A 488,803-nucleotide genomic window follows, 5' to 3' on the forward strand; every position below is an offset into this window, starting at 1 on the left:
TATTAATATTTTGCAGAAAAAATACAGAAATAATAGAGAATAATTAGACTATTTGTTAAAAGATAGAATATAGTAAGACAAATCATAATAAAAATTATTTAAAAATAATAAAATTATATTTAAACTTTAAAAAAATTAATTTTTTTTGAAATATTAACAATTTTTTGTAGTATCTGCTATTGAATTAATTAAAAAATATATAAATATATATATATATTATTTCATATATATGCTAAAAGATAACTAGATAGAATAATTTTTTTTAAAAATTAAGAAAAAAACAGAATTTTAATATTTGGCGGATATATAATAAGTATAATATAATGAGTATAATATATAATGTTATTGAAATTAACATTTTTTATAAGTAATAATATAGTAGGTAAAAATAATGATCTATTAAAATCTGTTTTATAATAATTTTATATTTATTTGTATCTTTAATATCTAATTCACATTTATATTTTTAATATCTAAATCTTAATTATCAGTAAAAAATTAATACAACAATAGATCTATTCCAAAATATATTTAATTATTAAATTTTTTTTTCAAATCTTCGTTATAAATATAAATATATAAAAATAAATATATAAAATAAAAGAAAGTATTATTTAGAAAACATAAAACAACGTTTTGAATTTTTATATTTTTTTTTTCAAAATTTAATCGCACTGAATTTTATTTCAACCATTTTATATAATAACAAATAATTTTATTGCGAAGATTAATCTATTTTAATAAATTTAATAAAATTCAATAAAATCAATGTTATAATATTGGTACATACAATGTTATAAATTTATTTAAATTTTCGAAAATAGAAAACTATACTTTTTGAAATTAATATTGAGATAAATAAATATGTGTATATTTTGAATTTATCTTTTAATAGATAGTATAATGAAATAATTAAGTGACATAACTAAATGACAATTGAAATACGATATATATAGTATGGATTATTTGACAATAGTCATGGATGGTTGGAGAATTTAGAAATGTATAATTAATACAAAAAACAAAAATTAGTATACAAAAATATTAATTAGTATACATTCTTTAAAAATGACTTAAATTAAAATATTACATTCTCTTTATTATTTAAATTTTCAGTTGTCAAATCAATTAAATAATAAAAAGATTCTTAAATATAATAAATTACATATATTGATCGACTTCTAAATTCTCCAATTAATATTCGTAAATTTTAGTAAAAGTAATTAGTAATTATTAATCAATTTACTTACATAAGTATCACTTTCATATTTGAAATAATATCAATTACGTATTTTTATATATAATTTATTATATATTTTTTATTATGTTTAGAAATAGATTAGATTTTTGATACATGTATACATTAAGAATTCTTAAAATTTTTTAAAAAATTAAGAATTCTTATTTACTCTTTTTATAATTATTAATTCTTTTTTTAATTTTTATTTATTATTCAATATAATGAAATTTATGTTTATGATATAAAAAATTATTTTTTGTCTTGTTTATTTTATTAACAATTAAACGAATAAAAAAAAATTTATTTCTTCTTTATATAAATTAAAAATAGATATGATTTTTTTAATAGAAATATTGATAAATAATAAGTAGTTGTTTACTTTTCATAATTATCATTATTTCTTGTAGTGATAAAAAATTTATTTCTATACATATAATCTAGCATAAATATCTCATTTTAAATTCTGCCACATAATACATATAATATACATATAGTATAATCTACTATTCATGATTTGTTATTTATTATTTATTATTGAAATATTACAAAGGATTATTACGTATTATGTAAATATGTAATAAATTAATATAACTTTTAATTACTTAACAAATATAATAATAAAAAAAAAGATTTTAAAAAATTTTTAAAAAATAATTTTAATTTCCAATATTAAATATTTTTAAATATTTCATATTTTAAATATTTCAAAAATTACATTTGTCAAAGAATTAAAAAAATTATTTTAATATTTAAGCTTTCATATTATAATATATAAAAAATTGTATGAATTGTATTAAATTATATTAAAAACTATATAATTCCTTTTAAAAAGTTAATCTTCGTATAATCTCTATATTTTTCTACAAAATATTGTAATTTGTATTAATATTGCATATTAGTATTATATTATTTTTTATATAAAATGAATTTTGTAAGAATATATTTTTTTTATAATATTATTCTTAAAAGACATTTCATTATATTTATAAAATAAATATCTTATATATATAGATATCTTATAGTATGGATGTATAATACTAATATAATACTAATATAATACTAAAATAATATGGAATTGTATAGTTTTATATTTTATTCTAGACTATAAACTCTTTTGATCTATGTTTATTTATAATTTTTTTATCATTTAATTTCTCAACTATCATTAATGTTGAAATATTATTCTGTGATGAACTGATACATATGTGATATGAAAATGATAAGCAAATTGTTTCTATGAAATTTAAATTGTAAAAAAAAAATAATCATCTGGAGAATATGATACTGTAGAAAGAATAAGTAAAGAGGGAATAGTTTGAATTCATTGGTGGGGAGCAAAGTTGTATCATGAGGTCTGATTATTGAAGAGTAAGAAAAAATAATAGTAAGTTATATAGTTAATATAAGTAGTAAGTTAGAAATAGAGAAATAGCAAGTATTCTATTGTATTATGTTATATCAATGATAGACTTGTGGCTTATTCTGAAAATACAATGAATAAATAAATAAAACATTTGTTTCCTCATTTCTATTTCAATTCTATTATTTTTTTCTCACTTTTCCAATGATTTTTCATAGTAACTTTGAGTAGAACTTGAAAATTAATGACAAGTTATGTATCAAGATAATTGTATACCTATATAAATAAAATATAATAAATAATTCATATATGTAGAAATATATTATTAAGAATTAAACATTAACTAACATTAATTTTCGCATGATATGATTAAACCATATTGATATGTACAATCTTATGTGATTTCACAATATTGCATACTGTAATATCTTATATCTTGATTTTATATGAGATAAAAACTGGATAATTTACATTAATTTGAAATATGAATTTTAATTAAAAGATAAAATATTTTAAATTATAAGTAAAAAAATTATATAAAAAATTGTTATTTGTAATAGTCAATAATCAAAAGATAAAATTTGTCTTATGATTGAAATTGTCTGTTAACAATATCAAACTTAATTTTTTAATGTAAAGGTAAATATTTTAATAATATTATAAAAAAATATTTAAAATATCAAAAAATAATAGAATTTATTTATTATAGAAAATTATATTTTGAAATATATAGGATATTAATATGTTCAGATATCTTCAAAGAATTGATTGTAAGAATCAAAATAAATGCAAAAATTGATATACAAAAACTTATTTATTAAGTTATAAGCATTTAAATTTGTGTTAACAGTAATATTAAAACATAACAATAATATGATGAAGACAAAATGAATTTAATCTATTTTTCTCTAACTTTATTTAATGCAAGATTAATTATTACTATATTATTCTTGACAAAAGAAATGATATCATTTTAAAATCAAACAAAAATTATATTTCTGTTTTTATATTTTCAAAAATAAGAAATTTTGAAGAAAATCAGTAGTTTTGTATTTCATAAAATTAATTAATATTTATAATAATATAAATTATTTCATAAATTTGATCTTCTATAAAATGTTTTGCTTTTTTAAATTTATAATAATATAAAATGATATTGTAACATAATAAAATTAACTTTAATGATATAATTAAAAATATTTTAAACACATTCAAAATTTGCAATATTTTCTCTTTTTTTTAATTATATATGTATTTATTTTTTAAAATTTGCATTATCATTTAGTAAATCCTAATGAATATAAAGAAAATCATAAGCATATTTTGATCTCATTTTATTTCTAAAATATTAAATTATACTTGTAAATCATTAAAAATAAAGAATAAAGATAAAATTTTAAATAATGTATATTTTGATTATAAAGAGATTCAATAAGTATAAAGATTTCTCTATTTATTAAAAAGTGAAATCATTTGTTTTTATATACAATTATGGAAGAAATAATAAATAATAGTAATTTATTTTCTCAATTTTTGCAAAAATTATAAAAGAATTTTGTATTTAATATATTAGTATTTAATTTAAAATATGTTTTATCTTCAAAAATATATTAAATACCCCAGTATTAATAATCATTACTAATGCTATTTTAAACAACATTAGAATCTTATAAATTAATTTATTATAACATTATCTTTTAATGTTTGTATTTATTTTTCCTGTGAATTAAATTATTAATTATTCTCACTTATATGTCTATTTAAATCCTTTTGTTTAATGTTAAAAATTTTTTTTTCATTTCCATTAACTTAGATATTTGATTAACATTTTAAAAAATTGTAATTTCATTTACAAAATTATTTACTTTACACTAATATTTGTTTAAATCAAACTTATAATTTTAAATAAATATTTTTAAATGTAAACATTATAACCTTAAATTTAAGTTTGTATCTTCATATATTGTTTATATATTATTTTTATTTATTTATAATATTTATACATTATTTATATATGATTATTTAAAAAATTATATATTTTATATACATATATATTTCAGCTAATTTCATATTTATACTTTGTCTTTCCATTTATCACCATAAATAAGATTCACACTTCAATGTTGCCAAGTTCTATATTATGGCTACCAAGAATTGTCATTTTGAAGTAATCGAGGAAAAATTTATTGTAATTAGTGTATATGACGATATAATTATATTGTAGATAAATGGAAATGGAAATTATTATATAGATATAGAATATAGAATGTAAAGTAGAGAATGATAGTGGAAATGATATGAAATGGAAATAATTATGTAATATTATTTCCTTAAGAAAGAATTTTTATTGCAATTTTATTTAACAAATAATACTATATTTATAATAAACTGTGTTTTTTTTTCTATAGTAAGAAATTGTTTGAGCAATATTGGCCATAAAAATATAAAAAAAAAACATTGCATGAAAAAAGTCTATATCTTATTTAAAAGTATGTTAGTTTTATACATATACTTGTGTTGATTATAATTAGTAGTGTGCCGGTACCCGAAATTCCACTTAGGTCGAACCAAGAAAAAATCGAACAGGCTCGACTATTTGTATACTATGCCGATATATAAATACTTTAATTGTTCGAGATTTTCATAATCTTCATCAATTTCCATTTCTAATTTTTTGAAGAATAATTACTTTTCATCTTCGATTAGCTCAACATAATATATTATACACATAATACATAAGTATAACAGCATTATATAATAAAAACCATGATTTCTAAATTAATCAATTTTTAAGATTTCTAATATTTTTTTTTTAAAGAATATAGGGATATATCAATTTGTATATTAAAAAAAAAATATAATTATATAAAAGAGATGCTAAAAAATAATTTTTAATATATAACTGAACTTGTTATAATGTATACATTAATTGTAATGAATAATATATAATTCATATTGTAATTTACATTGAAAATCATTTAAAAAATATATTAATAATTATTGATTTTTAAACCATGTAATGGTTTTTTATTCAATGATCAATATTCAAATTTAAATTACAATTAAATTTTAATAGACAGAATTAAATAGTATATATATTATATTTAAGGGATTAAAAGTCTAATAATTATATTTTATATTCTGTTTGATATTATATAGATTTTATTTAAAAATTTTATTTTTTCATACAACAAATAATTTACAAAAATAATATAAGATGGCAGAAACAATTGATTATAATATATTAAATTGTAATAATTAATATATTATAAATATAAATGGTTATTCTTAAAATTTGTAATAATTTTATTTATCTAGTCATTGAATTGCTTAAATTCAAATAATTTGACTTTGTATTTATATAAGTTTGATTGAAAATTATAGCAATCTAATATATAAAAATAATATTTACTTAAAAACCTAATCTTTTATTGAAAACAAAAGTTTTTATTATTATAAATTGTTGTAAATTGAATACTGATTAATTTTTGTTCAAAACTTCTTCATCAGCAAAAAGATTTTTTTGAAAAATCTTGGCAATTGTTACAATAAACACATAAATATTACATATTACATATAATATACAATATAATATTATATATTATGTATATGCTTTATTAGAAATATTTTCAACATTAGAAATTTGATATCTATAAAATAATTTTCTTGATTAAGAACTTATTTTTATTAAATTTTGATTTAAATTTTGTATTTCAAAATAATAAAATAATAATTAAACATAGAAATATCAATTTAGAATATGTAAATTAATCGAAATGATACATGATAACAAAATCTAGAAACAAACTGAAAGATACAAAGATATAAAAACATAAAGAAGGAAATATATAAAATAAATAATAATAAATAAGATTATTTTGATTATATTGATTTTAATGACTGATGTATAATTTATTGATTTATATTATTTAATGATGAAATTATTTATTATTAAATGAATTTAAAGATATAATTTTTCAACTAAATGTATCATTAAACTAAACATTGTTTGTAACACAATTAACTTGTTTTAAAAAATATTTTTGTTAAAATAATTATTGCATATTTCAAATAATTTATAATCTATTGCAAAATATTTTAAAAATTATTTTAAGTTAATTTTTCGGTCATAATTAAAAAATTTATAATGAGTATTATTGTTATATTATTAGAGATTATAAAAGATTAAGATTATAATGATTATTATTATTATAAAAGATATTTGTTTAATTTTTATAATTAAGATTTTAAAAGATTTTATTAAACTGTATAAAAGTTAAACTGTATTAAAAGTTAATTAGAAAAATAATTAGAATTTAAAAAATAATTAGAAAAATAAAAAATTGATAAATTATTTTGTTTGATTTTGATAATTATTTTATTTTAAATATTTACATTATTTTATTATTAATAAAATAAATATTTTTATGTTTATTAAATTTTTAAAATTGATGAACTTTTTTTAATTGTTTAAAATTTTTTAAATTTTCTTTATTTTGTTATTAAAAAGTATATATATTTTTATTATATATATATTTTATTATATTTTTATTACATGTTATTTTTATTATATATATATTTTATTATATTTAAATTTTTTCTTTTTCAAAAAAGTTTTTAATACTTTATTAAAAGTAAAATTACTTTATTAAAAGCAAGAATTTTTGATACACATTTATAAGAAAACAATTGAATTTACTATTGAATTTTTATATTACAAGAAAAAGAGAAAGAGAAAGAAAAAGAGAGAGAAAAAAAAATGTTTATATAAAATCAATAATTATTATATATATTAATATATATATATAAATATATAATATTAAAATTACATATTATATTTCGAACAATTCACTTGAATCAAATAAAATTTATTTACAATATTTTTCCCCTATATATTTAATTAGTAATATTCATTATGTTACTAATTATAAAATTAATTTATATAATATTTATCTAGTATTTATGTAAAAATTATTCTTTTAATAAATATTTTTAAAATATTTCAAAAATATTTTTTAAATGTGTTTAAATTATATAAATTTAAAATATAAAATTATATAACATTCTAATATTTTAGATTGATTGCTAATAAAATATATAATATCATTGACTTTTACTAGAAAAATACTATAAAAATATTATTTTCATTTTATTAATCATATTTGCGTTAAACATGGTGTCAAGTGATCATTTTCTTGCATTTTCGAAATGTCAAAAAGATCAACCCCTTGTATAGATGGCATTTACATCGATATTCGTCAACCGAGACGACGCAAGATTTATTTTGGTTTAGAAATTAGTCAACGATCGTAAAGAGGGAAGGTGTGTGGACGTGCTTTTTCGCGTCATTCAATCAGGGCCAAACTTTTAAGTACTTGCTTATCGGAGGTCAAGAACTGAAAGAATGACCCGTAAGTAATTTATATTATTGTTTTGATAAAAGTGCATGAAATAGGCACAATATAATAGAAATCTTGGAATAATGTGAATTTTGTGTCTGCCATTTGTGAATAATTTAAAGATCGAAAATTACAATATTTAACTATAAATATATTAATTATTTATATTTATGCTATTTATTTATAAAAAAAAGTGAGTTCTAATAAATATAATTTTGTTTTTATAATTCTATATATTTTCATGATTAAATAATTCGTAATTTGTCTTTTATAATTTTCTTGCTATTTATATTTTTTGTATTGCATTATTTTATATTTTTTTATTTTAATAATTTTTTTCATATTTTTATACAAGTATATTTTGTACAATATGCATTATAATTTTATTTCGATAGCTAGATTTTGGAACTTTAAACTGATACTTCTAGAAAATTCTTAATGTGATTTTTATCTGAAATATAATTTCATATTTTATATATTATATTATATTTATTACATATTTGTCATGAATTTATTTATAATTTTGAATATATTTTTTTATATTAATATTGTATTTCAAAATCTATTTTCTATTTTCATTATTTAAATCTTTTATAAATAAGTTTTATTGGTTAGAATAACTGTTATTCATAATTAGTATTATTGATTGATTTATGATACATTGATTGATTATTTTGGAGTGTAAAATATTATTTATTTTTATTGTTTCATTTTGATATTTAATTTAATATAAAATATTTTATTTCTTATATTCAAATTAATCTTTAATATATTCTTTTGAATTTTAAAAATATATTTCTTTATACATAGGTGGAAATCAGCGAGAGCTAGCACGTGCCAAAAATATGAAAAAAACTGTTAGAAAATCAGCAGCTGAACAAGAAAGTAATAAGGGTCTTTCATTAGAACAGCGGAAAGCACGGTAATGATATTTAATATAGTATGACATTTAATTTATTTTTTTACATTTTCATATATATTTTTAAATTATTATATATAATATATATAATATAAATATAAACATAAAATTTTTAAATTTAAATTATGAATTATTATAAAATGATATAAATAATTTACATGTATTTAATTTACATGTACTTTTTTTATTTTTAATAATATTAAATTGATCTTAATAGAATTTTAGAAAAATAATAATATTTAGATTTCTAAATAATTAATTTAATTATTTAATATATATTATATTATGTGAAATAAATGATTTTTGTTTTTTAGGGATGCAGAACGAATGAGAGAAAAACAACTGAAGAAACAACAAGAACAACAAGAGAAAGTTAAGCAAGGTGCAAGATAATTCTTTCTATTATAAAACATGTATATTGTTTGACTGAATTCAAAAATAAAATTTTAAGTATGTTTTTACAAATCTTGATTATAAAGCATCAAAGCTATGTTTAATGTGAGTGCATAAAGAATTCATAGTGTTTTTTAATTATAGCAAATGTCTTCAAACTGTGTAATGCAGTACACATTACAAAAGTAGGTTCAAATAATCATGTTATAATGTTATATAACAATAATCATGTTTACAAAATATTAATAGCGTGTATAAAAATGTTATCTCTACTCTAATGGTTGGAAAAAATACGCATTTGACTGGTTCATCTAGATATAAGAGTATTAATTAATTAAATATAAGGGTATTTATAGTACTAATTTTTAATTTGTAAATTCAAGAATTGAGTTATTTAATATGATATATAAGCAGCTATTACAAACTATATTATGTAAAAAAGATATGTAAGTACCTTTGTCATTCTCTTTGTCTTATAATAAATTGTTCAATTTTAGAATAAATGTGTTAGGTTTTCTTATTTATTTTTATGTTAAATTAATATTGTATTACTATTGTACTAGTAACAAGAATGAAATATGTACATGTATTAATATACTAAGTATGGAAATTATATCAAATGTTAGTTAATTTCATTTATTTATATTTAAATTATTATGTTAAATTATATAGTAAGTTATATTCAAATAATTAATATTAATATTCATAAGTATTTAAATATATATTTTTATTATTTGCATATTTTCTTACATTTATGATAATTTTATATTTTATTATAATAAAAAGAAATTACACATTATTATTATGAGAAATGAAATTTTTCATATGTTTAAGAAAAAATATATATAATATTAAAAATATTAAAAATTTTTTTTAACTGATCATTATTTAAACTTTATTACACTTTTTTAAAATAAATTTGTAATATATTCATTTATTATTTGTAAAAACTTGATACAAATTATAAATATCAAGAATAGATATTTATTTAAAATTAAAAGAAAATGTAAAATTTTATAATTGATTTATAATGTTTGGAAAATAAAATATAAGAAAAATTATATACTATAAATAAATTATATAGTTTCCAAAGATTAAAATTATGTTTATAATAATTTGATTTATTTCTAGGATAAAAAAAATTCTACTTGTATTTTATCACTTATATTAAATTGTATAATTTTTCATTAAGTTATAATAATTTTTAAATATATTTATAAATAAAAGATTTTTTTGTATTAATTAATATTAAATATATAAAAATTTCATATAAATAAGAAACAATGTTATAAATTAAGAATATATTTAATTAAGCATATATTTTATATATATATTCTAGATGTAACTATGAAATTTCATCTGATCCAAACAAAAAAAAATAATGAAATAAAATTATATTAAAATATATTAATTAAGATTCGTAGTAATATGAAACATTTATTAGATAAAGATTAAAAATAAATATAAATATTACATTATCTTTTTTCTTTAAAATTATTTTAAATTTTGTGAATTAAATTTTTATATTAAAATAAATAGCAAAAAATCTATTTCACACAAATATGTTTATCCAAAAATATAATATTACAAAGAATGTATTATAATATTATCATTAAATCAAATATTAGAATTTATATATTTATATTACTGATATTTTAATATGCAATATTGAATTTATTTTTTTTAATGAATATGGAAATTAATTATAATAGATATATAAATTCTTTTCATTTAAATATTTAAATTTTCTAAATCCAATAAAATATAATCCGATCCTATAAAAATATAAATTATTTAAGAATTAGATGACATTAACTTAAATATTTTTTAATAATTATTAAATATAAATTGCATTTTTGTTTCATAAATAGCCGGATATTTGTATAATATCTGATAGCTATTTAAGAAAATATACAAATAATTTTTATATAATGTTTAATCAATTAAATATTATTTTATTATTTATATTATTAATTAAAAAAATATTTATAATTATTAAAAAATTACTGAGCATATATTTAATATTTAACCTTAAATTATATAATTTGTTAAATCATAATAATTAAATATTTTTAATTTAATTTTTTTGTTTATAAATGATTAAAAAATAATTAAAATTAATAAAAATTATAATTAATCAAATAGTAATTATATATCTTATCAAATTATACAGAAATATATATTAAAAAAATATAGGATTAATTTTCATATATTTAAAACTGTATTAATGTAATAGTACTTTCTTTAGTACTATATTAAATATTATATTTAAGAATTATAATTATAAATTTTAACATATTGATTATATTTTATGTAAGAGAGAAATACGAAGAGAATATCTTAATAATAAAATGCAAAACATTAGATTATTAGATATATTATATAATAAAATAATAATTTCTAATTAAATTTTTTAAATGAGTTTTCTAATAAAAGAATAACAACAATTCAACAAGTTATTTTTAAATTTTATTCGACTAATAAAAGTATAAAGAATTTTAAATTATACATTTACAAAAAATATATAAAATAATTAATTTTAAAAAATGTTAAAGTATTTTTTTTATTTATTATTTATGAAATTATTATTGAAAAATTAAAAATGTGATGTAATATATATGTATATATGTAAATTAAATATGAAATTATAATATTTAATCATTTATATTTAAGAATAAAATATACAATAATCAAAAATGTATGTTCTGCATTAAATTATTGTGATATTCTATGTATATTATAGACTTTGATAACAATTTAAATATCTTAGGGCTTAATTGTAAATACAGTTATACAGAATTGTAATTTTGTAAATACAGTTTAAAGTCCTTTTCTAAAGAGTTAATTACTGAATATAACATAGACATTATAATATTTTTACAAATATTTAATACATACATAGAATTACTTTATACTAAGAATACTTAATATCTTACGATATAAATATTTTGTTTACATCTATTTCAATGAGATATTATTATTACAGTATATTTTTCTTAATTTTGCACAATATAAGAAGTACATAATATATCTGAAAACTTCACGAAAGTTTACCTTTGTATTAAAATTACAATAATAATAAATGCTAATTGAGCTTTTTATTATTGGAATAATATACTATTAAAATAAATCTGTAATATTAGCACCAATATAGTTTTGTAGATGAGTTGTGAATTTGAAGCTGATATAATTAACTTGAATTTATTATTTAAGCTTTTGAAATATTATAAATGAAAACAAAACTATTGTAAATTAGTAGTGTTTTTAAAATTGCACATTATATAAAATTTCATGAATATATAATAAAACTCAAGATAATAAAACAACTATAATAATATAAATACTATAATAAAACAAATAAACAAATAAATTGGTACATTAATACAAGATATCTAAGATAAAAGTATCCTATTATATAGAAATGAAATTATGATTTATTTTAAAGGAAATGTAAATATTAAAATCAGAGTAAATTATGGAATGTTTTAAAATACTAACACAACTCCAATTTATATTAGAATATAAATTTTTTAAAAAATACATATTAATGTATTTATAATTTTATTATAGTTAAGTGATACATATTTATTTGTAATATATAGAAATAGTTTATTGAAAATATTCAAAATTTTGTTTATAAATAAAGTATTGAAGTTATTAGGAAGTTATTTAAAACGTTACTTTCTAAGCATTGATAAACATTATATATCTGTACTACAACTTTATTATATTAATATATATAAGAAACATGAAATTACATAATGTCATATTTTAAACAAAAAAAAAAAATTTTTATTATTTGAAAAAAGATTATGAAAGGAAGCTCAAAAATTTATGTACATATTCTATAAATGATATAGTTTAAAAAAAACTGATATATAAGATATATGCTTTTTTAAAATCACAGTTGATAATATTTCTTCTTTTCGTTTGTTTAACATTGAGCTTTTTGTCGAATAAATTAAATAAGATCAAAAAATGATATTTGATTTTTTTTTCATTTGCAAAACTACAATGTACAACATATAGCAATGTAGGAACATTTACCCACTATATCAGTATTAAAAATTGGTAAATGTAATTCTTCAGCATGATATTCTTCTTAATTGTAACAATAATGTAAAAAGTAATTTTTCTTTTCTTATCAAAGCAAATGTGGAAAAGTAAAAATAATTTGTAATTACTTGAAACTTTTAATTTTGTGCACCATATATAAAAAAAATAACTTTATTAATAATTTTCAATTTTAAACTATCTGCTCTTATATGTATCTTAATATATTATTATATTAAGTTATCCAAAAGTTCTTTTTATTATTTGCATGCACAGTTTTCATTTGTTGATTAAGATTTGAAAAATACGTAGTTTTTATTATAATAAAACATTCAGTTTTCTTTTGATTTTCTAATATTTATTAAGTATTCTCTCTATTTTCTTTTATAAAATTTATTAAATAATAATATTAGAAAATTATCAAATAACAAATTGATTATATTATAGACTATTTTTTATAATTACATTAAATGGAATAATTAGATGTTTAAAAAAAATTGGTCAGATGATAATATTAAGAGCTATCTTGAACATTTTGCAAATGAGTCAAAGTTATTTTGAAAAATAGAATAATACAAGTTACATAGAGATAATACATGGATATCTACTATTAGAATAGTTATTTTGTATATAAATTTATATTACTTGTATATAAAATTTTAAAAATGATAAAATATTGAATTATTATAAATATATTTCATTTCAATATTGTAGAAAGATAAAATCATAAAAAAATCTAAGTCTAGAAAAAATCTATGTGGTAAAAAAAAAAAAAAAACAAAAAAAAAACAAAAAAAAACAAAAAACTTTTGAGACAACTTAATATATAATAATTTCATTTCGTTTAAATTCAATTTTATCAAATTTTATCAATATTATTGAATTATTATAATAAAAAGTGAATATTAATATATTATGAAATGATAATTTTTACTAATATCGATTACGATTTTTAATGTTAAAAATGTCTATATAAAAATATTGTAGAGCTAGTGAATGAAAGCAATTAAAGATAAGATAAGCGTCTTTCTTAAATTTGACTTTTCAGAATATTATTTTAAAGATTAAGAGAGCATATAGTGCAAGTTTGAGCGATACAATGACCATGTAAACGCGATGAATGTGTCGAAGGAGTTGATGGTGGAGGTGGCGGTGGCGGTGGTGGAGGAGGTGGTGGTGGCATATATAACCATCCAGTACTAGTTGGCCAAACGGTACCTGATGCAGAGGAGACCGGAAGTAACGAATTCGTATTATTTCCGGCTGTTACATGCGACGTTGGTCCACCCTCTACTCACATTACCTAAAATATAAAAATAATGTAATAAATATTTATAACATACAAATAATATTATACAAATATATACAATATAATATATAAATAAATATTTATTCAAAGCTATTACATTTAACAAATAAAATAAATTTATATATAAAACAAAACATTGTTTCCTATTATCAATATAAATTTCAGTTTTATGTCCTTGTTTCCATTAATGATTAGACTATTATAATATTTTTAAAATTTACGAAATCCATGAAATTTCTTGTTATTTTTAATATTAGTTTAATATTAGTTCATTTCATTAAAAAAAATAATAAGCCAATAAAAAAACGATGGAAATTGTTAAAAATGAACTAATGAAATTTATGCGAATATTCTCGAGTTTTTGATTATATTTGCAATTTTTATTGTAAATTATATTAATATTATTTCGATTTATGTTAAAAACTTTTATTATGTTCAATGTTAAGTGTGCCATTTTTTGATCTTTTAAAATTTTACATCAAAATTTAATGTTAATTTGAAGTAATTATTACGATAAATTTGATTATATTATTGTTTTATTTTAATCTCTAATATTATTACCTTATAAATAAAGCAAATGTAAAAAAAAATATTATATATATATTATAATATCATATTTTTCTATTTATTTAAAATTTTCTATTATATAATTTTTCTAAGAAAATATTAATATTATATACAAAAATTGTTAACCGGAAAACTTAATAAATAAATTTTTTATTAGATCAAATGAGACGATAATAGCATCTATCTTCATTTAATGCAATTTTAAGTTGATTATAAATTAATATAATTAAATAAGTTTTAATTATACATTAATTTTTATTATTCATAAAAATATAATTTTATGGATGTGTTTTTGTTTGTTTGTCTTATAGAATCGATCTTATTTATAGAAAAAAGCGATTTTAGAAACAAATATAATATAATAAATAAAACAAATATTAGTTTATAATTATTAAAATAAATATTTTTTGAATTAATCATTTTTCAATATTAGTATTTTAAACTGCATTTATTACATTATATTATGTAACCTACATTGTTATTAACATAATTCTTCATCGTTGATTCATTTTGTTTCAAATAATAATCAAGAGATAGATAAGGTTATGTTTGCATTTCGTGATACAAATAACGCGTCTCAGTACGCAAAGATGTCCAAAGTTTATTCAATAGATAATACATTATTTTAAAATAGATCATTTTTTCGAATAAAATAGATCATTTCATTAGAGTAAGTCAAAATAACAAATCAACAATAATATGAAATGATAGGAAACTAAAAATTTGTTATTATATTGGTGTAATAACAGAGTATGATGTATAATGCAGTTTTAATACATAGCTTTTTTTTTGCAGACAATGACGAACTATATACACTAAAGATTTTTTGGAAATTCTATCTAATTAAGAATTTTAAAAATATATTCTTAGATATTAATGCATTAGATTTTTATATTATAGTTTTATATATATCATATGTATTTAAATATATTATATTATAAAATACCTGCAAGATTTGACTGGCTTCGAAAGCTGTTCCAGGGAGTAGGATCACTGGACTGCTAACGTGTCCACTTTCTACGCATATCATATTTGGAAATTCGTCATCTCCAAAATCTGGTATATCACGAGCTTTTTCCTGCCACGGATTCCAAACCACTGTATCGGGAAAATTGTATTTTTGTACTCGCATTTTTCTACCAGATACAACATTGGTAATAATGTGTTCTGGTTGTGTATTCTGATAAATTCTATCTGTCCATTCACATACAGTTACTACATCGCGACCTTCTTGAAAAATTTGGTTATCTCTTGTCTATAAAGAAAAATTTTCTTTAGTAAATGTTTATTAACAGAAATTTATTTTTTATTTAAAATGTATATTATTATGTATAATCAGTTTGATATGATTATAATAATAATACCTTGTCGATAAATGTGCATCCATGAAGACCAGTAATCTGGCATCTTCTAACATCTGGCACTTTGAAGTATGTATGTAATAACAAATTAAAACTAAAAGTGTGATCTTTACTAGGATTGTATACGCCAATATTGAAATGTAATTCCTTCTCCCGAAGAATTAATCTATATGTTAATTTAAATGGATAATTCCACATAGAACGAGTGAATTCACTGTCCATAATAGAGAAAATTGCCTCGACATCACCACTTGGTAAACGTTCAGGAGATTTTTCCACATTCCAACGAACGATTCTCGCGAAACCATGAGGCGGTCCAAATGTCCATGCTCCAAATTGTGCTGAATTAAATTGAAGGACATATGTAACATTTAATTTTACACTTTTTTTCACATTTACAAGTGATTATTTTAATAAATTATTCCATTTCGTTTTGTATATACTTACGAAAAACGAAAGGAATGCCTCCTCTAATAGCTTTCTTTCCATCAAATACAGCTTGCTTACTGAAATATAAAAAAATTTTCTTCTAATTAGATATTAATAAAAGAGAAATTATTTTTAAAAAATTATTAAAATTAAATAGTATTTCAAAATTATTATAAAAATTATAAATTATTATAAATATTATATGAAATATAATTTTGAATTTAAATGCATTAAAAATTTTTTATTATTTGTTACAATATTTTAAAATAATAATATTTATCTTATAATATTGAAATACTTATTATTATAGATTATGATTTTAATTTAATAAAGGTAAATTATATTTATAATATAATTTAAAATATGGATAAATTATGTATTTTATATCTAATTTATAATTATAGATAATTATTATTATAAATTTTATTTTAAAGTGATTAAAAATTATAAATGAAGAATATAATAGTATTTGATATTTAAAAATTTTATTAAAAAATTAAAAAATTTTAAATTTATTAGATAATAGATTTTTTCATATAATTTATTAATTTATTAATTTTATTAATCATTAAATTTATTAATTTATTAATTTCATTATTTATATTTTTCATATTAAAAGTATATAAATAAAAAATTCAATGCAAAAAAAAATATATAAAAATTTAAAAATCTTTTAATTAAGTTTTATTATTCATAATATAATGAAACAGAGAATGATTATTTATTTTTCATAAAAAAATAAATTGTAATAATGAATACAATTTTTTCATTTAAGATTTTATTTTTAGAAAATCTTTAAATACAAATGAAATTCTCGATTATATATGAATGAATAATCAAAAAAAAAAAAAATAATAATAATAATATTATATGTGAAAATGAATAAAATATGAAAAAATTTTTTTCATTTAAAAATTAATTTCTGAAAATATTTGAAAATTCATTGATTAGTTAATTATATATATATTTACATTCTCAAAAATGAAGATTTAAGACTTATTTTAAAAATATTATTTTTTACTTTATATTTTCATATGAAAATAATTTATAGTCAATAGTTTATTCGTATTCAATCGAGAATTAGCTAGAGAATTTTACGCTTAATTGAAAACAGTCTCAATGAAAAAATTTTATTTTTTTCTTTCAAATTATTTTTTCATTCATTATTTTATTTTCATGAAAAATTACTTTCTGTTCAGTTATATTACAAATAAAACGATATCTTATATATTTTTAAAGTTTTGTATGAGAAAATTGATTTTAATAAATTATCTATGTAAATAATATATCTATATAAATTTGATTGATCATTTTTTAAGTTAAATTTGAGTGAAATTAATAATGTATACTATGTATTGAATATGTTGAATATGTATACTATGTATTGAAAGTCTTGTCAAAATGAAAAAAAAAATTAATTACTTTCAAATATCAAGAATAGAAATGTTTGCAATGTTAATGAATTGATTAAAGATAAATTGATTTCAAAGTCACAAATTTCTATCTAGTAACAAGAAGAGGGGAAGATAATGATTTTTATAATTAAGAAAATAATACATTCATACATTAATTAAAATTTACTTAAAATATATTATTACTACTAATTTTTCTAATTTTATTATATTTTTATTATATATATTATTATTATATATGATTATATTTTTAATACATTGAACTAATTCTTATTCAAGTTTTATTTAAATCTTGAAATAAAAGAATATTTAAGTCTTGAATAAATTTTATAATTTTATATTTCTTATTTATAATGTTTAGAATATATTTATTTAATATATATATATATATATATATATATATATATATATATATATTATATAGATTTAGTATTACTCAATTTATTTATCCAATTTGTTACTAGAATACAATATTTTTTTTTTTTTTTTTACTATATTTGTTTGAACATAAAAAATTTCTTGTTTTTGATTTCTTTTCTAATAAATAAATTGAATTAATTAAACGAATGAGTTGTATTTAGAAACATTATTTTTTACTACATATTATTTTTTACTTTTACATATATATATATATATATATATATATATATATATATAGTTATTATACTTAAAAAAGTATAATATAGAGAAGTATAATATAATATTAAGAGCAAAAATAAAATGGATATTTTGAATAATGTTTTTGAATAATGTTTCTGAATAATGTTTTTAAATAACATTTATTTCAAAAACTTAAAAAATATATTAATTTCTTTCTTAGAAATATTGAAAATACATTTATATATTATTTCGTACTCCTTTTTACAAAAGAAATAAATCATTTTATAAAAAAAAAAAATGAACGAAAGAAGAAGATAAAAATTTAATTCATATTTATACAAAAAGAGAACAAAATCACATTTTTTAAAATATGATTTTGTTTGAATTGAATTTAGAAATATTAAAGTAAGAACAAAATTTTAATTCCATTATATTTATTATCGCGGTATAAAATAAAAAAATGTTATTATATTTTCTTCAACATAACAATGTTATTTAGTATTCTGGATGCGTAAATCATAAACGTTAAAAGTAATTTTATCTGTTTATACGATTTCTCGAAGTGGACACAGAATATACAAAGAGAAGGATGGAAGAGTATGCGCGCGCAAAACAGAGAAAGAGATAGGACTTGATATAAGGAAAGAGAAAGAACGCAGAGAGAAAAGAGAAGGACGCAGAAACGAATCAGAAAGTGAGAAGGAGAAGGGAGTAGAAGGAACGATGTACCACCACGAAGTACGACGCGGCGCGGTGGTAGGAACGCGGCTGACGCCAAGCAAAAACGATCGGCGCTGTCTGCCGTGCTTTTTGCAGGCATCACAGTTTCAACCTCTCCTCCTCGTCGTTTCTAGCTGCTGTTACCCTCCATTGCTACTGCTACTCTCCTCTGCTGCTTTTGAGTGGCACGCAATTTCTGACGCAGTTAACCCTGATATTCTTTATCGAATATCCTTTTGCCTGATTAAATCAAACCAATTTTGAAGAGAAAAGAAACTTTTGACATCTCAAAACTTTGACATTTTCGGAATCGCAGCCGTTCGCAGCATGAAAAGAATAAGAAGATTAACGTATTGTATTAAATTAAATATGTGAAATAAATATATATATATATATATATATATATATATATATATATATATATATATATATATTTATTTATTGCAATTAAAAAAATTATGGAGAAATTAATGTATTTTGAATTAGAAGAATTAAATATATGTATATGTGATTCACATATTTTGAACTGAATGGTTTGTATAAAATGTTATAAGCTATATTTTCTCGAAAACTTTATAATAAAATTTATATTGATATAATAATAATTTAATACTTTAATAATTTAATTCTTTTAATTTAAAAGTTATTTCATCTAATATCTTTTCATCTATCATCATTTATCTTTTTCTGAAATATAAGAGAAAGACATTTTTTTTCGTTTTTATTATGTTTTTAGTCTGAATTAATGTAGTTTATTGCATTTCATGATAATTTATTAAAAAATAAATATAATTTATTTCCTATTGTTTCTTGTTTTAATATTTTTTTTGAATAAATAAATAATTTATATTTCTAAAATTTTAATTTTATTTTAATAAAATATTGTTTATATATTTTTCAATTTATGTTTTCATAAATTTGCTGGACATGGCATATCTTCTAGAAATTTATTAAAAATATTTTTTATTTTTTTATTATAAAAATCAATAATTATATCATATATAATGATTTCACAACTCACGATATATAAATGAAGATTTTCAGAAGATAAATATATAAATATTAATTTGACTACAATAAATATAAATATTAAATCGTAATTTGATATTTATTAAATTATTATTAATTATTTTTTATTAATAATAATTATTAGGTTTTATAATAGTATTATAATCTAAAGTTTTATAATTGTGTTCGTGAAATTCAAATTTGAAATTTGTAAATTTGTGTTTTCGAAAGAAACCTAGAATATTTAATTTTTTACCTAAAATTATTAATTTTTTTCTTTTTTTTATTTGTTTTAAAAAATATTATTTATCAAGAATTAAAATTTTAATAAATTTTGATTTAATAGTAACAATAGTTATTCTTTTAGTTTTTTAAAAAAATTATATGAAATTTTATGATTTATTTTTCTCTATATGAATTATTTTCATGTAAATTAAAATAAGTCAAAGGTTTAATAAAATAAATTCATTTTAATTATTATTAATTAAATAAAAATAAATACAAAAATTGATATATAAAAATGTCAGTTGAAGTTTATTTAAGTTATAAGCACTTGAAGTTTACATTAAATAAAGAGAAATGGTAATGTGATAAAGATAGAATGAAATAATTGTTTATTGTTTAACATAAATTTCAATGATTTATAATCTAATAAATAATATTCAACTGACATTTGTATAAACATTTGTATAAATTAAATATAAATTTTTATATTTAATTTAACAACATTTCAATATTCCTTGAATATATTAATATTCTATATATATATATATTAATATTACTTTTTTCAAAATAGTAATAATAATCTTTTGATTTATTCATAGTTTCAAAATGATACATATATTTAGAAGAAGATTTATGTTTTTATTTTATGTTTTAATTTTTGGAAACAAAAAAAGTTTGTATGGATTCATTAGGTAAGTAGAATAACTGGTATCATATCAGCCAGAAGAATATTTTTTAAAAATATCATAAATGCTTCATAATTTGATTTAATTACTAAGGAAAAAAAACGATAAATATTTTTAAAATATAAACAAATATTGAAAAGATTGATATTATAAAATTTTATGACTTTTTTTCAAAAAAATTCATGTTTTAAAAAAGTTAAATATTAAAATAGTTAAAATATGTTATAAAAATATATAATATAAAGATAATATATTTAAATTTAAATATATTTATATATATAATTTCTTTTATTTTTTTGATATAATTTTCTGATTATGTATTTAATAAAACTTTATTATGAAATTGATTTATAATCTTCCATTTCTTTGCCTTTTTTATTTTTAAGTTTTATGAACACATTTTTATTTTATAATGTCAATATTTTTTCAAAAAACTTTTTTCAGAATTCAATCTATGAAAAAGGTTTGATATCGATTCCAAACATCATAGACCTAACTAAAGATAATATAGAGATAGACCTAATAAGAGATATTAGATATTCCTATGTTTTTGAAACTTAAATAGGAACATTCTAAACGAAATATATCAAAACTGTCTTACATTCTTCATATATATCTATTTTATATATATATATATATATATATATATATATATATATACACATTTATATATCTACTATAAAATATACCAACAATAAAAAAATTATCCAAAACATATATAAGTAAATAAAAACATATATAAGGTAATATACAAACATATATAAAGTAAATAAAACGAAAAACAAAAAAAAAATATTTCCTTTCACAAAATAAGAAATAAATATATAGCATATCATGCTTTAGCAGCAATTTTCATTTTACGATATAGAAGTCAAAAAACGACACCCGTTGTATATCGAAGATACTTGTTCGAAGCTCTGACGAAGCTGCTAGTTTTTGCGTTTCCCCGTTTTCAATGGTTAGAAGCGGTAACAGCAGCAACAGCAGCGATAGTAGAGCAGAGGCAGCAGCAATAGCAGTGCTAAGAGAAGCTGCGGGATTGGTAACGCTCTCTCCTCCCGAACCTCGCCTTCCCAATGCTTCCTGGCTCGGTGGAACTTTGTTTAACTAAGGCTAGCAAGAAGTAAACCTATTTATACTAGGTCGGACACGTTTACGCCAATGTGCCTGTACCATGACCACTTCTACTCTCTCTCTCTCTCTCTCTCTCTCTCTCTCTCTCTCTCTCTCTCTCTCTCTCTCTCTCGAGTTGCCCTTACCCTGGAACGATCGTGTGAAACTAAGTACAGTCCTGAAAGCTGCTGATAAACGAGAATATTCTTAACAAAAAATTCTACTGCTAACGGAACTTTCCATCGTCATTATGCTAATAAAACTGACAACACGAATGACACCGATGAATGTTTTAATTGTCTGAAAAAATAATGTTTTGGATAATTTTGTAACTTTATATAATAGAATTATTAAAAAGAACTATTAAAAAGAACTATTAGACTATTAAATTGTATTGTTATAATAAATATTTGTTAAATAATTTTTCTTTTGAAATAGGATTTAAAGAATAGAATTAGGAATGGGAAATGATATTAGAAATAGATTAAAGTAATTAATATGAATATTTAATATTGATTTAATGAAAATGAAGTTTCGATGAATAAAATATATATTAATTTAATAAATTATATATAATTAATTATTCAAAATATTTATATTAAAATACAATAATTTGATTTTTTCTTTTATTCTTAAATATAACTTTTAAATAATACAATAAAATATAATTTTTTTGAATAATTGAAAAATTAAAAAATTTAATTGAAAAATATTATATTATATATTATGCTTTTGTATAATTATATTTCTATACATACATCTAATTACGTACTTACATCTAAATTAAATAAATAATTTTAACTAATTTTAATTTAAACTTTATTTAAATTTAGAAATTTTTTTGATAATTATTAACGTTCGAATTATAAAAATATTATTCAAAATCTATCAAAATAATTAAAAATAAAATCTTTCAAAATTTCATTATCAATGATTTTTGAAAATTATAAATTAGAATTTTTAAAGATTATTGTTTTTTTATATTTAATATTTTTATTCTATTTTAATTTTATATCAACATATCTCAAATCAATGTAAATAACAATAATGCATACAAAAATTTTGATAAGTTTCATTAAGTAAATAAATAGATTGAATTATTCTAGAAAATAATTTATTTAATTAATTTATATAATATAATAACCATCATTATTTTTTAAACTCTTTCTATTGTTCTGATAATAATTCAAGTTTTTTACTATAAAAATTATTTTATTTTTTTTTATCAAAGTATGCAATTTCAAAGTTTGCAAAAACTACAATTTTTTCCTTTTTATATAAGTTATTGTGACATAAAATAATTATTAAAATATTGTTAATAATCAAACAAGCTAAGAAAAGCAATAAAAAAACATTTTAATTAAAAAAAATTCAATATTTTTCATAATAATATTATAATAAAATATATTAATTTTATCATAATATGAATTTAATGCTATTATACCAATAAGAAAAAGTTATTAAAGACAATTGATTGACTTTTTTTGTAAAAAGAAATGATTTCATTATATATATATATGTCTGTACATATGTATATTTATATAATATATATAGAATATCTGATAGTTGATATATAATAATAAAATTTTCATTCAATAGTAATAAAATTAAAATAAATATGGTTATATTTTTAATAAAATTAATATCTTATTTAATAATGCATGTATACATTTTATTACCTAACAGATTAGCTTACATTAAATTATATTGCAAAATAAATGTTGATGATAGTTCAAGAATATAAATAGAATGAATGAAGTTGAACATATCAATTGAGAATTAATTTTTATTAATTCTTATTATCGATATTTAATATTGATTTAAAATATGATTAATTTGATATTTTGAACAATTTTAAATATATTTTGAATTTCTTAATTTAATGTTTGATTCGATAAAGAAACATCTTTTCGAACTCAATATAGTTAATATTATTCGATAAAAATTGTTAATAAACGATTATTTTATATTTCATAATAAATACACTTTCCAAAAAACAACAAAATATTTGTATAAAGATAACTTTTAATAAAAGTGCAAAATTATCTTGTTAATTAGTCGTATATAAACTTATATCAGAGATCAAATGATCCGAAATTCAAAGTTCTTACATTAATATAGCAATGTAAACTAATTAACTAGACAGTTCACTGTTATATTATATAATTTATAAATATAATTATTGTCTATTTATTATTATTTTTAAATTGTATAATAAAATTTATTATATAAATTAATAAATTATACAATAAATAAATATTTATTATATATATATAAGAATTTATTAATGTCATTGCTTAGAAGAAATCAAAAATAACATTACGTATGAAATAAAAATATTATTGAAAATTTCATTAATTCGTAATATTCATATTTGTCTGCAAATATTTTATCTTATCTCATAATATAATACTTATTACTAATTATTGATATCATATCTGCAGATTTGCAAATGGTAGAAAAAATTTATATTTTTCGAATAAGAATATAATTTTTATATAGCTCTTGAAAAACAGAGTTGAGTTATTTACAAAATATTTTTTTTTATGAAAATAACTTACTTAACTTATTTAAATCAACATGAAAATTAGATAATAAGATGAAAATTAATTTAAATATAATATCTTCTAAATTGAATATTAAAGATACATACAAGATGTATGTATATATACATATAAGAATTTCTATTTGGAATCACGATTTTTGATTATTTAGGCAAATATTTGTATACAATTTTTGTAGATATCCATAAATAAAAATCAAGAAATTATTAATATTTTTTAAAATATGAATATAAAGTATACGTACATAGATAATTGACGTATTTTATTAGTAGATATGGTATGCAAATCATTATTGTATTTTATTATCTTATTTATTTATTAGAAAATTGTTTATAAATTTAAATGAGAAAATAGTAAATTGATTTAAATATAATATATAGGAAGTTAAAATTTTTGTAAAGATTTACGAGAGTAAATCGTAACTAATATATATTATTTATAGTGATTATTGAATTGTTAATAAATTAAATGTTAATTTATTATACTTATTATAATTTATTAACAATTCAATAATCACTATAGATATATTACATATATTAATTACATATGTTTCTATTTGATTTTTAACACCTGTTCATGTCATTATTTGATTTTTTTCACATTAAGCTTTAGTTTATGTATTTATAGATTTTAATATAATAACAATTAAATAATATATTATATGAATAATATACATAGAAATAGATAGGAAATTATAATATTTTAAAGAATAAAAATTATAATAAAAATTTTGTCAATCTTTTTATTTAATACTAATTATTTTTAAAATTATTTGTATATATATATATATATATATATATACGTAAATTAATATATAAATTAATTTAGATGATATTAATTGATAAGAAATACTTGATAGAAATATATCTTTAAATATCTAATTAATTATTATATTAAAATTCGAAATCTATCTATAATATTTTACTTTATTATATAGATTTATATACTGTTTCATTATAATGTAATTATAATGTTTTTTTTGCGAATTATAAGTACTTTATAATCTTATCTTGAAAATAATTGTTGATCGAATTAGAAAAAATTAATTGATAGAAATTTTTTAATACATATATGAATTATTATGAATCATTATTTCTTCGAGCAATAAATTATCCAAAACTATTGAGCGATTTGCATTATTTATTTTTATCTTCTAATATAAATAAAACATAAATATTCATGTTAATATAGATGTTAATACAGAATTAATGTATGAAATAAGTATATTTATATGCAACATTTTAAATCATTCGTTATCCATATGCGTTGCATATGCAAAATGATTTGGATATTAATATTTAATGTAACATGATCTACAAATTATAAATATTTCTTTATATTGAATTATATAAAATTTATTTTAACAAATATCCCATAATTCTTTAAATATAAAAATTAAACTTTTGTATAAAACTTTTAGATGTTCCCATCTTCTTTTTATTTCTTTTTTTTTAATATTATAAATAAAAATTATAAATAATTATTTCAACATCTGCATATAATAGAAACTTTTATAATATTTTATATTTTATTATTTAAAACATATTTTATTTATATTATTATTTATATTTTAATTAGTTATAATCAAATATTAAGAATTATTTATATATGTTATTATTATTATTATTATTATTAAGTTTCTATTTACGATTAAATATTATTTTTTTGAAATTACATACACAACATATATATAATATAATATACAATATAGACAAATAGATTTTTTCCTTTGTTTTTGTAGTACTTTTTTAAAATTTTAAATATGAGAGTTTAATTAGACAGAAGTTATTTTAAATATAAGAAACAGATTTAGTACATAGATAGTACATAGATATTAATTTTAGATAAAATAATTTATGTAAGTATTAACAAATTATTTTCTTTCCTTTTTTGTTAAAATTAAGAAAAAATGTTAAAAGAAAAAAGTGAATAATTTAATGATTTGTCTTCAAATTAATTTTTGATTTTTGATCATTTTTATGCAATTTAATCCTATTTAAAATTTATTTTTGTATAACTTTCACGAGATTTGAAATATATTTCATTTTTTAAATAACATGAAAAAAAAAAGATTTAAAGAGTTCAAATAAGACGAACATAATAATCACATTAATGAGCATTGATGTATTTATGAAAACATTTATTATTAATTATTTAAATATTATACTTGTATTATGTATTGTATAATGACTGCAATCAATTTTATATTTAAACATTATAAAAAAGTGTAAAAAATATTCATTATAAAAAATGTAGATATGATTCATTAAAATTTATTCTAATCTCAATAAAATTTCATTAGAATGTTCTAAGAATATAGTAAACTATTATGTTATCTTAATATTTTTTTACGTAGAATGATAACAAAATTCAATATATAACATATGCAAAATAAAAGAAGGTTTTTATAAAAAATAATGCATTTGCAATGAATATGCAAAAAAAATATGATCATAAATATGTTATCTTATGTATAAATATGTATAAATAAGTTTATCTTGAACTCATCTTTTTTTTCTTTTCTATCCATTTTTTTTTCTAATTTCAAAAAAAGAAAAGATAAAACTTGCTGCATAGTTACTCTGTACATCAATATGTTTAAAATTTTTTCACGTATTATTATAATAATATTATGTTTAATTAGTTCATGATATTAATTCGACTAAATATGAACAATACATGCTGGTTAGATTAGATTTTTAAATTTGCTTGTATGCTAATTTCTTAAAAAATTCAAAATTTTCAAGAATATTTAAATAAATATTTTATATTAATATAAAAATTATATTATTTGCAATATTATTATTATTATTAATATTATTATTATATATATATTATAGTATTATATTAATATTATATAAGTATTTTGATCTAAATGAAATAATTAATTAAATGTCTATTTTGTATTTATATCTATTTTAAGATTTTAAAATTTATTAAATTATAAGCAAGATATTCGCGATTCATGATTAAAAGAACATTAAATTTTCGTCGATGAAAAGAAATGAAAAAGACTCTCATGATATATTAATACTACGTGTATATCTATTTTATATATTATTTCAAATTGTACGTTTTACTATTATTTTTATTATTATATTATTATTATATTTAAAAAAAGAGATAAAATTAATTGAATTTTATATTTTATACGTTCTTTTTCTTTTAAAAGCAAGGAATTTTACTTATTTCATTATATCCATTAATAGTTGATATATATATGATATATATATGATTATCAAAGAATACATAAATGGACATAAAATGTATTGTAATCTTAAATGGGATTATAAGTATAAAATTAATTTGATTATAAAAATCTATATTGCAATTAAAATTGACATTTATACATTTATTCATTCTAAATTAATTTTCATAATATTGAATATAATATTGAATATATAGAATTTTTGAATTGAATAATTTAAATTATTAAATTATTAAAGTGTTTTAAATGAATAATTAATGAATTAAAGTGAGGGAGTGATTTAACTCACGCGTATGTAGGCAATGGAGAGGAAGAGAGAAAGAATAGTAGAGCGAATGATATGTCGGTTTTCTTTGGATTACAACTGCACAAGTTAGACTAAATGGACGAGTAGGCTGTGAATGAGCAAATTCTTCAAGAATTCTTCAAGAATGATACCGTTATATCTTGTTGCCTTTTTCGATATTGGAATTTTAAACTTTTTTTAAATATTTTACTTTTTATTATAACTAATCAAACATCTTGAATCATATTTATTCATAGTGACAATTTATCACATTTATATCACATTAATTGATAAAAAGTAAAAACAATTTTAAATTTAGAAAAATAATTTTTATTGATTTTGTATCTTTAATCTTGTGCTTTTTCACGTAATATAGAATAAATAATATGGAGTAAATAATTGCCTCTAGAAATGACGAATAAGTATAATTTGCTTCATTATAGTTATAGTGTATATTGTAATATAGATAATTAATATACACTGATTTTGTTTTTTTATAAAATAATCGAAGAATTATTGAACATAAATATTTAAAATTATTTAAAATTAAAAAATTATTAAAAAATTTAATTTTTCCTTTTTAATTTATTTTGCAAATAATGAGACATTCTGTATTTAATGATCAAATTGTACAAATGATATATGAAGCACATTGAATGAAAAAAATTAATTATTCATTATAGAATAAATCAAAGTATAGAAAATATATTCTAAAACTGATTAAAAAACATATATATATTGGATATTGTATTTATATATAATTTTATAAATCAATTTTAGAAACTAAATGTAACTTGAAATCTATTTATTATGTTATAAGTAATTTAAATTCGTGTTAGAAGAAATAAAGAAAGAATAGAGGATATGATAGTGATATAACTGAGATAGAACGATCTTATTCTACTTCTATCTTGTTTCATCTAAAGCAAACTTTAATTAGTTTATAAATAATATAATTATAGATTTTTATGCAAAATTAAATTTTTATGAATATAATTAAAAAAATTTAGTTTAAATAAATCTTTTTCATTTCTTAAATATCATAATATTTATATATCTATATATATATATATTTTGTGTCTTTTTGCATGTCAAGTGCATTCTGCAAATTTTTCTATATATTTAAAAATAAATACTCACATAAGTTTCAATTGACTATGTCATCAATTTTAATATTTGTTTTGGCCTTTAAAATCGACTTTTCAAAGATTATCATAATTACATTAATATTTTATACATACATGTAGTTTTTATTATTTATAATTAATATAATAGTAGAGATCAGTTTGCAAATAAATTATTTCTTATATTTTTAATTTCAAATTTTCATGCCAAGTAAAAAACATACTGAAATCTGAATCAATTGATTACACTTTGTAATTTCTATTTACTTTTTCAATCTTTCCTTGAACTAATAATGGCAATATTAAAAAATGTTTTAACATTTCAGATTAATTTTTTTTTAAAATAATAATAGATTGAATTCTATCAAAATTTGTAGAAATTGTATAGAGGATAATTGTTCATTAATGACTATGGTAGAAAAAATTTTACCTTCATATTCAATTTTTTATTAACATGTTATTATCGAATTATCGATCACTATACTATATGAAAGTAATTATAAAAGATTACAAATAATTTTTTAAGATTACAAATAATATTACTATGTTAATATATCAATGTTATCTTTAATTATTTAATATACATTTTTTTTTAAATATTCAATTAAAGGATATCATTAAGCATCATTTGCAATATTTCAAAGATGGTGAAAATTTGAGGTCAAGTGTAATAAATTGATTTATTACGCAAGCAACCGACTTGTATGCATAGAATATAAAAAAACCTAATATCTAGGCGTGCTCCAGCTGTGTGAAGAAAAATGGCGCATATAAAGAAATATAATATACATATGCAAATAAGTTTTTTATTACAATATACTTTGTTTAATATAAATATTCTGTTTTTTTTTAAATAATAAATAGATACATATTGCGTTTACGTTAGAATATAGAATGCTATAATGTTATGTTTTTTAATAACATTCGATGTTACAATATTTGAATAAATTTGCATATATCAATTTATTTGTTTTAATGTAGAAAAAGATATTATTGAACATCATATTTTACAAATATTTCTTGTAAAATAAATATACATAAAATAAACATTTTCTAATAACAATTTATAAAAGACATATTATGTCATTGTTACATTAAAATTAAAGATATATAAAAAATAATATTTATAACTATTTATTTATTTTTTCTATTTAAAAAATGTTATAAAAATATTATTTAAACTAGATATATAAATACATAAATATAAAACATAACATAATATAATACATAAATATAAAACAGAATTTATCAAAGTTTCAAATAATTGACTTTCTAACGTTCTAAATAAAAATAATAAAGAAATAGAAACTATTAATGGAACTACTTTTTATCAGAAATAATATTGCACATTTCTATCATGAGATTTAATTAAAAATGATGATTACAATTTACTTTCAGTTTATCATAATACATAGGATGTGTTAACCATTGGACTTTTTTTCAATATATATTCAATAAATTTCTTTGCAAATAATAATAGCACAAAATAAAATATAATGACAAATTTTATAAGGTATTTTATTTTATTTTATGTTATTTTTTTGAACTTATGAAATTACTTACATACGAGTGAAAATGAAAATATTCTTATGAAATTAATGGAATTTTCTGATTTAAGTGAAATAATTTAATCTGACTGAGACAATTTACTCGAATTTTACTTCACCCGGTATAATACCACGTTGGGTTATAAGCTTGGTTGTAGACTAATGATCTCGAGGTCTGCGGTTTTTGCCGACATTCTACAACATTCCCATTCGACTGGATTCTGCTCCGGAGACTCCATGATATTATTTTCTGTCTACATAGCATTGTGAAGCTCACATTACTCAAGTTTCAAAATTTAAGCTATATGTAAAATCATCATTCAAAATAATCATCATTCTTTCGATTTTTCTTACTGCTTAACATCTTTGATTTAAAATTACTTATCTTATCTCGTATCACATCATATGCACTTATCATAAAGAAAATATATCAATTTCAACTGCATGGATTATAAAATTTCGAAATTTATAATTGTAGAATCAATGAAAATAAGATATATTATAGCTTAGAATTTTTCACTTATTAATCATGTTATAAAGAAAAATTTGTGATTACTAAATTTTTTTATATATACTTGAAATGTTTAAATTTAATAAAAATGATTCATTTGGGATGATTATAGGATATATAGGAGATTCTTTAATTATTATATTATAATATTATAATTATAATATAATTATATTATAATATTGTTCATAGAGATTCTATAAAGTGATTTATTGATTGTAAATGATAGCATATCTAAAAATTATATAATTTATATTATTTAATTTATATTATTTGTTTCATACACAAATTTTATAATATATTATGTATTATATATTAAGATTAAGGTTGGTCCTTGCTTCCTTTTTCATCATTATTTGACTTTCATAATTTTTTTTTTCAAAATTGAGTGTAAAGAAAAAGTAATATTTTAAGAATTAAAAAAGAGAAGCAATCTGAAATGTTGTAAAAACTACTCTCTATTATTTACCATTTTTTTATTTTTATGAATTATGAAAATAATTTGTTTTGTTATCTTAATATTTGAAATTTCTAATTAAATCTCTATTTCACTCTCTAAAAGAAACGCATGAAAATTAATTATATATGTTTAAGAATTTGTAAAGCTATAAAATTTAAGTTTAAGAAGATAAAAATTGATCATATACTTTTTGATTGACAAATCTATAGAATTATTTCTAATTATGTATTACTGTATATATGTTTTGTAAAAACAATATATTTCTTTTATGTGGAAATATTTTCAATATTACATAATAATTTAATATTAAATATAATAATAAAATAATAAATAATAGCAAAATAATTAAATTATTTTGATTATGTCATGAGAGAATATTTTATACCAAGAAATTAGAATTTCTGAAATAAAAAATTATTGTTTGAAATATAAATTGAAACAATGCTTTTAACTCATATATATTTCTAGAATATGAAAAAAAGAAACAAAATATAAATATTAATTGACAATATAATACAAACAATAATTCATTTATTGAAATAAAAAATGGGATGACTTCTATTTGTTAAAATTAACTTATCTAAACTTATCTTAATTTCGTCATTAACATGCATTATGATATATTGCCAGATATAATATCAGGCCAGAAATACAATATGCAATACGAAGAATAAAGTTTCAAAACAACTCATTTGAAAATTTCATTTCATAAACTCATTATCATTATCAAATACTTATTATCATTAATCAAATATTTATTTTCATTAATTGAATATAAAGATATCGTATTCAATGCACATAATTTGTAATTTCTTTTCAACATTCGATCGATTCGATTAATTTAAAAATTGAAATGAGTTTTTTTTGTTATTCAATAAAACAAATTAATATTGTAATATTATTTTTTTTTTTTTGATCTAGCTTTGATATTTTTATTTTTTTTTCTTTTCGACAAAAAAACCATATTTCCTTTCCTGATTTCATTTTACTCTTTTATTTCTGCATCATAAACAAATATATACTCAAGAAAACAAATTTGAAAAGTTCGTATCTCTAATATTTTATATTTTATAACATATCTGAAGAAAATTGCAATTTAAATTTTTTCGCTTAACAGCTTAATATTTCAGGAACTAACTTAAGAAATTGAAACAATTATTAATTGTTCTTTCTTTAAGTGCTAATAAAAGAAAAATTAAACAATAAAGAGAATATACATAATCTTATACAATCTCTATACAATAATATAACTTTAATAAAAGCAAGTATTCTGAAAATTTTATCATCAAATCTTATGTAACTATCTTTTCAGTAATATTAGATAATTATGTACAATAGTTCTCAATTATCTTATAAATGTATCTTATAATGTATTATAAATATATAAAATCAAAAACTTATTGATAAAAATATTATTGAAAAAAATTATCATATGTGTATAGATTCTTTATTAAATTTTATTGTATCAATAAAGAAATAGCATTTTATAAGAAAAAAAAAAATTTTAAAACATAAAATAATAATCGACTGATTTTTTTGTACAATAAAATTTTTTGTACAATAAAATTGTTAATTTAAATTAAATATATTATATATTAAATTATCTTAAATACGTATTTAATGTTAATAATATAGAAATTAGTAAACAATAATTTGTAAATAATAATGAATGGAAAAAAATAAGTCAAAATGTAAAAACTTTTAAATTATTCTTAAAAATATTACAAATATTTTATTAATGAAATATTAATAAATGATCTTAAATATTATAATATTTCGAAAAATAACAAAATGAAATTTTTTAGAGATAGTTTTTTAGAGACATAATATTATGAATATATGAAATATATTGGGATGTTATATTATATTTAATATAAAGTAATTTAATATAAAGTAAATATAATTGCAAAAAAATTTCAACTTTTATTTATTTTCAAGAAAAGAAAAACAATGATTGGATAATTTAGATTAATTTGGATTAGTAATTTCAATGACATGTATAAAGGTAATCATACATGACTGTGAAAATATTACAAAATATTAAGTACTTAAAAAAATAATGTTTATTTTTTTTATAGAGAATAAAAATAGAATAAAAAGAATAAAAACATGTATAACAATAATATTTTTTTCCAGATTTCTAACTTTCAGTTAAACTTTGTTCCAACTATCATTTTTTTTTTGTTTTGTTTTCTCTTTCACAAAAAAATTAAATTATTTATTATTTATTTTATATTAAATTGATTTTAATATTTCCATACTTATATTTATACTCATTATAATATTTCAAAAATTATATTAAATATTGTTGCATTTACTCAACAATTTTTTACCAGGAATGATTTTTTTACCAGTGAAACAATGCTCATAATTGAAAATTTTATTTTAATTAATGTAGTAATGATTTTGTATAATTATATAGAATGTAATAATTGTATTCAAAATTACAAATTCTTAATTTTTCTTCATTTTCTTTTATGTTTATATGTTTGTATTAATAAATTTTTAATGGTAGATAAATATAAAAATAATTGTTTAATATTGAAATAGCAAATCTTGAATAGTTAATTTCCAACTAAGAAATATTGTTACTTCAGAATATAGTGATTTCAATATTCAATGATTTGCAATTTTAAAAAAAGATTATTGCTCTATAATATTTAATATACTTTAATTGAATCGATTCTCTTTTAATGTATTAAAGCATTTGTTGTAGTTAGTGCAAATTTAAATTTACTTACTTAATACATATAATTTTCATAATAATAAACGATAAATTAAATAATAGTAAAATTTAATATTTAAAATATAATTGATGATGAAACTTAATAAATTTAGTTGAAAATAACAATTTTTTTATAAAAATTATTGTATTTGATATTCTCTTTCTTGTGTGACATGTTTTAAGCAATTAATAATAAAAATTATCTTTTCTTGATAATGAAATATTTATATTCACTTTATATTTATTTTTAATTTAGACAAATTTATCATTGTTCTTTAATATATATTATTTTTTATATATTCAATGGTTCAATTTATTATGAAAGAATTGTCTTTCAACTATATAAAATTCATTATCTTAATTTAATAATTTAATATTGCAATATGTTTGAGTATTTCCAGAACTTAAAATTATGTAGAATGAGCATTTTTCTTTTTTTCATTTTTATTAATGTATTTATATATATATTATTATATATATAAAACTGAATGTAATATTACGATGAAATATGTAAATAATAAATTGAAAAATTAATTGATTTAATAATTTATACTAAATATGACTCAACTGTATTTTTTTTTAATAATTAATTTTATTTGCAATGTTAATCCAATATAATCAAATTTATTGAAATATAATTTAAGATAAATATATAGATTAATATATTTGTGAGGTATCTTGGAAGGTCGATTCTAAAATCCAAAATCCAAAATAAAAATTGGTATATAAAAATATAAATTGAAATGTTATTAAACTTTATATAAATAATTGAATTTTGTTAAAAATTGTTGTTAACTTAAACATTTCAATAGTGTGATCTTTAAATTTGTCTCTTTTAATGTTACTTGGATTTAAAAAATTTGATAAGTATCAATTTGTAAGCATTGAATTATATTTTGTAATCTTCATAATATTTTAATATTTTATTTTTGATTGTTTATGTACACATACATACGCGCGCGCGCGTATATATTATGTTAAAATAAATATATAAATAATATAAAATATAAAAATAAATATATATAATATTTAATTTTCAATAAATTATTTTTGTGGATTAAAATTGAGGAACCGTTTACATTATATGTGTACATATATATATGTGTGTGTGTGTGTAACTAAGCGTGTAATATTTGCACAAATATTGAGGATAGAACGACAAGAGATTTATTTGTGACTCTTGTTTATTAAATAAATTACAATAAATTTACATTGTAAGTTAAAAATAATATAAATAAGCTTATATTTCTTAATTAAAGAAATTAATATTTGCTAAAATTAAAAATTAAAATTAGTTAAATTTATTAACTTTAAAATAATAAAAATAAAAATTTTATTTAATTATATTCACGTTAATAGATGTATAATCTTATTCACGTTCATAAGATAAAACTAGGCTATTTGAATAGGTACTTTCAAAAAATCCTGTTTTCATGTAAAATAATTTTTTCAACGAATTAACTTTAATTATAAATTGTAGATTCAATTAAAATTTCTGATACAAAATCTTCCTTTGCCATTTAATTTTTACTCACAAAAAATACGATTTTTTCCCAACATTTTTCTAATATTATTTTTTCTCTATATTTTGTATTTTTTTTATAATTTTCTAATTAAACAATAAATAATCTACATTTCATTTAAGAAAAAAAAGATACTTAAATTAAATATCTATATTGATACGAAATATATATATATTTAGATTCTCATTTAAAAGAGAAAGAAAAAAATAAATATCTATATATTATATTTATATAAAGTATTATTAAGTATTATTAATTGGACAAAGCATAATTTCTCATGAAAAAATAAGTTGATATAAAATAAGTTTCGTTTTAAAATTAAATTTAAAAATTTAAAAATTTTTCAAGTATAAATGTAATTGGGACAATGACAATTAATAAGAAATAATAACATTGCTCATGTTTATGAGTACAAACTTGAACAGAAATAGAAATCGAAATTTGAAATTTACAGTTAATACACGTTACAAGCATTTAACAAATTGTAAAATTCTATTTTCTTGAGAATAAAGCTTCATACGTAATGATTTTATTCTATACTTCCACAAGTATACTTTACAACTTATTCTTTCTTGAAAAAAAAATAATTATTTTCTGTATCGATTTTGTATACGATTATAGAAATAATCTGTACAACTATTTGATAAAAGTTTCAGATAAAATTAATTTTTCCTTATCTAGTTTTACTTGAATCAATTCAATCTTCACATTTAAAATTTATAATATATAATTATTTATCATAAAAGAAAACGTGATTAAATAAATTACAAAATGAAATAAAAGAAAAATAAAAGAAAAAAAAGCAAGAAATATCAATCAAAAAAAAAAAAAGATGGACAATGAATTAAAAATATTTAAATATAAAAAGGGAAAGCAAAATGAAGATAAAAATGAAAAAATAAAATAAATTATTCAATTGGATTGAAATTATGCTTGAATTATATATATTTATTAGATATTTTTTATGAAAAATACTGATTTCAATGAATAAGTTTAAAATAAAAAATTAAATTATCATATATTATCAAATAATATTTTACGTTCAATGAATATTATTTGAATATATGCATATATTATTTTTAAGTATTATAATTTAAGTATTATAATACTTTTAAGTATTATAATTATATTTCCTTTTATTTATATATTTTTATTTTATATATTAATTTTATATATTTTATATATATATATAAATAAAATTTGATACATAATTTTAAATTAATTAACAATTTATCTAATTAAAAATTCATAGTTCTATCAATCTAGATTATAAAAATTATTCGTTTTATATAAATTTTATATAAATTGCTTAAATTATTAATTATTTACTTAGATTTTCCTTACAAATGTTTAAATTAATCTCTGTTTATATTGTTTATGATAGTAAGTAGAGATCAAATGTAACGTATAGACATATGTATTTATACGATATTTAAATATCTGAACTATAAATTTCAGATCAAAATAAACAATATTTGTCATGTATGTAAAGAAACAGTTATATTATTTAATATGTTATATTATATTAGAAATATATCTCAAAAATAAAAGAATTATAAAATTATTTAAATATATAAATGAAATTAAAATTTATCATTACAATTTTCATTAAAAATTGTAAAGATTTGTTTTTTTTTTATTTAATAGATTGAGAAATTAAATCTTTTTATCAAATAATATTAATATATATATATTATTAATATATTTTTTTTTATATCCATTATTATATCGAATAATTCTATAACTTTATTTCATTTTATAAATTATAGTGTAAGTAGAATATTGTTAAATATAAATAAATTATATTTTATTTCAAAATAAATGAATATTATATTATAAATTTGTTGTAATAAATTTTATACATATTTCAATTCATTCGAATTAAAATTTATTAAGAATACGTATAATATGAATGAATTAATGAAAATTACAAAATCATTTTTTTCTATTTTCTTAATTTAAACAAGTTAAGAATTAATTAATTAAAAATATATTAAATTAATAAAAAATTTGATACTATTATTCCCAAGTAAGATTATCCATAATATCTTTACACACATTTTAATAAGAATTAATTTTTCTCTAAAATTTTTTTAATAGAATAATATTTAAAATCAATTTATATTTTCATCAATACTTAAATAAATAAATAATAGCAAATTTATAAATTTCAAAAAAAATATTAACACAATACTGATAATAAACAATATAGAATAAAAAAAAAATATATATATATATATATATACATATAGATTCAAACATGTATAAAAATACACGATTATAATGATGAATTTCTCAGACACGTCTTATACAAAGAGATTCATATCAAACCGGACATACCCATGTAACTTTATAGCTATTTCCATGAAAATTGGAGTAAATTACCAGCACGCTTGTTGACTTTCTTTGTGTTATGGAAGCTTTTACTGGCATTTAAATTTTTCAATTTATATAACATATAAATATAAAACAGAATCAAGAATTAATTTATTATTTTCTCGATTTATTTGTTAAAGCAAAAATTGATTTATACTTGAGAATATATATTTGATGAAAGAGGTTCTAACAGCACCTTTACAGTCGGAAGAACCGATGACTAGCAACTGGCGAGGGGCCCTGAACTTCGTGTAAAACGTATATGTATACTGGTCCAGAGCGCCCTTGCCTTCGCTTCGTCAGTTTTTTCATCGTCTGCTCTCGGACTGCTGCTTTTAAAGCGATCGTCACGGGCACCGCGCTTTTAAGCGACTCTTTCACAGCAGGTGTGCACGCATGTCTTACTTGCTGCTGTTCCTGCTATTTTTCTTCGATTTAATATTACTTTCAATCGTTAAAATCGATAAACGCATATTGGTATGCATATCAAAAACATTATGCAACCAAGTATCGCGCTGAAACGTTTTAAAAGTTGCTATGTCTATCAATGACATCAATTAAGTGCAAATAGTTATTCTCGTACATCTCACGCGTATCTTAAACAATAAAATCAATAAAGAGAATACGAATTACGAATTTTGTTACAAACGTTTTCGTTGAAATTTAAATTTAAATGTTCTATTTTTTTTTGTTATTTAAATAATTTATTTTTTTGACAAACTAAGGAATTAGATGTGTAACAATTCGGATATTTATTTATTTAAAATATTATAAAAATTTTTAAACATTCGTAAAATTAGAACTACTTAAATAATAAGTAAATAAGAAATTTTATTGCATATTATGTAATTTTTTCACTTCAAATATTTAATAATTTCTGTATGTAATGCTAAAATATAATTTTTTTACTTTATGATAATTCCTTCTTCGTTCAAATAAGAAAAGAAAATAGAAAATAATTATTTTTTATCTTTATTTTTATTTTATTAAATAATTATTATTTATGGTCATTTATATTTTAAATTAGAAAAAATAGAAAATATAGAAATTATTGTAATTAACTGTAATAAACTTACAATATTTTATGACGAATATTAATTTTTTATTAACATCATTTTAAGATATAAAAAAATATTTCAATATTAGAATATTTTAAAACATTTTACTTCGTGTGAAATATATATATATGTATCAAATTTTATATCGATTTTTTATTAAAATTTTGCTAAATGATCAGAATAAATGAAATTTTAAAAAAAACTCATTTAAAAATTCAAGACTTCAAAAATTATTGTTATTTTTGATTAGTGATAGCACTATCATAATACAATTTTTTATAATATGATAACACAATATCACAATACACCTAATTTTTTACAATATAATTTGTTTCTTTAATATGCCTGATACGTTATATTATATCATTTTTTATGTTATTCATTTATTTCATATTTTATATTGTTTTTAATCCTGATTATTAAATTTCTAATTCTAATCGTTAAATATGTCTTATTTGTCTATTTTAATTTTTATTAAGATCAAAATTTAGAATTATATCAAATTTTTTATTAATAAATATAGAGATTACAAAATTTTACAGATATTCAAATTTTACGTCTAATTGATTGTTTTACGTCAAAAAGTTTGATTGCATATCATGGAAAGATACAAAAGTGTCATTTTTTTAAACAATGAAAAAAATTAATTTTATTTTTAATCATTTAAATTTAAATAATAACTAATAAGCGCGAATTAGATGCTATAATATATTAAATTAATTGATATTAATAAAATGAAAATCGTTATAGTGCTATAATCGAAATATTATTGAATTGCCAATTAATCGAATTGCTAAATAAGAAAGCATGTATTTATAATTAAATAATTGCATTATTTATTGACGTCTCGATAACATTAAAAAATTGCATCGTATCATTTATTTTTAATGATATATAAATATCTTTGAAAAAAAAAAGATTTTAAGTTGATATTATTATAACTATGTATTATAATAATATTATAAATATTGTACTATATTGTTTATATTACGATATAAATTAATAAAAATATATATATATACACATATATAAATTGTTATATATTCATATTTAAGAGAAACTTATTTAATTTAATTATTTTTAAAATATATTATTTAATTAAATTATTATTAAATAAATTATTACATTCCCAAAATAAAAATATTTAACAAAGATATTAAACGTATTCAAATTTATAAAATTTTTTAACCTTCTATTATGCAATTAACTACATTATACAATATCAAATAATAATATATTAAAAGAATAATGGATATTTTTACTTATTAATACAAATAAGTTTTTATAAAATAAATATAGAGATCTAATATATATTATATAGAAAAGAATGAATACGTATAAGTTATTCGTAAAGTTTTAACATTTTAACGATATTATAAATCAAGAAAATGCGAAATCACATGTTTCGTTGTAATTAATTATATAATTATCAACATAAATATTAGAGAAATTATGAACTTACCTTACAAACAGTTGTTCTTGATTATTTACTCTCCAGGATACCACGGTAGCTCCTAGAAAATGGAAAATATTGATCAAAATTTGAATTCAGCTTTTTATTTGCAAAAATTATGACTTTCTACTTAATATTATTCGCATAGAATTGAACTTTACCGCCGCGCACTTGTCATCTAGATAAATATATTTGAAAATTTAAAGAAAACCTACGGCGTGTTTACAATAATGTCATAACTGAATTGACACTTTTTAAAAAGAAATTTAAATATATTTGATGCATAAAGATATATAATAATGATTAAAAAAAAAAAAATAGCACATTAAATTTTTATATAAACTGTAAATATCCAATACATGAATAAATATGTATGAATTCATAAATAAACGTATGAAAACAGCACAAAAACTGGAGGTTAGGCTTGAGTAAAGGCGCGCGCACACACTTTATTTTCTTCTTAAACGAAATATAAAAATACGACACAAATCTGGGAACGATATACTGTCAAAAAAGAAAAAAAAATATATTGTAATATATATATGTATAAATAAATATAAATATATATATATATACATATATATATTATAATATATATTTTTTAAACTTTTTTCTCACGATATCATTTCTTTTTTTTAATTTCTTTTAGCAACACCTCATGATGATGTGGAACATAGTTTTTCGAGATAAAGATGATTCGTTAAAGATACGTGTGTGTCTGTATATACGTGTGGATTTAATATTGTGCGTTTACACGTTATATTACGATAATTATAATAAAACTCGATAGACAACTTGCAGATCTAGTTGTTTGTATTAATCTGTACGCGCGCACACACCGTGTAAATTAATCGTGCAGGTGGTATTGTTGCCCCTGTCGAGCACGACAACGCTAGTAGCCGCTGCCATGTTTGAGTCGTGAATGCGCCGCCGATTCCTCGACCAACGCAGTCAACCTTTGTTCAATGCCCCTAGTTTACCCCCACCATATTTCGATTTACTACTTTAATATACAAGTCATTCATCGTTGAGTGACATCTGTGAGTTGTTCTTATAACTTTATATGAAAGTAATATTTACTACTCGATAATAATAATATTCGACGATAAGAATATAATTCTAAAAAAAATTTTTTATTTAATATTAATATTTTTTGACAAAGATCAAATTTATAACTTATAATATTATATAAACACGATATATTTTATATATTGCTTTCTTGCATTTATCTTATTTTTTCATTTAATTTTTAAATAAAAATTAACAACAATATCAAATTTGAATAGCTACAATTTATATTTTTAATTAATACTGTGGGATAAAAACTTTTTTTCGATAAGTAATAAGTAATAAATATTTTAAAATATCTATTTAATGAAGAAGTAATATTTTATTCTAAAATACTTAAATAAAGTTATTTAATTCCTACGTGAATAAAATGAGTTTTCATTAACAGTAATTTTTATTATGCTATCTGTAAATATAATTGGAAGAATTTATTGATGATATTTGAAATTTCATTTTTAAAATACCCGCTACGATCGAGTGATGGACCAATCATATTACACAATTGCTGTACTCTCTGAACGGCAACATTGGGTTTGTTACGTGAGTTGAAAACATGGCATCGTTGTAACTGTAGGTCAGAAGACGAGACCGGTTGACAGAAAGTTTGGTATTCTACATACTACTGTGATGTGTCGTTCGTTGTGTAGTGTCATCGTGCGTTGTATCAACTTGACGGAAAATTTATTGACAAGTCGCGTGTCAGCGACAATTACAATTATTTACGATAACGGCAACGTGAATCGAAAATAATTAGCTGGCAGTGTGTGGTGCTGTGGGGCAGGAGACGATGAGGGTCGGGGGGATAATTCGGGTGGCGACTTGAGGGCAGAAATGTTGAAATTTGGTAGTAAAAGTGACGTTACGGTGGTGCATCGCGCCACTATTCGACTTCTAGACGACGCCGAAATTATCCACTGTGACTTTCAGGTGAGATATTCATTTATGTCAGTACACGCGACGAACTATTGACGACGCTTGTACACGCGCTTTTACCCCTTTTCTTCTTGCTGCCGGTAACGATCGCTCAGCTTCAAACAAGTTGAGAGTTTACCGGCTTGTGAATGCCTAAATATCTTGTATATGTTAGTGAAAAAAATTTTGCATGAATGTCTGTCTACTTTGATTCAAACGAAATAAGCATTTCGATCGATTCCAGAAAGTAATCACTACAACTGTTTGTTCGTCCAAAATTTTCTTTTTAACGCTAATTGTTATACTGTTTAATGATTCGAATCGATATTTCTATAATAATCAGTATACGATGAATTTAATGAATTTTCATATTTGTATATTATAAATATACAATAGGTAATCATCAGTTATGTTTTGTATTTGAATATAAATTAATAATTTGAAAAGTTAATAATTTGAATTTCAAATATAACGAAATGAAAATGAATTTTTTTTTTTTTTAATTATTAACAATTCGTTAAACTCGAAATAATGATAAGTTGAAATTTATCACTTGTAATATTTTAAAATTATATTTTTATTTTTTAATTAATATATTTATTAATATTATTTCAATTTAATACGATAGATTAATAGTTTATTCGCAATATTTATCGTGCGTTATGTGTATTTAATTTGTATACGTATGTATATATGTATGCACATATATACAACAAGTTTAATAGCTTAGTGTCGCAAGCCACGTGCGTGTAGTAACTAAGAGTATTAAAAAAATTACAATTTCATATTTGATAATTATATCTTCGATACTAACTATGAGCACTAAATAATTGAATTTTTGTTTTATTCTTTGAATATATATATAATTTTGAATAAAGAATACATTTATCTAAAATATTTTTTATACGATTATATTATATCTTTAATGTAGATTTTGAAAATATTCTATTTGATAATTTTCAATATTTTTAAATATTATAATTATATTTATATTTCTTAATGTAATACCAATATATAAAATATAGAGAAAATTTTGCACAATACAAATGAGTCCATATCCATACATAGTGATTTTTTTTTTATACGTTTATTCTTTCTTTAAAACTACAAAATATATAATATAATATAATAAGATATTAAATATTAAATAAAAGTTTTTTTTTTTATCAAATATTTATATTCGTTTATTGTTAGAATACTATTATTCTATCATAATTTATATTTATAATTTATAACATAGAAAAATTATAATTTTCTCTAGTTATATTACATACATATATACATAGGATAAATTATAAAATGGATACGTTTTATTTTTGAAATAAGTTATAAAAAAATTGTTTCAAGTTAAGAACGAGAAGAATATTATTTGCGTTATATAAAATAATTTCATACATTTAGTTTTTTAATTTTTTTACTATTATTTTTATCATATGTTAGTATATTATACAAAGGTAAATGGAATCACGTGGTGTTATATATTATCAAGATATCTCGATAAACAAAAATAACATAATTTTTGTAGAATCAAAGAAACAAATATAAATTTTAAAGATTGCAAGTTAAATGTTTAAGCTATATTTTTGTAACATTTTAACGGTTAAATTCGAAATGTTTATGGGAATTTATGACATATGAATTTCATAATCATTTTCATCAGAATTTATTTGATTTTAATGTCATAAAAAAAAGTCATGGAAATGAATTAATTAGAAATTTAAGAAAAAGTTGGTTAAAACAAAAAAAATCGAAATTACATCTAATTACATCTTTATCCAATAATAAATTTAATAATCTAATAATTTTACTGTCCAAAAATTCATATATTTAATTAAGAATAAATACAAATGAAATATGAAATACAAAAAGGAAATATAAAAATTCTGAAAATTTTCACTATGAAATGTTTTATTGTAAATATAGAAAATAAGCAAAATCATTTCTCTTAATAAACTAGCTAGTTTTGCAATGTGATCTTCTTATGTTTGTAAATCGCGCTTTGTCATATATTTCATTCATGTCTGATACGATTCGTATCTGTCTGACATAACTGATTATGAATCTCGTATTTCCGTATCGTTTTAATAAACAGTTCGAAGAAAGTACGGAAGTATACGAAGTGTATAACAGTGTTTCTAACATTAGAACGTCGATCAGATTAGTGTAGATCATTATTTGTTTACCCGCAACACGTTCATGCCGCACTACACGTTGCCGGAATGGAATGAACGTGCTTTCCGTGCAATGATCGTGACAATCGTTGTTCCATGTGCATTGGAACAGTAGGAGAATGGAAAACAAGTGTTCCATTGATGAGGAAAAATTGAATACCGTCTACGGTCCAATTTGTTTGTTATTACTATGATTTATAAAAAAAGAAAAACGAAGAAAAGAAGAGAATAACGACACGTGATTCGAATAGGAAGGAAAAACAAGTTTACTCGTTGAAAAGGGGGGATAAATAGGAAGAGATATTTCAATTCGATGAAATCAATAAGAAGAAATAACTCGTAATGATAAACTTATTTTTCGCAACAATATCGTCCATCATGGGAATATTTAATTAAATAGATGCACAATTTCTCGAAGAAAAGCTTGCAGAGAAAAGAAAAGTATGAAAATAACAAAAAGGATCAATCGTAACGCAGCAATTGATCATTTAATGCGAAATCTATATAAATGGAATAATTGAAGTTATTGAAAGGGAAGACAATTATGCCCACTGTTAATGTCACATTAATTAAATTATAAAATTTTATCTTTCCCATTTAATTGCGTGACATTGCGTATCGATTTTGTGAACGAGCTGTTATGTCGCTTTAGCATTGACTCTCTCTGTATTCTGAAAATCAATGGAACGATTAACGAAATTTTTTCTTTCTGCAAATAGATGATATTTATACTTATTACTTGCCATATCATTTCAAATTCCTTAAATTGTTTTTAAGAAATTAAACGTAGCCACGTGTTTCATCTAGATATTTTTATTCTGATACAAAATAATAATTGCCTGTAATTTGTGTATAGGATTCGTGAATCTCACAATCTGAAAATAGATATTTCTACAATGACAATATGAATTTCCGCTTCGTTTAATTTTTGCATAAACCAACTTTTGTATTTTGACCTTTAGAATTGACTTTTGCAATCTTTCAAAAGTATTCCTTTTAAATATATTATATTATACAGTTTGCACGATATGATCAGCATTGGTGATGGAGCGAATGCAAGCCAACTGTTTTTGTAAGCAATGTGTTATAAATTTAACATAATTGGAAGACGAAACGGATGATTGAAGGGATAAGGTATCGTATCTATGAATTATATCTGTAAAAGTTTTGTACGACGCATTGATCGTGAATTGAAGGATTGCAAACATTAAGTTCGTAAAGTATTATTTCCAGGCCTTGACTCGAATGGTCCTCTATAATAGAAAATATTGATTAACGTTTTTCTCAAAAATAGCCTTGTCCGTGTCATAAACCTTAACAGGCGCTTGTACGCCTGGCATAAATTAACAGAAATCTGGAAAGACATATCGTGAACATATTGTTGTGAATGTGACTGCGTTCTAGAATGAAATATTTTGATACGTGATTTCTATCGTTGATTATAATTTGAAAGATTAAGCAGGACGATAAAATTGCACGTTTTACACAAATAGATCGTTTTATTCTTAATACAACTTTACACTCGTGTCTCGAATCTTTAATGGAGTGTTTAAATATACATGCATTAAATGTAACGATACTTAAATTATTCTCTCATATTCGATTTTATAATTCGATTGAGAAAAAGAAATTTCAAAATTGTAAAAAGAATGACATAATATTTCTCTTTTACAGAAAAATTAATTTTACAATATAAACGATTATTCACTCTAAAGATTTTTTTACGATAAAATATTAATTTTATACACGATGTACTTAATTTTCCAAGTAATTATATCCTTGGTTTAACAGGATGGTAATTAGTTAAGGAAACAAGGATTCTGTTTCACTTAAATTATGAAGCCTTTTGAATGGGATTAATCCAGATATAAGAGCATACGTTATATATGAGAGTTAGATGATGAAATCATAGTCCATTATATACTCAAAACTTGTGTGTAAACTCGCATCAGTTCAAGAAGATGCAATGTATTTCACAGTTTATAGATGGAAACGTCCTTTCCTAATCATCAATTATCTCTGTGAAATTCGTGAAATTCAATATTGATTCTATCCCTCCAAGAACGTCCATTGCATCAGAAACATCAGTGATCATTGTGAAGATAAATATTGGCAATACCAACACTCTTATTTATTCTCAACGCATAAGTTTGTAACAGTATTTTTTAAATTTACAACGTAATATGTACTCTGACTATCAAAGAACCGGATTGTGTTGGGCGTACGATCGATGCATTTCGATTCAATTCTTCAATAGCTATCGTATTCACGCCAAATTTTTCTCAATTCATTATCTCGGATCAACTAAGATTCATTTCCAATATAAATTATCTCTAATGTGCAAATTAAATTAGAATTATACGTCGATTTATAATTTGTAGTTGAACATGTAATTCAGATTATTCTTTATTCCATCCAAATTGAAAATATAATTTTGTCTCAAGCATTAGAAAAAGCATTGATATTTATATTAGAAACGTTTAATAATAATTTTGTATAAATTTGTACTTTTGAAAAATAAGAAGAGAATTTCTTACTTTAGGATTTTATTAACGGTTTTGTGCTTACTATGGAAATCCCGTATAGAGTAGTATTTTTGAGCGAAAGCATTGGCATGCATCCAATGAACGCATGCCTCTTAAACAGAATATCAGTATTCAGTGGCATGTACGAAAGAATCGACATTGTACTACCGGTTAAGTGGAACTATTTTTCAAAACTCATCAAGGATGAGTTTCCCCAATAAGTGGAACTGTTCATCCACTGCTATTCATTTAAAAAATTATACGATTATTTTAAATAGTTATTTCTGCAAATTTAACAACAAAACTTTCACAAAAAGAAATTAAAAGGAATCTTATTTCTGATCTCGATCCTTATTACCAATTATTACTAATTATTATTAACTTTTAGTCGAGATCCTTCAAAAACTCGTAAAAGCTAGAGACAAAAGGTCATTGCAATGAGTTATCGCGGAATATGGGTTGTAAAAAGAAGAAACAATCGTAAAATATATTATAAATCGTTATAAATGTAAAGAATTGAAATGTACCAATTGTTGATTATTAAGCTTTTAACAATTGTGCGAATTGCAATGAGAATAAGAATAAATTAATAAAAAAGAAGAATCAAAAAATGCTGTTATTTTACATCATGAAATGATGTAGAAGAGAAAGAAGAAAGAATTTAAGATAAACTATCGCGGTTTGCAAAACAATTTGTACTAAAAACTTTTAAACAAAAAATAAATAAATCCAATCGTTATTCGTATTGCGATCAATATTCATCGGTTAGAGATATTCGACATGCGAAAAAGTAGATATTAAAGATAGAAATGTTTCACGAAAAAAGATAAAAGATACAGAGAAGCTGTGTCAGATTGATGGTTTTTTGATATGTGAAAATCTGAATCCATCTAGATCCATCTCCTTTTTTGATTTATTTCTATGAATTTGAAGAAGTTAGATCGAGTGTAATTCTATTTTAAAATATCATAAGGAATTTGTTGTAGCTTGTTTGAATTATTTGAAATATAGCGTCTATGCACAATAAATAGGAATCAATGAGTTGGAAGGATGAAAAAGATGTAATGGCACAAAACATAGGTTTTTTATTATAGCTTGTAGATTGATAAAAAATATTTTCTTCTTTATATCATTTCTTTCTGTTTCGTTTATGAAAATTTTTATTAATTTTGTTGAGAAGAAAACTCAACTAATTAAATCTATAGATGAGTATTTCTTTTTACAAGATTAAATTGCTTATTCTTAATATTTTAATATAATAGTTTAAAATGCAATATAATCAATAAGTTTTTTAAAAATTTATCTATATACTAAGTTTGTTATTCTTCCATTTTTCTCATCTTTAATTGTGTATGGATGGTTGTTGATTTAAAATTAATAAAAGTTAACTTTTTAATTGGTGCAGTTGACATGACGTATTGATTTAGCTTTATAAAAACTTGATGCACTAGTTCTTGACTAATTATATTTGTGATAGTTTATTGGAATTTTTGTAAAATTTATTTCTCTCTCCATTTCTATTATATCTCTATTTATTCTTATATTTTAAGTTTTAGAAAAGAAAAACTGAATTGAATTTGATGAAAAGTAAAGAAAAATAATCTATTTTTAAAATTAGAAATTTTATTCAAAAATACATAATATCTCTTCCTTTCTTCATATTATTTGTATTGCGTTTTGAAACTAAATTCACTTTAACTTATTCTGTTCAATAAATGAAAAATGTCAATACAAATTCTATTAATAAATATATTTTATTAAAATAGAATTGGTGATATTTATGTTATATATTCTTTTTGATAAAAATTAACTATTTTAATTATTTGAGGAAAATAATAGTGCATATACATATATAGGAAATTTAGTTAGATTGAATTAAATATTTCTTCAATATTTATATCATCTTGTTTTTGTTAGTTGTTTAAGACAAAAAACATTATAACTCATAATTTAGTTGAGTAATAACTTGTAGACATCTATAAAGAATGGAGCTTTAAATTCAAATTAGTTGAAAGTGTATTTGGATCTGATTTTTTTTTGCTTGATTTATCAATTCAGTTCAATCTTGACTGTTTCTTTCTTTAATTTACAAACATATATTAAATATTTACTATTCGAATCATTAATTCTCATAGTAGATGTTTCACTTTGTGATGATGATTTGATTTATTCCTATAAGATCTATTGGAAATTTCCTGTTTATATTTGTAATAGGGATTGATATTAATTCTTAGATAATTGCATTGGAAATATGCTCTTTGAATATTGTTCTTGACTCGAAGGGAAGAGAATGAATCGTTAATGTCTCGTTACGATGTTGTTGAAGAAGATATTGGAGTTCAATGAGCTTTAATTTTTGATATATAATTGAGAGTATAATTGAGAGTAGTTGATCGATCATTGTGTGATCATTCTGAAGTAATCTAATTTTATTCGCGAATTCAATATGTTAACGTTGCATATCTATGTATGGTTATGAAGAAGATTTTGTTTAATTCTTTTTCCTGTAATGCTTTGTACCTCATGTTTTCCATTTTATCCTTTTGTGAAACGTTTCAAAAGAATTCTATGTACAAGATGAATGATAACGGTTTGATGTTTTTATTGTCCATTTGAGAATAATGAGAGATTTGAAAAGCATTGGTCGAGGATGGACTTTTTTTTTGCTAAATACATAAGAAAAACTAGACGTTTGCTCGTTGAGTAGTTTTCTTGACGATCGATAAAAATGCTTAATAATGAGATGGTCTTTGTTTTTGCGTGTTCATGCTTAATATTTCTATCGTTTATTGCAGTTTCGAGATGTATTTATGTTCTTGAAATCACATTTCTTGCAGTATATTTCTTATGTTTTCCTTTTTTTTTTTTTTTTTTTTTTTAACTATGAAGATAATTTTGTATTAATAAAATTGCTTTCTAAATAAGATAATTTTTATAAGACTCACATATAATAATATTGGATATGTCCTTTTTTTTTCTAGTTTAATTAATATTCAATTTTTATCAAAAAAGAATTTGAGTATTTATTCATTTATATTAATTATATTTATATCAAAACAATAATAATAGTTTGAAGAAATCTGAAAGATTTAAAAAAATTAATTGGAGGATTTCAATGAATAAAATCTTTTTCTTTGTCTTTTCAATTATTAGTTTGCCTTGAAATATTTGAAAACTACCAATTGTTCATATTAATAATAAAATTTTTCATTCAACTTTCCTGAGAACATGTTGGCTGTTTTCAATAAATTGATATTAAACGTTTTAAGCTACAACTGTCGTTTCTATTGGATTTATACATATGTATGAGAAGCTACAGCTTTTCAAACCTTGGCTTTTATCTGTCGAGACATTGTCTTCTTGGTATATTCATTTTGATTTTTTGAACAGAGAAAGTAGTAAACAATTTGTCAATATTTCAATGTATTCCCAACTATTCATATACTAAAAAAAGAAAAAGATGATAGATCATTATATTTTTTCCTTATTACATTATTTATTTATTATTTCTCGGTTATACAGACTAAATTTCGTAACATGATTTGCTTCTCGATAAATCATTCGTTTTGTAAAAAAATTTCACGATGTAGAAGGGCAATGTGATATTTTGTTGTTAATTTTTTTATAAATGGATAATTTAATCAAAACGAAGATCAAATTTGTTTTTTTTTTTAAATGGAGTCACATATTCATTTAAAATAAAAAATTATTACCTTAAGAGATATTTTAATTTAAATTTTGTATAAAACTTCTCATACACTCATACTGAAAAAGAAACGTGATATTTCCTTTCGTTATTAATCATTTGTTAGCAATAATGATTATTTAAAGTAATTGTGATATGAGATTCCTTTATATTATCTTTTTCTTTTGAAAGTTTCTTGTTTCTAATAACGTGAAGTTGAGGTAAAGTAGATACAAAACTTAATACGTTATTTATGCCGATTGATTCACTAGCCTACTTACTTACCTTGACCCTATGCACAGTTGTCTTTCTATATACATAACCAGATACTTATTATCGGCTTTATTATCGTCTTATGTGATACAAAACGATTATACTTGTTGATTTCGAGAAAGGTAATATAATGTTGATTATACGTTATGTCTATGTAATTGCATTCGCTGTATAATATCATTATTAATATTTGTTTCTCATCAAAAATTATACTTAACAACTGACAGTTAATTCTTAATAATATATATAATATATTCAAATAAATTCCACGATTAATTGTCTTCTTTTTCTTTAAACTGAAATATTTTTCTCTGTCTTTGATTTTACTTTGGAATTTATTCACATTTTATTCTATCTTGATCATGTAGAAAAAAAAAATCTATAAGCATGCTATAAGATTTATAGAGAAGATGTATGCACATGTGCATTGGATGAGGGAAAGGAATTTCTTTCTCTTCGAAGAAATCGACTTATGCTCAAATAGATTTAGAATGGGTCAATTTTTATTATTATGAAAATGTAAAAGATATTTTTTAACATTATATTGATTAGAAACTAGGAAACTATACTTCTTTAGTTTTTTAATATTTGGGTAATTTTCATCTTATATTATATACATCATTAGGAAGAGTTTTTTACATTAATATAATACATTAAAAGAAATGTTGTTTCACACATTCCTTTATTCTCTCATTCAAAAATATTATTTTTTGTATGTTAATGATTCAATAAAATATTCGTTTAAGAAATTATTGGAACAAGGATCATTTATGCAAAATTTTATATCTAATTTTTTTGGATTGCATTAGATTAGATATAAAAAAAAAAAAAAATAGAGAAGAAATTTTTTAAATTTACAATGAATATGTTACGATTTTTAAAGTGATATATATTTTTCTCTTTATTTTTTTTTATGATATAGTGAAAATCGAAACAATTTATTATAATTTATTTAAATTATGAAAAAGGTTTCATAAAAATTCGTGAAATAAAATTTTTTCTTTGCTTTTCTCAACTTTATAGAAGATATCTTCGATGGATCGATAATAATCATGCTTTTAAAAATTCATAAAGTACTAAAAAATTCTTAGGATTATTCGTTATTGAAAATTCACCATATTTCACTGCTATCTTAAAAAAAAAATAATTTAAAAAGAAGCTGATATTATTATAGTAAATTTATTGTGTTATAAAGACATATATTTTTTAATTATATATCACGTCATTTCAACAATTAAACTAATCATAATTGCATTTTTCGATTTAAATGAAATGTTAAATTATATAATAAATATTAAATTTATCATATGATACATAAAAAATAGTAAAACCGTCCCTTTTTCCATTTTTCTAACAATGTTACAACGTGAACACTCTATGTACGCGATCAACGTATAGATACATTATATCTAGAATTCCAATTGATTATAAACTAGAACTTGATTATAGACCAGAATTTCTCCTTACAGTACTTCCCCTTATGGTTCGTGATGTCACGAATCGTTATGTTTCTAAATTACGTGTTGCCGTCGTGATTACAAAGTGTTGCGTATTCACAGTAAGAACACGCGATAGATAGTTTAATAATGGAATTATATATGAAAAATTGTAATTACAGTAATACGTAAATTTGCGATGCATGCGGGGGAGAAAAATTAAATTTTATCAATATCGCGGTAACCATCTTGGCATTTTAGTTGTTTTTCTTTCCACAGAGATGGCGGTAATCGTATCCGGATGTATCTTTAAATCATGCATGGATGAACGTACAAACCGTATGTTGCGTATGAAATATATCAACGAATGATAATTTTTATTATAAAAAAGTTATTACTTTATCTTTACTGAATATTATTGTTATTAATTGTTATTTTTTAATTATTCTTTCGAGATTATTAAAATATTCTATCGAATGATTTATCTTTGCCAGGATTTTCAATGAAAATTAAATTTTGCGCTTAAGATTGTATTTATCCAAACTTTGATTAGAAATTGACAACTCGTTATTCCTTTTTAATCAAATATATTCATCTAACTCGACAATCGTTTTTCATGGATTAACGAAATATATAAAGATTCCACTGTAATTTTCTGCAATGTTTTTTCGATAAAATCAGTAAAGTAAACGAAATATTAAAAGTATATTAAAGGTACGTCGCATTTTATACGAGTTTATACTACTTCTTAATGATTTAACAACGATTAATAATAACAAGTTTAAAATGTCAAACTTTGTTGATATATTATAAAAATGTTATATAAATACATAAATCTATAAACAAAAAGAATTCAATACTAATAAATGCAATTACTATAATAATGAAATATATATGTCCATTCTGTGAAACAAGATTGAAAATGCGTGCAAATATATCGAAACTTGTAGCAAGAATCAATCGTATAGTAAAGTTAAACAAACTTGTGCATGTGCTTTTTACGATGGGATTATGACAGAGTGCATCGCTATTTATTTATGCGCAACATGCGTAACCACGTTCCATCACATACTGTCGGAATGCAACGAATGAGGTTTCCGCGCGATGATGGGCATTGGAAGAAGACGTGGAAATGAGCTCTATTCATTGACGAGGAAAAATTGAATGCATTGATGGCCCAGATGGATTTGCTTGTTATTACTTACATTACTTACATTACGACTTATAAAAAGGTGAAAAAAATTACGATACACGGTGGTGAGGAATTTGGAATCGAATAGAAAGAAAAAAATAAATTTCACGATAAATCATTGAAGAAGAAGAAAAAAATAGCAAGAAATATTTCGATTCAATGGAGGATCAAATTAATAAGATAATAACGAATAATTGAAGGTAAATTTGTTTTTCAACAAAAGAAAATATGAAGAATAACGAAGGATTAAAAAGAACCAATTATAATAAAATGCAGAATCTTGATCTTTTAATACGTGAAATCTATATAAGAATGATTCAAGTTATTAAAAAACAAAGCAGTTATTCTCAATGTCAGGTTAATTAAAATTTTACCTTTAACATTTTATCTAAATACATGTGTATGTTGATTTTGAAGTTTTTTTTGTATTGTATTTGCCATCTATGAATTTTTCTGCGAATACTGAAAGTCATCGAACAGGATTTCTTCTTTCCGTGACATAATTTACTATAATTGTATAATTATAGTAAATCTTCAGTTATCTTTGAGAAATTAGAGGTAACGTGCTATCATTTCGTTCGAGACTATATAATTTTATTCTAGATTCTTCTAATGATCTATGATCTAACGTCTTAAGATTGGTTATTTACATTATATCGTGAAATAGCAATAGCAAAAAATATTGCAAAAGAAGAAAAAGAAAACTAATGTTTATCGAAATAAATTATTCATCATTATTCATTTTATCTATTACTTAAATAATTCAAATTTAAATCATAGATACAAAATGGTTTCTGTTAATGTGTTTTTGATTTATATTTATTTATATATCATCTACATATCTGTATGTCAAATTGTATGTAATTGTAATTGTCCATATATTATATTCTACTATAAATAATAAGAACCAAAATGCCTACAAGTTTCAAGATACTTAGTTATTGATATAATCCAGGATAGTTTTAGAAGCCTAATCTTCCTACTTATTTTAATCTTGTTCAAATAATCAATTCAATTTTAAAGATTTACTAATATGTTGTTGTTAAAACGTTGCTCTTTATAAGATAATATTTAGATAGTCTTTGGAACTGTACATCTCGTGGAATAAATTCCATTTAAGCTTGAATGGAGCGAGGATGTCTTGGGACGACATTTTGCAACTATGCCAATCCGAACGGCAAACAGCATCATCCTACTGCACTCGAGAAAATTTATTACAAACACTCGCGGATCAGTTTTCTTGGAACAGCGAACCCTGTGGGCGGCACAGTCTAATTCTATTGTAAGAATTTCCCTCAGATCGAGGATGTCGCGTAACCGGGTCATTGTACTCCATCAAGGAGATCCCGGATACAAGCGTTTGTAAACTTTGAGCATTTTCAGCTGCTCCGACAGTTTTTTCTTTTTCTCCGTCCTCATCTCGCTTCATTTAATATAAAATTTCCTTCTCTCTCACTTCGACCAACGAAGTTTCTCCGTTATAATAAAATACTCTTGTGCGTTTGTTTCTCAGACTCTAGAATCGATCCTCCTTCCTGTTCCACGAATACATTAACACCCTAGAGTGTGCACATACATCACGCGTAGATATATCACGCTAGGTGTGGACATTATCATAGTAATCGGTAGATAGTCTAGTCTGGTGACTTCAGCTCGACTGCTGACAAACAGTGTACGCTGACTGTTTGCAGATAATGTCTGTCAGTAGTCGTAGGCTGATCTTTACACTTTGCATAAGCGTCAAAAAAATAAACGTTACGTTCTTTTTTATATCGTTCTATATGTAAGAACGGGTAATTGACAGGTATATTCGTGTAACAGTTTTCCTTTTATGACGTTGTTTATCTTAAAAATAATGTAATGTAATGTTTTTGTGAACAAGACTGGTGAGCGAATGAATTATAAAATGATTATTACATATATGCATGAGAGTAGGGGAAATGTTTAGATGATATCGATAAAAGTTTTGTGCTGCTTGTGCAAAAATTTAAAATATTTATGAAATATTGGTTTTTCGTGTCGTGAAAAATGGACAAATATAAGGAAAACAAGTAGTACATGGAAAGGAAAATATGTAAAAAGTATTATTTCTATTATTTCTTGTTTAATGTTACCTATTTGCATCGATATTCTAATTGAAGAATTTTTAAGTGTACACAAGTACGTTCATTATCACATGTCATTTTTTATATATTATTATATATATATATATATTATTTTGTATTAAAATAATATAAAATCAAAACGAACAATATTCTGTACGTCCTATTATTATTCTTTTTCTCAGGTTTTTTTGTCCTGATATTATTTAGGGTAAGTCTGGACTTATTGCCAAGTATTTATTTGTATTTGTATGAATATTGTATTGTAAGTGAGCATGTATCATTTATAGAATGATTGCTTTCTATAGGATAATATACGCTGTTATACATCTATATATGTAAATTATATATAATTTTATGTAATTTTGAGTATGATTGTTATATTGAGACTAGTTATTGTGATCCAGTAAGATTATTTGGATTATTTATTGTAATGTTGATGTCTTAAGTTGTCTAGAAATGAATTGTGTTTAGATTTTTGTATATAATACAATTAATGGTTTGTAATTTGATTAAATTTTTATTTTCTTTTTGTTAAATAATTAAATTATTATTAATTTAGCCTGATAAGTATCAGTAAAAATAAATTATATTTGTACCATATTTTTTATATAAATTTGAGATAGAGACAGAATGTATATGTATAATGAATGTATAAAATGTACAAAAAATGACAATTATGTAAAAAAAAATTATGTTTGCTTATTTAATTTAAGAATAATATAAAAACATTTTTTGAAAATCATATGATTAAACAATCTATCTATTTTTAAGTATTGATTATAAATAATTAAAAAATTATTATTCTTATTAATAATCATTATTAATGAGGAAAATTCTATTTTTATCGCTTATAATAGTTATTGATGAAGGAAAATATTTCTTTTGTTTAAAGTCAATAAGAGAAACTGTATTTTGATCATTTATAATTTTTGTTTTTGTAATTTATATTTTATTATTGTGACAATTTTAGATTAGATTTATTAATAATTAGCATTAATGATGCAAAAGAAATCATAATACATAAAAAGTAGAATAAAATGATTTAAAAACAAATGGAGATATATGATATGTCTGAAATTTAGGGATATTATTTGTTATGAAAATTTAAATAGTCAAACAATATTTATTAATAATATATTTCTTATATGTAAGTAATTTAGTCAAAAAAATTATCATTATAGTACTCATTTTAGTTATAATTCTTATATTCTATAATTTTATTATCAAATAAAATTTTTATCTTATTAAGAAAATTATATAAATAATTTTAGATATATCATGTTACCATAATTAATTTTTAGACCAGTCAAATACATTTGCTTCATTCGATAAAGATTAATATATTTCTGTATTTTTGATATCATTTCTTCTGTATGATTCGACGAAATTGATTCTTTTGTTTCTTTAAATGGTATATATATATATGTGTATTGTTTTAATTGATTTATATGTGTTTATTTATTTATTCATAGAAAATTTAAATATCTAAAAAATTTCACTAATAAATTGTGTTATTAAAAGCAACAATAATTCTGTTTTACGTGAAACATTATAAATATGCAGTGAGTTATATATAGAACAATCTTTTTATTTACGGAATATCACACTTTGAGGGGATAAAATTAACGTTTAAAGTCACTATTATTTTTGTTTTTTAAATATAATTTTTTAAAGTATTAAGCAAATCAACAAATATTTTATCAAATAATTAAAGATTTACTTATTATTTATTGAATTTATTAAACAAAAATAAATTGCTCTGCACATACAAAATTTTTTATTAAAATCAAATTTTTCAAAACAATTTTTTTATGATTGATTTTTAGTGTAACATGTATAAAGATGAAGCAGATCTTTATTTCAATTTTATTTCTAAAATTCATATAAATTTAAATTTGTATCAATAATTTAATTATCATATTGTTGCGTATATATAATTTTTTAAAAACATATTATTTGTATTTTCCAATTTCTCTTTTTGTAAATAATATCGAATTTAACGGTGCTATATGTATAATATCGATCTTGCGTTCTTGTGAATATTTTTTTTTTTTTTGCAAGAAAATTAATCTCTATTCTCATTTACAACATAAAAACTTCCACATAATGAGGCATTTTATCTTTAAATCCAATATTTAATATAATTCTTACAATATAATAATTTTAAATGAATTTCTTTGCTGAAAAAATTATTAAAATAACTTTAAAAAATTAACATTTTAAATAATACTTAAACAATGTTTTCTATTTTTCTTACAATATTACGTATATTTCAAGTGTCAAGTATTTTCTTGGTTGTTAATTTTTCAGAGAAATTATATAAATATAATATTTATCACAATATTCTTATTTAAATTTGACGAAATATTAATTTTTCTATAAATTTTTCTTTTTATAATGATAAATGAATCATTAATTACATATCCTCAAATCGTTTTCACTGATAGAGAAACAAGGTTATAAATTACAGTATCGTAGGTGGTATTAATTAATCTTGCAACGATAAGATAAATATCGCTTCCGTATTACTGCTATAATGGATGCCATATCGCTATATTATATGCATAATATATAATTGGTCTCAATAGTATTCGACTATATTAGATATTCCATACATTTTATTATAAAGTTGTATATCAATTTTTCATGTATATATATTTTTTATTTTATTTTAAAAAACTAAAGACTGTCATACGATAAGAAAAAAGAGTTTAAATTTTTAGAAAAAGGTATTTAAATATAGATTTTTATATGCTGAATCCCAAAATGGTTGAAATTTCTGATCTAATTGTCAAAAACAATTACATGACGCTATGGATTGTTATTATTGTAAACGCATTCGAATTGGTCTTTTGAGAATTATAGTTTCTAGTTTGTTTCGAGTTTATCTGTGGATTTTGCTAGTTTGATCGTGTATGCATGCTCTTATCCACTGTACAATGTGTTTATGAAACATATAGGTAAACGAATGTATATAAGATTTTCTTTCTTATTTATCTCCTGAGTTGAGTGTCCTCTGAAAGAAGAAAAATTGTATGTAGTGAAATATTCTTTTCCTTAGATATAGAGATGCCATACAGAATGTCAATATAATCTTTTTAGAGATCAAAAAAAAAAAAACACAAAATATCGGTGGAAGTCTTTTTATTGTAAAATAGCTCTATCTCAATCTTGCTTTATCTAAAAAAAAAAAAAAAAGAAAAGAATACCTTTCATTGCTTGTAACTTAATAAATAAATCTTAATTAAGATTTTTATATAATGTCAAACAATTTTTATATTTCTTTGATTTCTAATTCTTTCAAAAGTGTTATTTATATAATTTATAGAAATAAATGTTTGTACTATTGAAGGATAAAATGAATAAATTTGAATTGGTAATTTATATTTTATATAATTTAAATTTATAATACAGATTTGTAATGATATGTCTTTTACATAACTGTTTTCTAAGATATTAAGTTGTTTGAATATTATAATTAGTATGCCTGTTCTTTTTGATGGAAGATTTTGATGCTTTTGTATATTAACAATTTTTTTTTTATTAATATTAAATATTATAACGAGCTCGTGTAATTTTCTTGAGAAAAATTTGAATGGTTTTTATTCTCCATGAGAAATGCTCTAAACGTTCTCTATTCTTATATTCAATGCATCTGTTGTTAAAGCGAGTAGATATATATCCTTGGATATATAATAGAGAAGTCTCCGTTATTTGTTTTTCGTTTAGTTTGAATGCCTCTTCTATTTTTGGTGTCCAGTGGATTTTTTTTCTTATCTTTAAATGATTATTTAACATTATTTACATGCATAATTTTTTATAAATTTTTTTTCTTCTATGCACAATGCTTGTAACAATGAACTTTTCTGAATATTTAATTACACAAAACTTTTGAAAAGTCTTCATTTATTGATTCTTTCTAAAACTTCTTTCATAATTTTGTATTCTGAGTGAATTCACATTTTGTTACGTTCATGATACATCATCTATACAATGGAATATTTATTTTACGTATTGTCCATGTTAACAAGTATTTTTTGATTCACAATAAAATTTATATTGCAGCATTTCAAACCTTCGCTATGCCTATCAATTGATGAAAGACATTTTGCATTGCATTGTACAAGAAATAGAATGCTATGAATTTCTAAAGATTAATGGGATTGTTCTTTATCTTTCAAAATCATTGATAGCATATTCTATGCATATTCTATTAATAAAAAACATCATACAATCTAATATATAATATTATAAACATATTATAAACATAGATTAGATCTTTTGTGTCGTATAAAAAGAAAAGAAGCGTTTGATTAATTTTTCCTTTTGTTCCTTAGTTTTTCAAATTCAGAAAATTTTTTTATCCTTTGTCATTGATGCGATGAAACTCGATATTTATTCGATAAATATTTAAATTATTAATTGTCAAATATAATTGATTTTCTCGTCGCATTATTAGTTTATTTCTTAAATCGATTATTAGATTGCATTATTAAATTGAATTCTGAGATTGCATCGATGATTGCTTCGAGCTACCAATAATCGTCAAGAAAAGAATTTAAATTTAAATTTGACCAATTGTTATACCATTAGTTTCAATCTTTTTTTCTGAACTCTATTTGTTCTTACTATGACAGATACATCAGTCCTTTTTACTAATTAAAAACTGTTACATTTTCAATCCCAAAATTACGAAACTTTGTTTATTCATTCATTGTATTTTTAATAATTATTTATATGATTTGAGACACGAGTGCCATCTCTTCTGACTTTATCACCAGAAATGGCGATAATAGAATATATAATAGAGTAAATAATAGAAATAAACAACTTAATAGGTTATAACAGAGACATTAATTCTTGTTAGGAAAGAATGATAGCATTGATATTAGAATTGACAAATTTTTTTTGCATGTTGTATCATAGAGTTTACAATGTGTCTTAAAAATCATTAACTAAAGTAATTTCAAACAATTTTTTTCTCTACGAAAATTTCCAGTTTTGACGAATCAATAGTACAACAATAGTCTCGATTGTTTGTTTAAATCTAGCGATTCGTTGGCGATATATACCCAACACTACCGTCAGCGATTGATCAGAATTTTTCGGTTAACAAAAGCGAAATGAAAAATTTTTGGAAAGGAAAAAGTTATTTGAAAAGTTATCTGAGAAATATATTCAGGACAGTTGACTTTTATCGACCAACTTCTTTATGGTCTGATATACCGCTGCATAAATTTCCATGTGGCATGAAGTTGAATTCTGTTGGAAAATCACTTTACCATTAGGAAACAAACATTTTCATTATTCAATATTATTCTAAAAACTTTTTATATTCTTTCACGTTCTTTTTCTTGGCGCTAGCTTTTTTTAAAAACCTTTCTTTTTAAGATTTTTAATTGTTTAGTTGATATGAATTGATATAAAAATGATATGCATCCACTTTCTAATTATTTCACACTGAAAATTATGTTTTATGAGATAATAACATTTTTCTGTTAATTAATACACACATAATTTTGATCTATAGCTCTTATATATGTTTGACACAAATATTTAAAGTGGTTATAAGATTAATAAGATCTTTAAAAATATTTATAAGGCTTATAGATATTTGCATTTAGATTTGCTTGATATGTATATTAAGCTTGCATATTAATCAACCTCTGTACTTCTGATCTAATGATGGCTTATCGCCAAGTGTGATTCCTAGTATGTTTTCAAGGCATAATTACACGGACAAGCAAAATACACAATCCTTGTCACTTAATTGGCTAATAGCACTACATTATACACTAGGAAACGAAGCATTATAATTATAATTGAATATTTTGCATATAATAGACGGATACTTGTTGCATTAAATATGTATTTTTATATGCTATATGCGAATTATTATATAATGTTTTTTTTAATACAGATCAATACGGATAATAAATTTGTAATGAAAATATATGACATTTACATTTCATTCATAATTACTTGTTTATTATATGTATGTATCACGGAATATTGAAATTAAATATTATAAATTATTATAAATTTTATACATTTGCATTCTTCTTTAAAAAATAAATAAAAAAAACATTTTTTTTCTACAGCTATTAAGATATTTATCCGATATATATCTTTAGAGGATCGATTTTAGAGATCGATAAAAATGGATATAAGAAAATATTTGTCGAAGCTTGTATAATTAAGTTACGAGCAATCCACGTTATATGAGAGACAAATACATAAAGTGACATAAAGCTTTGTCACATTATTTATATTCTGTCTCTGCTTTATTTAATGCAAATTTAAATTGCTTTTTGCATCGTAATAATTTTTGTTTCGATCTGGAAAATTAATTCAAAGATCACAGGAAATTTCGATTATCGGGAAACAAAGCAATGATAAAATTCTCTCCCCAAAAATGTAAAATTTCGAAATGATAAAAATAAATTTTATACCAAGTTGCAGTCTTTTTTCTTTTCTTTTTTTATTTTTGTTGCAGCCTCAGCACAAAGGAAGGTATATTCTCGAATATGTATGCAAGCAACTCAATATCTTGGAAACGGATTATTTTGGGCTTCGATATGTGGATCATTGTAGGCAAAGGGTAAGTTTAATCATGTTTTTAATTAATTTCCAATATGTAACGTGTTTTTATCAAATCGTAGGTTAAATTAACGATTCATTTTACATTTTGTCCTTATAAATGTAAGATGTTCAAATTTCATTTTATATTTATGCAATCACCACGTGTGGACAAATTAATTATCCCCTTCAAAAGTACTTTTCTTCTTACTAACGAATACAGAAAACAGAAAAACGTTGTCCATCGCTTAATTGCATCGCTTTTTTTTCTCTCTTTCACTTTACAATTAAGAATATTCGGTGAATTGGTTTATCAAACACAAAGATTCTTGCTCTATTAAAGAAACGTCAGTCATGTTAATTGTGCAATTATGAAATTTCTAATGAATTTAATTCTTTATTTGGAAAAAGATTAATCCTGATTTTCTGGGATTAATAATATGTAATTGGAATTGAAATAAATAAATTATTGTTAATTATTGCGGAGACGTCGGTAATTTTTTTTGTATTTAAATTAAAATTAATCGTAATTATGAATGTATATATGTATAAATTGTAGAAACAAAAAAATTGTTGCATGAAATTCATACGTTAATTAATTGATTATATTCAAGTACGTTATATTTCACATCATATAATGATATATCTATTAAAAATTTAATATTATAAATATAAAATGTAGAATTGATGATGAAAAAGGAAAAGAATATAAAATAAAGATATGAATACTTTTTAACTTTAGCTACTTTATATTAATTAAATTATGATGATTATGAATTAAAAATGAATTGAATTATTTTGATTTAAATATGTAACATTTGTCACATTATGCACTTATAGAATTTTATAAATATTAATTGAGAAAAAGAAAAGAAATATATTTTTGTTAAAACAATGTTTTGTTACTATATCTGTTAAATATACACAGAAATATAAGACTTTATAATTGTTTTTAAGGTCAGATTTCTAAGTGAGATATAAATATACTTAATAATTATTAATCAATTTCATATTTATGTATATTTCAAGTACAAATATATTATGCATAAAATATAAATAGACGAATGAAACTAATTGGAATGTAAAAGATTAGAAAATTATAATTTTATTTATCTTGTATTTATAATTTGATTTATTTTTTAACATAAATATATGAAATGCATGTAAAAATATACTTCATTATATTATATTTTGTTATATTGATATGATATGTTTATTTCATTATTAAATTTATACGTTGTTATATTTTAATTAATTATTTCATTGATTTATATGTTTTATTAATTTTGCATTGTAATTGTACGAATATTAATTTTGGTAGCGACGCTATGAATATGTATTTTTATTTATAATTTAAAATATAACGCAAATGTGACTAATTTTGTATATGTTCAGAAGTTGAGAACTTTTATGGGAAATTTTAAAAACAGTAATTATTTTTTATATTTGATTGAATACATCTTAATCATTTTTTTATTATATATTAATATCTTTATCTTTACTAGATTGATGCCATAGAATGAATATACAGTATGAGTATAGCAGTTATTTTTATAGAATGACTTAACACTGCATTGTAATTGTAAAAGTTACGAGAAAAATATCATCTATAAATAATCTTATTTTTCTTTGAAAATGTATCTTAATGCACGATTTGATTTACATTGCGACAGTTATCCATGAAAATAGATATTCTGGAAATTGGTTATTACTTTTCTGTAATCTCGTTTTTTAAATTGATGTTTCTTAGATATACGTGATAGTGAAAATTATGATTTATGCTAAATATTTTCACTTTAATATCATGATTTTTAGTTTCGTTGGAAGGAATAGTTGTTTGGAATGGGAAACTAGAAAAATTTGGCTATCCAAAGCATAATATTGTGATTAATCATCACATAGAAATACGTTAACTATAAAAATGAAAAGAATAATTGAAATTTAAACTGAATATTCTTTTTATTTATTCTTATTTCTTCATATTTTAATTCAAATTAACTCAAATTTGTAATCATATTTCATTGGAACTTTGGTTTGATTTAAAAAGATTCTATAAATATAAAATAAAAATTTATTTTTTCTTATTTTAATGATACATTATTAATTGAAATAATGTCTAATTTACTTCTTGAAAGAAGTTTTAAGAATAAGATAAAACGTAAAATTTTGTTAATAATACTTTAATATAAAGTATGATTAAGTTTGGAAATTTATATAAAGTTATATAGTAGTTAAATAAAAATTAATCAGACTACTAAATAATATAGAACAAAGTTGATATTAAAAGAGAAAATTTTTTATTTCTAACAAGAAATTTAATTATTTTGTATATTAATTCGTTATATTAATATCAAAAAATTATTAAATAAAAATTACATTATATTTGAATAAAAAAAAAAATAAATTAATATATATGACTTGTTAAAGTTTTATGTATATCAAAATATATATATATGTAGATGTGATTTAGATATTATAATAAAATATAACATCATATAATAAGCTTTTTAATATGATTTTACAATTTGTAAGAGTTGTTTATGTACCAAAATAATAATTTAGTAATATTTTATAGCGATTCATTAAAAAATATATTTTATTATAATATATTTTATATAATTAATTAATATAATTAATAATATATTACTAATAAATTAGATTAAGTTTTAGATTTTAGAATTATATTAGTTTTATATTTATCTTTGTAAAATTAATAATAATTGAAATAAAATAATAATTACATTTAATCATATTAAACGAATCTGTTTCAGCATTGGTTAGATCTGGCAAAAACAGCGATTAAGCAAGTAAAAGGTTAGTATTTAGTTCTATTGTCATACTTGAATAAATAAAAAAATTATTATTTAAGTATTTTGTGATATATTTTTTAAATCTTTTGAACAAATCTTGATATTTTAATATTATAATTTTTACATTATTAAAACAAAAAATATTGTAATAAAAATGTTTTTTGAAAATTGTATTGTTAATATACATTGTTAATTTGATTTTCTGGATTATATAATTTATATATAATGTCTTTACTATAAATCTTTGTATCTTGTATATTAAATATATTATTCTCTGATATATAATAATAAATTAATTAATTATGAAATAATATACTATGTGCATCTTATTTTTCAATTAATAATAAATAGTGATTTAATAAATAAATCAAAATATAATAATGTGAAAATTGTCAATCTTCTAATTTGGAATTATATAATTTAAATGATATGAAAGTAATAAATATTACTCTAAAGCAAATTAAATTTGTTTTGAATATTTATCGTGTCTTTAATTTTATCCATATAACAATATTTGTAAATCTTTATAATTGTATTAAATATATCTTAAATATATAAATATATTAAAATTTTATTATTTCTATATCGATAAATTTATTTTTATTTTTATAAATAATTGCTCAAAAAATATTTGAAATAAATTTTTAATTTGTTTATAATATATCAAGAATTAAAGATTTAAACGAAATAAAATTTTTTGCATGTAAATTCAATTGTGTGTAACAATGAACAGCTGTGACCAAGGTTTCGATTGCTGTCTCCTCCTTTCTATACTTGAATACCGTGGGTCGATGTCACATGAAACTTTCAAACTCTAGCGACCTAATATATACTGTACTATTCTTATCCAAATAAATAAGAAGAATTTGATCTCTGGAGAAAGAAGGAAAAACAAAAATAAAATAAAGAATTAAATTTGAGAATTAAATGTAGAAAAATTCTCTTTTACTCTTTTTCATCCTTCTCATGATTTATATAGATATATATATATTTTTATAATTTTTAAGTATAATATTCATTCTTCTCCAATATAAATTTCTTTTCTACCCATGAATATAATATATAAAAATAAAAAGAAAAAAAAAAGAAATGCAATAATTATATATTCAAAAATAAAATACATATATATGTAAGATATATTTGATTTAAAATTATTTTATTTTATTTTTATTATATTAAACACGTATATTATAATTAACACGTATAAGTAAAATACATTGTCTTTATTACGAATATGTTCCAGACATGGACCCGATTCTGTTTAGTTTTCGCGTGAAATTTTATCCACCGGATCCTCTGAGGCTGAAGGAAGAAATAACTAGGTATCAAGTTTACCAGCAGCTTAAGAGGGACCTTCTTCATGGACGACTATATTGCAGTCCAGGTGAAGCAGCGCTGCTGGCGGCGTGCATCGTGCAAAGTAAGTCTATTTCATTGCTTACAATTTTATTATAAATTAATTAATATAAATTTTTATTCAACATAGAGTATTTTAATCGATATAAGGATCAATTCAAAATAAAAATTTAATATTTAAATTTATTTATGTAATATTTAAATAATATTGAATAATTAAATATTTATTATATTATATTTTGATAATTTAACATTTGATCAAAATTACAGTACTATTAAATTACAGTTTTTATAAATGGGTAATAGATATAGTTTCATAATCAAGATTTAATGATTTCTTTAGTTTATTCAAATGAACATATAATAAATAAAAAATTATAATTAATTAAAATTTTATTAAATTAAAAATGATAAAATTAATTTCTAAATAATAATAAATGATTTAATTAAATTTTAAAAAAGTATTAAACATTTAAAATTTAATGGATATTCTTAAATTAATACTCGATAAAAAATTCAAATTTTAAAAAATATAATTAAAATAAAAATGTAGTTGATTAAAAAGTAAAAAAAATTGTTAAATTAAAAAGGAAAAGGAAATTATAGAAATTATGACGATTAGAAGTAAAAGACGTAAAGTTTCAATTTATCTTCAATTAGAGAACGTTCTACTCTTAATTGCAGCACGCAATACGACATATTGTCCTTGGTGTTACTCTGGCATATTCCATTAAATATAAAAACATATATATGTTTATACTTTAACAAGTTGTTGTTGAATATTTTATAAATGCTTACAACATGTTTATTTCTTGAAATATATTTTTTGTTAATAAATCTGTTAATAATTTTAATTTGAGAAATCTAGAAAGATAGATCAATGGTTTTCAACAATTTTAATAAATTTTATTCATTATACTTTTAAAAAAGATCTTTACATTTAAATTGTTTGAATTAGAAATTAAGATTATAATAATTAAAATAACATATATATATATATATGTATTCATTTATTTAAAAAGTAAAAAGTAAATATATTTATAAATTGTGTATATATTTATTTATAAACAAAAACTTAAAAAATTATTTAATTTTTAATCTATAACTTATTATTATAAAAATAATTGAAAAAATCGTAACAGTAATTAATTTTAGCAATGAATCATGAAATTATTATTTTTGTGAATTTATAAAAAGATAAAAAGAATAAGAAATAGAAATACTTGTCTAAAGTTCTAAAAATTAATTTAATATGATTTTATTATAATGATTGAAATTATAATATAATTTGAATATATAATATAAAAGTCAAAAGTATTATTAATTATTAAAGTAAATAAATAATACTACAAAGTATAAAGTATAATATAAATATATATAAGTATAATAAAGTATAAAGTATAAATAAAGTATTGGTCTATAATTTAATAGATTATATCTAAATATTAATAATTATAATTTAATAAATTATAAAATATTTTTTAGTAAATTGATTTCTATTTTTATATTTGTTGATTATTTTCTTGATGAATAACAGGAAATCTTTTTAAAATTCTGAATATTTGTGATAAATTCTAAATATTTGATTTTCTTTTCCATAATTTGAATGAATTGAACGATTTGAAAGAATTATATCAAATATTTGACTAAAAATGGATAGAAAATAATTGTATTATATATATATAAAAGTGATTAGTAACTGAAAAAAAATTACTTTTTTTTTTTATTTGAAATTTCGTTTTTGAGAAAATCCAATTTAAAAAATGTTCAATTGTAAATAAAATTTTATTAATTTTTGATTAGATAAAATAAAATTAGATAAAATTATTAAGAGAAGATTATTCTATATTTGTGGAAATAAATCATATATGGAAATAAAAAATAAATCAAGAATAAATTTTTTTCACTCCAAGATTAATTTTCAAGAAAATTGATTTACTTATTGAGATTTCTTTTGAGATTTTAGCTAAATAAACAAAAAAAAAAAAAGAATATCAATAAAATCTTGAATTTATAAATTTATTCTTAATTTATTTCAAGACAGAAAATATCTTGATATTTTGATATTTTATTTTCATAAAAAATTTTCGAATTTAGAATAAATTTCGTGTAATCTAATGAAGTTTCTATGTACAATCATCTCACAAGTTGAGACGTTAAGTCAGCCAACAAATTTTTGGCATCCACCAACACTTCTTTCCTTTTCTCTTTGTTTGAATAAACCGAATAGGGATATATGATACCACTATTATCTGCAGTGGTGAACATTGCAGACATTCAAGGGAAGAGCTGAGATCTTATTTTCCAAGTGTCCTTATTATACAGAGTGTCTCACGAATAATGGTACACTTGGTGAAGGAATGATTGTATATGAAAAAAATAAGATTGAAAATATATGTCGAAAATATAAAAGTTTCATTTCTCGATTATTTTACATATATATATAATAAATAAAAAAATATATAATTATTTAATTATTTTGTAATAAATTTTTTTCATTTAAAAATAAGTTTTCGAAAAAGTTGAATTTGAAAATTAATCTAATGACACTTTTTGATCGTGTCCAATATTCTAAAACGTTCTTAAAATCAAAGATTTTAAGAGTATAAAATTTTACTCTTTTTTATTTATCACTTATCGATAATTCGATATTATCATCGAAGAAACATTCAATTTCAATTAATTTCGATTAAAAAAAATTTTTTGAGTTTCAAAATTTATTCTAAAAAGGATTCTATTCTATTTTCTCTTTATTCTATATATTTTCTTGATTTATTTTTTTTTTTATATAAAATCATTTATTTAATGCCATCATCATTTGACACGAAACACTCTGTAGAAAAAAATGTCAGAACTGTATAAAGACATATCTCTGTCGGTATAAAGAATTATCGCATCATCTATTGCAAAGGCAGATGAATAAGATCGTATCTGTTTTAATTCAATTCGAATATCAAAACTTTTCCATGTTGGACTATTATACATTTTAAATGCCCCAAAGCAAAATTTCATGCATATGACAAACCTTGATTATATTACTTATAGAAAAGAAAAAAAAAATGAAAATTTTTTTTTATTGAAAAATTTTCCTTTTTTATCGTCATTAGACAAATATTCTTCCCTCTCTACGTATGCTTTATTTCGAACTCATATCACGAACAATATCTATTTTCGACTTCACAACCACCAGAAGACACATTCGTTCGCATATGCGACGATTCCATCGCGAAAATTTTGTTAAATGTACTTAACTCCGCCAGATAAAGAAATTTTACTATCGAATTTTATGTATCAGAGGGAATAAGTAGCTGAGAGTGGAGAAAAATGGTTTCGTATTTGGCTCAAGTTTGTGGATACGTTATCACCCAAAGGATTTATGAAGGCTAAATAAAACGAGCACAATCTCGAAATCTGTCAATCCCTTGGAAACGTCGAGTATTGCTCGAGAATAATTGTCGAAACAATTGTTGGAATAAATTCTCTCACTGGACATTTTAAATAAATAATTTACAATGAATAATTTTTGTTTCGATACATTTCGATATACGAAAATTAAAATTTATTCATTAAATTATGAAGATTAAATATTATATAATAACCTATAATAAATTATAGGTTAAGCTCGCGTTAGATGAAGAGAGATAGAGAATGCGATGATGGTGTAACAAGGACATTTCAATTATTGTTTAATAAATAAGCGATTTTTGTATATCAAAAATAAATAGAAAAAGAAGAATAAAATTTTTTCAATTAAAGTCTCGTTTTATTTTTCAAAAGAAAAAAATGTAACTTTTGTATATCAATTTATACGCTCATTTTGGAAATCTCTAAAATCTAAAAGAAAAATTTTCTCAAAAAATATTTCATGAATATATTATAAACACTCTGTATATGACATGGATAATCATTTCAACTTTACTTTATATCACAATAGTGACAAATAATCATCAATCATATATATATATATATATATATATATATATATGTATACGCATTATATAGTCGAGACACGAACCAGATAATTTGTACAATAAAAATTGAATAAGGTTATGTACTCGTTTTAAGAAAAATTTCACAGTTTAGAGAACTTTAGTTAGTATATATTTATCGAAATGACATTGATCTCAGCAGCAATCTGAAATTTATGGAACATCAATTCTTCTATTGATAGCATCAATTTTGTCAATTTAATAGCTTTTCTTTTTTTTTTTATAAAAATTTTGATTTCACATATATATAATTGAACAGATGTACATGATTTACACTCATCCATATTTTATATCATTGAAAAAAAGAATCTGAATGGAAAAATTGAATTAAATACAAGCTTGAAATTATTTTAATATATTAATATAAATATATATACTAATATAAATAAATACTCGATTGATGCGAAATTGTGGAATAAAATATCGCCATTTTGAAAAACTTGAGTTTGAACTTGAAAAAGTACACGATTAATTTTCAAATTTCTATTCCTCGTTTTATTCCACATTTTGTTTGCTTATTTTTACGCGCGGAGTATAACTTTCTATCAAGTAATTTACTCGTATCCGATCAGAAATTCAGTCACATTCTGTTGCAGTTGACAAATATCCAAACTAGATCCTTTTGAAAAATAAAACGAGACTTTAATTGAAAAAATTTTATTCTTCTTTTTTTATTTACTTTTGCATATAACATTATCCTCTGTCCATTTGTATCACTCTGTGACTTGTGACATTTTACGAGAGAAAAAATATAATATTATTTTATAATATAATATTATTAATATAATTTTAAACAATATATTTAGGAAGAAAATTATTTTCTAATAAATATTTTGATAAATGGAAATAATATCATAATCATAAACAAGTTTTCAAATTTATTCCACAAGATTTAAAAAATTATTATAAACAATGTTATACAAAGATAAAATTTTGTCATTTCATCTTTTGGCTTCAGTTCTTCTTAGTTAATTATAGGTATAAGTTAATTATCGTATACTTTTTTTGTGTTTTTAGAAAAAAAAATTACTTATATCAAATACAACATTTTCTTTAAAATAAAATAAATTTTACAAATTGGTCATTGAAAGACTTTTTTAGATAGCAATAGAATAATTTCCATAGAAGATAATTGTACTGGAATGGGACACCCTATACACAAGCATTGCTTTATCGAAATTTGCAAGCATAAACTGTTTGATATTTCTGAGAATTTTCTCGACCACATAAAAATCGATCTGGAGGTTCAAAAGGTATTGTCTGTGCCTGGAATATTATAATAGATTTTGGCAGCAAACGTACATTGACGATGTTGCTTCATTGATCGGGTATTCTGTTGGATACTACTGAGAAAAATAAAAAAAAAATGTAAATCCTAAGAAATAAAAAATAAGTTAACTAACTAATGATTAAAATAAACCATGATGTAAATATTCCCTTTCCTCTTTATGAGATATGTTGTGAAAAATTTTTCTTATAAAAATTAATAGAATTGATATGATATTTATTAATCAGTTTTTTTTCTATATTTTTTTATTTTATTTATAAGAAATGTGAAATAATTAAAGTGCATAAATTAGAAAGTGCAAAATTGTATTGATTGTATATTGATGTTCTATAAATGATGATATATAAGAAATAAATCATCATAAAGAATAAAATCGATTTTCGAGTAAAATAAATTTTAAAGTACAATTAAAATGGCTATTTCTCGATTAGATATTAATGAATTATAGATAGTTATTCCATTTTATTTTATATTTTAGTTATCTTTTCAGTGATTAAAATCATTCTCCATTCCAATTGTAAGACATCAATTATATGATATCCTATATATAGTTTTTTTCATTATTAATTTTTCATTATTATTAATAATTTGTGATTTTTAATTTCAGGCGAATTAGGGGATTATGATCCTAAACTTCACGAAGGAAACTACATTTCCGAGCATAAATTATTGCTTAAACAGACGGAAGCTATTGAAGAAAAGGCTATGAAACTGCATCAAACAGAATTGAAGGGATTCACTCCACAGCAGGCAGAAACTCATTTCCTTAGGTTAGCATCACAGTTGGATACATATGCTGTTGATCCACACCCCGTAAAGGTAAGCTTGAAATAAAAAATTTGGAATCGAAAATATTGTGCATCTATCACGGATTACTTTAAAATTTTAATCTAACATATAAACTTGTTAATAATACTTATGTGTATCAATAAGAAATCACTAATATCTGTTGGATATAATTTCAAGAAATTATTTTCAAAAGATTGAAAATTATTTTCACAACATTTTCAAGATAAAAAAATTGAAAAAGGTTGAGAGGGTTGAGAATAAACTTAAAAAGAATAAAAATTAATCAAAAATAATACATAAGATAAAATAGTATATAATAGTATAATAAAAATATTTTTTCTTCTAATTTTCAGGACCAAAAAGGTGCGCAACTATATCTTGGTATTAATCATTGTGGAATTCTGACATTCCAAGGATCTCGTAAAACACATCATTTCCGCTGGCCGGAGGTTCAGAAAATCAACTACGAAGGAAAAATGTTTATTGTACATTTAACAATAAGTGAGGTAAATTTTTTTTATGTTTTAATTTTTTAATGTCTCTGTGCAAAATTACGAATGCATAGGTATATGATTAGTTGTATATGTGTATATGTCAAGATTTAATTTTTTTGCTGTCAAAATTCAGAATATACTTGACACTTTTAATTTTAATGAAATCGAAATATTCGTACATTTAATATATAAATTTGCCTTATTTATTTTTCTTTTTTATATTAAACATTTTTTAAAATTAATTTATTCTAAATTGTTACATTCTATTTATTTATTTTTTTATATTTAAAAGTGCCTTAATTTTTTCAAATCTTATAAGACACATATAATGTTAAACAATATGTATATAGTAATGTGATAAAAAAAATATAAACAATATAATCTTAAATATAACTTATATATGCATTATTTTGTATTTTTATAATTCTGATAATTATACAGATTATTTATCTGAATACATTCCTGGGATATTTTTGAAAAGTTGTGAAAGAAGCAAAACAAACACAAAAATTAATATATAAAAATATCGATTGAGATTTATTTATTAAGATATAATCAATTAAAGTTTGCATTAGATAAGCGAGATAGGAATATAGAATGCAATAGTATTATGATGGAGAAAAAAAAAGTTTATTTTATCTCATCTTTGTAATTTTAATTGTTTATAACTTAATAAATAAACTTAACGGATATTTTTATATATAAAATTTTATGTTTGTTTTGATCTCTAGAATTGATTTTTCAAACATGGACTGTATCTAGATATTTTAAATATATGTGTATGTATATTGTATATGCATATATTCCAAATAACCAGAATATATTATATTATATGTATGTCATTATTGATTAATAATTATCATACTTAATTGGATAATTTTTATTTATGCAAATGTATACAATTATTTGTCTAAATAATGATTTTCCAGCCAATTATTGTGCTGACGATTATCAGTCAGTGATAAGTATACGCGTATAATCAGACAATTTATAAAAGTACAAAATAACATACATATGAGATATGTATCGATTTAGAAAGGATCAATGTGTGTTCCATGAATTGAGAATTTAAATTTAAAAGAAAAATAATTTAAAAAAACGGAAAATTATAAAAAATTTAGAATAAAAAAAAAATTCAAAATTGTAAAAAATAGATAGAAAATATAAAAATTGTAGAATACGATATTTTATTTAATTAAAAAAAAATTTTTAAATTAAAATAAATCCGAATAGCTATAATGAAGTTATAATTATTAAAACGAGAATAAGTTTTAATTTAGATTAACTTTTAACTTAAATTTGGCTGAGATTAATTCGAATATCAAAAATTTTTCATAAAATACATCACAATATTCATTTTCGGGAAATAATATATCGCTATGATATAATTAAATATATATTATAGGAAAAAACTGAATAATTTTACCAATATATTAGATTGTGAATTAAAAAGATCATGCATATTATGAGTCTTGATTCATAAATGTTTGTAAAATAATAGATTTTTTAATTTTCTTAATTTTTTTCTTTTTTTTTATTTAATTGAGGAAATTTTTATGATATTTATCATTTATCATTTAAAATAAATATAAATATTGATAAGAAAATTTTTCAAAATCAATGAAATTTTTTAAAACAAGAAACGAACTCTATTTTGATCACGATGTTATAAATAATTCATATTTTTAACTTTGTAAAATTATTAATTTTAACTGAATTTTAACTGAAAAAATAAATTGTAATGTAAATTATAATGAAAACAATTTGATATGATATATTAGATAATGAATTGATTTTATATTTAAATATATTAAATGTGATATAAATGTAAAAATGTTTATGAATTATAAATGAAAATATTAATATTTTGTTCAATGATTTAGTACATATCTACATCTTTTAAATTTTCAAATACAATGTATATAGATAGATATGTATATGTTTCTTGTGATAAAAAAAATATATGAATATGAAAAATTGAAGAATCTTATAGAATCTTATAGAATCTTATATTATAGAATCTTTCAAATACATAAAGAATTAATTATAATATAGAATACAACAGCAGTATTAAAAATAAAGTTTTTAGTGTGAAAAATTAAATTTTTATCAAATGAAATTTTTATTAGAAATAATAACAATCATTAAAATTATATTATTAACGAGAAAGATATGAAATATGTGAAAAATAAAAAGCTAGTAAATGTTTTATTTTTATATATAGAATTATATATAAAATTTATTTTTTAAAATAAATTAAATAAATAAAAGATAAGTGGAACAAGATTTATAATGTATTTTTAAATTTAATAATATTATTAATTCAAAATTATTTAAAAAACATACTGATAAAATTATTTGATTTTCTTCTATTTTAGAATCCTATATAATATAATGAATATATGTATAATTTATATTTGATTCTATAAAAGCTAATTTAAAATATTAAATTAAAATTATATTTTGACATTAAAATAAAAATTTTTTAAAAAAGATTAATAAAACTGAATATTATATCAAAATATTGAAAGTTGCATCAAATATATCAATCATATATACATTTTTCTTTTTTTTTTTTTTTTTTTTTTTTTTGTTTTATATATTTATAAATTAAATTTCGAATTTTTAAATATCTTTGAAAATCTTTGTTTTATTTTTCATCATTCGATTGAATCATGTATATCTATACATTCCATTACAATTGTAAAAAATTAATAAAATGCATTTATTTATTTTAAAAATATTATTCAACATTTTCAATGATTTCAATATTGTCTCACATTAATTTTCATTTTTCTTGCAATAATTAGTATCAAATTATCATTTATATCATTTAATATTAACATCTGTATATATATATATATATATATATATATATATATATATATATATATATATAATTATTTAATTATAATATCTATTTTTATAATTTTTTTATATTATTTTAAGATAATAAGTTTATGAGTTCCTTGTTCTTCAAAAATACCAAGAATGTAGAAATATTTTCTAAGTTAGTTCTTTAAAAATTGTCATAATCAATATTTTTTTTTTTTTTGTAAAAAACAGTATATTACATTAATTAATGTATTAAAAATTATACGATTTCATTAAAAAATTTTTTTTTTCTATATATTTTATATCTTTTGCATCATTCAATTTTTATCTGAAATATATTTTTTTTTATCATCAAAATCACATATTCAAAATCAAATAAGATATTCAAAATCAAATTATTTTGTTATATAATCGTTGTACAATTGTATCTTTATTTGATCAATTATTCTCTATCATATCACATTATCTCTATTATTAATGAATTATTTTTTTTTTTCATATTTCTTTATTTTACTCAAGAATTATTCCTACTTATTACTTCATTATGAATAACTACACAATGCAGCGATTAATCAATTGGTTAATAGGGAAATATAGTATATAGAAATTATTATAATCATTTCTGTTCTCTATAACTTTGAATATTTGTAAAAGTAATAGATAAAATAATCAGTGTTTTATTACTTTAACTATTTCTTGTGAATATGATCGATGAACCAACCTTGACCCAGTGACTGAACGTATTTTATAGGATTACTAACTCCATGAGTCTTCCATTCGTTGAAAGTGTATCGACATGTCCATAAATACGATATAAAAACTGGGACATAGACACTTGTTTTTCTTTTAATGATTGTTTTAAATTAATTCTCAAAATTAATATAATTTTCATTTTTTTTTTGCAATTAAGTAAATATTGCCAAATAATACATATAAATATACGTTGTATTTAAGTTAAATTATATTTATTCTAAAATGTTCTAAAAAAAAAAGAAATGAAAAATAATTATTCTTTAAAAAATATTTAGATGAAAAAACAAAAAAGTATACAGACAATTTGGAGAAAGTATATAGAAAATTTAATAAATGATTCTAAAGACTAAAATAAAATACGAAAACTGATATACAAAAATGTAGATTATTAAAATTATTGTATTGAGTTACAAATAATTTTATTTTGTTTTAGATGGAATGAAACGTAAATATAATGAGATTCTTTAGCACAAAATTGTTTATAGTTCAAAAAATAAATTATACTTTATATTTAAAAATATATAATTTTCGTTTTCTTTAATCTTTAAAATCATCTCTTAATTTTTCTATTTTTATTTTATTTGAACATTCATAGATAATGTACAAAATGTTTAAAATTTTAATTATGAATTTATATTTAAAATTTATTAATTAATTTAATTAAATTATATTTAAATTTATCAAAATTCATTTTGAAGGATTAATTCTAGAGATTAAAATAAATATGAAAATTGTATACATAAAAATATTGATTAAGATTTATTTATTAAGTTATAATCAATTGATCGATCATTTAGAAACAGAACGAAAACAATATAACAGAAATAGAATTATCTTAGTCTAGTTTTGTCCTTAGTAGTGTTTGCGTTTCGTTTTTAACGCAAATTTAAATTAATTAAATAAATGCTTTTAATTTAATAAATAGCAACTTTGTTTTGAAATTAATTAATTAAATTAGTCCAAAAGTAGCTCCACGAATATATTAATATCCTATATATATATATATATATATATATATATATATATATTAATAATTATAGTTAAAGTTAGATAATAAAGTTTATTGTTTTATATGTAAACATTATAAAAATTAGAGAACATTGATAAATTGATTGCTTTTAATTTTTGTATTTTTAATCAAAATATAAAATTAAAATTATTGTTATTTAAACTATGTTTATTTATCAATAAGTTATTCCTGTTTAATGTTAAAACATTTTATTTTCCATTTATGATGCAAAATTAAAAACAAAATTAAGGAAGAATTTTATATATATATAAAATTTTTAATTAATTTTTAAAATTAATTTTTTTTAACTGAAAATGAAAAAGCGTATAAAAAAATATAATAAAATTGTGAAATAATTATAATTATTCTAATTAATTATAATTAAAACTACAAAATGTAACAATAAGAATGATCATCATTTTTCATGGCTGGAGAAAACAGATTTTTGAAATAGAAAATTATAAATATACTTCATTATTAAATATAAGTAAATCAAATTTCTTAGATATTTTTTAGTTATTGAAATATAACAAATATTTCTAAAAAATAATATTTACATTAAAAAACTAGTATTTTTAATATATTTAAATGTATAAAAATATTTTTTTGAAATTGAAATCAAATAAGAAAATTATATTTAAACGATATATATATAGTATCATTTTGTATAAAAAAACTAGAACATAAGTAATTATCCTTGATGTCCATTCCTGTTTGAATTAAACAGAGAATATATGTCGAATTTAAATGTGAATAATAAATAATATATTATTCACATTTATATTTGTAATAACAATAGCATATTTGATTTCGTTTTCGAAAATATTTCATATATATTTTCCACTATTTGTTTCAATCATTTACTTTAATAAAAAGATTTTCATATATAAAATTTGTATTGTTATACAATTATACAGTTACATATGTAGTATATTATACGTTCGATATTGTTACGAGTACGACTAATCTTATTACTTTCCAATGCTGGTCTATCCAGGACGTAAGAACGAAGGTGAGTCGTTTCATAACAGTTCCACGGATTGTTCGTGTTTTTTCAACGTTAGGTGGAAATTACACGTCTAGCGATCGGTTATTAGTGTGAAAGCGGAGAAAATTAATCGTGTCTCATTATCGTTCTCAAGAAAGATGTGTGATAATTAGCTATCTCAATGAAACGACGTAATTGTTTGAAGTCTTTGAAATCGGTATTAACAAAAAAAAAAAAAAAACAAATAATTACAGTAGACTTTATTACATCTGTCATGTAGAAATTGTCTGCATTAAACACAATCGTTTACTTTTCATAAATTTTATTCCTAATAGCATTCTGTGTCGTTCGGCTTTATTACGTTTTATGTGTTTTTAGAAGCTTTAAATAGAATGACAGAAGAATCATTGAGAGAGGCGAGGCAAGATTTTTCTCCTTGTGAACGTATGATAGTCATAGAATATATAAGAAATATGTTGAATATTCCTATCGTTACTATTAATACGATATTAATTGGAATGTAAATGAAGTGTAGTAGTTTATGTTTTATAATTCTTAACTTACTTATAATATCGTAGTATTTGATTCGAAATAGTTACTTCAAATATTTTATATTATAGTTATATCGAAACATATTATCATTTAATAAAAGTCAGCATTTGTCGAAAATTTTTGTTTATTCTTTTTTTTTCAATCGTACTTGATAGAATAACTTGTAGATATCGTAGTTGTTGTCGAAATTAATTATTCAGGATGTTGATATATTCATGGAATATTTTTAAAGGATCGATTCTAAAGGGCAAAACAAACACAAAATATATATTTATTAAATTGCAAGCAATTTAAATTTGCATTTGATGAAGATAGATGAAGATAAATGAAGATAAATAAAACTGACTCATTTCCGTCTAATACAATTTTCGATTATTATGTAATTTAATAAATAAGTCTTTATTAACCAATTTTTTTATTTATTCATTTATTTATTTATTTCTTTTTTAAATTTCTAGAATCGATTTTCCAAAGATATCTCACGAAAATATTAGCATTTTATATAAATATATATATACATAGAGAGAGAGAGAGAGAGAGAGAGAAAGTAGACATTTAGTGCAATGTTTCCCAACCATTTTCAGAAAAAGCACACAGTTGGGTTTAAGTGTCCCACGGGATCGAACTGCCGCCACGTTTGGAGATGCGCCATCGAGCAAATGTTATTTTTCACGTATGTATGCTGTTATTCAGCTAAAAGCTTTTAATGTATTGGCATGAATAATTCGATATTTATAAATTATTTCATCTTAGTGAAATGTGATCTTCAATTGTCCAATTTGCATTGTTCAATGAATTTTTTTTCGATTTTTGTAATCCGTAATAGGAGTTAAAAATTCACACAGGTTTTGAAATAAATTATAATTATTATTAATATATAATTATAATTGCTCAGTACGTTTGATATTAAATGATTTTGTGTACTCTCTCAAATAAAACAATATGACTGATTATTAGATTATAAATATTTAAATAATAATCAAATTTAGAAGAATAGTTTTTTTTTTTGCTAAAAAGAATCTATAAAATCATTTTTTATCTATTCTCTTATTTTATCGAGCAGAAGCCAATTTCTGATTTTAATTGTAATATTCAGAAATGAAAATCTATCAATTAATAATTGACTGCAATTTTCCATGCATTTTATTATTAATAAATTATAAGTAATATAATAAAATAATTAATACCTAAGGATTTAATAAATCTAATTAAGGATGTAATCATATGAATAAATTTATTTACTCAATAGCAATTTGTTACCAAATATACAAAATAATAATTCATAATTTAATTTTTTGCAAAATGTAAATGCCGATTAATAATCAATTGAATGGTCCTTGTGATTACAAAAATCAATAATAAATTTTATGATTAGAAAAATTTCTTCTGTGGAAAAATGGACAAAAATAATATAGATAATGTATAAAGAAAAACATTGTTCAAAATGATAGTTTGATAGATAATTTGTATGGATGAAGGTCTTTAGTCTGTGTCTGTATATCACAATGGAATGACTATGATGAGAAAAAGATAATGCTGAGAATGGAGTTAACACGTAGAGATTTTGGGTGCATGGTGCATGTTGTTGTATTTTATATTTATTTACGAGAGAAAAACATGATGAATGTGAATGAAAGTGAATAAAAATAAAAATGAAAATATATATTATTAATAAATATTTTATAAGAAAGATTTTTTTTCAATTTCAATGAAATTTAATTTATTGACCATTTATAATAATAAATGATTACTCAATTATAAATAAAATGTATATAAAGTTTGTACAAATTGCACAAATTAGTATATTAATAATATAGCATTTTTTAAAAATAAAAATTGTTACAAAGTGCCAAGAATATGAAACTATTTTTATTATATAATATATAAATATTATATAAGATATAAATTTTTTAAAATTTCATAAAATTTTTTCTTTCTTGCAAATTCCATAGAATCATTAAATTATATATTTTAAGATTATAAATAAATAAATTTATTAATATATTAATAAATAATTTTATTAATACATTGATCTATTTAATTTATTAATAACGAGTAATGGACAAAGGAAAATAATAAATATATAAATAAATATACACATTACAAATTATAATTAATTATAATTTATTTTAATAAAATTAATTAAAATAAAGATGAGAAGAAAGAAAAAGAAATCTAGTGAGGAAAAAACTCGTTTTTTGAAAATATAAAGAAAATATAAATTAATTTAATTTATTACAAGGAACAAAAATTTAAATTTTATTAGATTAATTTAATATATTTAATATTTAATATGTTATTCAAAAAATAGTTTAAATAGATGGATAGAAATATAGGCAATTTTTTCATGCTCTTAGAATTACACAATTGTTGTTTATAAATGAATTATTATGAATATTATTGCACTTAATATAATCATTTTATTGTACAAAAATGTGTATAATAGAATTTCATTTATAAGAACATATTAGAGAGCAAACATAACCACACTGTTTATATAATAGGAATCCATCTAATTCCTCCACCAGTTATAATTTTTCGTGCAATTAATAGTAGTTCACATTCATATGAAAGGATAAACGTTTTCTCTAAATGATTAAATATTATAAATTTAGAAACAATTTTAAAATTAATTTATTTTGTATTATAGATATAATTATTTCTAATTAATAATATATTGGAAAAATATTGTTCATATAAATGGAATTCCACATATGTATGTGTACAAAGATTATCTACAATAATTAAGCAAATTATTAATGTAAATTTTGTTTTAATTAGATTACCTAGGGCATCGGATGCACCGGTTGTAAGCGGTGGATCCATTTTCTCCTGGGGTACAAAATTTAAATATACCGGTAGAACAGAAAAAGAGGTATTAGAAGAAACGGGTCCACTTCGGAAAGAAGAACCACCTATACAGCGATGTCAAACTACGTGTCTTAGAAGAAAAGCTAGTAGCGTGCCAGCAACCCCTAGTACTCCTAGTCAAGATCTTGTTGAAATAAGTTAGTACCTTTTCTTTATATCTACTGTATAATTAAGATTAATATGTATTATTTGGTAAATTTAAAATAATTAGATTGAGACAAATGAAGTACAAATCAATAGGTGAATCAATAGTTATATATTTATAAATAGTTTTTTAAAATATATATAAATACACATATAATACAATATCAGTACATCTGTAAAATTAAAATTTCATTTTATTCCTTACTCTATATTGCAAATATCTTACCTGCATACACTTAAAAGTTAAAGAATATAAAATTATTTCAAATAGAATTATTTGATACATGTTTAAATGCATTATTTTATTTCTTGAATTCAAATAAAAATTTTGATTCTTGTAAAATGGTGTCCAAAGTTGCAGAGTTAAAACATTATACCACTCTCTTTATCATTAAAATTGATACAATATTTCCTTTAAACGAATTTTCATAGGAAGAGAATACGTGATATTATTATTGGTAATAATGATAAGCAAACGAATTTCCACAGGAGAAAAATATAGGATTGCTCCTACTGTTATATAGAGCCATATCAGGTGACGCGACGATATGTTTCTTTGGCAGAAACGTGGTCTCTATTTAATAACAATAGCAATAGAGAAATTCATGTATTTTTTTCTTGTGGAAATTCGTTAGAGGAAAATTAAGCCATTTTTAATAGAAAAGAAGATAGTCTACTATCCTGATCCAACACAACTTTTTAAATTTTGAATTAATTATGTGTCATAACTTATTAATCGATTATTTGATATTATTTCCTTCTTTTCCTTTCATTTTTATAATGTTAGAATATGTTAGTAATATTGGAATTGAGTCAAATATTTAAAAACTTACGAATTTTTTTTTTTTTATTCACTTTTGGAGAATTAATTCTAGAGGTTAAAATAAATACAAAAATACTTATTGAAGCTTATTTATTAAATTATAAAAAAAAAATTGTGTTAAATGAAATGAGATGGAAATAGATACAATTCTATCTCTGTCATGCCATTATCTCTATTTTCGTCTCTCTTTATTTAACACGAGATTGAAATTATAATCTAATAAAGAATCTCAATTTAAATTTTTGTAAACTTTTGTTTTGGCTTGTATAATTGATACTTCAAAGTATATATATATATTCAATAAATGTATAATGAGATAATAACTTGAAAATTTCTTTTAAAATATTAATAAATTTTAAATTTACAGGATATTCCAGTTTGCCACGTAGCTGTCATAGCGCAGGTTTAGACGGTGCGGGAATGTCAGAAGGTAGTACTGGCGTTCCATTCAGTTCGCCTTACTGTCCAGATAATACTTTGCCACTGCTAGAACCTGTTTCGGAGGACCAAGAAATTCATAGCAGAAGAAACAATGGTCAGTGATATTCTCATCTTTCTCTAATATATCTATATGGAATTTTCGTTTCATCATTTTTATGGATTTTTATCTAATTGAATTTTTATGCTGATTCGAGACGCATGGCTTATGATACATATCAACGGATTTTCTTAATTCTATTCTTTTATTAATTCATTTTTTTTTACGTTAATTCTCATAAAATAATATCGCATTTTATTTATATAAATATAAGCCATTTTACTATTCTCTTGATCTTCTATTCGAATACGGATTTTAAATATTTTCTAACATCTTTATATATTGTAATATATTACTTCTTTTTTTCAATGTCTAATCTATCTTTAATGCTGATTAATTTTTATACATTTTCAATCAAAACTATGCTTGCATACATGCACAAACACTCACAATTCAAAGAAATTTATTCTCTATTGTATTTATTCTTATATTGTACATATATTATTTATAAAGGAACCATGCGTCACGATGGAATGCACTTATAACACGCATGTGTAAATAAGTATGATTAATATGTTTCAGATTGAAAAGTTTATTTTTTTGTTAAAATATCATTGTAGTTTGTAAAATAACTGGGTAATCACAATACACAAGAAACCGTAATATTATGATTCAATTGATAAATATTTATCAATTATTGAATAATTTCCTAATTACATTTGTTGTTACAAATGTTGATTGCATGAATACAATTGTTCCTGATATATTTTCAAGAAATCGGTATTGCATGAGTGTTTTTATCTGGGTGAAAGGCTCCAAACGCAAAGATTGATTAATATGTACATTTTAAAATATATTTTTATCATGTTTCCTTTTTTATTTTAATGAGAATTTAAGCAAAATGTTTCATATACTAATCAAATAGTATCTTCTAATTATTATATTTTCTTTGAATGAATTTTATAAATACTAAATTATTTAATATACATATTTGTATTATTATTTTTTTCTATTTAATTCTTAATGATTTTTTTCTATTTTGTTTTATAAATATTTTATTTATTACTCATAATATTCAAAAAGATTATAATAAAATTTTATTTATTAATAAAAATAAAAGTAATATATTATTATATGATAATAATCATAATGTAAAAGATAAATTTCTTTCTATAAATTTTATTATGCTTTCTTTATTTTTTTTATAGTAGAATTTTCAATTTGTTTATCATGTTAAAAGGGCCTTGCATCCAGAGATGTTCAATATTTGATTTATGTGATTTCATCCGATTTCGTTTAACATAAATATAAAAGAACATAAAAAATTTTATCAATAAATATTTCGTAATTAACAAATATAAAAACGTAAAAAAAAAAAACACACACAATAGTTCCTGGATAAGTGATTATATTTTTCTTCTTCTAGAAATTTTATTATTATTTTATATCATCAAAAGTAAACTTTTTAATCTTGAATAATTGATGATAATTAAAAATATTAAATTTCAATCGATTAATATTTAATTGAACAATGTGTTAAATTGTTTAAATTTCATTTGGATTATTTATAATCCATGCTATTATATTTTAAAAATAATTTATACACCACAGAATTCTAAGTTATTATATTATTAATGGATTATTAACAAAATTAAAACAATATAATTATGAATATAAAAAAAAATTTCGTCACAGCTAGATTACTTAAAATATCTTTATAAATCATTGATCTAACAAAAAATCGAAGATCAATTTAAAAAACTTCAATTGAAATTCAAAATCAAATCTCAAAGTTCAAGGTTAAATCTTGAAATTCAAAATTAAATTTATTTTTATTTCATCATCAAAGTATTAATAAAAATCATTCGTTTGCGATATAATTATTTTTTTGAAAAATGATATTAAAATTTTATAAACTTTTAAATTTTATTTGTAATATACATTTACATTTTTCGTAGACAGATAAATCATAAATACATGCTATTGACGAAATGATAGGAAATAAATTAGCTGGTGAAATATATAATTTATTTTAAAAAAGAAGGCAACATGAAAAGAAAAGTTGCATGTTCAAACTTTAGATAATATGTAAGATTATGAATAAGGGAATTTTACATTGAAAATATTCTAGAATATTCTAGAATATTCATAATTTCTCATGAATATAAATGGATGGAGTCTTATAATTTATAATTGAATCAATAATTACTAGAATAATTACTCGTTTATGAAATCATAATCTCTTATTCTTCGTAATTATTTTTTCTAACTTTGAATTGATAATATGTCGAAATAATGAATATAGAAATACAGAAAAGAAAATAAATTATACACATCTATTTGAGTATTACTCGTTTTAATTCCTTTAGATTCTTTATAAGTATAAGTTTTTGATATTTATTTCATATATTCAATTTATATAGATAATAGTTTATATATTTGCAACGATTTTAAAATTATAGAATTTTAGAATTTATATTTATTATTTTTAATTTCTGATCATTATAACGATTCAAAATAGTTCAATTTTACTTGAGAAAAATTGAATGTTTCTAGGTTTAATATTGGAGAAAATATTATATCTTCTTTTATTTATATTAAATCCTTTTTTTTTTTTTTTTACTAATCATCAGATAACTATTGATCAATCTTTCTAGGGCTTGGAAAAAATTCAAGGAAATTCGAGCATGTTGCATAATAACGTGCAACTTAATAAATTTTTAAATTTTTAATCTAGAGAAGCAAAAGAATATGCGAAAGAAAGTTAATTGAGAAAATATAATGAATATGGGAACTAATAGTGTTTATCGATTATTAGATTGCGATCGCGTGCTTAGCTTCGCAAGTAATCTGAGTTTCGAAAAACATGCTAATCTTTAGAAAAATTTTGTTTGCTGTACAAATTTTTATCTATCTGGCTCGTAGTTACAGAAAATAATACATTTAAAATGATTCGAAGGATTTGATGATTTTATTTAATTATAACATTTGGATGGAAAAAGAAATAATAATGAGGAAAAATATTAAATTCTTAATTTCCTCTTACAGACATCACATTTGTGAATGATTTATTATAAATAATCATATTATAATATTTGAAAGAATTGTAAATTGTTTTTATGCAATGTTGATCATTGATATAAGCGAAAAAACATATTTATTTGAAATCAGTTATAGTAAAAAAACTATCAAATGAATTCTGAACTCTTATAAATAAAAGTTATATGATGAACTTTTAACTTTTGAACATTTATTGTTTCAAGTTAAATTTATACATTAATATTTTAATTTTGTTGTAGATATTTCATTTATATTGGATTAATAAAAGTTCTAAAGGATAATATATTTATTACAGATATCTTTTTTTTACATTATAAAAAATATAAAAATTTAAATTATTTCTTTAATTAATTGCATAATAAAAGAAAAATATGGATGAGTATTGTATTTTTTATATCATTGTATTATTTTAAAAGTAAAATGAAAAAAAAAAATATTAATAAGTTCAATATTCTTCAACTTAATTTTACAAATAATATATTGCTATATAAATAGGATTTTATGAATGAATTCAATAATTTCAACTTCGAATTTATTTATAAATTTGTTTGTCACAATTTCAGTTTTTCAAAACAAAATAAATAATTCTATTGAATTAAAACTTTTTTCTATTTATATAAGAAATAGAAATTTTGTACTTATATGAAAATGAAAATGTATAGAATAAAAATTTCACGTTAATTTTACAATTATTTTAAAAAACAAAATATAATATAAGTTAAAAAATTATTATTATTATTCAATTAATAATTTAAAGATTAAAAATTTCAACCGTTTTATTTGGTGCCAACTTTTATTCAATCTTTGATTTTGATTTATAGCTCAATGAAATTTTATAAACAAATTTAAGAAATGTTTCCTTTCTCCTGTTAAATAAACCTACATCGTGATCAATTATTCGGGAACTACTGTATTTCAATTAAAAATATTTTGCTTTAATTGTGTGAGGCTTCATTATGTTAAACAAAATATATCCTTGTATATCTCAGCATTTTCCATTCCTTAAATTTAGTTTATTTTTATTTTATTTATGATTTTAGGGAATTCAATGTTTATAGAATGTAGAATTGCTATATATATTTAATATTAAATAAAATTGATTAGAATTAGATATTTTTAAATTCTAATTTCTTAAAAAATATTTTTTTAATTTTATATCAATAATATAATTTAATTGAATTTCATTGTAACAAGATTTATATTCAAAAATAAATTCATAGGTAATATTTTAGATCTAATTTAAGATAAGCATGAAAATATTCTTTAATAATTTTATTATTATTATTTTTTTAAAACTTTATATTTCTTAATTTTGACAGGAAATTAAATTATTATTAATTGATTAAAACGCATAATCGAATATCAAATCTTAATAATCGGCTAATTTTTTAATATGAAAGATTATATGTACAAAATTATATACACAAGAATCGAATTAAAATTGTATATTATTATTCAATATTCATTTATTAACATATTATTTAAAAAAAAAGGAAAAACATTTATTTGGGGAAATTCACTAACTTATCTTGCATATTTAATGAATTACTTTGGTTTATATATATGATATTAAATTTTTATAATTTTAAATGAAGTACTTTTGATATAATAATTTCTTATATGTAATAATTTAATCTAAAATTTAGAATATTGTTGCGGGAATAGCTAATCTAAATGAAATTTATTAGTGTCATATATGGATAGATGCTAATAAAACAAATCTAAAAAAGTTTATATTTAGTTACAAAATAAGAAGGAAGAAAAAAATCATAATGATTTATTCTTGATTTTTCAAAAGAAATTTTCAAAATTTATCAATATATTATCTAATTACTTGTTAACATTTCAATCTTTGTAATCTGATATCAAATTCACTTTGATTTTCTTTCTAATGTTTTTTAATTTTTTTAATATAATTTTAATATAACGTAGAAATATTAGAGATATTTCAAGATTGCAATAATATACATAAATTATTAAATATGCAAGGTAACTAATCGTCAGTTTTCAAAATAAACGTATATATATATATATATATATATATATATATATATATATATATATATGTATATAAAAAACGAAATTAATCAATTAAAATCAGCGCTTCTTTGGCTTTTTAGATCGTTGATTTGTCTTTTCTTTTTTTTTTCTGTTCGTTTAGCAGTAGACGAAAATGATACGCATGTGAGAGCCACCCACAACACCACCACTACCACCACTACCACTACCACCATCACTTTCAACACCACCACAAATCGTACGAAAGTTAGAATGAAATGTCCCAAGAACACGCTGAACCGACCTCAACCGTTGTACAGTCAAAAAATAGTGATAGGCTCGGAGGAATTAGTCGGGCGTGACATCGATAACGTCGTCAGGCAGCGTATAAATACCTTCGAAAAGAGTCCGAAGGTTGTCAGATCGACCGCCTTGATAATAAAGAGTTCTAAAATATCGGCGGAGTCATTGAAAGCTGGTAAAGAGATCGCGAACGAGACTTACGTATTCCCGACACCCGATTCGGGAACGATTATCACAACAGTGATAGACGACGGCCCGTTCGATTCTAACACCGTCGGTAAGATCTTGCGCAGGTCCAACGAGCAGGTAAGCATGCTCGTTCGTCAGGAGAATGAGGTTGAGTGTCGCGGCATCGGAACCATGACGAAAACGGCAAACGGTTACATTGCATCGGAAACAACTGACGTCGAAGACGTTAGAAACGAAGTCGAAGCCACGAAACGACGGGAAAGGACAGGTAAATTAGGCGATGAGTTTCTCCTTCATTCACTAAATAATAACACATATGTACAGATTGTCCCATTTGATTTTGATATCTTGATTCTCTCAGTATTATTGTTTCCAATGAAAAATATTTCATACAAAACTTGAATAATGTTAAGAACAATATATTATGCTTTTTCCTGAATGGATATATAAAAATAGCGTAAAAGTCAATTTTGTCTTTCTAAATAGAATTAAATATTTGTTGATATATTAGTACAAAAAATTTTATATTTTATTTTATATTTTCTGTATTCTACTTACTATTCGTGCAAAAAAATTTTAAAATTTAAATTGAAATATTTCCTAAATAAGTAATTTTTAATCATAATATTTTTTTTGTAGAATCTTGATTTGCATCGATTATCTATTAAAAAATATATAATTTTATTTAAAAAAACAAAGTTGACTCTTATATGATCTTTATATATTCACAAAAAAATTAATAAAAAGAATATGCATAACTTGACAGAATTCAACTTTTATTTGAAACATTTTTCCTTAATAAGAATAATAATAGTAATAATAGTAATAATTGAAAAACCAAAATATCAAAATGAGATAGGACATCTTATATACGCCAAAATTCTCCTTCCATTTTTATCGCTATATATCTTCTCCTTATTTAATCGTTCATCCAATAAATATTATTTATTGTTTATTGCGTCACAATATACACATATAGTATTGAATTTTCTTTTCTTTTTTCTTGCTTATTTTTTTTGCATAACATTAAGCATGAATATATGTATATATATATATATATTTAAAAAGTGAAAAGGCATGATCCTTTTTACGATTAGTTTTTTTTACACTACACTGCATGTTTGTAGATTTAGTCAGTGATTTCATCTAGAGGTACGTAAATAATAATGTGTTATCAAATGTTCTTAACCAATTGTAAAACTAATTAAAAAATTGTATTTATAATTGATATTTTATACTTGTTATTAATATTTCTCTATAAGAATCTTTTCTTATAATCATTATATTATTTTTGTTGCAGTAATTTATTAAATTATCATGTTTCTTTGGATTTTATATTTTTTTCATATATCAAATTGTTTATAATTGCAATAAAATTTTCAATTAGAGATGTTTTGACATATACATGTATATATTTATTATATTTATAATTGTTATGTATTATATTTATTTATATTTGTTATATTTATACAGATACATAATATATATAATAAAAATTGAAATTCGTGATATAAATGATTACGAAATATTAAATGCAATATATTCTATTTGAAATATTTTTTAAAGTAATTAATAATATTTCGAAGATAATTGAATTCGGAGATTTAAAAGGCACATTCAGTAAATATTTATAGATGAAAGATTATTCTATATACGAAATTAAATAAAAAATATATAATTTCTTTGTAAGATCTTATTTCTAAAAAAAATCGAATTTGAAAATTTAACATGTTTGAATTCAATTTTTTTTTAATATAATCAAACAAGAATTTTAATTATTCTTTAATTTTTCAAATTAATATTTTTATATAATTATATTTATTTAATTTAACATTTTTTTTATTTTGCTTTTAGCATGTAGAATAATTTCTTAGCAATTATCTATTTAAATAAATATTCAATTGAAAGCAAATTCAGGTATTTATTAATAAATTTCTAAAGTTTTTGATTCTCAAAAATTTTTTATTTTCAATGAAATTTTGTTTTTTTTTTCTATCTTTAAAATCCCAAGTATTTCTTTTTAACTTAATGTATCACAAATTTCAAGCAAAGTTGATAAAAAATTTAAAACATGTTTTTATAAGTTAAATGGAGATAAAAATAAAGAATATAAAAATTTTTAAGACTTTGTTTTTTAATTATTGACAATTAAGAATAAAATAAAATATTTCTGAAGTAAAATTAATAAAAAAGTATAAAAAATATTCTTTAAAAAATTATTTTTTAATTTTTAAAAAATTTTTAATTGTCTATAACTAAAAAAATTGTCAAAACTATAATGTCAATCGATTTTTTTATTCTTTATCTTTTGTATTTTATCTTATAGAAGTACTATTTAAATTTTCTATTTTTTAATTTCCTATATACACTCTATATATCAATGTATATTGTAATATAATAGTATTGTAGTATGCATATATATTATATATAATATAAGATAATATATATATATATATATATATATATAAGATATGTAGATTATAACAAATTGTTTTAACAAATCCATAACTAATATTGATTTGTTCTTTTCTTATTATTAAATAGAATAAAAGGATAAGTATTCTGCAAAAAAAATTGGGTGAGAGAAAATCAAAAAAAAAAAAAATAACTTTTGTTCATATAAATATATCTTTAATTCATTATTAAATAATATTTATTTATGGAAAAAATAATTAAAAATAAGAGATTGATAGGCAAATCAAAATGTTTTTAATTATTTGTATTTGTAGTTGTTTTTAATAAATGATATTTATTTATGTGAAAAATAAAAAAATAAATTAAGCAAGATCGGTAGGCAAATCCAATTGTTTATAGCTATATCTAAAAAGTATAGTGAAGTAGCATTGATATAATATGTAGTCATATAGTAATCGAATAGAAAGTAGAATACGGACCTTTTAGTCAGACAAAAAGTAGAATAGGTATTAATTAGAAAGTCAAAAAGAATATTGTCTTTAATTAAAATATTCTATTTAGTTTTTTTTTATTTTTGAAAATATGATGAAATATTTATATTATCATATGATAATTTGAAAAAATATTTATATATCAAATGATATATTATCATTTAATTTTTTCAAGTCTTAAAATATTAGATAGAACAATTGAAACTTTTGACTCGAAAAATAGTCGAATTTCTGAATTTTAAATTTCTATAATTTGAAAATCTCTATAAAATTAAAATTGTACTCATTTTTTCTAGTTTTTGTAAAATTTAATAATGAGTCAAAATATAATATTTGTAAAGTATTTACTTTAATAACTTTTTTTCAATTTTAATTGTTTCAGATTTTTTTAAAAGTTTCATTTTATTATTAAAAAGAAAAATCAATTATCGAAAGATTTTAAAAAAAAGAAAGATTAAAAAAATATTTTTTCATTCATTTTTATAATCGAATTTTTAAAATATAAAATAAAATAAAATAAAATTGTAAACATTTCATTTTTGTATGAATTGAAACGTCAAATTATAAGTTAATTTATATTCATTCAGTGTTTGTCTCAATGAAAATCCTTTAATATAGAATGAAAAAGTTATTCATTCATCAATGTATGAATTTTTTTTATCGATATATCTATTAAATTCAAAGATCGAAAATGCTCTTCATTCTCTTGAATCTTGTACTCAAGATGTATTTTCAATTGTATTTTCATATATAAGTATCATAAGAAATGATATTATATTTTATTTTTAAATAATTTTTAAAAATAAATAAAATAGGTAATAATATAATTTTTTAATTATATATCAAATATCTTATGATTATTTTTGACTGTTTTACAAATATCCATTCTTTCAAGAAAATTTTTATACAATATCTTTATATATTGTACTTTATTTATTAAATTTCTTGAAAATTTGTTTTCCAATTAATGTGAATTGTATTATTTGTTTGCATAGATATTAATTTTTAAAAATTATGCATTTCCAAAAAGAAGTCGTTAAATTAGAAGAATTATAATAAGTTTTCATAAAATATTTTATTTGGCATAAATTTTTAAAGTTTTCTTAATTCATATATTTATAATATCAATTGAGAATATTGAATATATAATGTTATTGAGTTTCAAAAAAAGAAAAAAAAATAATAAAAATAAAATTATTTTTTATATGATGCTATATTACATTATATTAAAAAAAAAAACTCGTAATGCATCCAAAGTATATCTAAGTATATCTAATATCTAAGATAAAATAAAATTTGGTCATAGATTTTCATATATAAGTGGTTAGTTTCTAGAAATGATTAAATTTTTCCCAATATATTGAATTTTATATTATAATGAATTACTTTTTATTAATTTTGACACATTAAAAATTTCAGAATAATAAAAAAATAGAATTTATAATAAATTTTATAGATTCTATAGATTCAAAAGAGAATTATTACGAATTATTATGAAGTTTTTGACATCTTTGACATCAATATTAACAATAAAATTTAAATTTTAAATAAAATTATCAATTTTATATTTATATAATTTAAATATTTACATATTAGTATGTAATTTTGTCCTAATATATAATGATTATATAGTATTTCCATCAGGAAATACTATATCAATCATTTACAATTTTTTCATCATTATCAATTTTCTAGTATTGTCATTTAATTTTATCAGAATTTATAGAGTTAAAATTTAATGTAAAATATTTTCTTTTGGTATAGTCCATCACTAAATAAATTCAAGGGCACGTTTGATTCGTCCTCCTTATTTGTCTATATTAGAAAGAAGATTTTGTATGTAATATACACATGTGTAATAAATGTTGTACGCTTTATTTCACTTTTCTATTATTGTGTACACGCAATCATAATATATTTACAATTATCTTTTAAATTATTCGTTACTTCAAAGGATATTTCAAGAAATTACTTTATTTCGCAGAAGATATAATTTGATATAAATAATTTTTCTTTGTCAAAACTTTATTTTTTTAAATGGTATTTTTTAATAGATTAATAAATGAAATTTATTATTCTTTAATAGAAATAAAAATATAGTTTGCAAAAAAATTAGTTTTTGATATTTTAATTCTATTTTGTAAAATTTTGTAAAATTATCATATGAAACATAATATCAAATTTTACAAATTTATAGATAAAATATTTTCTAAATCAATCATTTTTTACTACATGTATAATAGTTTAATAATTTAATAGTTTTTTATAGAGTATAACAAATTGTATGAATTGATGCATTAATATTAAAAAACAATATTAAAAAATCAAGATTGATCTTTATATGTCCATTTCTTATGAATAAAATTACTCATATCAAATTACATCTCACCCGAAAATATATTCTTGAAATAACGAATAATTTGAAAAATGATTGTGTTTAAATGCCCAAATGAAACTTATATATGAATATAGTACAATCTAGTATCTAATAATAACATATTTGTATGATATTAAATTATTCGATATAAATATAAATATACAGAATGTTAATATATCTATAGGATATTTTTTGCAGGCTTCTAAAGGTCAAAATAAATATAAAAGTTAATAGAAAAATCTCGATTGAAGTTTATTTGTTAATTTATGAGCAATTAAAGTTTGTACTGCTGAGTATAAAATAAAATGAAATTGTATTTCTGTCATACAGACATCTTTCTTTATCTTCATCTCATGTTTCATTTAATGCAAATTTCAATTAATAAATAAGTCTCAATCGATATTTTTTTTATATCAATTTTTGTATTTATTTATATCCTCTAGAATCTTCCAAAATATTTCAAGAATATATTAACATTCTGTAAATTAATGATTAAAAATCAGCATAATTCGTTTATTTTTCGTATATAATAAAATATATAAATTATAGAATCATGTTTTGACTTCATATATACGTATACATATATAATGTATTCATTATTCACAAATGTAATCATCATTAAAAGTATCGGGGAATTTTTGTTTCAGTCGGTCAGCATGAAGGTGTAATTAACGACTATTACTTTAGAGATTCTTTTGATCATTCGTCATCAGAAAGTCAGTTATTGGATGCATCTGGAAAACCGCACAGTCGTTCGGTGACGCCTGTACCGAAAATGCAAAAACTTCAAAACGCAAAAGAATTTCATCAACAACAACAACAGCAACAACAACAATTGCAGCAAACCGGTCGACGTTCAAAATCAAGGCATAAGAGTCTTCGAATCACGAGGCTTTTCATTCCAGCTTTCATGCTCACGATCACAGTTTTGTTCACCGTGATCGTTTTGGTATTTGAAACAGACACAACGCTTTTTAATAATTTGCGTAAGACGCCAGAAATGGTGGCCTTAAAGAACCAATATTATGTCCCCATCAAGGAGTTCTTGAGGACAAAGCTCGGCCTATTTTGATGTGACGCGATGATGACCAGGCTGAGGTCGCCCTTTGTCGCTAAGTAACTTCCTTCAGTGCCAAGTCAAGAAGTTGATCGAGAAGCGAGAGTATTCGTATTTCTTTCTCATGTCCTTTCTTTTTTTTTAGATATATGAATTTACATGCAAGAAAACGAATTGTTTTTGTTAAGTTTTCTTCATTTGTTTTTATTCTGAATATAGTATATCAAATTGATACAGTATATTTGATTTACACATATTATTTCAAATTGGCATTTGAAGTTTTTGGAATACTTATTTGGAAAATCAGTACTGTTTGTTATCTTATGTATGTAATAATTTACTTTGGTTTGTATACATGATTTTTATAACCTCAAATATATTAATATAATAAACTATTCTTTCACGTACAATAATTTAATCTAAAATTTTAAATATTGCGAGAATGGCCAATTTTGCTGAAATTTTTATAGATAGATTTAAGAAAATATACTACAGGAAAAAAAGATGCGATCGGATTTTTTTAAAACTTCTGCCACAAAAGGAATCACTTGTTCTTATTTCGGCCTCTATAACGACTGCCAAACTTACTCTAATCAGATCATTTGTTCCATTGTTTTTTTTTTATACATACATACATATATATTTTATATAACATATTTATGTTAGAAGTATTTTATTTGGAATTACAGAAATATGTGAATCATGTGTAATAAATCAAAGTAAATTATTAAATATATAAAACATTTTCTAAATAAGTATTATTATGGGATTAAGGTTATGTCCTGATACAAAAGTGTTCCAATTTCGCTAACATTACAGCTAGCTTCATACAAGGATCACACAAGATAAAAGAAATCGTTAACTTCAAATACCAAATTGAATATTTTGAATCATGACTCAAAACTCGATATAAATATGTCTTTGAAAAACTGTTATCTGCGATAAAAAAAGTACCTCCGATTTATTATTTGTTTACTTTTTGCACTACACATATGTATATTTAAATATTGATAACTTAATATATTTACTCTGTCGAAGACGAAGTGTTTTGTACAAAATATTTACATTGCGAGTTCTCGTGTTTTACTATGTAATAAGTTATATGTAATTCGACGAATTGTTAGAGAACTTTGTTATAGTAATATTATCGAATTTATTTAATAAATTTAGATGAAAGTCAGTTTCTACGTAATTACTATTATATAGAATGTGTCGCAAATCGAGAAAGTCATATTTGTATTTAAATACAAAGGTAGATTATATACAAGTATGTACGTTTTCAACTTATAATTAGTAATAGAAATCATGAGCAGAAACATCAAGTAGTATGTTGCACAACATATTTTTATTTTTTATGTATAATGAAACGATATTTATAGTTTAATTTTAAAATAAAATTATACTTTGTATTAAAATTATTTCGTATTTTCTAATGTATAAAAATTCGTTCAATTTTTTTTTTTTTCTCTTAAAGATTTGTTGTCTTTTATTTGCAAAGTATATTTCTTATTAATCATATTTATAAACTTTATCTTTCCTTTTGAATATACAAGTTTTATCCATACTAATTGATATTTCTCATAAAATGTATAATTTGCTAAATTTGAAATCAATTAAAAAGTATTAATTTATTTGATTTTATATATTTTACTATATATATATATATATATATATACTAGAAAATACTGTGATTGAATTAAACAAGTACTTAATTTTCGGTTTTAAGAAGAGTAAATTATACATAGAATTCAGCATGCGTAATCATAATCATTATTATTGTTTCTAAATGAGCTGTAAACATAAAATCTTTTTTTTATAAACTTTTAGTTATGATAAAATATTTAACTAATTTTTATAAGACAATTTAATAGAACTTGTAAGATAGAATCGGGCAACATACGGTGCAATCAGATGGTATACATGTAAAAAAAAAATGTTTTTTGTACTTTTATTCTGTTATTATCAATGTTTTTCTGAAAATTCTACAAGGAAAACAGATATGCTTCCTAACATTTGTATTGGCATTTAACAATCAAGTATCGAATAATCGATAGTTATTATTACGATTATTAATATTATTATTATTAGATAAAAAACTGTTTTTATTTAATTTTAATTCAGATTTAATCATTTACCTTAGAAATACATGCAAGCAGTGTGTGTGTGTGTATACAATAGGATGAATCTCCAGACATTAATTATAAATTTATTTTTTTAATGATATTAAAATATTCCGCCAAATACTTATTTAATAAAAGGAATAAATAATACAGTGAAAATTACTTTACATGACACGTTATACATTCTGAAATGTTAAAATAATTTTAAATTAATTGATATATTTTTTTTCATATGAAAATGAAAATATAAATGCCAGATGGCATGAAATATTGTTATTTATTTGTAATATTTCGGTGAGTTAGATATATAATTATAATTAGAATTATAAATATTTATGTAGGATGTCCAAAATCGAATTAATTTGTACAATAACTAAAAATTTGTATGAATATATATATAAATCTATTTATTTTTATAAAAAGATATGAAATTTCAAAAGTTTTGATATTAAAAAATATAATATACTTTTTGTTTATTACAGTACTTATGTGATTAAAAAAGTATTCTTTTTTGTCATTAATTTGTTTATATTATATTATATATTAATAAAAATAATAAAATATGCTTAGATTTTAATGTCTTACGATTCATCCTGATATGATTATACAAATTTATTCTAAATTATAAATTTTGCCTGAAATATTATTTTAAATTGCTTCCAAAGATTACATAATTATCATTAGAAAAATTATCTAAACAGAGTAATTTATTTTGAATCTTATACTTGAAATTTGTTTTTATAATGAATATTTGTGAATTAAATATTCATGAATATAACGAAACAAGGTGAAAAAATTGTATTTTTTTTATTTTATAATATATTTTGAGTTGCATTTAGTAGCATTGAGTAGCATTATTATTATATGGATTTCCATTCATTGAATTGACAAATATAGTAGCTACTAATTGATCACGTTATTATAAAGAAATGTAAAATCACTCAATCATAATTATATATTTAATTTATATTATTTATATAATTTAAATATATTTATATTCAAAAATCTTTTGGATCGTGAAATTCAATATTATAAAGATATATATTATATAATTCATTCATTCATATAAATTTAATTTGATATTTCAATACTAAAATGATTTATATGATTTTAAAAATATATGAAAATGAAGAAAAAATCTAGAAAATAAAATAATATTGTAGTAAAAACAAGAATCAAAAATTGTTTATATTATTATTTTGCTTAATATAAATCAATTAATTGGTAATTATTTTTGTTAAAATTTAAAAAAATTATGATTTGATTAATAAAAATAAAAAGATAATTGGCAAATAATATATTTATCATAAAATTTAGATCTTAAAAACTTAAATCTTTATTTGTAATTTATTATATTATATTATATTATATAATTACATATTTAATATATAATGTATAATATAATTATATAGTATAATTGTATAGTAATAATGCTAGATAAAATTGCATATTTTTTTTTATAATGTTTAATCAAATTCCAAAATTTAAATTTTTTTCCAATAATTTTATTACTGTGTAACTTAAATATAAAAATTTCTTTATGTAAAACAAAATTCATAATAACAAATTATTTTATTAATATTTTTATTGGTTCCTTATTTAAGTTGGTTTCATAATATGCAATGTATATCAATATTAATATCAATTTATTATTGCTATATTATTGCTATTTATTATTATTATTTCATAAATAAAAAATATAAATGAACGAAAAGAAATTTATGGTTTTTATTTATATTAAAAATACATGCAAAATAAATATATGCATTTATTTTAGTAATGCTCAAATATTAAAAATATTATTACTTTTTAGTTTCAATATTAAAAAAAAAAAATACTGTGTACTGTGTGTTTTTCCATTTTGTTATCCATTTTAATAAAATATTAAGAAAATGAATAATATAACATTTATATCAAAATTTTAATAGAATATAAATGTAAAACAATTTCATTGTCAAATAATGATAATGATCAAGACTTATGAGTAAAACAGTTACTTTTATTCTTGTATAATATAATTTATTTTAAAAGATATAAAAAGGAAATCCATTTAATTCATTTGTTTTGTCTATTTTTTAATAATTTTTTTTTCTTATGACAATAATACCCAAAAACTGTAAAAATAAACAAATTCCATAAGATATTCTAGTATAAAAAGTTATGATCTATTAATAAAAAACATATTTCATAGGGAAGAAATAAAGTCTTGAGCATATCATTTATCTGTCTTTTTTATGCTTTTATTTTTATAAAATACAATATGTCTGATTGAAAAGAACTCGATTTTATCGTTCAAATTCTCGAAAATAATGTTGTTGCATATGAAATGGTCAATTTCATAAATATATAAAATCATACACAATTGATGAAGTGATCAAATGTATTGTTAAATATTTGTTGCATATTATTAAAATTAATTTGTTGCATATTTAAAACTTAATAATTGAATACAACGTGAATATATATTTTATAAATTATTTTATTATTATAAAGAACAACTTTAATATTACAATAAATTATTATTTAATATTAAATTCGAAATTTTTGTTGTTTGTACAAAAATTGTTTTTGTACTTTTTTTGTATATAAATTATATGTTTATTATATGTAATATTTTATATATTTTTTAAATTTGAATATCCAGTAATATATTTTATATATATTACTATAAATCTATAAAAGTAGGAAATGATATTTTCTTCTTTTTTCAGAAATATTTAAAAGATTTGCAGTTGCAAAATAATTTCAATTGCTGTTCATATCTCTTGCTAGATTCTTTCTTTTATTATTATTAAGAATTAGATAATTTGCTTATTTGGAATTATTAGTTTGCATTCAATGTGATTCTTAAGAAAGTTTTTTGTTTTATTATTTTTTATTATTTTTATATTCTTATTTCATGCATTCCATTCATTCCAAAAGTATTCATTTTAATATTATTTTATTCGCAGTTTATATTAGATTTTTTTCTCAATTATAGATTAATTTATATTTAATATCCAATATTTTTAATAGTTCTTTTCCTTTATAGATAGGCATTTTTCACATTTTTATATAGTTTTCTGTTTAAATATATTTAAAGTTATTTAATTATTTATTATTGTGAAATAATAATGAGTGGTAAGATTATTAAAGAAATACTTATGTTAATATCGTGTGTATTAATGGTTTGTATAATGTAGAACAATGTATAATGTATACTTAACAAATGATTTCTCTGTCAGTATATTTATGTTTTGTAGATAGTCTTCCTTAAAGGATTGCAATTTATAGTGCTTAATATATAGTAACTTAATGATATTATAGTCTGCTTGGCTATAAATATTTCTATTAAAATAGTTTGTAAATATTTTACAATTCAGTATTTTACAATAATTATGATCTATCTATCTGCTTCTTCTATATGTAAATCTTGCCATTCTATAGAATTATATTTTATAAATATTAGTATATTATATATAATTAGGAAGTAGATTATTTTATTTATTTGTTTATATAAGATTTATTTTTTATATTATTATTTACATCATTATGTAATTAATTCTTTGTTATAATTGAATATTGTCGACCAAAATTGATTTATTTTTTTGTATTTTATTTTATTTTATTTTTTTAAATATTTTCTATATTTATGTATCAGTATTACAATATTACAGTATTTTTGGTTTTATTTTTGCCACTATATCTTTAATTTTTTATATTATATTATATTATAATTAATATATTATAATTAATATATATAATGTATTGTGATTTTATTCATAGAAATTTTATTGTAATTTTATTTTTTATTTTTATTTTGAAGCTTTTTTATAAAATATATTTCTTTATTATTGAGCTTTATTAGAAATTAACTTTACATAGAAAAATGATAGATTTTATAATTTGATTCAATATGCTCATACTTTGATTAGTTTTATTTATTTTTTAGTTTTATTTTTAATAAAGCTATAAACATAAAAAATTTTATCAAAAATTTGATCATTTTATCTGCAACAATTAAGAAAATAATCTGAATTGAATTACTAATTGTCTGAGTTCATTTTTAGTTTTATAAATAGAGTGAATAAAAATCATTAACAATTAACACAGAGAATATTTATTAATTTATTTTTAATAAGATTTGTAAAAAATTTGTAATGAAATTTTTTTAATTGAAATAATTTTAGATCTGAACTGCAGAAATTTATGTTGCCTATTGCTATTAAATCAACCTAATAGAAAAAAAAACATATCATCAGATATGTTTCATAAAGAAGTTTCAAGTTAAATAAACATATCTCGTATTACACGAGTAGAACAAAAATAATATTGCGTAAATATAGATTCGAAAATGCTTTATAGCTAAATTATGTTAGAATAGAAAAATGTAGATTGTATAACCATCTAAAAATATGAGCTTGACATTTTAATATTTAATATTTATCTTATTTTAATTCAATAAGTGCCAAACTATCCTTGGTAAGTTGCAATGTATTTTGCGATTTGTTATCTTGCAATTTTACTATAAATTTTAATATAATCAAATAATATATAATCTTAGAAATCAAAAAAATTGAGTTGTCAAATGTAATTATATATGATATATACATATATATCTTCATATTCTCATTTATATTTCAATGATCATTGAAATTAATATTTATTATGAAATGAATATATATATGCATCATTATTATAAGTGAAATTCTTAAAATCTTCAAAAAAAAGTTTCGATTTTTTTAAATTTTAAAAGTTTTTGTTAGTTTTATGATTTAAAAATTCTCAAAACTCGAATAATTAACGATTTGTTATAAATAAAATATTATGACTATATAAATTTATTTTTATTAAATTAATGATTATTAATTTTTCATTTAATAAATAATGGTTTCATAGATCCATTATAGTAATTTATAAAAAATAAAACTTAAATTTAATTCTTTTACAGGCTAAAAACATAACTATTGTTACTATTAGTTTATTACAAATCTGGACTTGAAGAATTTCAAAAAACTATTTGTTAAGATTTTTATAAATTTTTAAATTATTTGATAAGATTTTAATTCTCGAAAAATATAACAAATATAAAGAAAAATAAATATTTCACAGATAAGCATTTTTAAAAATTTTGAGTTTTGAAAATTTCAAATTTGAGTTTCGCTAATTAAATTTTAATCCATCTCTAATTATTACATAATTATAAAAATTCGATTCTTTTTTTTTTCACGTTTAATTATTTTTGAAAATTTACAGTTTCTAAGAAAGAAAGCAAAATATATTTCATTATGTGTACATAACATTTTGAAAATCTAAAGTTATATGAAATTATTTTCTATATGATAATTGTATATGACTATCATTATTTCATTTAAAATTCTTGAAAAATGATGTGATTTTCTATTCTATAACTTTTTGCTATTTAGATAAAAAATTAGGTAAATGATGAAAAGTCTATTGCAATTAAATATATTCTATAAAAATATATGTATGTCGCTTATCTGTATATATGAACATTTGAAAATGAAAATTGTTTTCTTTTCTAAAATATTTTATAAAATATTAATATTGTAATATTGTAATAATTGTATATAATTGTATATTTTTTCCTTTTTCAGATGGATTTTATTTTTTCTAAAATAAAAGTTTGAAGTTAATTAATATAATTATAACTGTTCGTTCTTTTTTCATTTGTACATTAAAATAAAGAGATTAAGAAAAATCTCATTAAAATTTATAAAACAAACATATATCAAATATTTTATTGAGCGATCACACTCACTAATATAAAATTAAAATTAAGTATCTGAGAATTGTGATTTATCTTTCTGCTAATCAAAACGATATTAAAAATTAGAATTATTAATTTCATTATTAAATTGAATTATATAGAAGATAATCAACATACATATATTTAAAAAATTGTTAACATCGATAAATTGCTATTAAATAATATTTTAATTTATCATTTTGAAGTTAATTTTAACTAATATTCATAATCAAAATGAAAGCCTTTTTAGACAAGATTTGGTAGTCATCTATTGTCTTTTATGAATTAATTAATCAAATTAGTAATTTTTAAGATAAATGGTTACTAAATGTTTATTGATTATCGTTTTAATTAATTTATTTTTTTAGTATTTACAATAATACTAAATATAATATAATAATACATATATATATAATGAAATAATAGATAAATTTTACTATTTCAAAATGATATTTTCAATAAATATACTACAGTTTGAAAAAAAATTATTGCAATAATTTATATAATTTATAAATATTTTATTCTTGTTTTTTTTTAATTTAAAAAAAATAAATTGATTGTAATTGTTTACTTTAAAATATTTAATATAATTTGATTTTTTAAAATATATTTGTATTCATCATGTACTTATCTACACACACACACTAATATATATATACATTGTTATTTTAATATTTCTCAAATTATATCTATGAATATTATTATTTAAACATATATATACATATGTGAATAAATAATATGTATTTATTATTAATTTACACAGCATTTAGAATAGTAAGGATAAACTCAACAAAGGCACATTTAAAAAAAAAGAAAATCTTAAATTTTTTTTTTCTTTAAATTCAAGATGGATTCAATGGAAAAAATTTTTTTTATAAATCTTAATTTATGAAAAGAAAGGTGATATATATTTTTTTAAAGTATGAAAAAAATAAAAAATTTTTAAGGATAAAATCTTAGCCCTTATTATCCTAAATGCCCAAGATATACAGATATATATCTTGTTTGAAAAGGCTTTAACAACCGATGTCGTATGGCCTATCGAAAAACAGCAAAAAAATATTCTGTTGACACGTATCCTGTTTTTTCAATGCAAATGTGACATGCACGCATATATAGATATTTGATAAAAATGGGTAGAAAAGAACGAAATAAAAGTATTTTAGCACCGAAGTTATAGATAATTCGAGAAGACAAATATGTATTATATTATATACATACTAGACATTACTACTAAGATCAGTTAATATTAATTATTATACAAATAATAGATAATTTTAAACAGTCAACGAAAAGCAATTATTTGATAGTTACATGTAGATAATAAGCAAATTTAATATACGAAAAAAAAAAATAATTATGAGAAGGAAAGTATTATAATATGAATTTTCTTTATTTTGAAAAATTATTTTTATGTTTAAAATATTCTTAAAAAGAGACCTTCGCTTCACAAAATTATATAAATTTTTCACTATTTTCTCTTTATTATTATGTTTGTATTTGTTAATTGTTATATCTTAATTTAAATTATTTAAAGTGTATTAGAAAATTTATTAAAATTATTTGGAAATATTTTGTTATATTAAAATTATATTAAAATTTAATTGAAGATTTATTCTCTTCTTAATTATATTTAGAGATAATATATTTTATAAAATAAAAATACATATCATATCTTTTTTTTTTTTACTAAACTGATTTTAAAAAATGTGATATTAGTACAAATTAATAAATTATTTTATATTTTCAATTTATTTATCAAGATTATTATTTATATAAAATTAATACACATAAATGTATATACAATGTAATATTAAAATGTACATTGTTTAAATTATTAACATTATAAAATGGTTTAAATATATAAAAAATAATGTACGAACGCTATAAAATCTAATTAACAAGATTTTCTGTTGATTGGTAACATAGTCATAATAATAAAAAATTTACTCCATTAGCAAAACTTTTAAAATTATTTTATTTTCAGCTATTTAATTTAATCACGTTATTATTGTTGAAAACAAATATTTAATAAATGTAATTAATATTTTCAATATATAAAGCATATAACTTTTATGTATTTTTTTTCTGAATTAAAACAATTTAAAAAAAAAATAAAAAAGTATTTAATAGTTTATAATTATTCTAAAATAAATTACTGAAATATGCATATAATATATAAAAAAAACTATTATATATATATATTTTTTTTTAAATTCAATATAAATCTAATTTGAATCAATTTAAATTAAAATAAAATTTTGTGATGAGAAGGTCTTCTTTTTGAAAGGTATAAATGATATATTATAATACATATTTCTTATACGAAACTTTCTGCTGTGATTCTTTGTTTTATGTTTATTTGCTTTGTAATATTTATTATTTATTTTGCTAAATAGATTTGCAATTTTTATATTAGTTGCATTCTCTCACAAGAACATAACAAAATTTCCAATATATATATATATATGAATATATTTCTATAAAATTCGTAAAAGAAATACAATATGAAGCGATGTAATAACGAAAGTTGAGTGAAATTTTTGTGAACGGAAAAAATTTTGTATAAAAACAATAAATTTTTTTTTTAAAGAAAAAAAAAAATAACAAAATAGTTCGTCTTGTAAGTCATCATCAGATCTCATAATTTAAGATTTGTTTTAACTCATTATCAATAACTAAAATGCCATAATATTTACGTTACAAGTGATTTCAATTATTTTTAACCGTTGTCCGATTGTTACTTGTATATTTTGTATTGCATCGAAGAGCATATAAATATGTCGATAAACACGCATGTAAAAAAAAAAAAAAAAAATTCAAAAATCTTGAACAACTTTAAATGCTTAAATGCATTACAACTACACGTGTAATGAAATATTATACCACGCGTCGAGTAAAAAAAAAAAAAAAAAAAGCACAATAAAATTTGTATTCTATGCTATCTCCAAAGATAATCGAAACTTTTAATACTTGTACTATCGATTGTAACGTCCATTGTATAAAAATTTCTCGAAATACAATAATGAGAATTTTTGCATTCGCGAAAAGAAAATTTAATCAATATGTAAAATCAATCAAAACAAAGTTTACGATTTATATTTATAACCGTGATGTTTCACTTCACTGCAGTAATCAGATTTCTTAAACCTCGCATGGAAAAAAACAAGCGCTGTTTATTTCGAAAGCGAGAACAACGAAGAATAAAATTTAAAACGTGTATAATTATTTAACCCTTACAGTTTAAAAATTTTAAAAATCTAAAAGGGATCTAATCCTTCAAGGATTTTTTTTAAAATTTGGTGTCCCACGATAGTCAAAAATATATCAAGATCAATGTTAAACAATTTTATTACTTTTCAACTAATTCAAATATTATTTAAAATAAAATTTGAGTAATATTTAATGTAAAATTTCATGAAAAAAAGAAAAATTACTATTTGAGGAAATATGGAGAATCCATGTTATTCTTTTTCAGTACTTTAAGGGTTAAAACCTGGAAGAAAAATTATCGCGAACGTTTGATCTTAGTTGTTCTTGCACATTACTCTCATCCATTTTCCTAAAAGTGCCTACGCTATTCTGAACTCTTTTGAACGCCGCATTTCGCTGAGTTTTCGGCAGATTGTATTGTCCTTCTCAATTTATCCGATATCCGCCCTAAGCTAAACGAATTGGGGCAATTAAAACATGCGAACACACGTACAACACGATAAATCAATGTGTAACAATTTTGATATTTATATCAAACTATATTATGTGTAACGTTCTTTCAATGTAAAAAAAAGAGAAAAAAAAAAAAGAAAAAAAGGAAAAAAAAGCATTCTACTCATTGACGAAATTCGTCGTTCTGATCGAAGGAGAACGGCGAGAATTTGTTTTATGAGAACACAAAAAAAAAAAAAAAAAGAATCTGTGCTTGGCTGCAGGAACGATTCTAAGAGATTAGAATGGTATCCGTGCAAAATTGATTACAACTCGATTTGAAGGGCGTTGCACTATCTAAATTCGAATTATGTAAACAAACAAATGTCAATTGCAGTATAACATAATTTAGATGTAAAAAAAGTAAGAAGTATAAAGACCATTCGATGTGCAATGAAACTAATTAACGTATCGAGCTTCTGAGAAGTTCTGTTATATAACGCAGGGGTTATCAAATTCGAGGGAAAATCGATTATTAAATTAAATAAAGAAAAAAAGTGTGTAAGTATTTAAAAACCTTATCGATATACATGTAACGAATTTAATGACCACTTTGCGTTTGAAAACCGTTTTGTATTCCATACAATTTTTAAATAGATCTGACATTTTCTTCGGTGAGAAAAATTAATCATAATAGATCGATCTCCGCTTATTCAAAAATGTTCGAAAACAATCGATACACAATATTCGAGTTGCTCACTTTGTTAATGCGAAAATTTTTTGAACGCGTTACATGTATGTAACTTGTTTATAGAGAACAAGAAAAATTGACATCTTGTATTTCGCACTAATGCAATCAAACTCATAAAAATGTATAAATAATAAATGTCTGAATTTCCCACTTTGTATATTTCTTATATAAAGTCACGATTTATTATAATTATTATTTATTATAATTTATTTTGCATATTTATATATGTATATAAACATACGTGCAATTATTAAATGTATGATTGATAATTGTCATATTTTATTTTTTTTTATAGTATATAACAAACTTTAAAAAAATTATTTGTTTATTTAAAAAACATTTATTTATATTATTAATTATGATATTAATTTTATTATTATGAACTTATAATTAGATGATATATATGTATTATAACTCGAATTGAATATATAAAATTAAAATTATTAATTAAATTGATTTATATATAACTTGAGTTGTATAAATTATACATGTTTAAAATAATTTATTGTGAAATAGAATAGTATAATATAATCTGATTTTAGATGAATCAAATTATTGTATTCATGGATTAGATATTCATATTGTACGTGTTATAATCAAATATTCAATAATTTAATATCATTCAATATATTTTACTTTTTATTATTTTAGTATTTTTGTTTAACAAGAGTCCAAGATATAAAAATAATAATCATTATATTAATAATATTCCATATTCCTATCTATTAAAATTATTACATTTATAAAATTTATACAATTAATTATCATTTATATTAATGATATAAATATAAATTTGATTCATTGATAAATACATAATTACCTCCAATAATTCATTTTATTTCTATTGGAGATATTATAATTAATATCAATACTGAATTTTGAAAAATTGCTTTTTTCACTTTAACATTATATTATAATTTATTGAAAATAATTAAAATAAATATTGATTGAACTATTTAATTTTAAAATCGACAGAATAAAAATTATTATTTTATGTGTAAAATACTCACAAAAATAATGCAAATATTGATTTATTTTACAAATTTTTATAAATAATTATTAGAGTGATCAAAAGTTTGTACCAATATCATATGCATGAAATATCGAAGATCATATTTCTTGCGCCATCTAACATGAAATAATCTAACTACATGCACAAAATTAAATTACTCAAGAAGTAAAAAAAATTTGTACTACATATTTTATAATTTTTAAAATTGAAAATAGAAATGTACATCATCTTAATAAATTTTCTAAATTTAAGAAAAATTTTTATAATTTTTTTGTAATTTTTTAAAATATATAATCATTAATATTAAGACAATGATATGATTATATATATTATGTTAAATGATTTTTTAAATTTTATTTTAAAAATTCCTTTATGAAAACTCATCCTGATCATGACATTTTATTTAAATATTTTAAATATTCTATTTATTCTAAAAGCTCTTTTATTATTCTTATCTATATAGGAATTAAATATTTTTATGTTTATAAATCTTGTTTATCAAAAAATCTGAAAGATTTTTCCAATTTTCAATTTTTAACAATTTATAAAAATATCAAAGAATATACAAGTAAAAATATATCAATAATAATAAACGAAATTACGTGATTATAAAGTATTAAGGACTTCATTGTTTAGCATGAGTAAGTTTAGAAATAATAAATGATTCATAATTATATTGTTTTGAAAAATAGGAATATTGTGTTAGTAAATTTGGATCAAAGTAGTGAAAGCGAAAGAGCTAAGTGGAACAGCAAAGAAAGAATAAAACATGAAATATACTTTTAAATTCTATCTATCAAAAAATATTTCTTTTTTTGTTTCTATCCAATATAAAAATTAAAAGATTTATCTGATAATGAAAAAAGAATTAGATATTTCTTTTATTCTATTCCATTAAAAGCTGAAATAAACTATGCAACAATTATTAAAATTCAATAGTAGATAATATATTATATATAATATAACAAATGAAGATTAAATATTATTTTGTAATTATATCTTTTATCTATTTATTTAATCTATTTATTTATTTTTTCTAATTTATATTTGTAACAAATTAATTACTGAATTAATAATTAAAAAATAATTTATAATTCATCATTTTAAATGAAATTTATCGATAAAAAAGAAATACATTTCTCTTTAACAGTATTTTTAATAACAAATAAAAAAGTGAAAAAAAAGATAACCAGGAGGATTAATAAAATAATTATTCACTTAATGTAAACCTAAAAAAAATTATAAATGATTTTTGCAATATTAATACATAAAAATGACATCAAAAAAAAGAAGATAAAAAAATTGCAAAAACATATATTCAGTAAAATGTCTTATTTACGAAATTTTACCACTCACATTTCGTTATACGCAATACTAATAGCGGAAAATTACAGAGACTATCGCAATACAACCACTTTTGTGCAGTTTTTTAGTTACAATTAGTAATCAGGAACATACTTCCATAATCTAAGTGAAAAAAATATAGCCAATCTGAAAATGCAACATTATTGTAAAAAACATCATAAAATCATTCATCAACGCATCACGCAAAACTATTTTAAATATCTATTTAAAATATTTTAATATTTTAATTGCAACACTAATATAATATAAAGAATAATATAATAAAGAAAATAAATTCAATTTTAAATAATAAATAGATAAAAAAAAATTATTCAAAAATTCAAATTAAGCTAATTTATAATCATCATGTCTATCGCTTTTATCTTATCCTATTTAACTTGGACAAATGAAATCTTGGTAATGAATGCGATTAAATCCTGAGATAAAAAAATGAATTAGTATAAATATTCGTATCTGACGAACTATTGATTTTATATAATCTTATTATTCTATTTATTATTCTATTTCATATTTTATTTTTTTTATATGTAATAAACTTGAGATTTTAATATTTTACAGAAAAAATTATTAATTTAAATATAATAGAATATATTTATATAATTAGCTAATTAAACTAATAAATAAAATGGAGAAAAAGATAATGTTATTACAAGTATAATAAATATTTACGATCATTATATTACGTAAAATTATATATATATAACTAATTAATTTGAACTTTTCATCTTACAATATGTTCTAGTAACCAAAGAAATTAAAATGCATAATTACCATTAGATGCGAAGAATTTGCATTTAATCAGTCCTGTCAAAAATCATGAAAGCTGAGAAATATCTATAACAAAGAATGAAACATTATAATTTACAAATGTAATAATGAAAATTGAATTTTTAATGAGATGTAATGATAATAAAAGTTAAATAAAAATTTAAAATTTAAAAATTAGAATTTTTTAATGTCTCTATTTTCTAATAGAAGAATAAAAATTTAGATAGAAAAAATGATAATTATTTCTTCAATAATTACTTCGATGAATAATTACCTTATTCTTTTAAGGAAAGCATCGATTTTATTGTATGTTGAAAATGAATATTTAAAATATTTAAAATAAAAATAGAAAACTATTAAATGCATCCATTTATGTTGTATAATCAATGAATAAGCATTTATTTTGATTTTATGTATGTTTATTATAATTAAATTTAATTACAGTTATTATTTAAAAAATATAGAGAAATATTTAATGTATTAGAAATATTCGAAAATTTTTACAAATTATTCTTCAAAAAATTATATTTTTTATAATAATATTCAATAAATAAATCGAACAATGCATATTAGTAAAATAATAGTCAATAAGAAGCAAAGAAATAACTTGAAATAACTATCAAATAATTACGCAATAGATAGGTCATGTATTTGAAACAAAGCATTTAACTGTCATGAGTTTCGATAACAAAATGACAAATCCCGCGATTTCGATGTATCGAATTACAAAGTGAGGAGAGAATATGCTCAATAATTCGATAAATTAGAAATGTCGAACATGGCACGAATGAAAACCATCAATTTCTTGGAAAAACTGAACTATAAGAAACTTTTTCAACCTTGGGTCACAAAAAAAAAAATATAAGTAGATAGAACACATTTATAAAAGATGTACATAAAAATATATGTAAATCGATTATAATGATCGATTTCATTACTTCTATTTTTACATGAATAAAAAGACAAAAGAAAACTTTATAAAAACTATATTTCTATTAAAATAAATAAAATCATTATTTGCATGAAAGTTAAATTATTTTTTTAATTGTGATGATGTGTACAAAAACTATTATATTTTCAAAGCCATCCCACGTTCGAAAAATTAAACGATAATTTGTCATAAAAACATCATAATAAATATAATAGTGATTATACTATAAATATTATAAATATTAATTAAACAAGGCTTAGTAATCTATAATTAAACTTAATAATTGTAATATAATATGTTATCAATAAAAATTTTATATAATTATGCACATTTACCGGTAAAATGAAACATCTATCTGTCACAATGCTTTTCAACTACTAGACTGATGACATGCGCACTATGATGTATACTGATTTGCTTTGTTGGAGTTCTTTAGCAATTTTTTGATTGGTTGAAGTAGTTTCCTAGTTATTTTAACGGCGCGAAAATTGAAGTATAATATAAATTTCTATACATGAAAGTTTTACAAAAATATTCTAATTAAAAATATAATAAAAATAAATTATCATAATTAATTTAATATAAAAATTATTTAAATTAAAAAATTGAAATATTTAAAATAAGAATTGATTAAATTTGAAAAAAATATAATGTAAAATAAAAGTTGATGTAAAATTAAAAAAATATTAAAACGTCATGAAAGAATATATTTTTTAAGAAAAATTAATATTAAAATATTAAATTAAAAAAAGCTGAAAAATAAATAAAAAAAATTATAAAATAGAATACAAATAGCTCTTTGTAAGTAAATTAATCGCAATTTTTTACTCTTATATCATACAAAGGTTATTTCAAAAAATTATTGATCATTTACAATAAAAACTGTACTATAATTCATATATTATATTCATATTATATTCATATATAATAAAATAATAATAACATATATAGCAGTAAATATAAAAATAATTGTATCATAAAAATATAAAAATAAAAAATATGCTAAAATCACAATTATTTTTTTATTAAAACATCATGATACTTAATATTAAAGTTATTTAATTTTTTTATATTTTATGTTTTTTTTTATTTTACCTTTTTTTATGATAAATATATGATGTGTAATTATATTAATTTGTAATATAGATTAAGTAATAGTGATAAAACTTAGTAATATTGATAAAACAAATTGAAAAAGAAAAGTTAAAAAATTAAAAAATTAAATAAAATTCAAAATGAAAAAACTATAAGTATGTTTTAAAAATTAAGATTTTGCATAGGATTGATTCCTATTTTAAATTCTTATACAATCATTTTTATATAATTTATTTTCAGAAATAATTTTAAAAATAATCCGCTCTAATTTCATTTATATATTTTTTGATAAACATTATTAACAATAAATTTTTTTTAATTATGTTCTCTTTAAAATAATATAAAAATGAAATGAATTAACTCTATCTATTTGATAAAAATAAAAAAATTATTCGAATAAATTTTATATAAGAACAAACGATTAATATATGAAGATATATATATTTTATATAAGAATAGATATAACTACATGTAAAAATAAACATGTAGAATAAAAAATAAAATTTTTTTAATATAAAATTTAATTTCCGAAAAAATCAATTTAATTAATCAATTTAATTTAATTAAATTCTTCAAAAAAATATGCTTAGCTGATTAAATAGATATATAAATAAATAGAATAAATATAGATATAATGAGAAAAAGAATAAATAGATATAATGCATACTTAGTTAAAAAGAAATTCTGTATAATTATTGAATAATTATGCCTATTATATTTTAAATTAATTCAATCTATAGAATATTTCAACAACAATGTTAACATGTAGAATAACTAATACTTTTAACTTGATTACATGCTAACTGATGAGAGATATGTATCTAGGTTAAAATTTGCTTTAAAGACTAACCATAAAAGAACCGAGCACGCATGCCAGAACGTGTTGTGGTTACTTTTTTTAACGATCACTCATTGGTGGTTTCGAAAAGAACTCGAATATTTTTGATCTTTGAATTATATATATATATATATTATATTTATATATTAAGGTATCAGTTAATTTTCAAATTAAAGAAATTAAACACAAAAGAATATATTATTTTGTGATATAATTATATGATTCACAATAAATGAATATTTAAAAAAAACTATAAATATAAAATTTTCATCCTAATTTCATTCCATCACATTATCCTAATGTGATTCTTTCATTAATTCAATATTTCATTATTTTAAAAATATTTTTAATCTCTCTAATTATTAATATTTTTATTAAAAATGTTAGAGAAATTATAAAGAACTAATATAACAAAATAATATATGTGTTCGTGAGTGCGCGCGCATACGTGTGTGTGTAAGGCAATGTACTTTGTAGGTGAAAAATATCTTTTAGAATTACTGTATCGTTTTTAGCGCGTTAAGTGCAACAGCGCATAAAAGTGCCACCTGTTACTAACTTTACCGGTACTACACCGTTAGAAATAATATTGATTATAGACTCTCATTTTAGATATTTACATTTTTATTATTAAAACAAATTTTTAATTTTCGTTCATTTTGATTCTTTCGAATACATTTGTAATATATGTATACATATATATATTATAATTTTCTTTCTAAATAACATATTACATTTTTTTATGTTCCATTATATTATTAAAGTTATAATGTAAATAATAAACATAAAGTATGAAAATGTATTTATATGAGTTGTATTTATAATATATATTTATATATATATATCACTTATAATATAAAAATTTAAATATATATAATAAAGTTACTATTGATTTTTTTTATCAAATATCGTTTCATATAACACAAAATAAATCTTTAAGTAAACGGGATATATAAATTGAAAATACAATTTGTAAAGTACATAATGAGACAATTCAACATTCTTGAATGATTACAAACGAAGAGCATGTTCTGAGTAAGTCTGACGTATCACGCTATCATAGCAGTTTCTGCGACAGACGCACTGACTCACCGGTTAGTATTTGTCGAACAGTGATACGATGGAGTTCGTTTCTTGATTTATAAACTTCAAATGTTAAAATCAATTAGTGATAATATATTGTTATTTATGTGTACTGATATAACGTGATATTAGTGATATTAGCTATTATATGTGTATAAGTGATTCTTTCATTACTTTTTGTCATACATATAATTATTATTGAGAAACAATCAGGTGTTTATTAAGACATATTATACTATCAAGACGTGGTAAGTAATCGTGGAAAACTGTTTAATTTTTGCATATCAATACGTAATCAAATAAATTATTTATCAAATAAATTATATATAATATGTGTAATCAAATGAATTATTTATTTCATTTTAATAATTTACACATATATGAAATAAATATAAATATAACTTGATTTTTTTGAATATAGAATTATACATAGAAATTATTAATAATTAATAAGTAATAAAATATTATTATGAAAATATATTTTTTTATTTATTATTATTTATTTAAGATATTAACGGAATAATATAATAAATAATATATGTTATTTCTATTATTTTTTTTTTAATATAAAATAAAATTACATGCACTTGGTAAGCACAAATTTTGAAAACTTAATTTAACTTATAATATATGTAACTCGATATTCCAAATTATTAATTTGTATCAACTATTGAACGAATTTTATTTTTCATTTTATTATATAAAAATTTATAATAGAAAATGTCAAGAAGCACATATTGCAATAATAATAAATAATATTTTAATATCTATTTTGATATCTATTGATATCTAAATTGTGATATCTATTTATTTATTCTAAGTTTAGAATTTGAAAGTTTGAATTTCATTTTGGAGAAGTATTAGAAAGTTATAGATATAAGAAAATTTTCAATACATTTTATTCTATTATAACTATTAGAAAATATTTATCTATATTAATCTATGTTTATCATGATAAGATAAAATCTTGATAAGATTATATATATAATGTATTTTTTCATTAAAATTTTTAATTCAAATTATTTCAAATATTTATCTTATATAATTTTAATATATTTTATCATATATATCTTATTTACAAAATTTTTATAATTAATAAGTATTATATAGAGATATGAATATGTATATATTTTATATATTCCTTATTGGATATACAAATGGTTATTGTACTTTTGAATATATTTTAAAATAAATTAATAAAATAATAAGAAATTATTAATACATTAATGAAAGCAAAGTATTACAAAGTTTTACAAAGATTTTTGATTTAAGACTATTTATATTAAAATAAAATTTCACAAAATTTCACAAAATTCTATATTTTTCAAAATTAATATGTTCTATTATAACACGACTCATCATTTTGTTTTATTATTATTTTGTATGTGGAAAATCTATTATTATTGTTTATATTATTATATAACATAATATATAGTTTATTTCAATAAAATAAATAAAATAAAAATAACTTTCTTATAGATATACAAAATATATAAGATCATATACGTATATCAAATATAGAGTTTATTTTATTCATTAACTTTTATTTAATTTTTAGATTTCAATTTTAATTTCATCAATCATTAGATGATTTGATTTAAAATTATATTACTTATTACTTATTAATTTAAATTTGCTTCATTTTATAAATAATTATAAGATAGTAAATTTATATTTTTACTAATAATAATAATAACAATAAATATATTATATAATAATATAAAATTCTATAATATAAAATAATATACTATATTATAAATATTATAATGTAAAATATAAAATATATTTATATTAACAAAATTATTAGAACTAAAATCACTTTTTACTACTTCTATTATGGCATTGAAGTCTTAAATATAATAGTAGTTAAATAATAGTCGTAAAATAATAATTATATATAGATTTTATAATATATATTTTGATTATAAATAAGTAAGAATTATGAATAAGAATTATGATGTAAATATTTATGATATAATTTATATTATTATATATATAATAAATATACAGTTTTGATAAAACGATTATAAAAATACATGTATGTATATATTCTTAATATTTTTATAAAGATAATTTTTTGTTTATTTAATTTGACTATTTAAATTATATATTTTTAAAAATATTTACAAAAAATGTCATGTTAATATCAAAATATATTTTATATATATTTAATGTAAAAAAATAATAATATTGTTTTTATTGTGATTTAATGTATAAAATATTATATTATATATGATAATTAAAATTAAATATACTATATAATTTTGTTAATGAAAAAAATTCTAATTTTTTATGATATGGATTTTAATTGATATAAATTATTGAATTTCATTTAATTAAAGAATGTCCATCTATTTTATATATATTAAAATAATAATAATAATAAAAATAATAATAATAATTATTATTATTATTATTATCATTAAAAATTAAAATAATTAATAATTTTATAATAAAATACTTAAAAATATATTAAATAAAGATAAATTATGACAATAATTAATATATGATATGATTTGTTAAATGCTGACAAATTATAATATTGAAAACAATTATAATATTGAATAATCGGACATCCGTATTTAATACGATATAATTTATGTTGAAACATTTCGCTACCTTGAACTCAATAAATCCGACGAGAAGAATATATACCTTGAAAGAAATAATTGTCACCATTACTTTATTATATGTCTTCTTATATGTTCGTTCTGTACTACATATTATATTATATATATTATATTATATATATTATATATATTATATTATTATATTATATTATATATTATTTATTTATATTATTATTATACATATTATATTATTTTTTTATAAAAAAAATTAAGTTCTTAAATATTTAGAAAATTTATTTAAATTTTAGATATTTTGAAATTTAATTTATTTTTGTTTCTTTCGAAAGATGTGTAAGATAAATGCTTTATTTTTGTTTTGAAAAAAATATCATAAAAAAAATTATTTATTTAAAGAATTATATTAACAAATATATTTATGTTAAAATGTTAGGATTTCAAGGATTGATATTTTCTTTTGAAGAAATTAAATATTTTTATTACTATGATGTAATAATTGAAATTAAAATAAAATTTAACGATTTTGTATATTATCTTTTTTTACATAATCTTAAATATGAAATAAAAAATAATTTGAAAATAATGAAACGAGATAGACAAGGTACAAATTAATAAAATTTAGACAAAGTACTTAAACTAATATCTATCTAATTTAATTATTGATATTGTTTATTAACATTTTTATTTTTATTATAAAATTTATTATTTTATTAAAAATAAATGATTTTTTTAGTTTTCGATACATTTCTAGAAATCTACAATTGTTTGAATCTTAATTAATAAATATTTATTATAGTTTGAATATCAATCAATTATTATAGAATAAATTATAAATTCCATATTTGTTCCATTCCATATGTACATAAATTTATCATTTTGTTATTAATTCTGTTTAAAAAATCGTAATTGTTAATTATGAAAGATTATTATAAAAATATATAAATTATATTATTTATATAATTTATATTATTTATAGAAAGAATAGTATAATATATAATAATAGTATAATGAAGTATGAAATTGAAAGGAAAATTAAAATTATTTTGATCTATAATGCTACTGTAAAAATAAAAACTTTATACAAATAATCTAATTTCACATAAAAATTCTAAAAAAAAATCGTCAATATCTCTTTTGAAATAATGTTTTTTTTTAATATTTTTTTTATTATCATAAATAATATACAAAGCAATATATATTAATAAAATAGAATCTATAATGATAAATCAAATTCGACAATTCTAAAAATATATAATATATAATACGATGGAGTTTTCAGAAATATTAAAACAAAAATTACTTTTTTTGGAATAACTAAAATTGGTATTTTGTATTCATTGTATTTTAAATCGTAAATTTAACATGATAATTAACATGTAGTTTTTAAATTTGAATTCAATACATGATTATATAGATTATTGAATCTTTATTTTGTTGCATCCATTTATTAATTTGTTACATAAATAAGTCAATTTTGTAGATAAAAATATAAACTGTTATATAAATAAGTCAAATTTATAATAACGTATTTGTAAATAAAAATGTGATTAATTAATTTTCTTCTATATTAAGAAAAAATTTTAAATGAATATGCATATACAATTTGAAAATTTTATCGCGAAATATAATAATAAATTATGAAAAATAAAATTTATTTTTAAAATAATGAAATAATTCTAATTTTTATTGAGATTATAATTTATTAATATAATCGATATTTTTTTATAGAATGATATGTATTTACTAATATAATGATATTATATAATATGATATTTAATAAAAGAAAAACGAAGATAAACTTTTAATATAATTTAGAATCAATTCTTCTCTAGAATCAATATATGTTCTTATTTTGATGTAACACAGCAATGGCTTCCTATTCTTTAGTTTCATTAGCTTTTAGTAAATAAGTGTTCCTGTGACATACAATTGAATAATATAAAATAGTCATTATTAGTAACTTTAATTAATTAATGTTTATTTTTAAGACATATACAGATTAATTTTAAGACTACTATATAATTTTCTAAAAAATCTTTAATCTGAATTAATTTAAATTACAAATAGTTTAATACAATTTTTCTTATTTTATTATATTTACTATATTTTATATAGATTATTTTTTCATATTAAATTATTTTGGATTATTTTGTCTTTTGTTTTAAAAATTGTATTTATGTTAGAATTAATATAAATAAAGGAGAAAAGGAGAAAGGATGTATCTGAATTTTAAATTTAGGAAAAGAAATGTATGATTAATAGATGAAATTCTTCTTCATTGTGAAAAAGATATTAAATTACCAAAGAAAATTAAATTTTTGAGAAATTTTAGAAAATTTAGAGTTTAGAAAAGAATATGATAATAAAATAGCTTTTTCAGTGATATTATAGTTTGATATGATATATTATTAAAATGAGAATTAAATCTTTCATTTAATTTATTTAAAAAAAATAAATAAATTAAAAAAAATTATAATTAAATAATTAAAATTAAATAAAATTAATTATATAAGATTAGAATAGATTTTAATTATTTTTTATTATTTATTAAAAATAATAGAATTTAAAAATAAATTAACTAAACAAGAAATTCTGTTTGTATATATAATATATGATTTTTATTATTAATATTACAAAAAAAAGAAAAAAATAGAAAATCATAAAACCTAAATAAATAAATTAAATAAATTTAATTTCTAAATAGAAATTAAATTAAATAGATTTAATTTCTAAATTAAATTAAATATCTTTTTCAGTATGTAAAATACATGTAAAACATTTAATGATTGAGTTTTCAATCTTACCAATAATCAATAAAAAAATTATAATTATTACCATCAGAAAATATAGGTTAGAAAAGAAGGTCACTTCGAAGATTGAATGATTTCTTGCCATTCATCTTTTATTCCATTTAAAATATTGTAAACACTAACATATATGTAAATTTCACGTCCATTAAGGAATGAATAGCGAAAAAAAACTAAGGAGGATAACCCTAACTGTGACGTAAGGGATGGAATCATCACATTTGATGATTCAATTTGAATTCTATTAATATTCTCTCATTTTTTTTTTTTTAATTTAAAAATATTATACCATAGATTTCATAGATAATTTTTCTGATTTAGTAAAAATCTTTTCAAATACAAAATTGATTTTAGTTTTAAAATTTAAAATTAAATATATATTTCTTTTTTTTTTTTTCATTGTTTCTTATTGAATTTATATGAAGCTGAAAAATATGCGATTGTCTTAATACAATGAAAATGCGTTTCACATAACAATAAATTGTACCTTTAATTATGATATTATTTATGAATATTGGAATATTGTTTGTCATCGTATAAAATACTCTCATAGCACTGAATTTTATAACATTGAAATATTACATAAAAATTTTTATTGTTATGATGTGATATGAACGTGATTTTGTCATGATATTGTCATCATAAAAATGAAAAATTTGTCACGATTGAATTTTGTATCATAATTTTCAATATTTCGCAATTAAATTTAACTCAAATTTTATTTGTTAATTTTATTTTTATTTTTCTTCAATATTATCAAAAGTTTGTGATAAAAATTATAAAATATTATCATAATCATAATCATGAAACATCTATCTATCATAACATTATAGAAAATTCTACAACGTAAGAGATAAGTTCTATGCTATATAAAACCAAGAACGCAAAAAGTTAGAATTAAATAAGTAGTTTTTTTTTTAAATAATGTGCATTTTATTTTATTTTAAAACAAGAAGAATGTAAAATTTTTTTTTATATGTATAGAATAACTTAAAGTAAACACTAATTAAAACTATAATCTAATCACTATTAGAATATATCTTATATTATTTTATTAAACAGAGTTTTATTTTTATATTTTCCAAATTTTCTTTAATATAAAGAATCATATGAGGACAGCGCAATTTATATTAAGAGAATTTATATTCCATTAAATCATATGAAAAAAATTATAGGGATTTAAATCTTTATTTTTAATTTAAAATTATTTAAAAATTAAACAAAATTTCAATCAATTTTTATAAAAATTATCTTTGCAACAAAATTTTTTCTCCGTAATTATTAATGATTAAAAGATTATTAATTATGCAGTTTATATTATAATTATATCGTTATAGTTATTGTTATAATTTAATAAATTTTTCTTCAATAAAGCTTTCAATTTTTATAATATTAAAAATAGATGATAAATTCAAATGCTCTTTATGCTTTGTATATACATATATATATATATATATATATATATATATATATTTTATTATACATATAATAATATTCTAATAATATTTAATAAAAAAAATATATATAATATATATTTTATTTATTTTATAATATTTTTTAATATTAATTTATTCTTCAAGTTTTCCAACAATGTCACCTTTCTCCAAAATAAGATAACTAAATAGAAAATACGTCATTATAATTCATACATATTTTATTAAAATGTTTTTATTCATTTTGAAGACTGAAAAAACAATCAGTTATGATATTATTATTAAAATGTATGCAAATATTCAACTAATGCATATATAAACAGAAAGTATATTATATAAGATATTTTGTGCCAAATTATATAGCATATATTATATATTATAAGAACGAACTGAATATTTATTATTATCATATTATATAATAAATTTTACTTATCATACATTTATGATTATATCAATATTTTTTATTACATATACATTTATTTTTATATAATATAAATAATAAATTTTTTTATTGTACGTTTTTATTGTACTTATGTTGTAGAAATAATTTTTTATTAAATTTAATTTTATCAATTTTATTAAATTTGTATTTACTCACTACTGTTTCTATAATCATATCTAAAATATATAACAAGTGAATTGATTAAAAAAATATTTCCTTAAAGATTTTAATAAATTTGAAATATCTCAAGTCCTAATAATCCTAATAGCGAGTTTGGATATTTTCTCTTCAATAAATCTTTTAAGTTTATATTTATTATATATTATTTAAATTTCATACAGTGTATATTATGATATACTATTGTAATATGATATCATATGCAACAATATATTTATCATTATATCATATCGTTATTGCATATTCGTATCAAAATAAGAAATATAAAATATTTTATGATACATCAATCAATAATATAGAAACTAGAAAACGGAAAAAAATGCGATATTTTTTATTTCTATCTAAATTAGTATTTCTATCTTTATTAGTTTAATATCATATAAATTCTTTGATGTGAGAAACAAAGAATTAGCAAATTATAAATCGATAATTTATTATAGAATTTTGTTCGAGGAACAAAATAATTTTTAAATCAATCAAGTAATTCTTTAAATAGAAATAAAATAGAAATTAATAGAAAAAAAATACAAAATTCATTAATATCTCTTTTACTTCTTATTATTGAATAATGTTAAAAAACATGTTAAAAAACATTTCTTTAATCGGTTTTTGTTATTTTATATTATTATTATATTTTTAATTATGTTATTTTATATTAGCTAATATAAATTTGATGATTAAATAAAAATCAATTTTTTTTATCATTATTAATCTTTTTCGTTAATTTTAATATTTATTATTTTTTTTAATATAATTATTTTATACAATTATTTTAATATAATTTTAATATATAATATTCTTATTAAGAATTAAATATTTTATATTTAAAAAAATATTTATTTATAAAATGATCATAAATTATTTTCAAGTTACAGTTCTTCTGTAAGATGATGATTAATCTGAAACTATTCATAAACATATATGTATATTCATATACTTTTATATATTCATTTATATAAACGAAATTCTATTAATTCTATTAATCATCTATCATATTTTATTTAATAAATGCTATAATATAACGATGATCCGATATGTTATAAATATAAACTTGAAAATATTTGTTTTAACTATATTTAAATTGTATTAATTCATTAACATTCAAAAAAATAGTTTTTATTTATTTAGTAATTCTATTCAATCCATATTATATATAATATTTTTAGATAAAATACATACTTTCAATTGTGAAGAAACCTTTAACATATATAAGGTTGCACGTGTCACAAGCAACAATACTGTGCTCTATCACTTGTCTTCCACATTTGTCCTTAATATTCGAATCATTGAATCGATAACTCAAACAATAGTGACATAATTTATTTTTTCTATCTGTTTAGAATAAATATAATTTTAATATGTTATTGTCACAACTATATTAATAACCATTGATAATTTAGTCAATTTAATAATTAGTTTCATACACATATACATATATTCTGATTTGTGTTCTTTGAAAAAAATTTCTCCACATCACATTATCAAGATATTTCCAAAATATTATCATTATCATTAAATATAAATAATATAACCATAATATAAAATTATTTCTATTTGTATATTTGTAATAATGTAAATATTTATATATTTGTAAAGAGGTAGAAAAAAAATAACAAATGAAAGAAAAAGAATTGAAAAATTAAGATTCAAAATTATTAAAAATGAAATAATATTAATGTAACAATAAAATCTTTTTATTTTTTTCTCAATTTTTTAAAATTAATCGAATAATAATAACTTTTTTCTTTAATTGATTTTAATTAAAAGTAAAAAACTAAAAATAAACAAATTATATTAATATTATTTCATTATTATTAGTATTGCTTCACAATCTAATATATTATAAAAAATGAATTTTTCACAATAATACCATTTGATTTTATTTTTGTTGATTTTATAATTGTAAAATATTTTATTGTCATATTGTGTTTAAATAAATTTCCCCACATCTTTATTATTATATTATTAAAACATTAAGCATAATCCTTAAGAAACAGAAGAAATTATTTTTGTCCGATTTTTCAAAGCGAATGTAATGCAAATATAATTATTATGGAATATTTTTTTTTCGTTAAATGTGTGATTTTATTAATATTAGTAGAATATTTTTATAATATCCATTAAATTTGAAAAGCAAATAAAACTTAAAAACAAATGATTAATATACTAAAATATTTTTGTTTCAGATGTATCATTGGCAAAGTCAAAATGTTAAGGTTTCTGGAGTGGATGATATGGTTTTGCTCCCGAAAATTACCGAAGATGCTATTACTGAAAATCTTCAAAAAAGATATATGGATGATTACATATTTGTATCCTTAGATAATTTTTACAATTAATAGCAATAATTTTAAGTATTATTAATTATTTATTATTAATTATTATTTATCATTTTTTGAAAGATGATCAAAAAGAAAACTTAGATTTAAAAATTATTACATTTTTTATAAAATGTTTTTTCTTTTAATTATATGAAATATAAAAATGAGCTGAAAAAAAATATCTAAAAAAGTAAAAAAAAAATATTATATTATTAAATATTTATTTTTTGAAAATTATTTTTGAAAATTATAAAATATGACGTTTTTCAATTTTACATATCAATATTCAATAATTTTATATTTTTATATCAATCGAATGAGTATCAATTTCAGTTATAGGAAAATAAAGAAAGATCAATTAAGAATATCAATTAGTTTTTCATGTCATACAATTACTAATGTTGTATGCATATAAAAGGAGGATGTTATTTGTAAGATTGATTCTATGCAAAATAATACAAGGTGTGAGTACAATATTTAAAATGTTCCTTGTTTTCCTATATGTTTTTTCTTATGTAAAAATGTTAGCAATTTTTTTTCATTATACTATTATTTTATACTTTTCTACATTTATATTATCAGTTCAAATTTTAAGATCATTTTTTTATGTATAGTAACAATTTTAAGCATTTGTTTCTAATTATTATATTATAAATGGAATATTTTATTTATTAATGAAATCTTTTAATTATCATTATGATTTTTAAAATATTTTTTTAGAATTTAATTTTAAATCTTTATTTCTTTAAAAATTATAAAAAATCTTGTTTCATTTGTAATGATTAAAAATAAGGATTAGAAAACATTAATTGTACTTATATACTATTGATATGATTGTAGATATAATATCATTTATATCATTTACATTAATGAACGTTATTAGTTATACTAAAGAAAATATTGATCAGGATTATTGTAGGTTTTTTGATAAGGAAAACAAAAAACATTTTATAATTTTTGTCCACACTTTGTGTAGAGAATGTTGCAATGTTGATATTATGACGTCATTTTCAATATTTATATAACCTTAGTCTTAATTATTGAAGCATTGATATAGATATTAATAACTTTCAATATTGACGAACGATTTTTGCTGCGCAATAATTTTTTTTTTTTATTTTCAAAAAAAATTATTTTCAAAGAAACAATCATAGCAATATCATGTGGTCGTTTTTATCTAAAAAAATTGTTTTTATCTAAAATATTAACAATTATTAAGTAAAAAAGGATATTAACTGTTATCGATTTTACATATCATGTGAGCACATATTATTGCGATAATTGTAATAATGAAAATAACAGTATTGATGTTGATATATATATATATATATATATATATATATATATATATATATATATATATATATTATTGACACACATAAAATATTATGTAAAAAATTTTAATTAATTAAATAATATTTGAGATATTGCAATCTAATATCATTAAAAAAAATATTAGTTTTTATATTTTATAAAAGCAATTAAATTTTATGTATATGGAATAATGATTTTTTTATTCCATCCTACTAACTTCATATTTATTCAAATGTGTATAAACATGTTTTTTAATATTAACCGATATTGTTTATATTTTTTAGCATGCAATTAATAATAAAAAAAAATGTTTTCTATTTTCTCTATATTTCATTCACTTTAATAAATAGTTATTATTAATAATTATATTTTATATTAATAATAAATATTTTGAATTTGATAATAATAAAAATACTCAGTAAATAAATAAAATGCTCTCGTAATATAAATTTTGTGATAATATATATATAATATATATTTAATTTTTATTTTCATTATATTACATTAATTATTATTTCATTACATTTCATTACATATTTACTATTGTTAAAAAAATTTTTCTAAAAAATTATCGAATTAATTGATACTTTATTAATACTACATATATTTATTAATAAAAATTTTTAAATCTAGATATTGTAAAAATGTAGCAATATTTTGAAGTCAAAAATTGATAGGGTAAAAATATTTTTAATTTTAATAATATTAATTTTAAATGAAAACTATTTCATTACTAATTATTAGATAATTGAAATAAATTTTAATTCCTGTGATAAAAATTAAAATAATTTCCTTAATAATTATTAGACAAGTATTGGTCCTGTATTAGTATCAGTCAATCCTTTTAAACAAATGCCATATTTTGGCGAAAAAGAGATAGAAATTTATCAAGGATCAGTAAGTAATAATAAATAAATTTAATTTTTAAATCATGAATTTTATTTTTACATAATATTTATATACAATTAAATTAATTGTTGCCTTCTTCTATTTCAGGTACCATATGAAAATCCACCTCATATTTATGGATTAACAGACAATATGTATAGAAATATGTTAATTGATAAGGAAAGTCAATGTGTTATTATTAGGTAAAATAATTTTATAATTTGGATAAAATTTATGTTTTTCATGAAATAGTTTATATATATTTATATATATATTTTTTAATTAGAATTTAGAATTATACATATTGTGTTCAATATTTGTTATAATTTTTTAATAAAATGTTTAAAAAATTCTTATTAATCTATAAATATATATTATACATTTTTCATATTTATTTTTGTCAATTACAAATTACGTTTATAATATTAATTTAAAAACTCCCAAGATAAATACATATTAGATAAGAAAATAATGAAATTATTAAAAATACAATATAACATTATATATGTATATAAGATTATAAATTTTTTTTTTCAAACTAATTTCCGAAAAATTCAATATTTACATCTTATTTAATTGTTTAAAAGTCATTTTGCTTGAATTATGTTTAATTATCTTAAGAAATCAAAAAATATAAAAAATGATAATAAAATTGAAAAAAAAATAAATTTATTAAAAATATATATTTTTTTATTAGAAATTTTTTATTAAAAAGATATTTAATAAAATAAAAAAATTTATTTTAATTTAGCTATTTCTAAAATAAAAGAAAGAAAATCATATGATATAAATTAAATTTTAAATTTTTTAACAATTATTAAATAATAAAATCAATGATAATTCTATTTTTTTATACTAGTATATTTTCTAATTTCTTTTTTATTATAAAAAACTTTTTTTATTATTACACAAAAATTAATTTTAATTTTATAGAAATAACCTTTATAGAATTATGTAAAATAAAATAACTTTATGTATCTGATATTTATAAAATTTAAAATAATATAATACAAATAAAACAATGATTTATAACGCAAAGTAATTTAAATTAATAAAACAGAGAAAATAAAAATATTTAATAATATTTTTTTATATATGTAAAACAAATATTTATTTAATATCTATTATTATTAATCAATGTTATTAAATAATGTCATATTACTAATTTTTTTAATATTTAAAATATAAATTTTTTTAATTTAATCAATAGAAAATTACGAATAATTTAATTATTTTATTTATTTACGTTTTGCAGTGGAGAATCTGGCGCTGGTAAAACAGTTTCAGTAAAATATATTATGTCATATATTGCTAAGATCAGTGGTGGTGGTACAAAAGTGCAAAAAATAAAAAATATCATTTTAGAATCTAATCCTCTTTTAGAAGCTTTTGGCAATGCAAAGACTATACGAAACAATAATAGTAGCAGATTTGTACGTAAATTTATAATACTTTTATTTTACTACTTGTAATTATTTTTAATATATTATTATTTTATTTATACTTTAACTTCTTTTAATTTTAATTTTTTAAAGCTTTTAATTTTATTTTATTAGCATAAATAAAAGTAGAAAAAAATAGAAAATATTTTAATAAAATAAATAAGCAAATATCTGTGAAATATATTTTTTATTTCAGGGAAAATATGTAGAAATGCAATTTGGTACTGGTGGCCAACTCAATGGGGGAAAAATTTCAAATTTTTTATTAGAAAAATCGAGAGTCACTTGTCATAATTTAGATGAAAGAAATTTTCATGTGTTTTATCAACTTGCAATAGGGGCAAATCAACAAATGAAATGTAAATAAGAATTTTTTCTTTTTTATTTATTACATAAATATTTGTTTACTATTTTATATATATAATTTAAAATTTTCAAATAAATTTTAATATTTTTAATTTGCAAAGTATTGATTAGAAATGGATTCAAATTTAAAATGTTTATTTTTTCTTTGTTTTTTCTTTTTTGCTAAGAAATAGATATTTGCAGAAAATTTTTTAAAAAGTGCGATTTTTAAAATTCTTCAAATTTAGATTTGTACAATAAATAATAATAGTTACATTAGACTTTTAGAATTAAAAAAATTAAATATTTATGTTTTATTTTTTCTTTGTATTTTATTATTTTTTTATTTTTCTTTTGAACATAACATAATAAATATTGTTTATTAATTATAAATAAAATATAATTTAAATTGTTATATGATGTGTTAATTTATATTTAATTTATATTTAATTTATATTTTTCACATAATATATATATATATAATTTTATATTTTTCAGCTGAATTTGGATTAACAGATATTAATTATTATCAATATCTCAATTATGGTCAAGGTCATAAAATTGATGACATAAATGATGCCAGTGCCTTCCAAGCAACATTAAAAGGTAACAATTTTTTTTTATAACAATTGTATATTGAGAAATAATTACATTAAAATAAATATAATTATATATTAATAAAATAACAAAAAAATAATTTATAAAATCTTTAAGATAACATGAAATGATTAAAATTTTAAGATTAAGATAATAATTAAGATAAAAAGATTCTTAAAAATCAATTGTATTTATTTCACCAATTTATTATTTCATCAATTTATTATATTATTTCATCATATATTTATTTAAAAAATAAAAAATAATTTTAAAAAATTATGTGAAAAAGTTTTAAATAATAAATAATTTTAATTATATATAATATAATATAATAATAAATTGATGTATGACATTAACTATTATCATATAATAAATCATTTACAAGTTTTATTTACATGTTGATTTTTATAATCTTTTTCTTTTCTTTATGTCTTCAACATTTTCTGTTTTTAGAAAGTTTTTTTGAATGACATGAAGAATAGAAAAGATCTTTTATTTATTTAAAAAAAAAATTTTCTTCAGTCTAATAACTCAGAATAAAATGAATAATCTTTATTTAAGAAATGAAAGCAAGTAGAATAAGAAACAAATATGTATAATATATTGAAAATAATAAATCATGAATTTAAAATTTTTTTTATATTCTTTTATTTATTTATTCTCTATTTTGTTTTCTGTTTCTTGGTTCTTATATTAATTATTTATATTAAAAATAAAAGAATATAAATATAATTTTACATAGCTCGAATGAATAATTATGAAGATAACATGACATGATTATATTATGAAGAATATTATTTTTTTGTATAATTTATTCTATTTAGTAAGTTTTATTTTGGATTTTTATAAAAAAAATCTTATTAAATTATCAGATATGCAAATTAAATTAATAAAATTAATTATTGAATAAAATAAAAATTTTACAAATTTTATACAGTACTAATAATAATTATTGATTAACAAACTATTATTACATTTTTTTCATTTTTTAAATTAATGATAGTATTGTATTCTCAAGATTTATAAGATTCATTAATTATTATTCAGTTATTTATATTTATTGTTATTATTGTTTATATTTTTATACGTGTTTCAGGACTCAATGTAATGGGAATTAGCAATTCCGAAATAACTGATATTTTCAGGCTTGTTGCTGGAGTACTTCACATAGGAAATATTAAATTTGTTGAGGATGGAAATTATTCACGAGTAGCTAATGAACAATGTAAGTGTTAAAAATAAAAAAAGATTATAATTCATTATGATATAAAAACAAACAAATATATATAAATATTATAAATTATTATTATTTTAACATTGAAAAAATATATATTAATAGTATTATGATTGAGAAATTAGTTATCTTTCAATTTTTAAAAAATATATGATAAAAGTAGTAATATGGATTAATTGTTTAATTGAATATTAGATTATTAATATTAGATTATAATAACTGTATTTATTACTTATTATCACATATTTATCTTTATTTCAGGTCTTGATTTTCCAGCCTATTTACTTGAGATTTCAGTAAAACAATTAGCACAAAAATTAATATCACGTGAATTTGAATCTAAATGGGGAAGTCAATCTGAAAGTGTTGATGTTACATTAAATGTAGAACAAGCCCTCTATACTCGGGATGCATTGGCAAAGGATATCTATGCTAGACTTTTTGATTATTTGGTTAAAGTAAGTATACATAATATAAGTATATAAGTATATTTTTAATGATTAATCAAATATTTTGTTATTATATTTATATATTATATATTAAATTGATCATTAAATTTTACATAATAAATCTTCATTGTTGACATTTAATAATTATATTAATTATTTAAATAGCTTAAATTAATATTATTATATTTTTTTCTAATTATTTAAAATTTAAAATTTATTTTTACAAAATTATTTTTTGTATTTACATTAAAAAAATACATTTAAAATATTAACATTCATAATAAATTATTGATATTATTTTATATTGATAATAATTTTTATTATTTATATTAAAAAATGTTTGCAGGAGCATTATAATTTAAAATAGGATAGTATAGTTTTCATTTCAAATTTTTAATATATGATTCAATAACTTAATATTGAATCTTCAGTCAAAAATTTGATATTTGATAATTCTACTTCTGTTTAAAATTGTCTTAAAATTTTTTAAATATATATAGAAAAAATATTTATCTATTTATTTATAGTTATATAAATTAAATTTTTATATTTTTATTATTATTATTATATTTATTATATTTTATTATTTAAAAAATTCTTCTTTAATAAAAATAATATATTTTTATTTATTTATATAATATATCATAAATCAAATTCAAATTATAATAGTTGCTAAGAGAAATGGAAGAAGAATATTATAATATTAAATTATAAATTGTATGTAAATAGATACAAATTATATGATATACATTAATATCTATTTATTTAAATTAATATATAATTAATTTTATATAAAATTAAGAAAGAATATGTAAAATATAAAAATATTTATTAAAATTATATGTATTTAAAAAAATATAAGAAATAAAATTAAAATTTGGACATATATAGGACTTTAATATATTTGTGAGATATCTTTGAAAAATCAATTCTGGGAATTAAAAGAAATACAAAAGTTGGTGTAAAAATGTTGAGATATAAGTTTATTAAGTTATAAGCAATATAAATATTAAATTTATTGTAAATGAAGAAAGAATGAAATATTAATATGATAGAGATAGTATTGTCTTTATCTTTATCTTATTTTTTGACATATAATATCTAATTGAAATATTTCAAATTTCATTATTATATATATCTATTATCTATCTCTTATTTTTAATTTAATTACATATTTATGTTTACAGAAAGTTAATTCAGCTATGGAAACTAATACAGAAGGTCTTGAAATTGGGATTTTGGATATTTATGGATTTGAAATTTTTGAAAAAAATGGTTTTGAACAATTTTGTATCAATTTCGTAAACGAGAAATTACAACAAATCTTCATAGAACTTACTTTAAAAGCTGAACAGGTAAGTGTGGTTTTCATTTCAATTTTTAATACATAATTCAATAACTTAAAATTGAATCTTCAATCAAAAATTTAATTTTTGATAATTCTACTTCTGTTTAAAATTGTTTTAAAATTTTTTAAATATATATAAAAAAAATATATTTATTCAATTTGAAATATTCTATTTTTATATCAATCTTTCAATAGCAATTTATACTGAACTGCTTTGAACTGCTTTTAAAAATGTTATTTTAAATAATTTTCCGATTTTATAAATGAAGATATATCTTCTAAAATAATGAATGAGATATTTTTATATTTTTTATTCATAATAAACATGTGATTATATCCATGAATTTGATTATATCATATCAAATAATTATAGATAAGTTATTGAATTAAATTAAATAAAAAATACATTATTTAATAAATTATACAATAAATATATAAAACATTATTTAATAAATCATAATCTTATCATAACTACTTATTTTTTATTTTTATTTCAAACAGTAAAATTTTATAACACTTTATTCTATAAATATTGATTTCTTTATTCTCTTTAATATATATTTTTATTTATAAATATACAAAATAATACATGTATGTACATTACTGCTCATAAATATTCGGACATTCAATTTATTTATAATAGTTTATAATAATATATTAAAAAATATATTTATCATCATTTATGAAAATAAAAAATATAATTTTTTAAAAAACTTTTTTTATAATTTGAATTAAGTATGCAATCATTGATGTCCATATATATCAGTATTTAATTAATAATAATTTTTTAGTTTAGAAATTAAATAACTAAAAATAAGCTTTTTTTATAATAAAATAATTTCATTCACTAAATTATAATTTTCTATTAGATAGTTATGATAATAAAAACTAATTCATAAGTACTCATTTTCTTATTTGTAAAATAAAATATTATTTATTTAAACTTATTTTAAAAAAAATTATATTAAATTAATTATATTATTTAATTATAATAAATATCAAAATATAAATGATAAATATTCTTATTGTTAGAATTAAACTAAATTTTAATTATTGAAATTCGTATATAAGAGCTCTCATCAGGCTAATTTATTTGCAAATTTATATAATATATAATTAGATTTTATTGAAAATAAAAAATGTCTGAATACTTTTGAACGGTATTGCATCTACAAAAAATTTATTATTATTTATAATTATACATATATATAATAAAATTTTATATATTTTTGTATTAATTTATAAATTGAAAGGTAAGTGATTCTTTGTACAAAAATAAATTAAAAAATAAAATTAAATATTTTCGAAACTTTATGTTTTCAAAATTTTTTTTGTAAGGATTATTTTTATGATCATCTTAGGTAAAATTGTGTCGTTTACATATTACGAAATTAAATATAAAAAATTTTAATTTCTATTTCATATTATCTCCTAATAAAAGTGTTAATCATAATTGATAATGTTTTAATAAAAGAAAATAATTAAAAAATAATTAATATTATGTAAGATTTAATATCTGAACTGGATTTTAATTTTATATTTTTATTTTATTTGTAAGATCATTCATCGCTTAAAAAAAATTTCATTATTTATTTGTAATATAACATCTAAAAATAATAGATATATATAAAAGATGGCTTTTTTTATAAAATTTATCTTATTTTCAAAGTTTATTCATCAATCTTTTGTTCTGGATGAATTTTAATGAAAATTAATATGATAGAAACCTAATATTTTTCTATGATATTAAAAATAATCTAAATTTTATTTAAAACAAAATAATAAAACAAAAATTCAAAATTTTATATGTAAATTTAATATTTCTATTTATTATAGTTAAAATCAACAATTTGTATTTATTATACAATATTGCTCTATCTATAAAATAAAAAAAAAAAATGATTCACAAACACTCATTTTTAGAAATGTGTATTTTTCTTCATAATTTCTATCTAATTATATCATATTTCTATCTAAATATATTTATACAAAATTTGAATATTTGAAAAATTTACAAAAGTTATATGATGTGAGAAAAAGTATAAAATATTCGAAACATGATACATATTTGATATTTGAAGAATAAAGAAAATCTCTATTTAAGCTCCATTTCCTAATTTATATTTATAAAAATTTGATTTTGCATAAACATCTGCAATCTACTTGTAATTTAATATTCTACGTAATATTCATATTCTTTAATTTAATTGTACAAAATAAATTTATTTACAATTAAACTGATTTAAAATAGTAAATTTTCTGAAAATATCAACAATTATTCATATCTTTAATATGAAAAATTTTCTATAACATAAATAATCTAATTGATATAAAAAAATTATTAATATTACTTGTATTTAAAAAATATCCAATATTTCTTCATTTCTCAAACCTGAGAAAAATATTTCAAGTACATAATTTGTACATTTTCAAAATTATCAAATATCAGAAAAACTATATTCCGGCAATATATTTGTTCTTCTTAAAGCGTATCTCTGAACAGGAGTTGTCTGTGCCATTAATATTCTGCTCGGTAATTTTGATGGTGGTGCAGGTATTTGTTTCGGTAATTCGCTAGATGTCACCATAGAACTCTCGGTAGTGGAGAGATCTTCCAAACCATATATTACAGCTAATCTACTAAGTTTCTTTATTTCATTTTTCGAAAGATGTTTTTGATATTCACGTTTTGTGTTAATTCGATGCTCGAATTTCTTTAACGGGTGAATTATTTTATTATAATGAGATTTCCAATTAGTTTGTTTTTCCAGAGGAGGTGTCATTCGAAGAAATTCTATAGGATTGTTATTGGAAGTCGTTTTGGGACGATTATTACCTTTTTGAAAAGAACCGCTATGACCTCGTACGTTCACATAAACTTTTGGTCTGCTATTTTTTAAATAATAAAACTTTTCATCAAGATTTTGAAGTTTCGGAAGGCCTAAAACACGTCTGTCTTCGTTAACATTCATCTTGAAATTTGAGGTTAGGCCAACATCTCTTACACCGAAAATTGAATGTGATATCACTTCCGGATGAGGATAAGTTTCATTTTGAATTTGTTCAGATTGTTTTAACATTACGTGTACAATATTTTGAAGATTAGCAGCATCCATTTCATCCGGATTTTGGAGTTCGATTTCTACGAGACTGAAAAAAATATAATTTTTTGTAACTGTTTATTTTAAACTCATATTTGATATTAATTATGTTGACTCTTAGTTTATTTATATTTAATGATTAAAACCTATATTATTCAGATTTTAGATTTATATCATAAAAAATAATATGAATTAATTTTATTATAGTAAAATAAAATTTGATTCATATTCAAATTTAATAAAATAGATTTGCAAAAATGAAAATATCCGAATTACATTATATATATATATATATATATATATAATAATAATAATTTAATATATTGAGAATAATATTATTATATATATAATATATATATATATATATTAATATTTATAAATATTTTATTTTTGCATTTAATAAATCAATAATATATATCTAAACAATATACATATGAATATTATATATATAGGTAAATAATAAAAAAATATTCATTTATTATATAATAGTTTATATAGAAATTAATACAATATTTTCATTAAATAATTACTGATAATTTGGCTCAAATTTGACTTAAAAAAAAATCTAAAAATCACATAAGAAAGTTATTAATACTTACGAATAATTTTTGTAGTTAATAGTAGAATTATAAACAAATATTAAAATTTGGGAATTTTTTGTGATATGATAAATTATAAAACCAATTTTGCAATCAATTATAATATTTTTATATTACAAATAAAAATTATCTTGATAACTGTAATAGTAATGTGATTTTAAAACTAGTTAGAGAATAAATAGAGAAAATATGCTTAGTATTAAAAGCTCTTACAAAGTTCAAAAACAAATTAATAGCTTAATTGTAAATATACTTGTTATATACCTGTAATCGTTGGTATTAGCTCTTTCCACATTAGAATTTTGTAAAAAATTTTGTAAATGCTTTCCTTCATAGAACTTTTGATCATTTTCTTTTCGATCAAAGCGTTGAATATAATTTGGTGAAGAAGGCGGCCTTGGAAGAACCATAGCTGAGAATGATCGATGCATGAGTGCAAAGAGCACCGTTGCCGTATAATAATTGATTGCTGCTAACATTCTGAAATATGATTTCATATTTTTAATATTTTGTTTTTAAATTTTTTAATTTTAGACAGTCAAAAAATATTATTATTATTCTTATTATATAAATAAAAATCTTATTATATAAATTTAAAAATTGTAGAAATGCAAATTTATAATTATAATTTTTCTGTTAGTTATTATGCAAATAAAAAATATTTATATATTAATATATCATTTTTTCAAAATTAAATATTAGATAATTAAAAAAGTTTTTGATTCATTTTGATAATAGAAAAATACATAATAAAATAAAAAACTATTTATAAAATTTATATATAATTACATGTATTGGATATGTATTTAAAATTACGCATTTCAGCACAATTCTGTATTTAATTATGATTAGACGAATTCAGTATTTTCAAAAAATATTATAAGATTCGTAAATAAAAGTTTCTTTCTGAATTATTAAGAATGTGTTAATATATATATTTATGATATAGATATATATCTTTGGAAATATATATAATATATATCTAGAAACCAAAAATAAAAGTTAATATATAAAAATATCGGATTATGTTTTATTTATTAAATTATAAATAATTTAATTCTGAATTTGTTAGATAAAGTTAGAGTCATTTTATCTCCATCTTGTTTCTAATTATAAAATAAAACTTAAATAGTTTATAATTTAATAAATTATAAATCGATTTTTATATCAAATGTTTGTTTTGATCTTTCACCATGTTCCATGAATATATTAACATCTTGAATGTGAAATGTCTGGTAAATGTAAAATATTTGATACAAAAGATATATCTTTAAATAAATTTTAAAAAAAGAATAATATTTTTTAAGAAAATCATGTTTGGAAATTAAATTAAATATAAGAAATATAAAAATAATATAATAAATAATAATAAATAAAAATTAAATACTTGATTAAAAAGAATTTGAAATTGAATAAAAATAAATATTAGAAAATAGAATCAAGAAATGTTTGCAATTATTCTTTTTTTTTCAACTTATCTTTGCATATGGAGTCACCTCATACCAGTCATCTGTTCCCGCCCTATATATTTCATTCATATCTCGAATGAATAGATCATTCACTTCACTATTTATTTATTTACAGTATATTCATATATTATAAGTAAATATTACATTTTAATAGTTCACAGTAACATTAATTTAATTTCTGAAAAACAGTAAAAATTATAAGATTTTATTGTTTATTAAAATAATTAAAATAAGTAAATAAAGAAACATTTAAAAACATTATGAAATTTGATTAAATTTCATTTTAAAAAATGCAAAATATTTTATCTTTTGGAAATATTTAAAGAGTAACTCAAAATTTATTAATTTTATATTTAACAAATTATTATATCATAAAAAATGATTATTTGATTATTACATCTGGTTTTTCTGATAAATTTTATTTTGTCATATTGATTTTAATTAGAATGTTGATGTAATAATCATAATCTATATATTTTTTTATTTTATATTATATTTTAATTACATATAGTATTTTATATAAATAGATATATACATAAAGAAAAAAATATACATAAGTATTTTTAAAAATAAAAATAACAAAAATAAATTCCAATCGAGGAAGAAAAAATTTTAAATTATGATTGCTTATCCCTAATAATAATAATAATAATAATAATAATAAATTAGATTTAAATAAATTAAATTGTTTTCATAGAAAATATTTTAGTTTTGAAATTATTAAGAATGCATAATTTTTTTTTATAAAAGAATGTTATTTGTCTTTACTACAGTTATAAGAAATGAAAACCAGGAAAACATTAGCATTTCTGGTCAGTCAAATGAGACAGCATATACAGAGCACGTTATAATAAACGCAGTGAAAGTTTTACCTGTTCGCAAGAGTAACCTTAAAGAACAAAATGATACAATTTCTCTTGTTTCACTTACGTAAGTCATATATTAAATATGGCACAGTTTTTATAATTAAAAAATTCGAGAAATATATTCAATTGAAGAAGAAAAGAATTGATTTAAACAACATTTTGATTTAAACAACATATGATTAAACATAAAATTCATTAAAATTAAATTATTTATATATATTCGAAATATATCATTATAATAGTATCTAAATTAAAAATTTCATTTTTACCTATTAAATTTTGGAGAATTTTTGTTTTACTATATTTTTATTTTTAAATATTTAATGGTAAAATAGTAAATTTGAATATATTTTCATAAAAATTCTCACAGAATGAATAAAATAATGAAATTAAATATAAAATAAAAATAATAAATAATCATTTGTCATGTTAATCATATGCGATGTTATATTATTTATAACATTTTTTGTATACAAAGTTTTGTAAAAAAATTTTTTACAAAGTATTTTAATTATAAATATACTGATGAATAGGCATATATATTTTAATTCTATAAAAAAAATTAGAATTTTTTTATATCTCTTTTTAAAAACTGTAATAATAATAATATAATAATGATGTAATAATAATTTACATTTTCAAAATTGGCAAAGAAAGAAGAAATAAAGAAAAAAATTAATGAAAGAAAGAAATCTGATATTCATATGATAAAGAAGATATTAAAAATAATATATATGGTTATTCTTCATTAAGTATTGAATTTAATCAAAAAAATTTCTGAGGTATTGTAAATGTTAAATGTTAAATTCATTGATTTTTATTTATAAATTTTTACTTAATAAAAATATATTTTTGTTTATGATAAATTTTGTTTCTTAAGAATAAATTTTGATAAAAAAATTTGAATTAGATTTGGAATAAGATAAAATTAAAGAAAATTATCAATGTATAAGTATTCATAGGTTGGTCATTTATCAGATATTCATTTATTAATAAATTTAAACTATAAATATTAAAAATAAAGTATTTATAATTGATAATAATTAAAAGTTGAAAAATATATTTAAAAATATGTTTAAAAAAATTAAAAATTCAAAGTTCTCTCCACAAAAATTAATTTTATAGAAATATCTCACTAAATCTGGAAGATTAAGGATATTTTTAAATATTAAAAAAATAATCATATAATTTTTGTTCGATCCTAATATATAATTAATATATAATTATTTTATGCGAATGATAAAAAAAATAAAATTATGAAATATTATAATATAAAATCCACCTCATTCGTGTAAACTAGTGTGCTAGTTTTGAATATGAAATTACATTCTCTCTTAGATGTGACGATTCGTTCTAATAAACATCGAGTTCTTAGGTTCTATCTTGTAACAGTTATACAAGATTAATTCTTTTAACTAGTCCATTTAAATCTTAAATCAAGGAGAGTACTTACAAAGAATCTATTATTAACTAATTTAAAATTTTGTCATCATTATCTAAAATATAAAACTTATGTATTTTTTTTATTCATTACTTTAAAATTCTAGTTTCTGTATTCATTTTTAAAATTTTACTTTTTAATTCCATAACATGAATTTGCACAATTAATGAATTAAAAAATATGTATTGATTATGTATTAAAAAATAATTTAGTAAATGCTACTTTTATAATAACATTTTAATAAATACTTTATTAGTATAGTATTGAAAATGTATTGATGGATTTTAAAATCCATATTATTAATTTCATATATTTAAATAACAACAATCAAATGAATTGACATTATAAAAGAATATAATAATATAATCGTGAAATCATTTAGATTTGCTTTATATTGATTAATTAATACAATAGTAAACAATCAATAACCATTATTACTTATTTACCACGTAAATAAACCTTTCTAATTTTTTGCTTCGAATACAGACTTTTCAAACGTATCGAAGGAAATAACTCGCGATAAAATTTATAATCATGGCTGTTCACCTAGCATAGTAACGGAAAGGTCCTCCTTTCCAAACAGATCTATGGTTCGAGTTCTCTAGTGGGTGTGGTTCTTTCAATGTAGGTTCGCGTTACAGTGGAAACAGGTTCTCTTAAAAAGTGCAAGTGCATTCGTTGCCCTGGTGAACGTACTCGCTTATACTCGGTGAACGTAAGAGTCCACGTGGAGTCGGTCTGTCAAATGACTCAGGTTTCTACCGGTAACTATGTACCGCATTTTTGTACTTTCAAGTTTCGTTTTCAGATATAAGGTGCTCTTTTTTTTTCTTTTTTTCTTTTTTTTTTTTTTTTTACTTTCATCGATCATTGTTATTTTTACATTGCTGCTTCGTTTCCTTATTGGGATATTTTATATTGATAGAGTTAAGTGATTCATAGTTTTATTAGATATGCGTATTTCTATTGTGTATTTTTATATGTCTTTAAAAGGGAACGCATTATTTTTTTAATTTTGAAAAACATAATTTATCTTGTCCATATATAAAATTCAACATGTAATAAGGAACACGTAAGGAAATTGTTGAAATAGGAAATATTAAAAATTATCATTATTTATGAATTTTCTTTATATAGTAATTTTCATTTATAATGAAATATTTACAATTTTTTAATTTCCTGGATATTTTTTACATCTATTGTTGCATAGGTATATTTGTTGTAATTTTTAATTTTTTTCTTTTTTTAAATCTTTTTTAAATAATTGCTTATTTTTAACGAGTCTTAACTAACTTGTATTTGCTTTGATCTTTAGAATTTTTAAAAAATATCTTATAAATATACATCTTTTATGTGTAACATTGATAAAAAATAATATATATATAGCATAAATGAATTTGTTCAAACAATTTTTATTAAATTCTTAAAATTCTTATAAGTAAAAATTTGAGTAATAAAAGTAATTTTCAAAATATTCAAAATTTTTAATTTTAAATAAATATATATAATATTTTTTAAAATAAAATGAGAAATCAATCGAGAAAATTCAAAAAAATTACTGTTATTTCGTATTTAGAATATTTTATAAAAATTGAATAAAAATATAATACTTTTACAATTTAATTCATTTGTTTATTTTTGTTCCATTTCCTATTCCATTAAGCGGAACTTCTCTTCCGCCTCTGAATGCATTTGAATTTGAACTTTCTCAAAGGAAATATTTAAGGAACCAAATAAAAAAATTTGATTCTTTTTTTTTAAAAATTATATTAATTTTTTCAAAATGATCATTTTTTTAGCTGAGCTTCTTTAACTGATTTCTCGTTTTAATAATAAATAAATAAATCTTTTTTCAAAAAATTAATCAAAATTTAATAAAACAGCTAATTTGTAAATTTATATAAAATTTATATTATTTTATTTTAATTATTATTAATTTATAAATTTTTATAAATTATAATTATAATATAAATTCAATAATATGATTCAATTTTATAATTTCATATACTTTTCATGTCATTATTTTGTAGAATATTGTTTTTGCAAAATTTTTAATACAATATAATTTCATTCTAATCATTTTTTCGCACAAACACACGTGCGGTATTATCAATTGTTTTGAATAGACAGTACTTATAGGAAGCATGACGTGTTTACCATTCACATCATCCTTTCTTGTTAAACGGTTCTTGTCAAGATGGTTTGGAACCGCAGCAACTATACAATACTACATTATCGCTTTGCGGCTTCTTTTCTTTCTAACTTTTCTTCTTTTTGATTGCATAAAAGTCACGTACTCTTATTTTTTACACTTTTTTGTTTTTCTAAAGAAATTAATCCTAACAATATTTTTGAATGCTCGAAAAAGCTTGGAAACTTATATTTAATATAAATCAATTTAATCTTTCCAATTAAAGAATTTATTCTTCTTGTAATCTTGTAATATAATTATTATCCTTCCTTTTATTAATTTATAAAATAAACAAAAATAATTGATATACTGTAAGAAATATATTTTTTATCATTCAATATTTTTCTTATTTATCAAATTCATATTTTATTAAAAATTACACTTTGTAACAAAAATATAATGTATCAGAAATTTTCGCAATTTATATAATGAATACACTAATATATTTATATTTTTATAACTTTTGTGTATATTTTTTAGTCTTTCAAAGATGTTTTATGAATACATCAATACCCTATATATTCATTTCTAATATTTAAAGATTAATATAAATAAATGCTATAAAAAAATTGCATAAAAAAAAAATAAAAAAATGTTATGCATTAAAATTTTTAAAGTTTTTATCTATTCATGCAATAGAATGATAAAAAAAATCGATGCGATACGAAATAATAGCACATTCTTTTCTTCCAGTCGAGTTAAATCGTCATTTGAATGCAATTACGTATGAATTTTGTATTTTATTTATTCATCCTCTAAATTTCATTCCATTATTGAGTTATCTTCGCAGAAGATGTGTAATAAATGTGTAAGAGAAAACTCTTAAAAGACAGTAAAATACAAACATCGGTTCTTAACATAGAAAAGAGTAAATACTTTACATTAGAGTTAAGAAGTTATTTAATATTTACTAGAAACACTTACTACATCTACTACGTCACTTATGATTCGCATGAGAGTCATAATGGATATTTGTTTCTAGCCATCCTCAATAAAATGTACACTTCGCGATCTTTTTCGAAAAAGTAACGATTTTAATGTGAAATTAAAAAACGTGTTTTGGAGATCATTGAAAATAATACGTATTTTGCATCTCAATGATCTTCGTTCGAATATTTTTTTTTTTTTTTTAATTCGATTCTTAACATTTTAATTTTCTTTTCAAGAAAAAAATCGTAAAACATCCTGTTCCATTTATGAACAAATGTTCATTAAAATTATCGTTGTACTTGAACCACAAATAATATAATCGTAAAATATGAACTGGTAATGCGAAATCAATTATACGATAGGAAAAAGTATTTCTAATGTAGAAAAACTAAACGTATAAAATTATAAGAATATAAAAAGTGTATATAGCAAAAAGTAACAAGTAAATTATATATATATATATATAAATAAATATTGTAAGTGTATTTATGATGAATACACGATGAAATTATATTTACGTGTATATTGAAAAAATTAATTACTTTTACGAGATCTACTTTAGTATTACGTTTAATACTGTAAGAGGACAATATCTATAATTGAATTTTACTAATTCGATTCGATGAATTAAAATTTTTGATTAGAATAGAATCAAGGAGGTTTTATTTTCATGTAAAAGTGATTTGAAAAAATGAAAATTTAATGTATAGATATATTTTATTATTAAGGAAATATTATCAAAAATTTATATTGTATTATTGAAATATTCTTCCATTTAATAATATCACTTATAAAACATTTTATTAAATTAAAAGTCAAGACTTGCAAAAAATATTTTAATTTATCAATTATCTGATATGAAATTTGAATATGATTTTTTTATGTTCTACAATGTTTTATATGCAATTGTAAAACTATATAATTTTATATATATATATATTTTATTAATTTATTAATGGTTATCAATAATTTATAAAATTTTTTTTAATATTGTAGTATTGTAAACAACTACTTGATACTTTTTTGTAATTTTCCAATTCGATTTTAAATTATATTCTATAAAATTTAAAACAATGAAAGTAAATATAAAAAATATTTATAATATCATAATAAATTATTTATTTTTCTTAAATTAAAAAAATTTTATTTAAATTTTCGAAATAAATTAAAATTATATAGCGAACTATTTATTTTTCATTCAATATAACAATTCTGAATTATTCTATTTACATTTTTTATTATAACAATTACGTTACGCATTATTAAAATAGATTAAGATTATTATAAAATAGTATTTCCTTACAATGCAAACAATTAATTCATTGCGTTACAATCATATTATCTGTTGCAAACATTATCATAACATTTTGTCAAATGATAAATATTGATTTAATAGGTCAGGTGTGTTATTATTACCTTAAAAATAATTATTAAATAAAATTTGCATTAGTTGTAAGCCATTTCAGATAAATTAATCTATTATTATCAAAATGTGAATACGTACCTGAGAAATATAATAAATCGAAATAGGTTAATACGAATATGATCTTTCCGGATCTATAAATCTCGTGGGTGTAGCTGCGGTCGATCGCAGCTGTCTAAAAACTGGTGCACCGGTTACTCCAATGTAAAATAATCCAGCGCTATCTCGTTATAACAAATTAAAGGTTGAACGAACAATGATTAATCACTTTGTAACAGCTAAATGTCAATCGATCGGGCATTTATATTTTGGCATTTTTTGTTGGTGAAATAATTTATCGATCATGATTCCCACGCAAATTTAAATGATCGATCTATGAGGCGATCCTGAAACGATTGAACGCGCGTTACACAGATGATGGCTCTGTTTGCACTGCGGCCAAGGATCGAGTGAAGGTAATGAAATAGCTAAGTGAAACATCGCCTCTCTCTCTTTCTCTTCCTTTCTCCCTCCTTCTTTTTCATTCTATCCTTTACTTTCTCCTTTGATTCCTTTCTTTTCAGAGCATGTGCCTCCTTTAACCACAGTTGTCCCTGTATAACTGTTACAATTGATATCGTGTATTATCCTCCTTCGTAATAAGTATTAAATTTCGAAATATTAAGAAAATTTTAGTTTTAATAATAGAATAATTGAAACGTATTGATTAATCTTTTAAAAATTAGAAAAAAACTTATAAAGTACTTTAATAACTTTAATCGTATTCTTGAAATAATCTCGAGTGTTGATTATTGCAAAAGTTTCTTTTTTACCTGGAAATAAAGTAAAATAAAGAATTTTCTTTTTATATTTTAATTATTATTTTTCTTATTTATTATCAAAAAAGATGATAAAAAATTGTCCAAAAAGGGATAATAATAATAGAAAAACAATTAATAATCAATTACATATTTTAATAAAAATGAATTAATTTCAAATTCAATTTATTTGAAAATTTTTGAAAACTAAATTTTTTATGATAATTAATTTTTTTATTATATTTTAAAATCGCAAATTATCAGATATTAACTCGAAATAACAATAATGTAATGTATTTCGAAATCAATATTCATATATATTGCAAATATTATATTATATTATTTCAACTTTATCTATTAAGTTCCGAATGAATTTCTTTCATTTATGTAATCAAAAAAAAAAAAAAAAAAAAAAAAAAAAAAAAAAACATCATTGTCATACATTTATAATAGCAGGCTTTCTCGAACGTGTCACGCATATATAGGTGTATGCTTATGTGCATACACGTACGTGTATTTATATATGGTATTTCATTTAAAAGAATTAAGTTAAGTGAAATCTTTCCAATACTTTTACGTGCAAGAAAATTATTTAACACATCATTTTTATTTTTATATTTATATCGAGTAACTATAATAATAACAATTTTTTCAAGAATTTATAAGTTATTCCAATTTTTAAAAAACTGTAAATACTTTTTATTAAAATATTAAATTTATTATTATTATACGAATAATACAAAAAATAAAAGTTTTGTATTTGGAAATCTTTTTTTTAAATAATTCTCAAATATTTTATTATATTGTGTTGCGTTTTGCATAACTTAAATTTATTAAATCAAAAGTGAAATATTTTATTCCAAAGAATTCTTTTTTTAGTTTATTAGCATACATCTCTTTTTCCTTAGGTTTCTAAATGGAATAATTTGAGAATTTTTACTTGATATTTTGTAATAATTTTTTTATTCAATTGTTTTACGTCAATTGTTTAAATATTTTGAAGTATACATATCTAGAATGTTAAATTTTAGAAAAATCCATAGTGAAAATCCAGTGATTCCACTTGAGTCTTTATGTAGATTTCTAAAACTCGTGATCCTAAGGGTTAATTAGCCACAATGACAGTGAAATATAAGGCAAGAAGTCAGATAATTGTTCACAATTAACTTATTTTTATTTTTATATAATCTCTTAATTTTAAATAACTAACTAATCTTTTTACATATTTCTATTCTTTGAATTGCTTTTATATAATGAGAATGAATGGATAATTATGAAATTGTTTCACTAAAAAATGTTTTCTTAACGAATGAATACTTGATTGAAATTGTTATACGTAGTTGTGTGTTAGTGACTATATATCTATTTATTTATTTAGTCGTCTATATAGTCGAGATGACTAAAATGAGAAGATTTTATCAATTTTAAAATGAGGAGACTTAACGGTTTCATTATCCATGGAAATCTCTTGGAACAAAATATACAGTTGCAGTGTAATGACGGAACGGTTTTATTTTCGACGGTGTAGAAGATGTCACAGGAAATCCTGCTATTCAAAGCTGAGAAAATGGGTTAAAACGATTCATTAGGGACCCTATCTGGAGCATTCTTTTATCGAGAGATATATAGTTTTAAAATAAAATTTTTTTCATACATGTTGCATTATTGTCCTTTCTTTCCATGTCTAATATTATTTTTTTTATATTTTTTTATGTGTATATTAATAAATATTGCTAAAAAAAAAATAAATAAAGCGTTACAATTTAACTTTATCTATATTAAATGTTAATTTCTAATTGCATTTGTATTTAATATTTTTTTATTTTTTTATAGTGGATTCTAAATATCAAGTAAAGAGTTAATAAAGTTAATAATAAAATTGATAAAATTTTTTTAAACTAAACTTCTTATACATATTATCTATAAGTATAAATGTACTATATAAGTATATAATAAACAAAACAATAATATTCATTTAAATTTTTAAGATTTTGATTAAACTTTATCAATAATCATTTTCACTATATTTGGTTATTTGCGTCTTCGATTGGATGTTTATTTCATTTAAATTTGAATAATTGATTGAGTTTTTATCATCCAAACGTTGAATATTCAAAATATTAATTTTAACTTGAACTTGAATATACAGATAATAAAAATTGAATTCGACTCTGAAGGATATATATTTTTTTTATCAATCTCATATCAAATTTGAATTTTATGGATCGATTGTAATTATAATTCTTATGTCAAAATAATTGACCATCGCCATTTAATTATAATTTTTTTTTTTTGTTCTAATGATATTTCATTTTTCAATCTTAATAATATATTGTATGTAACATGAAAATGATAATAAGATTATACAAAAATGCATTGATGATAAATCTGTTTTATATTTAATCTCATATGAGAATTTAAATTATTAAATTATTATTATATAAATAAATTATTAGGTGGCTTTTAATGATCATAATCTATATAAAAAATTCAAACATATTTCAAATTAATAATATTAAGATTGTATTATATTTAAGATATATACCTATATGTACATTTGACTATGATGAAATGTAAGCTATGATGAATTAATCAAACCAAAATAAGATGAGAGATCAAAAATACAAAAATAGCATTTCGTTTTTAAATATAATAATTAGTTAAATGTTTAAAATTAATAATTTCTTTGTCTTAAAAGAAAAAGGTAAAGTCTGGGGCATCATACCATTCTATCTCTGTCTTGCTTCATCTAACTTAAATTGCTTACAACTTAATAAATAAGATTCAATATATTTTATGTCTCGATATTTTTATATCTCAACTTTTATATTTCATCTCTAAAATAAATATACTCTTCAAAAAATGTATACGAATATATTTTAATATTTTATATATAAAAGAGAAATAAAAAAAGATGAAATAAAATAATATAACAAATATAAAGATATAATAAAATATAGTAATAATATTAAATAAATAATAATAAATGAAAACAGAAAAAGAAATAAAAGAAATTATGGTCAATAATCATAATAATTGTAAACGTTTCAATTCATCAATAAAGAGAAAGCGTTAATTATGTATTTGTAGTATAAAATAAAAGTTTAGCCGTTTATCACGTGATAAACATAATAATTACATCGTAAATATATTACTTAATTCTTCAACATAGTGAAAGTTTTAATTGTATAGAATATTGTACCTTTCATTAAAGTGAAAGTTCCTCCTGTTTAGTTGATTAATTCATCATTTAGTTTATTATAACGTGTTGATATATTTGTAATGTATCTTTCCAGGATTGATTTTTATGAAGTTAAAACAAATACAAATAACTTCTATATATATGTTATATTCTTATAAATCCATATATATATAAATAATAAATAATTTTCATTTTTTATTAGTTTTCACATATAAGTATTTATATTATTATTATAAATACTTGTGATTATTTATATATAAATTGTATCATTAAAATTGTCATTTTCTTAGAAACAGTATGTTATAAGTATTAAAACTTTTAAAAATTTTCACAATAACGAATCTACAGTAGATATACACGTTTATCTTTCGCATTATCTACTTTTTTAATTTTCCCATTCCAAAACAATAGAAATTTCTTTCCCACGAACATAATATCGTTTGATTTAATTAACTTGTGTGAAGTAATAATCCATTTCATGAACGTATACGTAAATTACTTTTACGTAACGATTATGTATTTTTTTTTATTAAATGAAACAAACATAACAGTGGTGCCCAATTTGCGGTTCTTTCTCCTGAATTTTTATTCTCATTTTATTTATGTAAAAAGTTTCTATGAATTGTTGATGAAATTGTGTACATAAACATACATGAAAATACTTTGGAAAATGATCTCGTTTATATTCTTAAATATTTATTTTATATTATATTTATTTTATAGATATTTATTTAATATTATTTATATTATAATTTATATTCTTAGATATTTTTTAATTTCGATCGATATAATTTTATTTGAATCAAAACACGAGAATTTATCTTTATTGATAAATTTATATTGTTATTATTATTATAATTATTATCTACAAAATATAAATTATTAATTATTATCTTATAATTATTAATAATTATTAATATAATATAATTAATTATTATTATATTATTATATTATTAATTATATTATTAATATAATAATTATTATCTAATAATTAATATAAATTATTAATTATTATCTTAAACTTGGAATTTGAAAATAGAATTCACTATCGTTAGCTGCATACATATTGGTCGTTTAAATGGCTAGAAAATTGTATATATAAATTTTCAATATTAAAATTTCCAGAAATAAGCAAGGTATAAAATGTAAACTAATTAAAGTATTCATCATATAAAAAATGAAGAAAAAGAACTTGGCAGATTAAAAAGAGATTGTTGTTAACGTAAAATGTAATGCAGTTGTTAGTTCAGCTATGGGTTGGAAACAAAAAGATTCGTACCACTTTTGACGCAACTAGAGCGTGCAAAAAAACGCTAGAGATTCGTAAAACAACGAAATTGCTCGCTCTTGAAGACATCTTTTGTCCTCGTGGATCATCGAAAAGAGATTCGGAGCGGAACCATTTACTTTACCAATTCAAATCCCAAAGAGATTTGAACGAATAGCTATAAGATCGTGTGAATTATTTATGCGAAACGATGTAGGATAAATGGTCGATTTAGCCAATATTTAACGGAGATTTAAAAGTCTTCTTATAATTCTGTTTTAAAAAATCATGTTAAAAGATTAGAAAAAGGATAGAATTTAAAATTTGAATTTGGAAATAATTTGGTTTAATAATTGTCATACTAGTAATAATTAATTTTTAAATTATTATTTGTGAATTTTCAGGAAGAGTATGTATCGGAACATATAAAATGGACTCCAATAGAGTATTTTAATAACGCAATTGTTGTCGAACTTTTGGAAGGCAAACGTTTACCAGGGCTCTTCTTGATACTTGATGATGTATGTGCAACTCTTCATAGTGGTAGCACTGGTGCAGATGCAAACTTGCAAAAGGTAAGTGATGCTATATATAAAAATTACTATTAATTTTCATAAACTAGTTTTATATTATAATATGATATCATATATAGATTATCTTCACACGTTTTTCCACAATTATTTAAGATGAAAACATTCATTAAAGATTTACATTCATCTTGAAAAATCAATGTTGTGATGAAAATTGTGATTGAAAAGAAGAAAAAAAAAATACTCATTTATTTTCATATAAATCTATAAATTTTAAAAAAATTGAATAGAATTAAAAAAATTCTAGATTAAATTCTTTTTCTTTTTAAATTTATTCTATTTTTCCAATAAATGTTTTACACACAACAGAAATAAATTATTTCACAAATTTTTCACAAATGAGATGCATAAAATTCTTACATAGCTAAATATTCAATATTAACAAAAGCAATTTATTGTTAAATTTATTAATTATTAATTCAAAATTATTTTCTTGGCAAATACATTGGATAATAGTTTATTTATATATCCAGTGATATTCTTGTCAATTTTTAATTACTAATAATTTTTAATTTTGCAATTATTATTTCAGATTATTAAAGATCAAAATTTTTAAACATTTATATTAAATATCCTTATATATTGATATTTATAAAAACTGACATAACATGAATAATAAGATAATGTGATTAACATTAAAAAATTCATTTAAATTAATTTATTTTCTTCGTTATATAGTATTTTTTTACAATCTTTATTCATTCGATTAATTTTAGTAATAATTGCAGAAACTTGCAGCTGCAGCTAATAAACATGAACATTTCCAAAGCACGAATGATGGATTTGCTATTTACCATTATGCTGGTGTAGTTTCTTATTCGGTTGATGGATTTTGTGATAAAAATCGTGATGTACTTTTCATTGATCTTGTGGAATTAATGCAAACAAGCAAAAAGTGAGTTATTATTATCTTCTAATTTGTTATACACATATAATGAGTATAATAACGCTTCAAATATTTTTTATTATTATTTATAAATTTCTAAATTTCTAAATAATAATATAAAGTTTTGAAAGTTTATTAGGTAATAATAAATATTTAAAGAAATATATATGCTTTTAATTGATAAATATAAAAACTATACAATAATTTAATCTTAATGTGGTAATAATTAAGTTTTATCTTGTATTTAAAATTTATATAATTTTATATATAAGAAATAATATTGATTTTAAAATAGTTTAAAAATAGTTTAAAAATAGAAATATTAATATTTCTTAAATAATATATATAAAATTTCTGATAAATATTCAAAAAGATATGACAAAAAATGAAATTATCTTTTAATTTGATTAAAACAAGAAATTTATAAATTTTCTTTTTATTTTTGGATCTATTCTAGAAATAAATAAATACTATTTTATTATTCTATTATATAAATCAAAAATCAAAAATACAATATATAATTTTATTTTAAAATATGATATTAAAAGTATATGAAATATATTATGATTTTTCAGTTCTTTGGTTCACAAATTGTATCCGCAAGAACTTCAAACAAATAAAACGAAAACGCTTAAATCTAGACCTACTACTGCTGGTAACAAAATAAGAAATCAAGCAAGTCGATTGATGAATCAATTAATGAAATCTACACCACATTATATTAGATGTATCAAACCAAATGAAACGAAAAGACCTCGAGATTGGGATCCAGTTAGAGTAAAACATCAAGTATGTCTTTTTTTTTTTATAAATTTAATCAGATTCAAGAAAAAAATATTTAAATAATATATATATTTACTTAAGAAAAAAATTTATATATCTTTAAAAAAAAATTAAATAAAAATAAGAGAATTAAAATCATGCATCTTGAACATGAATTAAAACTAAAACTTAATAATATAATTTGATATTTATTAATAATAATTTTTCAAATTAATATTTATATTTTTTATGCTATTTAGGTAGAATATTTAGGTTTAAAAGAAAATATCAGAGTGCGTAGAGCTGGTTTTGCATATAGAAGAACATTCGCCAAATTTTTACAGAGATATAGAATTTTAACGAAAGAAACATGGCCGTATTGGTCCGGTGATGAAAAACAGGGAATCGAATGGATATTAAATAGCCTTAATATTGGGAAATCACAGTATCAACTTGGAAAAACAAAATTATTCATAAAAGCTCCTGAAAGTGTAAGTTTTATTTCATATTAATTAATTCAATAATAGTTTTTATGATTTTTTATATTATTATATTAATTTTCTTGTGTATATGAGTTTGTGTATACTATTAAAGTTTCATAATATATTATTATAATTCTCTTGTGAGAATTCACATCTTCTTTCTTGTTGAAAATTGGAATTATAAATTTTTTTTATAATTATTATTTATTTAGCAATACCGAGAAAATGTTGAAATATTTTATTATAAGAATATGATTAGATAAATTTAAAATTAAGAAATCTCTATTTGAATTAATTTAAATAATAATATGTATTATAATTATATTATTTTGTTATTTTTTTTATTTAATTTGGAAAAATAAAAGAAAAAAAATATAATCGCCAAAATAATTTTAAGTAGAAATTGTAACATAATGCCTTTCATAAATATATTAAACTTATTAAACTTATTAAATATATTAAACTTATTTCTGATAATATTATTTAAATTAGAATTGGGATACTCATTGCATTGTAATTTAATATTTATTATATAAATATTATCTAAATATTATTTGAATGGTATTTTAAATAATATCGTTTTAAATATGCCTAGATTTAAATATAATTTTTTTGATAAAAATATAATACTTTAAATTTACTAATAATTTCATAAAAATTTACAATACAAAAAAAAATTAATAAATTATAAATTTATAATACAAGTATAATCATTTTTAATAGCTTTTCATGTTAGAAGAAGCAAGAGATCGGAAATATAACATGTACGCTAGAATAATTCAAAAAGCGTTTAAAAAGTATTTCGCACGAAAAAGACGTGAACAAGAAAAACAAGAAGCAGCTGATTTTTTGTTTGGCCGTAAAGAACGTAAACGTGCCAGTTTGAACAGAAATTTTATGGGTGATTATATTGGATTAGATGATAAGCCTCAAATATTAAATTTAATTGGAAAAAAGGAAAAAATTTTATTTGCTGAAACTGCAAGAAAGTATGATAGAAGATTTAAGGTATATTTACACGAATCTGTATAAAAATTAATTCGAAACGCAAATTAATAAATTAATGATAAATTATAGATGAGCAGAAAAGAACTTATTTTAACTAATAAATATTTGTATCTTATTGGACGAGAACAAATAAAAAAAGGTGCAGACAAGGGAAACTTAGTGGAAGTTATAAAACGAAAATTATCATTCAATCAACTTAGTCATGTATCGTTAAGTACTCTTCAAGTAAGTGAATTCTATTATTATTAATGTATAATTTTATTATTAAATATAGTATACATCGTAAACAAAAGAATGATTAAAATGAACTTTACTTCTTTCATATACATTTTGCTCTTTTACTTTAATATATCTATTATATCTATTAGTTTTATATACATTTTTTTTTATATTAACTATTTCTTTTCTTTTTTCTCTTATTTTTAAAATATGATATTTTCATTCTTGAGAACGATCTTTAAGTCTTTTTTCAATTAAGAATGTTATCACTCTATAAGTATATAATTATTGTTATCAATAATTTCATAATTTTTACATTTTTTGATTTACGTGTATTATATCAATTTACAATTATTTCAAAAATATTTTCCGACTATCATTATCTAATTATTATTATCACTATTTTTCTTTTCTCTATTACTGTTCTTTTATATATGATACTTTTTATTCATTGATGATTACAGGATGGTTTTCTTATTATCCATGTAAAAGAGGATTATGATAGTTTATTAGAATTAATATTTAAAACAGAATTTTTAATTCTTCTTAATAAAAAATACGTTCAAGAAACTGGGCATATTTTAAATATAAGATTTAGTAACAAGTAAGATTATTAATACAACGAAAATAATAGAATGATTTAACAAATTAATTAATATTTTTAATGTTATATGTCTCACATAATTATTTTATAGTTTAGAATTTAAGATTAAAAAAGAAGGATGGGGAAGTGGAGGTACTAGACAAATACATTTCATGCAGAGTGATTATGGTAACAATGAAATTTTAAAGCCAAATGGAAAAATTCTAAATGTCTGGATTGGACCAGGATTACCAAGTACTACTAGTAAGTTAATAATAAAAATAAAAACAATTTTAAAAGTAATTGTTAATACTACACATAATCCATAAAAAAGATTATTTTGTTCTTAAATAATTGTTAATATATAAATGTAATTGCATTAACTATAAATTCTCTCTTTATATTTTTTTTCATAGATTATTTATTTTATTTCATAAAAACTCTTTAATTATAAAATAAAAAAAATATTTCAAATAAATATTATAAGTTTTGATGATAACAATTCAAATGATAAAAAATTAATATAATAATTTTAATTTAAAAAGAAGATTTTTCAAGTCTTTTCAAAGTTATCTCGTTTCGTAGTAATATGCATATATAAATTAATGTAAATATATTTGAACTATGTTTCAAAATTTTAAATAAATTAGCAAAAGAAACATCTCGATCATTTATGTGTATAAAAATTGATTTAAAGAAATTATTTTTTTCATAGAATATTTAGAAAATAAATCTAAATATAAGAGTTAAAATTACTATTTTTAATATTTTTATTTTTACAATTCATAAATGGAAAAATTTTTAATTAATAGATCGAAGAATCATAGTTATGTAAATCGTATATAAAACATTTTATAAATTGATTTATAAATTAATATTTAAAAGAAAAAAAGAATTAATATTTTCAAAAAATAATTTTCTTTATTAATTTTTATATTCTCCAATTTTAATATTATTCTATTTTCTATCAATTGAAATTTACCAATCATCTCAATACTCAAAGCAATTGTATTTATTTCTGTTTTAGAATTGAATATTAAAAAATCAATAATGTCAGTAAATCAACAATACAATACATTCAAGAATAATTATCCTTTTCCACCAGTTACGTTACAATCAGCCTCAAATAAGTCACTTCATCAATCAACTGTTCAACCTACAATTATCAAACAATTTCAAAATTCTAACATTGATCATACATTATCTTCAAAATCAACCATACCAAAAACTGTACCTGAAAAACCTAAGTTACAATTATCTATAATATCAAACATGACAACAGTCGATTCTCTGAATGCATCTACGCAAACGAAAGAAAAAAAGCAAGTAACAAAGCAGCTAAGAAAATTAGAAAATAACTCTATGCCTCTAATGGGTATGTTTACCAATCCAAACGGCATTCCACATGGTGAGTTAATAATAAGCTTATTACTTCTTTTTTTTTTTTATTTGAATTGAAATATTAACAAACTCAATATTAAAAATATGATTATATAATCGTAAAAACATTGTTATTAAAAATAACATAATATCAATTCTTATTATCTTTAATATCTTTTCTCGTTTTTTTGAAATTTCTTTTAAAGTTTTAAGATTTTTTGTTTCTTGATACCTAAATGCATAATAATAAGCTTCAAATTATTCAATTCTTTGTAACTATTACAAATATAATATTATTCAATTCTTTTAATTAATTTTTTTAATTATATTTATAATATATGATATAATATATAATATATGACAATTATAACAAATGATAATTAAATAATTTTAAATAATTATTAACGATTAAATAGGTTTACTGAAGTTTCCTCCAGTTCCTTCGGAGCCACCTCCACCGCATATACCAGGTTTTAAATATCCGATTGATAATAATGATCTCGCAAGTAATAATAAAAGTATAAAATACAATAAGAATATACAAACAGATAAAGAACAAAACACAAGACAAGAAGTGAATAAAACTGAGAATGACGCATCTCGTATTATTTCGAATAATAATAAAATACATCCATCAAAACCAGCTCTTCCTAGTTTACCTAAAGCCAAATCTTTATACGATTACAAACCTCAAGATAAGGATGAAATAGAACTTAAAGAAGGTGATATTCTAGAAATACTTAAAGAACGTAAGTTTAAATTAATATTAATATTAAAATTATATATAAAAATTATTATAAGTAATATTTATAATATAAAATTTATATAAATAAATTTCATTTATTATAAAAAGATGTACATTTACGAATCACTTGAGATATCTTCATTATACAAGGATTGTAAATTTACTTTTATATACGATTTATTTCAATTGAATTTTTTATAACTTTAAATACAGAATTTGATCAAAATAAGAAGAAAATTTAATAGGTGATTCTAGAAATTAAAATAAGAAGAAAATAAATTAAAAATAATTTTGTCCAAAGTACTTTTTTTTAATTGATGATTAAATGTCAAGGAAAATATGTATGCGAACAAACTTTCTTATACTAAATAATAGTAGAATTATTATCAAGTACAGGAAATGTTATGATTTAAAAATATCTTATTATTTTATTTTATAAGTCATTTTATTTATTTATTTATTATTTATAATACTGTAAATTAATTCGAATTCTTATATAAAATTTAATATTAATATTAATTTCAGATGAAGGTGGTTGGTGGTATGGTAGATTAAAAGGAAAAACTGGACTGTTTCCTTCAAATTATGTTGTTAAGGTATAAGATATTAGATATTTTTATATATTATATGATTATTAATTCATAGTATTATTTACGCAAAAAATAACGAAATAGCTTTAACCAAATGAAACTTTTTAAAAAATAATTCAGTATGTGATAGATTAATTTTTTTCAAAATTATATTTATACATATATGTATATATATTATTATAAAGAAAGTAATATATTATTATAAATAAAAAAGATAAATTAAATTAAAGATTAATTTAACAATCGATGAATTAAATTTTAAGCTTTAAATTTTGAAAGAAATATTAATTACATTTATTAATTGTAATTATTTTATAATATGAAGCATTATATAATATTTTGTTATAAAATAAAATGTATATTATAGCCAAAGTTTGTAAATGAAAAATATTAAATTATAAAATTTTATATTTAAACTTTTTGTTATAAAAGATATTATTTATTATAAAAAATATGATATATTTCTATTATTAATATAATATTAATTATTGATATATGAATGTTAATTTTTTATATAAAATATTTCACATATTTCGATTAGAGTTATAGGATGTATATTTATTGTTATGTTATATAAATTTATATATAATATATAATATATATGTATTTATATTTGTTATTATTATATTATATAAGAATGTATATTTATAGGCTTTTATATTACACACAATAAATAAATATCTCTTTACAATTAAAAATAAAATAAAAATTATATGAATATTCATTTTTTTTATTTATTTATATAAATATGTATATATATTAATTTTTTTATATATATACAATAACAACAATAGTATTTATAATTTTACATAATTATAATAGGATTTTCAAGATTGAAATTATTATAATTAATTATCATTAATAATTTTTTTTGTATTTTTTATGATTATATTTGTCATTTGTAATTTTTTAATAAATAACAATAAGAAATTTAATGCATTTTTTTCGAAAATTTTATTAATATTAAGCGCAATGTTCTATATTTATGTTAAATTTTACCTGTAAGAAAGCCCTCAAATTTAATGTTAAAATATTTTTTTACATTACAATTTTTTTCTTTATAAAACAATTTTGATTAAATATTCAAATTATTCATTCAGCCTTAAGTTTTAAAATATGTAATAAATATTATTTAACAACATTTAATTTTTATGAAATCATTACGCAATTTACAATAATGTTTAGATTTAAATAACATAATATGATTATCCTGTGTATTTTTTGATTATGTTGAGGTATCCAGATAATAATAGTCAATCCATTAAAAATTCTTCTTTGGTTTCTTTACTCTGTAAAAAGAAAATTGAAAACTTTGTATTCTGTAAGAAAGAAAAAGAAAATTGAAAAATTAAATTATGATTTCCAATAGAGATGAGACTTACCTATTTTCGATGATAAGAACGTTTGTAATATATACCTCTTTTTTTCACCGCAATATCCTTGGAAACATTTATAGATTTCCCATAAAAATTTTATGTACGTTATTATATTGTTATACGTATAAATTATGTATATATATGTTATCATTTGAAAATATTCTCAGATCATAATGTAAGATTTTAATTCTATTTTGAGAAAAAATAAATAAATAAAATATATAAAGAAATTATCAATTCAAGAGAAAAAATTATATGCGTGAAATAAATAATTTAATAAAATTATTTAAAAAAATATTGAGTATTAATAAAATTTGACATTATGAAACTAATAATATATTTCTAAAAGGATTGTACAACGAAAATTAATATTATTGAAAAATAATGCTTTTATAAATATAATAAATAACATATAATATATAGATTTTTAAAATTAGAGAAAAAAATTTATAGTATGTATCGTTTCAATATCGTGTTAATAAGATTCTATCTGAACTTAATGTATAACATATAATAATCTTCAAGTATATTTCAATAATTTTCAATCAAAACATTTTTGAGAATGTTATTTCAACATCACTCCATAACAAATATGGACTCATTTAAAAAGAAAAAGAGATCCTTCCAAGATAGGTAAATTGGCTGCAATGATTTTAGAACACCAGATATGAATCCATTGGATTTTTTTTCCTGAAAACTATCTGAAGTTAATTTCATTACTATTGTTTTTCATACAAATAATTCTCAATTTTTTTTATAATCACCATTTCATAATAAAGTATATATTCATTATTCGCTGAGGAAATAATAATTAAAATTTAACAATAAATATTATCATCGATATTATACCACGTGCAGAATAAAATCGTAGCAAACGTATCTAATAATTTAATAATCATATGACAAAATTTGAAATATCACTGTAAGTTGATGATTACAAAAATTTATATGGTATTTGCTATTGAGAAATAAAAGTTGAAATTGTTAAAAAATGTTCATTGTGAAATAAATCAGTTAAACTTAATTTTTGCTAAAATGATAAAGGAAAATTTAAAAATCATGATATTCTTGAAAATTCTATTCAAGCATATAAATCAGTTATAGAAACTTAATTTTCCTGAAATGATAAAAAAATCACGGTATTTTATTCAGACATAAATCAATTATAGAAATTTAATTTTCCTGAAATGATAGGAAAGATTTAAAAATCATTCTGATATTTTTTTCATGAAAAATCTAAATTTTATTTTGACTAAATATGCACATTTTTTTATATTATCCTACATTACTATGATTACTTTTTAATTCTCATTCCTTTTTGTTCCATTCTTTTATATTATAACAAATTATTATATATATATATATAATAATATATATATAAATATACATATTTTTGAAGAATCATAGTGATTGGTTGCATGAAAAGAATAATTTTCATGATTTAGCCAAACTATTTAGATTTTTCAGAAAATAATCAAAATTATCCTTCTTTCAATAAATTAACTCAAAACAAGTGAAAATATAAATTAATAAACATTAGAAGATTTAAAATTTAAAAGCCAAAAAAATAAATATATGTATTTGTATTTATATTAATTAATATTATCCTATAAAATATGAAAACTTGTAATATTGTAATATATTAACCAAGACGAATAAATACTTTACATATAATGCTTCCTCTAATAGAATTAATGGTTTGTAAATTATACATTATCTTCAAAAAAAAATACAATATATAATTATTGATAAATTGTACAATCATCTAAGCAAAATAATATTATTAATAAATTATTTGCTGTCGTCTTCAAAAATAATTACAGAATCTAAACTATGGTCAATAATTTGCTTTGCTGTTGTTTTCAAAAATAATTACAGAATCTAAACTATATAATTTAATTAATATTATCCTATAAAATTTGAACTTGTAATATTATAATATATTAACCAAGTCGAATAAATACTTTAAATATAATACTTCCTCTAATAGAATTAATGATTTGTAAATTATACATCTTCAAAAAAAAATACAATATATAATTATTGATAAATTGTACAATCATTTAAGCAAAATAATATTATCAAATATCAATAAATTGTCGTCTTCAAAAATAATTACAGAATCTAAACTATATAATTTAATTAATATTATCCTATAAAATTTGTAATATTATAATATATTAACCAAGCCGAATAAATACTTTAAATATATTATAAATATATATAAATTATAGATCATCTTCAAAAAAAAATACAATATATAATTATTTATAAATTATACAATCATCTAAGCAAAATAATATATATATCAATATATATAATATATATCAATTATCAATAAATTGTCATCTTCAAAAATAATTACAGAATCTAAACTATATAATTTCATGATCTACAAAAAAAAATATCATTAATGATAAATCTGATCGTATTTTATCTTCAATAATAATTACAAAATCTAATTATCGATAAATTTGTATGAACTGTACTATAAATTCAAAAAATCAATTCATGAATCGTCTTCAAAAAAAATTACACAATCGAAATGTTAATAACATTAATTTAACAATAATAATATTATTATTAATATTAATGATAATAATTTTTAAAGTAATTTATAGAATATGTCGTTTTTTTAACGCTAAATCTGTACAAATTTAGAAAATATTCTAAGATAGAGTTGTTAAAGAATTTGAATTTAAAAAAATTATAAAAATATTGGAAAATATCATTTTCCAAAGTGCAATTATGTATTCGTTTTTCTATTTTAATTTTTCGCAGTGTTCCATTATTTTTCTGTATTTTTTAATCGATATGGTGCGAGTCTATCTTAAAGCAAGCAAATATAGATATGAAAACAAAAATATGTACAAAATCTTTTGTGACAAAAATGGAAAATAATTAGAGAACAAGAGAAGATACGTTAAAATGAAGAAACTTAAAACTTAATTGAAACGTAGAATTAATCTGTGTAAGACAATTTAAAAAATGATCAATTCTTTTATGCAAGATACAAAAATTATCAAAAATTCTTAATTGATTTAATTATAGTAAAAATAAAAAAAGATCAAAAACATTCGCAGTGTTTCTCATGATATGAAAGGTAGAGAAAAATAAAGAAATCGAAATGCGTGAAAGATAAAAAAAAGATTTGAGGATAATTCATGTTTCCACGTTGGAAATTTAAAAAAAAAAAATTAATCGCATCCTTTGCATACGTAAATTCACAATTAACGAAGCAAAATTCTCCATAGAAATTTCTCTTTTGATTGATAAAAATTTCTAAAGAAATCAGAAATAATATTCTGTCTGCTGGCATTCGTGGGATTAATAATTAAAATATGCAGTACTTCTCAGTGATGCAACAAAATGGAAAACAAAAAGATTTTTTAACGCATGATGACATTTTTATAAATATATATAATGATTCAACACGAGAAGAGAATAATTCCTGCAATGTGTTTCGACAAAATTGAATAATCCAAATATTTCAGAAAAATTAAAGTTGAAGGTGAAGAAAAAATAACTCATGTTGTTCTTTTTATAAGAAATTTAAAAAAAAATAAAAATTAATTATATCCTTTCCAATTGTTGGTATGTTGAAGGAGTAACAAAGCGAGATTCTTCGTATCTTTGTCTTTTTTATTTTGCTTCAAATTTTGATTCGAGATTTTCATTTGAAAAGAATGACATTAAAAAGACATAAATATTGGCAAGCAAAAGCAGTTTATTGGCTGATAAAAATGGCATTCGTTCACCGATATATTTGGAATATACGACAAGATGGATATATAATAAGAAAATATATACAAGTAAGAAAGATATATTTGTGAAAAACGGAGACAAAGATTTTTTTAAAAATCTTGCAATTCTTATGTTACGTATAACATATGGATTTGGCAAACAATTTCTACAGAGCAAGTATGTTTGGAGAAATCCAACGATCCAAATAATTCAACAAAGGAAATACGATCATGATTACGATATAGAATGATAATTTGAAGAATTGGAATTTAAAAAAAAGAAGAAAAAATCAATTGCATTCTTTATCAATAATGACTTCAAGAGCCAAAGTGCAAGATTTTTTTATATTTTCTATATCGTTTTGTATTGAAATAAAAAGGGGAAAAAATGGAAAAATTGAAAATTTAGAGCTTTTATCAACACAATTTGCAATTTGTTCAAGCAACTGTCACGTATGCTGGACTTTTTAACATTCACAATGCAACGAAGCGCGAAATATTCAAAGTCAATTTATTATGCGGTTGTTGTGAAAGCGAGGTTAATTGGATCTTATATGGTGCTAAATCGTTTGACGAGAGAATTTTTTCATGATGAATGAGCTTATTAAAGTATTATTCTACGACGATGAAATATTAAATTTTAATTTATTTGCATAATTGATAACCGATTAGCTATATCGAGCTCGTGCGTATTTAGATAAAAATACGTACTCAAATACATAATGGAATGTTTGGAAGATACGAATGCATAATCAGAACGATTTTTAAATTTAAATTCATTGGATTTTTCAGTGTGTAATCACTTAAAAATTTTATATAAAAAAAAAAATATTCCTCGAGCAGAAATGAAAAGATATGAAAAATCGATTTTTAAAAATTGAAATATACATTCGAGCAAATACAAAAGTTGTTCAAAGAAGAACACAATTGTGCATATACACAAGATATTTAAAAATATAAAAATTATGTTTCTCCGTGAAAAATCGTGAATGATCATGCAAATTTTTGCAACAGAAATATAAAATGTTATCAAAAATTGATCATCGAATCAATTTTACTAATTTTTTCCAATTTGAATTGATTGATGAACAATCAAATAAATCTGCTGATAATTGGAATAAAATAATCCAAAAATTCAAAACGGAGATTTTTAATGAATTCTGTGAAAAATTCTCGATTTTAACGAGAGTTTGACATCTCTTGGTTATTTTTTATTTCTCAATAAATTCTTTTATACATTTTCAAAAGTTATTGATTTTAATCGATATTTCTCCTTTATATTTTTTACAATTTCTGCTTATTGTAAAGAGAGAAAAAAAAAATGTAATAGAATAATAAAATCAAAAGATTTGAATAACTAATTATAAATAATAATTATAAAGAATTGGAATACTTATAAAAAAATACAGATGATGGAATATAGCATAAAATTTTTTCATGAGTGTAACATTGTGTCCTTTTATAATGAAATTGAAAAAAGAATAATTGGACAACATAAAATGGTTTGGTATTGAGATAACATAAAAATATTAGAAAGTAGAAAGTGTACTCTATGATAGTTACGAGAAAGCAAAAATTTAACATTTGTATAATTAATCTAAATTTTAGAAATAATGGAATATCTTCAAAAATTTTTAAGTTTTTATTTTTATAAAATATAGTTTTTATAATTCACAAAATAATATTGAATTTTAATAATAGCAAATAATATTGTGTTGTTCTTTGCAATTGTGTTGTTGTTTGCAAAGAATTTTATATCAGAGATAACATAGTGAAACAATAGTTGAAGAACAATTATATTATTTCTCATATTACATAAAATTAAGAAATAATATAATTTAGATACATGTCAATTCTAACAACAAACAATAAATGATATATTAGAATTTGATCCATTGTTATTAGTTTCATTAAAATAATTTTTCATTTTTTAGAAAAATATATAATAAAGAAATTATATAATATTAAATATAAGTTTTCTTATAAAATTCTAATTGCATTGATTGCATTACGTTGAAATTTGTATTATATTTATGGAAAATAAAATAATACAATAATAAACAAGAACAAAATTATGACAACATTTCTGTCAGAATATTAAATAAATTGTAACAATAGACATTTGAATTTAATTTATAAGATTTAAGATTTATCTTTTTGGAACAAAAATTTCAATATGTTGTATGCATTGCAGTTCAATTTATTAGGCCATAGAGAAAATTTGAATGAAACATTTTAATGATATTAATACAAAATGTCGATTAAAGATAATCTTTCAATTTCAATACATATTTTGTTGATAATCATATTATGAACTTCATTTATTGATTTTTCTTTTTATATATTAAAAATAATTTTTCATACGTTTCATACGTTATTAAAATTACAAAATTTTTAAAAAATACAGATATTTTTTCCTTTATATTTGTACTTTATAATATTTTAAATCAATTAAAAAACGTGCATAATAAAGAGAGCATAAAAATCATAAAAATCTTCCATTCAAATATTCACTTTGAAAAATAGTTTATCTTTCAAAGATAGATTTAGCAATATATAATCACACACTCTTTATGAAATAGTTGAAAAGATAAAAAAGCTAAAATAAATAAATATCTATTATAAAATATCTATTAAAAAAAAAGAAATTGGATAGATAAAATCCTATTGTATTAATTTGATTTTCCTGAAATGATAAAAAAAGGTTTAAAAATTATATTTTATTCTTGAAAATTCTATTCAATCATAAATCGGTTACAGAAATTTGATTTTCTTGAAATGATAAAGAAAGATTTAAAAATTGTATTTTTTTTTTTTTTTTGAAAATTCAAATATAAATCGATTTAAATAAAATGATGATTTCCTTGTGACAGTGATAGAGAAAGATTTAAAATTTTTCTTCTTAAAAATTTTATTTTTAAAAAATAAATCAGTTACAAATCTATAATTTTCCTGTTAAAAAGAGCATTTAAAAATTGTTGTATTCGAATCTTATTAATTTATTTGACAGAATTAGTGGATGAGTGCGATGATATTAAAATTTGATGTTTGGAAAATAAAATTTTAAATTTTGAAATAGTATATAAATAGTATATAAATATAGTATATAAATAGTAATTCTTATATGTGTTTTATTAATTATATCACATTTAATTACAAATAAAAATATTATTTTTAGAAATAATCGCTATCATGTTGTTATTCATATTGAGCAACAATTTATTATAATTAATTATATCTGCTAAGATATTGAGCAAAACATTTAACGAATAAAAAATGTTCAAACTTCTATCATTGATAAACGTAATAGCAGAAAGTAGAACGAGAAATATTATCACAAGTTGTTAAAAATAGTTGAAGTTTTATTGAATCTTAAGAAATAAAAATTTACAAGATTGAATTAATTATAATATAACACGTCTATGATGTGTAAATCGTTTATATACTAATAATTTTTCGTATTTTAAAAAATTGAATTTATAACTGATTCTTGATCAAATAAATGTTTAATTATTATATCTGATATTATAAATGATATGTGTTACGAAAATATAAAATACTTGAGATTTTAATATAATTGTTTATAAAATTATAAAATTTCTCGTTTTGCAAATATCTACATATTGTGGATAGATGAAGCACTTTTTATAAGAAAACAATCATTAAAATGTTCAAAAATAATTTGCATTTCACACTTGATGATAAGCTTCTTCTGATCATTTTATAGTCCAGCATTTATTATACACTTTGATAGACTAAACCAAATTTATTTCCAAGAGATTCTTTCTGGAAAAGAAATTCAATTGAAGATCTGCAAGAATATGATCTTTTATTACATTAATTCAATTTATTATTATTATTATTTTTCACACGAATAATAAGTTTTTACAATTATCATTTTAAATGTTATTTGTTAATATTATAAATCATAAATGATAATTAAAATTCATGTGTGATACGAAATATCGCTACAATAATATTACAGAACGAATCATATAACGAGTAAAAGCATGCTTGTGAAAGATAAGGTCTTACAAAACCTTATCTCAGTCGAATAATTCAGTTTTTCTGGATTTAATACTTTACAAGAGATCAGTTTTCTTTTCTAAATTCGACAAATCAACTGATCAATGTGCATTAAAGTGAAGTGAACAACAATAGATGATACATATTTTTATTATTAAGAAATTTTTTAACAAAAATTTCTATAAGATGATTGAATAAATATTGTGCCTTCCAGAGAGGATCTTCGGTGTAACAATCTAAATTGGAATTTTATATCGCTGATTATTATTGAAATATAATATATAATATGATATATTATTGTTCAAATTGTAAATTTCGTATACGTTGTCGTTTTAAGAAAAAATTATATAATTTAATTGTCGATAAATAATTTTTATTATTAAATTTTAGAAAATGTGCATACGTTTCTTTAGTTTGATCAAATTTATGCAAGTTGATGTGTTTTTTTTTTTTTTATTATTCTGAAACACGTCTGTGATAGTGTTGTTTGTGACAATTGAACAATTTTTATGAAAATATTTTTTGATTAAACCAAAAATATGTTGCGAAAATACGACAGAGGAATATGTAACTTTGTATTTACATTGAAAAATGATTGTAGAATAGAAATATATCCTCTAACGTTTCGTAAAATCTCTTTTTCAAGCAAAGCAAATCATTTCATATTTCATTCTTTTAATTTCACAATATTAATTACTTAATTACTTAATTTTCTGTGATTGAGACATGATTCAAGTTCGTGCTGTGCTGAAGCAAGCATGAAAATAAAGATCCAAAAAGATAAACGCAGAGCTTTTCGTGACATGAAAGGAAGAAAACAATATCGTAATCAAGAGAAAAAAATCATGTGCGATAAAACAAGTAGATTTGAATATGAGGTATAAAGTGAGGCCATGTTATTGCATGAAATTTAAAAAAAGTAATTATTTGTACATTGTAATTCCAAGCGTACTCAAGAACTAACAAAGCGATTCTTTTTATTGTAAAGACGATATATCAACAGATCTTGGTAAGAATATTTTCATTGATAAAGCAGCTTTAAATTCTCCGATTAAATAATTATTAGATTAGTTATTAGATTATACAGTTGAAGTGAAAACAGTAAAATAAATAAAAATAGAAAATCTAATAAGAAAGATATCCGCAATGTTTCTTTCACGACATAAAAAACTGAGAATAAAAAAAATATTTTTCCAATGCACAATTCAATTTTTAAGAAATATAAAAGGGACAATTCCTATTGTGCTTTGAGAATATTTTAAATATTTCAACAAGATTAAATTTAGATTACAGGATAATTTTCATGCAAAATTCGCATGAAAATTTTAAAAAGAAAATCCATTTTTTTCATTAATAATACGTTCAAGAATTAGAGTAAGATTTTCTACATTGTGTTTCACATTGAAATCAAATCTTTGATTAAGTTAACATATAATGAGATTAATAATAAAAGAATGCTTCATTCTCATGTATAAATTCTAATTTTATTAATGGAAAAATGAAAAATAAAATTATATCACTTATAGAATTGGTAATAATTAGTGAATTGTGAAATGAAATATTAACAAGTGAATTGAATTTGCTACAAGAATAATATTTAAGAAAATTATATCATCAAAAAATTAATAATAAGTATATTAACAATATAAATTTAATCTGCTACAAAAACAACAATTTTTGAGAAAATTATTATATTATTAAATATAGTTGATATTAACAAGTTAATAAACTTGTTATAAGGAAACTGTTTTAGGATCTTATTAGATGGGGTTGGTAATAATCCAAGCATATTAACAAACAAAAACTTAATACAAGAATAATAATAACATTTGAGGAAACTATTTGAACATTATACCAGATGGGGTTGATAATAATCTAAGCATTTTAATAAGAATTTTACAAAGCATTTGAGAATTTTACTGGATGGAATTGATAATAATCCAAGCATATTGACAACTGAATTCGTTATAAGAACAACAAATGAATTAAACTTGTTTCAAAGACAACAATATTTGAGGATCTTATAAGATATGATTGATAATAATCCAAGCATAAAATATAATTTGATAACTGAATTCGTTGTAAGAACTCATTATAACAACAATAAAAGCTAAGAAAAAAAGATACGTATTAAATAAATTGAAAAATAAAAATTAACATATGTGATATAAAATTTACTACAACTTTATTATCAACGATTATAAAAGATCAGAAATTATATTATCAAGATTATATTAGCTTGTTTTTGGCAGTGAAATACAGCAAAGAAAATGTTAAGAACAAGATTAAGGACATTTATTGATTCTAAATATTTCATATTTAATTTCACATTAATATTAATTTTCTATAATTAAAATTAAATATATAATAAATTTATTATAAAATTAAAATTAAATATATTTGATTCATGTAACGATGAAACGAATATATACTAGAATTCTGTCTATACAAATGTAACTAATACATTGAATACTACTTACACAGACTTTACTAATATAATCATCTACACTATGATTCGTTGTCGCGTCATCAAGTATAGAATAGACAAAGATAATATAATATAGCGATACCGGCTCCACGCTATGCATGGTATATTCTGAGTGAAATTAATTATTGTTCAGTTCAGTTATTCAAGAAATTTTCTATTTACAATACGATCGTCTTGTTTTAAACTACGTTTTAAAATCAATTTGACCAACAGAAGTCGATCAGAATTTTTTCCATTTCTAATGGCCTGGCAATGCTAATAATGATTAGCTAGTAATATAAGCTAGCTAATAACAATATATTTTGATTATTAATTTTTTTTTCACTCATTTTAATTTGAGTAATTGGCCATTGGTTGAAAAATATTACACTTCATCCATAATGAAGTGACAGGGATAACATTCTTGAATATTCTTTTTTTGAACTTTTTTTTGAACATTCTATTTTTTGATTGCCGGTTAGCTAGAACTTCAAATTGCTGATTTTATACATTGATATAAATGTTATTACCATTATTATGGTTTATATCAATTATTATTTGATGTCTGCGACTGTGAAGATAGTATTAATTACGTCTATAGGTAGAATTCAGTAATGAAAGTCTTTATTAAAATCTTGAAAATTAATAAAAATCTGAAATCAAAATTTAGATTTAGAATAAATAATTTAAATTTTATATTTCAGAAGACTATCTAAGAAATTTTAAAATAGTTTATGATAAGAACAATTTACGATAGTGCTTTGCTATTAAAAACAAAATTAAAAAACTGAAACATTTGTTATCTAATCTTTTAAATTGTAGTAAATCACACATAGTTGACTATTTTCATTTATATAATAAAAAAAGTAGCAATCGTCATATAGTGAGAAACACAAAAATATTAAATCGTTCTTGATTATATCATAAATCTTTTCTAAATATAAAATATTTCAAAAAAGAATTTTTTAGAATTAGAGAATATCTTTCCTAATTGTTCCATAGTTGGAATAAAATTTTTATAATGAATGAAAGAAAATTATATAATACATTTCAATATTTCAATGCACATTTCAACGATCTAATTCATTAGATTTCTCAATAAAATATTTGGAAATTGATATCCAAAAAATAGTGTTGTCTTTAAAAGCAAATTGTGGAAAAATGTAAGATGATTGAAGAGATTAGCTTTTATCACTAATTTTTACTGCATAAAACATTTTTCAAAAAAGTAAAACTACATATAAAGCAAGAAAAAAATGGAAAAAAATCTCATAAAAGATTTTAACCATTTATGAGAATTTAAAATTTCAAATGATGATAAAAGATATTTATATTTTTTAAATAAATACATATATATGGATATACATATATGTAAGAATAATCAACTTTACATGACTTGGACGTTCAGTTTCATTATTGTTTATTAACATGAGATTTTCAATGTATAATTAAAAGATCTAGTATGAGTAAAGTTAAAAGATATGATAACAAAATCAGAAATTACGTATAGAATCACAAATATCGTAATCACAAAAAAAATCAAAAGAAAAAAGAAAAATAACAACAACAGAAAACAATTTATTTTTTTAATTTCCTATTCTATACATATAAACAAAAAGAAATAAAGCATTCATATTATAGTGAATATACATATATACATATAAAATATATAAAAATTTCTATTCTAGAAAATTCTATTTCTAGAAATTTAACTGAAATTATTTTTTTTATTATTTAAAGAAATTCTATAAAGGAAGTTTTTTTTATTATTATTTTATGCAAATATTTTGTGTGCATATGATTATAAGTAACCATATACTGAAAAGTTCATAATTATTCAAAATGTCATGGATCAAGAAACAATGCGAATAATCTATCTTTTTAAGGCTTTATATTTCTTCCTATATTCTATATTCAAGTTTTTCATTATAATTTTATTTTACTGTCACAAATCTGCAATAGCTTTTTTCAAAACTAGAATATTTCATAAATCTAGAAAAATTAAGATTAATATCAATATATTTAAAACATGAGAAACATAAAATATATAAAATAGATAAATGATAAATATCATTGATCTATTTAATTATAACTTTTAAGTTCTATTGAATAGATAAATTAAATCCAATAGTGATTAAAGTGATTAATTATTAATTATTATCGATTATGAATAATATTAAGTCAATTTAATATTGATAATTGGAATAATATAATAACTATTTCTTGGTTTTAACATGACACATTTTACAAACTCTTATAAAAAATAAAAAATCTGTTATTATCAAAGAATTATAAATTATAAGAAATCAATTAGCATATGAGTTTTTCAAATACATATATATATATATATATATATATATATATATTTGAAATTAGAAAAATATCAATAAGTCATCAATAAAAATTATAATGAGAAAAAAGAAAGAGCAATATTATTATTCTATTAAATATAAATGATGTTGGACGAAATGAATAAATTTTTGTTTTCTATTTATATTTCTAAATAAAAAATGGATAGTTTGAATTTGAGTTTTTAAAAAAAGAATTTTTCAGGAAATATTCTTGCAATGAAAATAGATATATAATTAACGAGTTATTTATTAAATGATTAAAATTTATGAAAAGGATTTATTCTAATAAAAAAAAATACTGATATTTGATAAACAATTAACCATCTTAAAGATCTTGATATTATCATATTCAAATCTACTTTTTACGCATCATGATCACTTTTTCATGTATATTATATTAAAATATAAATTATTTATTAAATATAGTTCAACGAGTATGAAGAAATTAATGAAATGATATTAAATTAAGATAATATAGAAGTAGAACAATTATTGAAATGGGAATATTTTTAAATAAAAATTTATGAATTTTGATAAAAAATAAGGAATAAATTTCTAAAAAAAAAATTCGCTCAGAAATCAGCGATATAAATATATAAATTCTTCAAATAGACTTAAAATTAGTTAATTTTTCTGAAATATTAAATATAATATAATAATATCATTATTTATAACATACTCATCATGTGCATGTTATAAATAATTCACAAAATTAATTAACAATATTATATAACAATAATATCAACAATTATTATTTAATTGTGCTTATTATGTGATATCTATTCTCGATTAATTATTAATAAATGCCATGAGTTTTGATTGAAAAATAAATTAAAAAATTTTGATTGAAAAAAAGATGTCAAAAAGACAAAAATTTTAATTAAAACATTTTGTTTGCTGAATTTTTGATGAAACAAAGAACAATATGATAGAAAACAGATAGACATGATAAAATGAAGGAATTTGTAATTAAACTATAAGATAATTCATTTTTACATTGAAAAATTAGAAAAAAAAATTATATCCTTTAAAACTACATGCGCAAATTCAAAAATTAAGAAAATAAAATTTAACATAGAAATTTTCGACTTAATTTTTTGAATCATTTTTATATTTTTATATTTCATTAATAAATGAAAAAAATTTAGTGAAAAAATAACAATGAATTTTAATAAGAACATTTTATTTGTTGATGAAACATTCGCAAATATATATAAAAATTAATGGTAAAATAGAAAGCAATAAAAAAAACATGTACTAGTAATAGGAAACATTCGTACTTCGATACGAAGAATAATTTCTGTTGATTTATTCTTCAAAAAATCGAATGATTTTTTTTATTTAAAAAAAAAAACAATTATATTCTTTTTTTATAAACCGTACATGCAGATTCAAAAATTAACAGAGCAAAATTTTCTATAGTGATTTTCCACTTAATATTCTATTATTATGCATTTTAATTGATAAAATAACATAACATAAAGAAATAACAAAACATAAAGAAGATAAAGATATAAATATTAAAAATGATTATTTGAAATGGTATTCAATTCATCGATGTATATTCTATTATGAATATCGAATATAAATCCCTTGGATTTTTTTTTTTTTTGAAAATATTTGAAAAATGAAATATATCCATCAATTAAACTAAACTCAGCTAAATAATTGCAAAAATATACCGAGAGTATATTTTCAGGATTTTTCACAAATATTTTTAACGTAAAAATAATTCACATTTCAGTTCTTTTTTAAATTTATTGAATCAATAAGTGATCATTTGAAAATATATATGACAAAATAAACACATATAAATTTATATTAGAAAAAATATAAACACACAAAATAAAGAATAAAAAGAATTTTCAACGCACAATACAACTTTTATACAAGCAATTTAGCATAATCATGAAAAATATAAATACTATGAAAAATTTCTACTCAAGTATTTCAAGAAATTAATTAACTTAAATTTTAATAAAAGAAGTTAGAATTAAGATGTAAAAATAATTCGTGTTTTCACCATGAAAAAATTTATCAAAGTTGTAATTATTAATATAAATCTTATTATTATCTTATTATCTTATTATTTGTACATAAATTAACAAATACTTATATATTGAAATAATGAAAATGCATTTACTGATATATAAAATTCCAAACTTAAATGATCTATATAATAATTATAGTTTTATTTTGAATTTCTGAATTTAATTTCTAGATCATATGATTATTAAATAATATTTTGGATCTATAATTTTGAAATCAAATATAATTAAAATATATATACATAATAATTAATACATATATTTTGAATTTGGATTTATATAGTAACAGAATAATATTTTGTGATATTTTTTTTAAAATTATAAGAAAAAATATCAATATAAAAATATCAATATTAAAATTTTAATTTCATAATAACAATTAATTCCAATCTGTATCCAATTTTTCTAAATTATTAAAAAATTTTCTAAATTGGCTAAAAAAATATTCAATTATTTGTTAGAAACAATTGCTTGTACATTGCGAGCTGCGATTTTTATCTGTCGAATCTATTAATTATTAGATTAAGATTTTAAGAAACGTATCAATTCATGAACATTTATTATATACTCGTGAAAAGAATAATAAAAAAATATCATTATTGTTTCTCAATATTTTTTATATTATAACAATAATATATAAATTATATTATTTTGCGAAATATTTTCAGTAATATCTTTCATATTTTTAAAAAAGATTATTACTTTGTAGAAAATAATATGTGATCTTATAAATAAATAAATAAAATATTTCAATTTAATATTAAAAATATTGTTAATTAAGAAATAACAAGATAATCGCTTATCTTAATTGTACATTAAACTAATTATATATTGAATAAAACAAAATTTTCATAAATAATAAAAATATAGAAAATCAAAATCAAACATACCTTAGTATCCAAATGTTTGTACGATTGACTATAGTTAAGATTGAAATATGCCAAGATTAGAAATATTATATAATATATTCATATCCTGTTAGATTATCTTATTATAATTCCATAAAATGATATGATAAATATATTATGTTTAGAATTTTATGTTTAATTTCTTAAACTTAAATAACCTCTATTTATAGCAAATAATAAATAAATATTATAGCAGAAAAAAAATTTAATATTAGATTGAATCATTAATAGTTTTACTGTAAAAAAAAATAAATCTTTGAAAACAAAATATAATATATTTACTTTTACTTAGTAAAAAAAAAAAAAAACATACTAATGAAATTAAAAATAAATTAATAATTTTAAAAGTAAAATATTAATTTCACTATTAATAAAAATTATTTTATCGCTTTTTAAATTATTTGCTTTAATAATAATTGTTTAAAAAATCAGATTTATATCATAATAAGATATTCCATTTTACTAAATTTAAATTAATTTCTTAATGCTAAATTGTTTTTCATTTATATAAAACAATAATTTTTTATAACGATATTTTTTTTTTTTATAAATCATAGCAAAACTATATACCATCTTAAATAAATTTCTTCTATTTCGAAAATAAAATCCGTTTCCTTTTCATTTTTCATTGTATTTGTTTTTTTACAAATATATTATTAATAAGAATATTCGTTTTATATTATTATGTATTTGAAGAATATCGCAAACAATGTGATATTCGACGAATGTTTACAGCAATTGCTGCGAATTAAGTGTTATGAATTTGAATAATAAAATGATTTTCACCTTTAAATAAGGTCAGTAAACAAAACAGATTTTTTTTATTAAGTTTTTTACTATACTATTCCAGATCTTTCGATAAATTATAAATCGTTATTCATATAAGTTACAAATATTACATGAAAATAAATTTTGATTTTTCTATTTAATAATTGTTGCATTTTTTTTTTCATTAAATTTATTTTTGTAATCGATATATATACAGAAAGAAAACTTTTTTTAATATACGATTATTTATCAATTACTTATTTAATTACATTATATTAAAATTATATATTACCGAATAATTTTAAAACAAAACATATAGAAATATTTTGTTATTTCATTTTTGAAATATGTTCAATTTACTTACAGTGAAAATGCTTGAATCATATATATTAATATTTCTTCTTGTATTTCATGATTCTATCAATAATGACCAAATTAATTTTAAAAGATTTTTACAAAACAGATTAAATACAAATATATAATCTATAAATATCGATGTAATTTAAATTAATTTAAACTAAATTATCTAACTTAACTTATAGATTGTAAAATTCTATTCATTTCAAAACCGATTAGTCCAAACGTTCACAGAATACTAACCAAATTAAAGTCAAAGACATAAACGGTTGTCCTTTTATATTATATGTTGATTGGTTTTATCGCAAAAAGAAAACGACCAATCAGCATACTTTCAAATCCTTAAGTATCCTTCTTGCGCACGAAAATCGAAAAAAATTGCAATAATGATGACTTTGAGAATTAATAAAGGCAAATTCGCATGTTTTTGCAGATCGATTAATTTTTAATGTTTCATTTTAAATATTGATTTTAATAATTATTGAAAAATAATAAAAATTATTTTAAATACTAACGTCTAACTAACTAAACTAAAAAATAGTTTTTTCATATAAACATAAATAGATATCATGAAATTATACCAGATTATATTAATTTTTATTTGTCATATCTTCAAAAAATTTAGGAAGATTATTAAATTTTCAAATGCAAACCTATATTTTTTATTGCATAATTTTATAATAAAACTATTACAAAATTATAATAATAATATAATAAAACTATTTATTTATATTTTGTATGTAAACTATTTTCGAGACATTAATATTTAAAATTGATGTTGGTGACATTAATTTTAATAGATTATATTTATTATTGCTTTATTAAATTTCATAATAATCTAAAAATAATCACTTATGTTGAAAATTTATATTTTGACTTGTGTGTGAAAAGATACTAATATTATTTTAAAAAGTATTATTTCGTTTACAAATATATATTTTTATACGAATATTTAATCTATCTAAAATTTTTCAAAATTAAATATAATTAATATAAATTAATAACAAGATATTGGTATTACAATTTATTTTTTAATTATATTAACATATTATTTTATTTTTCATATTTTTTCAAAATATTTAAGTTTTATTTATTAAATTAAATAGTAAGTAGTTCATAATTTTAAATTAAGATTGGATAATATTTATCCAATCTTTTATTATATTTTATTATAATTTTATTATTAATTTAATATAATATTAAAAAATACTAGTGTATTTGAATAATACATATTAATATATGAATAATAATTATAATAATAAATAATATATGAATATAATTATAAATTTGTTTGAACATAACAAATTGTTTATTATATTATATTTATAATAAATATAATATTAATAAATTAAATATTCAGATTATCATAGGACTATCATTTAAAACAAAGAAATAAATATTAATTGTTGATTTTAATTTCAAGAACTAAAACTAAAAATGAAATATTTGTACATTATGTAATAAATATAACTTATATATTATTTTAGTTCAATATTATGAAAAGGTCCTAACATTATAAAAATGATTTCTTGTATTTTTTATAGTGCTTTATTTTCTCTATTTATCAATAGCTACTGTGATTTGACATTGACATTTCACATAAAACAATTTACAATTTAGTTAATAAGTTCTTTTTAATATTACATTGGCAAGAATTATCATTGCTTTTATAATTTTAGTATTTTCAATATTAATGAATAAAATGAATTAAATTAACAATCCTATATATTAATAAAGATATGAGAGTATTTTTTTATTAAAAATACAACATATTTGGTCTAAAACTAATTAAACAACGAAAATCGTTAATCGTAATAAAAATATATTGCACTTAATTTATAAAATATATAAATATTAAAAAGAATTTCATAGTACTGTAATTTTATATATTAACATATTTTCATTATTTAATCTTTTTATTTTTAAATAATTTGAGTAATTTAATATAGCTAATTTAGTTAATGTAATCTTGAAAATATATTTATTGATTTAATTAATTTAAGGTTGTTTGAATAATTATTATAAAATAGATTGTAATATTCTAAATTGTAATAACATATACATATAATTATAAGTATATATATACATATATATATGTATATATATATACACACATATAATTGTTAATCCTGTACATAATTCAGCGCTCTCACATACAAATATAAATATTTATATGCTAAAAAATAATAATAAATATTTATAAGTTAAAGATAATAAATCATTACTAAATTAGCCATTAGAAATCAGACACAATTTAAATATTATATATATTATAATAATATATTCAATCAATTAACATTAATTTAATAGTTACAGCAAAACAAACAAAAATTTAGCATAGGTACATTTTAATATTGCAACTTGATACTTCTAATTACATTTTGTATTTAAATATTTATCCTCTCAATTACCAAAAATATTGAAAAATTTTCAATTACTTTAAAATAGTAAACTTTTATTATATACAATAACATTCATCATATTAGGATTGAAAAACATATAAAAGTTAACAAAAATTTATAACTTATTTAAATTTTTTCTTATTAATTTTAAATGTCATTTCTGAAATTAAATTTATCTATTTTGCACAACATATTAATATCGAAAATAAAATTCAATGGACTTCGCTCCTAAACGAAATATATGGAACATGAAATATTTTCTACTTTATATGTGCATATTTAATGAAAGCATTTTTTTTTATGCATTTGATGATTGATTATGGCAGTTACATTCAATATGATATGCCTGCACCAATTCCATTATATTATACTAAATTTTATTAGATAGAATTTTTTTATTTTTTAAAGCAATTGTTTAATGCTTTATGAGTATTAATTTTATATATGTTTACATTATATTTTTAAAATAAAAATAAATTTTATTTTGCACAAAAATATGAATATAATATAGAAATGCTACAGATTTCTTTCTTAGTGATAGTATTAGCTAAAGAAATTTTGTTATAAAATTAACTAAATAAATCCATTTTTTACTATAAGATACATTATTAATAGCATACTAAATAAAATATTAAGTTCTGAAAAAAATATTTTATATAACTGGAATAAATTTTCTTCAAAATACAATAGAACTCCATCTATATGAATCTGTTATAGGAATAAACATATAATCAGCTGTTCATATAATAGGAGTCTAATTCTTTCTATCAGCTTTCTATAATTTTTTTTCTAATTAATTTTTTCTAATTAAGGAAGTCATGTTTATAAAAAGAATTCATAAATATTTATGAACAAAGGAATTCTTTAAAATATATAATAATATATCAAATATTATAAAAATAATTTTGTAATTACAATAATCTTCTATTATTTTATAAATAATTTTTAACTTATTTTATATTATAAATATAATTTATATTTTTAATTATTATTTAAAGTTTTTTTTTAATTATTATATAAAGTCATTCATATAAGTGGAATGATGCTTGGCGATAATTCGTATAAAGAATTTAACTAAAGTTTAAATAATCAGACTTATCTATAATATTGTTCATATAAATGGAGTTATATAGATTATGTCCTATTAGAGTTGAAAATAGAAATTCTTATTAAGAAACAAAATGAAATGATAGTAAATGCTGCATATTTTTCGATTATTTTATATATTTTTATATGAATAAAAATTTAAAAATATAATAAGGGATTTTTTTTAAATAGCATTTTATTATATTTCAGGTATATTAATCAATTTGTATTTTTCCATCATTTAGAAATTATTAAGTTATTTATATTCTAAAACTATTAATTTGAAATATTATTTTAATTTTATTTATTATTTCTGTATATATAAAATTTAATATTATGCCATTATAATGTTTATAAACATAAATCAATTGGAAATATTGAAATATAAAATGTATTAATTATTAAATAGATAAATTTGTATATTTTATTATTGAATATTTTATAAGATAATAATTTTCCACAGTACTAATATGTTAATATATAAAAATAATTTAATATATTTAAAATAGAAATAATTTTAAAACTAATAGATTTAGAACACAAATATCTTAGTCTATTTGTAATCAAAATTAAAATATAAAAAAAAAAGTTAATACATTTTCAAGTTCTATTGATTCACATAATTTTTAAAAACTATATATAAATATAATTTTTAAATTATCATAACATAGTTATTATATATAAAATTTCAATGTTAATTTCCAGATATTTTAATTATTATTTTTGTACAATATTGTTTCTTAATTATTTTTTTGAATATTTATTTATAATTTCTTTTTATCACATATATGTTATGCGATTGTTTAGGCTAAAAAATATATTATAAATTATATATATCACGTCATTAATTTTGAATATACTAATATTTTTTTCTAAACAATAATTTCAAATTTCATTAAAAATAAAAATAAAATTGCATTTTTCAAATGTACATAGAATATATTTTTCTAAATAATGAAGCAATATAGAAAAATGCAGCGTCTAATAACATTTTATTTTGTAATATTTTTTATATTATTTTAAGAGTTTATCTTTTTTTAGTTATGTATGAGATATATGAGCATATAAAATACATTGTTAAAAGTAAACATTATATAATGAAAGATATAAATAAATGCAATATGCATATTAATTGTTCTATTTTTTATGTTAAATTTCTAATTAAATTATTAATTTCACATTTAATTTTGAGTTAATATTCTATTGAGCAATAATTATATAAGATAATACATATTATATAATTTAATTCATTATACTTTTAAAGAAAGAAATATGTAATAATATTTTATATATTCATAAATTTGTAAAATTGATTAGGCCTCATATATTAATAAACTTATAACTTAATAATCTATGATATTTTATGCATAATTACATATATAATGTTACTAAAAAAATGGCAAATATTTTATAGATAAATAAACAATAATTTTTATATAAAAAATTAAGATATTTATATGGCACAAAATAAACATAATCTATGAGTATCATAGATCATAAAATATAATTCATTAAAATTTTTCATCAAATTTCCCAATTTTAATATCATTTCTAAACTATTCATATAGTGACTAATTTCTTTTTCTTTTATAAGTGATTTATATACTTTTATACATAATTTTTCAAGTGATTTATGTAATATATAATACTAAATTGCAGACAATGTGATATATGTAGCAACATTTTTTTTTTTTATACATTCTTCTGTAATTTATATTAAGATTCGAGCACCTTATTTGAATTGAGAAGTTCCTACATAATATATTTTTCTATTGCTTTTTTAATGAGATATAATTATAAGTGAATGAATTATAATTGAAATTGATTTTTAGCAACATATTCTTTTTACAACTTTCATATTTCACAATAGACTTCAATGAATTTGTGTATTTCTTCGACGGACCATTTTGAACTTAGATCTACTACGGGAAGTAGTATTCTGTTGATGCTGTACTTAATAATGAATATGTATAAATATAAAACACTGGTTGTACAATTTATATATAGTTCATAGTATAAAATAAGTTTCTAAATATTATTGTTTTATATAATTCTTGATTTTACCTTTAAAAAAAATTTTATTATGTTTTCTTTGGCAACCCCACAGCAAAATGAATTATGCCTATAATTATTTTGAATTAAAAATTATTTAATTGAATAATTTTTGTTGCTTAAAAAATTGAATTTTATTTTTAATTTTTTTCATTAAAAAAATTATAATTAAAATTATTAATTTGCAATACTTACTTGTCATTTCTGACCAACAAAAAAAGATTATACTTTTATTGTATAGTACAATTTTTATTTCGTTGAGCTAAACCAGCTCTAGATAAATTACGTTCTATTTCATCATCATCTTCGATACTGAAATATAATAAAAAATAAATAAATACAATCTGATATTTATAGAAAATAATAAATATAAAACGAATTCTTTCTTTTTTATTTATCTTCAGAAAAGCAAATATTTAATGAATTATTATTTTTAATATTTATTGATTTATAATACTTACTTAAAAATAATTTCTCTAATAAATCAATATTAATATGATATAAGTGATTAAAATAAATAAAATATATTAAATTAAATATAAATTAATAATTGATACTTACGCTCTTTCTTGTGTATCAAGATGATGAACTAATTCATCTCTCTTATTTACTATTGAAACTAACTCCTCTAAAAGTAAATTTTCTCGCATTTTTTGTTCAGGAGTTTTTCTCCATTCTTCTACTGCTAATATACTTCTCAACTCTCGATTCAATAATTCAAACCGTCGTTCTAGATCGTCTTCTTTTTCTCTGAAATGTATTAAAACCAATAAAAGATTTGATAAAAAAGATATTTAAATTATATTTGACATAATTAATTAAATAATTAATAATTAAGTAAATAAATAAGAATTTTCTTACAATATATTCAATTGCATTTGTCTTCTTAATAATGCATTTTTTTTATTAACAAGTGTAAACCAAAGAGACATTAATCTTTCTGTTTCATCTTCATTATCACTTTCCATTGCAGCTCGAAGTTGTTTCTCAAGTTTACCAGCTTGAATATCTATTTGAGTTTGTTCTCTTTCTAATGCTTCTAATTCATTTTGAATATAAGATGACATATCTTTTCCAAACTAAATACAAAATAATTGCATTGAAATATTTAATTTAATTAAAGTATTCAAAGTACAATTGAATATTTAAATAAATTAGTTTAAAACATACCCCTCTAAGCGTATATGAAGTACTATCTGGGCTAGTTTTATCTGGAGAAATTCTTTCTATTATTTTAGAAAATGAGAATAAAGGAGAACCTGTTTTTTTTTCTCCATCTATTACATTTGGAGTTCCTAGAGTATTTCCATTGTATTCAGACTGAAATATTTATTGTATATTATAAATATATATTTTAATATAAAATATATATTTCAATATAAAAAAAAAACATTAAAATTTAAATCATTTAATATTAAATATATACATGATGTAAAATGTTATTTATTTAAATTTAATTATTCTGAAAAATTATTAAAGATATAGATGTATGATGATAATTGATAAACTCTTGTATATAAATTTGAATGAAAAAATTTTGATTGATTTTTAATATATAATATATATTATCATAAATATATATTATATAATTATAATATATATTATATAAATATATTATATAATATATATTATATATAATACAATTAATACTATTTCTTAAAAACAATAAGTATTTTTTTTTAATATTATATCTTTTTTATAATATAATATAACAAATTATCAATTAGAATAAAATAAATAAAATAAAACTAAATATTATTTTTTACATATTAATGATGTAGAAGTTTTGAGAAAGTATAAATATTATTTAATAAAATAAATATTTATAATGCATTTTAAAAGGCTTCTATTTCAACTTATAAAATATAATTTTCCAAGTTTCTAAAAATGTAATTTTATTATTATTTAAATTTTATTATAAATTCAGTTTTGAATAATTTTTTGTTGTTATTATAATGTTGAATATTAATAGATTAATTGCATTTTAAAATTAAACAAAATTTTCAAGTTATATATGAAATTATATATATATCAAAATTTTGTTATTTCGTTAAGGCATTCAAAATAAAAAAATTATTTAATTTCAAATGAAACTGATCAAGCTATATAATATATATCAATATAATATTTGCATTATTTAATATTTATATAATATTATTTATAATGTTTAACATATAATTATATTTATTGAATATGAAAATATTAATTTTTTGAATTAAATTATCATAATTGCTAATCATCAATATTATGAATAAATTTTATGAAATTTGCATGAAAACATTGATCTTTTGATTTCTTTTAAATAGATTATTGATGATGATACAAAAGCAACTTCTTAATATATTTAACAATATATTTAACAATAAATAACTTTTTCTAATATTTAAACTACTATTCAGATAATTTCAACTTTGATTATTGAAATTTAATTGTTTATATCAATATTAGCAATTACATTGAATGTGAAGAATTATGTTTTAATTCATTTCTATTAAAAAATAAAACATAGTAAAAATTGCAATTACATCTAAAATATAAGTCAAAATTTGAAATTTATGAGAGCAATGCTAAACTATAGATAGAATATAATTATATGTATACATAGAACAAAAATATATTTTTCTCATCAGTTGAAAATAAACTTTCTTTTCATTATATTCTACATAAACAACAAGTTTCTATTTTTTTCTATTATCAATTATTTATTTTGAATATTGATATTAATAAATAAATAAATATATATATATATACACAATATATTTATATATTTATTATTTTATATTTAAATTATCTGACTTATGAATATTTAAAAATATAAACATAGATTCAATAATAAAGTAATCTGATCAGAAAAATTATAAAAAACGGTAGTAAAATATATTATTATTATTATTACATATTTATCTAATAATTTTTCATTCATATTTTTATAATTTTTTAAATACGAAAATATTAAATTTATAAAAAAGTAATCACTAACCTTTGTACTAAATTTATCACCCGGAGTAGACGGTGTAATACTTCGTCTTGGACTATTATTTTGATCATCTATTGAACGTCTATCACTATTATTGTCATCATTAATTTGATTTGAAGTAATGTTCACACCCATTTTCACTTCTGCTATTAAACGTCTTGCTCTTTCACGTAATTGTTGCTGTCTTTCATCATCATTTTGACTCTAATAAATTATAAAATAAAAACTATATAATTATATATAATATAATATATATCTATATAATTAAAATCTATATAAATTATAAAATAAAATATTTTTTAATTCAAACACAATCTTATTATAAATAATAAGAATTACAAATAATGAATATATGTAAAGATATGACAATAAATGAATGTATATAACTATTTTATACAAAATCATAACACAAAAAAAAAAAAAAAACAAAACCTCAATAGGACAAGCAGCAGTAGAAATAAGACCAGTTGACTTTGTATGATTCCTAGCCTGTTCTAATAGTTGTCTGGCACGTTGTCTTAATTCGTCATGTCGACTGACTAATGGCTAATGTAAAAAAAAGAAAGGAGAGAAAGAGAAAAAAAAGAAAAATAGTAAATTAGTTAAGATACTACAAACAGAATTGACAAATATGAACAAAGTAATTACATTTTGACAACGTTGTTCTCCTTGTGGTGATATTGTCTGATATTCAGTACGATTTCCTCTGTCACTTATATTGATTGAATCCTGTAAAATGATGCATTTATTAAAGTTATAATTATTATAATTATTAAAATAATAAAAATTTATTTAAAAAAAGTTAAAATATTTAAAAATTAAAACAAAAAAAAAACATAAATCTTATAAATCTCATAAATCACATAAATCACATTTATATTAATCAATGAATATTTTTATGCAAGCATTTTTCATATTTCAACAAATTTTATTTAATATTTGAATAAAATTATTCTAATATCTTTCATTTGATGAAAATAAATCATTGCAAATTTTTTATATTACAATTATAATTATATTTATAAAAACAAACATTATAATTTTTTATATAATAAATAAAATGCATCATATCATCATTCAAAATATAAATATGTATAACTAATTTTTTCCTTAATTTTAATTATTAATTTCATTAATTTTATATGAAATTATAATTATTTAAATTATAGTTTTTTAAAATGGTTAAAAATAGAAAAAATATCGTAATACAAATAATTTTTTTTTAATTTAAATAATTTCAAATATGATGAAATAAATGATTCCTTTTATGATCTCAAAGATTTTAATCTATTTTATTTTATTATATGAAATGATATATCTTTTTCATATAGATCATAGTTATATTTATAAAGCTTTAAGTAAAAAAGTAACTTTTAAGTAATAGAGATAGAAAAGCATATAAAATAAGATTTTCAATATATATTTGTGAATGTATAATTTTTGAGTTTATTATATTAATTAAATAAATTTATTCTTTTATATATTCACAAATATATAAAATATTTTCAGATATAAAATAAAAAAAATGTGAATCTTTTTATTGGATACGACCGAAAAAATTCTGAACAAATGCAAAATATAAATTCAGATAAAAACCTCAAAATTGTAATTCTCTATTTTTTAATTTTTTTCTTATCTTTCATTTTTTCTTTTCTTTTCATTTTAAATAAAATAATCTCACGTAATTTAAAAAAAAATTAATCTTAAAATTTTTAAATATATCGATCTTTTAAATAATTTTAAATATAGTATTTAAAATTATAATCTGAAACTATTTTATAAAAAACAGCTTTATAAAATTATTTTCATTTTTAATCATTTTTATATTTCTATCTTTAATTATAAAACTTGATATTATTATACAGAATATAAAATATAGTATATATAAAAAAAAATAATTCAATATATAAAATATATTGAATAAATATAATTCAATATATATTAATGCATAAAATAGATAATATAAAATCAATAGACAATTATATAAAACAATATATAATGTATAAACAGATATTTTAAATATACTGACATTATTAATTGGCGTTTCTGATTTATTAATCGAAATTGATTGAGACCATTTTTCGTCAATTATTTGAATATTTTCTTCTTCTTCATCAGATCCAAAAGGATCTGTTAATTGTCGACGAGTCATTAATATAGGTCGTTGCTGTGTTTGCGATATTCTTGGTGGAGATTTACTCTGTATATGTAATTGAATTTCAATCAATATATTTTTTATTGTTAAGTAAAAAAAATAATAATTTATAATTTTATAATTTATAAAATTATAATTTTAAATATTATAACATAATATAATATTATAGTATTAATATTATAGATATAATATTAATATTATAAATATAATATTATAACATTATTATAAAAATTATTTATATAAAAATCTATTTATGTACCTTTTCTCTAGACAAATATTTTTCTTTCGTTGGTGATAATACTTTCTCTAAAATACTTTTTGAACTAGCTAATATAATATCTTTAACATCTTTAACACTTGATGGTGACTTATCTTTGCATTGATCATGATCCTGATTTTCTATGTTCAAACTTAAATGTAATTTATTTTTTAAAGCATCAATATTAACATCTTCTTTCTTATTATCAAATGGATTTGATCTAAAGAAATATAATATTGTATCTTTATTATTATTTTTATTTTCTGAAAATAATTAAAAATACAATAAACATACCGTCTGTTATTATCACTTTTATTATTTTTATGATCCATTTGATCTTTTTTGCGCAAATTAATTATTTCCTGACCAAATAATTGCACACTTACATCTGAATTATTGTCTGTATTAAATCTGCCAATCATATAAGATGATTCATCTGTTGTTTTACCTATTTGATGTACCTGAAGACATAATAAATAACACATTACATAATAATACATTATATAAAACAAATAAAAAATTACAAATTATATAAATTCATTTTTATCTAATAAACATGTTTCTCTCTGTACATGTAATTATATATGATTCAATGAAATTGTTAAATAATTACAAATATTTAAAAAAAATATTAAAAATATACAAAAATATTGATATGATGTATATTTATATATATAAGAACTTGTGAATTTAAAAAAAAATAACAAATGTATATATTTGTCATTCTATGTATATTAATCCATTAACAATAAAAACAAAATTATATTTTTTAATTTTTTTATACAAAATGTCTATGTAGTATATTTTATATTTTATATTTTATATAAGATTTATATTTAGCTAAATATAATAAGATTTGGTTACAATAGGTATTTTAAATATATTTTATTATTATTCATTAAGATATTTAAGAGGAAATAAATAATATATATAAAATACTAATCAAGTAGGGATCTATAAATAATGAGATTTTGTGTTTGGATCGAATTATAATTTATAATTTTTAAATATTTATTAAAAAATCAGAGATATAAAAAAATATAAAAAAATAATGAATAAATATATGGTATTTTTCATATTTTTCAATTTTTATTTTTTTAATATTTATTTTTCAAAAAAGATTTTTTTTCGAAAAATTAATATAATAGATTGATGAGAATTAAAATACTTTTAAAATCAGAAGTAAAAATTTTTTATATTTCTAATTATTGATTGAATCTAAAATTGATTAAACTTGATTCAATTTAAAATTTATGTATCAATATCATAAAAACTTTTGAGAATGATCTGATTAATTTCAGTTTTGAATATTCAAAACCATACACATCTAACATAACATTCTAAATCTATTTTCAATCTGATTTCAAAAAAAATTCCCAATTCGATTTGAATTCGAAATCTTGAGTTTTTAATCTTGAGATTTATATCCCTTATAATAATATTTTAGTTTTAAGATAAATTCAATAAAATAAATCATATTTTGATTGTTCTTAAATTTAATTAGTTAAAAATTTTTAAACTTTTAATTACAAATCTTTTTATTACATTTTATTATATTTTTTATTATATTAATTATATATCAATTAAATATATATAAATAAAATTATTTTTTTACTTTATAATTATAATATATAATATTATAATTTATTTAAACAAAAAAAATATAGATAATGACATAGATAAAATTTTATTATAATATACTTTGTATTGAATTTTAATGGATGAAGTAAGTAAAAAATTTAAGGAGAAATTCTAGAGATTTACAAAAGAAATATAAAAATTGATAAAAATGATCCTTTTTCTATCTAATTTTCTCAAGCATTATATATATCTACATAAATTATCTATATCTATGTAAATAATTATACCTTCCAATTTTTTTAATAATTGTAAGATAATAATATAAAAATATAAAATATTTTTAAAAAATATAAATCTGTTACCTCTAATTCGTGACCAGTAAAATGTGCTCTCAATTGATACAAGTAAGTCATCACAGCTAATTTATCAGGTACAGTCAATATATCCATATCTGCTGGTTCTATTACTCTAGGTATCCCAAGAGCTTCTCCAGCATCAAATGCTTTTTTACAATTACCCTTTACATCATGAGGCAATAACGAATCAATGTCTCTGCAAATTATCATTTAATCATTATATCAAATATTTACCATTTTATTTATGTTAAAAATATTTAAAAATAAAATATAATTTTAGGTTAATTTTAAACATTTGTGAAAAAAAAAATAATTATTTTTAATATCATTATCATGATAATATAATTTTTGAATCATATCTTAAAAATTTTAAATATGTTTATTTATGTACATACATAAGATCTGATCTAAAATGATGTATGATTGCACAAAATGCCATTCCATTTCTCCAAGATGTTGTAAGATTAGTGACTTTCACTCCAGAATAATCTTTAGTTACTTCTTTACACCATTCTAATAAATCCTGACCTGGAGTAATTTCTTTTAATCTAGGAATATTGGCATCATTCTTTTTTAATTCTAATGGTTGCAATGGTAATCTTATCAATGTATGCTCAATATTTTTACTGCAATAAATATTTATTAAAGATATTAAATTTATTTTTTTTTAGCATAATTAATATTAATTTTTCTAAACATTTCTTAATATACTTGTTTTCAACAGCAATAGTATCCTTTAAAGGTGATTTTTCTTTAAAGGAATCACCGATGCCTGACAAACTAACATCACGGATGATATGATCGCTATCATTTACAGGAGTGGTATCATCTTTTGATAAACTTGCCACTGTGGAATATACAATATGATTATGAAATATATATTGATATATTATTATATTGATATATTATATATTGATATATATATTGATATATTATATGTAAATAAATAAATAAATAAATACATACATAAATATATTAAAAATAAATATAAAAATAAATTTTTGAATATAATTATTGAACACACCACTTATTGGAGTACTAGGTAATTCACTTTCAGTAAGACTACTTGTCATTAGATCAAGTTGAGCAGAGATATCTAAAATTTCATCAAGGTTTTTTCCAGATACTTCTTCAACATCTTCTGGTATATCTTCATTATCGAAATCATCTAAAGGTGCAATATCACTATTGTTGTTAACTGACATTAAGCTAGCCATACTCTGCATATCTTCATCCCTGATTAAAAATTATAAATTTGAAAAAAAAAATATTAAATTTGATTAGTAATATGTTTCAAATATTTAAAAATATTTTCTTACGTTGCTTTGCCTTCTCTTAAAAAGACACAAGATAAAGTACATTCTAATGTAGCATTAACAATTTTTTTTGATGTAGGTTTTAAATCCAATTTAAGTTGTTGTTGACTAGATTCTAAAGTAGCATACTTTTTCATGTTTATGTTTGTAGCAGCTACATGTCGTCTTTTACCAGTAGATGAAACCTATATATATAATTAATATTATAGGTTTATAAATTTATATATATTAATTATATATAATTAATATTTAATATATTAATATATTAATTTATATTTTCTATAATAATATTTATAATATAAATGTTTATATTTATTTTTTCTTACATCTTCAATTACAAATGTCCAATCTTTATCTTCTAATTCATGAGTTCTTGGATCTTTAAACAAAGTTACTGAAACTGTATGATTATCAGGAACAGCCCAACTAATGACACCTTTTAATGGATCACTTAAACTGGGTTCCCAATCTAATGGTTCTGAACTAACTCTTCTACTACGTCTTGTCCATACAACACTTAGTTTGTTTGGCTTCCTATATAATGTTAGAAAATAACTTTTATATATATAGCATGAATTAGTTTCTAATAATATTTATATTCACTGTATTATATTCATAATAATATCACAATGTATTATATATAAATATCTTATAAGATAAAACTATAACTAATAATATGTATTATATATTTAAAAATAAGTGAATGAATTTTCTTTTTATATAATTTTTTTATCAATCTTATAATCAAATATAAATACTAATTTATACCAATTGCATACTTTAAATTTTTATATTATATTACAATATATCTTATTATATCATTTTATATGAATGAAAAATTATATATGTATAATACATAATGTATGTGTGTATATATATATATATATACATACATATACACATATATATGTTTGTGTCAAATCAATGACAAAATGTCATTCTTTATTTTACAAATGGGACGTAATACTATTTTTTTTTTACATAAGTTTTTGAATATATATAAAATTTTAAATAATATATAAATTTAAAAATTTTAAATAATACATAAATAGCATTTGATATAATAATATTATGATATATATGTTCTTTATAATATGTTATATCATGTTATAAAATGTATTTGACATTTATTAGAAATGACTTATTTATAAGAAATATTAAATTAAACTTTTTATATTTTAAAAAAAATTCATAATACTCACCATTTTGTTGTCGTTTGTAAAGTAACTTCATGATATGATACAGTAAATTGAAATTTTGCGGCTCTCTTGTTTACCCGTTGTAATCGTTTCCAAACAGAACTCATTTTTTATTAAATTAATTTTTCAATGATTTTTGTATTTTTTTTTTTTTTTTTTTGAATTTATAATTATTTACATACGTGCCTAACGTGACACATCATTTTTGATAAAATTATAGAAATTAAAAAATCAGTTACTTACGAACAGTGCAAAGAAAATATTTTTTTTATTTTAGGTTATTGAAATATTAAGGTTGTAAAATTCCTTAATCATTCATGTATTTGACATTTTTACTAGTATAATATGAACAAAAATATATATTTCTCGATTCATGAATTCACCAATTTTTTAATTTATTACATATTCCATTATCATTTTTATAGCAATAATATTATTTATGGACAAAACAATATACATTTATAGATTAAAAAACTTTGATTAAAAAAAAACTACAATCACGAGATTAAAAACTTCTCCAATCAACTAGATCTTTGACGAAACCTTTTCAACTTATTGATCTTATATTACATATTTCTATGATAGGAAACTCGATTGAACATCATTGAACAAAGAAATTTAATAATTTTAAAGTTTGTATAATTATTTTTAAAAATCTATTTTTTTTATAAATTCTTGTAAATATTTAATTGTTTATTAAACATTTGTAAAAACAATAATTACAATTATTACATAAAATAAAAAGTAGAAACTTATTTTATATATATATTTAATATTAATCACATACACATTATAATACATACATATTAATTATTAATTATGTAATATATAATAAAGAAAATTTTATTAAACTAAATTTTATAATTTATGTTTTAATATAATTAGAAAACATAGAGGGTATTACTATTGACTTAATGCGTCAAAATACAACTAAAACATTTCCTCTAGTATTCATATATTTCATGAATTTACGCGCGCTTCTTTGTTTAAAATCAAATTTCAAAATCTAATGTTTTTTAATAATCTTTTGAATTTAATAAAATATATATTTTACAAATTAAATAGAAAAAAATCTATTTTATTAAGTTTTATTAAAAATAATTTTATTAATTAAATTTATGTAAAATTTATGTAAAATGATAATTTTATTAAAAAATTCATATTTAAAAATTATTAAGAAATAAATAAAATTTTCCTTTAAAAATATTATTGGTTTTATTAAGGTTAAAATGTTAAAAGTAATATCTACTTATTAATTGATTAATCATGCAATTTAATTACATCATGCTATCTAATGTTATCTAATAATAATGTATCTGTACAATGTATCTATATGTACAATATGTTTCTATATATTTATCATGCATTATTCATGCAATAATAATTATAGTAAAAAATAGAATATTATCTTATGCAATAAATATCATACAAAAACAAAGATTTACTTCAGTTTAGAATTTTTATAGCTGAAGTGAAGAAGACTTCAAACGAGACGAACGATTTAAAAATTATTTAAATTCTTAATTTTTGAAAATAATTTATACAAAATTATTTATATTTATTAATTATTATTCTTGTATTTATAATATATTAATATATATTAATATATTAATATATTTTTAATATATTAATAAATTAATAATAATATATTTTGTAATAGTAATATATTTTAGTTTTTTATTATATTTTATAATTTGATATAAAAAATTTTTAAATAAGGTATTTCAAAGATATTCAAGGTGATTGAAATTATTATTCTATTACATTTAAAATATTTAGAATTTTCCGTAATATAATTGCTAGGAAATGATTCTATAAAAAAAAAATTAATTAAAAATGTCGAAAAAAATTTTTTCATTTTAGACTTTATTTTCGACTAAAATAAATTTGAAAAATTTAATAAACAATTTAATAAACAAATTAAATTCGAATGAAGTACCAATAGATTATTCTACATATGAAAATAAGTAGAAGTATAGAATAAAATTTTATATCTTATAATTTTATATTTAATTTTTTTTTTTTCAAAAAATTGAATTTATATACAATCAAAACAATTATATTTATATACAATCAAAATCATATAATTAGCGAATTTTTAGATTAAATTTCCCTGAAAATTAATTTTTAAATAGGATAAATTTATTCTATTATTTTGACATATTATATGTAAAAAATGTAACTATGTGAAAATATAGAATATAATATAATATAGAATAAACATATATCATATATGTAATTAATATAAAAAATTTAAATTTAAAATCTCTTTTTATGATAGATAATTAGACATCATGTTTTTAACTACGTGGTTAATACCGGATATTATTGCTGTTGCAAGTCTTATCACTGTTGGATTGTATTTTTATTATAAACTATATCTTTTTAAATTTTGGCACAAAAAAGGAATATTTTATGTTAAACCTAGTTTTCCAACTGGAAATATAATGCCAATTATAAATGGTAAATTATCATTAGGTAAGAATATATTATTTAAAAATTTATTTTATTTTATTTTATTTAAAAATTATATAAATCATTTTATTTTTAAATAATAATTTGAAGAAAATTCTTATATAAATTTTTCTTAAATGTATATATATATATAAGAAATGTCATGATTTTTTAAAATTATTAATAACTATTAATTATATGTATTGCAATTTATCATTAAATTTTTTACTAAATTATATTAATATCAAAATATTTGAAATTATTTGAAAAAAAAATTTATGGAAATATTACGACTGATAATTGGTCAATTTTTTAAACTTATATAAGAATTATATAAGATAAAATTATATAAGAATTAAAAAATGATAAGTGATAATTATTATTATATTTAATTATTTATTAAATATTTATTAAATATTATTAAAATAATATTTTATTTTATATATTATTTTATATAAATATATAATTTCTCATAATTACATTGATTAACGAATCTTTATATGTATGTATTGTATAGATATCTATTAATATTTTATTAATAATTAATATATCGTATCTTCATTTTTGAAATAAGATTAGACAGTTGAAGAAAAAAATAATTTACATAATTAAATATAATTAATAATTTAATAATTTTATAATAATATTTATAATAATATATTAGTATTTAATATTATTTGAAATATTTTATTTATTTCTTAAAATCTCATGTTTCAAAAATCAATTTAAACATTATTATTAGATTAAATTAGATTAGAATTTTTTATTTTTTATTAGATTTTTCTAAAAATTAAAATTCTAGATATAAATATTGAAAATATTTAAAATTATTCTACAATATTATTAAATATTTTTCAATATTAAAAACAACTAAAATAATAATTAAATTATTTTTTCATAAAAGAATTTTATATATAATAATAAAAATAAAGTTATTCAAATATTTAATTTATTAAGAAATACAAATTATTCCTTTCCAAATTCTAAGGATTAAAGAAAGCGAATTATCGTAATCTATTAATTAATATAAAATAATGTAATCTAATTTACACATAATCTATAATTAATTGTATGCATATTACTTATGAAATTTTTATTTTATAGCCGAGTTCTTTAGAGATATTTACGAGCACAATAAACATCATCGTCTCGTTGGCATATATATGCTGTATAAACCTTATTTAATTGTAAATGATCCCAATTTAATTCGAGATATATTGACAAAAGAGTTTACAAATTTTCATGATCGTGGAATATTTTATAACGAAGAAGTAGATCCATTATCTGGACATCTGTTTCAATTACCGGGGAAAAAATGGAGAAATTTAAGGGTAAAGTTGACACCAACTTTTACTTCAGGAAAAATTAAACAATTTTTCCCGATTTTGAACGAAGCTGGAAACATCCTCGCAAAATATTTAGAAGAGGAAGCGCGGAAAGGATCCACGATCGATGTGAAAGATATATTTGCGAGGTAAATAACAGAAGTAATAAAAGGTATAAATGAGCTAAGTAAGAGGATAAGTAAGAAAACAGAATTTTTTTTTTCATTTTCTTTATATATAATAAAATATTAATATAATAAAAATTATGATTATATAAGAATATTCTTCTATTTTATATAATTGGAAATGAATATCTTTTTTTGAAGATGAATCACTCTGATTTCTTTTCAAAATTACTGATCTTTTTTTATTTAACATGAGAATTTTTGTTTTATTTAAGATAAATAACCTATTTATATAATTAATATGATTAAAATTCATTAATGATTTAAAAATATTCTTTAATTTTTTTATTTTAAATTTGTAAAGAATTAAATATATTATTTTTAACATTTTATCAAATATATTTCTATACATTTATTATTTTTTTTCTAGAAAAATTGTAGGAAAAATAAAATAAATATTAATTAAAATATAAAACGAAATTGCATTTAAACGCTAAAAGAAATTATAATAATAAATCTATTTTATACTATCTCTTTTTCATTTTTAGAAATGAATTGCTCATTTGCTCACGTTCTATAATTTTTTCCAGATATTCGACTGACATTATCATGTCAGTGGCATTTGGAATATCGTGTGACAGTTTTAAAGAACCAAATAATGAATTTCGATATTGGGGGAAGAAAATATTCGATCCGAAACCTTTGTGGAATGCTCTTATTTTATTTGCTCCACAAATCCTTAATTTCTTTTCCATATCATATACCGAGAAAAGTGTTACAAAGTTTTTTACAAATATGTTTAAACAAACTGTGAAATATAGGGAATCGAATAACATCGAAAGGAAAGATTTCTTGAATTTATTGATTCAATTGATGAAAAATGGATACGTAGATGCGGATGATGAATCATTATCGAATAACGTAAATGCTGCAAGTAATTATTATTATTTTTTTTTCATTATCATCAATATTTTTAAAAAAATGTATATTTTTTTAACATTGAGAAAAAATAATATTAATAAATAAATTATTCTTTTTTTTTTAATTATAATGCAAATAGAAAATAAGTTGACAATGATGGAAGCTGCGGCGCAAGCTTACGTCTTTTTCTTAGCTGGATTTGAAACATCGTCAACTACAGTCACATTCTGTCTCTATGAATTGGCAAAAAATCAAGATATCCAGAATAAAGTACGCGAAGAAATTCAAACAATGATTAAGAAAAATGGCGATTTAACGTATAACGCACTAAACGATATGAATTATCTTCATAAAGTGATTTCTGGTTCGTTTATATATTAATAATAATATGAATAATATTTTAATATTTAAATTTGGCCAATATTCCAATACTTTAACCAGTACCAATAATATCAATACTATGAGAAATTGTTAAAATATTCCTGAAACAATTATCAACGAAAACGAGCAAAATTAATCATATATAAACTTTATTTTTTATAAAAGAAATTGAGAAAGATCTAAAAAATTTAATGCATTTTTCACTTTTTTTAAATAATAACATAATTCTGTAATGGTGCAGGATAGGATAAAATTATAATTTTTGAAATATTTAAAATTTCATTTATCTTGTTCTGTTGTAAAAAAAAAAAAAAATCTCAAGCAAAATTATACTCAAAATTTGAAAAAATGTTGAAACTTCATATCTTATCTTATTTAATATTATAATGGAAAATAGAAAATAAATTATATATAAATCTATACTTTTGCTATAAAATAAAATATAACAATTTGAATAGAAATAGAAGCATACATGAAATTGCATAAAAATAGTCTTTCTCGCTTTCTCTTTATCCTTCTTAAACAGAAATTTAAAAAGAAACTAAATGTATTATATTTATAATTAAATTTTCATATATCACTTAATTTTCTAATCTCTTCTGCTAATTATATTATGAGAATATTTTTTTTTTATCAAGAATAATGTTCCTACTATATTTTATTGATAAATAAATATTATTTATTCCATATTAATAGTATAAATAGTTAATAGTATAAGTTATTAGTATTAATGGTATATATAAAAGTATTGACAAGTAGAAATTTTATATAAAATTTAATTTATTTCAGAAACTTTAAGAAAATATCCACCAGTTGTTATTTTAAATCGTATTTGTACAAACGATGTAAAATTGAGTACAACAGATTTTTGCATACCGAAAGGAACTTGCATAGCCATACCTGTTTTTGGCCTTCATCGAGATTCTAATATATTTCCTAATCCAGAAAAATTTGATCCAGAACGATTTTCCGAAGAAAATATAAAAACTAGGCATCCTTATGTATATTTGCCATTTGGTGAAGGACCACGAATATGTATTGGTAAATATATTTTTATTTACATAAAATTATATGTATATATATTAATTTATAATAACAAAATAATTTATATTTCAGTAAATTAAATAATAATTCAATTTTTTACATTTTTGCATATATCTCTTAATTTTAATTTCTTTTTCATAATTATTGCTGATTATAAAATATAAAATATAAAATAAATAAATTTAAATAGATAAATAGATAAACACATATATTTATTGTTAGAGTAGAATATTTTTAATGACAAATAAATAACATGAATATTAATTTTCAATAAAAATAAAAAAGAAAAAATAAAATCATGATAGAGAAAATTATAATTGATATAATTATTTAAAATTAGAGATTAATTATGAATTAGAAATTAATCAATGTATCAAAACAATATTAAATCAATGTATCAAAACAATATTATTTGGCTTTTTTAGGATTAAGATTTGGTTTGATACAAACAAAAATTGCTATAATTAATGCTCTATTAAAGAATAAATTCAAATTTGGGCCAAATACACCATCTACTTTGGAATTCGAGAAAGGATCCCTCATATTAATAGGAAAAGGAGGTATACATCTAAATATTGAGCCAATATAATTTTAATCATTAAGAATTTTAGTAATGTTGCTCTTAGAAGTGATATTTTAGTAAAATACTTATATATTTTTCTTAAAATACTTATTATATGTAATATTATTTTATGTACATCTTATTCAAGATAAATAATAAATTTAGTAAAATTTTATTATATATTTAAAGAAAAAAAGAAAAAAAAGAAATGAGTCTTATTCAAGAAATAATTATTCAGTAGACGAAAACAAAAAGTGAATAAATTTATAATAATACAAAAAAAAATCATAGTTTATTTTCCATCAATATTAATATTTTTTAATAATTTATTAAAGATTTAAATTTTATGTTAATACTAATATCAGTAATACAAACAAAAATAAAAAAGAACGAAAAAAAGATATTTAATATTTAATATATATGACAAATACAATTTTATGTCATATCAATTTCTATTTTTAATATTTAAATCACATCTCTGTATGAAAATAAAATAATAAAAAATTATTTTTAAAAAAAAATAAACATTTAATGCGAGGTAATAATAATATTTATATTCTTATAATTATCTCGAAAAAGATAAAAAAAAAAAATCACACATTTGATAAAAAAAAAAAAAGTAAAAAAAGGAAAAAAATTCAGAGAATTTAAACGGAATACGTTTGATACTTCAACAATTTATTTTACACAATCTGACATGATATTTCGTTATTCTTGAACGATGACAACAATAACACTAGATTCCACGTAAAACGTCCAAATTGAAAGAATCTAGTATCGATAACCTTTAATGCCATAATTATCAGTCGGTAAAGCATTAGCTAAACTAAGAAGTTCCGAACGATGAAGACCGTTCGCCTCGTGAAGCAGTCCGGACGCAGGAAGAGCAATAGCTTCTTGGTAACCAGTGGGTACAAGAGCATCCGCTTGATGTAATCCAGCTGACGCGAGAAGAGAACCATGTGGGCGAAGAGCGGGTAGATCGAGGGCAGGTTCTGCGACGGCAGGCGCATGTTGAGGAGGAAGTTTGGGAAGTGGCGAAGGTTTCGTTGGTTCGTGACTCAAGAGCGCAGAAGCAGCGGCATTATCGGCCACGTGCGCAGCGGCGGCAGCAGCGTTGTTCTGCGCAGCCGCGGCTGCACTCGCAGCTTTTTCTGCAGCCACTTGGGTAGTTTCGTAGTCGAGACGCGCAGCAGAGAGTTGTTCGTCCACCGATTCCGCTCTTGCTTTCGCTTGGCCAAGCATAGTGGTTTGTGCCGCCAATTCGGCTGCAGCTTCAGCGGCAGCTTGCGCTGCACGATCAGCCGTGGCTTGGGCCGCGTTCAAAGCTGCTGTGGCTACTTGCAATTGATGCATGGCTTGTTTAGCGGTTGTTCTCGCTGCGCTCGCGGCACGCTCAGCCTGTTGTAATTGTAAGTTTTCACTGTCTACCGCTACGTGAGCGTCTTTCGATTGTTGTTCCAATCCCTGCACTACGATCTGTTTTCCAGCAAGTGCTGCAGCCGCAGTTGCCGCGGATTGAGCAGCAGCTTGCGCCAATGTGTTTTTCGCAACGAACGCAGCTTGTCCGGCCGCGGAATGTTGATTGCTCAATTGCGTGTGCGCTTGTTCCGCCGCGCCTTTCGCGATGTTGGCCAAAGGACCACCTACACTGAAACCTGGATGAGAAATCCCACGACTGTGCGCAACTGGTGCCGGGGCTAAGACAGGTGTTTTGGCAAAAGCAGCGGAATCGACAAGTGCCAGCGCTGGTTCATGCGCGTATTCGTACTCGTAACTTTGAGCTTCTTGATCACGAGCCTGCTTCTTTGTTGGACCGCATTGTACCAGACAAATACACGCCACTAGCAGTAACAGTACCTTCATTTTTAATCTTTTAATTATTTCTTTTTTTCAAAGTTTTGATCTGTAATAAGAAAATATCAAGTTAATGGAAATCTTTAATATATAATAAACAAAGCATACATAAACAAAACTTATATCAAGAAAGTTTAATCTAGTTTATTCAAAAATATGTTACAAAATCATTGAAAAATTAAGACACTAAGATACTTGCTATTCAATTGAATATTATTTGACTATTTGAGAAAATATTTTTATTGGAAATCTCGGATAATGAATATATAGATAATTTATCGATTTTTCAATTTCAAAGTTTTAATTTTATTCAAATATTGAAAGTATCAATGAATTCTCGTTCATTTATATATATATATATATATATATATATAATATTTAAATATTAAACTTTTATATATTAAGAAAAACTAAAGTATAAAATGAAAAACTAATATAATAAAATATAATCACAATCTGATCAATATTATTGAGAAATAAAGTGTTAAAATTTTATTTTTGTAAACAACAGTATAAATTCATAAAATTATTAATATATAATTAATATAATTATTGATATATTAATATTAATATATTATATTAATAATTAAATTTTATTTTAAAAATATTAAATAAAAAGTAATAATTAAATATCTAAAACTTTGATACATATCAATATTTCATATATTATATATTTATATATATTATTATTATATATATTATATACATATATATATTTACATATATATTATTTGATATTATATCGATATTTCATATATTAAATGGATACTTTTATATTGAATCATATGTATCATTTATTATAAATATTAGATAGTATCCATCCAATCACTAACAGCAAATTTAAAATCTAAAGCCTTCACTTCTCTAGTTTCACTACCTGTGGCTTTGCCTTCAGCATTGTATGTAAAAAACGGGGCACTTATGCCCATAAAACGACAGACTGAATAGCATTCTACATTCTGTGGAAAGTTGTAAGAAATAAAAAAATTTCAACTGTTCGCATGATGCATTAAAATACAGAAATTTATTAGTATTTATTAAATCGAAAGTAACTGGAAAACTAACGCATAAAATAAAATAAGGCCTTAAGGCTATAATTGAGGTCAACTAAATATCAATGATAAGTAATATATATATATATATATATATATATATATATATATATATACATATATTATTTTATAAATGATTTTTACAATATAACTGAAAAAAAATTCCTTTAAATGAATGCATTATTATATATCATTTTAATTTATTGCAATCTAATTTTGTTAGTAAATATTTTTAATTATTTGTATATAATATTAATGTTAATCTTCATCTAAAAAAATAATAATTTTTTATATTCCATGTATTCTTTTTGTGTTATATTATCATTTGAAATGAATGAATTTCAATTTTTTCTTGTAATACATACATCTCTTTTTTAAATTATTTTTCCATCATATTCTTGAAAAATAATTATTCTTCAAATTTCTTTTTATTTATAGAATAATCTTCTAGAATAAATAAAAATTAATACTTAATTAAAAAAACCTAAGAAAAAGTATCAAATTTTAGTAATTCAAAGTATAGAATCTTATTTAATAGATTTTGATAACTTTTTATCATTTTATATTTATTCTTAATTAAAAAATTTCTATTGTCTCTTCTATGATAGAAAAATATATGTATAATAAAATATAAAATCATTCATAAAATCTACATAATAATCTACTAACATAACATAAACTACTACATATCCAACTTGTATATAAATGTACAAATTCTAAAATTGTACATAAATTCTGTTCCTTTAATAATGCTACAACTACAAATAATTGAGACTTAAAATGGGTGAAATTGTGAATTGCATAATAATTTTTGTGCATAGTTAAAAAATTGTTCAATTATATTATTATACAATTATAATAAATTTATGAAATTTTTAAAAAATCATAAAATTTACGAGTGAAAACTTTTTGCTCAATTTTCATTGTTCTGAGAATTATTATACAAGATGTCAATAGAATAGAATATTTTTTGTAGAATATTTTTAGAGGATCGATTCAGACCAAAATAAACAGAAAAAATATCAATTTTTTTATAAAATTAGAAACTTTTTTTATAAAATTTACATTAAATAAAATAAGATGATAAAGATGAAAAAAATGATAAATTATAGCAGTATTTTATTTTATTTTCGTTTCGCTTTATTTAACGCGAATTTTATTAAGTTACTTATAAATAAATAACTTGATAAATAAATCCCAACTAATATTTTTATACATCAACTTTTATATTTATTTATTCTCTAGAAGAGGAATTGATATATCAAAAATGTCTCATAAATATTTTAATATCCATCCTCTATTCATAAGTATTATTGAATGATCATCTTTAAAACTAAAAATAGAGGATGGTAAAGATAATTTTTTCAAAATTATCAATTTCATCAAATCTATTTTTATAACTTTTTCTCTGTTAAGCATATTAAAAATAATTATTTTAATAAAAGTTTGTTTTTTATATTTCTTGCACTTTCGCCATAAAACTTTTTCGATTATTTAATATTTAATTATTTTATAATAATTATAAAAATTTAATGTAATGTAAAGTTATAGAATTGAAACTATTATATATACATATATGTATATATATATTGAACTGAAATTATTTTTAACAAAGTAATAAAATTTAATATTATATTTAATAGAATTTATTAACAAATATCTTATTTCTATTGTTTTCTGCTATATACAATATATAATGAAAATTGATGATATAAGCTGTAAAAGGCGATTCTTTTTGTATATTGTATGCATGCACTTGTAAAATAATTAAATTTAATCAGTTAAATCTTTTCATACTTGGTTATTTTAGCGTTTATATATGCAAATAATTTTTAGAACTTTATCATTATCTTATTTTTTCATATCTCATTTATCATATCTCATTTATCTTATTTTATCATATCTCATTATCTATTACTATTTATGATATTTTTTCATTTTTCTTTCTTTTTACATTTATTATTTGATTATATGATATCCATCTTCCATTATTACATAAAAATAAGAAAATATAATTTATATATTTTATCTCTTTTGCTTATTTGATAATTTGGATTCTTTTATATATTATAAATTTAAAATATTAAGAAAATATATAGTATTGAACAATACAATATGACAGGAAATGGATGTAATAAAAATCATGAAAAATCCATTATTCTATCAATAGTTAGAATTGATAATTATGAAACGAGATATGAATATAATAAATAATTAAAAAAGAAAAAAAAAAAAGAAACTGTGGCATTACGTCACGAATTTGTATGCTGATTTGAGAAATTTGAACTAGTTCATTTGTTTTAATTTTAAAACTGTTACATTTCCGTATATATGTATGTAAGTATGTAAGTAACTTTTTTTTGGACACTCCCTGCCTTTCACATTTTACTGTGTATTAGTCATGGAAGATTGGTAAGGTTACAATAAAATCCGCCTTTACCGCACTGTTAGTGTGTATTATAGTGTTCTCTTACTAGATCGTTTTCCAAGAATATTGCAAATTGACTTTCAATATTGAAAATGAAAATTTTATAAATATTTTTATTACAACAAATATTTCATAATTAAAATATTAAAATAATATGTATATATACTAAGATATTCCGATTATAAAATTAAAATAATATTTGTTGAAATAAAATATTGTTCTATCATAATGAAATTAGAGAATTGAAACCAGATTTTTAAATTCATAAAATTTAAATTCGAAATTTTGTGGGATTTCAAAATTTTCAAAGACTTGTCAAGAAATAAAAATTTTAATAAATCTTGAAATTCTTTAAATTCAAATATATGAAATTTGAGAAATTTCTTGAAATTTTGATATTTCTTTCAATTGTATCGAAGCAAAATTTTGTTCTATTCAAGAATATGTATATTATAGAGGGGGAAAAAACAAAGAACTGATTTTTCGGAGAATTGATTTAAGAACACAAATGCATTACTAATCATGATCTTTTACGAAATTCAGAATTGATATGGATCGTTCATGACGTACGTTCTAGTTTTCCGGTTGCAATTCTGTTGCAATTCATTGCGGTTCAAAATCAAATGTCCAGTTCCGTTGCGCTCTAAAAAGCAATGCATACACATGTAATCGTATAATTAAATCAATGGGAGACAATCTTTATTTGTATGTAATCTCTCTAAGCACATATGCAATCATGCATATGCATTAATTCCAAAAAAAAATATAAATAAAATAAATAAAATATATATACGTAAAAGACGTGTATATAAGAAAATGTAAATTAAAAAAAATACATACCAGATATTAAAAGATAAAAAAAATACAAATTTCTAATTCTTTAAACTATATTAATGTGTAATTATATATTTAATATGATTATAATAATAATAAAAGAAATAAAATTTGTCCCAGAGAATTGAGAATTGTTTTTAAATAAATTTGAAATAATTTATTATCAATGCATAGATTGATGAAATTAAATCATGAATTTTAAAAGTTTTTTATTATTTTATTTCTTATAATAATAAAGAAATTATTAAATTATTATTAAAGTCAAAAAGTCAAAAAAAGAGTATATAAAATCAAGATGTAATTAAATAATAGATTATTGTAGATTTATATCTCTGAAAGCATAATTCTTTCACTTCACATTTGAAGCATGACCGTGAAGAATAATTCTTCAAGAATGTAGCAAAATTATGAAATTGTGTCAAAGAATTATTACCATTGTTAAATGTTTAAAATATAAATCATATTAATTAATCGATGTCAATATCTTTAAATTAAATTTTATATAAAATTTTGTGCAATGCAATTTCGTTTATTTTCATTATGTAGTAAGATAATTAATTCTCACATCATTATTTTGGACAAATAAGTTTTTAAAAATTTTATTTATGTTTATGCATAAATTAAACATTTAAATAATAATTTAAAGATGTTTGATTAAATTATTATTATAAAAGAAATATCTTGTAATATTTATTTAGATTTATTGTATAAATATTTATTTGTGACAAAAACTAAAAAAATTAAAAAATTATATCATTTCAAAATTAGAAGAATCATTTTAAAATTGTTTTTATAAATAATAATATTTATAAATAATTAAATATAAAATTTGAATACTAATACAAAATTTAAATAATAATTAAATGAATAATAAAAAATTTTGATTCTCTTAGAAAATGAACAATATATTATTCGACATATCTGATTTTCATAATTCAAAATTTGAAGTTTTTGTTATTGAGAAAACACAAAAACAGCTTATATTCAAAATTTAACACAATTAATTGTTGTTATAGAAAATTTTATTTGTATTTTTTATTAAGTTCCACGAATAATTTTAATACAATATTTCAAAGCTTCCAAATTGATATTTTAATATGTTTTTATAATAAATGAAAATTAGATTCGTTTTCTTTACAATTTATAATTTTTATGTTGTCTATTACAGCAAATGAATAAACGCAGCAAATGAGCATAATATAGTGACTACATAAAATTCCATGATTTGAATAAGTGAAAGTACGTGTATTTTTTTAATCTAAAGTTTTAACTGATTTTTTATTTTATTTTTATCTATATTGATGCAAATGAATTCTTTTTTAATTTTTCACTTTTTATAGATTGCAGTTTTATATAAGTTTTATAATATATATATTTTTATATATATTAAATTGTAATTGCATTAATGTAAAAAAAAAAATGATCAGATATCTATACAGATACTAATAATAACTCTTAAAAAAATTGTTAAAATTAATTTAGAAGTACAATTATATATAAATAGAAAATTTATATTTTTTTATATGAAGAATATACAAAAGATTTACTAAAGATTTATTTAATAGACACTATCAAATATTTTATAGTTTTATATAAATTATAAATTCAATAATTAACATGAAATTATATGAAATCTTTAATTCTTTTTTAAAAACTAATTTATTTTCTGTATCATTCAATTGTTGATTAAATTAAAATATCATTTTAAACGTCAAATATATTAAAATAATTATTTTAAAATAAAATAGAATAAATAATTAAATTAATTAATGAAATTAATTCATTTTTATATATTCCTTAAATGATTAATTAAATCTGAATATTATAAATATTCAATTATAAATATTCTATTTGCAAAAAATATAATTTTTATAGATTATGATCTTACATCGTATATATTGTAATTAATTAATTTTTTAAAAGTTTCTTATTACATTTATGTGGAAACAAAATTATCATAAACTTGTTGAAAAATATATTATATAAAATATAATAAGTAATGTAATAAATTACATTAAATATATTGTATTGTGTTACCTAATTTCAAAAATGGAAAATATAAATAAATTAATATATATAAATATGGTCAACAATAACTTTCAATACTCACAAAGCTCAATACTGGTCAAATGTAGAAAGAATGAGTGCTGTTTCTGGACGAGGAAACAACTAAGAACTGATACCAGTTACCTGGTTATCGTACCTCTTATAGGTCTGTACTCAGAGCTAATGGTAATACGATGGTTACGGAAGGGGTTCAGGATATTGAGAATAATGGTATACAATGCCATTTCTTGAAATAAACAAAGAAATTCAAATTTATAATTATATATATATATAATTTATATATATATATCATCATTAAAAGTCATATAAATTACGAGTTATCTATTATATAAAAAGATACTATTGCATTACAATATTCATAACAATTGTACTAATAACAAATAAAGTTTTACAAATTATCTGATCATTATTTCATTTAAAATTATAAAAGAACAATTGAAAACTTATAACTCATTGAATTATTTATACGATTAATTAATATAAATTATTTTATAAGAAAATTTATATATGTTGTAATATTGTTATGATTAAAATTTAATCAAATTCTAACTATCTTCTCCTGCGATAAAAATTCAAAATTTTCAAAATACAATTACAATTTTAAAAACATATATAAATAAATGCAATTATATAAAAAGTTAAATTTTATTTATATATTTTAATATAGTTTTTGGTTCACAATATCCAAAAAAAGAAAGAATTAAAATTCTCTTGTCTCAATATGTATGTATATATGCACGTACAAATATAAAAAGTTAAATAAATAAATAGACAATAGGTATCGTTGGCTGCATTGCATATCCACCCTTCTTCGACATGTAAAATTCGATACAACCGCGTTTCATTCGTTTCTCTCGTCAACGTGCTTTCACATACGTCATACTAATTAGAAATAATTTAATATTCCGATATATGATGATTTATATGAACTACAATCCGGCATTCACCTAAATTCGTTTCTTTTCAGAATGTACATCTTTTACATTCTTTATATCGGTGAGTAAGTTTCGACTAAACGCTAATTACCCATTTTCTAACCAAATAAATATATTTTAGTACTGCTCACTTTCGAATATTTAGATTGTGGAAGGGTTCATAAGATTCCAGTTACCTTAGTAAGTTATAATCTTATTCCTCATCACGTGATTACGCAATTATTAATTCTTTCATGTTCTTGAGCTCTAATAAACAATCATTTAGTAACCTTCAATGAGAAAACATGAATTCGTGTCACACACTTATGAATTCAGTTTATTTATTACAAGGTAACGCACAAATAACTATGCAAATTTATCGTTTTCCTAGAGAAATATTTGTACAATAATATTTTTGGATCATATACATACCCGTTAATGAGTAAAGCTAAAATAAGAAAAATATAACAATGGAAATCTCCTTTCTCGCTAGTTGGAAACATTTCCAAAAGAAATTATCATAAATTTATGATGATCAAATAAACTGTATTTATAAACTTTTGTATTTAATAACGATCATTAAAATCTTTCTACTAGAATCAAAGAGAAATACGTTACGCCGAAGGAGGAACTTGTAACAGCAATCCAGGTAATCCAAATAATTCAAAGAAAACTACAGAGAAAAGTAGTAACATCGCGCAGAAAGCTGCACAGGAAGCCAAAGCTGCTTCAGATGCGCAGAATATTGCTGGTCAGCAAGCCGCACGTCAAGTACTTATTTTTTTATTTCGATTATAAAAACATAATTAAATAATCTGTGTTTTTTTTTCTTTTTCTTTTTCTTTTTTTTTTTTGAGACATAAATTATCATCCCTCCAATCCAAACATTACAGCAAAAATTATCTTAAAACTAATATTATTCATTCATTTTTCATATAAAATTATGAATAACGAAAGAATTATATTATATTACATTAAACTTTTAATCAAATTCCGTCTAATGAACTCGATTACGTCAGATTTGTTTCTCACGTGCAGAACCGATGCGTATATATTTCATCGTGAGCATCGTTCATTATTGCGAAAACGTACACCGAGACAACTTGCGTTCTTTGCAAAATTGCACAAACTTTAATTCCCACATAGTATGTGAAAATAATTGTTTTGTAGCGTAATAACATTTCGCTAAGCAAATATCAGGTCGTTGACTGAGTTTTGCGGATCTTTTACCTTAAATTTATTCGTTAAAGTGATGCCTGTGCAATTATTCTCCTTCTAATTGAGAGATAATACTCATTAATTTGAATGATTCATTCCAGCAGAGAATTAGATTCCTTTTATAAGAATTTTTTTGTCGCGGGAAAAAAAGTGATAGTCACTTTCTCATTTCGTTGTATTAATCTTTCGCGTTGTATTGTAATTTTTAAATTAAATTATCGACTCTTAAGAAAATTCTATAATGAAAATTTTCATCGTTTTTCTTTCAATGCAAATAATATAATAAATAGAAATGATTTGAACAAATAATGAGGAAAATATATTAAATATTTTATATTTGTTGTAATAAACTTTTTAATATTTCTTTTCAATTTTATTCAATCAAAAATATATTTTTATATGATTGTAAGAGAGAAAGGTTATTTTGTTATTATAAAGGAAAGTTGTCTTCAAAAACATTAAAAATAATTGAAAGTGTAATATATGAATAATAAGATTTGTTAAAAATGATTTCTTTTTTATTTTATTTCATTGTAGCAATTTTAATGCTCTCTGCCAATGTATTTTACTTATCAATGAATTCATTGATGTATTTTATTAAAAAAACTCGATATGAAAAATATAAACTCACTATAATCTATCATCATTGCATAACAATTCACAAAATTTAGTTAAAAAATTTAATATTATACACTCTGAAAATTAAGATAAAAATGTAATTTCATTTTCTAATTTATTATTTAATAATGATTAAACTTATATGCTAACTATATAAAAAAAAATTTTCTTAAATATATAGGTGAAAACACAACTTGCTGAAAAAGCAGTACAGGCTGCAAAAGCTGCAGAAGAGGTGCTTTCAGGGAAGAAAGTAATAGTAGATCAATTACAAGAAGAAGTGAGGGAAGCACAATCAGTTGTTCAAGAAGAGTCTGCATCCATGGAACAAGAGCAAGCTAACGTTAATGCTGCTGTACAAGCAGCACGTCAGTCACAAGATCAGGTAATCTTTAAAAAATGAAAATTTGTGTTACTAGATTGAAGTATAAATTATTTTACTTATGAAATTTTTCATTAATATTATAATTTACAATTACAACATATAATATATAATTATTTTTGTATTATAATTTAAAAAAAATTTAAAGTTAACATTAATTCTTTTCTCATAAATAAAATATTCTTTATTTTTCTTTATCACAATCATTAAAAATGTATAATAAAACCTTTGTTTACCTTTTCTTGATCATTGTGAATAAAAACAATAATTTATTTATTGTTTCTAATTTACTTCACAACAATTAAAATCTTCTTTTAATATTCTTCTAAAATGAGAAATATTTATCTATATTTTAAACAGAATGTAAATATAATATATGAAAATTCAATATATATATATATATATAAAATAATATTTTTTTTATTATTTTAATTTATTTTAATTTAATTTATTCACAAAATATTCCTACTCGATATTTTTAAATATAAAATATATTTCATGAAACCATGATTTTCATTAAATCGTATGACGTGCAAAGAATTAAGCAATGCATGTAATCTGCATATATACTTACGTTCAACCGTTCACCGAGGTTATTCAGTTTCCTACACGATTCATTTTATTGTTGGAAGATCGATACTTACCATGAAATACTTTCAACATTTTAAAAATGGGATCGCAGCTCGGGATCGAAGAAATCGATTCATATCTTCTTTTTCTTTTCTTGGTGCTGACGCAGTTGAAAACATTAACACGGGCGATGCAAACAGCTAAGGCGAATGCGGCAAACGCACAGGCTGCTGCGAACGGGGCGCAAAAGAGTTTACGAGAGAAAGAAGAATTGGTAGATGCGGCGAAAAGGCGGGTTGAAGAATTGTCAAGTCAGCTGAAGAATGCTAGACAAGAGCTTGCTAACACGAATCGTGCGGCTGCTAGGGCAAGTGCTGCTGCTAGCGAAGCGAAAGCCAACGCTAGCAGGAACAAAAGACGACTGGAGAACATTCGAAAGATGAGGACCATGAAAAAAAGGTAGGTAATTTTCTGGCTTTCCAAGATCAATATTTATGCAAATAATATCCTACATAAAATCATACCATTAATATTTGCCACTATTCATCATACAAAAAGAAATAAAAATTGAATGGTTTGAATGGAATTAGTATTAGTTTTTTCTTTTTTATAGATGAATATAAAGAAGTCATATGAATTTTTGAAATGAAACTATTTCTATAGAAAATTACTAGGCCATTTATGTTGAAAAATCTTTAATTTAGGAGATATTTTTATTTAAAATTTTACAAATTTTAAATAAGATATAATTCAAAGATATATATTCAATAATTAAAATTTTTTTTTAAATTTCATCAATTTTTATTATAAATACTTTTTTGTAGGAAATAAGAAAATACATTCATAAATGCAATAAAATGATTCTATTTAAAAAATTTAAGTTGTTTTTCATATAATCTCTATACATTTATCTACAAAAAGTAAAAACTAATCATTCAAATCGTGCTTCCTGAAATCATTTAATTTTTATTTTTTTGTATCATCAGCATAACAATAAATTTAAGTATTTATTAAATTTGTATTAATACTATGATGATTTTATATATTCAAATAGTAAAAAATATGTAAAATAATATATTTATAGTTGATCTCAAAAATACTCAATTATAGAAAATTATAACAAAAAAGCAATTTGATATTAACTTTTTATATATTTAATAAACATTATAATATTAATTTATTTTATAATTATAATTTAATTATTTTATAAGAGGAAAACATAGAATATATGATGAAAAATCATATGATGAAAATTATATATTTAGAAAACAGGACATTTTTGAGATCAATTCTGAATCTACATATATTTATAATTCTTTTTTGATTATGAATATAAATTAAAATATATGCATATAAAATATACATTCTACAATTGTATATTATATTATATTTATTATATTTTTATATTATTATAATTATACTAGTTATAATAATATAATAATAAATTCTTATTTTTTAAATATATTTTATATAATAATTATATTTTTTTCATTTTCAGATGCATACATGCTTAAAAAGGAACTAATGAAGTAATAACACTGAAAAACTTATAATAATATTACATCTTAATTAGATATAAATTTATGCTAAAATATAATATTAGAAGTAAATAGCAAACCTATATCTTTATATTTTCCAAACTTTTACAACATAAAATAACATATCAATAGAATAGAAGAAATAATCAACTCTGCAACGATTTATTTTTATAAAAACAATTTATAAATGAACGAAAATAACGAAATTACAATAATGAAATATTTTTCCTGAAAATATTTTTCTCTCAAAATTGATCTTGATCTGTATGATTTTCAATATTACTATATTTCATAAACTCTTTTTTTTTTTATCATGACATATTACATTTATGGCCATTTACATTAAAACATCAATAAAAATTCTTTTATTTTATTTAGATAATTTTTTTAGTTAGCATACATTTCGTGTAATAATATAACGTTCATAATTTCCTGCTCCTTAATATAAATTTATTAACTGTAAAATAATTTTGATTTGAAAATTGATTATCAAAATTTCAAATTATGTGTAAAGCATCAGTAATCAAAATTAAATATGAAGAGTTCAAAAATAAAAGAAATTATAATTCTATGTTCTATGAAGTTTTTATTATCTTGAAATATTATAAATTCTATGTATAATATTATATCATTATCTCAAGCTTTTCCCAAACTCCTTTTGGATATCTCACGGCAGTCTATTACGTCAATGATCTTTTATCGCATATCGTTTTTAGTCACGATTCCTGACATTTACATTGAAATCGTGATTTACTTACACAACTTACGTACTGTCACGCATCAGCGAACCAGATCCTTTCTAGTGCAATGACGTATTTGTACAATGCTCGTACTGAATTCAGTGATGGAATGAATATCCTTTGATAGAATTTATTACATAATAAAATTTTTTTAAATACTATATAGCATTATTTATCATTTGCAATTTTCTTTAAAAAAATATTATTTCACGTATAATTTATCGCCAATAATCTAGGTAATAGTCAATTAAATTCTTTCAGAGAAAAAAAAAAGGTAAGTGATTATATTTATTTTACAATATGCTGTATTCATTATCTATTATACATATAAATAAATGAATAATATTTTAATTTTTTTTATACCTATAATAGTATATACCATATGATCAAAATCTTAATTTTATGATAATTATTAACAATGAAATAATATTTTAAGATTTTTTTATTATTATTAATATATAAAACAATATTTCAATTATTTTTCAATTAAATTCAAATAAAATAATAAAATGTATAATTTATTATTTTATCAGAAATTTAAATTTATATATAAAATGTCGATTACATGTAAATATTGATATTGTATTAGTTAAATGTAAATATGATTCAATTATTCGCAATATAATTGTAAAATTTATTGAAATTTATTAAGAATATTAATATTAGAATTTCTTGTAATATCATTATTTTTCAATATAATCGTTTTACTTGTTAGTACGCTTAAATCTATCACTATATAAGTTTTTTTATTGCTTTAAAAAAAATATTTTCTATTGAGAAGTAAAATATATTGATTCTTTCAATTATTCGATCCATAACATGTAATGATGCTTATATAATCATTTTTAAATTTATCAATCTATTTATAAAAATTATATTAAACAAAATCATTAACCTATATTATATTGAAAGTTTTATTTTAATTTTTGATATATCTTTAAATTCAATATTTTCATGATAAAATAAAAAAAATTAAGTTAACATTCGTTAAAATCAATACAACCATGATAAATAAAGAACGACAAATACTGATTTATTTAACAATATATCTTATAATATAAAAACTAAAAAATATGATGTATATAAAAAAAATATTACTAAATAATTGAATACTGAAAAATACTGAACTTGTGAATAATTATTATATCACTCTTATATTTCAATTACAAATTAATAATATTTTTATTATAATATTTAATACAAAAAAAGAATAAAAATATAATTTTGAGTATTATAACAATTTATTATATCAATTACATTTACATTAAATATTCACCTAATAATAATATATCATATCAGTCAACTATAACAATATCTCTCCACTAAATGTTTTTATTTAATTATATATTTTAATTATATAAATGTTTTTTAAACAATCAATTTTACAAAACCAATAAATGAGTATGAATAATTGATAAGTAATTGATAAGTGAAATCTAAAAAATACAAAATTATAAAAATTATTTCACAAAACTTTTTTAAAAATTATTTTTTTTAAAGATGGACAAATATTTGCATAATTTCTAAAGTAAAAGAAGACAATGCAGCAAAAAGGCAACAAGATTAATAAATAATAAAAATAAGAATATATGAAATTATAAATTTTTTATTCTGAAAGAATCTTCAAAATATTTAATATAATATCAATTGAATTTAATAGATATATTATTAATAAATAAATTATATTATTAATTATTATAATTGATATATTATCAAATTCGGATTAATCATTTTAATTCAACCTTAATTATGATAAGAAAAAAATCTGTAATATATAAGAAAAAATAAATTTAAGAGATCGAATTCATACAAATGAAATTTCATTATCTTTTAAATAAATAATTATATCATTTTTAAATAAATAATTTTATAATATATAACATATCTGAATTTAAAAAAATTCCTAACATTGCAATTACGAAATGATCGATTTCATAAAAAATGACAAATATTATTCTTAAAGATTAAGAAAATATATAAGAAATTATATATTACCTTATTCTATTTAAATTGTAAAATACAAATGGAAAATAAATCTTTCCATTCACATAAATGTAAAATAATATACGGTAAAAATAATTAAATAATGTATTCATATTGAATTTTTAAAATATAAATCTAATAAAAAAAAATCATATTCACATACTATTATATAGTAGATATAAATATATATATTATAAATACTGAACAAAAGTTTTGCAAAAAATAGTAAATAAATATAAATAAATAAATATAGTAAAATACATACACATATATATATTAAATAAACGAAATTAATAATAATTTATAATAAAATTATAATATATTTATATAATATATATTTATATAAACTATAAATAAATTTTGTAATAAAATATGAATAGAATTTTATATATATAATTGATTAACTGAAACTCTTTACAATCGCACGTCCTATCGCGATAAGTTTCCACAGGAGACTAACGTCGCCCGCCAAAATTTGCCCTCTGATTGGTTAGTGTCCTAAGCAAATTCCATAATAGAAATCGCGTCGTAAATTATTATATATAGAAATATTGCATAATATGTTTTAATAATAACAATATATTAACAATATAATTAGCTTAATTAACAATATATTAACAATATATTTCTTATATAATTAATTTTAATTTATTAATTATTTATTTGATTTGTATATTTGTACACTTTTTTATTAATTCATTTATTTATTATTATCGTTTATTTATTTATCGATTTATCGATTGATGTATTTGTACATTTTTTTCTACACTTTCTTATTTTATATATCAATTTAATTATTTATTTATTTAAACTTCGTTCATTTATTGATTTATATTTTTATCCATATAATTATTTTTTATTTATTTGTCTAACGATTTTTTTATAGATTTATTTGTAGAATTCTTTATCTTATTCATTTATCAATGTGCCTAAGTTTATATATTTTTTTATTTCCTCCCTCATTTACTTTTTTATATATTTATTCATTATATATCATATATATTATTTATTCATTTATTTATTTACTAATTTATCTATATATTGTTACAAATTTGATTCTTTTGCTCATGTATGAATCTATTTATTTATTTATTTATTTTTTTTATTAATTTACTTATAAACATTACTTATACTTCTAAAGTTCATTTTTTTGCTCAATTGTGTATGAACCTTTTTATTTATCTATTTATTTGCTTATTCATTTTTCAAATATTATAATTATGAACATTGTTTTAATTTTTTCTTATATATGATTTTATTTATTTATTCATATGTATAATAGTTTATTTGTTAACTTTGTTGTATTTGTGAACACTTTTTAAAATAAAATAAACAAAATTAAAACAAAATAGACAAAATTAAACCAAAATTATTTTTCTCACTTTTTTTCACTAATTTTCTATTTATTTTCTTTATCTTATTTATCTTATTTATGCATGCATTAATTTATGTATTTTTATATTTCCTTTTTCATTTATTTACTTGTATATTTATTCATTCATTTATGCAATAATTTACTTATAGAAATTATTACAAATTTTTTTTTTGCTCACTTATATATGAATTAATCTAATTGTTCCTTCATTTTCTTATTAATTTTTTCAATGATTTACTTGTAGACATTATTCCTACAAACTTCTTTGTTCTATTTATTTATGTATAGATTAATTTAATTATTTTCCTATTTTCTTTTTTACATTTTCATTTATTTATATATTTATTCATTTATTTTCTTAATGATTCACTTATAGATATAGTTACAAATTTCTTTGTTTTATTCAAAATAATATATTATTTATATCAATTTATTTATTTATCGACTCATACAATTTTCTAATTACGTACTATATACATAAATATATATATACATATATATAAATACAAATATTGTTGCAAACTTTTCTGTCTTACTCACTTGTTTTAAATATATACTCATAGATATTGTTACAAACTTCCTTATTTTATTTTATACTCATTTAAGTATAATCAATCATAAATAATAAATCAATTTATTTATATACTCAGCAAGATTACATATTATAATATTACATAATGTATGTAATATTACATATTGTATTATTACATAATGTAATAAATTTATTCATTATTTATTTATTTATTTAGAGAAATAATTATCTTTTTATTCATTTATATAAAACATGAAGTAATAAATGAAACAAATCAATAGATAGATATATTAATAAATAAATAATTGAAAGGGATAATAAAGAAATAAATTGGTATATAAATGAGTAAAACAAAGTTTGATACATAAATGAGTAAATAAATTTGCAAGAATATCTATGAATAAATTAGTAGAACAAATAAATAAGTGTATAAATAAATAAATAAGTTGATGTATACATGAATGAACAAAGTAAAAAAATTTACAACAATATCTATAAATAAATCAGAAAATGATAATTGTATAAATAACTAATAAATAAATAAATAAATTGATGCATAGATAAATGTACAAAATAAGTCTATAACAATGATTATAAATAAACCATTTAAAAAATAAATAAATAAATAGATTCATACATAACTGAGCAAAAGCATGAAATTTGCAACAATATCTATAAATAAGACCCTAAATAAATAATTGTATAAATAAATAAATATAAATAGATTCAAACATTCAAATTTGTAACAATATCTACAAATAAGACCCTAAATAAATAAATTGATGCATTGTATAAATAAATACATAAATAAATATAAATAGATTCATACATAAATGAGTAAATGAATGAAGTTTACAACAATGTTTATAAGTAAATTAATAAAAAAAACGAATAAATAAATACATTTATATATATGAGCAATAGAATGAAGTTTGCAACAATATCTATAAATAAGACACTAAATAAATAATTGTATAAATAAATAAATAAATAAATATAAATAGATTCATACATAAATGTGCTAATGAATGAAGTTTACAACAATGTTTATAAGTAAATTAATAAAAAAAACGAATAAATAAATACATTTATATATATGAGCAATAGAATGAAGTTTGCAACAATGTGTACAAGTACGTTAGAAAATAAATGAAAGAATAAATACGTAAATAAATAAATAAGAAAAAAAATAAAAAATTAAATAAATTGATATATAAAATAAAAAGGGTAGAAAAAAATATACAAATAAATCAATCGATAAATCGATAAATAAATAAACGATAATAATAAATAAATGAATTAATAAAAGAATGTACAAATGAACAAATCAAATAAATAATTAATAAATTGAAATTAATTATATAGAAATATATTAATAATTTGCTCCTAATATATTTTTATATATATTACATATACGAATATATAAGAAGAGAAATAAATATATATATATATATATATATATATATATATATATATATATTTGAAATTATTTAAATAAAAGTATTAATATTTGTAGAAAATATTCATTATAAAAATGTAAATATACTTTGATATATTAGAGTAAATATAAAATATGAATAAAATAAATATATAATACACAAACGAAACTTCAAACTTCTCTTTGAAAAAATACAATGACGTTCATATAGAAATTTTTCCCGTCTTTGAAACTGACTATCAAATATTTTATAGAAAAAAAAAAAAAAAAAAATAATAACAATAAAAATCTTCAAATAAATACATAAAATGTATAAAATTAATCAACGAGAAAAGAAAATAAAAAAATAATCAAATATAAATTATTTTATTTAGAAATTGTAATAACATGTCTTAAAAATTGTAATCGTCGAATAAAAAAATTAAAAAAAAATAAATAAATAATTTAGTTTTCGAAAGATTGCCAATTATAAATAAAAATGTGTATGAAAAATAATGAACAGCTGATAAATAACATATATAGTTATGCAAAAAAAAAATATTCCATATATATACTACCTAAAATAATCACACATACGAAGGAAGAATAAAATTTCTAATCTCATCACGAATATTGATAATATAATAAAGCATCACGTCACAATTTTAATTATTGAATATATCGAATCATAAAGTTAGGAAGGAGCAATGAGCGTTAATTTGACAAAAAAAGAAACATATTGAAACATGTCGAATGTAACACTAGCTCTCAATTTCTTGGAAAAACTATATTATAAAAAAATTAATAAATAGAGATCAAATTCAATAAAACAAAGATAAATAAAAAATTTTATAAAGATAAAACAGAAATCAAATCTCGACTCAATGAAATATTCTATAATCTATAATGAAATAAATATTCTATAATGAAATATTCTATAATCTTAATAATTAAAATATACCATCGATAAAAAATTCACAAAGAAATGCAAAAACCTAATGCATAACCTAATTAATTTCCTTAATAATTATAATAATTAATGAATTATTAAATAAACGAAACTGATAATAATTTATAATAAAATTATAATATATTTATATAAAATATATTTATATAAACTATAAATAAATTTTATAATAAAATATGAATAGAATTTTATATATATATAATTGAATAACTGAGACTCTTTACAATCGCACGTCCTATCGCGACAACTTTCCACAGGAGACTGACGTCGCCCGCCAAAATTTGCCCTCTGATTGGTTAGTCCTAAGCAAATTTCATAATAGAAATCGCGACGTAAATTATTATATATAGAAATATTGCATAATATGTTTTAATAATACATTAATTAACAATATATTAACAATATATTAAATTATTAATATATTTCTTATATAATTAATTTTAATTTATTAATTATTTATTTGATTTCTATATATTTGTACACTTTTTTATTAATTCATTTATTTATTATTATCGTTAATTTATTTATCGATATATCGATTGATTTATTTATATATTTTTTTTCTATCCTTTTTATTTTATATATCAATTTATTTAATTATTTATTTTTTTTCTTATTTATTTATTTACGTATTTATTCTTTCATTTATTTTCTAACGTACTTGTACACATTGTTGCAAACTTCATTCTATTGCTCATATATATAAATGTATTTATTTATTCGTTTTTTTTATTAATTTACTTATAAATATTGTTGTAAACTTCATTCAGTTGTTTATTTATATATGAATCTATTTATATTAATTTATTTATTTATTTATACAATTATTTATTTAGTGTCTTATTTATAGATATTGTTGCAAACTTCATTCTATTGCTCATATATATAAATGTATTTATTTATTCGTTTTTTTTATTAATTTACTTATAAACATTGTTGTAAACTTCATTCATTTGCTCATTTATGTATGAATCTATTTATATTTATTTATGTATTTATTTATACAATGCATCAATTTATTTATTTAGGGTCTTATTTATAGATATTGTTGCAAATTTGAATGTATGAATCTATTTATATTTATTTATTTATTTATTTATACAATTATTTATTTAGGATCTTATTTATAGATATTGTTGCAAATTTCATTCTTTTGCTCATTTATGTATGAATCTATTTATTTATTTATTTTTTAAATGGTTTATTTATAATCATTGTTATAAACTTACTTATTTTGTACATTTATCTATGCATCAATTTATTTATTTATTTATTAGTTATTTATACAATTATTATTTTCTGATTTATTTATAGATATTGTAGTAAATTTTGTAAAGTAAATTTTTTTACTTTGTTCATTCATGTATGTATCAACATATTTATTTATTTATACACTTATTTATTTATTCTACTAATTTATTCATAGATATTCTTGCAAATTTATTTACTCATTTATGTATCAAACTTTGTTTTACTCATTTATATATCAATTTATTTCTTTATTATCCCTTTCAATTATTTATTTATTAATATATCTATCTATTGATTTGTTTCATTTATTACTTCATGTTTTATATAAATGAATAAAAAAATAATTATTTCTTTAAATAAATAAATAAATAAATAATGAATAAATTTATTACATTATGTCTTACTGAGTATATAAATAAATTGATTTATTATTGATTATACTTAAATGAGTATATATAAAATAAAATAAGGAAGTTTGTAGCAATATCTATGAGTATATATTTAAAACAAGTGAGTAAGACAGAAAAGTTTGCAACAATATTTATATGTTTATATATATGTATATATATATTTATGTATATAGTACGTAATTAGAAAATTGTATGAGTCAATAAATAAATAAATTGATTTATATATAAATAATATATTATTTTGAATAAAACAAAAAAATTTGTAACTATATCTATAAGTGAATCATTAAGAAAATAAATGAATAAATATATAAATAAATGAAAATATAAAAAAGAAAATAGGAAAATAATTAAATTAATCTATACATAAATAAATAAAACAAAGAAGTTTGTAGGAATAATGTCTACAAGTAAATCATTAAAAAAATTAATAAGAAAATAAAGGAATAATTAGATTAATTCACAAATAAGTAAGCAAAAAAAAAAAAAATTTGTAATAATTTCTATGAGTAAATTATTGCATAAATGAATGAATAAATATACAAGTAAATAAATGAAAAGGGAAATATAAAAATACATAAATTAATGCATGCATAAATAAGATAAATAAGATAAAGAAAATAAATAGAAAATTAGTGAAAAAAAGTGAGAAAAATAATTTTGGTTTAATTTTGTCTATTTTGTTTTAATTTTGTTTATTTTATTTTAAAAAGTGTTCACAAATACAACAAAGTTAACAAATAAACTATTATACATATGAATAAATAAATAAAATCATATATAAGAAAAAATTAAAACAATGTTCATAACTATAATATTTGAAAAATGAATAAGCAAATAAATAGATAAATAAAAAGGTTCATACACAAATGAGCAAAAAAATGAACTTTAGAAGTATAAGTAATGTTTATAAGTAAATTAATAAAAAAAATAAATAAATAAATAAATAGATTCATACATGAGCAAAAGAATCAAATTTGTAACAATATATAGATAAATTAGTAAATAAATAAATGAATAAATAATATATATGATATATAATGAATAAATATATAAAAAAGTAAATGAGGGAGGAAATAAAAAAATATATAAACTTAGGCACATTGATAAATGAATAAGATAAAGAATTCTACAAATAAATCTATAAAAAAATCGTTAGACAAATAAATAAAAAATAATTATATGGATAAAAATATAAATCAATAAATGAACGAAGTTTAAATAAATAAATAATTAAATTGATATATAAAATAAGAAAGTGTAGAAAAAAATGTACAAATACATCAATCGATAAATCGATAAATAAATAAACGATAATAATAAATAAATGAATTAATAAAAAAGTGTACAAATATACAAATCAAATAAATAATTAATAAATTAAAATTAATTATATAAGAAATATATTGTTAATATATTGTTAATTAAGCTAATTATATTGTTAATATATTGTTATTATTAAAACATATTATGCAATATTTCTATATATAATAATTTACGACGCGATTTCTATTATGGAATTTGCTTAGGACACTAACCAATCAGAGGGCAAATTTTGGCGGGCGATGTCAGTCTCCTGTGGAAAGTTATCGCGATAGGACGTGCGATTGTAAAGAGTCTCAGTTATTCAATTATATATATAAAATTCTATTCATATTTTATTATAAAATTTATTTATAGTTTATATAAATATATTTTATATAAATATATTATAATTTTATTATAAATTATTATCAGTTTCGTTTATTTAATAATACATTAATTATTATAATTATTAAGGAAATTAATTAGGTTATGCATTAGGTTTTTGCATTTCTTTGTGAATTTTTTATCGATGGTATATTTTAATTATTAAGATTATAGAATATTTCATTATAGAATATTTATTTCATTATAGATTATAGAATATTTCATTGAGTCGAGATTTGATTTCTGTTTTATCTTTATAAAATTTTTTATTTTTCTTTGTTTTATTGAATTTGATCTCTATTTATTAATTTTTTTATAATATAGTTTTTCCAAGAAATTGAGAGCTAGTGTTACGTTCGACATGTTTCAATATGTTTCTTTTTTTGTCAAATTAACGCACATTTCTCCTTCCTAACTTTATGATTCGATATATTCAATAATTAAAATTGTGACGTGATGCTTTATTGTATTATCAATATTCGTGATGAGATTAGAAATTTTATTCTTCCTTCGTATGTGTGATTATTTTAGGTAGTATATATATGGAATATTTTTTTTTGCATAACTATATATGTTATTTATCAGCTGTTCATTATTTTTCATACACATTTTTATTTATAATTGGCAATTTTTCGAGAACTAAATTATTTATTTTTTTTTTTTTAACTTTTGTATTCGATGATTACAATTTTTAAGACATGTTATTATAATTTCTAAATAAAATAATTTATATTTGATTATTTTTTTATTTTATTTTCTCGTTGATTAATTTTATACATTTTATGTATTTATTTGAAAATTTTTATTGTTATTATTTTTTTTTTTTTTTTTTTTCTATAAAATATTTGATAGTCAGTTTCAAAGACGGGAAAAATTCCTATATGAACGTCATTGTATTTTTTCAAAGAGAAGTTTGAAGTTTCGTTTGTGTATTATATATTTATTTTATTCATATTTTATATTTACTTTAATATATCAAAGTATATTTACATTTTTATAATGAATATTTTCTACAAATATTAATACTTTTAATAATTAAAATAATATGAAATATGTATATATTTCTCTTCTTATATATAAAATTTTTTTTATTCATAAAAATTGGAATGAATTTTTCTGAATAATTAGTATAATTTGTGAAAACTCAAATATATATATATGTATGCATTTCTGAAATTGGTATTTAATAAAGAAAGAACGAAAAAATGTGGAAAGAATATTTTATTTTTTTTTTTTTTTTATAGTTTCTTCATTAGTAATATAGCTTTATTTCTAAAGAATTTTTATGTCGCGTGTAATGATCTATAGTGTCAGTGTTTAATGCATATTTTTTTGTATATTCTTTTAATATTTTTTAATATTTTAATAAATGGATAATAGTTTCCGATTAAATTTGTTTATTATAATCGCGAAATAGAAGAATTAGTGCTTATTTTTTTTTTCTTATAATTATTTGTTTTCAAGGAGGAATCGGTGCTTCTCAGGAGAAGCTGATTATTTTTATATATTTTCTATTTGTTTCAATTTTTTCAAATAATCAGTGCTGCGTTCAAATTATAGTATTTTATTATAATTTTCACTTCCTCATATTTGATGATATTTCAATGTCTCATAGGTTATGGCTTTGATGGAAATACCAGATTCTTTGCATCTACTGCTGTGTTATATTTATGTTTTTCTGATTACTCGATAAAAAATAAAAGATCTGAATCGGCATGAATGACTGGTATATACATAAAGTTTTAAATAAATACAATGACCGAGAATATTTATTATATCTGTAAGTAATAACATTTCTATTTTTCGTGTTTTATTTATTAGAACAGGAAAATCTTGTACTGTTTTTAAAATTATTTTAATAATTATTATTAATTTCACTATATATTTTTATATCTGTAATTATTAGTTTGAATGATTTGTATAATTTGTATAAATGAAAAATGTTGAAATATGTTTTCAATTAAATCTCTTTTAATGAAGAAATCGGATACTTTTTGATTTCGTTGTAATAAACATATTAATTATTATAATAATTATTATTTTAATAATGATTATATATAAAAATATTATATTATCATATGATAATAAACAATTTTTAATTTTATCTGTTCATTATATAGATTATATTTAAATATTTGATATTTTGTTGTAGAAGTATTCTTTGAAATATAAAAATGTTTTATTTATTCCGTAAAAAAATTGTATAAAATATTATGTACAAGAAGATACTTCGCGACAGATAGATTTCTGAATCAAAGCAAAAAGTTTTGGAAATTGCATTTTCGAAAATTACTTTGATGAAAAAATCGCCTGAACTTATTTTAACATTTAAAATCATTTATTATTTTTTTATTATTAATTATCATGTATAAATTTATTATTAATTATTATAAATAAATTTTTTATTTATCGTTTTGAATATTTTTCTTTACTAAAATTAATAATAGTTTATTAAATTTGTAGATATATTTATTAAAATATTTAATAAATATATTTATTAAAATTGAAATAAAATAAGTAGATTTTGAATTACAGAATATCAAGCCATTTAAAATATTTATACTAATCTATTTTTTAGCTCAGGATTTTTAGATTTAATTCTTTCCATGTTCATTGCTAGGATTTTACTCACGTGCCCAGATGCTACTTGATTGATAGAAAGCCAATAAACATAATTATAATGCATTATAATGCATAAATTTACAATAATTTTTCAGCGATTAACAATGTGTATCGTGCATAACACATATATTTATATATATTGTATATGTTAGACTGTGAAATTGTGTATATTGTATTCCATACAACAATATAATTTGAAATATTTAAAATATTTAAAATTTTGTGATTAAATTTCATTGTAATTTCTAATTGTAATACTTACATATAATTTTTATTTTAATAATTATATAATTTTTTATTATAATTCATATTTTAAAATTATAATAATAGTGTCAAATTTTGTGAAATTTACCATTAAATTTCTAATTTAATTCTTTTAAAAAATATATACTTTTATTCATAAATGTTCATAATTAAAATTAATATATATTTTTATCATGTTTTACGCAATGATTTCTATCATCAGTCGATTTTAGGAAAATGGTATGTAAAGTTAGTATAAAAAAGTACACCAAATTTGGTTGTCTTCCCGGGACGCTTTCCCTAGTGTAGGTAATGTAGGTTTTTGTGCCCAAGTATTATGTATGAGGATCATGGAATGAGTATGTTGGTATTCCTGTTTTGCTATATTTTAAATATAGAACTAGGTAGAATAGGTGTAATATACTTCTAGTATGTCTGCTGTTATTTATAAGTAAGTTGCCAGGCAAATTGTCATAGATCGAGTTTACAAGCGTGTTTTTGCGTGATAATCTGTTTCATGAAGTAAAATTTGAAGAGTTGAGGATAAAACTGAGACGATATCAATTATCTCTAGTTTCACTTATTGATTACTTGAATTTTGTAATCGTGATTGTGAAATAGATTTCGAAATGAACGTTGCGCTCGAGATTTTATACATATACGAATAACGACCATTACGATCGTCTATGTGCATTTAAATTCAACGATTTAATCTTTTTTTTTTGTTTGCGATTAATAAATTTCCAATCTAGGTTTAAATTTCAGCGGGTACACCCAAAAAGAAAAGTCGAAGAAACCTAACAAATTGTCACGAAGAGAATTGCAACGAATGGTTTCTCATCTTTCAAAGAATGGAAAATTATTATTATTGCATCATTGTTTATTTATTTTTAATAATATGCAATAATATGCAATATTGTATGATCTGATGGAGTTACATGTTGCAATTCTTATGCAATTCTATCTCCAGTCTTATTATCTCACTCATTAAGTCCAGTCAGTATTCAAAATCTAAAAACATCAAAATTTATTATATTAATCTGATTGATTAAAAATAAATTATTATTAGTATTGCATAATTTTTAAGTCTTTTTATTAGAAATGGAAATGTACGAATTATAAAATATCGCGATTTTTTTACAGTAAATAAATTATTACAGTTTTTTATAAAGTAATTATAAAGTTATTAAAATTTATATTATTTGTTATTAATTTTTTTATTTAATTAATAACTTTTAATTGATAATAACTTTAGAAGAAATAATGATTTCTATCTAATTCTTATCTAATTTCTAATTTTGTTTTAAAAAATAGCGTTTAAAAATTATGTTTATATAAATAATCGCATTTATATAATAGTACGAATATTGAATGCCCAAATTTTTTTTTATTGGGATTATAAAAGTTTCTGAATTATCTTAAATGATTAAAAAAATTACAAAAGTGATTGCACGATAGTAGTTTTTAAAAAGACTGGATTTTCGCTATTAATATTGTCTTATTTAAATTTGAGTGTATAAAGTAGTACAAGTAATTAATTATTTTTGTTTTAGCTTTTTTATCAGTTGTAAATTAATTAATATTGTAAATATAATAAAACATTCATCTTGGTTAATTTAAAAAATTTTCTATTTTATAAAAAAATATTAATTTATCATATATAGTGTTGTGATATAAAATGATTATTTCATTCACAATTTTTTTGAATTCAAGTGGGAAATATTTGTTATTGTATAATTTTTTTGGCTATTAATTTCTTTTTTAACATTTTTTATCACATTCTATGTTTGTTAGAAAAAATATTATATTGTACTATATAATATGAATTTTTGTCTCTATAACTGATAGAATGTTTTCAAATTTTTTAAAATACTTATTACGAATTTCAATTCTTTTTATTAAAATTTTTAAAATCGATAATAATAATGAATGTTTGATTAGCTTTTTCTTTATCTTTTTCTTTATATTATTCCAAATTATAGTATTACAGTTTTTTTATCTTTTTAATTATTATATTAATTCTACATTAATCCTCAATATAAGTTTGTTTTAGATTTGTTTATTCTTTGAAGACGTCATTATATTTATTAAGGAAATGTGATAATCTATATATATTAACAAATAATTATATCTTGGAATTGTAGTTATTTGTTTAATTTCAATTTATTCTTGATTTTAATCTTATATTTCATAGTTATAGAGTTATATATAATTAGATTAAATGTAATTTTTATTTTAGGATTTAATTTATCATTGTTTTTTCTTAAAACTCCTTTTGCTGTTTATTTTAATGAATAAACATTTAATGTTTTGTAAATTTATATCAAAAGAAAGATTTATTCTTGGTTTTAATTCTATGTAATAAATTTTTATGTAAAAGAGTGGATATCAATCTCAAATTTATAACAATCTTGTGATTTTTAAAATAGTGAAATTTAGAAAGTTTATTTGCTATATTATTATTTGCTATACAATTCGTAATATTCGTGATATAATTATAAATTTTATAATAAATAATTTAACTAATTGGCAGTATAATGATTACTCGTTCGTATAGATTTATTAAATTGTTCATAACATTTTGATTTTTAAAATTCATAATCTATTATTTATTATTTATTAGATTTCTGATTAGTGAAGCAAAATATATTTTATCGATATAATTTTCAGCAATTTCCATATAACTTTTATTAATTTGAAAATTATTTGCAATATGTACAAAAAAATCATGTCGATATCTATTTCTATAAATATTTTTATATATATATTAAACAATTGTTATCGTTAAAATCATTTACTGAGATATTAAAATTTTTAAACAAGTTAAATAAAAAAAGTAATAAAATCAATGAAATATAATATTACATATTAGAAGAATAACAAAAATAGAATAAAAATTAAATCAGCGCCATCTCATGAATATAAAAGATATTTCTTCGAAGATAAGATAAAGTAGATTAAGAATCAATCATCAGCGCCATCTTTTGAATGTTTTTAAAAGTTTAAAGATAAAAGAGAGAATTGATATTCAGCGCCATTTCATGAATGTGAAAAGTATTTCTTCTAAGAAGAATAAGAATTGACGATCAGAATCATCTTTTGAGTATTTTTAAAAAAATATTTTGTACTCAAAAGATGACACTAATTATCAATTCTTATTCCTTTTATATCCTTCTCCTATTTTCCATATCTGAATTTGTTTTTATTTAAAATAAAATGACCGATTTTTTAATTTTTATCATGTCAATTAAACGCATTTTTATTATAAAAAATAGCAATAAATAATATAATAATAGATTTCGTTATTTATAATATTAACAATTATCATTCTTCGTTTTATATTTCAAATTATTTTCATTTTCGTATTAGATTAGTTTTAATAATTTTTATATCATATTTTTTTATAATATAATAATTATGATAAATTTCTAAATATATTTTTTAATATATTGAAAAACAAAAAGTTATTATATTTATAAAAGTACTATTTTTATTATTATTAGAGTTGTTTATTGCTCCATTTAAATAGAGTAATAAAATATTGGAATTTGAATATTTAAAATATTTATTATTAAGTTTATTAAGTTGAATTTTGATTCGATCGAATAACGAATACGAGTATTAGAATATCCAGAATTTGAATCTCATAATATTCGAATTTTCTTTTTTTTTATGATTTTTAAAAATATAAAATTTTTACATTACACTTGAATATAAATTAAACAACGATGAGATAAAATTTGAATAAACTTTTATTTATATATGAAATCTCGATTGAATTCTATATTCAAATCTATATTAAAAAAAAAAATTTACTCAGATTTATTCGAATACCTTGATTCGAGCATTTCTATTTACACATTTACCACAAAGGAGAGAGAAATGAACGAATGCGATAAATCTATCTTCCTTATGATGCATTATATTTTATTATTCGTACAACTAATCACATTTATTACACCACAATACACAACGGTACACTTAATAATTTAATCGAATCTAAATCGTAATCGTGGTACAACAATAATCGATTAATAATGTAGAGGTATAAATAGCACACTTACTGTAATATCGTGTATATTCTACGATATACAACTGGTCAAAAATTTCGTAAAATGTCGGACTTTGTAATCGGTGTAATTAATCAATCTTTCATCTACAATGCTGTCTCTCGCGCGTTATAAATTCTCAACTAAAAACGGTGCAATTGCTGCATTCAACACGCTCGAAGGAAATCGAACAACGTAACTAAGATTCATCTTATCTCTACACTGTAAACTACTTTGTTTAATGTATGTATACGACACCGAATGAATCGTTACTTTTTTTTTTTTCAACTATTAATATCTTGCAGTCTGCCTTACAAATATATCATAATTGCTTGTTCGATATTATTTCTCTTTATTATTATTATTAACAACAAGAACAAATTTTCACCAATCGATATTGCATACTCGTATAAAAAGAAACTCGATGAAAATGATTTACGATATACATATATGTTCGTTTTTTCGTTTCGTCGAACGAAATTGAATCGATGAATGAAAAATGTGAAATAATTTCCCGTGTAATGCAAAGAATTAAAGTAATTCGTTCTGAATATCAAAAACGTACCGGAACACAAAATTGAACGTGTACGTTCGCAAAAAATAGGTTAGACGACTCGTTAACGACCCAATAACAAGCCACATCGATCGATCAATCTTCCTCTTAATTGTATCTATACGTGTTTCTCTCTCTAACATTCAAATGTTACTAATTTTGCGAATAGCTGATATATTCTTCACTTATGCTAAAAACTATTTCACGTTGGTACATTTTATACACGTAATTATAGCATAGATGGCGCAGACAGTGAATCTTCGAAGTATATTTATCAATTTCGCGAGTAAACAGTGAAATTACGAATAATTAAAGCATGATTCCTCTCTTACAAAAATTCATCTGTCGTTCGTTTATTATTTTTAATTTTTATTTGCGTGATTTTTCCTTTTTTTTTTTTTTTATATATATATATGTATATATAATATTTCAGATCTAGGAAGATGATCTCTTTTTCATACATACTTATTCAGCCTTATTAAAATAATAATAATAATCATGAGGAAAATGAACGAAAATGTTTCTCTCTCTCTCTCTCTCTCGCACACACACATACACATACACACATACCAATCTCTCTCTTGTGTGCGAAATTTCTGCGTTTTACATTAATAGTGCATTTTAAGCGAGTAAAAGAAAACCGTGTATCTACATATCGAGACTCGTGTAAAGGCCACGTAAACTAAGATTTAAACTATACACTTGTAGGTATGTCGATTCTCTTCGTAAACCCACTGTTACGATCACATGAACACACGCAGCGTTCGATACTCGTTAATATCGTAAGTACAAAGATACATCGTTGGTTGTATATAAAACGATGCTCAATCATCCTTCTGTCGGGGGGGGGGAGAATAAATATAATTGAGATTCTTTTGAAAAAAGAATTGGTCGATTTCATTTTCAAAATTTTCATTTCATTTTTTCTCGTATCAATTTTAATGGCAAAAATCAACAAAGAAAATTTTAAAAATCATTTCTCTTTTGTCATTTAAAAATGATCGATTGTACCTTTTACAAGACGGATAAGTTTCTGTTGTCGTGAACTTTATATACGGAACGTTGTAAAATGAAAACTTGGTTTTATGAAAAATAATAAATCTACGTGCATCGCACGCGTAGATCTAATTTGAAAAGATAAAAAAAATTACGATGAGAATAAATATTGAAATGTTTATAATTGCAATTATTGCAAAAAAATTTTTAACAAATTATTTATTAAGTCACAGTCAGAATGATAATAATAAATATATATCGTATACAGGATGAACCACGCAATCTCGAATTGTGATTGGAGAAATTTAAAAAAATCGAGCGTGACAAGTATTATTCTTCTTCTACGATCTTTACAAAAAAAAAAAACTATGCGACGTGCGTATAGTTATTCGCGACTAGGAACTTATTTCTTTAATCATCGTAAAATAATTTATTTTATCGTAACCAGTTTCCATTTAACAATAACGTTCTCCATTTGTAAAATTTTCATTAGTTGGGCTATCTTTTTTTTTTTTTTATTGTCGATGCATTTTACACGAATAGCATACAGAAGCAGAAACAAGTTCGGAAGAACGATTTGTGTTTGTGTGATGCAAGATCGTATAGAAGGACATTTCTCGTCACCGATATATATATATATGTATATATATATATTTTTTTTTTGTACGAAACTTCACAAGATAAAGCTTATTAAAATTAAGTGAAATTTCCCTTTATCGTCTTGTCAAAGTTTTGTGACGACAACAATAGGGTCGAATATTTATATATCGCGATATTTCAAGTTTCGTTAAGACGACAGTTACGATAATTTTTCATTTCGCATTAAGTAGTAACTGGTCGTTCTTGATGAACAGTCATTTCGACATATTTCCAGCTTAGCCTCTATACTTTTTTTTTTCTCGATAATTTTTTACTACTATTATTATTTACTACTGCTACTGATATAATAATAATAATACTAATAATAATAATAATAATATCAACTAGAAATGAATCTTAATAATTTATATAGAAAATTTACAAGGAAAATCTACATATTCAACGTACGCGTATTATCTTTATAAATGTGATCGATTTGTGATAATCAAAATGAGAGGAGAATAAATAAATTAAAAAAAAAAAAAAAGAAAAAAGAAGAAAGGAAGAAGGAAGGTTATATGAGAAAAATGGGAAGTCCAGATACATTTACAACACTGTAAAACCTTACTCTAATTGATGGTACAAGTTCGATAAGAGAGATGGATTAATTTGCAGGAACAATTTTGTAAACCCAAAGATCTCGATGTACGTGATAATACAAGATTTTAAAACTCGATCAATTTGTCAAAAAAGAAAAAAAAAAAAAAAAAAGAAAATTGACAGAATATACGTAATAAAACCTTGTTTATCTGAATTCTTGTTGAACATTTTCTTAAATAACTGAGAAAGATGTGTATATTTTGTTTAAATTTGTTTAAGATGATATTGTAAATTTATTTTCAATATTCTATAATTTATTTTGATATTAATTAATCTTAAGTAATTATCATTAAATTGTCTCCTCAATAATAGCACTTTAATTGTGCTAAATAATCCATTTAATTTTCTTTTACGATGTAATAATTATTTAAGATCAGTGGATAGGAAAATAAATTGTTAAATATTGTAATATTTAATATAATTTAAACATATACGATCTTCCTCAATCATCATATAATCTCAATGTATCATATAAATGTTTGTATATTGCTATATTATACGTATATTAAATGTATAAAGATATATGATAATTTAAATAATTTAAATTTGAAATTTATAATAATGAAAAATGTGATGATATGTTTACATCATATGTTTATAAAAAAAACATAATAACTAGAAGAATCAGATAAACAAGTTGCTTGTAACACAACACAATTAAATGCAATTTCATCTGGAATAAGAGATTTCCTAATGAAATGAATATCTTTTTTTTTTTTCATTTTTCATTTTTCATTGCATTAATTTTACGATGAGATTTTGAAAATACATCTTTAATCGAATCTCTGATCAAAATTGAAGCGTGAAAAATATTATAAATTCGCTAATATATATATATATATATGTATGTATATGTATATGTATATATGGCATTGCTATTTTTCCATTTACCGGTATTATAGTATTGCATATTTTTTTCTCATTTTGCAATATACATATCGATATGATACAATAACAAAATTACATTTGTACGGAATAGTTAGCGATTATACAAATGATATGCGATACAACTAATCGTAATTATTTATCCAATACTGCACATTCGATTCGTATTCGTTACAACGTGTGACGTGTATTTCTTATTCACTCGTGCGTTTCTCGCGTGTTTTGAGCAAGGAGGACGAAAAACATTAGATTCGTAAACGCGTATAAAAAATCAATTTACGAATTATAAGTTACGAAACGTAACATTTTTTTTTTTTTTTCTTTCCTTCGTTATTCGACAAAGTACAATCCTAGTTTCTTTTGGTTTACAATTACAGCATTAATAGAAAGGGAAATATATATATATATATATATATATAAATTATAAATGTATAGGAAATGTATATGTCGATATAAATGCTAAGTCTAATTTAGTACAACATATTGCATTTTTTGTTCTTCGATGAAATGCAGGTGAGAAATTAATTTTTTTTTTCTTTTCTTAAATTTATAAAATAAACGAAGTTTTTTAATACACATTACGATACGATAAATTTTCTTTTATCGTGTATTATTAAAAATGTTACCGTTTTAAAAAATAACAGGTACATTTTTTACAAAAATAATAAATATCGTTTGTTCAAAGACACGAATTTCTATATAGAAGAAGTATAAAATATCTAAAACTTACCAACTGAAATTTTATATTAAAAAAAATCAATCTATGTACACTTACTCAAAATACTATATATATATCGTGTATAAATGTAAATTTATTAAAAATGAGTCATCGTGTTATAATTCTTACTCAATTGTTGTAAAAACAATTTTAATGTATATAATAAGAACAAAATAAAAGCTCGAATAATTTAAAAGATTTTTTATCTTTTTTTGAATAGATATTTCAAACAAATGTCGAAATGATAAGATATAAAATATAAAATTATCATCATCAAATTATTTATCAAAAAAATAATAGAAGAAGAAACGAAATAATCGAAATAAAAATGATGGAATAAAGGTTATAAACAGATGTTTATAATCTTCTATACAGATGTTCAATTAATTTATTTTAATCACGATCTCTGAATAAATTATAAGTTTCTGTACAACTTAAGGGGGGAAAATAGAAAAAAAAAACACAGAAAAAAGTTTCGGTTCGCGCATCTCTCACTTACATTTCACTCCACGCTTTTACGTTTCTTCGTTTACTTATCATTAATCTTAGGACGTCGTCGAGAGTATTTTTATATTCGTGCGTGAGAAGTTGGATATAATTGGTATATTAGTTACATTACTATTGGCAGTTTTTGAAAATGAATGTGCACCTTTTTTTTTCTAAATACATATACGAGCAAAAGGTTTTAAGCTTCTATCTTGTTATTTTTCTCTCTCTCTCTCTCCTCTTTCTCTATCTCTCTCGCTTGCCTCTCTTCTCCCCTCCACTCCCCTCTCCGTCCACTCCGCTGCTCGCTTCATCCTCCCCTCTTTCCCCTCGTCTAATTTTCCTCGGTGCGATGAGAATTAGTTCAATGGCACGATTTCGCCCTCCGTTGGAAACGTCGCATTCTACGATGCCACTCGTCGCGCCACTCGATCACGATCGACCTCTGCGTCACCGTCAGCCCACCTTGACCCCCACCGTCGCTCTCTTGGCCAAGAATCAAGTACGACCTGGAAATTGATTGGTTTTTTTTTTTAATCGTCGTTTATCATTCTTTCCAGATTATAATACGAAATAATTTTTTGAAGAGAAGATTGATTGGCATTGGTTTTTCAGAATCTTTCATAAACTTTGGAAACTCGAACTTATTTCCTTTTTTTAAAAAGTACATCTTTTCTTTTATTGAGAATTAAAATTTTAATTTTAAATTGTGTTATTAAGTATCGTCACAATATTCTCTGTAAGCTATTTCCAATATTCTCATCGAAATATCGGTTAAATTGTACAATTTATAACGTTATCTAGCATTTCAAATTTCAACGAAATACGGATGTTAAAAGAAGTTACATAGGTAGAGAGATAATATTGCTGTTTTTACCGTTCGTTTCAAGTTTTAAACAGCAAAGAAAATGTACACAGCCGAGGAAAAGTTGATCAACGAATACCGGATAAGGCACGTGGTTCTGGTCATCCATTTATGGAGTTGTTTTTTTTTTTGCAATCAATGTTGTAAATATTAATTCAGGAAACAAAAATAAGAAATAATACATATTTATACACATATATTGGAAAAAATGATGTCTCTTTATCGAGCATAGTTTAAGATCTAATTTTCTAAATTTGGTTTAATCAATTGATTTAATTATTTCGTTTTCGTTCGATAATTAAAAAGATATTTTAGGAAATAAAGATGTCATTATAGACGAATAACTCACCTATTTGGCTTGATTTTCGGGCATCTACAGGCCAGATCAGCCGAATGCACGTAAAGGAACACATCGCCACGGCGAATCCTCGAATTCGGGGATTTTTTATATATGAAATCAACGTTCAAAGTGAAGCGGATCCAGACCGAACCGGAAACGCTTGTTCCAGCCGAGGAGCCATCGTTCTTTTTGTGCCTGTCTGTTATTCTGCCCAGAATAGCTGAATAAAAAAAAAGAGAAAAAAAGTGAAGAAATTTATACGATAATTATAATTGTAAAAATTGAAATATTTTTTCTCTCTTTTTAATTTTTTGTTTTTTTTTTTCATGATTTATTTCCGAATTAAGTTAAGAAAGGATACAATTTAAAGGTTATTTTTAACCTTTTTGCTTATTTCGATATACGAGAAGATAAAAAGAGCTGTTCTATTTATGGTTACCTCGTCTATGAATGTTGACAAACCAGTATCCTTTATGGTGCAACGAATAAACTTATTTCGTGCCATATGTAGCACTATTTATCATTTCGCTTGTGCGACCACAAGTCTAGAGAGATATTATTTGCTTTATCGATCGAAGAAAATAAATCGGAAATAAGCGTAATAGGTAATAATAAGTTCTATTAATTTCATTGATGAGATTTAAATGTACGATTATGCTAATATTAATGAACAAGAGTCAGCAATGAGTGGAAGAATAATTTGAATAATTAAAAAGTATCGTTATTTAAAGGATATTTAAATGTTTAAGAAATTAGAAAGAAATTTCCTTCTTTTAAAAATATTTGTATTATATTTTTGATGCTAAATAAAAAGTTTTCACGAAAATAAGTCTATAAGGAAATATCTGAATTTGTAAAATACATAAAAAAATAAATTTAGAAAATGGAGTCACATCATTTTTCACGCCATTGCTATCAGAGAATATTTTTTTCTTTAATAATGGCATTTTGCAATTTGTACTTACCATAATCTCTTTTGCAATACTTGTTTAGGTTTAATCTCTTGGTGCTGGCTCGACATTTTCCACATTGGTCTGTAACAAAATATAAAATATTGGATTAGAATCTAGTTTTAGTTTGTTATAACTATTTTAAAAAATTAATTTGTGTTTGATGAAAATCAAGTATTTAAAAATTTATATATTTATCATATACATCTAAAGATTTAATAAAAAGTATCTCAAATCTTATATATTACAAAACTTTATTTACATTTATACTTTTGCTGAAAGTAGCTATAATATCTCTTTTTTAAATAAAATTTGAGTATTTGATTATAATTGATATCTATTTTATCATTCATTTAATTTTTTAATTTTGAAATAAATATTCTTACAAACAAGAGATCTACATGGAATTATTATGGAAAGATCTTTTCAAAAAAATTTCATAATTCTTTATGTATGTTCTATAGAATCCAAAAATTAAAAAAAAATTAATTCAAGATATTTAAAATAATTCAAGTTACTTACTGATATTTATAGTATTAATATTTCATGATAAAAAATTTAAAAGAAAATTTTTTTCATAATCTTACATATTTGATTGACTTTGAGATGTATCATTGCAGATTTTCATTGCATTATTACAAAAATTATAAACAATTTATATATCAGATTTAAAAAAAAAATTCTTCTCACAATACACATTATGTAGTAACGTAGCATCGTAATTTTAAGTGAAAGTTGTGAAAGAGAAAGGATTCGACAATTAAAAGAAATCAGGTCTATTGGAAAAATCCATCGGTCGGCCATATTTGGTCCTGCATAAAGAATTGTGTGCTTTGAAATGCCAGAAGAGGATAAAAAAAGGATTTTTAATAATTAAATACAAGTAAAGAGATGTTAAGAATCGACAAAGAGTATCTGTATTACAAATTAATACAAATTATAAATTAATTTATTTATCACTTATAATATTTCCAAAATACAACTTTCTTCAAATTGGAAATATCATAATTATCAATTTTGATATAAATTCGTAATTATATTCAAAATAAATAATTCTTTGCGAAAAAGCAAATAATATAATTATAAATGTAGCATAATCTCTAACTTATTCCTTTGTTACAAAATTATATTACGTGTCTTATTTATTTTTTTATTTAACAAGTGTATAATTATTGTAAAATTGAAAATTTCTGATATAATTCTACAATACATTGTTTCTTTTATCATTGAATATATCATAATAAAGATTAATTCATCAGTGAAAAATAATAGATACTAACAATATTTAAAAAATTAAACTATGGGATAATAATTTCATTCCTTATTTATCATATAATATATTATACTATTAATTAATTCTCTTTTCTTTCTTTCTTTTTTTTTTTTTTTTTGGTTAAACTCGGTTAAATAGAAGCCAGCTTCCAGTTTTCTTATTCCTCCAACACTTGATACAGTCCATTATCGGTGACAGCTGTGGTTACGTTTATCCATTTATTATCTAGCCGCAATATCCATCTATTATCTCAAACAGCATGGTCAGCGTACAACGTATCCGTGTCTCCGAGTAGCGCAATTAATTTTAACTGGAATATGTCCAGTTATTCTTAACCTGGCCATAATTAATAATCTTTAACCAAGAGCGTACGTAATACATGTATTTTAGAATGCATCGAAGAAAAAAGTATTAATTTTAAGCGATATAAGAGTAATTATAAAAATTATTAGAAATGTAATGAAGTTGAAAAAATTTTTGTTGTCTTGTTAGCAGATGAAATTAGAAAACAATGCACGACTGCACATATTTTTAACGTAATATCGTGATAAAAATTTTTTTTTTTCATATTTCAAAATTTTCATAATGGAAAATTATTTAGAGAACATTAAAAAAATAAAGAAGAAATAATAAGTTAAGTATATTTATTTTCAATAAATAAATTATTATCTTTTTTTATTGTTAAAAGAAATACATTCGAATAATATTTTTCAACGCCATCTTACATCCTCAATTAGTACTAAAATAATTTCAAATTATATTTTCTTTCTTTCGAGAAAATATATTTATAAAAACAAAAACTATTGATATATTTTAGTCCTCGTAATAATTCCATGCAGATCTTTGAAATAGGATTTTCTTTTTAATTTTTAATTTAATTTTTATATTAGGAAAAAAGAATAAGAATTGAAAATGAAACACAAAATTATTGTCAAAAGAAATACATTCGAATAATATTTAAAATAATTCCAAATTATTTTCTTTTATTTGAGAAAATATATTTATAAAAACAAAAAGTATCGATATATTTTAATCCTCGTAATAATTCCATGCAGATCTTTGAAATAAGATTTTCTTTTTAATTTTTAAGTATATTAAAAAAAAAAAAAAACAAGAATTGAAAATGAAAGACGAAATTAAATGTTTTTTGATTAAAACAGTTTTTTATTTTCAAACCAATCTCACGAGTATTATTTTCATTTTACTTCTTATAAACATTTTGCCATTTTATCCTGTCGTCTTGTAATATCGATAATACGAAACGTTAAAACGTATTCCTCCATTCGTTACTTCTTCATGATGGCTGCGTCAAGCGAATCGATAGTAAAAACTATTATAAAAATACAAACAAGCAAAGATGGAGTGTTTACGGAAAGAGCGCATTTCCATTCGTAAATTTTATGCCGTTTTAATGAACCGTGGCTGCAGGTCGATAATAGAATCCGTATAACGTACCGAATCCCCCGAACTACGAATCCGAACTGCACGCAACCGGTACACACGCGTTTCGCTCCACTTCGCTTTCGCTTGTTCGTTGGCTAACCAAATTAAACGTAATTTGAATTTTGTTTGAAATTCAATCGATGCTCCCGTCGGTAGACGGGTTGGCGCGCGCGTTATCCGCTGAAAAATAATGAAAATTCTACGCCCGTACGTAAAGCCACAGTCACGTTTCCAACTTGTCTGCCGATATTTCAAAAATTTTCAAATACCGTCAAACAAAGTAATGGAAAGGACGTTGCATCCCCCAGATGTTGATATTTCGCGCAAACGTGACTCTTCATTTCTATATTTTATATTTTTTACGTACAATTATATTGTTTGCGTACTTATTTTTGAAAATTAAATTTCTTGACTCGAGTTAAGTTTTAAGAATAATGGAATTTATAAAAGTTTATCATAGGAATCTTTAGGATTTTAAGTAAATTTTCATAAATTTTATCAAATGATCTCTCTGGATTAAAATTAATGGATATTCAAAGGATTAAAAACTTTTTACTTTTATAAATAAATCGGTAGAAATGGATTCGACATTTAATTTTTTTTTTAATTTTAAATATGTAAATATCGTTTTTACATTTTTCGTATTAAAATTATTTCAACGAGTATTAAAAAGTGGATATAGAAATGATCAATTATATATGTAGAAAAAGATAACGATTAGGAGACAAATTCATTGAAATGAATGATTTTCTGGATAATCGATTAATAATAACCGACGTTCGGACAATTCGATGTTCTACCTTACCGATATTTTTTTTTCATTCGCGTAATTGTTTTTATGGAAAACGTAAACGGTTACTTAATCGCTACGATGGTAAAAGAATTTCGTAGATAGACTCGTTAAGCATAGCACCGAATCGATTAACCGAATTACGAAATGAGAAATAGCGAATCGAAAGCAAACTGGATATGCGGGGTAGCTGGCACGAATCGATCGTGATGGCAGAGGCCTCGGACCATAATCCGTTTAATTCTGACTAACGAGACGTCCTTTGTGTCGATTAACTCGTGCCAATCCGGTATCAACCGAATAGCTTTGCCGTCGAACGTGTCTAAACCGTAAGGTCCGCTTTCCGATCGAGCGATTCGATCGATAGATGCCGCTGATGTCCGTTGCTCTCTTCGCCGCAACGAGTCGCAATGGGTACATTGCAATCACCGGACAAACCACCTAAATCCAATGTTACGGACCAAAAGTCAGACGCAACCGCAATCCTCTATGATTTTATTATATCGTGCATCTTTTTCTGATGATCTCGCGTGATTAATTGAATATGGATGGATAGATTTCTTTTTTTTTTTTCGTGTGCTCGAAGAGAAGAAAATCTAGGAGAATTTTTTTTTTTCTATTTTCTTCTTTCTTTTCGTTTTTGTTTTACGAACAGTAAGTATTGTGAGGTATGTTTGTTAAAATTAATATTTTAAAAAACTTTAATATTTGATTTGCAAACAATTTCAATTGAATAATTATTAGTTAAATAAAAATAAATTCATATTGTTGTAACATTTTTGTAAATTACAACAAATTATTTTTTTATTATCTGAATTATTTCGCAACACAAGCTGGAAATTTTTTAAATTTCAAAGAATTTTAAAGTTTTGAGTGTCACATTTCTAATTTATATAATTTATATTTTGATATTTAAAAAGTATGAAATTGTTGCAAATGATCGATTAAATTATTTCTTATATCTTGAAACTTTTATTAAATTTCTCATTTTTCTGATTATTTTTCTAATTTTTTTAAATTAATATAAAATAAAAAATGGAAAATCAATAAAAATAGACTTTTTTTGTCAATTATTTTTTTTATTTTCATATAGGTTTCGAAAAAATATTCCAATAAATAATAATTTATAAAATAAATAAAATACCATAATCATTTTTATTTTACTTTTATATACTTTATTGATATAAAACATTGTATACAATTAATTTTGATTTGGGAATACTTTTATGAATGATAGATTTTAGATTTTGTTGCGTTGATAGAAATATTCATTTTTCAAATTGTCCAAATGTGATAATTTTAATGTACTTTTAAAAATTATTGCAAATGAATTTTATTGTAAATAAATCTAAAACATACAATCATTGAAATGAAATAAATTCTCCAATTGGATCGCCACGGAAATGAACGAAATGAATGAAATTACGTATTCGCGCATATCACAGATATAAAAAACTATAATATATTCATAACAGACTGAAGAGTCTTATCGTGAAAATGGAAATGATGAAACCTTGATTTCTAGTCGAGAGATTAAAGACTAAAGGAAATATGCATTAGATGTTCATGACTGATTCCTGTGATAAAATTTAAATTTCGAATAATAATTTTCGCTAATTAAAATAAACCATTTATTATTCAATAATAATAAGTAATATTTAACATTTCAATCGAGATTGAATGTTCTTTATTTTTAATTAATCGAAGGAATTTGAGAAAAATGGCGAATTAAAGAATCGATCATTTCAAGAAATAACGTTTACTTCCTAATAAAAAAGAAAACTTGTTTTCTGAGCGTAACCTTCGAAATATATATACGTATTAAACGATAAATACAATAATAACCGTGACAAGCGTGTAATAATGCGTCAGAAGGACAAAATAATAATAAAAGAAAAAAAACTAATTACTTTCATCGAAATCAATAAATAACAATAGCAAAAAATTCAAAAAATAAATCGTCTCTCTAACGATAATTATATAATCGAGAGACAATTTTAAAATAATCCAATTTGAAGAAGTCCAGGTCAGTTTCATGCAACAACCGATCGGTTAAAATGGAATAAATTTCACTAAATGGGTCATCTCGTAAGAAGAAAGAGATTTTTTTGGCAAAGAAGCCGTTTTTCTCTTCTAAATATTCTTTTAAATGCACAGGATACACGCTAGGTAGTCGTAAAGTAACGTCTTAATTATAAAAGGGCCTCGGTGCATGGCTTACGAGGCACCCTAAGCATCTTACGGCGGCCGAGTGGGATTTTAATGGACGCGTGGGTGCTTGCCAGTCGTGACAGTGTAAGAGAATCTACGGTTTTTCGTGCGACTACCTTTTGAAACGCCCCCAACCAAGGTTAAACGGTGCTCTTAACGCGAGGTACTTTCACGACGAAATTAAATGACTTTGATCATGGCCTACCATTTTAAACGAAATTTACGCGGACATTTATCTGTCATTGTACGCGGTAATGAGTTTCGAATTTGAAATTTGACACGTTCGAGTTCATCCACGAACGTATCTCGATAATTAATAAGAAAATGCGCAACGAATTGTATCGTCGTGTGATTATATTCGAGGAAATTGATAATTGTTACAATTGAAATTTCTTTTTTTTTTTTTTGAAAATTTCAAATAACCAAAGTATGTGCAAGGTATATACTTAATAAAAGATATAATATGATAATGAACATTGTTCTTACATAATATTGTTATTATATGTTAAAATATGGAGATCAATTTTCGAATAGAATTCAATAAAATGTTTCTTTTTTTTTTTTATTTTTAATCTATTATAATTAGTTGTTCAATTTTATTTGGTAATGCTCAAAATATTAGAAACAATACAATATAATAATGCAATGTTCTAATTTTTTTTTTTTTTTGAAAATTTCAAATACTTAATATTTAATAAAGGATATAATATGATAATGAACATTGTTCTAACATAACATTGCTATTATATTTTAAAATACATATGGAGATCAATTTTCGAATAAAATTCAATAAGATGTTTCTATCTAATTGTTCTATCTAGTTGTTCAATTTTATTTGGTAATGCTCAAAATACTAGAAGCGATACAATATGATAATGGAATGTTCTAACATTGCTATTATATTTTAAAATACATATGGACAACAATTTTCGAATAAAATTCAATAAAATGTTTTTTTTTTCTTTTTGTTTTTAATTTCTATCTAGTTGTTCAATTTTATTTGATAATGATCAAAATACTAGAAACGATACAATATGATAATGGAATGTTTTAATTTTTTTTTTTTTTTTTGAAAATTTCAAATACTTAATACTTAATAAAGAATATAATATGATAATGAACATTGTTCTAACATAACATTGCTATTATATTTTAAAATACATATGGAGATCAATTTTCGAATAAAATTCAATAAGATGTTTCTATCTAATTGTTCTATCTAGTTGTTCAATTTTATTTGATAATGCTCAAAATACTAGAAACAATACAATATGATAATGGAATGTTCTAATTTTTTTTTTTTTGAAAATTTCAAATACTTAATACTTAATAAAGGATATAATATGATAATGAACATTGTTCTAACATAACATTGTTATTATACGTTAAAATACATATGGAGATCAATTTTCGAATAAAATTCAATAAGATGTTTCTTTTTTCTTTTTTCTCTATTCTTAGTAATATTTTATTTTTAATTTCTATGTAGTTGTTCAATTTTATTTGGTAATGCTCAAAATATTAGAAACAATATGATAATGGAATGTTCTAACATTATTATTATATATTAAAATACATATGGAGATTTTCAAATAAAATTCAATAAGATATTTCTTTTTTTTCTTTTTGTTTTTAATAATATTTTATTTTTAATTTCTATCTCTAGTTGTTTAATTTTATTTGGTAATGATTTTAATTCAAAATACTAGAAACGATATAATTATAATTGATAATATAATAACATAGCATGGAGTATAAAAATCAATATTTTTGAAAAGCTTTTGCATCATGAAATATTAATTCATTTATATTTTTTTATATATTATTTATATTTTTATATATTTATTTATATTTTTCGAATATATTTTTATTATTTATCATCGAAAGTTATTATTATTCAATTTGGACGATAATTTGTAAATAAAAATAAAGAAGAATTTTCTCATTTTTCTAAATTTTAATTTTTATAAAATTAAAATCGGAATCCAAATTTTTCTTTCTTCTTTTTCAATCAAAATAGAAATATTTAATTATTTAAAATAAATAAACATTTATCTTACGTTTTCCTTTCACACAAAATTTTCTTTATTTTATCTGATTACAATATATATTTATTAACTTAAACTTAAGAAAAGTTTTTAGATTACAGATTTGGCGAACCTGTTATTATTTATTAGAGCGCATATATTTGGAAACATCCCTAAAAGATATATATCTTCTATGGCAATAATTATCTTCATTATTACAGTACAGGCTTACCGGTTAGGCCCTAAACCAAAGTTAATTACCAGCCGCCGTAGCTAATTTAAATCAAGACTAATTGACCTTCCCCTCACCCCTCCGATTCAACTTCCATTACTCCAAGTCGCGCCTCAGCTTCTAATATCGCGAAACTTTCCCTAAACTTGTCTCGTTCCATCTACGTGTCACCGAAAATCCTTAGCTAGAATAATAAGGATGATTAATATTAAACGAATCAGGAATTATCTTACTTTATAAATGAATTCATAAATATTGATGACCAAATCATGAAATCAAAAAAGAAAAGAAAATCATATTGATGTAATAATAATACTATAAGTATTTTAAAGGAATAATTAATTAAGTTTGTTTCCTTTTAATTATTGCATATATTCTCTGTATATAAATCAAATATCTATCGTTTCAAATAATAATATTTTCTTCTTATATGGTTAAATGCAGATAATAATAAAGATTTGAGTAATATACTCTCTTTTACATTAGTGATAATCTCTTAGAAATGTTATTCTATTATAAAAAGATGAAGTTTCTTAGTTACTTAATACAATTTTTGAAATTAATATTAGGATGATATTCTTACCAATGAATTTAAATAGAAAGTAAAATTTGAGAAATTTGGGATTGAATTTTTATATTTTTGGCAAAAACATACATTTTTAAATTCCTTCCTTTTGTTATTTTCAAAATTCATCAATTATGGGAAAGCAATAATGAATTGTTGGCAATATATTTCACGGTATAGTGAATCGTGAAAGGGGTGAAACACGTTGAGTTTATCATGCTGTCAAACGTTCCCTTTGGCGAAACGCGTGTTCAGCTTTAATAGTCCACGAAAAACAGATCGATTGCTCATCACAAGTACGTCGCACCGACGAAGCGAAAGGTCATTTCCTTCGAGATTCTTTCCGCTTAGAAGAAAATATAGCAAAATTTTTTTCCTCGAACAAATTCACATAACGTAGAAACAACGTTTTTTCTTCTATTCTCATTTTCTTATATTCTTGTTCTATTCCAACATTTTTAATATTTATTTATTATTTATTTCAATTTTATTATCGTTTAAAAAGTTAAATGGCATTAAATTTTTTATATTTAAGTAATTATTTATTGGTAAGATAAATTCTAAATGAGATTTGGCAAATATATTTGAATTATGTAAAAAAATGATTTCTTCTTTTAAATATATTTGTTTATAATTTCTCAAAATTTTGTCAAGATTTAGATATCTTTCTAAAGTAGAGGATATATTTTTTAATTATTTTTATCATTATTTCTAATTTATCTTCTAACACATAGGATCATTACATTTTATTATATAATTATTTAGTTGAAGTTGCTTTGAAAAATTATGATTATTCTTTAAAATAATAATAAATCTGTACTATAAATTGCATTATAAATTAAAAATTCAGGAAAATAGGTTTTATATATAAATTATTAGAGATAAAATGGAACAATAAAAATAATTAAATTTTTAATTATATTTTTTTCAACTTATAAAATAAAAGTTAATGTTAATTTTGATTCAATGATACTTTTATTGAATTGTCTCCTCATATAAAACATTTGTTGCAATTAGTAGAAATACAAATTTAATATATTTAATGCCAATATAATATCAAATAAGTGAAAAATTGAGTAATTAAAATTTAACATGCAATAATTTATTAGCTGTAATAAGCTATTATATTCAATTGATTTTTTTGAAACTTGAAAGTGTACATTGCTTGAATATCTTTACAATATTAAATCATTTGTTGTTCTACAAAATATATGCATCAAATATATAAATAAAATTTGTATTTTTATTAAATACAATGAGAATTTTAACAAAATTCTCATACTATAAGGACCAAGCAGAAATACTGCAATTTTTAAAAATATGGTTATTTATCTTTTACCAAGAATTCTGTAAATGTAAAAATGTAAAATTTTAGATATTTTTAAAAAATTTTAACATGGAAATAAAAATAAATGCTTTTTAAAAAAAAATTCTTTGAGCAGTACTTTCGTTCTAACAAAATGTTTACATATTTTATGATTTTTAAAACATTTCTATCATATTTTTAGTATCATAGCGGACTCCTTGATGCAAATGTTTTTACAAAATTTCAAAATAATAATAAAAATATTCTTATAATTTAATGAAATCTTCTTTTAAAACGATAATGAAAACGAGCAACTAAAATTTTTAGAAAATTGTTAATTTTAAAAAAAGAATAGAAATCCCTTTCAAAAACGAATGAATTTAATGAATAATAAACTAATTTCCGTTTAAATCCCGTTTAAATCGATTTTTATCTTGGAGCTATCGTCAGGGCTACTTTAAAATACATCCATGATTGTGGAAAAGGAAGAAAACGGGAAAGAGAACGAATCGATGTGGTGTGCAAACAGTGTCAGGACTATGTTTCCTGAAATGGAAGGACCCCTTAGTGGGCGTTTATTCGAACGCATACGCACAAGCAATTTCACGCGTCGGTACAGTAAGCACTCTGCAGATTAACTCGCCTTGTAAACCAGACAACATGTTTATTTCTGCTCCTTTCATACCGATGCTTCTTTGACACGTTACAATGGTTTCTCGATTATCTTCAAATATTTTAATCGAATATTTTAAAATATTCGAGCAAGTTTTAGGTTATCTTTTTCTCATCTTGTCTGATAAAAATTTTAAACTAGCTTTTTATAAACCATCAATAATTCAATTGTGTGTTTCTTTTATTAAAAATTAGAGTCGAAAGAAAGTTTGTTTCATAATTTCTCTTTGATTTGATGATATGAGTATATTTGAATAAATTTATTGTTAATTGAATATACATTATTATTAATATATTTGAGGATGAGAGATACAAGTAAATTCGATTAATTTGTTTTTTTTTTTAAGTACTTCTTATAATACATCTTTTATATACATGTATGCATATTAATTTCAATTTCTTGTAATTTTTAATGAATTCCTTGTGACTTTTCAATGTTAATATGCATTCATTTTAGTTTCAGCAACTGTGAATTTTTTTCACAGAGAAACGAGTAACAATTTTTTTTACTTATTTAATTTAAATTCATGAAAATGAAAGAAAATTAAAACAAATTAAATACGTTCTTGTTTCGATATATTCCACAATTTTATTTATAATAAATATAATAATAAAATAATAAAATTTTTATATTAATAGGATGTACAAACTTAACATTCAAACAAAGATTAACTATATTCTGCAGAAATTGTATATTTATGAGATAACTTTATAATTGTAATTATTTGATATTTTTAAATGAAGAAATTGTATTTTGTAATCAAATTGAAACGTTTAAAAAATTATTTCAAGTCACAGTTATTTTTGAAACTTTAAACTTCAAAACATGTATAAATTCCTAATACTGCCCTTTATTATTCCTGCAAGGTATTTTCATTACTGCATCGTGAAGCAATTGCAAATGAATCTTTATTATCTTTCTTTGAACATTCAATCGTTCAATCGTGCATGTGAATTTCTTCAAAGTTTAGACTTATTATTCGTTAAAAAAAAATTGAAATTTACTGCAGTAAATTTGAAATTTGTAAAATAAATATTGTAAAAATCACAGAGAAATGGACGAATGAAGATGAAAAGAAATATTAAGATTCTTAATTAATTAAAAAAATTAGCCAAAAAATTGGCACACACGATTTTAATTTCTCCTTCAAGACAAATATCTTGGAAAATACGAAAAATATTTTAAATAAAAATTATAGGATTTCAAGAATTTTAGATTTTTTAATTAGATATTTTTTAATATTAGAAACAATTTCGAAAAATATCTATCTGAACGTAATTTTACGTCACGAAGAATATAAAATTGTACAAGTTGTTTTAATCCTAAACACAAAAAATTATATAAAAATAATATCATATTCTATTTTCATCTTTTCACTTTTTAAATTACTTATAATTTAAATAACATCCTGTTTATATTATTTATACTTTTCTCCATAAATAATCCAAGTAAATTGCAATTTGAAAATTCTTTACAATACACAAATATCTCTTTCTTCTTACATCCACGTATATCAAAATAAGTAAACGTTCAATTGCAAAATTTTCTGTCAAAGTAATTACAAAGAGAAACAAATTAGGAAAAGAGAAATTTCTAAACGACCAGCCATTCTCTCGATTATCCAGATTGTTGCAGTAAGAACGAGTTCAAATATTTTTCTCTCCTCTCAGATTTCATCCTGCAGATACGGAATATTACGATAATAGTCGACGCCATCACTCGTAAACTTTCTGCAATTTACTATTACACTTGTCAAAAGAGAATGATTGTTTTGCCTAATACTCTACCAAGCTCCATAACCTATTAACACATGTCAGAAGAAAATTTAGATGGGTAATGAGACTAATTATAATATATAAAATTTGAATTATCTCAATTAACCTGACAAACATTTTATAATGCATTCAGATATCATAATATCCCATTATGAAATCAAATTTCATAAAAAAAAGAAGAAAAGGAAATGCATAGAGATAACAAAAGAAGATCTCCAATTAGATTTAAGATGTTCATTCAATCATTTAATCCTAATCCACTATCAACTTTTGTACAATAAGAGTACAAAGAGTTAACGCGTTTCCGTTTCAGCATCAATTTTATTCTTTTCATCGAGATTTTCGCGGCTCGAAATCGTAACTCACCTCGATGCGATACGCTTACGAACGTGTTATTACACGTACGCGAGGCAGGCAGAGGATGGCCGTGGGCATCCCCTTTTTAGCATTGCAGCCTCATTGTTCATAAGCGTTGCAGCAAACTAGTAGCTGGAGGATACTCCTTTCCAGATGCTATTCTCAGCAACGAATAAGAGCATCGTGCACGCAGGTGTGCGCGCATCGGGAGTATGCATCTCGCGTCACGAATCGCATCTATATGTTAATGCTGCGCGCAGCCACGCGGGTAATTCTCGTTGCGCGCACCCACGCGCCACGAGTTGCTCGGATGCGCGATTCCGGAAATCGTGCGATCGTTCAGGCGCCTCGGACCGTGACAAATTCGTATCAACACCTTTTATTTCTCTACTAATTGGCACGCTGGTGAAACGCTGGTGGACGATATTTTCTCGATCTCGAGCGATAAAAGGAGAGAAAGGAGCGTTTGACAAGATGCAACGTCGTTGAAAACGTAGTTGTTTAGGGGAAAATTGTTATACTTTGTTTAGTTTCAGCAGATTTCTATTCGATTTGTTGTTTAATCTATTTGTAATGGAACTGTTCATCTGAATTGTCTTTTTAAAAAAATCAATATTTTCTAGCGATGGTAATACTATGATGTGTGAGAAATTTACAAATTCTGGCCATTAAATTAAGGATTAAAGTGTTCAAACTTCACTTTCCCAAGTGGTTATGTACAGCACATGTATTACAAATGGCAAGCTGTCTTTGGATATCAAATTATTGAGTACATAAGTGAACGTGTATAAATAATTTATTACCATCTAACTTTGAAACATTTAATCTTTATAAGATTATTATCCTAAATATAACTCTTTTTCCAATCTTTTGATTACTTTAATCAATTTTTAAACAAATTTCAAAATAAAAATATAATTAACTAAGATTATTTCATTTTGATTATTCTAATGTCATAGAATTATATCAAATGGATGTGATTGGACAGATGAAATTTTGAATGAGCCAATTTAATCTTTATAAGATTATTATTCTTCGTTATCCTAAATATAACTCTTTTCCCAATCTTTTGATTACTTTAATCAATTTTTAAATAAATTTCAAAATAAAAATATAATTAACTTAAGATAGAAAAAAGTTCAAGTATAAGTCAGATGAGAATTTTTTTTCTAAAGCAAAAAATATAAAATCATTTTGATTATTCTAATGTTAATATAGAATTATTATCAAATGATTGAACAGATAAAATTTTGAATGAGCCAATTTAATCTTTATAAGATTATTATTCTTCGTTATCCTAAATATAACTCTTTTTCCCAATCTTTTGATTACTTCAATTTTTAATAAATTTCAAAATAATTAAAAATATAATTAACCAAGATTATTTCATTTTGATTATTCTAATGTTAATAAAGAATTATTATCAAATGATTGGACAGATGAAATTTTGAATGAGCCAATTTAATCTTTATAAGATTATTATTCTTCGTTATCCTAAATATAACTCTTTTCCCAATCTTTTGATTACTTTAATCAATTTTTAAATAAATTTCAAAATAATTAAAAATGTAATTAACTAAGAAGGGAAAAAGTCAGGTGAGAATTTTTTTTCTAAGGCAAAAAATATAAAATCATTTTGATTATTCTAATGTTAATAAAGAATTATTATCAAATGATTGGACAGATGAAATTTTGAATGAGCCAATTTAATCTTTATAAGATTATTATTCTTCGTTATCCTAAATATAACTCTTTTTCCAATCTTTTAATTACTTTAATCAATTTTTGAATAAATTTCAAAATAAAAATATAATTAACTAAGATGGAAAAAAGTTCAAGTATAAATCAGGTGAGAATTTTTTTTCCTAGGCAAAAAATATAAAATCATTTTGATTATTCTAATGTTAATAAAGAATTATTATCAAATGGATATGATTGGACAGATGAAATTTTGAATGAGCCAATTTAATCTTTATAAGATTATTATTCTTCGTTATCCTAAATATAATTCTTTTTCCAATCTTTTGATTACTTTAATCAATTTTTGAATAAATTTCAAAATAAAAATATAATTAACTAAGATGGGAAAAAGTTCATAGGTTTTTTCTTAAGGCAAAAAATATAAAATCTATTTCATTTTGATTATTCTAATGTCAATAAAGAATTATTATCAAATGGATGTGATTTTGAATGAGCTAATTTAATCTTTATAAGATTATTATTCTTCGTTATCCTAAATATAACTCTTTTCTCAATCTTTTGATTACTTTAATCAATTTTTAAATAAATTTCAAAATAAAAATATAATTAACTTAAGATGGAAAAAAGTTCAAGTATAAGTCAGATGAGAATTTTTTTTCTAAAGCAAAAAATATAAAATCATTTTGATTATTCTAATGTTAATATAGAATTATTATCAAATGGATGTGATTGGATAGATGAAATTTTGAATGAGCCAATTTAATCTTTATAAGATTATTATTCTTCGTTATCCTAAATATAACTCTTTTCCCAATCTTTTGATTACTTTAATCAATTTTTAAATAAATTTCAAAATAATTAAAAATGTAATTAACTAAGAAGGGAAAAAGTCAGGTGAGAATTTTTTTTCTAAGGCAAAAAATATAAAATCATTTTGATTATTCTAATGTTAATAAAGAATTATTATCAAATGATGAAATTTTGAATGAGCCAATTTAATCTTTATAAGATTATTATTCTTCGTTATCCTAAATATAACTCTTTTTCCCAATCTTTTGATTACTTTAATCAATTTTTGAATAAATTTCAAAATAAAAATATAATTAACTAAGATGGGAAAAAGTTCAAGTATAAGTCAGGTGAGAATTTTTTTTCTAAGGCAAAAAATATAAAATCATTTTGATTATTCTAATGTCAATAAAGAATTATTATCGAATGGATGTGATTGGACAAATGAAATTTTGAATGAGCCAATTTAATCTTTATAAGATTATTATTCTTCGTTATCCTAAATATAACTCTTTTTCCAATCTTTTGATTACTTTAATCAATTTTTAAATAAATTTCAATAATTAAAAATATAATTAACTAAGATTATTTCATTTTGATTATTCTAATGTCAATAAAGAATTATTATCAAATAGATGTGATTGGACAGATGAAATTTTGAATGAGCCAATTTTAAAGCTTTTCAAATAAAATGAGTACAATCTTTTAATTTTGTAAATATTTTATTTCAAGGATATGTTTGCAATTTTAAATAAAAGATGAAACAAATATTTTTACATCTGGGATCAGATTAAATCAGATCCCTTGTTTTTTATTTCAAATTATTGCATGTCGGTTAGTTCATCATGAAACACACTCGAACGTTATTGATTATCGAATGAACGACCGATTGTAAAGTTCACAGACAAATATCCCACATTACGAACAACTTACGTTACATGTAAGTGTACACTCTCGTCTACAAGTTGAACATTTGCCAATTTTAATTTTTGATTTTTCTTTTCTCTTAAATATATAATTTTTAAATTTTTTTTCCATCTACTTTGCAATAATCGTATAATTTTATCTTGAAAAAGTAAGAGTATTTGTAGCTTTCTGCTATAAAAAATTACTTTACTCGATAGATTAAAATAATAAAAATAATAAATTACATTAAGATTATCGAAATACAATGTCTTTTTATAATACATTTAATTAATCAGTCAATTAATGTATCATATCAGAATTGTAATGTTTATATAAAAATAAAAATTTGAAACTGAAAATAAGAAACGATGAAAAATAAGATTAAGATGTTATACGTCTCAAATTCAATTTATTTCTTTCAACGAATGTAAAAATAAAAAGTAAACATTTCCTTATATATCATTAAACGAATCGAGAACTAATTTTTAAATGAAAAAAATTTATTATAACAACGAATAACTAACTTTTCGAATTCTGAAAATTCTTCAAATTTTATTCTATATTTTTAACGTATTTTTTCACGTAGAATCATCCTCTGGTTGCAATTATGCATCTTATATATTCTATTTATTTATAATAATTAAAATTTATTCCAATAACGAATAATTTACGAACTCTGAAAATTCTTCAAATTTTATTCTATATTTTTAACCTATTTCTTCACGTAGAATCATCCTCTGCAATTATGTATCTTATATATTCTATTTATTTATAATAATTAAAATGTATTCCAATAACGAATAATTAACTTTACGAACTCTGAAAATTCTTCAAATTTTATTCTATATTTTCAACCTATTTCTTCACGTAGAATCATCCTCTGGTTGCAATTATGCATCTTATATATTCTATTTATTTATAATAATTAAAATGTATTCCAATAACGAATAATTAACTTTACGAACTCTGAAAATTCTTCAAATTTTATTCTATTATTATCAAATGTTTAACCTAATATTTTTAACCTATTTCTTCACGTAGAATCATCCTTTGGTTGCAATTATGCATCTTATATATTCTATTTATTTATAATAATTAAAATTTATTCCAATAACGAATAATTAACTTTACGAATTCTGAAAATTCTTCAAATTTTATTCTATATTTTTAACCTATTTCTTCACGTAGAATCATCCTCTGGTTGCAATTATACATCTTATATATTCAATGGATAAAACAGTTTCACTAAAAGTATAGTTAAATATTCGGTGACTTATGGCCGGGAATGTACGTACGTATTACGTACTCGTCATCGAAAAGAGTGCAATTCTACTTGAGCATAAAACCGGCGGGCTCGATGACGGTTTTGGTACTTGTACGGCATTCAGTTGCCCCGTCGAGAGTTTTCCTTTGCTCGAGCCAGCACAGCCGAATAATCTCCGAATGGATCCACGTGTGTGAGTGTACATCGAAGACGCGTGGAAGTAAATGTCGGTCCATTAAAGGAGTACGAATGTATATCTGCGGCTAAATAATAATAACTTGGGAACCGACCCTTCTGTTCCATTGCGTTCACTCGTCGCCACTATCGCAGAAGGAGAAGAAAAAGGAAAAGAGGGGGAAAGAGAGAAAGATACTTATTGAAAGGAGAGAGAGAGAGCTGGTAAACGAAGAGAGATTACGTTGGATAGTCTCGATAGATGAAAACTTTAAGTGTTAAAGTGTTTTTTTTTAGGACTAATATTAGGTGAAAAGGATAATTCTTAACAATTTTACTTTACAACATTCGTAATAATTGTTACGTGATATCAATTTTATAACCTAAAAAAGGAAACCGATACAATTTTTACATGCAATGATTACATTTAGACATTCTAAATATTCTGGATAACGTACTTTTAAACGGATATTATATAAAATCGATTTTATAGAGACGTTGAAATGTGTAATGTATAAAATTCATAAAGGATAGACACGCTTGCAAAAAGATACGCTCGATCGATATTGTCGGTATCGCTCGAAAATACCGACCGATTGAGAAAAAGAAATGATATTGTTGGTAATTATGGACATTATGCACGAGAGGACGTAAATTGCATAGGGAGCTGTTTGTACCCGGCCGCATTTACGCTTCTTTGTTCTTGCTTAATAACAATACTGTTCGTAAATGCAGCTGTGGGTTTTATTCGAAGGAAATGCATCATTTATCGGCGACAATGACTGTATCTCCTCTCGCAAAGTTGAACTCCTCTTTATCCGCAAATTATTGCATCGAGATGGTAATATGTAATAGTAGGAGTAACTGGAACCTCGAGGCAATGATATGATATTTGATCCAACTATTGAACGTGTCTACGGTGGATAATACATTGTTATTTATACTTGCTATACTGAAACGTGTTTCTTTTGATAATAATGCTTATTCAAGTTCAAGCTTAGTAATGTTATCAGATGGAATAGAGTTAACGCATAAATGATGAAGATAAGGTAAAATGTATATATATATAAAAGATTATAAAACACGAATATATCACCGTGAATGTAATATTTAATTTCACTGTATATAATTAATCGATAAATTACAAATTTTACAAAAAAGAATTTTTGTAAAATTAAATTTTATCGATATTAAAAATATATATACGATAGAAAAGAATAAATAATTATTAAAATTTAAAAAAAAATGAAAATCAACATTTAAAATAATTTTATTAAAACTGACTCTTTTTTAAAATGACTTACGATCTAATATCGTCAAGTTTACTTTTTTGCAATTTTATAATTGTGAAAAAGTGTGTGCAAAAAAGGTCATTTTTCTTTTTTTTACCTCGTTAACGAGTTTAACAAACACTGCTTTGTTAAAACGTGTCCCAGTTCGACCAACTAGTTCATTGTTCGGAAAGAAAGTTTTATCGAAAAAAGATTATCGGATTTATACGATTATACGTTCCTTGCAACGATATTTCAAATTTTACAATGTATTTTTACAACTAACTGTGTACGAAAACGCAGGAATAAAAATGGTAAACTTTTTTCCTTAATGCTTATACACCGGCATACAAGTAGGCCGTTGGAAACTTGGAGCAAATGGGCAAACTGCAAGTGAGGGTAGCTTTAATTAAGCTATTAGGGTGGCTGAGAGGCTGCGACCAAGCGGCTAGACATTCCAACCCCTCCTCCCTCTCTCCCTCTCTCTCTCTCTCTCTCCGTCTGCCAAATTAATATTGTGCTTACATTCCATATTGCAACACGGCAAGGAAGTTTGTAGCAGTATAAACTTGCTGCTCCCTTCTCTACATTTTCTCATATACGCGAGTATGTGTTTCTGCTTATGGGAATTATTACAGCGGAAATTACGAATAAGTCAGATTCCTTTGCCATTAGATATCTTTCGTATGTATTTCTCAATTAAGATTTTGCATCGCATATTTCTCCCAATTTAATTATTAAACGATAATTGGTTGTATAATAAGATGTACTTGAAGTAATTTAACAATTAAGCTTCCCTATAGTGTTCAATATTTTATATTTATATAAAAATAATTTTATTTTAATAACACTTTATTAGAAAGTGTATGAAATAAAATATCGTTTCGAACGTGCAATAATTATTAACACTTTATTTACAATTTCATTGTACATTATAGGATTATACAAAAGAGATTTTTGAAACTGTTATTGCAAGATATTGGAAAGAAATGAATGAATTTATAATTAATGAATTTATTTTATTCAAATTGTGTTCCAATGAAATATTTCAAATTAAAAAAATATGCTCGACTTGGACATCGAGGTTATGTATCGAGGTCGTAGTGCAGAAAAAAGTAATCGGTGGTTTTATGGAATAAAAAATGAAAAATTAAGATACATCTTTCTACTTGAAAGTCACTTTTATCTTAAACGACAACTCAAATATATTGAATGAAATACGATCTTTCGATTTATTTCAACATCTCTTTGTCCAAAAACTGACGAGATAATAATTTCTATTCGTTTATCCGCAAAAGATCTCGAATAATTGTACGTTAAAAAAGGAGAAAAAAATCGAAAGACAAGAAAGCAGATTCACACGTTGCATCGGCTTGACATTTACTCACCGGCTCGTCCGTCGTAACCGCGATCGTCGTCGTCGTCTTCGTGCTCCCCGCTCTCCTCGCCGGCCGTGCCTTGAGTCTGCACAACTCTCGGTATTTCTACGAGAAGAAAGAGAATAAATGTGAATTCGTGCAGCTCTCTTCTAAAAGGGTACACAACGCTCTCCTCTTTCGCAAATTTTGCCTAATTGGGGCTCGCGATCGAGCGATAACAGGCTCTCTCCTCCTCCTCAAATTGATCGATCGATCGCTTCTAAAAACAGGACGGTCGAAAATTTTCTGCTCTTTTTTTTTTTTTTACTTTCTCCTGGCCGCTCCTTCGCGCTGTTTGAACCGTTAATGAAACGTTGGAAAGAATTTCTGCCCGTGCGTTTCATTAGATACAGTGTGTACGTAACAACGAGGTTTCCCAATTGGCTGGATGTTACCATTTTTCATCGTGATGACTTTGCAATAATTGGATTTTTAAAATTCATTGGAAAACTTTTTACGTTTCGCGTAAATTGGAAGAAATATATATATATACAGGAAAATTCTCTGATATTTTGTTAATCATCATGTAAAAGTGTATAAAATATTTGGAGAATTTTTTTCTAGGAAAATTTTATTAGAATCGAAACGTATGAAAAGTAAGCCAAGAATACAAAAGTATTATATCTTTTCTGAAAATTATATTTTGTCCAAATCAATCAAATGTTTGAAATTTAAATTTAATATTTTTCCTATATTCTCTTGATTTGAAATTTTAGAAAGAATTTTACTTCGCATATTTCTAAGTAAATCTATCTTTTCTGAAAATTATATTTTGTCCAAATCAATTAAATGTTTGAAATTTAAATCTAATAATATTTTTCCTACATTCTCTTGATTTGAAATTTTAGAAAGAATTTTACTTCGCATATTTCTAAGTAAATCTATCTTTTCTGAAAATTATATTTTGTCCAAATCAAATTAAATGTTTGAAATTTAAATCTAATAATATTTTTCCTACATTCTCTTGATTTGAAATTTTAGAAAGAATTTTACTTCGCATATTTCTAAGTAAATCTATCTTTTCTGAAAATTATATTTTGTCCAAATCAATTAAATGTTTGAAATTTAAATCTAATAATATTTTTCCTACATTCTCTTGATTTGAAATTTTAGAAAGAATTTTACTTCACATATTTCTAAGTAAATTATATATTCTCTTATATTATTTTTAATCTACAAGATTAATATTATTCTTTACAAATTTTTTTATTTCATCTCACAACACGATGAAAGTATACAAGGTTGCTCGCAATAAATCAGGGTAAACTTTATATAGAACATGGCGTAGGGCGATATGGTGGAAATAATCAAGTCTGCTAGTCAACTTATTGTTAGATCGTCGACGACGCGTTGCAAAAGTGGTTGATAATCGTTTACTTTGTGACAACTGACGTATGATCAAGTTCAAACGTCAACTAAATTTTCCACGCGACTTTGACATTTGTTTGTAAAGTAGTTTTTGAAAAAAGGAAGAAAAAATTATAATTCTGAACAACGATTTAAGAAACGATTAATATCTTTTCAATATTATATATGAAATTAGGATAAGAGAGTACACGAGAATGAAATATAGGAATATTATCTTTTTCACGCAAACTATTGCTATTGAAAAATGTACGCATTCTTTTATTATGCATATAAAGAAATAAAATAGAGAGAGAGAGCTAAAAAAGCATAGAACGTTCACGCTACTCGTGATTTTTAAAGTTCCATTGTATATTCATTTTTACGTACTACCTTTTTTTTATTAACTTTTATGGGAAACTGAAAATAGAATATTGATGAATGCATGTTGTAAAAATCTTCTTTTAAAAATCTCTCCGCTTTTGCCGTTTTATACACACGTCTATTATATTTTTACTTTTTATTTTTCATTTTTCATCCCGCTTCATCCTACGGTTACATTATATTAGAACTCGCACTACGTGCACTCGTTGCTTAAAATCGTTGCCTCGTTGCAAACTTAACAAACAACGTTGAATCGTTTATTTATTTAGTCATTTAACGGTACGTAAAGTGTTTGCAAATGATAATATATTGGAATGAAAAAATAATTTTGCAATCCTCCACAATCGTCGTATTTATTTCGTAATAATCGTCATTGATGATTCTAAATCATTGTCAAATGTAAAATATAATCAATAATTAATCCGTTGAAAAGTCTCAAATTAAATTTTCTCGAAAACTTTTCGTAACAACTTGCTATCAATGCTTCGTTTCATACTCGAACGATAAATAATCGATAAAAGATAAATTCATTCAGGATTAATACAAAACAATCACTCCCTTCTCGATCAAACAACGACTCTTAACCTCCAAAAATTTCATCGATGGAAGCAATGTAATTAGTAATTAAATACATGGAAGTAAACATAATTCGTATTTTCTTTATACAATGATAAAGAGAGACGCGTGAAAGGCTATAAAAATTTAACAACTATACTCACTGATGCAAGGTGCGATATGCGATCTACTCTGTTGGTAACCTCTGGCGCATCTATTACAAGTAGTGCCAGTTACGCCGTCTTTACACGGGCATTGGCCGGTGCTTTGGTTACAAGTTTTTCCGGAAGCGCCGATCGGATGGCAGTCACACGCTGTAACACGCAACATGCAAAATAAGGGATGGTTAGTTGTAGTTATTACCATTAGTTATTATTACGTATAACCGTGTGAAAAGAATAATTGGAACCAATTGGAGATAATTGGAATTTTTCTCATCTTACGAAAGAAATATACTTTATTTTTTTTTTTAAAATAATTAATATTATAACAAACAATCAATAATCCTTTTAGATACACGTAAAGTGATTACTCTAGTTAGTTTAAAATATTATTTCGTAATTATTTAAGGAAATGTTGCTCGATAAATATTTTATAAACGATGACAATATTTTATTTGCAATTATGAAAAATAATAATAATTTTTGATCGATTTTCCTCAAATACAATTCATTAAGCAAAATTGTTTCGCTGCATGTAAGAGCATCTTGGCTACTTTCTCAATTTCAAACGCGCAATTTTCTCGAATTTAACCTCGAATTCATCCCTTATTCCCGTCACATCATTTTACTCCTCCATTCATTATATCCCTGTTTCAATCAAAACCGAGAGCCGATTCACGCAGAAAGTTATAATTTCCAACTTGTTAAGCTCGGTTTTTTATTCATCGATCACCGTTTCTTCCCTTCCCTTCCCTTTTTATCGCATTCACCGCTTCCGGGATTAAAGTGGAGGAGAGGAGGGAGGGGGGGAGTTAGAAGCAAAATCAGGGGAAGAGAAATGTTTGCCGCGAAAAGCTCGGCTTGACACGTCCCTTTTACGCCCACTTACTTATGCAAGCTGCAGTATTTTTCATGCGGGAGAGACACTGAAAAGCGGTTAATTACGATTGCACTCGTGGAGAGCGCCATCCCCGCGAAAATCCATGGAGGAGATCCTCGAAACATCTGCCCGGTCGTTGCTCGTCTGCGTTTCCATTTTCCATCTTCTCCTCGGCCCACTTCTTTCTTTCTTTTTTTCTCTTCTTCTTTTTCTTTTCTTTTTTTTTTATTCCACTTCCACTTTAGCCGCGGCTTATTACTATTTCACGGTGAAATCGGTCGTTGTAGTTTTATAGACAGCCTACAATCCACCGATTTGTTGTTCGCCTATGAATGGATAACGATTCGTATTTTTCTCTTTTCCTTTTTTTTTTTTTCCTTCTTATTTTCAACGCGTTGGACACTTTTACAATTTTCTTTCGCCATCCCCGTCAAATATTTTCGTCGTGTTGGCGACGCTATTTTTACGTACGTTTGTTTTCATTTCTCGGATTCAGATTTGTTATTCTGATTTTATATTTTTCCTCGAGAATCAAAGATTTGAGTTTATGGATTTGTGAATATTTTCTTCAATTTAAGCAATATAATCTTCTTATATTTCTATTTTTTACAATTCAGTACAAAAATTTACAAAAATGCATTATTTATTGTATTTATTTAATAATTGTAATTTGATAATTGTATTATTATATAATCGACCTCTAAAATCATCATTTTATTAATCTACATTAAAAGTGAAATTTAATATCGATTATAGAAATTTTTCATCAATATAATTATAGCTCTAGAAACAAAAAAGTTTCAACTTTACATGTTTCGAAACACGATTTTAAACAATTTATTAAATTTTATAAAAAGATTTGTTGTTTTCATAATCAAGTATTACTTCAAACTATTAAATTCATTTTCAACATATTTTTGCTCCTTTATTATATTTCAAAAATTTATTTCGAATGATAATTTAAAAATAATTATTATTGATCGAGTATCTTAATTAACGTCATATTTCTTAACAGACAACGATAACACATCCTTCTCTCGCAATATCTAAACACTGTTGAAACTCGATTTTCCCACGCAAGTTAGCCGCGAAATAAACAATCTTATCATTTCCACAATATTTTCCAATCAATTTTAATTAACCGCGTAGAGAAGAAAAGCAATAATTGGAAAAATAAAACTGAAAGGCGACAATGAACGACGATAGTCAACGGAGATAGGCGCACAATCTCGGGAAGAGAAATACGAAGTGACCACCATTTGCACTTCCGCGAAACGGATTAATCTTGAAGGAGACTGCCGAAGGGACGAACAACCGGTTCACGCTTCCCCAACATTCGTATCGCAGCCGCGGAAGAGAGAATTTTAACCAAATGGAAAAGAGAAATTACCAACGATATTCTTAAATTAATAAAAAAGGAATTAAAATTAAATAAGTTTTTATTTATCTTTTCATTCCTCAGAAAATGGTCTTACATTTGTCAACTTATCGCTGATATATATAAAATATATGTAAAAAGTTAATAAATATGATGATATGAAATTTATCGATTGAAGGTAAATTAGAAACAGTCGTCCATATTTCTTTTACTAGTACAACGCTAGTGTAATAAATTTTACAAAATTTAAAATGTATCGAGTTTTGTTTAAAAATAAATATTCCGATTGATAAATCACTCTTCTGATGTAAATTCAATCGTAACTTGACGAATAAGTCTCAATTGATTAATTTTTGTGTCATCTGGAATCAACTTTCCAAAGATATTTCACGAATACATAAATATACTGTACATACGTATATATAATGGAAAACTAATTAATATTTTACTATTTATAAAGTATAATTAGATTAGCATTTATATTATATAGTAATAGAAAAGTCAAAAGATACAATATTTTTAGGTTATAATTATACTGAAATAAAACAACTAATAATATATCATTTACCTCTCAATGATATATACAACATTTTTTCTTATTTGAAAGAAATCGAGACACCCTATATATATATGTAAAAAATACGTTGCATTTTTAACACAATTTACGAGTTTATTCGAGTTTATTCGCGATCACGCAATTCACTTTGCATATTTTATTTTCTTCAAATTTTTATCGACCGATATCCTAGGGGGAAAAAAAAAAGACAATTTTTCAAACGGCCGATAATATAAAACACAATTTTCTCGTTATTCCGTTCCATGGTTATTTCGAGTGGCGCTTCTTTCTCCACAGTTACGTCACTCGCCGTGAAACTTGCCAACTGGTGGAAAGAGTCGATCCCTAGGAAATCGAGCGAAAAGTCGTGTTGAACGCTTTTTTATCCCACGATCCTCTCAATTATCACAGGGCTATTTAAACGCGCCGCGTTCCGTGGATCGGGTATAACAAGGCGTAAAGCAAGCAAAATGTAAAATAGCCGTGATTTACGAGTGGTGCATGTACTTTCTTTATCCTCATAGGTGTCTCGCGAGTCATGTTTATATTAGCCAGCAATAAGTGACACACCGGTATGCCCGCTCATTTTACAGGCGTAAACGTGAGTTACGGTGCTCCGTTGTGCTTCCTGAGCACGCTATTCGACCGATCGTGACCCTTGCGAAATGAACCCGGACAGTTTGCATACGTCGAATATCGAGCCGCGAAAGATTTGTGATTCCCCCCCCTCGTTTCCGACTAATAATTTACGATTCGAGCCTTTGCTTGAAAAATTTTAATTTTTCTTACGTTAAGGAGAAATTAATAATTTTTTTATTCCATCGTAGAAGAGAAATTGTGAAAATTATGTAAAATTATGTGTTGAAAGGTGAGATAAAATAATGATTTTTAAATTAAAATTGTTCTTTAATATAGAGATTATGTAAATATTACATGATATTTAATTTTTTGTTTTTTTTAGGTTATATGAAATTTAGTATAGGAAAAATTTCCTCTGTATCAATAATAAGCTATAAGAAGAAATATATTTTTATAAATATTGTTTAAAAGTAGAAGTAATTATTTGGAACAAGAAATCTCACACTTTGTTTAATAATGCATTTCTATCTAAAACAATAAAAGAGAGAGATTGATAGAATTGTAGGTTAGGTTGTAGACTAGGTTAAATTAAGTTTCATTGATTCATTATAACTTTAACATATGAATTATTTAACTTTTTGAGATCAAATAATTATTAAAAAAAAATTGTGATCTTTTACAATTTCAACTATATGTATACAAGATATTCCAAAAATATTGATTAAATGGAGATTTTTGATGTAATTTTAATATTTTCTTTTGCAAAAATTATATATATTTTCAATTACAGAAACCTCTGCAATTCAAAAACAATTAAAAGACGATAATTTTGTTTATTCTCATTCTGCTTCATTGCAAAGTCTTTTGGAATGATAAAATTTAACTCGCAATATTCATCTGCAATATTTTTAATGTATGTTATGTTATTCTCATCTCTATAAATCAAATTTTTTCCGATTACTTGGCGCTTATATAAGTCGAAGTAATCGTGTGCAATTTTCTGTTAGAACTTACCATTTAATAATACAGTTATCTGATATATATCGCATAAATTAAGTAAAAGTCAGTCTCGAGAAAGAATAATCAATAACGCAATTTTGTTACATAATGATAATAATCAAATTCTATATTATTAAATATAAAATGATATAAAACTGTTTATTTCGAAATAAATTGATGTTTCTTTTTTTTTTAAATTAAATGATTTATAAAGACTGAATAATGTAAAACAGAAATTTTTCATATTTTTTTCAATTGGAATAATTAATATTATTTCAAATATTTGTATAGCTAAGAATATTTTACATACAAAGAAAATTTTAATATATGAAAAACATAAAAAATTTCATTTAGCTATAATGTTGCATTTTGAAGTAAATATTAACTGTTTCTATTCTTTCATAATTCAAAGATTTTAGTTTTTTCTAATTCGAGTAATTTGAATTTTTTCATCGATTCTCTAAAATAATTTGTTATTTTGCTGCAACGTTTGATCAAAGTTGCTTGCCAAGCAAATCACGTATATTATTAATCGTTGTGGCTTTTAATCGAAAAAAAAAAAAATGAAATGTAGTTTGGTCATAAGAGTATTGCTTTCTCTCGAGTCAAGCTTAAAGTGATTTTGTTTCTCAAGTTAAACAAAATGAAATTTTCGTTATCCAGTGATAAATAAAATTAAATATACTGCGAGTGTTTATACGTATTATATAAAAATACGTATAATTATTTCAAGTTATTTCATTCATCATATTTATTATAATTTAAATTACGATATCGTTTTCTATATTATCGGTTGTAGGTTAATGCCTTTCTGATTGATAAATAGATTGGGGATTTTTATGCAGATAAAACGAGTTCAAATATTCAATAAACGAGTTCAAGATATACACGTATCATATTAATTAAAATACATTTATGTCAAATTATGTAAAACATATGCACACAACATGCACACATTAATAATTTTATCAAGCGTACAGATATAATTTATACTTGTAATATATAAAATAGTAGTTTCTTTACGATTTTCTGATAAATTGCTATTATTTATCAGAAAAATAATTCGTAGGATGGAAAAATCATTCTACAATGTTACAAGACATAACGTAATATAATAATATTTAATATTCGTTTATCGTAAATCGTTGTTGGAATCTCTTTCAATTATTTTACGAATGTTTTATTCGTTCGATATTTCTCTTCTCAATAGTTACATTCAAAATATGTAACATATTCCTGTATATTGTTTATAAAAAAATATGCAAATTTTACAATATGCAAATATATCAACAAAAATAAAATATAAATGTAAATTTATATTTGCATTTGTATAAAAAAGGAATTTTTTTAATAATATTTACATTAAAATTTTCATATCGATGCCAATATAATTTCAATTAAATTTATGATATTTTATATTTTATAATTCCAGATATTTCATTTTCTATAATAATAACAATAATATTATCGAATTAATTTCATCAGATTCAATTCTTACACATCTTATTTTTCGATTTCTTAATTCTCATTTCTATGATATTTCATTATTATTATAATATTATTATCATAACGTAATATCGTTCCAACGATAAAACAAAGCAAAGTAAAAATTTTTTATCTTTTCGATTGGTTTCGCATTTAAAGATTTACACAAATAATAATTTTAATCTTCAAAATTTTCTCTGGTAAGCTTAAACAAATGTAGAAAAACCGAATTTTACATCTAATCATACAGAATCCTACTTTAATCCTGTCAATTCTCAATTAATCACTTTAAAAAAAAAATTACAGAAACGTGCAACGTGTAGCGAAAATTCTAATCCATTTTGTAATAAATGTAAAGTCGATTGGAGGAGGAAAAAAAAAAAGAAATGTTATAATCCTATATTACGGGGAAGCAAGGGAAAAAACGTAATTGCTATGGTGGAAGTCGGTTGTTTAACGCGTTGGAAAAGTGAGGAGGGAAATGTTGTGATGCCATCTCACGGAAACGTGTTCATAAATTCAACTTAGCCAGGCAAGTTTTAATAAAAGTATGCAATGTATTTATTTATATATCTGGATATCTACATGAAATTGTTAAGGCGGTTTAAGCCGATTATCGGGGAGGGTTCAGGTTGACCTTGCTAGGTTTCTTCCTCGTCGTCCCCCTCGGTTTCCATTCGTTTTTTTCAGACGTTAAAAAAGTTATGGTACATTAACGAGTTGAGTGCGTCAACAAGCTTACGGAAGGGTTTTAAAGGATTAACCAAAGCAATACCGAGTTATTAAGAACGCCAATGTTCAAGGGGAAAGTGCAATAAAGTGCGCTCTCTGCTTCTGATTATTGTTTTGGGCTCGCATGATTTAATCCTTGAATCAATTTCTCTTCTCCTTTTGTTATTTAAAGGATAATTTGAAAGAATTCTAACCATGGAAATGGTCTGTAAAAGTATATTTATTTTATTTTATATGAATTGAGAAAATTTTACTCTTCCCTTCAAAAATTATTATTTCATTTTGCATTTAAATAACTTATGTGAATTATTTATATTTATATTTTATATTTAGAGAATTAGGCTTGAAATAGAAAAGTATTGGTTATCTATCATATTATGTAAATCTATGTACATCTTTTTTTATAATCATAATGGTCAACGATATAACAAAATGGAAATTTTTAGTAAATAGTATATTTGAATAAAAATAGTACATAGAATAAAAATATTTACTGTTTCAATTTTATTGTCACAATCCATTAGATCAAATTAAACTGTAAACGAGCTTTTTAAAGTGGATCATTTCTGTGAATATAATATTTTGTAAAATAAAGTAACCACAAAAAGTGCATATTTTTATTGTTCAATTCCACGTTTCATGTTTGTAATCAAATTTTTATAGCCATATGACAGAACCATTAAATAATAAAAAATTTAATATAATTGAACCTAATTAATCAGTATGCAAATAATATTGTACAAATGTTTTTTCTATAAGTTATAGTTGATATAAATATTAAAAACATGAAACTATTGTAAGCAGAGAAATATATTCAAACATATTTTTATTTTTATTTCTTTTGCAATTAAATTTATTTTAGATATTTTAATATATTAAAAAGATAAATATAGATAATAAAACTATTATGTTTATAATAGTTTCCAATTTTTCTTATAATGACAATGTCATTACGTTTTTTGCTCCATTGATGAAATTTGATATTTATTAAAATTATTTTATTCTCTGTATATTTAAGAAATCTTGGTCTGATTTTCCATCATTCAGAGGAAATTCAAAATTACGTTACTTTCCATATTTTTAGAAATTCTGATTTGATTTTCAATTATCGAGAAAAATGCAGAATTTTCGAAAGCGTTAAGTTGTTTTTTCATTATGAAGATTGTTTATTGTGCACGAATGATTTAGTTTATACAAATTATCGATTATATTACTTGTTGTATATAAGTATAAATAACTAAGAAAGATAGATTTCTTTTAATTTTAATTTCTAATATTTATAAAATTGCATAATGAGAAAAAACCATTCGTATATGATAAAATCATGCTTAAAATTGTTAAAACTTTTTGAAAAAAAATTATACAATTAAAAAAAATGAAAATTAAAAAATAATAATAATAAATAGATATTTTAATTGAATAAAATGCAACGTCTGTCTTGCATTCTTTACATCTCTTAACAGAATAAAATCTATAATAGTTGGAAATTTAAAAAATTGGATAAATTTTATAAATGCTAAAGTTAACTATATAATATATATTAACTGTGTTTTACTGATATTACGAAAAATATTTTCTCAAATGATTGATTTTATGGAAAAATATATGATAAGATAAATAATCTTTTGTAAAATTTACGTACAATTCTATATAGAGAAAATGATTATTCAAATTTAAAATTGGAAAATTGGACGAAATTGGAAAATTGTAATTTTGTTCGATCGACGAGAATTTTCGAAAAAATTGATAAAATTTGTGAATAAAAATTTTTCCTTCAATTCTCATTTTTCTTTATAATTAATATATAATTTTCGAATATATATAATAATCGAAATAGAAATTTATTTCTCAAAATTATAAAATTATAAAATTAGTGTTTAATTGTTATTATCATTTATTATATAATTTTCCTATAATTTTCCCTCGTTAAACGTATATAAAAATAAAAATAATTATTTTAGTTTTTCATTATCCAAATTGAAAATAAAAATAAAACATAAATTATCGTTTTAACAAAGAGATTTTTTTAATAAATAATTCTAGTCATAAATATTTTATTTCCATGTAATTATTTCCAAAATGAAAAAACAGGAATTATCCAAATTAAAAATAAAAATAAAACATAAATTATCATTTTAACAAAGAGATTTTTTTAATAAATAATTCTAATCGTAAATATTTTATCGATTTTATTTCCATATAAATATTTCCAAAGTGAAAAAATAGCAATTATCCAAATTAAAAATAAAAATAAAACATAAATTATCGTTTTAATAAAGAGATTTTTTTAATAAATAATTCTAATCGTAATAATTTTTTTTTACTTTATTAATATTAAAGATACGATATTTTATCGATTTTACTTCCATGTAAATATTTTCGAAGTAAAAAAAAAAAATAGGAATTATTCAAATTGAAAATAAAAATAACATATAAATTATCGTTTTAACAAATTTTTTTAATAAATAATTCTAATCGTAAATATTTTATCGATTTTATTTTCATGTAAATATTCCCAAAATGAAAAAATAGAAATTATCCAAATTAAAAATAAATTATCGATTTAACAAAGAGATTTTTTTTAATAATCATAATAATTTCTTTTTACTTTATTAATTAAAATTAATTAAAATAATAATTAATTAATAAATATTAATTAAAATTAATATTAAAGATACGATATTTTATCGATTTTATTTCCATATAAATATTTCCAAAGTGAAAAAATAGGAATTATCCAAATTAGAAATAAAAATAAAACATAAATTATCGTTTTAACAAAGAGATTTTTTTTAATAAATAATTCTAATCGTAATAATTTCTTTTTACTTTATTAATATCAAAGATATTTTATCAATTTTGTAAATATTCTCTTAATAAAAATAAAACATAAATTATCGTTTTAACAAAAAGATTTTTTTAATAATCGTAATAATTTCTTTCTACTTTATTAATACCAAAGATATTTTATCGATTTTGTTTCCACGCAAATATTCCCAAAGTGAAAAAAAAAAATAGGAACGAATTATCAATTAATAATGATCGATTAAAAATGTAGCGCGTTAAATGTTCGCTTCTTATTTATAGCGACAACGTTTAAAGATGGCGTAAATCGTTACGTGGCCGCCCGATTCGTTCGTTCGTTCGTTCGCCCGTTCGTGAAGAACGGATAAATCTGGCAACTGAATTTGCATACTGAAATCACCCACTTGTTTTTGCTCGCAGCAGGTAGCACGTGGGTCGTTTGATGGTTACTCTCTACCTACGTCCTTCTTCAGCCTCGTAAGATCACAGCACCCTCCGTTTCGACAAACTGCCGTGTATCAACAACATCCGGTCCCAGATTTGGTTTCTCGCGTCCCAGGCTACACGAAACCTAACGAAAATACGTTTCACCGAAGAAATTCTTCAAAATAAAATTATCGGCCAGAATTTAGAGGAGGGAGAATAATTTCATTCGAAATTTTACGAAATCATATCGAATATTAATATTAATTTTATTATTTTGAGTGTAGAGTCAAGTTGAATTTTAATTAATTTTAAGGACACTGAGTGAACAATTTATCATCTATTGTATCGAGATATTAAAAAGAAACATTATATATTTTCAATCGTTGTTTGTAATTTATTATAAAAAAGAAATTTAATATTTTAAGTAGGGATTAATTAATTTTTTAGATTCTTTTTTTAATTTATTATAATCGATTAATGAGATTAATTTAAAGCAAGTTTAAAAGTCGATACAAATTGATTGTTTTATTATTAATTAAAATGCATAAACATCAAGTTATTTGTACAAATTATTTTCTCTGAATTATAAACTGTCGAATCGTAAAAATAGAAAAATATATTTCTCGAAATATGAAACTATTCCAATCTTTTCTTTTTTTCTAAACACCAAATCACAACAAAAGCGAAAAAGAACGAATAAAAATACCGAAAAAGATGTCTATTTTGGAAGAAAAAACAAATTTCACAATCTTCTTTCCTTTTCTCCAAAAGATCTATTTCCAAAACTCTTATAGAAATAGAAAACCTCGAATCGACAAACGTCCATTGTTTCCTCGATCGAAAAGCGACGAAAGTAAACGTTCTTTCCGAATGAAATTTCTTCGAGACAGAAGCTCTGTGATATAAACATTTCTGATTTCGTTTCCAGAATGAAAAGAAAAGAAACATCTGCCGATTTTCATACCAAAACCTGTTACCTGAAAGTGCGAAACGGTACGAAATAAAACGAGAGGAAGAAAGAGAAAAAAAAACGCAGGGCCCGTAAATTTGTTTCAGGGCCGCGAGATTAAAGCCGCTTGAACGCGATAGCGAGAGTAATAAATGGAGAAAGATAGTCAATTAAATCGAGAACAACGATCGGTACACGCGGCGCGTGGATGCCAGCCAATTTATTAATCGGATTATCAGGCTGATTTCCCTCGAGTAAAGGTTGCTACGGGTTGCTCGATAATGTCGATCCATCGAAGCCCAAACAATTCCCCCTCCGTTGATCCGGTCCCTCTCCGCATCCCACCCTTTCAAGGAAATTCCTCGTCGCCTCTTGTGCCGAGGATTCTCCTCTTTCTTTTCACCCCTCCTCCCCGGTTTTAGTGGCGCAAGAGAGGGAAATGGCACGTGAAGATCCTTCTATTAAAGAGTACGATCCGAGTTTTTCTTCTTCTTCTTTTTTTTTTTTTTTCGGATCACCAAAGTTCGAAAAGGCTTTCTTCACGACCCGTCAAAATCAAGGGTGCTTTTGTCATTTGAGTAAAGAAAGAGAACGAGGTGAATAAATCATTGAATGTATTTTTATTAAATTTTATGCATTCGAGTATTTGTACATGTTTTTTTTTAATTTAATAAAAATTAATTATATTGATATTAAATAAAGTATAATTTTAATTTCTTATTAAATGCCATTGTTCAAAATATATTATGTCAAATTCGTAGTTTTGGGTCTAAATATTAGATATTATTTATAATGCAAAAAACTTGTTGCAAAAATGAACAAGATAAATTAGTTGAATAGTTTAATTATTGCTTGAAAGAATTATCTTTTATTTTTACCAATTTTATTATTCATTCATTTATTTATTTTGAACGTTTCAAAGAGTGTTATTCGCTATTTGTCTGTCTTGACGATATTCGACGACAAGTCAAATTATTCGTTACCGTCGATAAATCAGCTCCCCCATTTTCCGATCGATAAAGCCAATCCTGCAGGACTCACGGCTCATTTGGCAGCCGAATTTTCCGAAAATTCCACGTAACCCGAGAACCGTCTATATTATTCCGTGGTTGATATATCGAAAATTGAATAAAGCAATCGCCATAACATCGCACGAAATTGCTTCGTTATCTTCCAAACCTGTCATCGAGGAATGATCGAACAGTGTCATTGATAACCCTCCTCGTGTGCTTCGTCAAGATGATGGGGAAATAATTTTCTCGTCGCTTTCTATTCTAGCATTGTCTTCCAACAATGCTGGAAATACGCGTGTATTTGTAACGATACAAATACAACATTTTGCAAAAATAAATTATTTGATGAAATTAGGGAATATTCGTCCTATTTTTACTTGGCCAAAATACAAAAATATATATATATATATAGGTTAGGTTAGGTTAGGTTAAGTTAGGTTAGGTTAACAAATATTTATTAATATGTATATAATATTATATTTATAAATGATTATAAAAAATATTATAATTTAAATTAAATTTATTTATGAAATTATGAATAAACAGTTTATTTAAAAATTAAATTTTAAATTTGTTTTTTATAATATGATATTTTTCAAAAATTAATTTAAATTATTATATTAATATTTATAGTTAAAAATAAAATTATACGAATAAATATATATTAAATTTATCCATATTATGAATTTTATTGAAAAATTATGTTGTAGTTTTTAAATTAATTGTATTAATTGATTATATATAAAATATGAAAATTTTATTAAAAATTGAAGTAAAATTATAATTAATAGAGGATTCTGCAATTTTAAATACATTATTATTTATTTAAAGAATAGCGTTATTTGAAATGATTATTATTTTACGATTCTATTCTTCCTTTAAAAAGAAATAGAAATAGAAATATTCGTTTATACTTGTTACAAGGAAAAAGAACTTTTATTTTTTTTTTTTTTACATTTTCAAATTAATATCGGAAAATAATTCTATCGTGACTTGCAAATATATTATTAAACGGAATAAAAAAAAAAAGAAGAAGATTTTCCACTCATCGATAAGAAACTGAAATAGATTCAAAAGCGAAGAGATACGAAACATATTTCGTATTTCTCGCTTCCAACGTCGCACCCTTCTCCCTTCCTGATTTAATTGTAAGCCGTGCATTCGTGCGTGGCGTATACGAGAGGAAAATCTTCAAATTGAATACGAGACACGTTTGTAGACCCGTTGATGTATTCGCGTCACGACGAAAGTGGGTCTCCTCTGTTTCGCGTTTCCAGCCCACGTAATCAGTCTCTTTGCTCAGTTTTCGAAGGAGATTCGGATTCGTAATTCGTGCCAATACTTTTTCATCCCTTAAGAAACGCATCCTCCATTGAAATTCCTTCCTCGAAATTCATATTTCATCGTGCCTTCTTTCTTTTCAGTAAAATAAAAACTATCATTTTCGAAAATTTGAAACACAATTTCCTTTCGCAACAATCGAACGAGTCACTTTTCTTTTTTCTGACAACTTTAACATTTTTAATTTATACGATATAGGTTTCAGTTAATTGATTATAAAATAATCAAATATTAAATTATCAAATTCAGAAACAATTTTGCAAGCGTAATAACATTTCCACTTACTTGTTTCGTATGTAAAGGGTGTCCCAAAATTAACGCAAGATTTGAATTAAATATAAAAGAGGGTTTTTAGTCTTTAGATATTTATTTTTTAAGTGTCAATCATAAAGTACAGGAGGAAGTAGGATAGGGTTATTTATGGAATAACATATCGGGCACATACGCAACCTTTCGTCCAAATTTTTCATCACTTTTCTGCATAATTGTGGCTGAATTTCGTCGATGCAGCATTTAATTTCCTCTTGTAATGTGGTTGTGGGATTGTCGACATAAACCTTTGACTTCGAATAATCCTATAAGAAGAAATTTAATGGTGTTAAATCGCACGATCTAGGGGGCCAATTCTGATCACCGAAACGAGAGAGTTCGAAACGCGATCAGGAAATGTCTCGTGCGGTGATTGAATCGTTTCATTGGCTATATGGCATATGGCACCGTCTTGTTGAAACCATATATCGGCCACATTAATATCATCCAATTTCGGCAGAAAGAACTGTGTTATCGTGTCGCGATATCGAGCACCATTAACAGCCTCATTCTCAAAAAAGTATGGTTCGATGATGCCTGCCCAAAATCCGCATCAAACGGTGACACGTTGTGGATACATTTGTTTTTCGCTAATTACACGTAGGTTCTCCAAACCCCAAACGCGGCAATTTTGGCGATTAACAAAGCCATCGAGGTGAAAATGTGCTTCATCGCTTAGGATTATTTTGCTGGAAAAACCAGCGTCCACTTTTTGATGATTAATAATCCATTCTATGTTGTTGCATCGTATAACGCTTCATTTTTACCAACCCTAAACTCTCAACTGTCAAACTGTTCTTTTTTCAGGGTTGTCAACAACTTGATGCAAAAATGGCGGCAAATTCAAATCTTGCGTTAATTTTGGGACATCCTATATTAGTGAAAACGCTCTACAAATAAAAATAATTGAAAATTGTGAAGACATAAATAATGAAAGATTAATGAGAAAAATTTTACAAAAAAAAAAATATATAAAGAATATAACGAAGGATAACATTTTGAAAATTTGGCATAAAATTTAAAAAATAGACACCTTTTAAAAAACGATAACTTTTTTAGATTTAATTGAGCTTTTTTGAAAAGTTAAATGAATTATTTTTTCAGGATTGCCAACAACTTGATGCAAAAATGGCGGCAAATTCAAACGTACAATTTATAATTACATTGTATCGTAAAGATGGAACGAAACTCGATGATTTTTCATTTAAAAAAAAAAACCTTTTTAAAATTTCTGCCCACCACTTTCATCTTTCCTCGACAGATTCGTCCTGACTACTTCTCCAAATGCTCGATTAAAATTCCTCGATGCTTGTAATACGCCCCCCCGTTCGTTAATCGGGCGGGACGTGTAGTCCAGCGGAAAATTTGCATCGAAAAGTGGCCCGAAACGGGGTTGCTGCTTCGCCTTGCCTCGTCGTATCTATCGTTACAGCTGCACGCGTGTGTATGCAAGGTTAGCCACCTGTGGCGGGAGCACGGAGTAACCACGGGCCTGGCCCATCTTATGTAAACACGCTCGCGTGAGGAGAGCCTCTTAGTTGCTGCGCAGATCTACGCAGACCGACGCATTATGCCTCGATTCCCTTCGCAAACTCTTCGCATCTCCGTGGCGCTGCACATATCGTTGGAATGCACGGAGCCTTTCCTTTCTTTCCCCGAGGAAATGGCCAAAATGTAGCGGTACATCGTCATTCTTTCTCCCTATGTTATAATATCAAATATTTATTTTCAATTTTAATTCGAAAAATCTCACGTTCTTTCCTGCTTTCTTGCTGTTGAACAATTGTGAAATTTAATAATTTTCAAATCATTCTGATTCGAAAATGTTTCCAAGATTTTTATCCAAGGAGGGATTGGAATCCATTTAATTTTATAATATAAATAAAAAAGTTTAACGATAGAACGTAATTCTTCTTTTTTAAGATGGGTGCATTTTTCGAATTCACTTTAGAGATAAAGTTTTGAATTATATGTAATCACGAAGTGGTTAAATTTAATTCTTTCGATCAAGGATAAACTTTTGATCAAATCACCTGAATGGTTCGATATTGATACAGGGAAAAGAGTTATTAAACTAGATCGATACAGATTCCTTGGGTGCTATGCCATTTAACATTATCAGGTTGAAATTATCGCATGACACGCATCGACGATTACTGTCAGCGTTTGACAAAGCCGGCTACTACTTAAGGCAACGTAATAACATCTCTCTTCGATATTCCATGATATACGACGAAAAATTTCCTATTGTGAATAACAATATTTCGAAATATGTTCCAAGTGTCGAGTGTCGAGTCTCGTTTTTACGGATGAATTATCGAGAGAATGGATGGAATCAAGAATGGATTTAATTGATATTCTGATGTTCTTATTTTCTCTCGCGTTTGAAAAAAGGAAAGAAATGTTGTCAAAAATTCTTTATCAATAAGATTGTCTTTCTTTGTTGGAAGATAATTTTTTGAAATTGGATAATTGTAGAGAATTTTAAGATAGATAATAGATTCAATAACGCGACAAAATAAATAATCTTTGTGTTTTGTGTGTTTTTAGATATTATTATAAAAGTATATATTATTCATTTGTTTTTTTTGGACTCTTTTTTCTTTTCTCAACATGAGTTCAGATTCAATGCACATATGTTGTCTTTCAAATAACAAAAAGTTATTAAATATATAAAATAATGTTTTTAAAATTCATCAATAAGAAATGAGAGCTAATGTAAGCTGCTTTTATTTGAAAATGACTTACGTAATTAAGTTGAAGAATTTTTTTATTTCAGTTCCATGATTTAGTTAAAACTATTATTATTAAATTACTTAAAAAGAGTTGTACTTTTAATTACTAAATATTATTATGAAATTTATTGAAAAATAAATAAATTTGTTTTTAAAATTCATCAATAAGAAATGAAAGCTAATGTAATATGTAAGTTACTTTTATTTGAAAATGATTTATATAATTAAGTTGAAGGATTTTTTTTATTTCAATTCTACTTAGTTAAAACTATTGTTATTAAATTACTTAAAAAGAATTGTACTTTAGATTTTTAATTGTTGCTGTCTTTTGATTTAAGATGGATATCTTGCATGTATGAATTTTAATTTGTTTTCTTTTTAATTAATTACAAGTTGATGTAACAAAAGTGTGATAATTAAATAAACTTATCCAACAGGTTAAAAATTAATTGGGAAAAAATTTGATATAACAAAACAGGTATATAATAAAAAGGATTAGTAATTAAGAATATTTTATACAAATTTACATTTACACCGAGTAAATTGATATATTCATATTTCAACGAGATTATTCAAATGATGGAATAGTTTATTGGTTGATAAAATTCAAGGTGATTCTTCATCAAAATGAGGACAACCGTTACACATACATTATTAATAATATTTGAAGAAATATCGTTAAAAACAATCCATGACAGATAGTAAAAAAAAAAAAAAAAAAAAAAAAAAAAAAAGAATATAAGGACGATGATTCTTCATTAGTAAACGAGGAAGGTCGTTACATGTTCACCAAAGATAATACTAAAATATAATAAAATAAGTTGATGGAACGATATACAAATTATCTGAAAAATAATTTAAAAGTTTAATCAAAGATTCAATTGATCAATCAATGAGATGAAATTAAGAAAGAAATAAAATTAGTATTTGAAAAATTTTTGGATTCTGATGATTTTTATAAAATTTAGAGTAAAAAAGTTAATTATATAAATTATATAAATAAATATCAATTGTATTTAATATTATTAATTTGTATAAAATATATGAAATAAGATGATAAATTTTTTATCCATTTCTAATATATTAAAAAATTAAACGAACATTTGTAAAAATATAAACTTGTTTAACATTCATGGAATATATAATATAATAACTACCCAATAATTGAATAACATAACTTGTTTTGCAAATTAATTTTCAATTTCAAATTCCAAAAGCAATTATAAAATTATTCTCACATCTATAACGAATAAAAAAAATTCCATTTATAAAAAAAAAAACTTTGCTTGAAATCTTGAAGCTTGTTCATCTTCTTCTACTTGAAAACTATTTTTTTGAAATAAAAATTTGTTTGACAGGCATAATCCAAAGAAATGTAAACAGGATACTTTAAATATAAAACATGTTAAAAACACGTAAAATTTTTATGATGAAATATTATTTTTCTTAGACAAGATGTAAAAAAAAAAATCACTCTTATTTTAACTTGACACCATCATCTTACCTTATCTTTTCCTTGTACGTGTAATGTTTTGAAGAAACTCTATATATATATGTATGGTTCAAGTTTTATTTAGAAAAACGACATTTCAAACGTATACCTACCTATCTACACACGTAGAGAAGCACGTTAATAATCTGTAACAGGTCAGGTTATTTAGATTAAAGTTAGAAACTCGTCGCATAACTTACCAAGGACCTGTTAATTTTAACGCTATTTAATATGCGATACTCCACAGAGACAGACAGAGAGAGAGAGAGAGAGAAAGAGATAAGATACGAAAAATATGCAGCAGCTAAACTTCATCTTATTTCCTTCAACTGTATTTCTTTTCGAAACATCTTTTAGTTGTTCCAAGTCTGTTTTTCTTCAAATTTATCAATGAATATTAAAAAAAGTATAGAATATTAAATATTGTAAATGTTGCAGGATAAGATGTTTATTTATTGTTATCCATTTATCCACGAATATTTCAATTATTACATTTTTTTTTAAATTCATCTGATTACACAGACTGTTTCGTTTCATCTTCTTATAATTTTCCAATGGATAAATAATTTTATTTTAATAAAATCTTTTTCAAAATCTCCTTTGAAAAAGTAACTAACAATATCTAATTCGTATCTTAAACGTTGAAGCTAAATTTGAATAATTTTTTTATATTCTAGCATTTTTTTTATCTAATTAAATCTAATTAATTCATTTGGAAGATAAAAATTAATTCTTTCAGTTACTTTTGTTATTAAACATGAAATGAAGTATAGAAAAAAATCAATATCAAATTACAAAAAAAATTACCACCTCGAATTCCTTAAATAATTTTAATTTAAAAAAAATTGTTACCATTAAATAAAATTTTCTAAATTATTAGAAATTAAATAATAATGACAAATCCTGAAGAAACCAAATGAATTTAATAAACTTAATTATATTAAATTAACTTTTTGTAATAAACTATTAATTTAATAAATTTAATTATATATTTTTTGGCGGTCATACTATGTCAATTTCAATATTTGGAGAAATTGACATAAGTGAAAGAAACTTGAAAGAAAAAAGAAATCAATCTTATTATCCTTACACGTTCCAACTCTATTATATTATCATTTATAACGAAAAGGATAAAATAGGTAAGTAGGAATGCCATTAATATTTTTGAACCCACATACCGTCGTTCGACAGATATAATTACACGGATATCTCACAGAGGATATCTCTTTGACAAAACTCGTTTCCCGATCGTTCACAATGTGAAACGATCGTTCCTTTTTTCTCTCTTTCTTTCTCCAGCTCCTTTGGAGCAGCGCGATGCAGAGAATGGAACGAACGATAGGGACAAGATTGCCCAAGGCTGCACTTACGTTTGACATTTATCGGAAACGACATTTGCGTTTTACATATATTCCTTCGCGCCGACGACGAGGTTAACCTCGCCGACGAATAAGCAGATACAAATTGGAGATTCGAGGGGGGTATATACGTGGAAAATGTTCGGGGAGAACGTTGGTGGCGACGGTGAAAGCGTAATGAACATCATGCCCGTTTTAAATTCTGATTTATACCGATATCGCCATATTTTAATTCGAATCCAACTCGCGAGAAAGCTAATGGGATAGGTTTAGAACTTATGAAAGTTCCAATTGTTCCTTTACCTTATCGGAAGTTGTAAAGGAAAAAGAGAGGAATACATTTTTCTTTCGTTGGATAATTTACGTGAACAGGCATGGGAATAACGGTGATCTTTATGCGTATAACAGTTGAATCGTATATTGCAAGTATAAATATGAATTGATGATGATAAATGGGTATATTATTTTATTTTTAAAAATAAAATCCGTTGGTCGAACAAATGTATTTTCCATTTTGCGTGGACCTGTCTTTTTAGAAATTTTGTTTCTTTTTTTTCTTGCTGTAAAAGTGAAAATAATATTTTAGATTTAAAATTTGATGAATACACATACATTGTTCATGTATGTACATGAAAGTGTATTTACAATTTGTGTTATTGAAATTAGGAAATATTAAATATTAATATTCTTTGTGATGTTAATAAATTTGACAGTGTGTCTAAATGTTGTAATTTTAAAATGAGATAAAGTATTTATTATTATTACTGGTTACAATTCAATAAAATTTTATTTGAAATATTTCTTTAACAGGAAAAAATTATTCCATTCTTTAAACAATATATTTAATTATAATACAGTCTTGTTGTACAGTTTGAGAAATAAGAAATTGAAAATTCTTTATAAAAAAATTGAAATGAAATGTAATTGAATCGAGATGTAAATGAAATAATTGGAAAAATTGTCAAACGATTTTTCAAAATGTCACTTTCTACCAGCCAATGATTGAAAAATAGTAGATTACAATTTAAATAAGCAAACGAGTATATATTTACAAAAAATCGAACGTGTTTCTGGTCAAAATAAGACGTTGGGAACATTGATTGGAAATCAACATCATGAACGAAATACAACAAAATGCCAAACAGGTTTTGAAATTCATCCATCTTTGTCAAGGCTTGCTGTCGTTTATCGAACGCAAAGTCAATCAGAATTGTCAATGATGCTTACGATCAGTTTTGAGTAATGATACACCATCACTTGCGATCGATTGGCATGAAGATGTAAAGTGTCGTGAATTATTAAAATTATTAAAATATAAAGCAAAAAGTAATACGTATAATCTTATATAAATATGAATCTACTATGTGCAAATGATTATCTTTTATATATTTTTTATATTTTGTTACATTTGTAATGAAAACACAAACTTTTGATTCTTGAATGAAAAATGAATAACTAGAATACACTAGATATTTTATTTACAAATTGATCCATTTGAATTTTGAACAAAAACTAATCTTTTTTTTTAAATTATATTATTATATGATAATACAATATATATTCTTAAATTTTATAATTTTAAAATGAGACAAATATAGAAAATTTAATATATAAAGTATTGAAAATTGAAGAAATTGAAAATTCTTTACAAGCAATTAAAATAGAATGATCGAAAGATCGACGTAAATGAAATTAATTTAAAACTTTAAATATGTATATTTAAATATTAGTTATTCAAAATTTGCTTATTCAAATTATCCGAATACAGGATGAATATGTATTTAAAATAATTTTATTGAAAGAATATTATATAAAGCTTTATTCAAACTTTGAAGAAAGTTCGACGCGTTTGAATGGCCCGCCAAGCAGACCTAACCTATAACGACGTACCTCGAACTTCTAAACTACAACGCGACACGATTGGATCGAGTTGAAGGATCGGCGACCAATCGACGCGTTCGAAAGAAAATTATCATAACTGTCTTCTTTTTTCTTATTGGACGATCAATTCAGAGCGAGATTGACGCGCGTACAGCGCCGCTTGTTTATTTGTCGAAAATCCTTGCGGAAGAAATGCGAGGGCGCGTAAAAGGTTATGGCTAACTATTAAGCCTAATAATATTCGTCCGTCTCGCGGACGCAAATGGCGTACGAGAAAGTGAGTCACCATAAACGGGCGTCGAATTAAGGCCAGTGTACGCGTAAGCACGCGTCAGGACAATCGAACAATTGCAAGCACGATACTCTGAGACTGGTCAATGCCCTTAAAAGATCAAACCAGTCGTGTACAACGACCTTTGCTTCTTTTTATAAATCCGTCGCTTTTGCAAGGAATCCTTGTCGCCAGCCTTCCAGCAAATTATGCTCGAAATATTTTCGTTTTTTATTTTTCTTGAATATCAATTTCTTCAGACTTTGCATTCTTGAAATTGGAAGATGAATTTATTCTCAATCCACTCTTTCTTCGTCGTGAATATATTCGTAAGTTGCAATAATATGGAAATAAGAATAATTGCAACAAATTCAGAAAAAGCGTTTATAACTGAAATAAAATTAGAATGAGAGCTTGTCCCTACATACCTGAAACAATGGAATTGGATAAAAATAATTTTATCAATCTCTTCAAATTTTAAGAAATACAATTAAATTTATCTTTCATTTTAATAGTAATAAAATGCATCTTTCTTAAACTGAAGAAAATACGACAGTCGTCGTATAATTTTGGAAAAAAAAAAGGGAAAAGAAATTAATATTTATTCAGCCATTATTTAATCGTCACGTAGTGCACATTTTTCTCGATTAAGTGCGAAACAATGGAGAAGAAGGGAGAGAATGCCGGACTTGTGAATTCAATTCACAAAAGATACTTCCTCCTCACAATTCTCTCTACGTGTCATTGGTGAAAAGTAGAGATTCTACGGGAAGAGTGTAGGGAAATCACGTAGGATGGGATGGCAGGAATCAAGGATTATCGGAAATTCTACGACGCTCAGTTGGCCGAGGTAAATGCGTGGAAATACACGTCGAGGTTACACTTTGACGTATTAGCCTTGCTCGAGTTTGCTTACCGACTTGCGTAATCGGGGACAAAGATCAAGTCCTTAATCGTGTCGAGTGAAATTAGTTTGCCCCTCCTTTATAAGAGCTTTCTTTCAACTTGAAAGAAAATTTCGTTTCATCCAATTTGTGAAAAAAAAATTTATGAAAGAGATGATTCGATTGGACGAAAAATATGTTTATACACAGAAAATATTTTCAATATTTTCATTATTAAAGGACATAAGATGTAATATCACGATATTTCTTTTCCATTTTTAATAAAAAAAATAAAATCGTCGAATGAAAGCATGAAAGAGAAAAGTTGCATTTCCTGATGATATTAATTTTCAAGATTAATAATTTTGTTATTTATTATTTGGTAAAGATGATTTATATAGCGATACTTTGTTAATATAAATTTTTACACGTAAGCAGACTAAAGTACAACGTGAAATATCGGGGCCAGACAGGTACAGTGGAATAACACGTATTCTCCATTTTCCATCTACATTTATTCGCTGTGTGAATCACAGAGCGATGTTAAAGCAATGTTATTTATAGATTACATCACTTTTCGGATTAATCTGTATTTTAAATATCAATATTTATTATTCGTAATATTTCGTTCGAGTTTCCTTTTACGGGAAAAATATCCCGTATTATTATTAAATTTGTAATACGATATAATAAATAAGACTAAAAATATTATAACTGATAATTTATGATGTTTAAAATGGAAAAAAAAAAAATTAATTTCACAAAAATTCATCGAAAACAAAATTCGAAATACGAATAAGAAAAAAATCGTATTCGTTCGTAAAATTTTTACCGAAGGATCTATGCTCGAAAGGAGGGCGATAAATCTCCGCTTTTTGCGAGCACACGCGAGTGTTAAATGGACCAGGTTATTTCTTCGATCGACGTATCGTTGTATGAAGATATCTTGGCTCATTAAACGATTTAATACGACACGATCCTCGATCAATGGCCGGCATTAAATCCGCCTAGGGGAAAAAAAAAAAAAAAAAAAAAGGACGCGAGACTTTCCCCTGGAATGCTAATTAACTCATTTTTCATCACTCGTAGTCACGTTGCTTCGACTCTTATTAAGGGATGATCGATCGGCTGCCGAGTGTCTACGGGAATTGCACGACATAAATATCCTGCGAGGCGGTTCTTCCATCCACGCTTGTGCAAATTGTCTCGTCCACGGTTAAGCTTGCGGGGTCGATAAGGTAGGGACAATTCTTTCTTTCGCCTCGCGTCGTTATTGCGCCGGGTAATTACCCACGGAGCAAACAAATTTTTACAATAGCCTTGCAACGGCGTATTTAAATTCATTATAAAGTTGTAATACTGGTTACGCGTGATAACGGACGTTTCATTAACGGAGTTAATTAAAGGGTGGATATAAATAGTATTATGAAATGTGTTTTGCTCGTTGACGCCGTATTTGCGTTTTTCTTTATAAATTGTGTAATTACCAACTTTTATCCCTACGTATTACTATATCTTTACGTCATAATAATACGCATAAACGCGTAAGAGATGTATATTTAAGCCTGCTTTATTTTTCATTCGATCCAATATAATATATATCGATCGACGATATTTTTTATTTTTTCAAACAAATTGAAAGATTTTTTTCTATAAAGAAAAAAATCGATATTTCTGCCGTTATTTCACAGTGGAAAAATATTCACACGTACACGCGCCCCCACGTGTTCTAGAGGCTCGAATTATTAATGACCATAGGTTATCCATAGAAGATGGTTTAATACGGGTCAAATACGTACAAGGGCTCGGTTGTAATTTCACACTGGCCTGCGCGAAATTGTATCCAATTAATAGATGAACTTATTGTATAATTAATCCGTGTTATTAATCTGCCACTTGTTCGCGTTTACAAGTAACTTGGCTCACGTTGGTTTAACGAATGGTTGCGCAGCAGGTGGGAATCCTGCAGCCAAGAAAACTATAATTAAACGCTAGATTATTCCTCCACAAAGATCTAGATAAAAGAATCGTAAATATTAAAAAATGATTGAACAACTTTTCCGTTACGTGTTAAAAATTCAAATTCGATTAATTATCGAATCAGTTTTATTTATTTTTAGAACCGGTTTCTTGTATAAAGGAGAAAAAAATTTCTAGTAAAAGTTGTAATAATTATGACATATTATCCTGATTAATAAAAATACATCTTTAATGGAACAAAGTGAATGCAATATTTTAAATATATTACATTAGTATACCAGTTTATAGACATATTTTTTTACAAGTGAAAGTGGAATACAACTTTCAAATGTAATGATAAAAATTTTAAATTACGAATAATTACAAAGCTTTACTATTCATTATCCTATTCTGAAAAAATATTTTCAACAAAATATTTATTATTATTACAATAATTAGTATTGTTAATAACAAAAGCTAGGATAAAAATTTGCGTAGTTGGAAAGGAAAGTTAAGTATAACAAAAGGATGCAATAACACGTGAATCAATTCAGAGATTGTATAATGTTCATATTTGAATAGGAGGCGTGATATTCTTATTAACTCTTTAACGCAACGGTCGTAAAATATTACACATCTCTCGTCCGCGGAATTACAATTTGAAACGAATCTGGTCATCGTCACGAGTTCCCTTTTCGAACGAGGCCGTAAACAGTGAGCTGGCACAAGGCACACCGATTCGAAAATACATGCGTGGACGAAGGAATCTTGTCGAGAGGTAGACAAAGCGCAGAATACGCTTAAAAGGAACGTGTCAGTTATCACTTTTCACCCTTCTTTTCACCCATTGGCCAGCCGTTCAGCGTCAAGTTACGTCTTCCAAACCTGTGGAAACTTTTCTCTCTCTCTCTCTTCAGGTTTTTTTTTTTTTCTTTTTTTAACAACTCTTCCACTCTTCTTTCCTCGCAAATTCTCAAAGAATCAGCGCTAGAAGCTTACCGTTAATCGAACCACGCTTGAACAAGAGCTAAGAACAAGCAAAGACGGCGGAGTTTTCGACTTTTCGCAACTTTTTTCAAAGGATTTCGCTTTCCAATTAATCTCGCGAATCTCGTGAAACGTTGAATAGATCATTGCAAAGAATTTCCTTCCCGCGAGAAAAATTTAAATATTATTATTTAATTTAATTTTAATTTATTAATAATTAAATTTTAATTTTATTATTCAGTATTGTAAAATTTTTAAGAAAAATGTCAGGCACGATTGTATTATTTATTTTTGATTCAAAGATCAATTTTCTTTTTTCAAAAGTTATCCTGTGAAGAGATATTTTTATTTAAAATTTTTTTTATGAAAGATGTTTTTTAAAAAAAATGTCAGATACGATTTTATTATTTATTTTTGATTCAAAGATCAATTTTCTTTTTGATTCAAAGATCTATTTTCTTCTTTCAAAAGTTATCCTGTGAAGAGATATTTTTATTTAAAATTTTTCTTATGAAAGATGTTTTTTAAGAAAAATGTCACATACGATTGTATTATTTATTTTTGATTCAAAGATCAATTTTCTTTTTTTAAAAGTTATCCTGTGAAGATATTTTTATTTAAAATTGTTTTTATAAAATTTCGTCTCGACATAACATTATAAAAATTTATGTATAATGAATATATAAATTAAAAATATTATTTCACTTATTCAAAAATATCTACTTATATCGATTATAATCTAATAATATTTTGTGTTAAAAATCGTTTAAAGAATATCTCTTATAAAATTTATTGTTTACATTTTTTAATATGTATTTTAAATTTTACGTATTAAAATTAAAAAGACTCAATGTAAGTAATAAAATAATTCATATATATATATATATATATTCTAGTTCAAATGCCATTTAAATGTCCACAATCAAATTCAGATAATTGGGATTCGAGTAACAACGATATTAACTTATAAACTCTTTGTCCCTGATTAGACACAACACGCTGTATAAACAGACAGTATCGCCAGCTTGATCTTATTGCATTAGTTTGCCACAATGGAATCAGATGGTTTCACACCTCCACTCGATTCTATTCGTTTCCTGTAATAAACACGATTCCATTTCTCGATGGAGAAATTGGATACGGGTAATCCAAATAACAAACACGATTTCGCGTAACACTTTGATCACGTTTAATGAAATATTTCTTTGGAAAATTGACGAGAAAAATTTTGATTTTCATAATTGTGAATTTTGAATAAAATTCTCTTCGGAATTTAAAGAAACGAAATTTTATTAATATATCGATAATTTACACGTTATGATGTATTAATAATAGTTAAGAATATTTTAAAACTTGGAAATACGTCAAATTTTATTCAAAATTCAAAATATGAATCTTAATCGCGATAAAGCAACAATCTTCGCTTCGTTCGCCATTTCACGAGATCGCAAACAAGACGATATCGTTCAACAATGATAAAATGCCTTGGTTCAAAGTTTCACACGCTCTTTCCACGGTTGAAAAAAAAGAGAAAAAAATACGAAAGAAAAGAATCTCTCCCATCTCTGTCAATGATCTCTGTCGATAACGGCGGTAATCTCGGGCATGCGCGAGCCTAAAGGTATGCGTTAAAGAGGAAAAAGTGGCGGAAACCGATAAAACACACGAGGCAATGCATGTAGCCTGCGCGTTACCTACGTGTAACGAAACACGGATCGGGCCTAGCCGCTCGTAAATCAACCGTCCAACCTAAACACAATGCCGCAACGATACTCGAGGATCGTTTCAAATCTCCTTAACGCAACGTAGCACGGAGCAACGTAGATGGCGCGTGTTACAACGCGTGCAGAAAGACACTGCGAGGAGGGGGTGGAGAGGGGGTGGTGGAGGCGGAGGAGGAGGAGGAAGGATCGAGTGCAAGCCTGTGTTCCCTTCTCGTGGAAACGTCCACGCGGGATAGTGCACGCGGCGTATATACAAACAAATAACGGTTCAACCGGAACGCGAGTTTGCGAAAATATTTATAGCGGGCGCTTGCTTTTATCCGTTTGCCCCAACAAGAGTTTAGAATGGACGTCGATTTGGTCCCGTGCTTTTTCGTGAAATTCTCTCCTGGGATCCTGGGTGAAAACTATTCCGCAGTGGAAAATATTCGTATATACGGTGATGATAAAATTGTGATGGGAAAATATTGTCGCGTTTATTAAGCGACGTTTAGTAAAGAAGACGTGTCACGTGCGTACAGCGGTTCACGAAGATATTCAAATATTTTTTATTCTTTTACGAAACCTCTTCGATCTTTAAATGCAATTTTGTAATAAATATGTAGAATAAAGAGAGGATTTAAATTAAAAAATATTCGGAATTTAGTGTCGTGAAATTTTTTTATCAAATTGGAAAAATATTCTACGTATGAACAAAGTTTCGTTAAAATTAAAATTTGTCAAATTAAGTAAAATTTGAATATTTTCATGAAAATATGCATTTGTTTTATTGTTTTACAAGTTTTTGAGAAAGATCAATCATCATATTATCTTCTAATTTAAACGTAACAACGAGAGACAAATTTAAAATATCACGTGTTATTAAAAAACGATGATATTACAAGAACAAATAAGAAGAAGAATTTTTAAAAGTTGTTAATAATCCACTAATCCTTACTTTATAATATTTGTAATTGATTTTTAAAATATATAAGGTGAAATAAAAACATGCAATGTGATTCATTATATTCAATTAATTTGAACTTTGGAATAATATTTCTTCTTCAATTGTAATAAACATTATGAAATTCTTTTAAAATCTTTTAAAGATTATTCATTTGAATTTGGCGCGCTGAAAACATGGCGTCGTATAATTCTAAAATATTTTACGAATGCTATATTTTAATCAAATTATATTTTAAGATTCTATCGAAATCTAATTGAAACTCAATACTTGATTGAAATCTCTCTATAAATTTAGTTTCACTAACTTATTTTCCAGCAAATTATTATATAAAATAGGAAATATAAATTTATCAGCATTAAAGCCTCTTGAAAAATTTTGGTTATCTCATTAGATATTAAAAGGAATAAGATTTTATTTTTCGTATTACCTTAAAGAAGTAGATTAGCTAAATTTAAAAAAGTTGAATATTTTTTTTTTTACTTAATTTCTTAAATTCTCAAAACAAAGGTTTTTCAAAATTTTAACATTTAACAAAGTTATATTTATATAGAATTTAATTATTGGAAATATAAACACTTGTAAAATATATAATTGAAATGATTTCTTTAATATTATAATTAACTTTAAATATTGATATAATAAAAAATTGTAATAAAATTGTAATAAATGTAAGTATTTTTTTCTCTTCAAAATCCCTGTAAATATTTCAAGATAATGCTTCATATTAAGAAACTCGATGATATCGTTAATTTTGAAATAATAAAGTATTTTTCATAGGAAAAAATAATTCAAAAAAGACTTTAAAATTACATTTTTACACATTCGATTCAGAATTAACAAAGGTAGAAAGAATAAATTGAATAAACAGAAATCGTAATAAAATCGTTTTATGGAATATACAACAGCGTCCCGATACAGTCGTCAGTTTTAATAACGATCACTTATCCCGTACAATTAAAATACAGAAGAGAAGATTGATCTCTGTCGACGTGCGCAAGAATTGCTCAATAACATTACTATCATATTTGAGCGATCTTTCAATGAATGAAGCATCTGTCTTTGCACCGATATTTATTTCGCTCTTGAACTTTGCCCATTTGTCAAGACGTTGCGTCGTTGTACGTACACATTCATCCTTGCAATTTAAATTCTAAATTTTTTTTCTATCGCAATTCGAAATGAAACCAATTCTCAACTTCAAAATGCAAATATTCGACGAACAAGCACAACGAAAAGAGACATCAAGGTAATAAAAATTGGATTGGAAAAAAGATGCAGCTCTCTCATCTGGCTAATTGTAAGATTATTCTCACGTTTAATTTTAGCTTTCTAAATTCAAGGTCATAAAAAGAATCTCCCATTTCGAGACAATAATAGTTGAACTCTTTTTCAATTCAGTTATAGTCATCCATAAACTCGAAAATATGTTATTTCAAAAAAAAAGTTTTCATTTTGGGAATTTTTCTTCGTCTAATTTTCACGAAATAAATAATTGAAATAAAAGTTTGAATTTTAAAATATTAATCGACACGATTAGGCTAATAATTTACCCCAATTCGAAGCATCGACTCGAGAAGAGATAAATCTAAAACCTAATCAGATGTATAATGATATCGGTAAATGGCGAGTTTTCGTCCCTCGACCATTATGACAATTTGCCACGCGATGTAATAGACACCATAAGCAGGTTCGGGGTATCGAGTTTCGCCCCATTACACCTTCTATGCATTTATTATACGGGACCGAGACCTTTTCCCTTCGTCTCGTATTCCAGTCTAATCAAAACTATGCGATGACGTCTTCTTCATTCATACGAGATCGGCCTCTGAATCCCCCGTTCTTTTTCTACACGCCCTTCCATGACGCGTGCTAATTGATCCAAAGTGGCTCTCTAAACATCTCCGACACTGTTCCTCCACTGGTCGAAATAAAAAACTGGTGTCTGAATGTTGAAGATAAAGGATCGTGTAAAAAATTTGAAAGGTAATTTTTTTTTTCTGAAGAGAAAAATAAGAAAAAAGATGATTGTTGAAATATAAAAGAAAATTTTTAACAAATTTATCCTGTAATTTATCACGTTTCTTTATTCAAAAATACACGTTCAAACGTGTAAATTTAAAAAAAAAAATGTTATAAATATACCAGAGTCCAGCAATTACGATAACAAATGGTTTTGAATATATTTTAAAGGAACAATTCGTCTATTGAATTGGCGAATAAATTTACTTTCAATTGTCACAGCCTTGACGCAAAAGTAAATTATTGCAACTTTCTATATCCGTAACACCCATAAAGATTTAAATTTGTTGGTCTCCCTTTCAAAAGGGTATCACGCTCTCGCGCAGTGCATACATCAAGTCCTTAAAGTCTAAATGCGCTTAAACTGGGAGTATAACGTAAGCTATTAAGAGGTTAACCCCGGCTGGTACATATTTGCATGTACGGTATTGTTCCCTTAATTATTCTTAAATTACAACTCCGTGTCACGCGCAAATACATAGTTCTGTAATAAGAACATTTAATCGGTGACACGTTACGATTATAACGTCTTGCACCGTGACGAATTGAAATTGCATGCGCGGTGTTATCAGTTTATGAAAATTGCTTTCATTAATGGAATTGTTTCTTCTTTTGCACGCGAGTTCGATTAAAATTTCAAAAAAATTAGAAAATTATTTCACGCTGAAATAATCTTCTGCTTTACTTTCGTTAATTAATTATTCCTTTTTTTTTAATAAAAGAGGAAGAAAAATTAAATAAAAAATGATTAAATATCGAAAGAACGAGTCAAAAAAAGATATAAATTCTATACAGCAAATGCAACATCGATATTTCTCTCTCCTCTTCCCAGAAAATAACATTCCCCTTTCCATCGTAACTCAGAGCTATGCAACACTCTTGCGAGCGCACGACATACTCTGTAATCACGCGCAGACTTTATCTCCTCCGCGCGCGAAATCGGAAAATCGTCGACATACGTTCCTCGAACACGGTCAGACCGACGACACGATCTGATAAAGTGGTTGAACGAAGGAGAGAGAGAAAAAAAAAAAAAAAAGACTCGACGGGGCAACGGTGGTTGTCATTAACATTTCAGAGGAGGAATTTTTTTTTTTCTTTTCTTTTTCACCCAACGGAGCGAACGCGGCGCACGGAGCTTCGTCAGATGCTCGCGTGGTGGCGGGCTATCAATTTAATCTTTTCTCGATGAATGGACGACGGATCGGTTTTCTTAAAGTGCCGGTTTCACTCGGAGAGCCGCATTTCTTGACCCCCCTTTAGCCGGACGTATGGTGTATTCTAAGGTTTGTGGCTGCGTTTCACCATGGGTCATATATTCGTGCCGTGGCGCGCCCTTAAATTATGCGCGCAATTACGCGTACCTGCATCGCGTAAGTGCATCCTCGTACAGCGACGTTGCGCACACCAGCGCCATCGTCCAGAGAGCGGGAGAAAAGGTGGAGAATACGAGGAACGGAGACGGACGAAAGATTACCGAGTCGGAGGAAAGGTTGAGGGAAAGAGATAGACGGATGGAGATAGACGGCGAAAGAAGGGAAGGGAAGGAGGATACGTAAACGATCGCGAAATTGCGCGACTCTTCTACGTACTGTTCTACAGCGATTTTGCTGTTTTTTTTTTCTTTGCGAGGTGTTAACGACGAGTAGAAGTGGCTGTATAGGTCGACCAAGTGCTGTCGAGTTAGCAAGATACGAACAAACGTTGAACGCATCACGAGAGAAATATCCAATGTGTCGCCTAACCTATAACGCGTTTCGAAATGTCGACACTGATAGCTCGAGCTTTATGGAAGAGGAGCTTATATACTGCTTAGTAAATGGAAAACGTTGGGTAAATAGTTGAAATTATTTCCTAGTAATTTATTATTATAACGTTAATTTGTTGAATAAATGACGAATTCGTATAATAACAATTTCTAAAAAAACTTTATTCCGTATATATACAAATAAATGAACAAAAATATTTTCTATACCGTATATTATATTTATAAATGAGTAAAGTTTGAGATATGTTTGAAAAATCTTAACCTAAATTAAACGTGACGTTTAAATTCCAAATAAAATAACATACACACAAAAGATAATATAAACAAACATACAATTTTGCCTTTCTACGTTTGCTTTAAATCTTATTTTATTATTCAAAATACGTATATTGTCCGTGTATTAAACTTTAGATTTCAAATTACTATAACGTCACAATTAACCTATATATTAAAAAAAGATGGAAATATATATACACACCTTCCTATTGTTTTACATATAACGTCATTTCACGTTAGCGTTTAAAAACATGATTCCATTCCACGATGAATAGACAATATGGAAATTGCGAATCTCGAAACCAGAGTTGACTCGTAATCAAATTTTTCACCGTGTTTATCAGACAGCTTCGTTTATCAAACATCAACATCTCCAAGGTTTCAAGTTCAATTTAAACCGTGCAGGTGAGATTCGTGTTGCGAATACAGTTGGTTCCAAAAGTATTCGTATCGGATATCCACAATACATAAAGATATATATTAATGAAAAAACAGAATTTAATATTTTTAAATATTTACTCAATAACATTTCTCTTTCTCTTTCTAGGACAAATTCTTCCTAAACCACCATTCTATTGGAACCAAGATATGAATATTGAAAGCGAACCGCCGGTAAATCGCTGTCTGCGTATTAGCCGGTGGTTGAAGACGTCTTAACCTCAAAGATTTTCTTTTTGAGGACGAAAATAGTCGGCGCGGCGGCACTTGGGCGGTAGTCGAGGAGAGACGGTTTTCAGAGATAGAGAAGTGTATCTCTGACACACCGGGTGTGCACCGCGTGTATAAATTTCATCGTGTACACACGCGCACGCATAAATCGCGCGTAACCCTCGGGGTAGGCGCGTAAACACGCGCGCGCGCGCGCGCATCGCGAGAAGCATGCGGCCAGTTAGGGAGGAATGGAAAGGTGGAGGAAGAGAGACGGAGAGAAACAAGAGTCCTGCGTGTTCAAACAAAGGTGAGTCTGCGAGTTGCACCTTGGCTGCAGGAGTACTCTGTACTCCTTACTCCCCTTGTATCTCGCTACCTTTCTCTTCTTTTTCTCGGCCCTTTGCACGTCCTCTCTATGATTTTATCTTCCTTTTGCCAATGTTACACACCGCGAAGGTTACATCCGGCCGAATGTCTTGTTGCCAGGTGTATAAAGCGTATGTACACTCGCTCTCCCGATTTCTCTCCTTCCTTCTTCTTCTTTCTGTGCTTCTTTCTTTTTCTTTTTTCTTCTTGGAGTTAACCTCCTTGGGTTGCGCAATCGGTCGATCGTTGCGTTAGAAAAGAAACCAAGGTGAAAGGTGTAGTTACGTTTAAATTTAAGATTTAAAGGAACGTGATAGATAGGATTACATTACCGTGATTAAATAGAATGTTATTGAGCGTTTCCCTGGCTTTCTATTAATCTTTCGAGTACTTGCACACGCCTTTTTTATCTACGATCTTCTGGGTACCATTGTTTATAATTAATTCCACCTGTCAGAAAAGCGAAAAATTGGAAACACAGTTGGAAACTGTGATCTCGAAGGCTTATAGAAAAGAAAAATTGATTTCTAAGGAGAAGATAAAATAAGAGAATACTTGGAATTTGACAGACTTACTTCTTAGTTATATATATTCACATTAGACGAAATATATTTTATTGTTCATATAAATTAATTATAGAGTTTGAGGTATTGGAATTATTATTCTTTTAATGTCTATAGCAGCTGCATTTATAGGATGTTTTATCATATTGAGGAGCAACAGCAATTCCCTATGTTGGTGATGCAATTGTTTTATGAATCTGAGGAGGATTTTCAATTAATAATGCTACTTTCCTTACATTTTATTTTACTATTAGTAATTCTATTCATAGCAATTCTTCATCTATTTGCTCTACATTTAACAGGATCATCAAATCCTCTAGGATCAAATTTTAATAACTATAAAATTTCATTTCATCCCTATTTTTCAATTAAAGATCTTTTAGAATTTTATATTATTCTATTTTTATATTTATTAATTTTCAATTTCCTTATCATTTAGGAGATCCAGATAATTTTAAAATTGCAAATCCAATAAATATATAAATGATATTTTTTATTTGCATACTCAATTTTACGTGCAATTCCTAATAAATTAGGTGGTGTAATTGGACTGGTAATATCAATTTTAATTTTATATAATTTTATATAATAATAACTTAATAACAGACTATCCTGTTGTGGGTCACATTGATGAATTAGTGTTTTTTAAATTTTCATTCGAAAGATTTTATCTATAATAATTTGTAATCGTTTTGGAAAAATTAAATCATCTAATGATAAAATAAATAATTACATATACAAAAGTATAATTAATTTTACCTTTTTTCTTCTATTCTCTTTCACGTGTTTACATATTTGTGTATACATTTGATGTTTTTTTATATATTTTTTATTACAAGAAACGATAATGGACTATTCAAAGACACAATAAAATAAATATCTTTATTGTTGGACATAAAGTTCTAATATTTATAAATGCAGTTATAAAAAATTACATTTTTTATGCGATAACATTTTTAATTTGATATTTATCAGATGTATATATAAATTAAAAATAAATATAATCCTAAAACAAGATTTAATTCAAAAAATTTAATTCAAATTTAATCTCATAAAGGAGGGAAAATTTGAGCTAAAAATGATTTATCTGAAATTAGATTAATAATTTTATTTAATTCATATAAATAAGTTTATGGAGGCACTTGGAAATTTTTTTCTAGATCGCGATTATGCGAAATTTTGTATTCAGCAGGCGTAGTTTCAAGCCCCCTGTCGAGATTGGATAATTGGTTCAATCTGATTAGCTAAATCCTTTGCAGGCAGTCTGCTATACCTTTGAAAATGCTATCTTCCCGCATAATTTGTACAAACATTTACCAGAACCGACTTTGCTTAATAGCTCCTCCATTCGTTTCGAGCTTGTAACGAATTATCAAAAGCAAATTCGATATTATGCAAATTATTCCGCGAATAGCATATTAAAAAATATATGCTGATATATATCGATAATAGTAGTAATAAACACATTTTTCGTTATATATGTTATAAATAATAACAACAGCATATTATAATTTCAAAAAATAATCTTGAAAATACATGTGCAATTCTTTCAAAGAATTCTATATTTATTTGTAAATAAAAACAATTTGTTTTAGATCAAACTTTTTAAATATAACAATATATAATAATATTTATGATATTAGGTCATAAAATAAATTTTCAGGAATTATTATATGAAATGTATAAAATACTAGAATACTAGATTTTGTCAATTTTTATTTTTTTATGTTACTTTATTAAACAATTTAATACTTGATTTATATATACTTTAATTATTATATTTTCTTTATAAAATGTTTTATTTGGAGAATAATTAAGAGAATAAAAGGACAAAACAATTAAATTCTTCTTCTAAATTGTATAAATTTTTGTTTCTGTTATTGGATAGATTTAATAATAGATCACCTTGCAATGTTTCAAGCGTCAAATGTTCAAATTGAAAAAACATTGAAAAAACTGCCAAGTGCTTTTCAACAGTTTGATCGATTGCTTTGAAAACTTTTCTCTTTCAAATACAGTTTGAACATGTCCTATGTTTGATTAATCGATTTTATTTCGAATGAGAAAGAAAATAAAGCAACGGTATATATTTCAATAAATATTATTAAATAAAATAGAATAATAGAATAATCTGGAATTAAACTTGTATATTGTACAATTAAACAGTATAATTATTCTAATATTAATACAAGTTATTAAATTAAATCAGCTTAAATTGATTTTCTTTTTGTTAAAAATTAATTTTTAATTCAAACATTAATATATAAAATAACAAATTCAAAATCTAGTAATATTAGAATAAAAATTTAATTATACTCATTCAAACATTAATATATAAAATAACAGATTCAAAATCTAGTGATATTAATATCACTAGATTTATTATATAAATAAATAGTGTTAGTATCCTAGTAATATTAGAATAAAAATTTAATTATACTCAATATGTCATTCAACATAACAATTATTTCACATAATCATAGATTTCCTAGACAGAAAATCGCATGCTTCTGAAATTTCTATCGATTCTCGTTGTACGAGCACAATGCAAACAAGAGGTTAATTCCGCATATCGATAATGAACCAACCGGATATTTTAGGCAAGGATGAAACTCGTTTACGATTAATGTGTTGCATAAACACGATTCATTTTAATCTTGAACGGAGGAAACGATTGAAATATTGGGTGGCAAAGGGAATCGAATCGTTTTAACAAGGCGCAAACGAAATTGGATGCTCGCGCGTAATTACATGCGTATCGTGTATATTTATCTGAACAAAGGGTAACGAGGGCTGTCGGATTCGAGTGCACTTGATTTCTTTGTCTCGTTTTATCCCGTCTAGACGATCGATCACACTGCACGGTTTGCTCCTGTTTCCGCAGGAAGAAATGAATTGATAGATATTTGTAGAAAGAAAATTGGGAAAAACTGTACGTGTATTGTACGTTATTAATAAAATTAGAAAATTTTTAAACTTTAAAAAGTAAAAGTATCAAAGTATTTTTGCCATTCTCAACAATGAATAATAATTTACAATATTGTCAGGATGCTTGTTTTTGTTTAATTAGTAATAATAATAATATGGTTAATTTTGTGTCTAATCATTTACAATTTTTTTTTAATAAGTATTAAGAAATTTTAAGAAATTGGTTACATACTTGTCAATTTATTATTCTTTGCAAATTCTTGTAAATTGGCTACACATTATCTTGTATATCTAATCATTTAATTGGTTAATGATCAGTTTTTCAGTAAGTGATTGGCTCGTGTCTTAATAAATAGAAATTTATGCAAGTAAGTTATTAAATTACATTTGTTATAAAAAGAAAAATGTATAATATCTCTACATATGTTTGATCATCATTGTTAATGTACTTAATTTAATTTAATTGTACCAACTATTTTATATTATATTCAGGTTAGGTTAGGTTAGATTAGGTTAGGTAAAGTTGTAATTAGGTAAAGTTATAAAAGTTTTAATTTGCCAGAAGAAAATAAATAAAATTATATTACATTATACTATATTATATTATATTATATTCAGGTTAGGTTAGGTTAGGTTAGATAAAGTTGTAATTAGGTAAAATTATAAAAGTTTTAATTGCCAGAAGAAAATAAATAAAATTATACTATATTATACTATATTATATTATATTATATTATATTCAAGTTAGGTTAGGTTAAGTAGAAATATTTATAGCATAATCTTTGAAGAATTGTACAATACAAATAATTGTAGTTGGACGAAGCAAGAAACAGAATGAGTTTCATCCAATGCAAATTTAAATTGCTTACAAGTTATATAAATAAATATTTCAAATATATTTATTTTTATTACATCAATTTTTATCTTTGTTTTCATCTCTGGAACTTTAAAATATATACAATATTAGAATATCGATTCGACATGACCTTTGTATAAATTAACTTTTTTTTTTTTCATAAAAATGACATGTGAAAACATTTCAATGATCTATGCAATAATATAAGTATAATATAATATAGTATAATTTTATTTATTTTCTTCTGACAATTAAAACTTTTACAACTTTATCTAACCTAATTTAACCGAATCTGAATATAATATAATATAGTATAATATAGTATAATTTTATTTATTTTCTTCTGGTAATTAAAACTTTTACAACTTAACCTAAATATAATTTTACCTAATCTAACCTAACCTAATCTGAATATAATATAGTATAATATATTAATATAATATAATATAATATAATATAATATAGTATAATTTTATTTATTTTCTTCTGGCAATTAAAACTTTTACAACTTTACCTAATCTAACCTAACCTAACCTGAATATAATATAATATAATACATAGTATAATATAGTACAATTTTATTTATTTTCTTCTGGCAATTAAAACTGTTACAACTTTAATTACAACTCTAATTACAATTTTAGCTAACCTAACTTAACCTAATCTAACCTGAATATAATATAATATAGTATAATATAGTATAATTTTATTTATTTTCTTCTGGCAATTAAAACTTTTACAAATAGAAACATAAACTTATTTTATTTCAAATTTTATATAAATTTTATATCATGTACAATATAATTTTGCAATTTCGAGTGATTCAAAGTAGATGTAGTATGTACAAGTTCAAATTTACTTACATCTAAATAAAACTCATCTCAAATACTCAGAAATAAAAAAATAACCAAATTTTTTTCATCTTTACACTCGACAAAACAATTATTTTCTACATGAATTTTTATAAGATAATAAGAAATCTTCAAAACTCAATTTTATCTTTTACATTAAATCTGGTACTTAATAATTCGTGCATGAATTTTAAAACATAAGCATAAGAATTTTACGAGCGTTTCAGGTGCACCACATCGAACGTGTTATGTTTTTTGCACGAGAACATCCTTTGCATAAAATTTGTGTCAGAAGAATCTTGTAAAATCCCTTCCCATCGTTAGTGATAGGAGAATTTACAATTCAAATATTGTATTTTAAAATAACACCGAAACAATTTCGAAATAAAATGATGCAGAGGATAACTACTTAGGCAAGCTTTTAAATAACATTTGCTACTTGGCATTTAGATAACATTCCTTTAAAAATTAAATTAATTATCAACAAACAAAATGTCCAAAAATCATTAGTCGAAATATTTCTCGATCAAATTACTCTCAAACTTCACTTGCCTAAATCACATACGACGACAAAATAAAATATCATTCGTGATAAAAAAGAGGAAGAATAAAAAAACGAAAAATAAATGAAGAAAAGGAAGGGCTGACGAAAAAGAGAGGAGAAGAAGAAGGAAACGGACAAAATATCGAAGGTGAGGAAACGCGGAGTGCGAAGCAAGCGAGTATCGCATTGAGAAGAAAAGAAAGGGGTTGGTTGGTGTGCGTGTGGAAGCGGAGGGGAAGAAGAAGGAAATGATAGCAAAAGGCGGTGAAGGACAGAGGAGGGGTGAGGGGGGGGGGGGAAGATGCAAAGGGAGTCAATAGGGGAGAGGGAGAGGGGGCGTGAGAGACTAATAGTGCTGATCCCACCACAAGCACCGCTTGGTTTAAGACCCGGCTAAGTGGTGGATAATGAATATGCTAACGTGTGCCGAGGAAAGCTTTGCACTTGGTATCGGGTTCAAGCACCTTCCCGACTACTGTACACGTCGTGTACACCGCTATATCTTTCCGCCCGTGTACAGCGGTTTTCACAGCCTGCTAAACAGACCCATCGCGAGAAGCTTGGAAGATAGAAAAATACCCAGATATTCCCCCATTTCGTTTCGATCAAAGTCCAAGGAAAATTTCGTCATCTCGCGGTATAATAAACATCCGCTCGATCGATAAACGCTCTTCTTCGCTCGATACTGGTAACGACGGTTCAAGGATTGCAACAAGTTGCGATGCTACAGATCGAGAATAGGATAATTTAAAAATTTATAGAGACACCCGTTGAACTTGGAATTTTTCAATTTCGTAATAAAGAGATAAATAAGATGAATATAATTTCTTTATAAAATTTTCTTCTCTATCTTTTAATTCAAGTTTATCGCACAATGTGTTTCCATTCAAGCACTGCGAAAAATCCGTTCTCTCGACCCGTCGTTTTCCCCTTTTGTTTCGAATACGATATTTTTTAAAAGGAAAAAAAAACTGATAGTGGAAATTTCGAACGACTATTCGGCGACTCGACAAAGTAGAAAGGGCCGGTAAGGTTGCCCGAAGGGAGGCCACGAATGTCTCGGTGACCGATTCTGTTTGAGGAGCAACCCTTGCTGGAGGGTGTCACCGGGGTTAAAGTAAACACAGGCTGGAGCTTTCGGGGTAGGATACAGTTGAAACGTATCGTTCCGCTATGGCCACGCGCGCTATACAAACAGGGGAAGCCTCTAATATTACCAGCCACTGTGTGCGCATATAGGGTGCTTCACGAGAAGCATAACAATTCGGCAGCGAGCGATATCGAAACTAAAAAAAAAAAGAAAAGAAGAATGAAAAAACTATTTACAATTTTTGTCTAGTTGCAATTTAATTCTTCACGTTTCTTCTTTTTTCGGTGTAAACTTTTGTAATTTCAATTTCATTTAAAGTTAGAGATAAGTGGTAACGTAGTAAACTTTTTAAGATTTTATATTTAAATTAATTTATTTGAGTTATAAATTTATGGTATTTAAAAGTTTAAAAAAAAGAATTAGAATTAATTTTTGTACCTTTTGTATCAGGGTTGATTAAAGTTTATTTGATAATTTTGAATGTAATAAATAAATTTATATGATTTTCTTTTTGTTGCAATAAAATTATAAATATGAATTTAGAATTGAATTTCATTCGGATTTTTAAATATTCTTTTCTCATTCCATCTAGATAGAATTTGAAAATATTTCAAAAATGAAAGATTTGCGCATAAACGAAAATATTAATTTTGTTTTTATATAGAATGTAGATAATGATCGACGATTCTATAATCATTCGAATTTTCTGGGTATAAATAATTAAATTATTTCTATCGTAACACAGTTCAAATTTGTTTATATCTTACATGTTGTTGTCAGTTATAATGGATCAAATAGAAATAATAGGTCACATCAATAATCAATAATCAAATGAATGATAGGTTAAACAGCATAAGTGTACCTAACAACTAAACGATAGGGTTAAAGATCAAGTTTTAAATGATCGATCAAGAGGGAAAAAAAATGTAACATCTCGTATCAATATCTCGACACAAATAATAGAAATGAAAAAGAAATTGAAAAATGTTATTTACAAGCATGGGATAACATCGTGAAACGACATATTTTTAATTTTTTTATTTTTTATATAAAGAAACAAATGTGGACTTTATATATACTTAATTAAAAAGATTTGAAAAAATAATGAAATTAAAAGCAATAATACAAATAATCGTATTATAAAAATATATTAATTAAAAATAAGGAAATTTTTCTTTGAAATAAAAATAACAAATAAATTTTCATCCAAGAAATAAATTATTTTTAAACAATCGATTTGTCAGTCGTATAAAACTAAAAATTTAATTTTGGAGAATAGAAATTCCATCACACTTTTAATCTTTTATAACAAAATCAAATAATAAATATCTTCATTAACATTCCAATCCTATTTTGAACATAACCAAAAAAGTAATAAAAAATCGTTCATCAAAATCAAAGCGATACGTTTGGGCAATTTAGCAATTTCAAAAAGATTTTGTGTACGAAAGGTGGGCAAGTATCCACGGGTCACCTCGCAACGACATTAGACACGGCTGTTAATTCGTTGACGAGGCAACAAATTTCTTGGCCAATTCGCCGCGTGTCTGGGTGGAAGGGACAGAGAGAGAGAGAGAGAAAGAAACGCGCGATGGAGGGGAGAGAAGGTCGAAAAGCGAAAGAGAGAAAGCAAGAGGGCGCTCGTGGTCGGTGAAAATCTCGAAACGAGCCAGTTGCCCCGACCTGACAGAGCCGTTTTCCATGCGCTGGAAACTACGAGCGCAAAAATTGAGAGGGCTCGCCGTTCGGGGAGCCATTCGGAGTTCACTAACCGTGGAAATGGCACGAGTACTCGATGTTACGTTGCGACGCGACGCCACGGAGCACGTGGAGCAAAAGGGGGCGAACGCTTCCGAGGATGCATCCCCTCTTGACTGCACTTCATTTTTCCCCTCTTTTAAAATACATTCTACGGGAGAGAGGCCGCTCGTTTGCGTCTTTAAGTGCCAGTCTTATTCCTCCTATTTATTTCTCCTTTTCTGGGAAACGTTGTTTCCCTTATCTTTTGCCCAAAATAAGATTTAACCGTTGATTCTGTCGTGTTTGAGAATTCTTACGCAAGTTGGATTAAGATAAATTAAATATTTTACAACAAAATTGAAAAATTTTTATCAAAAAATATGTTTCACATTTGTATAGCACATACAAATTAGATGTGTCTTTTGTAAATTAACAGTAATGAAATTATTTCTTTTGGGAAAATTTTAATTGTGTAAAAAATAGCAAATTCAAATAACGAATTATTTCTTGATATTGAGTTTGATTATCAGAAAATATCTTTGAAAATATTTTATATACGATGATAAAAGTACAAACTGTTAATTTCACATGATTATTTTAAATTTATGAAATTTGAAATAATTTAATATAATAATACATTTGAAAATAAAATTTTCAAGGATTCCTTTTGAAAATTTTTGTTTATTAATATACTTGTTTAATTCAAAAAATTTCGCATCCTTTACAAGCCTCGTGTCCCATTTGAGAGTATCTTTAAATTTTCTATTCAATTGCAGAGGAAACAGAATTCTTTGTTGTTTCTTTCATTGTTCTTTCAAGTTATGAAGTTTGTCGACTTTTGCTAACAATTAACTATTCTGAAAATATGATACTGTTTTAAAATTAATTATAGAATACATTCAATCAAGAATAATTTAAAAAATTTATTAAACTAGACAACACGGCAAAAATAATCTTAAATATATTCGCATTTTTAATTCGTTATTAGTTATTTACGAGTTATTAATTGGTTTGGATTCTTGCCAAGATATTGGCAAGAAATGTTTAATTTATTTCCATACGAGTTCTCTCTAAAGCATTCTAAACACACGTTTCTTTATCTGTACAACACATGTACAAATTGTCGTTCCTTTATCCTTTTTCTTGGCGACAATTCACCTTTCTACTGTTTCAATTTAGCATAACACAAGACATTCGCGTGTACCTTTTTTATATTCCCATCCATTCTTTCCTTGACAAATATGTACACTTACGTATACGTATAGCACGTTTAAACAGTCATAACTTTCTTTTGTAGGTAATAGTTTAAAAGGCAAGCATATAATTCAAGAGATTAACTCGATTAATTCATTTATTTTATATATAGATTTTATTTCTTTTCATTAATTTGTTTATAAATAATTATATATTACCTCGTGAATGATAATCGCTCTTCTTGATTGGAAACAATTACCATTTAGTTTTTTTATATATATGTTACTTTTTGAAATATTTGCAAAAAAAAATATTACCAAAATTTCTCTTACATATACACGTCCGTGGCTGTGACCATCACTCATTTATTGTCCCTACAAATGTACAAACGCGTTACAAATATATAATCCAATGTTCAAATTCATAGATTTGAAACGAACAAATAAATTTTTAACAAACTCACCCGTTATATGCCTTAGTTGCCCGCTATATGGCCATATGTACATTAACAGAGGATAAGTGGCGGTCGCATACTTGTACGCATGCAACCGCGGATATATAACAGAAATTCTACGTAGCAACGTTTTATTTTTATTTTAAATATCTTTTCGAAAACTAAAAATACACAATATATCGATCAAAATATACATTTGTATCAAAAAAACATTTCCGCCAGAAAGAAGAAATTATACTATAACGAGTTGAAAAACTAAAATTCGCGAATATAAAATTTTAATTTTCTTTGATTGATCTACCCACCATATTGGACATTCTTTTTTTCTTTAAGAAAGAAGCACATTAAGCAAGAAGGCTCTTCTCCTCTCGATCGAACTTCATTTCGTTCCACGAGTCGAATAATTACCAATTTTCTAACCTCACAATTCGCTCGTTTCAGATGCCTCCCTGCGTTCGATTCGCACTGTCTCTGGCTCGGTCGTATAAAACACAAGTGTCGTGCTTGCGCGTGCTCTCACCGCCGAGATAACGAACAGTCTGTATTCTCGTTAGCAGCCGTGGCAGCCGTTAAGATAACAACGAGACACGACACTCGCAGCGAGCACGAAAAGAAGATTTAAAGTCGTCTTAGGATATAGTAGAAGTTTCATAAATTAGTCGCTAGAGCGTAGAAGTCGCCACCATCGACTTGCCGTGTTGCGTGGGACGCTGGCCACACTGGAGAAAGGGCAGGCCAGCGTCGTTTTCATTTCCCTTAACCGTGAAACCGTAACCTCGGGCGCGAATTAAATCCACCGTGAAACAACGAGAACTAACCCTCTTTTCACGCTGGTAATTAACGTGCCGGTAACTGGTTTAAAGGTTCGTTAAATTTTATAATGTTAATGGAATGCGAGAAGTGCCGAACAGTGACAACGCAGCAGTAAATGTGCTACGCTCGATCGTAACCGCGAAAAAATTTTCACCGCACTTTTATCACGGAAGAATTTTCACGGAAGATTTTCTCGCGCGTATTTAAACGTAATTTCTTTAATCACGAATTTCTTCGAAATTATAAAAATATTCGCGAAAATTATGAATTTTTTTTATCGAATCGTGACGTTGCGTTATACGAAAGAAAAACTCGATTGATTCAAATATTTTTTATCACGTTTCAGAAACTCGTTTAACGATATTAAAAATTTTATTCGGCAAATCAAGCGTGTCATTACTTTCGCATCCAAGCAATAAACTTGTTTTTATTATATACTAATATTTTTATTATTGCTTTTCTTACAAATTAAAAAAAAAAATTTTTGAATTATTTCGTTTTTAACGTTCGCTAATTGATTCGTAAATCTTGTATATACTCGTAAAGTATATATTATCCATAATACAATCTATAAGTAATCGTTAAAAATTTCATTAATTACAAGAGATATTAATTATAATATTTCAAACATTTCTTTTATATTTAATTTCTTATCATTTTAAACGATCATTAAAAATCTCTCTTATTTAATAATCGTCGAATTAGGGGGGGGAAAAAATGAGATATCCAACAAACTGATTAATTTTCGAACAATTCTTCTCGTACAAAAAAATTTCAAGAATGAATTTCAAAGAATGTCGTAAAATATACAAACACGCGTAGAAATATATTTATTCAATTAATAACGAGCCATCGAAAATGAGCGTAGAATTAATTTAATAACCAGAAAGAACTAGGAAACGAGTCTAATGTGTTACCGTCGCACGAGTGGAATGTACGTATCGTACGGACGGGCCGTGAATGCAGCGTTTTCTCGCGTCGAGATCGTTATCCCCGCGGTTTTATTCCGACATAACCGACATAAATTGAACGTTTCGAGATTGGTTAGCGCTCGATTGGTAGCCACTTTGTTACGGGGAAACGGACGAAATTAATGGCAATAACGGCGTAATAACCGAATCCCGTCACTGAGACGAAACTCGGAGGGTTGAATTTCGCAATTCGAAGGGATGAATTGCTCGATAATCATTCGTGTGGATAAGAAAATTGAGGTTATTCGAATGTTTCAATCTATATCTATTCTTTTTATATCTAGAAAATATTTTTACAATAAGTGCAATGTTAATGAAAATTTAAAAAATTTAAAATTAAAAAGAAAGGAAAAAAATCGAAAGATTGATATATAGGATATAATAAGAAATATTTGTAATCGATCTCCATCGCGATATTCAATATTCTTGCAATCTACGATGAACGAACGTGATGTTAAGTACGTGCAAACGGATTGGAACGGCCGATTGATAGATCAATGGGAACAGGCTATTGTAAATTAGCAGTGATTAATGGCTGTCGAGGAGCACTTACGTTTGCAGGCCTTGCGATGTTGGATCGGTCTGGCCGGATCCCTGTAGTAACCTTCCCGACAATAGTGACAGTGTCTTCCTGCCGTAAAATGCCGGCACTGCAGACAAACGCCTCCGCTGACGCGTCCCGACAGCTTGTACAGTTCCATGTTGAATCTGCACTTTCTCGCGTGGAGATTGCAGTTGCACTCTGAAACGAATACACGATTATTCGACCAATCGCTTCTCGATCGAAAATGTACAATTTCTTGAAACATATAGGATCGTCCAAGTGGATTATTAACCCAATACAGTGTGATATACCAGGTTTATATAGTGAGGTATAGGTTTATATAGGTTATATAGGTTTATATAGAGTGTGTGGAAGAATTTTTTAAAAATAATATATGTAATAATAAGTAATATATCTATTATTATGTATATATGTACAAGTTAATTTACTTATAATTAACATAGATTAAAAATTTTTTCCAATAAATTTATCATTATTGTTATCACATACACACATAAAAAGATGCATATATTATCTTATATTTTTGTTTCAAAATACTTGCAATTCTTTTTATGCATGAAATATAAAAATTAATTGAATCAAACTTTTTTTTATTTAATATTTTATGACACAAGAATAAATGGAACTCTATATTATATTATTATTATTGGAATAAAGAGAGACAGAAATATAATTCTTTTTTGAAAAACATGTAATCACTTGAGTTAATTTGATTGTTTAAAATGAATAAACTTTGTACGAAGAATATTTCATATCTTCGAATGAGATTTGTTTTTAAAATTAATCGATTGGAATAATTGAAAGTAAGATTTAAAAAGATTGAAAGAAAAGGTGAATTTTTTCAAATTGGATTGGAATAATTGAAAGTAAGATTTAAAAAAAATTGAAAGAAAAATTTTTTCAAATATTCTTCCCATCTACATCAAGCATTAACAATGGTTTACAAGTTATCTAGGTTAGAATATAAGGTATAGTCACCTTTTAAATGAAATCAATACGTTAGTTTTACATTTTCCATTGTGAAATGTGAACAAATGTTTTACGCATTCTCATTCGTTTATAAAAAATAAAAATATCTAATAAGAAATTCTCTCAAATTTGTGAAAAATTTTCCGCAAAAAATATTCCACGTAAGAAAAACGATGCATTTCTTTTCCTCGTCTTGACGATATTAAATGCAAATAAAAAAAATTATCTCTTTTTATCGTCTTTCTCTTTTATTTTCTCACATTTCAAAAATTCTGGAATGGTATTGGATACACGTCGAGACACGTGAAATATGAATATGAAAATTACTAATTATTTTATTTAAAATGTTTGTATACGATTAGATAAAAATCTCCTATTCCACTAATTAAAGAGAATTTTTCGTTTCCTACAAGCTATTACTTCTTCTCCGATTTTTATCGATATTCATTTACATTTTTCTCTTTCATCCGAATAATCATCCTTTAAATGTTTAAAATTCCAAATTCGAAACAAGAGATGTAACGAAAGATACATTTTCTCGCGTTTCGATCGTTACGAAAGAAAAGTTGAAATGTCGTTCGCGATAATGTCATCGCGTCGAGAAGTCGACTTAATCGAGGGAGAGAATTTTTACGGCATTTATCGCGGTAATGAGTTTCGAGTGCATTCGTTCGATGCTGCGTCGAACACCGTCTCGTCTCTTTTCCGCGATGACAGTTTCCCCCCACTTCCGTTTTGTCCGCCTTCCGTCCCGTTCCCCCCCTCTCTTACCCCGGAAAGGTGGCAACCCGGTGTCGTATCGAGGACCTGAACCATCGTCCATTGAATTCTCGAGAACCGAAGAAGAAGAAGAAGAAGAAGAAGGAAGAAAAGAAGAAGAAGAAGAAGAAGAAGAAGAAGAATCTCGAGAGGAATCGTGCCGTAACTTGCTCTACTCGAGCACGCCGTTCTTCTTCGTGACTTCTTGAAAATAACGGAATAATTGAAAGGCAGCAATCGGTCGGCACGAAGGCGAGAACGAGTCGGTATGGAAGTATGCAACTTTAACGACCTCTTCTCGCTCTATATTCGTGGATATATACATACGCGATCACTCGACCCAATAATCCGTCCAAGCCGAAGCGGATCCTGTTTTAGACGCGATCGCCACGCATCCTGTTCCCTTAACTCGTTCCGTTCTAACTCTTCGCGTTAACGTCCATTTCGATACCGAAATAGATTTTTACGCTCGTGAAATGGATTCTCGGTTCTAGTTACGAGAAGGTTCGACCGTGTTTTACGACCGCGTCGGTAAATAGATAGATACAATAGTACGAGTATAGTAGTATAGAGAGAGAGAGAGAGAGAGAGAAAAATTTTATTTTTATGAACGAAATTTAATTTTTTTCGTGATTCGCGAATAATTTTAAAAGAAGAAAATAAAATAGCGAAATAAAATATCTTTTTTAAACTCCTTTGATACGTTACGATATAATAAGATAACATTCATTGGTATTGTTTGAAAATTATGCAATTTTAAATAACTCTCTCTAAATAAATTTTACGTATTTATTTTCGAATAATTTAATCGGTATTTAATATCTTTTATTAGATTATTAATTCTTTTTATTTCTTATACATTTTTACACAATTTTTATTAGATTATCTTTTATTAGATTATTAATTCTTTTTATTTCTTATACATATTACACGATTCTTGAATTTACTTATCGCGATATATAATATATAACATTCTGCTATTCATAAAATATAATAAACCTTCGATTCTAAAATTTTACTTGAATTTATTTATTACTACTTTTTCTTCTCCCTTCTCCAAACTCGTTCAAACTTTTCTCACCGTGAAGAAAACCGTTTTGCAACAATGAAGCGTAGAAAGACGAAAATCCAACGATTCAACGATACGTTTACCATTACCCCTCTCCCGGAGGGAGGGTTGCAGCCGTTAAATTCACGTGGAATGTAGCGTGTCGGATCGATCGAATAACCTCTCGATAGTTAATAACCTTGTTCAGCCACCGTCTGAAATTTCTTGATCGATTCCTGTTATTAAGCTCGTGGCTGGCCAGGCCAAGGCAAGGCCCAAGCTTGTTTTCGTACAGGCAATCGCTGTAATTAACGATTAACCGTCGTGTAATCGATGCTCCACGTCTTCTGGATTTTCTTCCCCCCCTCCCCGGTTATGCTCTTCAGAGGAGGGGAAGAGATTTACAAGGAACTTTGACTCCTTCCTTCGCTCGTATTGTTTGAAATTTGAGGCCAGGTTACCAACAACAACAACAACAGGTGCCTTTCGATAGATTTAATATGGAACGTTTGGATTTTTCTTTCCTTCCTTTTTTCATCGACGAATGTGTCGTTGTTCTCACGAGGCTTGGATCAGAATTGCATCGAGATACTTGCATCCTTACTTTAAAGAAAATTTCTATTTTTTTTAATTGGAAATTTTCAACAAAGTGTATTGAAGAAGGAAACTCGAAAAAGATTGGATTAAACGTGAAAAGAGAAGGAACAGCTTTATCTTATTGACGTGTTAAAATTCATTCATTTGTAGATAAAATTTGTAGAAATAAATTAAACGAAAATACGATATCTCTTATAAGCTGTCGATACGCAACGTTGCGCCCAGATATTGAATTACATGAAATTCAACATTTTTTTTCTTAATTCTTAATAACGATATTTAATACCATAGGAGATGTGTATTCACGCGGAAAATATTAGATTGAAAATTGAAACGTGTGTATTTTTTCAAGTATCTCCTCGATATCTTTGCGCGAATTATCTTTTGAAGTGAAAGGTGAATCATTCGATAAAAGAAACTGCTCTTCCTCGTCATTTATCGAGTATGATTTAATTAATTGATCAACATTACTTTCAAAAATGATATGATTAACTCCATACATTTGAAATTATAGAATATTACAACGAATAATCTACTAATTTCTTGTCGTGCAATGAATACAATTTTGCTTGGAAAATTTATTATTCCCTTAAAATGTTATTCGACGAAGAAAATTCGAATGAAAGATCGTTAAAGAACTAAAATTAAGAAGATATTCGAATATTTACGTCGATGATCAAAAATCAATTTTACCGGATAATTATCGTATTTGGACGATAATTTCAAATTCACTGCTGATGAATCAACTCGTAAAAATATTACATTATCGTCTGGTGGCGAACGCGGAAAATTAAAGTTTGATTGAAACCGGATTTTTAGACAATTTAATCACGCAAGATTACAACGGGGAAGGTTGTAAACTTTTTTTCAAATAAATTATTTCGAAAATAATACATTTACTCTCCAACAAATTTCAGCTTCCTTTAATGCGTTATTCCTTAATAATCAAGATTAGACGCTCGTCCATGTTTGTCGTACATAAAAAGAGAAAATTATTACAATTGCTGTGCGATTCTATATTGTTATTTTTCTTTTAAAAATGTATTGCATCGAATAAGAGGAAGAAAATATTGATAGAATTAAAATTAATCGATGAAGAATAAGAATAAAATAAAACTGAACGAAACATTTTCACTTTTATATGTAATGAAATTTATTGTATTTCATTGCGTCGAGTAAGCTTTTATAAATAATCTTGAAAAACTTAATCTTAATTTGTTCTACAATCCTCTGAAAAGCATCTGAACGACGTGATGCAAGTCGACATTAATTGCACCAACTGGTTAACGTTTCATATAAGAGCGACACATTTAAATAACTATTCTACTATAATATTACTATTCTTTTTATAAATTATCCTTTGTCGAAAAAGAAATAGAAATTCTTTCCGTTTTTTTTTTAAAAATACGAAATTTTTTTCTTTTCCAGAGAGAAAAGAAAAGAAAAGAACTCGTTAAAGATGATTAATACGATTATAAAATTTTTCCAAGTTGACATTTTATCAAGTTGAGCAATTTAATTATTCGTACTTGTAATAATCGTTGAGCAATCCATTTCTTTATATCGTAAAGAAAATTTATTCAATTTCCTCTCTTTTTAATCCACGAATTATAATAATAAACGCGCACTTTTCACGCATTATAACGCGGATAACGCCTTCACCTTAATAACGAAGGCGGCAGTTTCATCGCCGCCGTTGGGAAATTGTAGACAAATTGGCCCATTTAGGAGACACGCTTAATTTTCCTCGTTTTCCTCGCGATCCGACAGATTACTCCGGAATGATCTTAAATATCCGATCCTTTTCTTACTGAATATCACTAGCTTGGTGGTCTAGTAAGTTTAGTAAATTTAGTGAGTTTATTTATTTTCTGTTTGATATTGATAATAATAATAAAAATATCGAAACTCTTTGTCTCGTTAAATTATTTATATATATTTAATATATATAATAATATATTATATTTAATATACAATTAATTTGTTAATTTATATTTTAATAATTTTCAAAGGAAAGAACGCGCTTTGTACAAAAGGATAAAAATATCTGATAAATAATCGATATACTGGTGAATATCACTAGCTTGGTGGTCTGGTGAGAAAAAAATTTAGTGAGTTTTATTTTCTGTTTGATATTGATAATAATAATAATAAAAATATCGAAACTCTTTGTCTCGTTAAATTATTTATATATATTTAATATATATAATAATATATTATATTTAATATATAATTAATTTGTTAATTTATATTTTAATAATTTCCAAAGGAAAGAACGTGCTTTGTACAAAAGGATAAAAATATCTGATAAATAATCGATATATACTGGTGAATATCGCTAGTTTGGTAGTCTAGTAAGTTTAGTAAATTTAGTGAGTTTATTTATTTTCTGTTTGATATTGATAATAATAATAATAAAAATATCGAAACTCTTTGTCTCGTAATTTGTTAATTTATATTTTAATAATTTCCAAAGGAAAGAACGCGCTTTGTACAAAAGGATAAAAATATCTGATAAATAATCGATATATACTGGTGAATATCGCCAGCTTGGTGGTCTGGTGAGAAAAAAATTTAGCGAGTTTATTTATTTTCTGTTTGATATTGATAATAATAATAAAAATATCGAAAATCTTTGTCTCGTAATTTGTTAATTTATATTTTGATAATTTCCAAAGGAAAGAACGTGCTTTGTACAAAAGGATAAAAATATCTGATAAATAATCGATATATACTGGTGAATATCCCTAGCTTGGTGGTCTGGTGGGGAAAAAATTTAGTGAGTTTATTTATTTTCCATTTGATAATGATAATAAAAATATCGAAACTCTTTGTCTCGTAATTTGTTAATTTATATTTTGATAATTTCCAAAGGAAAGAACGTGCTTTGTACAAAAGGATAAAAATAAATAATCGATATAAAAATATTATCAACATGTTATTCGAATTTACTATTTTTTAAATAAAGAATTTAAAAATATAAATATGTTCCTAGATTTAGTGGAAATTGAAATATTTACTGAATCCAGCGGTTGACATTAAGTTTAAAAAAAAAAAAGAAAGAAAGAAAGAAAAAAGAAAAAAGAAAACAGGATACAACTTGAAAAACACGTTTTTCCAATCCTAAATTGCGAAATCCTTCGGGATTCTTTGAATGACGAAAACATCATTTGTCTGATTAATTTAATAAATTGCTTTCACAGTTTGATAACATCTCGAAAAATGTATAAATACATGGTTGAGAAAGAGGAATTTAAGGAATTTACTCGACAAGGTAAATTCCCACACCACTTTTGTCAAACGAGGCAAAATTATTATTTATTATTATTATTATTATTAAAAATTATTATTAATTATTATTTATTAAATTTAATCGAAACGAAATGTTCGAAGAAACAGGAGAAAAAAAAATATCTTCGACGGAATATTATTCTATTTCTAAACTTGGCATTTTTCTTGGCAAATTCAGGTCAAACGGTGCATTGTCTCGAGCGAATATGATTGCCTTTGGGTTGATGGAGCCCGTAATTACCACCCATTCTACGACATATCGCCTCCAAGGGTGGGTCTATTGTCGACAGGAGACGTGGAGGGCTCCCGTGAACCCGTGAAATTTCAATACGAGCCATCTTTGCACTTAGCCATCTTTAAATGCATTACAAGCTTCACACGCTTTTGTCGCCGGGACAAAGAAGAGCAAATTATCTAATAACACGTTTTCAATCTCCTAACATGGATCGAATAATATCAAACGTTTTTTAATTCAAATTCATTCTTCTTAAATTTATTTAAAACTTTCCAATTTAACTTAATAATGATTTTGTATCAAGCTTGATAAAATTTAAAAGAATACGATTGGAAATGATATTATGAATAAAGAAAGAACGAGTAATTAGTACCCAAAACTGTAGCTACGTGGCGCTAGTTGCATCACCAGTCGTATCTTTTTCGAAAGAAAATTTTTGGAAAAAAAAAGATATGGAAAAATTCGCACAATAACTTTTCACTTATTCTAAAATCATTGCAACGAGCTGTTCGACTTTAAAATTCTTCCCTTTTTCAGAAAGAAGCCAATGAATGTTTTAAAATGTCTGTTATCCGTATCCATCGGATATCTTGGGACATCTTAAAAATTATCCGGTTCTTTCCGGATGCCATTCTTCTCCTTCTCTTTGTATCCGTGCATACCTGTGAAAGCATGCATACAAGCTTACACACATGCATGTATAACCTCGAGCGTCTCGAAAAGGCTAATTAATCGAATTACACCGCCTTGTTTGAAGCAATAACGATACCCTAATGAACGAGGAAAGGATATTCGTCTCGATAAGAGGCGATGCACGATCCGATTTTATTCCGTTCCGAACTTTTTTTCAAATTGCCCGCTCGTCTCTTTCGCCGAAGAAAAGGACGGGTTCGCATTAAACGAAGGAAACGGCGTATCGAAGATGCTCTCTCGTAACTCGGCTCATATCTGGACACCTGAACTTTTCCAATCGTGTATTTCTCGAGATAAAGTTTCCATTTTCTTTTACGTACCTATTTTACGTGTTTGTGTATATCGACTATTATCTTTCGGAATTACAATGTTAATTACAGTTTTATTAAAAATTTGATATGAATTTAGACGGGTTTATATTTTGTATTTGTATTTAAAAGTAATTTTAACATTTTTCCAAGGATGTTCCAAGATAGTATTAATTTTATGTATTCAAAGTAACAAGTCATGAATATAGATAAAATATAATGAAAAGGAAAATAATATATATAATTTTTGTTAAACTACAATCTCAATGATTATAATTAAAATTAAATTTAAACATGTGCATAATCAATTATTTATTAAAAATTTAATTTTATTATATACAAAATAATGTGTTTCTTAAAAGAAGCAAAGTATTTTTATTGGAATCATAAAAATAATTAACCTCATTGCACATAAATTTCATTCATACAAACATTACAATTTATATAATTTACAACAAATAGATCAATAATTATGTATTTAATGTATTTATTATTTCTATAAAAACAATTTATTTTTATTTTATCATATATTAAGAATTACAAGCTGCATTCTATTTCTAATTTCAAGTACAATCAAAGTAGTACAGAGATGTACAGAGAAAAATTACTACAAAACTTTTACAAAATTTAATTTTCTTTTTATAAAATTTATTTATTTGCTCAAATTTTAATCATTTCTTTACTGTTTTTGATTCATTTTGTATTAATAAGTATAATAATATAAATAAAAGTTTTTAATAATTATTACATCTATTACTTGTTAATGGATCATTTAATACTAGAATTATTCTTGTATTCAACATTACTTCATTTCTAGAATATTTTTAAAAAATTTTATATCTCATTAAATTATATATTATAGTATACTTTACATTGATATAAACTTTCCATTGTTATCGTTATATTACATAATTACTATAACATTTTATCTTTACATTTTATTATTACAGTAAAACATTGATTATTCCAAACTTTAGGTACTTAAATAACCAATTATCCAAGCACACGAGATTACTTACATATGTATACTAACTTACCTGATAAATTTGTATTCTGAAACATCCACATTTGAAAATTATTTCATTTTTAATTGTTTCGTCATCATAATAATTTAATTTCTCCTGAAGAGAAATCATTTATCCAATCTGATTCAAATAATCGTAAATAATATTGCACAACAAACTTTTTAAGTGAATTTTTACATCGAGAATTTCAAATTTCTCATTTTTCTCAGTAATTAAGCAAGTGTATATTCTACTGTAAATTATATTTTCATGTATGAACAAAATGATATACGTGTGATCTTTATACTTTATATTCCAACAAAGAGGAAAATTAAACAAAACGTAAAACTTTCAAATATATACATATATACGTAGCTATAATACTTTAACAGAACTTTAATAAATCCAAACGTTGAAGTTAGCAATCTTAACCTCAAATTTATATATCGTACACTTAAAATGTTACGAATCCCATTTCCTCTAAAACCATAATTTTTTATTTAAAACGAAGAAATTTCGATCAAATATATCCATACATACATATCTATAATAGAACTTTAAATCCAAACGTTGAGGTTAGCAATCTTAACCTCAAATTTATATATTATATTTCGAACAAATATATACATATCTATAACAGAACTTTAACAAAACGTTAAATCCAAATGTTGAGGTTAGCAATCTTAACCTCAAATCTATATATTGTATACAATAGCAAATTAAAATGTTGCAAACGAATCCCATTTCCTCCAAAACCATAATTTTTTATTTAAAACGAAGAAATTTCCATCAAATATATACACACATATCTATAACAAAATATATATACATATCTATAACAAAACTTTAACAAAACTTTAAATCCAAATATTGAGGTTAACAATCTTAATCTCAAATTTATATATCGTATACTTAAAATGTTACGAATCCTATTTCCTCTAAAACCATAATTTTTTATTTAAAACGAAGAAATTTCGATCAAATATATACACACATACATATCTATAACAGAACTTTAACAAAACTTTGAGGTTAGCAATCTTAATCTCAAATTTATATATTATATTTCGATCAAATATATACATATTTATAACAGAACTTTAACAGAACTTTAAATCCAAACATTGTGGTTAATAATCTTAACCTCAAATTTATATATCGTACACTTAAAATGTTACGAATCCCATTTCCTCCAAAACCATAATTTTTTATTTAAAACGAAGAAATTTCCATCAAATATATACACACATATCTATAACAAAATATATATACATATCTATAACAAAACTTTAACAAAACTTTAAATCCAAATATTGAGGTTAACAATCTTAATCTCAAATTTATATATCGTATACTTAAAATGTTACGAATCCTATTTCCTCTAAAACCATAATTTTTTATTTAAAACGAAGAAATTTCGATCAAATATATACACACATACATATCTATAACAGAACTTTAACAAAACTTTGAGGTTAGCAATCTTAATCTCAAATTTATATATTATATTTCGATCAAATATATACATATCTATAACAGAACTTTAATAAAACTTTAAATCCAAATGTTAAGATTAGCAATCTTAACCTCAAATCTATATATTATATACAATAGCAAGTTAAAATGTTGCAAGCAAATCCCATTTCCTCCAAAACCATAATTTTTTATTTAAAACGAAGAAATTTCCATCAAATATATACACACATATCTATAACAAAATATATATACATATCTATAACAAAACTTTAACAAAACTTTAAATCCAAATATTGAGGTTAGCAATCTTAACCTCAAATTTATATGTCGTACGCTTAAAATATTGCAAGCGAATCCCATTTTTTCTAAAATAATTGTTTATTTAAAACGAAGAAATTTCGATGAAATATATACATACATATGTATAACGGAACTTTAAATCCAAACGTTGAGGTTAATCTTAACCTCAAATTTATATATTATATTTCGATCAAATATATACATATCTATAACAAAACTTTAACAAAACTTTGAGGTTAGCAATCTTAACCTTAAAACATTACCCCATTTCCTCTGAAACCATAATTTTTTATTTATTTTCTTTTCACTCTTCTTATTAGAGAAATAAATATTCCTAAAGAAACTTTCACTATACCTCGTATCATCGTATACAATTATTCTCTCGAGTTAGATTTACCTTTTCAAATTATCCTCACTGATCGAATTTTAATTTTCAAGTAAATTTCATTGTCGATCGAAACAATAAACGAAGAAGAAACCGAATCGCGCCGCGTTCCATTAAATCAACCAGAGTATGGCCCGTGCTTAAAAAATCCGTACATACGCGGATGTATCTCTCGGAGAAGGGGGTTATATGGGTGAAATAAAACGGCGTCTAACGGTGTTCGACTACGAAAGTTAAGCAGAAAGATACGAAAGAAACGGATCCGGCAAAGTATCACGAGTTGCACACGAGTCGAAGCAGGGGTTCGTGACCTTTCGCAGCCTTTGGAAACTCGAGTGTCTGTATCAGATCTTATCGACACAGCTGGCAATCAACGTTCAACCTCACCGAGGCTGATGATACCTGGCCTGGTTCGGCGGATCGCCTTTGAAAGGTAGAAGGATAGGCCTCTCCTCCTCTCCTCTCCTCTCCTCTCCTCTAACGTTTCGGTGTCTGGTAGCTCTCCGCTCCACGGGACGCGTGATGCGTCATGTTGCCCTTTCTCTAACGAGCTTAAACTCGATAGGTGTCGTCTCGGTCAGGTGAATGAAATTCCGCCCTTGGGATAGAAACGATTCCGAACGTTGAATTAGCTTTTACACTACCTCCTCCAATTCTTATATCTGTGAAATTTCATCTGAGCACTCTCTCTCTCTCTCTCTCTCTCTCTCTCTCTCTCTCTCTCTCTCTCTCTCTCTCTCTCTCTCTCTCTCTCTCTCTCTCTCTCTCTTTCTCTCTCGTTTACACTTCTTTATCTCTCTTCTTATATTCATTTCAGAGAAGAAAAATATTAATAATTAATAAAAAAATTAATTATAATATCTTCTTTGTCTTCCCTCATCTTCTGACCTTCATTTCTCCTCTCTCTCTCTCTCTCTCTCTCTCTCTCTCTCTCTCTCTCTCTCTCTCTCTCTCTCTCTCTCTCTCTCTCTCTCTCTCTCTCTCTCTTTCTCTCGTTTACACTTCTTTATCTCTCTTCTTATATTCATTTCATCCTTACTTTTCAATTAATATATATTTCATTTATTCTCTTAATTCTTTCTTCAGAGAAGAAAAATATTAATAATTATTAAAAAAAAGTAAAAACTAAGAAATGTTGAGGGAAGAAAGTTAAGTTTACTCCAATAAATATTATAATAAATTGAATTTTTAATCATTTGATATTTAATAATAATCCAGTAATTAAAGGATATCAATGAATAAATCTTAAAATAATTGCAAATACTGTTCCTATTGAAAGAACATAATGGAAGTGTCCAACAACATAATATGTATCATGAAAAATAATATCAATTGAAGAATTTGATAATATAATTCCAGTTAATCCACCAATAGTAAGTAATATAATAAAACCTAAAGATCATAAAACTGAAATATTTAATTTTAATTTTGCTCCATAGTAAGTTGTAAGTAATCATCTAAAAACTTTAATTCCTGTAGAAACAGCAATAATTATAGTTGCTGAAGTAAAATATGCTCGAGTATCAACATCTAATCCAACAGTAAATATATGGTGAGCTCAAACAATAAATCCTAAAAATCCAATTCCTAGTATTGCATAAATTATACCTAAATTACCAAAAATTTCTTTTTTACCTTTTTCATTTATTACAATATGAAAGATTAATCCAAATCCAGGTAAAATTAAAATATAAACTTCTGGATGACCAAAAAATCAAAATAAGTGTTGATATAAAATAAATAAATGGTCACCACCTCCTATTGGATCAAAGAATGATGTATTAAAATTATGATCAAATAATAATATAGTAATTGCTCTAGCTAGAACTGGTAATGATATAATTAATAAAATTGCTGTAATAAAAACTGATCATGGAAATAACGAAATTTGATCATTTAAAGAAAATAATTGTAACTATTAAGTTTAATGATCCTATAATTGATATAATGAAATTCCTGATATATGAAGAGAAAAAATTGCAAAATCTACAAAAGGTGATGAATGATATAAATATGCTGATGGATGGTGGATATACTGTTCATCCTGTTCCTGGTCTTGGATAAAATAAATTTCTTAATTCTTAAACGTATTAATAAAATAATTAATTACAATATTTTCTTTGTCTTCCTTCATCTTCTGACCTCCATTTCTTCTCTCTCTCTCTCTCTCTCTCTCTCTCTCTCTCTCTCTCTCTCTCTCTCTCTCTTTCTCTCGTTTACACTTATCATATATTCTCTTCTTATATTTATTTCACTTTCACTTTTCGATCAATATATATTTCATTTATTCTCTTAATTCTTTCTTCAGAGAAGAAAAATATTAATAATTAATAAAAAAATTAATTATAATATCTTCTTTGTCTTCCCTCATCTTCTGATTTTCATTTCTTTTCTCTCTCTCTCTCTCTCTCTCGTTTACATTTCCTTATCCCTCTTCTTATATTCATTTCACCCTCACTTTTCGATTAATATATATTTCATTTATTCTCTTAATTCTTTCTTCAGAGAAGAAAAATATTAATAATTAATAAAAAAAATTAATAAAATAATTAATTACAATGTCTTCTTTGTCTTCCCTCATCTTCTGACCTCCATTTCTTCTCTTTCTCTCTCTCTCTGTTTTTGATTGTATATTAATTTTTCAAAGTGTTGTTAAAAAGCGAAATATCTCTTTTCTCTTTTATTCATATTTACGTTTACCAGAATGGAAATAAAATTGTACGATTATTCCTTGAATATTAAATTCAAATTTAACGAATAGAAGAGAATGAATAATTCTCGTGTATCGATATATTAATTTTTGAACATCAAAACAAAATTATTAATACGGAAAAATGATGATTAAAACTTATTTAAGGTTATTCGATAAAGCTTCGATCGATATTTTAATATTCGTTTCGAATCTCCATTTGCAATATATAATGCATCGTAAAGAAAGAATCGTTAAACGAATAAATCGGCAAGATAAATATTTGTTTCAGTTTTAAGGGCAAAGACGTGATAATATCAAAGAATATCTAAGAGTAGGCATTTATCGAGGTTGGACAAACACGCTGGCTCTCGCTAAAGGCGACAACGACGACAGTGGTTCGATTTTAATTCCCGTAATCCCGTAAGCCCTCTAACGTGATTTCACGCTTTCAGATTTCAACGCGAGTTTCGTCTCGCGATCGGTGTAGCAGTTTCAGCGGGTAGACATATGTATTATTTGAAATTATTCGAAAATCGAAGAAAAAATAATTTTAAAGGAGATATTAAATTGTTATAAATTAGTATAATTAAGTCAAAATCGTTCAATTTGTATCAGAAAATTAAAAATTAGACTTTTTTCTCGCTTCGTAATTACAATCTCGCCTGAAATATTTTAAAATTGAATAAAAATATTTGTTTCTCACTTTCGAAATAACTCGACGAGTTAATTAATCGTACGTAGTTACGTAAATTAATAATTATATTTAATAATTATTAATTTCAGAAGATAGTTTATTTCATTGAAAATAATGTGAAATATTTTGAAATTGATTTGCGTACTTTCATCGATATGAATAAGAAAAATTATTTATATAATTTGTAATAAATTTTCTTTTAATTTTTCTTTTATTAAAATTTTACAAATTAGTCTAAAATTTAATCAAACGATATTACATTCTCTAATACGAGATATTCTTTTCACAATGTGTCGTTCTTAAAATTAAAAAAGAATTTCTCAACCAATTTTTAATATTTATCATGTAAAGTAATACGTATTTAGTAACAGAAAGATACTGCAAAATGTAAATTAATTCTTGCATACGTGTTCTAGAATGTAAATATTGTGAGATAAGCTAGTTTAAATACATATTCATCTTGTTCTCGATGATTTGAATAACTAATCTTTAAACAATCGACATTTTCCTGCATTTCGTTATATGAAATTTATTAATTTTTTTCTCAATACAATTATATTATGGCAAATATGTATTCGTTATTTCTTCGAAATAACCTTTCGCGAGAAATTTATCTAATCGTAAATAATTAAACAAGATTTCGTTTCGAAACAATTTTATTAGCATAATTCGAATATTTTTGTATCTTTCCATATCTTGATTTTTTTATACATATTCGTGTGTACAATATAATCAAGTTTGCACGTATTTTCTTCACGAATCGTGTATGTATTCTTAAATTATCGAATATATGTAAATAAATTATTAAAAATAATATTATTCGCACGATACATTTGAATCGAATTGGAATTTTAATCTCGAATAATATAATTTCATACAATTATTATCTGTACTTTCGTTTAGCATTTTAGATTAGAAAATTCAAATTTGTAAAATTAAAAATACAAATTAAAATTGAATAACAAAAGATTATGATAATTTCAAAAGATGATTAAATTTTTCTCGTATGAGGATAAAATAAATTGATTGTTCATTTTCATTAAAATGACTCGCGGTGATAATTATAATCCACGTTTGAAAAATCAACGTGTTTGGCGAGATTTTATCATTATATTTTTTTTCCAAACTGGAATTTTAATATTAATTATTTTTCACCATTCATTGTGCTTTCTTTGTAATTGTTCAGACATTTTACCCTCAAAGATACTACAGAGATAAATAAATAAAACAAAACATCTTTTATCCAAAAATTTTTTAGCCAAACTAAAGCGATATTAATTACGATCTCGTTAAAACCTTGTTAAAATTTAACGAATAGATTGAAAAAGCAGCGACGTAAATAGTGGAACAACATCTGGTGATTAAAAATAAACTCGAAACTTTATACCATATATTCCGTTTAATTTATTATATTTAATTTATTATATTTAAAAAAAAAAATTTCAAACATAATACCATTAACGTATTTTATATTTTATATAAAGAAAAGATAAATTTCTTCAAAAATGCATTCTTCTTTATATATAGCATCGAAATATATTTTTAAAAGTGGTAACATTGTTACTTTGATCATTGTACGAAAAATATTTGATTCGTAAAAGCACTTTTGAATATTTTAAAAAAAAAAAAAAAATATTTTGTTTTGTTACGGTTAAATATAAAATTTCAATGGCGGCGAACGGGAAATTCGAGCTTACCGTTTCAACCGTATTTCGACCGGGCGTGTTTACAAATACGAATTTCTTCTCGTGGAAACCCGTCGACGTAATGCCACCCATATAACACTCGTCCAACAAATCGGTGGCGGAAGCCGCATTCCCTGTCCATCATCGAAAAGATCAGCCACAGACCAGATATAGTAACACCGACGTCGAGTAAACACGTGGTTGTATATCCTGTATATTCGGGAAAGCGTAAATTTACGAGCCAATAAATTATCGCGGCACACCTATCGTGACACAGCTTGCAAAATGCTAACAAGCCGTTAACACCGTCGCAAGCCTCTCGACGTTAATGAGCAACGGCACGCGTGAAAATGAAACTAGTGGAATTTCGACGCGCCCGACCTCTGTGGGATAAACGGAGAAATAAAAAAAAAAAGGAACGGACGCTAAAATTTCGTCGAAACTCGTAATCGAATGGAAAATGAAAGTAACGATTATAATTAAAATATTTAAAATTTTTTCAACGATTTTTCTTTCAAACAAGGATATTTATTTATTTATTTATTTATTTATTTTCCGCTTCGTTTTCAATAAATCGGAATTAATTGAAATTTTTAACGATTTCGAATAAATTCATTTTTATAAATAATTATCAATCGTAATATCCACCTAACTTTAATATAATTGAAGCCAAAATTATTGATCCATAATAAGGAAATCGAATGGAAAATGAAAGTAACGATTATAATTATGGAAAAATATTTAAAATTTTTCCAACGATTTTTCTTTCAAACAAGGATATTTATTTATTTATTTATTTATTTTCCGCTTCGTTTTCAATAAATCGGAATTAATTGAAATTTTTAACGATTTCAAATAAATTCATTTTTATAAATAATTATCAATCGTAATATATATATCCACCTAACTTTAATATAATTGAAGCCAAAATTATTGATCCATAATAAGGAAATTGAATGGAAAATGAAAGTAATGATTATAATTATGGAAAAATATTTAAAATTTTTTCAACGATTTTTCTTTCAAACAAGGATATTTATTTATTTATTTATTTATTTTCCGCTTCGTTTTCAATAAAATCGAAATTAATTGAAATTTTTAACGATTTCAAATAAATTCATTTTTATAAATAATTATCAGTCGTAATATACCATATCCACCTAACTTTAATATAATTGAAGCCAAAATTATTGATCCATAATAAGGAAATCGAATGGAAAATGAAAGTAACGATTATAATTATGGAAAAATATTTAAAATTTTTTCAACGATTTTTCTTTCAAACAAGGATATTTATTTATTTATTTATTTATTTTCCGCTTCGTTTTCAATAAATCGGAATTAATTGAAATTTTTAACGATTTCGAATAAATTCATTTTTATAAATAATTATCAATCGTAATATCCACCTAACTTTAATATAATTGAAGCCAAAATTATTGATCCATAATAAGGAAATCGAATGGAAAATGAAAGTAACGATTATAATTATGGAAAAATATTTAAAATTTTTCCAACGATTTTTCTTTCAAACAAGGATATTTATTTATTTATTTATTTTCCGCTTCGTTTTCAATAAAATCGAAATTAATTGAAATTTTTAACGATTTCGAATAAATTCATTTTTATAAATAATTATCAATCGTAATATCCACCTAACTTTAATATAATTGAAGCCAAAATTATTGATCCATAATAAGGAAATCGAATGGAAAATGAAAGTAACGATTATAATTATGGAAAAATATTTAAAATTTTTCCAACGATTTTTCTTTCAAACAAGGATATTTATTTATTTATTTATTTTCCGCTTCGTTTTCAATAAAATCGAAATTAATTGAAATTTTTAACGATTTCGAATAAATTCATTTTTATAAATAATTATCAATCGTAATATCCACCTAACTTTAATATAATTGAAGCCAATTATTGATCCATAATAAGGAGCTTCAACATGAGCTTTTAATAATCAACCATGAAATAAATAAATAGGAATTTTTACCAAAAATGATATTAATAAATAAATAAATAATATCATATTTAAATTTAAATTTAATATTTCTATTAATATAAAATTTAATCTACAATCAATTCGATAAATATAATAAATAATATATAATATATTGGTAAAGAAAAAATCATTGTATAAAACATTAAATAAAAGCCTGATAATTTTAAAGCAAAAAAATAATCGTTTACCCTTACTTTCTATCGATTTAATTTTATCAGTATACGTGTAAATAATTTAAATTTTTACTTACTTAGTCCGAGATATATTAATACACTTTGATTTAGCCATCAACACGACACCTTCGAGACTTTTTCCGTTCCCGTTTATTAACGACGCGACCGTGCGAGGAATGACGATCGACTCGTCAAGGCGAGCAAGAACTCGATGGAAGAACTCGGGGAGCGTGGTTTATTCGACGAAGAAACGGGAGGTATATATGATAAAGATGGAGCGGAAAATATACGATTGGTGGCTGGTGAAAAGGCATTGGATGGAGGGGGATACGGGTGAATTACAACAACTTCTTTCGTAGGTCGATTCGATAATGGGCGCCTAGGAGTGTAACGCTATAAACGGCCGGTGTCGGTTGCCCGCCATTCTCATTACAAATGGTCTCATCTCGGGACACGTGTTTGTTTATGTCGTCATCAGTCGGGCACCACCGTTGCTACTTGCCTCGTACCACCACGCTTACTGCAAATGTATTCCACGCGAGGTGGTATGCGACTTTACTATCCACCGCCATTACGGCTCTTCTCCTTCGACTTATATTACGTCAAGACGTTGTTTATTCGACAGGGACAAACACTTCGTATATACCGGCCAGATATACCCGCCTCCTAGCGTTCGATGAAAAGAGAAAAGAGCGTTCGATCCGTTTTCTCTACGACGTGATATTTCTTTTAATCTTTGATAATAATATTTTCATTTTTGAATATAATTAGAATTGAATGCATGAAATTGGATTTTTCACAGAAAGTAAAAGTTGCCCGCCCACGCTTCAACTTCGTAACTCGTACAGCGAGTGTGAAGTATTCGTGTAATAATAATAAATTTTAAAATTTTTAATTTCGATAAATGAACAAATAATATCGTTTTGTTATAATATTCCTTTTTTTGAATATTTTATATATTCGATAAATATTATAATGTAAATCTAATGTACAAATATGCGCGCTATAATAATCGTTTACGAATATGAAAAATATGATACTTTAAATCTTTATCGAATTTTAGTCAATAATTTTAGTAAGAAATAGAAAGGAGAGATACAAATATGTTACAAGAAATGTTATATATATATAATTATTCAGTTTAGATTTCTCATAATTTATATGATATCATTTTTTTATTTATACATAATATAATTATTTTTCCTATTACATACATGTTAATTAATATAAATTTATGAATGTAAAGATTGTATGAATATACAGAAGAATATTTTAAAATACTTTATCGAATTTTAGTCAATAATTTTAGTAAGAAATAGAAAGGAGAGATATAAATATGTTACAAGAAATATTATATATATATAATTATTTTTCCTATTACATATATGTTAATATATGTAATATAAATTTATGAATGTAAAGATTGTATGAATATACATCAAAATAACTTTTATAAATAATCTCCATGTCATTATTTTTTCATTCAATAGTTTGACATTATCAAATAATTTACAATAAATAGTTGAGCTCTATTAATCTATAATACTTTATTTAATTTTGCAAAGTAGTATACTATTATTTTGGCCCAATTCAATGAATTAATATTTATACAAGTTTTATAATATTAAAAATAAAAATGAATATTTTTATTAGAGGAATAAAACTGGATCAATATAATCAAACGAATAGGCGAATAATCATACCAATATATAGTTTTTTTCAACTTTTTTCTCTACAATTATGCATATATTAAAATCATTTCATATGTATATTTGTATAATGCCATTTGCAATTTGTATTAAAATTATCTAATCAAATATACATATGTATTTGAAATCATTTTTAGCATTACACTGAACGCTGTAATAGGATGAAAGACTTGTGGTATAGCCTTAATCTACCATGTATGTATGCAAAATATTTGTGTCCCACCTGCATATATAATAAGTGAAATCATTTCAATTGTTAGATTGATCATGGTTTGAGAATTTATTGGCCAATCGGATTGATGGAGCTTATTCTGCTCGACTTTCATTGCACACAAGAAATCAAATATATTATGAAATATTTATTATATTTTTCCAATTATAATCAAACTTGTGAGATCAATTTTAAATATGAACAAAAATTGTTCCATTTTCTTTAAATTACTTTTTATAATAACAAGTTATTTAAAGTCCAATATATTATATCTATATTTTTCAAATACTTAAATGATATCAAATATATAACTCTGGTTTTTAAAAAAAAAAATTAACAGTTTCAATATTAATTATTATAAATAGAAACAGAATTTTCTTTGAAAAGTAAAGCTATATAAAAAATTTTTATGCCTTTATAAAAGATATTCATAATACATCTTTATTTTTATTATTATAATTATCATTATAGAGAACTCTTTCTATTCTATTAAAATTTCTATCATTAATATTTTCATTATAAATAAATATATATGTATTACAAAATATATATTTTTTCTGCTTGACTTTCATCACACACAAGAAATCAAATATATTATGAAATATTTATTATATTTTTCCAACTATAATCAAACTTGTGAGATCAATTTTAAATATGAACAAAAATTGTTCCATCTTCTTTAAATTACTTTTTATAATAACAAATTGTTTAAAGTCTAATATATTATACCTACATTTTTCAAATACTTAAATGATATCAAATAAAACTGGTTTTTTTAAAAAAAAAATTAAAAGTTTCGATATTATTTATTATAAATAAAAACAGAATTTTCTTTGAAAAATAAAGCTATATAAAAAATTTTTATATCTTTATTTTTTAAATGCACCATTATAAAGAATTCTTTCTATTCTACTAAAATTTCTATCATTAATATTTCCATTATATATATATATATATATATATATATATATATATTACAAAATATACATTTACTCGAGAATTTTTCTGAAATTTGCCATTTTTTTTTTTTTTTTGAAGAGTACACTTTTATATCGAACGTTCAATAATTATCACAAGATTCAAACATATTTTCATTTTAATACCCTTGCTATTTGACGCCAATTTTGGAATTTTTATTTAAAATCAATACGTGTGTATCCCTTCGCTATACATCGAATCGTAGTCGGATTATCTGCCTCGAGATCATAAATTCTTTACTTTATTTCGTTCCTTATCTCCGAGGATGGTGCAAAACTGGCGGGCCAGTAGTAAACCCCGAGGTAACGTAGTAAAAAATAACAAGGTCATTCCATGGAACATTGGTACAAAGGAAGGGTGAACCGATGTACGCTTTATCCTGCCATTCTATGGGCCAAGCTTCACCGTACGATACCGAAAAATCAGTCGATTAAATGGTCTGGAATCTGAAATTGTTCTTCATGGAATAATCTTTTTCGATTCAATTTCACGATACTTTTTTTTTTTTTATGGATAAATTCCCACGTCGAATTTAATGTAATATAATTTCGAAAATATATTATATTTTTTATTTTACGAAATCATTTCATCCAATATTTTTATCACGAATTAATTTTTAATTTTAAAAGATATTTGTAGAACGATTGTAACTCGAAATAAAATGTCGATAATACACGATCGTAAATATATATAGAATTAATTTTGTAAAAAAAAACATCATTAATAGCCATTGACTTGATATCCAGTAATCTTTAAACAATCGTTTATGATAATAATAAACGATAACGAATCATAATTTAGCTTAATATAACGCGCGTCCGCTATTTTCTCTAGCCAGTTTTATCAATTTAGATATATATATGTAATGAGGAAGCGAATTTTCCATAATTTCGATAAAATATCTTTTAATAATAATTTATATACCGGCCAACATCACCTATTCCAGTGCCTGTGGGGTGAAAGCACAGATAATTGTAATATTACCATGTAAATGGTCAAAATTATAATATTATGTAAAATATCACTTTCCTACGTGTAATAAAACTACAACCGAGCAGATAAAAATATGGATTCCGATTACTAAAAATCTTTGGCTTGAATTCTCTTTTTTTATTATAATATTGTATAAAATGTATAATAAAATAAATGTTTATATTTCTTTTATCTTTTCAAAAGCACGAGGTTATATTTATTTTTATACATATATACATAACATAACATATATATATATAATTCCAATAAATTTATTTTATTTTTAAATATTTTCATTTTATTCTCAAAATATCTGTTTTGATAAATGAATGAAAAACACTGATATTAAAGTATATAATTATATTCTAAATAAATATAAATATTATGATTCACTTAAAATATTTAATGACAAAGGTATTTCTTAATTCTTTTTACATTAAGAAATACTGTATATAAGATATAATTTTAAATATACGAAAATTTAATAAAAGTATTCGTATATATGTATATTATGTGTATGCTAAATAAATATTTCTCTGCATAATTGGACGGTTACAAATCCAATAACGTTCCTAACCTAACGAAACGTAAAGAATATTTTGACAATTAATGATCGATGATGGTTATTCGTCTAACCTAACAAAACGAAAAGAATATTTTCATACCTTCTATAATTACGATCAATGACGAGAACCGAACGATTTCACGGCTCGTGGAGTTTTGTTTGGCATTGAGAATCAAAGTCCAGTCTACACGCTCGCCCACGTATAAGTATCTTCCTTCTCCGTACCTTTGTTTTCTCTGTCAGCTCTCTAGAAATAGTCAAACACGCTTCTCTACTTCACGTAACCTAAGCACACATCGTGAAGTGACGTTTTACAATGCGACGCGCCGTTTATACGCCCTCTAGGATTGTAAGTCCTGCGCGGCTATCGCGCTGTAACACAATCCGTGTGTTATAATTCGAGAGTAGGGAATGCTTGCCTAGGAATCCATGATCGTGGAAGTGTTCGCCTCTATATACACATTCGCTCGCTCGCTCGTGTTGTAAGTAGTACGCGTGATCGCGGTGTACGAGGATCTTCGACCGGCCAATGTTTACTTGATTGGAAAATGTCGAGTATCTTGTGCTTGATACAATTACTCTTGTAGGATATTTGCAAAATGGATATGTATTCGAAATATTCTCAGTAAAAAATATTAAAATAGCGTATTTATTTTTTCTAATATATTTTTCATATTCTTATAGAACATGGATTAAATATTATAGGTTATTAATGTCAGGATAGAAAACAATTATTTGACTTTTATAAGTATAGAATTTTATATATTTATTATGCAAATTATATAAATAAATATATTTTTATTTGATAGTATCAAGATAAATATCGCACGTCGTATTTTGGAAATTTTAGTCATTCGAGAAAGGTTTTGAATTGCACATCCAAAAAAGAGCTACAATTCGAGCTACACGATTTTTTGCAGTTCTCTTTGGATCGGAAAACGAGTGTCAGCTCGGTTCTTATTTCAAGCTGCTCGAATATTCGAGTATTTTGTGTCAGCAATTATTCAACCATTCGATACTCTCTTTTTTCTTTTCGAATACTCAAAAAAAAACGATACCAACAAATTTCTTTCTTTCTTTTTTTTTTTCAAAAAAGTAAAAAACTATCAATCGATATAAAATAAAAAAAATCGATACAAAATTCTCCTTTTTAAGAAGATCGAATCAAGAAAAGAATTTTTAAAAATTTTTATTCTATTCTTCACATAACACGTGAAAATTAAATAAAAAAAAATCTACATTCATTTACTTTTATTTATATATATATATATATATATATACAAGATTACTCAATTTCATCCATTTCTTTATCAATAAAAAAACTCGTAAATTTTGAAAGAAGTGATAAAAATAAGAATCGGAAGAGAAACAATAAAATGAACAGCGATAGATGCAAAAGTTTGGAGAATCGTGTGTACACGCTGCTATTCGACGCGGATAAGCTGGAAATCGAAACGATCAATCGAGAATTCTTGGCATTGGTCCATTTATCCTGCGAGATTGAATCAAGCAGCGGACAAAAAAAAAAAAAAATAAGGGGAGCAAGGAATCGATAGCAGTGATACAGGAGGGGGTTGTGTTCCGGGTGTGTGCTTACAAGCTCCTCCGCTGGAAAGTAGTCTCCAGGGAGCTTTAATTAAGCAACTAATTTCGAGACACACTTTAGCTCTCGCGGCTTGGCTGCTGGCAGACATACGAGCCTAATGCGAGCGCGGTAGAAATTTATCGAGGGGTGGTGGGAGGGTTAAATCGAGCAGTCAACTCGTAGCTACGCCCTTCCGTGTTTCACCGGAGGCGAATAATGGTAAATAAAATCTCCCTTGAAATTTCATCCCTACTCGTGTTTCATTCCTACTCGAACATATCGAAATTGTTAATTAAAACGAGGTCATTCCCAGATTATCTGGGATAGAATACGAAATATTTATATTATTATGCCGGTTGATCGATTCGAATTATTTACATTTTTTCTCTTTCTCTTTCTCTTTTTCGATGTAATATTGTTTCCAGATTTTTTAATATTTTAATCTAATTATATTGCTACTATTCTGAATATTGGAATAATTTTCCCGCTATCCGGTTCAAAAGTAACGTCGATAAATCTAGGCGATCTTTTCAATCTTCCTTATCTTATGTTGGTAAATGAAATTGCAAATATTCGAATGAAAGGAAAAGGGATACGTAGAAAGAAATGTTGGAAAATATTGTTCTAAAATACACGTAAAAAGAATATTTTGACATTAATGATACGTTGAATAAAAATTCACTATGAGACGCACTTGGAGAGTTAAGACGGTAAAGAAGACGATAAATTTATAAACGTATCCGTCTCCGTTTCATTAATATATATTTCGACGAATGATATTCCCGAGGCAAAAATAAATTTGTGCACTTGTTTCTTACTCAAATAAGCGATATATTACAATGATGTATCGCCGTAATAGGCTTTCTAGATGTTTTGCTTTATCCATATAAACTTTATCCATTCATTTTTTACACGCGTCGTATCGCGTACAAAATTATCGGAGTCGTAAACCCTTTGAGACTTTCAAAGTTAATTTTCTCGTTTACGATACGTTTATTTTAAGATCGAACGAACGCGTACCGTATCAAATATCTTTAGCATTCGTATATTACGATTTGAAAATGTTTGTAAATATATTTTCAAAATAATCTCAAAAAAGGATAAAATCTCATCCGTAGAAAATAACGAGAATGCAATTTTATTTTGAAATTAATCATTTTCCGATTATCTAGTAAAATTTGTTTATTTAGAAAATCTTAAATAAAATGATTTCTTGCAATTTGTCAAATTGCAATAACATCAAAAACAATGAATGAATGAATGAAACCAGTTGAACGAAACTCGCCTATCAAGATTCGTTGCATAACGCACGATACAATTTTCCCATTTAGATTTCATGCTCCACGACGTGTGTATATACATTGGAATTACGTATACAAAGTGTCTTCGAAATCATGCAAAAATACGTCGAAAAAGAGGAATAATATTTTTTTCATTTAAAACAAATCGAGCGTGAGAAAATTACTTTTAACTTTTAGATAAAAAGAAATTATTCAATTAACGTGAAAAAAATGTGGAATAAATTTTTTTAAAAATTCGCCAATAATTATTCGATTTAACAAAAATTTCATTTCCTTTCTTATCCTTTCTTTTCGCGCGCAGAGAATCGCCACTTGAATCATGATTTCGGAGACACCCTGTATACGAGCGCGAAATAAGAGCAAGGATCTCTTTCACGGGGTAAAAAGCGAAAATCCTGATGGTGGCTCCGTTCCCATCCCCCGAGGGGAGTCCTTTGGAACGACGAAGGGTAAAAAGGAAGGAGGCGATATAAGCGAAAGGACCCCAAAAAAGCGAGAGAGAGAGAGAGAGAAAAAAAAGAGAAACCTTGAGCGGTTATTTTAATGAGAGTTAAAGACCTTGAGTAAACGTCGAATAAATCATTTCGCCGGGGCGCTAAGTGCACGACAGAGGGGAAGCGCATCGTTGGACACCTCACTTTATTCGCGTGGATCGCAAGCAAGAGACGAGCGCAACGTTGCTCTCCGTGTGTACACCGCCTACGTACTTGTGCTCGAGCCGTTTCCATACCGAAACGCGCGCCGAGAGGTGGCGCGCACGTCCGCCTACTACACGCGTTCGTCCTCGCAATAAAATGTCGAACAACGGGCCACGAATATAAACGAAGCCGGTGCCCACCCGCGATACGGCCTATGAATACGCCGAAACGATCGTTTTACGCGCGTACGTGCACCTATCGGTTTTATCGGTTTCCTAATTAATATGCATCCCTGCCACCGCCATTCATAATGTTCCTGTCGTGTCCATGACGAGAGAAACAGAGAGACAGAGACAGAGACAGAGACAGAGAGAGAGAGAGAGAGAGAGAGAAAGAGAGAGAGAGAGAGAAAAGAAGAGGAAGAAGAATGGTCGCGATGAAATTTTGTGAAATATCCGTGGAATGTATCGTCGAGGAGAGAAACAATAGTTTGGTTGACGATTGAACGTCGTGATTTTATCGTCGTTGCGCGATTTCACGCGTTCTTCCGTCTCGATATCGCCGTTTCGTATGGGTTGAGGTTATGTTATTCGTTTGCGCGCAAAGCACTCTTTGAAAACAAGATTCGACGTTACGCTCGAAATGTGTTTACATGTGTATAGTACGATAATAAATCGTGCGTGTAAATATATATAAAATTGATCGATTTCGAAGATTTTTAATCGAAGCAAACTATACGGGAAATTCTTTTATTTATATTTATATTAGAGAGGATTGACGTTAGGATTGATGAATGCAATTTCCACCGATGTGAGAGATCCATATATTTGCGACAATTGAATATAATGATTTACAATTATAATCAAAATTTTTACTATGAAATTCTTTTATTTATATTTATATTATAAGAGGATTGATGTTAGTTTTTTAACTCTATTAGAGAGTATTACGTCAATTTAAAATTTTTTAAGGCATGATTGAAAATGCAACATTTTCACTGATGTAAGAAGGTAAGAGATCTATATATTTGCAATTGAAATATAATGATTTATAATTATAATCAAAATTTTTACTGTGAAATTCTTTTATTTATATTTATATTATAAGAGGATTGATGAATGCAATTTCTACTGATATAAGAAGGTGAGAGATCTATATTTTTGTAATTGAAATATAATGATTTATAATTATAATCAAAATTTTTACTGTGAAATTCTTTTATTTATATTTATATTGTAAGAGGATTGATGTTAGGATTGATGAATGCAATTTCCACTGATGTAAAAAGGTAAGAGATCTATATATTTGTAATTGAAATATAATGATTTATAATTATAATCAAAATTTTTACTGTGAAATTCTTTTATTTATATTTATATTATAAGAGGATTGATGTTAGAATTGATGAATGCAATTTCCACTGATGTAAAAAGGTAAGAGATCTATATATTTGTAATTGAAATATAATGATTTATAATTATAATCAAAATTTTTACTGTGAAATTCTTTTATTTATATTTATATTATAAGAGGATTGATGTTAGAATTGATGAATGCAATTTCCACTGATGTAAAAAGGTAAGAGATCTATATATTTGTAATTGAAATATAATGATTTATAATTATAATCAAAATTTTTTTACTGTGAAATTCTTTTATTTATATTTATATTATAAGAGAATTGATGTTGGTTTTTTATCTCTATTAGAGAGTATTATTTCAGTTTAAAATTTTTTAAAGCATGATTGAAAATGCAACATTTCCACTGATGTGAGAGATCTATATTTTTGCAACAATTGAAATATAATGAGTGAAGTTCTATTTCCCAGTTATATTGGTCACAATACATAATCATCTCATATTAGAATCTAGAATATGTAGAAAAATTGATAAATGATGGAAAATAATTTACATTAACTCAAATCTAATTGTCAAAAAACCATAGCTGTAATAAATAAGCTATAAAGTAAAAATTGTTTACTTTTCCATCCTTCATTTCTTTTTACATACACTATTAAAATAATGAAAGAAATATAACAAAGCTTTTAAATTGTACACACCAATCAGAAACTCCTCATTAAAATTTCTTTATTTAAATATCCTCTCAATTACCAAAGCGCATCTCGTTTCTACGATTATCGTCTCATTTCCAGCACAATCAATTTCTTCTTGCCTAATACGAACATTGACATTCTTTCCCACGCAACACGGAACGAACGAGCCGATAAATAATTAAAACAGGGTTGTACAAGTCTCGTTGGAGGATTTCAATGAGGAACGAGCATAAACGTCGGGATCTAATACGTTTCATCTGTGTGTACACGAGACGGCCACCCTAGTTCCGTGTCTCTAGGTATGCCTATACACACGATGGAGTACGTATTCAGGCTAATAAATATTATTCCTCGCCCGAGTCAGCATCGGCTCCCTTGATCTTTCATGGCCGCTCGTAAAGACCGCGGGGGTGGGCCGTAAAATTTGTCCGGTATCTGAAATATCTCCCCCGAAAAGCCCTCCTCCTTCTTCATTCACTTATTTTTCGCACAATCTGGTTTATTTTTCCCCAACCAAATTTTCTTTTTATAGACTAAACATTGTCAACAATATTTCAATTCATCTTCCAAACTATATCTTCGAGGGAGAAGAACGGTTGGAAATTTTAAATCAACGCGCCCAGGGGGATGAAATGGAAAATACGGCGACTTTTGAACGCCGTCGAGTTTACTTCGCTCGATATCAGCGGCAAGCCTTGAAGAAAAGATCTCCCCTGGACAACGAGACGAAAGTTTTTTTCCCCCAGTAACGAGGGAAAACTTTGTATCACCTCGAGGATCGTCTCCTTTCTTCGCTCAACGAAACGTAGCCGCGGGGTTAAGTGGGTGACACCGAGGAAGCTTCGAGAAATTAGCGAAAACGCGTCTCTGCTGTTTGCGAGGGAGGGGGAGCTTGGATGGAGAAATGCGAATTCCCCTAGGGCGAGAAAGATCCCCAAATCTTTGCAGAGCAAAAGTTTCTTTTAGATTCGATGTTTTGGACACATTTTATTAGAGAAAAGAATCGAAAAAGATGAATGAATTCAGTAATCTTATATTTCTTGTCAAATAATAAAAGTTAAATAATAAAGGAAAGTTGTCCAATATCGATTCGCTTAATTAATAATAAAACTTTTCACTTCTCCCATTATTTGTTTTCTTGTATATGTTATTACGTTTTCTTTTTCTTTTTTTTAAAAGACAATATAACATCGTTGGTTCGTTATTGGGGAAAAAATTAATATGGGAGAATTGAAAATAAATATTAATTAGCATTGTAATAAACTGGTTGGCAATAAACTCTTCTTTATATGTACATCTTGATTGATTTCAAGCAAGTTTTTTTTCTCAAATTTTTATTTTGTCAACGAATTATTGGCAAATAATGAAACACTGATCGATCATCGGAGCCTCGTCGAAGGTAGCGTTGGGTACGAACCGTCTTCGAGTCGTTCAAATGCGTTTCTTAAAATTTTCGCGAATAAAAAAATTGTTCGTCCCAGGAATCATTTGGATAAAACATTTAAAAATATTCAAACAAAATATAATTTATTTTTCACGTATAAAACAGGTAATCTTTGGAAAGAAACAATAAAGATTAATTTTAATTACGATTTAGCTCGATTTGATTCCTTTTCCTAATAAATTAGGAAAAAAGAAGAAAGGAAAAACTGGTAACACGTCTCTGAAACACGCTCATTAACGATAAGTTGGCGCTGTTCAATCGAACGATATCAAAACGACGAGGATAAATATTTCGCTTACAGCGATCGTTAAAACCAGTCTCCGCGTTTTTCAATAATCGAGAAAACGAAATAAACGCGAAATATCGAATGTTGCATCGGCAAACATTGGCTTTAATTAACAACAACTATCCCGCTCGTTATTATATTCATTCAATTACGATTATTTTATCGCGTCCCGTATTTTCACGTCGATAAATCGCTACGATTAAAATCGTCGATCTAACGACTTCTTTTTCCGTAAAATTTGTCCAAAGATTCACGCTCGCCGATAAAACACGGGAGCATTTGTTCGAGCGTTAGAGTCGGGCGCAAACTGTTAAAGGCAGCCAAGATCTTTCTACGAGTTCCAGATTTCTCTTCACGTTTTCACGGACCCGCGATCGTATCGCGACGTTACTACCTGCACACTCTTAACGTATAATTTCCTTCTTTTGCTACTCAACATGCGACTCCATTCAAACATCTTTACAAATTTTGCGTTTCTAAATCGCGTTTTATTTTATTCTCGATCTTCAACGAATTTATCTTCACGATAATTTTATCGTGAAAATCGTGCAGTAATTATTTTCAAAAAAAATTTCACAATTTTACAAATTGATATCTTTAAAGAATTATCGAATTTATTATTGTATTTTCAAGTGTTTTATGTTGGATCGCGTTTCTATCTAAAATTTATATTCTTAAATAACGTGAATACGATAATCTTTTCAAAATCAAAAATTGAATTGTATAACTTTTCTTAGTTTTTTTATTTTATTCTCAATCTTCAACGAGTTTATCTCGATAATTTTATCGTGAAAATCGTGCAGTAATTATTTTCAAAAAAAATTTCACAATTTTACAAATTGATGATATCTTTAAAGAATTATCGAATTTATTATTGTATTTTCAGGTGTTTTGATTTTATGTTGGATCGCGTTTCTATCTAAAATTTATATTCTTAAATAACGTGAATACGATAATCTTTTCAAAATCAAAAATTGAATTGTATAACTTTTCTTAGTTTTTTTATTTTATTCTCAATCTTCAACAAGTTTATCTCGATAATTTTATCGTGAAAATCGTGCAGTAATTTATTTTCAACAAAAATTTCACAATTTTACAAATTGATATCTTTAAAGAATTATCAAATTTATTATTTTCAAGTGTTTTTTATGTTGGATCGCGTTTCTATCTAAAATTTATATTCTTAAATAACGTGAATACGATAATCTTTTCAAAATCAAAAATTGAATTGTATAACTTTTCTTAGTTTTTTTATTTTATTCTCAATCTTCAATAAGTTTATCTCGATAATTTTATCGTGAAAATCGTGCAGTAATTATTTTCAAAAAAAATTTCACAATTTTACAAATTGAAGATATCTTTAAAGAATTATCAAATTTATTATTTTCGAGTGTTTTTTATGTTGGATCGCGTTTCTATCTAAAATTTATATTCTTAAATAACGTGAATACGATAATCTTTTCAAAATCAAAAATTGAATTGTACAACTTTTCTTAGTTTTTTTATTTTATTCTCAATCTTCAACGATTTATCTCGATAATTTTATCGTAAAAATCGTGCAGTAATTTATTTTCAAAAAAAAATTTCACAATTTTACAAATTGATATCTTTAAAGAATTATCAAATTTATTATTTTCAAGTGTTTTTTATGTTGGATCGCGTTTCTATCTAAAATTTATATTCTTAAATAACGTGAATACGATAATCTTTTCAAAATCAAAAATTGAATTGTATAACTTTTCTTAGTTTTTTTATTTTATTCTCAATCTTCAACGAGTTTATCTCGATAATTTTATCGTGAAAATCGTGCAGTAATTATTTTCAACAAAAATTTCACAATTTTACAAATTGATATCTTTAAAGAATTATGAAATTTATTATTCTATTTTCAGGTGTTTTGATTTTATGTTGGATCGCGTTTCTATCTAAAATTTATATTTTTAAATAACGTGAATACGATAATCTTTTCAAAATCAAAAATCGAATTGTATAACTTTTCTTAGTTTTTTTATTTTATTCTCAATCTTCAACGAGTTTATCTCGATAATTTTATCGTGAAAATCGTGCAGTAATTATTTTCAAAAAAAATTTCACAATTTTACAAATTGAAGATATCTTTAAAGAATTATCAAATTTATTATTTTCAAATGTTTTTTATGTTGGATCACGTTTCTATCTAAAATTTATATTCTTAAATAACGTGAATACGATAATCTTTTCAAAATCAAAAATTGAATTGTACAACTTTTCTTAGTTTTTTTATTTTATTCTCAATCTTCAACGAGTTTATCTCGATAATTTTATCGTGAAAATCGTGCAGTAATTATTTTCAAAAAACATTTCACAATTTTACAAATTGAAGATATCTTTAAAGAATTATCAAATTTATTATTTTCGAGTGTTTTTTATGTTGGATCGCGTTTCTATCTAAAATTTATATTCTTAAATAACGTGAATACGATAATCTTTTCAAAATCAAAAATTGAATTGTATAACTTTTCTTAGTTTTTTTATTTTATTCTCAATCTTCAATAAGTTTATCTCGATAATTTTATCGTGAAAATCGTGCAGTAATTATTTTCAAAAAAAATTTCACAATTTTACAAATTGAAGATATCTTTAAAGAATTATCAAATTTATTATTTTCGAGTGTTTTTTATGTTGGATCGCGTTTCTATCTAAAATTTATATTCTTAAATAACGTGAATACGATAATCTTTTCAAAATCAAAAATCGAATTGTACAACTTTTCTTAGTTTTTTGTCGAAATATGAATTAAGGCTGTTATATTCGAAAAAAACAATACCATAGATTTCAAATGAAATATATATTTTATACGCACAAAACTTTTATCACGATTCGTTTCAATCCATTTCAATTCTGAAAAATGGGTGCCCAATTTTGTAAATACGATTCCATTTGTTGCAACAAACGAATAAAAAAATAAAAATAAACTACGATCAGAACGATATTAAAGAATTTACTTACGTTTCGACTACTATAAAGCTAGCGTAATAAATGATATTAAACTTTTTCGACGAATTTCATTTGAATCACTAAATTAAAGGATTTCGTAGGAAACGTTTTACGAATCGCAGATTTGTCATAATAAATATTTTTCGTTGAAAAATATTATTCGCAAAATTGTTGAAACGTATTTACGCGAGTAAAATGAAACAATAATAAATTTCCAATTGTTTTCGACATGTTAAATTATCGTGAAATATAAAATGTACGGATTTAAACGCTTTAAATTTTTCTAGATCGCTTTATAACGAACGAATAAGCATACAAAGATGATTTACGAGATTAAACATTAATCTCTAAATGCTTTTTCAATTATTATATTATATTTGTTTCTCTCGATTTTTAAGAAAGCTGATATGTTACAATTTAATCAAAAAGAATTAATAATATAAAATAAAATTTATTCGCTCCATTTTTCAAAAAAATTAACTTTAAAAATTCCTTGAACTAATTACAAAATTATACATTAAAAAAACTATACAAACTATTACAACTATTTAAATATTCACTCTGATTAATCACCAAACATTTTATTTGCGTTTCTAAGCAATATCAGTAACAGATATATAAATAACAGATTATATAAATAATAAACTGATAACAAACTGATGATAATACGTCCAAATTTTTCACTCATTTATTCGAATACTTTTATATATATATAATATTTCGATTCGTGATTTGTTGACAGGGTTCTCAAGAATAAAAGTTTGTAGGAAAAATTTTAATACAATTTCTGAAATAATAAACTGATAACAAACTGATGATAATACTGATCCAAATTTTTCACTCATTTATTCGAATACTTTTATATATATATAATATTTCGATTCGTGATTTGTTGACAGGGTTCTCAAGAATAAAAGTTTGTAGGAAAAATTTTAATACAATTTCTGAAATAATAAACTGATAACAAATTGATGATAATACTGATCCAAATTTTTCACTCATTTATTCGAATACTTTTATATATATATAATATTTCGATTCGTGATTTGTTGACAGGGTTCTCAAGAATAAAAGTTTGTGGGAAAAATTTTAATACAATTTCTGAAACATCCCACGTTATTTTCCAAATAACGAGAACACGTTTATCTTGAAGGAGGATCGTTTCGGTAGCCCTAATTGCGACAAATCTGTTCTGGGTTTTTCTCCAACTGGCAACAGCTTATTATCTGATTTTGCCGGTTTTTCTGGTGCCTTATTATACAGCCGGAAATAAATCAGTAACCCTCGTTCGAATCGTTCGTTGTCGGCAAACGTTTACCTGGCTTTTTCCAATTTCACAGGCCGCCGGAGATTCCGGCTGCTAGATTCCGCCCTAATATCCCAAAGAAACGAACACTTTCCTCGTTCGAAGACAAACTACCAGCTGGAATTTATGGGCCAATGTGTAACATCGTTTCGTTTCGCGGGGGAAAATAGCCAAGATGATGAGAAATCGAGAATTTTCTTAAAAATTACTCTCGTCGCGTGGCAAAAAAGAAATTTTCTGTGAAAAGGTAAAAGAAATTGGATTGTAATTTCCGAAAAACCGCACTTGGATTTAGAAATTTTACAACTTTGGATAATTTTTATATTACAGATGTTTCTAATGCACTGATACAACTCTTCATTGTCTCTTGACAAATCGTTGTGTTCGAAAAATCCACGCACGTATAAACTTTTATTATTTTTATTCAAAATTTTTAGGTTAAGCGAGTTTTCTTAGCTGCTTAAGAAAAATTCGTCCAAGCGCGCCATCTAGTGTTAAAAAAACAAAATGGAAGAGATGGAACGAAAAATATTGATAATGTGTAAACAAAATAATTAATTCCGCTCAACGAGTCTTGTAATAACAAAAATCTAAAAATAAAAAATCACAAAATTTCTTCCATCAAGATTCATCTCTTATTCGCAAAAAAAAAGTTAGAATTCAGCAAAGTTATGTAGTAATGTTGAAAAAGTTAGGTTATGATATTACTTTCAAGAGATTATATTTATGAATCAATTAATAAAATAAAATAAAAACGTAATTGTAATACGATTATATTTTTAATTTCGTATTTTCATATTTATAGCATATAAACGCGAGCAAATGATGCAAATATTTTTTCGAATGAGAAAAACGAATTAAAACGTCTCTCGTGGTGATATTCAATCATATTGGTTGACCAATGTTGTGGAATGAAATTGAAGTAAACGCGTCGTGACACGTGCATGACCAGTGGTATAAATCGATGTATAGATGAACATTTAAATATTCCGTTTTAAATACAGGAAAATAATAAATATTCGGGAAATAAAATGTAAAATTGTATTAATTGATATAAAAAAAATAATTCAATTTGCATGATCACGAAACTAACCAATAAATTTTTTAACATCCGTCTTGATCATAAACTACAAAATTTTTATAACATTTATTTCAATAACTAATTTGAATTCTTTTTATCTTAATTAGTTACCTCAATTAAAAAAATAATTCAATACAAAATATATGATATTCTCTCTCTCTCTTTTTCCTATCGCAATAATTTATTCTCCATATTATTCCATCTTTCTATCTTTCATCCTTTTTCTAGTAAACAACGAAGCTAAAAAAATATTATAATTCGCAACATACAAATATATTCAATATATTTAACTTTCTCCCTCTCTCTCTCTATTCTTTTCTATCTTACTTCAATCTGCCATTCCACGTCCGTACGAGACTAATAATACTGCGTGCACAACAATTATATTCGTAAAAGTAAGCAAACAATTTCCTCTCCTTTAAATGGCGATAAACAAATCGAGCTCTATTCTTACCCGCGCTATAAATTTCGTCCCAATCACCGTTGCGAACTGCGCGAAAAAATATTTTTTACGCGAGTCGCATGACACGCATTCCTCCGTCGGACACATGGTCCACATTTGATCGGTCGATAGGGCGATGGTGGTCGTCTATTTGTAAACACGAGAAAGAGGAGCGCAGGGAGTCTCGTAAATTCATCGCCACGTTTGCCGTGCAAATTTACACGACAAACGGCCTGGCCAGTAGTGGTGGTAGTGCCCGCCTATTTCAATCTCCAAGTGGGGAGTGGGGGGGGGGGGGGGAACAAATCCCTAATCACCTCGCTTACCCTTGAAAATTTGATTTTCCTTAAACATGCGAATCCCCTCTCCTTCATTTCTCTAAACTTACGATATTTAACGGACGTTTTAAAAATATTTCTTTCCCTTTTTCTAGACACGAATAAAAATTATAACGTCACACCGTTTGCTCCCTCCGCTGTGGAATCCTCAATCTCTCTTGCCAGCTCGATGCTTTCCATATTAAAAAAAAAAAGAAAGAGAAAGAGAGAGAAAGGAAATATTTCAAGCACCGTTCGAACATGTAGCAAAGCTCGTTGGCAGCACTCGAGATGGGAAAGCAGAAGATGGATTGGGCGCAAAAATAATTCACTCTCCGGCGTTCGCGGAAATTGTGCGTTGGCGGGATTCGCGAATCTCGACCCCCCGCCGGCAGATTAATTCCAGCTATTTCCACCACTGAAAATATTAATTAAAAAAGCAGGGAAATCTGCTCGCCTCGAATATTCGCGTTTCCCGGATATCCACCCAAACGGGAATGCCTCGACGATATGTTATCGTTCCGATTGGACGGGGGGAGGGGCAGGGAAGAGGAAGGGAGGGAGGGGATTCTTGCACGTTTAAACCGGCTCGATCCTTTTATCGAATCTATCGATTTTCCCAGGGATTATCCATTTTATCTGAAATTAACGGAAAATTTTGTGGATTCGAATAATAAGGATGATGGAATTTAATTAAACGTTTGTATTTAAGTGATGCGGCAAGTGGATGCGTTCAGGAATATATTTATAAAATTCGAAAATGTTTCTGCGTTATTCCACGATATCTGGCTAGTAGTAATAAATATTTCAATTAATCATTTCAATAATTTATTTATATATGGGATACGTGAAAGAATGAATTATAATAATAATTAAGATTATTATTATTATTTTAGTAATTTTAGTAATTTCGAATAAAATTTCGTATTGGAGAAAATCGAGCGTCATGTTATTCCTTAAAGCTACAAATTTTATGGAATTTTATATTTAATCGTGAATTGAATTATATTTACAAAATTTTTAAAAACGAATATTTTTCGAGATAAAAATAAAAGAGAGAATCGATATATTATTTATTTAATGTTGTTGTCAAAAACATTGAAAGCTAATATAGAAGAAAAAATAAGTTTTATATTTCTAAATGAAAAAACGTTAAGAGAAGAAAGTATTCGTGAAATATCCTTGAAAGATTAAAGTAAACAGAAAAGTTTGTGTACACGAAAAATATCAATTGAAGGTCAAATTCATCGAGTTGTAACTTCAATTTTAACTTTTACGTTTGTTTTAAACTTTAAAATAGGGGTTCTACAAAAATGTGTTAACATACGAAAGAATTGAACGGTTTCAATCTACATACAGAGTGGAAGGAAAATAAAACACGAAAATTTCGTATGCAAATACGAGGCGACACAAAATGGTAGAATCACTTCACCTAGTGATCAAAATTAAATCACTTGTAAAGCGAAAAAAAACAATCTTCGACCAACATTTTCATAGAATCATCCGTTAAATTTTACGATTTTACAAATTTATATTAACGAGATTTTTTTTTTCTACTTTTGAGAAAATAAAAGTTGTCCATTTATGTAAAAATGTGTAAAGTAAAAGTTAATTTCACTTCGTGTTATAACTGTTTTTAACCGTGACAAAAGAAATAATAATGGAAATATTGTTATTTCATAACCAATTGAAACATTCGAAGAAAGTAAAAATACGAAATGGCTGTACATAGAATTGCAATTCTTTTTTTTTTTATTTTCAATATTCAAAAAATCGAAACATCGATCGTGTAATTGTTATTAAGATTGTAAAAGAGTTTAAAATCGTTTCGCTTGAATCCTCGTTTGCTCGCTTGCTTTGTCATATTGAATATCAAATTTAAATTAGAATCGTTTGTTTAATTATGGGAGAAAGTCGGGGAAAGTTTTTCTGTTAAATCAATAGAATAAAGAGAATAGTTATAAATAAAAAAATTCCTTTTCTATTTAAAAACATTACTGTTACGGACATTATGTTTACAAACACGTTGTTACGCAACAATATAACCTAATATGATATTTTTCAGCTAAACGTAACCTAACCTCTCTTTGATTTACCATAAATTTTTTCTTAATTCCATTAAATTAAAATTCAAATCGAAAGATAAATTTGATATTCGATCAATATTGAATTTTGCATTGAATTTTTCAAAGGATAAAAAATAAAATAATAAATAATAATTTTTCAGCTAAACGTAACCTAACCTCTCTTCGATTTACCATCAATTTTTTCTTAATTCCATTAAATTAAAATTCAAATTGAAAGATAAATTTGATATTCGATCAATACTGAATTTTGCATTGAATTTTTCAAAGATTATTTCAAAGGATAAAAAATAAAATAATAAATTGATGGAGAGAAATCATAGAAATTTTGAGACGATATTATTGCACAATCTTATGCTACTCACGTTAGCCATGTTTGTGAATTTTTTCACCACTGGTAAACAACATGTGCGCAAGTACAGAAGCACTATGTCATCGTCATCTCGGAACGGTTAAAAACAATGAGGAAGGGCCTCAAGAATTATTCGAATTCGAGCGGTTACGAAGGTTAAAACAGCTCGTTACAAACGCGTTGCGCGTCCGCCTATACGCGGCAGTATGTTGGCCGCGTTTACACTGTAAATATATCAATGAATTTATGATCCTGGCTGATCCCTAATGGCCTCACAAACAGATCTTCGTCGGGGAATGCGCAGCCAGCGCTCCACCAGCCGGAAGGTGCATTAAAAGCCCGAGTGTTGAGAAAATGGAATATATTTCCACCAATGAGGTGCGCTGTTTAATCTTCCTAGATCTTTGCTTCTTTTCATCGATAACCGTCTGCCATCTGTATTGCACGTAATTTAAGGGATAAAGGATAGAAAAAAAATGGCGATGTATATAGTTGTAGAATATCGATCGAAAATACCGTGTATTGATAATTGAAGATTATAAATTGATCATCACGTCGATATTTATAGGATACGATTTTTAATCGAGGTATTACATTTATTGATAATTAAATAAAAGTAAAGAACGCATCGTACGATCCGTTATTCGTACATCGATATTTACCGAAAGAATAGGTTAGGTTGCTTGAAAACGTCTCGATTTCTATACGTACCTGTCATTACGATAAAATTACAACTTTAAAACCTTTAGAAATAAAAAATATACGTGTAAATGGAACGGTTTGCAAATTCTCTCGATAAATTTTCATTAAAACGTATCGTTGTTTGACAGGCGCAATCAGAAATTACGCGAAATTATTCCCGAGCCGAGCGTCGACTACTACACGGTATTTTATTTCTCAAAGTTTGTTCAGATGAGAGCGCTGTTTGCGGATGAGCTGCGAGTGGAGGGGGGAAGCGAAAATGGGTGAAAAAGGGAGAAGGAGGAGAAGAAGGGAGCAAGGCAAAGCCTGCGTTAGCGACCATTAGCTTTTAGCACGGTACCAGAAGAGAATGAAAAAGAAACGGAGGGAGGAGAGGGGGAGCGGAGAAGGCGAAAAATCATTTGGAAATTACCATCTTTGACCCATTAGCCGATCTCTGATCCTAAATCTGATTTGAACTTTATTAAACGTTTCTTTGGCTCAGAACGAAATTCGTTCGTACACTTTTTTCGTGAATAAATATTATAATAATAAATGAATAGAGATTATAATTGCTAATATTTCAAAGATAGAATATTATGTATTGAAATTACGTTACATTTTTAATTGAGAGATATAAAATTTTTACGTAAAAATAATAAAGTGAAAATTAAAAATGAGAATTAATGTTACTTGAGAAAGATTATAATATAATCAAATTCTTACGTAATAATATGATTATTTTGTTAAAATGTATCACGTATTTAATCCACTTGAAACCATCTTTCACCTCCACCAAGAGATTTAAACATGTATCGAGTTAAATATTACGCTTTAATAGAGACACCTTGTAAACCATGTCTCTGTGCTCGTACGTATCAAGGGAAGCATAAATTACAATTATCGTGATGCAAGATATTAACTTTGGTAACAGGATATATACACACACTGTGAAATTACTTTCAGTTAATGTACACTTACGTGATAACAAAGATATAAGTTATTATCTATTCATTTTTCACGTTTGTGAATTGTGTTTAATTGTAATATTTAAAAACGAGGTATAATAAAAAAGAAAGGATCATAAGATTCCAAATTGTTTATCGTTAATTATAAGTCAACTAATTTTCCAATTTTAAATAAATTTTTACGATCGATAATAAAAAAAAGTATTTCTTTATGATGAAATACTTAAACAATTATAATTATGCAAATAGAAATAAAAAGTGAAGAATTTTATTTTTGTTTAAATTCACCCATAATTAAGTTTAAAAATAGATGTATGAATTATGTAATTTTAAATTTCTCGTGGATTTTTTAGAGAAATTTTTCCCATCCAAAAATAATATTTTCCATGGATAAAAACGTGAAATACCATATCCGATATTTTATACAAAAAAAGAAAAAAAAATGTCGCAACAAGTAACTATACGATATTTAAAAAAATATTTTTCGAATATCTGTAAACAAACATTTCAACGATTTAAAATTTATTCATCTCAAGATGCAAACAACAAATTCGTTCATTTCGATTCGTGGTTTCATCGAACGAATAAAGAAAAAGAAAGGAATGACAATTAGCGTCGCCGCTAATAAGGGTGATAATGTATTTAATATTGCGGAAATGCCATTAAATACGATTACAGTTATGGCAGGTCAAAAGGTAGCACGTGTCCCCTTTCATGTTCACGCTGGGCAGTCGCGCTAACAGCTCGTAACAAACCCTATATCCTCGCGCATGGAGAGGTGATTTTTACATAACCCTGATTCAACTACGCGCTGGCATGCCTCGCAATTATCGATCCTTTACACAGAGTTTCGACAAAGAATCGAAAGAGATTTCGTATCGACGTATGTAGGCTGTTTTGTAGAGTGGAAACAAGCTGCGTTTTTAAAATAGAATTGTTGTTTTAACATTTGGTATATTTGATATATTTAATTATTTTAATTGCATTGGAAAGATACAAATATTTATACAATTTATACAATAAAGATAAAATATTTGTGGAAATTTTCACTCATTTTTAATATTTTATCGTAAAAATATATTAATAATATTAGTAGATATTTTAAAATTATATTTATCTTAGAATAAAATGTAAATTTCGATATTGATTTGTTATTAAAATTATTCAGTAATATATTTTACAAAGAATGTACAAAAGAAGATCAATTAAATTTCTGAAAAATTTTTATTTATCTATCAGAAGAAAGATCTATCATTTTTATTGATCAGTAAAATACAATTAATTTATTACCATTTCAAAACACTTATTAAATAAATATTTATTCCAGTAAAATTATTTAAACTAAAATATTAATTATTATAATATTGCATTTTCATTTTTTTTTTAATTAATTGCAATCTCAGAGCTTTGAATGATACATTATATAGTGTACAAGTTTTTGTTTATAAAAAAATAATTTTCAAAAATATTTCTTTTTTTTTTTTACATAAAATCGTATTTTTATATTGCATACATCTATCATTTAATTTATGTAAAAGATTTACATCTTTAAATTAATTAATACAAATGTTGTTTAATAAATTTTAAAGTAAAATTTAGTTTACAACTAATATACAATATACAAAATCTTTCTTAGAAATTATTATGAAATTTCTTTTCATACAGTAAGTTTTTGTTTATAAAAAAATAATTTTCAAAAATAATTATTTCTTTTTTTTTTTTACATAAAATCGTTAAAATTTTTATATTGCATACATCTATCATTTAATTTACGTATAAAAGTTTTACGTCTTTAAATTAATTAATACAAATGTTGTTTAACAAACTTTAAAGTAAAATTTAGTTTACAACGAATATACAAAATCTTTCTTAGAAATTATTATGAAATTTCTTTTCATATAGTGTACAAGTTTTTGTTTATAAAAAAATAATTTTCAAAAATAATTATTTCTTTTTTTTTTTTTTACATAAAATCGTTAAAATTTTTATATTGCATACATCTATCATTTAATTTACGTATAAAAGTTTTACGTCTTTAAATTAATTAATACAAATGTTGTTTAACGAACATTAATAAAATTTAGTTTACAACAAATATACAAAATCTTTCTTAGAAATTATTATGAAATTTCTTTTCATATAGTGTACAAGTTTTTGTTTATAAAAAAATAATTTTCAAAAATAATTCTTTTTTTTTTTACATAAAATCGTTAAAATTTTTATATTGCATACATCTATCATTTAATTTACGTATAAAAGTTTTACGTTTTTAAATTAATTAATACAAATGTTGTTTAACAAACTTTAGTAAAATTTAGTTTACAACGAATATATAAAATATTTCTTAGAAATTAATATGAAGGAGATTTCTTTTCCAAATCTCCATAAACTCAGGAAGATATCGATTGGGATAACCTATCACGAACGACAGAGACTCTCAAGCATTATCAATAATAATAAAAGTACCTATGTAATTTCTGTAACAGATCTTTTGTAAAATACAATTTCTTTGAGTCCAAAAAGACTTAGTTACAATTTAAATAAATCATAAGAAAATCCAAGATTTTTTTAAATTCTATTTTCATTGAAAAAATTGAAAACCACTGAATCGATATAATCTATTGTACAAAACCAAAGGATGAGAATTTATATCGTTTATATGAGCATTTTTAAAAGAAATAACAATGAAACCTCCTCCTATCTAGAGAAGATAAAAAAGCGAAAATAAAATACACGGAAGAAAACGGAAATAGAATAATAACGTAATGGAGCCTTGTGAAATAATGAAAAACTTCAGAGCCCTAACTCTTCACAACTCTAATCACGATCGTAAATATGCACGCGTCTCGTCTTTAAGTGTTTCTTTTTTTTTTTTTTTTTTTTTCCTTTCTTTTTTTTTGTCGAGCAACAAAAATCAGGATTGAGAAATTCCGCCCTTGGAAAAATTCTTATCGATCAGCAATGTCTTTCCAAGTTTTTTTTTTTTTTTTTTCAATTTACTCGAGGAGATCTCAGGATTATGAGACGCTCGAGCCTCATGTGTGACAAATGACTCTTCTTTCCGAGTCGTTGGTTTTTTTTTATGAAACGTATCTGGTTCGCTCTTCTGCACTTATGCTTCGACTTATCAATGCAAGAGTTGTCCGGAGGTGTCGACGTTGATGCATCGACACGTTACACGACGTTATTTTTGTATCCTTTTGTTACGTATTTCCTTCTCTTTCCAATCATTCTTTGCATTTAATTCCATTTCGTTTTGACAAAGTTACGAATTAAGTTTTCTTTTTCTTTTTAGAATTTTAAGCGATTGGATATGGAAGGATAAGTTTAATAATAATAATAATAATAATAAGATTTAATAATAGAATTTAATAATAATTTAAGAATAAAATGCAGATCCAATCGATAGAAAATGGAATAATTTCACAGTAATTCAGTTATTACTACAAGTTATTACTATTTAATTACAAATTAAAGCCAATATCGAAGAAACTGAAGAATGCAAGAATATATAGGAAGAAAGCTATTCTTTTCTTAAATATTAATTTTCTAAATATGAACTTCTCTCAAAAATAATTTCTATTGCGATTTACACGATTATGATTTTCAACATCAATGTATATATATAATATTTTATTTCATTTGACAATCACTAGTCCGGAATTATTGTGACTTGGATGTTTTATAGTGCCTTCGAAGAGGTTAAATTACAGCCAATTACATTTTGATGAAAAGATCTCTATTTGTCCAACGTAAATTTCAATTGGCAATATAACTTGTATACGAGCAAAAAAAAAAAAAAAAATTAATTTTAAATTACTTATAATATATCCATTTATTTTATATTAATCTTTTCCTAACAAATCTAATTCAACTCGCGCAACGTGCGAACAACGCGCGACTACGATTCGCAACCATTTCCACCTATACACGTTTAATCTTGCGCGTATAATTGTATAAAGTTTCGAATTACGTTACATTTAAAAAGAAAAAGTAAAAATAAACGCGTAAGAGAAAATGTTAGTAGCAAGGAATCTCGATATATACCTGACATCCATCTGTTTTCGCCCTCCTTCGATCGCGTATCGAGCCATTGTTGTCCGGGAATAACAGGCTTAATCTCCCCACAATTTGCCGTATCGTCCCTTCGCCCTCCCTCTAACGCTCCTCTCGTTTCCTTTCACTCTACTCTCTCTCTCTCTCTCTCTCTCTCTTTTCTCGATACTTCTCCTTCCCCTTCCATCTTTCTCCCGCGTATACACACGTATATACACACACACACAAAACACACGCGGGTGTCTGAAATTACGAGAGCAGACGCGAGTGCGCTCGTCTAGAAAATTGCAGCTTATTTTCGGCCGATCATCGAGCAGTGTGTTCTTTCATTGGTTCGCGTTTCGACACGGGTATTGCAGCCCTGACGAATCACTAAACTCTCTCTCTCTGACAGAACGAATCCGGAAGAATACCTTTCTCCTCTCCTCCTGTGCCCGGGGCAGTGGTTCTTAACGCGTCAAATTCGATCAGTCTCGATTATTTTATTTTTTCGAGATAAACGTTTCCTCGTTAAAGAGATTCTTTCCCGCGATTGATTCGACGCGACGGTGGAGAATTCGTGGACAGAAGAGAAGCTGCGCGACGAGTTACGCTTTTCGTTTGGGACCGAAGAGGTTAGGAACGAAGAACCACTGATTGACGAGTACCCTGTCCTCGTTATTCCTTCACTGTTGCGACCAGTGGTTTCGCGTAATATTTGTGCCGTGTTGTTTCTCTCTCTCTCTCTCTTTTTTTCTTCGTTTCTCTAAAGGGACTTACATTCGCTCGTAAAAATGTATCAGTATGCGGTTATTTACGCACGAATTAAGGCAATGGCGTGAGGTTAACTGCTATATTTTTAAGTAATAAACGTTTCTTTGTTTCTTTTTATTCATCGTTTTGTCATTTTCTATAATTTACGAGGGAAAAAAATATGTGGAAAAGTGAAATTGAACAAATACGAAAATTTTCCATACCTCGTTACGTAGAATAATTTAACGTTTGGCTCGAATTTCTGTTTTACCAATTTATGATAAAAGTGTGCATTATTGTTATTATTATCGACAATAGTATAGACTAGTATAGACCAATACCAAGTTTAGCTAGAAACTTGTACAACTATTCCTGTATAAGGTATAATAGAATTTCACAGCTTCGTGTAGCAAATAACAGTGTACGTATAAATAAATTAATACATGATGGTAATTTCTCGTAATTTTTATAAATCGCTTAGAAATTATTTTCATCGATTTTATAAATATTTGTTTAATAATTGTTCTTTTTAACGAATAATATTTCTCGAAGAAATTTATTAAAGATCAAAGTAACTAAAAGCCTGTATTTAATATTTTTAAAGATGTAAATTTTAAAATATCCCTTTGGTTGGAACCAAAGGTTCGTTTTTAAGATCAAAAGAAAACATGATGAAATAAGTTTGCACGGATATTGCTCAAGATGTCTATTCGTAGAATTATTATAAAAGGTTTGGAAGATGATCACGGAAGGACGCATTGCCGCCAACTTTAAACGGAGAGTACTCGACGCACGTCAACATATTCTGAATCGAGCGCTCGAAATGATTGACGGATCATTTGAGTTAATCTTCGTGTTCAGTCACGGTGAAGGACATCTTCTCGAGCATTAAAAACCTATTGCATTAATTAGCAAAATAAATTCCGATAGTCATGATTAATACGGATAATTATATTTATCCTCCGTAACATCGTAATACCATTAAGAATATCCTGTTTTTTTTTCTTTTCCTCTCATTTTCGCAATACCCTTTAAAATTATTCAGACATCTTTATCTGGAGAAATATCAACCGCACTTTTTATTCTCGTAAATTGTTTCAAGCTATCTTTTAAGTGTCTTTTATAATTTATCAATTCATTTTTAACTTTAAACATTTTTAATTTTCATCGAAATCGAAAGTTCGATGTAATGAGATATATTTTCCAAAATTTACAGATCGATGAAGAATCGTTGTACACATCTATCATACGTAAGATCAACTATCAAAGTTAATGAATCGTGCGTTCCGGTACTTAGATACGGCAGCGTGCACAATGATTGTCACGACAGGAATAGAGGTGTGCCCAAGACGATACTTAATTCGTCTTAACCCTGTTTCTCTAACGTTTCCTCTTTACGCATGACGGGCGCAAAAATCCACAAGACACATTCATGCTGCCGCCTGAAATAATTCCACCTTTCTTTTATCCTCGGCTACTTGAAATAATCGAACGAGAATAACGTTTATCCTATAAAAGAGGGGTCGTGAAATCCCTGAAGATCGAATACGTATCTCCTTTCGTTTTCGATTCAACTTATTCCCTTTAATTTATTTTATCACGATTACGAGAATCTTTCATTTTTATTAAATTTATTAAATCTTATTTTTATTCGCATATATTATTATAAATTTTAAAAAGATTTTATTACTTTATTATTCATAAATTTAAAAATAAATTTAAAAATTTTAATCCCTGCATTAAGGATATTATACGTTAAAATTTCAAATTGAGAATTCAATATCTGAAAGCTCACTTGTGAATTTATGTCGATAAAAAAAAGAAAAAAATTATTTCCATATTAATAATTAAAAAACCTTTTCAATTCAAGTAATCAAATTATATTTCAAGACAATTGATATATTATGTATACGAGATAAAGATAGAGCTATTTTATTATATGATTCGATATAAACTTTAACTGCTTAAAAATATTTTTGTATCAACTCCACAAATGAATGCTCCACGAATATATCAAATATTCTGCAAATTAACGATTACAATAGATACAAGATAAAAATATTCTTCGTATAATAAATAATATCCACTGGAATTAAATGTAAAAAAGTAAAAAATTGTTCGCATTGTGAAACGCAATCAAATTAAAGAGCAAAAAAAAAAGTAATGGAAATAACTGCAAGTACACGTGCAGCACGATTCAAGGCGGCGTGATAAAGTGGCAAATATCTTGCGAATTTTACGATACCGCATAAACGAAATTTGCGAGCGCCCCCTTTTCCACTTGTTATTACGTATCTTCTTCTGTTTTACGCCTGGAAACGCGAACCGGATGTGCGTAGACGTGCGCCCGAATACCTACTACGTGTGGCCCATCCTGACGAGGATGGGGGAGGTGGAGGGGGGATCGTAATTTCTTCCACGACAATTCGACGCCTCTGTTCCTCCTAACGCCTACACGGTAGTCGCACATGCGGCTCATACCGCCAAGTCAAGTTGTACAGGCTGTTTCATCGAGCGCGTATCGATCCTTCGACGGGACAAAGGAGGCTCTAAGATTGAAAATTTTCTCGTTTCACGAGAATGAGTAACGCAATTTATCGTAATAAATTACTGCGCACGCTCCGCGTAAATCGATCGAGCAAGACATTCGTCGTCGATCGTAACATCGTGATCGATAGTCGCAACGGTAGTGATGGGTTCGAGTGTATGGAAAAAAAAAAAAAAATTATACGATCAAGATACTTTCGAAAAGGATCGTTGGATTGGAAAATAGCGATAGATTGATTACTTTGTCGAATCTAATTCCATAAAATGGATATTTTCGAATTCGATTTGTATATTGTATCGTCGTGCCGCAAATATCGAACTCGATCCCATCGCTACACGATTATTCGTACTGTTTCTTAATATCACGAATAGTTCTCCGTAAGAAATTTTGATTTGCATGAATAGAAGTCTCGTATATGTACATAATACGTATTTGCATAAGAAAAAGTAGTAATTCCATGCATGATTGTGGAGAGAATGTATCATTGAACCGTTAGATGGATACTTTGAGGTATATACTTTGACATATTGTTGATGAAAGTTTTAACGCCTCGAGGAGTTAATACTCCATCATTGAAATTGTTAGATATGGAGCGGAGAATATAATGGAAGAATTAATGGTAAAGAATATAAATGAACCAGTATTCGATGAAAAATTGTCAATATTTTAAACTTTATATAAAAAAAAACAAGATTGTACAACGATCGATCTGAATTCATTTCGAAAGTTTTATTTTCACAATTCTGATTTCGAAAATGTTTTTATACCGCGAATAGAAAAGCAAAGATATTTTATCTTTTCAAAAAAATTTCAAAAATTCGATTATAAAGATAGTCAAAAATTGTTTTCGTGATTGAATAGTCCACAATAGAATACAATTTTTTTCTATTATTATCAAATTTTGAATACATTGAATATAGTCAAAGATGAAAATTTAACGTTTTTCGAATTTTCGTTAATAAATAAATAAAACTAAGGATCGAACGAAACAATAGTATTTTTTATTTTAAAAAATTATCATTATAGGATGGAAAATAATTAGAGAAATTTTTATTCAGATATTTGCATAAATGCAATGTAATTTAAAAATTGTAAAAAGTGGATCGAATTTATTTTATATCTCATTGCTTTGTCTTGAATTTTTATTTATTAATTGATAAAAAAATTGATTATTATGTTAATTAATATACTAAATATTTTACAAAAAAAAAATAATTTTTGAGAAACTTGGATTAAATTCAGAATAGATTGGAAAAAATTTCGCGAGTATTCTTAATCCCTTTCTTTTTAAATTTATAAATATAAAACAAAAATATTACAAATAAAGTAAACAAAGGTGTTAAAAATGCCAAATAAAGGGTCTGGAAAATCAATTTTGTAGAAACCAAATCTTCTACCAAATCTGGAACATTAAACTCCCTTTTCCATTGTTAAAAAAAAAAAAAAGAATAATAATAATCACACAATTTTTATTTTTTCGTTTCGACTAATCCATCTCGAAACACCCTGTATATTTCAAATAAAACGAGCGAGGCGCGCGAAAGAATTTAATTCCGTGGAATAAATCCACGATGGACGAAATTCAGGAATCCAGCATTTCGTTTACCGAAATACACGTATGCAATGTAAACAGTACAATATTACGTAGCAGGAGCCACGGAAACAAGGTTAGGATACGGGAGGGCAAGGAGTGGGGGAACTGCAAGCTTAGCAGAAGAACAATGGAGAGCAGAAAGCGTACACGTGTCGAATACAAAGAGTATTTGGTAGACGAGTAAGAATCGCCCCTGCCAGCAACGGTAATCTAGTTTCGTCCCCGAGGGAAAAATGTGCCAGTGACGTACACATTGGATCATCCTCCCTCGTCGAGGGTGGTGCACGGGTTAATGCTCCGGTTTCGAGAAGCAAAGCGGGCATAGACGGGCATAGACATCATATTCGAACTAATCTCTCTCTCTCTCTCTCTCTCTCTCCAACTGTTATATCTTTAGGCCGTACCTTCACTGGGCTACTTTTCTCTCTGGCTTATCTTCTCTGATGAAGAGAACTCGACGATTTATACGACGAAAGAGGATCGATATAGGTATTTCTCGTATAATATTTTATTATTTTAATTGCGTGGAAGAATGTTGAGACTGTTGAAATGTGGATATATATATATATATAGGAAATTTTATAGAAGAAATTTTATATATAAGAATCAAAATATAAGGATCTTTATTTGTTAAAATTATTCCAAGATGAAAGAATATTAAAATCTTTTATCGTGATAAAAAATATAATATCTTATTTTATCTTGACTTTCCAAATGTGTTTTTGAAGTTATATAATTTATAGTTTGATAAAGTGAGACGAGAAACAATTTATAGGTTATTTATGCTATTCCAATGCGATATATACATTATATATAATTTAATAGATAAATTTTAACCGATATTTTTGTATAACAATTTTTGTTTGTTTATTCTGGTTAAAATTGTTAAAAGAATATATTAACAATCTATATATTGATTATAAATTTTCCAAAACAATTAAATATTGATGTAAACAATGTATATATTATATATTATATTACAATCATAATGTTCGTTTGTTCATATTGAAACATTAAGTTAATTTATGGATAGGAATAAAATAGAATTGCAAAATATATATATAGTTATATGTAGTTCTCGCTTCAGAAATTTCTATCCCGAGAAATTTTTCAGAGAAAGTCATGTGTACTCAATTATATATTCACAATAATTTTCAAATTAAAAAATTATTGTTAGTTTTGTCATACTAGAAACGTATATTGAATATTTCATATACTGTTTCTTTTCATTCTAAATATTTTTGTTTACTAAAGATATTAAATGTAAACAAATATGCGTGAATGTAAAATAAGCAAAAAAATCATTGTGATATTGTGATAGTAATAATTTTTTCATCATTCAATGCTTCAAGTCTTAATAATTTTAGTGAGAAAGAAGAAAAGAAAATTTCACTTTCTTCATTTATGTTTTTTATATTATTAAATTGTAACAATCTAATAAATTATTATTGAGAATTCATATCCGAATGTGACAAAAATCAACATTTTTTTCCATTTTTAATTACCTTTAAATTATATCAAAATTTTTTAAATTATTCAAAATTTGTCTATCACTTTAATTTAAAAAAATAAAATTCATCGATACCTTTTTCACAAAAGTGGAAATTATAAAAACTGTTACTTTTTCCTTTCTCTTTCGAATCTCGAAAGAGCAAGAGTTACACTTGCTTTCAAGAATTTAGTCGCAAAGATGAAAATATATTGAAGCTCAATTGAAGAAGATTTATTTATCTTCATTTGCATATTAATAGGAAAAGTAAAAAATCAATAATCGTAAATACACGTTCGGTCGAGATTAAAAAGAAAGATGTGTCGTTGAATAAATTGGAAACACTATTGATTTCTGATAAAGATGGCTCAAGAGGATCATTAATCATCCTTATGCTGCGAGATAAAAAAAAAAAAAAAAAAAAGCGAAAAACACAAACTCGGATGAGATGTGCCGTTTTACGATACGAGCTACGGTGCAAAACTTTCGCGTCTCTTTAAATTTAAGATAACTTCTGCCGTCATGCAAACGAAATTTGCCATTTCAGAGAAATCTGATCGTAAGAAAGCAAATAGAAGAAAATTTAAAGAAATATAGTCTGCACAGTTTCACGGATCTCGTTTACCTTTCTCTCTGCTGTTTCTTGGCGAACAGCAGCAATATTTCAACTTCTTGGATTTCTAATTAAAGTTCGTGTGTGATCTTATTTTAGACGGATTGCAATTCTCAAAATTTTACTATAAATACAAGTGGTTAAGTTAAGGCAAAACTTGACACGTTCGATGTTTACGACGGAATAATTTTAAAGTTTACGAAAAATCACTCAAAAAAATTAATCAGATAAAATTTCTAATAATTCGACTAAGCTAAAAACCTCGATAAATATATCAAATTATTAAATTATACATGCATTAATAAAAATAATGCAACAATTGTTAATAAAAATGAAATAGTATAAAATGAATATCGTTTTAATAAATAAATGCATTTAATTTCAATTTTATAAAATTTAGAAGAAATTTTTCTATTCGTATTTTTCTTTTTTCTTTATCTTTCATAAATTTTCTCGTAAAAATTCGGATTGAAAATATTTTTTAAATTTAATATTTTCTCGTTTCATTTTTGTTTCCCGTTTATAGGCAATGATTAATTTCGATTGTATTAAAAAAAAAAAATATACGATTCCATTTAATTTAAAATACCATAACTTTCATACCATCTACCTCTGAAAAAGATTTAAATTGACGTTAAATTACTTCTTCCTCGAAAACAGAATAAATTTCATTTAAAACATGTTTTCAAATAATAAACAATATGAAAAATAACTGCGTTGAAATAATTAAGTTGAAATAAATCATATAAGTCGATATAAAATATATATAATTATAAAGAATAATATATCGGTATATTCTTGCGAAATAAAGTAAATATTTATTAGAAATGATATTCATGTGACGTAGTTACGATTATGTGTATTGCAATTTTACGTAATTTATTTTATATTAATTGTTTCGTAAATAAATTTCTTGAATATATTTTCAACAATTTATGTCATATTTGTTATATATATATATATATTTATTTCTCTTTCCTTTAATATTTAAACATTAATATTATTCATTCTTTCGATCAATTATTCGTATTTTTAGAACGTAAAAATTTAGCTAAGTCGATAATAATATTTTTTGTGAAACAAAACATCATTTTATTTAATACGAATTAAAGTAAAGAATTAAAAAGATTATGATATCGAAGATTATAATTTCTGAGAATCGTTTATCATCGATCAATTTTCAATTATTAATTAAAAAGTAAAATCGAAAACACAATAATTTTGTTAATCTTATTTTTCTTTTCTTCTTTTCATTTTATCTTGGCTCGAAGAATCGTTGTTTTTGAAAATAAAATGATACACATTTTCATAAAAGAATTAAGTATTTTCTCGTATATATCATGTTATGTAAACACAAATAAAAAATAAATTTTATGAATCTTAAATATGTTTTAATGTATTAAAATTTTAATGTGTAATTATTATTATCATGCATATTTGAAAGCTGATGAAACTTGTTAAAAATATGATTAGAATGAATTTAATATTCGTTACTTACAGTAATATTCGTGGAAATTGACACTTGTCATATTGTTACCTTACCTGTAATAAAAAAGAAAAAATCACGTTTTATCTTAAATATTTTAAAAGATATTAAAGAAATATAATAATATATAATAAAAATAAAAATAAGCCATTGATAAAATAAATAATTAATGGACTGATAAATTAGTGATATTTCATAAAAATTAATTTCAGATTTATACATTACATATTCTTGTACAAATATATTTCAAATTTATTTTTCACTTTTTACGCAAAATTCAAACAATTAAATGCGTTTAAATTTAACAATTTATAATTTTTTTAGAAATACAAATAATCCTTACAATAGAAAATGTAATTAAATCCAGTTAATGAAATATAACAACGATGAAAGATATTTTTCTTTTCTTTTTACTGGAAAATTCATTTAAAAATTAATCAACCGATATTGAAATCCACTAAATCACAGTATTTGATGTATACTTGTTGCGTTTTCTTTATTTATAACTTTTCGATATAAAACCCAAAGCAGAAAATTATTGATCAAAGTTCTTTAATTGTAGTTTCTTTAATTGTAGAGAAAATACAGTGTACCTAATAAATTTTTTGCTATGTGTAGAAATACGTGTAGAATAATTGTCGATACTAGCAAATTTTTCCTGTATTTTTTGCACAAACTTTAATTTCGTACACCGAAAGAGTACACAGAAGAGAAAATTAAAACAAGGAAAAGAAAAAAAGAGAAAGAAAAGTATAGTAGAAAGAAACGGAGAGAATAATAAAAAAGTTGAATGTGACAGATACATGTGAATAAAAACGGAATAAATATTTATTAAAAGCGACCTCGTTATCCGTAACAAAATGTAAGATACATTGTTATATGCATAATGCATTCATAATATATTCACAATTGAATGGAATATATTTCAAAATATTTTTCACAAACTGTGCAAAGAATTGCGAAAACAAATCTAAAACCAGTCAATTTTATTTATTTATTAATTTCAAAAAAATACGTATATAAATACGTATATAAATACTTTTAAACGTCTAATCGTAAATTACTAATTCTATAAACATTATATATGGTTTTACTAACAAATAACATAATTAATAACAAAATAAACAGATAATATTAAAAATATTCGCAAGTTTATTTTCTCATACCTTCATTAAAACTTTCCAATATTCAGTTATCCCACAAAATATTCTCAAATTCGCCATGGCTTTCCTCCATTCGTTCTTCTACCTGCGTTCTTTTCTTTTATCTATGAATACTGGCTCTACGCGCGTTCATAAATGCATCGAACGTATTCGTTTGGACGAAGCCGTGACTTTCATCTTTCCTATTCTTGGCCCGACATTATTTATTTACGCTCGTGGGGTTTTGAATTATAGAGAGGACCGGATAATAATTTCAGGTTCAATTACCTTTCGTGCATCGATACGCGTTATATAAAATCCTGTGCACGCCTCTCTTCTCGGCATGTGTAAATTCAAGCTGTTTGCACGTGTCAAATTAAAAACTTTTACACGCGCGCCCTCTGCACGATATTTGCGTTTCGCGAGTTCATCAATCTCGCGAATTTTCTTTCTATGATTCGAACGAGTGTGTGTGTGTGTATATATGTGTATGTGTGCAAAAGAATGGGAAAGAAAAAAAATAGAAAAATGAAAAAAAGAATTATTGGAAGCTGCTTTTGGGATCGAAAAAATATTCAGACAGTACACCGCTATTAAACAAATGTTGACAGAGTGCTGCGTAAACACCGATCAAATATTGATACTTGGTATTCGAATAATAGCAAAGCGAAATGTCGATTTCTGTTCGAACGTACTTGACATTGTATCTACGTATATAGTACAATCACGTTCAAAATGTATATCCTTTATGGATATATATATATGTATATTGTGCAAAAATGAAAGATGAATGTTACAAAATTGAAAATTGGATTTTACCATCAACACTAAGAAAGTATAGAGAGAAATAATAATAACTTGAAGTATATCTCGTTTGTTTTAAATAATATTAACAAATATTCTAGTGTTATAGTGTTCTAGTGTTATCAGTTTCTCGTTGTTTATGCATAAGGATTTGTAAAAATCCTTAGTTTTTGTTTTTTAAAATAGAATTACATAATTTTTCATGCATTAATCGATATGCTATACTATTTCTATACTATTTCTATACTATTCTTATAAAAAAGATATTAAATTATTCGTGCGAATCATTAATTTAGAAAATATTATTTGAATTTTATGACTTTTTAGCTTAAAAATTATAAATAAATAACTTGAAAATTTTTGAGAAAAAAATATTATATTCCATAAATTTATGAAAAATTAATAACATTAGAATACACTTTTCTCATTAAAATCAAACTTAACTTTTATTTAAAACATTTTTTAATATAATATTAAGTATAAGCGAGATATTCCACCAATATGTATATTTTTCACTATATTAAAAAAAAAAATACTTGAAAAATGAAATATTTCCATTGGTAAAAAAAAAGAAAAAAAAAACTATTTGAAAATATTATTTAATGTCTAAATCATGAATAAATATTTTTTTTTCTATTTACGCAATAAGCGTCGAAGATGACTGCATTTTATTTTTCATTTCTTATTCCTTAGAAATAGCTTCCAAGTTATTTATAGTCGTTGCTCATTTCTTTTTAAAAAATTATTAATTTTTAAATACAAGAGGGATATTTTTCAAATGAATGTTTTAGACTTTTGAATAATAAAAAAAAAAGAAGAAATATATTTGTTTTCATTCTAATTTTAATCCAAACATAAATCTAAATAATAATAATTCAGATATTATTATTATTATTATATAATTTCTATGTTTACAATAAAAAATGATGTAACATATGAAATTAGAAAATATGAAAGTATAAAATATTGAAATACATCCATATTGAATTGAATTTTTTGTTGACATGTTATTTCACAAATTTCTGTCATAAAGAATAATTAATGAATGTAAGAAAAATTGCAACATTATTTCAATGTGGATAATTATAAATTATATTTTATAGTTACTAAATCAATGGTTAACCAGTAAACCGTTAGGTAATCAAGGTTTTATCTTTTTATTATGGAAGTGAGATCTTCATAAAGGATTATAATTACTATAATTATAATAGCTTTTTAAATAAAGAATAAAACAAGAAAATGGATATTTTTATAGTTATCCCTATAAAATAGATCATTAAGCATATATATGATAATTCATCTTTACATTGTACTTGAAAGTACAATATACATAAATTATTATTGATACTTACTCATACTTATTGATACTTTGTGGCAAAATAATTTATACAAAAAAACGTAAACCAATCTTCTTAAAATATTGAAATTCGAAATTCATTGCTCATATTATTTTTAAATTATTTTTAAACATGTAATTTATCCAAATCATGTTTTTTTTATCATGTTATTATATTAATTATTTTATTTAATTATTAATATTTATTATGTTATTATATTAATATTAATATTAATAAGTTTTTGAAATTATTTCTATCCATTGAATGAAAATAATAAGAAGTAAATTTATTACTAATATCTGAAATTATTGATTACGTAATAAGTATTTATGGTATAAATGAGAGAGAGAGAAAGAAACGAAATATCTATTCCCACTCTTTACCATAGACTAATAAACTCCTGAAATAATTTTATATCTGACAACATAACCTAACCTATCTCATAGAATTAAATTCAATAAGAATAGAATATATATATCGATTTTATTGTGAAATGGATATTCATAATCTATTTTTAATAATTAGTCATTTTTTAAAAAATAATGAGCGATTATTGAAACTTTTTATATATATATTTAAAATTTAAATTATTTTTTCACGTAATTACTCTTTTAAAGAAAATTTTATTTGTAAAACTTTGCAAAATTGATTTCTAATTATCCGTTTAAAAAATCTATTATACCTTTAATATTTTATTATCTATTTTCTTTATTTTACTAAATAAAATTTTAAGAATGCGTACATTAGTCAATCGATATTAACTAATAAAACATATTATATAACATATTATTTTTTTTTATTCGTATTAAATGTAATAACTCTTGCATTGTTTCTTCGATTGATAAAATCATGTTGAAATCACGTTGTTATTAAACAACGTCTATAGAACGTTAACAATATTTTCCAATTGAATCATGTAACTCCATATAATATCTACCATTGTCGGTTCAAATTTTACGATCGTATCACTTGTAATTACAAGAAAACAGTTAATACGCAGCAATAATTTTATCTCATTTCAATTTTTCTAACCAAACGTTACAAGGATATCTCGCGATCCTTTGAAAAAATAACGAATTAACGTCAAATTGAAAAAAAGTGTAATACGTCAAAATTGAAAAAACCTAAGAAGATATAACATAACATTTTAATTAAACGACCATTTAAATATACGACTAGACAAGTTTTAACTCATTAGTGTTTTTTTTTTTTTTTTTATAAAAAATTAGAAAACGTAATTTATCTAACTTTTATCTAACTCCTCTGATCTTCAAATTCACTTCACAAAATACATTTTGTTCTTAACGAATGATGCAGCAATCTACAGGTATTTTGAATATTCCATAATGGAATAATATTCGTTGCAAGAACACGCGTAAGTGGAACAGTGAAGCATTCGAATAGAAGAATCACGATCGATTGAAATTATTTCATCGCTATCAATCCTTTGCTCGATTCCTGTTTTCCATACATACGTAATCACACGTATACACGGTATATATACATATAAGCACGACGGCAAGAATTTTTCTTATTAGATAGTTTTATTTGCTATTAGTTATGGCTTCATTAAAAGGTGTTTTCCTTATCATAAAACGTTAGTCGTAATGGGCCTACTGATTGATACTTGTGTTAGTTAATCGAGAGGAAATACTTGAACCAAGTGCCCTTATATTTAACGCGATAAAAAAAAAAATATATATATATAATAATATCCTTATAAAAGCATCATTATAAAACTAATTTTTGTAATTTGAATCTTTCTCACTAGGAAAGGAACTAGAATGTTAATTGAAAATCATAATTTGATGTAAATTTAACGACAGAAATTATAATTCCACGATACTTTAAATAATTGATATGTAATTTTTTATAAATACAAATATTGTAATATATTAATTACTAATTTAAAGTCAATGAAATGCCAAAATTGAACAATATAAAAATATTTAAAGTATACTTTTTTTCAATTATCAACTTATAAATATGAATCTTTCAAAAATAATTTGTATTATGATTCTATGTAGTTTGTGATATTATTGAAAAGTCGATCCCTTTAAATTGAAACAAACGCAAAAAACGTTGAATTATTTATTAAATTAAATAAGCAATTTAATTTCGTGTTAGATAAAACGAGATGGAAATTCTCCTGTTTAATCTTGCCTCTAACTTACCTTACTTATCTACGATGAAATTTCAGGAAATACAGAAAATAATATATTGAAACCTAGAACGTCGACTCACTAAAGAAATTTACGATTCTTAGATTTCAAATTTTATCATCTTCGAAACATTGTGACACGCCCTTAAGAGCGAGCGAAGAGAGAGCTACCAACGCAAAGGCATCAAAGACCCCATTACAATAGTCGGTGATTGTGTCAAGTAAAATAAAATATCGTCGGTTTTTTCCTTTTTTTCTCTTTCTTTCTGTTTTCTGTCGTTAAAAGCGAAGAGTTGTGTCCACGGACGATAATCTTTAAATTATTCAAAAAAAAAAAAAAAAAGAAAAAGATTTTATAATTTTCTTAAAACATAAACGCACGCACGCATGCGCAAGAGATTAATAAGCTCGTCCTTTCCAAGTCCGTTCGAATTAAGCCCGAAGGAATTTCGAGAACGACGGAAGCGATTCCTCAGGGCCAGAGACATCTTAAACAACTATCCGTCCCATTAGTATTCACGAACGCGTTTATTTTCACGTGGACGGGTATCGAGTATCGCTCGTTTATTTTCACTAATTAATTCCAATTTATCGACGCCGATACAGCGATACGAGAGAATTGTCCTCCCTCCCCACTCTCCACGCCCAAAATCCCCGGGGATTTTCCACCGATTACCACCTCGTCTCGTCCTAGATTTCTTTCCCACGATACCCTCGCCTTTTCCCCTCTATTCGTCCCCCACGCTCCCCCCTCCCTTCTCCGCGCCATCGTGAAAATCTCTCACTCTGTTTATCCGTCTCGTTTGTACTCGTAAATAACAGCGGGTGAGTTGCATCGATTGCTTGAATTTAAAGAAAGAAAGAAAGAAAGAAATTAAAGAAAGGAGGGGATATTTGAAAATATCGTTGAAGTAGCGTGGAGGAGGTTGCCTTCTATAAACATCCTTACGAATCTTTGTCCGCGTGTGTTTAACATAATAATAAGTGACGCTCATGCGTGGCACTCGGTTATAACCAGAAATTTACCTTTTGTGTTATTCTTTCCGCTCCGTTGCGAGCGATGCTCGGTCGGTAAAAAAAATGTATGATTTAATAACGTTTACTTTCTAACCTCTTATTCGGATATCCGAATACAGGTCGGTCTCTGGATATTTCGTCTGTGGATAATATTCTCTTCGAAATCTTTGCGAAATTGAAAATTTAGGGCTCGATCCATTTTTTTTCTCTCTTTTTTTACAACGTTTGAATTGATAGATCTAAAAGAAAAATTTGGATATTTATATAAAATTTGAACAGTGTGAAAAGTGTGTTTGGGAATTTTTACTTGCATAGATTTTACAAAGAATCAAAGGAAGAATTTTATTATTACTTTATTATAATAATCTTGATATTATTTAACATTAAAATTACCATTAAATACGAAATTCGTATCGAACATAACTCGAAGGATAAATCCTACTTGATAAAATTTACTTTTTGTCGTTGTTAAATTGACCAAGAATTTAAAAAAAAAAAAAAAAAAAAAAAAGAGAACAGCATGAATAATAAAGTGGTGAAACTATTTGAATATTTTCCGTTAATATCGTTTTTTTTATACAGCATTGAACGAGTTTGTAATTTTTAATGCAAATTCCACGCTTTCCAAAGAAATGTAACTATTTTTCCTTCGCTCCCTCGGATAAGCTGTAAATTCAACCGTAATAGCAGCACTCTGTTATGCATTAGGAGGCTTAACGATTCTGATGTTGATACATTGTGCGCACACCATTCGCAAGAATACTTTCAATTAAATATTCATGAGACGGTTGGTGTAGGTATAGCACGATTTATCGAACGGCGCGAATAATTTATTGGCCCATCCTTAAAACTCATTGAACAAGTTTATTAGCTAATTAGAACAACCTATTTACACGTACACCATTATTCGAAACGAACAGAAGCTCGTTTTTTAAAGCTCGCATTTGATAAAAAGTCTTGATCAATAAATCAAATTTATTGATTAATATTAGTTAACTTATTTAACTTTTTAAATTTTTCAACAAAATTTCAATCGAATTTAATAATTAATCAGATTAATAGTTTGTCACGATATCGTATTCATATTATTACGTGATTTACTATTTTTTACCATGGAATGTTTGCGTGAACGTGGCGAGCGATCGAATAAATGAACATTTGCATTAAAAGAAAGAAAAGAAAAAATACTGGATGAAAGAAATATTGCGCTCTTCTTCGAATATAACAATTACTTGAATAACTTGTTTCATTCTTCGAGATATGATATACTCTGAATATCAAATTAATTTATCTTCTAATTTGAAATTACATTTTGATCCGAAAGAGAATTAAATAAAAAACAAGAGAATAATTTAGATTTACGAGTATTTGTAAGTTTATTCGTGAAACCATGTGAAAAAAAATGTCCTCGGATTGAATCTGAAGAGGTTAAACCACGTTCCTGTTCGACTATTAAATCTCGAAGGGGCTCGTGTCATCACCTCGCTCGTTCGTTTCTCTTGGTTCGCGCGGTCGTCGTTCCAACTTTCTCAAGATAGTTACTTTCAACAGTTTTCAACAAGGATTTAACAGTTGGTAATTTCCAACACTTTTCGGATCGATTTTTGACGATTGCATTTTCGACACGCGTTAATCACGATTAACAGTTCTCTTCCGAGCTTGTGTTTTACGATATTGCAAAGATTGAAAGAAAAATTGCGAGATGGAAATAAGAAAGAAAAAAAGTTAAGTGGAATTTAAGACGCAGAAAAAGAGAGAGAGATATATATATATATATATATGCGACTGCGATGAAAAGATTCTCATAGAATAAGATTTCACGGCAAAAAATTCTACGATCTAGGCGCGCAATAAACAATAAAATTATTAAATACGAGCGATCGTTAAATTGCGGATATTTATGCATTTATGCAAAATTTAAATGTGTGAAAATCTACGTAATGCACGCGTTATGCAAAAAAAGAAAAAAAAAGAAAAAAAAAACAGGAAATATTTAATTTAATACGGTGAGCACCGTAATATATTTCGAGAATAAAAACAAATTGTTGAGGTTTGTTTCTTCGATCGTGTTTGTAAGAATTTTTTCCCCTTTTTTTTTTTAATTATCAGAAATGAAAATTAACGTTGATGAAATCGAAAAGGAAACGAAAAAGAAACGTTTAAGATTTTTAGAAAAAAAAAAAAATTATCGAGGCTGTTAACCGATTAACAGCCAATAAAATTGAAATTGCGGCTAATAATTAATTCGATATGACGTTAAAATTAAGAATTAAATTAAATTGATTGCATTAAATTATATAAAGAATAATTAAATGTATACGTATTTTTAACAAAAACAAAACTTGAAAAACTTTTTTTCGATTTGTTATTTAGTAATTTTACCGATAAAAAATTTTCCAAAAAGAAAAAAGGGGAATTTAAGGCAAGCAATATCATTTCATTGATTCGTGTAGAAAAAAGGAAAGAAAGAAATTTCTACAAACTTAAAATAAATTAATAAATTCCAATTGTTGTTCTACATGATCTATATATGAAAAAGAAATTTGTGCAGAGACAACGACAAGATGGCAGCACTGAGAGTACTAATCTATTGACACGTATCTTTGTTGTTGGTTAAGTCGAGATCAGATTACAAACCTGTCGAATAATGAAGAAAAATAAAACGAATTACAAAAGAATTAGAATAGATTGAGTAGTGAGATCATCGTATTCGCAGACTCGTATCATCTACCTGTATAATGATCATTGTGAAAGGGAAAGAAGAAGAGAATTAAACGAAAAGAGTGATTCTAAATTAAAAAAATATAGAGAGTGTTGGATTATTTAAAATTTATAAAAAAGTGACTTTTACTTTATTTTCTTTTTTTCAGTCATCGAGTAAAAAAGTTGTTTCATTTCAAAGGACGATAAAATACTTTTCACCAAAGATTGTACTATTCCAACTTGTTATCTCTGTAAAGTAGAAGATTAGAAAGCTATTGAAATAAATCTTAAAAGTGGACGGACTCAAATTTCTAGAGTCTGGAAAATGTGTGACCCAGCACGATAGGGGCTCGATTTGGAATGTCGACAAAGAAAGTCCAAATACGACGATGTTATCACGCGAAACGAAATCTCGTTTAAGAATAATTGGATGAAAAATTAGAAAGGAAAAGTTGTTTGGAAAATTGGAAAGTGAACGATTAAAAATATTTAAAATTTTCTATTTTTATTATCACGAATGAATCAAAAATTGTCGAGTTTAAGATAAAAGAAATTGATATTTGCACCAAGTGGAATTATGGAGATTCGAGGTTAACTCAAATTATCCATGCATAATCCAGACATTTCGACAAATTAGGTTGGAGGGAAAGATGTATAGATTTTAAAATTAAGAGATTTGCAAGTTAAAATAATTTCAACGAGGTTGAAATGTGTAATACGCTTTATATTATTCAGATGTATAAATTGGAGACAATTATATTGGAAAGTATGACATGAATAAAAACCAAGGTTGTAGCATCTTAGAAAAGATGTAGTAATTAAAGAAGCTAGTAAAAAGGAAAAAAAAATGACAAAGATTATTAACTTTAATCATCGAGAGCATTTAATTTCTTGAATGGAATTGTAATTATTTACATAATGCATGATTTTTTAACTCCCAACTATAAATCGTGTCGAGCATTTGTAATAATAAATAACTAACTTTTCTTCTTCTTTCCTTTTTTCAATAAAATCAAGATTCTCGTATAATTGTACGATACACCATATTTGATCTCTCGTATAATAAGAATTGTTAATAATCAAGATTGTTGACGAAAAAATTGAAATTCAAACTCGAATTCAAAGCTCGTAATACAATGTTATCGTCCTAGGAATTTTTCACGAATGGCATCCCTTACGAAAAATTCGAAGGAAAAAGATTCTAGTAACAATCGGCTATGACAAGTGTACCGAATTTACACGTGAAAGTTATAAAAAGAACGATATTTACGGCATAGATATGTGTATATTTACATATGCATAGATTAAGAAAATTTAAGGATAACAAGCTAGCATTAAAGTGCAGTGATACGATGGAAAGTCGCCATAAAGTTTATCGTCACAATAAACGTTATGTGCAATGTAATAACCTATCTCTTGTTTCCTGATTCAATGCTTAACCTTCTTTCGTTGTGTTTCGTTGTGTACGGTCGAGCAGGTAGGATAGCAATGTCCCGTCGCGGGCCGTAAAAGATATCGTTTAATAATAAATTTCCGATTTTAACAATATTTCGTCCGTTCAGAAAGGAAATTACGATGTACGGTTTTACATGTAACGGTAAAAGAAATCGTGTTAAGGTAAATCTGTATTTACAACGAGAGACAGAGAGAGAGCGAGCGAGCGAGCGAGCGAGCGAGCGTGCGAGCAAGCGAGAGAGAGAGAGAGAGAAGGTAAGCGTGCGCCTAGTTGGATCTACGCGTTGCAAAAACACCATTGATGCGAATACCGTGAATTATGATTTATATTATGGAACTTATGAAATCGACATCTCCATTCTAATATCAGGTAAGTAGCTATAAACTCGAAGAAGCAGAGAGAGAGAGGAAAAAAGGAAAAGATGAAATTTTACTTTTAGGAAGACAAAGAAATCGATTATTTCGCACTTTATTATATTTAGCTATATCCGACATATTTTCGCGCTAGTACAATTTAATTTAAATATATATACAATTTCAATCGTATTAAATCCTGTCGATATTTCGATATTTTTTTCCAATCCTCCCCACCCATTTTTATTTTCAAAAAGTCGATCGTCGTCTAAACAACGCCACGAATTCTTTTCGTCTCGAAAAGAAAAGGAATGCGATGAAACGCGGGGGCTCTCGCCTCTCCCACGCGCGTGCACACACGTGCACGCCGGCATGGGTGGCTGCCTACCCTAAGGGTGGACAACAGGACAATAGGCGTTGGTAGGGTGCCTTCGCGCCTCGAGGCCGGCTTACGGCTTACGATTCCACGCCTCGTTCTCTCTCTCTCGTTGGAATTCTCTTAAACGTCCCTTTTCGACCACCTCGAGAAAGAATCCGTGCAATAGAAACAGTTTGGCCGGGCGTACGCACACACCTGGATAAGTTGGAGCAAATTTCTTTTTCCCCATCTCCATCCCTTTTCCATTCATTTCCGACCGTCAATATTTCACACGAGATTCGGATTTGAAATAACATCGTGTTATCGCGTTATTTTGTAGAAATTTGCTTTACTTTTGTCTCTAAAGATTTTTTTCATCGTACGAGTTTCGTATCCTTGATTCAATTTCACTGTGTTATTTTATCGTTGATAAACAACTCGTTTTTTCGAAAATAATTCTTAAGAGTAAAATTAAAACCGTGTCACGTATCGAAACACGGTACTCTCGAATGCAAAATACGCGTTGAATATCCGTCGCTTATTCTCTCGCGCCGATAAAGTGGACACGGGAAGAGCGATAACGCGAAGGAGTCGCCTCGCTGTCGAAAACTCGATCACGAGGACCACCGCCATCGCGCGGCGAAAAAGTTAAGCGGGCCGAGCCATTTGTCACGGAGATCTTACTTTCCAGTGTCGTAACGAAGGGGAAAGAAAAAAGAAAGAAAGAAAAGGAGGGAAGGGCGAGCAACGAGTCAGAAAGAAGGCTTCTCTCGAGAGCATGTCGCTCCGATGGAGATGGTTAGATTATTCTTGAAACGTGCACTCGCGCTTATGCGTGCCACGCGATCGATAAATCATGTTCGATAGGTGGAACAGGACGTGACGTGGTGTCAATGTTCCGGGATCGTGCCAATAAAGGTAGGATTTTTAGGGATACCGTTTCCTAGAGCGAGATTTTTTTAATCGTCGAGTATTACGATTTTCCAATTCCAAATTTTTGATTTTTATTTTTATTCTATTCTAGAATAATTAATTTACCTGTTTGTTAAACGTAAAATTTCAATTCATTTGCTCTTATAGTTTGTATTAATTTAATTTTAATTTATAATAAAGATAATTAATCATGTTTATTATGTTTTTAATTAATTAATCTCTATTTTTAAAAAAAATTGGAATCAAATTTTTCAAGTTGATAAATTGTAAAAATATGAGGGAAAAACGTGGAATCAAAAAGTAAAGTAAAAATTCTCTTAATCGTCGATTTATTTATTTAAAATCATCACGTTGAGAAAAGTCTTAACAATCGTTATTACGATAACGTTATACGTATCGTAATACATTTTATATCTTCGTATTCGTTAAAGCAATACAAACGTAACAACTTAACAAGGTTCGGCCATATGAAAATATGAATAAAGTTTCGGTGACTTTATTAGTCTCTTTACTACTTGGAATACCAAGTAGTACGATAACAGTTTTCATCGTTCAGATAATAACATTGAAACGTATATAACGACGAAACGTCTTTTATATGGGCTTATAACTGGCTTCGTTATTACCGATATATCGACGAAATATCGTTATAGAAATTTAAAATGAAAAGAATACTTTTGCAAATATGTACACATCTCAAATATATTACTTTCGACTAGTACACAATTTGATATTATTTAAACGGTATTTAAACGGTATTCTTTTCATAAATTTTGTACTTGCGCAATACCTGAATGATGTTGGAAAAAATTTCAAATTAATTTAATTCCTTAAACAATCATTAATGAAAATAATATTTAACTCTTTTTATTTTTTTTTTTATTCTTATAATTTTATCGCTTCCAATCATAATATCAATAATCAAAAATAAAAATATCAAACGATCCTCCATAAATCCCGAATCAGATTAACGGACGAATAAAAATTTAATAATAAACAGAAATTTTTGATAACGAATATAAAAACGTTACGTAACGAGAATAAAAGAAAGGAGGAATCGAAGTAAAAATTCCCAAAGAAAATAATTTATTTCCAATTTTCTCGATGCATCATTATTATCGCATTTCGGAAAATCAAACTCGAACGATCCTCTCTCATCCAATCGTGGATGCGGGTGGTCCACGCGTAGAAATCGCGAGGACGCCCACGCGGCAGCGACGCCAGCGCACCTTAAACGCGCGCCTTGAATCCTTCCTAATTTTTCCTCTGTTTATTTACTCCCCGTTGACTTTGCGCACACGCGCAAATCATAAGCAGATGAGAGCAAAACGCTCAGCGCCTCGAGCGCCGCTTCGTTTGTGCGTGAATAGGAACAACTACTTTACGACGCGTAAAAATCACGAGCGCACAAAGGACGCTGATGTCGCCACTATAAATTTCTTCCGTTCCGCGCTTGACGAATTCTTCGATACACTTTTTCCCAATTTTATTTAATCTACATTTCAAATCCTTTTTAGAGATATTTTTTTAACGCGTCTGGAACGTTCCTGGATAAAGAATCTTTCTCGTCCAAATCGATCGAATCGGAAAATGAATGCGCCTCTCGACTCAGATAGGCACGGCTCGCAAATCTCGCAGGATTGGAATGCAGCGAGCCAAAACTGTCTTTACCCACAAATGATAAAAATAGTATACGCGCCGATGCCCGCGCGCTTCAGCATCGTAGAAAGATCCAAAGCAAAATAATTCCACCTTCTTCTCTATTTCGAGACAAACTATTCGATCGTGCAGAATTTTTGATCCTCGAAAAATTTGTGCGCCCATCGACTTTGAAATTACGAAATTCTAAAAGTAGGTGGGGAAAGGGAATAATTTAAATTTTGAAATATCGCTCGAATTTTAGTAGAAATTGGACGCTTTTTGTTTGATACAAATAAGCGAATAAAAGAATACATCAAACATTTTAGAGATTGTTGAATTTTTTAAATAAATAAATTTCAAACGGGACAATTAAATTTCGATTTAAATAATTATTTATCATTCTGAAACTGAAAGTGCACGATGATAATCCTAGCACGACAAGTAAATGTCCTGTAAAGACGGTAGCGGAGCCAATTTGGCGAGATAGGACGTCGAGGAAGGTTGATAGATGAAGAGGAGCGACCGATACAAGTCGAGTTGCCTTCCACAAGGGTGGTCTTTATCGTTATTATCGCGTCGTAAAGCGTAGATTCTCTTCTTCCTCTTCTCCACCGTGCTGGTCTTCGTGCTTGTTTAAGAATCTCAAATATACAGAAATACATGAATCAACATCGCAACAATCCACGATTTCCAAGATTGTTTGCTTTAGTAGGAGGAGATGTCAAGAAAAAAAAAGGGGATTTCTCGACACGAAGCAAGTGTAGGTTCACAAATTATCATAACGGCTTACTCGGACAGAATAACACGAGAGAATACTTGTTTTGAATATTAATTTTAGGAGAAAAAAGGAAAAATGTAAATTAAACATTTTTCGATATTAATTGTGAAAATAATAATTATTCGATTGTAAAATATGTTTTAAGAAAATATGTTTTAAATACGTGTTAAATAAAAGAAACATCGACGTATTAAACGATTTCATAATAAAAGTATGATAATTATATTTCATTCTTCTTTACAAATTTCGTTTTAAAATTGGTATACTGGTGTAATGTTATTTAATCGAGATACGAGAGCACTTAAAATTTCGTTCTAACCGATTAAAGCGTTAAACGATCGAGGGTTGATTCGATTATTAATGACCGATAGCCAGTGGAATTCCGATAATATCACGCTACGTAATCCGCTCCACCTACGAGTTTCTCTTATCGTGCTGTGTCACTGTCTTCTCGCAGGTACGAACAGACACTTTCAGACTCGTATCTCTTTGCGATCAGATACGCGCGGGATCGACAGCTACGCGACATATCGAATCAGTGCTAACTGAATATATTCTTCCATTACGTTCAACTGGATTACTTTCGTTTCGTTGTTGCCTTTCTTTTTACGGCAAAAGTCAGATATGGATATTTCTTTTACCTTTTAAATTTTAATAAATTTAATCGTTTCTTGTTGTTTCTTCCTTTTTTGGTTTCCTCTTTTTAATTGTTAAATTTCTGATATTTCGTAATGAAAAAAGTATTTTAAATGTATTTTATATTCTTCTATCTTTGTGATTTTCATCGAAAAATAAACAAAGCTCGTCGAGTAATTAATCGCACACCAGTTTAATTGATTAATTTGTTAATTTATTGCGTTCTTCGACGTAATATTTCGTTTCAGAAATTCCAATTATCGGTTATCTTCGAAACACGAGTAAAATAATTACTCGAAGAATTTCTCGTTACAAAATATTGATCGAGAAGGAAAATAACGTGAAGTCAAGCCACGTTTAAAGCTTTACGATTCGAGGTGAGAAAATAAACGGTGAACGCAACCATTTCAAGGGCTTCAAAAGTGTTTATTTTTTTTTCTCTTCTGTACACTTTTGGAACCCTCGATGGATCCTGGAGTAACAAAAACTGAGGAGGACTCGTGTATATAAGTTTATACGGTCGATTTTCGGATACTTTACGTCATTTTCTCCGTGTAAATATATCATCCTACTTTGAATTATAGCGAATATTGAATAATTCTATGAAAGGACAATTGAATTATAGAGTTCAATATCTTGATAAAAACGATGATATAAAATGAACAAGATCTTCCAAGATAAGTAGGTGTTGAAGAAAATAAGGTCAACACGTGTTAATCTTGTCAATTTTTTTCATTTTCTGTTTTTTCAGATTCGTTCACCAAAGCCATTTCTTCATTCCAAATATCTCGTTACTTTTTAGTATTACTTATTAACAATGATTGTATTATAAATTTTCTTTTTTAACAAATTTTTTAATAATAATAATATACGAATGTATTTATCATAAATAATTCCTCCAACCTTCATCAAATCAAAAATATCCAACAAATGTATTTCGATCTGCATTTGAAATGCTTCAAAATTACTTTCATACCGATCGAGCAAAGATATCGATAAAGATTAAAATATAAAGGATGAAAATGAATTCCATTTGCAATTTATCATTGGAGGAGGAAATTATTGCGTTGAACGAGTGAAAGATTAAAAAAAAGTTCGATAAAATAATTCGCGCGTCAAAAATGACACGCGATTTAAATCGATCGATAAGTGTTTTCGACAAAGCAATAATTTAATGACAAACGTTTATCGAAAAGGACTATTTAACTTGTTCTGCCCGGTTGAAAGGTTAAAACGAAGCTTTATATAAATGTATATACATATATACATATGTGTGTGTGTGTGTATGAGTTAGTTAACTGACTGCACGAGAATTATATTTCACCGATCATTTGTACACGTGGGAGATCAACGATCAACAAGAATATACATGATGGAACATTGGTTATTCCTCCGGCCATTATTTCTCCCAGTCTTTCAATGGCTCGCTTTTAAGAGGATAAATCCTCTTCGAGAATGGATTCTTTTTCAACTATGAAATGCCTTTGATCCTTGGTTGGAGAAAAATTTCAGAGACCGTTCACCCGACGATTAATTCTTAATTTTACCATTGAGCCCCTTGAATTCTTTTCTTTTTCTTCTTTTTCTTCTTTTGCATCGCATGCACATTTATTTATTACGAAATGGGACAAAAGAGAAATGTTATTTTACGATTTTGGTTACGATTTGTTTATTATTTAAAAATCTAGTCATTTATATCCTTCAATGTTAAAAGTTTCTTTATACGTTGGTAACGAAAATTATTGCATCATTTATGGAACGATGAGAAATATGAACTTTAACTTTATTCCAAATTTTATTCCAACGAATCGATGCTTGGATGCTTTCTATATATTTTTTTTTATCCTTTTATGGCATTATATGTCAGTGTCCAATTCTTTTTTATCAACTTAAATCAATACAATGTAAATGTAAATTGGAAAATACATTTGCACCAAATTGTTCCGTTGACATAATCTAAAAAACTGTTGGATGGAATCGCGACATCTGTTGGTACGTTTAATTAGCGTTTCTAGAACTGCCATCTATGATGAGCGAAAGCGTTTGTCTCGAGCCTCGTAACTCGAGTATAAGAGCACGTATGATAGAAAATTGTATGAAATATTAATATTATAATTTGAAATTCGCCAAAATATATTTGATAAAAAGTGTGTAAAATTAATATTTATAAATACTTTTCAAATATAAAGTTAAAATTTTCATTCATTTTATTAAATATTTCATTCTTGAAATAAAATATAGATATTTTTTCAAATTTCAAAAAAGATTATAGATTAAGAAAATAATAGTGCAAGAGAAAAGAATGGAAAGAATCGATTTTTAATGATTTTTATTAAAAGATTATTTATAAAAATTTATTTTTCTTTTTTTTATGTTTTTATTTATTCCTTTGTTACAAATAATCTTATCAGTTACGATTTTTAATGTTTTTATTTTTTTTTATGTGTTTTTATTTATGTTTTTATTTATCCTTTATTACAAATAATCTTATCAGTTACGATTTTTAATGATTTTTGTTAAAAGATTATTATATCTATATTATCTATAAAAATTTATTTTTCTTTTATTTACATCTTTTATTACAGATAATCTTATCAGTTACATATATTTTGTGCAAAAATTTAGAACAGTTAAAGTTATAAATAGATTTATAAATAGATTTATAAGAAAAGATATAAAATTATAAAGCGAAACTATATTACTATCATTTCTTTTACAGTATTGGAAAATATGATTTTTTAATAATTTCAATTATTTGTTGAGAGAATATATTATAAAAAAACAACGACAGATGATAGGATAGATTGGAAAAAAGTATTACAATACTCGAGCAAGAGAGTAAAGAAAATATCGTAATTATTTTTCCACGTTAAAAATATTGTTTAAGGAAATGAAATATCACGTAACTTTGGAGCAGAGAAATTTAAAAAAATAAACAAATTTGTAATTATATATCTCGCTGCATTTTAAATTTCGTATATCGTTTCACTACGTGTATTCGTTATTTCGTAAAATAACTCGTTGCTGCTTTTGACTTTTTAAAAGTCAAAAACTGAAAAATGAATAATATAATTTTTAACTAATTCTTTTGGAAAAAAAAATTCGTCAAGAAGAACTAAATTCTTTCGACGACTTTCAAATATGGTTGTTTATCATAAAAAAAAAAAATTCTTAATCTTACGTAATATATAATGAAAGAAATATATATTTAAAGAAAAAAATAAATCAATCGTATCAGGATACGTGTTCTGGAATATAAATATTGATAGATTTCAGTTTCCCCTATTATAAGCATGATATGTAATACATAACCTATAATGAAAGAAATGTATCACGTAAGATAAATTAGTCGTTGTTGGATAACGTTTCTTGGATACGTGTCTCAGAATGGAAACAATATTAAACCTGCAACAGTGTTTGAATTTTTTGTAATAAACAAAAGGATTTTAAATATTTATACAAGAAAATCTAATAAATATGATATCGATAATTCTTTCATATAATATAATGAATAAAAAAATATGAAAAAATTTTCGTATACTCATTAAAATCTCTATCGTGCAATCCTTTGTCCAATCAAATATCTGTATATTTTTATAAAAGAAATTTTTAAATTTTTAATTTTGAAATTATTACAATACTGTATCACGTATACATTCCTTCTTTAATATAAAGAAAAATAAATCCATTTGGAAAGAGTTAATGCAGTTATTAAAAACAATTATCCAAAGTTAAACTAAAACTGTCCAGTCGATTAAGAATGATTACTTTACATTATAATTCATATTATAATTTTGAATAATTTTAATTAAAAAACAAACTTCCATATAATCTATAAGAATCTTCTATAAAATGTTCTATCCTTAATTTTTACAATTATTACAATATATTATAATATTATATCACGTTCTTTAATATAAAGAAAAATAAATCTATTTGGAAAGAGTTAATGCAGTTATTAAAAATTATTAAAACAATTATCCATTTCTTTCCAGTCAACGATATCCAAACCAAAGCTAAACTAAAGCTGTCCAGTCGATTAAAAATGATTACTTTATACTATAATTCATATTTCATATACTATAATTCATATAATTTTGAATAATATTAATTAAAAAACAAACTTTCATATAATCTATAAGACGTTCTATAAGACGTTCTTAATTTTGAAATTATTACAATATATTACAATACTGTATCTTTAATATGAAAAAAAATAAATCCATTTGAAAAGAGTTAATGCAGTTATAAAAACAATTATCCATTTCTTTCGAGTCAACGATATCCAAACCAAAGCTAAACTAAAGTTGTCCACTCGATTAAGAATGATACTTATATTATAATTCATATTATAATCATATTATAATTTTGAATAATTTTAATTAAAAAACAAACTTTCATATAATCGTTCTATAAGACGTTCTATCCTTAATTTTGAAATTATTACAATATATTATAATATTGTATCACGTTTTTTAATATAAAAAAAATAAATCCATTTGGAAAGAGTTAATGCAATTATTAAAAATTATTAAAACAATTATTAAAATAATTATCCATTTTTTTCCAGTCAACGATATCCAAACTAAAGCTAAACTAAAGCTCTCCAATCGATTAAGAATAATTACTTCACATTATAATTCATATTATAATCATATTATAATTTTGAATAATTTTAATTAAAAAACAAACTTTCATATAATCTATAAGACATTTTCTATAAGAATTATTTTCTATAAGACATTCTATCCTTAATTTTGAAATTATTACAATATATTACAATATTGTATCACATTCTTTAATATAAAAAAAAATAAATCCATTTGAGTTAATGTAGTTATTAAAACAATTATCCAAACCAAGACTAAACTAAAGCTGTCCACTCGATTAAGAATGATTACTTCATATTATAATTCATATTATAATTTTGAATAATTTTAATTAAAAAAACAAACTTCCATATAATTGTTCTATCTTTAATTTTGAAATTATTACAATATATATGACAATACTGTATCATGTTCTTTAATATGAAAAAAAAAAAAATCCATTTGGAAAGAGTTAATGCAATTATTAAAACAATTATCCAAACCAAAGCTAAACTAAAGCTGTCCAATCGACTAAGAATAATTATATTATAATTCATATTATAATTTTGAATAATTTTAATTAAAAAACAAACTTCCATATAATCTATAAGAGTCTTCTATAAGACGTTCTATCCTTAATTTTGAAATTATTACAATACTGTATCACAATATATTACAATACTGTATCACATATACATTCCTTCTTTAATATAAAGAAAAATGAATCCATTTGGAAAGAGTTAATGCAGTTATTAAAACAATTATCCAAACCAAAGCTAAACTAAAGTTGTCCATTAAGAATGATTATTTCATATTATAATTCATATTATAATTTTGAATAATTTTAATTAAAAAACAAACTTTCATATAATCTATAAAACGTTCTATCCTTAATTTTGAAATTATTACAACATATTAAAGATACAATACTGTATCTTTGATATGAAAAAAAATAAATCCACTTGGAAAGAGTTAATGCAGTTATTAAAACAATTATCCAAAGCAAAGCTAAACTAAAGCTGTCCGGTCGATTAAGAATGATTACTCGAACGATCGTTACACTTATATACAACTAGCAGTTGAAACTTATTTTGTTAATTGATCCCGTTGTGTTTTATCTTGGGATAAGCAAGCAAGGTGCGGGTTTACGCAGCGGCTACTACCATTGTCGATTTTTCTTCTTCAATCGTGGCCGTGTGATTAAACGCTCAATCTACGCGAGACAATACGACATCCCACCAGGCCAATTTATCGAACACCCACGAGGATACTTCCACACGAACGTGACTCGAGTAAAGATAAGAAATATCGAGGATCGCTCAACCTCGACTCGGCCATTTTCCCTTTTTCTCGAATCGACCAATCATGAACCAAATTCGATGAGTAATAATTTTCTCTTATTTTCGTCGACGTTTCATCAAAACGTTAAACGTGTAATAATTTTTCAGAATCATTAAAAAATACAATTTATCCTTTTCTCAAACATTTGCTAGAAATTCGTAATTCATTTTGATAAAATTTTAAAATCGAATTTTATAATCGATGGAAAATTTTAACGGACAATATATGCCATTATCGTTATATAGGATTAATTTAGACGAAGAGTTACTTAGTATAATATAATTAATGCTGCTCTATAAAATTGAAAAAAAAAAAAAGTTTTATTATTCGAAATTTAATAATCTTTTCAAATTTTTGAATTTTCACGTATATTTGACATCGATAATAAAATATTCAATCTTTTGATCAGACAGTAAAATTCGACATTATTTTTTTACTGAAAATTATCATAAAATATATAATAAAATTATAGTCTCGCCAAGATCGAAGCGAATCGAACATTTTCAACACGTTCTTTTGATTTTGATAGAGATTAATGATTCTTGACTAAATTAAAAAACTTAATTCTATTTTGTCCGATCTCGAGCAAAAGTTTCGAAGCAACAAATTCCCTTCCAATTCCAGAAACTCGGAACAGAGTTTTCGAAACTGAGAGGAGCCGTGTAAAAAAAAAAACGAGGGTGCAAAGAATCAACTTGGAAACAGCTTTATGTCCTTCGATGTCGCATTTTTCTTCGAAACTTTTAAGAGCTGTCTTCCCGTGGTCAACGTGCACGGGTCTCCAGACATCGGTAAAAATCCTCTGGACTGTGTCTCGAAACTTTCCTAGTTACCTTTCTTCCCCTTCCCACGTTTTATTTCTATTCTTATTTCGCTTCCAAATAAATACAATTCCATGTATTGGATTATCTTAAAGCACGCGATATCTAAAAACGAATTTAATTATCCTAATAATAATAATAACGACATTTGTACAAAAATCTTTAATCGAAGCGGGTAAAAGCACGCTTTTCACTTATTGTAAACATTTCCCCGTATTTCTAATCCTATATGCGTCCTTTGATGCCAGAAGCACATTCTGCGTTTAAGAATTGCGTTAAATTTATAACCCCCGCCGCGTAATTAATTGCGTTTTGTTACCACAGAGACATCGTCTTATCCCATTTAAGCTGTTGCGAGTTATTCGCATAGCGTGCAATTTAACTTCCCCATCGAGAATCCTTAAACAAAATTATATATTCGTATAAATTTATCCCGGTAATGGCAGTTATTAATTCCTTCGAGGACAAACGTTTCAACAAAAATGATTATTCTCGATATATTCTTCGTTTGGAAATAAAAATTTCCAACCATTTGTAATTAAAAAGTGATCTAATTTAAAACGAAGGATATTACATTGGAAACAGAGTTACTGCGGTGTACATTTTCTTTCCCTTGAAAACCGCGGACGATTAAGCTCGTCGGTTAAAAGAAACGTACTTTCGTTCGATCGATAATAGAGTTAGCCACGAGTTTTTGCACCTTTTTAGTTTCAACTTGCTGGCCGCGATTCGCAGAGAGAAACCTCTCTCTCTCTCTTCCAACAAGAGTTCCAACTCGACCTATTCGGATACCGCTAATAGCTGAAATCCAGGGGAGAGCTGGTGTTCTTCCTCCACGGAAGAAGCGAAGAAAAGTGGAACCGCGTCACGTATACGCGGATCGCGGATCGACCTCACGTAGCAGGTCGAAGAGTTGCCTCGCCGAAGTTGTGTTGGCGCGCGCCAACGCATCCTCGGACCGTTGAGCGGGGACTAAACTTGGCCGGCCACGGATCGAGCGGGGCCAACGGTTCGCGCTGAATAGCGATTATCGGCCACCGGTTTTAGACGGAGGAACCGAAAAATTTCCGCCTCCTCCTTCTTCCACCTCCTCGTTTTCCACCGATTGAACGGCATTACCGTCCCTCTGTTCCATTATTCGAGTCTATCTTCCTTCTTTCCTGCAAGAAAAATCTCTCCGACGTGAGGAATTTTCGGAATTGCGTTAAATCATATCCGCTCGATTTGATGCAACCTTGTTGAAGAAAGAGAGAGAGAATTAATTTCATTTTTATAAATTTATGATCTTCGATTCGAAAAGATTTGAAACCTAACCTAACCTAACCTAACCCAAACCAATCCAAGTTAACTTAACATAACCTAACCTAACCTAATCTAACCTAACTTAATCTAACTTAATCTAACCTAACCCAACCTAATCTAACCTAACCCAACCTAATCTAACCTAACTTAACCTAATCTAACCTAACCCAAACCAATCCAACTTAACCTAACCTAACCTAACTGGATGAAAAAATATTTTAATTATTGATACTTTTCTCTATAATATCTCATAAATTGATTTTGAGAACCTAACCTAACCTAACATAACCTAACCTAATCTAACCTAATCTAACCTAACTTAATCTAACTTAATCTAACCTAATCCAAACCAATCCAACTTAACCTAACTAATCTAACCTAACCTAATCTAACCTAATCTAACCTAACTTAATCTAACCTAATCTAACCTAACATAACCTAATCTAACCTAACCTAACTTAACCTAACCTAATCTAACTGGAGAAAAAAATGTTATAATTATTGATACTTTTCTCTATAATATCTCATAAATTGATTTTTCTAAAATATGATTCTTTATTTTCGAAACGATGTTGTAATCATTAAAGATACATTTGCGTTTCAGAATAATTTCAATTATTCGTTGAGAGAATGTATTATAAAAAGACAGGATAAATTGAATATGATATTAAAAACATTTAAAATTGTACGTTAAAAGAGCAAGAGAAGAAAGAAAATATCGTAATTATTTTTCTACGTTAAAAATACTGTTTAAAGAAATGAAATTTGTAATTGTATATCTCGCTGCACTTTAAATTTCACGTATCGTTTCGCTACGTATATTCATTGTTTTTCCTTTGATGCTGCTTTTGATGCTTTTTAAAAGTGAAAAAATGGAAAAGGAAATTAATATGCATTTTCTTAATCTTTTCAAAATAATTATACGTTGCCAATCACGAAAAAGATTATGAAATAGATATTAACCATCGTACAATTGTAATTAATTAACAATTAAAAAAGGTATTGTATCGTCGATCAATAATTAGATTATTATACACAATCATCTCCATCATGAAATTAATATATAATTTAAAGTCTCAGATTTAATTATCAATTAGCTTCAATCGATAAAAATTTTAATCCATTACACGAAACAATATATTTTTTTGTTTATATATTTTTAAAAAGTAAACTAAAGTAGTAACTAAATCTAGTAATTTTTATCGAAATTTGTTTTTCTATTTATTTAAGAAAAACCAATTTATTATTTAAATGCATATCAAATATAAAAATATACACGCAAGATGTATAAAAATATAATCGAAAACAAATATAATTTGCATTAAGAAAGAATTAAGAGAAAAAGACGGTACACGCGTGAAATTATCCTCGGTTGATAAATGGCGCGCAATTTGAAATCGTAAGTCGTAAATAATGATTTATCGCTACGCGAGAGGAGTACAAACAAATTCGACGACACTCCTACGGCTACGAGGAGTATCCGTACCGCTTTCTAAACCGCTAGAGCTTTATCTAAATCGACAGGGCGATATCGGGTCGTCCGTTGTCTCTCTCGATCGGCTCACCTCTAACGCAGCTAGCGATTTCGTTACTTTCTACTTCGGTCGGATGTAAAGTGCTTGCCATCTTCTACGACGTATAATCTCGACACGGCACGGCATAACAATCCCCTGCTACAAGGATGATAACAATGTGATAAGGGGGGCCTTTTTATCGAATAATAAAATCCCCCAGGAATTCTTTACAGATCGATACCGGTTTGAATATACCGTTCGAGCATCGCGCGCCAACATTTAAAAATCCTTCCATCCTCTGATCGAAAGATAGACACGCAAACGCTGTTTCTTCAATTGTGAAATTACATTTTTAACGTGGATAAATTGAGAAATTAAGAATCCTTTTTATACATTCTATACATCAATTTTATATATTTTTCTCTATTAAATGTATTCGTACAACGATCAAAGAGGAATGATGTATGAATATGTACATTATGCCTTGTTTACAACTTTTAAAATAATATTCCAAGAATTTTATAAATGACTATTCACGTTATATTTTTCTATTAATAAAGTTAATAAAGTATTTGTGAAAACAAAGTTGCATTTAGTAAAAATTTGTTATTTCGAGTTTATTAATCATCTTCAAAAAAGGTTATTGAAAAAGAAAGTTGAATTTCTCCTGGTTGCGATTAATCAAACTGTTGTGTCAAAATTATTACGCGATCTAATTGTTGCAAGGATCCTTTAATAACCGAGATATCGACACGATAAAATGGTTGAGGATAATCAACTGCACGCTAGTAATAAAAAAAAAATCTCTAAGAGAGAATCAAGCTCAATTAATTGTTTCAATATATAGCTGGATATCAAGAATTCCAAAAGCGTTTCGTGGCAACGTTTGCACGTACCCACTAAATCAATTTATTTTACGAGGACCATAAAACCATTCGAATCATTGATCTTGTTTCATTTAGAGATCAAACGGAACCACGGATATTTATCTCGGTAAGAAATTGAAACTTATGTGTTTCTCCTCTTGATAAAGTGAAAAATAGAGTACGAAATTTATCGTAATTCCTTTTAAATAGATCTTAACGATACCTTTAAAAATTTCACTATAAATAAAGAAATATATATCGTAGCAATTAGCTTAATTGTACTTGTATAAATTTATTGGAAATTATTATCGCAAAAATCTTTCGCTAATGTTATATCTTTATAATATCTAGAAATATACATTATTTAAAAACAAAGTAATAAAATCATGAATAAAGTGGAATATAAAATTTCAATAAAGATTAAAAGTAAAGAGACGTACTAGTATTAAGAAGGAAATCAAGTAAAATAAAATATATAATACCCTTCGAAGAAGAAACAATCGTAAAAGGAGAAACGAGAAAATTGGTTTATATATATATATATATATATCCAATAATAACCGTGTCGAGAGCAATTCTCTAGTGCGGAGCATGGGTTAACATTTCCTCGAACGTGCTATCTTAGTCGCCAGACGATGAACATCCCCGATAATAATGTGCCAACATTGGATTTTCTCTTCTGTAATTTCATTAGCCCATTACCTACCACCTGTTCTAATAGTTAATTTTGGTATTTCGATTTTCGCCGAATAATGAAATTAGAAATGGCGAATAATAATCGTATTTCCCTTATCATACTATTATCACACATTTCCCAATATTCGAAATTCGAGTTCGAAAATTAGTTATTTCTTAATTCTCTTTTATCGGCTTATTTTTGATAAGTCAGTTTTTCCTGATAACAAAAAGTAGATGGATCGAAAAAAATTAATGCATTTTAAACAAATTTCGTTTTCTATGTACATCTTTTCCAAAATTGGATCCCAAGAAACTCCCTAACTTGTTGAAACGTAAACGTAAACGTAGAGCCAAGAACGAGATCAAGAAAGAAAGAAAAAAAATCGGGGAAGAAATTAAAAAAGAAACGAAAAGGAAAGAAAGAAATCGGCGTTTAATGGTATATATCCGTATTGTAAACAGAAAATACCATTAAACCGCAGACGAGGTAAAGCGAGAAAGCAAGAGAGTTTAAAAGCGACATGCAATTTCAAGATTGTGAAACTTCTCACGCCTCGGTAAGAGTTACACGACGTATAATGAAATTCTCATGGAGACAAAGGTCGTTAAATGGAAAAAAGGAGACAAGGCTGGTGAGATGGAGAGATGGAGAAAGGCCAGCGGGGAGGAAGAGGAGGGGAGGGAGGGAAAGAAAAATGCGTGTCGAAGCGAGGAGCGAAAGGAAAGCAAAGCAAAAGCGAGGAGCGACAGGAGTAAAGCGACAGAAAAGTCGCGAGGCGCGGTGACGAGACAAGTTCCATCGAGCGGTTTCTAAAAGGCGATGCCAACGAGAGGCCATTTAAGGGAATCCCTGGCCAAAGGTGCCGGTGACCTCGTTGATCCTCCAACTGGTTTCGAACGTGTCCGCGGGAGGATCTTTTGTCGTTTTTTCGCTTTGCAAATCGCGACAAAAGGTAACGAACGAGAGAAGGAACGAGAGCGCGCCCCCCCCCTCCCCCGATAAGAGGAGAGGGCCGAAGAGAGACGGTTTAAGGTGTGCAAAAATAAAGGAGTGGAAAGAGGAGCGAGAAAGTACGCGCGCGGCGAGACAAGGAGGAAAGAGAAAGGGTAAATCGGTGGATGGCGGGCGTGCGCATGCGCGCGTACGGGTATGCGGTCGCAGTTTATTTCGGGATGAGCGCGAACGCTCCAACTTCCCCAAATGACTGCGTGCGAGCAACGCGCTATCTCGTTGTTGTTGTTGTTATTGTCGTTGCGACTTTGAGCCAACTTCCACTCGGTGCAACGACAATTATCGGATTGCATCCCAGCGCTTCGATCTTTTTCCTTATATATACTTTTCTAATATTCTTAGGAGAGATTGATTCTCCGCGAGAATCATAACCTCACTTTCTACTTAAATCTCTTATCTCTTATTCAGATTCGATCACGTTTCGCTTGGAATCTTTACGATAATCATCTTTTCGCGATTCGTAATAATTTACTTACTCGAAATTGAAAAATTGTTGGATTTTAAAAAATAGCCTCGAAAGAAGGTAATTTATTTTAACATATATATATATATTAAAATGGAATGAAAAAAGGCAAACTTGTATGATTATTTAACAAAATAAATCTTTATTATCTTTAAAGACTTTAAAGATAGTTTTTGCAAAATTATTTTTTATTTTAATAATTTTCTTTTTATTTTATATTATGAATTTAATCTATTCTAAATTTAATTTGAATAGAAGACAACTTTTATTCGCTGTTAAATATCATAAGTAGCAAAACAAAATATAAATATATATTTATATTGAGAATTTATAATTAAACGATTGATTTAGTACTTGATAATTGATGACAATCGACTTTTTTCCTTTTCTAAATACAAAAGAAAGATCAAATAATCAAATAATATATTAATGATATTGAAATGTAATAGAATCAAGCAATATTAATTAAATAAATTATTACGATAAATATTCCTAAAATTATGTTACAGTAAAACCTATTGATCAATCGGGAAAGATGAAAAATTTACGAATGAACAAAAATATCTGATAAGAAAAATAGAAAAACTCTTTTTTAAATAAACGAATATCAAAATTAATGTTAACGTTGCCATAAATATTTTTATGAAAAGTATTTCCTTTAAGAATTGGCATTGGCCTCTAAAATCTTGTTTATCAATTTATCGTTGATTCATACAGTCCGTGTTAAGAAAAAAAGTTTGATTAAAAAAAGTATTTCGATTCGAGAAAATACGAGTTCCGAGCAAAATATGTGGCCGACAATATTACAAAATTTATTTACTACACAGTATCGCCATTTACGATTAATATTTTACTATCTCGTTGCACATGCATATGGGACACCGTACATCGCTTTCGCATTATGCAAATACGTGGTACGTCTTAAAAAAAAAAAAAAAGGAAAAAGAAAAAAATCGTGCGAAAACGAGAACAAGAAGAATTCGGCGAGGCGTAAAAAAATTAGAATGCAAAATTCTTTGAAATTTCGAATTTTTAAATCTCGAAACTTTTATGAATAAATAATAATTTGAACTCGATAACTCACAAATATTATAATACAAGTTTAGATTTTGAACCACAAGTTTTCAATTTTTTACAAATATAATCGAAACCAAAATTGAAAAATTCTTTTATCATCAAGATAACATTATATTATAAAAATTTATAAAAACTATAATGTATATTTTTTAATTTTAATGTAATTAACATAATTTTTAACAATTACTAAAAAAAAAATTATTTTTATATTATAGAAAAAAGGAGTTTTTATTATATATTTAAAAAAATAAAATATCTTCGTTATTGACATCCATTTAATTATAATACATCTTGATAAAAAAATGAAAATTAATTTTTTTGTAAATCAAAAAATGTATTTTTATTCTTAACTGATTATAAATGTAAGCTTGAGATTTCGTAATCAGTTAACCAAGAATTTAAACAAGTTTAAAAAAAACTCGAAAAATAAATATTCCATGTATTAAAAAAAAAAAAGAAGGAAGAAAAAAAATCCGCCCATCTTTAAGGAAAAAATCGGCGCCCTTTTTCGATCTCGGCACGGCAGGGAAGCGAGGCGCGGCACTGCATCGATAATAATAAGCGCTTGTAAATTGAGCTTAATTCGTGGAGGAAGTTGCAAGATGGAGAGAAACTGCGGCTAAAAACGACGGAGGAGAATCCTCGAGCCAGAATACCCGCAAATCGCGGAAGCACCTGTGCACCAAAGAAAACGTGTCCACCGAGTCGCAGAACAAGATCGTGAACGAGTACGCGAGCGTGTGCGCGAGAATGTGCGTGTGCATGGGCGCGCGTGTGCGCAGCCGAGTGCGTGCACGTAGACGGGAAGGGAGAACGCGTGGTGCACTCTCGAGACACCGTGTTTCACGGCAGACCGCGTGGCAGCTCCTGGATTTATTTATACGTCTCGCGTACCTAGCTACATACATACGAACGAGCCTGTGCACCGCTGGTTCGCGCTCGAATAAACACCCTGCGCGCCGCGCCAAATATCGCCTGTATTTATGGACGCGTCCGAGCAACCTTTCAATTCGGACAACTAACGCGAATTCAAATTTATGCTCACCTGGTTCACGCTCTAAGTATCCGGGATTAACACCGGGGTCGCTCCCTTCGTTCTATGATCTCTGACGCGGTATTCGAACCGAAGGGGAAATAGTGGGGATAGGATTACGAGTTGTCGCTGAAGTTGGCTGAAAACGAGTTCGGAGTTGGAACGCGTCGATGTACTGTTTCTAATTACGATTCATCAATCGAAATTGTTGAGTGAAATTGTTGATCGAGAAACGATTTCAATCGTATCAAAAAGCTCGCAAAAAGAGAGAGAGAGAAAAAGTAATATCGATATTCGCGACATTTAACCTTAATTAATTTCAACGTTGTAATCCTCTTAACCTCAATTCTATTTATTTTCGATTCGTTAAATGAGTGAAAGTGTGAAATTGTTGATTTAGAAATTGATTTAGAGTTTGAATCGTATTAAAAAAGTCACGAAAGGAGAGAAAAAAGTGATATTGGAAAGATTTAATCTTCTTAACCTTAATTTTAATTCTATTTAACTTTATTCGTAATCGATATTATCGAGTTGTGAATTAAATTAATTAATTTAAAAAAATTAGTGATTCGTATCATATTTAGTCGTTAAAAGTGAATCGTATTATTTGATTTTAAACAACAATTGTAAAACCATCGATGATATTTATCAGTAAAACATTAAATTCTTTAAGCTTAATTAAACAAATTGCAATCTAATTCGATCTTTGAGACAAGTTACGAGTTGTGAATATTTATGTTTTTATAATTTAAAAGAAAATATATCGTTTATCTTTTACAAACAAAATTATAATAAACCATTATTGTAAATTCTACTCTGTCGTTTGTGAAATTTGAAAAGAATTAAAAAGGAAACACGTGCAATTCCCGACCTAACTGTTCATGCAGGTGGTACAATTTCTTAAATCACTTCACGTATGAAACAGGAAATAATCGAGACAACGATCTCTTGTATCGATCTTGTTGCAACTATACGATTTTTTTCACAATGAATTCTCAGAATCTTTGAAAGTTCTATCACAATCTCTTATATAACTGTTACGCAAGTGCATTCGAGTAAGATTTAAAGAATTTGGAATGCCGAAGAGGTTCGCGCTGTCGTAATTTCGTGACTGTCTTCTCGGCAGACTGCGTGGCAGCACCTGGAATTGTTTCTTGCGCCAAAGAACATCTTATTCATCCCACGTTGCTTTCGATTAATTCAACAACGTTGTTCAAATTGGAATATTTTAATTAAAGATAAGATGTTTGAAATTTCAAAGATAACCTCTCGTAAAGGTACGTGTAGAATAATTTTTTTAAAATTACCTATTTATTTTATTCCAATATTATTATAGAGAAAAATTAATTTTTGAGAAAATTACAAAAAAGCTTACAAAGAGGAGAAACAAAAAACTTTAATCGAATCATTTCTTCTTCTCGATTCGAAGAATTCAAACTTGCTGCAATAGTTAAATCGTAAATAAGTTTGAATTTACCCGAGAACGTTTAGAATTGAGCACCGTTTCTTCCCGCATATTCCAACTACCGCATTCACGCGCCTACAACCCATAAGTTATTCGCGTCCCGTACCATTCGACGAAGCCTTCGCGGCGGTCATTCGCTTGGTCGGTTTTTGAAATTGGGACCACGTAGAGAAGAGTTTAGCATCCGAATACGAAGGCTGGACGGCGTTTCCTCGAGGGATGGAAAAGAGAAGCGGTTAGGTTTGGTACGCGGCGCGAAATTCGCCAGGGGGTCGGCCGTATTCTCGTCGAAGGCAGCGGTTCGCCTCGCCGTGTTAAATCTCGGCCGCGTACGGATATGCACAGGCCCGAACACGAATCGAGGCGGTGGAAAGGCCTCTCACGCGCCAACGATACATTTCCTTCTCTCTTCTCGTGGCAGACACCGTTCGTTCCAGTGCCTGAACCAAATTCGAATCGTTGAAAGTGGCGCGGTATCCTACGGATCGGAGAGATACGTAATCGATCGATGTTGCGAATTCAAACGTTTGGCCAGCAGAGGGCAAAGGCTCGGTATCGTTCGATGCGAAATAAGGCAGGCTTTCGGTCGTAAGATTGTATAGAGAGCGTTGACTCTGTGATACGAAATTTACGATTCGTTTTTAGTGCGTATATGTATATATAGCGAAACAAGCGAGTGAAAGTTGAAGAGATTCGGCGAGGTCACAGAATTTTTGTATCCTCTTCGATCGATGTGAATGCAAAAAGATGAATGATGGTGAATCGAAAAAAATAAATTGTTATACAATAATTAATTTTTGAGTTTTTACTTTAATTTTATTACGTAAAATAATTCAAAATTTTTAAAATATATTATACATAATAAATATCGTTTAAGTTTAAGTTAAAATTTATATCGATCAATCTATTAATTTAATATTACTTAATTTTTTATTTTACCTCTCTTATTTTTTTTGTTTTAAAATCTTTCATCGTTAAATTGTATTAATTACAGTAATTATAAAATTTATCTAAAAATATACTGTTTCTTTAAAATCCTTAAAATGTACAGTTTAATATTCTGAAAATGGAGATGACAAACATTTTATTCAACGTTTCTTTTAAATTTCAGTCGAATAGAAATACAATTAAAATAGGTTAGAAATTTTTTTTAAAAGACATCTGAATTCTAAACCCAATCACGTCTTACTAATTACCTATTTTCTGGAAAGAATGAAAATGAAAATAATTGAAAAATTGTCATTCAGTGATTCAATAACTGAAAGTATATTTCAATTTCAAAGAATAAAAATTAGTTTCATTCGTAAAATTAACATAAATATACATTTCCAATATAATCAATAATAATAATATAAGATATATATATATTCTATATAAATGGAAATATAAAATGTAATTATTATTAATTGAACATTTGAACTTAATGTAATAATATTTAAAATAATATTTAAAACTCGAGAAATTGATAAATCTAATTATTCAAAAAAATAATAAGTTGAAAAATAATGGCGGTATTTGAGAAATAATAAGGAAATTTGTTAAACTGTTACCATTCTTTACGTCTCTTATTATTGTTCTTTATTATTTCTCTCATTGTCAGAATAATCATGCTTCTTAGTATTTTATCCATGATGTTTTATACGAAGCTCTCACAATTAAGTATAATTGCGAGTAATTTGAATAAAGAGACATCGACAATTGTCAATGCATATAAATTATACGAACGTTTAACGTTTATCAACTATAAACGACAATCGTATCAAAAGATTTAGGATCATCATGAATAAATTGTCCCATAATAAGGATATCATTGCGTTGCTAAAATTAAATCTTTGATTAAATTTTGTAATTATCGATTCTTGCAAAGTTGTTTCGATCATTTTAAATATATTATAAATGTGCCAAGAAAAAAAGATTGATTTGAAGAAATATCGATATTATAATAAATAAAATCAACTTAATATTCAAGTTTACAATTACAATTTTTCTAATAATTGATATTTTATATATTAATTGAATATTTGATCTTGTTTTGCATAAATACCAATAAGCTTAATCTTCTGTCAACAATTGCTACATTTATGTATATATGTGGAAACTTGGAAATCCCTTGAAAAAGTTTCAAGTTTTCCAAAGTTTTCGAGATTCGAAAAACTTTTACTACTTTTCCAAACTCTTCAAATCCGGGTAAATACACTCAGATATAATTTGCATAATAACTTAAAAGAATATCGTAACCACGTCAATTTTCAATTCATGTTAAAATTTATGTCCAAATCTTGGAATTTTGATCGACTATTTGTTGTATTAAAAAAAAAATTAATCTTTTTTAAATTATAAAGATATTACAAAGATTGGTAAATTTAAAAAATTCGATCCATCTTTATCTATCTATCTGTCCGTAAAAAGGAGAAAAATTAATATTTTTAATTTTAAATCTAGCGACAGAAAAGATGAAGCGAAGATGGAAGAAGGGAAAAGAAAGCGGTGGTGGAGAGGAAGAGAGAGGAAGAAAGGACCATTCATCTGAGAGGTCGCGACGACTTCCATTCATGCAAAGCGCGTTGGCCTCGCATCACGAGGAAGAATAATCGTTGTACGAGGGGAGGGGGCGGGTCGACGTAAGACCACGGATAGAGAATAACATTCGTGCGGTTCCGAAACGTGGCAGGAAAAAAGAGGCGTCCAAGAATGAAAACGATCCGTTTTGATCTCGTCGAAAGTTATTTTTTGCTTTCTATATCAACTTCAGGATCAACTTTATGAGATTAAAGTTGTTTCACGCAATGTTATTCAATTGCTCGAGTTGTTAAATTTTGTTGTTTACAGGATATTTTGTAAAGAAAATAAAATGAATGTGAATCGAATAAATGTATCGAAATAATTTTTTCATTTCAAATCTTTGAAAGGATCTTATTTTGATCGAGTAAAATATCTCTAAGAGGTTAGTCGTAAACTATCGGTTGCGTAAAAAGATTATTTTTAATTGTAACTTTTTTGTATACTGATTTTTTAACTATTTTGAATAAAAAATTTCAATATTAAATTTCACAAAAGTTTAAATATCCTAATATTTAACTTTGTCCATTAATTTTTAATCTTTTCTAATATTTGCTGTTTTTAGAATTTGTCTTTTATTGTATCTTTTATACTAATTTTTGTAATAACATTTCTTTTTACAATTTCAATCCTTTGTGAAAATCCATCTTTTTCAATTAAATGAAATACCATACATACATCATTTCAATTATTGCAACTATAAACTATAACTAAAAAATTTTATTATATAATATTTATTATTACTATATTTATACTACATTTATACAAAAATATTAAAATAACAATAATTATATTAATTATATAAAGTTATCACTATACATTTTAAAAAATTGATTGATTTCTAGTCATTTTAAGATAGTATGTTCACTAATTTCATTCTTCCACATCAATTAACTGAAAAACCGGTTATTGGAACAAGTTTCTCTTCTATTAATATAGATAATTAATTAATTCCATTGTATCATAATTCAACATTTTGTAATTTTGAAATGCATAATTTGTAAATACTAAATATAACTACTGAAAAATGTAACATGTGTTGTAAAAATTTTGAAGAATTTTTTTTAAATTCAATTTATCATATCATTATATAATTACTCAAAGATTTATTTACATAATATGTAACATGTAATATGTAGTATATGTAATACCTTAAAAAGTGTAAACAAATTTACAAATAGATATTAATATTATTATATTTAATTTATTAGATTTAATATCATTACATTTAGATTAGAAAAATTGTATCATAATTCAGCATTTTATAATTTTGAAATGCATAATCTGTAAAGTAAATATAAGTACTAAAAAATATAACATATGTTGCAGAAATTTTATAGCATTTAATTTTTCAAAAGAATTTTTTTTTAATTCAATCCATCATGATATAATTACTCAAAGATTTATTTACATAATATGTATCATAATATATACATAATATATAGTATATTAATATTATAATACCTTAAAAAATGTAAACAAATTTACAAATAGATGTTAACGTTATTACATCATATATATTTAATTTATTAGATTTAATATCATTACATTTAGGTTAGAAAAATAATAAAAAAGAATATCGTATAAGAATATACAAACCTATTAATACGTTTATAAAACATTTTTAGAGAATCTATTTTGGAGACAAAAACCAATGCCATTTAAAGCTTATTAATTAAGCTTTAAACAATTGAAATTTAATATTGGTTGAAATCGCTCCGTTACATCACGTATATTTCATCTAAAATTTAAATTGCTCGTAACTTGATATACAAGCTTCAATTTTTGAATATCAACTTTCTCGTTTGTTTTCATCTCAAAATAAATCCTTGAAAAATATATTAACAAGTTGAATATTTATCTTAAGATTCGAACATTCGAACAAAATATTTCCTAATATTTATCGTGATGATATAGATTCAGAATAGTAATATTTCACAATTGTACATAAAAATCGACAACAGTTTAACGATAATGAATAGCGTGATGAATAGAGAAATTATAATCTTTTATATTCGACGCAACAAGGTTATTTCGTGAAAAAGATCATCACGACGAGTTTTATAATCAAAGATGGATACATCTATTGACAAAAATTAAGAAGGAAAATAATTAATTAAGAATTTTAGTGCGAGTAAATAAATAGTACATTCAAAACTACTTCTTATTTAAATTTACCGCCATTTTTTCTTCCATTGTATAGTTTCTAGCTTATTAATTGCTAAACTTAAATTATTAATTATAACGTTAATTAATAATTTTAATACGATCGAGTGGAAGTAAAATTTGAAATATTTCGTAAAATTATTTGTCCAATTGATCAAATTCATATCTCGCAAAAAAAAATTTTCCAATATGAAATATCCCGTTATCGAAATATCACGAATATCGACTATGATAAAATTTGCATATCATTGTTTCTTGGTAAAAATATTTTTTAATTCCAATCAAACGCCCCTCCTTTCATGGCGATTCTCCATTTCGTTTGGACTTTTTAATACAAAAAACACACGTTTCGAAACATCCCCTTTTACTTACTATTTCAATTTAACGCGTGATCATTATCGAATAAAATGTGATATGATACAATTTTCAAACATCTGTTTCTTAACTTTTCCCACCAACTGTAACGAAGGATGGAAAAAAAAAGAGAGAGAGAGGGGAGGAGGCAAGGAAGGGTGGCGAGACGAAGGTAGGGAGTTCGAATTAAATTACATTTTAATTTCGCGGCCATTTCGCCTCCGCGATATGCCAAATATCCGACGCAATTTACATTTTAAATTGGACACTTCTTGCCACCACGAGGCTCGAGGTCTCGCCGGTGGTTTCGCATCGTCTGGCGGGGGAGGTTGTTGTCGTTTCGCGGTAAAAACTTCCGCGCCCACCCCCCTCCCCTGGAGATGGAGATTTTCAAAAACTTCCAACGCACCCCTTCTGAAAAAACCAGCCGAGCATTCACTCGCCGCCACGGAATTCAACGTGCTCGAGTATTCTACTTACTTTTTCGCTCACTCCTTTCAAATCTACATTTCAATCTCCGAGGAGAAAATTCCTCCCCCCTTCCCGATTTTCCTTTCCTCTGCTACATTTCATCTTCCGGCGGACCACTTAATTACGAGCACCACTCGAAATCTCGTTTTCACCGCTACGAGAGAATTCGTCCGTTTTGTCTTCTTAAGTGCTTGTACCGCACCTTTTTCCATTTAGAGCATCTTTATCGATATTAGATTTCCTTGTAAACGAAATTGTCACGGTTTAAAGTGTCATTGTCAGATATTTATTATTATTTTCTTCCGTTTGAGTGAGTGACAGGTTTATTTAAAAAGGTTATGAAAAACGTTTTTACCATAGAATGATAATAGAAGAGTAAAGAAGGATTCGTGAAACTCGATGAAAATTATTTTTGTAAAATGCGTTTTTCATAATGTATTTTCAAGAAGAAAAGTTGTTTTTTTTAAGTTTCCTGTTAAAAGCAAAGTAAAAATAATTAATTAAAATTTTTGTTCCTTATCTTAATACGAATTATTTTTCATATAACAATTATTAACACGTATCTTTACATTTTCCTTTTTTTTTTTATTTAAACGATGAAAAATATCCGTTTTTACCATAAAATGGTAATAGAAGAGTAAAGAAGGATTCGTGAAACTCGATGAAAATTATTTTTGTAAAATGCGTTTTTCATAATGTATTTTCAAGAAGAAAAGTTGTTTTTTTTTAAGTTTCTTGTTAAAAAGCAAAGTAAAAATAATTAATTAAATTTTTTGTTCCTTATCTTAATACGAATTATTTTTCATATAACAATTATTAACACGTATCTTTACATTTTCCTTTTTTTTTTTTTCGTATTTAAAATAATTTACGACATGGCGTTGAGTTATTTGTGTAAATAAAATTACGTTTACAACACAAGATGCCGATGTAATAATTTACAACGATACGATAATATGCAATATGATATCGAAACGAGCATATATAAAACAAGAACCAGAGCATGTAAATTCTTAGGTATACAACGCCTACCATAAATTCACCAATGAAACATACGATAAAAGGTTTAGATAAGAATGATTTAAACATAAAAGTTTTCGCAGCTTTCGAGCTGCGTATACTTCAAATAACGATTAAGAAGATTGAGTCTCTTTAGGGTTGCAACAATTTTTTAATAATCGAATGATAAAATAATTTTAAATATACATAATTCTACCTTTTTCAACGGATTGATTCCTTTTTACACGAGGAAAAGAAAAAGTAAAACGAATCTGCACGGATAATGCCATAAGCATCGCTCGTAAGCATCGCCATAGCAACCGTTTAATTGGAAAAGGATCCCCGTAATAAAATCGCCGAGTGTTTCTGTCCTACGACAGATTCCTCTTTGATTCGAATTTTTATTTATCCATAGATCTCCCTTTTACAAAAGTTATCGAATTTATTAAAAACTTCTCTCGTAAAACGACACTTTAAATTTTCATGAGAGGACAATTAATTTTTAATTAATCATATGTGATGACAATACAGAAATAAATATAGAAATAAATGCACGAGTGTCAAGAAAAATATTCAAAATTGTGAATGGATCTAATTTTAACACAACGCTTAATAAAAAATCTGAATATAATCACAAGATTATATTTTATCGAATGGTACAAAAATGTAATCAAAACTGTAATTCAAAAAATAAAACAAAGATATTTCACCGCTATATTTAAAAGTAAAGTAAACGAGAAATTGTGGAGGAGAAGAAATATACAGAGCAAGAATCACGTATGGGTACAGCTACACATCATATAGACGAACCCCTAAGAACATAATTCATCGCCGTAAACAGCCGTTATAACGCGCCATGTCAAATTAACGGCGAGCCGCAACAACAGGAACTTGGTCCGTTTTACGTTTACGAAGAATATTTACAGGCCTCTCTTTCCTTCTCTCTCCTTCTTTCTTTCTCTCCTCCCTCCTTTGTCTATACGAAATGGCTCGAAACGAATCGGAAGAAAGACAAGGGAAGCGTGAATCGACGCGAAATAAATGAAAGGAAGGAAAGTGAAATCCGTTGCTCCAAGTTAAACACCCCTTATTAACCGAGGTCGTATTCGAAACGCGGAATTCCCCGTAGAAAATGTCGGGGACGAAATCGTCACGCGAACTGAATAATTCACGACTGGTAAGAGATCGATTGCGAATCAAATATATATATATATATATGTGTGTAGCGGGTTTATCAACATTTGAACCAAATGATCCACCTTTCTTTCTTCTTCATTTTCGTAGCCCATCCGATATTGCACTCTTTTTCGATTGTTCTTCCTGTTCGAGCCTTGGTGAATCACGTTATTGATACATCTGTATCTATCTGTATATAAAATGTGAATATGATAGAAGAGTTACAAAAATTTTTAACCCACTTTTCATCATAAAATATCTACTTGGAAATTTAAGTATGTATTTAATAGAATATAAAGCTCGTATGAGCTTTAGTGTTAAAAAATAATGTTATATAATGAGAGAATTTAAAGAATTGGAATGACGTTATTATTGACAAAAATTGTAAGAATTGTAAGAATAACTTATTATATTTTAATTTTTAAAAACACGTAGATGCAGTAAGAATGTTTGTAAAATATTAAATTACCATCAGAAGATAACAAGAATAGTAAAATGTTTAAAGTGAAGTTTAAAATTTTACCTTATATCAATCGGTGATAAAAATATTATAATAATTGTAATTTAAATATTTTTATTTTAATTTTCCATCTTTCTTTATCTCATTAGTAAAGTCTTTCTTCTCATAATTACATAAATAAGTGAAAAAATATACATTTTAATTTTTAAAAACACGTACAAAGATGCAGTAAGAATGTTAGTAAAATATTAAATTACCATCAGAAGATAACAAGAATAGTAAACGTAAGATGTTTAAAGCGAAGTTTAAAATTTTATATCAATCAGTGATAAAAATATAATAATAATTGTAATTTAAATATTTTAATTTTAATTTTCCACCTTTTTTTATCTTTTGCTCAATTAAATTTAATAAATTAAATTAAAATATTTCTTAAATCGATAATTTTTAATTACAAGCATCGCGATTTTTATTTTTTTAAAAAAAAATGAAAAGATTCACTTGCATATTCTTCGATCGTTGTAAATCACTTCCATTCCTTATAACATATAAATAAACAAATCGAAAATTTATGCGAACAAAAATGACTGAGGTGACCCATGAAAAACCTTTCGACCTCAGTTCGAAGAGCAAGAGGACTAAACATATAAAAAAAAAATGAAAGAAAAAGACAGGTAAAAAAAAAAAATTGCCATCCATTACATCGCCTTACAAGTTAAAAGACGTTTTCGAGAAGCGAGGGTAAGCAATAAAGTTGGCGGAGAAACCGAAAATCCTGTATTTCTACAAAGTAACGTACGCCAAATCCTAGCATATGTTGCTTTAAGCGGTTAAACGACGTTCGCTTGTATCGCAAGAACAAAAAAGGTGTACAGTTAGGAAACATTGAAAAGAATACTTTATATCGCGATGTACATTCGTCGGGAAGGGCGCAAACGGTTATAGCGGTGTACAATTCGGGGAATGAAATTTACGGGTCTTACGGCCAGAGTGACAAGAGTGACACTGCTCTTTTATTCATTTTTTTCTTTTTTTTTTTTCGCACAGATTCACGTGCACTTTATTACTAAAGCGTCGCTTGCCACGGCTACGACATTTACGAATCCCGCGCTCAGCCTACTTCGTAAAATGGCCTTCGCGTTTTGTACGTGTCTTTTTGTACGAGATCGTGGAACAATCGGAAAGGAGAGGATTATTAAATATGCGTCGAAAATGAGAAATAAAACTTTTTTTTCTTTCCTACCTAGAAAATTAAAAGTATGAAAGAAAAAAAATTAAAAATCAACATTTCCTTTTAGATATTTAAATTTCGCAATATTTCTTACCCAAGATTTATCTCTTTCTTCCGATAATGAAATTAAATTATAAAATTTCAAGCTATCCCAGTGATAAAAATTTGTACGTAAAATTGTATACAATTCTTCCTTAATTCTCCCAATATTTGGATCAAAATTTTTAGATGCACGAATTACATATAATAATTTAATTTCACTACGAATGAATTTTTGAATTTAAAAATTTTAAATTTTAATAATTTAATGGAAATAAGTCTAGGTTTCGATTTTTTTTATAAATTTTTCCTATCTAATTTCAAAACTTTTTCTTTAAATAATACAAAAATCTCAACGCTTCTGCGGCACAATTTTACGGAATCTAGGTTGTCTGAGAGATTTTGAATAATTTTTAATAATGATATATCTTGCGAAGATAATAATTAATCTCTTACTTGAAATCGACAATTTTCGAAAGTAAGTCGTTCCTCCGGTTTCGCAACAACGCATTTGCGCGCTTTTCGATTATAAAACGAGCGCACGCTTTAGTTATTTTTTTCTTCTTAAAAGATATATTCAATTCAACAAAAATATCACGATTAAAATTGTTTATTGTATCCTTTATAATAAATAAACGAAATTAAATAAATGATTTTATAAATATAAAACAGATATTTAATCGATTAATTAATTAAGTTTAAATTTATTTTTATAATAATTACTTTAATAAAATAACAAGTTTATTCAAAGTATTTTCACGACTTATTTTAAATTAGAGAAAAGAAAAATCTAATAAACATTCGTTCAAGACATTTTTTCAAGAAACGAAAAATCCTAAAATGATCCTGAAAAAACGATATTCCAGAATAAAGTAAGTTTTTTTTTAATCGCGAAGAAATTCGAAAACGACATCCTCCGGATTAATTAGGGTTACGCGTATTTCTGTGGCAATATTTCGTAGCCACCGCGCGAAAAGGGCGCTCTTTATCGATTCGAAACGATTTTAGAGGGTGGTTTGCCCCCGACGTTTTTGATTTGAGCATGCATCCTCGATACGAGGCAACGCTTCGCCGCTTCGAATTAAGGGGTGAACCAAAAGGAGTGCCCTACCCCTAGGGGTTGATCCGCGGACGGAGCGGAGAGAGGGAATAAGAGATGAAATTGCGGGAGAGTGAAACGAGAGAGAGAAAGAGAGAGAGAGAATGAAGGACGCGAAGAGAAGGAGGAAGCAGAAACGAGAAACCAACTTCTTCTTCTCTGATCTCTGTCTTCTTCTTTCTATTGTTTTAAACAATAGAAGTGGATTAAATAAAAAAATCTTTGAAATTAATTTCTTAGTGAGTAATATAATAAAAGCTAAGGATCATAAAACTGAGATATTTCATTTTAATTTTGCTCCATGGTGAGTAGCTAGTCATCTAAAAACTTTAATTCCTGTTGGTACAGCAAATATATGATGAGCTCAGACAATAAATTCTAAAAATCCAATAGCTAATATTGCATAAATTATACCTAAATTTCCAAAAATTTCTTTTTTTCCTCTTTCATTTATTACAATACGTGAGATTAATCCAAATCCAGGTAAAATTAGAATATAAACTTCTGGGTGATCAAAAAATCAAAATAAGTGTTGATATAGAATTGGATCTCCTCCTCCTATTGGATCAAAAATGATGTATTAAAATTACGGTCAAATAATACGTTTCTCGTATTCGTCGTCTGATGGAAGATGAATCGATCATGCTCGTTTTCCATTTTCTTATTATTCTATTTTTTTCCTTTTTGCTATGCGTTTTTGGTGCCATTACACGTGATGATGGAAAACGAGCATTTATTTTCAAAATAATGATAAATGGAAAATGTGGAAAAGATATCTGCTATTTGAAATAATATATGATAAAATAAATGATTATTTATTAAAATTATTATACTTTTATCGCATTTACTTGTATATATTAATTATAGTGAATTTACAAAGTAAGTTTCTTATTTGTCAAACAAATTTAAAGCTTTATTCTAAAGATGAAAATGTATATAAAGGTTGACATGCAAAAATGTTTGTCCATTTCAAATTATAAGCTGTTTTCCATTAGAAGAAGAGTTGGAGATGAAATGTAATATTATACTCTGTTATTTCATCCAACATAAATTCAATTTGCTAATAAATAAACGATTTTTCATATTTATTTTACTCTCTATAGTCATCTTAATTCTCATCTTAATTTTCTACCTACTTTATCCTTATCCAATTCTACCTATACCTTATCCAAACACATTAAAAATATATTATTTACATAACTGTATAAAATATTGTTTTATGTTATTATATAAATCTTTATATTAGAAAAAATGTATATAAAAATTGATATGCAAAAATGTTTGTTCATTTCAAATTATAAGCTATTTAATTTTCCATTAGAAGAAAAGTTGGAGATGAAATATAACATCACACTTATTTCATCCAACATAAATTCAATTTGCTAATAAATTAATAAATAACCGATTTTTCATATTTATTTTATTCTTTATAGTCTTATCTTTATTCTCATCTTAATTTTCTATCTACTTTATTCAAACACATTAAAAATATATTATTTACATAATTATATAAAATATTGTTTTATATTATTATATATAAATCTTTATATTAGAAATATATTGTTTACTGTATAACTGTATAAAATATTGTTTTATATTATTATTATATAAATCTTTATATTAAAAATATATTATTTACACTATATAACTATAAAATATTATGTTTTGTATTATTATATAAATCTTTATATTAAAAATATATTATTTACACTATATAAGTATATAAAATATTATGTTTTATATTATTATATAAATCTTTATATTAGAAATATAATTAGTTAATAGTTTACATAACTATATAAAATATTGTTTTATATTATTATATATTATATATAAATCTTTATATTAGAAATATATTATTTACTGTATAATTGTATAAAATATTGATAATGTTTACATATATATTGTTTAAATATGGGCAATAACCTCAAAATTCAAGGAGAAAAATTTGTAAAAATAATTATTTTACAAGTAAATATATTTTTATTGTATTTTTCAAATCTATTTTCAGTTTGATTCACTTTTTCTTTGTCATTTTTGTTTGTATTTCAAACTAAATATCTAAAATCATGTATCTTAAATCATGTATGTATTAAATTATGAATCACATTTTTACAATGTTAACAGTTTAATTCTTTATCAAATGATGAGTATTTTATTCTATCAAAGACTTGAAACAATTACATTGATAAATACTCTTAAAAGAAAAATCATTGGAATCATTACAATTATCTAAAAATAAAGATTATCCGATAAGATAAGATATCTCTTGATTATAAAAACACAAAATTATTTTCTATAATATCTATAATAATTAAATGTAAAAAGAAAAAATATATAATTCTCAGAATAACGAGATTACAAGAAAATATAGAAATTCTATACAATTTTAACTTTTGTCTAAATTTTCCAAATTTTAATTCCTAAAAATAATAACTATATTTCCTATATACACCAATTAAAATGATAATTAAAACAATAATTGTATAATCCCAATTTATTTTACCAAAAAAAAATAAATAAATAAACGTGAAAAGTATTTACGATCATAATACGATCGTTGTTCTTTATTTTCTATTTTTTCTCTCCTCCTGTTTAGAAACTCTTTTCGGATTCACGCGAAACACACAAGGATAAATAAAACAACGATATCTACTGTTATCTTGAATAGAAATCGGATCCCGCAAGTTTGCGAGAGACGTTGAGACACGGGGAAAATATTTTGAATGAAATACAAGCGAGGATGAAAGCACTCGTAATGCCACGCGTACCTACAGATGAAAATGTTCACTTTGTCGGAATATGGGCACCCCCTTACGTTTGAAACATGGGCATCCCCGTGTCCTTTCGGTTGTAGGTAATGCGAGTCGACTCGCAGCTTTCGAGACAATGTGCAACTCGTCGAAATATTTTCCACCGTATGTTTCGGGAAATATTTACAAAGAAAGCATGCCGTAAATATCGTAACAAAATATAGGATAATATATTATCCTCTCCGGGACGAAATACGATATTGCGTCAGGTATATGGCAACGTGGAATGTTATTTCCAATTTTCGTGGAAAAAATTGGCAACAAAATTAATATTTTTCTAATTTTAACTTGCAAAAGTAACACTCGTGTCACGTATACGTTGATATTCTTTTCATCTTTTCTGGAATAATTACGTTTGTCCAGCTTGTATATAATTTTCTTTTAACTCTTAACGAAAAACCACGTACGAATAATTCACGAGATAAGAGAAGTAGGGTAAATTATTGGTTCTGTTTTGTGATAATATTTTTTTGTTTCGCTCTATTTAATATATTTCCAAAGACACGGGAAATTTTTCTTACGCTTACGTCTTAATTATTATTTTAATCACTGTCAAGATTATTCGCGCATAAAAATAACCTCACTTTCTACATTCTTCGGCAAGAACAATGATATCGAGCAACGACAAACGCTACGTTCGATCCATTGTGCTCTGTTTTTTTCTCCCACATCTTGATTGTAACTTTTATGATCTACATACGGGGTTTGATAGCTTCATAAACTCATTGTTGTGTTGTTAAACCAAATGTTAGGAATGAAACCGAGGGGGGAAGACTTTTCTTCTTGGAAGGAGGAAAAGATAAAATTTGTTTTAATCCTTTTCGTTCGAGGAATTAAAAACGTTAGAGAATTACTCAAAAACAAACATTAAGAATTGAAAATTTATCAAATAGAGATAAACTTTAAAGATTAACTTTTTTGTTTTCTAGGATCAATTTCTATTCATTTTTCAATCGCGAGTAAAATTTTTTAAAAAAATGAAAAAAGAGGACAGGAAAATATTCTTCTCGAGTTAAAACGCTTCTCCATTTCACACCATTGATTTCATTGTCTTTTTAATCGCATAGGTTAGAATTTAACGTTCTATTTTCTTTTTCTTCTCAATTAAATTGAAAATAATTCATGTACAAGTTTAATGGAATTGATCATAAGAAATCTTAAGAAAATCAATTACATTAGATATTTAATACATAATTTTATGAGAGCATCTCAAAATTTTGTATTGTAAAAATGATGTAAAAATAAAATGGAATGCAACAAAGAATTTGAAAAATAATATATATTATTTTCAATGATTTCTCTTCATTTTTATTGGACAATTGAATGTTTCTTTTTCTTTTTTTTTGGAAAATTTTATCTTCTTCAATAATGATTCAAAATTGCTGCTGTCTTTCAAATATTCAATTTTTTTTCATAAAACAAATTTTGTATAAATTATTAGACAATACTATGCTTAGTAAGATTAAATATTCAAATTATTCTGATTCTGAATATTGCCTATATTTAATCAGTACATAAGTGTAAATGTTGTGTCATTAACAAACAATATGGTTTCTATTGATCAATTTTTGAATTTTTCTCTTTAATTGACTTTTGTGCATGTGCAGAAATAACATTATACAACAAAAATTTATAATAAATAATCATCTTCTGATTCAAAATTTCCACAATAAAATATATTTATTGTCAAAGATGCTTAATGCATATAATTTAAATATATATTAAATATTTAATTTTAATACAACATTGCATCAATATTAAATTTTTTACTTGTTTTCCATTCATAATTGTACTATATTTTTTGAAAAACCTATTCCAAATATTTCGTGAAAGGAAAATTATGAAAGGAAAATGTGTTTCACATCTTTCCCATTGTTGTTTTTCCTTTCAACTAGAATTAACAATGTTATGAAATTTTAAAAATTAATCATACAGTACAGTATTATTTTTATTCAGTGAGAAATATTTCATAAAAATTTCATCATCTGGTATTAGATTTGAATATTCTCAGTCCAAAAAAATTATATAAATATAAAATTTGGAAGAAAACCAAGGTCTGAAATTTATATTTATAATTATATATCATCATGAATGAGATATATCTATATGTAAATTAAAATTGAATTAATAAAAAAGTATAATAATATAATTTCTATTTAATTTATAATTCCAAATTACGTTCACTTTGTAATCATTGGTACATTAATACTTTCTTATGAGATAAGAACATCTCTGCACTCAAATTTAAATTAAAAAAATACTTTCTATCAAAATGATTAGAAAAATTAAAGATAAATTTCACCAATTGCTACAAGATATAATTTTAATCCTCACTGATTCAATGAATAGTTTGAAAACTACTTATTTTTGACTTTAATATATAACTTAATTATATAATTAATAATCTTATATATAATATAATAGTCTTATAATATCTTATATATAATTAATAATTATAAGACTATTAATTATATAATTCAAATGCTATTAGAATTAATATGTAACAAGATGATCATTTTCCTATATATTTATCACACGTGTACTTCGTCATTTTCTCTAATTTCTAAATATCCATTAATTGGAAAAATAAAATACACAGCATAGAAATGACAGAACGACGATCAAACTTTTCCTCTGCACGAATCGATCGTAAATCGTAAAAAAAATAACCTCTATAAATCTGAACCCAATTATTCGGAAGAAAAAGCAGTTGGCGCGTTGGGAACCGCGAGAACAAGGAAGGAAGTGAGAGAAAACAGCGAGTAATTATCGAAAAAGTGGTTGAAATTCGACTCGAAGCAAGGAGAGAAAGGGAGAGACTGGTTCGGGAGGAGAAAAAGGAAGCTAACCTTTGCATTCGTTGGCATCCCTGGCGGTGGCCCGTGCCCAGGGTCGATCGAAGTGGAACGGCCGACATCTCTCGCAGTCTCTGCCGGCGGTGTTGTGCCTGCACTCGCAGGCGACCTCGCCGTCCTTGCCTTGGATACACCTCGCCGCGTGGCCGTTGCACTTGCACCTGCCGCCGACGGCAAAGTCGGAGACGGCGTAGTGATGGGCGAGCGTGCCCGTCCCGAGGCCGGCTGCTGCGAGGGTGCTGCTCGTCGTGGTGGACACGGTGACGGCCGCGAAAGCGCCCCCCCCGCCCTCCTCCACCGCGTCGTTCGACTGCATCTCTTGGGGGGCGATCACCTGGTGCACCGAGGGCAGAGCGGTGGCCAGGGGGTCGAGCGAGCCCCGGCTCTTCTGGCTCTTCAGCCTCTCCTCCCGCTCCCTCTCGCGTTTCGCCAGCTCCTCGAGGCCGAGGCCGTGCTCGTCGCCGCCGCCCAGCTGCAGCACTTGCTCCTGGGACGGTTGTTGGGGCATGTGCAGGCGGTTGAACACGACGCGGACGTCGGTCGCCGTCACCCAGTCCTGCAGCACCGGCGAGTTGTCGAAGTCGGAGGCCGACGGCCGGCCCTCGAGCGTGCTGAACGCGATCCTGCCGACGGGCGCGAGCCCGTTGCCGCCCGTGTACCGATGGCTGTCCGTGCACCTCGCCTCCTGCTCGTTCGCCTTCGTGATGGTGGCCCGGTTCGGCCTCCCGTAGACGCGGCGGCACTGGGACGAGTAGAATTGGAAAGGTTGCCAGGTCTTGCCGTAGTCCATCGACTTGTAAATCGCGATCGAGTCAGGCTTGGCCGCCTTCGGGCAGAACTGCAGGCTGACGTAGGTCAGCTCGTACTTCTTGCCCAGGGAGAGGGTCAAGGTCACGTTGTCGGGCGGCGCGGAGAAACTCTGCGACGTGACGAGCGGCTCGCTCCGCCAGCAGGTCACGTTGTTGGGGTTGCTCACGTCCGTGAGGTAGCTCGCGGGGAAACGGCGCCGCGGCGTGCTGTCGTCGCAGATGTGGCACTGACCTATGCCGGTGCTACCTCCCGGCTGCTCGACCACGTCGCAATACCTCGTGGGCCCGCCGCTCCCGCAGGTCGAGGAGGCCTCGATCGCCGCGCCGAACGCCGCGTTCACGAAATTCGGTATGCACCGTCGCGGCCTGTCCTCGTCGTAGCACGGATCCGATGGGTGCTGCTGGCTGGGGAACGTTTTCGCGTAGATCTCGCTCCCCCCCAACGCGTAGCCGCGATCGATACCCACGATCACTCCGCAAATGATCCCGACGAGGAATCGCGCGTCCCTCGATCCGCTCCTCATCTTCGACCGTGGTGTTATTTCGCGCGCCGGCCGATTTTATCTCCTCTCTTCTCCCTTCCCTTCTCCCTTCCCGCCCTCCTTCCCCCTTTCCCTCTCGCTCTGCCTCGCCTCTCCTCGTCCCTTCTTACCCGCACAGCCCCTTACTGTGTCACCTACGCGCGCAAACCGTCCTTCTTTCGTCCGACGATTATTTCCTCGCTCCGTTCTTCTCCCGATAACGGAAGAACGACGAGGGTTGCGATCCCGTTCGATCCTCTCTCCAACAGAGAACTCTCGATCTTACGCTTCTCGGCTGGTCGTCATCTCGCGACGCGATCGATTTTACGATTCGTTCAACGCGTCGATGCCGACTAGCGAGCCCGCTTCCTTCGATCGTTCTTCCTTTACTTGCATTATTTCGCGAATTCTTCTCGAAAGCTCGCCTCTTCGATTCAATACTCTCGAATATTTTCGAACGTTGTTGTTGTTGTTGCCCGTCGAGACGATTGCCGGGAAAGCAGCTTCGATAAATTTCATCGAGAGGTGTATTCACTCAGGTGTATTCGATGTTCAGAACGCGGAACGCGCGTGTCAATTTCATTCCTGAGCGAGTACGGTACGATCGTAACGAGATGCGGTAGGGGCGCGTGCGCGCGTTACACGCGACAGTTTCGCTCGAACGCGAATCGTTGAAACGTGTGTATACCTCGAAAAGACACGGTACGCGGCACGCCGCTCGGGCCGAAGCGATGCGACCCGAGGAGAAGGAAGAAAAATCGACGATCAACGATCCTCCACGGACGGCGGCTCGCCGCTAACTGAATCGCCGTCCTTGCACGGTGTGCATCCGAACTGTTCCGAGTCTCTCTCTAGCTCGCAGCCATCCCCACCACCGCTCTTCCTCCGCTCGCCCGAGTCTCCCTCTCTTTCCCCTTTGACCGCCGGCTCGCATCCTCTCGTCCAAGACCAATTCCTGCTCGGCCAATCCGGGGGCGCCACTACTCGCCGCGACCCCACTACTCGCGTTCCGCCACACTGGATCGAGGATCCAGCAGCCGCGCCGCGCTACCGGAAACCAGCCGACCACTGGACCAGCAGACGATATTCCCTTCTCTCCTCTTTTCGCCCGCTGCCTTCGCCTCTCCTTGCGCGTTTACCTCGAGGAAGATCGGCCCGAAGAAATTTTCGAAGGGCTGCAAGAAGCGAGTCGGAATTAACCTCGATTCCAACTTTATCTTTCTGCTTAAACCGTATATTGCTTCGTTTCGATCATCCCCTTTCATCGCACTTATGCTCGAAAAGGAAAATTATTTTTAATTTCTCTCAGATGAGAGTTTACTTTTAATTTCTAACGAGCTGGTCTTATATATAGATAAAATTGTATTGTAAAATGTACGAAATAAAGTTTAAAAAGTATAAATGCATATGTGACTTATTTATGTGATGTAATATGGGAAATGTAACGATAAATGTTATGAACATGTATCTTTGATCGTACGATATATTCATTAATTTAAAAATATTAATTTAAATTTTCGATTTAAAAATAAAATATGTCTTTTTATATATTATATTCTAAATACTATTTATAATTAATAGTAAACTTTAAACGACAAAATTTTAAAATAAATAATTATAGATTATGACAAAGAAGATTAAAGTTTATCAAATATGTATCTATTCATTAAGATGAATATTTTATGAAATAATTGCATTTGTTATTTATTATTTACCAAAATAATATTACATATAATAAAATATTACTATATTTTAATAGTAAAATAGTAAATTTTTTCAAAAAATTTTGCATAAAAAGATATAAAGTAAAGTAGAAAGATTATAATCCATACATAATAAATTTACTTTAACTGTTTTAAAGATTAAAACAATTTTTCTCTATAGCTTCAATTTTAATTCATTGATGTTTTTTTATTCAATAAATATTTGTTTTCCAAAGTAATATGAAATATTATTTGCATGCAAATATTTCATTTTGATTTATTTTTGATGGTTGATTGAATTGAAGTTATTGTGCAATAATTAATTATAATAACAATAAAATAATAAAATAACATTAATAATTATAAAATATCAATGAGGACTAAATATGTATTGCATTTTTGATTGTATTATGAATTTTTTTTTGATATCTAGAATCTACCCTTCAATGATGTTCCACATGTTTATTAACACTCTGTATATAATGAAATATATACGTTATATATATTATAAATTGAAATTTGTTAATAAATAATAAAATAGATTTCAATTATTCGTTCAAACGTCAAAAAATTCATTATGATAATGAAGAAAATGAAATTTGTACATTTATAATATAATAAATTATAAAATATACATTTAATAATTGCATTAAAATTTATTTATTAAAATTTTATAAACTTATCCAAAAGTTACACTATTTCATATTATTAATTCCTTGAATTCCTTCTTTTCCAATTTTGTTTTAATTCGCACAAAGTAAAAAATTTATGAAATCCTTGAAATTTATGAAACTTTCTAAAAATTAAGTTGCAATAGTTTGACTTTTTAATATATAGTTATTTCGAGAGTTTGATATAAATCAAAAAATAAACAGAATATCTCATATTTCTATTCTCTCCATTCTGGTCAAATAAAATAGGACCGCAAAGAGTATTTCTATTTTTTCTTTTAATTTAAAAAAATTTGCTCATAGTATTTTCTTCATTATCATATTACAAATACATATATTTAGAATTTTGATTACTTTTGATTACTATAATTATTTAAAAGAAAAAAGAATTGTAAAAAAAAATATTGCAAATTCTCATTTATAATCAGAATATTAAGAAATAATATATATTAAAATTATATTAAAAATATATTATATTATGTTAGATATAATTATCTACATTTTATTTCATGCAATGTTCAATTCTAATTTTTATTGATATGTATTTTTTAAAAATCTTCTTCGAAAATGAAGAAACTATTAATGAAATAACAATTTTGTGAAATAAAACATATTAATTTTAATATTCGTAATTTTAATATTAAAAATAAGAAATGTGAATAATGTGTGTCATTTCTTTCTTTTTTCCCCTTCTTCATCTCAAAAAAAAAAAAAAAATTAATTTTTCATTTATTCATTCAAATATTTTAAATAATTCAAAAATTCCAAACTTTCAATTGAGAATTCTCCAATTGATTAATCTTTAAAATTTTTGAAATAATTGAAAAATTATTCAATTATATATATCATTAATAAAAAAACTATTAATCAATTACCTCTTAATAATTTTTTTAATTATTTCTTCAATTATCTCTATTGATTATAATTGAAAGCACTTTTAAACTTAAATAATTTAAATGCTTAATTTTTGCAGATATATTTCAACAGAAGATGTACCTTTTCTCAAAGAGAAAATATAAAATATAACTCCGTAACACACGTAACAAGAGTAGACGTGATAACCATTTGCCAAAATAACAATTATCACTTCGCAAGGCAAAGCGTATATTTTTCAAATAGCCCCCTCTGTCAACATTTAAAAAAGACGTGCCCGTGTAGAAAAATAAACACCAATAGCGAGGCGGAGAATAAAATTATAGTATAGGAGTGGAATTAAGAAAAGAATTCGCAGAATTCGGCATAGGATTTTATTTCGTAATGGTTGTACACCAGAAAAGAGAGGCGAAGGTTTCTTTTCCATCGATTCGACGGGAAGACAGGTCCCTATGCGTGCATGGATTATGGATCGGGTTCTCTGAGGGTCTATTGGTCGAATTGGCGAGCGGAAAAAAAGCAGAACGGTATGCAGGAGATACTACGTCGAAAAGTAAGAACGGCAAGATAGAAAGAGAGGACGGGTTGATGCTTCTGTAGGCCATCACGCGATCCCTGCCAGAAGATCCTCGAAGAAAACCTCTCGTTAGTTTCTACAATCACCGCAAAATAGCCTCCAATTTTTTTTTTTTAAATATCAATTCGTGTCCATACTCTGTTTTAAAACATATCGCTTCCCTTTTTTTCTTTTATTCTCTCCTTTTATTGAATTCAATTTCAATTTTATTTCTCTACACGATCACTTTGCTCTACAATATTCGATATCTTTTAGATTTATGGAGAAATAATTTTGTATTGGATATTGATATAACAATCATTTGTACTGTAAAAGAATTATATTTTAATAATCTGAATGTAAAACATTGATGCAATTACGAAAAAGTAGTTTAAACAAATAATATATAGTTATATTAAGATAAAAAAAATATATAGAGCAAAATAGAGCAATGAATAAATAGTTTTAGAATTTTGATTTGTTATAGAAATTTAAAAAAGATTTTTTTAATTTAAACAAAAATGTAATTTTTCTAATCGATCTAAATATTTTCATTTTTTTTACAAAAATATACGAATTACATAAAGGATGTTAAAATAAATATTACAAAAAATATAAATTCAAAATTAAAGGTCAACTATTAATCGATTTATAAACGTATATTTAAAATTAGCAAATATTTCATAATTTATGGAATGTTTTATTTGTAATACAAATTGATAGGAAGTTTCTTATGAAGAAATAAAAATAGAAAAAAGAAAAATTAAAAAAAAATTTTTTTTTAAAACTTCGTTTTTGAGGCTCATAAATAAAAAAAATTTTTTCAAATATAGTTTTCAACATCCTGTAAATATAGATATTGAAAATCTAAATTTTTGTTTCTTTACCTCTTGTAGTATATTATTATTGCTATAATATCTTGTTTTTAATCATTTTTAATAATTGCCTTACAATTTTATATAAAATAATGTAATATTATATATAATTAATATATTAATATTATAAATTATAAATTATATTATAAATTATGTAATATTATTTATGTTAATTTACACATATATTAAATTAATATATGTATTTTTATTTTATAATAACATTTGCAAATAAAATTAAGAAAAATTGCAAAGATTACTTCAAAAAATTTTTTGTTATTTTTTCTTTTTTACTGTCTTTTTTACTATTTTATTCATTGTAATTATTTTATTCATTACTTTATTCATTTGTTCATTTTTTTCTTTTTAAAATATTTTAAAAACTAAAGAAATATTTTAATAAATGGTATTATTCTGTTTAGATGTAGAAAAATGTATACAAAAAATAATTTTAATAACTTCAAAAAAAATATTAAAAAGGAACCATTATTTATATTGCCTTATCATAGATTAATTCAAATTTGTCAATTTTATTTTTTTACATTTTATTATATAAATAAATAATTCATTACGAAAATGGAAAAACTAAAATATGTATCATAAAAAATTAGAATAGTAAAATGTTGTAATATTTAATCCATATTTTTGTTATAAAATTATTCGATACATCTAGAATCATTTATCATTTCTCTTCGTTTATTCTATCTGTAATTAGTATAAGAAAAATATATTTTGATAATCGTCTTTCATATAAATTATGTTATATTATATTATATGATATAATTATATAATGATAAGCAGATAAGATAAACTGAGATTCAAAAATAACAGAAGATATTAAATATTTAAAAATAATATATTAAATAGTTAAAAAATATTATATACTTAAAATATATATCATAGATTCATAATTGCAAATTTTTAACATACGACGAAAAATCATAATTAAAATACATATATTCTAACGATATCTATACATGCAATAAAGACAAAATTTAGAGAAAAAAATTCACTTTTCGATAATGATAAAGTAACTTTTAAAACTGAAAAAAATTTGAAATAAATCAAAACAAATGTAACTGAAATATTTCTATAATTCATATATATATATATATATATATATATATATAATATGTTTGAAAATAAGCTTCACACTTTACTTTATTTTCATTTATTATTATAATTTAATTCAATAAATAATTCTAAAAAATTGAAATAACAAAATTCTTCTAGTAACAGACGGCATCTAACCGGAAATTTCTAAGCGGAAGCGATATCTTTAAAATTAAACATATTATTACATATTATCTAAATTACATATTTTACAAAGGATAATAAAAGAGTAGAAGAAGATAAAACGAAAAACGTGGAAATTTTTATGTATTTTAATTATGTCTACATATACAAGATAATAAATTGTTTCGTTTGAAAATGATATTTTATTATATAAAATATAAAAAAGAGTATTATATTTAATACTAGACTAAAAGTATGTATTATATTACCAATACATTATACTATATTATGTTATATTATATAGGTACATATTTTTTTAATTAATTTTTTGTTTCTTTTTTTTCATATAATCAATTTCAAACATGTTTTTTTAGTTTGTTATCCTCTACTTTTGACATTGTCTTTTATTGTTTAACAAAAAAAAGTCTCAACTCTATCAATATTTGCATATTAGAAATATCTTTTTTGATTTTGATTATTCTCTTGTGAAATATAACAACTCCAATCAAAGAATTAATCAAAAGATTTAATAAAGATTCGATTCGATGCTCAAACTATTAAGAATAGAATAAAACTTCTGAATGTTCATGAATGAAGTACCATTTAATGTTTTTTAAAAAGCCAATATTGATTTAAATTATGATAATTTTGATTATCTTGTTCTTCTATTTTGATTTCTCATGTTATTAACTTACAAGTAATATAGTAAAAAAATCTATCTTTTTGCATTTATCTAAAAAAAACTATTAAGAAATTAATTAACTATGATGATTGTATTATAATATTTCTCCATTTTTTTATTTTTATTTGATAATTTACATTATTTATATTTATTATTAAAACTTATCATAAAATAATTATATATATATATATATATTAATTAAAAAAATATTTAAAAGTCATTCATACAAAATAAACATCATTGTTCAAATATTTTTATAAATCATGCGTGCATATTATTCGCAAGTTGATAAAAATTGATCAATAAAAAATGAAGATGACTATATTGACTATAAAAAAGAAATATAAAAAATAGATAAAAATTTTGAAAAATTCAAATTTTACAAAGTATTATTCTTTGTAGGCTGGAGACTCCGTAATACTCGATCAAATTTCAGATTGATCGTTAAGATGACGATCGGGAAAAAAATTTTCTCGTAGAATCGAGGCGTAGACGATAAGCGGCATTCGTTAATCGAATTAATGTAATCTGAAGGAACAGCTAGGCGAGCACGAGCGAGCGTGATGACATTCTCGGCTTTAGGCTTTTCGGCTTAGGCCTCTTGCTTCGGATTAAAACTTTACAGCGATCGACAAACGACCAATCCGAGCTTTCGGAATGTCTTTTATTTAGCTTTTTTTCCCCCTCTTTCCGGACGTCTTACAGTGAACTTCCGTTGCGTAAAATTTAATACTATTACTATCTCTTTATTCTATTCCTCCATGATATGTTTAAACTTCTTCCAAGGCTAAATTTAAAATTTGAATATTTCGATCAATCAAAATGTTTCGAGGAAGTATTATATTACGTAATACTACTTATTATAGAATTTAGAATATTTATCTTTACACAACTTTTATGATAATATTTTATAATTCTTTTTTTAATTTAATTTTTACAAAAATTTTATTTTAAATTTTATATTTTATATTTATGTTTAAATATTTTTAATATAATCTTCCTGCTTATATTATGTTTATTTAATTTTCTATATTATTAGGATATATGAATGTTAATATATTTGTAGGTTACTTTTAAACAATTTTGAAAGTCAAAACAAATTTACATCCCCTTATTTTTGTATATATCAATTTTTGTTTGTTTTAATTTCTAGAATTGTAATCCCTCAAATGTCCTGCAAACATATTAATATTCTAGGTAAAGTTATTATTGTAATCCTTTTATATACGACATAAGAATTGATTTAAATGATTTTGATTTGATTAATCAAAAAAACATTATCAAAAACGAGAATTTTATTTTAATTAATAAATTTTTTGGTTATTTTCATATATTTTATATATTTTAATAATATTATCGATAGTTACTCATAATCAAAATAAAATTCTTGTCATTGATAATAGTTATTATAAACTAAAATATTATATAATTCAATAATAAATATTTTTGAATAAAAAATTAATATTTTTTTAATCATTTTTTAAAAAATTTTTTCGAGATTTAATAATGAGTGTCTATTATATATTTAAGAGAAAATTAGTTTTGTTTATTGATTTTTTTAGAAAATTAAAATTTTAAATTAATTTTTATATAATTTTTAAATAAAAGTTTAAATTAATTGTTATTTTTTCATTCAACTATATATATTACTATATAGTACTATAATATGTATGATCATAATTTTTTCAATTGATATGAATTATTAATAAATAATATATTTTTCAGTATATTCTGTAAATCTAATGAATTTAAAATAAATACACTTTTTAATTATTATCTTTGTATGTCTTTTTTTTAATTATCTATAATTTTCAAGATTTTCATATTTTTTCTCATACTTTTGAATTTATTAACAAAAAATAAAACTTAAAAATACTTAAATAATAGATTTATATAAATATTAATATAAATATTAATATAAATATTATAAAATTGGTAAATATAATATAAATATAAATATAAAATATAAATATATAATATAATATAAATATATATAAATATTAATAAAATTGGTAAATAAAATTCTAAATTTAAAGTATTACTTCCATAAAATCTATATAAAACTTTTTAACTATTTTTTAATATTTTTTAATAAATAAATATAATAATTTCATATTATTTTAAACTTCTAACATATAAAAAATATATAATAATTTTAAAAAATTAGTCTATTCACTTATCAAAGTGAATTGTTTTTAAACTTACATTATATGACACTATATTTTTTCTATTTTTTATAATCGATTTAGGAAATGTATCATTGTATCAAAACTTAAAAATATTAATTAAATAAAAAAGATAAAAGAAAAAAAATTGAACAACCGATTTTTAATATTTTTAATTTAAATAGTAAAATATTTTTTTAAATATATTAAAAGTATATATTAAATTCATTAAATATATATTTGTTAAAAAACTAAAAATAAAATAAATATTTAAAACTTTAAAACTTAATTAATTTTATGTACTTTTAAATATTCTTCACATTATCTAAAAAAATTGACATAGCAATGGTATTTAATATATTTTAATATAGAATATAGAATATAGAATAAAACTTAGAAAAATTTTATATAATTTACAAAAAATTAAATACATATATTATTTATAACTTTTTAAACTGTATCGTTTATCTCATATTCCACACATTATAGGTGGCAAAGTTATACTTACCTTCCATTATAATTTACATAACATTTATATATTGTTTTATATATATATATAAATAACATTTCTAATATGATTAAATATATTAAAATTCATAACCACTTCTTTAATATTTTTTCTCAATTTATATTTAACTTTTTATATCGTATTTATTAAGCCACGCATTATAATTATTAAAAAAAGATTTAGAGAATTAAATTAATCGTTTAAACGTTTTTTCCATCTTAATAAATAAATAAAATAGTGAAACGCTCGCCATTATTTATCTGTTCAATATTTACTAATAAATTTGTATTTGCAATTTGAAATTGTTACTATGACAATGTTTTTTGGTTTAACAGTAATAAAAATAGTATTCGCGTAATGATCGTTTCATACAATGTTTCTTTTCTCTCACTTCTGGCCCCAGCCGATAAATTTTACAAACAACAATTACGAAAACGGAACAAAAATATCAAAAGACAGACAGAGTGTTTCATAGCTTATAAATTGTCTTATAATTAATAAATTTAATATTATAATATAATATAATTTCAAATATCGCATTGACTCCGTGTTACTCGAATAAGTAAATATACAATATACAATTTTTTATTATTATAATAATATTAAATATTTTCTTTTTTTTGTAATCTTCAATAGTTGTACACATCTACAGTTCTCTAATAATAATAGTAATTATACTATTATAATAATAATAATAATAATAATAATAATAATATAATAACAAATTAAATATAAACTTAAATACAAAAAATTAATTAAATATAAATTTAAATACAAAAATAAATAATAATATAATGAAAATAAATAATGATATTTTAATAATAAAATTTTGTTACAATATACATTACAATAAGTAATGTTTGAGTGGCTTACGATTTTCCTGTGCATTAAGGGAAGTTTACAGCGACATATTTTCCGTGTTTGCACGCATGCTTGTGTGGCTTAAAACAACGTACCAACTCGAAGATTAATAGAACCCTATTCATTCCCAAAACCGTCCGTATAGTAAGTATGTACTTACAGAATTATCCCAATATTACACAAATGTGAACTGTAAAATTTAAATTATTATATTCTATTTACATAATTTTTAAAGTTCATGCACGGAACATTGAAAAGAAAAAACCCAGTCAAATAACCACAAAATATCTATTTATGACAAACTTTTAATAACTGTATATATATATATATATTAATGTACCAAACTGGCGAACGATTTCTTGCAGGTTAGAATACATTGAATACGAAATAATGATAGAATACGATTGCAAAGTTTATAGTAAGTTATTCGATTAAGCGACTAATTTACGACTCATGAAACACCCTGTATACATACGAATGTCAATTGTACTTCAACCAATAGATTACCAATACTTTTGTGTATCGTGATATTATTTAAATTTGATAAAGAAATAATCTGAACAATAAATTTCTTAAATATATTCTCTTTTGTAATTAAAATTTATTCGAAATTGATCACTCAGATTATTTCAAATACTTATTAAACGATATTTCTCGATCATCAAATTCATCATTAAATATATATATATAATAATATGTATACACGGAAATAATAAAAATTATTGTTCTCGTCGCCATGTGTCGTCGCTATGCCATAATTATTCGTTTAAGCACATCAATAAATAAAAAAATTAAAAATACTACAAAGCACCGTAAAAATCGGTCTCATCGATCTCTCAAGTTGTCATCGGCATTTTACATAAAAGTACGCTAAAAAAAAAAAAAAAAAAAAAAAAATGAAACGTATATTCACTAACCCTTATATAATTTTGTATTTTAAAAGAGCATTTCATTTTCGTAAGAACATCGAAATGCTATACAATCGTGAAGTGCACGTTTTAACATTCAAAGTTTTTTTTTAACATTCTTCTTCTATTTGAATATAAATCTATTTAGATACTGATTTAAGAAAAAAAAAAAAAAAAAAAAAAGAAAAAAGCACACGATTTTTGAAATACTGAAAATATAAAATAATATACTTGTGTGTACAAAATATAAATTGACAAACAAAATTGACAAATTTTAATTCTCGGTTGCGCGAAAATCCGCGGGGAAGAAATCTCTAGCAAACTCTAGATATGGCAATAAGAGTTCATTGCATTAATTTTTCTTTTTTTTTTTTCTATCTCGATTAAAAAGGAATATCAATCATCTTCTGAAGATGCTTCGCACATAAATCATATATCTATACCGACTTAAATATTTAAATTTTTGGGACACGATCGATTGAAAAATTTCTTCTGTCTACCGTTAAATGAACAGAGGATATGTAATATGTTTTTGTTGTTTTGTTGTTTTTTTTTTCTTTTTTTTTTTTTTTGTGCAATGTTCCCACATTAACCATTGTTAAAGTATATTATATCTGTATTTGTTTTGTTTTTGCGCTACGAAGAAAAGCTATCGGTTTATACTTTCCTTCCGGCCGAAGACGCGTAGCGGGTGAAACCGCGCTTACGTTTTAGATCTACACAAAAATGCGAGTTACACGATATCTACATGTTGTTGCGGCTCGCCTTTCGAATAATTTCAATTATTCTGATAAAATGCATTTTGGTGCACACGTAGTCGCACATATCGATGATGCGATCCCACTTACGCGATAAAAACGAATATAAAACTATTTGTAAAAGATCGCAAGAACGGTGTATATAATGCATCTACATGCGCCGCATTTAAGTTCATCCTGCGATCGTTTTTTATTTAGGCTCGATCGTCGCTGATAAAACAAGATATAAAGATAAAATGTGTATTCTTTTTTTTTTTTGTTTCTTTCTTTCTTTCTTTCTTTTTTTTTCTTTTTCTTTTTTTGGCATACGGCGCACGACGATACTTACATAATAATTCTTTATCTACGTACACACGTACATAGGTAATTATAATAACATGATTTCTTATTGTATATTCATATCTAATTGATCGATATAGATAAAATAATAAATATAAAATATATTAAATCGCCGTAAAAGGATTTTGAAAAATGAAAAAATGGTTTAATATTTTTTTTATATATATATATATATATGTGTGTGTTTTTTTCTTTAAACGTGTTCCTTATTATATTGCATTTTTCACTTATTTTCTTCTTTTTTTTTTTTTTCTTTTTTTTCTTTTTTCAATCTTTTGCTATATATTTATTTCGCATCGCACACACGCATACACAGACAGGAACAATCACGGGCGCTCTTCCCTTCCCCTATCTATACTACATATATAATATTTCGTTCTATCGGAAATAACTTAATATCTATATCCAATATATTAAATAATAATCGTATCATCAATATATTAATTTTAAATAATATAATTTCTAACAAAACACCCGCCACTCAACAAATATAATCAAAAATATACCTCGACGATATTCTTATTTGGAAATTTCAATAATAAAATAATTACGTTCCTAGAATTTCTACTTCATTATTATAAACTCTTGTATATAATATTAATTATATTATACGGCTAACGTAAGATTTTCTTTAATTCACAAATATATTTTTGGCATACTACGATGCGATACATTTGACTACGCGCTAATGAATAATATATGACTGAAAATATAATAAAGATACAAGAGATTATTATACAACCACATTTTTTTTCTTTTTCCCTAGATTGAATAGAGATTGTGATTTCAAACAAGTTAAATAAAATAATAATATTCGTAAGAAATGTACAAGTACGTGACGGGTTGGAATATAAATATTATTTAAAAAATCGATTTTTTTTCAATCAAGCAGTTGCAGATAATTTAATTTTAAAAAGAAGACTTAAGATGACGAAGAAATATATAGCTTTATGCTATGTAATAATCGTTCTAAATAATTCAAATGATATCTTTTTTTTTAAATAATAATGATTCTACGTACTCGGTAAAACTTTGTTTTACTTATAAAAAAAAAAAAAAAAGAGAGAGAGAGAATGAAATAAAATAAATAAATATTCATAAGTATTAATGAAAAGAATTCTTAAATATTTTCTGAGATATGGCAGTTTGACAAATCTAAATTAGAATGTATAATTTTCAAAAAAATTTTGTTACTGTTCGAGTACGCGAAGCTTACTGTTTCAGTGTTAAATTTTAATCAGATCAATTCCATTTCTCGACATTCTATTATCGATATAATCGTTCTTAAAAATGAAACTTATATTATTTCTGTATATTAAAATAATGCGTATGCATGGGTCTCATGAACTATCACAAGACAATGGAAGTGTTCTCTTATTTGCTTTCACGTTATATCTTATTCATAGAACACAGTGCATACATTACTATTTTTTTACTAGATGGTCAAATATTCCAGTTTGATTTTTATCTTGAAACTGTTGGAAGGTTCCCTTCAAAAAGCTGATAATATATATATATATATAGCACATATATATTTGTATTTCTTCGTGTGAAAAATATTCATTTAAATTCATTTAAATATTGTATTTCACAAAAAATATGACTCTCTATATAAAATTGTCAAATTCTATTATCTCGCTAAAAATGTTGTGTTTCATTTGCGATAAAACATGCATCGATGAAACAGTAATTATAAACTGCTCTTTTGACATATGATTTACATTAAATAATATTTTCATCATTTAAGCTATTATTATAACATTATAATATAAATTCTTGATTATTCGTTTAAATATCATTTTTGATGTCGTATATGAATGTACAATGAATTCTATGTATTTTTGTGCTCTTCATCTTTATAAATTTATAAATATAAATTTTGAAATGTTTCTTTCCGAAATTAATAAATAATTCAAATTTTGTTCATTGTATCGTAAGTAAAGAAATATTAAAAATGAATAAATCAGCGATATCTATTTCATAAGATTATTAATTATTATAAGTTTAAGAAATTATTTATATTATTTTTTTCTTTTTATTTAGCGAATTTAAGAATTCAACTTTTTTATGTTATTATGCCTTAATTATAATTTATATAATATATAATTAATGTATTAATTATTTAATTAATATTTCACATTTTCTATAAAAAAAAAAAAAACAAATAAAAATATTTTATACAATGAAATTTATCCTTCAAATAACATTTAAATAACGTATAGAAAATTCTATGTATACTACATAATTCATATTTAAATAATCATTAAAAAATTAATCTATATCTATAAAAATTTTCCTAAACATGTAAAGCTTCAAAAATTATCAAAATTATCATTCATAAAAATTGATTTATTCTTAAAATCAAAATACTATGCTATGCTTGAAGGAGACCTACGTTCAGTTTCAATTTATGCAGCAAACTTTGTGCATCCCATTGGTTCTTGTTCAAAATGTTTTTTTTTTTTTTTTTTTTTTTTTTTTATAAAAAATCGAGTCATCCAGGATTCTTAACAAGTTTTTTACCGCGATAATCGTAAACGCGCCGACAAAAGAGAACCATATCCGAAGGTACTGGTATCGGAGGTTGCCGATTTTCTCTTGGATATAGTTGGTCTCCCGGTGGAACTATTAAACCGGGGCTTTCTAATCCTTCTTCGATTCTTCGTAAATTTTTACGATACCTATAAATTATATTAATATTCATAATATCTTATTTTTAAAATCTACTATTTTTTTTTCAAAATATTTAATTGCTATATAGAAATAATTACTAATTACATTGCGAATTATATTAATTTAAAAAAAAACGTTTTACTTTTATATCTTTATAGCATCATTTCATTTAAAATTAGAGTATAGATTATATTATAAGTTATTAATTTATAATAATTCCCATGTAATTAAAGAAACTTTTTAAATATACAGGGTGTTTATGATAATTCGTATTATTGAAACATTATAATAAAGAAAAAACATTATTAATTTAAATTTATCTGAATGAAAAACATAGAGACAATATACATTTGAAAAATATATATATATATTTTTTTATTGAATTCAAAGTCATCTTGAATTTTTGAAATAGAATCATGTAATTTTATTTTTTGTTATATTTATATTTTAGAGAACATTGAAACGATAAACGTAAGATGATATATTGGTCTCTCTGTTCACATAAGAACTAATTTTGATAGAAATAATATTATAATAGTATAATTATAATATTATAAATCTTTTCACCTCAATTTACTTTTGAATGACATAAATATAAACAGAGAGGATTGCTTATATATATAATTATATATAATAATAATTAATGGATAAAAAAATATTGACTTACCGACAATATTCATTAAATGTCAAAATATAACATTTATCTTCTATACAAGCAACACTGTTTGCATCTCGATGTCGTGAAGCAAAAACTTCATCTTCGGTATCATATTGAGTTCTACCTTGCTCAGTATGTTCAGGTCTATAGTACCACAATAAAGAAAACATCATTTCACCTGAGAAAAGAATAATATATATATATTTTTATTTCGTCGAATTTTACGTTTTAAAAATTAAATTTAGAACAAACAAACCATCATCTGGATTTTCCCATAAAGCAGCTATTTTTGCTACGAATGGCAAATCCGCTTTTCGTGGGCCACTTTTTAATAAAACGCAATCACGAGGTCTTAGAACATCACCACTTTCATGTTTCATACTTGCATAACATCGACGTATAGCTGATTCTTCGTTCTAAATAAAATATAATATAATGAAAAAAGAACGAAATTATTCAATATATTCTTATGCCATGAAAAAATCTTCCAATCATACAATTACCGTTAAATAAACTTTGGCTTCAAAAGGATCACCCTCCCAACTCCAACCATTACTCCATTTGGGTTTTAAAAATGTTTTTCTAGTTAATATTAAACTTTCACTTCCTACTAAACAATCATCAACTTTGGAACTAGATTTTTTGACAGGCAGTTTCTTCGTACTTTTTCGCTTCTTTTTTATCAATGCTGGCTTCTTCGTCGATTCGTGAATGTCATACGTTTTAGATTTTGCTGTACTCTCGTGCTTTTTCCCATTATCTTTCGTTTTCGTTTCATGTGTTTTGGATTTACCCTTTCCTTTACATCTATTCTTCTCATGTGTTCTTGATTTTGTTCGTTGATTTTCCGATTTACTTTTAGAGTGTTTATTTTTGTTAATAACTTTCGACACTTTCTCCGATGTCAATTCTTTCACTAAATCAATTTTTTTGGTTGATTTTTTTACAACTGATAATAAATTGACTTCTTTTTTTCCCTTTTCGATATTTTTACTTTTACGATCTCTTTTTTGTGTCATTTGTAAACTTTGTTGAATAACATTATTAATAGTTTCCATAATAGAATTATCAGTGGCAGCATGTTTTACACAATTTGGAATATTATTAATTGTACTTTGTTTAAAAGTTTTTGATTTCTTCATTGCATTTTCAAGACAATTTGGATTCTCTACCTTACGTTTCTGATTTTGATTATCTTTTTTAGATTGTTTTTTCTTAGAAACTCCTTCATCGCTATTGTTGTCAATCTTCTTTATAAATGATAAGATTGGTATAGAGATTCTTGTCGAAAAATCACTATTATTCAAATCTTGTGACGAACCAACAGAAAGAGTCCTTTTGCTTACTTTCCTCTTTTTTCTACTATCAGATAGGCTATCTAAAGATAATTTTCTTTTCGTTACTTTCTGACATTTTGGATGTTCCTCTGTTTCCGGTTTTTCTATAATATCCACAGTTTCTTCGATAGTTTCTTGCACAGTTGGTTCATAATCAGGTTTTTTCCAATTTTCATTATCAATAGCAATAACATCACTTAATTCTTCCTTAACATCTGGATCTGCATCCAATTTATCATCAAGTAATATTCCAGAATCTTTGTCTATTTCCAAAATTGCCATTTGACCTTCTTTCATACATTGTTCACATTTCATGATATCGCATTTATAATCTGATTCACACTTTACATTACAATTTGCAACACAGGACAAATTATCACCCATTTCCATGCTACAGGATTCACATTTCACATTGTTATTTTCCAACTTAAAATTATGGAATTTGCTACTTGGACAGGTTGTCACTGCTAGTTTTTCTGAAGGTGAAAGAGTTTCTAATTTGACTTCACAAGTTGATGTACAAGCATGTTTCTGACATCCACATTTTCGTAATTTTTCTTCGGAACAATTTTTTTCATCCTAAAAAAAAAAAAAAATAACAATTATAAATTACAAATTATAATTGATTCTAAATACATTTTTTACATAAACTTATATAAAATTACTTATATTAATTAATATAATTACTATAGTTTTTTATATTTATGAAAATTTCATCACTGAAAAAATTAAAAATCCCTATTTATATCTAATTCTTGGTTTATTGTTATTTACTTTCTAATTGCTATTCAGAAAGAAATTGTAATTAATGTGACTATTCGATTCTTGGATTTGATGGGCGGAAACTATCCCAAATCATCCTCAATCATTTTTCCTCAATCATTGTACTTTGAACTTTGAATCTTATTTCGAATCTCAAATTTTACTTTGAATCTCGAATCATGCATCTCGAATCTCTTTCGAAATTCTGCTCAAATTCGAAAAAATTGATTTGAGCTCGATCCACAATGTCAGATATATATAATATTCATTTAGGATAATAAATAATCGAATATTAATGTATCAGAAATATTAATATTCAAGTATTTCAATATACGAGAGATCATTTATATATATATTTATATGTATTTGTTTATAATTAATTGTAATAGTGTTTTTAAATTAATGATTTTTAATTAATGATTTTCATGTTGTAATATTATAAAAAGTATAATGCTAATAAATTTCATGTTTCAATACTATTTAATATATTTTGAACAATTTTCTATACTATATACAATTTTTAATAATATAACATTAAAAATTAAATATTTTTTACATAAAAAATTGTTTCATCTCGTATCATTATAAAATTATATTTAAATAAACAGATAATAAAAAAAAAAGTAAAATTTTAAACATTCATCTTCTTAAAATAATCCAATAAAGAAAATTACATTTATATATTTATATAAACTTTTCATTCCTATTTCATCCCCTTAAAAAAATTTTCTATAAAAAAAAAACAGTTTTTCCATTATGATTTCTACACAAATTTTCACCGAAATCAAAATTCTATATAAAATAATGAATGAAAAGTTTTATTCTTATATATATTACGAAATAATAATTCTCCAATATAATATAAACTATTATAAATAAATATATACGATATATAATTTTCTGCACATCATCATGTGCGGATCACTGGATCTTATACAATAGAATACACGTGTTATGTCACGATTACGTTCCAAATCATTTCTGTAAATAACGTTTAAAAGATCTGCGAGATATTCATACATCATTTCGTAAAATGATGTAAAGCATATTTTTTCGAAAAATTCACTTTTCGAAATACGAACTTTAACAAATATTAATATTTTCACTTTCGAAAAATCTTAGTTAACGCATAAGTCTTTAATTAATAAAACTGGTTTGGCCCTTAATCGAAGTAATATATACGAGTACGGGAAATAATAATAAATTTGTAGAACTGTAAACGATCAAGTGATCGGAGTTACAATAATAAGAATAATGTAGCGTCACGATAAAATTGATAAGATAGCGATATAAACTTATTAGAGTACTTGGAAACGTACAATATAATACAAACCTTATTCTTACAATCCGAATTTCGCGGGTGATTATGTCCACCGACTAGATTGTGAGACGGAGGGACCGACGGTTGGTTCTGATTCAGGTTGCGATGAGTGTTAAGTTGGACGCGATCCGTATCCCAGGCGTTGGCACCGTGAGGCGGCGCTAGCCCGGCTAGCCCCCTCGCCGGCGAGGGCGGACCCACCAAAGCACTGGGCGGCAATGACAGACCGGGCCCCGATACCACTGGCGCTCCCTTACCATTACCAATAAGGGGCCCAGTATCCACGTTTTTTGGACAAGACTGCATCGGGCATGGGCAACCCTGGAAGGCTGCGTCTACAACAAATTATTCGACATTTCATTAAAATATTAATCACAATTTACTTGACCTATCATCGTCTCATAAAATTTAATAATCAATCAATGTCGACTATCCTCCCTCCAATTTGAGTTATTTTTCATAAAAAAGAAAGCTGTATTAAAAAACGAATTAAATTGAATTCTGCTTATGCACGTGTAACGTATAACGGGTGAACAAAATGTCATTATACTTAGTATCTATCCATGAATTTTTTTTTATAATGTAAAACAATCCTTGGGCGAATAAAGTTTTTGAAAAGCACCTCGATCAACACGAAATTTGGAAAGATGACGGACAGAGACCTATAGAAAGAAGAAATAAAATATAAAATATAAAATTTTAGTTTTCGATATTTATTAATTTCCGATTATTCGTATTAACAATTTTCAATATCGTATATTATTTTCTGCTTATACGGACGTGATTATAATGTACAATAATCGTCTTCGCTGTAGAAATCATCGTCGTCAAGCGATTTAATAATCGAGCTCAATATTTACAGGACATCCCGTGTAAAATGTTTAATTGCTTTTATGAGAAATCACGCGGGGACTACTTTTAAATTCTAACCTAACCAATATACCTAACCTAATGTAATATCCACTACATTAACCTAACCAATATCTTTTTTATTCGAAATCAACATAACAATTGCCATATCTGTGTGCAATGTGTTTTTACCTGCAAATTCGTTTTCTTTTCTACTTTCATTCATACGGAACATTTTGTACTTTCTACTTCCTTTAATTTCTTGAATGATTAGATTTTTGATGATTTTTGATGAAACACCCTATAGATACTAAAAGTATAGATATAGTTAGATATTATTGGCTATTCGACAAATTGTGCGAAGATTATTATATTAGTATCTAAATACAGCTTTCGATATATAATATCGAAAATTTTTATCGATACCTTAGAAAATAATAAATAATATTTGAAGTTGAAAAATTTTAAATCTGAAATCCAGTTTTTTTTTTTAAATTTTGTATATATATATGTATACATCAATTTTAAAGAAAACTCTCATTCTAATTCATAAGGAAATGGAAAAGTTCGTTATGCATACATATTATTTCCAATTACCCATAATTGGCGATATAGATAAAATTTATGATAAATATAGTATCGAAAGTTTTTTGCAAATAACTCGAAAACTAAATCCAATTGTATAGAAAAGTTATTTAAAATTAAATTATTTACGACATTTCATATTTCAAATTTCCATTAAGATTAATATTAATATCAATTGGAAAAGAGTTCAATGGTTAAGTTGACAAATTTAATTTTATTATTGATAAATATATTTTATCTTTTTGTTATTTCTTTTTCTTGAATAGCAAATCGATAAGTGAGTTTTAATAATTTATATTGAGTTTAAAATAAAAAAAGATTATGAAATTAATCCAACAGGATATTTTGTGTAAATGATTATGTTTGTATAATTTGATAAATAGATACTCACGATCTACAAAAGGTCTTCCCTGAGAATGCAAATATGCCGGATTTGGTGGAGGTGGAGGTGGTGGTGGAGGTGGAGGATATCCTCCGTAGTATGGAGGCAAAGGGTATTCACCTGGCGGCGGTGGGGGTGGCTGGTAATCAACAACTGCTGGGCCACCTGCAGTAGCACCACTACCAGGACCGCCGCCTCCACCGGATTCCTGATATCCATAATACTGCCTGAAAAAGTACCTTTTTTTACAATACATTATCAAAATTAATCATCATAATTTTTATCGAAATGGTAGAAAAATATATATGGTTGAAATGTTTTACCTTCTATAAGTTGGTGCATATTTATAATAAGGCGGTGGATGAGCATGAGGATGGGAGTACGTAGGTGGATAGCACAGATCTGCGTATTGTGGCGGTGTACCATAGTATTGAGGACAATATGCCCTATAAAAACCACCTCCTGAAAAAGAGACGAATGATTATGTATTGACTGGAAGCAAAATTGGAATTATCTGATATTTTAATCAAGTTAAAATTATTACAAATTGATTAAATTGCATTTTATTAAAATTATAAATATTTATATTAATAATGTATAATTTGTATTATGATATTTGTATTTTATGATAGTTTCTGATGCAAAAAATTGCATTATATATTTTTATGTTTAGAATATGTCAATATTTTTGAATGCACAATTATTAGATTTTTATATAAATGCAATCTGTATAATTTTTATAAAAATTTTTTTGTTTTTAAATTAAAATTTTTATCATTAACTTCTCTTCAATTCGTAATAATTACACATCACAACTACAAAATTCAATTTGGATAATAAAGTAATCGAGTATTCAAAAAAAAAATCGAAATAATTTAAGCAGTTTGATATTTTCGAATTTTCGATATGAATCCAAAAGCGAATGTCAATAAACATTCATTATTTTGAATATCTAAAATGGATTTCATTTCAAAATAAATTTATTTTAATTAATTTTTTTGATGTCTTAGCTTTAGTCTCCTTTTAAATTTTCTTTATCTCATCACTCTTTAGTTATAAACAAAATAACGATTATTCAAAAATTTCAAACAAATTTAGTTTTCAATAGATCTTCCATATTTCTTGAAAATTTATAAAAAATTTTCAATAACATAAAAAACTCTCGTATTTTTTTTTTTTTGCAATTGTCACAGATAAATATCTTTTTATATCTTAAGATATCAATTCTCTTGTATCATTAAAATAAAAAGAAAAAAAATTAATCAATATTTGTTATAATTTCTAAAAAAATGATTTGTAATATTTTTTTTATTTTTTTAATGAAATATTCATTAATAATTTTTTATTTTTAATGAAACTTTATAATTGTATGACAATAGATTATATGAAGTAATTTTTTTTTTAAGGAAATGAAACCATTTTAAAGGGATGAAACTAGTGCTCAATGATTTCAATGAATTTTCATTTCTTTAAATATAATTTTATCGGATAATGCAAAATTTTTAATTAAAAATTGTGCAAAATTTAATGCTCTATTATTCTGCTGTAAAAAAATCTTCAGATGAATTTATATTAAAAATTGAAAAAAATGTTGATAAATTACGATTAATTTCACCCTATGAAAAAGATTTCTTCGTATAAAAAAAATTATTTTATATGTAATCGATTGTGTTTTACATATATAGAAAGTTTATTTTATTAAAATCAAAATTTTTCGAACTAAATAAATTTTTCTATAAAAATATAAAATATGTAAAATAATGTTCAAACATTATAATGAGCCATTGTAAACGTATAGTGTATAATATATATATTATGTATATTATATTCATATATAATTTTTAAATTATATCGAAAATTTAAAAAAATTTTTCGTTAACTCTCATATTTTTATGATATCTTAAAAATTATTTTATATTTTAATTATTGTTCAAAAATTGTTTTAAATAAATTTAAACAATAAAATAAAATTAAAAATTAAATAACATGCTTAAAATAAAGTTTGAATCAATTATTTTTTATTATGCATTATTATTTAAATCTTATTTCATATATATAAAAATTGATAATCTATGTATTGGTTATAAAAACAATCTATATATTTTTTATTCACATTAAATTTTTTAAAATCTTAAAAATGATACAATATAACGAATTTAATTATAATTCCATGAGAGAAATTAATTGTAAATATTTTAATCTAATAAAAAAAACTTTGATAAAATGAATTTATCGTAATTTATAATTGTCATTTGAAATTGTTTATTTTATTATGATTTTAAAACATAAAAATATTAAATATCATTTTTTCATTTATATAATAACTTCGATCAATTGAATTATTACAAAATTTTAATTCAAAATATATGAAATTCCAAATTATTTTTTAATTTTAATTTTAACGACCTCGAATTCAATGACAGATTTATGCATAATAATTACTTTGAATTTCGTACAATAAGATAATAAAAATAATAAATTTGTATGTTATTCGATCAAAAATTTCATATGTGTATCTGAAAAAATCAATATTAGGAACATTATTCAAAATTTAAAATAAATCGGATAAAAATTGAATTAATTTTTTTGTAATCGAATGATTGTTAAATTTGAAATATAAAATGAGGTTCTAAAAATTTGTAACTCATCGAAAAACTAAATCTGTTCAAATATTATTTTTTAAATTTATTTGTGCAATTATTGAAAATATATCACATATTCATTAAATAAATGGCATAATTAAAAAATTATCATAAAAATTAAAATTTGAATGATTCAAATCATTATAACAACGCATAAAAATAACACACATAAAAATTAAAAATCTATGAAACGAATATTCTAAATTAATAAATAAAAATTAAAAATTCGCGAAATTACAAGATTTTATTAATAAAAGCAACAAAGATATTTTCTGTATCAATGCAAACTTACTATTCAATAATAAGCAATTTTCCAGCAAATTTTTGCGACATTTTTTATCGAACATAAATAAGTTTATTTATTTCGATACATCTATTAAATTTTTTTTTCAAATGATTTTCAAATGATTTTTTTTAAAAGATACAGAATCCTTTATAAAAGGAGAAAATCTTCAAAAGATCAATCTTTTCTGAATTTTCATAAATAAATTGAAATATATCATAAATAACAATATATTTTGAATAATATTTTTTTCTATAAATATAAAACTAATCTTAGTTATATTTATAAAAAACTTCCAATACAATTTTCTTTATACTTTAATCATAGTTCTTTATACTTAATCATAGTAATTATACATTCTTTTATGCTATTTATATTTATTTTATCAATAAATATCAGAAAATTTTTTACTGTTTTTTTAATTAAAAAACTAAAGAAATATTGATAAAAATTTGATAATATAAATTACAATCAAAAAATGAACTTTTCTAAACATAAATCAGCTGAATAAATTGTTCTATTGTATTGGCTGAATTTTAATCTAGCAAAATTATCATTCAGTAAAAAATGATTTAAAAATCTATTTCATTTTTCTATTAATTAAAACGTAATAAAAATTTAGAACATAAATAAAAATGTAACCATTGATATAATTTCTTATTATTTATTGATTGAAAAAGTATTATTAAAATGATTATTTTAAAGATTAAAAATCTCAATTTCTTTTATTTATATAAAATTTATATAAAAAGAATAGAAATATTTAATATCGGAATATAAGAGATCGTTTCTAACACATGCACAGAAACATACATATGCAGAATTAAATATGATATAGAAAATTCTTTACCAATATATTAGAAACCATAAGATCAATTACATGTAAATAAAAAAATAATATTATTTCAAATCACTCAAATAAAAAAAAAAATTTATGAAAAATATGAATATATATAAAAAAATGTTTCAGAGAAAAATTGTTTGATATAAAAAGATATGTTATATAGTATTAATAATTTTTCTATAAATTGACATCTAAAAGCTATATTAAATCAATTTTAATTTTTGAAACGAAATCATACAATTTTTATTGCCCTAATTGGTGTAATTCGTTATTTCTTACAAAAAAGTACTAAGTACTATTTATGTCGAAAAATCTTTAGCTTAGGATATATTGTAATTTAAAATTTGTAAAACTTATCATATAAAAGACAAGAAGAGCGTAAGTACCATTTCCTTATCTTCCATATGATAAGTTTTACAAACTTCATGTTACAATATCTTCTAAAGATTTTTCGATAATAAATAGCTTAATAGGAAATAATGAGCTGTATCGATTAGTGCAATAAAAATTATATGATTTCATTTAAAAAATTAAAATTAATCGTCATGATTTTTGATATCAATTTAAAAGAACAATTATTACTGCATAATCATAATATCTCTTTCCATTAAATAAAACATGTTTTACTTAAAATGTTTTGTTTGAAACATATTTTCAGATCAATCATATTTTTCGAGATATTTGAATGGTTCAAAATAAACTAGATATATATGAAGCTTGTTAAGATTGAAGAAAAGTTTAACATTACATTTTTATTAAAATCTATGAGAGAGGAATTTTTTTATAAGTGTTCCAAGCCATAATCAAATTTGTAAATTTGATCTTTTATTTACAGATTTAATTCACCGTATTCACAATATTTAATTTTTAAATCTATAGTAAGAATGAAATATGTTTTTATAAAACTGAATCAAATCTTAAAAATATTTAAAAAAATGACATATTCCTTTCATTTCATTCAAACGAAATAATTTGATAATCAAATACCATTATTAATTCTTGAATTGCCAATCAAAAAATGGCCAAGTCTAATCACTTTTAACCGATATCTATAAATTATAATTATTAAATATTATTAGAATTAATTATGGATCAAAAATAAATGATTAAGTTAATGGAGAATTAATAATTTATATTAAATATGTATATATCATATATAAATTCATGCAAATCTAAAAAACATTTCTATTCTAATATTAAATAAAATATATTTTGTATTTTATAAAATTAACAATAAGATTAATATTATTTTTAAAAATTTATTTATTTTTTATTTATTATTTATTTATTTATTTTAATTTATTTTTACTTATGAATAAAAAAAAACTTATATATGCTTTATAAAAACTTTGCAAAAAATATGCATTTATATATGCATTAAAGTGAAATGAAAAAATGAAAATTGTATGATTATTTTCTAATATTAAAAAAATTGTCTAATTTTTCAGATTTAAAAGATTATTTCTAATAAAATTATTTTTTGAAATGCAGTGAAAACTTTGAAATTTTAATTTTTTATTTTTTCTTAAATATATTTTTAATATATTTTTAATATTTTTTTTCTTCAGTTTTGATATTTTTAAATAAATATTTTATTGATATTTTAAAATGAATATATCAAATGATATTCATAATAGTAAATGAACAAATTAAAAATACTTATAAAATGATAATTTTCTTTGTAATAATTTGTACCAAATTTAAATTTATTCATCTAAAATTATTTTTGCATTCAAAAAATATTATCAAATTTCTATTTATCAAAAATATTAATTATATTCTAAATTATCAAACAAATATTTGTTAATTAGATTTATTAATAATTTAAATATTACTAGGAAAAGCAACTTTTATTCGCTATTAAAAATCGTGAATAGAAAAAAAAATATTATCCATATATTATCCATTTATTCTAATATTGTCATATCCGTGAAATTAAAATAAATAATGTTTTTATTTTAAAAGTAATAGATACTATATGCTATAGATCATCCATATTCCCTGTTATATAAAATAAAATTTATTATTAATTATTATTAAATAGAAAATTTAAAAAGATTCTAGAGTAAAATAAAAGACATATAAAAGTTAACATGCAAAACTCTCCATTATTTTTCAAATTATAAACAATTTAATTTTATAAAACACACATTTTTGAAATCGATTTAAATTACTTATAAATAAACATTACCTGATATGTTTCTATATCAATATTTTATATTTATTTTGGATTCTATAATTAATTCTTCAAATATATTTTGTTATATCAATATATATATTAATATATTAACATTTAAAATTGTATATAGAATGATCCAAATAAAGAGTTACAATCTATTTTCTTAGAAACTTATAAAAATATCGATTTATTTATTTCTTTTTGTAATTAAGAAACACAAGAATAAGTAATCTTTTATTTTTTTTAAATTTTGTTAAAGCATCTTAAGAGATAAGAATGAACTTTCTAAATTTTTTTTTATGAAAAATATTATTAATTTTTTATTACTTAATAAAAAAAATATTGCCATTTTTTTAGATTTTCAAAATGATGTCCTTAAGTCTTAAACTTATTTATTAAGACTTTTATAATTTCTATTTAAGAATGATGATAAAGATAACATTACATATATATATATATATATATATATATATATATATATATATATATATATATATATATATATATATATTATATTAACAATGCATAACTATTTATGCATTGATTATTTCATTAATTACAAAATATTTGAAAAAATATTCGAATTGATCTATTAAATAAGAATATTTAAAAACAAAAGAACATTATTTTGATTAGATTTTATTTTAATATTTTTTTTTTTTTTGTGTTTTTAGCTTCAACAAAATTTTTTTAGAATATACTATATATATTTATATATATACTACAATAAAAATATTATATAAAATATTATATATTATAAATATTATATAAAAATATTATATATATACTACAATATATATTTATAATAAAAAGAATGACTTAAAGTATTAAGTCATTATATATTAAGTAGTATTTAATTATAATATCCAAATAATAAGGAATTAATAACAATAGTAATAAGGAATTCGACTTAAAATCTAAGCTTTATTTAATTAAAAAAAAAAAAAAAAAAAAAAAAAAAAAAAAAGAAATTAATATTTCTATTGGTTTCTAAGAAAATAATTTGTATCTTTATTTTATTTTAATTGCTATTGTAATTACACTGTCAATATTCTGATTAGCATTATAATAAACATATAAGAAATCTGATATTATCATAAAAATTATAACATAATTCAAAATGTATCGTTTTCTATAAAATTTTTTTTTAATATTTATCAATATAATAAATTGTTTTTTATAACATAGCTATTTTTTCATTTTATTTTAAAAATATAAAATGTTATAATATTATAATTTAAAAAATTTATTATATATTTATTATATATTATATTATTTATTATTTATTGTATAATTAAAAAATTGATAAAAATATTTTAGTGAACAAATTAAAAATTTTAAACATTGAAGAAAAATTAATAAAAACAATTAAAATATTATCTAAAATAATTTTATAAATAAAACTATATATTAATATATATTTTTGAAATTTTTAAAAAAATAACATTGTATAAAAATTTATTTTATACTATTATATATTTCTTTAATGATCACTGTTTAAGTAACATTAAAAATAAAAGAAATAAAATTATTTATGTAATCTAATTTTTATTTATTTAAAAAGATTTTAAATATTTTTTTCTAACGTTATTAAGAGGTTTTTATTATTATTAGATAATTAAAATTTTCTTTACACAATTTATATAATAAAAAACAAACAATTTATGAATTAATCTAAAAATTTTCATCAATAGATTGCTACTAAAAACTTGAAGACTATAATTTAATATATAGACTTTTAATTATATAATTTTATTAATTTGATGAAAAAAAATTATTAAAAAGATTTTAAAATAATAAAAAAGATTAAAAATTATTTAATTAAGCAAAAAAAAAAATAATATTTAATTAATACAAAATTATAAGTTTTTTAATTATGAAAAAAAATTGAAAATAATTAAATCTTTTCTTAAAAATAATATACTTTTAAAAATTTATATATATTCTTTTATATATATATTTTTTGAAATTATTTTAAACTATTATATATACAAAATTTAATCAGCTTTAATTAAATAATCAAAAATACAAAAGTGAAGCTTAAATGATTGAAATTTATCAATGAAAAAATTTTGAAAGAATCAAATGATTTCTTTTATAAAAAAATTCAAATAAGTTTTAAAAACATGATATATTATAGTCGCAATAACTATAGTTTATAGTCGCAATTTTATGAATTGATTTTTTCGAAAACGAAAAATAATTTTATAAATCGTTAAATTTGTCTAAAAAATATAAAATTATCTTGAAATTTTGAAATTGAAAATGATATTAAAAAAAAGAAATTTACATATAATCTCTTTCAAATAATTAATGTTAATTTATCTTGAAAATTTTTCATAAAATTTCTAAATAATAGAAATAATATTTAAATATCGCACCCTGTATAAATATACCTGTACTGTTAGTTCCCCCAGAAGTTGTAGAAGTTGCAACTAAATCATCCGAACCTTCAGAATTCTGTGGAGGTGTAGGTGTTGGTTCTGGAGGAGGTCCCTTAATAGGTGGTAAAGTTGGTGGATGTTGTATCAGTGGTCCAGCCGGCTGATAATATCCTAATTATATTTATATTATATTTACTTATTTTTTACATATATTTTCATTTATATATTTTTATATTTATTATTACGTATATATTTTCTTATTTTTTCGCAAATGCGAATTTTATTTTTATTTAATTTAATTTCTAAAATATTATAATTTAATATTTATTTATTAGATAATTATAATAAAAAAATATAATTACCACCATGTTGATGTGGTGCTGAAAATGCAGAATGTCTACGAGGTGACATATTTGAATGATTATTCTGACTACCTGGTGGTTGCATAGAAGATAATGCTCCCAATGGTGTGTATGATTTGCAAGGTTGTTCCAATTTTTGCTTTTTCAAAAAATATAAATGCATATTTAATATTTTGTTTTAATTGTTTATATAATATAATAATATATGTGTTTTAATAAAATTAAAAAAAATTCTTTAAATATATAAATAACAAACCTGGTCATGGAGTTCAGTAGCAACTGCAGTAGCTGCAGTTTGAGTATGACTTGTTGAACTTATTCTATATTGCATACCAGCAATACTGCAAAAACCTTCATGATGTGTTGAACGAGTTTGATTAACATAAACACCTTAAATAAAATTAATAATATATAATATTTATTTTAATAACAAATATAAGAAATGAAATTAATAAAATTAAATAAAATACCAGTAATAGTAACATCTGTATCTTGATTAACAATAACAAGTTTATTAGATGGTTTTAGAACTTCATCTTGTTCTGAATTTTGTCTTGACTTTCTTTTTTCAATATCAGAATCATTTTGTTTACGTTTTTTAATAATTTCCACTTCTGATTCACTAGAAGAATCAAAACTACTACCACAACGATTTTTTTCATCTGAATAGGAAGCAGCTAGAATAGCTGTAGCATTAAGACTTGCCATCCTTTTACAAACAACCATATCTTTCAAATCCATTACTTCTTCATTTTTTTTTCTTCGTTTGATAATTTTTTTCTTACTATGTTCCATATTTTTATCACGTTCACATTCATCATCAGAAGAAGTTGAAGATGAAGAACTTTCTAGCATATCCCAATGTTTTCCACGTAATCCTGGTACATTTCTAAGTTTTCTTTTTGGTATATTTTCTTCTATTTTTGTTTCTAATTTCTTTTCTTTTTCTTTACGAATTTGTTCTTCTTTTTCCTCTTTAGTTTTCTTTTGTTTTTCTTTTTCAGGCCTTGGTTTACAAAAACCACCAAGATAAACTCCTCCAGTTTCATTTTCATATAAGCAATGAACTTTGGCTAATGCATTTAAAGAAGCAACTCTATGTCGTTTTGGTCCATTCCAAAATCCGAACAATCTCATTCGTCTCATACGTTCATGCTCTGATGGTGAATTAGCTCTTTCTTTTCTTTTAATTTCTTTCTGTTTATTTTTTTTGGTTTCATCATCACTTTCATCCTCTGACTCTGATAATAATGCATTATTACTTATATTATCTCCATTAATTGGCTCATCCTTTAAATCTGTATCAATTATATTTTCACTATCAATTTGTTCTTGTTTAGAAGAAATATTATCATTTGAATTATCTTCACAAACCTTGATTTGTTTATTAGATTCTTCAGAAGATGTTTCTTCTGCAGAAGAAATCAATTGATTATTATTTTCCATTTGTACTTTTACAGTTTTCTTTTTTATTATTTTTTTATTTATTTTTGGAGTACATTTAACAATTTTTTTGATATCTTGTGATTTTAATTGTGCTTGCTCTTCTTTTCCATTTTTATCAATATCTTTATCTTCTTCTAATTCACTTTTTATGTCTGTTGTATGTGTTTCTTCATTTAATTCATCTTTGTTCATGATTTTTTTATGTTCAGCTAGTAATTTTTCTGTTTCTTTTGTATCTATTTTTTTTTTAGATATAACTTTTTCCACAAATATTTTCAATTTATCATCTTTTTTTAATGTAGAATTTATTTTATTAGTTTTTGAAGGCAATTTAGCTTTCATATGTTTTCCTAACTTTGGTTTCTTCTCTTGCATAATTTTATTTTTAGAAATATTAACATTTTTTCTTTTTGTTCTTTTCATTGCTTCATCTTCTTCACTTACAGATGTTTCTTCATCTTTTACCAATCTATTTAATTTAATTTTTTTGTCTACAAATTTTTGAACTACCGATAAATGTGACTTTTTTGTTAAAACAGTCTTTCTAGAAATACCTTTTTTTTGTAATGATTTTGTCTTAGAATCTTTTTTAGTTCGTGCTAAAGAAGTTTTAGTATTTATTGTACCTTTGTCAAGAAGTTTTTTACGTTCTGATTTTTTATCTTTTATCACAGATATTTTCATATTTTCCTTGATATCAGGTTTTATTAATTTTGAATCTTTCTTTTTTTCATCTTTAAATTTTTTCTTAGAAATGGAACAAATGATATCTATTTTTTCTTCATGTAAATCTTTTTCTTCTGTAATATTTAAAAGTTTTGATTGATCTTCTATATTCTCATCATCAAATTTTCCACTTTTCTTTTTTTCCTCTTTTTCAAACTTTCTTTTATTTTCCATAGCTTGTTTTTCCAATTTTATTTTTTCTTCTATTTTTTGTACTTTCTTTTTTTCTGTATCATAAGTACACTCATCTGTGACTTTTTCATCTGTTTTATCTAATTTTTTTTCTTCAACTTTTTCACATTTTTTTTCATAATCTTTTATATACTTTTTTTTTTCATCTACTTTTTCAGGTTTTTCTTTTCGCTTTTCTTCAATTTTTTTCTTATCTTCTATTTTCTTTTTTTCTTCTGTTTTTTCTGATTTCTTCTTATCACTTTCTAGTTTCTTTTTTGCATCTTCTCCTTTTTCAAGTTTCTTAGATTTTTTTTCTTTCCTTATATCAGATATAGATTTCTCTAAAAATGAGCGACGTTTTTTAGCAGTTGGGATTTTTGTTGCCTTCCGGGCAACTGTTGCCTTTTTCTGTGGCTTCATTATGATTATTTCCTTTACATTTTCAGTTTGATAGGAATATGCTCAATATTTAAAAAAAAGCACTGAGCAAACTGTTAAAACTACCTAACTGCCATTGTAAAATATTATAAATTTTATCTTTTTTCAAGCTGACTATATCTGAAATGAAAAAAAAAAATATTTATAAATTTAATATTTATCATAGTGAAATAATACAATATACAAAAACAAAATAATTTTTGAAATTAATTTTTTTTAAGATATATTTTATAACAATAAAAAAAAATTGTGATATAAAAATTCTTAGAAAATAATTTTATTTTTTGTAAGAATTTTAAAATGATGATTAATAGATACCTAATATTATACAAAATGAAATACATTTACACATTTACACATTTACAAGTAAAAATATTTCTATATTTCTAAATAATTAAATAAAATAATATAAAAAAATATTCAAATTGTATAATAATGATAAAATGAAAAAGAATTACGATCAAGATTGTCGGGTGCGCGCACTTTCATCGACTTGTTGACAAATCGATCCCTTTAAATTTCATTGCTTCCATGATTTAACATACGTCAGATAAACTCATTGTTCGAGATTTTTTAATAGGATTCTCTAATATTTTGTCAACAAAATATATTAAATTCATAAAAAATACAAAGCCAATGTTAAAAATCAAGAAATTAAAAGGATAAGGATAATAGGATACCTTTTAAATGTATCCGTAGATGGCCACAAGTGGCTAACATAAACCTACTCTACTGATCGATGAATTTGTCACGTACGAAATTTTGCCAGACTTATACACTATTAGAAAAGTCCCAAGTAGTGTATTTTCAATAAAACCACTTGCACATTTATTATATATACATAATTAAATGATAAAAAATAAACGTAAACTAACACAATTTATGTTTACCTCTAGCGAGCCCTTTTATTCCTACACACGGCCCGCGAACTTTTTTTTAAACAATAAATTAATATACAAATACAATAGACTACTCTGATAATATTTTACTTAAACACACCACAAAAAAAAAACAATAACACGATCTTTTTATTAATACTTCCCGTCTGCTTCTACGAGACCTAACACGAATTTCACATTTCTTTCTTCCAAAACATGAATCTCACTAGACGTCCCTGCCCTTTTACCGTTGCCTTGTCGGCCATTTTCTTCCTCGCGCCGCTCCCCCACTTTTCCTTTATACGTTACTAAATAATAGATTCTCTGTTTTCCTTTAATCTCACTAGATGGAATCACTTTTTCGTGCTATGGTGACATCTACAATTTCTCGCGCGATAATCAAATAAATAGTTTTAATTAAATAATTAATCATCAAAGTATAAAAATGTACTGGAAGCGTTATTTTTCTCAATTTCATTGCAAATTACAAAATATACAAATACAAAATAAAGGACTCAAGAATATGAAAATTATTGGAAAAACAGATAATGCATTTAGATGGCAGAGAAAACATTAGCATGAAGAAATGAAATATGATATTAGCAAATTTGATGCAATATAGTAAATTTTATAATATATTATTGGGTTTATAGATATATTTTATTATTTATTACAAAAAAGTATTATTATTTCTTTCGTAATTCAGAAAAGAAAACACAGAAAGTACAAATATTTTTTAAACGATTATCAAAAAAGATATACATAAAGAAGAATTTAAAGAGTCAATATGATTAATTACTTATTTTTTACTGAATAAATAAATCAAATAAATATGTCATCTTATAGAAAAAATTAGCATTTTCATCAATACATACGATTGTCAACTGTATAAAAACTTTAAAGATACCAATAGAATGTTTAATTAATCGATTTTTCAATTTTTTCATGTGAATTAATTATAATTAATATTCGAAAATGTTTCGAAAAATAACAATTGAAACAGACAAATTTTGTAATATCTGATTCTTTACACATTAGGATGCAAATTTATCATTAATTGAATCCCGACATTTATGGATCATAAATTGTAGTAATGCAAAGAAAAAAATTAGTAATGCTAATAAAATTAGAATAAAATTAGAATTGATTATCCATAAATAGCATTACTTTTTTATACTGAAAATTTAATTATTCCAGAATTTCAATGTATCATTAATATCATTAATCAAAAAATGATACGTATTATTGCTGTTCATCGCTACTGATATTATATTCAGATTAATCAGAATATAGAACGATTTCAAAAGCAATTTTAATTTCAAACTGAAAACAATTGTAAATAAAAAAAAAAAAATAATAGTAACAGCTTGGAATATAACTGAAATTGCATTACATAGTCAAGAATTACTTATCACTAGTTATAAATTCACTTATCACTAATAAATATAGACAAATGTATGCAAAGTAGAATAGAAATGTATATAAAGAAAGAAAAAAAAAATTATAATAAATAAATATGAATGAATTTAATTTAGAATAATGATGGATCATTTCAGGAATATACAATAATAACTTAAAATATATTTAACTTATCAACTTTTGCGATATGGGAGGAGTATTGTATATCAATCCAATGTATCATATGAAATTTAAATATATAAATTATTTATATAATAAATATTATTAGTATATAAAAAAAACATACAAATTATTATTGATATTATAAATTATTATGTTCATAAAAATTATTTAAATATCTTATAAGGAAAAAATTCATTATTTTATTACTTTCAATTATTTTATTTTTAGTTACTAGTATTAATTACTAATATTATTTTATTAATATTGACAAAAATCTATAATTTTTAATTTTTTAAATTCTAATCTATAATTTTTAATTTTTTTTAAATTTATTTTAAGTTATAAGTTTTTTTTTTATTAACATTAATCGAAAATAAATCAAGAACGATTGGTTTTTGAACCAAAATTCTCAATTGTATCATCGCTTTCACGAAATATCTAAATATCCGAATAAATTTTCTAAGTATTAAAATTTTAGATACCAAATATTCTTTTCTAGATATCAAAAATTCAAAATTCAAATCTCATAATCAATAATTTTAATTAATATTATTAAAATGAAATTTATAAACATTTAAATTGGTAAATATTATAATCGATAAATTAATCGATTTCACTGAAAATTAAAAATCAATATGAAGTTTTAAAAATTATTAATAAAAATAAAAAATATAGACTTTCTAAAGAAAATAAAATTATCATCAGAAGTGATATTTTTATACGGATTTTGCAATCGATATAATTGTTCACTGAAATCAAGATCTGTTGTCAATGATGATCTATAGAATTTAAGTCCAAAAAAATTTACAGAATAATAGATCAAAAAAATTACAAATCATAAATAAAAAGAAAATTGCTGAAATTAATATGCAATATTCTGAAAAAAATCAGGGAAATAACATTATATATTAATAATATTAATAAGTAATTTAATGCAATATACATAACATGCTCATTGATAAAACAATAGAATTCTTGCTATTACAAAAAAAAATACAGAAGAAAATATTAAAATGGCAGTTATAATATAAAGAATCAATTCTATATTAGAAACAAACAACATAATATAATGATTTATGTTTTTTACAGAATCATGGATTTAAAAAATTAATGACTATTTCAAAAAATCATATTTTTTTTTTTTAGAAAAACCAGAAAAAATTAAAGAAATTAATTTCAAATATTGAAACAATTGAAAATGACCAATATTATTAGTTTTATTAATTTTATATAGATACTGCTTTATTATAGATAAAATGAATGGTTTTTTAGTCAAGAAAGAATATGTTGATAACAAAAAGAATAGTAATTTAATTATATAAACTATTAAATTATATGAATATTAATATTATAAATTATTCGCACCAAATGGAATAAAAATCAAGAAATCTATAAAACAAATATAGAATGTCTGTTTACAAGGGAATTTGTCATAATTAGTCAATTTTTTCTAAAATTTTGGACTATCGATAAATTTGAAAAATCACAAGTTGTTATATAGCCAAATGAATCTTATCTTTTGACAAATAAATATCGAAGAGTGCAGATTTATAGAAATATAAAAAAATAATATTTCAATTTATTAAAGAAAATATCTTAAATAATTTTTTTAAAATAATAATCAGGAAATAGGATTAATTTTTTTAAAAATATATTTAAAAATATTTAAAAAATAATTTTATTATAAAAATATAATTATAAAATAAATAAAAATATAGAATATATATATATATAAATTTTTAAACATATTTTTTTTAAGAATTAATTATGTATATTATTCCCAAATTTATTAATAAAACAAAAAATGATAAAATCTTTCAAAAAAATTGTTTTAATTCTATTTAATATTATACTCATTTAATTATATTTATTGCATAAATCCTAATAACATTGCTTGTACCACATCTCCTTCTTGTAATGTAATCTTTTCTGTCGTACGCGCTGGTAACATTAATAATGCATTTGCATTTTTGCAGTTAAGTAATTTACTACTAATTTGATCTCCAGTACTATAAGCTAGTGGTAAAATATCCGTACTAGTCCATTTTAAAATTGCTCTTGCATACTCAGGACGTGGATCCAAATTATAAGATGACGTTAACTATTATCAAAATATATATTAAGTATTATATAAATTAATAATTTAAAATAAATAAATATATTACATACTTTTGTTTTCACAATTATAGGTATAGAAAAATCTTTACATAATTGTTTCAATAAAGGCAGTGCAAATAAATTCATAGTAACAGTTGCAGAAACTGGATTACCCGGTAAACATAATAAATATTTTTTTCTATTTTGAAAAAAGCATGTTGCAAAAGTAGTCGGTTTCCCGGGTTTCATATTTACACGACCTAAAGTTTAAATTTTTAAACATTATATAATTATTATTGAATATAATTATTTGTATTACTTTAATAATAATATTACCGAAATGTATAGTAGCATTGAAATAATGTTGTAAAATAGACTTCAACATATCTCTATCACCCATTGATACAGAACCTGATGTTATAAGTACATCAGTTTGCGTTAAAATATACTTAATTTTGTCTATCATAATATTCTCACTATATAATATATATATAACAATTATATAATAATTTTTTTTAAATAAATGAAATAAGATATAAGTAGACTTACTCATCTATTGCAATACCCATATCCAAAGCATCAAAACCATTTTCTTTTAATATTGATAATAATGTAATTTTATTGCTATCATATATGTGTCCTGGCAATAAAGTAGTTCCAGGATTTTGTAATTCGTCTCCTGTAGATAATACACCAATTTTTGGAAGATCAGTGATTAATAATTTTTTGTAACCACATGCAGCAGCAAGGCCTAATTCTACAGCTCCTAATTTTGTTCCTGACTTTAAAATTAATTCCCCTTTTTTAATATCACAACCAATAGATCTTAAAGAAAATAAAAATATAAAAAGGATATAATTATTATAATATAATTATTATTTAACTAACATTATAATTATAATTAAAAATAAAATACCTAATATCCTGTCCAGATTTTACTTCTTTCATGATTTCGATTTCTTCTTCTTCCATATTATCTGCAGTTCCTTTTATAAGTTTAGTATCTTCAACTTGAATAACTGCTGTTGCATCTTTAAATTAAAAAAAAATCAATAAAAAATAAAAAAAAACATTTGATTAAATATATTACACACCATCTGGAATTGGAGCACCTGTATTTACTCTTACACATGTACCAGGTACAAGTTTAATTGTAGTGACCTATGAATTTATAACTGATATATTATAAATATTTTAAAATATAAAATATAAAATATCTTTACTATATTACTTACAGTGTCTCCAGCTTTTATTCCACTTAGTACTTTTCTTTTGCCCTTTCCATCATTTGCTAAGACTGCATAACCATCTTTAATAGAAGCTCTAAACGGTGGTAAATCATATTTAGAATATAAATTACCATCCAATATTCTGTTATGACTCTTTTCTAAATCCTCTTCTGATTTACCATTAGAATTTAATGGTTCTACATGTTTATGAATCAACTGTAAAGCTTCTTCCACACTAATCATTGGATATAAAGATTCCCTATTGCGTTTAATTATACTAGTTAAACATGACTAAAAAATAAAATTTATATATTTATTTATATTATATTTTATTTTGAATATAGAAAATTATTTATTCAATAAAAAGAATATTTCTTACTGAAATTTTATCTTGTTTTTCTGCAACAATATTATTTTGCATATTTCCATGCATATTTTTTATTTTTTCCTTATTATCTCTAATCAAATCAACAGCATGTGGTATAGCAGGTGCAATTACACTTAAGCATTCTTTTGCAGCTTTTGGTGATCCCGGTAAATTTATAATTAATGTTTTATCTCGTATTCCACTAACACCTCTTATTAATATTAAACATATATTTAAAAATTTATATATATAATTTTATATTTGTTATAATTATAATTATATATTTATTTAATTGTATCATATTATATTATATTATATATATTTTGTATAATAGAATATGTATATATAAAGTAAGTATATATAAGCATGTATGAAATATATTCTATATAGAGAATACAAATTATTTTCTTTAAAATTATTAAAGATATTCATTAAATTTTTATTATAATTAAATATTGATACAAAAGCCAATCATAGAGCAAAAAAAATTTTAGAGAGTATTGGAAAATAGAAACGACATTCCTTTCTTTTTTTAAATGGAATAGTGTATTAATATTTTATTATTTAAATAATATAATTGCTATCAAATTTAATAATATTTATTTGAAATTTTGTTTATTCCAAGCAATTAATTAAGAATATTATATAAAAATTTAATAAATAAAATTAAATTATTAATTAAGAATTAATTAATATAGCGAAATTTCTTATAATACTCATAATACTTTATAGATAGAATACTCTATATATATATATATATATATATATACATATAAAATAAATATATATAAATATTAAAAAATTTTTTAAAATATAATAGAATTTAATAATATATGATAAAAATTATATTTTAATATTATAATATATAAGCATTATTTTTATTATTTATTAAAATAAAAAATAAATCAGCAAAAAATAATTAATATAAAAAAATATCTTGAAAATTATTCAATGAAATCAAAATAGTTTAATATTTTAAATATCTATTTCAATTTTATTTGAAATAAAATTAAAATAATAATGAATAACTTTTAAAAATTTAATTACATATATTTTACCTAGATAACATAGCCATTGGGGTAATTTTTAAACTAGACATTAGCATAGCTGTAATTATACCAGAAGCTTCTTTATGAATAATTTCTTTCGTTGCTTCAGGTGTCACATCTCTTTTAGAAAATCCTGTACCACCAATTGTTAAGATGACATCTACTTGTCTACTATCACTCCAAGAAATTAGATTTTCCTATGTATAACAAACTTATATAAAAAACTTATATTATTAATTGTAATATAAAAAAATATAATATTTTTATTTAAATTCTTTTTTATATAATTATACCTTTATTATATATTCTTTATCTGGAACAATAGTTTTATGATATATTTCACCTTTTAAAATCTTTCCAATATCAGAATTTTTATCTTTAATACATTGTTCTATTTCAAATCCACTTTTATCCTCACTATTATATTTATAACAGCTATCACTAACTGATGATAAAAATATAAATTTTATTATTAAAAAATAAAAACTTATTTATGATATAAGTAATAGATATTCAATATAATTGTTTCTTTTTATAAAAAAAATGTAATTTTAATATTGAATTACAATAATTATAATAATTAATTACAGAATGATTTAATATATTATTAAAATTATATAACAATTAAATTTATGATTTATGCTATATATAAAATAATAATATAATAAAAACATCTATATGTTATAATATAATTTAAAATTTTTATATAAAATAAATATAACAAAAATATAATAAAATTACCTGTTAATAAACCAAATCTTATTGTATCCATTCTTTTATATAATTATTTTCATATAGATATTTAATAGTAATAATTCTTTTAGTAAAATTCTAATAATAAAAAAGAAAATTAAGAAAATTAATATATATATATAATATAATAATTAAAACTTTAGTTCATATATTTTATAATTATAATTCATAAATATACAACTTAAAAATTTAAATATGACAAATATAATTAAAAACATAAACATATACGATACATATATTACTTTTAATATATTTGAATAAAAATAAGTTACAAGATTATTATCGCAAAAACTCCTTCTTAAAGGAATAATATCACGTGAGTATTCCCACTCCATGCTTTACACTTATATAACATAATTTCCATTACTTGTCTATACATGATTATTAAAACAAAATTATTATTGGCATTGTTGATAATTATAAACCAATTAATATTGAAAATTATTAATTATTATTTACATTATCAATAATTATCGATTATTATTAATATATACCGATTATTATTATATTACAATTAATATGTTATTTGATTCAGTTGGATATTTTTTATAAAAAAATATTAACATTAGTCAATATAAAATAAAGTATTATTATCAAAGATATTTACATTTAATAATTATTTTTAATAACTCAGAACATAAATTATGCTCAAGTTGCGATAATTTATTCTTTTATTTTTCTTTGTTATCATTTTTATTTTTACGACTTAATTTCTTTACATTTTTTTGTTTCATAATTTGTTATAATTTAAAAATAAATCGTCAGTTTTATAATAAAAAATTATATAAATCGCAAAATTATAATCAGAATGAAATATAATTAAAAAAATTTAAATCTTTGATACAATTAATAAATCACTAAATTTAATAAATATCTATTCAGAATTAAAGAGTAAAAAAGGTAAAATTTGTAAAAAAAATATAATTCATAATAAATTTAAAATTTTTTGTTTATGACTCGAATCGCTATAATTCTTGATCTTAAATTTAAAAAGGAAAATCTTAGAAAATCCAGAAGAGTTTTAATTAAATTTTTTTAAAAGTGAATAATATTTTTTAAAAGATATTTTAATATTATGATTCATACAAACTTAAAATATAAAAATCTAAAAAATGATCATTTATCATTATCATTAAAGAAATTATTTACATTTGTTCAAAGAATTAAAAAAAAAAAACAGAAATTTATCTGGAAATACCATAATAAAAAAAATAATATAATTTGGAAAAACCAAATATTTCAGACAATTTTAATGTTTTATATTTTTGAAAAATAAAATTAACAAAGAAATAAATATTTTGAAACAATTAATATGTATTTATTTCTAGATTTTCTATTATGAATTTTGATATTGATTTAAATTAAAATCAAAAAATATATATATTATATATATTAATATTTTTAAATAAAAATATATAATTTAGATTCATAATATAAAATACTGAAATAAAATTTTGACATAATTTAAAACTAATAATCTAAAAATAAGGTTATATATACATATATATATAATAATCTGTCATATGAATTGGTATACATATATATTTTTATCTTTATCTAATTTGTTGCAACAATAATATATAAGTAGATAATAATATAATATTTAATTAGAAATTTTTTAATAATTAATGTAAAAAGAATTATTTTTCTTATATTTTGAATTTGATAAGTTTTTAATATAACAAGAATATAATTAAGATTTTCCTAGAAAAATTGATTTAAATATACATAATCTAATATTTTTTTTTTATTTTTTGTAATATTCGTATATAAATAATATAAGTATTATAATAAATAGTAATAATACTTAATATATAAATAATAAACTTCGAATACCTTTGAGGTTATATTTAAAGTATTTATATTCATTTAAGAAAATATTAATGTAAATTAAGTTAATAATTTTTTAAATAAAAATATAGTTTTTAAAATGATAAAGCAAATGATTTAATAAAAATGAAAAATAAATAAAATTTTTAAAACTAAATAAAAAATAAATATATAAAAAATTAATATATAAACGAATAATTATATATAATATTATATAATATTATATAACGAATATAATATATAAATAAATAATATATAAAGAATTGTTAAAAAAAGTCTAATTTTTATAAAAATGACAAAAAGGAATATTGCTAAATAGCATTTAGAAATGAAAATGGAAGAAATAACGGTATTTTATTATATTATCTAGATAAAATTCTGGAATTATAATGATAATAAAATGTAAATAGAATACTCGTCAATTTCCCTATTTTCATTTCTAAATTTTACTATTATTATTACTTTGTTTTATACTTCCAATGATTTTTTTTAGCAACTTTATAAAAAAGTAAAAATAAATTAATAATTAATTCCCAGAAAAAAATACTGTTGGTTTTATAATCTTTTTCTCCTAAAGTAAATAATTATTATGCAATAATATAAGGGATGATCAAACTACATTAAATTAAAATCTACCTAAGAACCAAACTTATCCAAATTAAATAATTTTTTTCAAATTTTATTTATACGTATCATTTTATTTCAATCTTTTTACTTTATTAAAATAAATGAAAATACATTCATATTTTTTACTAAATAACAGAGATTCATTCATATAAACAATTTTAAATTAAAAAATCAATATTATTAAGATTTGTAATTTTAATTAATATAAAATAAGTATAATCTTTTTACAAAAATATAAGTATATATTGTATTATAACAAATTTTTTTTTAATTGTAAATATATTTTATTTTTGAATTGTAATCAGTATAATTTTATTAAAATAAAAATTATAAATATTATTATATATATAATAATATTATGTATTAAAAGACAATGTATTTATAATGTAATTAATTTATAAATATAAAAAAATCTATATAATATATATAATATATATATATATAATATATATAATGTAATATATAATATATATAATGTATTAATATTAAATTATTATATCAAATAATTAGTAAAAATTAAAATAAAACATAAAAAATAACATAAAACATAAAAAATAAAAATTTGAGAATTTTGACTTTACTTTTTATTAATATAAAAAAGAAAAGTCGAATAATTAATATAAATATAAAAAATACTATTAATATAATGCTCATTATATTAAACTATAACAATTTTATATTATTTTTGTTACATAATTTATCGATATATATAAGCAAATATTTTATAAAATTGCAGAAAACTATGTTCGTAATTGTAATAATTTATTAATTTGATTGACAAATGATTTGAAAATTGAAATATTATTACCAAATTTATTTTCATTATAGTTTAAATTCAAAATAGACTGTGAAATTATTTATAAAATTACAATTCACAAAAATAGAGTCTATTTATGAATTTTTTTCTTAAAAGTTTCTTTGAAAAGTATGAGTTGTTTTTTTGAAATTCATATATATTGATAATGAATAATTTTTCTATAAATTAATGCAAAAAAAAAATATAGATTTCTCTATTTTACATTTTAGAATTGAGAATTTAATACTGATATTTTTCCCTAGATTTTAATATAATGTAGTTTTGTTTATATTCTTAACTAGCTGAACTACGTTTATATAAATATAAAGCATCTGGCACTTTATAGTTTGGTTTAGCCAATAAGTTGGTAACTTGGTTGTTTGATGCACTTGTGAATTTAAGAGAGGGAGTTAAAGGCAGAGTGAATAGTGTATTACTTACGTATGAAGGAGTCATAGCGTGCAGCGGTAGTGCACAGCGAAAAGTGCAAAAGTGAATTGAGATATTTGAAGATTTATAATTGTGACTTATTTTGTGAAATATTTTTTACGATAAATTTTTTTTTCGTATGCGACATAAGAAGTTTTATTAATTTTGGTAATGTTATGATAATTAATTTTTATTTATTTATGCATATAAGCAATACATTAGAAAATAGTAGTTTATTAATAGCTAAGTAAATTATTTTGGCCTACTTACACGTAAAAAATCCAAGATGGGAGGCACAACTACACACACCCTTGAGTTTAACCAATGAGAATACATGTTTTAGTTCTTAAGGCTAATAACCTTTGACTTCCATTTTATTTATATAAACGAAGTGCTGTAGAATGACCATACTTTCTTTTAAAGAAGGATATGATTACATTATAGAAATTATAAAAATGTCATTCAAAAAATATATTTTAAATATAGTTTGTTTTATTTGTATTAATATATTAATTCTAATATATCAATTCCAAGTACATTATAAAATATTAATGCATTAATTATATTAATAATATTAATATAACATATTAAATAATATTATTAATTTATTTTCATCATGCTTTTTACTACATATTATATACAAATAGTTAATTTAAGTTTTACACTTTCTAATAGATAAATTAAAAATATTTATGAAAAATAAATTGATTTACTTTTGATATACCATATGGGATATAAAATAATTTATTTTTGTACATTAAACATTAAACCATCATTGCATCTAGATTTTTATTTACATGTATTATAAATTTGATTTTGTCTTTTTAATGTATTAAAATATATTTACAAAATAATATTTGTAATTAATTAATTAATTAATTAAATAATAAAATTTGATTTTATCAAAATTGAAATATATATTTTTTATGTGCATCTATATAAAATCCAATATTTAATTTGCAAAAAGCAAAAATCATAAAAATGTGATATATGAAATTTTATAAATGTAACAGAAATAATGATAAAAATATATATTATATTTATAAAAAATTTATTTAACTTAAAATTTATTTACAATTTATTTAATTTAATATTTATTTTTTATGTTTTACTTTAAAATATATTATAAAGTTTAATATATATTATATTAATATTATAAACTATATTGATATTTCATTAATTTATGATATCTTTTAAATGTTTCATATATTTATATATTTATATTTTATTTTAATAATGTTTATGTTTTAATTTTCATATATGTATAATATAAAAAAGTTTTTTTTTTATTATAATCATTTGTAAAATATTTTGTTTTCAGAATTATAAAAAATAATCATGACTAATGAATAATTATAGTAAAAATAAAAATATAAAATATTGCAGAGTATATATATATATTCTAATATAAAAAATACAAAAAGACAGAAGACAATTATAAGTAAAAATGAATTGAAAAAAAAAATAATATTTTTTTATTTGAAACTTAATTTTTAAAAAACTCAAAGTTAAAAACTCAAAGTTAAAAACTTATCAAATATGAATATATGAATTTTAATTGAATTAGATTTAAAATTTAAATTAGATTAAAATAATTATTCTACTTGCAAAACTAAAAAAAATTTTTGAAATAAAATTTTTTATATTAATATATCATTATGATATAATTTTTATTATCTAAGAAATAATCTATTTGAAACAATTTATATATATAATATATATATATGATCCAACCAAATATTAAGTATAAGAATGATTTTTCATAAAAAAATAGAATAAATGTTTTTTGTCAAGATTTCGAAAAAATCAAGTTTGAAAACTTTTTAAATACAAATTAAATTGATTAATTTTTAATTCGAGTGAATTACAAGTGAATTATATAAATATAAATGATAAAAAGTTATCTTATATGTGAAAATAATTAAAAAATATAGAATAATATTATCTGTAATATTACATCTGTTTTTGAAAGAATAGAGATTGAATATGTGCTTATCAAGAATAATTGACAATTTTTAAAATTCTCGAAAATTATTTCTAAAATCCGTATTCTCGAAATTTAAACAAAATAAAATTAATTTTACATTTTTTATTTATTTTCATATATAGAATAATTTTCTTAATAATTTTATTGATAATTTATTTATATCCAATTAAGAATTAGTCAATTTCATTTATAATCGAACAATTTTTGAACTTAAAAATAAGTCTAGATGAAAGTCTACATGAAAATAAAGTCTAGATGAAAAAATTTTATTCTATTTTTTTTTCTTATTTTTTCATAAGAAATTATGTTTATATATATTATTTGATCGAACTCTTTATATATATATATATATATATATATATATATATATATATAATATTACAAAATAATTACAAAATTAATGATATTAAAAATAAAAAATATTATTTTATTTATTATTATCAATTATTATTATAATTGAGTGTTATAAAATTAATTAAATTAATTTTTTTTCGTCAAAGAATTTTAATATATTCGAAAAAAAATGTTTAATATTCAAGTTAATAAAAAATTTAAAAAAATCATTAAATTTTGTTGAAAATACATAAATATTTTTCGAAAAAATCGACTTTAATATTCACCGAATATTTGTATATTTAATTGACTTGAATTATATATCGTAATTTATTTTCTCGATTTATTCATTTATGTTTATTGAATTAAATAATCAAAAATACATAAAATATTAATTTACAATAAATTTTTATTATTAGATATTATAAAAAATATTATTTTATTGAATAAATAATTAATTTCTAATATTTTCTGACTATTCTGTTATTTTAATTAATTAAATTTATTTTTTTAATCTTGATATAATCTTGATTTAAATGTACATATATTTGACCAATATTTAAAATCATACTTTTTTTTTGAAAACTTCATGCTTCATGTGAAAAAATTTATTCTATATTTTCGATTTATTTTTTAATATAGACTCTTTCTGATTATATCATTAATTATTCGATCATTCTGTATATTTAATTATTTGTTATCGATGTCATATATAAAAACATAATATATATATATATATATATATATATATATATATATATATATATGTGATATATTTAGAAATATATTTTTTTTTATTAATCATTAAATAATTCAGTAAGATTTATTTCAGTTTTATAAATATTTGTTATATAAAATATTATTATTATGTTCTTTATTGCATTTTATGCATTTAATGTATAATTAATGAATATCTACATATTATATTATATAAAAATATGAAAAAATGGCATAAAATATATGAAAGTATATGAAAATATATTTTGCTACATTACTTTTGTAATGTATTAATATTCTTCTCTTTTTATAAAATAATAATAATAAAACTCTATTTAAAGCAAATATTTCAATCAAATTAAATTTTTTATGATAACATCACAACTGATCGATATGAATATATACATATTAATTATATATATATTGTAATTTAAAAATCCATTTAACTGCAATATCGCATGATATAGCATCTTTTTGTTGACATCAAAATATTTTTTAATTATAAATCTATTCACATAGTAAAAATATGTTTATTTATATTTATTTTATCTTATTACGAAATATATGTCTTACATGTACAATGTAAAAAACTGAAAGTTGTGTCGATTGTGCTAAGTGATATTATGCTATTATTTATTATTCTTATATTAATTTTGTTTTATAATAAATTATTAATAAGATACATATATTAAATGCATATTATAATTTTTCAGAAAGGTTAAAGATTAAAGATTAAAAAATTTAAAGATATATGTATCTTATTAATAATCTATTACAAAACAAAATTAATATAAGAATAATAAGTAATATATAAAAGTATAAAATGTTATTAATAATATAAGAAAATGAATATTATTTTATTTTTAATGTTTTAAAAAAAATGTAAAAAAAAATTTTCATTTGAATATTCACTTAACTGATTGACATGAAAAAAAAATATTCTATTCTTTCTAAAAATCAACTTATTGCATTATCTTATGATTTTAGATTTAATAATAATCTTTTTTTTTTTCTATTTAATATTTTATTCAATATTTATAACTTTTAATTATTTTCGAATCGAAATTGATAAATTTTAATAATTCTTATAGTCATACATATATATATATATATATGAAACATTGATATATTTAATTATAATTTGATTTTGTCAATTGAATTAAATTATTTTTTGAGAAAGATTATTATCGTTATTTAAGTAGTTAATTTTTTTAAAATATATTTATTATAATTAAAATGTATAATTATTTAAAATAACTAAAAAAAATATTTTATAATTAAAATTTTATTATGTTATTATATTTTATTTTAAAGAAATTAAATAATTTAAAAAATTTATTTAATATATAATATTCTATATGTTTAAAATATGTTAAAATTTTTAATTTTTATTACGTTTATAATATTTAAATTTATTTTGAATTTTAAATAATAAATGATTATAATCATTAATAAATGATAGCAATTTTTGATAATAAATTATGATAAATATATTTAAATTATATTATTAGTTTTGGCTATTTTAATTTTTCACGTTGCTTAAAGTATTTAAAAATTTAATAAATATATTACGAATATTTATAAATACTACATGATATTATATATAAATTGATAAATAAAATGATTAATCATTACTTCTCTTTTAGAGATATAAAATTATAATTATGTAGCAATATATTTTATTCAAAAAAGTTATAAACGGATATTGTATATATTTACAAGATATCATATTTTGTTTTTACAAATAAACAAATTTTAAGAGTTAATATCTAGTTATATGAATTATTAGTGTTTAATATATAAAATATGAATTTATAACATTATATTTAAATCGATTTTGATTTGTTTCATCATTTTTTATTATGTTTATTTTTTTGCAATTTATTTTTTTGCATTATTGTTTCTTTGGAATTTATCTAGAGTATTATATAGTAATATTAGCATAATATTTTAATAGATTTAAGCTAAAATAGATTTTATATTCTATTTTTTTTAACAAAAAAATTCTAATTTTCGGATATTCTAATTTTTTTAGCAAATATCTCAAAAAATATAAAAGATAAAAGAAAATGTTTCAAATAATTATATAAATTAAGCGCTGACATTTATTTGGTTTTATGATAAATTAAAAAAACTAAAAAACATAAATCAACATCAAGCTTCTAAATATATAGAAATCAATATTTTTTATTATATACTATAATTATTTATTTATGTCTTTTGTGTGAATTATTATCAAGATATGAACTTGTATTATATTTGACGTATTATCAATATTCGCATAATAAAAGGAGAGAATGTACATTACATTATTATTTAATCCTTTGTCTTATAATATCGTGACATGAATTAAAAAATAAATATAACGAATCCAAACTATAATTGTTACAAAAATTAAATTTTATTTTTGACATTAATTTCAAATTATAATTCCTGTAAATATTATATATAATACTTCCAAATATTTTAAAAAAATAAATAATTAATATTAATTATTAATATCAATGTTAATATTATCATTTACAAAATATTTACAAGACAAGAGATTTTAAAATATTATTTAACTGAATATTATGATATTTGAATATTTGAATTAAACTTATGCATTGAAAAATATAGCTATGAATTTAAATATTTCTTTAACCTAAAATTTCAAATTATATGATTATAATCTAAATTATGAGAAATATATAACTGCGATACAAATCCGACTGCAATTCCTCATGGAATGAAGTAATTGTTTGCTAAAATTATGGCCACGTTTCCAACTAGACAAATCGTCTAAAGTCCAAGGTTATATAACTGAAGCGTATAATTCAATCGTTCATTTGGAAGAATACATTATTTTTAATCATTTATTAATTTTTACTATAAGATAGAATATATTATATATATTATAATATAATAAATAATATGTAAATAATATAATATAATAAATAATAAATAAATAAAATATAATTATATTATAATTATATATTAGAAATAACAAAATTTTTGAAACTTTTCTTTCATTCTTAATTTTTATTATAAAATGGAATATATTATATATGATTAGAGATAATAAAATTGATATAATTATTATTCTTATATGATGTGTTTATAATAATATTATATTTAATAATTTTTACGCTAAATCTTATTTATGTTTAGAATTCGAAATAAAAACAGCTTTGCGAAACCAAACATAATATATTTGAATGTATGTAGATTTAATGTTTTTTTTAATATTGTACAATATGAATAATAATATGATTATATAATAGAAATTATACAAGTAATTAAATTTAATTATTTTTGAGTTTATTGAATTCATAAAATTATATATATTTTTATATATGTTTTTGTAAGTTGTATTATTATTTATTAAATTTTATATATAAAATTAACTATTAAATTTTATATATAAAATTAACTATTAAATTTTATAATATGAAAATATTATTATATTTTATTAAAATATATAATAATTTATATTGATATTTTCATGATATTATTTCTATGAAAAATAATTTTTTCATTATCATAAATTATATTTTAAAAGAAAATATTTATTTAGCAAATATAGTTTAATTATTAAATCATATAAAATATAAAACATATAAAATAAGTTTTTATTGAAAAACATATGTAAAAACTAATTTAATTATTATATTATTACTAATTAATTAATATTGTAAAAACTATGTAAATCGTAAAATGTATCTTAAAAATGAAAAACAGATATCTTATAATAAATATTTCTGAATAATATATGTTAAATATTATCTTATTTTAAAGCATAAAAAATATGCTAAAATTAAAAAAATTTTTGTTTTCTTATTAATTTTTATTATTTTTTATTATAATTTATTGCTATTTATTTTATTATATTTATTTTATTATATTATGACAAATTATTTTCTAATTTAAATATAGTATAAAAAATTATATATAATATAAATTATATTATATTATATTATATATAATATAAATTTGTCTTTTTAATGTACAATTTTAATTTTAATTCATTCTTTTATCATAAATTTAATTTCAACTTTATATTTTATTTATTTATTTCAGCTTTATAATTTATAACTGATGATATGGCAGAAGCACATTCAGCTGTAGCATTTAGTTTTTCTATTACTCATGAGGGATGGGATGTTAATTTTGATAGAGAAGTTTTACATTTAGTATGGCAATCAGGTATCCGTTCTTGGAAGAAAAGATTTTTTAGATTTGTTGTAAGTAAATAAATATTAATTTATAATATAATTTTTAAATGAATATAAAATAAATTAAATAAATTTTAGAACAATTTGAGAAGTGGTGTATATCCTGCTTCTTTAGAAAGTTTATGGTTTACTATAGCTGTAGTGACTGCTATACATTTTGCTGGTTTTAAAGTACCTTATGATCTTGTTGGAAAAACTGCACCATATCTTTCAGCGTAAGTTTATTTATTTTATTTTTTTTAGTATGATTTTTATATAATTTTAATAGAATAATTTATATTTTTACATAGATCTTCAGTATTGGCTCATTTAGCAGGATCTTTTATAATTGGATTGCTTTTATGGTTGATGGTAATATATGTAATTCGATATACTTTTAAATTGTTACTTATGTACAAGGGATGGATGTATGAATCAAGAGAAAAAGGATGTAATGCATCGAGGATCACTAAAACATGGACCACATTAGTGAAATTGTTCTTTGGGTGGCACAAACCAATGCTTTATAGTTTCCAAGGATCATTGCCACGGCTACCATTACCCTCAGTAGTAGATACAATGAAGCGGGTTAGAATATAAAATATTTCATAATTTTACAAAATATCCAATTTTAATTTATAATTATAAATTACATATATAATTACTATATAAAAAAAAATAAGATATATAGTATATAGTTTTGAGTATAATAATTTCATACAATTTTTTTATAAATACATATATTTATATATAAAAATCATATAAAGATCACATATATTTTTTTATATGAATATTAATATAAATGAATATATTAATACTTTTTTATATGAAATTTTTATTATATTAATATAATTCGTTATTTTTTAAAAAAATACAAAAAATAAAAAGTAAAAATTAATTTATAACTAATATCATAATTTTACAAAATATATAAAAGTTAGTTAGTTTAAAGGATATTTTAGTTTTTAATTTTATAAAATTATATGAAAAATAAAAAAAAAATAAAATACTAATATTATTTTTGATATTATATATATTATTATATATTATTAGATATAGATTATATTCATTCATTTCTTTTTTTATTTATATTTATCGAATCTATATGTATATTTATATTTATGTGTATATATTTAAATAGTACCTACGAAGTGTTCGACCATTGCTCGATGATGAAAATTATGCTCGAATGGAGACATTAGCTAATGAATTTCAAAAAGGAATTGGTGTGAAACTTCAGCGATATTTAATTTTAAAGTCTTGGTGGGCTACTAATTATGTTTCTGATTGGTGGGAAGAATATGTGTATTTACGTGGACGATCTCCTATTATGGTTAATTCAAATTTTTACGGTATCGATGCTATTCTTATGTATCCTACTAATATACAAGTTGCTCGTGCTGCAAGTGTTATTTATTCGTGTCTACAATATCGACGGCTCATTGAACGACAAGAATTAGAACCGGTTAGTAAATTATTTTTTATTATATAGATAATATATTATATAGATAATATATTTTTTTTATATTTTTATAATTAATTAATCATTTGATAATTATTTGCGAAGAGACAGTATTAATTGTTTTAAATAATTTTCCATAACAGAATAGAATAAAATTTTTTTCATTTGAAACTTCATTTTTGAAACAATGAATTTGAAAATTGTTTAAATATAAGTGAAATAGGCTGATTCCCGATTAAATACGAATAAATTATTAATAGGAAGATATTCTACATATAAAATATAAAATTAATTTTATTTCATTTAAAAATTAGTTTTCAAAGAAAGCAAATTTTAGAAATTTTATTGATTGTATATCTTTTTGATTTTCTCAAAAATAAGAAGTTAAACAATAAAATTTTATTCTATATTTTTTTGTTTATTTTAATATATAGAATAAGATTGTATCGATAATTCGTTTATATTCAATAGAAAATTAGTTAATTTCATTTATATTGAAAACTTTTTAAACTTAATTTTATCGAAAATTAAACTTTAATAAAAAAATTATTCAATTTTTTTATCATTTTCTTTATATTTCACATTATATTTCACACTAAACTATTACATATAAATTTAAACAATTTTTATTTTTTTATTGTTTTTGCAGATATTAATTCAAGGATTGGTACCTCTTTGTTCATGGCAATATGAAAGAGTATTTAATACTACAAGAATACCAGGACGTGAAACAGATAAAATTGTACATTATCAAGATTCTAAACATATTGTTGTATATCATAAGGGAAAATATTTTAAAGTTCCTATTTATCACAAAAATAGAATTCTTCAACCTTCTGAAATTGAAATGTAAGTCAAATACAATTTTATATTTTTATATTTATATTTATATTTCTTAATCATATATGTTTTTTAATATATTTAAAATTATTTTATTATAGTATAATAATAGTATAATAGTATAATAGTATAATAGTATAATAATAATAGTATAGTATTTATTTTATTATAGTATAATAACCAAAGATATGAAATTATTTTTTTAAAAATAAGATTTTATTATATATTTTTATTTACATAATTTTAATATAATTAAATATATAATAAAATTGTTTTTTTTAATTTTATTTTAAAAATAAAATAAAAATATGCAAAATAATCTCAATATAGATTAAAATTATTTAAATAAAAAAAAAATATTAAAATATATAGATTATTAGTATTAATACTTTGTACATGTATTAAGATATATTCATAGATGAAAATTTTTATATTTATGAAATTAAAATTTATTCTTTTTGATGCTATAAAATAAAAAATTTTGTCTTAGATTTTATTGATAATTAAAAAAGAAGATTTTTCATAAATTTCAATGACTAAAATATGTTGTCAGATTATGTGATATTAAATAATTTTTTTCTATATGTATTACTATCATTTCATTTTAATTTTTAAGATATTAGCAAAAAAACTTCCTAGTATAAATAATTATCAAAGCTACTATTCTTACATAATTTAACTTAAACTTTACTTATGATGATAATGATGCTAGCACATAACTTTTCTATAGACAAAGTTTTTTAAAATTTGGCGATATATACGAACTTTCTTGTTATTCATAATTATTATTTCGGATACATAACAAAATTTTTATCTTAATGAAAATATAATTTTGATAATCGAATTTTTTAATATAATAAAAATATTTTGACTTATAAATTCAAAACTGAGACTTAATAAAATAAAATTTAAAATATATCTGAAATCAAATATATATATTCTTATACATATCTCTATAATTAGGTTTATAATATAAATTAGATAGTGATATTTAGTATTATCATCATCATCATGAATAAAGTTTAGATTAGATTATATATAAACAACGATTGTTATTAGGACAATTGCCTATGCTAGAAAGTTTTTTTAAAAATATCTTTCTGTTATCGCATTATAAATCATGCTATGAATTTTATTATAGCAATCCCATTTTTATTTTATTTTATTTTATTTCTTTATAATTCATACAATACTTTAGAGAACAATTTATTAGTGAATTTATTTTTCATTAATTCAATTATATCTTTAAAACTTTTATTATATTTTGTATTTAAGATATCAGTAGATATGATTTTATCGACATGATAATGCAATAAGATCACGTAATATAAACTTTGGTATAGACAAGCATAGAAAGTATACAAATTACATGTAAATTCGTACGACACGATTTCAAAAAAAAAAAATTATTATAAATATATTTTTTTCACAAAATATATATATTTTATAAACAAGTAAATAATCACAAACAAATAAAGAAATATTATATAAACATGAACTAATATTTTATTAAGAAATTATAATAAAATAACAAGAACAAATAACAAATAAATTTTGATAATATAACAATAAATTATTATATTATAATATTTATTTTTATATATTTTATATAAAAATATATATTTTTATATATTTTTATATATTTTATATATTTATATTTATATTAGTTTTATTATATTATATTAGTTAAATTTATTGTCCATTGCTACAAGATTAATATTTATTAGAAATAAATAATTCTTATACAATTGAAGCATTTTTATTAGTGAAATCATAAATGAAATATATGTTGGTATTAATTAAAAATACTCGTGACAAGTTGATATCAAATCGTACAATTTATTAATTGTCATTAATGTTATATTTACTACCTATAATGATCTCGATATATTTTCGATTAATAAACAGATTAGATAAATACTGCTAATTAATATATTGAATGATTGAAAATCAATTATTATTTTATATTTTTGTTATTTAATTTTTAATCTTTTATAAAATATTTTTTATATTCATAACTTTTAAATCAGATTTTTAAATTTGAAACTTTTATTTTTTAATTCTAAATGTTAAAAATTATTAGAAAACAAAAAAATATAAAAAATTTTTGCTATTTCAAAATAAAGTTTTAATTGTTTAACTTTTAAATTTAATATTTAAAGATTGTTTTATTTAATTTTCAATGTTTTTAATTTTAAATAATATCTTCATTTGTTAATATTACGAAATTTATGCTTATATATACTATATATACATTTTTTAAAATATTAAAAAAATGAATAAGTAGATAATTCAAAATTTCTCTATCTAATAATTAATCAAAATTTTATTTTGTGATATAAAAATTTGTACAAAATGCGATGTACTTACATTTTCTAAATTTATTTGTCTCTTCTTTTTTATAAATTTATGTTCAATTCGAAGCAATGTATAAAATTTATCATAGTAAAAGATATTTTATTTTTTTAAATTTTTTTATAAACTTCTAGATTTTTTAGTATTACATTATATATTACATTATATATATTATGTAATACAATGATTTTTATTATAATATTTTGTTGATACTATAATTTTTTGATTGCAAAATGCAAGTAAATGAATTATTAATGAATTTCTTTTTATAATAAATTTTACTTCACAACTTGTTAACGAATTGTTCACTTTAATACTCAGAATTACGTGACTTTTCAAGCATTATTAATATCTCTTTCTTATCAATTAATGAAGATATTGGTTTAATTATAAATCTAGTACAATATATTATCTATTGATAAAAATTAAAGAATAAATTAATCATTTGCAAAATTATATATATTTTAAAAAAAAATATAAAATTTTTAAATTATATATTTTTTATATATATATTTATTATATATTATATATATTATATTTTTTATTAAATTTATCAGTGGAATTAAAAATATCATGGGAACTGTCATAAAATATGCATTAATAAATATAAGCGATAAATGTTTTTTCGAATTTATTTGAACTAAAGCTAAAATGATATTGAATCGAAAAAATAAAAACTGAAAGTTAAAATGTTTTCATTATGTTTAAATTATATAATTATTTTTAATAAAAATAATGATCTTTAAATTATATTTATAATTTTTGTAATATTTTAATAGTAAATATTGGATAACTATTGGATTCGATTATTGCATAATATTTGCAAAATTAAGCCAATTTCTGATCATATTTTTGTGAATTCTGCTTTATTGAATAGAAAAATTATTTTCTAATTAATATATAATATAATCTCATGAATCCTCAATTTGATTTAACTTCAAGAATTAATTTGTTCATTTAACTAAATACATTTAAATAAATACACTAAATATATAAAAAATTTATATATTCATATATTATATATATTTATTCTTTTCATAATCGATCAAATAACTAATTATAATAAATAAGTCTTAGATATATATATACATATATTTCTTATTGAAAAACAAAACAAAAAAATAAAAATTATAAACTTTAACAAATAATATATGAATTATTATAAAATCAAATATTTAATTTTTTTTTTTAATTTTTCTTAAATAAATAGAAAAATATAATATTTTATTTTTTCTATCCTGCTTTATTTATAAGTTAACAATATTAATTAATATTAAAATAAAGCAATAAAATAATGAAAATTATTGCAATAATTAACTAATAATTAATGTAAAATTTAAATATATAATTTTGAAAGTTTATAAAATGGCACCTAAGTATGAGATATAATGAAAATTATATCTAATATAATAAAAAAATATTTACTGTAGTATTAATCTAATTTTGATATAATTTGTTATAAATACAAATACAAATATAATTATTAGAATCTGATTTCGGGGATCAACATTTTTAGTAATTTGAACATTAAATCCAATTCTTTTCATTATTTTTATTTCTTTTTTATTTTTTTTCTAGTTTTTTTAATCTTATTTTTTATCTAAGTTTTTTTAATTTTTTTTCTTTACATTATTAATATAATATAGAAAATTAAAGTGAAAATTTCATTTTTTTCAGTTTTTTTTTGTCTTTGTTTTTGTACATATTATTGGATAACAGTTGAACAATTTAAAAATATTTTTATTAAAAAATATTGTTGAATTAAATAATTGTTTAATACTTTTTTATCTATTTCTTTAGAAATTCAAGATATATTCACCATAAATATCTTTTATTGATTCATTATTTTTTCCAAATTTGAAATTATAACTATAATTATAAAAACTATATAACTATAAATTGAAAAATGTTAAAAATTTCGATGATATTGTAAATTTTAAAAATATAATTTCGATAATCCAAATAATAACTAAATTAAAATAAATAGGAGCATACAAAACATAAAACTGAAATTTGTACTTTTCGATAATAAACGGAAAATATTTTATTTGGGAAAAAGTGAATTCATTAAAATTTTTTTTATGAAATATTTGTATACAAACAAATATAATTACATGCAAAAATAATTAAAAACTATTTAAAAAGAACACAATTCACATATCTTTTGACCATGAAAATTGATAGATAATAGCTTACAATTTATGCGGATATAGATTTTCGATAAACGCAATTTAATCGATGTCTTTAATTGTGCACGCGCAATATGTCGATAAAAATATGTTGAAAGAGGATTAATATTTATTTTGTTTATGCTATAACTTATATAAATAAAGGTTTAATAGTATTTCAATTATAAATATTATTAATAATATTTCAATGATAAATATTAATGATACAACTAATGATAAATATTAATACTGTTTAATGGGAATTAAACTATTACTTCTTATTTACAAATATAATATCGAAAATGAACGAAAAATTTTAAGTAAAATTTTTAAAATCGGTCATTTGTTTTAAAAATTTAGTATTAATTATATTCATATTTTGTTCTATAAAAAATGTTTTAATTTAGAAAAATAACTTAAGAGATATAATTAATTAATAATTATCATATTGAAATTCTATATATTTTTTTTCTATTTAACAGAATTGATATTATTTTCAATTACATATAGGATTTATTTTCTTTTCAAAATGTATATTTGATATATATATATATTGTGATTATTGGTTATTTCTTCCTATTCCTCTTCTTCCAATTCCTTTTTTCTTAACATTATTTATTTTTTTTCTAAATAAATATATTAAAATTAAATGTCAAATTTTTGCTTCTATATTTATTTATTCTACAGAAATAAAATAGAAATAAAAAATAATTGTAATATAATTTTGTTCATATTAAATTTATAACTCAATTCATGTTTAAAATTTTATAATTTTTTCGTATATACTAGCTGCACTCATGTTTATAACTACTTAATATGCTGAAACATGTTGCGATACACATATCAATCTCTAGATTTTATGATGCAATTTGCAATAGTCAACAGGTAATTAGCATATCAGTATTAGACGGTATTTTTTATCAATGCAAGAATTAGTTTGATTAACGAGCAACGTTGATATAAGTTACAACACGTGGAATGTATCGATATCGAATATTCAGTTTCAAGGATTGAATATCATAATTATATATTAATTGAGTTTATATATATATACATATAATTAATGATGTCTTTAATGATGATATTATAAAAAATATTATAAAAAATCTATTAACTATATTTTTGATCTTCTTGATTTTTAGGTGAATATTATCTAAATATTGGAAAATATAAATATTTATTCATAAATAATTTTTGTATTCATTCAGTTCGATTTTCTGAATAATGCAGAATTATAAAATTTATTTTTTTCAGTCAATTATTTTCTTATCTATTTCTTTTTAATCTTCAATTTTTTATTTTTAATAAATACTAAATATATATTAAAAAATATACATAAATATATATTAAAAAATATATATTAAAAATTGTTTTAATAAATTCTATCGATAATATCGATACTGAAAAATAATGAGACATTTTTAATAAAAAATATGTTTCACTTATTATGTTAATATCAAATTACAAACTATGTAATTTCATAAAACCTAGAATTTGATATATATGCATTACAATATTTCTGTGTGTGGCTATTTTATAAAATTTTAGACCAATATATATTATATAAATATTTATTTATAAAATAATTATGAAATAAATTAAGGACTAAAAATTCGAAAATTCGAAATGATTTTTCTTTTCTTAATTTTCATTTTATTTACACATATATAAATAATAGAAATAATGTATGTCAATGAAAATTGTTATCTTTTTTATTTTTGTATTTATTGTGTTATTATTTGTATATTTAATATTTTTAATATAAATTACAAATATTTTTGATATAATATGTTTTATTTCAGACAAATGCAACAAATTTTAAATGATAAATCATTACCATCAGATGGTGAAGAAAAATTGGCTGCTTTAACAGCTAGTGAAAGAACTGCATGGGCAATAGCTAGAGAAGAATTTTTCTCAAAGGGAATGAATAAGGCATCATTAGATCTTATTGAAAAAGCTGCATTTATAGTTGTATTGGATGATATACCATATATATATGATCCAGTAAGTGACATTAAAATAATATTTTGTTCGTAGATATTTTTTTATTAAAATAAACATATCAAAAGAAAAAATAATTATTTCAAATAAAAATAAAAAATTTATTTGAAAATTCAAAAATCAAAATTTTATTTAAAGAAATTATTTTCAAATGATTATTTACCAAGTATAAATTAAATATTTTTTAAATAATAACAGAAAATAAAAAATAGCAAAGTTTTTCATTTATAAGGAACAAAAATTTCATATCAGATCAAGAAATTTGAAAAAAAATAAGTTTATAATTAATTTTATAAGAAAAATAATTACAACATGTAAGAAAATATTTTTTCAAAAAATATTTATAACATTATATAATAAATATTAAAATACAAAATAAAATAAGAAATATTAAAATAATTGAATAGATATCTTTGTATTTTATAAAATTTACAGATAAATGTTAGATCTACTTTTTACTCACTATACAATAATAAAAAAAATATCTGATATAACATATTAAGTTTTTTTTAATCCAATTAAATAATCCAATAATGAGAAATTTATTTGACTTCAAATACAAAATTGAACATTAAAATATAAAAAATTATTGTCTTTGATACTGACATTAATTTTTCACAAGATAAAAATAAGTTTTTTCTTAATTAAAAATTAAACAACTAAAATATGATAAAAATTTTTACATATATATTCTTCTTTCACTTTTTTAATATTAATTTTTATATAATTCCTATTATTATCAAATGCTAAAAACTTTAACAAAATATTTTCTGAAAATCTAAAAATATCTTCAATAGAAAATATTCTACAGAAAAATTCATTTTTTTAAAATTCGTTATTAAAAATTTCTAACATTGCTCTTCTTTTAGACATCTATTCAAATTAATTTTTCAAATACTAATTATTTTTACTATTTTATTTACTTATTATTTAAATAATATTAATTTTGATTAAATAATAAAATAAGTAACAAATGAAATAAAAATTTTATTTGAATAATTATTTGTTTTGATAATACTCAATTTATAATTTATAATTTTTAATTTTATGTATTTTATGTTTTATGTTTTTATTAGGAAAATCCAGATAAATTAGATGAATATGGTCGAATTTTATTGCATGGTAAAGGATATGATAGATGGTTTGATAAATCGTTCACTCTGTGCATAGGAAACAATGGCAGAGTAAGTAATTATCTAAAAAATAATTTGAAAGTAAATATAGAATAATTTATAACATAATATAATTATTTTAGTAATATATATAATATAATTATTAACATTTTATTACATAATTATTATTATATTTTAGATTGGCTTTAATGCAGAACATTCATGGTAAGTTTTAAAAAATAAAATTAAGTTAAATTTTATATATAATTTTATATATATCTAATAAAAAATAATATATAAAATAAGAAAAACGAATAAAAAATAAAAGAGCTGTTTCATAATGAAATATTTATATTATTTTATACATATTTAGAAAATATGACTTTTTCATGATATTATTTTTTATGATATAAAGTCTAAATTTGTTCTGTTAATATGAATTAAATTTATGTGATATGTGATATGAAACATCTCTATGGTCTAAAATCATAATAAATTAATATCATTAAAATCATTTTATTTAAGTGAAAAATTGAAGAAATATATATTTCATTATTATTATTGATAATATTATTAATTATTGTAGTAAAAAATTCATAAAAATAGTATAATTTTGTTTATTTAAAAAATACATAACAATTCAAATTATTTAAGATCCATATAAAGTAAAAACATTATATATTAGTCTCAATAATTGTCATAAGATTGAATCTGCAATGCAATTCATCAAAAAGTATACAGATATTTCAAAAGATGATATATTAATTTTATTTTCCTTTAAGTTTCATTTATTAAATAGAGAGAAAAGTTTAATATATTTATTTAATTTTATATATAATTTTATCTTATTCAATCTTATTTAATGAATTAAATCAAGTGTGGTTTTATTCAATATCATTTTCATTAGTAATTTTATTATGATATTCCATGAAAATTTTATTATGATAATAAAAATTTATTGTCTTTTTTACTCTTTCTGTTATCCAACAAAATAAATTCTGGTTTTAAAAAAACAAAAAATGCAACAATTAATAAGTTTTTAATGTATATATTTTATGTTAAACGAATTTATAGTTCAGTAAATATCATTTATATATATTTCAATAACTTTTTTAAAAAAAAGAGAATGTAATTTAATCAATGAATTCATTATAATTTTCTATTTTTCTACTTTTTTATAATTAAAATGATACATTGTCTTAATAATAATAATAATAATAATAATAATAAAGAAAATATTCAATGAATACAATAAAAAAATTTTGCTAAAGATTTTATATATTTATGTTCGGATTAAAATAAGATATATAAAATAAATTACTTGAATGTTTTAACTATTGTTGGTGATAGAAAAAAAATGTAGGAGATCAAATTTATATAAATTGATGTAAATACAAAGATTATATAAAAATTAACTTCGTTTTTTAAATGGAATTTGATCTGATTTTTTTCTGTCAGTAATAGTTTAGATTCAATGTATAATCTATTTAGATGTCTCACAATACTTTATATGGATTAGAAATGATATAACTTCTATTATTTATCATGTTAAATATAATTAATTGCATAATGGTTTCACTTTAAACATTAGAAAAATATATTGAAATTGATATATAATTAAAAGTGATGAGTAGGGCAGATGCTGCAGTGATGTCACATTTGTGGGAATTCGTGATATGTCAGGAAGTCAACAATAGAAAGTAAGAACCTAAATTTATAGCTTCTGGGGATTTATTTCACTTTTGCTTCTCCTGCCCATTCTGCCTTCTTTTCAAAAGCTAATTACAACACATTAACTATGATTTGAAGATATTCAAAAAATTCATAGAATTCATTTAATTTTTACATTAAGTTATTATATATAATAATATATTTTTATTTTCAGAAATTTCATAAAATACAAAATGATTCAAAAATACATGTTTTCATATGTAATATTTTTAGAATGTATATGCTAAACTAAATGTTATATAGATATATATTTTATATTTTATATATTTTACATATTTTATAAAGAAATATATCGAAATGACAAACACCAATTTTGATATAGAATTTTAAATTGATAAATAGATCTCAAAAAAATATTTGATATTTGATAATGGTTAATATTTTATTGGTTAATATTTAGTTTAAAAAAGTAAAATCAACTCTTAAAACTAGGAATTGAAATATTTTTGTTAATACTTTAGAAATTAAACATATAGAAAAAAAATTTCTTTTTTCAAACTGTATATTTTTAACTAAAAAATTCCATTACATAAGAAAATTTAAGAAAAATTAATTTTTTTGTATAATGCATTAAAAATTTTGAATTTTTTATTAATTTTCACTAAATGTTTATTATTATTTTAATATATTATATAATTAAATTAATTTAATTATATATATGATAATATGATAATATAAAACATTATTTATGATAACGTTTTAAAATAAAATGAAAGAAAGTGAAAAATAGGAAATACATATTTTTAAAATTTATTTTTTTTATTTTTTATTTTGTTATGAATTTTATTAATAAGATTATTATTTTATATAATGTTTACAATAGTGAAATTTTTCGATGTGTATAAAAGAATACAAATGTTGTTTTCTTATATCAAAGATATCTAAGAATAACGACACAATTACAATCAATTTTATGAAATATGATTTCACAAAATTTTTTTTTGAAGATATTTTATAGCTAAAATAATTGTCTACAACATAGGATAAATAATTAATTATGGATCAATGAATATATTCTGTTTTAATTCTATTATTTTTTTGAAATATAATTATAAATTCATATTCGTATTTAATATGATGATTAAAATATAGGCAAAACTTTTCCAAATGAATTCATACATTTTATCAAATTTTATTGCTTATCTTGATATTATGTGATAAAAATATTAAATTTCACAATTAATACACGCAATTTTTGTAACTTCATTCTTTAACTCTATTATTTATTGTCTTATGATGTATTATAAACTTGGATACAAGAAAAAAACTCTTTTATTTTTTAAATATTTTTTTTTTATAGATACTTTTTAAATTTCATTATTGTATCTTCAAAACTGAAGTTATATGTTTTATAAGTCTTATTTTTCTAAAGACATAAAAATCAATATTAAGATTCTTCTTATAACTAATAATATAATTATTTTTTGATCTTAAATTCAATAAATTTTTATATTGTTTCTTCTGAAACTGTGCGCCAATTATTCAATCTGTATATATATATATATATATACATTCTGTATTTGGCACAATTTTGTTTGCAATGTAATTATCATATTTACAATAAATATGAATGTATATTAAAAAAATAATAAAACTGAAATATAATTATTGATTAATTCTATGTTGTAGACAAGTTTCGAAATATTTCTGTTTTAGTTATATGATTATATATTCTGCAAGAAAATTTGAAAATCTTATAAAATCATATTTCACAAAATTAATTGTAATAATCATTGCGATAGTATCGTTATTTTTAAATATTTTTAAATCTTGTAATATTTGTTTATATATTCAAATATGTGTTTTTCATACTTCAAAAATTTTCAGTCTTATTTATAAAACCATAACAAAGTAAAAAAAAAAAAAACAAAATTTCAAAAACTCCTATTTTCGTCTATAATGTATATATTATTTATATATATTATTATATATACATTATCACAAATGTAAATTAACATTGAATTAAAAAAATTAATAAAAAATTCAAAATTTTCAATATATAAAAAAATTAAATTTTTTATTAAATTTTATACTAAATTCAAAAATATAATAAAAAAAATATAAACAAAATTGTTTGAAATAAAAATTTTTTTCTATTCTATCTATTTTTATTATTTATTTTTAAAATTAAAAAAAAATGTTTTCAAGCCTCAACTTTGAAAACTGAACTCATTACTTTAAAGTAGATATTAATCGATAAAAAAATAGGTGTCAAACATTTTTTTGAAAACTATTTCCTATAAATTTTATCAAAATCGACATGCCATTTCAATGTTTCCTTATTAATATAATTTATAAATAATTAAAAAAATATTAATAATTATAATTAATAAACTAATCGAAGTGTTTGCTTTGTATCTTAACATACGTTATTACATATTTATTATTATTAAATTTCATATATATTATTAATTATTATTAATTTCGTTCAGAAATATCAATATTAAATATAGATTTTAAAAACTCAAAAAAAAAAATTTAATGTTGAAATCAAAAAATTGAAATGTTTATATAATAACTATCTGTTTATAAATAAAAATATAGTATTTGTTGATATATGAAGTGGATATTTTAAATATTTTCTTTAATTACAAATTCAAAGAATAAGATATGCAAAATATATGACTTTTTTTTTATTGTTTTTGAATCATTCTGTATATTTAGGATCAAAAGTAAAATAATTATATCCTAGATTATTTAATATTTTTTGTAATTTATTTTTACAGAAAAATATTTTATTTTTTTTTATTTCATGTATGTTTTATTTATATTTGTATATATCTTTTCAAAAAACCTATATATATTTTAGCATTATTTATTTCTATTTTGGTAATTAGTAGTAATTGGTAGAATAATATACTAATACATTGTATTATATTATTAATTGTAAAATTATAATATTATACCTTACACATAATGATTCTACTAATTTTGGTCACAATATGCTTATTAGGGCTGATGCTCCTATTATGGGATCTCTATGGGAATATGTTATCGCTAAAGACATGGAAATGGGGTAATTTTTTTCTTATTTTTCTTTGTATCTTTTTTCTTATTTTTCTTCTTAAATAAAATCTTTTACAATTTAGTTTTTAATTAAAACTAATTCATTTTTAATAAATATTATGATATATAATATTTTCTTTATTTCTTTTTAATACGCATATTTTATTACAAAAAGATAGTACACAATAAATTAGTCCGTTTTTATAAAAAAATTTTTATAAAGTATAATATATCATAAAAAATCGAAAAGAAAAGTTTTATTATTGAAATGAACTTTTATTTTATTATTATGAAATGAAATCATTAAAAGTGTAGAAAATTTTTTTTATATAATCAGAACAAGTTTAAAATATTTTTACATAGTATTTTTAAACAGTAATAAATAAAAAAAAATAATTAAAATCCATTAGGAAGAAAAAGATTAATGTATCATATAATATTGATTTAGCTAAAAAGTATTAAAATAATATTTTATAAGTATTAAAATACTTATAAAAATGATTGAATTAAAAAATATTTAATTTTATTTTTAAATTTACTTTATGAAAACCAAAAAGATGCAAAATAATTTTTATTTTTACATAAATCTATTTATTATTTTTTTTTAATTATAAAAATTTAAAATTTTTTTAATTATAAAAATAAAGTAAAAAATTAATTAAGCTAATATGTAAATAAATCTTTTTTAAAAAGTTTTTAATTATTTTTAAAAAGTTAGTAATTATTTTTATTTTTTTATTTTTTTAAATTGAAATTTAATAATAATAATTAAATATATAATAATAAAATATATATATAATATAACAAATAATAGTTAGTGAAAAATTTAATAATATTTATTTTTAAATGTTTGACAATTTAGCATTAATCGTGAGCAAAAATCAAGTGTGAAAAAGATAAAAAATTTTAATCTAATTCAATTATATTGTACAAACAGTATAGTAAAAACAAGAATTTCATTGAAATTAAAAAGTAAGATCTGAAATATTTTTTATATATAACAGTTATATCAAACTCTTATAAGAAATATCAGAATTTTAAGAAGTACTATCTATTTGTAAATATGTGTTATATAAATATAAACTAACTAATTTTTTTATATATGTATAATATATGTATAATATATATATGTATATATTTAATATTAATTGCTCAAAAAATATTGTAAACTTAAAAAATCAATAAGCTACTGAATTATACGAGTTTTAAATATATGAACAATCTAATAAAAATATGCAAAATTTAAAACTTTAATCAGAATTATAAAAAATATATCATAATTTTATTTCATTGATGTACTTAGTTTATGATTGCTATTGTCATTGAATCATTTGGCATTATCAATGTATTATATATTTATATAATATATTTGTATATATTTATATATATATTATATCATATATATATATATATATATTTTTTTTTTTTAAGTTTGCTATATTTTTATTTACATTTTATTTCACATATTTATATAAAATAATTACGAAATTAGGATAAATTGATTTTCATCTAAAAAAAAAAAAGCAATGAAATATTTTTAATAATAAAAAACAATATAAAATGTAATGAATTTAAATATCTATTTAAAATATAATTATAATAAAAGAAATATTTGAATATGTTATAATAAAAAGTTGTATATTATAAATGCAAGTATATTATATCTTTTTTTTTTTGTTCAGATATATTACAATTAAATTTTCAGTTAAAAGAACAATAACAAAAAAATAGTTTATGAAAAAAAAATTTAAAAAAATAAATATATTGAAAATTATGTTCTATATGTGATATTAAATATTATTTTAATTTTTTTTATTTATCAGTTTAATAATTAACAAAATATATTAATTTAATAATGTAAAGATAAATTTTGATTTTGATGATTTGAATGATTTAAAATGCTTTCTATAATTTTTTTCTTCTTATTATTATTTTTTTAATATAATTAAATTAGAATTATCCCAATTATGTAATTTATATAATATATATAATAAATTATAAAAATAAAAATATTCAATTAATAGTTATTCATAATAAAAACTTCAACTATTTTTTTAAAAATTTTATATATTTAAAAAAATAATATATATATTTTATTTAAAACAAAAAATTAAATATAATTATAATATTTATATTTATTATTATATTATAAAATTTTATAATATAATTTTATATGATACAATATTATAATATAATAATATAATTTTTATAATTATATTATAAATTTTGTTTTCTTTAAAATTGTTTAAATATTAATAATGTATATTATAAAATAGTAATAGTGAAAATAATTTTTCTAAATAATTTTCTAATTTGATATTTTATTTTCAATATTTTCTGATTCAGAGAGATTAAATTTTTAAAGTGCAAAAAATTTAAAACATAAATTTTCAATAGATGAAAAGTTTTAATTTCATTAATTTTTTGTTATTTAAATATAATTTTTTTTATAGTATTTTTTTTCTGAAAAATTAAAAAAATTTTAATAAATTTTTTTCTTTGAAAATAATTTTAAAAAAGTTAAAAAAAATATCAAAATAAAATTATTATTATCAATTATTTATTCATTCTTTTTATAATATTATATCTTTTTATATCTTTCTGTATTTCTTATAATTATATTCTTAATAATATCAATTAAATATTTTTTTTCTTTTAATAATTTTAGTATTTAGTAATTTTCTTTTTTTTTTTTTTAATTTATATGATTCAATATATTTATATATATTTTGTAAAAGCTTATGAAATTAGCCAAAAATATTTAATTTTTCAATATATTATTTAAATAAATTAATTTTTTGCAAATTTATTTATATTGTTTGTTCAAATTCATCATTTAAGAATACAAATTCATTAATATATGCAATTCATTATTATAATTCTGAGATATACACATTGTGATTTACAATTCTTTTTTAACATAAATGATGATAGACAAAAAAAATTTATATATAAAATATTTTTATGAAACACTTCAATGAATTTTAATGAATCTTTGTTATAATATATGTTATTTTCTCAACTTTAAATTTTTTACATTCTAAAAAGTTAATCTTTTTGAATCATTTAATTTAAAAAAAATTCAAATTGATAAGTTAATTTAAATTTAGAATTTAGATTTAAATAGAAAAAAATACTTATTAATATTTCATTGTATAAAATGTTATAATTTACATATAATTTTACATTTTATTAAATTTACAAATAAAAATTAAATATTTGAATTTATTCAATTTAATTGTATTAAATTTTGCATTCATGCATCAACAATCTTTTTGTTAAATATTGAAGAAAATTTTATTATATATATTAAGAAATATTACAAATTATAATATTAAAAATTATATATTTTTAATATTTTGTATAAATATTATTTATTATATATTTATTATATATAATAAAATATCATGTTTTTTATTAAGATTTGTTTTCATATGATATACTATAGTTACAAAGAAGATGGTTATAATAAAGGAGAACCAGAATTTATACCTCCATCTCCTGTACGCCTCCAATGGGATTTAACTCCAAATTGCATAGCTGCTATTGAAGAATCAAATCAAGTAATAATCATAAAATTAAAATTAAAAAATTTTTTATTATTTGAAATTCTAATTTATATTTGATAGAATAGAATAGAATATAACAAAAGATATATAATAACATAATACAAAAAATCAAAATATTTAAAAATATTAAAACTTTTATATGATGTGAAATATTTTTGTATTAAAAGAATTTTTAATTATTAGGTTGCACAAAATTTATTAAATGACGTTGAATTACGTATTTATGTACATAATGCATATGGTAAAGGTTTTATGAAAATTAATTCAATGTCACCGGATGCATATATACAAATGGCTTTACAACTAGCTTATTTTCGTGATGCTGGTAAATTTAATTTAACTTATGAAGCTTCTATGACAAGACTATTTCGAGAAGGAAGAACAGAAACAGTAAGACCATGCACAATTGAATCTACAAATTGGGTAAAAGCAATGGAAAATAAAGATGCAAATGTAAGTAATTTTTTAAAACTTATTAAATTTAAAAGAGATAATAAACAGGCATTTAAAATAATAAAATTTTATATTAAATTTTTTAAAATATAATAGAAATATAATAAAAACATCTAAGATATTTTGGAAACTTATTTACTTAATTTTTTTTTATTATTTTATTAATTTTGTTAAGAAACTTTTCGTTTTTAAAAACTTATCAATTTATTATCACTTTTAATATTTTTAAATATTAAATATGTTTCTTGTCTCTGAAAATATTATGTTAATATTTGAAAAATTATTGATTATGTAATATATATGCATAATAATTGGAATCAATATTTGATTAATAAATTTTATTTTGAAATTAATATATATTATAAGAAAAATATTGTATAGTTACAAAATATAATATAAAGAAAATCATAAATTTTATGAATAATATCAAAAACTTTAATATCATTATATGATAATATTAATACATTTATATAATTATTCTATCAAGAAACGAGTCTTAATTATTTTAATCTGAAAAATTTTAATCTGAAATGCCATATTTTAGATTTAATTCAGAATTTTTCCAAAAAAATTGTAAGATTTTTTAATATTAATTTCTTTACATCTATTTATTTATATCTCAATTATTTACTATTTTTAAATAAAATAATTGAAATTAATGAAAATAAAATATTTAGATTTATGATTTTAAAAAAATATAGATTATTAGATGATATAATTCTGATCATTTAGTTTATGCAAATAAAAAAAAACAATAAAATTTTTAAAAATTACAAAATTAAAGTTTGAATTGTGTAATTATTCGATCTTTCGATATATATATATAGATGATTTTTTAAAATTTTTTATATTATATAAAGTTAAATGAAAAATATATAAATATGAATTAATTATGAATAATCTACCAATTATTATAATTATATATATAATTTAATTTAATTTTTTAACTTAACTTTTTTGATATTTTTTGATTTGATTAGATTATATTTTTTAATCAATATTTCTTATTATTTTTGAAGATTTATGTTTATGTATATGTTTATTTAATTAATAAAACAATTCAAGAAAATATTAGGAGAATTAATTAAAATTAATAATAACAGTTATTTTTAAGTGTATGAGTTAGAATAAAAACACAAGTTAAACGATATTTAGTGATTATTTTGATCTTTAATAATTTAGACAGATTTTTGTAGATTATTTTCAAAACTGTTATTAACATAAGAATTTTATTTTGATTATGATATTTTATATTACTTATTTTTTTAATCAGTTATAATTTTATTATAATTATGAATTTTGACAAATTCTATAATTTATTATTGTGTCAATTTGATATCAATATATAATTGAGAATATTAAATTGAGAAAAGCAATAATGATTTAATTCTTGTTATTATTTTAAGAATTTTTTTATGATTTTTATTAAGATTCTTTTATTTTATTTATGTATAAGTTATTTATAATGATTGTATATATGTTTAATTATATATATATATATATATGTTTTTTTTTCTGTATTAAAATTTTTTCATTATTACAAAATTGAAAATTTTTATACAACTGATTTCATTAAAATATTATGCTAAAAAATAATATAAATGATTTTTTATTCAAAAATGAAAAATAACTTAATTTTTTTTAATATTATTCATAAAATTTTAATATTATTCATAATTGTAAAAATATTATAAAATTAAATAAATATTTATAGTTAATAGACTATTTTTTATATCTATTTTTTCTAACAAAAGTTCTATACAAAAATTTCAGTTTTAATTAACTTGTTTTTATTTTGATATTATAATTTATTTTGATTTATTTCTTTATAGATTGAAATTAAATATAAATTATTAATGACAGCAGCAAAGCAACATCAAAAAGGTTATCAAGATGCTATGTGTGGTAAAGGAATAGATAGACATCTATTTTGTTTATATGTAGTATCTAAATATTTAGAAGTGGATTCTCCCTTCTTGAAGGTAATGTTCAATAAAAAATTTATATGATATTTTTGAAAAATGTTCTAATTTTTCTTTTAGGAAGTATTAAGTGAACCATGGAAGTTATCTACTTCACAAACTCCGCATGGTCAAACTTCATTAATTAATTTGAAAAAATATCCAAATTGTATCTCTGCAGGAGGTGGTTTTGGTCCTGTAGCTGATGATGGTTATGGTGTTTCTTATATTATTGCTGGAGAAGATCTTATATTTTTCCATATTTCATGTAAACGTAGTTCTCCACAAACAGTAAGTATAAAATATTATTAAATAGTTCACATATGATCAGTATTATTTACAATAATATTAACTGCTTTGATCTTTTTGAAACTATATATTACTGTTAAATTTAAATTATAACAATTATTGCAATATTTTAAAATAAATTTTAAAAACATTTCAATAATTTCTAAAAATGAAATTATCAAAAAATATTTATGGAATATTTAGAAATATGAATATAATATTTGATTTCGATATTAATATTATGACTATTGTTAATATTAACGCTTATTTAAATTTTTATTAATATTCAACTTCATTTTTTTGATATTAATCATATATATATCATTTGTATTAATAAATATGTTTTGAAAAGTACAAAGCAGATTAAAAATAAAATATTATTGTCAGTATTATTGGTCCTTTTATATTATTTATTTATATAAATTATTTATATAAATTTTGTTAATATCTAAAATATTTATATAACTGTGATTATTTTTAGAATGCTGCCAGATTTGCAAAACAAATAGAAAAAGCATTAGCTGATATGAAGATTCTGTTTCTTGAAAGAAAGAAATTGCAAGAACAAAAGAATGGTTCACTATAATTATTTTAGAGCAAAAAAAAAAAAAAAAAAAAGAAAAAAGAAAAAAAGAAAAAAAATTACAATACAGTAATTATAAAAATTTATTTTAATTTTTTTTTAAATATTTTAAAATAATTGAATAAATAAAAATGTATCTGTTTTAAATTTATAAATAGAAAAAAATAATAAGTAAAATTTATTCAAAAGATAAAAATAAGTGATAAAAATTAAAACTAACAAATACTAAGTTTAACAAATATTAGATGATAAAAATTAATTAGAAATGCAAACTATTGTGATTAATTTTCTTATAATATTTACATTTCTTTAAAATATTAATCAAATATTTTTTATTTTTTAATAATAATATATATATATATATATTAAATTTAAAAACGCACAAAATTTAACTACATCTATTTTTATAATAAATATTTATAAAAAGTATTTTTATATGAAAGAGAATTATGAAGTATGACGAAATTCTATTATTAAGAAATTCTATTATTAAATATTTAAAAAAATATTTAAAATATTTTTATTTTTAATTTTACTATTCTCTCAGGTAAATTTGTATAAATAAGATATTATTTTAAAATTTATTAAAAGTAAATAATAAAATGAATAAGGCCAATAAAAAATCTTAAAAAAATAATAAATAATAAATAAATATTAATAAACATGATGTAGTTTACAATTTTTTAAGCAGACTGTTAAATATATAATTTAAATGAAATTTTTTATTCATTATGTATGAACATAGTATAAAAAAATTTTAATTAATTATTAACTATCACAAGTTTTAATTTCTTTTATGTTATATCTATATATATTTTTAACATTTTATTTAAGATATATATGATATTTAATTATCATATTTGTATTAATTTTATCATTAACTTAAACAATATTTGTTATAATATTGATAAAATGATTGATAAAAATAAATATATTGCATGCTATTAATCTTTATTAATATTAAAATATTGAAATATTTAAGTTACAATATATAATATTATGTGATTTTGAAGGCAATTTTGTATAAATTTGAACAGACTTAATCAATAATTAATAATTAGGTTTCAAGAAAAAATATTGTAATTTATTAATAATAAGTTTTATATTAATAACACATTATTTTTAATATAATGTAATCATATTAGTGATTAGTTTAAAATGTATTAAATAATATGCCATTATTATTATTTGCAACCTATCAATGCAAAATTTTAATGTTATAAGTAGTTTTATATATATATATTATTCATTTTATTATATAATGTTAAAATTATATTTGAAGGTACTGGTGCTTTTATATTATTTTATTATTGAAATTTACAATTTTAAGATATATTTTAAGATATAAGATTGTATTATTTTACTTAATGTAAATGAAAGAGACAAATATATGATAATAAAAGATTATCTCTTTAAATTAATCTCTTTAAATTTGTAAAAATATGATATTCCTTAAACTTGTCATAATTTTTTTATTTAATGTGACATAATTTTCTATTAATAATATATATATATATATATATATATATATATATATATATATATTATGATATTAACAATATATATATATATATATATATATATATATATATATATATATAATTATATATATAATATGTATATATTAACAATACATATATATTTGTACAAATAATCTAGATACAAAATAACAAGTACAAATTTATATAATACAAGATAATATACATATTTAATGTAATATAATATATAATGTATTAAATTATATAATAATTTATATAATGTATTAATATTAAACACTACAATTTAATGACTTTTATATTTAGAATTATTTGAAATATCTAACATATAAATAAGTGATTAAATTATATAAGACTATATTACTATATTAAAGATATAAATTATTACATTAGATTATTACACCTGATAATTTAATTAACTATTTTTTAATTATAATAATATAAAATTTAATCAATTTATTTAAATATTATAAAAGAATATTTTTAGATAATTATTTTGAAAAAAATAGATAATTTTAAAATCGATAATATATTTAATTAATTTTTTAAATTATATTAATATTAATTTTTAACATTTGTGCAATTATTCTATCTAATTAATTATATATTAACTTTATTATTTATTATATTAACTTTAGTGTGTATTAAAAAATAAATAAAACTACATGTTTAATTTTTTGAGCGTTTTATATCTCAAATGTTTTATAAGAGATACAAAAAATATTTATAATTTTGATTGATGATTATCAGTATTGTACTATATTTATAAGATATTTATTCATGTGTCATCTCATATCTTCAAGCAATGTCATATTATATATTATATATTATGTTATGTTATTTTTAAATTTCTAATAAAATTTTTTTTAGAAGAATTGTAGACTAAAAGAAGTTAAAATTTTTATATAATAATTATTATTATATTTTTGTTATAAAAATTAGTAATATATCAAAAAATAATTTTATACATATATTAAATTCTTCATTTATTTTATTTTCATTTATTTATATGTTAAAAATATAATCTTTTATATTATTTAAAATTACTACATTTGTTATTTAATATTTACTGTTTTTATTTCTATTTTTTTGCATATGCATATATATATATATATATATATATATTATATAAGAAAATTTGTTCTACTTATATAATTAAAATATCTATTTATTGATAGAAATACATATTCACATTTATAACATTCTTATATTTTTTTATTTTATTATTTTATTATCAGTTATTACATAACTTATAATATTATAAATAAAATGTTTTCTATCTCATCAAAGGTTAGATTTTTCAAATGATTATTAATATTATTAACTTTTCAAATATTGTTTTGTTAATACTTATACAATAGAAAAGATCTAAATATTGATTTATATTGAAAATTATCAATTATTTATACTTGATAATTTATACTTTTTATGCAATTCATATAAATTATAAATTAATTATTAAATAATGTTTGGAAATATTTCTTTAAAATATATTTTAAATTATTTTAATTTAAAATTATTTAAATTTATATTTTAATATAATTATTAAATTATTTATTTTTTAATTTAAAATTATTTAAATTTTTGTACTTTTTCATGTATATTTTTATTTGACAAAATAAATCTTAAAATAAGTTTTAATTGTTAAATTTAATTATTTATACATAAAATTTTACATTTTTTAGAAATAATATTATTGATTTTTTATTCAATCCATTTAGAAAATAGAAGCATCAATTCAAATTTAAATTAAAAAATTCCATATGACAATTAACATCATTATTTGTTCAATACAAAATATCAAATATTTTTTATAAAATTTTCTTAACTTTCTTTATGATTAAAAATAAGAAAAAAATATATAAATATGTGCTTACAAATGTTTTTAAAAGTTAATAAAATAATAAAAATATAGTACTTAAATAATATTATTAATTTTTAATTAATTTTTAATTATATAATATTATTAATTTATACTACATTTTATTAAAATAAAGCAAGTAAACATTATGTTTATATAAATATATCGAATAAATATTGATAATATAGTATATTGTTATCAAGAACAAAAATCTATCATTTTTAATAATTAATTTTTAATAAAATATTTATAAATCTATTTTCACATATTTTTCTTTTAATTTTTATTCATACAATATGTTAATAAAATTGAAAAAAAAAACAAATTTTTTGTATATATTCTTTCTCTGTATCATAAATATTACATATATAACATATAAAATTAACATTATAATATTGTCTTCTTCTTTGTATTCAATCATTTTATGAATATTAAATTTGATTAAATTTTAATTTTTAATATTTTAAATTGAGTCTAAATTATAAATAATTTAAATTTTTTATTCAAAAATAAAAAGCAATTTGAATATGATGCGCATTGATTCTTCTATTGTCTAATTGAATAGAATAGAAATCCAAAATGGCATTATATAATAAGCAAAAATCCCTAAAATTATGTAAATTTCTGCAAATAATTTTTGGACTATTGGATTCTGATAATTAAAACTATTATTTTTTAATTTTTGCAATAATGAAAACAATTCTTAAAATTTGATTCTCTAAAACTAAGTTTAATTAAAAAATGAAATTAAATATAATAATAAAAGAATTTAACAATAAAATATTTAAATTTCTAAATTTTAAATATAAGATACTAGATTATATTATATATTTTGAGAAATATAGTTGCACATCTAGTGAACTATCAAATTCATGGTTATAGTTTAGCTTGCTTACGCGCCTCAAATTCGTGACACGAGCGTGACGAACGCGGAGTGAGTGCGTACTGAAAATAAACAGAGAGTAGTGGTGTGGTGACAAGAGCGCGGGTCGAACGATGGCTTCGCCAAACAAGAAAGCCAAGGAATTAGAGGATCCAGGTTCGGGGGAGGGTGTTGAATCACGCGATTATGATATTGAAATACAAAAGACACTCGAAGAGATTGACGGGTGTCAGAATCAAATCGATGGCCTCAATGAGAAAGCCAGCGATGAAATCCTCGAAGTCGAGAAGAAGTATAATAAGTTGCGTAAGCCCTATTTCCAGAAACGGAATGACATTATTAAGAGGATACCCAATTTTTGGGTTACTGCTGTATCCTTTTATATGATGACAATATGTTTTCGCTAATAATAGTTACTGATATATCTTTGACGTTTCTCGACAATGCCGGCGTCCACCGGTGCTAGTCGCCATCTTGCCTACTTGTATACGTATATAAGTATGTATAACTACATGCGGTCACGCGGAATGTAATACAAATTTATTTTTATAAAAAATATTTAATGTGATGAATATGCTATAATATTGTTCATTATATGTATTTGATTTTTTTTCTTTATATTTTTGTTATATATTACAATTTATAGTACAAAGTATTCTACTAATGTAAATATCTTTCTTTTATCATATTTCTTTCTATACTTGCAATCTATTATATTTACTTATTATATATACTTTTAGAAACTTGTTTATAAATATTTTTATTCTTTATAAATTTGTAAATGATTACATGTATTTAATATTTCATATTATTTGAATATTATAAAACAAAATTTAATATTTTTATTATTGAAAAATAAATCATTAATAAATCAATAATATTAACAATAATAAATATATATATATATATACATATATATTATATGTTATATACATATGTTATATGTAAAAATTATAATAAATTTTAATATTAATTTAAATTTTAATATAAAAATATAAAAATATAAAGAAAATAATTGAATATATCTTTGTTTTATAATAATATTAATAAGATTATCATTTATTTCAACATGCATACAATCATTCAATATAATATTTAATATAATTTTTTTGAAGCATTACAAATTATATAAATTTCCTTAATAAATATATAGTTTGTAAACAATAAAGAAATAGCAGAAATATTGGAAGAAGATGAGGAAGATGCTCTACGATTCTTAAACAAATTAGAAGTTGAAGAATTTGAAGATATTAAATCTGGCTATAGAATTAATTTTCATTTTGATGAAAATCCATATTTTGAAAATGATGTCCTTACAAAAGAATTTCATTTAGGTTCTTCTGGTGAGCACATTTTTGAACTAAAATGTTATTTTATAAATTATTTTTTTAAATATATTTTTTCTATATATTTAATAAAATATGCTTTTTGATAAAATTTTTAAAAATTAATTTAATTTAATTTAATATTATATTAAATTATTTATAGAGATATGATTAATTAAAAGAAAATATGTGATGCAACGTATAAATTATGTATCACTTTATAATTTTAATATGGATAGTTTTCAAAAAATTTATTGGTGAAAAATAAAACTCTATTGAATAATCATAGTTTTGATGTATCTCCTGCTTTTTTGCAGGAGATCCAGCATCTCAAAGTACACCTATACGTTGGAAAGAAGGTGCAGATTTAACAAAAAGAGCTAAAACCAAAGCCCCATTAAAAGGTCGTAAAAGGCCATTAAAGCACAGGTCATTTTTTGACTGGTTTACGGATCATGGAGATCCAAGTTCAGATGAAATAGCAGAGTTGATTAAAGATGACATGTGGCCTAATCCATTACAGGTAAAATTATTCATATTATGATTGAAAATGATAAAAAGTTTTATTAAATGTTGATGATACATAATTTTATGCAATTATTTCATTCATTTTATTGCAATTATTAAATTGTTTTTAATATTTCTAATTTTTTATTATTCTTTAGTAATAATAATATAACTTATGATAAAAACAACTAAATAATAATTATTTTTAAAATTAAAAATTATTTAAAATTAAATAATAATAATAAATAATAAAAATAATATATATTGTTTTTATTATTATTTTTTTTGTATTCAAAATTATTCGTTTTCAGTATTATTTAGCACCAGATATGGATGTTGAAAATGGTATTGAAGGAGATGGCGAAGATTGCGATACAGAAGAGGAAGAAGAAGAAGAAGATGGTGGAGCAGATGATGGTGATGAAGCAGGTGAAGCTGAAGAAGGAGATGATAGCATAGTCGTTGTCGAAGATGATGTAGATGAAGATGATGAGGAAGAAGAGGCTGTGAATGATGAAGAAGATGGAGTAAATGAAGAGGATGATTTATTGGTAGATGATGAAGTAGATCGTGAAGGTATATAATTTTTTTTTTAAATATTAATATTGCATTATAATAATTATAATAATTTATTATTTTTTAATATCTATTATATTTTTAATTAATGTTTGTATTATAGATGGTGAAGGAGAAGAACCAGAATAGAATTTAAAGTTAGTTTTTCACAACATTGGTTACAGTCACAGACACTAAAGAAGAATCGCTGAAAATACACATCAGATTGATTGAAAATAAATAAAGTTTGCAGGACTGAAAATATTGAGCCATATGAATAAACCTCAGGACAATTTTGAGAAATTAAAGTAGCAACCAGAATTTAGCAGACCTAATCTTTTTTGGCACAAAAGGAAATTGTGTGTATAAAAGTACAATATTTGTTCGATTGTGCTAAAATAAATAAAAGAGAAGATGGTCTGAGATAAATTAGATAGATTTCACACTGCACTTTGTTGTAAAATTGTGCCGAAATACAATACGAATTCCTTAGTTATATTCATATGGCCTAGTCATCTTCTATATAGTAGATATACAATAAAGAACACCTGCTCAACTTCATCGTGATAAGATTACATTAAGAAAAAAATAAATTATAAGATATAACGAGATAATGGACAGGTGTTCTTTTCATTTTGTTTTGTCACGAAAATTTATTCCATCGCATTACTTCCGGAACGAGGTATTTCAAGTTTCTTGAGAGTGACAGTACATTTCATATAGTTACATGTTCAAATACATAGTATTTGTCGTAAAGAAATATAATTTTGTCAAATAATTAAATCATATATCTATAAAAATTTGTATAGTTTATTATACTATATATTTATAAATTATTCATTTGCAGTTATAATTTCAATATTTTAGAAACATAATCATAAACGTACAAAAAATGAAAATAATTTTACATATTTTCAATAATTTATTTTAAATATCAATTGGAAACATATCGCAAAACATAGTAATATGTATAAAGATGTATAAAAATATATACATAATTCATGTCTTTTTTATAACTTAATTATAATTATATTATGTACATGATGCAACATCACAAATTTGTATTTTTTGAAAATATAAAACACTTTTGTAAGGTTATCTTTCATTATATTATTTTTATTAAATATTTATATATTTTCATTTCATATTAATAATATATTGATAATAACATGATGATAAAAAATGTGTTTCTTTTTATTTATTTTTTTTTGTTTTTAAATTTTTTAAAAATATTTTTTTTATTAGTGATGCTGCATAATATAATAAGATCTATTCTATTATATTAAGTTACGTTAAAAATGCAATTAAACTAAATCCGGTGCAATGCATTCGGTAGGTATAGAAAAGAATTATTATACTAATAAATCTTATTTCTCTTAATTAATTTAATATATTTACTAATATTATACTACATCTAATATCCTATTTGAGTAAAAATTGATACTTGTCACACTCAAAATGAAAATCAATTCACGAAATTCACCTCGTTCTTATTCTTCCAGATTTTACATCGTAAACTTTCCACTTTCGCGATAAGAAAATATATCGCAAACGTTTTTCATAAACGTAATTTCAATATGTACTTTTAATTCTAACAGCACCTTTATAGATTACTGTTACACGCCAAAGGTGAAGTTAGAATCAGGAGTAATCATAACTCTGTTATATCTCTCGCGATGTGCCAACTAAGAACACATTGCGATCGATTTTAGAGATTTCGGTGCAAATAAAGGTTCTATTGAAAGATTTGATTAGCGTTTCCTTTGGAGTCTAGGAAAAATCAAATAATTACAACGCTCAAAATAGATAACAATTATATCTGATTTAATTACTCAAAACTATCCAAGGAACATGTTTTTAAATGAAACTGTTTGTTAGGTCTTGGATAAAATATTTTCGAATTAAGGAACGATCTTTGGATTAACATAAAATTATTATGATATTAAAAATCTCTTAGAGTAAGATTCCTATTTTTCTACTGAATATTTAAAGGTTAGCAAATTAAGCAATTATTTGATTCCTCCTAGAAAACGACAAGGTACGCTCATCTACGAGCTATTCTCTCATTATAATCACCAATGTCCTGAAGTGAAATATTCAATGTTAATAAAAATTTGCGTTAATGTGACGTATTAGTCCTGCGTCGAGTTGGCATATGGTCGCACAAAGGACACTTGTGTCCAAGTATGAATCAGATGGAAATATACAACAACTGGGTGTAAGAATTTTTCGAATCAATCGACGTATTCGTGTCACGCAATCATACAGTAAATGAACAAAATAAAGTTGTCAGTTTGAGATAGGAATGAGTTTTTATATTTGAAATTACTTATAAATATAAATACGCGAATATAAGACATTTTAATACGAAAAAAAGGATTCAACATTTTATCCCAAACTTTTACTTTATAAAATATTATCAGAACAAAACATATTTAATATTATCAATTAATTTATATCAATTAATTAAAATTATATCAATTTTTAAGTACTCTCTTTGCACGAATTATTTTTTTATTTATTTCTGTTGTGTCATGTTTCGTTTATCTATAGAAATTGTTTTTTTTTAAATATTATCTTTATGTATTTTGTATTGTTACCTTAGGGAACGTCCCTGGTTTTCTTTTTTTTTTTTTTTTTTTAAATAAATTAAAGTGTTTGCAATTTTGTCAAAATTTTGTATAATTATTTATATTGGAAAATAAATAAACTATGTGCAGCTTATGTTTTATACTTATTATTAAACTTATAAATATTAATGACAAATGTCAAAGAAATAAGAATATAGCAAATAGTGCACATAATTTTTTAAATACATATGTTATTTTATTCTGTATGATTTTTTATATTATATTTAATATAAAATATTGAAAAATTGAAAAAAAACAAAAAGATTTAATCATATAAAATTTTATTGGTTGTGAAGGGAATCAGGGATGTTAAATTTAAACGACGATTATCCGAATTAATTTTAAAAATTAATTATTTTTTATAATTAATATCTTAAATATATTCAATAGATAACAATTAACAGGGTGTTATTTAAAGTGCAGTTTTAATTATTGTAGTATATAACAAGCATATATTCTATATAACAAGCGTAATTAGAAAAAATGCACTTTTATTACATAAATATTTATATAAAAATAATATAAGTACTTATATAAAAAAAGAAACTTATTGTAGTAAATAAAACAAAAATTTTCAATTAAGAAAAAAGGAAATAGGAATACATATCTTTAATTTTATATATATTTTCTAAATGAAATTTGTATATTAAGTATTTTTTTTTTATTGAAAAATTTAATATTTAATATTTTACCAAATATTATTCTAATATTATGATTTTCAAATATATATTATTATTTAATTATTAATTTTTAATAACATTATTAAAAAATAATCATTTTTTATTATATTGATTTTTTTATTTATTTTTATTTTTGTTATTTTTTTTTTTGAGAACATTAGTTTTATATTATTTATAGAAAATATTGTTTAGAAAAAACAATAGAAAAAATTTCCTTTACATAATTCAAATAATGTTTAAATGTTATATATAATCACTATAGAGTTATTTTTAATAATTTAATAATTGATTTTATTATTTGGATAATCGACGTTTTTTGCTCTAAGATACTTTAATTTTCAATTAAATTTACTTAAATAAATTAGTTTAAATAATTTTTCTACAAGGCTAGTAAATTTCATTTTATTTTTCTTATACATTATAATATAAAAATGTGAAAATATTGTGTGTAGAAACTATAATTTTGCAAATAAGTCATAATTTATTAAAATATTAAACTTTATTATAATTTTTTGCCATATTTTTTTTAAATAACATTCAATTTATCTATATAGATATATTAGGCAGATAATA

General features: G+C 23.0%; 14 protein-coding genes and 6 long non-coding RNA genes across 45 annotated transcripts; 9 read left to right on the forward strand and 11 right to left on the reverse strand.

Annotated features, from left to right (window-relative positions):
* The first annotated feature begins 7,814 nt into the window (after nt 1-7,814).
* On the forward strand, nt 7,815-9,807 carry LOC727393 (putative SERF-like protein). Its single transcript, XM_016917342.2, has 3 exons — nt 7,815-8,011; nt 8,810-8,921; nt 9,233-9,807. The coding sequence occupies exons 1-3, from the start codon at nt 8,005-8,007 to the stop codon at nt 9,309-9,311; spliced, it is 198 nt and encodes a 65-aa protein (XP_016772831.1). The 5' UTR covers nt 7,815-8,004; the 3' UTR covers nt 9,312-9,807.
* A 4,590-nt stretch (nt 9,808-14,397) lies between these two features.
* On the reverse strand, nt 14,398-42,611 carry LOC727456 (glucose-6-phosphate 1-epimerase). The gene is made up of 6 exons (XM_003251812.4): nt 42,466-42,611; nt 41,636-41,687; nt 17,049-17,107; nt 16,605-16,942; nt 16,187-16,495; nt 14,398-14,667 (listed from the first exon to the last, which is right to left on the reverse strand). Exons 1-6 carry the CDS (start codon nt 42,533-42,535, stop codon nt 14,659-14,661), a joined length of 837 nt encoding a protein of 278 aa, XP_003251860.1. The 5' UTR covers nt 42,536-42,611; the 3' UTR covers nt 14,398-14,658.
* A 633-nt stretch (nt 42,612-43,244) lies between these two features.
* On the forward strand, nt 43,245-98,757 carry LOC727460 (FERM domain-containing protein 5). Of its 5 annotated transcripts, XM_026446513.1 has the most exons (13): nt 43,519-43,621; nt 57,176-57,201; nt 63,490-63,594; nt 66,344-66,386; nt 67,626-67,802; nt 73,623-73,834; nt 74,158-74,310; nt 79,893-79,907; nt 81,020-81,108; nt 83,217-83,443; nt 84,641-84,808; nt 89,973-90,569; nt 96,232-98,757. In XM_026446513.1, the coding sequence occupies exons 5-13, from the start codon at nt 67,628-67,630 to the stop codon at nt 96,654-96,656; spliced, it is 2,061 nt and encodes a 686-aa protein (XP_026302298.1). In that variant the 5' UTR covers nt 43,519-43,621; nt 57,176-57,201; nt 63,490-63,594; nt 66,344-66,386; nt 67,626-67,627; the 3' UTR covers nt 96,657-98,757. The 5 variants fall into 5 exon arrangements, with proteins under 5 accessions (XP_026302295.1, XP_026302296.1, XP_006572072.1 ...); XM_026446510.1 differs by lacking the exon at nt 57,176-57,201 and having other exon boundaries at nt 43,245-43,621; XM_026446511.1 differs by lacking the exon at nt 57,176-57,201 and having other exon boundaries at nt 43,245-43,621; nt 89,976-90,569.
* Nucleotides 98,758-111,120: 12,363 nt separating this feature from the next.
* Nucleotides 111,121-113,502, reverse strand: LOC113219430. The gene is made up of 3 exons (XR_003306565.1): nt 113,318-113,502; nt 112,055-112,117; nt 111,121-111,409 (listed from the first exon to the last, which is right to left on the reverse strand). It is a non-coding gene; the product is annotated as an uncharacterized LOC113219430 (long non-coding RNA).
* A 2,451-nt stretch (nt 113,503-115,953) lies between these two features.
* Nucleotides 115,954-158,011, forward strand: LOC409530 (unconventional myosin-Ie). Its single transcript, XM_026438976.1, has 21 exons — nt 115,954-116,246; nt 125,632-125,757; nt 127,888-127,977; nt 128,077-128,171; nt 129,224-129,401; nt 129,607-129,769; nt 130,254-130,361; nt 131,449-131,577; nt 131,848-132,044; nt 133,223-133,390; nt 151,074-151,244; nt 151,988-152,154; nt 152,721-152,934; nt 153,168-153,398; nt 154,113-154,397; nt 154,467-154,622; nt 155,081-155,220; nt 155,312-155,463; nt 156,227-156,607; nt 156,996-157,328; nt 157,850-158,011. Exons 2-21 carry the CDS (start codon nt 125,632-125,634, stop codon nt 157,924-157,926), a joined length of 3,561 nt encoding a protein of 1,186 aa, XP_026294761.1. The 5' UTR covers nt 115,954-116,246; the 3' UTR covers nt 157,927-158,011.
* LOC102654355 lies at nt 135,734-145,860 on the reverse strand. Of its 2 annotated transcripts, none has more exons than XM_006572033.3 (3): nt 138,587-138,703; nt 137,348-137,563; nt 135,734-136,533 (listed from the first exon to the last, which is right to left on the reverse strand). In XM_006572033.3, exons 2-3 carry the CDS (start codon nt 137,560-137,562, stop codon nt 135,822-135,824), a joined length of 927 nt encoding a protein of 308 aa, XP_006572096.1. In that variant the 5' UTR covers nt 137,563; nt 138,587-138,703; the 3' UTR covers nt 135,734-135,821. The 2 variants fall into 2 exon arrangements, with proteins under 2 accessions (XP_006572096.1, XP_006572095.1); XM_006572032.3 differs by lacking the exon at nt 138,587-138,703 and adding an exon at nt 145,485-145,860 and having other exon boundaries at nt 135,735-136,533.
* A 9,959-nt stretch (nt 158,012-167,970) lies between the features above and the next one.
* Nucleotides 167,971-198,258, forward strand: LOC552418 (cytochrome P450 6k1). 3 transcript variants are annotated; one of them, XM_016917348.2, is made up of 7 exons: nt 167,971-168,068; nt 193,623-193,819; nt 194,900-195,269; nt 195,836-196,179; nt 196,306-196,530; nt 197,337-197,588; nt 198,017-198,180. In XM_016917348.2, exons 2-7 carry the CDS (start codon nt 193,636-193,638, stop codon nt 198,178-198,180), a joined length of 1,539 nt encoding a protein of 512 aa, XP_016772837.1. In that variant the 5' UTR covers nt 167,971-168,068; nt 193,623-193,635. The 3 variants fall into 3 exon arrangements, with proteins under 3 accessions (XP_016772837.1, XP_624795.3, XP_026302253.1); XM_624792.6 differs by lacking the exon at nt 167,971-168,068 and adding an exon at nt 193,022-193,080; XM_026446468.1 differs by lacking the exon at nt 167,971-168,068 and having other exon boundaries at nt 193,636-193,819; nt 198,017-198,258.
* Nucleotides 181,061-191,879, reverse strand: LOC726053 (EH domain-binding protein 1). 5 transcript variants are annotated; one of them, XR_412340.3, is made up of 19 exons: nt 191,345-191,879; nt 190,469-190,676; nt 190,146-190,327; nt 189,851-190,062; nt 189,538-189,673; nt 189,222-189,452; nt 188,833-189,022; nt 187,184-187,350; nt 186,890-187,109; nt 186,505-186,675; nt 185,124-185,204; nt 184,908-185,021; nt 184,479-184,679; nt 182,669-182,818; nt 182,360-182,577; nt 182,060-182,248; nt 181,694-181,810; nt 181,511-181,568; nt 181,061-181,394 (listed from the first exon to the last, which is right to left on the reverse strand). XR_412340.3 is itself a non-coding variant. In XM_016917345.2 (18 exons), exons 1-17 carry the CDS (start codon nt 191,446-191,448, stop codon nt 181,729-181,731), a joined length of 2,856 nt encoding a protein of 951 aa, XP_016772834.1. In that variant the 5' UTR covers nt 191,449-191,879; the 3' UTR covers nt 181,123-181,568; nt 181,694-181,728. The 5 variants fall into 5 exon arrangements, 4 of the variants coding, with proteins under 4 accessions (XP_016772834.1, XP_016772836.1, XP_016772835.1 ...); XM_016917345.2 differs by having other exon boundaries at nt 181,123-181,568; XM_016917347.2 differs by lacking the exon at nt 186,505-186,675 and having other exon boundaries at nt 181,123-181,568.
* Nucleotides 198,259-198,810: 552 nt separating the features above from the next.
* On the reverse strand, nt 198,811-206,558 carry LOC102654146 (antifreeze protein Maxi). The gene is made up of 2 exons (XM_006572029.2): nt 206,435-206,558; nt 198,811-200,059 (listed from the first exon to the last, which is right to left on the reverse strand). The coding sequence occupies exon 2, from the start codon at nt 200,017-200,019 to the stop codon at nt 198,925-198,927; it is 1,095 nt and encodes a 364-aa protein (XP_006572092.1). The 5' UTR covers nt 200,020-200,059; nt 206,435-206,558; the 3' UTR covers nt 198,811-198,924.
* A 564-nt stretch (nt 206,559-207,122) lies between these two features.
* Nucleotides 207,123-211,746, forward strand: LOC552453 (restin homolog). The gene is made up of 6 exons (XM_006572028.3): nt 207,123-207,387; nt 207,448-207,506; nt 207,903-208,076; nt 209,323-209,526; nt 210,263-210,552; nt 211,592-211,746. The coding sequence occupies exons 1-6, from the start codon at nt 207,360-207,362 to the stop codon at nt 211,605-211,607; spliced, it is 771 nt and encodes a 256-aa protein (XP_006572091.1). The 5' UTR covers nt 207,123-207,359; the 3' UTR covers nt 211,608-211,746.
* A 21,891-nt stretch (nt 211,747-233,637) lies between these two features.
* LOC724319 (netrin-A-like) lies at nt 233,638-406,557 on the reverse strand. The gene is made up of 7 exons (XM_026439195.1): nt 404,383-406,557; nt 303,887-304,075; nt 258,564-258,713; nt 256,087-256,182; nt 235,957-236,025; nt 235,001-235,211; nt 233,638-234,295 (listed from the first exon to the last, which is right to left on the reverse strand). The coding sequence occupies exons 1-7, from the start codon at nt 405,719-405,721 to the stop codon at nt 234,151-234,153; spliced, it is 2,199 nt and encodes a 732-aa protein (XP_026294980.1). The 5' UTR covers nt 405,722-406,557; the 3' UTR covers nt 233,638-234,150.
* LOC100577437 lies at nt 289,299-302,977 on the forward strand. Its single transcript, XR_003304206.1, has 3 exons — nt 289,299-290,101; nt 290,860-291,270; nt 301,991-302,977. It is a non-coding gene; the product is annotated as an uncharacterized LOC100577437 (long non-coding RNA).
* LOC100577474 lies at nt 300,744-302,173 on the reverse strand. Of its 2 annotated transcripts, XR_119732.4 has the most exons (4): nt 301,855-302,173; nt 301,559-301,710; nt 301,314-301,469; nt 300,744-300,758 (listed from the first exon to the last, which is right to left on the reverse strand). It is a non-coding gene; the product is annotated as an uncharacterized LOC100577474 (long non-coding RNA). The 2 variants fall into 2 exon arrangements; XR_001702257.2 differs by lacking the exon at nt 300,744-300,758 and having other exon boundaries at nt 301,248-301,469.
* Nucleotides 312,602-323,013, reverse strand: LOC107964093. The gene is made up of 3 exons (XR_003304207.1): nt 322,296-323,013; nt 320,047-320,244; nt 312,602-315,561 (listed from the first exon to the last, which is right to left on the reverse strand). It is a non-coding gene; the product is annotated as an uncharacterized LOC107964093 (long non-coding RNA).
* Nucleotides 325,157-327,317, reverse strand: LOC113218607. The gene is made up of 2 exons (XR_003304209.1): nt 326,754-327,317; nt 325,157-325,562 (listed from the first exon to the last, which is right to left on the reverse strand). It is a non-coding gene; the product is annotated as an uncharacterized LOC113218607 (long non-coding RNA).
* Nucleotides 386,144-390,829, forward strand: LOC113218606. The gene is made up of 2 exons (XR_003304208.1): nt 386,144-387,978; nt 390,609-390,829. It is a non-coding gene; the product is annotated as an uncharacterized LOC113218606 (long non-coding RNA).
* A 159-nt stretch (nt 406,558-406,716) lies between the features above and the next one.
* On the reverse strand, nt 406,717-439,070 carry LOC100577995. Of its 8 annotated transcripts, none has more exons than XM_016910869.2 (13): nt 438,786-439,070; nt 438,576-438,673; nt 435,582-438,015; nt 435,368-435,501; nt 435,112-435,250; nt 434,747-434,920; nt 426,741-426,879; nt 426,427-426,656; nt 424,614-424,936; nt 421,685-423,097; nt 421,438-421,597; nt 421,191-421,359; nt 420,298-420,531 (listed from the first exon to the last, which is right to left on the reverse strand). In XM_016910869.2, the coding sequence occupies exons 3-13, from the start codon at nt 437,875-437,877 to the stop codon at nt 420,345-420,347; spliced, it is 5,364 nt and encodes a 1,787-aa protein (XP_016766358.2). In that variant the 5' UTR covers nt 437,878-438,015; nt 438,576-438,673; nt 438,786-439,070; the 3' UTR covers nt 420,298-420,344. The 8 variants fall into 8 exon arrangements, with proteins under 8 accessions (XP_016766360.2, XP_026294979.1, XP_016766358.2 ...); XM_026439192.1 differs by adding an exon at nt 438,354-438,481 and having other exon boundaries at nt 438,576-439,070; XM_016910871.2 differs by lacking the exon at nt 420,298-420,531 and adding an exon at nt 406,717-406,893 and having other exon boundaries at nt 438,576-439,070.
* Nucleotides 439,071-442,164: 3,094 nt separating this feature from the next.
* On the reverse strand, nt 442,165-449,925 carry LOC552364 (gephyrin). Of its 3 annotated transcripts, none has more exons than XM_026438852.1 (12): nt 449,802-449,925; nt 445,838-445,927; nt 445,390-445,541; nt 445,106-445,293; nt 444,060-444,258; nt 443,687-443,971; nt 443,546-443,612; nt 443,368-443,482; nt 443,001-443,276; nt 442,788-442,927; nt 442,524-442,711; nt 442,165-442,455 (listed from the first exon to the last, which is right to left on the reverse strand). In XM_026438852.1, exons 2-12 carry the CDS (start codon nt 445,866-445,868, stop codon nt 442,222-442,224), a joined length of 1,875 nt encoding a protein of 624 aa, XP_026294637.1. In that variant the 5' UTR covers nt 445,869-445,927; nt 449,802-449,925; the 3' UTR covers nt 442,165-442,221. The 3 variants fall into 3 exon arrangements, with proteins under 3 accessions (XP_026294637.1, XP_026294636.1, XP_026294638.1); XM_026438851.1 differs by lacking the exon at nt 449,802-449,925 and adding an exon at nt 446,092-446,195; XM_026438853.1 differs by lacking the exons at nt 445,838-445,927; nt 449,802-449,925 and having other exon boundaries at nt 445,106-445,307; nt 445,390-445,525.
* On the forward strand, nt 449,445-478,328 carry LOC550695 (carnitine O-palmitoyltransferase 1, liver isoform). 4 transcript variants are annotated; one of them, XM_026438847.1, is made up of 16 exons: nt 449,445-449,699; nt 456,628-456,791; nt 456,861-456,997; nt 457,073-457,349; nt 457,903-458,226; nt 458,873-459,072; nt 465,389-465,593; nt 466,667-466,774; nt 466,902-466,927; nt 468,337-468,402; nt 471,387-471,449; nt 474,888-475,002; nt 475,192-475,461; nt 477,294-477,443; nt 477,504-477,713; nt 478,192-478,328. In XM_026438847.1, the coding sequence occupies exons 2-16, from the start codon at nt 456,651-456,653 to the stop codon at nt 478,294-478,296; spliced, it is 2,397 nt and encodes a 798-aa protein (XP_026294632.1). In that variant the 5' UTR covers nt 449,445-449,699; nt 456,628-456,650; the 3' UTR covers nt 478,297-478,328. The 4 variants fall into 4 exon arrangements, with proteins under 4 accessions (XP_026294632.1, XP_026294633.1, XP_026294634.1 ...); XM_026438848.1 differs by lacking the exon at nt 471,387-471,449; XM_026438849.1 differs by lacking the exon at nt 468,337-468,402.
* A 4,218-nt stretch (nt 478,329-482,546) lies between these two features.
* LOC724665 (protein SET) lies at nt 482,547-487,226 on the forward strand. Of its 2 annotated transcripts, none has more exons than XM_001120556.5 (5): nt 482,547-482,904; nt 483,687-483,876; nt 484,176-484,381; nt 484,677-484,941; nt 485,045-487,226. In XM_001120556.5, the coding sequence occupies exons 1-5, from the start codon at nt 482,647-482,649 to the stop codon at nt 485,068-485,070; spliced, it is 945 nt and encodes a 314-aa protein (XP_001120556.1). In that variant the 5' UTR covers nt 482,547-482,646; the 3' UTR covers nt 485,071-487,226. The 2 variants fall into 2 exon arrangements, with proteins under 2 accessions (XP_001120556.1, XP_006558165.1); XM_006558102.3 differs by having other exon boundaries at nt 484,185-484,381.
* Nucleotides 487,227-488,803: the final 1,577 nt, after the last annotated feature.

The sequence above is a fragment of the Apis mellifera genome, linkage group LG2 (assembly GCF_003254395.2).
Source record: "Apis mellifera strain DH4 linkage group LG2, Amel_HAv3.1, whole genome shotgun sequence".
In the NCBI taxonomy this organism is placed as follows: domain Eukaryota; kingdom Metazoa; phylum Arthropoda; class Insecta; order Hymenoptera; family Apidae; genus Apis; species Apis mellifera.

Excerpts from the sequence above, each read along its gene's own strand:
- LOC727393 (XM_016917342.2), top strand. Across the intron at positions 8,922-9,232 it reads TTAGAACAGCGGAAAGCACG|GGATGCAGAACGAATGAGAG; the intron begins GTAATGATATTT and ends TTTGTTTTTTAG.
- LOC727456 (XM_003251812.4), bottom strand. The coding sequence starts at position 42,535 with ATGGCAGCGGCTACTAGCGTTGTCGTGCTCGACAGGGGCAACAATACC. Across the intron at positions 41,688-42,465 it reads CTGCACGATTAATTTACACG|GAGCTACCGTGGTATCCTGG; the intron begins GTGTGTGCGCGC and ends TCCATTTTCTAG. Across the intron at positions 16,496-16,604 it reads GATGCACATTTATCGACAAG|ACAAGAGATAACCAAATTTT; the intron begins GTATTATTATTA and ends TTTTCTTTATAG.
- LOC727460 (XM_026446510.1), top strand. The coding sequence starts at position 43,526 with ATGTTGAAATTTGGTAGTAAAAGTGACGTTACGGTGGTGCATCGCGCC. Across the intron at positions 63,595-66,343 it reads TGGATCATTGTAGGCAAAGG|CATTGGTTAGATCTGGCAAA; the intron begins GTAAGTTTAATC and ends AATCTGTTTCAG. Across the intron at positions 73,835-74,157 it reads TTGATCCACACCCCGTAAAG|GACCAAAAAGGTGCGCAACT; the intron begins GTAAGCTTGAAA and ends TCTAATTTTCAG.
- LOC409530 (XM_026438976.1), top strand. The coding sequence starts at position 125,632 with ATGTATCATTGGCAAAGTCAAAATGTTAAGGTTTCTGGAGTGGATGAT. Across the intron at positions 130,362-131,448 it reads CTTCCAAGCAACATTAAAAG|GACTCAATGTAATGGGAATT; the intron begins GTAACAATTTTT and ends TACGTGTTTCAG. Across the intron at positions 156,608-156,995 it reads TCCAAACGGCATTCCACATG|GTTTACTGAAGTTTCCTCCA; the intron begins GTGAGTTAATAA and ends ACGATTAAATAG.
- LOC102654355 (XM_006572033.3), bottom strand. The coding sequence starts at position 137,562 with ATGTTAGCAGCAATCAATTATTATACGGCAACGGTGCTCTTTGCACTC. Across the intron at positions 136,534-137,347 it reads GCTAATACCAACGATTACAG|TCTCGTAGAAATCGAACTCC; the intron begins GTATATAACAAG and ends TATTTTTTTCAG.
- LOC726053 (XM_016917345.2), bottom strand. The coding sequence starts at position 191,448 with ATGAGTTCTGTTTGGAAACGATTACAACGGGTAAACAAGAGAGCCGCA. Across the intron at positions 189,023-189,221 it reads CATTTTAGATCAGATCTTAT|AGACATTGATTCGTTATTGC; the intron begins GTATGTACATAA and ends GATAATTTGCAG. Across the intron at positions 187,110-187,183 it reads AAAAGTGATAATAACAGACG|ATCAAATCCATTTGATAATA; the intron begins GTATGTTTATTG and ends ATATTTCTTTAG.
- LOC552418 (XM_016917348.2), top strand. The coding sequence starts at position 193,636 with ATGTTTTTAACTACGTGGTTAATACCGGATATTATTGCTGTTGCAAGT. Across the intron at positions 193,820-194,899 it reads AAATGGTAAATTATCATTAG|CCGAGTTCTTTAGAGATATT; the intron begins GTAAGAATATAT and ends TTTATTTTATAG. Across the intron at positions 196,531-197,336 it reads TCTTCATAAAGTGATTTCTG|AAACTTTAAGAAAATATCCA; the intron begins GTTCGTTTATAT and ends AATTTATTTCAG.
- LOC102654146 (XM_006572029.2), bottom strand. The coding sequence starts at position 200,019 with ATGAAGGTACTGTTACTGCTAGTGGCGTGTATTTGTCTGGTACAATGC.
- LOC552453 (XM_006572028.3), top strand. The coding sequence starts at position 207,360 with ATGTACATCTTTTACATTCTTTATATCG. Across the intron at positions 207,507-207,902 it reads ATAAGATTCCAGTTACCTTA|AATCAAAGAGAAATACGTTA; the intron begins GTAAGTTATAAT and ends TCTTTCTACTAG. Across the intron at positions 208,077-209,322 it reads GTCAGCAAGCCGCACGTCAA|GTGAAAACACAACTTGCTGA; the intron begins GTACTTATTTTT and ends TTAAATATATAG.
- LOC724319 (XM_026439195.1), bottom strand. The coding sequence starts at position 405,721 with ATGAGGAGCGGATCGAGGGACGCGCGATTCCTCGTCGGGATCATTTGC. Across the intron at positions 256,183-258,563 it reads GCATATCGCACCTTGCATCA|AAATACCGAGAGTTGTGCAG; the intron begins GTGAGTATAGTT and ends TTCTTCTCGTAG. Across the intron at positions 235,212-235,956 it reads GTATTGCAAAAGAGATTATG|CTATTCTGGGCAGAATAACA; the intron begins GTAAGTACAAAT and ends TTTTTTATTCAG.
- LOC100577995 (XM_006557621.3), bottom strand. The coding sequence starts at position 437,877 with ATGAAGCCACAGAAAAAGGCAACAGTTGCCCGGAAGGCAACAAAAATC. Across the intron at positions 426,657-426,740 it reads TATGCACCAACTTATAGAAG|GTACTTTTTCAGGCAGTATT; the intron begins GTAAAACATTTC and ends TTGTAAAAAAAG. Across the intron at positions 421,598-421,684 it reads AAGCCAAAGTTTATTTAACG|AACGAAGAATCAGCTATACG; the intron begins GTAATTGTATGA and ends TATTTTATTTAG.
- LOC552364 (XM_026438852.1), bottom strand. The coding sequence starts at position 445,868 with ATGGATACAATAAGATTTGGTTTATTAACAG. Across the intron at positions 445,542-445,837 it reads AAGATTTGGTTTATTAACAG|TTAGTGATAGCTGTTATAAA; the intron begins GTAATTTTATTA and ends TTTTATCATCAG. Across the intron at positions 445,294-445,389 it reads ATAAAGAATATATAATAAAG|GAAAATCTAATTTCTTGGAG; the intron begins GTATAATTATAT and ends TGTTATACATAG.
- LOC550695 (XM_026438847.1), top strand. The coding sequence starts at position 456,651 with ATGGCAGAAGCACATTCAGCTGTAGCATTTAGTTTTTCTATTACTCAT. Across the intron at positions 466,928-468,336 it reads TTTAATGCAGAACATTCATG|GGCAGATGCTGCAGTGATGT; the intron begins GTAAGTTTTAAA and ends AGTGATGAGTAG. Across the intron at positions 477,444-477,503 it reads TGGATTCTCCCTTCTTGAAG|GAAGTATTAAGTGAACCATG; the intron begins GTAATGTTCAAT and ends TTTTTCTTTTAG.
- LOC724665 (XM_001120556.5), top strand. The coding sequence starts at position 482,647 with ATGGCTTCGCCAAACAAGAAAGCCAAGGAATTAGAGGATCCAGGTTCG. Across the intron at positions 482,905-483,686 it reads CCAATTTTTGGGTTACTGCT|TTTGTAAACAATAAAGAAAT; the intron begins GTATCCTTTTAT and ends ATAAATATATAG. Across the intron at positions 484,382-484,676 it reads TGTGGCCTAATCCATTACAG|TATTATTTAGCACCAGATAT; the intron begins GTAAAATTATTC and ends ATTCGTTTTCAG.